The sequence below is a fragment of the Euleptes europaea genome, chromosome 20, assembly GCF_029931775.1.
Source record: "Euleptes europaea isolate rEulEur1 chromosome 20, rEulEur1.hap1, whole genome shotgun sequence".
Taxonomy (NCBI): Eukaryota; Metazoa; Chordata; class Lepidosauria; order Squamata; family Sphaerodactylidae; genus Euleptes; species Euleptes europaea.
In genome coordinates this window covers 15,020,001-15,523,184 of record NC_079331.1, presented here as the reverse complement: position 1 = coordinate 15,523,184, position 503,184 = coordinate 15,020,001, and the positions used below count along the sequence as shown (strand labels likewise).

At 47.0% G+C, this 503,184-nt stretch overlaps 1 protein-coding gene and 1 non-coding gene across 2 annotated transcripts; one reads left to right on the top strand and one right to left on the bottom strand.

The window, feature by feature from the left end:
- Positions 1 to 122,534: 122,534 nt before the first annotated feature.
- On the bottom strand, positions 122,535 to 474,508 carry AGBL1 (AGBL carboxypeptidase 1). The gene is made up of 23 exons (XM_056866097.1): positions 474,445 to 474,508; positions 471,656 to 471,802; positions 469,232 to 469,363; positions 466,472 to 466,565; positions 443,463 to 443,500; positions 434,722 to 434,930; positions 431,716 to 431,896; positions 431,528 to 431,598; positions 427,599 to 427,715; positions 426,973 to 427,499; positions 425,125 to 425,208; positions 424,529 to 424,606; positions 423,505 to 423,653; positions 416,116 to 416,203; positions 404,478 to 404,628; positions 400,048 to 400,201; positions 366,130 to 366,310; positions 309,914 to 310,043; positions 301,214 to 301,345; positions 292,092 to 292,268; positions 236,956 to 237,110; positions 159,386 to 159,403; positions 122,535 to 122,751 (listed from the first exon to the last, which is right to left on the bottom strand). The coding sequence occupies exons 2-23, from the start codon at positions 471,777 to 471,779 to the stop codon at positions 122,535 to 122,537; spliced, it is 3,207 nt and encodes a 1,068-aa protein (XP_056722075.1). The 5' UTR covers positions 471,780 to 471,802; positions 474,445 to 474,508.
- On the top strand, positions 228,323 to 228,394 carry TRNAT-GGU (transfer RNA threonine (anticodon GGU)). The gene has a single exon. It is a non-coding gene; the product is annotated as a tRNA-Thr (tRNA).
- Positions 474,509 to 503,184: the final 28,676 nt, after the last annotated feature.

The window sequence follows — 503,184 nt, the reverse complement described above, 5'->3', positions numbered from 1 at the left end:
ATCAGCCCATGGGTCCATCAAGATGAGTATTGTCTATTCAGACTGACAGCATCACTGTTGGTCTCTGGTGGAAGTCTTTCACATCACCTGATCTGAAGGACCGTCTTCTCCCATATATTCCTGCCTGGGAATTAAGATCATAGGGAGAGGCCTAGCTGACTGTCCAATCAATCAAAGAAGCTCATTTGTAGGGTTGCCAACCTCCAGGTAGTAGCTGGAGATCTCCCGCTATAACCACTGATCCCCAGCTGATAGAGAGCAGTCCACCTGGAGAAAAATGGCGACTTTGGCAATTGGACTCTGTGGCATTCAAGTCCCTCCCCTCCCCAAACCCCGCCCTCCTCAGGCTCCACCCCAAAAATCTCCCGTCGGTGGCAAAGAGGGTCCTGGCAACCCTACTCATTTGGTGGGTTCATGAGTAGGGTTGCCAGGTCCCTCTTCGCCATCATTGGGAGGTTTTTGGGGTGGAGCCTGAGGAGGGCAGGGTTTGGGGAAGGGAGGGACTTCAAAGCCATGGAGTCCAATTGCCAAAGCACCCATTTTTGCCATGTGATCTGATCTCTATTGGCTGGAGATCAGTTGTAATAGCAGGAGATCTCCAGCTAGTACCTGGAGGCTGGCAACCCTACTCACGAGGGAGGGCCTTTTCAGTGGCAGCCCTACATTATGGGATACTCTTGGCAAGGGACCAAGTTTCTCCATATCCTTATACCCCAAGTAGCTGCTTTGCACCTTTGTAATCTCACAGGCCCTTTGAAAACATCTCGGGATTAAGCCAGACTATTCCCAGTTCCTGATGGTCTTCAGCTTCCTCTCCCTGGCAATTCTGCTCTCTGCTTATTATGTCTAGAGCAGGCTGATTTAACTTGCATTTTTTTTTAAAAAATAACATATAATTGTTCTTTAATTTCCCCTTGTTTCTTAAACAGAGGCTGAGTGGAACTGCAAAGCCTTTGCTGAAAACTTTGCCGCAAAGCCTCTGGCAAATACGGGGGGGGGGGGGGGGAGAGAAGGGAGGTTATTATTTGCAAAAGAAGGGTTCCTAATTGGAAAATGTGATGGAGAGAAAATAGCAAATTCTCAGTAATCGCCTTCCAAAATGATAATGCGTCGAGCCTAATGAATATTAATGCACCATATTTATGAAATGAGGAACTTTTAAATGTGCAAGATAAGATTGCTCTCTACACATGCAGCAGCCAGGCAGAGAGCGCTGCAGCAGCTACATCCTCCCCTAATCTAACCATACTCTGTCTCTCTTATTATGGACACACAATGGGGCTGGAAAGTGCTGGGAAGTCACCGCCAAATTATGGCAACCCCCAGAGGGTTTCCAAAGCAAGAGATGTTCAGAGGTGGTTTGCCATTGCCTGCCTCCGCATAGTGACCATGGATTTCCTTGGTGGTCTCCCATCTGAATACTAACCAGGACCAACCCTGCTTAGCTTCCGAGATGTGATGAGATCGGGCAAGCCTGGGCCATCCAGGTCACTGCAGACTAACAGAGACGGTTTGCCATTGCCTTCCTCTGTGTAGCGACCGTGGACTTCCTTGGTGGTCTCCCATCCAAATACTAACCAGGGCTGATCCTACTTAGCTTTGGATATCTGACAAGATCGGGCCATCTAAGCCAAGGTACCTACACTCTACAACACCTCTATTCCTCCCTCATTCCCCCCATACCCAACCTTGCACATTCTGACACCCGTGATATGCTCCCATACAGAAACCAATGCACACTGGGCTTGAAGGGAGGTGCTGCAAAATTTAGAATGTCACTCTGTAGATGCTCAGAGGCAGGCAATGTTGCTCCAAACCTTCCTGGCCTCCTGCTAGAGTGCTGCCCTGTGGTGTGTCAGACAAACCAACAGCAAGGGCTAAAGTCACAAAAGGGTGTATTGATTGACTTCATTTTTTAAAAAGAAAAAGAGAGAGAATGTGAGGAAACAATGGCTATATCTAAATAAAAGTGAATTGGGGGGGGGAGAGAAATTCTCCTCCTTGTAACAACACTTGTTTGAGGAAATATAGAAGTTATTTTGCTGCGGAGAAATCATCCTTGACTAAGACATAAACTTTTTGGTAGAAGAGCAAGGATCGAATCCAGTAGACTTTAAATAAGATTTCGCGAGCTTTCAAGAGTCAATGCTCCTTTGGTTGGATACAATAGCGTTTGGTAGGTTGATTTCCTCCTCCTAGGGGAGAAAAGGGGTTTTCTTCAGGATTTGGGGGAGGGCTTTGGGAAGACGGTGGGGGTGGGGGGCTAGGACAGCCGTGACTCGGGATTGTGAGACTACACAGAGTAATACCAGAATGTGGGGTCATCTGCTGAAGCTGGAGGGTGACTCAAAACAGACAGAAGGAAGTATTTCTTCACACATTGTCAAATTGTGGAACTCCCTGCCCCAGGATGTGGTGATGGCTGCCAACTTGGAAGGCTTGAAGGGGGGAGCAGACATGTTCATGGAGGAGAGGGCTATCCATGGCTACTAGTCAAAATGCATACTAGTCATGATGCATACCTATTCTTTCCAGTATCTGAGGAGCATGCCTGCTATATTAGGTGCCGTGGAACACAGGCAGGATAAATGCTGCTACAACCGTCTTGTTTGTGGGCTTCCTAGAGGGACCCGGTTGGCCACTGTGTGAACAGACTGCTGGACTTGATGGGCCTTGGTCTGACCCAGCAGGGCTTTTCTTCTTTCAGGAATTCAATACAGAAATTAAAACAAATTATAGTATTTCTACAAGTTAGGTTAACAGAATTCTTTCCATATGTAGGATCTTGTGGCTACAATTGGAGGGGAAAATACTCACTCTTCCAGTAATATATACAATTGTCCTCAGAAAGGCAAAGTGTAAGTAGTTCTTCTGCTTAGTGGCCAGGTACAGTCGCCTGGAGAGGAACAATTCTCTCTTCCCTAACTCCTGTATGGTAACTACAAAACTCTAACACACGGGCTACAATCTTTGCCGCCCCTGCTTCACAAGGACACAATGGGCCATTCGAAGAGGTTTGATTGTAATGACCCTCAAGGACCGCTGATGGAGAAACGACGCAGCTGGCTAATGTAAAAAGCCCTTGTATATTTTGGTACACTTCAGATCGTGAAATAGTTGGCACGTTCCTTAAGTACTGGAAGTGTTCGATCTAAGGTTGAATGCGAGGCCTCGTCAAAAAGCACAGCCGTCTTTTCCTGCAAATGCTCAAGGATGCCGATCGCAATTTGTGATGTATACAGAAAGGCGGACAATCATTCTCGAGTCCTTCACATTTATTGCTTAATAAACTAGCTGTGTGCTTTAAGCCTGCTCCACTCTGATCCAAGAAGAAGAAGAAGAGTTGGTTTTTCTATGCCCACTTTCTCTACCTCTTAAGGGAGGATCAAACTGGCTTCCGATCACCTTCCCTCCCCCTTCCCACAACAGACACCCTGTGAGGTAGGTGAGGCCGAGAGAGCTCTAAGAGAGCTGTGACTAGCCCGAGGTCACCCAGCTGGCTTCATGTGGAGGAGTGGGGAAACCAATCCGGTTCACCAGATTAGAGTCTGCCCTTCGTGTGAAGGAGTGGGGAATCAAACCCGGTTCTCCAGATCAGAGCCCACTGCTCCAAACCACTGCTGTTAACCACAACACCACGCTGGCTCTCCACACCACGCCAGTGAAAGAATATAACCAAGAAAACAGGTGCAGGAGGAGTAAACAGATTTGCTATCAGGATTTATCAAATGTTATTTCATGTTATCAAAATTTGCCTCAAAGAGCCCTATATGGCATCGCCTATAGGTCCTAAGATGCTTTTAAAAAAAATTCTTCCTGAGCTGTAACCACAGCACAAGAGGCTTTTGAAGGAAATTACTGTTTCTCAAGTAAAGTCATTACCTATTCCTGCTGATTTCTTGATAATTTAGCTTTAGTTTTTTTAAAGATGGATAGATAGATAGATAGATAGATAGATAGATAGATAGATAGATAGATAGATAGATAGATAGATATGATTACTGTGGAATCTGCACTGAGGCTTAATGGGTGAAGGTAATAATGGATTTACTTGATCTTTATATTGTTAATACCTTGCTGTAGCACACTTAACTCAGCTTTCAGTGGGGAAGACTGTGAAGTGTGAACCCTGTATATACCCTGGGTGCGAGTTGGAGAAGGTAAGGGATCATTTCAGAATATCCTTCTTCACTTTGATAATATAACACCCATATAGGGTTGCCAACTTCCAGGTACTAGCTGGAAATCTCCTGCTGGTACAACTGATCTCCAGCCGATCGAGAGCAGTTCCCCTGGAGAAAATGGCCGCTTTGGTAATTGGACTCTATGGCATTGAAGTCCCTCCCCTCCCCAAACCCTGCCCTTCTCAGGCTGTGCCCCAAAAGCCTCCTGCTGGTGGTGAAGAGGGACCTGGCAACCCTACCCATAGCAGTTCCAAGTTGCTCTCCAGGAAGCAGAAGAGACAGGCCACCTCCGAGCAAAGAAAAGATCTCAGGTTGCTACTTAAGAGACTTGCTTTCTGTCCCCTGATGCCTGGTTTCTCCCATGGATTCCATCCCTGTTGTCTGAACATCTGTATGATGTGCTTTCCTTTCCCTAAATTTAACAGCCACTGGCTACCCATCAACCACTTCACACTTTAAACAAAGGGAAAATGAAATTTAATTTTTCCTTAACACTATAAAGAGAAAAGTTGCCACATCTCTCATGCGATTGACCAATCTATTTGACAGCGGAAGAGTTGGTTTTTGTACCCCAATTTTCCTCTGCCTTTAAGGAGACACAAACCGGCATACAGTCGCCTTCCGTTCCTCTCCTCAAAACGGACACTGTGAGGTAGGTGGGGCAGAGAGAGTTTGGAGAGAACTGTGACTAGCCCAAAATCACCCAGCAGGCTTCATTTGTAGGAGTGGGGAGACAAACCCAGTTCACCAGATTAGAGTCTGCCACTCGTGTGGAGGAGTGGGGAATTGAATCGGGTTCTCCCGATTAGAGTCCACCACTCTTAACCACTACACCCTGCTGGCTAGGATGGTAGTCCTGTCTAATATCTGTAATCCAGCAAAAATAAATTAAATAAATAAATAAATAAATAAATAAATAAAAACAGATTTTCATCCCCTTTATCCTGCTTTTTGAGCTAGTATTCTCCAAAGAACCAATATTGGTCCCAACTGAAGTCCCAGGGCAGCCAACAGAATGATAATTCTGTTTCTAGCTCCTGTGAAGGTTAAGAGGAAATAAACAAATGCTAGCGTTACGAACTCCCCACCACCACCACCACCACGTCTGATTTGATGTTCCAGCAAGTTATCTGACAGGGCGGTGAAGATTGCATTACAGAGTCCTCTGTCCGACAGGCGTGTGGGAGAGGACTTCCTGCCGGATCGAGCGGGGCCGGCTTGACGGAAAGGGTGGTGGACAGCTGTCAGCTGCAATCTCTCAAGGAACTGCCCTTCAGTGGGCCGTAAAGCACAAGTTTATTAAGCAATAAACCCAATTTGAGTCCAGGATCATAATTATTCTTCAAAAGCAGTCTAGAAGGCTTGCAGAAGAGAAGGTTGAAGATAGCGAGGAGGAAGAAGAGGGGTTTTTTTTTAAGTAGGAAATGAGCTCTTTGCTATACTAGCAATCTGATGGGAGAGATGCGCATGGGTGAGGGTGACTCTATTGAAAGGGTGTCTGAAGAGTGTAGAGTTGCCAGCTGGGAGCATTTGGGGGGGCAGAAACTGTCGGGAAATTTCAGCGCATAATTCTGTTACATCACTACCGGGTGAGAACCTGGAAGTGATGCTGTGGCATCCATAGCATTAGAGTAGCCAGTCAGCCTTTACTGCATCAGGGAATAAGCCATGGCAACAACTCAGCAGTTCCCTAAGGAATTGAAGTGAGGGTGATCTGGCCGCAACATCTGTTATGGCACAATCATAGAGATTTGGGGAATTCCTAGAGTGCCATGGACCCTGTGATGTCGTTTCCAGGTACTCACTAGGAAGTGATGTCACTGTGCTATGCACCACTGTTCCCCCTTGTGCAATCTGGGACTTAATTTGGGGGGTTGGGGGTTGGGTGAGCTCCCACCAACAGGCAGTGGGAGAATTTCAAAGCAATAACGTTGGCAGTGTCACTACGTCACTTCCAGGAAAAATACCCAGAAGTAACATTGGGAAACTCTAGGAATCATCAGAAACTCTGTGGTTTTTAGCATAGAGTTCGGAAATGAGGTTCCAATGCCAGACGTCATGCCCCCAACATCATGTCCGTGCCGCCAACCCTCCTGCCAGTTGTAATTTCCCCCTAGTAATACGATTTCCCCCCACAGGATTTGTGCATCAGTAAATCAGCATCAACCCTCTATGATGCAAACTGTACAATTCTGTGTACAGATAAACTGCGTATGAAAATGGTATGACATGCATTCTCAATACAACATACAAGGTACATACACGGCTCCAACTAATCTGCCCCCAAAGATGAGTTCCAATTTCTCATCTCTGCTGTTTCAATTCATATGTTCCCATTTTGATTTCCCGTCTCCCTGGTGTGAGCTGAACTCATGAGTCTTCATTTTTGTACCATTTTCTGCTCCCCTTCTAAAATAGCCATATTTTTCAATATTGTTGGTATATCAGTTCATTGGCATAACCCTATTATCTGCATTTCATGTCAGGACTCGCATCCTTTATGCGTATAAAAACCAAATAAACGATAAAAAGCAATAAGAACGTCTACAAAAGCAATCGCAGGAATTAGAGATCTGAAACCATTGTCAAAATATAAATGAATGTACAAATGAATGAAACGGGATTATTTGCTAATCTGTAGACAAGAGGGAAGTTAATCTCCTCTTCCTCTCACCTGAGGCTCTGAACAAGGGTGGAAAGGATTAGTTGCTTTCTACACCTTAATTGTTCTGTCTTGATCACGGATCCTGCAACGAAGAGAAGTGTGTGTTTGTGTGTTTTGTTCAAGGGGAGCAAAAGTCCTCGCCGACATTTTTACTGGCATGAAAAGAGTCACGTAATTAAGCACCACCGTTTTTGAAAACACTAAATAAACTTTAATCGTGATTTATGGGGCACATTTGTGTTTCGCTTTGTTGTCAAACGGCGGCCAATTTAATAGCTTATATATTATAAATTGGTTTCATTTAGTCTTTAAACATCCCCTAGACTTTGCTTAAACCACTAATTTAGACATGCCCTAGAAACTGTTATATATTGCCTGGATTTAAAATTAACCCCCCCAAAAGTAAATCAGAAGAAAACAAGTATTATCAGCAGAAGTGCCAAGGAAATTACACTTGATAAGTCAAACACACGAAACATATCTATCTATCTGTATCTGTCTATTTTGTGTCCTGGCTCAATGAGCATTGTAATTTGGAAAGCTCTTATGGTATGTCAGATAAAAAGAAGAAGAAGAGTTGGTTTTTATATGCCAACTTCCTCTGCCATGTAAGGAAGAATCAAACTAGCTTACAATCACCTTCCCTTCCCCTCCCCACAACAGACACCCTGTGAGGTAGGTGGGGCTGAGAGAGTGTGACTCGCCCAAGGTCACACAGCTAGCTTCGTGTGGAGGAGTGGGGAATCCAACCCAATTCTCCAGATCAGACTACACCATGCTGGCTCTCAAAAAGAAGTCCTGTTCCTACACGCGCACACATTTTGGTCTGTGTGCAAAGTAACAACCAAAGCAGGGAGATCAAGGGCAGGGCCAAAGGTGGTGACCTTGATTCTATGCATCGGTTCTATACAGTTCTGGAATGGCTAAAAGCTGGCCCTGTCCAGGCCTGTGAAATCTCGCCCTCCCATTTTGCGAACCAACAGCATGCCCTTGAATAATGATCTCCTGCAACTGCGTAGAGCAGCAGCAAATCAATTATGGTGGACTTAGGCTGACCTTCAAGGAAACGTGTCTGTTGTTCTTGCAAGGAGATGGAAAGAAACGACCTTACCAGAAGTAGATGAATGGAAAGAAAAGATGTTGGAATACGCAAATATGGCTAAAATGACTTATCTGATGAATTTAGATGACATGCAAAGTGCTGAACAGTTTAATGAAAAATGGTTACCTTGGTATATGTATATGTCCTTAAATACTTGATTTCAGTTAATCTTTTTTTCCTTTCTATGTGAGTAGATGTTTCTTATACGTATAAACATATTTGGTTTACCTTAATGATGATTACCTTTAGAGAAATACACCTTAGTTTATCCTTAATGACACCATCGTTTTATTGAGTAAAAATAAGATCAGAAAATAATATATTGAATTAGTAGCAGCAAATCTCTGTATTAAATACGTTTATTATTGACTGAGATAACATTGTTTATTGCAAACGGATGCCAAACTTTCCCCTTTTTCCTTTTGTATTTCCTAAGAAATAATAAAAACTATTTTAAAAAAAGGAAACTTGTCTGTGGTGATCAATACAATGTGAAGCTGTATGTGTGTGTGCGCAGTCAAGAAGGTAGGATAGGTAGGGTTTTCAAGCGGTAGGTAGGGTTTTCGAGCAAGAGATGTTCAGAGGCAGTTTGCCTTTGCCTGCCTCTGGGTGGGCTGAGAGAGTTCTGGGAAAACTGTGACCGGCCCAGGGTCACCCAGCAGGCTTCATGTGGAGGAGTGGGGAATTGAACCCGGTTCTCCAGATTAGAGTTGCCAGGTCCCTCTTTGCCACCAGCAGGAGGTTTTGGGGGCATAGCCTGAGGAGTATCTCCAGGTACTAGCTGGAGATCTCTTGCTATTACAACTGATCTCCAGCCGACAGAGATCAGTTCACCTGGAGAAAATGGCCACTTTGGCAATTGGACTCTATGGCATTGAAGTCCCTCCCCTCCCCAAACCCTGCCTTCCTCAGGCTCTGCCCCAAAAACCTTCTGCCGGTTGCAAAGAGGGACCTGGCAACCCTATTCATAGCCCCATCCCATGTTTTCCTTGTTGCGCAAAAAGTTGACATTCCCACATGCCAAAATCATATCTGGAAGGGGGATTATTCATATGAATGCAAAACTTCATCGGGGAACCCTCTGAAAAGCATATTGGGCCATAAGAGAAATTTATGTAAGTGCAACCTTTGCTCACCAGGTCCTTTATACGATGTCTCAGTGAATTTATCTTGCCAATGAGAGACAGGGAGACAGAACTCCACACCAACCCCAAAGCCTTGGAGGAATTCAAGGGAAGGAGAGACGTTCCTTCTGTTCCTCTGAGCCCATACAGCACGATGTGTTCGGAATATGAACGGCTGCAAGGAAACCAGCCTCCCCAACGCATTGTGTCAGAAATATCACAATGGCAACCACTTTGTCCATCAATACCTTGGCGAAAACAGCAAGAGAATTAAATTTTATTTCAGGAAACTGGGAGATATAATATGTACTCTTTCTTGGTGGTGGTGGTGGTGGGGCTCGAGGCTGACTTCCATCAGTCTTATGGCTGAATTTCGATAGTTGGGTACCCACAGACCTTTTGCATTAAGTTTTACGTTGATATATTTATTTTTTTTACGAGCCGGCGTTGCGTATAATGTCTGAGCGCTCCGACGGCTCCACATGTCTTCCCCGGTGTGGGATGAAACGAAGTTCAGGGCTTGGGGATAATGGATGCTTTGGAGCAACTCGCAAAAAAAAAATGTGCGTGGTTATCAGTGAATGAAGGGCGGGGGATGTGTGGGAAAATGCAGCCTTCTTTTACGTCCCAGAATATATATATATATTTTAAAAAAACAGCATTAAGGTTTTGCTGGATGCCAAAAGGCGTGCAAATGTGGATTCTCAGGCTTGCAATGCCAACTGGAGGCGTCTTCCATACCTCATTTCCTCCTCCCCCAACCATGAAAGGAAAGCTTCTCTGGTCCTTTGTTAACTTCTCTGAGGTCTCATAAAAAGGGGGAGGAGGAGGAGCTCCTTCCTTCCACTCAAGGAGTTAGGATGGAGAAGGAGATTTGGCAGGTCTCGCTGTGACGTCGCGCTAAGCTCCCGTCAAGCCGCACCTGGCTCCCATTTCGAGAGGACATGGAGCCTGTGACTGGGAACCTCTCTTTGCGAGTTGCCCAGGGACTGTTAAAACAATAGCTAATGCGTCCTTAAGAGAGGTTTTGGCACGAGGATGCAGATACCCAGAGACCCCCTCGCGCTCTGAACTAAGAGCGGCACTAAAACTCGGAGACTGAACTTCAGCTTAATTTATGGGGTGGCGAGGAGGTTTGCCTGAAGATACCTAACGGGAAGCCAGCTTCCCATGAAGCACAGAGATGGAAGAGACTTATTGGATTATCTGTTTGATTGGCTTGAAAAGGGGAATTAGATCCATGTGCAGAGGCCTTTTACGCGGGGACGTTGGGTTGGATCCAGCAGAGCTGTGATTATGTTCATATGCCCTATGGCATGGTAACTTAGGCAATGAAGAAGAGTTGGTTTTTATACCCCGCTTTTCTCTACCTTTGAGGAATCTCAATGCGGCTTCACTTCCCCCTCCCTAACACAGATACCTTGTGAGGCAGGTGGGGCTGAGAGAGTCCTGAGAGAGCTGCGACTGGCCCAAGGTCAGCCAGCAGGTTCCACAGGTAGGAGTATATGGAAACAAACCCGGTCCACTAGATTAGAGTCCGCCACTCATGTGGAGGAGCGGGGAATCAAACCTGCTTCTCCCGATTAGAGTTGGACACTCTTAACCACCACACCATGCCGGCTCACAGCGTGAAACAAAGTTGATGGCAGCTTTGAAATGAAATGAACCAAAGCTATGACAGTAGCCCTCTCTATACAATATGTTTACATGTTTGATCAATGCACATAGAGCAGGAACAGGCACAAGCATGCTCAGTACACTTGCCCACTTCTGAGAATGGCAGTATGCATGGAGGTAGCGTATGTGCATAGGTGCCATCCCTGTGATTGGGAACACTGTTAATGTTAATGGCATCAGCTCAGTAACTGGCTGCAAGATTAGCTAGGTTCATGGGCAGACATCAAAGGCAAAATGTGGTATCTAAGTAGTTAGTTTCAACTAAAAAATCTCAAACAGATTCCCCCCCTTTACCAGTTGGAGGTAGTGACAGCAGAATGGTAGTGTGTGTTGGAGCAACTACAAGAAATCAGGATAAATGGACATATCAACATTTGTCTAGATGCATCCAAAAAGCTGAGCTCAACAACTGAATCATAGAGTTGGAAGGGACTACCAGGGTCATCTAGACCAACCCCCTGCACAATGCAGGAAATAAACAACTACTTCCCCCACCCCATCCCCAGTGACCCCTACTCCATGCCCAGAAGATGGCCAAGATGCCCTCCCTCTCATGATCTGCTTAAGGTCATAGAATCAGCACTGCTGATAGATGGCCATCTAAACACTTCTTAAAAACCTCCAGGGAAGAAGAGCTTACCACCTCCCGAGGAAGCCTGTTCCACTGAGGAATTGCTCTGTTAGAAAATTCATCCTAATGTCTAGTTTAAAAAAGGGAGTACTGACCTGTCCAAGGAAATGAAATCAGTCTGTACTCACCCCAAAGAGAAGAAGAAGAGTTGGTTTTTATACCCCACTTTTCTCTAAGGAGTCTCAAAGCGGCTTATAATCGCCTTCCCTTCTTTACCCACCTCCCACACCAGGCACCTTGTGAGGCAGGTGAGGCTGAGAGAGTTCGGAGGGAACTGTGACTAGCCCAAGGTCACCCAGCTGGCTTCATATGGAGGAGCGGGGAATCGAACCTGGTACTCCAGAAAAGAGTCTACCGCTCGTGTGGAGGAGCAGGGAATCAAACCCGATTCTCCAGATTAGAGTCTGCCACTCTTCACCACTACACCATGCTGGCAGAGGGATTTCTGCCTTGAACACATGAACACATGAAGCCGCCTTCTACTGAATCAGACCCTCGGTCCATCAAAGTCAGTATTGTCTACTCAGAGTGGCAGAGGCTCTCCAGGGTCTCAGGTCTTTCACATCACCACCTTGCCTAGTCCTTTTAATTGGAGATGCCAGAGATTGAACCTGGGACCTTCTGCATGCCAAGCAGATGCTCTACCACTGAGCCACAGCCCCTTTCCATAAGTTCAGTTGAACACATGAACACATGAAGCTGCCTTATACTGAATCAGACCCTTGGTCCATCAAAGTCAGTATCGTCTACTCAGACCAGCAGCGGCTCTCCAGGGTCTCAGGCAGAGGTCTTTCACACCACCTACTCGCCTAGTCCCTTTAACTGGAGGTGCCGGGGATTGAACCTGGGACCTTTTGCATGCCAAGCAGATGCTCTACCGCTGAGCCACCGCCCCTCCTTGAAAACCAACCACTCTGAACATTCAGCAGAGTTCTTGCTCCAGTATTCAACTGCTTGGGGGGGGGGGTGTTTGTGCTTCCCTCCTTAGCCTTTCGTCTGCTGCTGGGGGCGTCATGTTCCTGGGGTTTGTTTGTTAAAAGTGAGGACACATCGGACTTTCGGCAACAATCCTCGAGTTCACAGTGTCATTCGCGCCGCAGCGTGACGGCTGCTCGACTGGCTGCTGAGCATTATCGCTGCCCTCATTTCAGAGTTGTTTTGTACGGATTATTGCTTAAAAATGCCATGTAATTAACACTAATTATTTCAATTGGCCTGTTTAATCAGTGTCAGGTCCCCCCCCCAGCTAAGAATAAAATGTTCTTCTGTTGCTATTAATTTGCTACCATGGGGTGTCCAAATACCATTAAGGTTGAATTTAACAGAAATGGATGATAAATGCTGGGGAAATTCAGAGGAGCTTTAGATTTATCCTTTGGAAGGGCTCCATTCAAGTCTGAGTACATTGGGGAGGGGAACAAAGCTATATGTATGACTGGAACAATGTTGACATACTTACACTAGGGTTGCCAACCTCCGGGTACTAGCTGGAGATCTCCTGCTATTACAACTGATCTCCAGCCGAATGAGATCAGTTCATCTGGAGAAAATAGCCGCTTTGGCAATTGGACTCTATGGCATTGAAGTCCCTCCCCTCTCCAAACTCTGCCCTTCTCAGGCTCCGCCCTGCATTGAAGTCCCTCCCCTCAAAAACACGGGAAAAGGAGAACAATAATTCAGAAGAGGGAAAGCAGACACACAGAACTATGGAGAGGCCATGGATCCAAAGTTCAAGTTTCCACATGCTCACTTTGCACATGCTCAAGTGGGTATCTATAGAAGAAGAAGTAGGGTTGCCAACCTCCATGTACTAGCTGGAGATCTCCAGCTTTTACAACTGATCTCCAGCCAAATGAGATCGGTCCCCCTGGATAAAATGGCCACTTTGGCTATTGGACTCCATGGCATTGAAGTCCCTCCACTCCCCAAACCCCAGCCTCTGCAGGCACTGCCTCAAAAACCTCCCACTGGTGGCAAAGAGGAACCTGGCAACCCTAACTTACACATTGCTTGCCCAGAGCACGTTCAGACTGCTCATATCTAGTACACTCATTTGTAGCATCATATTAGGGGGGTATTCTCTCGTAGTTTACACATTTCCTCACTTGTGTACCTGGGAATTATTATTCCTTGCCCTTCTGCTGGAATTGAAGGGAATACTTCCCTATTTAAATTCTGGGGAATCAAATAGCAATTTGGATGGAAAAGAATAATAATAATAATAAGAAGAAGAGTTGGTTTTGATATGCTGACTTTCTCTACCACTTAAGGAAGAGTCAAGCCGTCTCACAATCACCTTCCCTTCCCCTCCCCACAACAGACACCCTGTGAGGTAGGTGAGGCTGAGAGAGCTGTGACTTGCCCAAGGTCACCCAGCTGGCTTCGTGTGTAGGAGTGGGGAAACAAATCCAGTTCACCAGATTAGCCTACACCACTCACACGGAGGAGTGGGGAATCAAACCCGGTTCTCCAGATCAGACTCCACTGCTCCAAACCACTGCTCTTAACCACCACACCGCGCTGGCTCACAACTTTCGATTGTGCGAATCCACTTCGTTTAATGCTGTTTGGTACCTGCAGTGATAGACAGGACAAGCATGACAGCCTCCCGCCCCATTGACGGTGCTGCCTGGTTCCCAGGGAACAAGTAAAATGTTTGCCTTTGTCTCCCCTCGATCCCAGAGCTGTCTGAATCAGGGCTGGGTGTGGGATGGGCGGCATAATGTCTGCTTTTGTTCCCACGCAGCCTGCAATACTTCCTGCTGCGAGCCAAATGTTTGCCTCTCCCGCTGCAAGCCTGCAGCACTGTCTGGTGTCTAGGAGGGAAAGTAAAATATTTGTGTTTGTGCCACCCAACAGTCTGCAGTACTGCCGGTCATCCAGGGTGTGCAGTCAGAATGCCTGCCCGTATGCCCCTCTGTGCCTGTCTCAATGGAATCTTAACCTAGCCACTAAGAGATTGGGACCCATCAAAATGCATCCAGGTGCTGTAATATTGGTAATTAGGAAATAAACAGCACCCAAACTCAATATAATTCACAACAATCCTACTTTATAGGTACCACAACTTCCATTCCATTTATTTACTAGCTCCTTTGACCAAAGGTCTTGAGCTGAACCATAACAATAATACATAATACCACAACTTAACACACCGTATAAATACTATATTATCTTATCAATTAAATATCTATATATACAAAAATGTCTCTCAACTGTGGCAATGTCCGTGAGATCAAAGAGACCGTGCCTTGGGGCACTTGCAGGACGCTGCCGGGATCTTCATTGACGAGAGCACTTTTGTCTCCAGCGTCTGCTTTCAACTCTCAATACTAAGAGATTGGGGGCAACTTCATAGTGTGTGTGTGTGTGTGTGTGTGTGCCCAAGCACAAATTGCCATCAAGTCACAACTGACTTATGGCGACCCCTTATGGGGTTTTCATGGCAAGAGACTAACAGAGGTGGTTTGCCGTTGCCTTCCTCTGCACAGCGACCCTGGTATTCCTTGATGGTCTCCCATCCAAATACTAACCAGGGCTGACCCTGCTGAGCTTCTGAGATCTGATGAAATTAGGCTAGCCTGGGCCATCCAGGTCAAAGCAACTTCATAGTACCTAATATGTTACAATAAAGCACTGGAGAACAAAATACATTGGGCAAAAAGGAACCGCTGTTTGTATAGAATTGTTTAAAGAAAAAAAAAACACATTCTGCAAGCTCCTGATGACTGGTGGAAACACGGTGGAAATCAAGCTTGGTCAGCATGGTTTTCTTCTGTGGCTAAATATATTTGACTGTGATGACTGGAGAGAGTCCCTATTTGTTGAATCTGATCTTGGCTCAAACTCCAGAGCACAGAATTAAAGGTAAAGGTCCCCTGTGCAAGCACCGGGTGATTCCTGACCCATGGGGTGACGTCACATCCCAACATTTACTAGGCAGACTTTGTTTACGGGATGGTTTGCCAGTGCCTTCCCCAGTCATCTTCCCTTTACCCCCAGCAAACCGGGTACTCATTTGACCGACCTCAGAAGGATGGAAGGCTGAGTCAACCTTGAGCTGGCTACCTGAAACCAACTTCCGTCGGGATTGAACGCAGGTCATGAGCAGAGCTTGGACTGCAGTACTGCAGCTTACCACTCTAGCCACCAAAATACCGAACAATGATTAATGGAACTAACTTTCCAGTTTTTTGGTATAATGATAATAACGAATTAGCCTTTTGGGGGGTTTGTTTTCTATTAGGTAGTAAGGGAATGCGCTTCCCTAATTAATCGCATGAGCGATCACACTAAATTATGGATCACATAATGAAAGTCACTTTGTTGCAATATTACACTGAAATCATTGATGGCAAGTGAGGGCAACTGAGAGGAAAGGAAAATAAGGGCAGTATAATCTTTTTTTTTTTTTGTAAGGATTGCTGGGGGAAAGTGAATATTGTGTTTTCAGCATAACTGAACATAGTTGCCAACCCCCCACCCAACAAAAAAAACCTCCCTCCAGTGAATTCTTTCATTTCATAGCTCTCCATTGTTGAACAATGAATCATAATATATGCCATAATAAAGATCCTAATATACAAAGCACAAGCTCATTATACGGATAAGCATCTGAAAAATCAATCTTCATTTTGTATACAAACACACAATATAAGATGCAACTGTATATCTAATAATCATTTCATCATGCCAAATACATAAATCTATCAATCCCAAATGGATTGAAAGTTTATGTAGGAATTAAGGCATAAGTGTAGTGCCGCATGATGACGGTCTCCCACCGTAGAACTGATGATGAAAAATCCATCGACTCGCGCACAGTTCCCGTTTTTTCTCAGGCAAAATATTGCAGGCAGCTGTGCCGTCTCTCGCACTAGTTTAGAATGCATCTATACAACAAAAAATGAAGTTGGTAGAGACCCAAGAGTGGTTTGCACCAGTTTAGAGCTCAGCCAGAGCTTCCATTAACCCTTCAGTAAGGAAAGAACGCCAACGTGGTGTAGTGGTTAAGAGCGGTGGTTTGGAGCGGTGGACTCTGATCTGGAGGACTGGGTTTGATTCCCCACTCCTCAGCATGAGTGGTGGACGCTTATCTGGTGAACCGGGTTGGTTTCCCCTCTCCTACACATGAAGCCAGCTGGGTGACCTTGGGCTAGTCACAGCTCTCTCAGCCCCACCTACCTCACAGGGTGTCTGTTGTGGAGAGGGGAAGGTGATTGTAAGCTGGTTTGATTCTTCCTTAAGTGGTAGAGAAAGTCGGCATATAAAAACCTTCTTCTTCTTCTTCTCCTTCTCCTCCTCCTCCTCCTCCTCCTCCTCCCCAGGCTAGCGTGATCTTGTAAGATCTCAGAAACTAGTAGGTTTTTGGCAAGTATTTAGATGGGAGACGGAGACCTCCCAGTCCAGGGTTGTGACGTGGAAGCAGGCAATGGCAAACCACTTCTGAATGTCTCTTGCCTTGAAAAGCCCACCAGCTATTAAGTTGGCTGCAACTTGACAGCACACACACACAGAATCTTCATATATGTATCGTGTTGATTTACAGACATGCCAACAATGTTAAAAAGACATGCATTTGATGCAGGAGAAAAGGTGATGGGGTACAAGAAAATAAAGAATCAGAGGTTCAATATGCAAAAGGAAGAAGAAGAAGAAGAAGAAGAAGAAGAAGAAGAAGAAGAGGAGGAGGAGGAGGAGGAAGAGGAAGAAGGAGGAGGAGGAGGAGGAGGAGGAGGAGGAGTTGTTGGTTTTTATATGCCAATTTTCTCTACCTTTTTAAAGGAGCATCAAACCATCTTACAATCTCCTTCCCTTGCTCTCCCCACAACAGACATTTTGTGAGGTAGGTGAGGCAGAGAGAACTGTGACTAGCCCAAGGTCACCCCGCTGGCTTCTTGTGGAGGCGTGGGGAATCAAACCCGGTTCACCAGATTAGAGTCCGCCGCTCATGTGGAGGAGCGGGGAATCAAACCTGGTTCTCCAGGCTAGAGTCCGCCGCTCATGTGGAGGAGCGGGGAATCGAACCCGCTTCTCCAGATTAGAGTCCACTGGTCTTATCCACTACACCATGCCGGGTCTCTTTAGTGAAACTAAAGTGGAGATGTTTTTGGGGGACGGTCTGGAATAACAGGGCTGAGAAACGGGGGTGGGTGGGAAATAATCACTATTGTGAGTCTACAGCTCTTCTCCTGGTTGCTCCTGACTCACAACACCTTGTCACATGAGATTTAGCCCCTGTGTTCCGGGTTTCAGCATCTCTCAAGAGCTTTGCATATCGCCGTTTGATTGATATCCATTAGCATGTCCAAGAACGACATCCGCACATCCCGCATTCAGTGTGTTTCCTAAAATGCGAGGAAAAGGGTACAGAAAGGAGAAAAGTACGACCCAAGTGATAAACTGTTTACAATAAACTCCTTGCTTCAAAGCGGGCTGGGAGGGGGGTGCAGAACAAGCAGCATTTTCCTATCTTTTCTAAGAAAGCATCCCCAGAATAGGATGGAGAGAATATTATCTCTAAAAGCGTATGCATCATCCTCTTAAAATGTTAATATCCCCATTTGGAGCAGAATGAATAAGCCCCTCCGAGTTGGATTCAACTAGTGCTAATGAGTAAAAGTGCAGGCTCGGAAAAATAAAAATACTCCTAATAAAAAATCCTTGACATAAAGGGGCATTTTTTCAGGGGGGGGGGATGTAAGTCATTATTTAAAAATTGCTCTATTAATGCTCTGCGAACAAAGGGGCTGTTTGCTTCAAAGAGGCAAATGGCTTTTTATTCCCCAGCACTTTCTTTTTTCAGGGGGATAATAAAGAAGAGCTTTGGCGGACCCTTCAAGTCGAGAGGATGCGGGATGAAAAATTCAAGAGGCTTTCCTGCCAATTTGCCGTCTTCACCACGAGACCGTGTTTTTTTCGGGGGGGGGGGTATCTTCTTAACGTGTTTGGAAAAAGCTGACGGTGTGCATGTTTTCAATAGGGCTGCCAGGTCCCTCTTCGCCACTGGTGGGAGATTTTTGGGGCAGAGCCTGAGGAGAACGGGGCTTGGGGAAGGGAGGGACTATCTAATAATAATAATCAAGTGCCATCAAGTCAGAACCGATGCCGACCCCTTATTGGGATTTCAAGGCAAGGGAGGAGCAGAGGTGGTTTACCATTGCCTGCCTCTGCGCAGCAACCCTGGTCTTCCTCGGCGGTCTCCCATCCAAATACCAACCAGAGCCAACCAGGGCCAACCCTGCTTAGCTTCCAAATCTTAACCTTGCCAATAAGAGAATGGGGTCAACTTCATAGTGTGTGTGTAGGGTTGCCAACCCCCAGGTAGTAGCTGGAGATCTCCAGCTGTTACAACTGATCTCCAGCCGATAGAGATCAGTTCCCCTGGAGAAAATGGCCGCTTTGGCAATAGGACTGTATGCCATTAAAGTCCCTCCCCTCCTCAAACCCTGCCCTTCTCAGGCTCCGCCCCAAAAACCTCCCGCCGGTTGCGGAGAGGGACCTGGCAACCCTATGCGTGTGTATAAAATGCCATCAAGTCGCAGCTGACTTATGGCAACCCAGTAGGGTTTTCAAGGCCAGAGACTAACCGAGGTGGTTTGCCAGTCTCTTCCTCTGCATAACAACACTGGTCTTCCTTGGATGTCTCCCATCCAAGAACTAACCATGGCTGACGCTGCTTAGCTTCCGAGCTCTAACCAGCTATGTCAGGGCTATTCAGGCTGCTACGTAATCTAATAACTGCGTCATCAAGGGAAACCCAGTTTAGCCAGGGACCTACTCTGAAGTACAGCTAAAGTATTAGTTAACCCAGACTCAGAAATGGTCGCAGACTAACTATCCTGCTACGCCTTACATCTAGGGATGCCAGCCTCCAGGTGGGACCTGGAGATCCCCTGGAATGACAGCTCATCTCCAGACTACAGTGATCAATTCCTAGGGTTGCCAGCTCCAGGCTGGGAAATACCTGGAGATTTTTGGGGTGGAGCCTGAGGAGGGCAGGGTTTGGGGAGGGGAAGGACTTCAATGCCATAGAGTCCAATGGCAAAGCGGCCATTTTTTGCAGGGGAACTGATCTCTATTGGTTGGTGATCAATTGTAATAGCAGGAGATCTCCAGCTAGTACCTGGAGGCTGGCAACCCTATCGGTTCCCCTGGAGAAAATGGATGCTTTGGAGGGTGGACTCTATGGGGTTGTACCCCACCGAGGTCTGTGCCCTCCCCAGGCTACAGCCCCAAATCTCCATGAGTGTCCCGACTTGGATCTGGCAACCCTACCCCGCCAGAGGTTGCTGCCAACCCAACTGACATCCCTTCGAAGTGGCCGAAACCACCAGGCATCCTGTGACCAGTCACAAAGCTGCTATTCCACTTTGATCCCTTTGAGTCCCTCAGCAGCCCAGGTAAATGTTATCTCCATGGAGGAAAGGTGATCTCTTGAAACGGGCATCAGCTCCCTTTGCCAGGCAAAGCCCCGTCATGCATGAAAAGGCATCGCCTTCCCCTTTAAGGAGTTTACTGCCTCAGTGACCTTTATGTTCAACAAAGAAGGCATTCTAATTCCCTGCACTGTTGCTCTTCTAAGTGGTTTCTCATTTGACTGGCATTATCGAATGAGCTTTCTGCATTGGCAGGCTCTATTAAGGCATCGGGAACTGGACTGGAACTGCCTTTCCCAGGGCCGTTATTTGTTTTCCTTCCTATTATTAAGTCACAATGAAGTGGGCTCTCTATCTGTTCAAAACTGAGATTCATAGGTCAAGGGGCTACTACGGAAAAAGAGAAAAGAACATAATTCAGCCCAATTTGGTGTTGAACACATAAAGCTGCCTTATACTGAATCAGACCCTTGGTCCATCAGAGTCAGTATTGTCTACCCAGACCGCCAGCGGCTATCCAGGGTCTCAGGCAGAGGTCTTTCACATCACCTACTTGCCTAGTCCCTTTAACTGGAGATGCCGGGGATTGAACCTGGGACCTTCTGCATGCCAAGAAGATGCTCTACCACTGAGCCACAGCCCCTCCCCTGTTGTTTGTAGGATCTGCTGAACTTCTCCAGGTTCAGGAGAAGGAGGAGGAAGAAGAAGAGTTAGTTTATATATGCCGACTTTCTCTACCACTTAAGGAAGAATCCCATGGGCTTACAATCATCTTGTATTCCTTTCCCCACAACAGTCACGTTGTAAGGTAGGTGGGCCTGAGAGAGTTCTAAGAGAACTGTGACTAGCCCAAGGTCACCCAGCTGGCTTTATGTGGAGGAGTGGGGAAACCAACCTGGTTCACCAGATTAGCCTCCGCCGCTCATGTGGAGGAGCAGGGAGTCAAACCCGGTTCTCCAGATTAGAGTCCACCACTGCAAACCACCGCTTGTAATCTCTACACCACACTGGCCTTTTTTGCAGGGACGTTTCCACTGACTGCTTGGGGGCTTCCTTTTGATTATGCATGCCTTTCCCACCCGTCAGAGGTCGCCTCACTCTCCCCGCATGTTTTGCCTGCGTTTTCCTGATGCTGTTATAGCCAGAATCTGGAAAACGTGGGCAAAACACACGGGGAGAAGAGGCATGCATAATCAAAAGGAAGCCCCCAAGCAGTCGGCGGGGTGACCGCGGGGAAAAGTCCAATGTGTTCGAGTGGAGTATTAGACAGGACCAACTCTGGATTTGTTTCTATCTTCAGTTTGCCAGGTAAGGTGCCCCTATGGCGGAACCATTAACGTGTTTTTGCGTGACTGAGCAATTTTTCAAAAGCACTTCTCTATCAAGTGCTTGCCCATTTTTTTTCTTTTTTTAAAGTAGCGGTAGGGGTGTAGAGGCCAATTTTTTAAAAAGTCAACCGAACCTCTCAGATCGCATCATGAGCGCACCCGCCTCCCTTCGCTGGAACAACAAGAGGGTGGAAATTATTTTTAAAAAATAATCCTTGGCATTATCAAACGCCACCTCCCTTTAACAACAAATTTTTAACTAATTAGTCTTTGCGCCGGAAATCAAATGCAATTGCATGAAGACTCAATTTTCCATACAGCGGAGGATCTGACCTTTTAGGAGTGGGGTAAGAAAATTATTTTTAATTAACATGATTAATCATTTCCTGTTGCTTCCAGTTAATTGGCTTTGTCAAAAAAATTTCTAAGCAAGGCAGAGAGATGGTGCCAAAGGCCGGGGCAGGAGGAAGAGGGCAGAAATAAAAGTCACGAAGCCACCAGCATCCTTAAAGCTCTTTACCTCCATGGCCTTTTCAATCCCGAAAAAACACTTTCTTTCCCCCCTTTCCCCCATCCCATTCAGATTTTGTGCAAAACCCTTAATCGGTCCAGGAACCAAAACATGTGCACTTGACCCCTTACCCATTCCTCCAAATCCTAATTAGAATTTGAAAACCTAGATGGCTTTAAAAGGGGATTAGACAGAGTAATAGAGGAGAGATCCATCAATGCTTACCAGCCGTGGTGCATGATGGGAATCTCTCCACTCAGAGACAGTAAACATCTGAATGACGATGCTAGACGGAAACATTGGGGAAGGCCTTGGCCTCTATACCCAGTTTGTTAGCCCTGTGAGGCAACTGCTTGGCCACTGTGGGAGGAGGAGGAGGAGAAGGAGGAGGAGGAGAAGAAGAGGAGGAAGAGTTTGTTTTTATACCCCAATTTTCTCTACCTTTAAGGAGTCCCAAATCAGCTTCCAATCGCCTTCCCTTCCTTTCCCCACAACAGACACCTTATGAGATAGGTGGGGCTGAGAGAGTTCAGAAAGAACTGTGGTTAGCCCAAGGTTTCCCAGCTGGACTCATGTGGAGGAGTGGGGAAACCAATCCGGTTCACCAGATTAGCATGCCCTTCATGTGGAGGAGTGGGGAATCAAACCCGGCTCTTCAGATTAGAGTCCACCACTCTTAACCACTACACCACCCTGGCCTACATCATGGTGGACTAGATGGACCACTGCTCTGATCCAGCAGAGGTCTTCTTATGTTCTGACCACTAGCAAAGGCTACATTGGCACTTCAGCGTACACATTCCAACTCTCCCATGCTGCATTGTAACTTAAATGACCAGTTTGTACTTGATCCTCCACTCCATCCCTCCTGGCCATCAGTGGGGGATGGGGGAGTAGGGTTGCCAGATCCAGGTTGGGAAACTCCTGGAGATTTGGGGATGGAGCCTGGGGAGGACAGGGACCTCAGTGAGGTACAATACCATAGAGTCCACCCTCCAAAGCATCCATTTCTCCAGGAGAACTGATCTCTGTCGTCTGGAGATGAGCTGTAATTGTGGGGTCCCACCTGGAGGCTGGGATCTCTACTTTGTGGTCAGTGCTGGTAGGGATAAAGGGGGCTGGTTGCTAGCTTTACCAGTAGGGTTGCCAACTTCCAGGTACTAGCTGGAGATCTTCTCCTGTTACAACTGATCTCCAGCCAATAGCAATCAGTTCACCTGGAGAAAATGGCGGCATTGGCAATTGGACTCTATGGCATTGCAGTCCCTTGCCTCCCCAAACCCCGCCCTCCTCAGTCTCAGCCCCCAAAACATCCTGCTGGTGGCAGAGAGGGACCTGGCAACCCTAATTACCAACCTCCAGATGGGGCCTGGAAGTCTGGAATTACAAGAAATCTCCAGACTACAGAGATCAGGAACCTTAGACGACATGGCAGACATAGGCAAACTCTATGGTACACCAGAGATTCAGACATCCTAGAATGGCACGACATCCCCACTGACCTCCTTCCACCCCCTAAACTCTGCCCCCAAATCTCTACTGCTGTGGGTGAGTAGAGGGTGTGATTTTGTGACTGACAAAAGCCAGCTAGTTGGAGTAACTATATATTAATTAGGGTTGCCAGCCAGTGGGAATATATTTGGGGGGAAGGGAGCAACATTTGGCCAACATCACAACATCACTTCCAGATTGTGCCCAGAAGTTATCTCATAATGCTCCAGGAATGAACCATCTCTATGTTGTTGTTTTACAATAGAGAAGGGCAAATTCCTAGAGTGTCATCATGTTGTGAAGTTGCTCCCTGTCCCCACTTTTTGCTCCTGGGGTAAGAGCTGAGATTGATTTGTCCTTTCCCAAAGGGAAAAGGCTGCTTTGGAGGAAATGCCTCCTTCTCCCCGAGGTGTACTTGGACTGATGGATGCCAGCAAGTTGAAGCCATGTTGCAAAGGGGTGGGAATGGGATTTCGCGAGGGGGGGCCATCAAACACAATTAGCGCAGCCCCAGACACCACGTTACAAAATGCACTTTGTTCCCCCCATTTATTTTAACAAGTGTCATTTACTTCAAATTATTTATGGCCCTACTTAGCACACTCATAAAGGCTCTGTGGCATATTGTGTTAAAAGTAATGGATTCTTCGTAATACAAAACCCGGGTTATTAAATTTTGTTGAGAAACGGGAGTATATTGGAGGACATCAAGGGTATCTTTGGTTAAAGATAATTGGATCTGAGCGAGACAATTTGGATCGCTCCGTATAGTACAATTGTTTCCCCCCACTGCACATAAAAAGGTGCCCGCGCCATCCTTCTGTTTGCTACGAGAACAAGCATTGCTTGTGGAAGTACCGCAAACTTTCCCATGGGCTAGGAGGATTGGAACTCAGGACCAGGGTTTGATGTCAGAATGTATTCAGCAGTTCTGCCATCAGGCTTCTTTGAACCACATTTGGAACTTCTCAGCTCCTATCCAGGATTAGCTGTTTCAGTAGCTTCGAACGGGACCAAAATTCATCATAAAAACATAAGAAAGGCCACGCTGGATCAGACCAAGGCCCATCAAGTCCAGCAGTCTGTTCACACAGTGGCCAACCAGGCGCCTCTAGGAAGCCCCCAAACAAGACGAGTGCAGCAGCATTACCCTGCCTGTGTTCCACAGCACCTACTGTAATAGGCATGCTCCTCTGATCCTGGAGAGAATAGGTATGCATCATGACTAGTATCCATTTTGACTAGTAGCCATGGATAGCCCTCTCCTCCATGGACATGTCCACTCCCCTCTGAAAGCCTTAGAACATAAGAAAAGCCCTGCTGGATCAGACCAAGGCCCATCACGTCCAGCAGTCTGTTCACACAGTGGCCAACCAGGGGCCTCTACGAAGCCCACAAAAAAGATGACTGCAGCAGCATTATCCTGTCTGTTCTGTGGGCTACTTCATCACAATGCTTCCTAATAGTTAGGGTTTCCAACTGCCTGGTGATGGTGGGCAATTGCCTGCTAACTCACCAGGCTGCCTGCCGCTCCTTAGCTAGCCGGCGGGCAGAATAAGAGGGAAGATTGCCAGATCCAAGTTGCGAAACTCCTGGAAATTTGGGGATGTCTGTTCACACAGTGGCCAACCAGGTGCCTCTAGGAAGCCCACAAACAAGATGAATGCAGCAGCATTGTCCTGCCTGTGTTCCACAGCACCTAATATAATAGGCATGCTCCTCTGGTCCTGGAGAGAATAGATATACATTCTGACTAGTATCCATTTTTACTAGTAGCCATGAATAGCCCTCTCCTCCTTGAACGTGTCCACTCCCCTCTTAAGGCCTTCCCAGTTGGCAGCCATCAGCAAATCCTGGGGCAGGGAGTTCCACAATTTAACTATGCATCCTGTGAAGTCGTCGAGCACTGCACGGCTCCAGGTAGCTCCTGGTTCAACCTTCCTCCATCTTATCCTCACAACAACCCAGTGAGTAGCTTATGCCGAGAGAGAGCAACAGGTCAAAGGCTGCTCAATGTCCTTCATGGATAGGGATTCCAGCCTCCAGGTGGGACCTGGTGATCCCCTGGAAATACAACTCATCTCCAGACTACAGAGATCAGTTCCCCTGGAGCACATGGATAATTTGGAGGGTTGACTCTGTGCCACTGTACCCCTGTCCCTGTCCTCCCCAGGCTCCATCTCCAGGAGTTTCCCAACCAGGATCTGGCAACCTTACCTCTTATTCTGTCGCCAGCCAGCTGAGGATTGGCGGGCAGCCTGGTGAGTTGGCAGGCAATTGCCCACCATCACCAGGCAATTGGGAACCCTAACTGTTAGGAAGCATTGAGATGAAGCAGCCCGCAGAACAGCCATGAAGGTGTCAGTGAACAGAGAACTGTCCATCAAACCCCGAGGATGTGAGCTGAACCAATGGTGGTTTGAGGGTCCCCTCATCTGAATGTTCCAAGCGCTGCTCAGAGAGCCAGTGTGGTGTAGTGGTTAAGAGCGGTGGACTCTAATCTGGAGAACCAGGTTTGATTCCCCACTCCTCCACATGAGCGGCAGATGCTAATCTGGTAAACCAGGTTGGCTTCCCCTTTCCTACACATGAAGCCAGCTGGGTGACCTTGGGCTAGTCACAGCTTTCTCAGCCTCACCTACCTCACAGGGTGTCATTTTGGGGAGAGGAAGGGAAGGCGCTTTTAAGCCAGTTTGATTCTTCCTTAAGTGGTAGAGAAAATCGGCATATAAAAACCAATACTACTTCTTCTATCCACAGTGTCCTACAAACCATTTGCCTCTGAGCTCTACCATACAAGTATAACTTTGAATCCAATCTTCTCATTTAAGCACAGTTAGGTGTAGGCGTTTTGTTCTCTACGATTCCCTTCCCATACTTTGCATCTTTTATAGGTGCATATAAACATGCATTACAACATGCTTGGTGCAGAACGAGGGGATGTAAAAACCCAATTCTCTTTGGAGATCTCCTTTTTAAAAAATTCTTTCCTTAAGCCTCGGCTTTACCCCCGATCTCACACCGCTGGACCTGTCATCCGATTTAAATAGAGACTGTTAAACTGATTGCTCCGAGGAGATAGAGAAAGAACCGAGCACAGCACTTTAAGCCCAAATATCCTAATAAAAACAGCATCTGATTTGAATTTTATTTTCCATGTGCACGCAAGACAAAGACAGTCCGATGCTAATAAAGGAAAGAAAGAATGGGAGGGGGGCAATTGACCTTAATTTTGAATAACCTATTTTTGGAAATACAGCTCACGTTAGCAAATATCTCTCTGTCTCTCTGTCTCTCTCCCATTTAGGGGAGGGGCTGTGGCTCAATGGTAGAGCATCAGCTTGGCATGCAGAAGGTCCCAGGTTCAATCCTCGACATCTCCAGTTCAAGGGAGGGACTAGGCAAGTAGGTGATGTGAAAGACCTCTGCTTGAGACCCTGGACAGCTGCTGCCACTCTGAGTAGACAATACAGACTTTGATGGACCAAAGGTCTGATTCAGTATAAGGCAGCTTCATGTGAGGGACTTCAGTGCCACAGAGTCCAACTGTCAAAGTGGCCATTTTCTCCAGGGGAACTGATCTCTATCAGCTGGAGATCAGTTGTAATAGTGGGAGATTCTAGCCACCATCTGGAGGTTGGCAACCCTAGTGGACGACGCCAGAAGAGGGAGGGGAAGGGATGGGTTTTCTGATGGCAGGATGACAGCATCGCTGATGTTTCCCAGGTAGTAGCTGGAGATGTCCAGTTGACAGAGTTCAGTTCCCCTGGAGAAAACGGCAGCTTTGGCAATTGGACTCTATGGCATTGAAGTCCCTCCCCTCCCCAAACCCTGCCCTCCGCAGGCTCCGCCCCAAAAACCTCCTGCCGGTGTCAAAGAGGGACCTAGCAACCCTGATGTGGAACGGGCCTCCAAGTAGAGCTACACCCTTTTAAACGCATAGACTTCAGTGGATTCAGAAAAAAACCTGGTAACTCTGTTTAGGATCACGAGGTTAGTTGTGCTCAGTAGGGCTGTCAAAAAATTTTTTTGGTACAGTTCGGATTCGGCCGAATTTGGCCCTTGTGGGTTCGGTACGTGCCGAAGTCCGAACTCCCCCACTTCGGATCCGTTCAATTCGGCGGGAATTCAAAGTTCGGAAACAAATTCGGCCGAATAAAGCCATTAAAAACACAATCGCGCCTTTCCGCAGCTCTGGGGGGGGCATTTTTGGGGTTAGAGGTCCCAAACCTTTGGCAGAGCTTCAAAGGACGTTTATTGAAAGACTCCCCAAGTTTTGTAAAGATTGGGTCAGGGGGGGCTGAGATATGGGCCCTGAAAGGGGTCCCCCCACCCTTAATGTGCATCTCTCAGCAGAGCTTGCCGCCCACGCACAAAGCTCCCAGCCCCGACAACAGCGGAGAAATTAGCAAAACAACTGCAAACACAACCTTGTTAAACAACACCTTTGCAACACACAACTGAAACCTCCCCCCTCAAACCAGGGAGCGAGAGACTCGAGGGGGAACACACACCCCAGGCAGAACCGATGAAAGCCCCCTTTGGCTTCCCCCCCACCCAAAGAAACTTCTCCCTCCCCATACACACACAGACTCTGCTTTCCCCCCACACACACATACACAGGAGAAAAATTATAGATTAAAGCCCCCAAAGGGGTCTTAGTGTGGCTGTCTTCTGTTCCATCAAGAGGGGCTGAAGAGAGGACTTGTAATCCAAGATGATTCCAATTAGGCACGGAACGTTTTGCTCTGGAGAAGATGCACAGGATCGGCTGATCCATTCATCCCAATAGGGAAAAGGGGAAAGGGGAAAGCCCATATCTCGGGACCCCCTGACCCAATGTTCACAAAGCTTGGGGGGTATCTTAAGAACACTGGTCTGAAACTCTGCTCAAAGTTTGGGATCTGCACCCCCAAAAATGCACCCCCTGCAACCATGGAAAGAGAAAAGGGGGGGAAGGCGATATTTCTGCCCCCACTGAACCCATCTTTACAAAACTTGGGTAGTATCTTAAGAATAATTCACTGAAGCTATGCTAAAAGTTTGGGGGCTATATCCCCAAAAAAGCGCCCCCTGCAGCCACATAAATGGAAAAAGGGGGGAGGGAAAAGGGGGAGAGCCCATATCTCGAGACCCCCTGACCCAATGTTTACAAAACTTGGGGGGTATCTTAAGAACACTGGTCTGAAACTCCGCTCAAAGTTTGGGATCTGTACCCCCAAAAATGCGCCCCCTGCAGCCATGGAAAGAAAAAAGGGGGGAGCCCATATCTCGGGACCCCCTGACCCAATGTTCACAAAAGGGGTACCTTAAGAAGCTTCATCTGAAGCTCCAGTGAAAGTTTTGTGTCTGTACCCCAAAAAATACGCCCCCTGCAGCCACAGAAAGGAGCGAATGTGCACAAGCACCCCCCCACACACACACGAGGATTTCGCTCTCTCTCTCTCTCTCTCCCTGGCCGGGCCGCACATCAGCTGATTCCTCCAGTACTCAATCCTGACTGATTGGCCAGAAGAAGACCCAGCTTGCCCACCGATTGGCCGGGGGAGAAGAATGCTGCTTACTGACGGTTATGCTGCTTACTCACGCCCGAATTTGCTGAATTTATTCCCGAACTCCCGAACTCGCTGAATTCGGCCCCCCCGGTTGCCCGTCAGTTTTCAGTTCGGTTCCTCCCAAACTAAAAACCACCGAATCAGGGGAAATTCGGCTGATTTTCAGTTCGGGCCGAACCGAATTGACAGCCCTAGTGCTCAGATTACGTATCCTTGGCCGACCACTTGGTTTAAGATCACACAAAGTAGAAGAAGAAAGCTCTCCTTTTTTGGGGTGGGGGAAGATACTGTTATGTATGCATGAGTGTGTGTGATTGAATCAAGGGAATGACGATCCTTGTAATTGCATCAGGGGAAACCCTGGGCAGCTTGGTGTTCCCCAAGGCTCCTGAACTGTATGTTCCCATTGGCTACTGGGGTTTCCCCCCCTAATCCCGGACTGGGAAGGAGTGGCCGCAGGTGACCAGGGGGGGCATATAAGCAGGGGTCTGGTCACTGTAAGTCAATTCTGTTCTCGTTCACCTAATAAAGCGGTTGCTGTTGGAACTCCGTGTCTGACCTCGTATGTTCCCCCACGCGGACTTAACAGATACTCTCCCCCCTTTCCTTAAACAGATGTTTGATAAAAGAACAGAGGCAAGCCATGGAGAGATTGGTTCCATTAAAGACGTATCCGTCGTATTTGCATTTTATAATTGTTTCTGCAAAGGGACGGTGTGATCGGAATCACAGCTCAGTTGTTTCCAATCTCTCCCTCCCTGTCTCCATTTCCCTCCTCCCCTATGGAACGGCAGAATGTTAAATCGCTCCGTTTCCATCAGCCTGGGAAGGATAAGGGGTGTGATCCTTTGATCGAGCTTTCAATTGCAATGCCAAGATAGGTGTCATCCCTCACTCGGCTCTTTCGGTGAGCCCTGGACCTGTGTGGCCCGAGCTCAGCGGCCATTTCACACAGGAAAAGTGGTGGTGGGGTTTGGAAAAGGAGACCTCTGGCTCCGCTTCCCGCCCCCCCTCCGAAACGAAACAGAGCAGAAATGATCGAAGGCCGCTCCCAATTATTAATCCCACTGTGATTCTAAACGTTGTACTATTACCGAGCGCACAAAGAGGCTTGAAGGTTTTCTGATTTCAATTAAGATTATTATCTCCTCTGAGAAATGGGGGGTTTTGGCTGCTGGGAAATCTCTTTAGCTAATCTGTTTGGAAATGATAGCGGTTAAGTGGTAAGTACAGGCTGGTTTGGATTAAATTTGTGCTCCAGCTGGCCCCTGTTTCTGTTCCCAGTTGCCTCCGCCTGCCTTCTCGAAGGTTAAAAAAGGGTTTAGGGTTTTTCAAACGTGATATGGCAGCAAACTCCCATTTTGTGTTTGCTTAGGATTCCCAACCTCCAGGTACTAGCTGGAGTTCTCCCGCTATTACAACTGATCTCCAGTCGATAGAGGTCAGTTCCCCTGGAGAAAACGGACACTTTGGCAATTGGACTCTATGGCACTGAAGTCCCTCCCCAAACCCTGCCCTCCTCAGGCTCTGCCCCCAAAACCTCCCGCCAGTGGTGAAGAGGGACCTGGGAACCCTATTGCGACTATCTATACTTTCTGTGTTATTTTATTCATTGATAGTCAAAATTAAAAGGGAAAAACTAGTTCAATCAGACAGTAAGGAGCTCAAATACACAATGTAGTAGGACTCCCTCCCAGTAGAGGGAGACAGATGATTCTCCCTGGGGAGGGAGTTCCAAAGGTTTGGTGCCGTGACCGAGGAGGCCCTTTCTTGGCTTGCCACCCATCTAACCTCAGATGGCAGAGGCAACTGAAGAGGGCCTCTGACCGGAGGTGTAGGGTTGCCAACCCCTGGGTACTAGCTGGAGATCTCCCACTATTACAACTGATCTCCAGCCGACAGAGATCGGTTCACTTGGAGAAAATGGCCGCTTTGGCAATTGGACTCTATGGCATTGAAGTCCCTCCCCAAACCCCGCCCTCCTCAGGTTCCGCCCCCAAACCTCCCACTGGTGGCGAAGAGGGACCTGGCAACCCTACCAGAGTGTACAGGTATGTTCATACGGGAGAAGGCAGCCCTTAAGGTATGCTGGTCCCAGGGTGTAGAGAGCCTTAAAGGTCAATACCAGCACCTTGAATTGAGCCCAGAAGCAAACTGGAAGCCAGTGTAGATGGAACAAGATTGGAGTGATGTGATCCCTACTGCAAGCTCCAATCAACACTGGCCACAGCTTTCTTTACCAGTGGTTGCTTTGAAGTCTTCAAGGGCAGCCCCATGGAGAGGGCACTGCAGTAATCCAATATAGATGTCACCATGGCATGCACCACAATGGCATGATCTTTTCTGCCCAGGAAGGCTGCTTGGAAGGCACCCTTGGCCATCGCCTACTCCTCTCTACTTTTAAGGAGTCTCAAAGCAGCTTACATTCGCCTTCCCTACATCTCCCCACATCAGAAACCTTGCGAGGTAGGTGGGGCTGAGAGATTTCGAATTGAATACCACTGATCCAGAAATGTTTTATACGTAAATATTTCTCTGTGAAACACAGAGGTGGTGTCAAACTGTGTCAACACAACACGACAGCGGTTGTTATCTAGGTACATGGTCAGCCTTCGCGCTACGTTTGGACTTAACATCCATGATTTATTTGAAGATTAGAATTCAAGCCCCCCTTTTTTCTTAGTTTTCGAAGGCTATTTGGCTCTGAATATAACCCTCCCAGTCTATATGTGTGGCCATTTCCTTCTGCTTTCTCACCCAGCATGCATATTAAAAGAATAGTCAATTCAAAGAGATTTTGTTGCTTCAAAGACTCCCTAGTTTCCACTTTCTTGTGACAAGAGGAAACTTGAGTCTTGTCTCAGGCAGGCGTCTTGACTTTGTAAAGCCTTTAAAAAAAAACTATCACTAACTAGGCAGTGAGGAAAAAGACATCCAGGGAGGCATGCCACACGGGTAGCATCTCCTGTAATAAATCTAGGACTGAAAGTAGGGTTGCCAGGTCCCTCTTCGCCATCGGCGGTAGGTTTTTGGGGCGGAGCCTGAGGACGGCGGGGTTTGGGGAGGGGAGGGACTTCAATGCCATAGAGTCCAATTGTTAAAGTGGCCATTTTCTCCAGGGGAACTGATCTCTATCGGCTGGAGATCTGTTGTGATAGCAGGAGATCTTCTGCTATTACATGGAGGTTAGGAAATCAGTACAGGAGCGAAAAATATCAAGTGAAAAATTAGATTTATATAAGCTACTTAACTAAACACAGCTATGTTGATATATACATACACAACAAACAAAACAAACACATGAGACCTACAATATGACAACAAGTTACACCATACAGGTGACAAAAATGTAGAGGAAATTCAAATAAGAATTTTAAAATGTCTCTGATAGAGTACACACATCATCATCTGGCAGTTATTTCATTTAGTCTAGTGTAGAAGAAGCCAAATTCACATTGAGGATACGGCCGTTTCAAATTCTTGAATATTAATTCTTCAACAGTTCTTCGTTGGATATTCTTCTTACAGTTTCATATATTCACAAATTCACAAGATGCAGGTCACATTATGCTTCCCACGAAGGGTAAGAAACACAATGTGTAGCAGTATTTGTGTATTTGAATTTCCTCTACATTTTTGTCACCTGTATGGTGTAACTTGTTGTCATATTGTAGGTCTCATGTGTTTGTTTTGTTTGTTGTGTATGTATATATCAACATAGTTGTGTTTAGTTAAGTAGCTTGTATAAATCTAATTTTGCACTTGATATTTTTCGCTCCTGTACTGATTTCCTAATCTCCTTGATACTAGTACAGTGGTGTCTATTTTTCTTCCATTACCTGGAGGTTGGCAACCCTGGGTGTTTCAGAAGCAGGGGTTGCCTGCTGTGGGTTGGGTATTTGGGAGGGTGGAGCCTGAGGAGGGCGGGGTTTGGGGAGGGGAGGGACTTCAATGGGGTATAATGCCATAGAGCCCGCCTTCTAAAGCAGCCATTTTTCTCCAGGTGAACTGATCTCTGTCGCCTGGAGATCGGTTGTAATCCTGGGAGATCTCCAGTCACCTCCTGGAGGATGGCAACCCTAGTGATGATGCTAGCTTTGGGGGGTGCAGAGCCTGGGGAAGGCAGAATTTGGGGAGGGAGCTTGTCAGGGATATGATTCCATAGAGCCTTCCCTCTCATGCCGCCATTTTCCTCCAGGGGAAGTGATCTCTGTATTCTGGAGACCCCTTGTCATTCCAGGACAACTCCAGGCCCCACCTGGAGAATGGCAACCCTACCTACAGGTCATATATGACAGATAGGTTGGAAGTAATAACTTCCTTTGGCTTTGGTTGCTCACCAGAGGTATCCCTTCTTGGAAGAGCAGAATTTGTTTACCCTTATCCATGCTCTGGTCGTGTTCAGTTCAGATCCTACAGAGCCTTTGAACAGTGTTTGAAAACTTCCATTGGTGCAGAACTGGGGTTGTCAACCTCCAGGTACTAGCTGGAGATCTCCCGTTATTACAACTGATCTCCAGCCGATAGAGATCAGTTCCCCTGGAGAAAATGGACACTTTGGCAATTGGGCTCTATGGCATCGAAGTCCCTCCCCTCCCCGAACCCCGCCCTCCTCAGGCTCCACCCCAAAACACTCCAGGTATTTCCCAATCTGGTGCTTGCAACCCTATGCAGAATGCCGCTCCAACCAAGACTCCTGATTGTCGCAGTTTTGGGGGAATGCATCTCACCATTACTGGAAAAAAATCACTCTTATTAGAAGAAACTGTCCACCAATTCATTTCGGAGCACAATTTGCTTCTCATCTTCATCACATTCATTCACCGGCTGGCTGCTCTTTTGTGTTTTAGAGTCAGGTGAAAACATTTTTATTTTCTCAGGCAAGAATTCATGTTGCTGCTGATTCTATTCATTCTTGCTCTGAGCTGTTTTTTTATTTTTTAAGTAATCCTGGTGTTATTAATTGATAATTTTTAGGGTTGTCCACCACCAGATAAGTAGCTGGAGATCTCCTGCTATTACAACTGATCTCCAGCCGATAGAGATCAGTTCACCCGGAGAAAATGGCCGCTTTGGCAATCGGGCTCTATGGCATTGAAGTCCCTCCTCTCTCCAAACCCTGCCCTCCTCAGGGTCTGCCCCCAAAATCTGCAGGTATTTCCCGAGCCGGAGCTGGCAACCCTATTCATTTCAGACCTTTTCCTCCTGTTATGGCTGTATTGTGCTCTTGTTACTGCCTGTTGATAGGATCACAGGAAATGTTGTAATTGCTCTTTCTCTCCTTGTCTTACTGCTTTGGCTATGTCGCTTAGATGTTCGTCCCTCCGAAAGCCTTGATTCGGAGAGTGTCTAAAAACGCCTAAAAGAAATGTTTGCCACAAAGGACACTGCAGTTTCAGAGGGGAGAGAATTAATGTACGTATCAAGTACATAAACACTTGTTCTCATCTTCCTGAACCACTTCAGCTTCTTCCTCGCGTAACTTTTGCCTTCTCAAGAAGAGACAATGTTTATTAAATCTCGAGGCTGTCAGCCGCTAAAGCAGCCGCTGTTGATTCAATCAGATTTAAATATTAAATCTCGCCATTTGCCAGCGTCATCGCCTTGTTTAATCTGTAGCGATGACTTGCGAGCACAGCGGACGATTTTTTCCCCCTAACTCCTAAATAACTGTTATTGAATTTCTGGCGGGCTCAGAGAAAACAGAGAGAGAGAGAGAGAAGGGGAATCTACATAATATTTAATAAATCTCGCCCAAGATTTGTTTAAACGCACTTAACCTCTGTTAAGAAGGAAATTTGTTTTTTAGAAAGCACTTGTCAGCGCAAAAAAAACCCTACCCAACTCCAGTATCAGATGCAGCAAAATCCTATTAAATTGTCAGGAGTGTTTTTGAATTTCATTTTCCCTCATTGCTGATTAATAACATATCTGGGCATAAATAGCCGTTTTTGACACTTTAGTCTAAAGCGCTGAGCTTCTTCTCTCGTCTCCGCTGTTCATTCAGTGGCTGGCCCATTCAGAACTGGAGTCGTTCTCAATTTATTCAAATTTATTCCCACCGCCCCCGTATTTTTTTCTATTATGCCCATCCCTTCTGACCCCGTGAATGGAATGCATCGTTCCCCCATGTCGATTCTATCACATGCATAGACATCGACAATAGAGAATTTTGAAGAAATCTAGCTGTAATTTCTTTTTTTGGGGGGGGGGATTAAAAACAGAATTTTTATTACGTTTGGTTCTTGTAGATTATCTGGGTTGTGTGACCGTGGTCTTGGTATTTTCTTTCCTGACGTTTCTCCCACAGCTGTGGCAGGCATCTTCAGAGGAGTAACACTGAAGGACAGTGTCTCTCAGTGTCAAGTGTGTAGGAAGAGCAATATATAGTCAAAAAGGGGGTTGGGTTTGAGCTGAGTCATTGTCCTGCAAAGTATTGAAGGTAATGTGCTAATCATTGTCCTGTAAGGCATTTTATGACGTTTATTTTACACTGTAAGACGTTTTATTACGTTTATTTTACACTTTTAAATACTTCCTTTGAAATTGATGAGCAACTGCGTACCTACATATGTGTCAACGCGCAACTGACTGATAGTGACCCCAGCAAGGGGCTTTCAAGGCAAGTGAGGAGCAGAGGTAGTTTGCCATTGCCTTCCTCTGCAGAGCCTTCCTCGGTGGTCTCCCATCCAAGCACCAACCCTGCTTAGCTTCCAACATATAATGACCCCAGCAAGGGGCTTTCAAGCCAAGTGAGAAGCAGAGGTGCTTTGCTGTTGCCTTCCTCTGCAGAACCTTCCTCGGTGGTCTCCCTTCCAAGTACTGACCCTGCTTAGCTTCCAATATTTGACGAGAATGGGCTATACCATGCTGCCGTCTCTACCCCGAATGGGCAACTACTATATTCTATACGTCTGCTCAGCATCTTATATGACAAACAAAGAATCAAGGACAACAGCCTCTCTTTGTAACATTCTCACCCACTTTCATCCTGCTGGGCATTTAACCTAGCATATCAAAACATGAAGCTGCCTTATACTGAATCAGACCCTTGGTCCATCAAAGTCAGTATTGTCTACTGTCTATGTTTACATGGTTTGTAGTCTGCCTTTCTCACCAGGACAGAAGGCAGATTACACAGAGCGAGTCATTACAAACAACAGGATGGGGCATTCCATCAGCCGTGGAACAGGATTAGGATTGCATGATTTGCAGTCCACCTGAACACACCTGAACACATGAAGCTGAATCAGACCCTTGGTCCATCAAAGTCAGTATTGTCTATTCCAACCAGCAGCAGCTCTCCAGGGTCTCAGGCAGAGGTCTTTCACATCACCTACTTGCCTAGTCGCCCTGACCTGGATGGCCCAGGCTAGCCTGCTCTCATCAAATCTCAGAAGCTAAGCAGGGTCAGCCACACACACACTTGCCTAGTCCCTTTAACTGAAGATGCCGGGGATTGAACCTGGGACCTTCTGCATGCCAAGCAGATGCTCTACCATTGAGCCACAGCCCCTCCCCTCAATGGAAGGACACTTCTGTGCATCTGAGGAAGTGAGCATTGACTGACAAAAGCTCATGCTGGAATAAATGTTGCTATGGTGCCATCTGACACCTGTGACATTTTACTACTGCAGATTAATACGGCTACCCTTCTGTATTCTATAGGGCTTGCTTTTTTTCTAAACTGGTGGTGGACTTCCACCTGTAGGTCAGGACTCTCAGGTGGGGTACAGAAACCAACCTGCTGTGTTATGGGCCCCATAGAGCATTGGAGGAGAGTTTTACGAATACTGTGGACTGCCAATAAGATAAATCAGCGGGTTCTAGATCAAATCAAGCTTGAACTCTCCCTAGAAGCTAAAATGACTGAACTGAGGCTGTCGTACATTGGCCACATTACGAGAAGAGAAGAGTCACTGGGAAAGACAATAATGCTAGGAAAAGTGGAAGGCAGCAGGAAAAGAGGAAGACCCAACATGAGATGGATTGACTCTATAAAGCAAGCCATGGCCCTCAGTTAGCAAGACCTGAACAAGGCTGTTAATGATAGGACATTTTGGAGGACATTCATTCATAGGGTTGCCATGAGTCAGAAGTGACTAGATGACACTTAACACAAACACACAGAGACACATACACAACTTGTGTCGGCAAGAGTTTCACGGCAATACTATGGACCGCCAAAAAAAGTCAAATGAGTGGGTTCTAGATCAACTTAAGCTTTAACTCTCCCTAGAAGCTAAAATGACTGGACTGAGGCTATCATACTTTGATCACATTATGAGAAGACAAGAGTCACTGGGAAAGAAAATTACGCTAGGAAAAGTGGAAGGCAGCAGGAAAAGAGAAAGACACAACAAGAGATGGATTGACTCTATAAAGGAAGCCACAGCCCTCAGTCTGCAAGACCTGAGCAAGGCTGTTAAAGATAGGGTGTTTCGGAGGACATTGATTAATAGGGTCTCCGTGAGTTGGAAGCGACTTGACAGCATTTAACACATAGGTATTGCTTTGTTGCCTTGTGGAAGAAGTTGGTCCTAATGTGCATGCACAGAGAACAAGGGCCGCATGCCTCCTGCCTCCTTGCATGCATACATTCCTTTCCTTTCTCCCTTAGAAGCGCCTTGATTCATAAATCTTGAGCAGCATAATTCTAAATCTATAGTTTAAGGGATATAAAGACTGAGATAAATTTTGCCACTGCCAATGTAACCTTAGGATCACTGTCACTTAATAAATAGGGTATTAACTCAGACACTGAGGTACTAGTCCAATTTGTTAGAAGAGGAATAATATATCTTGATCTTAGATCCTCATAAAAATGACAGTCCAGGAGCACGTGTGCTAGAGAATCAATACATCCAGAAGAACACTGGCAGGTCCTTTCCGAATATGGTAGGTTCATGTATCTACCCTGCATAACCATAAAAGGGTTAGCATTTAGTCTATCAAGAAAAAAAAAGCTCTTAAGAAATGAGGAGTTGTCAAGAAATAGGTATTAGCGGGCAAGCAACATGGGGGAGGAATTCCAAAGAGCTGAGAGTAGCAAATGCGACGGGCACGAAACGACAACGTGCTAACCTAATCGATTTCTCTAATACACTTTATTTCAGAGAAAGCCCTTGATTTCCCAGGATCTCTTATCATATCCCACAATACGTCCATCAATGACAATTTCTCCTCAAAAAAACCCTCAGTATCTTTCAGTGCTAAAAACAAAATCCAGGCTAAATTGTAGCTTGCCAGCAAACAACCATGCCCTTGCTTCAAAAGACATTTGGCCAAAACTCAGGACAAAGGACAATACCAGCGATGCACCAAAGGGTATTTAAAGGCCTCCGTTAAAAACTGAAACAGAGGACAATTTGCAGACTCATTAACAGCAGTTATCCAAGTAGCAGCACCAAAAAGAATAATTGGAATAATTGTTAGATTAAAAATAGCTCCAGGGATATATTTTCCACCTTTGGTATAAAAATAATTAACAATTGCCCCAACATCCGGTTTGATTGTATCAGACACAGCCTTTTGATGAAAGTTCAATCTCAGGTTATAAAGAAAGAGAATACCAAGATAAACTCCTTAACCTGATCAACATCAATGCCATCTAGTACCCAAGGGAAAGGGAAGATCTTCTCTTAGAGAAGATCATAATCTTTGATTTATGATGATTCATTGGAAGACCTTCCGTAAAACAATATGCAGAAAAGCTTGGTAATTATCTTTGCAATTCAACTCTTGCACGAGACAAAAGAACTGCGTAGCCAGGGTAAACCAAGATTGGAATACTATGGTTTGCTCGCTTTGGCGAGTGATAAACCTGTTGAAAATTCGCTGCTAAATCATTCAAATATAAATTTAGCAATAAAGGAGCCAGAAGGCAACCTTGTCTAACCCCCCTGACCAAGTCAAAAGGCTTGGTCAATTCCCTCGGTCACCTTTCGTATGAAATTGATGTACGAGCCATAACAATCTTCTCTCCGTGCTGGAATTAGATAATTTCCTCCAGAATCTTTCCCTAAGAATAGCATCGAAGGCTCCTTTAAGTTCCATAAAACCAGCACATAAAGCACCATTGGGAGAGAAAGAAGATTTCTCAGCTAAACGTGAAAGTACCAAACAATGGTCCATAACAGACCATCCTCTTCTAAAACCGACCTGCTCCCACCGAAGGACATCATTTCACTCCATCCAATCAAGTGATTCCCTTAGCAAGTACGAAGTTTGCCCAAAGACGATAATAGGCTGATTGGGTGATAGAAACTTGGGTGGGAATGCTGACCCCTTTTCAAGATTGGAACTATGATGAAGTGTCTCCATGATTTCAGAATGGCTCCTGAAGCACTGATTTGTGTAAAAACAGGGGCAAGAATCATCACCATCATCATCATATTTTATTTGTATCCCACCCTCCCCCCAGGCTCAGGGGGGCTGACATCGAGGCATACACATTTCACACATTAAAAACATTTCAAGCACATCAGCCCATCAACTAGAGTTCACTCTAAATAGTTCATTAAAGATTAAATCAAAACCTGGGGCTTTCCCCCAATGTAGGTAACCAACGAGGGACTTAATTTCATCAGGGGGCACATCAGACATGCAGATTGTGGGAGTAGTGCTATGGTGTCATAAGAATGGTGGGTACACTCACCTTACGTTGCTCCGCTCATGTCCCTTGTATCTAGTCCCTGGCTCCCTTGATCCTCTGTCCACGCGAACCTGTAAGTGACATCGTTGCATTGTTGGGATGCTCTCGGATTAATTCTATTTGTTTGTTTACATGGTTTGTAGTCTGCCTTTCTCACCAGGACAGAAGGCAGATTACACAGAGCGAGTCATTACAAACAACAGAATGGGGCATTCCATCAGCCATGGAATAGGATTGGGATTGCATGATTTGTAGTGTCCACCTGAACACACCTGAACACATGAAGCTGCCTTATACTGAATCACACCCTTGGCCCATCAAAGTCAGTATTGTCTACTCAGACTGGCAGCGGCTCTCCAGGGTCTTGAGTGGAGGTCTTTCATATCACCTACTTGCCTAGTCCCTTTAACTGGAGATGCCGGGGATTGAACCTGGGACCTTCTGCATGCTAAGCAGATGCTCTACCATTGAGCCACAGCCCCTCCCCTAAATGGAAGGACACTTCTGTGCATATGAGGAAGTGAGCATTGACTGACAAAAGCTCATACTGGAATATTGCTGGTTGCTATGGTTCCATCTGACACCTGCATCATTTTACTACTGCAGATTAACATGGCTACCCCTCTGTATTCTATAGGGCTTGGTTTTTTTTTTCCTAAACTAGTGGTGGGCTTACCACCCGTAGGTCAGGAGCCACAACCCCTCCCCAAACCAAAAATCTAAAAACCAACCAAAAACCTTTGAGGAAAAGAAAAACAGAACTGAAGCAAAGCATAAGTATTAAAATGACACATCAAGTGATGGAAAAATTACATAGTAAGATCCTACTTACAGCAAGCTATACATAGTAGTATAGTCCCTAATCATTTATCCAAGTAACTTTGCAAACCATTTTGTACAGGGCAACCCTATTACCGGCATAGAAAAGCTCCCCCTCTCCTGGCTTTACACAAACTATTGCCCAGAGATCAGTTGTAACAGGCGGAGATCTCCAGTCACTACCTGGAGGCTGGCAACCCTAGATACAGGTCACTCCCCCCCCCAAAAAAAAGCCAGGATTGACTTTAAAAATCTACCTCTCCTTTCTTCCCAAGTAACTGTGGCGCACATAAAAAAAGAGCTGACATTAAAGTGAGGAGCATTTCCAGCTTATTACGACATTTGGAACCAATTTTGTGTTCCTGATGAGCGGCGGTGTAGGCCATTTAGCTGTACCTTCAGTAAATGTGGTAGGAACACCGGAAGACGTGCTGAACAGGCCTTTTTGCCACTGTTGGCCGACCTTCCATTTTTTAATCTCCTGCTCCTTCTCACCATGTACGATAAAGTGGAAACCTCTATAATAATCTCTATTACTGTATATTATTATTATTATTACAGAAATCTCTATAATAATGTTGCAATGCCTACAAGTGGATATGATTGCTTGCCTCCTCCTCCTCCTGCTGAATACATTTTAACGGTTGAAGCAAGAGAGCTAGTTGTAAAAACTGGAGGAAAGGGAGAAGAAGAAGAGTTGGTTTTTCTTTGCCGATCTTCTCTACCTTTTAAGGAGAATCAAACCGGCCGACAACCGCCTTCCCTTCCTCTCCCCACAACAGGCATCTTGTGAGGTAGGTGGGGCTGAGAAAGTTCTGAAAGAACTGTGACTGGCCCAAGGTTACCCAGCTGGCTTCATGTGTAGGAGTGTGGAAAGCAACCTGGTTCACCAGATTAGCATCCACCATTCGTGTGTAAGAGTGGGGAATCAAACCCGGTTCTCCAGATTAGAGTCCACCACTATTAGTCATTACACCACAGTGGTAGTGTTTTAGGAGCTTGTAACTAGGTTTGCCACCCTCCAGGTGGCACCTGGAGATAGTCTGCTATTATGACTCATCTCCAGATGGCCAAGATCAGTTTCCCTGGAGGAAATGGCTGCTTTGGAGGGTAGATTATGTGGCATTACACCCTGCTGAGGTCCCTCCCCTCTCCTCCCCAAAGTTTGGCCTCCCCAGGCACTACCCCCAAAATATCCAGGTATTTCCCAACCCAGAGCTGGCAACTCTACTTGTAACCCAACTCTACTTGTAACCTTGTTGAGCTGGCAGGCACTGTGGAATTTGGAGAATCTGTAGTAGGTGCCACTACCAAATGGCTCCTAAGTAGGGTTGCCAGCTCCAGGTTGGGAAATACCTGGGATTTGGGGGGTGGGGCTTGAGGAGGGTGGGGCTTGGGGAAGGGAGGGACTTCAACAAGGTATAATGCCATCTTCCAGAGGAGGGGGACGGACTCCTAAGTAGGGTTGCCAACTCTAGGTTAGGAGATTTTATGGGTGGAGCCTGGGGAGGTTGGGGTTTGGGGAGGGATCTCAGTGGGGTATAATGATGAAGAAGAAGAGTTGGTTTTTTATATGCCGGCTTTCTCTACCACTTAAGGGAGACTCAAACCGGCTTACAATCACCTTCCCTTCCCCTCCCCACAACAGACACCCCGTGAGGTAGGTGGGCCTGAGCGAGTTGTGACTAGCCCAAGGTCACCCAGCTGGCTTCGTGTGGAGGAGTGGGGAATCAAACCCAGTTCTCCAGATCAGAGTCCACCGCTCCAAATCATCGCTACACCATGCTGTATATATCACACAAGAGAAATCAGTAAGACTGTTATTTGCTTGCTTTCAGTATGCTGCTGCCATTCATCCGGTTGGCTTTACTAAATCCCCACGAGCCCTCTTCGTTTATCACGCGAAGCCTCGATAAAAGACGCTATGCATCATTTGGTGACATTACTGTCATTTCCGCCGTGGTGGGTTGCGACAGCACATTACGACGTCTGATCGGGGACGAGGAGGAATCGGGACGCGAGTCAATCTCTGATTCAACCCACCCACACAAAATCAGCGAGAATCAGGACGGGGACCCTGGAAGATAGCAACTCCATCCGAATTGCGTCTTCAGCTTTGCAGAGGGGCAACACGGCGTTGCGGCCGTGAAGGAGAAGAAGCGATCTGACCTTGCATCACTAAGCGGGCTCTTATTTATTTTTTCCCTTCCTGATACAGTGGAGGAAGAAACCCTCTCAGAAAAGCCCGGTCGGTATTAACCTTCCTCTGTTGTGAACTTCAGGTGAGAGAGGAGATAGATGGCTGGAGGTGGTCCCGTGCGTACGTACGCAAGACGGATGGAAGGACTCGGAGTGTATATTCCACCCAGATCAATGACCCAGTTAAGGCTAATTACTGCATATCCTTACTCTAAATTAAAAAGGACCTTAGCAACTGAGAAGGACCATATGATTAACTGGCTCCAGAGATTAACTGTGATAAGGACAACCCTATGCTTCCAGGGTTTCCAAGCCAGGGCATATTTGACTCTTTCAGAGTACGGACCCAGAAATCGCGCTTCATAAGGTCTGGGAAATGAATTGGTAACTATACTGAGTGCTAGTGTGGTGCAATGGTTAGAATGTCGGACTAGAACCCGGGTTCGAATCCCCACTCTGCCATGGAAGCTTGCAGGGTGGCCTTGGACCAATCGCCATCTCACAGCCTAACATTGTCTCCCAGGGTTGTTGTGAGAGTAAAGTGGATGAACACATGAAGCTTCGTTATACTGAATCAGACCCTCGGTATTGTCTACTCAGACCAGCAGTGGCTCTCCAGGGTCTCAGGCAGAGGTCTTTTGCATCACCTACTTGCGTAGTCCCTTTAACTGGAGATGCTGGGGATTGAACCTGGGACCTTCTGCATGCCAAGCAGATGCTCTACCACCGAGCCACAGCCCCTCTCCATGGCTCTCCAGGGTCTCAGGCAGAGGTCTTTCACATCACCTACTTGCCTAGTCCCTTCAACTGGAGATGCTGGGGATTGAACCTGGGACCTTCCACATGCCAAGCAGATGCTCTACCACCGAGCCACAGCCCCTCTCCATGGCTCTCCAGGGTTTCAGGCAGAGGGCTTTCACATCACCTACCTGCCTAGTCCCTTTAACTGGAGATGCCAGGGATTGAACCTGGGACCTTCCGCATGCCAAGCAGATGCTCTACCACTGAGCCACAGGTTGTCGGCTATTTTGGGTCCCCACTGCAGAGAAAGAGAGCCAGCGTGGTGTAGCAGGTAAGGTGCTGGACGAGAATCTGGGAAACCCAGGTTCAAATCCCTGCTCTGCCATGGAAACATGCTGGGGGACCTTGGGCCAGTCACATACTCTTGGCCGTGACCCTGGTAAGTATTTGGATGAGAGACCTCCAAGAATACCAGGGTCAGGGCGCAGAGGCAGGCAACGGCAAACCACCTCTGAAAGTCTCTTGCCTTGAAAAGCCCACCGGGGTCACCAGCTGTGACTTGACAGCCAAAAATAAAATTGTGGAGAAAAGCAGGGTTACAAATATCTAAATTAAATGAATAAATAAGAATGCAAAAGGCTGAAGCTAGGAGATCTGGCCGAGAGACAGAGTGAGAGAAAGAGAGAGAATGGGGGCTTGGGAGAAGGCAAGTCAAAGGTGTGGACTGTGGAGATGCATTTGAACTATGGCAGGGCTAGAACAGAGAGACTTCAGAGATGAACACCAGGAATCCTGTGGGGCTTGTAGATGCTGAGGTTAAGAAAACATGGAGAGGAAGAAAAGAATAGAAGTGTTCCCTGTTCCTTAACAATTTCCCACTTGTTAAGGCCCAACCTTCTTTCTGATCCATGGCCAACCAAAAAAAGAGATCATCTTGGTACATCAAAAGGGTTTTCGGTTAGCCCAAGAGAAACACATACCACAGTTTAAATAATTAAAATTAAGCATACGTGACAAAGGACTGAAGGGCCACGTGATCATAAAAATTTTTGCCACATACTTGCTGGTGTTATACATAATGGGTTGGATCTAGGGTTTCCAGGTGCCCGCTGGTGGCGGGCAAACCCCCGGTAACATGCCCCTCTGCCCGCCAACCACCTGAGGGCCGGCAGGCAACCGTGCATGCGCGTGCCGCCTCATGAGGAGCCTTAGACCACTCAAACTAAGAGTTTGAGTGGTCTAAGGCTCCTTGCAAGGGGGCACGCGCATGCTCGCAAGCACACAAGATATGCCAAGAAACCTCCCGCCGAAGGTGAGTGGGGACCTGGCAACCCTAGTTGGATCCAGCATAGCATTTCCACATGCTGGAGGACTTGCACAAGTGGAAACCCAAGGAAAAGCACGTGGTAACTGCTGCTGGATCCGAGCCTACAAGCCTGAGGGGAAAAAATGTAGAGAGAACGTATTTATGGGTACGACCGACGCAGAAGCCCATTTTGCTAAAATGGTTTATCACTTGTCTAATTGGAAGAACGTTCACATTTGTTACCTACAGAGAGGCCAAATCGTCCGGGGGGCATTAAAAGCGATATCCATCAAAACGCGGAAACCGAGAGAGCTGAGTTTACAGGATTTGCTATCATGTCCATCGAGAATTAATGTCCTGCTTTCCCGTTCCGCCTTGTTTCTGTTCGAAGATGTCCTACCCTCCGGTTTGTCTTCTCTCTTTTTTTAAAAGAATTTTTTATTATCTCAAATTGTTTTACAATTTTAATTATTTTTCAATTCACAAAATACATAATATAAAAAATTCCTACCTTATCTCTAAACAAGTATATATTTTTATTTTCCCCTCTCCCTTCCTCAGTTCATTTAATATCCATGTTTCTCTCTTTATATTCAATTCTAACTCATTATAATAAACCAAATCTGTCAATCCTACAATAGATTTTTTTTAACTTTGGTAATTTAATTACTCCTAACATTGTGAATTAGATCAATTCATATCCCTTGATATTTCCCAATTTAAGCTCAGCTAAGCAGTATGTTGTCCATGCCTCCCATTCTCCCAAAAATTCAGTATTTTCTTTTTGATTTATTAATGCAGTTAATTTTGCCATTTCGGCCAATTCCATCATTTTATCTATCCAAGCAGTCTTGTCTGGTACCTCAGAGGTTTTCCATTTCATTGCAGAGGCCAGTCTTGCAGCAGTGGTGGCCTGTATCAAAAATGACCTCTGAGTCAATCCTCCGGTTTGTCTTCTCGAACCTGAAATTCTGAAGTGACCTTGTTGGCGAAACAAATCAGCTCCTTGCGTGCCGCGGGCAGAAGTAATCAGCCGATGGCACATTACGCAGACGGCTTAAGTAGCTAAAGAGAGGTCGCCCTCTTCTAATCAATCAGGGCGCACATTCACTCATGACATCTATTTGCAAATTATGTGGTTCTGTGCAGGTTTCGATGGTGGTAGCATTGATATAGGCAAGGGGCTGGGGCAGATGTTTCCATCTTCCTCTTCTTTTTTCACCCCATCACAGGCACCCATTTCCTTGAAGACTGACGGCAGCTTCTTTGAAGTGAATCGGGGCCTGCAAGGTGCGGCCGGCCCTGACCTAGGGTTGTCAACCTCCGGGTGGTGGCTGGAGATCTCCCGCTGATACAACTGATCTCCAGGCGGCAGAGGTCAGTTCCCCTGGAGAAAATAGCCGCCCTATGGCATTGAGGTCCCTCACCTCCCTAAACCCCGCCCTCCTCAGGGTCTGCCCCAAAATTCTCCAGCCCGGAGCTGGCAACCCTACCTGACCTGGATAGACCCAGGCTAGCCTGATCTCGTCAGATCTCATGGGGGAAACAGAGGTGGCCCTGGCAAGTATTTGGATGGGAGACCTCCAAGGAATGCCAGGGTTGTGATACGGAGGCAGGCAATGCCAAACCACCTCTGAACGTCTCTTGCCTTGAAAATCCTACTGGCTCTATTGCCTAATATATGAGGTGCTGTGGAACACAGGCAGGATGGTGCTGCTGCAGTCGTCTTGTTTGTGGGCTTCCTAGAGGCACCTGGTTGGCCACTATGGGAACAGACTGCTGGACTTGATGGGCCTGGGTCTGACCCAGCAGGGCTTTTTTTTACGTTCTTATGTTCTAAGGCTTTAAGAGGGGAGTGGACATGGTCATGGAGGACAGGGCTATCCATGGCTACTAGTCAAAATGAATACTAGTCATGATGCATACCTATTCTCTCCAGGACCAGAGGAGCATGGTGTCTGTTGTGTGGAGAAGAAGGGAAGGAGATTGTAAGCTGGTTTGATTCTCCTTAAAAAAGGTAGAGCAAGTCGGCGTATAAAAACCAACTCTTCTTCTTCGTCTCCTCCTCCTCCTTCTATAAGTCAGCTGCAACTTGGTAGCCCTTTCTGCCACCACCACTTCTGATGGAGCAAACAAACCCCCAAGAAGCTACGGAAGGGCTTGGCTAATGCTGCACCGCACGCCTTTGCACACTTCCTGCAACTGTTTCCCAGAGACATCCTGCCAAGGGACGATTGTAGTTTCTCTTCCTCTCTCTTCTGCCACTGAAGGAAGATCTTTATCATGAGTAATTACAAATGGTCCAGGGTAATCATCCGCGTTACGGTACATTGAGCTCATCTGTGTGAAACAGAGACATCCCTCATTTCCCTCCCTTTGTTATATGCATTGTTAAAACACCTCGACAGCGTACAGTGAATAATTCAGATGTGTTTATTACAACCTCTGGCAGAGGATCAGAGATAGCAGAGGTGGAAATGCAATAACATTTATCTTTCCCTGGCATCTTTCATATACGGTATCACTCATAACATCACCGGGAAGGTCAGGATGACCTAGGGCGATCATTCCCAAACTGTAGGCCACCGCATCCTTGCGTGCGACAAGACAATGGCTGGTGGGCAACAAGGAATAAAGCAAATCACCATTCCATGTGGCAGGTTATCAGCGCCAAGACAGATGAGATCAAAATCAACTTGCCTACCCGTCAAAGAGGATGCCTGACGCATATCTGAATGCTCCACCTCCTGTGTGGGTAGAGAAATATCCCCCTCTCTGCATCAAGGGGTGGTTGGCTCATTCTTTCTCTCTCAGTAATACACCAGCACCAGAGTTTCCTGCAGCCAGCAGAGGCTGCCTGTTGCATCTCTTCATGATATAGCATTCGGACTCCTGTGCAGGCAGAGAAGACTGCCTCTCTGTGTGTTAAGTGTGTGTTAAGTGGTGGATCATGGATTCGCCCTTGATAGTATACTGGTGGCAGAACTGCCAGAAACCAGGGGAGTCTGTCTGTTGCATCTCAACATGAGTCACTGCTCTGAGTTTACCTCTTTCCAAGTTTCTGTATTGAATGGATCCCGCAGGCTGGCCAGAATTGGTATATAAAAAAAATAACTGATCTTCCTGGATGTCCTTACTCGAGTGTAAACATCTTGTCCTAGTCATTTTTCTCTAAGTTTAAATCCATTACTCCATGCCCTAGTCTCTGAAGCAACAGAGAACAAGCTAGTTAATGAGGGAACTAGCTTGTTCTCGGTTGCTTCAGAGACTAGGACACGGAGTAATGGATTTAAACTAAGAGAAAAACTATTTCCCCTAAACATTAGGAAGAACTTTCTGACGGTGAGGGCGGTTCGACGGTGGAATGCGCTGCCTCGGAGGGTGGTGGAGTCCCCGTCTTTGGAGGTCTTTAAGCAGAGGTTGGATGGCCATCTGTCAGGAGTGCTTTGATTGTGGGATCCTGCATGGCAGGGGGTTGGACTAGATGGCCCTTGTGGTCTCTTCCAACCTTGTGTGATTTTGTGATTTTTGTGATTTGCCTTAATGAAACCAAGAGGGCACTCAGTATAGAAAGCCATCACAGGTAAGGGGAAAAGAGCCCGGATCCACTTGCAGAGAATACTCTCAACTGTGTTTTCCCAAACAGGGTTAATATGCGTCAGAGCTGCTTGGTTGCTTAGAAACCAGTTTCTAATGGTGGATTTATTAATGCCTTTCCCCCCCGGTTTGCTCTTATGAACCCTTGTGAAGATAGTTTTTCTGCCTTCTGTCTTAATTAATGGGCACCTACCAAAAATAAATGTAAGAGCTCAATAAAGGCCAGAGGGCACCTTTGTTCATCCTTTATGTATCTCCTCACTCACCCTCCTGGGATTCTGCTGCTTATGAGGCCGTTGAATTTCAGATTCTGCCTCAGCGGCAACCAGACTCTCCTTCCGCCGAGAGAGAGAGAGAGAGAAAGAGAGAGAGAATGAGAGAGAGAGAGATATCTCAAATCATTCCAAGAACAGAAGAAGCATCCTCCTGGACCAGTTCTGTGGCCCAACTGGTCCAGCATCCCTGTTTCATGCAACCAGTTGTCTTGGCGGGTCAACCAATAGGGCATAGAGGAGAAGATCTTCCCCTGACGCCCCCCTTTTACAAATAGCGTTCAGAGGATTATTGCCTCTGAATGGGCTCCATTTAATAGCCATGGATGGATCCTTCTGGACCAGTTCTTAGGGTTGCCAACCTCCAGAGGTTGGCCTGGAGATCTCCTGCTATTACAACTGATCTCCAGCCAACAGAGATCAGTTCACCTGGAAAAAAATAACCACTTTGGCAATTGGACTCTATGGTGTTGAAGTCCTTCCCCTCCCCAAACTCCGCCCTCCCCCAGGCTCCACCCCAAAAATCTCCAGGTATTTCCCAACCCAGAGCTGGCAACCCTATCAGTTCTGGAGAAAAGGCCATTTTCTCCAGGGGAACTGATCGCTGTCGCCTGGAGATCAATTGTAATAGCGGGAGATCTAGGGTTGCCAGGTCCCCCTTTGCCGCCGCCAGGAGGTTTTTGAGGCAGAGCCTGAGGAAGGCAGGGTTTGGGGAGCGGAGGGACTTCAATGCCATAGAGTCCAATTGGCAAAGCTGCCATTTTCTCCAGGGGAACTTATCTGTGTCGCCTGGAGATCAGTTGTCATAGCGGGAGATCTCCAGCTAGTACCTGGAGGCTGGCAATCCTAGAGACCAGCAACTGGAGGTTCTCATGCGTCCTCAGTTGCGGCTCTCGCCTCGTGGAACGGCCTGCCCGAGGCAGTCGGGAAGTCCCCCGCGCTTCTATCATTCCCGCGAATGCACAAAACCGTCATGTTCCGAAGGGCGTTTTTTATGACGGGATTAGAACCGAGTCGAATAAATTATTTGAAGAGATGTTTGGTGGCTGAGGGTGAGGCTCCATGCCGGAGCCGGCTCTCCTCGGCTAATTGCCATCCGTGTAGAATTAACTCTCCTGTCATCCCAATAACTGCGGCGGTGCCTAAATCTTCCTTTTAATAGGCTCCAGGAGAACAAATGACACAGAACCTGAACTGCATCAGTCTTCCTGTTCATCAAATCTGCTCTGGACGGCGAATCGAGGGAAACGGGCGCTAGCTGGAGCTGGTCGGCATGGCAGGCTGTCGCTCTTCTCATTCATAGTTAGGGCTGCCAACCTCCTGGTGGTGGCTGGAGATCTCCCGCTATTACAACTGAACTCCAGGTGACGGAAACCAACTCCCCTGGAGAAAATGGCTGCTTAGGAAGGTGGACTATATGATGAAGATGATGAGGAAGATGAAGGTTTTTATATGCTGACTTTCATCGAATCATAGAGTTGGAAGGGACCACCAGGGTCATCTAGTCCAACCCCCTGCCTAATGCAGGAAACTCACAACTACCTCCCCCACACATTCCCACACATCTCTACCACTTAAGGAAGACTCAAACTGGCTTATGTTTACCACTTCTCCATATGAGCGGCGGACTCTAATCTGGTGAACTGGGTTGGTTTCCCCACTCTTACGCATGAAGCCAGCTGGGTGACCTTGGGCTAGTCACAGCTCTCTTCCAGCTCTCTCAGCCCCACCTGCCTCACAGGGTATCTGATTCTTCCTTAAGTGGTAGAGAAAGCGGGCATATAAAAACCAACTCGTCTTCGTCTTCTTCTTACTGTGGTGAGGATAAAACCGAAGCAGATACCATGGTAAGCCGCTTTGGGTTACCATTTGGGAGGAAAAGGCAGGGTATAAATATGAAAATGTATAAACAGACCACATTGCTAAATGAGAACATCTGTCATGGGTAGGGTTGCCAATCTCCAGGTGGTGGCTGGGGATCTCCTGCTATTTCAACTGATCTCCAGCCGATAGAGATCAGTTCCCCTGGAGAAAATGGCCACTTTGACAATTGGACTCTATGGCCCTCCCCTCCCCAAACCCACCCTCCTCAGGCTCCTCCCCAAAAGCCTCCTGCTGGTGGCAAAAAGGGACCTGGAAACCCTAGTCATGGGTCAGCCTGCTGAAGTTTCTGCCAGGGATCAGTCTGCTGAGGCTTCCCCAGGAGTAAAACATCTGGCAACTGCTGCCTGTGACAGAGAGGAACCAAACCAATCAGAGCAGACGCAGGTGGATGACTAGGGTTGCCAACCTCCAGCTGCCTTATCCAGTCATCCATTAGAAGCAGGAAGTCATACACTGTACGAATGGAACAAAAGTTCCAGTCGGAACAATCAACGTATGATCGCCACAACCCAAGAAGCAGACGCGAAATGGGATAAAATACCGGAACCCCATTGTCGGTGGCCTCTATGGACATTTCTATTGTGTTGTGTTATGTACCACAAATATTGAAAAGCCACTTTATTGTGGATAAATTGTAAATTGTGATACTTGTTAACAATGGTACAGTGGCAAGGTGCTCCCTTGCTAGCTGGCTACACACTGTATTTTACAAGTGTCAAGGAACTAGACAAAGGTTGCACTATTCTGAAATAGTCTCAACAGCTTTTTTATGCCATATTAAGAGCTCAATTTTTTTATTTCACAACCTCCAGGTAGTAGCAGGAGATCTCCTACTATTACAACTAATCTCCAGCCGATCAGTTCCCCTGGAGCCGATCAGTTCCCCTGGAGAAAATGGCCACTCTGGCAATTGGACTCTGTGGCATTGAAGTCCCTCCCCTCCCCAAAACCCACCCTCCTCAGACTCCGCCCAAAAAACCTCCTGCCGATGGCGAAGAGGAACCTGGCAACCCTAGCCCCAGGCCTACAACCACCCAGGGCAGAGGACTCACCGGGGCCCAGCAGCAGTCCACCACCACCGCTGCAGCAGCAACACCAACAGTGGAGAACCCTTCTCCTCCAGCATAGAAGTGCAAGATTACAAGCACAACAGAGAATCCTGCCAGCTGACAGCAATGAGGATGATGTGTTCCCTCCAGCAAGGACTGCTGAGTCAGAGGAACCAGCAACAGCTGGATCCTCTGAGGCTTCTTTAAGCAAACCTCAGCAGCCAGGCTGACATGGGAACAACTTGAGTTTTTAATCTGTGCTACCTGAGAGTTTAGGGTTGCCAGCTCTGGGTTGCGAAATGCCTGGAGATTTTGGGGGCGGAGCCAGAGGAGGGTGGGGTTTGGGGAGGGGAGGGACTTCAATGCCATAGAGTCCAATTGCCTAATTTTCTCCAGGTGAACTGATCTCTATCGGCTGGCGATCAGTTGTAATAGCAGGAGCTCTCTAGCTACTATCTGGCGGTTGGCAACCCTATGCGAGTTACTTGCTTGAAAACCTTTGTGTTATCTTGGAATCTGGACTGGACTTGGATGATTCTTTTGCACTGCGTTTACCTGTTTCTCACCCTTGGCTTTGAACTTAGACTGCTCTTGACCATGCTCCTCTGCCTCTGGTCCTAGGGTTGCCAACCTCCCGGTACTAGCTGGAGACCTCCTGCTATTACAACTGACCTCCAGCCAATAGAGATCAGATCACCTGGAGAAAATGGTCGTTTTGGCAATTGGACTCTATGGCATTGAAGTCTTTCCCCAGACCCCACTTTCCTCAGGCTCTGCCCTAAAAACCTTCCACCAGTGGCAAAGAGGGAGCTGGCAACATCCCAACCAAGTTCTTTTTGCAGTAGTAGTAGTAGTAGTATTAGTAGTAGAAGAAGAAGTTGTAGTAGTACCAAGAGCACAATAATATTAACCAATTATTCCAAGAGCCCAAAATCCCAGAAGAAAGTTTGTGCTAAAGATTCCACACATGCTTTATAAAGAAAAGTGGGCCCAATCTCTGCTTCATTAGGAATGCACCATACATTCTCTGCTCCTAAGGAGAAGGAAGAAACAGTAATGTATCTGCAGTTGTCTCTTTTATAATAGGATTAATTAATAGTTCTGTCTGCACCAAGCATTTTATAGGAATTTTACAATGAAAATACTAAATTGAGGGGCTCAGCAGGGGATTACGAAGGCAAACATGGACACCAGAGAGAGAGAGAGAAGGAAATGCGTTGATCGTAATGACAATGAAAGGCGGCTAGATTGTTAATGAATTCTTGGAGAAAGCGTCCCCTCCCTGTCCCGGTATATGTCAGTCCATTCTTGACACAGTACAACGAGGAGAGAAGAAGCTGGTGGACAGCTGAGGTGGCAGAATTAAGGTTGCCAACCTCCAGGTACTAGCTGGAGATCTCCTGCTATTACAACTGATCTCCAGCCAATAGAGATCAGTTATCCTGGAGAAAATGGCTGCTTTGATCATTGGACTCTATGGCATTGGTCCCTCCCCTCCCCAAACCCCACCCTCCTCAGTCTCCACCCCAAAAATCTCCAGGTATTTTCAAACCCAGAGCTGGCAACCCTAGCTAGAATGGAGTATACCACTTAGAACATAAGGACATAAGAAAAGCCATGCTGGATCAGACCAAGGTCCATCAAGTCCAGCCGTCGGTTCACACAGCGGCCAACCAGGTGCCTCTAGGAAGCCCACAAGCAGGACGACTGCAGCAGCATTATCCCGCCTGTGTTCCACAGCACCTCATATAATAGGCATGCTCCTTGGATACTGTATAGAACAGGTATGCATCATGACTAGTATTCATTTTGATAAGTAGCCATGGGGTGAAAACGCATGGTCGCTTTAGTCTACTTTATTCCCTGTTTCAGCCAGGATTTAGCCAAGATCGAAAGCGCATTCGGTGAAAATGCATGAGTTCTATATTGGCTGAATCCTGGCTGAAACAGGGAATAAAGGAGGCTAAAGTGACCATGTGTTTTTGCCCATGGATAGCCCTATCCTCCATGAACATATCATAAAGCCTTCCAGATTGGCAGCCCTCACCACATACTGGGGCAGGGAGTTCCACAATTTAACTATCCGTTGTTTGAAGAAATACTTCATTTTATCTATTTTTAATCTCTCCCTTCAGACAGATGAAGAGAGCTTTCATTGTTCCAAGTTTTTCTACACTAATAATTCCCTGTAGGTTAAAAATGGTATTTCTTTATTTAATGTTGCACTTCATTTATCATAGAATCATAGAGTTGGAAGGGACCACCAGGGCCATCTAGTCCAACCCCCTGCACAATGCAGGAAATTCACAACTACCTCCCCCCCCACACCCCTAGTGACCAGAAGATGGCCAAGATGCCCTCCCTCTCATCATCTGCCTAAGGTCACAGAATCAGCATTGCTGACAGATGGCCATCTAACCTCTGCTTAAAAACCTCCAGGGAAGGAGAGCTTACCACCTCCCGAGGAAGCCTGTTCCACTGAGGAACCGCTCTAACTGTTAGAAAAGTCTTCCTAATGTTTATTTATACATGACTTCTCTTCCAGATGGGAGACCCAACATGACTTAGAACTAGGGTTGCCAACCTCCAGGTGGTAGCTGGAGATCTCATGGGATTACAACTGATTTTCAGGCAACAGAGATCAGTTCACCTGGAGAAAAGGGCTGCTTCAGAAAGCCGTAGAGTCCACCTTCCAAAGCAGCCATTTTCTCCAGGTGAACCAATCTCTGTTGCCTGGAGATCAGTTGTAATAGCAGATATCCAGCCAACACCTGGAGGTTGGCAACCCTGTACGCCACACATGCTTGTTTGGTAGCCAACCCTCTGGAGTTGACTCCCTATTAAAAGAAAGCACAAGGAACACCTGTGGATGACTTTTTGCTGCGGCTTCCGGGAAACAACCTAGAAATAATTCTTTCGCACCTTGAATCAATGCGTCAGAAAGCAGGAATGATTGCTCTTGAAACCTTCTCATTGGACTCTTAACAGCAATCTATACTAGGAATGATGTTTCTCATCTTGATTGTCCACCGTGTACTTCGTATTTATTTGGCAATTTGGAATAAAGGAGGATGAGGCAATTGCTTTTCTTTCTTTTTCTTTTTTAAAAAGGACTATCCAGGGATCAGCCATTCAGGTTCTCTTCATCTCCTGCCCCCATTTGAAAAACACTTAACCCCTGTAGGAAGCGTACTGTTTTCAAAAGGTAAGTATTGCAAGATAAAAGCGTTTAATACGTCTTCATTTGACGGGTCATGTTGTCTCTTCTTCCTGAAATGGGATTAAGGTAGAAGGACAAATCTCTACGGTTCTCTCACCCCTTACTCCTGTCTTCATACCAGCATGGCCGGATGCATTGGTGCAGATGCTTATCAGAGGACCTTTTTTTTTTTTTTTTTTGGCAAGAGGTAGTACTCTGCCCTACCCTGTGAATAGGGTTGGAATAATAGAATCATAGTTGGAAGGGACCACCAGGGCCATCTAGTCCAACCCCCTGCACAATGCAGAAAATTCACAACTACCTCTCCCCCACCTCCCCAGTGACCCCTACTTCATGCCCAGAAGATGGCCAAGGTGCCCTCCCTCTCATCATCTGCTTATGGGCTCATAGAATCAGCACTGCTGCCAGATGGCCATCTAGCCTCTTCTTAAAAACCTCCAGAGAAGGAGAGCTCACCACCTCTCGAGGAAGCCTGTTCCACTGAGGAACTGCTCTGTTAGGAAATTCTTCCTAATGTCTAGTCAGAAACTCTTTTGATTTAATTTCAACCCGTTGGTTCTGGTCCGACCTTCTGGGGCAACAGAAAACAACTTGGCACCCTCCTCTATATGACAGCCCTTCAAGAACTTGAAGATGGTTATCATATCCCCTCTCAGTCTTCTCCTCTTCTGGCTTGCCAGGTCCCCTCTGGCCACCTTTGGGGTATGGAGGGGTAGGGTTGCCAGATACAGGTTGGGAAACTCAGGATGGAGCCTATGGCATCACCAGGTTGCCAGCTCCCTCTTTGCCACTGGCGGGAGGTTTTGGGGGTGGAGCCTGAGGAAGGTGGGGTTTGGGGAGGGGAGGGACGTCAATGCCACACAGTCCAATTGCCAAAGCGGCCATTTTCTGGAGATCACCTGGAGATCAGTTGTAATAGTGGGAGATTCCTGGGACCCTGAGTATCCATCTAACGGCTACTTGGTGCTCTGTTGGTTTCTGAATGGACTCAATATGTTTGGTATCTTTAGGTATCAAGGGTGCTAACAGCATTAATTGCCCTCCCTCAGCCTTCCATTGTCCACACCTTGGAGTTTAAACACCTGTCTCTAACAGATGAGTGCCCCGTGGCGCAGAGTGGTAAGCTGCAGTGCTGCATTCCAAGCTCTGATCAAGACCTGAGTTCAATCCCAACGGGAGTCGGGTTCAGGTAGCCGGCTCAAGGCTGACTCAGCCTTCCATCCTTCCGAGGTCGGTAAAATGAGGACCCAGTTGGCTGGGGGTAAAGGGAAGATGACTGGGGAAGGCAATGGCAAACCACCCCATAAACACAGTCTGCCTAGTAAATGTTGGGGTGTGACATTACCCCATGGGTCAGTAATGTCCCGGTGCTTGCACAGGGGACTATCTTTTTCTTTTACTCAAACAGATGAATAGGGATGCTAACCTCCAGATACTAGCTGGAGATCTGCTAATACAACTGGTCTCCAGCTGGTTGAGATCAGTTCACCTGGGGAAAAGGGCCACTTTGCCAATTGGACTCTATGGTGTTGAAGTCCCTCCCCTCCCCAAACCCCGCCCTCCTCAGGCTCTGCCCCCAAAACCTCCTGCCGGTGGTGAAGAGGGACCTGGCAACCCTACAGATGAACCCTGGCAAAGCAATTCTTCCTTCATAAAGTGTTCCAGAAACAGTCAGCCAATTATTATTCCAAAACCCTCAGTTGCCTCTCTGCCTAAATTATATTTCCAATATGTTGCTTGTGTGCCATAATCAAAGAGGAAGGGAGGCAGAATTCAGAGAGGAGGCCTTCTTCAAACCATCTCACTTGTGTTTTAAGTCCCATTATTGGCTCACTCTGGCTCTACATCTGTGTCTCGGCTTTTCTTCTTCCTATTCTCTTTGTTTCCGACCATAAGCTGGAGATCTGGCAAACGTTTGTTCCTTCCTCCCCGTCGGACCCCAGTGTGACTAAACCGGGCTTCGGATGATAACTGATTGCAAGTCTTTCTTCATGAGAGTCTTTCTTCGTGAAAAGTTTTACAAGAAGTCCTTTGAGGAGGACATAATGTGAAAAAAATGAAGAAGTGAAGAAAGCCGACAGGAAGAAAATTGATTCATTGGGAATGTGGTGCCAGAGGAGAGTTTTAGGGATACCACAATGGTAGAAAGTACTGTCAAGTAACAGCCCATGTATGGCGACCCTGTAGGGTTTTCAAGGCAGAAGAAGAGTTGGTTTTTATATGCCGACTTTCTCTACCACTTAAGGCAGAATCAAACTGTCTTACAATCACCTCCTCTTCCCCTCTCCATAACAGAAACCCTGTGAGGTAGCTGGGGCTGAGAGAGTGTGACTAGCCCAAGGTCCCCCAGCTGGCTTCATGTGAAGGAGTGGGGAAACAAGTCCAGTTTACCACATTAGTGTCCGCCGCTCGTGGAGGAGTGGGGAATCAAACCCGGTTCTCCAGATCAGACTCTACCGCTCCAAACCACCACTTTAAACCACTACACCATGCTGGCTGGAAAGAGATGAACAGAGGTGGTTTGCTGTTGCCTGCTTCTGTTGCAACCCTGGACTTCCTTGGTGGTCTCCCGTAGAAATACTAACCAGGGTCAATGCTGCATAGCGTCCAAGATCTAACAAGGTTTGGCTAGCCTGGGCCATCCAAGTCAGGTCACAGAGACTGCAGACAACCTCATTGGGGGGAAAGTGGAATATAAAACAAATGAATGAATGAAATAAGTGGGTTCTAGATCAAATCAAGCCTGAATTCTCCTGAGAAGCTAAAATGACGAAATGAGGCTACTGTACTTTAGTCACATCATGAAAAGACAAGACTCACTGGAAAAAGCAGAGGCGGATCTACTGTGAAACTAATTGTGAGGTTCTCCAGCCAACCTTGGCAATCCCAAAAAGTCACTCGCTCAGACAGGCAGGTCTAAAGCAGGTAAACGTTTATTCAGGAGCCGCAGGTACAGCATAAGCAATCCACAGGTTCAAAGCTGCTAATGACAAACCAGACTACAAAGCATAACTTTAAGCTCAAAGCAATCCCAGGTGCAAAACCAAGCAGGCCTGGGAATTAGGAGATAACGGTGCCTGGTAGGAAATAGGGAGTGAGCAAGCCATAATACTGAAGTTGCCTGCTTGAGACTCAAGGTCAGAGGGGGGGGGGGAGGAAAGGAGCGGGGACAGCTTGAACAGCTCAGAGAAACAAAACCAAAAGATGCACTTGAACAGAAATGGGCCTAACTCATGTCAAGAGCCTGTCTGGACAGCATGACTCCTGACACTACTGAAGCTTAAGCTTCAGGGGCCCCAATCCCGGAGGGGCCCCCTGAAGCAACTTTTTTAATGAGTAGATTTCTCAACAAAATCGATGGAGTTTTTTAGTGATAGAATCATAAGCCAGTGGGTTGAAGTACTTAATATTGACCTTAGAGCATGCACTAATACCCATTCCATATGGCCTGAAAATGTCCCTGTCATTGGTCAAATTTCAAAATTTTCTTGGAGGCTTGCAGCTCTCGAACCCCCCACTGTAAGGGCTCACTGAGCTTGCCAGAAGCTATTCACAGCCTCCATTTTGGCAGCTGGATCCTCAAATCCTTCGTTGGTGCGCGGCTTAATCGTTCTGCAGTTTTATTTCATCACTATATGGCCCATTTTCCAGGACTCCACCCCACCACCCTGTTCTCTACCATTTCGGCCTTGAGGTCCTTGCTAGGACAGCAAGGCTCTTTGGACCTTGTTGCATGTTGCCCTATTGTTGCTGGCTGCGAAGGGGCCCCCATAACAGTTCAAGCTTCAGGGCCCCAAAAATGTAGGTCCCCCATTGGGAAAAAGTGATGGTGCCAAGAAAAGTGGAAGGCAAGGCAATAGGCAAAGAGGAAGACCCAACATGAGATGGATTGACTCAATAAAGGAAGCCACAGCCCTCAGTTTGCAAGACCTGAGCAAGGCTGTTGAGAGCCAGTGTGGAAAAGCAGTTAAGAGCAGTGGACTCTAATCTGGAGAACAGGGTTCGATTCACCTCTCCTACACATGGATCTTGCTGGGTGACCTTCTGCCAGTCACAGTTCTTTCCAAACTCTCTCAGCCCCACCTACCACAAAGGGTGCCTATTGTGGGGAGAGGGAATATGATTGTAAGCCAGTTTGAGACTCCTTGAGGTAGAGAAAAGAAGGGTATAAAAAACCTACTCTTCTTCATCTTCTGTTAACAATAGCACATTTTGGAAGTCGTTAATTCATGAAGTCACCATAAGTCAGAAGCAACTTGACAGCGCCTACATACACAATGCAAGAAAAGCAGTAGAGGAAAGGAAGCGCAGAGGAGAGAAAGGTCCCAATGGCCTAATACGTTAAGACAAAGGTGAAATGAAGACTCAAAACCAGAACAGATTGTATCATCGCTGCATGGTCGAGCACTACTGGGACTGAGGTGGGGGCAAGTGATGGGAAAGCTCTGTTTACGTATCAGGTTGCTGTTTCCTAAGTGTGAGCCATCACTAGGGTTGTCAAATGTGGTGGAATGGGTAGAGTGTGAAATTACGAACATGGACACTTGGCTTCAGGACACTTGGCTTGCTAGGTTACGTCAAGCCACTTCCCTGTCAATCGAGCCCGCCTCACAGGGTTGTTATGACCATAAGAACATAAGAATAGCCCTGCTGGATCAGACCAAGGCCCATCAAGTCCAGGAGTCTGTTCACACAGTGGCCAACCAGGTGCCTCTACGAAGCCCACAAACAAGACCACTGCAGCAGCAGCATCCTGCCTGTGTTCCAAAACACATAATATAATAGGCATGCTCCTCTGATACTGGAGAGAATAGGTAGGCATCATGACTAGTATTCATTTTTACTAGTAGCCATGAATAGCCCTATCTTCCATGAACATGTCCACTCCACTCTTCAAGCCTTCCAAGTTGGCAGCCTTCACCACATCCTGGGGCAGGGAGTTCCACAATGTAACTATGCGTTATGAAAATATGATGGAGGGGACCCATGTGCATTGCCCTATGTTCCTTGGAAGAAGGGTGGGATACAAATGCAATTTGTCATCTTCTTCTTCTTCTTCCTCCTCCTCTTCCTCTTCCTCTTCTTCTTCTTCTCTCTAATAGTAACTCTTCCACATTTCAGGCAGAAGTTCTGTTTAACCCCTTTGTTTAAAAATATTTTCTGGCAAACACAGAGCTTCCCTTCAATCATACAGTGAAGATCCTTCTGATGTGGTGACAGCTGCAGCCGAAGCAACTTTAAAGTGATCCTCCTAGCCAATCAGATTTGGAGATGGCCAATCGGAAGGCCTGATGGGCAAGAGCCCCGCCTGGCCCTGCCCACTTTCTAAAAACACTGGACAGGTGCCAGGAAAGGTGTTAGTGGATACCAGGTTGGGGACCCTCGAGTTTCCTCGTGTCATTATGCTGAATGTCTCTCTCCGCCCTTGCAACAAGCGACCAATGAGAAGACGCAGGGTTTTGTGCTGCCTGTTATAGACGTGAAGGGGGGAATTGACACAGGGCTGCCATTTTCAACAGTAGCCTCGTGTTTCTTAGAGGCCGCCTTGGCCCAAATTTAGACGGCAACCAGCGCAGATTAAGGGACCTCCAAGTCCCCTCCGTGTCTTCTCCTCCTCAAGGTTGCTGCCAAACCATCCTCTTCAAAGCCCGCCAGCTTCTCCTCCACCTTCTGCCTGTCAACGCTCATTGCAGTGATAAGATAATCTGATTAGGGGAGTTGGGAATTATCAAGATTCACTCGCTGTCCATATTTTCATATCACAACCAGAGGAGAAGGAAATTGTCAGCGATCAGCGAAGCGTGTGTCGAGTGGCCAATTCAATTCCCTGCATCCCGCTTTGAGAAGGGTGGGGGGATTCTCTAAAAGAAGGACCGGCCTTTTCATCTCCCTGTTCTCTCAGCACAGAGCCTAAGAATACAGCTGCCCGCTCTTCCCCCGTTGTTCCAGATATTTGTGAAGGCTTGCTGAAACATGTCCAGCACTGCAGTAATGACTGAGCTTCTCTTGCCTCCGGCAAGTCCCTCTTTGGCATCCCCTCGCAGCCACAGATGTCATGGGGTGGGGGGGCTTGAATAGGGTTCATACTGGGATTAACCAGCCCCGGGCTAGCCTGATCTCGTCAGAGCTCAGAAGCTAAGCAAGGTTGGCTTTAGGGTTGCCAACCTCCAGGGAGTAGCTGGAGATCTCCTGCTATTACTACTTATCTCCAGCTGATCAGTTTGCCTGGAGAAAATGGCCGCTTTGGCCATTGGACTCTCTGGCATTGAAGTCCCTCCTCTCCCCAAACTCCGCCCTCCTCCGGCTCCGCCCAAAAACCTCCCGCCGGTGGCAAAGGGGGACCTGGCAATGCTAGTTGGCCCTGGTTAGTATTTGGACGGGAGACCTCCAAGGAATATCAGGGTCATGATGTGGAGGCAGGCAGTGGCAAACCAATTCTGAATGTCTGTTGCCATGAAAACCCTGTGTGTGTGTGTGTGTGTGTGTGTGTGTGTGTGTGTGTGTGTGTGTGTGAAGTGCCATCAAGTCGCTTCCGACTCATGGCGACCCTATGAATGAAAGTCCTCCAAAATGTCCTATCTTTGACAGCCTTGCTCAGATCTTGCAAATAGAGGGCTGTGGCATCCTTTATTGAGTCAATCCATCACTTGTTGGGTCTTCCTCTTTTCCTGCTGCCCTCAACTTTTCCTAGCATGACTGTCTTTTCCAGTGACTCTTGTCGTCTCATGATGTGACCAAAATATGATAGCCTCAGTTTAGTCATTTTAGCTTCTAGGGTCAGTTCAGGCTTGATTTGATCTAGAACCCACTGATTTGTTGTTGTTTTTTGGCCGTCCACGGTATCCGTAACCCTCTCCTCCAACACCACATTTCAAAGGAATCTACTTTCTTCCTATCAGCTTTCTTCATTGTCCAGCTTTCACACCCTTACATAGTAATAGGAAATACGATGGCATGAATTAATCTAGTCTTGGTGACCAGTGACACATCCTTAGACCTCAAAATCTTATCTAGCTCCTTCATGGCTGCCCTTCGTAGTCTCAATCTCCTTCTGATTTCTTTGCTGCAGTCTCCCTTTTGGTTGATGGTGGATGAAAACCCTACGGGGTCGTTATAATTAAGGTGTGACTTGACGATACACACAGACTCAGACACCGACACAGAAACATACTAGCCCTGAACTGGATAGCCCCAGGCTAGGCTGATGTGGTCAGATCTCAGAAGTTAAGCAGGCTTGGCAAGTATATGGATAGGAGACCTCAAAGGAACACCAGGTCCGTGACGCGGAGGCAGGCAATGAAAACCACATCCAAATGTCTCTTGCCTTGAAAACCCCTCTTTCCTGAGGTTGTCCCTGTCCTGTCATAAGAACATAAGAAAAGACCTGCTGGATCAGACTAAGGCCTATTAAGTCCAGCAGTCTGTTCACACAGTGGCCAACCAGGTGCCTCTAGGAAGCCCACAAACAAGATGACTGCAGCAGCCCCATCCTGCCTGTGTTCCACAGCACCTAATATAATAGTCATTCTTCTCTGATCCTGGAGAGAATAGGTCTGCATCATGACTTGTATCCATTTTGACTAGTAGCCATGAATAGTCCTCTCCTCCATGAACATGTACACTCCCCTCTTAAAGCCTTCCCAGTTGGCAGCCATCACCACATCCTGGGGCAGAGAGTTCCACAATTTAACTATGTCCCTTCCCCATAGAAGATCCATTGTTGGCAAAAAATGAATGCATAAAATAAAATAGAATAAAAACAAGGAAGTGATCAGATGGCAATGAGGCCTCATTACCTTGCTAAAAGAGAGAGCTGCAGCTGTTGCTCTGAGCCGCTATGCTAAGCAAAGCATCTCATCGTCGATGAGTGTTTACCACTCATGTCTGGGGGGGGGGGGGAAGGAAGAATTAGGGAGCATTGATTGGACTTGGAGTGGCCAAGGCCATTTCTGAGCTGATTAATACCAACCCAGCCTTTCTGTATTCTCTCCATGAGCCCCTGGCCCTTGCAGAGAAGAGAAAGCTTGCATGGTCAAGTTTCCAAGATGGGAAGTGCGGGGGGGGGGGGAACGTGCACTACTGAGAGATTTATTGGGGTGTTTTAGAAGAACAAGAGTTGTTTTTTTTATTCCGACTTTCTCTACCACTTAAGGGAAACTCAAACCGGCTTACAATCACCTTCCCTTCCCCTCCCCACAACAGGCACCCTGTGAGGTAGGTGGGGCTGAGAGAGCTCTAACAGAACTGTGACTTACCCAAGGTCACCCAGCTGGCTTCGTGTGTAGGAGTGGGGAAACCAACCTGCTTCACCAGATTAGCCTCTGCCACTCATGTGGAGGAGTGGGGAATCGAACCTAGTTCTCCAGATCAGAGTCCACTGCTCCAAACCACCACCCTTGACCACTACACCATGCTGGCTCCCACGCTGGTTTTAATCCTCAACCTGGAAACAAAAAAATAATTTGCGAAATCAGGATGGAGGCAATTGTTGGAAATGTCTGAGAGAATTAAATGAGTCAAGTTACTGGGAATTAGAAACATATAGAGGGAACATTGGGGAACCAGGATTGGGAGGAGGGAGAGAGAGATTAACCAGATGGATTCAATGAAAGGGATTATTGCACTGGAACTGGGGTGGTGGTGGTATTATTCGTAGGGTTGCCAACCTCCAGGTGGTGGCTGGCGATCTCCCGCTATTGCATCTAGGGTTGCCAGCTGCCAGGTAGTGCAACCCAAATAAACACCTCTGCACTGATACCTAAGGTAAGGAAGATAGTGCAGGAATCTCTGGCAATAACAGCTAACAACACTGACAATGCTAGTGAAATGACTCTACTAAGGGAAGGTTTGATTCTGCCTTAAGTGGTAGAGAAAGTTAGCATATAAAAACTAACTCTTCTTCTGCTTCTTGACCCTGAACAAAAAAAAGGAGGGAGGAAAGAAACCAAACCTAAAAAAACCAAAAGCTGGGTACCCAAGGTTGGGTGGAAAAGGTAAAATTATATAACAGAAAAATATTTTATTTTATTTTATGGCACATGTATCTCAGTGAAAAACATTAAAAATTATAAAACAAGGCATAATGGCAACTCATAAGGTTGATAGACCTAACCACACAGACCAGATGTGTTTCAGCCTACAGGCCTGAATCAGTGGTCAAATAAAAACTCATATAATGCACACGCAAGTAACAAACAAATGTATGACCATATATAGATAGATAACTTTATACCAACCCAGGCATGTGTATAGGATGTATGATGAATTTCAAATTAGATATCCCTCTTGGTAGAATACCTGTAAGTTGTTCTACCCTGGGCTGTATTGGTTGATATTTGCATGCACACTCATGCCTAACCCTACGGGGCTGCCATAAATCAGCTGTGACTTGACAGCACACACACAGACTCATGTGAGCCTCTACCTGGATAGCCCCAGGCTAGCCTGAGCTGGTTTGATCTCAGAAGCTAAGCAGGGTTGGCCCGGGCAAGTATTTGGATGGGAGACCTGCAAGGAACGCCAGGGTCTTGACATGGAGGCAGGCAATGGCAAACCACCTCTGAACATCTCTTGCCTTGAAAAATGCACCAGGGGTCATAGAATCATAGAGTTGGAAGGGACCACCAGGGTCCTCTAGTCCAACCCCCTGCACAATGCAGGTAATTCACAACTACTTCCCCACACACACACACACACACACACACACAGTGGCTTCTACTCCATGCCCAGAAGATGGCCAAGATGCCCTCCCTCTCACGATCTGCCTAAGGTCATAGAATCAGCATTGCTGACAGATGGCCATCTAGCCTCTGCTTCAAAACCCCTAGGGAAGGAGAGCACACCACCTTCCGAGGAAGCCTATTCCACTGAGGAACCGCTCTAACTGTTAGGAAACTCTTCCTAATGTCTAGACGGAAACTCTTTGGATTTAATTTCAAACTGTTGGTTCTGGTCCGACCTTCTCGGGACAACAGAAAACAACTCGGCACCATCCTCTATATGACAGCCCTTCAAGTACTTATGGGTCACCGTAAGCCAGATGTGACTTGACAGCAAAAAAAACCCCTCCTTTTAAAGTTTTTTTTTCTTCTGCCAAGGCATTCCTTACCCAAAGAAAGCCATCTTGAGTGCTCGGGACTACCTCGTCCATGCTGGTGAAGACCTACCCAAGGAATACACTGTTTAAAAAGCGTTATTTACAAAGTGTATTTAAAAAGAGAGTGTGTGTGTGGGGGGGGGGAATGCACTGCTGTTCGGCAGAACTCTTCTCATCAGCTTTTGACATAACTGCCATATCCCGGCTGTAAAATATAATTAGAGCAGTGAATCAGAAAGGAGCTGTCCACTGAACGGCGCAGTATGTTCTCCGCCAAAGGAAAAGCTGTGAGATGCATGCATATTCAGCCTGGCTCCCTACTTCCTTGGTAGGAAACGGATGTGTGACGGAGTCAGCAGAATGTGCTTGCCTGGAGCTCTTGCATGCTCTTCGGAGTCAGTTGGCACCTTCTAGCTCCGAGTTCGCAGTTTTAGTGCCCTCCGCTGGCTCTCAGCCACCCATCTCTAATAGTGCCATCCTAAGCAGAGTTACGCTCTTCGGAGTCCCTTGAAGTCAGCGGGCGCAGAAGGCTGTAATTCTGCCTTGGAGTGCGGTGTTAGCTTACTTCTGCGGGTTGCGATTTGGTGAGGGAGCGGCTCCGGGTGCAGAAGCGAAGGGCCCAGATCCAACTCCCTGGAATTGGCGTTGCCCAGATGTGCTGCAGCAACTCAAGCCGTGGAATGGAACCAAGTCTTGGGTGTCAGATGGCGTTCTCCAGTGGTTCATCCTTCCAGGAACTCAGCTGGCTTGGTTTACAGGAAAGGGAGGAGCAAAGCATTGCATTGGTTTTAAGGAATTTAAAAAAAAGGAATCCTTTTCCAAAGCGTTTTTTGCCAGGTCCCTCTTCACCACCAGCAGGAGGTTTTTGGGGCAGAGCCTGAGGAGGCCGGGGTTTGGGGAGAGACTTCAGTGCCATAGAGTCCAATTACAAAGCGGCCATGTTCTCCAGGGTAACTAATTTCTGTCGCTTGGAGATCAGTTGCAATAGTGGGAGATCTCCAGCCACCAACTGGAGATTGGCAATGGGATTGCCAGGTCCCTCTTTGCCACTGGTGGGAGGTTTTTTGGGCGGAGCCTGAGGAGGCCGGGGTTTGGAGAGGGGAGGGACTTCAATGCCATAGAGTCCATTTGCCAAAGTGGCCATTTTCTCCAGGGGAACTGATCTCTATCGGCTGGAGATCAGCTGTAATCGCAGGAGATCTCCTGCGAACACAACAAATCGACTAGTACCCAACCTCTGATATAAAATTGTATCAAACCCTCACAAGTGTATTTTTACATGTATTGGTATAAACATAAATTTACATTCAACACTATGGTTGTAAATCAATATCTATTTTACATTTGTGATAACAGTTCTTACAAATAAACACTTTCTAATACATAGTGAAAGGAGACTCTATTGCTTGAATCTCTTTTATGTGACACTTCATAGAATCATAGAGTTGGAAGGGACCACCAGAGTCTAGTCCAACCCCTGCACAATGCAGGAAATTCACAACTACCTCCCCCCCACACACCCAGTGATATATCATACATTTATATATATTTATGTGACACTTCATAGAATCATAGAGTTGGAAGGGACCACCAGAGTCATCTAGTCCAACCCCCCGCACAATGCAGGAAATTCACAACTACCTCCCCCACACACACCCAGTGATATATCATATATTTATATACATTGTGATATAGCATATATTTCAAAAACAAATTTATCTCCTTTGTGTAGCAGGTTTTAGTTTTGTTAACAAGTTCTTAGGTTGTGCTTGTTTTGTGGAGGTTAACGTCTTCAGAACCTTCTCTCTAACCGCCTGGAGGTTGGCAACCCAATGAACTGATCTCTATCAGCTGGAGATCAGTTGCAAAAGCAGGAGATCTCCAGCTAGTACCTGGAGGTCGGCAACCCTACCCCAGCAAGTCTTTGCAGCTCCCCCCCCCCCCGCATTACTCTTTTAATTATTGCTTTGTTAATCAATATGAAGAAGTTGTTGTGTTTGTTTTGCCTGGACCCATTGAGACTTGATTTACGAGGCCCTCTTGGGTCCTAAATGCAGCCGCTTATTAATTCTGTGTTCAAACCATTGTTTGCAGTCAAGATGGCCTGCATTTAGCTTTCTCGCAGAGCTGGGAGCGGTTTGCCTCCCTCATTTGTTATGCTAAAGTAAGTAACCGATCGATCAGATGCATTTGATCATGTCTGGTAGAAGCTCAGGGTAAAAAAAACAGAACACGCCGGCATTCATCAGACATGATTTCTCTGCATACTTAAGTCTGGATAGGGAGCCCACCCGTTTTGACTTCATCCTTTTCCCCATGAACTTCTAAAGGGGCTTTTTCTATGTCACCTGGAGATCAGATGTAAATTAGGGTTCCCGGGTCCCTCTTTGCAACTGGTGGGAGATTTGGGGGGGGTGAGCCTGAAGAGGGCGGGGTTTGGGGAGGGGAGGGACTTCAATGCCATAGAATTCAATTGCCAAAGCGGCCATTTTTCTCCAGGTGAACTGATCTCTATCGGCTGGAGATCAGTTGGAGATCTCCTGCTACTACCTGGCAGTAGGAGAATCAAACCCAGTATTAGAATCAAACCCGGTTCTCCAGATCAGACTCCACCATTCCAAACCACTACACCACACTGGCCATAGGGTTTTCAAGGCAAGAGACAAAAAGAAGTGGTTTGCCATTGCCTGCCCTGATATTCACTACACCACACTGTGTTATTATGCCCTAATCTAGATGGCCCAGACTAGACAAATCTCATCAGATCCGGCAAGCTAAGCAGGGTCGGTCCTGGTTAGTACTTGGATGGGAGACCACCAAGGAAGTCCAGGGTTGCTATTTTTCTTATTGTTTATATTTCTATCTTGCTCTCCCCTGTCTAGTAGGGCTCAGAGTGGCTCGCAACAAACATATCCAAGAATTAAAACTGTTAAAACCACAATAAACTCGATACGTTTAAACCGTGAAAGATGGAGCATTAAAATAGGACCCCCCAGATTAAAATCAGTGATGGCCAAGGGAGAATGCAGAGAGCAGGCAATGGCAAACCCACCTCTGAACATCTCCTGGCTTGCAAACCCAACGGGGATGCCATAAGGAGCTAAGCAGCGTTGGCCCTGGTTAGTCCATGAATGGGAGACTACCAAGGAAGACCAGAGTTGCTATGCAGAGGCAGGCAATGGCGAAGCACCTTTGTTTGTCTCTTACAGCCAGCATGGTGTAGTGGTTAAGAGCAGTGGTTTGAAGTGGTGGAGTGTGATCTGGAGAACCGGGTTTGATTCCCCGCTCCTCCACATGAGCGGCGGAGGCTAATCTGGTGAACTGGATTTTTTCCCTCATTCCGACTCATGAAGCCAGGTGGGTGACCTTGGGCTAGTCACAGCTCTCTCAGTCCCACCTACCTCACAGGGTGTCTGTTGTGGGGAGGGGAAGGGAAGGTGATTGCAAACTAGTTTGATTCCTCCTTAAGTGGTAGAGAAAGTCGGCAAAAAGTCTTCTTCTTCTTCTTCTTCTTCTCTTGAAACCCTTACGGGTCACCTCAAGGGAACTGCGACTTGATGGCACTTTCCAAACCACCATGAATTATTGCATGTATCTGACATGGCGTACTGCTCTTGCTCTCTGGAGCCATCCCCTGGCCTCTCATGTTAGTTCCTGCTCTTTTCTAGTTTTCTACCATTGGAGTCAGGTGGGTTCTGATCCCCACCGACAGCACATGGGTATCATTTGTCCTCCGGGACCTCGACCCCAACAAAACGACCGTCTTCCACCCGACCTGGGCAGCCTAAGCCTGGCTCAGGAAGACGAGGAAGGAAGGAAGCACGGGCAAGCTCTAGCAGGGCAGCAACAGGATCACAGCCTTGGATAAGAGAGGGACGTGATCTCTCATTTAAACGGCACTAGAAGACAAATTGCTCACCGGCAAAGCGGCCCCTTTGGGAGAACCAACCAGAAAATGAATTCCTAGAGAATGGCAAAGAGAAAGCAGAAAAGGGAGAGAGAGAGAGAGAGAGCTGCTGGGTTTCAGATGCAGTGGAGGTGCGCTCTCCCTCTCTCTTTTCAAAACAATTCTGTTACTGGAATTATTTCCCCTCATTTTCACAAGAACATTTGATGCGCTATTATTCTTAGTCCTTTTCGGCAGCATTAAAATCACTTTGGAAAATGCTCAGGAGGCTGTTTGAGAGGGGAGGGAGGAGGGGGGAAACCCCCGTTCTTTGTTCACTGATTCATTTTCCAAGCATGCCTTTTCGGCGGAAGATGGAAAGCTCTCTTAAGGGTTCCATTTCTGGGTCTTGCAAGCGGTTGGAACTTACAAAGCCCTCATGTGTCTGTCGGTTCAACACCTGTGAGATTGGCCATTGCCAGAGAAGCACTGGCCTTGATTTTGGTGCATCTTCTACTAAAGTTGAAACGCAAAGAGAGATTTTAAAAAAATCTTTCTTCAATTACAAGATTTGAGGGAGTTCAAGTGGGGCATGGAGATCTGGCACCCCATCCCTGCAACACCCTGACTGCGACATGTCCCCCAGTCGCGAATGTCAGTTTTGGGACCACATCTTGCCTAGGGTCCTAAAACCTGGAACAAGCCCTTTTAGGGTTGCCAACCTCCAGGTACTAGCTGGAGGTGTCCTGCTATTACAACTGATCTCCAGAGGATAGAAATCAGTTCCCGCTTGGGCAATTGAATTCTATGGCATTGAAGTCCCTCCCCTCCCCAAGCCCCGCCCTCCTCAGGCTCCACCCCAAAAATCTCCAGGTATTTCCCAGCCCAGAGCTGACAACCCTAGATCCCATGCGCCCTCGCAAAACGCCTCCTTCCAGAGCAGAGTTCGGGCGCTAAGAATAATGCTTTGCTGTGTGTCATTCCTCTTTGTGCGGGTTCATTAAATCAGAGGCGCAAACTTTCTGGTTAAGCGCGGGGTGCTGTAAATAACGCATTTTAGAGAGCCTGTCTTATTAATTCATAATTATTACGTCTTTCCGAGACAAGCGTATAAATGACTCTTGCTATCACCAAAGGTGTTTTTTTATTTATCTGGTTGTGTCACTGGCTGGTTGTTAAAAATAAAACATTAAATATTTGTTCTCGAGGATGGAGTCGGGATGGCCCAGCCCTTCCTTTTGGCACATGCAGTCTGTTGTGGGTGTAAACATGTGTTTTGAATATTGGGGGGGGGGTGATGAAGAAAGGCAGAGCGTATCAGGGGCTTCCCTGCCATTGAGAATTACGGGATGCTGGCCGTTATGGGATGCTTGCAGAGAGGTGTTGAGCGAGCCAGCGTGGTGTAGTGGTTATGAGCGGTGGTTTGGAGCGGTGGTTTGCAGAGAGGTGTTGAGCATCGAGAATTATGGGATGCTTGCAGAGAGGTGTTGAAAGAGCCAGAGTGGTGTAGTGGTTAAGAGCGGTGGTTTGGAGCGGTGGTTTGCAGAGAGGTGTTGAACATTGAGAATTATGGGATGCTTACAGAGAGGTGTTGCGAGAGCCAGCATGGTGTAGTGATTAAGAGCAGTGGTTTGGAGCAGTGGACTCTGATCTGGAGAACTGGGTTTGATTCCCCACTCCTCCACATGAGCGGCAGAGGCTAATCTGGTGAACGGTTTCCCCGCTCCTCCGCATGAAGCCAGCTGGGTGACTTTGGGCTAGTCACAGCCCTCTCGGCCCCACCTACGGGTGTCTGTTGTGGGGAGGGGAAGGGAAGGTGATTGTAAGCCGGTTTGAGTCTCCCTTAAGTGGTAGAATCGGCATATAAAAACCAACTCTTCTTCTTCTTGTGAAAAAAAGAACTGGCAAACTAATGACTTGCTCAAATGCTACCCTACAAAAAACGGACAATTTTGTCGGTGTGATATTTGTAGGCAGGTTGGCAACAGGAACAGCTGCTCTGGGTCACACGGTCGGGGGGGCAACAGCTCTCCCCACCCAACAGAAGGTTGCCACCACTGTCTCTTGCACCCATAGGGTTGCCAGCTGTGGGTTGGGAAATCCGTGGAGATTTGGGGGGGGGATCCTGAGAAGGGTGGGGTTTGGAGGAAGGGACTTTCATGGGGAGCACTGCGATAGAGTCCACCTTCCAAAGTGGCCCTTTTCTCAGAGTGAACAGATCTCTGTCGCCTGGAGATCAGTTGTAATAGCCGGAGACCTCCAGCCGCCACCTGGAGGTTGGCAACCCTAGCGTGCCCATGCCCACACAACACCCCAAACGCCATCCTATACATACACTCTTCTGAGTCGGGAAAGAAAAATGGTCTGTTTTACTTGTGAAATAAAAATATGCGCGGAAACAAGATGTTTTGCCATTCCTCTTTTGTTTTAAAGAACTCGTTTGTTTCCATTTAATGGCATTGGTTAATGTTTCCTTTGTTAACTTGCCTTTGTTTTCATTCCTGCCTGTCTGCCGCTTCCATTTCAATGGGCGGCCAGGCCAATATTTTGCATTTGAAAGGCACGGGACATTCAGTCATTCCTAGTCAAACTGCAAAAGGTAAAATTTGGAGGAAGTGTACTGGAAAAAAAAAATGTTGAGATGGGGTGGGAACAGGGTTGCCAACCTCCAGGTACTGGCTGGAGCTCTCCCGCTATTACAACTGATCTCCAGCCAATAGAGATCAGTTCACCTGGAGAAAATGGCCGCTTTGGCAATTGGACTCTATGGCATTGAAGTCCCTCAACTCCCCAAACCCTGCCCTCCTCAGGCGCCGCCCCTGAAACCTCCCGCCGGTTGCCAAGAGGGGTCTGGCAACCGTAGGTGGGAAGCTTTTTAAAATCCAGACTTCATGGTTTGGTGATTAGAACTTATTTTAGTTCTAAACCCATCGCTGAACAAAAATGGAATTAGGTTTTAGGCTGTGTGAGCCCAGATGAGGTCTGGAAATGTCTCCTGTTTAAGGGGAACATCATGAAGATGTTCTATGGTGTGTGTGTGTGTAAAGTGCCTTCAAGTCACAGCTGACTTATGGCAACCCCTTTTGGGGTTTTCATGGCAAGAGACTAACAGCGGTGGTTTGCCGTTGCCTTCCTCTGCACAGCAACCCTGGTATTCCTTGGCGGTCTCCCATCCAAATACTAACCAGGGCTGACCCTGCTTCGCTTCTGAGATCTGACGAGATCAGGCTAGCCTGGGACATCCAGGTCAGGGCATCTATGGTACCTGACTAAAAAAAAATAACCTATAAATCCCAGATCCAGGTTGGGATGGACCCTGGGGAGGGCAAGGACCTCAGTTGGATACTATGCCATAGAATCCACCCTTAAAAGCATCCATTTTCTCCAGGGGAACTGCTGTAATGGTTAAGAGTGGCAGACTTTACTCTGGTGAACCAAGTTGGTTTCCCCACTTCTCCACATGAAGCCTGCTGGGTGACCTTGGGCTACTTACAGTTCTCTCCGGACTCTCTCTCAAGGTGTCTGTTGTGGGAAGGGTTGCCATGTTCCTTTTTGCCACAGCTGGGAGGTTTTTGGGGCAGAGCCTGAGGAGGGTGGGGTTTGGGGAGGGGGGACTTCAATGCCATAGAGTTCACTTGCCAAAGCAGGCATTTTCTCCAGATGAACTGATCTCTATCCGCTGGAGATCAGTTGTAATAGCAGGAGATCTCCAGCTAGTACCTGGAGGTTGGCAACCCTAGTTGTGGGGAGGGGGAAGGAAGGCGATCATAAGCTGCTTTGAGACTCCTTTCGGCAGAGAAAAGCAGGGTATAAAAACCAACTCTTTTCCTTTGAGAGCCAGTGTGGCGTAGTGGCTAAGAGTGGTAGACTCTAATCTGGAGAGCTGGGTTAGATTCCCCACTCCTCCACATGAAGGCTGCTGGGTTACCTTGTGCTAGTCACAGTTCTCCCAGAACTCTCTCAGCCCCACCTACCTCACAGGATGTCTGTTGTGGGGAGAAGAAGGGGAGACCATTGTAAGCTGCTTTGGGACTCCTTAAAGGTAGAGAAAATCGGGGTATAAAAACCAGCTCTTCTTCTTCATCATCATCATCATCACCTCTATCGTCTGAAGAAGAGCTGTAATTCCAGGGAATCCCCAGATCCCACCTGGAGATTGACATCCCTCCTTTGGACACATGCCTAGGCAGTCCTGGGAACCTTTTATACACACACCAGCTCCTTTTTGTCAGCATAACTTCAGCCCGGTTTATTTTCCGCATCACGCTACAGCATGACAAAGAGAGGGGACACCCAGGGGCAAGGTACGCACATACAAATTATGTTCCCAATGCTGTGGCTTCATGGCAACCCAGCGCACTCCAGGATGAGACGTGGAGGCATCGGATAATCAGAACACTCCAGCCTTCGGGGCTGTGAACGCAGGCCCATTCAACTCACTCTCCGAAATAAAATAAAGGTGAATGAACAAATCAATCGTGGTAGCAATCCAGAGCATCCCTTTGATTATCTTCTTGTTTTGGAATAAGGTTGTGCATGTGCTCGTGTGCGGGCCGGTGTGTGTTCAGGGCAAGGGAGAGGCGGCTAAGCAAAAGGCGTTTGGAACATGAAGGCGGAGTGAAGTTTGCGCGCCGTCGCGACGGCCTTGGTTGAGCTGACGTATCGATCGGGACGTCTCGCTTTCGCTCCCTGTGTTTCAAGACTGGCCCGGGGGGGGGGGGGCAACCAAGAAAATTAGAAACATTCACACATGCAAACGCGTCCCACAATAATCGTCACAAAACGCAGCCTCTTCTAAGGGAGCGTTAACATAAGAAGGGAGCATTGGCGGCATCTCCGGCATCTGAACGAGGACGCCTGAGAACCTCGGGGCGCCAAGAAAAGACAGAGGGAAGGGGGCCAAATCCATACAAATCGCACGCCATCAATCAATATTTCATTATCAATCTATGCAGGGTTTGCAATTGAATAAGTTTCCCCTTCGCGTGCCTAAGAGCAGAGATAGATCTTGCTGATCAGTAGAGAGACCCCCGGAGGGGGTAATTTTTCACCCATCCTCTTCCAGAGACTTTGGCTAATAGGGGTGGGGAGGTGGTTAGGAAGACGCAGGCCCCCTGTTTTCAAGTCCTTAGGCTGTACGGAAAGTCGATTCATAACTTGACAACACACACACACACACACCAGTCTGGGGGGGAGTGAACGGCTTGCAAAAGCGTGAGGGGGTTTCCGAAGCAGGGCGCGCTGCTTCGTCGGCTCACTGTCTGTTGCCGTTTCCGCAAAAGAAAAGATGGCAAACGGCATGAAATGTCGGCAGGACAATGTACGTGGCTGTAGCAGGGGCACTGAAAGAATGGGTGTGAGAGTAGCAGGCGAGGGTGGAGGGCTTTCGAAAGGTTAAAATGGATACTAGTCATGACGCATACCTATTCTCTCCAGGATCAGAGGAGCATGCCTATTATCTTAGGTGCTAGGGAACACAGGCAGGATGGTGCTGCTGCAGTGGTCTTGCTTGTGGGCTTCCTGGAGGCACCTGGTTGGCCACTGTGGGAACAGGCTGCTGGACTTGATGGGCCTGGGTCTGATCCAGCAGGGCTTTTCCTATGTTCTTATGTAAGGTGACATGTCAGATCCCTGCAAGTCTCATGATACCCGATGCCAAGGCCAGGCTGTGACCATAGGGGCCTCATTTGGAAGAAGAAGAAGAGGAGGGGGGGAGTAGGAGTTGGTTCTTACATCCCACTTCTCTCTACCAAAAGGAGGCTCAAAGTGGCATACAATCTCCTTCCCTTCCCCTCATACAACAGACACCCTGTGAGGTAGGTGGGGCTGAGAGAGCTGTGACTAGCCCCAGGTCACCCAGCTGGCTTCATGTGGAGGAGTGGGGAAAACCAACCCTGTTCACCAGATTAGAGTCTGCAGCTCATGTGGAGGAGTGGGAAATCAAACCCGGTCCTCCAGATTAGAGCCTGCCACTAGGGTTGCCAGCCTCCAGGTACTAGGGGGAGATCTCCTGCTCTTACAACTGATCTCTGGCCGATAGAGATCACTTCCCCTGGAGAAAATGGCTGCTTTGGAAATTGGACTCAATGGCACTGAAGTCCCTCCCCCCCAACCCAACCCCGCCCTCCTCAGGCTCCGACCCAAAAACCTCCCGCCAGTGGGGAAGAGGGACCAGACAACCCTACCTGCCGCCCTTCACAATGACACCTCGCTGGTGGTCACTGTATTTGGGAGGGGATGTGGCTCAGCTTATGCGAAAGGCCCCTCTCCTTGGAGATGCTGGACAGCGACGGCCAGTTAGAATAAACAAGGCTGACCTTGCAAGGCCAAGTGTCTGAATCCATACACGGCAGCTTCGTGACTACATTTCCCTGTGGGATAGGCTTGTGGCTCAGTAGTAGAACATCTGCTTGGCATCCCGCCCCGCAGGGGTTGCCTCGCCCTGGTTGTCCCTGTGCAAGACGAGATGAGCCTTGTCCAAGCTGGCTGCGTACAAGGTGACCATAACTGCGGTCATATAAGACGATCTCCACGTGAGATGAGAGATGTGTTGCCTAAGTCAGTCCTGTGCAAGTCAAGAAACTCCTCTCCTTGCCCAGGACAGCTCTGCAGCAGTCATCCCTCAGGCTAGCCCTTCCTCCCTGGGGATGTGCCCATGGAGGGGCTTGTTTTCCCAAGCTGCAACCTTCTAGGATTCTCCCAAAACTCTATGGTAAAAACCATCGACATCCGGAAAATTCCTTGAGTGTCATGTGATGCACCAACATCACTTCTGGGTAGGGTTGCCAGCTCCAGGTTGGGAAATACCTTGAGATTTTTGGGGCGGAGCCTGAGGAGGGCAGGGTTTGGGGAAGGGAGGGACTTGAATGTCATAGAGTCCAATTGCCAAAGTGGCCATTTTCTCCAGGGGAACTGATCTCTATCGGCTGTAGATCAGTTGTAATAGCAGGAGATATTGGCTGTAGATCAGTTGTAGCGGGAAATCTCCAGCCACTACCTGGAGCTTGGCAACCCTAAATATGGGATAGAATGCCATAGAGTCTACCTTCCAAAGTGGCCATTTTCTCCAAGTAGGGTTGCTAGGTCCCTCTTCGCCATCAACGGTAGGTTTTTGGGGCAGAGCCTGAGGAGGGCAGGGTTTGGGGAGGGGAGGGACTTCAGTGCCATAGACGCCAATTGCCAAAGTGGCCATTTTCTCCAGGGGAAGTGATCTCTGTCGGCTGGAGATCAGTTGTAATAGCAGGAGATCTCCAGCTAGTACCTGGAGGTTGGCAACCCTATCTCCAGGTGAACTGATCTCTGTTGCCTGGAAATCAGTTGTAATCTCCAGCCAACACCCGGAGATTGGTAACCCTAGTGTGACAAGACATTCAGCATGATTTTTGCAGTGTCCCCCTGCTGCCCCAATGAGTCCTGGTGGGGAAAAGGGCACACTGGTTAAGGATCCCAACTCCTAGCAGGCATTTGGCAACCCTAATTTTTTTACATACGAGGAAGAAACAAAGCGTTTTCCTTGGAAAGTACAGAACAATGCTTTAAAAATACAGAGCGAAACGGGGAGAGAAGGCTGATTACTTGAAGGGGAACAAAGGTCCTGTAGGGATTTCTAAGGGAAAGAGAAGGTGGCGACGCTGATGCAAACAATGACACGTCGCAAATATTTGACACCTCGAGAAACCCAAGGATTCCCGCGCCAAAACAGGTTAAAATCACGCTCTGGCCTCAACGCCTCTTCGAAAAGCAGGAACTTCCTGAGGGTGCCAGAGGAGGACCCATCGAAACGCCGATTTCCATTAATTGCAGAAGGGCCCTTGGAGCTCAGAACTTGGCCCTGGCGCCAAACCACCGCCGTCGCCCGCGTTGATTTAAGGCGAGGGGGCCAGCTCGCCGCCCGCAGCCCAAGTGATGAACCGTGTGTTTCAGAACAGCTCGGCCAGCCAAGCCTCGAAACGCAGCCTCCTCGGCTTCCCAGGGAGGAACGCTTCCTTCGAGCGCTCATTAGCAGCGCTCAGCTAAGTCCCTCTGTCTTCCAACATCTGGCAATCACGGGCGCGCAAAGGCCGAAGAACCGTACACACCCGCCAATGTGACAACTTAATGCGCCGCCGGAGGTGTGAGGCCGAATGAAATGTTCCCTGTGTGGAAGGAGGCCCGGTTCGCACAGGCAGGGAAATGAGATGGCCAGCAGGGGTAATGATGGTGCCAGAAAACATTTGGAAATTTGGAAAGCCTCCCTAGGTTTAAACACCCCTTTGCTAAATTTTGTCCTCGGAGGCTACTTCCCCCTTTGCTAGACTACCTAGTGTAGTGTGGTGGTTAGAGCCGGGATGTCAAACATAAGGCCCTCCCCCCCTTTTGCTGCTCAAGACCTTTTGGTCAAGGGAGCTTGAAAGAAGGAAAGAAAGGATACATAAGGCCCATGGCTAGATCCGCCCCCCCTGAGAGCTCTTATCCAGCCAGCGAGCCAGCCGAGGCAGCCCCCCCCCTTCAATCTGGGCTGGCAAGGCATGGCCTGGCCCACCTATGTGACAATGATGTCATATCCACATCACCTAATACAATAGGCATGCTCCTCTGATCCTGGAGAGGATACATATGCATTATGACTAGTATCCATTTTGACTAGTAGCCATTGATAGGCCTGTCCTCCATAACAACATAAGGAAAGCCCTATCAGACCAAGGTCCATCAAGTCCAGCAGTGTGTTCACACAGTGGCCGACCAGATGCCTCTAGAAAGCCCACAAACAAGACGACTGCAGCACTGATTCCTGCCTGTGTTCCACTGCATATAAAATAATAGGCATGCTCATAAGAACATAAGAATAGCCCTGCTGGATCAGACCAAGGCCCATCAAGTCCAGCAGTCTGTTCACACAGTGGCCAACCAGGGGCCTTCAGGAAGCCCACAAACAAGACAACTGCAGTTGCATTATCTTGCCTGTCTTCCACAGCACCTAACAGAACAGGCATGCTCCTCTGATAATAGAGAGAACATCAAGACTTTCCACCCAAAGAAAAAGGCAGCTGGACTTTGCACGCACGTTTTAGCCTCACTGGTGTAATACGCTGAGGCTTCTGAACTCCCCACCCCCCTCCAAATCTGCATTTTGTACAAGAAGCGTTGCTGTTCTAGGGAAAACAGATACCTGATCAAAAGGTCTGTTTAAAGACAGTACATATGCCAGCTCCAGGGGATTTCAAATATTTATACTTTGCTACATTTTTAATCTTTAAGAGTCCCAGGAATGCTGTGCTTGGAATCGGATCGTAAAACAACCTCCATCTGACAAAGCCTCCTGGTTTTGTAAAGTTCACAGCAGTATGGGTGAGGGGTAGGGATACCAACCTCCAGGTACTACAAATAGGAAATAGCGCTGGGTAAGTTGATACTTTAACTCAACGAAAAACAGCACAAGCTCTTATGAAAAGAGAATTACAATACTTTGTTCAAAAGCATATGTGGAAATACACACACCAAGAAAACAACACATTAACACAACTATATCATTGGCTCAAAAAGTAACATTAAGGGAACAACTTCCCAAGGACAATCTTGAGATAACTCAGTATAAATTGAAACAATCAGTTCCCAAAGATGGCAAGCCTGGAAGGAGTCAGTCTCTGCAATCGCAACTCCAGCAGCCGATTTGGTTGGTCATGTGCAATGGAGCGGCAGAAGGCAACTCGGGTAACTGGCAACACAGTAAGACATGTGTAGTGAAGTCTGACTGTCAATTGTGTGTGTGTGTAAAGTGCCGTCAAGTCACAACTGACTTCTGGCGACCCCGGACTGGAATTATCCACAAAGTTATCATAAAGCCATGATACAGGTAGAAAGGGCCTAGGCTCAACTAGAAAATGCACCCAAAGCAGGTCCTTCAAAGATGACCTGAGTGTATTGGTAGGTTCATATGGGGAAAGGTGGTCCTTTCATTATGTTGGCCCCAAGCCATTACTAGGACCTTGAATGGAGCCTGGAAGCAAATTGGAAACCACCATAGATGGAACAAGACTGGAGTGATGAAGAAGAGTTGGTTTTTATACCCCGATTTTCTCTACCTTTAAGGAGTCCCAAAGCAGCTTACAATGGTCTCCCCTTCTTCTCCCCACAACAGACATCCTGTGAGGTAGGTGGGGCTGAGAGAGTTCTGGGAGAACTGTGACTAGCCCACGGTCATCCAGCAGGCTTCATGTGGAGGAGTGGGGAATCAAACCTGACTCTCCAGATTAGAGTCCACTGCTCTCAACCACTACACCAGTTTGGCTCTGCTCCTTATGACCCTGCTCGGTCAAACCATCCAACGAAATATCGAGGAGAGCAAAACCGAGGAAAGCGACACTCCTCCGGAGGGGTTTCCTCACACCCTTAATGGCATCCGCGCTGTCTCCATCTGGAAGAGGAAGGAACCGTTCACTCCTCCTCTGCATCACCTATACATCAAGTCCTCTGCTTTCCAGCTGATTAACCACCTGCAGTGAATTAATATTTTAAAAAACACACCAGGGAGCGATTCGCGAGGCAATATGAACTTGGCGGAATTGACTTTGGCGATGCGCAGACTCAAGTCTGATCTACCTCAACAGGCACTCGGATACGTGCGTGTCGAATATACAAGGAGACATCCGTGCGCGCCTAATGCATCCGGTTTTGGCTTTTGGGCTTATCATTATTTCATTCGGTGTCAGCCTCCATTATGTCTGATTCGGGGCATTTCAGTCCCGTTTCCTTTCCCTTCTGCCTCCTCCTTTCCCACAAAAGCAACGGCTAAATCTGATACAGGTTTTTTTGTTGGTTCTGTTTTGTTTTTAACATATCTAAGACGCAGCGGGAGGGAACATGTTTCTCTGCCAGTCTGGTGTGGAGCTCCATCCATTACGGAAACATTTCTTGTTTATCTGCCAAGGTATGTTAGCACTCTGGGATCCTCCGCTGCCCCTTCCTGCATTACAAGAAGAAACCGAGAAACCTCGTAAAGACACAGATGTTAACAACCAGCCAGGAAGCTGATCTTTTAAGTGCTCGTATGCAACCGTGCTGCAGCTATTTCACTACATTTTTCAGAGAGTTTGTTGAATTAACATTGCCTGCGATTATGTCAAGGGTAATATGAAGCTAGGATCACCAGCTCCGGGTTGGGAAATGCATGGAGATTTTGGGGGAGGAGCCTGAGCTGAAGGTTATGGCAAAACGAACAGGTGAGACTGTTGCAACGTGTGTTGCAAGAATCAGCAGCAGACAAACGCCCACTTAATGAGTTACACAGTGTACTGTATTTTGACTAGGTGCATAAATCCTAAAGTCTACACACATGTTACATTGAAACATCATATGTTACAAAATAAATACAAGCGCTGATATATCTATATTGACTCCCTGTGTTTCAATTGCCGTGCTTCCAGGGGCAGGTGAGTCAAGAGCAGCGTGAATCGCATACGATGCATATAAGGAATAATGTCCTGGATGATGCACAATGTTTGAGTTGTGAAGACGCGTGCTTTACCTACGCGACATTGTGCATCATCCAGGACATTATTCCTTATATGCATTGTATGCGATTCACGCTGCTCTTGACTCACCTGCGCCTGGAAGCATGGCAATTGAAACACAGGGAGTCAATACAGATATATCAGCATTTGTATTTATTTTGTAACATATGATGTTTCAATGTAACTCATGTGTGTAGACTTTAGGATTTATGCAACCAAGCCAAAATGCAGTACACTGTGTAACTCATTAAGTGGGTGTTTGTCTGCTGCTGATTCTTGCACCACCTGAAGGCTGGAAACCTATATGAAGCTTAGCCCTGGCTTGGATGACCCGATCTTGTCAGATTTCAGAATCTCAGCAGGGTTGGCCCTGGTTATACTGATACTCAGACACACATAGTGAGGGGGTTGTAGATGATTCCTTTGGTACAATAGCTCATTGGGAAATCTTCTGGCTTGAACCATGGTTCAGTGATAAACACATGAACACACCTGAACACATGAAGCTGCCGTATACTGAATCAGACCCTTGGTCCATCAAAGTCTGTATTGTCTACTCAGATGGGCAGCAGCTCTCCTGGGTCTCAGGCACAGGACTTTCACATCACCTACTTGCCTGGTTCCTTTAACTGGAGATGCCAGGGATTGAACCTGGGACCTTCTGCATGCCAAGCAGATGCTCTACCACTGAGCCACAGCCCCTCCCCAAAGCACCTGCTTGGTATGCAGAAGGTCCTAGATTCAACGCTGGGTTGGGAAATACCTGGAGATTTTGGCATTTTGAAGAGGGCAGTTTTCTCCAGGGGACGTGATTTCTACTGCCTGGAGATCCGTTGTAATAGCGGGAGGTCTCCAGCCACCACCTGGAGGTTGGCAACCCCAGGTGTTAGGAGTGGTGTGGGTGCCACGTTGGGAACGAGAGAAAAAACAAACAAACCAGAAATGTAACTAGAAAAAAAGAAGAAAAGCAGCAGCATTTTATGCCCCAAAGGCAAATGATGTCTTGGAGACCGGGTCTTGTTCTTGTGGCTTGTACAAGAGCGGCGTGCACTGCAACAGATTCTATAGGCATCAGACTTTTAAGGTGGCAATTTGCAAAGAAGCAGATGGTATCGTGACATGCCTGAAACTTACTGGTCACATTCCGCACTGGTGGGGAAAATGTCGCCTTTGCTGCAGATGTATGCGCATATTTCTTTCTGCCATATGCTACTTGCTGTGGGAATTTTCCTAAACTCCTGAAAGTCCCATAAAGTTTGTGATGTTTAAATTATATCAGGTGTTGCGTCATATTATTATTCTTTAAAGGGGAGAGGTGCTGGAGGGAACCCACCAAGGCCTTTGATGTTTATCTTTTCAGAATAAAACAAATTAATGTATAAATAAAGAACTATAGGATGATTCAACCATGAGCTCCCAATCATAATCCACTTGCCTAAATCTCTTCCACAGAAATCAATAGGACATACAAGTGCTTATCTTGTTGCTGTCTTGTGCTAATTTTTGAAGAAGAAGAAGAAGAAGAAGAAGAAGAAGAAGAAGAAGAAGAGTTGGTTCTTATACCGTGCTTTTCTCTACCGTAAGAAGTCTCAAAGCGGCTTACAATGACCTTCCCTTCTCCCCTCACAAAGACACCGTGTGAGGTAGATGAAGCTGAGAGAGTTCAGAGAGAACTGTGACTAGCCCAAGGTTACCCAACAGGCTGCATGTGGAGGAGTGGGGAATCAAACCCGGTTCCCCAGACTAGAGTCCACAGCTTCACTAGTTACATTTCTGGCACCAACACAACTTCTAACACCTATGGTTGTCAACCTCCAGGTGGTGGCTGAGATCTCCCACTATTACAACTGCTCTCTGGGCAGTAGAAATCAGTTCTCCTGGAGAAAATGGCCGCGTTGGCAATTGGACTCTATGGCATATAAAAACAAACTACTATGCCTACTCTTCTTCTTCGCACAAGAGATGAACAGAGGTGTTTTGCCACCACCTGCCTCAGCATAGCAACCCTCGACTTCCTTGGTGGTCTTCCATCCAAGTACTAGACAGGACCAGCCCTGCTTAGCTTCTGAGATCTGACCAGATCAGGCTAGCCTGAACCATCCACGTCAAGGTGAAATGGATTCCAGCAGCACTAAAATCAGATTTTATATCCATTTTAGAAAAGAAGGGGTTGCTTGGCGTCTGGAGAAGACGCCTCTTCCTGTGAAAGGAACCGTGCTGAAAATCAGGCCCTAACTTCGCCCGTCTGGAAAAAGGGAAGGTTAGTCATCTGTCTTTCCACATGACTCCAGCGCCATCAGCATCATCTGACTTCATGGGGTAGGGGGGTGGGGGGAAGGCTGCCCAGGGAACCACGGCAGGCTTACAAGAATTGACAGCCAGAGAAATACCAGATGGGAGAATGCTGAATAATACATGAGGCTGTATTTTAAACTCGGGCATAGGGAAATATTACAGGTTTGCAGAGATAACAAATCGTCTGATCCCCAGCGTTTCCCCCCCATTGCACCAAACCTGTCTGTGCAAGTATGTGGGGAGTTAGAGATTTCATAAAATCATTTTTGGGGCTGGGGAAGATATTCCCTGAGCAGCATCAACAGAATCCTTTATGGCTTTCTGGCTTGGTGGAAGTTCAAGTAGGGTTGCCAGGTCCCTCTCTGCCACCGGTGGAAGGTTTTTAGGGCAGAGCCTGAGAAGGACAGGGTTTGGGGAAGGGAAGAACTTGAATGCCATAGAGTCCAATTGCCAAAGTGGCCATTTTCTCCAGGGGAACTGATCCCTATCGGCTGGAGATTAGCTGTAATAGCAGGAGATCTCCAGCTAGTACCTGGAGGTTGGCAACCCTAGGTAGAAGTCAGGATGGGAGCTCAGCTTTGACATTTAAAAATGGGATAAATGCTGGCTGAAGAAGAAGAAGTAGTGTTGGTTTTTACACCCAGCTTTTCTCTACCAAAATGAGTCTCGAAGCGGCTTACAATCTTCTTCCCTTCCTCTCCCCCCAACAGGCACCTTGTGAGGTAGGTGGGGCTGACATAGTTTGAAAAGAACTGAGACTAACCCAAGGTCACCGAGCTGGCTTCATGCATAGGAGTGGAGAAACCAACCCAGTTCCCCAGATTAGCGTCCGCCGCTCATGTGGAGGAATGGGGAATCAAACCCGGTTGTCCAGATTAGAGTCCACTGCTCTTAACCACTACACCATGCTGGATCTTAGACTTCTTTTTCTTGACCCAAATTCTCACCTGTTCATACTCTTTCTGGGGCTCCTATAAGGAAAGGTTGAAGGAGCTGGGTATGTTTAGCCTGGAGAGGAGATGACTGAGAGGTGATATGACAACCATCTTCAAGTACTTGAAGGGCGGTCATATAGAGGAGGGTGCTGAGCTGTTTTCTGTTGCCCCAGAAGGTCGGACCAGAACCAACTGGTGGAAATTAAATCAAAATACATTAGGAAGAACTTCCTGACCATTAGAGCAGTTCCTCAGTAGCTTCCTCAAGGGATGGTGGGCTCTCCTTCTTTGGAGGTTTTAAAGTGGAGGCTAGATGGCCATCTGACAGCAAGGCTGAATCTATGAACGTAGGCAGATCGCAAGAGGGAGGGCAGGAAAGGTTGCATCAGGGCTTGGCTCTCATGGCCCTTTCTTACATGCCTGGGGTAATGCCAATCACCACTTTGGGTCAGAAAGGAATTTTCCTCCAGGCCAGATTGGCCAGGGATCCTGGAGGGTTTTTGCCTTCCTCTGGACATAGAGCAGGGGTCACTGGGGGAGTGGGGAGGGGAAGGTAGTTGTGAATTTCCTACATTGTGCAGGAGGTTGGAAGAGATGGCCCTTGAGGTCCCTTCCAGCTCTATGTTTTTATGCTTCGATGTCTATTCCACCCAGTCTCACACCTACGCACTAAGCGTACTTGCAGGCTTATCACTTCATAAAACACTGGTTAAACGAAACATCTCGCAATCCTGTGAGAGACACATCTTGGCAATGCAACCCGGCGTATGTTCCTATCGTATATTTAACACATCAATATATGTTATTCTGTTAAGGCATGATTAAAGCATATCTGTCAAATTCCCGTATCATTTAGGGACTTTCCCACATCTTATTGATTCCGGCTAGGGTTTTCACACTTCACCGCTCTTCGTTTTTAATCCATTTTCCTCACACCATTTTTCTCCTCTTTCCCATACCACCTGACCATTCAATCAACTCATCTGGTTCCAGTGCCTTCTCTCTACAGATGCTCCAACCCAGTTGATCATTTCGGGTTGCCTTTTTCTGCACCCTTTTCCAGTCCTACAATATCCCTTTTGAGATAACAGTCATCAGAAGGGTACACAGTGTTCCAAATGCACACTCACCACATAAGAAAGGCCCTGCTGGATCAGACCAAGGTCCATCAAGTCCAGCAGTCTGTTCGCACAGTGGCCAACCAGGTGCCTCTAGGAAGCCCACAAACAAGACGACTGCAGCAGCAGCATCCTGCTAATAGGCATGCTCCTTTGATACTGGAAAGAACAGGTATGCGTCATGACTAGTATCCATTTTGACTAGTAGCCATGAATAGCCCTCTCCTCCATGAATGGGTCCACTCTCCTCTTCAAGCCTTCCAAGTTGGCAGCCATCGCCACATCCTGGGGCAGGGAGTTCCACTATTTAATTTTGCATTGTGCGAAGAAAGACTTCCTTTTATTTGTTTTGAATCTCTCACCCTCCAGCATCAGCAGATGACCCCCCCTTCTAATATTATGAGAGAGGGAGAAAAGCTTCTCCCTGTCCACTCTCACCAAACCATGCGAAATTTTATAGACCTCTATCATGTCTCCCCTAAACTGCCTTCTTTCCAAGCTAAACAACCCTAAGCGTAACTACACAATAGCATTGACACTGTTTTGTTTTCAATCCTTTTCTTAACAATCCCGAGCACAGATTATATACTGCCATGGACTAACTTGACATTGACATTGAGTTGTCCACCATACCCTCAAGATCTCTTTCCCTTTCAGTCACTGCTGATTCAGGTCCCATCGGCATATATTTAAAGCTCGACGCATGAAGCTGCCTTCTGTTAAATCAGAATCAGATCATGGGTCTATCAGGGTCAGTTGTGTCTACCCTGACTGACAGCGGATAAGAACATAAGCAAAGCCCTGCTGGATCACACCAAGGCCCATCAAGCCCAGCAGTCTGTTCACACAGTGGCCAACCAGGTGCCTCTAGGAAGCCCCCAAACAAGACGACTGTGGCAGCATTATCCTGCCTGTGTTCCACAGCAACTAACAGAATAGGCCTGCTCCTCTGATACTGGAGAGAATAGGTATGCATCATGACTAGAATGACTTTTGACTAGTAGCAATGGATAGCCCTGTCCTCCATGAACATGTCCACTCCCCTCTTGAAGCCTTCCAAGTTGGCAGCCATCACCACATCCTGGGGCAGGGAGTTCCACTATTTAACTATGCGTTGTGTGAAGAAAGACTTCCTTTTATCTGTTTTGAATCTCTCACCCTCTAGCTTCAGCAGATGACCCCGCATTCTAGTATTATTAGAGAGGGAGAAAAGCCTCTCCCTTTCCACTCTCTCCAAACGATGCATCATTTTATAGACCTCTATCATGTCTCCCCTTAACCGGCTTCTTTCCAAGCTAAACAGCCCTAAGGCCATTTATGCATGGGAGGTTTGGCCTTGGATTTGCCGCTCTCCAGGTATGCATTTTCCCCATCCGAATTCTCAGAACTAAAAAATCAGCCCCCATGCAGGGTTTTGGGAATTCGGATGGGGAAACTGTGCATCTAAGAAGCTGCAAATCCAGGGCCAAACCTCCCATGCATAAATGGCCTAAGTGTTTTAACCACTCCTCATAGGACAGTTGCTCTAGCCCCCTGATCTCCAGGGTCTCACCCACTACATGGTCTCACTCCCTTTTCATGGTCTCATTGGCGATGCTGGAGACTGCACCTGGAACCTTCTGCTTGCAAAGCAGATGTTCCACCAATGGGGCATGGCTTCTCCTTGAAATGCAAACAATGGCAGGTGCCATTGTTCACACAGGTGTTCACACAGTGGCCAACCAGGTCCCTCTGGGAAGCCCACAAACAAGGCAACTGCAGCAGCATCCTCCTGCCTGTGTTCCACAGCACCTAATAGAATAGGCATGCTCCTCTGATACTGGAGAGAATAGGTATGCATCATGACTAGTATTCACTTTTGACTAGTAGCAATGGATAGCCCTTTCCTCCATGAATGCTGGCGATGCTGGAAACTGCGCCTGGAACCTTCTGCTTGCAAAGCAGATGTTCTGCCAATGGGGCATTGCTTCTCCTTGAAATACAAACAACGGCAGGTGAAGGTTTTCAAGGCCAGGCTATAAACATACTCACCAGCTATTTGAAGCCAAGTGAATTATTGTTAAAAGGGAGCCAGCCAACTCTGGCCTGGGGATACAAGAAATCTAGGAAGTTCCTGGAGATTTATGAGCAGTACCTGGGGAGGGACTTCCATTTCTCCTAGACTTTGCGGTAAACCCACGGGGGAAGGGTCATGGCTCAGTGGTAGAGCATCTGCTTGGCATGCAGACGGTCCCAGGCTCAATCCCCGACATCTCCAGTTAAAGGGACTAGGCAGGTAGGTGATGTGAAAGTCCTCAGCCTGAGACCCTGGAGAGCTGCTACCAGTCTGAGTAGACAATACTGACTTGGATGGACCAAGGGTTTGATTCAGTATAAGGCAGCTGCCATTTTCTCTTGGGGGAAACTGATCTCTGTCATCTGGAGATCAATTGTAATTGTGTGAGAACTCCAGATAGGGTTGCTAGCTCCGGATTGGGAAATACCTGGAGATTCTGGGGGATGGAGTCTGAGGAGGGTGGGTTAGGAGAGGGGAGGGATTTCAATGCAATAGAATCCCATGAGCAGCGGAGGCTAATCTGGCGAACTGGATTTGTTTCCCCACTCCTGCACATGAAGCCAGCTGGATGACCTTGGGCTAGTCACACCTCTCTCAGGCCCACCTACCTCACAGGGTGTCTGTTGTGGAGAGGGTAAGGGAAGGTGATTGTAAGGCAGTTTGATTCTCCCTTAAGTGGTAGAGAAAGTCAGCCTATAAAAACCAACTCTTCTTTTTCTTCTTGTAATAGTGGGAGATCTCCAGGCATCACCTGGAGGTTGGCAACACCAACTCCAGCCCCCACCTGGAGGTTGACAACCCTAAGCCAGTAATAAATGTTGGCAATGTGATGTGGCTGTAGAGATGGCCAGGACTAGCTGTGTTCCTTCTAGCAAGGACAGTTAAGAACAAGGCTCTCCAAGGGAACCAGACATAAATGCAATACTTCAAGGTCAACTTGGAGACCATCCATCATACCACACTGGAGACGGTACACTGAAACCACCATCTTCCTGAGCATAGCAGCCATGACACAGGTAAGCAGAATCAACCTATTTGAAATGTGTCATTTAGAAATGTGTCATTTGAGCCAGCATGGTGTGGTGGTTAAGAGCTGAGGTTTGGAGCTGTGGACTTTAACCTGGAGAACAGGGTTTGATTCCCCACTCCTCCACATGAGCAGCGGACGCTAATCTGGCGAACTGGATTTGTTTCCCCACTCCTACACATGAAGCCAGCTGGGTGACCTTGGGATACTCACAGCGCTCTCAGAGCTCTCTCAGCCCCACCTACCTCACAGGGTGTCTGTTGTGGGGAGGGGAAGGGAAGGTGACTGTAAGCCGGTTTGAGTCTCCCTTAAGTGGTAGAGAAAGTCGGCATATAAAAACCAACTCTTCTTCTTCTAGAAAGAAGGGGAGAAAGCAAAGGTGCCTCCCCTTTGGATCTAGGAAGGATGCACAATGGAAGATGTAATTGCGGGCTGAAGTTTCTTGACAGAGGGAGTGGGGAGGAAATGAAAACGTCCATCAAGGGAGAGATTTGTGACCCGCCGCCATTCAGGAGAGAACGTGGCGCCTTCTATACAGATGGCTGTCACTAGGAAATACAGTCTGATGTCATCGCTGGAGGCATGTTGGCACGCTGGGCTTCGAGCTGCCTCGGATCAGGGGGGAATCGCTTGCAGTTCCAACGGGGCCAGTCAAGGACGTTAACTGCAGCAGGTTAAATCAAATAAGATGGGAAAGCAGAAAGACCCGAGGCCTGGAGGGGGCTGAGTGGGGTGGGGGGAGGACGAGGAGATGGCCTTCCTTCATAAATGATGAGTTTGGGAAAGAGGCCTTATTGGGACAGAGGAATCTGCAAACAGCCAAGGTGAAGCCAGGCTCCGTAGCAAGCATCGTGAGCCCTGAGCCGACGTTTGCAGAAATGCCCCGTTGGGGTTTCGGTGGATTCTCGGCTGCTTTCAAGGCGCATAGATCCAAAAGGGTTGTGTGGCATGTATGTGGCACAGGGTTGTGAGGTCCCTCTTTGCCACCGGCAGGAAGGTTGGGGGGCAGAGCCTGAGGAGGGCGGGGTTTGGGGAGGAGAGGGACTTCGATGCCGTGTATGTTTCATGTATGTTTCCTCTTGCACATTGCTGGATCCAATGTTTCCTCTTGCACATTGCTGGATCCAAGCCACCGTTTGTGAACACCGTAGCATTGCTACTCAGAATTCCAAGCAGATAGAAGAAGATTCCTGTTCATAAGTCCGATGAAAAGCATGGGCCCCCATTGGCAAATGGTACATGTCCAAATGTTTCATACTGGACAACACAAAAACTTTGGCAGGCGGTACTGATTTGTTGCTGGGACTCTGGGAGCTCAGTTCTGAGTATAAAACACCCAAATCGGGAGGTGACACTAAAATGTCTGCAATTATCAGTCACATATTTCTCAAGGTAGAACCCCCCCGACTGCCTGACAGATACCCTGTTAAAAACTCCCTAAAAACCGAGTAGAAACGTTGCTAATAATTATTTGGCATTAATTTGTCATGCAATAATTATCCCATTAAATCCAAATTAAACCCTCGACTTGCACACTTCATTGAAAGTGCGAACATAACAATTAAAGAAAGGGGGGGAGAGAGAGAGGAAGAAGGGTAATTGCTCTCAGAACTTCCTGTTGAAAGATCAGATTTGTATGTGTGTGTTTTTCTGCCGGAGCATGTGTGGTGGGGAGGAGGCAATTAATTTCATTTATCTGTTTAAAAAGATGCACTCAAGTGCTAACGCAGGCGATAAAACAGAAGGGCAGGTGATGGAGGCAAAGCAAGGGTTTGGGTGCATTCATGTATATAGAGATGAAGAAGTCATAACACAAAGAGAATTGCAGTATACTTTCTATTTAGGGTTGCCAGGTCCCTCTTTCCCATCAGTGGGAGATTTTAGGGGCGGAGGCTAAGGAGGGCGGGATTTGGAGAGGGGAGGGACTTCAGTGCCGTAGAGTCCAATTGCCAACACGGCCATTTTCTCCAGGGGAACTGATCTCTATGGGCTGGAGATCAGTTGTAATAGCAGGAGATCTCCAGCTACTACCTGGATGTTGGCAACCCTATTTCTGTTCCAAGGAAGGCAGGGCACAGAGCACATGAGCCATCCAAGAAGATGATACAGCAGAGCCAGCCAATGGCATTCTATCCCATTTTTAGGTACTAGCTGGAGATCTCCTGCTCTTACAACTGATCTCCAGCCGATAGAGACCAGTTCACGTGGAGAAAATGGCCGCTTTGGCAATTGGACTCTATGGCATTGAAGTCCCTCCCCTCCCCAAATCCCACCCTCCTCAGGCTCCACCCAAAATACCTCCTGCCGGTTACAAAGAGGTACCTGGCAACCCTATTTGGGGAGGGGAGGAACTTCAGTGCTATAGAGTCCAATTGCCAAAGCAGCCATTTTCTTCAGGGGAACTGATTTCTATCACCTGGAGATCAGTAGTAATATTGGGAGATCTCCAGCCATTACCAGGAGGTTTGGAAATTAGTACAGGAGCGAAACACTGCTTAAACAAAGTGCAAGTTACTTTATAAATAGCTACGTGCAATTACATACAATATAGGACAATATATACAATAGGACCCACAAAAATCTTTCATAAATATTCATATTTTCAATTGTCCCAAAACTGAGTACAAAAATTCTTCTTTCGCAGACAAATGTCATGTAGTACAATGGATGCCACTAGCAATGGAGGATACGGCCGTTTCAAATTCTTGGCTATTTAACAATCCTCCTTCAGTCCTTCCTATTCATATAAATAATATAAAAATTCAAATCACAATCATAATATCAGTCATAAATACTACAGAATTAATCAATAAATATTCCAATAAATATTCCAATAAAATTACTTACAGAAGGCAATGTGTCGGTTGACTCATTTTCCGCACACCGGTTAGCTATTTAGCAACCAGTAAATCCTACTATTGATATTTCCACACTGAGCTTCCTTACCCTACATGGGACCGGCAACAGAATTTTACCCTTGGTGGGATATATAATGTAACCTACAATTTGGAAATGAAAAATGTGTAGAAATCTATGCAAGATGCCTTCTGTAAGTAATTTTATTGGAATATTTATTGGAATATTTATTGATTAATTCTGTAGTATTTATGACTGATATTATGATTGTGATTTGAATTTTTATATTATATGAGTAGGAAGGACTGAAGAAGGATTGTTAAATAGCCAAGAATTTGAAACGGCCGTATCCTCCATTGCATCCATTGTACTACATGACATTTGTCTGCGAAAGAAGAATTTTTGTACTTAGTTTTGGGACAATTGAAAATATGAATATTTATGAAAGATTTGTGTAGGTCCTATTGTATATATTGTCCTGTATTGTATGTAATTGCACGTAGCTATTTATAAAGTAACTTGCACTTTGTTTAAGCAGTGTTTTGCTCCTGTACTAATTTCCAAATCTCTTGATATTTGTACAGTGGTGTCCTGTTTCTCCCCCACTACCAGGAGGTTGGCAACCCTAGCTCCTAGTGTTGTTGTGAAAGGTAAGATTAACCGTCTCTGTTTAAAGAAGGCAGCCATAATGCAAGTTAGGAAATACCCAAGAGAGTCAACGGGAGGAGGGCATACCGTATTGGGCTGCAATTGTTTTCCCGATTATGGTTTTAAGCCGTTCAAAAAAGAACTGCACTCGAAGGGAGATCATTAGTGCCGGAGGAGCCTGTGGTTCCCTCCCAATGCTGCCTCTGTGCTCCAGACTAAGTCTGTTAATCCCTCTTCCTTGAGTAGCTCCAGGATGCCCCTTCTAATAGCACGCGGGTAGCTCGGAGGGTTGGTGCGAAACCTATTTGATAATAATTAGCCACCTAAATTGGTCTTATTTCCCATTCTAATCTGCCTTCTCTCCCTGCTCCAGTGCTCTGATGTGGTTGGGGAATTACTATTATTATTATTTTTGGGGTGGTAATAATTTCCTGTCTGCTCCCTCATTATTGCCCCCAGCATTGAAGGCGAGGCCATTTATTCCACCGCTCTCTGGTGTTTTTCTGTTGATATAATTGATATAATTGCAAAGGCCTTCCTAGCCGCAGCGCTGGAGGTAGCGCCAAGCCGAACTCCTGTGAGGAACGGGCCTTGCTCCGAAAAGTATACCTGCAAGGGGAACGGGAATCCCCTTATCTCTGACGCTTATGTGGCCTTTCCTGTTACCTTCAATGCCCATTCATAATCCTGATGTACTCTACATTTTTAGACCATCTTTCTCCCTCACTGAGCACTCCCAGCCAATCAGGGCTAACATAGTGGTAGGGTTGCCAGGTCCCTCTTTATCAACGGCAGGAGGTTTTAGGGATGGAGCCTGAGGAGGGCGGGGTTTGGGGAGGGGAGGGACTTCAATGCCATAGAGTCCAATTGCCAAAGTGGCCATTTTCTCCAGGCGAACTGCTCTCTATCGGCTGGAGATCAGTTGTAATAGCAGGAGATCTCCAGGTATTACCTGGTGGTTGGCAACCCTAAAAATGGGATAGAATGCCATAGAGTCCACCTTCCAAAGCGGCCGTTTTCTCTAGGTGAACTGATCTCGGTCACCTGGAAATCAGTTGTAATCTCCAGCCACAACCCGGAGATTGGCAACCCTAGTGTGACAAGACATTCGGCACGATTCGGCGCATTCATGCCACCATCGCAAAGAGTTTTAGACAAGTTGCTTTTTCTCATCTCCAGCTCTCCCGCTGGAGCCAAAATTAATGACACACTCTCTTCCTAAATAATCTCACACACTCCCCACTTCCTTAAGTGGTGAGAAGTCACAGGGCAGGGCTTAAAGGTTTGGAGTTCCTTGCATAAAAAGAGAGCGCCACTTCTGAGTGGTAAGATGTTCACATGGCAGAATATTCATTTGGAGGGGGGTTGCAATTATCTGAAGTTATCAGGAGAGCATCTTTAATGGGTTTTTTTTTTAAATGTTTTAATGCTGTTATTGGTATCAGAAGTCTACTTTGCCTAGATTGCATCGGCACAAAAATTATTTGCGCGCAATCTGCTCCCAGTTCTAATTTGTCAATTCGACGCTATTTCCTCCCTTATTTTGTTAAGTGGGCAGCCCGTGTAAGCATTTAACTGCATTTCTCTCTTCGGGGGTCCCTCTCCTCTGTAAATTAAAGGCATGAGAGGAAGTTTGGGGCGGGGGGGGCAACAACTTTCCCCCAGTATCCCAGGGGGAGCGGAAGACTATTTACTGCAGTAGTTTCAAAGTGACAGCTGATAAAATTTCTATTATGGCTCTTCAATAATTGGAACCAAGTAAGACCCCATCTAGCGCTCACCTTTCTATTCTCCCTCTAGGATCTGTTTCCAGGCTTTGCACGGGGTTTTCTTTCTCTGTCTGCTACCCTTCCCACTCTCTCATTTTGCCTGTAAACTTGCAGGTCAGCAGCAGGTCAGATGCTGATGAAGATGATATGAACAGATGCGACCTTGCTGGCTTTGGTATTAGCAGATGGTTTCTGGATAAATTGGATTAAAATACTTTAATTTGTCACCTCTGGAGTGTAGCTGTCCTATCAGCCAGGAAATCTCTGTGGTGTATTACTGCTGTTATTACTACTTGGCTAGTCATCTTTGGCGCCTCTCTTTCCAGCGTGATCTCTTATTTATTTTTTTTACTTCAAAGAAAGAAAAGGAAAGATGAAATGGTACAGGTGAAGATTGTGTGGTACAGGTGAAGATTTGTTCCTCCTCACACCTTTAAATTCATCTCAAAATTCTCCCCTCCAAACCAGGACTTAGAATATTCGCCAGGCATCCTCTAAATATTCAAACTTTTTCAGAGGCCATTTTTGCATGGTAATTAGCAGCACATTCCAGGCTCAATTTTTTTTAATTTTGCATGCTGAACCATCATTCTGGAAGTGACTGCGAAGCCGGCGCATACCTGCTTCACATTACAAAAGAGCCAATTTAACAGGATCTTTGGTGTTTGCCATGAAAAATCTCCCTCAAGGAACAATGCAAAACAACAGAGGTGCGCTAGCTATGCATATGGAACTATGCAAACAGGAACAAAGGGGCAAGCAAGTGGGGGGAGTGGAATTTCTCTTTTTCCATCTGGACCGCAAAAAGGCATTTTTAAGTCGCATTTTAAAAAAGAGCTTTGAGCGAGCATCAAAATTGACCATGCAAAAATGGCCAGAATGTTCAGTGAATATTTTGCACTGATGTTCAGCGTACATTGGTCTTTGTTTTCTACAGGAGAACTGGGTAACTGGTTTGGGTGCTTATTTACTCCCTTAAATATTTATACAGGTTGAGTATCCCTTATCCGGACATCTAGGGTTGCCACCATCTCTTTGCCACCAATGGGAGGTTTTTGGGTGGAGCCTGAGGAAAAGGCGGGGTTTGGGGAGGGGAAGGACTTCAATGCCATAGAGCCCAATTGCCAAAGTGGCCATTTTCTCCAGGGGAACTGATCTCTATCAGCTGGAGATCAGTTGTAATAGCAGGAGATCTCCAGCTTGGTTGGCAACCCTACGGACATTCGATAACCAGACTGAACTGAAAACCGGATCTTTCGAGCTGGCATGCAGGCAGATTTAAGCCACCTGGCCTCTCCAGTCTGATGATAGTTTCACCTTTGCTTTCTGATGGTTCAATGTACACAAAATTATATATAAAAAATATTGTTTAAAATTGCATTCTGGCTGTGTGTATAAAGTGTATATAACACATATATCAAACATAAATGAATTTGGGTCCCATCTCCAAGGTAATATCTCATTATGTATATGCAAAAATTCCAACATATTCCAAAATACAGAAAGATCCAAAATACAGACCACTTCTGGTCCCAAGCAGTCTAATCTGAACACTTCCAGCAGCCGTTTTGCAAAGCCGTTGCAACTGTATTTTAAGCCGGAGCGAGCTTTCCTCTCCCACCGCATTTATTAATAGTCATAACACTGGCAAAATAATAAGCACCCCAAACATTTTTTCCTCCCCTTTTAAGTGCTTTAACAATGTGAAGATAAAGCACATTCTGGGGGAAGCTGAGAAGTGTTGACTGAGGATGAATCTTTCCTATTAACTAATTATCTTTCCGTGCCCCCTTGCAGCTGCGCCAATGTTTTCTCTTTTTTATTTTCATTATTAGCTCTTGTTCCCTTGATCCCTATTAAAGAACTAATTCCAATAATTATTGCAGGCTGGGATCTCGCAAGGAGATGCTGTTCAGGTTGTAACACAGTGTCAATCTCAGGTACTTCGCCGATGGATAGTCAATGGGCTGGGAACCATTTGGATGGGTCCTAACAGTCCGTGGGTAGACCACCGACCCTTCATATTGTCCCAGGTACATGTGAAGCCGCCTTATACTGAATCAGAGGAGGAGAAGAAGAAGATGAAGACGAAGAAGAAAGTTATGCCAACTTTCTCTACCACTTAAGGCAGAATCAAACCGGCTTACAATCGCCTTCCTTTCCCCTCCCCACAACATACACCCTGTGAGGCAGGTAGGGCTGAGAGAGCTCTAAGAGAGCTGTGACTAGCCCAAGATCACCCAGCTGGCTTCATGAGGATGAGCGGGGAATCAAAACTGGTTCTCCAGATTAGAGTCCACCGCTCCTAACTTCATGAGGATGAGCGGGGAATCAAAACTGGTTCTCCAGATTAGAGTCCACCGCTCCTAACCACCACTCTTAACCACTGCACCAAGGTAAGGCTTGTCTATTCAGACTGGCGGCAGCTCTCCAAAGACTCAGGCAGGGGTCTTTCACATCACCAATTACCTGATCCTTTTAGCTGGAGACGCCGGGGTCTGAACCTGGGACCTTCTACGTGCCATTAATTTGGGGTGGGGTGGGGGGTCACAATCGTGTTTTAAAAATTTTAAAAATACCCAATGCAGATAAACTCTAGATAACATAAGAAGTGCTGTTTCCTCCCCCGTCATTAGCATTGCTAACACGGAAAGGAGCTGCTTGAACTTGGGGTGATGTCACTGGAGTGATATATTCTGAACGTGGCAAAGAAGTTAACACATTGGAGATGTAGTGCCACCAACATAAGCGCTACCCATATATTTTAAAGAGCAAGGAAAACAGCTCGGCTTTGAAAGACTTCATAAAAGAGTGAATCTCTCTCTCTCTTTTCCCTCCCTGGTATTGCCACATATATTAAACGTAGGTTTCAGTGTTTTTGACGCCATGTATAGTATTTCAGACATATAGAGCAACCTTCTGCCAACTGATCTCCTTTTATGGGATGCTCTAGCTGGATTAATGCTCGAGGTAAGAAGCTCAAGGACGACAGATTTATGGTAAGGCTGCCAGAGGTTAGCTTGAAACACGGGAGAATTTCCTCACACCTTTGCACAACCTATCACATGTTGCTCCGACTGATGCAGACGGCAGCGTGGCGTAGTGGTTTAAAGTGTCTGGCTATTATCTGAGAGACCCGGGCTGGAATCTCCACTTGTGCCAAGACAGCTCACCGGGTGACCCTTAGCCAGCCGCACTCTTTCAGCCCTGCCTACCTCAGAGGGGTGTTGAGAGGATAAAATGGAGGACAGGGGGGATGATGTAAGCTGCTTAGGATCCCCACTGGGGAGGAAGGTGGGGAATAAATGAAATAAATAAATACATCTAATCACCAAGTGCTAGCACCCCTGTAGATAACCAAATCTACACAATTAGGCCAGCCAAGACTATCTCGGGGCCATGGCAGGATTCTCGCAATGGTGTCGGTGCCCTTTCCTTTAGATTTCAGACCCTTTGGAGATGGAATACCAGGGGGCCGTCAGCAAAAAAACACTTTCCAACAACTCACGATGGACCTCGAGCCCCCAGACGAGCTTTTGTATCATGATTCTGAAAACTTTGAGGAACCCCAATTTTGCACAAGCCCTGCACTTGTGTCAGGAGACCAGAAACAAGGCTTTTTCAGTTATGGCACCTGTCCTGTGGCATGCCCCCTTGTGGCTAACCTGGCACCTACCCTGATATCTTTTAGGGGCCGTATATATACATATAATAATATATATTATTCAGTTAAAAACAAACCAAATATAAACAAGGATCTAAAATGGAAATGACTGAATACAGAATTGCAATCGACATCTGCTTTTCACACACTTTTTTTTTTACATTTATGTCACCTGTGTATGCATGTTGTATGGTTTCCAAGTGTAATTTATGTGGTATTTTTACATGCAATGGACATCATTTATATGGATAATGACTATTTAAGTACATACAACACTGAAAATGCACAGGTTTATGGGAAAATTGGGACAAGATAAAATGGCAAAGAAATAAAGAATCACAGGATCAGTTTGTACCAGGAGGACAAGAAGCGGAAATGGATTGGATTAACAGGAATGAAAAATATGAACTCCATCGAAAATGTCACCCAGGGCTCTAAGGAGGCTCTTTGCTACACAGGAGTTACCCTTTCACGGGTGTCCCTGTCCTTAGAAGAAGAAAAAGAGTTGGTTTTTATACCCCACTTTATTCTACCTTTAAGGAGTCTCAAAATGCCTTCCCTTCCCCTCCCCACAACAGACACCTTGTGAGGGAGGTGGGGCTGAGAGAGTTTGGAGAGAACTGTGACTAGCCCAAGGTCACCCAGCAGGTTTCATATGTAGGAGTGGGGAATCAAACTCGGTTCTCCAGATTAGAGTCTGCCACTCTTAACCACTACGCCACGCTGGCTCTTAGCCAACTGGGCTCACAATAGCAAACTAAGTCCATTCTTTCGCTCGAGACAACTTCATTTATAAATCAAAGCAAATCAAAGAATCCAGGGAGGACCAGAGGGGAGAAAAGTGAATCAAGCATTAGAGTAAAACAGTTGAACACTTGGCACCCAGCTTGCTTGCCATTTAAACAATGCTGATAAGATACTGAAACATCGGATTTGTTCTGGTTTAGAAGCAGCAAGAACGGTTGATGCTATGAGAAGAATCAGGGAAATGGATTTGCTAGCAAATGAAAAATCCTTTTTAGAGCTGCAAATATTTACCACTTAATGATTGCGCTTCCCAGGCAAAGGAAAATCGCTCGCCTTTGGGGAAACAAAACCTTTTAATTTCACTCTTAGTCACGTCCAATTTCTTGAATTGATAAAGCAAGATGAACAAATAAGAACGCCTAATTGGGCGGCCAGATCTCTTGGATGTAGCAGAGAGGAAGAAAAACATTTTTAGGGCAATGCATTTTATTTATTTTTTAAATATGCATCTCTATTCATTAGATGATTGAAGCATTTTAGAATGTTAGAGCAGACGTTGCTTTTCTCAACCAAATCATCCAGTCTAATGTTCTGGGTAGATCCAGGCAGATAGCCAGGCAGATCGTTGCTCACCATCTCAACATCATGGGTTGGATCCAGTGCAAACGTTCTGCTTGCTCTAGAGTCATGCTCAAGTAGAAACACAAAAAATACAAGCATACCTCGGAGATATTGCAAATATCGCCATAAAGCAAGTTGTGCGGATGTTTCCATTTTCCAGCGTGTGTAAAAGTTATGTTTACACTACAGTGTACTATATTAAGAAGAAGAAGAGTTGGTTTTTATAGTCTGACTTTCTCTACCAGTTAAGGGAGACTCAAACCGGCTTACAATCACCTTCCCCTACCCACAACAGACACCCTGTGAGGTAGGTTCCGGCTACCCGGAACCGATTTCCACTGGGATCAAACTCAGATGAATGAATGAATGAAAAGCCTTTAATGGCATAAGTAATATTACAATTGTTACAGAAGGTACATAAAATATGCAGTCATTAAGATACAAACATAGGCCAGTAAATTCCAAAAGTAGAAATTACAAACTTTGGGCTTTTTGAACTTTCATCACATCCACTAGAAAATTGGCAACATCTGCAGTAACCTCTGGATCGGAGTCATTTAATAGAAATTGACATTTTGCTTGGGTAGATAGGTGATATTTGGAAAGAAGCCAATTTTTTAACCATTTCCCACGGGGTGTTTCATATAGAGGGCAGACAAACAGAATATGATCGAGTCCAGGGAATAGGTATCACAGGGACAAGTCCTTTCCTGGATCGGTATTTGTTGATATAAGATTATAAGCACAGCTTGGACTGCAGTACTGCAGATTACCACTCTGTGCCATGGGGCTCCCTATCCTTTCCTGGGGTCTTCTGCAAATCTATCATTCCATTCATGGCTCAGAGAGACTTCTTCCCTTCTTTTAACAATGGAAACAGAGCAAGGTCTACTGTTGGGTGCCAGTAATAAGCGCGGGAGGACTCCAATTATCTCTCCACACCACTCCTCAGCATTTGACAACATTCCCCATAATCAGCTTCCTCCCCAACAAATGCTAACCCCACTAGTCACTCCTCCGAGGCTGGTCTGCCAAAGAGTGGGGGAAGAGCTGGCATCCCATCCTCAACAGGTCCCAGGTCCCTTTTCTTCCCCACCACTTATTAATGCTCATCTGAGTGTTGGGGATAATGGACAGAACGAGCAGGCGGAGTTCCCCTACCCTTATCTTTCCCAACCAGTGGAAGGGCAGGACAGCCAAACACTCACTCCCCTGCCTCTTTCCATTCTCCTTTTTCCTTTCCGAGCGTGTCTTGTTATAATTAAGCGGCAAACGGCCGGACGGCAACCAAAAACGAGCCAAGGGGAGCCGGGTATAAATATTCAAGAGGCATCGTTTAAGGGAGCCGGGGGGGGGGGGAAATACTCGACAAGTAAGATTATTAAATGAAATTAAGCAATTTTGCTACAAACGGAAGGGGGAATTAAAAGATGGATTTGGAACATAACGTCGCAACAAAAGCATCATGATCAATTAACAAACAAAAAAGCGGCCGTTATCTATAGTTATCCTTGTGTACACAAGTGCGGTAAAGAGATTGTTAAGTAGAAAGTAGTGGGGGAGAGTGGGGGGGAGCAAACACAACGGCGAGCTTGGCTAAGAAAATGACTGGCAAGAGCGAGAGACCCGCAGGGAACGCAGAAGTCTAATTAGAGAAATCGGCCATGCGTTTGGTTATCTCTCCGTAACAATGAACGGAAAGGAGGCCCTCCCTCGCACGACTTGGGCCTGGAATAATTTAGGACCAAACTGCATATGATTAGGCTGTACACCAAGCCGGGGAACAAGGCAGAAGGTTGGCCATTAAGGGGTTGGGTTCAAAAGGGAAATGGGACAACGAATACCTCGGAAACAAATGCTCCCTGGTTTAGCCCAAAAAAATGAAATTTTGGGGAAGATTTAGAAATCCCCCGTCACAACATCTGAGGAATTTCACAGGAAGGGGAGGGGCTGTGGCTCAGTGGTAGAGCATCTGCTTGGCATGCAGAAGGTCCCAGGTTCAATCCCCGGCATCTCCAGTTAAAGGGGCTAGGCAAGTAGGTGATTTTAAGACCTCTGCGTGAGACCCTGGAGAGCTGCTGCCGGTCTGAGTAGACCATACTGACTTTAATGGACCGAGGGTCTGGTTCAGTATAAGGCAGCTTCATGTGTTCATGTGAAGCATCTCAAGACTGAGGCCCTTTATGCGAGCAATCATACTCAGGTCTACTCAGTTGGGCTTATTTCCGGGGGGGAAATGATTTTAGGATTGCACTGCCCATGCTCAGAATGAAAATGCAGCGATTTTTTAAATTAAAAATATACAGCCACACTAAAAAACAAAAAAACAAACCCGGACAGATTTAATATAGTTTAAATTGATGCCTCTTTTTCAATCTGTTGATTTGTTTGTTTGTTTAATGCATTTATTTTATTTACTTCATCTTATACCCCACCTTTCTCCCCAGTGGAGGCCCAAAGCAACTTACATCATTTTTTCTCTCCTCCAATTTACCCTCACAACAACCCTGTGAGGTAGGTTAGACTGAGTATGTGTGACTGGCCCAGTGAGCTTCCATGGTACACGTGGGAATTTACACCCAGGTCTCCCAGAACCCAAAGAGCACTAGAAGTGCATGCTCAGAAATGTTAATAAGGCATGCCCCAAAAGGCAATGCCCTTCAGAGGCAGTGACTTATCATGGACATGGTCAAGGAGACTGCCTCTCATCAACAGGGGCTGTATCCACACACATCACTGGCTATTTCACCCTGCGCAATAACAAGAATATGTAACTGGATTCTCTTCTCCATACCAGGAAAAAACAGTTACGAATTGGTTGTTATTGCACAAGGATAGCAGAACATCCAGCCATATGTGGATGGCAGGCACGGGAAGTGGGGACAAGTGACTGAAGGGTGCAGTTCTCATCTATCCAAAATCCCTGTTGAGACTTGCTTTAGATGTCAAGTTTGTCGGTCCAAACTATTTTGAGGTTGCACCTATCTGCCCATTGTGACTTAAAAACACTCCAGTGTGGACAGAGAAATCCTGAAGAGGGAGGCTGAAAGGTGTGACCCCTGTGTTAGCGTTAGTGCCACGTGTACCAGCTAAATTGAAACTAACGCCAGCGGAGGCCACTTACGCTGCGGCGGCACCATTTCCCTGGTGCAAGGGATAGCATCGGTGCCGCAAGGGGTGTTCCCAGGATGGGGCTGACTTTAGCGAGCTCCCTGAGCCCTTTCACTCTGGGAACACCCCCTTTTGCTGGCGCAAACTTGCACAAATAGGGATGTGTAGCCCCTTGAAACTGAATGCAGCAGTTTTATGGAAACAGAAGCAGAAGAAGTGGAAGAAGAAGCGGAAGAAGAAGAAGAAGAGGAAGAAGAAGAGGAAGAAGAAGAGGAAGAAGAAGAGTTTGTTTTTATATGCCGACTTTCTCTACCACGTAAGGAAGAATCAAACTGGCTTACAACCACCTTCCCTTCCCCTCCCCACAACAGACACCCTGTGAGGTAGGTGAGGCTGACAAGAGCTGTGACTAGCCCAAGGTCACCCAGCTGGCTTCACGTGGAGGAGCAGGGAAACAAATCCAGTTCACCGGATTAGCCTCCACCGCTCACGTGGAGGAGCGGGGAATCAAACCCGGTTCTCCAGATCAGACTCCACTGCTCCAAACCACCATTCTTTACTAGTACGCGATGCTGGTTCTCATGCTCTCACGCTGGCTCTGCACTGAGGCAGCAAGCCGCTCAAGAGGGAGCACAGCTACACCATCCCCGAGCCCGCCCCAACTACCCCTTCCTTAGGATTGCGCTGTTAGTCTTAGATATCACAATCCAATCGAGTTACACTTCTGGGGTCTGTCCAAAAGCTTCGTTTTATTTTTATTTTTAAATCCCACGAACAAGAAGCTGCTGTTCTTGGAAATAAGGACCCGTCTGCCATAAATCACAACTTCCACACTGGCTACTCTGCATTTCCTCCAAAAAGGCTCTACACTTTTTGGGGGGGGGGCTACGGAGGGTTTCACTCCTGGTTTATTTGAAAAGGACGAATTACCACATGGGGAATAATGGGAATAACAATTGCTCGGTGCGATTTTGCCTGGAATCAGCAGATTCTTTAACATTCAGTGGGAAGCCTTAAAGGGTGCCACGCCGTTTGAGTCGACAAGACTGGAATAAAGGCCCGTCTCCGAAGAACAGGTTATAAAGAACAGGTTATAAAAAATGAGAAACTAACCATCTCATTGTAGTAGTCAAAAAGGGCAAGAGTCCAGTAGCACCTTAAAGACTAACAAAAATATTTTCTGGTAGGGCATGAGCTTTCGTGAGCCACAGCTCACTTCTTCAGATACAGCTAGAATGTGAATCCATCGGTCTTTTAAGTAGAGGAACAGTATGTAAATGTGAATAGCAGGCTTGATGGGATTAGGTGTGATATGCAGAAGAGTCTGTGATGTCCAGGGGAGAGATGGGTGTGGAGAAATCAGCATTGGTAATGGGCCATGAATGCAAGGTCTTTATTCAGCCCAGGTAAATGCATTGACTTTAGTTTGAATATCAACTGTAATTCAGCAGTTTCTCTCATTGTATAAAGGGATTCTGCTAAAGTCATTGCTAGTACTGATCTAGAACTTGTCGGTACTGCCGGTAGTGACCCAGTCTGGCCCAGATCTTGTCAATGAGTTTATTTACTTTGTGTGTCGTCTGCAATTCTCGCTGGGACTCCATCGAAGCAGTATGAGTACATTCAGCAGTATGGTGAAATGGAATTACAAAATGAGTATACTAAGCATACAATATAATATAAAATTGTGTAATGCATACACCAATGAGTTGAGAGGGATCCAGATTTATCGGCCCTATTCTGAGGCCCATGTCAAATACCCAGACCACATGTCCCCACCCTGGGCAGCGCCCGTTGGTCTCTTCGCATTTGCCAACACCTTTTCTGGCACCCGCCAGGAGGTTTTAGGAAGTGGGTGTGGCCGGGTAGGGCTTTTGCCCAGCAAGGCTTCTGAGAGCCAGCGTGGCATAGTGGTTAAGAGCGGTGGTTTGGAGTGGTGGAGTCTGATCTGGAGAACTGGGTTCGATTCCCCACTCCTCCACATGAGCGGCGGAGGCTGATGTGGTGAACTGGGTTTGTTTCCCCACTCCTCCACACGAAGCCAGCTGGGTGGCCTTGGGCTAGTCACAGCCCTCTTAGAGCTCTCTCAGCCCCACCTACCTCACAGGGTGTCTGTTGTGGGGAGGGGAAGGGAAGGGGATTGTAAGCCGGTTTGAGTCTCCCTTAAGTGGTAGAGAAAGTCGGCATATAAAAACCAACTCCTCTTCTTCTTCTGATTGACTATTGGAGATTTGATTGGCTGTGCAGATTTTTTTTAAAAAATGTTGCTTTGACAGTGGCTGCCACCACAGTCGGGTTGGGAAATACCTGGAGAGTTTGGGGGTGGAGCCTGAGGAGGGCGTGATTTGGGGAGGGGAGGGACTTCAGTGCCATAGACTCCAATTGCTAAAGCGGCCATTTTCTCCAGGGGAACTGATCTCTATTGGACGGAGTTGTAATTGCGGGAGATCTCCAGCTAGGGTTGCCAACCTCCAGGTAGTAGCTGAAGATCTCCTGCTATTACAACTGATCTCCAGCTGATAGAGATCAGTTCACCTGGAGAAAATGGCCGCTTTGGCAATTGCACTCTATGGCATTGAAGCCCGTCCCCTCCCCAAACCCCGACCTCCCCAAGCTCCGTCCCAAAAACCTCCCACCGGTTGCGAAGAGGGACCTGGCAACTCTCTCTCCAGCTATTACATGGAGGTTGGCAACCCTCGCAGCATCCATAAGGAGGGAATTGATGCCCAAATCGAACAGAGTGAGCTTGACTGTGCATCTTGACTTGAACTAAGCATTTGATGTTTTTGGCTAAAAAAGAATAATAATAATTCGAATAAAGTGTCGATTCCCCCTCTGAAATTGCGGTGTGCCGATGCTTACAAACCAGCATAGTCCTCTCTTGCCAAACCAGCATGAAATGCATATTAGTCCAAAAGGGGGAAGAATACCTCTTACCTGCTGTAACTTTGCATTGCCCTGTCTGTTTTTAAACGGCTCAGCTTCTAATGGGGAAACCAGCTCCCCAGCTGCTCCGTGCAGAGGCACAAGCCTCCACTGTGGATCTTTGAGGAATTAGTTGTTAGCAGAAGTTAACAATCTGTTTATTAGTCAGCGGGTCCCATGCGGGAATTCCGGCTGGCCGACAAGCGAATGCCGGTGCTGTTCTCAGCTTGATTTAATGGGCCATTTTATTTGGGGGGGAGTTGTTCCGCCGGGGTTTCTCCAAGCAGGCATTATTGGGTATGACCGAGTGAGCCATTCATGCTGATGGAGCTCAGAGGAGAGCGCAAACCGTAGGGAAAGCCCATAGGCCTGCGGGAAGAGATGCTGTGTGGTGGGAGAGAACTGCTAGGGTTGCCAGCTCCAGGTTGGGGAATACCTGGAGATTTGGAGGGGGGTGGAACCTGAGGAAGGTGGAGTTTAGAGAGGGGAGGGGCTTCAGTGGGGTATAATGCCACTGAGTCCACCTTCCAAAGTGGCCCTTTTCACCAGGCAAACTGATTTCTGCCACCTGGAGATCAGTTGTAATCCCAGGAGATCTCCAGCCACCACCTGGAAGTTGCTATGCAAAATAACAGCATGCAGGCTCCAAGAAATAATCATATATTACTGTTCACACCAGGACCATGTCCGCACTTCGCGTTTGCAGCTCTGATTTCTAGGGGGTTTCCTTGCACGTTCGCACTTCATCTCTTCTGAAGGATTCCGGAGACGTCTCCAGAGCACAATTTCTCCATGTTAAGAGCATTCGCTTATACGGCGAGTCAATAGAAATTAAAAGTTAATAGAAATTAATAGAAATTAAAAGACTGGACAATTCTACCAACTATTTTGTCAGATTGCACAGAGAAGCCATTGAAATTCATAAACATCAGCACAACTTTAACAGAAAAGAGGAGAGTTTAAGAATGAATAAGGCTTCCTGTTCTAAAAAACCTCCAGATTAACAAAGACAACATTCAACAATAGCCATGCAGATTAGCTTTGGATTACACACATTAACAGATCACTTCAGGATACAATGGTTCCATATTAACATACCATACCATCATTAGCACATTATCTTGATACTTACAGGACAATGATTAGCACATTACTTTTGCAGGACAATACTCAGCTCAAACCCAACCCCTTTCTGACTATATATTACTTTTCCTACACCCTTGACACTGAGAGACACTATCCTTCAGTGTTACTCCTCTGAAGATGCCTGCCACAGTTGCTGGCGAAACGTCAGGAAAGAAAATTCCAAGACCACGGTTACACAGCCCGGATAACCTACAAGAACCAAAGAAATTAAACGTTTTCCTCACCCGGAGCCTGAAGTGCAAACATAAAATCTGTCTTCGATCCACTCCCCCCGCCTAACTGCCCACGCTGGACCAATCGCCGTCCTTGTTCCCCCCCATTCCCCCCGCCTCACTGCCCATGCTGGACCAATCGCCGTCCTTGTTCAAGCACTGAGTGGGCATGCGCTGCAGGCTACCATCTCAGCCAATCACAATGCTCCTTCGAGCTGGCACGTGAATGCTGCCGCGAGGGGAAAACATACGGATTTTATCTAATACAGCGGAGGAAGGCGTCGCATGGGAACAGAAATTTTAAGTGTTGGATGCTTGAGTACTGGACATGTTTAAATTGCGAGGTAAGTTGCTAGTGCGTTCACGGGCCTGTATAGACACACATAATATAACTCCTAAACCATCTAACTACCTAAATAATCTTAGAACTACGAATTACACAACAAAAAAACAGAAACAGGACATAGCATTTCCACAAGTAGGTGTCAAGAAGTTGAGGTCCCTCAATTTCTTGGGTTTCATGATTTCCTTGGTTCAGGCCTGGGGGCCTATGAGTTTTGTGCTATTGGGATGTTAGAACAGCAAAATAGTTCCATTTTGAAACCTGCTTCTGGGGAAGGAATAAGATAGGCATCCAGCTGCTACTCGTTAAAGCCTCCTCTCCCCTTTCTGGAATGCAAGGAGCCACTATCTTAATGTTTGTGACGGCATTCAGGTGCAGGGAGTTCTGCCGGCTTCACCACCTGAATGCGTCAACTAGTGAGTCAGCATTCTGACCAAGCGATTAATTAACAGCTAATTACTTTTGTTTTCTCAGTTGGCCTCTATGAGCTCATGCCATTGAGAAAACGAATATAAGGACAGACCAGTCCTGAGCAAATTATGTTTTGCTTTTTGGGAAACTTTTGACCAAACCAAAGCAGCCCAACTGGAGGAGGACGGTTGGAGCTCTTTGACAGTAGGCTCTATAAGTATCCAACACTGCCTTATCCTACTTCTGTGGACGTTAAATGGTCAACTCTACCTGTTGAACCGATCTCTGAATGGCCAACTCTACCTGTTGAACCGAATTCTTTTTATGTTGGCTGGGACTAAACGTTTTCCTGAATATGTGCTGGATTCTTATAGAGCCTACTTGTGGAAATTCTATGTTCTGTTTCTGTTTTTGGTTTTGTAATTTGTAGTTTTAAGATTATTTAGGCAGTTAGACAGTTTAGGAGTTATATTATGTGTGTATATATTGGTGCACACAGTAATATATGATTATTTCTTGGAGCCTGCGTGCTATTATTTTGTATAGCAATGTTGTAGTTTCAGCATAGGTTGGAAGTTGGCAACCTTAAAAACTGCGTTGAGTCTAACCTGCCCTCTTGCCAAAGAAGGGCAGGATCCACTATTAGGTCCACGAATGTAAAGACGCTTCATGCTGTCACCTCTGAACTCTCTGATCTTTGGTAGAAGTGCCAATGTCTAGAGAATTAATTCCTTGTTGCCCTAATGGAATGGGATTGTGTGTGTGTGTCAAGTGCCGTCAAGTCTCTTCCGACTCATGGCGACCCTATGAATCAATGTCCTCCAAAATATCCTATCTTTAACAGCCTTGCACAGGTCTTGAAAACCAAAGGGCATGGCTTCCGTTATAGAGTCAGTCCATCTCTTGTTGGATCTTCCTCTTTTCCTGCTGCCGTCAACTTTTCCTAGCACGATTGTCTTTTCTAGTGACTCTTTGTCTTCTCATAATGTGACCAAAGTACGACAGCCTCAGTTTAATCATTTTAGCTCCTAGGGTCAGTTCAGGCTTGATTTGATCTAGAACCCACTGATTTGTATTTTTGGAAGTCCACGGTATCCATAACCCTCTCCTCCAACACCGCATTTCAAGGGGATCTGCTTTCTATCAGCTTTCTTCATTGTCCAGCTTTCACACCCATACATAGTAACAGGGGATATGATGGGATTGTAGCCCACTGCAAAGATTATTGGAGGCATCACCTGCTTTTACTGCATTGTCTATACTAGTTGTCCCCAAACTTTTTTTGAGTCTGCCAGCTGCTTTAGAATTCTGGTACAGCGGCCTCCCGATTCCTTACAGCCCCCACCAGCATATTGGAACAATTTAAAGCCAGTAGAAAGAAGGGGGAGGTAGAAACAAAAAATGAAGGTTTACTCCCACTGAGGCGACATTTGTCTCCATCGTTCCTCTTGTCAAAAAGCAGTTATTGGCCACCCCACTGGAGGACCACTAGAGCTGTTGCCTAGCAACCGCCTGGCGGGCGGAAAGAGCTGCTAACAGGCAGCACATCCTAGAAAGAAGGATGAAGATAAAAGCCATCACCTTACTTCACAGCGATGCCCTCCTCCCACTCCCTCCCCGACCTGCGAGTTCCCGTTTTTATTTCACTTCCTGGTATAAATTAAACCTGCAATTCTGGACTTCTGTCCCATTTCCTGTGCATTTTTCAACGTGTCAATAAATCAGCATGGCACATGATACATATATGATTTGGGTCAAAAAACATACAATACGTCATAAGAACATAAGAAAGGGCATGCTGGATCAGACCAAGGTCCATCAAGTCCTGCAGTCTGTTCCAACAGTGGCCAACCAGGTGCCTCTAGGAAGTCTGCAAACAAGATGACTGCAGCAGCATTATCCTGCCTGTGTTCCATAGCACCTCATATAATAGGCATGCTCCTTTGATACTAGAGAGAATAGGTGTGCATTATGACTAGTATCCATTTTGACTAGTAGCCATTGATAGCCCCGTCCTTCATAAGAACATAAAAAAAGCCCTGCTGGATCAGACCAAGGCCCATCAAGTCCAGCAGTCTGTTCACACCGTGGCCAACCAGGTGCCTCTAGGAAGGCCACAAACAAGACAACCGCAGCAGAATTTTCTTGCCTGTGTTCCAAAGAACCTAATATAACAGGCATGCTCCTCTGTTCCTGGAGAGAATAGGTATGCATCATGATCAGTATCCATTTTGACCTGTAGCCATGAATAACCCTCTCCTCCATAAACATGTCCACTTCCCCTTCAAGCCTTCCAAGTTGGCAGCCATCACTACATCCTGGGGCAGGGAGTTCCATAATTTCACTATGTCGCACGATACCAATGAATCTACCGAAGCCAAGAGCGAAAACTGGGAAATGGAGACGATTGACAGAAATATGAGGACATATGAAAAGAAACGCAATCAAGAATATTGTCCTTATCCCGCTTAAGACACCCGTAGTACAGTTTAGCCAATACCTTGAATTAACATTCGCTGTTGGGTCTCAGCTGGTGGTGGTCAGAATCCTGTTGAGAAATTTCCTTTCCTTTATAGCAATAGATTGCATTAGTCTTATTTCACTTTAGGGAATCTTCAGTGGCAACTAATTGATTGCCTGTCGAATTGGTGCAGTGGGGAAGAAGACATCCTTACCAAATCGAAGCTGGCAGGATAAGCTTTTTTGAATAGATGGCTATAAGAGGCCCTCCTACGGAGACCACAGGGAGTGCTGTAATATATTTTCAAAAAAGAAATAATCGCCTTGAACGAACATGTAAAGACACCCATTTGCGTTGTCCTTAATGAGGCCCCTAGGCCAACCTTTTGAAGTAGGGTTCATTTGTTCTAAAACTGGGGCCTGCAGCCACAGATATCACCAGAGAGATTTCCAGGCTTTGACCAACATCATAGGTCATTAATGCATGGATACCTTCACTCACATTCGCCCCTGGTCTGTCTTGGTTGTTTCTTGGAGTTATTCATGAGTTTTCCGTCCATTAGAGATGACCTTGCTGCCAGCCCTCACAAATCCCAGGACTTCCCGTTCCTCTCTTAACCCGATTCTTCCCTTTCCCCTGAGCTCAGTCTGGGTGAAATCCCCATGCATAAGGCAAAGCACGGGACATGCAAGCTTGGTTTTTCTCACAGCCAATTACAAAGCAGTGTGTAAAGAGGCGGGGATTCAAATGCTTCCTGCTTTCTGCTTCCTCTGAGCCCTTTCTGAGAAGAAGAAAGGCCTTTTAAAACCAAGGCTTGGATTTCTCCCCCCCTTTCAGATTGCTCCATTTTGTTGTTGTTGTTGTTGTTCTTAAAATGCTTTTTATACATCAGTTGGGGGGGATTTTCTCTCACAGTAAGCTTTACAAAGTAAGCCAATTACAAAGCAGCATTTCAAGGGTGGGGACTTGATTTGAGCTTGCAGACTGCTGGTGCATCAGTTCCCGACAGGAAAGTGTGGCAACGAACCTCCGGTAAAACTCCCATGCATAAATGACCACAGAGAACCGAAGCTAACAGCAGCTCTCATCTTTTAGTGGAAGTTCAGGCTGTGTGTCATTCAAGTCCTTCCCTATATCTTTGTTGTACATTTCATCTTAGTTAGCCGCTCACTGGATGTCTCATGCAAGCCACTGGCTGTCGGAGCCTCAGATCAGCAACATGGCGCAATAAGATGGACATATCTCACTAAGTCGATCTGTGAGATTATTTAGTTGCTATGCGCGACGTGCTTTGAGCACTCAAAGGGTGCTGTCTGTATGTCACAGATGATTAATTTGTAACCAAAATTATTTTTTGGTAGGATGTTTTTGCTGACAGATTTTTTATTATTATTATTATTATGGACAGACACACACCCCGTGAGAGAACTGTTGTAAGCCCCATCCGAACTGGAAAAGATTCAAAGAACATAAAAAAAATGAGTTACAGGTGCTGAAGAGTATGACTTACGATGAAAGATTCAAATAACTAAATAAGACAGGCTTGGCAGGGAAATGGCTGAGGGCGGGGAGAGGATAAACGTCTCCAAATATTTGAAACGTGTGATGTGCCAAGAAAGGAGCAACGTTGCGAAGGGTGATAGAAATAGGTGGCGAGGCGGTAGGAACAAGGAAGGTGGGGATGGGGACGGGGGTACCATTAAATGGGGCAAGATGAAAATACGAGCTGACAGTGAAATAGACCCTTAGGAACAGTCTCCCGAGGAACATGGGGGGAGCCCCCTTCGACGGGATGCTGGAGGCAAGACTTGACATTATCCTCGGCAAATCAAATTACCATAAGCTCTGTTAACAAGGACTCGGCGGCGCTTAGTCAGGTGGTTGTACATCAGGCCTCTTGTTATCGTCAGATTTTATGCGGCGGCTTCTGGGGCGAGTTTTCCTCCCTACCGCTTGGCCAGTTGACTGGGTTTCCAACCTCCAGGTGTTGGCCAGGGATCTGAGGAGGGTGGGGTTTGGAGAGGGGAGGGGCTTCAGTGCCATAGAGTCCATGGCCAAAGCGGCCATTTTTCTCCAGGGGGACTGATTTCTTTCACCTGGGGATCAGTTGTAATAGCGGGGGATCTCCAGCCACGGCCTGGAGGTTGGCAGCCCTAGGAGAATGTGAGGCCATCGTACATGCCCGAGACTAGGTTGCCCCCGAGTCATATGACACCCGTCAAAGAACTTAAGCAGTGACGCCTGGATCGCGATTCAAGGCAATTAATGTGATCCAACAATAGAACATGAACAAATGGCGCTATTATGCCTTTTTTATGACTCCATCAGCTTTCGGAACAAGGCGAGCAGCCCTTTCCCCCCCTCCTGCTGAGCTGAGAGGCTTAACATTTAAATCCCCCCTTTTTAATTCCACCGTTTGGTTTCCTGTACGCTGCGATCTGCAGCTGTGGGCCGCTGCCCGCGAGCCGGCCAGGTTGGAAGGCTCCGGCAGTTCTGAATGTTCCCTTCCCCTTGGCAAAGCAAGGAAGGACAAAGCGTCTCTCGCCCCAGAGGCAGAGGGAGGAAGCCAACTGGCACTGAGAGCGTCAGCTTGCTCAGGTCTCTGGGAGGCCATTGACTTTGGAACTGGCTCCGGCCCTTCCGCTCAACCTCCAGCCAACAGATGACGGTCAAATCCATTCAATTACTGGGGCAAAGGGCTATGCCTGGAAGGACATCAAAACTGCCACCGTTCAACGAAATGAAATCAGAGGTGTGTCCACGCCACGAGGAGCAGGGCAGGAACAAAGGCATAAAATGGGTAATAGGATTGCTGAGAATTTTGATGGACATGCTTTCCTTTTTTAAAAAAAAACAAGTTTCTAGTCCCACTGCTTCCCTGAAAAGAAGAAGAAGAAGAAGAAGAAGAAGAAGAAGAAGAAGAAGAAGAAGAAGAAGAGCAGGAGGAGGAGGAGCAGGAGGAGGAGGAGGAGCAGGAGGAGGAGGATTTTATATGCTGTACAGGGGCTTATGACCCAGCTGGAGGGGTATGAGACCCATCTCAGAGTCTTGACTAATGGATTGAAGACCACTGCTAGAGTGTACTGAGAGCACAATATCCGGTGAAGAAGAAGAGTTGGTTTTTACATGCCGATTTTCTCTACCTTTTAAGGAGAATCAAACTAGCTTCCAATCGCCTTCCCTTTGTCTCCCCACAACAGACACCTTGTGAGTTTGGTGGGGCTGAGAGTTTGGAGAGAATGGTGACTGGCCCAAAGTCACCCAGCAGGCTTCATGTGGAGGTGTGGGGAAACCAACCCGGTTCACCAGATTAGAGTACACTGCTCATGTGGAGGAATGGGGAATCAAACCCGGTTCTCCAGATTGGAGTCCGCCGCTCCTAACCACTACACCATGCTGGCTCATGAGGCTTGACACATTCAGTGGTAGCAGTAATGGATTTAGGCCGTTGTGCTGAGTACTTTTTCCTGGATTAAGTCTGGCCTAGGAATGTAATGTAGAGACAGGCAATGGCAAACTACCTCCGTTAATCTCCTGCCTTGAAAACCCTATGAGGTCACACATGAACACATGAAGCTGTCTCATACTGAATCAGACCATTAGTCCATCAAGGTCAACATTGTCTACTCAGATTGACTACTCAGAAACTAAGCAGGGTCAGCCCTGGTTAGTACTTGGATGGGAAGACCACCAACGAAGTCCAAGGCTGCTATGCAGAGGCAGGCAAAGGCAAGCCACATCCATTCATCTGTTGCCTTGAAACCCCGATGGGCTCACCATGAGTTGGCTACGATTTGACAGTACTTTACGCAGATCCATTTTTCAGCATCCCACGAGAATCCCCCAACCCTAGAGACCTTGTCTGGGGGGTGGATCAATTTTGCTGCTTTTGTTCTCTGCACTGAGGTCATACAGTTTACAATTCAATATCAAGGCAACAAATATGTGTCGGGCACAGAATTTTAATGATGTTTCTTTTTAAATCTTGCAACGGGAAAGCAATATGGAGACAGTCCAGACTGCTTGGTCATCGTTTCAGTTTACTAGATAGGCTGGCTGTTCATCTGCTGTCTGGATTCTGTCACTAGGGGTTCTCCCCCTTGGCACCTGCATGCATGCACACACACGCACAAACTCACACCTTTCTTGTTTTTAAAAACTACAGTGGGAAATGAAAGGGCAGGAAAAGCAACAGTCTTATCACCGGCAGAAATACGCCATGGATCATCCAGAAAAGATCTGAGAAACTGAGTCTCGAGAGAGGGACCTTCAGCCCCGAGATGATTGTCGAGGCAGCAACTTGACAGCGCAAGAGAAATTTCGCACAGACAAAAAAGCCGCTCAGCTTCTTCAGGCATGTGTCTAAAATAGATTTGTTGTGCTGCAGAGGGGAAAGGTTCTCCCGCCGAAGCATTCTGGGGACAGAAAGGGTGTGCAAATGTTCCTCGTGCTGAATTCCTCCTCTCCAGCTCCCTTTGTTTCTATATCCCCTCATTAATTATACTAAATCAGAATCAGAGCTGGGCTGAGCGATCACAGCAGGGTAACCCTTGCAAGAGCCGGGCTGCTGGATCAAAAAGGACAGCCTCTTTGGGGATCCCGTTCCGCAGAGCTGGAGCCACGATGGAAAAGGCCCCGGGCTCTTGTTAATGCCAGATGGGCCCATCCTAAGTGGTGGGACAGCCAACAGATGCCCTGGGTTGGCATGCAGGGACACATGGAAGAAAGACGGTCCTTCAATTCTGTCCCCATTAAGGGAGGTGGTGAGCTGCCCCTCACCGGCAGTCTTCAAGCAGCGGCAGGAAGAACACGTGTTGGGGATGCTCTAGGCTGATCTTGCACTGAGCAGGGGGTTGGACTAGATTACCTTGTATGGCCACTTCCAACTCTATGATTCTAAGCCTCAACAAGAAAAGAAAATGATAAATCACGCAAGTAAATAAATAGATCTTGTGGTGGACCCCTTCCCTGATCTCAATGGTAATATGACACCAGTAAGAGTCGTGATACCTGTTTTTATATTACACATATAGGGGTTCACTAGGAAACTCCTTGATAGGCCACAGTCCTGGATGGGGTTGCCAACCTCCAGGTTCTAGCTGGAGATCTCCCGGTATTACAACTGATCTGCAGCCAATAGAGATCAGATCACCTGGAGAAAATGGCTGCTTTGGTAATTGGAGTCCCTCCCCTCTCCAAGCCCCGCCCTCCTCAGGCTCCGCCCCCAAAATAGCTAGATATTTCCCAAGCTAGACCTGGCAACCCTAAGAACATAAGAAAGGCCCTCTGGATCAGACCAAGGCCCATCAAGTCCATCAAGTCCACAGTGGCCAACCAGGGGCCTGTAGAAAGCCCACAAGCAAGACGACTGCAGCAGCATTACCCTGCCTGTGTCCCACAGCACCTAATATAATAGGCCTGCTCATGAGAACATAAGAAAGGCCCTGCTGGATCAGACCAAGGCCCATCAAGTCCAACAGTCTGTTCACACAGTGGCCAACCAGGTGCCTCTAGTCCGGAGGATCATTCAGAGGCATGAGTTAAGGGCTCCAAGCACTGGGAAATCTGCTTGCACTGCTAAGTTCAGATCTTTCAACAACAGCAACAATTTACCGGTTGTTTCTTGCCGCATGGCCACTGGTTGTCTGTGGCTCAATGGCAGCTCATCTCCAGACTACAGAGAGCTCCCCTGGAGAAAAGGGATGCTTTGGCATTGCACCCCACTGAAATCCCTGGCATGGCACCCCACTGAAGTCCCTGTCCTCCCCAGGCTCCATCCCCAAATCTCCAGGAGTTTCCCAACCTGGATCTGGCAAACCTACCGCCTGCTGGCGAATATTCCCTCGAATCCCATCACAGCAAATAACTGTTCCCTCTTCTGTTTTACATGTTTTCAAACCCAGGTTTATAAGAGATTGGGGATAGAGAGCCTTACTTTTTTATTTTTTTTATTTTTTTAAATATATACTTAGCTACTTAGCCAAAGCACAAACTATCCCACGGTCAGTTAACATGGTCAATAGACACTGTTCAATTGACAAGCAACCTATATATATTTAAGTGGAACGGCTCTGCGGCTTCTCACGTCGAGAGTAATTTCCCTTTCATCGGAAAGGCTGAAAGCATCAATTTGCACCCGTGAAATGAGGAATTTCCTTATGTGCCAGATAGGGAAGATGGGAACAAAGGGAGGAGGAGAAGCCTGGCTCGGGGGACACAGATAAAACCCAACACCTCTGGATCTGCAGCAGCTGTTACCAGCTAGGGGGGTAGAAAGCAGAGAGGATAGCGGTCCCCTCCTTTCTAATTAATCTATTGCTCTTTCACATCCACAAAGACCAATCCAGCCTCAGCACATTTGCTAGGAAACAGTTTCCAGTGAAATTTTCACGTACGCAAAGAGCAATCCCGCCTCAACACATCTGCTTGGAAACAGGTTCCACTGAAATTAATGGGGCATGCGTCTAACTTTAGGATTAGGGGGTGATCATTTTTCCATATGTGTGGGACAGCTTTCCCCTTCTGCAGACATTCTGACCCAATCGAAACACAGCTTTTCATATATGAAGCTGCCTGAATAGGTCTCAGAAACCCGTGGCGCAAAGTGGTACTGCAGTCAAAGCTCTGCTCATGGCCGGAGCTCAATCCCGACTAGGGTTGCCCGGTCCTGCTTTGCTACCGGCGGGAGGTTTTGGGGGCGGAGCCTGAAGAGGGCGGGGTTTGGGGAGGGGAGGGACTTCAATGCCATAGAGTCCAATTGCCAAAGCGGCCATTTCCTCCAGGGGAACTGATGTTTGTCCCCTGGAGATCAGTTGTAATTAGGGTTCCCAGGTCCCTCTTCGCCACCGGCAGGAGATTTTTGGGGCGGAGCCTGAGGAGGGCAGGGTTTGGGGAGGGGAGGGACTTCAATGCCATAGAGTTCAGTTGCCAAAGCGGCCATTTTTCTCCGGTGATCTCATCTCTATCGGCCGGAGATCAGTTGAATTAGCAGGCGATCTCCTGCTACAACCTGGCAGTTGGCAACCCTAGTTGTAATAGCGGGAGATCTCCAGCCCCTGCCTGGAGGTTGGCAACATTACTGCATGCCATTCCTAGCACAACTAGCAAACCTCTGAGTGCAGAAGCAACATCTGCTAGAATTCCCCCTCTTTTTCTTGAACACGCAAGGGCTCCATCCTGCCCGGAATATGGCAATGTAGCTGCTTCCTGTTTTGCGGGGGGAAACACCCCGGCAGAGTTACCAAGGCGCACGGATAAACAAGCCCAGCGTTAATCTCAAATTATTCTTACGCTGTCTTTCATTAAAGCCAATCCATTTCTGTTCCTCTGTGCACAGCCTGGATCTGCTTAATTGCCATGACTCAGGGACAATGTTAATGGCTCAGAGAGGCGTAGCGACAAAGTCCCTCTCCTGACCTCTAGAGGCCAGCAAGGTGAAGGACTCGGAGAGACTTGGCTGACGTTCAAGCCAAGACAGAGGCTGCACACAAGGCAGACAGTCTCTTCCTCCCCGCCCCCACCTCCCAGAATCTCTCATTCCTTGCTCGTTGGGTGTCTAGGCTCAACAGGGAACGGGACTTTGTTATATTTCATAGTTGCGTAGAAATTTGGCAGGTTCCAGTGCTTCTTCGTTACATCCGAGAAGGGAACTTGAGTATCATCAACTGTAGAGACATCAACTCGCAGAGCCATCTGACAGCGTGGCAAACTATGGTTGAACCCATGAACACATGAAGCTGCCTTATACTGAACCAGACCCTTGGTCCATCAAAGTCAGTATTGTCTACTCAGACGGGCAGCGGCTCTCAGGGCTCTCAGGCGGAGGTCTTTCACATCACCTCCTTGCCTAGTCTCTTTAACTGGAGATGCCAGGGATTGAACCTGGGACCTTCTGCATGCCAAGCAGGTGCTCTACCACTGAGCCACGGCCCCTCCCTAATGGTTCCATTAGTTCAGTATTGTCTACCCTGACCAGTAGTAGCTTTCCAGGGTCCAAGGCACAGAGAAGTAAGAATCAGCGGGGTATAATGCCATAGAGTCCTAATTTCAAAGCAGTCATGTTCTCCAGGGGAACTGATATCTGTAGTCTGGAGATCAGTTGTGATTCCAAGAGATCTCCTGGCCCCACTGGGAGGTTGGCAACCCTGCCCTCTAGCTCCAAACTGTCTACGTTGATTGGCTCTCCAAGGTGTTATTTAAGATCTTTGAAAATGAAGATTCAGTCCCTTTGTGAGGCAGGAGGGGCTGAGAGAGTTCGGAGAGAACTGTGACTGGCCCAAGGTCACCCAGCAGGCTTCATGTGGAGGAGCAGGGAAACAAACCTGGTTCACCAGATTAGAGTCCGCCGCTCATGTGGAGGAGTGGGGAATCGAACCTGGTTAACGAGATTAGAGTCCACCGCTCATAACCACTACACCACACAGCTATTTTCTCAATCTTTGTTCTGGAACATAGAATCATAGAGTTGGGAGAGACCTCCAGGATCATCTAGTCCAACTCCCTGCACAATGCAGGAAATTCACAACTATCTCCCCCCCATCACACACACACACCCAGTGACCCCTGCTCCATGCCCAGAAGACGGCAAAAAAAGCCCCTCCAAGATCCCTGGCCAACCTGGCCTAGAGAAAAACGGCTTCCTGACCCCCAAGTGGCAACCAGCATTTCTCTGGGCATGTAAAAAAGGGGCCACGAGAGCCAAGCACGGACACAACCCTTCCTGCCCTCCCTCTCACAATCTGTAGTGCAGTTCTCCAGTGTGGTGCGGGTGAATGCTGTGACAGGTGCCAATCTGGCCCCCATTTGTGCCTTTTCCAAGTAGTAGGAGGTGCTTCAGAAGAAGCCAGGAGGCATTGCCTTTATGTCTTCGGGGAGCACCCATTCAGAAATGGCTGCCTCCGACATTGGCGGATGGCTCGGCTTAGAGCAGTGGTTCCCAACCTTTTTTTGACCAGGGACCGCTAGGACTTTTTTGTTCGGTGCAGGGACCCCAAGGTTCAAAATAAAAATTCAGAGAATTTGAAAATAAACTTTAAGCATAACTGTTAGTTAAACATTAAACAGAATAATATTTGAATATATATTTTTATAATAGAGAACTTTTAATTGAAAATATTAATTTATTATGGGTTTATAACTTTGTTTCGTGGACCTTAATTTAGTTCTCGCGGACCCCTGGGGGTCCATGGACCCCTGGTTGGGAACCAGTGGCTTAGAGGCTCCTAACGTTTTTGTGTGGAACCGCCCACTGTTTTGCGCTGCAGCCCTTTCGTTACGGCGCCTACCGCCTGTTCTCAAAGTTTCCGAAGCATCCGCAGGTCCGACAAGGTTAGGGACCCTGCTCGAGAGCAACCTTGTTCGATTTCCAAAGTTTTTTCCGGCCGAGGTCAAGAAGAGTTCAGTCTCCGACAATTGGAATGCAATACCCGTCACATTTGGGAAACAATAATCTGACACGGCCAGTTTTTGACAACTTCGGACAGCACTGACCTGCCGTAGGAGTCAGCGACTGATGAGATCTGACATTTGACATTCAGGAGCCGTCTCCAGCATCTGACAGCTTAGAGGGATGCTTCCAAAATTCTCCTCCGCTGAACCTCTCCATGGATTTGGGTAAACTTGTTTCCGAAGTGGGAAAGTGCGGCCAAAATCGATTAGCAATTCTCTTTTGTTCTGTTTCTGATTTTTTTTTTTAAACAAAAAAATCTGAGCCGTGTTTATATCTGGCTTGTCATAGTTTTCAGTTGCTGCAGTACATTTCCAGAGATGGCAAGACTTGGGGGGATCCTGGGGGCACTTGTCTGTGTGTGTGTGTGCATGCGTGTGTGAGCTCAAGACACAGCTGACTTATGGCAACCCATAAGGAAGGGGCTGTGACTCTGGCAGAGCATCTGCTTGGCATGCAGAAGGCCCCAGATTCAGTCCCCGGCATCTCCAGTTGAACACATGAAGCTGCCTTATACTGACTCAGACTCTTGGCCCATCAAAGTCAGTATTGTCTTCTCAGACCTGCAGCGGCTCTCCAGGGTCTCAGGCAGAGGTCTTTCACATCACCTACTTGCCTAGTCCCTTTAACTGGAGATGCCAGGGATTGAACCTAGGACCTTCTGCATGCCAAGCAGATGCTCTACCACTGATGTGAAAGACCTCTGCCTGAGACCCAGGAGAGTCGCTGCTGGTCTGAGTAGACAATGCTGACTTTTATGGACCAAGGGTCTGACTCAGTATAAGGCAGCTTCATATGACCCCATTGGCTTTTCAAGGCAAGAGACATTGGGAGGTATATTGCCATTGCCTGCCTCTACCTTATGACCCTGGGATTCCTTGGTGGTCTCCCATCCAAATACTAACCAGGGCCGACCCTGCTTAGCTTCTGAGATCTGATGAGATCGGGTTAACCTGGAGCTATCTGTTCACTCAGAAAACCAGCCAAGCCATGCTATTTATTTTCATAGGATGTTGAGGTTTGGGTCTCGGTGGAGTGGGTGGGCAGGAGGAATCGTTATCAGGAGGGGCATAGTGGCGCCCATCAACCCTGAATCTATCCTCCCATGTTGCTGAGGCGCATGAGCCCATTGATTAAACATTGCAAAAAAGCAATTGTGACTCACAGAAAAATTGAGAAGGGCCTTTAACCCTGAAGAGTGGCAGAGATTTTAGTCCCTGGAATGACTTAATCTCTAGTATTTGCCTAGGAGAAAGTTGGAATGTTGAATTGCTGACAAATATGTGTAGTTTTAGCTGGTATCTATTAGGACTATCCTGTGTTTATCAAGATTGTTTGTATATAAATTGTATTCTTTCTGTAATTAATGTTTCCTTTATATATCTACTGGTCGTGGACTGTAATAATAAAGAACTGAACTGAAGCAAATGTGACATTTCCCTGCATTGTGCAGGGGGTTGGACAAGATGACCCTGGTGGTCCCTTCCAACTCTATGATTCTATGACATGGCACATCTGGTTGTTTCAAGGCTGGTTTTGTGTGGTGCTTCACCCATGTTCCGAAATACTTTCCCACTTTCTTCCTGACCAGGATAGGTTTCTTTCCCCCCCCCACTAGCTGCTGTTACTATGGTGTCACAGGCCACCCCCTTGCTTATTTGCCCTTTTTATCTCTGGCCTTTTATGCAGGGACGTTTCCCCATGGTCACCCCCGCCGACTGCTCCGGGGCTTCCTTGTGATTATGCATGCCTTTTCCGCCTGTCAGAGGTCACCTAGCCAGAATCTGGATAATGTGGGCAAAACGCACGGGGAGAGCGAGGCAACCTCTGACGGCCAGAAAAAGCATGCATAATCACAAGGAAGCCCCGAAGAAGTCGGCGGGGGTGACCACGGGAAAACGTCCCTGCATAAAGGGCCTTGGTCACACATCCAGTTTCAGCCAATTGGTGATTATGCAAAGACTGGCATGCTATTGCCACGATATCCATCTAATCAAACTGAGTCACATCACTGAGAGCAAATTAAGTTTGAGCCAACAGAGAAGCAGGCCCAAAAATTGTCAGGGAAAGGAGGCTTTTTGGGGGTGCCGCTGAAAACGTTCATGAGCAAAAGTTCCTCTCAGCTCAGCCCTTGCTTTTGACTGAGTTCCCCCCCCCCCGTCCTTCTATGATTTTTGCAGGGCCTGAGCATAAACGGAGCCAGGTTTGGGGGCAGAGCTGAATAATAAGGAACAGGCCCTCTGCTGCTTAGCATTTGTCCCGTTTCCCCACCATTCAAGGAAGCTGTCACACAGTAAAGATAATATAACAAATGGCATTTTTTACATCCCGACTGTACCCTGCATGGGACTCAGAGATCTTCCTTTGACCCAGGACACATTAAAAAGGCCAAGAGCAGCACCGCTGTAGCCCGTTGTACCGCTGTACTGTCACAATTCCACCCCCCAGGTTCTCTTTTATTATTATTTTATTACATTTTAAACATTTTCGTGACACAGAAGGGGGTAAAAGTCAATCCCATTTACTATTTTTCCCTGGAGGAGAGATGAGTCCTCCTTGGTGAATTCTAAATGCCATCGCAAGGAGCCTCCGAAGCGGCTGACGCTTTCCTGATGATGCTTTCCTTGAGATTTGCTGGAAGGAGGTGACTTTTGGGGGGCCAGGGTTCTACCGAGCTGGAGGTGGGGGTGGAGAGGGATGGCCAGAGTGGAGAGAAGGAAATCCCTGGGAGGTGTGATTCACAAGCAGCCAGCGCTCTTGGAAGAGTCAGGTCTAGGGTTGTGCGTATCGATATACCCAAATCAAAAATAAACCCAAAATTAGCTGTTTCTGCAATATTCGGGTTTCGGGTCACCTGAATACCAGAACCTGGGAATCTGCCCAAAGCCGAATAGGCGATTCCTGAAAAAGCCAAAAAGATTTTCAGCTTTTTCAGGTTTCGGCTATGTGCCTTTGCTCAGATGGACAGCTCTGTGCTTTCTCCCATTTGTTCTATATTTGAATAGTTTTGTTAGGGGCCCATAGTTTTGAGGAGTAACTTGAATACAAGAAGCTGCCTCCCTGCCTTCCGCTCAGTCAAGGTCACTCCTGTTAACTCTGACTGGCAGCTGCTTTCTAGGGTCTCGAGTTGAGAGCTTTCCCATCCCCTGCCAGTGTGTGTAAAGTGCTGTCAAGTCGCAGCCGACTTATGGCTACCCCATAGGGTTTTCAAGGCAAGAGACGCTTGGAGGTGGTTTTGCCATTGCCTGCCTCTGCATGGGCGGAGAGAGTTCTGAGGGAACGGTTACTGGCCCAAGGTCACCCAGCAGGCTTCATGTAGAGGAGCGGGGAATCTAACCCGGTTCTCCAGATTAGAGTCCGCTCCGCCGCTCTTAACTACTACAGCATGCTGGCTCTTCACCACCTGCTACCCGGTCCTTTTAATTGGAGTCACCAAGGATTGAGCCTGGGACCTTCCGCATGCAAAACAGAAGCTCTAACACTGAGCCCCATTCTCAATCCCTTGACATATCTCAAGTGTTGTGCGGAAGCCCCCTGACACATATCTCTACATTTCCTTCAGCTCCAAAGGGACTCCCTTTCTGTCATTGGGCACAAACTCCCTGAGTCTGTTTGGTTCTCTACTTTAGCTCCGCCTTGCTTGGCTTCAACCCCACCCCTAGCGTGACCAAAGCTAGCAATGCCCTTGCAGTCTAATCCTATGCAGAGTTACTTCACTGACATTAATAGGCGTACAGTGCAATCCTAAGGAGAGTTACTCCAGTCTACGCCCACTCATTTCAATGGGCTTAGACTGGAGTAACTCTCTTTAGGATTGCACAGACTGGCGTAATGCTGCATACGATTGCCCTGTAAGCAGGCTTCCACCTTGATCATCAGGAAAAAGTGAATTAGTTTGGGCAAGGCAGTATTCCACAAAGCCATTATCATCCCAATAAAATAAACCTCAGGTGGGGAAGATATCCCTCCAATAACAATAGCAATTGATAGGGTTGCCAGGTCCCCCCTGGCCATAGGGATGCCAGCTCCAGGTGGGGGGAAACTGATGAGGGCAGGCTTTGGAGAGGGGAGGGACTTCAATGCTATAGGGTCCAATTGCCAAGGCATCTTCTCCAGGGGAACTGATCTCTCTCACCTGGAGATCAGTTGTAATAGTGGGAGATCTCCAGCTACTACCTGCCAGTTGGCACCCTTACCTGGCCACTAGCTGGTGATGTGGGGGGGAATAGGGTTGCTGGATCCAGGTTGGGATACTCCTGGAGATTTGGGAGTGGAGCCTGGGGAGGATCGGGACCTCAGTGGGGTACAATACCATAGAGTCCACCCTCCAAAGTATCCATTTTTCTCCAGAGAAGCTGACCTCTGGAGTTTGGAAATGAGGTGTAATTCTGGGGAATCCTCCGGCACCACCTGCAGGATGGCATCCCTAATAACTGAATATGGGCCACTGCACTGGAATGGCCCACCTCTTCGCAGCCTTGCCGTATCAGTGTTTCCTCTTCCCAAATGTCCAAATATTATATATATTTGGGAGGAGTAAACACCGAGGGGGAGGGAGAGAAAAACAACAACCATGGACTCTTTCCCCTCAGATAACACTGAACACTGAGAGAGAGAGAGAGACAGAGACAGAGATAGAGACAGAGGCAGATGGAAGCAATCTCTTGGCCTCTTTTCCTTCAGGTAGCATAAACACTGGGAAAAAAGTCTACGTTGAAAGCACAGGTGTGGCGGCACATCTGGGACCGGAGCTGTCACCAGCTGAGAAAGAAACACAAGCAGCGACCCATCTGCTCCCTGCTGGGGAATTCAATGATCCGGGCTGCTCTCTGTTCTGCCGAAGACCCCAACTGATGCTGAAAAGTGGCACGGGGAGGGGGGAAGCTCTACCGGCTGGAGATATAAAGTCCATCGCAAGGCTTGAGGCCGCACACCTGCCCTTTGCCGGCCTCCGCCTCCGCACTCCCTCCGTCTGGCCCGCGGGGACGTTCCCGCATGGCGTAGTCCAGCTCCGAGAAGTCTCCCTCCTGGTCGGAGCAGCTGTCGGTGTTGTAATCCACGTCGTCCCCGACGGGGAGTTCGTCGTCCGTCTCCACGCTGACGCTGATGCTCCTGCCAGAGAAACAGGATGGAGAAAGAAAGAGAATGGAACCAAGAGGACAGGAAGAGGAGCTATGAGAGAAATTAGAGTTTGGAAAGGACAGGAGCCCTGCGGCTGTATGTTTCGCACTGAGTGCAGGAAGGAGAAAAGGGGTATAAAGGCAGAAATAATGCTGTGTAGTGATTAACCTTTAGGTGCCTCTCCCTACTGAGATGAGGCGGGCGACAACCTGAGACAAGGCCTTCTTGGTCATGGCACCAAAACTTTGGAATTATCTCCCCAGGGAGGTTCGTCTGTCCCCTCTTGTTGCCCTGTTCCTCCAGCAGGTGGCAACTTCTTTATTCCGCTTGGCATTCCCACAAGCATCCCTCCTTCCGCCCCGTGTTTATCTTTTATAGGAGCCCCGATGGGGCAGAGTGGTAAACTGCAGTACTGCAGTCCAAGCTCTGCTCGTGACCGGAGTTCGATCCCAACGGAAGTCAGTTTCAGGTAGCCAGCTCAAGGTGGACACAGCCTTCCATCCTTCCGAGGTCAATAAAATGAGTACCCGGCTTGCCGGGAGGCTCAATTGTAGATGACTGGGGAAGGCAATGGCAAACCACCCTGTAAACAGAGTCTGCCTAGTAAACATTGTGATGTGACATATCCCCATGGATCAGTAATGACCCGGTGCTTGCACAGGGGACTACCTTTAAAAATATTGTATATATATTTTAAACTCTGATCTTAAATTGTTTTAATAATGCATTTCTGTGTTGGCTTTTAATGGCTTTTAAGATGGGATTTCGAATCATACATTTTAATTTGTTAGCCGTCTTAAGTGAGATACAAATGTTGTAAAATAAAAAAATAAATAAATGTTCTGGGAGATTACGGTTCAAATCCCCACTCTGCCACAAAACCCAAAAGCTGACTTTGGACCAGTCAGTCTATTCCATCTTAACCTACCCCACAAGGTTGTTGTGTTCCAATGGAGGAAAGGAGAATAATATATGCTAGCTTTATCTTCTTTATGGGCAGAAAGGCACCACGGTATAACCCAATCTCGTCAATTCTCAGAAGCTAAGCATAGTCAATACTTGGAAGGGAGACCACCAAGGAAGACTCTGCAGAGGAAGGCAATGGCAGACCACCTTTGCTTCTCACTTGCCTTGAAAGCCCTTTGCCGTGGTCTCCATTAAGTCAGTACTTGGAAGAGAGACCACCAAGGAAGACTCTGCAGAGGGAGGTAATGGCCAACCACCTCTGCTTCCCACTTGCCTTGAAAGCCCCTTGCTGGGGTCACCATAAGTTAGAAGCTAAGCAGGGTCGGTGCTTGGATGGGGGACCACCAAAGAAGACTCTGCAGAGGAAGGCAACAGCAAACCACCTCTGCTTCTTTCTTGCCTTGAAAGCCCCTTGCTGGGGTCACCATAGGTTGGCTGGGACTTGTCGGCACTTTATTCACACACATGCCCTGAGCTTCTTGGAAGAAGGGCAAGACAAAAATGTACCACCCAAATAGTAGATCTAAAGTTGGTTTCCATTTTATTCTCTTGCAACTGGGGATGGCACAAACTTTGCAGTGAGCACCTGCAATCCTGAGTCAGACAGCCCTGGCCGTCCATTAGCTGAAGCTTGGATCTGTTGACCTTTCTGCCATGAACAGCCGCTGAACAGCTTTGCAGGTGTGCAGTAGCTGCAGTGGTGGCATTCTTTTCCTTGTGGTGGTGGAACTTCCTTTGTGGGGCTTTTACATCTGCTCAGGAGGTAAGATGGTTCCACCCCAAGGTCATGGGTGGTTGGGTAAGGTCCAGAAATAATGTGAGAGGAGGACCTATGCCTCCCACAAACGTGTGCAAAAATGTGCAATGCCACAGATTTAAACATTAAAACTCAAATGGTGTGACTGATGCCCCCCAACTAGGGTTACCAGGTCTCTCTTGGAGTGGTGGAGTCTGATCTGGAGAACCAGGTTTGATTCCCCACTCCTCCACATGAGTGGCGGAGGCTAATCTGGTGAATTGGGTTTGTTTCCCCACTCCTACACATAAAGCCAGCTGGGTGACCCTGGGCAAGTCACAACTCTGTTAGAGCTCTCTCGGCCCCACCTACTTCACAGGGTGTCTGTTGTGGGTAGGGGAAGGCAATTGTAAGCCAGTTTGATTCTCCCTTCAGTGGTAGAGAAAGTCGGCATATAAAAACCTATTCTTCTTTGCCACCAGCGGGAGGATTTACAACTGGTCTCCAGCCGACAGAGATCAGTTCGCCTGGGGAAAATGGCCGCTTTGGAAATTGGACTCTATGGTGTCGAAGTGTTGGGTATTAGATAGCGAGCTTTGTTACATGTCAGACAGTTAAGGGGTTAATATTGTAACTGACCAAATGGCCAGTTTGTAGTGGCCATTGCAATCGTGCTTGAGGGTCACGTATATAACTATTTTGCATGTTTAACTGCTTTCGATTTCTTTGTTAGAAGAGAAAGTAGTTGCACACTTTTGCTTGGACTGCTAAGCAGGCAGGATGAGAGGCTCTCCTTTCGCTAAGGATGCCTACTCATAAGTAAGCTTAGTGCCTTGCCAAAGGTTTTGGCAAGTATAGGAAACATAGAATGTAGACAGAATTATTTGTTTTGTATCCCAGTGATATTTTTCCCTACCCTGAGTTAGAGTAAAGATTGTTTAACACAAAGACAAATGCTTTGTGTCTTTTGTGCGTGTGTGTGATCTCAATTCTCTATAGTTCAAGAGGAACGATCCAATCCCTCTGAATTGGTAGCAGAAAGAAAAGTATCGGGGATCCCTTTACAGGAACTGGGCCCCGATCTCCCTAATACGAACTCCCTCCCCAAACCTACCCTCCTCAGGCTCCGCCCCCCAAACCTACTGCCAGTGGCGAAGAGGGACCCGGAAACCCTAATGGGGTGGAGAAACCCCCTTGCAACTGGGATAAAAATGCATGCATTCAGTGTGAACAGATATGCAAAGGTTGATTGGCCTGTGCTCATTTACAATCTAGCATCCCACAAGCCCCATCCGCTGCGGTCTCGGGGAGCCTCGGCAGCAATTTGCAACTTTATGATGTGATAAATAGAATCCCTTTGTTTTGATTTTTAATTTGCATATTTATTGAGAGATGACTTGATCTTAATTAGTCCTGCTTTGTATGTGCGTGTGTTTGTGTTTGTTTGTTTGCATCGGCTCTTGAAAGGCTGGTTTTGTGTGTAAGGATTCCAAATTCCTGCTGACATAACAGAAACAATGGGAAAGACAGACCCGGTGGGGTTTTTATTTATGCTTATGTCAATTCTTTCTTTCTTTCTTTCTTTCTTTCTTTCTTTCTTTCTTTCTTTCTTTCTTTCTTTCTTTCTTTCTTTCTTTCTTTCTTTCTTTCTTTCTTTCTTTTTTAATTTGCACCCTCTTTTCTGTTAAATCCTAGTATAAAAATTTCATTCTGGGTTGGTGCCAAGTTTTTGAAGTTAACTGCCCTGCCCGATTGTATGGGCATGCCATGAATATCTACAATTCATTCATTCATTCATGCCATGAATATCTACAATTCTCTGCTCTCAAACCAAAATTGCATGGCCGCTCTCGCAGATAACTGTACCAAACAAGCAGGCCTTTGTATACTCATCACAGGTCACTGAACTGTGGTTGTCCAGAATAGCCTTGAGTCCGTACTTTTGGAACGAGAATGCCCTGTAACAGTCTGGTCGGTTCTTTTGGATGAGGGAAAGATAAACAATGGGCGAAAACGCATGGTCGCTTTATCCTCCTTTAATCCCTGTTTTAGCCAGGATCGAACGCACATTAGGCAAAACGCATGCGTTCGATCCAGGCTGAATCCTGGCTGAAACAGGGATCAAATGAGGATAAAGCGACCATGCGTTTTCGCCCAATGTTTTGTCCTGGATGGCCCAGGTTAGACCAATCTTGTCAGATCTCAGAAGCTAAGCAGGGTTAGAACATGGACGGGAGACCAGTAAATATGCAGACGCAGGCAAAGTCAAACCCCCTCTGTTCCCCACTCCTCAGCAGAGCTACACCCTTCTCAGTCCACTGAAGTCAGTTTAGGATTGCATTGCAAGGAAGGAAGGAAGGAAGGAAGGAAGGAAGGAAGGAAGGAAGGAAGGAAGGAAGGAAGGAAGGAAGGAAGGAAGGAAGGAAGGAAGGAAGGAAGGAAGCCATAGGGTTGCCATGTCCCCCCTGACCACTAGCAGGGGATGGGGTGGTAAGAGTTGACAGGTCCAGGTTGGGAAACTCCTGGAGATTTGGGGAAGGAGCCTGGGGAGGACAGGGACCTCAGTGGGGTACAATGCCGTACAGCCCACCCTCCAAAACATCCATTTTCTCCAGGGCAAGTGATCTCTGTAGTCTGGAGATGATGTGTAATTCCAGGGGGATCTCCAGGTCCCACCTGGAGGATGGCATCCCCAAAGGAAGGTGGTTAACAAGTTTGCTAGATCCTCCCCCTCAGATTTTGCATCACTGCCCAATGGGATCCTTTCTCGGGGGGGGGGATGTGAGATCGCCATCTCTCCTGCCTCTGCGTCAGGTTTTCCTCCTCCAGACTGATGTTTCCGTTCCCTCAAAGAGCCTCCACAGCTGGTGAATGTTCTGCGAGATTAGTACGAATGTTCATGAGCATTCCGTGACATCACAGCAGCCCATGCAATGGCTGCCCCTCTCTAGAAAATCGGGGCAGGCAATGAACAGTTTATGGACTCGTAAGTGATAGCAATTGCCCTAGATTCCCATCCACTGCGATGCAGCTCTTAATACAATAGCAATTAATCCCTGACTCCAGATTCTGCCTGCAATGATTACCCAGTGTCAATGCTCTCTCTCTCTCTTTCTCTCTCTCTCTCCCCTCGCATTTCCCCCCTTTCTCCATAAAAGTCAAAGGCAAGGTGCGATTCATCATTAGGACTTGTACTAATTAGTTTTCCAGGGGTTCCCAAGGTAATTGCCGTCTGTAATGTTTGTAATTGATTTGGCCAGATTAAAAAATGGATGCCTGACCGAGGCCGGTGGGACTTGTATCATGTAAAATGGGGAAGAAAACATGCCAGGCGGGCGGGCTGGGAAAGCAGGAGGAGAAAGGTTGGCGCCCGGAGGACAGCAGGGGGTTATCTTCTCCACTGGATGGCCGTACACAATTCGATAAGCCTCTATCACGTTTCACTCTAGCGATCTTCTCTGTCAAGCCCCAGACTCTTACACGCTTCCTCCGAGCAAGCCAGCCCTTGATTATTTTGGTTGCCATTTCTGCCCTCTTTTCAGCGTGCTACAATATCTTTTTTTGAGACCCCATAGCCAGAACTCTACTCCAATCTGCATGATTCAGATCATTGGTTCACAGTGCATGCAACTCCATGGTTGACCAGCCACTTTGGGACAGACTGCTTCTGGGAACTACCGGGAAAAGTCGGGGTCGAATGAATAGCAGAATCCTTCCCTATTTAACCATGTGCTTGTGTTTCCGCTCTCTTACTCAAAAGCAAAGTTAGTTACAGAGCAACCATGTCATTCCCAGCTTTGACTTCCTTTATTGGTTCAAACAATGCAAGCCAGCAGTGGGCTTGTTTCTCACTACGGTTGCCAGTTTCAGGTTGGAAAGTACCTGTAGATTATCTAATTCGAATGTTTATAGATTAATGGTAACGGTTTATTTTTAATTACTAAAATTCTTAGTGAAATTTAAATATAAAGAACCATGATGAATTAGATAGTAAATGCAAAGGGGAGTATTAGAATCTTAAATGGACAGAGGAGGAGGGAGGGGAAGTTATAGAAAGTATTATAAACATATGAGAACTGTTTGTGTTTTTTTATATTAAGACAAATGATGATGAAATTAACTGTAATATTATTAAAAATAATAAAAAAAATTTAAAAAAAGGAAAGTACCTGTAGATTTTGGAGGTGGAGCCTGATGGGGGTGGGGTTTGGGGAGGGGAGGGGAGGGACTCCAAAAGGGTATAATGCCATATAGTCCCTCCCCTCTATACCTAGGTCTAAACTTGCCACAATCTCTCCCAATGTATTTTTATTTTCTGACCATCCCACGACATAGTCTATTATTTATGTTGGCTAGACTAAATGCCATTCCATCAAGGGAGTTAACGGGCCATCTAAATAGGGTATGGTATTGTGAGAGAGTATGCCGATGTGGTTCTGGCCAAACAGACACTCTTCAGCATTCCTTGTTTAGCTGCGACCTGCTCAACAAAGTGAGAGACAGATGGAGAAAGCCTTTTATCTGGGAATCTGCTTGCGAATTGGAAAATTTGAGGGTTTTTTAGCGAGGGCGGATTTTAATACCACATTGGCAGTTGCCGAGTTTTTATCTCAGTCAGTCAAGTTAAAAAAATACTAATTCTTTTATTGTTTATTGAGATATCTGTTTATATATATAATTCCTTTTTAAAGTTCGATCTTAGTGTGACATTGTTCAGGGTCAAATTGGCCCTATGAACAGTATCATTAAGGTATAATGCTATATAGTCCACCTTCCAAAGTGGCCATTTTCTCCAGGGGAACTGATCTCTGTCACCTGGAGATCAGTTGTAATAGCGTGAGATTTCTCCAGCCACCACCTGGAGGTTTGGTAGTCAAACAGAAATAACTAGTGCCCCAAAGGAGACTGTGAAATCAAAAAATTGAGCACTTGGGGCATTAAAAAAAGATGTTAAGCCTATTTCAGAATAGTGCAACCTTTATCTGGGTCCTTGAAACTTGTAAAATGCAGTGTGTAGCCAGCTAGCAAGGCAGCACCTTGCCGCTGTATAATTGTTAAAAAGTATCACAATTTACAATTTTTTCACAATAAAGTGGCTTTTCAATATTTGTGGTATATAACACAATACAATAGAAATGTCCATACAGGCCACCGACAATGGGGTTCTGGTATTTTATCCCATTTCGCGTCTGCTTCTTGGGTCGTGGCGATTCTATGTTCCGACTGGAACTTTTGTTCTGCAAAAATTTAATATATACCACAACCCAGAGGTTGGCAGCCCTAGAAAGAGAGGATTCTAATGGTACAGAGAGAACAAGGGATATAAGAGCGAGCGGGTTAAAAGGGAAATGGTAGCCCATACATCTTTCACTGGTGGCCATATCAGTAAGACCCTCTCATACTGATCGGGCTGAAATGCTGGTCCATGAAACGACTTATCTTACGTGCCCCTTTTATAGAGCCGAGAGAGGGACTGGTCACATACCTGCATCGGTAAACTAAATAATGCTCCCCCCACCAGATGATGCAGAGCATGCTTTCATGCGCTCATTTGAAATTTAGTTGGATCCTTTTCGAAAGGGGAAAGAACAAGCCAAAAAAAAAAAAATCAGAGTAAGCTACTGGGATTGGCACGGAGGTGCTCATCTTTCCGTTCCATGGCTGCATCTGTTCACGTCAGTTTGTTTTATTAATGAACGCCTGGCCTGAAGCTGTCGAAGGGAATGATAAAAGATGAGGGTCTCGCGCGAGGCTGATATAGAGATCTGGGTGGGTTTTTCTTTCCTGCGAGAAAGAAAATGTACGACACGCAGGATTGAACCCAGAGAGCTTGGCGATCCTCCGACTCTCCTAGCCTCCTAGTTTTTTAAAAGTCACTCAGAGGTAAGAGAGCAAAGTGCAGGGTTTTGGGTTTTTTTTTTTAAGCAACGCTGTAAGTGGAATTGGCATCCAAGACAGCCAAGTGTCTTCAGGGGTCTTGAAATTCAGGATTTACAAAAGTCTAGAGTGTCTGCCTTCTTTTAAAAAAACAAAAAAGGAGAGACCACGACTGAGCCTTTGACTGCCTGACCTACAGACCCAGGTATCCTCATCTGTTGATCTCCGCAGCATGAAAAGTGTCACCGAGGATTTCTGCAGATCGAATCGGTGTTGGTGTCACAAGAGCAGGCCTCGGCTGGGAATTGTGGGGTGGGGGTGAGAGCTGCCGCTGAATTTTGCCTCTAGCACGGGATCAAACCAAACTGTTCGGGAATCTTAAGGGAACCAAAAGAGTTCTGAGCAGGTCGGCCACATTGTTCAGGGGTTATTATGCCAGCCTCTGCCTCTGGCACTCAAAATAATCTCACCTGTTTTATATATCATACTTTAAATGTTGAAAGCATTTCACAAACATAACCTCAGAGGTCTTCACAACAACCCTTTAAAGTAGTCTGGTATTGTTATTCCTTGCATTTGAGGTGCTGTCGGACTATGAAACGATTCTACATCTGTCTGGGACCAATGGGTAGGGTTGCCAAGCGCCAGGTAGTAGCTAGAGATCTCCTTCTATTACAACTGATTTCCAGCTGATAGAGATTAGCTCCCCTGGAGAAAATGGCCGCTTTGGCAATTGGACTCTATGGCATGGAAGTCCCTCCCCTCCCCAAACCCCACCCTCCTCAGGCTCGGCCCCAAAACCTCCCACCGGTGGTGAAGAGGGACCTGGCCACCCTACCAATGGGACTTCTGATAGTAGAAATCTAGCCCTGTGTCCCAATCTTACAGCGGAAATGAAATTGATCATCATAGTGTACTCGACATTTAACCGATCAAATCTTATATTATCAAAACCGCTGCTCGTAACCCGCCTCCAAAACAATAAATTCAAAGATATGCCAAAATTCAGAAAACAAACACTGGAAAACATTTAGAGAGGCAATAAAAGTGATCTGCTCATTATAACAATTTATCATATTGATCTCTAAAAATGTCTGATTCAATTTAACCGGCGCAGCCGCAGCAAAAATAGACACTTCAAATGTTATGGCTCTATTAATAGTACCAGCAAGTCAATGTTCTACTCTGTAAAGCCAGGAGTGAAATGTATTGAAAATCTGGGTTGAAGTGCCTCTGTTCCAACCTTTCTATGTAGGACAGCTAAGTGCTTGTGAATTTCTACCTGATAGAAATTCTCCTTTGAATACACTGTCCCATTTTGAGTCATCACAGAACGGAACTGCACAATTATTCTCCCCCTCTCCCCACACCATATTAATAACATACGGACTTAAGAAAAAGCCCTGCTGGGTCAGACCAAGGTCCTTCAAGTCCAGCAGTCTGTTCACACAGTGGCCAACCAGGTGCCTCCAGGAAGCCCACAAACAAGACGACTGCAGCAGCATTCTCCTGCCTGTGTTTCACAGCACCCAATATATTCGGCATGCTCCTCTGATCCTGGAGAAAATAGGTATGGATCATGACTAGTAGCCATTTTTACTAGTAGCCATCAATACTCCTCTCTTCCATTAACATGTCCACTCCCCTCTTAAAGCCTTCCACGTTGGCAGCCATCACTGCATCCTGGGGCAGGGAGTTCCACAAATTAACTAAGCGTTGTGTAAAGAAATATTTCCTTTGCTCCATTTTGAATCTCTCACCCTCCAGCTTCAGCAGAGGACCCTGTGTTAGGCTTGCAATGGCTTTAAAAAAAATTAAATTTTGAACTTAGAAGAAGAAGAGTTGGTTTTTATATGCCGACTTTCTCTACCACTTAAGGGAGGTTAAAACTGGCTTACAATCACCTTCCCTTCCCCTCCCCACAACAGACACCCTGTGAGGTAGGTGGGGCTGAGAGAGCTCTAAGAGAACTGTAACTTGCCCAAGGTCACCCAGCTGGCTTCGTGTGGAGGAGGGGGGAAACAAATCCGGTTCACCAGATTAGCCTCTGATGCTCATGTGGAGGAGTGGGGAATCAAACCCAATCCTCCAGATCAGAGTCCACCGCCCCAAACCACCGTTCTTAACCACTACACCATGCTGGCTCTCTTAAAAACAAATACATAACATACAAACAAAATGGGAAATAACATATCTACCTACATAACACCTAACATAACACAACATAACATATTGTCAAATGTACCTTACTTTATCCTAAATTAACCTTCTATTCAAACAGTTTTTATTTCTACCATATATTAAGAACATAAGAAAGGCCCTGCTGGATCAGACCAAGGCCCATCAAGTCCAGCAGTCTGTTCACACAGTGGCCAACCAGGTGCCTCTAGGAAGCCCCCAAACAAGACGACTGCAGCAGCATCATCCTGCCTGTGTTCCACCGCACCCAAAATAATAGGCATGCTCCTCTGATACTAGAGAGAACAGGTATGCATCATGACTAGAGTCCATTTTGACTAGTAACCATGAATAGCCCTCTTCTCCATGAACATGTCCACTCCCCTCTTAAAGCCCTCCAAGCTGGCAGCCATCACCACATCCTGGGGCAGGGAGTTCCACAATTTAACTATGAGTTGTGTGAAGAAATGCTTCCTTTTATCTGTTTTGAATCTCTCACCCTCCAGCTTTAGCAGATGACCCCGTGTTCTAGTATTATGGGAGAGGGAGAAAAACTTTGCTTCTTACTATCTCCAAGTAATCCATTTAAGGTTAGTCATTAAACTTGTATTCAAATCTACTTATTAGTATAAAGACATTTTTACTATACCACACCTCTATTTCTTAGAAATTTGTATTACATCACTAGATTATTACTGTCATTCCTTCAAACTATTTTACCTGTATATTTTAGCCTGTAAAATTTATTATTTAATATACTTTGTATGCATTTTACCTGTCTTGTTTTCTTAGCAAAGAGAGAAATTGGTTTTGTTCACAAAGAAAAGGGTGGGGTAATTAGTCGCTATCTAGAATTTCATTTGGTTCTCGAGAGACATTGAGGAGCCATATAGTTGACTGCGGACTCTCTCCTTGAAATCTTCAGCCTCACCCCTGCCCATAGGGGCTAGAAACACAGATTTTTAACAAAAAGAATACTCAGGGGCTGGATTTTTCCCCAGTAAGAGTAGCTCAGTAGTGGTAGTAGTTCTGGAGGCCTCACTTCAAAAAGGATGTGGACAGGATGGAGAGGAAGACCCAACAAGAGAAGGATTGACTCTATAAAGGAAGCCACAGCCCTCAATTTGCAAGACCTGAGCAAGGCTGTTAAAGATTTTGGAGGACATTGATTCAAAGGGTCGCCATGAGTCGGAAGCAACTTGATGGCACTTAATACACATACACAATTCAGCAATGGAATCGGCTGCCTAGGGAGGTGGCAAGCTCCCACTCTCTGGCAGTCTTCAAGCAGCAGCTGGATGAACACTTGTCTTGGATCCTGCATTGAGCAGCGGATTGGACTGGATGGACTCTATGGCACCTTCCAACTCTATGATTCTATGATCTGTGACGTGTGTATGCGTGGTTGCACAGAATCACGGCACGCACAACCCAGGCTGTACATTCTCTCTGTTAGCACATAGGTCTTCCCTCCACAAGCACTTCTGGTTAATCTCCTATCTCTTATGGCACGTGGTTCCCATTGCCTTTCAGAGGGGGAATAAGAGCTAGATCTGGGCTTCTTTGGAGGGAGGTACAGAGAAGATCCATTGCCTTGAAACAAGATCAGATAAGCAACTGACTCCCCTCTGGCGCATGCATGGCAGTGTCTTCTTTTCTTTCTCCGCATGGTCACTCCACAGTCACTTGGTGTCAGATTTAATGGTGCTCAGATACAGTCAGTTCAGTTATCAAGAAGGGGGAAAAGAACTTTTCAGGCAAGATGGGTTATCGGCTTATCTCACAAAGCAGCCTATCAAGGAACACAGCCAGGCGTTGTCAGAAATCTATATTTGAGATGTTACCTTAAGCCTGAAAGTTTGTTTGGAAACTCATACGTCTTTTTCTAAGCAGCAGGTAGCAAAATCCATTCAGACCAGAATGCTGTCCAGATGAAAAAGTAACATACTTGCAAGGAAAGAGGGGAAACACGGGCGCACAGAGCTCATTTCCGCAGTGTCTAAACCATGATTTGGAGTTGTGCTCAGTCTTATTGTGTGTGAGACTCGAAGTCCAGGAGGTCTTCAAATGACTACCAGAGGAGCAGAGGAGTCTGATCTGGAGAACTGGGTTTGATTGCCCACTCCTCTACATGAAGCCAGCTGGGAGTCGTCATCGTCTTCTTCTTCTTCTTCTTCCTCTTCTTCTTCTTCTTCTTCTTCTTCTTCTTCTTCTTCTTCTTCTTCTTCTCCTCCTCCTCCTCCTCCTTCTCCTCCTCCTCCTCCTCCTCCTCTTAAAGACAGGATTCAGCCTTCACCCCGCTACACAGGTCTTCCCAAAGAAGGGAAGAAGATAACGAAGAAGCAGAGTTGGTTTTTATATGCCGATTTTCTCTACCTTTTTTTAAAAAGGAGAATCAAACCAGTTTATAATCTCCTGCCCTTCCTCTCCACACAACAGACACCTTGTGAGGTAGATGAGGCTGAGAGAGTTCAAAGAGAACTGTGACTGGCCCAAGGTCACCCAGATGGGCTTCATGTGGAGCAGCAGGGAAATGGACTCAGTTCTCCAGATTAGAGTCCGCTGCTGAAGTGGAGGAGCAGGGAATCAAACCCGGTTCTCCACATTAGAGTCCACCGCTCCACCGCTCTTAACCACTACACCACACTGGATCTCTCTAGGAACGGCATAACCGCTAGTCAATGCCACACCAGAAGTGGGTAGAAATAAAAGGGTCGCACCAGTCACAGGAGATTTTTTTTTTTAAAAAAAAACAAGGACAATGGTGCAAAATAGGTAAAAATGTATTTTATTACTAAGATAAAATGCCCTACGCGTTTTGACCAAAAGGCCTTATTGAAGGCATCTGTTAGGCTTCCAGTGGTTTTCCAAAGAAGAGTATCAGTTCAATAGCCAACTGAACTGATACTCTTCTTTGAAAAACCACTGCAATGCCCTTCCTTCTGCCCTGCTCTATGGAAGATTTAATAAGGTCTCACATACGGACGGGGCCTGTCCGTGCGGGGAGGGCGAAATAGTCAGTTCCTCCTTTGCTACTTAACTGTTTGTTTTATGCTAGGGGTCATTCTCAATTTATAGACCTGTTATTTGTGGACTGGGAATGGTTGCCTGCCAAAATTAAGGTGTCTCTCCTTATGACCATTCAGGACCCAATAAAAATTGAACTGGTGGTAAGGTTTCTACATATTGCAATCCAAGAACGTGAGCACTTGTGTATCAAATAAAGCTGGCTTAGAACTGCGAAACTAAGTAATCCACTTAAATTGATTTTACTGTAAAAACAATGGAGATTTCATGTTCCTTGTATAGTATGGTCTTATGCATTTGCCTTTGTAGGCTTTATTTTTCATGCCAATAAAGGCTTCGGATCGGAAAAACCACTGTAAGAATTATTTTTATTTTTGAACACCAGGAGTGGGTCATGCGAATCTTCCTAACCCTTCCCCATGTTATGAGAGGGTGTGTGGCTCACATGAATATATGGCACTGCCTTATACTGAATCAGGAGCCCCGTGGCGCAGAATGGTAAGCTGCAGTACTGCAGTCCAAGCTCTGCTCATGACCTGAGTTCGATCCCAACGGAAGTCAGTCTCAGGTAGCCGGCTCAAGGTTGACTCAGCCTTCCATTCTTCCGAGGTCGGTAAAATGAGTACCCAGCTTGCTGGGGGTAAAGGGAAGATAACTAGGGAAGGCACTGGCAAACCACCCCGCAAACAAAGTCTGCCAAGTAAACGTCGGGATGCAACATCACCCCATGGGTCAGGAATAAGCCAGTGCTTGCACAGGGGACCTTTACCTTTTTTTACCTTTATACTGAATCAGACCCTTGGTCCATCAATGTCAGTATTGTCCACTCAGACTGACACCCACTCTCTGGGGCTCAGGTCGAGGTCTTTCCCATCACCTACTACCTGATCCGTTCAACTATAGAAAGGCCAGATCAGAATCTTGCTGCCTATATGGCAGATTTGCTCAACTCTCTTTGAAACGCTTTTCCATTTTCTCCGAAAAACATCCACCGTTGCAAGGTGCTTCGGATATGTCAGAATCTTCTAGAAAAAGCATCAGATGCCTTAAAAAAAAAGAAGAAGAAGAGTCTGAACACAACTGGAAGAGGTGGAAAGAACTTTTCTCATTTCAGCCCAAAGTTATTCAAATCACTTTCTCAGCATGTGATGCTTAGATATCCTCCAGAGACACCTGACGTTCTTCAAGGCGCAGAGAAGGCACCAACTTGGTTTCTCTGCCATCACTCGAACTGTCATTACCAGAAATAAATGGAAGACTCCAATGCCGCTTTCATATTTAATTTGTTGCTGGAAGCAACTGAATATATTATTTCTTCAGCGCTGCTGGGAACCCGGGCACCCCGGGAGATGGCTGGAGAGAGGGTGAAGGAAGATGGTGGTTGGCAGTGCTGTTGGACTGTTAAAATTCAATTTGGATGGAATGATTTATTTTTAAAAAATGTATATACTTTCAGATAAGGCCTTTCTAAGGAAGAAAGGAAGTGGAAGGGTTCATGGTTTCAGATTCCTTTGAAGGTTAAATTATGTTAAGAGTAGTTGCCATGGGTGAGGTGTGAAGGTTAATACCCCTTCCCTTTCATCTTCTAAGTTGCCTGATGCGTAGGTCATAAATAGGTTGGACTGGAGGAGTCCAACTGCCATGCGATCTTTGATAGATCGCTCTGATATTTCTATCTGTCACAAGTACTGTGAACTGTAAGGCAACTTTGCTGCAGGAAATGTGTCACTAGAAACCAGCGTGGTGTAGTGGTTAAGAGCGGTGGTTTGGAGCGGCGGATTCTTTATCTGGAGAACCAGGTTTGATTCCCCACTCCTCCACATGAGCGGCGGACACTAATCTGGTAAACCGGTTTAGTTTCCCCATTCCTCCACATAAAGCCAGCTGGGTGACCTGGGGCTAATCACAGTTCTCTTAGAGCTCTCTCAGCCTCACCTACCTCACAGGGTGTCTGTTGTGGGAAGGGGAAGGGAAGGTGATTGTAAGCCAGTTTGATTCTTCCTTAAGTAGTAGAGAAAGTCGACATATAAAAACCAACTCTTCTTCTTCTTCTTCTGTATACAATTTTTAGAGAGTTGGTAGCAAATAATCCCCCAGTGTCATGGATGGTTGGGTTAGGGAATTCAGGGCTGACTACATCTCCCATCAGGCTGTGCGAATACGTGCATGCATGAAATCATCTCGACCATAACAGTGCCCTGACCAAACACTAAATGGTAAGGCTTAAAAAAAATACAGTATTAATTGATAATCCCTGTCTGACCAATTAATCTGCGCACTGTTTATTTATACAGTTGGCTATCAAGTGGTCAATGGGAGAGGGGCCACACTTGGATTTCCATCAGCTGTACTGTACTGTTTTAATACATGAAAAGGTACCCAACAAACAGGATCAAGCTGCTCAAGAAAAGAACATGGGAGGGGGGGACAGTTCCCTAATTCCAACTGAAAAGTAGAACGTTAACCTGTTGGGCAAATAGTCCAGCATCCCTTATTCTTACTGAACCTTCTTATCCCTTTTTCTGGACCCTTTTCAAGCTCTCCGATAGCCTCTCTGGAGAGGACACGAGCTAGAAATCCAGATATGCTTTTCACTTAAGCCCTGGCTCCCGTTTAGTGCGCTGGTACAACCGAGGCACACGGTTTCCAAGAGAACAGCTCTTCACGCACCATCCTAGCCGAACAAGCTGCACTTAGCAACGGGGGTCTCGCAACGAGCTCTCCCCTCCCGGAGAAGTAATGCATGTCATTCCTCGGTCTGCCATCCGTGAGGCATCCATCAGTCCCATAGAGCTCAGAACCCGCTGATAAATATCTGTCCCCCCCCCACATCGCCTAACACCTCTTAAATGTTTAACGGTGCGATTAAACACAGGCCGATTGGCAGCTTTTTATTCGGGATGAAGCCCAGTTTGAGCATGTGTATGTGTGTGTTTGTGCGTGTCAAATATTCATAAATGGCAGGCGGCGCTGAGGGTCCATCTTCAGTATTTATTTATGGGATTTAGTTATCAACCGTATCCATCTTGGTAGTGCTCGCCACGGCGTTTGCTGTAGGCCGATCCATTTTCTCGGCCCATCCATCTGTCTAGCAAGACCCTTCTTGCTCGAGCATCTATTCGGGACATTTATCTGTCTGCAGAATTCTTTTCGGTTTCTTGGCAGTATCCATCTCTTTAATACTCTCCATATATCCACGCTATCTCCCTCGTACATCTATCCAAGAGTGTTTATTGTATCTCTCCGTGGTATCCCTTTATCTTACCCTGCAATCTCGCCATGGCATCCAGCTTGCCTCGTGAAGCCATGGGATTCTGATCTGTTTATTCCACACGCCTTCCCTTCCCTGAGCTAGCAATTAATTTATCGGCTGCACAGGAAAAGTCAAGACAGGAGGGGTGAACTTTGAAAGGGCAGCGGGACCATAGAGTTCAGACCTTCCATGCAGATGCGAATGCCTCCCTGTCTTTTGTGCATACTAACCATTAGGGAGGATGGTGGGCAGAAACCTGCTAATTGATGGAGGAGATGAAACCTAAAGGTGATGGGCACAGAAATGTAAACATCATATAAGTTAGCAAAGCCAGGTGGTAATCTGAGGATCAGAAAAGAGACTCCAAGTGGAAATCCAGGAGGCAAAATCCAGCTGCCGTTGCTATAATTCTCAGAACCAAGAATGAATCTCCTAATTATGAATCACCATATTTATTTGATACCTTGCATTCAGGGTATAGAATCATAGAGTTGGAAGAGGCCATGCAGGCCATCTAGTCCAACCCCCTACTTAATGCAGGATGAAGACAAAGAAGACTTGGTTTTTATATGCCAACTTTTTTTTACCACTTAAGGAAGAATCAAACCGGCTTACAATCATCTTCCCTTCCCCTCCCCACAACAGACACCCTGTGAGGTAGGTGGGGATGAGAGTGTGTGACTAGCTCCAGTTAACCCAGCTGGCTTCATGAGGAGGAGTGGGGAAACAAATCCAGTTCACCAGATTAGACTCCGCCACTCATGTGGAGGAGTGGGGAATCAAACCCTGTTCTCCAATCCACTCCAAACCACAGTTCTTAACCACTACACCACTCTGGCTCTAGAGCCTAGAGCATCCTTGACAACTGTTTGTCCAGGGTGTTTTTTCTAGTATAATTTTTATTCCATCCTTCCACCAAGAAATTCAGAATGACATACCCAGTTTCCCATTTTATCCTCATAACAACCCGGCAAGGAACCAAAATGGCAGTTGGTCCCAGGCAGGCTGACGGGGACCACACTGTCTCTTCTTTCTCTCTGAGACAGCATAGCGTAGTGGTTAACGTGCTGGACTAGGATCTGGGAGACCCAGGTTTGGTTCTGGGAGACTCCCCTGACCCTCCTGTTGCCCAGGAAACCTGCAAAAAACCCACCCTCTTTTGGCCTTTTAAAAGACCACATTAAGTGCCATCAAGTCGCATCTGACTTATGGCAACCCAGTAAGGTTTTCAAGAGACTAACAGAGGTGGTTTGCCAGTGCTTTCCTCTGTGGAGCAACCCTGGACTTCCTTGGTGCTCTCCCATCCAAATACTAACCAGGGCTGACCCTGCTTAGCTTTTGAGATCTGACAAGATTGGGCTATACCATGCTGCCTTCTATCATGCTGTACAAGATAGAGATGTGTAAAATTATGCATGGGGTAGAAGAAGAAGAGTGGGTTTTTATATGTTGACTTTCTCTACCACTTAAGGGAGACTCAAACTGGCTTACTTACAATCACCTTCCCTTCCCCTCCCCGCAACAGATACCCTGTGATGTGGGTGGGGCTGAGAGAATGTGACTAGCTCAAGGTCACCCAGCTGGCTTCATGTGTAGGAGTGGGGAAACAAATTCAGTTCAGCAGATTAGCCTCCGCCACTCCTGTGAAGGAGGGGGGAATCAAACTCGGTTCTCCAGATCAGACTCCACCACTCCAAACCACCGCTCTTAACCACTACACCACGCTGGCTAGAGAAAGTAGACAGAGAGAACTTTTCCATCCTTCTCCCTAAAGTTCTAGAGCGCGGGGGGCATCCAAGGAAGCTGGTGGGCAGCAGATTCAGGATGGATAAAAGGAAATACTTGAACACATGAAGCCTTCTACTGAATCAGACGCTTGGTCCATCAAAGTCAGTACTGTCTACTCAGACCGGCAGCAGCTCTCCAGGGTCTCAGGCAGAGGTCTTTCACATCACCTACTTGCCTAGTCCTTTTAACTGGAGATCCCGGGGATTGAACCTGGGACCTTCTGCATGTCTAGCAGATGTTCTACCACTGAGCCACAACCCCTTCTTTACCCAGTGAGTGATTAAAATGTGGGATTTGCTGCCAGATGATGGCCACAGGCATAGATGGCTTTAAAAGGGGGTTAGATTGATGAAGGATGGATCTCTCAGTGGCTACTAGCCACGGTGACTGAAGGAATTGACTCAGTGCAAGCAATGAGCTGAATTATTACCAATCATGACTTGCTAATGAGAATTCTTTATTATTAGTCTCTTGGGGCAGTAACAGGGTGACAGGTGAGAGAAAGCCAGATTTTTTTTAATTACTGTTTCCGAGGAAAAGACTGAGGTAGTTCATTCACTGCCATGCTGAATTTTCCAGGGAAACCTAAACCTTTGCAAGATTTTGTAGTTTTTGTTTCTTTCATTTGCAGGCTTAAAAAATAATAATTCCTGGTTGGGATAAATATGCATGGAAGGAAGTGGCAGAGGAAGCAGAAGGAACAAGTGGGAGCCATGTCTGATAAGACTGTGATTAAATCAAGGTCTCACTCTAATTACGCTGCATTTAGTAAGTCTAGTAAGTAATTGTAATTAAACTGCAATTAAACATGTATTTATATCACTATTTCTTCCTCCAAGCAGCTGTGGGGATGCAGTTCTCCCCTCTTATTTATCTACCCAAACCCCTGATTTCTGGGTTGGAAATTGCCTTTGAAATATAAGAAGCTGCCCTTTATGCATAGGGTTGCCAGATCCCTCTTTGCTACCAGCAGGAGGTTTTTAGGGCGGAGCCTGAGGAGGGCGGGGTTTAGGGAGGGGAGGGACTTCAGTGCCATAGAGCCCAATGGCCAAAGCGGCTGTTTTCTCCAGGGGAACTGATCTCTATCGGCTGGAGATCAGTTGTAATAGCAGGAGATCTCCAGCTACTACCTGGTGGTTGGCAACCCTATTTATGCAGTCAAAGTAGGGTTGCCAGCTCTGGGTTGGGAAATACCTGGAGATTTGGGGGCGGAGCCTGTGGAGGGTGGGGTTTGGAGAGGGGAGGGACTTTAATGTCATGGAGTCCAATTGCCAAAGCGGCCATTTTCTTCAGGTGAACTGATCTCTGTTGGCTGGAGATCAGCTGAAATAGCAGATCATCTCTGGTTAGTACCTGGAGGTTGGCAACCCTACTCTAAAACATGGGACAGGCAAGTGGGCAAGGCCCTCACCTGGAAGGGCTTGTGGTTGACAGGTAGGGTTGCCAGCTAGCGTTGCCATCCTCCAGGTGGTGGCCGGAGAGCTCCCACTATTACAACTGATCTCCAGGCAACAGAGATCGGTTTGCCTGGAGCAAATGGCCGGTTTGGAAAGTGGTTATGGCATTATACCCCATTGAAGCCCCTCCCCAAACCCTGCTCTCCTCAGGCTCCACCCCCCAAAATCTCCAGGTAATTCCCAACCCAGTGCTGACAACCCTATTACCAGCTCTGGATATTTGAGGGGAGTAGAGAGGAAAGGCACTGGCAAACCACCCCGCAAACAAAGTCTGCCTTGGAAACATCGGGATGCGATGTCACCCCATGGGTCAGGAATGACCCGGTGCTTGCACAGGGAACCTTTACCTTTAGAGAGGAAAGGATTGCAGTTTGCTTCAGATGTGTTTGGGGGAAACTTTGGGATGGATGATGAGTCTATTCGTCTCGAGAGCTGGCGTGGTGTACTGGTTAAGAGCTGTGGACTCTAGTCTGGAGAACTGGGTTCAATTCCCCACTCCTCCACATGAAGCCTGCTGGGTGACTTTGTGTCTATATGCTGTGATCACCTTAAATGGAAGAATGCAGTGATACCTGGCCACTGACTCAGAATGAGGCCACTTTAGAGCCAATGTGGCGTGGTGATTAAGAGCAGCAGACTCTGATCTGGAGAACCGGGTTCGATTCTCCACTCCTCCACATGAGTGTCAGACTCTGATCTGGAGAACCAGGTTGGTTTCCCCACACCTACACATGAAGCCAGCTGGGTGACCTTGGGCCAGTCACAGTTCTCTCCGAACTCTCTCAGCCCCACCTACCTCCGGAGGTGTCTGTTGTGGGGAGGGGAAGGCGATTGTAAGCTGCTTTGAGACTCCTAAAAAGTAGAGAAAAGTGGGGTTTTCAAGGCAAGAGACATTCAGAGGTGGTTTGCCATTGCCTGCCTCTGCATCACAACCCTGGTATTCCTTGGAGGATTCCCATTCAAATGCTAGCCAGGGTCGGGGCTGAGAGTGTGTAACTGGCCCAAGATCACCCAGCAAGCTTCCATGGAAGAGCGGGATTCGAACCTGGGTTTCCCAGATACTAGCTTAACACCTTAACCACTACATCATGCTGGCTCTCTAATCAATAGGGTAGCATGTACGAAACGGAACAGTCTTGCCTGATGACTTGCGGGGAGCTTTTGTTCCTGGGCGTCGCCCCCCAAAAATGTGGGAGGCAGCGCAGGAAATTGCATAGGCTAAGCTGTTCCTATCAGACCAATCACAGGGTGAAGGACTATATGACTGAAATCAGTGCCCCGTGGCACAGAGTGGTAAGCTGCAGCACTGCAGTCCAAGCTCTGCTCACGACCGGAGTTCGATCCCAACAGAAGTCGGTTTCAGGTAGCCGGCTCAAGGTTGACTCAGCCTTCCATCCTTCCGAGGTCGGTGAAATGAGTCCCCAGCTTGCTGGGGGTAAAGGGGAGATGACTGGGGAAGGCAACGGCAAACCACCCCGTAAACAAAGTCTGCCTAGTAAACGTCGGGATGTGACATTACCCCATGGGTCAGGAATGGCCAGGTGCTTGCACAGGGGACCTTTACCTTTTTAAGCTGTTCCTATCAGACCAATCACAGGGTGAAGGTCTATATGACTGAAATCAGAAGCAACACACATGAACATCTTTGAGAGGAGAGTTGGAAACAGGAGAAAGTTAAGCCAATTTTTGCAAAAGACAAAGAAGAGACCAAGAAACTCTAAGAGTCCTCTCTACTTTTACCATATCCGGATGCTCATTTTTAAAAAAACCAAAACTCTCTATTTTTGATGGCTCGAGCATTTTTGGTTCTGGCAGTGCCATAATGATTTCTGAACTGCGCCTGATTTAATCACTTAAAATATTTACACCCAGCCTTCTAATGCAAGTTTCTGCAAGCAACATAAAACAAAACTCAATATAAATAAAAGAAAAGCACAACCTGCCAGCCAACTGAAGATGCCCCAAACCAAACCATGCTATTTACTTAGGGCTGCAAAGCCCCCCCAGTGGGCCGGGAGACCCCCCCCATTTCCTGTTGCCCACTGCCACTTCAAGAGGCAGCGGGATAGATAGATAGATAGATAGATAGATAGATATTTAACTAGCAGCATTGTGTGCTAAATGATGTTACTTCCAGTAAAAACCTGGAAGACACTGGTTAGACAACAGCCCATGCCTGAAAATGCGGTGTGCGGAGTCGGCGGGCGCCTCTTCCTAAGCCAAATCGCGCACACCGCAAAAAAAAAAAAAAAAAAAAGCCATTTAGCAGGGGTTTTTTTTAATCAGGGCCTTTTGCCCCATAGGGAACAGCAAGGCGACTCCTCCCCCCAGAACGCCCCCGGGATGCCCCCCTGCGCCGGCGCAGCCTCTTGACGCCGTGGCCTATGCCACTGAGAGGCCGTGCCAGCGGAGTGGGTAGGCGCAGTCCCGCAGCTCTCTGCCGCTGCCACGACTGGCCTTGCCGCCAGCGTAAGTACGTTTAAACACGCGGTTACATGCACTTACGCTGGCGGCGAGGTCACACCGCCTCCTGAAGACTTTCAGCCCAGTTTTCAGGAATGGGCTGTTAGGGTAGCTCTAGAAATTGCCTGTGTTTTGCCAGTGCCATAGGCGAAAAAATAAGGACCGCCTCTTCTAAACCAGGTCACTTTAGGAATATGGCACATTTCCCAGAGGCAGGTGCCGATCTTTTGCCAGAAAAGCTCCATACTTCTAGCTAATGGTGCAGTGCGCTCATACACGCCTATAATGACTTGCTGTCAGGAAGATGCATGCAATCCTTCCAGGGAGCTGTGGACAAACGGATGAGGGTGACTCTGCAACTTCTGCAGTCCGTTAATTAGAGCATTGGTGGGGAGAAAAACCAAAGCCGGGAAGTTTTTCATCAGCATCGGTGGGGAGAGGGGGGGAAAAAAGCACCTTTTTGGAATTAAACTTCTGGGATCTGAGATCACTTGATGGTCCCTTGAATGGCCTCCTCGGCTTGAATTCAAATGGAGAACTGGTGTTCATCCTGACAGAAAATCGATTCCTCTGCAACGTGGGGTCGGAGGAGAGTTTTACAGATACCGTGGACGGCCAAAAAGACAGATCTGTGGGCTCTCAATCGAATCAAACCTGAATTCTCCCTAGAAGCTAAAATGGCCATATTTTGGTCACATTATGAGAAGAGTCACGGGAAAGTAGGGTTGCCAGGTCCTTCTTGGCAATCGGCGGGAGGTTTTAGGGGCGGAGCCTGAGGCGGGTGGGGTTTGGGGAGGGCAGGGATTTCAATGCCATAGAGTCCAATGACCAAAGCGGCCATTTTCTCCAGGTGAATTGATCTCTATCAGCTGGAGGTCAGTTGTAATAGCAGGAGATCTCCAGCTAGTACCTGGAGGTTGGCAACCCTACTGGAAAGGACAATAATGCTAGAAAAGGTGAAGGAAAAGAGGAAGACCCAAAATGAGATGGATTGGCACAATAAAGGAAGCCATGGCCCTCAGTTTGAGAGACCTGGGCAAGGTTGTTAACGATAGGAAGTTTTGAAGGTTGCTAATTAATAGGGCTGCCTTAAGTCAGAAGCGACCTGATAGCCCTTAACACACACACACACACACACACTGTTTTAGCAGGGCTTTTTATACAGTCTTTATTACTTTGCAAAACATGGCATCCCTCTCTCATAATAGCGGGGTCATCTGCTGAAGCTGGAGGGTGAGAGATTCAAAACAGATAAAAGGAAGTATTTCTTCACACAACGCATAGTTAAATGGTGGAACTCCCTGCCCCAGGATGTGGTGATGGCTGCCAGCTTGGAAGGCTTTAAGAGGGGAGTGGACGTGTTCATGGAGGATAGCACTATCCATGGCTACTAGTAAAAAGTGAATATTAGTCATGATGCATACCTATTCTCTCCAGGATCAGAGGAGCATGCCTATTACATTAGGTGCTGTGGAACACAGGCAGGACAATGCTGCTCCAGTCGTCTTGTTTGTGGGCTTCCTAGAGGCACCTGGTTGGCCACTGGGTGAACAGACTGCCGGACTTGATGGGCCTGGGTCTGATCCAGCAGGGCTATTCTTATGTTCTTACTTTCTTACTATCCTCCCCCTCCCCAAGTAAGAACTGAAGGAACAGCAATGGAAGCAGAGTAGCAGAAAAGATTATATTCTCCATCTAAGCAGACGCTGAAAGCCTAAAGTAGGAATTGCAACAGGTGTGTTATATAAGGATTAAAATACATTAGTAGAAACTATTGGGGGTGGCAGAGTTTATCCATGCATTAGTAAAAACTGTAGGGGAAAGCTTTCTCTATCTCCTTCCTACACAATGGGTGTTGTAGGTGGTGTTATTAATCTAACTTTTTTTAAAAAGGCACTACCTGTGAATGCAGTTTTCTTTTATTTAAAGACACCTTTCAATAACACATTTGATACTTAACTGCTAAGTGGAACTAATGCCTTCTTACATTCGGCAGTGACAAAAACAATTTCCCAGAAGTCTCCTCTGGATGGCTCTCTGATTTCACTGTTGGGCCTCAAGAGAGCCCGTCAAAATGACAGACATGGTCAGGATCCCATTTTCAATGGGTGGCAGAGGGAGGCTTTTGGGAAGCACAGAAGCAGAGGATAGAAACAATGGACTGCCTCCCCAGTGTCTGGTGTGTGTGTGTGTAAAGTGCCTTCAAGTGGCAGCCGACTCGTGGCAACCCCTTTTTGTGCTTTTCATGGCAAGAGACTAACAGAGGTAGTTTGCCGGTGCCTTCCTCTGCACAGCAACCCTGGACTTCCTTGGTGGTCTTCCATCCGAATACTAACCAGGGCTGACCCTGCTTAGCTTCTGAGATATGACGAGATCAGGCTAGCCTGGGCCAGGCTAGCCTGATCTCGTCAGATCTCAGAAGCTAAGCAGGGTCAGCCCTGGTTAGTATTCGGATGGGAGACCACCAAGGAAGTCCAGGGTTGCTATACAGAGGAAGGCACTGGCAAACCACCTCTGTTAGTCTCTTGCCTTGACAACCCCATAAGGGGTCGCCATGAGTCGGGTGCGGCTTGACGGCACTTTACACACACATACACAGTGTCTGGTATTCAGAGGTAAACTGCCTCTGAACATGGAGATGACAGATTAATACGACTATCCATCGTGATCATAGAAGAAGGAGAAGAGTTAGCTTTTATATGCCGACTTTATCTACCACTTAAGGAAGAATCAAACCAGTTTACAATCACCTTCCCTTCCCCTCCCCACAACAGGCACCCTGTGAGATAGGTGGGGCTGAGAGAGCGTGACTAGCCCAAGGTCACCCAGCTGGCTTTGTGTGTAGCAGTGGGGAAACAAATCCAGTTGTGTGTAGGAGTGGGGGAACAAATCCAGTTCACCAGATTAGCCTCCGCTAACGTGGAGGAGCGGGGAATCAAACCTGGTTCTCCAGATCAGAGTCCACCACTCCAAACCACCGCTCTTAACCACTACACCACACTGGCTCTCATGCCAAGGAATGTGCATCTTTGGCATTTCTGCCTGCCCTTTGCCTATCAAACACATAAGAAGCATGTTGCTGCCATCTTCTGGGCATGGAGTAAGGGTCACTGGGGGGGGGAGGTAGTTGTGAATTTCCTGCATTGGGCAGGGGTTGGACTAGATGACCCTTCCAACACTGTATGATTCTAATATGGAGAACCGGGTTCAACTCCCCGCTCCTCCACATGAAGCCTGCTGGGTGACCTTGGGCTAGTCACAGTTCTCTCCCCCAACTACATCACAAGGACCATTTATCCATGGGAGGTTTTGCCTTGGATTTGACACTCTCTAGATGCACATTTTCCCGATCCAAATTCTCAAAACTCTGCATGGGGGGGTGTTATTTTTGAGTTTTGAGAATTTGGATGGGGAAAATGTGTTTCTGGAGAGCAGCAAATCCAAGGCAAAACCTCCTGTGCATAAATAGCCAAGGTGTCTGTTGTGGGGAGAGGAAGGGAAAGAGGTTGAGCCGCTTTGAGACCCCGTTTGGTAGAGAAAAAGCAGGGTATAAAAACCAACTCTTCTTCATGCGTCTTTGCTCCGTCTCCATTCTGTGTCCTTCAGCAGGTTTTTATTCACCAGCGATGATTCATGGCGGAATAATCACCCCGTGAAAGACAAAACAGCAGGGTTGGGCTTCCATGCACTTTGTCAGACACCCAAGGGCCCTTCATCATTGGGAACAGCTTTCCCTTCGGCTCCCGAAGCCCCCTTCCCCAATTTCCTTCCCTCTCGGTGCCCGAGGAGTTCGCCCCGCAATCTGACCCCTCCGTGTTTGCAAATCATTTTAAGTATGGGGGGGAGGCTCTGCGTGGAACGCATTTGTGTTTTGGTTGCTCACGCTGCTCCAACATCTGTCATCCCCCTCCGCGGCGGGCAATCAAACTGTCAGAGCTGAGTGAAGTTTTGCTGATCCAATCTGCTCCTTTTCGCAGTACCCTGTCAAAAACATCCAGACGTGGTGGATACAGTTGCATGCTCTTTAAGCAATGCAGCTTTATTAATTTTTTTCCCCATTAGGGGAGCAGTGATTGGTTGCTTTTAAAAACCAAAATACTTGCCCAGCAGGATTTCTTTGGCCTGCTTTTGCATGCATGCGTGATTGCGGTTGTAATCATAAGGACATGATCCTGGTCTCGGTTTACAGCAGTCTCAGGTCGGGTTCCTCTCCACCTCCTGAACTTCTACTGCTTGTTTAAGGATACAGAACTACCTCTCAATCTTGCTCCTGGCATTTCCAGAACAGATGAAAAGGAAGACCGTTGCTTGGCTTAATAGATAGGATTTAGAAGAAGAAGAGTTGGTTTTTATATGCCGACTTTCTCTAGAACGTAAGGGAGACTCAAACCGGCTTACAATCACCTTCCCTTCCCCTCCCTACAACAGACACCCTGTGAGGTAGGTGGGGCTGAGAGAGTGTGACTAGCCCAAGGTCACCCAGCTGGCTTTGTGTGTAGCAGTGGGGAAACAAATCCAGTTCACCAGATTAGCCTCTGCCGCCCATGTGGAAGAGAGGGGAATCAAACCCAGTTCTCCAGATCAGAGTCCACCGCTCCAAACCACCGCTCTTAACCACTACACCACGCTAAACGGAGCTAAGTTTTGCAGCAGAGAATGAACTAGGTAGGGTTGACAACTCTGAGATAGGAAATCCCTGGAGATTTCGCTTTGGAGCCTGAGGAGGGTAGAATGTCATGCAGTCTACCCTACAAAACATATATTTTTTTTAACCAGGAGAACCGATCTCTGTCCTCTGGAGATCAGTTGTACTTCAGGGAAATTTCCAGGCCCCACCTGGAGGTTGGCAACCACAGAAACAGGATAGCTGGGGCATTTTCATAATGTTCCATTGGACTCTGTGTTGCTCCTCAGTCACCAAACTGACGCCAGACCACTGGGACACCCGGGGGGTGGGGGAGTTTTCCACATGGGTTCCCATATTCCCTGAACCCACCTGAAACAATTATGGACCAGACAGAAGACAATCTCTCCATCTTGTTTCCTGGCCAACAGTAGAGATGACTCAATTTCCCACGTTCCCTTCCTCACTTGTTGCAAAAGGTCCCTGCTGGAAGTGCTCTACTCCTTCTTCATTAAAACATTTAATATTTTAAATTTAATTCTGGAATTCCGTTGTGCCTGCCCTGACAGGGATTGCCTGAGCTAGCCCTAGCTCATCGGATCTCAGAAGCTAAACAGGGTTGGCCCTGGTTAGAATTTGGAGGGGGGACCACCAAGGAAGTCCAGGGTTGCTACGCATAGTCAGGCAATGGCAAATTACCTCTGTTCACCTTTTGTCAGCCACTGAATCTGGGACCTTCTGCATTCCAGGAAGAAGAAGAAGAGTTGGTTTTTCTACCCGGCTTTTCTCTATCGAAAGGAGTCTCAAAGCAGCTTACAATTGCCTTCCATTCCTCTCCCCGTAACAGATACCTTGTAAGGTAGGTGAGGCAGAGAGAGTTCTGAGATAACTGTAACTAGCCCAAGATCACCCAGCAGGGTGCATGTGCAAGAGTGGAGAATCTAATCTGGTTCTACGAAAAGAAGACAAACAAGAGGACAAAGAAGACGAAGACGACAAAGAAGAAAAGTTGGTTTTTATACCCTGCTTTTCTCTACTTTTAAGGGGTCTCAATCATCTTCCCTTCCTCTTGTCCACAACAGGCACCTTGTCAGGTAGGTGGGGCTGAGTTCTCAGAAAACTGTGACTGGCCCAAGGTCACCCAGCTGGCTTCATGTGGAGGAACAGAGAATGAAACCCAGTTCTCCAGACGAGAGTCCGCCGCTCATGTGGGGGGGGGGATTAAACCTGGTCCTCCAGATTAGAGTTTGCTGCTCTTAACCACTACACCACGCTGCCTCTAGCAGACGTTCTACCCCTGAGCCATGGCTGCTCACGTAGGACAGGCCTTTTAACCACGAGGGCTAAGTGGAGAAGTATTCCAGTTTCCAGGGGGAGCCACTTCATCAAGGTCCCTTCCCCTAAAGGAAATGGATGGCCTAATTTCTTCCAGAAGGCCAACAAGAAGGGGGCATTCCTAGGGTTGCCAACCTCCAGGTGTTAGCTGGCGGTCTCCTGCTATTACAACTGATCTCCAGCCGATAGAAATCAGTTCACCTGGAGAAAATGGCCGCTTTGGCAACTGGACTCCATGGCATTGAAGCCCCTCCCCTCCCCAAACCCCACTCTCCTCAGGCTCCGTCCCAAAAACCTCTCGCAGGTGGAGAAGAGGGACCTGGCAACTAGGGTTGCCAGGTGCCCGGTGGTGGCGGGCAAACCCCCGTCAATTTGCCCCTTTGCCCGCCAACCAGCTGACGGTCGGCGGGCAAACGTGCATGCGTGAACACACCGCTGCAGGTCACTTCTGGTTTACAACCAGAAGTCCTGCCTCACGAGGGGCCGGCATAAGCCCCCTCGCGTGGCAGGACTTCCGGTTGTAAACTGGACATGACGCGCGCGCATCGGCACATCCATGAGCTGTGCCTTAAAAGTCTCCTGTCGGAGGAGAGGTAGGATCTGGCAACCCTAGGCATTCCAGAGCTTTGGGGTTATGCCTCAAGAAGTCTTCTGCAGAAATATCTACCACCTTGCTTTTTTGCTGGCACAGAGAGTGGGCCAGCACTAGATGATCTTATATGCTGTTTGTATCTAGGAAGAGATCAGTGTCTCCAGCGTTTATAGCCCCCATATGCTGCGCTAACATGTGGTTTGGCCTTCGCTGGCGGCTGAAATGGGCTTTTGCAACGCCATCTGTGAGACTGTGACAGATGAATAAGGTAATAAGTATCTGTTATCTTAAATTATTCTCGGAGCCCTTTATCTCCTGTGAGAATTTGGCTGCTGGGTTAGACAGTCATGGACAGAGACCAGATATTCTTGGTGCTCTGAGTAAGGAACTCCATGGATGGGAAGGCTCAGCCCAAAGGGGGGGAAGGAGGAGGAGGAGGAGGAGAAGAGTTGGTTTTTATATGCCGACTTTCTCTACCACTTAAGGGAGACTCAGACTGGCTTGCAATCACCTTCCTTTCCTCTCCCCACAACAGACACCCTGTGAGGTAGGTGGGGATGAGAGAATGTGATGTGCCCAAGGTCACCCAGCTGGCTTCATGTGTAGGCGAGGGGAAACCAGTCTGGTTCACCAGATAAGCGTCCACTGCTCATGTGGAGGAGTGGAGAATCAAACCCGGCTCTCCAGATCAGAGTCCACAGCTCCAAACCACTGCTCTTAACCACTACACCACGCTGGCACATGAGCAGCAGAAACTGTTGTGTCTGAACTAGGAAGACGAGAATCTACCTATCTCTCGTTGGGGTGGAGCCGTAGCTCAGTGGAAGAGAATCTGAACCCGGTTCTCCAGATTAGAGCCCGCCGCTCTTAACCATGGCACCAAGCCGGCACTCACAGTTTATATTAACACACTTAAAATAACCGTGCAAAGGTCTGATGTTATAACTGATACTCAGGCCTGGCAGACCCAGGCCCTAAATAAAGGTTCAGACCCTCATACTGGATGAAGGTTTCATTAAGCTCAAAAGTTCACAGCAAAAAGGCCTGGCCGAAGTCAAGTTTAGATGTGTCGAGCGTTCACAGCTTTGGCAAGGAATAACAGATGACAAGAGGAACGTCTGGACTTTCATAAACACTGCTAAGCTCACAACAAGCTCAGGTCGACCTTGTAAACGTGGCCAGAACACACCTCTTGTTTCAAAGTTAGTCCTCCTCCAAGAATGCAATCGCAGTGGGAGTTTAATTATTTAAGTTAGTAAGTTGTATGCATGCTTGAATGATAATGAGTGGATGTGCCAACTGAACACATGAACACATGAAGCTGCCTTACACTGAATCAGACCCTTGGTCTATCAAAGTCAGTATTGTCTACTCAGACTGGCAGCATCTCTCCAGGGTCTCAGGTAGAGGTCTTTCACATCACCTACTTGCCTAGCCCCTTTTAACTGGAGATGCTGGGGACTGAACCGGGGACCTTCTGCATGCCAAGCAAATGCTCTACCACTGAGCCACGGCCCCTCCCCTAAATTTACTAACCTTAATAATTGGAAGATGTGGAACACATGAAGCTGCCTTCTACTGAATCAGACTCTTGGTCCATCAAAGTCAGCATTGTCTACTTAGACTGGCAGCGGCTCTCCAGGGTCTCAGGCAGAGGTCTTTCACATCACCTACCTGCCTAGTCCCTTTAGCTGGAGATGTCGGAGGTTGAACCTGGGACCTTCTGCATGCCAGGCAGATGCTTTACCACTGAGCCATGACCCCTCCCCAGTTAGTAACATTCTTTCCAAATATGTATAATGGAAGGAAGAAATGAGATGCTATATAGTGTTTGTGACTCTTAAGTGATAGTGTGCTTCTTTTTTCAACAGCCCCTTGAGCTGAGGAAGGGGGGCACCTTATTTGTGTGCACAGAAATAAACTTTTTATTCCTTTCACCCCTGTGGTGTGTAGTTATTGGCTCAACAGCACCAGGGTCAAACCTGTTTATGGTAACATAACCACCGTCCTCTTTAAGAACATAAGAAAAGCTCTGCTGGATCATACCAAGGCCCATCAAGTTCAGCAGTATGTTGAACACATGAACACATGAAGCTGCCTTATACTGAGTCAGACCCTTGGTCCATCGAAGTCAGTATTGTCTATTCAGACTGGCAGCGGCTCTCCAGGGTCTCAGGCAGAGGTCTTTCACATCACCTACTTGCCTGGTCCCTTTAACTGGAGATGCCAGGGATTGAACCGGGGACCTTCTGCATGCCAAGCAGATGCTCTACTACTGAGCCACGGCCCCTCCCTGTTCACACAGTGGCCAACTAGGTGCCTCTAGGAAGGCCACAAACAAGTCAACTGCAGCAGCACCATCCTGCCTGTGTTTCACAGTACCTAATATATTCGGCATGCTCTGCTTCTAGCCAAGAAAGAAAGTCAAAATTACATATTTAATGTAGAGCCAGCCTCAAACGAGACTTTAGGTCCATATTATTGAAAAATTGACCCTATCGCTGGCTTCCCATCCAGTTTCCACCAGCTTTTCTTTTCTTTTATAATTTTCCCCAGTGATATCTTCCTACAGTTCACTGGGAAATAAATGAAGGGGGAGACGGAAAAGGAGAGCAAGTGAGTAAAGGCAGCTGGGAAATAGGGGGGAAAGAAAGCCCCTTTCTTCCTTCTTTCGGAGGTGATCGAAGGAAGATATCGGAGGAAATAAGAAAATTAGATCCAGGGCAGCCAATTAGCCCCCCCCCCATCCCCAATGACTAGGTGAGAACTTCTCTTTCTCTCTCTCTTTTATAGGAACGCCTTGAGGTGAAGCCAATTCAATTAGTTTCCCCTGCATAACTGTCAAGACCCAAATCCTAGGCGGAATAATGAGCTGATTAAAACCTGTAATTGCAATTCGATGGAGGAAAGCATTTATCACGGAAATGGCAACCGTTTCCCGTTTCCAGGGAGCACGAGGCCGCCAATGGAAAGACAGCGTGAACGCCGCCCTTAATTGGGAACTGGGTTGAACCAGGAAATTATCCATGGGAGGAACTCGGAGGCTCCGAATGCACGGCGCTGATAGAAATTATCCCCTACTTTCTCAGGAACCGCTGGGTCCTTTCTCTTCCCTTCCTAGCCCATTTGCTCCCCTGAGCCAATCAGGGGATCAGATGCCAACCTCCAGCCAGGGTCTGGCATTCTCCCTAAATTACAATCGAAAGGGAGCCAGTGTAGTGTAGTGGTTAAGAGCGGTGGTTTGGAGCGGTGGGCTTTAATCTGGAGAACCGGGTTGGATTCCCCATTCCTCCACGTGAGCGGCGGAGGCTTACCTGGTGAACTGGATTTGTTTCCCCGCTCCTACACACGAAGCCAGTTGGGTGACGTTGGGCTAGTTACAGCTCCCTCAGCCCCACCTACCTCACAGGGTGTCTGTTGTGGGGAGGGGAAGGGAAGGTGATTGTGATTGCAAGCAGGTTTGATTCTCCCTTAAGTGGTAGAGAAATTCAGCATATAAAAACCAACTCGTCGTCTTCTTCTGACCATTTTTGCCATTTGTTTTTATGTGCGTTGTTTCATCATTTTTCTTTTCTTTTTTGCAGGGGAAGCCAGAAGTAGTCCAGGTCCCCCCCCCCACACACACACACACATTTCTATTTCCTGAAAACCTACCAAAACAATTCCATCAGACATTCTGCTCAATCATGCCCAGACAAACTCATATAATCCGCATCTATGTTATTTCCATTTTAATATATTCCATAATATTATATATGTAATGGTTCCTGGGCCTCATTGCAACTGACTCTCCTGGGAATACTGAGATGGTTTGGGTATTTCCAGATGACCTGAACGATTGTTCCATTTGTTGCCAAAGAAACTCTGAACGCTGGAAAAAAATGATGATGGAACTTTTTACCGTCTCTTTTGCAAAACCGGAAACTTGGCCTGGCTCGTTCGTTATGACACTTTCTCACTGGAAAATGGGGTGACATTTGCAAAATAAATCGCGAAATAAATTTGATACACACCCTAATTACTAGAGATGCCAGAAAAAGAGCCATTTTTAAAAGTCTCCTAAACAGGGCAGGATACAATCATTAGGGCACCCTAAAATGGCTAAACTGCTTCCAGCTCATCAGGGATCTGAAATGCAGCATACTAGAAAAATCTGAAAATGGGTATATTTTAGCACCTAAGACAAAATCTGGGACATTACTTTGTAGCAGTAATTGCCAGCGTGGTGTAGTGGTTAACAGCAGTGGACTGTAATCTGGAGAAGCAGGTTCGATTCCACACTCCTCCACACGAAGCCTGCTAGGTGACCTTGGGCCAGTCACAGTTCCCTCAGAACTCTCTCAGCCCACGCAGAGGTAGGCAATGGCAAACCACCTCTGGACTTAGGGTTTGCCAGGTCCCTCTTTGTCACCGGCGGGAGGTTTTGGGGGTGGAGCCTGAGGAGGGCAGGGTTTGGGGAGGGACTTCAGTGCCATAGAGTCCAATTGCCAAAGCAGCCATTTTCTCCAGGTGAACTGATTTCTATCAGCAGGAGATCAGTGGTAATAGCAGGAGATCTCCTGCTGCTACCTGGAGGTTATCAAACAAGAGGCCACAAGTGCTAAGCAGGAGTATGGAATTCAAAAAAAGACGTCTTATCCAGCCGCCCGTATAAACGATGAAGGTACACTCCTTTAATCCGCGAATGAATTCTCAGGCACACGAGAAGACTGAACGCTTGAAAAAATTCTACATGAAATGGGATTTTTACCGGAAGCCCATTACGCATGTCTATTCTCCGTTGCTTCATTGTATTAATTTTTGTATACGGACTCTTATCTTGTGAACGCTCTATGTTGCGTCTTGACCTTGATAACGCTTTTGCGGTTTTGTATTTTGCTTATAACGGACGTCTTGTTTGTATTGCTTTACAACTGCGGTTGTTCTTGTGAGGTTTTTCCTCAATACAGTTTCTTAAAAGCACCACATTAGTGATCCCAATTGCCTTATTGTTAGGTTGTATATTTTTCTCGTGCTATTTTTTTTGAATTCCACGCTACCTGGAGGTTGGCAACCCTATCTGAATGTGTCTTACCTTGAAAACCCTAGGGGGTCACCATAAGTCGGCTGGGCCTTGGTGGCGCAAGCGCGCACACACACACGCACACACACACAATGTACTGTTTTTAAGATGTTGGAGACTATAAACCATTTCTAGAGGTAACTCTCTCTCTCTCTCTCTCTCTCTCTCTCCCCCTTTCTGCCACAAAACTGAAAATCAACTTATTACAGGAGTTAGACCTGTTGGGGCATTTTTCACAGAGCCGACATGCTTTGGAACTCTTTCGAGACTCGTACAGTTCTGCTGCCAAGTCTCCTGGCTTTAAGATGGAATGAGCCCAAGACTGAATTAATGTAGCAATTTTATGGTTTGAAGGGTGGGGTTTCCCCCCCCCCCCCCGCTTTTGCAGCCTAAGCCTGGATTCCAAATCTCACGTCTTTGGAGGCGATACTTATTTTTCACTCTCATCAACTCAGGGGAGGCCTGCCAGCCAAAACAGTAGGGTTGACAACCTCCAGGTAGTAGCTGGAGATCTCCTGCTATCACCACTGATCTCCAGCCGATAGAGATCAGTTCACCCGGAGAAAATGGCCGCTTTGTCCATTGGACTCTATGGCATTGAAGACCCTCCCCTCCCCAAACCCTGCCCTTCTCAGGCTCCGCCCCCAAAACCTCCTGCCGGTTGCGAAGAGGGACCTGGCAACCGTACAAAACAGTACTCCTGCATCAGGGAGAAATAGGGTTGCCAGGTCCCTCTTCGCCACCCTCTTCAGGTGCTCTCTCTGTTAGTAAACTTTTCTCCAAATGGCTCTGCTTCTGGCTATCTTTTTTTGTCTTACCAACTTCCAGGGCTGTAAATAACCGTTTTCTTTATCTGCCCTGCTCCCTGGAAGATGTTTATAGGCATTGATCACTTCCCCACTGAGCCCTCTCTTTCCTCTAGTACATAAATTCCATTCCCTTGGCTTCTCTCCCTTCTTACACTTTTTCTTATCCCCCCACGGGCTCCATATATATATATATATATATATATATATATATATATATATTCTGCCTTCCTTAGAAATTGTGAGGACCAGAACAAATAAATATGTGTCGTAAAAAGTACCGTGGTATGTTGCAATATCAACAGAGCCCTGCCAGTTGACTTCAGACATGTTCCAGCCAACGCTGAATTATGCAATTCCTTCACATATATTGCCAAGAATCCAACAAAAAATCCTCCAAGACCCATAAATCATTTTTTAAAAACAAACTCCTGTCCAACTGGTTAAATTTATCCTCTCGGGTAAAATAAATATATTGTCAGAATCAAGGACCAGGGAAGAACAAATCTCCAACTACCCATTAAAATATGTACATCTGTACTTGGCAGTTTGGGTGGTACGTTGCATCGCTGTGACTTGCCGATGGTCCAAAGGCATCCCACCGAGAAGAGGAGATGGTTTGTGAAATGGAAATCAAAACGGATCCTCCTTTCAAGAGAACGTCAGATCAGATAGGTGAAAACAGTGGCTGTCCTCTGAAGATGGAGAATACAATCATCAGACTTATTCCAGAATCAGTCGCTTGAGAAGGATGCTCTTGAGAAGATGCAGAAAAAGAGCAGCGCTTGAGAAGGTGCGGAAAAGAGCGACCAAAATGATCAGGGGACTGGAGAAACTGCCCTCTGAGGAGCCGTTAAAAGGCTTGGGGCTGTTTAGCTTGCAAAGAAAGTGGCGAAGAGGAGACAGGATAGAGGTCTATAAATTATGCATGGCATGTGGAGAGCAGACAGGGAGAAGCACCCCCCCCCCCCATAATACTAGAACGCGGGGTCATCTGCTGAAGCTGCAGGGTGAGAGATTCAAAACTGATAAAAGGAAGTCTTTCTTCACACAACGCATAGTTAAACTGTGGAAATCCTTGCCCAGGGATGCGGTGATGGCTGCCAACTTGGTAGGCTTTAAGAGGGAAGTGGACATGTTCATGGAGGGCAGTGGCCCTGTTCAGTCCCCCGCCCCAGACTAATTTTAGTTTATTTTAGATACAGTTTACTTTTTTCTGCAGCCATTTCAACGAGGAGCAATGTTTTACCTGCTGCTTTTATTGATTATTTTGCTGCTGTTGTTGGTTGGTTTTCAGAACTATTGTCATACATATTAATGACTGTGCTGAACCACCGTGAGCATTTTTAACGGCAAGAACAGTTAACAGTTAATGACACACATTTCAGAACTGATGCCTGCCAAAGGTCTCCAGAGATGCCAACGAACCAAAGCTCTCACATTTTCAATTGGGGGAGAGAAGTGGTCCATTTAAAACATGAGTGGTGGAACGGAGTGGGGAAAAAATCTCGATAGATTTTTGAATATCAGGAATATTTACTTCAACTGTAGAGTTCTCAGTGAATGTCCAGCTTCCATCTAGCTATGTGTGCACAGAGGGCATATGTTGTGACGCAGGACTCTCACCTGTCAGAAGAAGGCTGGCCAAGTACCTCCTCCCCCCCAGCCACTGGTGAGGGATGAGGGGGTAGGGTTGCCAGATCCAGGGGGAAAACTCCTGGAGATCTGGGGATGGAACCTGGGGAGGACAGGGACCTCAGTGGGGTACAATGCCGTAGAGTCCACCCACCCAAGCAACCATTTTCTCCAGAGGAACTGCCATGGGGCAGTCCCTGGAGAATTGGTCCTCCTCAAAGGAGGAACTCTACCAGGAGAATTCAGCCCCAATGGAGCGGCCTCTGACCTCGCAGCCTAGAGTGGGGCCTGATTCGGCACAGTCTGGCGAGGAGGCTGCCAGCCCGGAAGCTGGTGACTTTCCAGAGCGGGCACAAGACTTGCAGTCAGAAGTCATGGCAGAACCAGTCCCGTCCTGCTCAGAGCCTGGACCCGGTGGCCCAGCTGTGAGCCCTCAAGCTACTAAGGCAGCAAAGGCTGACAGGTGGAGGCAGCAGCGGAGAAAGGCACTGGTGGCTAGAAGACACAGTGCCCGGCTGGAAGCCTACCGGCGTGTGCTGGAACAGCAGCAGAACAGTGAGTCCTCGCAGGAGGAGGACTGACCGAGAAGTCAGATGCCAGAAAAGCCTCAGCTGAACAGCCCAGGATCAAGGAAGCAATGCAGTGCACACCTGAGCAACCTGCTGCCTCCCACACCTGAACAACTCTCTGTGCCTTTAGACCTTGGACTGGCTGTTTGGACCTCTTGCTCTCCGTGATCCTTGACCTTGGACCAGCTACCTGGACTACAAACTGTAACTCTGGTTTGGCAAGACTCTGATTTCTGGCTTTGACATACGGACTTGTTCTTTGGACTCTGCTTTACCCTCTCCCTGCTGTTGCCAACCGCCTGGAGCAGTATCTCAGAGACACCGCAAGTGGAGACTTGAGCACTGCCAGCTAGCCAGCACAGGAACTGATGTCTATAATGTGGAGAGGAGCTGGAATTCCAGGAGATCCCCGCGTCCCACCTGGAGGCTGGCATCCCTAGTCAGAAGACAGTCCTGAAGATGGAAACGACAAAAGCTGGGCTCTCTGGGGAAGCCAACCCACTGAAGTGAGGCACCCCCCCCCCCCCGGAAAACTTTAAAGACCTAATTCTGGTTGAAACAGATCCCTGCTGAAACAGAAGGCTCAAAGATATCGGTGAAGGTTCTGTGCATCATGGCATCCATAAAATACATATAAGCGAAGCCTCGATTTGCCTTATGGCTGTCCAGGAAAGGAAAGGGGTTTGACCCTTTAACGGCCGCTTCATTCCATCATTCAAAACTGGCTCTCTTTATCTACAAAGAGAAATCCAAGGGAAATGAAAGAGAAACCCTTCCCTTAAAAGAGAAAAAGAAGAATCAAATCAAAAGAGTTTCCTTCTAGACATTAGGAAGAGTTTTCTAACAGCGTGGTTCCTCAGTAGAACAGGCTTCCTCAGGAGGTGGTAAACTCTCCTTCCCTGGGTGTTTTAAGCAGAGGCAAGATGGCCATCTGTCAGCAATGCTGATTCTGTGACCTTAGGCAGATCATGAGAGGGAGGGCATCTTGGCCATCTTCTGGTCACTAGGGGTGTGGGGGGGGAAGAAGTTGTGAATTTCCTGCATTGTGCAAGGGGTTGGACTAGATGACCCTGGGGGTCCCTTCCAACTCTATGATTCTATGAAATCTTTTTTCTTTTTTTATAGAAAAAAAGGGTTTCCCCTCCCCATAACATTGCTATTCTCAGATAGGAGCTTTTAACTCTTCGGTCTCCTCTATCTGTTCCCTGACTTACCCTGAGGCAAACTAAGGCTGCAGGACCACTGCATCTTGCATTTTATGGAAGGCACAAGAGACCTGTCTGCAACTTGAGAGCCTTGCTTGTCTGCTGGTCTGGGTCCGGCCCCGGTGATCCATCTGTGGCCCTGGCCACCTCTCCCTTACATCCGCTGCTCTGTCCCCAAGAAACCAGCCTGCAAAGGGAAAAGAGCAGAGCCACGGAGCGACCCCAGCAGCCTTTCCAGAGAGCCAAGCTCGCAATGTGGCTGTAAATTGACTGGCCTGGATTCAATGAAGTCTGCTCACAGGCTGCCTTCTTAGACACATTTAGTTTCTCTCGTAAAAAAGCACTTGGCAAAGTTAAATCCCTCACTATCATCCAAAAATGTTTACAGGATTTATTTCTACAGGCTAGAGCACTATTTAATCTCCCGGGGAGATAAAGTTTAATTCTTTCCTAGCCTTGGTAACATTCACCCACTGTTGACAGGTGCTAGGGTTTGTTTGTTTGTTTTGCGGTATGCATTTTCAGCGCCAGCCGGCCAGATTCGATCAGCTCATTTCGACGAGGCCGCGATGCACCGCATGGATTGCGGCTCGATCACAAATTCTGAGCAGCACCCCTTAAGGAAAAAAGTTTGTATTTTGAGCAAGCCTTTACAAAAAGAGGCACATTCCTCTGTGCGCTCAGTCCTACAGGGGTGGGGACGGGTGAAGCTGACTTCTTCCTTGAACAACCTGGGGAGGGGCTGCAGCTCAGTGGGAGAGCCTCTGTTTTGCACCCGGAAGGTCCCTGGTTCAATCCCCTGCATCTTCGCACATGAACACACATGAAGCTGCCTTATACTGAATCAGACCCTTGGTCCATCAAAGTCAGTATTGTCTACTCAGACCGGCAGCAGCTGTCCAGGGCCTCAGGCAGGGGTCTTTCATATCACCTACCTGCCTATTCCCTTTAACTGGAGATGTCCGGGTTTGAACCTGGGATCTTCTGCATGCCAAGCAGATGCTCTACCACTGAGCCACGGCCCCTCACCCTTCAGTTAAAAGAATTTCATAGAATCATAGAGTTGGATAGGTCCACCAGGGTCATCTAGTCCAGCCCCTTGATCAATGCAGGAAATTCACAACTACCCCCCCTACAACCCTAGTGACCCCTACTCCATGCCCAGAAGATGGCCAAGATGTCCTCCTCTCATTATCTGCCTAAGGTAACAGAATCAGCATTGTTGACAGATGGCCATCTAGCCTCTGCTTAAAACGCCCAGGGAAGGAGAATTTACCACCTCCTGAGGAAGCCTGTTTCACTGAGGAACCACTCTAACTGTTAGAAAACTCTTCCTAGTGTCTAGACGGAAACTCTTTTGATTTAATTTCAACCTGATTCTGGTCCGACCTTCTGGGGCAACAGAAAACAACTGAATTTGATAGTAGATGATGTGAAAGCCCTCTGCCTGAGACCCTGGAGAGCTGCTGCCAGTCTACATAGACAATAATGACCTTGATGGACCAAGGGGTCTGATTCAGTATAAGGCAGCTCCATGTCCCTCACTTGCCCAAAGCTGAGAGTGTACATCAAGTGTCCTAAACTATAAAATGATATGTTCTTGAACTGCTGCCTGGGAATGGTGATTCAGTTCATTAAGTTCTGTCCATTCAGTAAAGCCATGCTGGATCAGACCAAGGCCCATCAGGTCCAGCAGTCTGTTCCCACAGTGGCCAACCAGGTATTTCTAGGAAGCCCACGAGCAAGACAACTGCAGCAGCCTTATCCTGCCTGTGATTCAAAGCGCCTAATATATCCGTCATGCTCCTCTGATCCTGGAGAGAATAGGTATGCATCATGACTAGTATCCATTTTTACTAGTACTCATGAATACTCCTCTCTTCCATGAACATGTCCGCTCCCCTCTTAAAGCCTCCAAAGTTGGCAGCCATCACCACATTTTGGGGCCACAATTTAACAATGTGTAAAGAAATAAAGAAATATGCGTTATGTAAAGAAATATCAGTTTTGAATCTCTCACCCTCCAGCTTCAGCAGATGACCCCGCGTTCTAGTATGATGAGAGAAGGAGAAAAGCTTCTCCCTGTCCACTCTCTCCAAACCATGCATAATTTTATAGACTTCTATCATGTCTCCCCTTAACCGCCTTCTTTCATAATATTTGTGTGCCATCAAGTTACAGCTGGCTTATGGCGACCCTGTAGGATTGTCAAGGCAAGAGACATTCAGAGGTGGTTTGCCATTGCCTGCCTCCAGGTGGGCGGAGAGAGTTCAGAGAGAACTGTGACTGGCCCAAGGTCACCCAGCAGGCTTCATGTGGATGAGTGGGGAATCAAACCCGCTTATCAAGATTCGAGACCACCGCTCTTAACCACTACACCACGCTGGCTCTCTGCTCATCATGCACCTGATCTTAAATGATGACAACCCACCCATGATGACCCCGAGATGTAATCATTGATTAATTGGTTTAGAAAACATTATCTGCCACCTCTCCAGAGACCTTCTCAAGCGGCTTACAATGAATGAAACAAAACATGTCCGTGGATGTATTCCCTGCTATCTGGTCAGTTGTAAACATGAGCCAACAGCTGTCACATGGAGCGCAACCAACTGTACAGATGCCAAAGCATTCAGAACATGGTTTGCTTTAAATTGTAAACAAGTCAACAATGTGAGCATATGGGGTGCTTGATTTGAAAGAAAACTGGCATTGAGGGCAGGGTAGGATTGACCTCTTTTTTGAAAAAAAGAAAGAAAACATGTTATTGGCAGAGATCATGCCTATGGAGTGTTGGTTCATACATATCTTTCAGCCTCCTTTGGCCTCCACCATAGGACCAAGAAGAAAGGTTTGCCAAAACTAAAGAGAGCCAGTGTGGTGTAGTGGTTAAGAGCGGCGGTTTGGAGCAGGGAGTCTGATCTGGAGAACCGGGTTTGATTCCCCACTCCTCCACATGAGCGGTGGAGGCTAATCTGGTGAACTGGATTTCTCCCCCCCCCCACTCCTACACATGAAACCAGCTGGGTGACCTTGGGCAAGTTACAGTTCTATTAAGAGCTCTCTCAGCCCCACCTACCTCACAGGGTGTCTATTGTGGGGGAGGGGAAAGGAAGGTGATTGTAAGCCGGTTTGAGTCTCCCTTAAGTGGTAGAGAAAGTCGGCTTATAAAAACCAATTCCTTCTTCTTTTAAAGTCAGGGTTGGGAGGAATGAAATTATACTGGTACACATACTTTATGATGAACTGAGTTTTTGATCATACTCATGGACTGATGCGCTGTATAGCTACACTGGGAGGGATTTTTTTCCATGGTTATACAGAACAGGATTAAATCTCCAGCCATTTGGAGGTGGGGCTTGCCCTGGGCAGCCAGAATAGAGTCATAGCCACTGTGAAAATGCCTTTTGGTCACCGTGGACTACAATACATCTTCCTTCCCACAGAAGGAACCTGTACCCTTCTTTTCATGAATAAGGTCAGACATCTTGTCATTTCTGCCGGAGCCTGTCTTTCCTGACATTTAAAACACTAATACATTTACATTATATTGTGTATCATATATTTGCTTTTTTATTATCACTGACTCGGAAAATACCAAGACCCAACGAACAGAGGAATGTATCAAACTCTTAACAATCGCAATAAAGGCCACGGCGTGTCTGTAATGTTCTCATTCCTTTGGCTTCTAAACCTTTTCCTCTTTTTCGCATAGCAATTTTGACCCAGAAACATGAAAGTCCTACCGTGATCCTTCCAGGAAGAAAGAATGAGCTTTGGAGCTGGGGAATGGGGAACACGCAGGTAATTTTGAAAAGGGTACTCAAGCAAAAGAAGGGTACCTTCCATCTCCAGTAGCAGATGTGCATAAACGGCTGCCCACTATCAGGGACCTTTGTGACATGTTGGGTGGAAAGACCATCCTGATTCACTAATCGCATTTCATTTTACAGAATGCCATGCAAACAGACACTCAGTTTGCTTCCAAACTTAAGTTTCAGTACCTATATTGGCATACCAGCTCCCAAACTTCTGTGCCTCTTTTAGGGACATCAGCAAACCCACACCTGAATAGGACAATCTTCCTTAAAATAAAAAAGGACCATTCAGCTTTTCTCTGTCTACATGGGGAGTTCCCCCTGAGTATGTGCAATCCCTTATACCTTGGCAATACCCTTATACCTTGGTATTCCTTGGAGGTCTCCCATCCAAATACTAACCAGGGCTGACCCTGCTTAGTTTTGAGATCTGATGGGGCTATCCAGGTCAGGGCATTTCAAGTATGATCACAATGAAATAAAACTGTCTTACTAAATTAGATTACCCAGAGAAAATTAGAGTAAATTAGAGAGCCAGCGTGGTATAGTGGTTAAGAGTGGTGGTTTGGAGTGGTGGACTCTGATCCGGAGAACCGGGTTTGATTCCCCACTCCTCCACGTGAGCGGCGGACGCTAATCTGGTGAGCTGGGTTGGTTTCCCCACTCCCACACACGAAGCCAGCTGGGTGACCGTGGACTAGTCACACTCTCTCAACTCCGCCTATCCCACAGGGTGTCTGTTGTGGGGAGGGGAAGGGAAGGTGATTGTAAGCCGGTCTGAGTCTTCCTTAAGTGGTAGAGAAAGTTGGCATATAAAAACTAACTCTTCTTCGTCTGCCTAATGAGATGAAACAGTATAATCCACCCAGTAAAATTACAAAGGGAAACTACTGTCTACATATTCAGATGTTAAAATCACAACCCTGTAGACCTTTGATAAACAGAAGCACTCTAGATTGGGTGTCAAACATAGGTCCAAATGTGCACTGATTCCTGGCATTGTCATAACAGCCAACAGTGAATGATCCCATTTCCTTTTTGGGCCAACTAACGGTCAGATTAGCCACGACAGATGACATTTTGAACACCACAATGTGATACTTTAATGAGCCCTTTGTCTACATGTAGCCCTGGTTAGCTAGCATATCATAAGAGAATAATGATTTGGGTTGGGATTTCCCACCCACCCCTTTATGCTCAAACTTTGTCTTTCTTCAGATCTCGAACAGCAGACATGTTTTTCATAGCGCAGCTCATCTAAATATATCAAAGTACTTTGCAGACATTCATTATAATTAATTACTAGCTGGTGCATGTGAATAATTCACAAGCTGCAAGGGGACGTGGTCCCCCTCCCCCTCTTCCCCACTGTCTTGCATTTCTCCCATACCCTTTTTCCCTTCTGTTCTCCCTTTTGGTGCTTTCATCCACTTCGTTTCCCGCTGCCAAGCAAATGCTGTTGGCTGGCTCCTGAAGTCGGGAAAGCAAAGAGCAGGAGGCAGAATTAGGAATGTGTGCTAATGACCGGACAGGAGAGAGTCTGTTGGCGTCTCTTTGCTCATCTGTGAAGGGCCTGGCGGACCGAGCATCTCACATTCAAGGATCTCAGGTAGCCAGAGTGGAAAAGGCTGCATGCTGTCCAGGACCTTGGAGAGTTCCTTCCAGTTTGCATAGTAGATGCAGTGAGGTTGGTAGAGCAACCGTCTGGCTCGATAAGGCAGCTTTAAGGCAAATCCAGAGAGCTAACATGGTGTAGGAGACATGCTAGAGGTCTATAAAATTATGCACGGTATGGAGACAGGGAGAAGCTTTGCTCCCTCTCTCATCATACTAGAACGCGGGGTCATCTGCTGTAGCTGGAGGGTGAGAGATTCAAAACAGATAAAAGGAAGTCTTTCTTCACCCAACACATAGTTAAATTGTGGAATTCCTTGCCTGGGATGTGGGGATGGCTGCCAACTTGGAAGGCTTGAATTGGGGAGTGGACATGTTCATGGAGGAGAGGGGTATTCACGCTACTAGTAAAATGGATACTAGTCATGATGCATACCTGTTCTCTACAATATCAGAGGAGCATGCCTGTTATATTAGGAGCTGTGCAACACAGACAGGACAATGCTGCTGCAGCCGTCTTGTTTGTGGGCTTCCTAGAGACACCTGGTTGGCCACTGTGGGAACAGACTGCTGGACTTGATGGGCCTTGGTCTGATTCAGCAGGGCTTTTATTATGCTCGAGTCATGATGCATACCTATTCTCTTCAGGATCAGAGGAGCATGCCTATTGTATTAGGTGCTGTGGAACAAAGGCAGGACAATGCTGCTGCAGTCATTTTGGTTGTGGGCTTCCTAGAGGCACCTGGTTGGCCACTGTGAGAACAGACTGCTGGACTTGATGGGCCTTGGTCTGATCCAGCAGGGCCTTTCTTATGTTTTTATGTAGTGGTTAAGAGAGGCGGACTCTAATCTGGAGAACCAGGTTCAATTCCCCACTGCTACAAATGAAGCCTGATGGGTGATTTTGGGCCAGTCACAGCTCTCTCAGAACTCTCCCAGCCCCGCCCACCTCACAAGGTGACTGTTGTGGGGAGAGGAAGGCGATTGTAAGCCGCTTTGAGACTCCTTAAAGGTTGAGAAAATCGGGGACTAAAAACCAGCTCTTCTTCTTAGCTTTACAGTATAGTTCCAATTGATCACACCCAGTAGATATTTATAACCCCCATCATCTCTGATTGTAACTAATAATTAACCATTTATGATCTCGTAGCCATCTCAGAATTAGACACTGTTCACTTTTAAACAGATGAGCATATGTGTGAGATCTCTTTCTTGGAACAGTTTCTGACTAGAGAGGTGCCAAACCTCCTCGAGACATTTCAGGAACCTTATTGAATCACTTTGGTCTTTCCTCTAAATTCCTCTGATATTTAGCTTGCAGAGCAGGGACACACACGCACACACATACCCAGAAAGAGTTTTCTTTGAAATTTGCCACCGGAAAAGTGTCAGCAACAGCTGTGGATTGATCTACCCCCAGCTCGCCAGATGTTGTTTAGGCGGCCGAACCGATTCTCAAGTCTTCAAGCTTTTCCTTGTCTCCCCCCCCCCCCAAGAAGCTCTGAAATTCTGAGTAAACCATTCTGGGAACAGGCTTAACCCAAATACAGAGTGCTTTTCTCCATGGCCAGATTAAATGCACTGCCATTGGGGGAGTTAGCAGGTAGATTTTCAGGGGTCCCTTTTTCCAAGCGACTTTGTGATTGTGGATCAGGGAGTTTTGACACTGTTTGGCTTTTTTTTTTCTTGTAGATTGTAAAAAGCATGATCTTGCTGGAGACAAATGGACCACAATATACATTCAGAGGTGGGGACCTGCCCTAAAGCAAGATACAGTTATTGGCTGATACTGATCCAAATGTAACCCTCGCTGTGGCAAAATTTTTATCTATGGTTTTTAATGATACCTCCTTTTAACTGTACTCTTTAGATCAGTGGTTCCCAAAGTAGGCAGTACCACCCCCTGGGGGGCAGTGGGATTACCTAGAGGGGCACTAAGAGACAAGGGGGCAGCAGGGGGGTGCTAGAGGTGGGCCCCTTCAACTGTGTTGTTTGCTAATTTACAATAGATCAAGCTATGGCACCAGGCTGGCAAATTTGGTGGAAACTATCAGAATTTTTTCCCAGAATTTGAAGAGCTGGTACCACTGGGTCAAGTTCATCAGTTTTGTTGAATAAATTTCAACTAAAAAGTTTTAATTTGATTTTGAATTGATGTGCAATTAATTGTTACTGTTTTGAAATGTTATCGTCATTATCTTCTTTAGTGCATCATGCAAGCCCCTGTTTTGAATAATGCTTTTTATAGGATATGGTTGGGGGCGCTGGGGTTGAGTTTGTGGAACCAAGGGGGCGGTGGCCCGAAAAGTTTGGGAACCACTGGTTTAGATATCATATTTTTGTATCTTTGGTTATTTATATATTATGGAATGTACTGGATTTGTTTTGCTCATGACCAGTTGGTCCACGAGGATAAAGAATGGAATAAAGGAACAGGCTTAAAACGGTGTAACTCTGCTCGGTATTGATTGATGTATTGCAAATCATAGATGTTAGGATTGATTGATGTATTGCAAAACATAGAGGATAGGTTTAGGGTCTCCACCAGGCGTGCAACCGTCAGGTGGGGGTTATGGATTCTCCGCGCTTCCCAATTTGCAGGGGCTCGATTCGAATTCCAACTGTGGCACGCCTGGAGAATGAGATTCGGCTTCCATGTTTGCAATCCAAATTGGGCGCTGCTAGTTGACGTATTATAATAATAGCAATAACAACAAGAAAAATACGGAAGAAGTGGATGCTCGCTGGAATTTAACAATTTCAAGGATGGAAAAAACACTCACATGTGTAAATCGCGGAGAGGTAGTGATGTAATAATCATGCGGATTTTATATAAATAGAGTATCGTTTGGTTCACTGTTAAGGGTATTTTAGTTATATTAGCAGCACGGTTTTAGTTTCTTTTCAAGAATTTGTATTATGCATATTTTAGTAATGTTATATTTCCAATTTCTTCTGTTGTTATAGCCTCATTTTCTCTTAACAATTTTTTTAAAATAACCCAAAAAATTGGGCGCTGCCCATGTGAGAACCGAGGAGAATCTGCGATTCACACCTGTTACTCAGGGTACAGAGTCAGGGCTCCAGCTCCAACTCGCGTACCGTTTCATGCATTAATCGTTTGCCCGCCCAAAGCAAAGGCAGCAGCGTATCTGACAACGTCTGGCTGCTGGAAAGATTTATACAGAGCTTTCCCTGCTGGCTGGCCGGCTGCCACTCTGATCCGATGGAAGCCTCAGCTTGTAATCAGAGAAATAATGGCCAAGTGGAAGGATCAATGGAGAGCGATCAGAAATTAGTGGGGCTGACAGTGGCTACTCCACCAATGGAGAGGGGGCAGAAACGGACAGACGCCCAAGGAACAAGGGACGCTTGTCACACCAAGACTTAGGAATGGGGAGAGAGAGGCGAGGTGGGGCTGTTGATTTTGTGGAAATTGCCTTTCATTTCCCAGCCTGCCATAACAGCTTGCCGCCATCTGGCCCAGTGTGCATTCTGTCTCCCAAGGCCATTAGAGAACCATCTGGTTTGCGGAGAGAGCCAGGTGGTGCTGCGAACATTTTGCCTCCAGAAGCATGAAATGCAGTGTGTGAGGGATAAACCTGGTGGGAGTCCCAGCGGGGAAGATTTGCTTGCCCTGCGGTGATTTTTACGCATGTGGATCTAGGCTTTCTGGGCATCTGGGAGGCCTCTGATACCAAGCAGTCCATCTCTGCTACTCTTTTGCCCTGCATGGTGAAGGAGGATAAGGGCCATTTGAGGTCCATCAGAAGGCATTGTGGTCCATATCAGCATGGTGAGCCAGCGTGGCGTAGTGGCTAAGAGCGACAGACTGTAATCTGGAGAACGAGGTTCGATTCCCCATTCCTCCACATGAAGCCTGCTGGGTGACCTTGGGCCAGTCACAGTTCTCTCCGAACTCTCTCAGGCCCACCTACCTCACAAGGTGTCTGTTGTGGGGAGAGGTAGGGAAGGCAATTGTAAGCCGCTTAGAGACCCCTTAAAGGTAGAGAAAAGTGGGGTATAAAAACCTCCTCCTCCTCCTTCACAGCTCTCCAAACTTTCTCAGCTAGTCACAGTTCTCAGCCCCACCTATCTCACTAGGTGTCTGTTGTGGGGAGAGGAAGAGAAGGAGATGGTAAGTTTGATTCTCCTTAAAAAGTAGAGAAAGTCAGCATATAGAGAGAAAGTTAGCATATATAAACCTCCTCCTCCTCCTCCTCCTCCTTCTTCTTTATTTGAAGAGCCTCAGATGGGTGTCCCTTGATCCCAGACAAGATCCGAACATATCTCTTCCTCATGTGGAGGAGTGGGGAATCGAGCCCGGTTCTCCAGATTACTGTCCATCGCTTTTAGCCACTACACCATGTTGGTATATATACGCAAGTGCTTGCTTTCTTGCTTCTTTTTTTTCCTAAAGAAAACAGAGGCCTGAAGAACAGAACTCGATGAAGGGGCTGATAGTCAGGTTAGACAAATACTGCACAGGTGAACACTTGGGGTGGAAGGAGCGCTCTCCATGTCTGGCAAGCTCCCACAACCCCTCTGGCTGGTGATATCTTATTCCCCTTCCCTTTCAAGAGCAACATCTTCTGGGGGGGGGGACGCTTGATACACCTTAACATTTCTATTTTTCCCCCCTTAGGATAAACAACAACAACCACCACAGCCTCATAATAAGAACTGACTTTTAAAATATGGCTTTAGCTGTAAGCTCCCGTCCCAAACGCTTTGGCGCTGTAGGTATTATCTGTTACCTCGAGGCAAGATTGGTTTGAGTTTTTGGAATGCATTAGAGTTCGTTTGAGACTTCTGGGATCTTCCTCCAGGAGAGAATAAAGATGAATGCTAAAGAGGCAGAGAGGGATTACTTTATACCAAACATGACTATTTTTAACCCTCTCTCCTTTTTCAACCTAATGTATTCATTGCTTTGTCCCTAACCGTAGTGGACAGGGAGAAGCGTTCCCCCCTCTCTTATAATACCAGAGCGCGGGGTCATCTGCTGAAGCTGGAGGGTGAGAGATTCAAAACCGATAAAAGGAAGCATTTCTTCACACAATGCAGAGTTAAGTGGTGGAACTCCCTGCCCCAGGATGTGGTGATGGCTGCCAACTTGGAAGGCTTGAAGAGGGGAGTGGAAGAAAAAAAGGAGGGAAATAAAACCCAACCTAAAAACTGCTTTACTAGGTTGATACCTGCACACATAGTATTTGAGAGACTTATACTAACCAGTATTACAACAAGAACCTATTATACCAGATGTTTGAGTAATTGGGAATAGAATTTACAACATACACACATGCCTGGTTGGGTTTGAACTGTTTGTATTTGTATTCATTAATGTATTTCTGTAAATATGTGCAGGCTTAACAAGGGTTTTAATTAACCCCATAGTAGGCCGAAACGTGTTTGGTATGTGGTTATAGTCATCAACCTCAGGAAATGCCATTGTGCTATTTTAATGCTTTTAAATAATTTTAACTTTTATATAGAGCTTCTAATAAATTATACTTTCAGTATTTATACATACACTTATATATATTTTCTTTTCACCCAACCTTGGGTACGCAGCTTGAAGAGGGGAGTGTGAACATGTTCATGGAGAAGTGGGGTATTCATGGCTACTAGTAAAAATGGATCCTAGCCATGATGCATATCTATTATCTCCAGGATCAGAGAAGCATGACTAATATATTGGGTGCGGTGGAACACGGGCAGGATGGTGCTGCTGCAGTCGTCTTGTTTGTGGGCTTCCTAGAGGCACCTGGTTGGCCACTGTGTGAACAGACTGCTGGACTTGATGGGCCTGGGTCTGATCCAGCAGGGCTTTTCTTATGATCTTAAGTTCTTAGCCATCTTTGCTGGATCAGCTACATTTAGTTCAGCGTTCACTTTCCAACAGTAGGTAGCCATTTGCCTTTGAAAGGTCCACAAGGAGAGTTTGCAGTTAGTAGTTGCCTGCCTCCATTTTCATTTCAGGTTTGTTTGTTTTTCTGTTTTAAAACATTTATTTGGTTTCCCTTTGGTTTTGTTATTGGTTTATCTACAATTGGTTTTGCCTTGACTGGGATAACCCAGGCTAGGCCAATCTTGTGAGATCTCAGAAGCTAAGCAGGGTTGGTCCTGGTTAGAACTTGGATGGGAGACCAGCAAGGAAGTCCAGGGTCGCTATGCAAAGGAAGGCAATGGCAAACCACCTCTGCTTGTCTCATGCTCTGACCTGGATAGTCCTGGCTAGCCTGATCTTGTCAGATCTTGAAAGCTAAGCAGGGTTGGCCCTGGTTAGTACTTGGTTGGGAGACCACCAAGGGTCACTACATAGAGACAGGCAATGGCAAACCACCTCTGTTTGCCTCATGCCTTGAAAACCCTACGGGGTTATCATAAATCAGTTGCAACTTGATGGCAAAAAAGAAAAGTTTCCCCAGTGGTTTCTGGCTGTCATTTTTTATGTTTTTCAACCAATCTGGATGCAATTTTCAGGGCCTGTGCTGCTCTTCTAAAGATCCCACTCTGCCAGATTTCATGCAGTCTGGATGAGTAGTCCCAGGTTTATAGGCAATTAATTAATTAATCCACGTATACCCCACCATTCTCGCCAATAGGAACCCAAAGCGGCTCACATTCATTCTCCTCTCCTCCATTTTATCCCCACAATGACCCTGTGAGGTAGGTCAGGCTGAGAGAGTGTGACAAACCCAAGGTCACCCTGCATGCTTCCATGGCATTCTTGCTTGTTTTCAGATTTCTGCAGTCCAAACTCTATCACACTGTTGATAGATAGATAGATAGATAGATAGATAGATAGATAGATAGATAGATAGATAGATAGATAGATAGATAGATAGATAGATAGATGGATGGATGGATAGCTGGACGGACGGACGGACAGACAGACGGATAGATGGATGGATAGATGGACAGATGGCTAGACAGAGAAGAAGAAGAAGAAGAAGAAGAAGAAGAAGAAGAAGAAGAAGAAGAAGAGTTGGTTTTTATATGCCGACTTTCTCTACCACTTAAGGGAGACTCAAACTGGCTTACAATCACCTTTCCCTTCCTCTCCCCATAACAGACACCCTGTGAGGTAGGTGGGGTTGAGAGAGTGTGACTGGCCCAAGGTCACCCAGCTGGCTTCATGTGGAGGAGTGGGGAAACAAATCCAGTTCACCAGATTAGCCTCCGCCGCTCATGTGGAGGAGTGGGGAAGCGAACCCAGTTCTCCAGATCAGAGTCCACCGCTCCAAACCACCACGCTGATTACACATGAGGCAAGCTCCTGGTTGGTCCAAGTCAATGTTCCCTGGTGACGTTTATCTCAGAATAAGCAGTATACCATGCAGCATCACACCTGCATATTAATCACTTGCGTTACAGAGCAGGTCACTGCAACTTGAATCCGCTTTTGCCCAGTCAGACAACTAAATAATCTCATTTACCAGAGAAGATACAATATCCTCTGGGGTCATGGTTGGATCGTTACATTGATCTGCTTGTATTATAAAGCAAGAAATTGCTTGTAGTTCAGCCCGCCTTTGCAGTCTGGTGCAACCGTTAAATGACTGACACTGGATACCCTGACTCGCCGGCTTTTTGAACAGTCAGTAGCATCTGTTCGAGAACTGATTGCAAGAACTGACTGGAAGGTTAGCTGGGTTCAATGGCAGACACCAAAGGGACTCAGAGATATTTAAGTAATACGTCTCAACTTAAAAAAAAAATCTCAAACAGATTTTTTCTAAGTTTTTTCTAACACAGAGATATTTAAGTAATAGGTATTACTTAAATATCTCTGTGTCCCTTTGGGACAAATCTCAAACAGATTTCCCCCCATAAAATCTCAAAAAGTTGTTCCATAAAATCTCAAACTGAGTTTTTTTTTTTCATATTGTCAATATGCCTTTAAAAATTGGAGGCAGTGGTGGCAGATCAGAAGTAGCAGTGGGGGAAGGTGCTGGTACCTGAGAGAAATCAATGCAATTGTGAAAATCAGATGCATGCGTCCAAACAACTCGATTAAAAACTGCCTCCTTGCTCACCACCCTCTCGCAGGACATGAGAAGAGCTGGGGCGCAATCGAGCATAACTAGTCCTAGCTATTATATTTCCATGTTATGATATTTTAATGAGGTTGTGAGCCACTGCAGGTTTCCTGGAGAGAGTGGCCGGCAGATACTACAAGTAGCTAAACAAACAAACTATAGATACTTCTGTCTTCTGCAAGGGAATAATGACTTCCCCTTACAGAAGAGCTGCTTAGAGGCTGGGAGTCTCGACGGTTGCCCAGGGTGATGTAGTGATAAGGTCGGTACAGAGAAATGCAGAGAAAGAGAGAGAATCTCTCTGTTTTACCCAGCTGGAGCTGTTTGGCTTCACAGCCCATGAATGATTTAACCCAAGCTCAGGAAAAAGGAGCTACTAGAGGCTTCCCCATCCAGAGAACTGCACCGGAGGGAGCCATTTAGTAGTTTCATTAGCAAATCTACATAACTTCTAAGTCCTTTGGCTGATTCCAGCATGGTGACTTTTTCCAATATAAGGCAAACCGGCCTTACCCGAACAGCTTTAGGCCATTTTGACCAAGTCAGCAAGCTCTCTTCCCCCTTTCTCCCTCCCCATTGATTGCATCCAGAGTTGGGGCACTGTACATCAATCCAAATGAATAGAATAGCATGTAGCTCTGTAGGCCTAGTTACTTTCACAGACGAGACTTACGTCAGGTTGCAAGTGTTGTCAAGACGATTTGCCTTTAATTTTGACCATCAATAATTGTGCTGTCATGTTGGGAAGAGTATCCATGTTGGCAAGGAGCAGAAGAAATCAGTCAAGGAAATGTGGGGGGGGGGGGCTGTGGCTCAGTGGTAGAGCATCTGCTTGGCATGCAGGAGGTCCCAGGTTCAATCCCCGGCATCTCCAGTTAAAGGGACTAGGCTAGTAGGTGATGGGAAAGACTGCTGCCTGAGACCCTGGAGAGGGGCTGTGGCTCAGTGGTAAAGCATCTGCTTGGCATGCAGGAGGTCCCAGGTTCAATCCCCACATCTCCAGTTAAAGGGACTAGGCAAACAGGTGACGGGAAAGACCTCCATCTGAGACCCTGGAGAATCATGGAGAGGGGCTGTGGCTCAGGGGTAGAGCATCTGCTTGGCATGCAGAAGGTCCCAGGTTCAATCCCCCGCATCTCCAGTTAAGGGGACTAGGCAAATAGGTGATGGAAAGACCTCCATCTGAGACCCTGGAGAGTCATGGAGAGGGGCTGTGGCTCAGTGGTAGAGCATCTGCTTGGCATGCAGAAGGTACCAGGTTCAATCCCTGGCATCGCCATTTAAAGGGACTAGGCAGGTAGGTGATGTGAAAGACCCCTGCCTGAGACCTTGGAGAACCGCTGCCTGTCGGCGTAGACAATACTGACTTTGATGGACCAAAGGTCTGATTCAGTATAAGGCAGCGACATGTGTTCATGGGGACATTAACTCTTTGAGGCACTCTTATCCCCTCGCCTGCTAGGCAGTTTGTTACAAGAACCTATTTCTGGCCATGACAACCAAATGCTAGAGACCACCTTTTATATCCCCTGCCCTGGATAGCCCAGGCTACCCTGATCTTGTCAGATCTCAGAAGCTAAGCAGGGTCAGCCCTGGTTAGTATTTGGATGGGAGACCACCAAGGAATACCAGCGTTGTGATGTGGAGGCAGGCAAAGGCAAGCCAATGGCTGACATGTGACTAGGGTTGCCAGGTCTGGGTTGGGAAATACCTGGGGATTTTAGGGGTGGAGCCTGAGGAGGGCGGGGTTTGGAGAGGGGAAGGACTTCAATGGGGTATAATGCTTTCCAAAGCAGCCATTTTCTCCAGGTGAACTGATCTCTGTCACCTGGATGTCAGTGGTAATAGCGGGAGATCACCAGCCACCACCTGGAGGTTCAAATATTTATAAGCTACTAAGGTGAAACGTAGACCATATACGTGACATATACACAACACAATTATATACAATATGTACAGTTCACACAAAAAATGTAGAGAAATTTCCAAAGGTCTCAACTGAGTACCAAAAATATATAGAGGAAGTTCCAAAGGTCTCAACTGAGTACCAAATGCATGCTAATATTGTAATCCTGCACTATGTGATGTACTTTACTGACATCTGATTGTAATTGCTTATACTTACCCTGTGTGGGAAGGAATGATGAATATGTAACAGCACTTTAGTATTAAGGACTGAAGAAAGATTTCCACTGCTGTGGATCTGAAACGGCCGTATCCATCGATGATTGTGGCTCTATATCACTGGTTCCCAACCAGGGGTCCGTGGACCCCCAGGGGTCCACGAGAACTAAATTAAGGTCCTCAAAACAAAGTTATAAACCTATAATAAATTAATATTTTCAATTAAAAGTTCTCTATTATAAAAATATATATTCAATATTATTCTAAGTTTAATGTTTAACTAACAGTTATGATTAAAGTTTATTTTCAAATTCTCAGAATTTTTATTTTGAACCTTGGGGTCCCTGCACTTAACAAAAAAGTCCTAGTGGTTCCTGGTCAAAAAAAGGTTGGGAACCACTGCTCTATATGAACTTTACACAAGGATTACAATATTAGCATTCATTTGGTACTCAGTTGAGACCTTTGGAACTTCCTCTATATATTTTTGGTACTCAGTTGAGACCTTTGGTAATTTCTCTACATTTTTTGTGTGAACTGTACATATTGTATATAATTGTGTTGTGTATATGTCACGTATATGGTCTATGTTTCACCTCAGTAGCTTATAAATATTTGCACTTTGTGTATATACAGTTTCCTGTACTGTTTTTCTAAACCTTTTGGTACGAGTACAGAGGTGCCATTTTTCTCCCCACCCCCTGGAGGTTGGCAGTCCTTAGGGTTAGAATCATAGAGTAGGAAAGGACCACCAGGGTCATCTAGTCCAACCCCCTGGACAGTGCAGGAAATTCACAACTACCTCCCCCACACACACACCCAGTGGCCCCTACTCCATGCCCAGAAGATGTCCAAGGTGCCCTCCCTCTCATGATCTGCCTAAGGTCATAGAATCAGCATTGCTGACAGATGGCCATCTAGCCTCTGCTTAAAAACCTCCAGGGAAGGAGAGCTCACTACCTCCAAAGAAGTCTGTTCCACTGAGATTACCAGATCTCTCTTCACAACCAGCAGGATATTTTTGGTGCAGAGCCTGAGGAGGACGGGGTTTGGGGAGGGGAGGGGCTTCAATGCCATAGAGTCCAATGGCCAAAGCGGCCATTTTCTCCAGGTGAACTGACCTCTCTATGGGCTGGAGATCTGTTGTAATAGCAGGAGATCTCCAGCTAGTACCCGGAGGTTGACAACCCTAGCAGTCCTACATGTGATGGGTGGAAGCGCGGTTCTCTTTTAACAATCAGCTGACAGCCCATTTACTGTACAAGGGAGCGGAGGAGGGAAATCATCGATCGGGCCTGTCTTCTCAAGTTGTAGCCCTATAATAATCGCTTCTCTGTAGAAGCATCAAGCACATACGAACCAGTCCACAATGTGAGGTATGATTCATTCAGTTCAAACTTCATGGTTTTGTTTTGAGCAATTCCCCCTTCGCTGTGCCTTGGAATGGTCCCTGTCTCTTAATGCCTGGAGATTCCAGGCAATGCCCAGCAGGCATGCAACCCTCTCTCTTGGTCTCGGGTTTGTTTGTTTTTCTTTCTTTCCTTGTTGAAGCATGTGCAAAATACATAAGTAAATCGAGGAAACACAGAAACCCCAGCTATCACGAGCAATCTTGAATAAAAGTTGGTTTTCGCAGCGGGGGAGAAAACTGCTGGGAAACAGAAAGCTGTGAAGCACCTGGTAGCAAGTCAAAAATCTATGCATATTTATTTTTTTTCCACGCAGCTGATGATGATAATAAAAATGCTTAAGATGCTTTCCAAACCCCAGACTTTCCCATTATTCAATGGAACAACCAGCTGTTTATTATGCAGAAAACACTCCTACGCTCAGCTATTGGGGCCAGACCCCGATTTTGTTATAATTTGTGAAAATGGTATTTATTTGACAAGGTCCGTAATTTACTGTAAAAGACAAAATTGCATTCAGAATGGTTGTTTATAGTATTCGAGTCCAACTGTACCAGGATGATATTTACGAGGTCTTGTAGACCCTGATAACTTACTGCATGCAGTACTCCTTAAATGCAAAGCTTCTTAGAGTCATGAATTAAGGGGGGGGGGGACCAAATAACAACCTCTTGTCTTGCCAGCATGGTGTAGTGGTTAAGAGCAGTGGTTTGGAGCGGTGGACTCTGATCTGGTGAACCTTCTTACCTCACCCCAATCTAATCCATCCACTCGAGTCAGGAATCAGCAGGGGTTTGTTTTTCTGCTCGGAGAACTTCTGCAACTTTTAGATATGTGTATTTATGCTGTCTGCACCCCACCCCAGCCTCACAGTTCCGCCAGCATGTGCATTTTCAATGCAAGGATCTGAATCAAATTGAGGCCTGGCTGGGAGGGAGAGACACAGGCTCCTTGCGCGGTGCCATGCAAGAGCTTTGCAGGAGTCATTTGCATTTTCCAGGATGCACCTCATCTCCCCCGATGCGCTATCACTTAGCAACCCACTCCGGCATCCGCTGAAACTAGAGTCGGGAGGGCACGGCGTCTCCTCTTCATCCAGCCATTGGTTTTTATTCAGTCACAGTTGGGGGGGTTGGCTGCTGATTTGGGCTTTATGAGTCTTCGCATGCCTGGGCCAGCAGGGAGGCTGATCTTTATTTGAGCAAATCATCTGGAGGCAGGGATGGGGAGAAACGGTCGCATTACCCACTCGCATCTCAGCAAGCTGGAATATTTTCTGGGCTGCTTCGATCAAACATCGTAATGTTGCTGGGGACTCACGTACCTTTCGCCCATACTGCTGTGAGCAGGAAAGTGTTCTCACCTCGGGATTCGTCCGTGATCTTACTCCAACCTACTATGTTTATATTCCATAGCATGCGGCTGCTTCCCTGATGTTGCACTCCCTGATCTTTGGCCTTCATCAATGGTTTTCGAACTTTACACCTCCATGTTCCACATCTTTCCACATCAACTTTTCTTGCTGTGGATCCCACTCAGTTTGCTCTCTTTGTCTCCAAGTTAAGAAACTCAGCGCAATAAATTCCAACTTTAAATTTGAATTGTGCCAATTTTCAAACTGTGCATCTTCCTGCGTGGTTTATTGTATACTCTGCCCCTGTAAATTAATTTATATCAGGAGCACGATACGCATGGTTAGGATCAGAGTTTTGGAACATAGATCTTGCATTAGGGCAGGCATTGTTGATGCTCCCCTTGTTCGCCATTATATGGAGAAGGGCCACAAAGATTCCAATATTCGGGTTTTTTTGTATTATGGCAATTTCGACCCCATCAGTTTGATCATAAAAACGCACAAAAAATATTACATCAATATGAATCTCATTTTATCCACCTCTTTCAGACCTTAGCATCCCGGGGTCTGAACACAGACATGGATTTATCTTGTTTTCTATAACTACAGTTTCTTCAATAAAAAATACCCATGAGATCTCATTGTTACTAAACACCTTGTATACAAAAACATTTTAAAAACATACCTTTTTTAAAATAGACCTTTTTAAAAATACGATCACTTTACATAGAGGTTCCCCTTTCAGTGAACACTGACACAAACCCCTACAGCTGTGCTATTTACAGCTCTCTTGGGAACAGCGTACTCAGACAGAGCAACTCAATGGTTGATTACACGCTGTGACATTTTCCAAACCTTTACTAAGGTGAATAAGAATTGTCCAGAAAGATGCAAGGTTTGTTGACTAAGATTTTATTATTTAATTCCATTCGGTTTACAGGAGGTTTACCATTCTAGTGTTTACATTGTATAGTCGGTAATAAGTTAGGTTATATCCTTTTATGCATGCAATTTGTATTTTTAGACTGATGAAGCCTTTTTGGTGAAACGCAAAGACTATCCGGGATCTGCGTTCTGTCTTGAGATTCTGAACGACTCCTTGTGAATTTGAACCATATTTGGACTGTGGTCCCCACCGCACGATTTACATTGCCCTTTTAAGGGACTTACTTCGACCTCAAGACCATGAGTGAAACCAAGGGAGGGCTTCTCTGCTCCCAACTAAACCTGTGAATATTGTTCTGCTCCGGGTTGAAAAGATTTTTTCCCCTGCTGATTTTGCACAAGTGAATTGTGGGACCACGTTCGCTTTTCCACTGTATATATTGTATATATTTCTAACGATTGTGTTGTTCAGTATCTGTTGTAACTTGTATTCTGTATTTGTACGTTTGCATGCTCTAGGTAGTGAGGTATTCTTTTTATTCTTGTTATCTCGTTATTAATACACTGTATTTGATTAACATTTAGTGTGCTGCTGTTTTGATTGAGTATCTCTCAGTACAGCACCGGGTGATTGTTATTTTGGTTAGGTGCCTGTTAATGGCAGGCAATTGCCCGCCAATTAACAGGCCTGCCCTCTGCTGACGTGGGAAACAGGCCAGCTAAAGGGTAGCACAATAATCTCCCTTCCAATCTAAACCCAGAAGTGATGGGGACGCTCTAGCATGTCCCTCAAAAAACTCTATGGAAACCATAGAGTTTTATTAGGGTTGCCAAGCTCCAGGCACTACCTGGAGATCTCCTGCTATTACAACTGATCTCTAGCTGACAGAGATCAGTTCACCTGGAGAAAACGGCCGCTTTGGCAGTTGGACTCTATGGCAGTGAAGTCCCTCCACTCCCCAAACCCCAACCTCGTCAGGCTCCGCCCCCAAAGCCTCCTGCTGGGGGCAAAGAGGGACCTGGCAACCCTAAGGACAGCCCGCATGGTGTAGTGGTTAAGAGCAGTGGTTTGGAGTGGTGGACGCTGATCTGGGGAACCGGGCTTGATTCCCCACTCCTCCACATGAGCGGCAGATGCTAATCTGGTGAATTGGGTTGGTTTCCCCACTCCTCCACATGAAGCCAGCTGGGAGACCTTGGGCTAGCCACAGTTCTCTTAGGGGTCTCTCAGCCCCACCTACCTCACAGGGTGTCTGTTGTGGAGAGGGGAAGGGAAGGTGATTGTAAGCCGGCTTCATTCTTAAGTGGTAGAGAAAGTCAGCATGTAAAAACTAACTCTTCTTCTCAGTTTTGTAGGGAAGTGCTACAGCGTCCCTGTCTCTTCTGGGTTTACCCTGGAAGGGTCATTATTGCATGAACATGCTGTGTGCTTGCAAATCACACACCCCCATCAAAGCTCCCGCCAATAGCAAGGGGAGACCTGGCAACCCTAACCAATCCCCACCTCTGCGCTGCTATCAATCCACTGAGCTACGTTTGCAAAGCTACTGGAGCTCAGTTCTGCTTTCCTATGGTTCCAGCAGCCTTCCAAAACAGTGGCCCACCAGGACTATCAGAAGAAGAAGAAGAAGAAGAAGAAGAAGAAGAAGAAGAAGAAGAAGAAGAAGAAGAAGAAGAAGCTTTTTATATGTCGACTTTCTCCACCACTTAAGGAAGACTCAAACTGGCTTATAATCACCTTCCCCTCCCCACAATAGCCCCATATGAGGTATGTGGGGCTAAGAGAGTTCAGAGAGAGAGCTGTGACTAGCCCAGTGTCAACCAGCTGGCTTCATGTGTAGGAGTGGGGAAACAAATCCAGTTCACCAGATTAGCCTCCGCCGCTCCTGTGGAGGAGTGGGGAATCAAACCCGGTTCTCCAGATCAGACTCCACTGCTCCAAACCACCTCTCTTAACCACTGCACCACGCTGGCTCTTAAATGGCCAGTCTGCTCCTGCATAAATACACCAGTGTGGTGCACAGTTGGGAAAATGCTGCCCATAGCTCATGTCCCACAAGAACGTACTGCGGCTTCTCGCCTTTAGCGCTGTCGATCAGACTCCTTTCACAAAAGCAGAAATCACGGATAATCTTGAAAGCGAGCGAGCGAGAGAAGGTCACCTCTCTCTTCATCCTCCTTAACATCTCCCAACAGTAACCCAATTCTACATTTTTCCCGCCCTGGCATCTTTGACCTTTTTGAATTTTGCAGTAGGAGATGGACTTTAACACCACAAGAAGCGCACATGTGTCCTAGGATGAATTTTTTAAAAAGTTCTAAAAATATCTACTGTAGTTGGGATCACAGGCGATTGGCAGAAACAGAACTGAGGACACATCTAAGGCGATTACTTGAAGGGACACATCCTTTTATTTGAAGGGGGGGATAGAAGCGATTTCAGATGGACAGAATGGGAAGGGAACTAAAAGGGAAAACGGTCTCCTTCTAAAACGATCTGAAAAGCGGTGAGCCACTGTGAAAATCCAGGCAGCACCGGAGCAATTCCTGTGGGGAAATAGCTGTTTTCCTAGATCTACCAATTAATTATGCATGCTGTTATAAAAATGTAACCCATTTTTAAATCTTTTTTTAAAGAGAGAGCAGAGTCAAAGAAGTTTGTTAATGTGTGTTGCAGCAGATTTTCACTTTCGGCCCAACCTGACGGGGGGGGGGGGTGCACTTGGCACTTGTCACATTTAGAAGAGACATCCCCGCTGTCATTAACTGATCAAACCTTTCCCCGTTGACCTTCAGAGGGAGGAAAACGTTCCCGGGCATGGTTTCAAGACCGTCTAATATTTATCGCAATCAGCTCCATGGCTCGCTGGCTTTTGAACTTGCAGCTTGGATAAATGAGATTTGCGTTGGAGGCTGCCATCTTCACACCATCTGGGCAAAGGATGGCATTAGAATGTCATCTCCTTTGGATAGTTGGGGATACAGCACCAACGCCCCCCCCCGAATGGCATATTGGACTTGCTTAAATGCCACTGGCCTCCCCTCCAAATCTCTCTGATGTCTTGCTCACCCACCCACCCACCCCGGCCTTGAAATTTCATGTTAGACATTAGGGTTTTGATGGGCGAGAAATCCCCTGATAAATTACTCTAGTTATACAGAAAGTCTCTCCCCCCCCCAAATTCTCTGAGAGGGGGGGAAATCTATTGATCGTAGATATAGATATGAAGCTGCCTTATATCAGTCTATCAAGGTCTGTAATTTCTACTCTGACCAGCACTGGCTCATCAGGGTATCAGATAGAGATCTTTCACATGACCTGCAACCTGGTCCTTTCAACTGGAGATGCTGGGGATGGAACCTGGGGCCTTCTGAGTGCAAAGTAGAGGCTCTGCCACAGAGCCATGGCCCTTCCTTCTACCAACTAAGGCCCAGTTCTAATGTTCTGGATCCTCAAAACAAAATAAAACAAAAATAAACCAAACAAACATGTCAAAAAACAAACATTGAACTAATCAATCATTCAAGAATTTCCGCCTAAAAGTTAATCATCCCTTAACTGGAAATGGTCTCCCTTGACCAGCAGCTGCTCTCCAAGGTCCTGAACGCTTTCACATCACCTCCTACCTGACCCATTTAATTGGAGGTGGCGGGAAGGAACCTGGGACCATCTGAGTGCAAAGACAATGCTCTCCCACTGAGCCACAGTCTCCTTCCCATGGCAGGGGCTGGACTGGGCTCCAGGAAGCCTTGCGTGTTTGCACACATATCGCCAACGTACTATTGCAAATATATACGTATGAGTAGTTGCCCTGCTCCGTGAGAACCTTTTAAGCTGTAGCACAAGGCCAAAACAAGGGCAAGCCCTTCTCCCTATGATCTCTGCACCAGGGACCCTTTCAACCATAGCTGATGCTTTCCTCGCTCAAAACATCCCTCTTGCTTGGTGGAGTTGCTCAGACCACTGAAGCACAGAGGCATCAGGGACCTGGCGGGCAAACATGACCCATTTCCTTCTTTTCTCTCACTGCCCTGACAAGCGAGACCTGGTCCCTTAAATGAATTTTCTCTTTGTTGACTCCTGTAACTTGCTGCATGGTGACTTTTTGTTCTCCTTTTTTATTATTATTATTATTTTGCAAATGCCAACCTGTAAGTGGTTAGGAAACTGGAGAAAGGGAGTAAAGAGAGAAAGCAGCATTTGGTAGAGACATGCCGAGTTTCTCGCCGCTTTAAAATGACCCTTCTTTTCTGCTGAGGAACAGCCATGGAATTAACTAAATGGACGGGAAATGAACCAAATGAATTAATGAATAGTGTGCTACTGAGTTGCAACTGAATCATGGCAGCCTCATCCAAGGAGTGTTCGAGGCCACAGATGACCAGAGGTGGTTTGCCATTGCCTTTCTCTGCAAATGTCAGCCCTTGGCCCACAGAACCAGAAATCACCACAAAGTCATATAGAGTCCAAACAGATGGCTTTTACTGGTCAAATAGGCATACAGTGCAAACGAATAAAATGACAGCTATGAGAGACTCACTAGCTGGGAGATATTATAAGGCAGGAAAGGCGGGAGATTACACGCATAGGCTGAATACAGTTTCCCAGGAGCTGAGTTCCCAGGCCTAGGTATGCGACCTTGGGGGGCAGACAATACAGCGCAGAGACAGAGGCAATAACGAAACCGAGATAGCAGCCTGACAGCAAAGCAACCCCTGTCGTCCTTGGCGGTCTCCCATTCAAGAACTAACTCTGGTGAACCCTGCTTAGTTTCTAAGCTCTGATGAACTTGCGCCAAGCCGGGCTATGTGGGCTGCTAATTAAATCAGAACTCCTGCCTAAAATTGGCTCACAATAAGAAATATAATCCCAAACATTCAAAGACATGATGATTTCATTGTGAATGCATGATAGAAGGCATATCAACATGAACTAACAGTACTGAAAAGTTCAAAGTGAGACAGAATAGTCCAAATTCTGCTTGGAGCAGGTAAATGGGTATATCACAGTCCCAACAAATTTAGCGAATAAAGAATAATGTTGATAGTAGAGACGGAGAACTGGATGCCTGCCGTTTTGAAGAATGACTTCATCAGTCTACATATCATGCAATAAAGAGGAGATATAAAAATAAACAACCTTCCTCACATTGGACCAGTGAGTACTGACCGCTATGGAAAAGTATCCAAAAATTGGCTCAGGCAGGAAGAGGCACCGCTCTTTGTGAATATATGCAAATAGGTTGAGAATCGCATTTAATGATTTAGCTACCTGGCCCTTTGCAGAAGACCATGAGAAGACCATGGGGTCTTCCAGAATGGACCCAACAGGACCCAATAGCGCATGGGAGAACAAGCGAGGTTCCTTCTGTGTGTGCACTGTGGATCCAATCCAGAGCAAAATCCCGATGCACAAGAACTGGAGGCGACATACAGATTGTACCTGCGGGACCACCTCTCTTGGTACACCCCCCTCCAAAAGAGCGTTACGCTCTACAAAAAACTTGTTGGTGGGCCCCGGCCCAAGGAGTGTCCAGCTGTCCTCCATGAGCGTCAGGGCCTTTTCGGCCCTGGCCCCCGGCCTGATGGAATTCCCTCCCCAGTGAGATCAGGGACCTTGAAGAGTTCCGCAGGGCCTGTAAAAGGGAGTTATTCCATCAGGCCTACAGTTGAGGACAGCTATGGTTTGTCATCTGTACTGGCCTCCCTACATTTCCCCTCACCCCACCCATTTTTCTGGTTTTCAATTATGTGGGTGTGCCGACCATTCTGCCAGGTCTCACAGGGGTTACTGCGCTCTTCATGGAGTGCCATCTGCTGTAATTTAGAGATCTATTGAGTTTTTTTTAATCTCTTCCCTCCCGCTGCTGAGTCCCCCACACACAAACACACACTTATAACATCTTGGAGGTGATTACATCTCATTGCCCAAGTGCAGATGGTTATTTTTCATTCTAGCACCATTGGGGGTCATTGTTGCCCTATTATTGAAATGCTTCGGGTGATTTTAAAGTGTATTTTAAATTGCATTTTAATATTTTATGGTTTTTAGTTTAATACTGTTTGTGAGCCGCCCTGAGCCCGGCCTTCAGGCTGGGGATGGCGGGATAAAAGTGCAAAAAAAAAAAAAAAAATTATGTGTTTTTATCTGTATTATGTTTTTATTGTGTTTTATTGTATTAAGGCTTGCTGTTACGTGCCCTGAGCCCAGCCTTAGCCAGGGATTGAGGACAGGATAGAAATCTAAAAGATAAATAAATAAAATAAGTCTCGGCCTCATGATAATGAAGATGACCCCCTTGCCTAGGGTTTCCAGGTCCCTCTTCGCAACAGGTGGGAGGTTTTTGGGGCGGAGTCTGAGGAGGGTGGGGTTTGGGGAGGGGAGTGGCTTCAATGCCATAGAGCCCAATTGCCAAAGCGGCCCTTTTCTCCAGGGGAACCGATCTCTATCGCCTGGAGATCAGTTGAAATAGAAGGAGATCTCCAGCTAGTACCTGGAGGTTAGCAACCCTACCACCCCTCTTCAACACTGGTTCTACACTCCCCTCATCTGATAGGGTTGCCAGCACTGGGTTGGGAATTACCTGGAGATTTGGGGGCAGAGCCTGAGGAGGGTGGGGTTTGGGGAGGGGCTTCAATGCCATAGAGTCCAATTGCCAAAGCAGCCATTTTCTCAAGGTGAACTGATCCGTATCGGCTGGAGTTCAGCTGTAATAACAGGAGATCTCCAGTTAGTACCTGGAGGTTGGCAACCCTACCCTTGCAGTGCAAGGTTTTGGCTTCCGAGGCTGGGACGTGACACTAAAAATAGATGCTAAAGCTGAATCCTGGTTTGCATTCATTCTTGGATGACATGTTTCCCAGGGAAGCTAAGAAGGGATGAGATAAGGTGAAACATGAATTGGTACCTGCCCAGTTAAATCGCAACATCACATGGGGGGGGGGGGAGATTGCTTCTTGAAATGGATGTCCCTTCTCTATCTTTAGGGATGATATCCTGCCCCCTGCATCTGCTGATAACAGTGTACCTGCCACTCATCTCCAGCCCGAAGCAGAAAAGGTCAGGCGACTCCTTATTGGGTGGAAAGCATGAGCTCAGAGGAAGAATTTTAGTTGGGAGAAAAAAGCTCACGGAATTCAGCAGAACTGCCAAAACCAATTCCCACCACCTTATTCGCAGTGATGATATTTTAACCCTACCCCAGCAGCCATATGCAAAAAAATTTTAAAAAAATCTTCACATGCCAGTGTCAAAGTTTCAACCATCCATCCCCAACAGCCCGTTTCTCACTGTAATAATTATGTATATGGTAACTACATTTGCCCGGCTACATAACCCTGGGAGCTTCAATTTGAGGAATTTTGTATGGTTAAACTCCCAATTACCTGACTGCAGAAAATCTAAATTGCCTCAGCTTGAGTTCTCTGAAATTCTAAATCTGCTGTGTATCCCTCATGGAAACTTCGATGAGTGATGCACACCATGTGAACAAAACTCTAAAAAAAAAAAAATCCAAATAATTATTTCAGTTAAAAAGAAAGGACCTCTAGACCAGTCACAGACTGGATCCTTCCCACCCCAGTCCTGAAATTACAGCCTAGTATAGTATAGTATAGTATAGTATAGTATAGTATAGTATAGTATAGTATAGTATAGTATAGTATAGTATTGTAGAGTAGAGTAGAGTAGAGTAGAGTAGAGCCAGCGTAGTGTAGCGGTTAAGAATGGTGGACTCTAATCTGGAGAGCCGGGTTTGATTCCCCACTCCTCCACATGAAGCCTTCTGGGTGACCTTGGGCTAGTCACAGTTCTCTCCAAACTCTCTTGGACCCACCCATCTCACAAGATGTCTGTTATGGGGAGAGGAAGGGAAGGCGATTGTAAGCCAGGCTGAGACTTCTTAAAGATAGAGAAAACAGGGTATAAAAACCAATCTTCTTCTTCTCCTTCTCCTTCTAATTCTTCTAGGAGAGTTGGTTTTTATACCCCACTTTTCTCTACCTTTAAGGAGTCTCAAAGCAGCTTACAATCACCTTCCCCTCCCCTCCTCACAACAGACACCTTGTGAGGTAGGTAGGGCTCAGAGAGTTCAGAGAGAACTGTGACTGGCCCAAGGTCACTCAGCAGGCTTCACGTAGAGGAGTGGAGAATCGAACTCCAGATTAGAATCCGCCACTCATGTGGAGGAGCAGGGAATCAAATTTGATTATCCTGGTTAGAGTCCGTTGCTCTTAACCACCACATTGGCTGTAGTGTAGTACAGTATAGTAAGTTACAGTATAATAAACCACAGCATAGTGATGGATTATGAATCAGTTGAGCCCCACAGATATTTGCTCTGGAAAAAGCTTGGATTAACTCAGTTGATTTCACGGCCACAGAGACATCAAAGTCTCAGCACAGATCTATTTTGGACTAGACACAGACACAGGTATGGATCCACAGAGAAATCGATTAATCTGTAGCAGACCACCAAAGTCCTGGTTAAACCCCTAAATCTTTTCTTCTATTCCTGTCCAATAAGAGCTGAACCAAAAGCACACAACCTCGTTGTTCTTTATATGACAATTTTCTCTACCTTTTAAGGAGAATCGCCTTCCCTTCCTCTCCCCACTACAGACACCTTGTGAGGTAGGTGGGGCTGAGAAAGTTGGAGAGAACTGTGATTAGGTGAAGGCCACCCTGCAGGCTTCATGTGGAGGAGTGAGGGAAACAAAACCTGTTCACCAGATTAGAGTCCGCCGCTCATGTGGAGGAGTGGGGAATAGGGCTGTCGATTCGGTTCGTCCAAACCGAAAAACAGCCGGATTTTCCGCAATTCGGGGGTTTTCAGTTCAGATGGAACCGAACTGAAAAAAGGCGGGGAAACGAGGCCCCGAATTCAGCAAATTTGGGGTGATCGCCGAATAAATTCAGCAGGTTCGACATTCCCGAACCTGCCTTTTCCTGCCTTTAAAGACCCACAGCCCACTTTCCCGGGACTCCTGGGAAACCGGGCGGGGGGTCTTTAAACTCCCCACTTAGGCTCCAGGGACTCTTGCCTTCCAGCAAGGCACTTTAAACAGATCTGCGCCTTCCAGCTGGCATCTTAAAGACAACTTTCTGGCACCTTAAAGACAAAATGACAATAGGGTGGTTGCCAGTTGACAAAGCCCTTTGAGGAAGCTGTAGTATATCTCCATGCCTTTTTTGTTTTTAAGGAGAATGCTCCAGTGGCAGAACATCTGCTTGATATGCAGAATGTCCCAGGTTCAATGCCCAGCGCCTTCTGTTAAAAGTGGCTGATGCAATACACCTCCATCCAAGGCTGCTACCAGCCAGAGCAGACAATAGTGTCCTTGAGAGCCAGTGTGGTGTAGTGGTTAAGAGCAGTGGTTTGGAATGGTGGACTTTAATCTGGAGAACTGGGTTTGATTCCCCACTCCTCCACATGAGCGGCGGAGGCTAATCTGGTGAACCGGGTTGGTTTCCTCACTCCTACACACGAAGCCAGCTGGGTGACCTTGGGCTAGTCACACTCTCTCAGCCCCACCTACCTCACAGGGTGTCTGTTGTGGGGAGGGGAAGGGAAGATGATTGTAAGCCAGTTTGATTCTTCTTGAAGTGGTAGAGAAAGTCAGCATGTAAAAACCAACTCCTCCTTCTCCTCTTCTTCTTCCTTGATAGAACAAGTATCTGGCTCAGCATAAGGCAGCTTCATGTTTATATGATAAGGACTACAGTGCCTATTTATTGACCCAAAATGACCCTAATCATCCTTAACCCATACAGAGCAAAAGAGTTGCAGAAATGGACCACTGCCAGTCACGGTAGACAATACTGACCATGATAGGCCAGCAGGTATTCATCAGATTCTGCTCACAGAATAAAGTACATTGAGGTGAAAAACCCATGGCTTTCCAGGCCTCTGTGCTAAGATTTAGATGACAACAGCAAACTGTGTGGAGAGGGTGGTGCAGGGGGATTTATGAAGCAATCTCTGAAGTCACCGGGCTATTAATTCCCAAATAATAACAATAATGTATGAGTATTTGGCTCTGAGGAGTAATGGCTTTCTGGATTATTGGTCAAATTTCTATCCTCTTACCTAAGCATCTTTTGGTTGCAAAGAGAAGGTGAGGGGAAGGGGAAAAGAACGAGGCGGACTCGGTGTTTCTGCATTGCCGGCTTCCATTTCAGCAACCCGTGTTTGTCCCAGTTCACCCAGGGATGCTCTACATTTATTTTTATCCCTGGGGAAAAAACATCCCCCATTTTGCATTTTGGAGAGGTCAGGGTTCCCAATCCAAGTGCGTCACATAAAAGTGACCACTACAATTCCCCAGTTTTCAACCTTTCCCCTAGGCTTCTATGAGTAAAAACAAAAGTCTGAGTGACTGCAGGGTGGCTTCCCAGTACTTCCTGCCAGGATTTCTCCTAGGAATCCACCATTCCAATACAAGTTGTTCATGTAAGAGAACAGCGTCCATACACTTTTTGATGGTTTCCTATTGGTGCGTCCCACATTTCAGCAGGGAGGAATGGGGTAACCGTGAGAAATGCAGTTGGATGCACATGTTGGATGTACACTAATTTGGAGAACCGGTTTGACTCCCCACTCCTCCACCGGAGCGGTGGACTCTAATCTGGTGAACCGGGTTGGTTTCCCCACTCCTCCACATGGGAGCCTGCTGGGTGACCTTGGGCTAGTCACAGCTCTCTTAGAGCTCTCTCAGCCTCACCTATCTCACAAGGTGTCTGTTGTGGGGAGAGGAAGCGTAGGAAATTCAGCTCAAATTTGAAGAGAGTCAGCATGGTATGAGAGCCAGCGTGGTGTGGTGGTTAAGAGCGGTGGACTCTAATCTGGAGAACAGGGTTTGATTCCCTGCTTCTCCACATGAATGGTGGACTCTAATCTGGTGAACTGTGTTTGTTTCTTCACTCCTCCACAAGAAGCCTGCTGGTTGACCTTGGGCTAGTCACAGTTCTCTTAGAGCTCTCTCAGCCTCACCTACCTCACAAGGTGTCTGTTGTGGGGAGAGGAAGGAAAAGAGACTGTAAGCCGGTTTAATTCTCCTTAAAAGGTAAAGAAAATCAGCATATGAAAACCAACTCTTCTGACTATGTATATATTGTGGGCATAAAATGCACATTGATGTATGCATGTCTCCATGCAAAATTCACCCAAAAAATCCACAGTGGGCCATCAGAAGGATGTGTAAAGAATAAACTGTGATAAAACACTACAAAAAAGCAAGCTCGATGTGATCATATGCATGACTGCACAAAGATTATTTTTATGCCATGCTTTACTGATGTATTTGTGCTCCCCTGCATGCCAGGAAACTGAAAGGAGTCTTGATACAACGGAGCAAAAGCTCACACCCAGGTTGCTTTTTTTCAGTGTTTTGATCAATACATATGTGCATTAGTAACACTAAGAAGGAAGAAAAGGGGCTTGGATAAAAAAAGTAAGCAAAACCTCAGAGCCAGCATGGTACAGTGGTTAAGGTGTCAGACTATCTGGGAAACCCAGGTTCGAATCCCTACCTTGTCATGGAAACTTGCTGGGTGACCTTGGGCCAGTCACACACTCTCAGCTTCAACCCTGGCAAGTATCTGGATGGGAAAATACCAGGGAATACCATGGACATGATGGGGAAGAAGGCAAAGGCAAACCACTTCTGAATGTCTCTTGCCTTGAAAATCCTATGGGGTTGCCATAGATTGGTTGTGACAAAGATGGCAAAAAAACTCCCCAAAAACAAAAAGCAAAGCCTGAAAAAATAACTGTACTACTCAGTAAAAAAATAAAATAATAATGAAAAAATAAATCCATGGAGGATTTCTAATGCACCGGTCCCACATCATTTGAACCTCTAAAATCCAGAGGGAAAAATAAATTTTAAAAATTGAAGCATCTCTAATTTACCCTACAAAGAGAAGCAGCGGAAGGGGAGAAAGTGGTAGGACTCCGTGTGTTTCCATGGCTCAGTGGTAGAGCATATGCTTGGCATGCAGAAGGTCCCGGCATCTCCATTTAAAGGAACCAGGCAAGTAGGTGATGTGAAACACCTCTGCCTGAGATCCTGGAAAGCCACTGCTGGTCTGAGTAGAAAATACTAACTTTGTTGGACCAATGGCCTGATTCAGTATAAAGCAACTTCATGTGTTCACGTCCCTTGGGTGCATGGACAAATCTGGGTGTCTTGTTCTTGTCCCCTCCCTTTCTGTCTCTTCTTTCTGTCCATTTGGAAGTCATTGAAAAATGTTAATGGTCTGGTAGCAAAAGCCCTGATTGGGAATGAGGAATGAGCCAGCAGCAAAATGAGAGCGTGCAGCTAATGATTCCCTACAAGTGCTGATCAAACATCTTCCTTCCATCTCTCGCCGTCTAATTCTCCCCCCAGCTGATTTATGGGGGGGGCAGCCCTCTGCCCACCACGCCTGTATAGTTTTATTAGCTGGACACAATTTAGCACAGCGACCGTGTGTCTTATTTTCTTCTAATAAGGGAAGGGAAAAAGCTTAAGTAGGGGAAAATATCCAATCATCTTTGCTTTGGAAATGTCCCCCCCCCCACTTCCTCCTAAAATAATCTATGGTTACTTCGTTCTTTTTCTTTTCTTTTCTTTTAAAAGATGAGGTTCCGAATGTAAAACACACAAGTAGGAGAGAATAGAAATCCTCTGGTGGGATCCTGTATGATGTTACACTCATTACTACACCCAAAAGACATTATGATTTTTCAGGCGTGGAAGACAAACCCCCTCATCTCTCCCGCTAATGGGTCCTGTCTGGTGCTATTTCCATCAGTTTAAAAATAGCGCTCCCGGTCTTTTAATTTTTTTCTTCTCCTGTTGCTAGCCGTTTTCGTGAAAGGTTAGAAAAATGCTCCAGGACAAACGGAGAGGGGGATGCCAACTGCGACTGCTAAGAGGGGAGATCTTGCTGCCGAACGTAAGGCCAGACAGAGCGGCATCTCGGAAGATTATATTAACCAGTTTGCATGGGAGGTGGTGATCCTTCACAGAATCATAGAGCTTGGACGGCCCATCCAGGCCATCTAGTCCAGGGCTTCTTAAACTTTTCCCACTCGCAACCCCTTTCCGCCAGAGAAATTTTTATGCGACCCCGGGTATATAGGTATATAAAATAGGTAAACAGATCAAACATTTACTGATGAAAGGTCCAGAAACCTTTTACTGTTACCAAATTTTTCGCGACCCCCACATTCAGTTACGCGACCCCATATGGGGTTGCGGCCCACGGTTTAAGAAGCTTTGATCTAGTCCCTGCTCAATGCAAGCTCTGCCTAGAGCATCCCTGACAAATGTTTGTCCAGCCGCTGCTTGAAGACTGTCAGTGAGGGGGAGCTCACCACCTCCCTAGGTAGCCGATTCGACTGCTGAACTATTCTTCCTGTAAAAATGTTTTCCTAATATCCAGCCAGTACACCTTCCCACCTATAATTTGTACCCATTATTGTGAGTCCTACCCTGTGCTGCCAAGAGGAACAGCTCCCTGCCCTCCTCTAAGTGACAGCCTTTCAAATACTTAAAGAGAACTATCATGTTCCCCCTTCAACAGGGTTGCCCACGTCCAGGTGGCACCTGGAGATCTGTCAGGCCTTTTGCCTTTTAGCTGGAATAGAGCTCTTGACATGAGTTAGGCCAGGTTTTGGCTACACGTCGAGTCCTTGGTTCTCATGCCTGTGAACGTCTGGGTACAGTTTTGCTCGTCCTGTTTACTGCAAATGTGGTATTGTTTGGCTGTCTTCCTGGGAACCGCTTATCTCAGGGTTGCCTAGCAATGTTTACCTTTTCAGCCCGTAGTGCCTTTAAGTATGTAACTTGCCTGTGTTTGCCATTATCAGCCTTACCTGCCTGTAGGTAGTCAGTTCTTTAATCTGTCTTTTCGCTCCCAATAAAGTATTACTGCTTCAGAGCTACCTGTCTGGATGAGTTTGCTTATGGGGTGCTAGGGACAGACGCCTGATCCTGACAAGATCTCCTGCTACTACCACTGCTCTCCAGGTAATCGGGATCAGTGCCCCTGGAGAAAATGGCTGCAGTGGAGGCTGGACTCTACAGAGTTATACGGCGTTATACTCTACAGGTCCCTCCCCTCTCCAAACCCCACCTTCCCCAGTCTCCACCCCTAAAATCTCCAGGTATTTCCCAACCCGGCAGGCTTCTTGTGGAGGAGCGGGGAATCAAACCCAGCTCTCCAGATTAGAGTCTGATGCTCTTAACCGCTATGCCATGCTGGAAGAGTCTGCGCTACGTTCCCTGGCAGGACGTTCCATTTAGCTATCATGACAAACAGCACTGATGAGTCTATCCCTCGGTGTACACGTCCAACTTCAAACCCGCATTTAAGGCGTCATTTATTTATTTGTTTGTGTAGCTATTTATGCCGCCTCTTACTTCCTCGCGGGAACCCAAAGCAGCTTACGGCGCAGCTCTCCTCTCTTCTGTTTCATCCTCACGACAATAGCACTGGGAGCGAGGTTGGAGAGAACGGCAGAATTACTGTCTGAGGGAATCTGATGCTTTATAAACACAGAGGAACATATTTGCGTGGCCTCAAAACACCTAGAAAGATACCATGGCAGAGAGGGGTTTGAATCTAGTCCTCCCAGGTCCCGCCACAACACTCTACCGCTACGCCATGCTGGCTCTGTGTTGTAGATGCTCATGCTGACAAAAATACAACTAAAAAAGGTATTTTAATATGACTGTATGCATCAACGTTCTCTTTGTGCAGTGTTTAACTGAACTGCATGTGCATACCTTTTTTTTTTGGTGGGTGTGCCATCAAGTCACTGCTGACTTATGACGGCCCAGAAGGGTTTTCAAGGCAAAAGATGAAAAGAGGTGGTTTGATGGAATACAATATGACACGATATGTGTGTGTAACGTGCCGTCAAGTCACAGCTGACATATGGCAACCCAGTAGGGTTTTCAAGGCAAGAGACAGACAGAGGGGATTTGCCATTGCCTGCCTCTTTGTAGTGACCCTGGACTTCCTTGGTGGTCTCCCATCCAAGTACTAACCAGGGCTGACCCTGCTTAGCTTCCAAGATCTGATAAGATCAGGCTAGCCTGGGGCAATCCAGGTCAGGGCATGTGCGTGCAAACAAACAGAAAATCCTAAGTATTTTTATGCCCATTTTCTTCTTACTGGTGGCCCAAAGCCACTTACAACGTCATTCCCCCCATAAGAACATAAGAAAGACTGTGCTGGATCAGACTAAGGTCCATCAAGTTCAGCAGTCTATTCCCACAGTGGCCAACCAGGTGCCTCTAGGAAGCCCACAAACATGACAACTGCAGCATTGTCCTGCCTGTGTTCCACAGCACCTAATAGGCATGCTCCTCTGATCCTGGAGAGAATAGGTATGCATCATGACTAGTATCCATAAGAACATAAGAAAAGCCCTGCTGGATCAGACCAAGGCCCATCAAGTCCAGCAGTCTGTTCCCACTAGGGCTGTCAATTCGGTTCGGCCCGAACTGAAAATCAGCCGAATTTCCCTTGATTCGGCGGTTTTTAGTTCGGGAGGAACTGAACTCAAAACTGGCGGGCAACCAGGGGGGCCGAATTCAGCGAGTTCGGGAGTTCGCGAATAAATTCGGCCAATTTGGGGCCGTCAGTAAGCAGCATAACCTTCAGTAAGCAGCATTCTCCTCCCCCGGCCAATCGGTGGCCAAGCTGGGTCTTCTTCTGGCCAATCAGTCAGGATTGAGTACTGGAGGAATCAGCTGATGTGCGGCCGGCCGGGGAAAGAGAGAGAGAGAGGGAAATCCTCATGTGTGTGTGAGGGGGTGCTTGTGCACATTCGCTCCTTTCCGTGGCTGCAGGGGGCGCATTTTTTGGGGTACCGACCCCAAACTTTCAGGGGATATTCAGACAGGTTTTCTTAAGAGACCACCCAAGTTTTGTAAACATTGGGTCAGGGGGTCCCGAGATATGGGCTCCCCCCTTTTTCTTTCCATGGCTGCAGAGGGCACATTTTTGGGTGTGCCGACCCCAAACTTTCAGCGGAGCATCAGACAAGGCTTCTTAAGATACCCCCCAAGTTTTGTAAACATTGGGTCAGGGGCCCCCGAGATATGGGCTCCACCCCTTTTTCCTCTCCCCCCTTTTCCATTTTCGTGGCTGCAGGGGGCGCTTTTTTGGGGGTGCAGCCCCCAAACTTTTATCATAGCTTCAGAGAATCCCTCTTAAGAGACCACCCAAGTTTTGTAAAGATAGGTTCAGTGGGGGCTGAAATATCGGCTCCCCCCCTTTTCTCTTTCCGTGGCTGCAGGGGGCACATTTTTGGGTGTGCCGACCCCAGACTTTCAGCGGAGCTTCAGTCAAGGCTTTTTAAGAGACCACCCAAGTTTTGTAAACATTGGGTCAGGGGCCCCCGAGATATGGGCTTTCCCCTTTTCCCTATTGGGATGAATGGATCACCCTCGAGAGATGCATACATATGGATCTTATATTGGATACAAATGGAATCATATTGGATTACCCAGCCTCCCAGCCCCTCCTGCTGGAACAGAAGACAGCCACAGTAAGACCCCTTTGGGGACTTTAATCTATATTTTTTCTTTTCTGTGTGTGTGTGGGGGGGAAAGCAGAGTCTGTGTGTGTGTGTGGGGAGGGAGCAGTTTCTGTGGGTGGGGGGGGAGTCAAAGGGGGCTTTTGCCGGTTCTGCCTGGGGTGTGTGTTCCCCCTCCAGTCTCTCTCTCCCTAGTTTGAGGGGGGGCTTCATTTTTATTCTTCAGGTTTTTCCTCATTCATAAGATCAGTTAGGTTATTTTGATGCTTGCTCAAAACTGGTTTTCAAATGGTGACTTAAAGAATGCATCTGCCTGGTCCCAAGTCCAATGCAAAAGGAGAAATTCCACCCCCTCCTGCTCATTATGCATAGCTAGCTGCCTCTGTCCCTTTCCATGGTATGCAAACTCCCAGGTGTCAGGTGTTGCTTTGCACTGTTGCAAAGGTGTTGCATTGCGTGCTTGTGTTGCTTTGCAGTTGTATTGTTTTGCAAAATTCTTCACACCTGCCCTGCCCTTTGCATGTTTGCAAAGGTGTTGCTTTTCAGTTGTGTTGCTTTGCAAAGTTCTTAGCACCTGCCCCACCCTTGCTCTCATCAGCTGTTTGTCGGGCCGGGAGCTTTGTGCGTGGGCAGCAAGCTCTGCTGAGAGATACACATTAAGGGTGGGGGGGACCCCTTTCAGGGCCCATATCTCAGCCCCCCCTGACCCAATCTTTACAAAACTCGGGGAGTCTTTCAATATACGTCCTTTGAAGCTCTGCTGAAACTTTGGGACCTCTAAGCCCAAAAATGCCCCCCCCCAGAGCCGCGGAAAGGCGCGGTTGTGTTTTTAATGGCTTTATTCGGCCGAATTTTTTTTCCGAACTTTGAATTCCCGCCGAATTGAACGGAACCGAAGTGGGGGAGTTCGGACTTCAGCACGTACCGAACCCACAAGGGCCAAATTCGGCCGAATCCGAACTGTACCGAATTTTTTTTTTTTGACAGCCCTAGTTCCCACTGCGGCCAACCAGGTGTCTCTAGGAAGTCTACAAACAGGACGATTGCAGCATCATTGTCCTGCCTGTGTTCCACAGCACCTAATAGAATTGGCACGCTCATCTGATCCTGGAATAGGTATGCATCACTACTAGTATTCATTTTTACTAGCAGCCATGAATACTCCTCCTCTCCCCTCTTAAAGCCTTCCCTCTTAAAGCCTTCCCCCACTTCCCTTTTATCCTCACAACGACCCTGCGAGGTAGATGAGGCTGAGAGAGAAAGTGGCTGTGGCCAGGTCACCCAGCGAGCTTCAATGGCAGAGCACGGATCTCAAACCAGGGCCTCCCAGGTCCTAGAGCAGCAAGCATTTTAATCACGACACCACGCTGGCCCTCTAACCTTTCCCCGCTGTCCCCACCGTCAATACCGCAGACACCGGTGACAGCCGCTGTTTAATTTCACGGCGACAATTTTGCCTGTCCGGTCGCTTCGTCTCCAGAAAGACAGATCTACCAATAAAGCGATTTCCCAATTTTCCTCTGCGGCGGGGGAGCTTTTAAAACTACCTAGAGCGCGAGTTCCAGCCCTCCCTCCCGCTCCGAGCGAAGAGGAATCACAAAGAGGAAGAGAGGGCATTATTATTTGAACAACACCGGTCCCCTCAGCAAGCGCCTGATTTCTCGCACATGTTGCAGGCACGGCACTAAACCCATTAGCGGCTCGGAAGCCGAAAGGTCACCTGGAAACAAATGGCTGTAAAATATTCTGCCAATTATACCGAGTTCTCTGTGTGTCCAGATCTATTAGATGTTCGGCGGCGCTGATGGTGTGTTAATGAGTGAGTGGTTAGGCAGAACTTCTTCTCATCCTCAAGAGGTCTCAGACTCGCACCGGAGGTTTGGGAAGGGTGTCGCTACAGAGGTGAGGGAGGGGCACAGGTTCTGCCCCCGCAGTTCCTTCTCCGGCCTTTCACTTGGACCATCTAGAGGGGAGAGATGCTGGATGAAAGGAGAGAAGGAAGTGACCTACCTGCTTCACCTGGATGTTTTATGTATAGGGCTGCCAACCTCTGGGCACTGAGGAAATAAATAGTACTAGGCTCTTGCAATGCAAATAAGCATCTATTAATGATACAAAACTGTGCAATAAGTGAAAGTGCAAACTCTTACAAACGGTTACAAACGGAACGACAACACATACACATACAATACAGCTCCAAAAGGCTGTTCAATGTTCTATAAAAATTATCACAGAAGTGTTGTAATCGGTCAAGATTGACTTGAACTAATACATAAATTATCTTGAGAGTGAGCGCAAGACGAGAATGCGGCCCGGATGTTGGATGACCCTCGCATTTTCGCTGCTGCGATAGCAGCTTCTTCAGTCATTCGTCTTGATTTTCATATGCAGTTGCTTCTTAGCTATAGTATAAAGATTCTCAAAAATTGGCTCTGCTCTCTCTGCACCGCAAGGCTGCTCGCTTCCAAAAGCCTCCCGCCAATGGCAAAGAGGGACCTGGCAACCCTACCTTGATGGCACACGCACACAAAAAGGTATACACATGTGGTTCAGTTGAACACCGCACAAACCACCTCTGTTTGTCTCATGCTCTGACCTGGATAGTCATAGAATCATAGAGTTGGAAGGGACCACCAGGGTCATCTAGCTCAACGCCCTGCACAATGCAGGAAATTCACAACTACCTCCCTCTTCCACACACACACACACACACACACACAGTGACCCCTACGCCATACCCAGAAGATAGCCCAGATGCCCTCAATCTCATGATCTGCCCAAGGTCATAGAATCAGTGTTATCAGCATTGCTGACAGATGGACATCTATCCTCTGCTTAAAAACCCTCCACGGAAGGAGAGCTCACCCCCTCCCAAGGAAGCCTGCTCCGCCGAGGAATCACTCTGTTAGAAAATTCTTCCTAATGTCTAGACAGAAACTCTTTTGATTTAATTTCAACCTGTTGGTTCTGGTCCGACCTTCTGGGGCAACAGAAAACAACTCGGCACCCATATGACAGCCCTTCAAGTACTTGAAGATGATTATCATATCCCCTCTCAGCCTTCTCCTCTCCAGCTAAACATACCCAGCTCCTTCAACCTTTCCTCGTAGGACTTGGTCTCCAGACCCCTCACCATCTTTGTTGCCCTGTTCTGGGCACGTTCCAGCTTGTCTACATCCTTCTTAAATTGCAGTGCTTCCCTGGTTGGAAAAAAATGATCCCAGTTTCCCGTTTCAAAGGAGTGTCTTGTTATAGCTCATTTTGAAGGTATGCCAGCATTCTCCTGGCACTCCCTCATGTAGCACACGGACTGCCGGACGTCAGTCCCCAGTCGACTGTTGGAATGTAAAAGAGACAACCCGGCGAGGCAGAGATTACAAACATTGATTGAAATGAAATCAAATACCATCAGCTCTGTGTAAACCGCAGACTAGATTTATAGTTACAGTAACTGCATCATTACACCCAAGCATTGGGGAACGCCACGTGGGTGGCTGCCGGCTCGATGAGAAATATTGATCGACAACTTTGCCAACACCTGTGATCTCAACAACTACCAGATGTACGGCACTTCAGGCCTAGCGCATTCCATGTAGTACAAGTCGGAGAAATTGGGGCGACGAAGATGAGGACTGTAGCTTTCTTTCTGATGGAAAGCACCGTCAAGTCGCAGCCAGCTTTATGGCCACCCCATAGGGTGTTCGAGGCAAGAGATGAACGGAGGCCGTTTGCCTTGGACTTCCTTGGTGGTCTCCCATCCAAGCACTAACCAGGGCCAACCCAGCGTAGCTTCCGACATCTGAGTAGATCTGGCTAGCTTGGGACATCCAGGTCAGGGCAAAAGACATACAGAGGCGGTTTGCCATTGCCTGCCTCGGCGTAGCAACCGTGGACTTTCTTGGTGGCCTTCCATCCAAGCACTAACCAGGGAAGACCAAGCTTAGCTTAGAAGGAGGCTCAGTGATAGAGCATCTGCTTGGCATGTAGAAGGTCCCAGGTTCAATCTCCGGCATCTCCAGTTAAGGAGACCAGGCAAGTAGGCGATGTTTAAGACCTCTGCCTGAGACCCTGGAGAGCCGCTGCCAGTCTGAATAGACAATACTGACTTGGATGGACCAAGGGTCTGATTCAGTAGAAGGCAGCTTCATGTGTTCATGTGAGATCTGATGAAATCAAGCTAGCCTAGGCCATCCAGCACAAGGTAATAGGGTTCAATTTGGATCAGGACTGTAGAAATCGGGGCAGGGGAGGGGCTGTAAGTTCCCCATGGTGGAATTTGTGTCCATTGTAACATGTAGCCTGGTGTTAAAAGATCTGCTCTCCAAAGAGACATCTGAGTTGAATTTGCAGTCTCTCGATTTCCAAAGTCTTGAAAAACATCTTTGGGAGAAGATGTGCAATCGCAGTTTTACTCAAGCTCCTTCCCCCAGATTCAAGGGCCCCTTGGTCTTGCCTCAGTCTAACATGACCTCAATCTGTAGGCTCGAACGAGAGCTGTTTCTGTCTTGGAAGACTGATGGTCTCCTGTCTTGTACCGCACCATTATTTTATAACCCTGACTCCCGAAGAAAAGTCCCTTAATTTATCTATGCTGGGGTGATGATTCTCACCCTGAGCCATACCAAGGAAGGTCATGAGAGGGGAGATATTTCTGCCAACTGGGAGAGCTCATCAGCTGCCGGTGTCTGTTAATTTGCTTCACCATCAGAACACAAGGAATGGGGGTCAGGAGAGTCTGTGATATAATATATAGGAGGCCTACTGGCGTGGCTGGAAAGAGTCAGGGCTCTTTAGAGCAAGACAACATTGGCGGTGGAAGGAGTCGCATGCATGCACCAGCGTATGTTTTCGCACCAAAAGCTTGCCCGACCGTCGCATGGCCTGTCACAAGGAAGACATCGCTTGCAGAGATGTGAGCACAGCTTCCAGGGCATACGTTCAGTGCCATCAAGAGATGACAACTTATGCCCCACCAGTTAGCGAACTCAGGCATGAATGGACCAACGGGGGCTTTATACGTGGACTTTGTTGACTTAGCAAAAGCCGTGGATTCCACCGACAGAGAAAGACTATGGGGGAAACTGGCAAAGACCAACATCGATAAAAGATTGCTGCTTCTTCTCAAGGAGCTTCGCTCGGATACATATGCAAAAATTAGGGTGGGCGCTTCAGGTTCATTAACAAACGAAATTCTTACAGGGAAGGGTGTTAAATGGGGGGGGTGTTCTTGTGCCCCTCCTCTTTAACCTGTATATCAATGACATAGTACCAAAGCTAACAGACCCTGTTTCTGCCCCCCTGTCTGTAAGCCCACAAAAACAAATCTCAATTCTGTTGTACGCAGACAACATGGCTCTACTACCTTTAACCAGAGTCATTCCTGACCCAAGGGGTGACGTCACATCCCGACGTTTTCTAGGCAGACTTTTTTTACGGGGTGGTTTGCCAGTGCCTTCCCCAGTCATCTTCTCTTTACCCCCAGCAAGCTGGGGACTCATTTTACCAACCTCGGAAGGATGGAAGGCTGAGTCAACCTTGAGCCGGCTACCTGAAACCGAGCGCCTTAATAACCTGGACGAGTATTGTAGTGAAGAAAAACGCAAGATCAATTACTCCAAAACTAAGGCTGTGGTCTTCAGGAAAAGACTTAAAAGGTTTCTCTGGAGTATACAAGGACAATAGATTGAGCAATGTAAACTCTTTAAATACTTGGACAACAACTTATGGTGACCCCTGCAAGGGACTTTCAAGGCAAGTGATGAAGTAGAGGTGGTGTGCTGTGGCTTTCCTCTTTAAAGGTAAAGGTAAAGGTCCCGTGTGCAAGCACAGGGTCATTCCTGACCTATGGGGTGACATCACATCCCAATGTTTACTAGGCAGACTTTGTTTACAGGGTGGTTTGTCAGTGCCTTCCCCAGTCATCTTCCCTTTACCCCCAGCAAGCTGGGTGCTCATTTTACCGACCTCGGAAGGATGGAAGGCTGAGTCGACCTTGAGCCGGCTACCTGAAACCGACTCCCGTTGGGATTGAACTCAGGTCGTGAGCAGAGCTTGGACTGCAGTACTGAAGCTTACCACTCTGCCACGGGGCTTTCCTCTTTACCCAGGTTTTTAACATAGAGATGCTATCTTTTTAAATTGTCTTATGGTTAGCTCCTAGCCTATGGACAGTTTTATTAGCTCCATTTTACACTGCTCTTGTTTGCTTTGATTGGCTTTTGTATTGGAAATGTGTTCTTGATACTGATGTAGATTATATTGATTATTGATTGATTTTTTCCCCTTAGTTCTTATGGACATCATGGGGGGTTAAAATTGTTTTAGTAGTAGTAGTAGTAGTAGTAGTAGTAGTAGTAGTAGTAGTAGTAGTAGTAGTAGTAGAAGAAGAAGAAGAAGAAGAAGAAGAAGAAGAAGAAGAAGAAGAAGAAGAAGAAGAAGAAGAAGAAGTTTTTTATATGCTTTCTCTACCACTTAAGGAAGAATCATACCGGCTTACGATCACCTTCCCTTCCCCTCCCCACAACAGACACCCTGTGAGGTAGGTGAGGATGAGAGAGTGTGACTAGCCCAAGGTCACCCAACAGGCTTCATGTGTAGGAGTGGTTCACCAAATTAGCGTTTGCCACTCATGTGGAGGAGCAAGGAGTCAAACACGGATCTCCAGATCAGGGTCCACCGCTCCAGTCCACCACTCTTAACCACTATACCACGATGGCTGTTTTATCCCTGAGCACCCTCAAGCGGGTCTAGAGAGGCAGCATACAAATTTTCCAAATTAATAAATATACCAATAAATACTACTTGGGCACAGACCCAGCCAATAAATCCTGAGTAACAAAGACCTGACAGTAATTAGGATCCAGTTTCTTTTCCTCCCCTTCTCATCTTTTTTTTTTTAAGAGTCTTTTTGACGGACGCGGAGTGACAGCTGCATTCCAACCCCAGAAGCTTTTGCATTCCAGAAGTGCGCAATCCACCTCTTTGTGCTGCCGTGAATAAAGCCCTCGGGATCCTCTGGGATGTGAAAGGAGCTATATAAATCTCGGTTATGGCTATTATTGCTTTCTCCCGCATTTATCCACAGAATAAATGGCTAGGTAAGTTGATTTTCAGGCTGCTTTTCATTACTTGTTAAACAAAGCTACCTGGGAGCAGCCGGCTATTACTTACCCCCAAATTTAATTTGGCGACTAATAGAGCTTGGCATCTTGCAAAGGTAGGACTCTGTAATCAACATAAAGGGACACATATTTACTAGGCTCGGGCCGGGGGACATTCACGGGCACACGGGAGGTATGAAGCTTTCCGGCTTTTGGGGGACTTTGCAAGGTCGCCGAAGCCTGCCTGGATTCTCTGATGTACTCTGTTCTTGCAAGGCAAAAAAAACCACCCCTTGGCTCAAGATAAAAATGGTCAGAGAAACTCACAAGCAGGGCATCAATTCATTCAGCCCCCCTCATGTGAACATAAGAACATAAGAAAAACCATGCTGGATCAGACCAAGTCCAAATCAAGTCCAGCAGCCTGTTCCCACAGTGGCCAACCAGGTGCCTCTAGGAAGCCCACAAACCAGACGACTGCAGCAGCATCCTCCTGCCTGGGTTCCACGGCACCTCATAGAATAGGCATGCTCCTCTGATCCTGGAGATAATAGGTATGCATCATGACTGGTATCCATTTTAACTAGTAGCCACTGATAGCCCCATCTTCCATAAGAACATAAGGAAACCCCTGCTGGATCAGACCAAGGCCCATCAAGTCCAGCAGTCTGTTCCCACAGTGGCCAACCAGGTGCCTCTAGGAAGCCCACAAGCAAGACGACTGCAGCAGCACCATCCTGCCTGTGTTTTACAGCACTTCATATAACAGGCATGCTCCTCTGATACTAGAGAAAATAGGCATGCATCATGACTGGTATCCATTTTGATTAGTAGCCACTGAGCCCCATCTTCCATAAGTACATAAGGAAAGCCCTGGATCAGACCAAGGCCCATCAAGTCCAGCAGTCTGTTCCCACAGTGGCCAACCAGGTGCATCTAGGAAGCCCACAAACCAGACGACTGCAGCAGCAGCATCCTGCCTGTGTTCCACAGCACCTAATATAATAGGCCTGCTCCTCTGATCCTGGAGAGAATAGGTATGCATCATTACTAGTATTCACTTTTTACTAGTAGCCATGAATAGCCCTCTCCTCCATGAACATGTCCACTCCCCTCTTCAAGCCTTCCAAGTTGGCAGCCATCACCACATCCTGGGGCTGGGAGTTCCACAATTTAACTATGCATTGTGTGAAGAAATACTTCCTTTTATCCGGTTTGAATCTGTCACCCTCCAGCTTCAGCAGATGAACCTGTGTTCTGGTATTATGAGAGAGGGAGAAAAGCTCCACCTGATTCCAGCATCTGCTCAACAAGCGTCTACTGCCTTTGAACATGGAGGGTCGATTTAGCAGTCATGGTTACATATGTTGACCGAAGAAGGGCTTTTGCTCATTCTGAATCAACTGTCCGTCAGTGTCACTGGGAGCTTACAAGGGGAAGAGGAAGGGAGAAGTGTGTCTCTCTCTGCACACATTTCACAGTATTATAAACCTTTTGACACGTCTTTCTCCTCAGTGTCTCTTTTCTTCGGGAAGAATAAGGCTCCTAGAGTTACAGCCTTTCACTCAAAAACATCACTTCTCAATGCCTTCCCTACGACAACGGAGTCTTCTCCCCCCCCCCTTTTTTTCTCTCTCTAAAATCTGTCCATTTCACACAATAGGAATTATGAAGTATAAAACGACCTAACTGTGCTCATGTGAGCTTTTTATTGTGCGGAAAGGAGGTTACCATCAGTTCATGGCTACCCTTTGCTTAGACAAAATGGCTCCTCCACTTTCCCTGCTCGCAGAGGAGTTCAAAATGACCTGGGTCTTGTTTCAGAAGTGGAACGGCTGCATTAGGAATTCTTCCTCATCCTCTCTTTTATTTCAAAATTTTGTACAGAGCACCCAGCAAGCACAATCTGCTGCATCTGTCGCTTCTTTCATTTCTCTCTGTTGCTCTACCTTTTTATGCACTTGTGCGCATTGATAAAACACTGCAAAAAAATCCAATATTGATTTGCAAAAAAAAGAAGAAGCAATCTTGATATGATTGTATGTGTGATTGCTAGGGTTGCAGGCTCCGGGTCAGGAAATACCTGGATATTTTGGGGGTGGAGCCTGAGGAGGGTGGGGTTTGGGGAGGGGAAGAAGAAGAAGAAGAGTTGGTTTTTGTATGCCGACTTTCTCTACCACTTAAGGAAGAATCAAACTGGCTTACAATCGCCTTCCCTTCCCCTCCCCACAACAGACACCCTGTGAGGTAGGTGGGGCTGAGAGAACTCTAAGAGAGCTGTGACTAGCCCAAGGTCACCCAGCCAGCTTCACGTGGAGGAGTGGGGAGTTTATTGTAGTCTAGAGTAGCAAAATAAAACACAAGTCTAGTGGCACCTTAAAGACTCATGACGTTCATTTTAGCCCAAGCTTTTCAAGAATTGAGCGCGGGCGCACAAAAGGTCATGCTGAAATCAATGTTATGGGTACCGTTAAGGCATTTCTCATCCTTAACGTTGCTCAGTCTAGTACTTATGGGATCAGGTTACCATGTAGTCAACACTTGGCTTCTGCCAGACCATGAGTACTCATCCTTTCCCAATGGTCTCAATTCAGGAGAGCCAGTGAGCATAAGAACATAAGAAAAGCCCTGCTGGATCAGACCGAGGCCCATCAAGTCCAGCAGTCTGTTCACACAGTGGCCAACCAGGTGCCTCTAGGAAGCCCACAAGCAAGACGACTGCGGCAGTGCCATCCTGCCTGTGTTCCACCGCACCCAAAATAATAGGCATGCTCCTCTGATCCTGGAGAGAATAGGTATGCATCATGACTAGTATCTATTTTAACTAGTAGCCATGAATACCCCTTTCCTCCATTAACATGTCCACTCCCCTCTTCAAGCCTTCCAAGTTGGCAGCCATCACCACATTTTGGGACAGGGAGTTCCACCATTTAACTATGTGTTGTGTGAAAAAATACTTCCTTTTATCTGTTTTGAATATCTCACCCTCCAGCTTCAGCAGATGACCCCACGTTCTAGTATTATGGGAGAGGGAGAAAAACCTCTCCCTGTCCACTCTCTCCAAACCATGCATAATTTTATAGACCTCTATCCTGTCTCCCCTCAGCCGCCTTCTTTCCAAGTTAAACAGCCCTAAGCGTTTTAACTGCTCTTCATAGGGCAGTCGCTCGAGCTCCCTGATCATTTTGGTTGCTCTTTTCTGCACTTTCTCAAGCTCTGAAATATCCTTTTTTAGGTGTGGTGACCAGAACTGTACACAGTATTCCAAGTGTGGTCTCACCATAGATTTGTACAAGGGCAGTATGATATCAGCAGTTTTATTCTCTATTCCTCATCTAATTATGGCCAGCATGGAATTTGCCTTTTTCACAGCAGCTGCACACTGGGTTGACATCTTCATCGAGCTATCCACTACCACCCCAAGATCCCTTTCTTGGTCTGTCGCTGCCAGCATAGATCCCATCACTGTATATGTGAAGTTGGGATTTTTTGTCCCAATATGCATCACTTTACATTTGCTCACATTGAATCTCATTTGCCATTTTAATGCCCATTCTTCCAGTTTGCAGAGATCCTTTTGGAGCTCTTCACAGTCCAATTTTGCTTTAACCACCCTAAATAAATTGGTGTCATCTGCAAACTTGGCTACTTCGCTGCTCAATCCCAACTCCAGGTCATTGATGAACAGGTCGAAAAGCACCGGTCCCAACACGGATCCCTGAGGGACCCCACTGCTCACATCCCTCCATTGGGAGTTTCCCAGCATGTACGCCTGGGAACTGCCATGCCTGGGGGATTATACTTACCCCCATTAGTTTTACAATGTGACAGATCCAGAGGAAAATGTCTTGTGGATTGTCACTCTGGTCCATAGGCCCAATAATCCCTGTTTCTTTGGGGGGGGGAGCCACTCTTTTCCAACAACGTGTTCTTTTTGTACACCAGATCAATTACTACCCTGCTTAAATTGCCCACTCTTAACCCCAAACCGTATAGTGGACTCTATTTGGCACTGACAGAGGTTTACACCTGGAAGTTAACCCAGGAAGTCGACATCTTCATACTGAGGTTATGTGTGCCCAGCCAATTTCCTGAATGGTTGTTCCTTTAGTTCATTTCGTTTCACGGTTTATTTCCATGACTCGTCAGGGTCATCCACTGCCCCAAATGTGTCCCAAGCATTCTTCAGAAATTAAAGATTAATCACCAAGCTGTTGTCGAGGGCTACTTGGGAGGATAATCAGGCAGAATTCGCTCAATTTACACTAAACGCTGAAGGAGATTTATCTTGTTGTTAGTTTCCCATTAGTTTCATGCATTCCTAGAGACTTTATAAACCTGTAATTATGGTTTATAATCTCACACTGGACTTCCTTCTCCACTTGGGGCAAAGTGTAGGAAATTTTTCGATTTCACAGAAAGCTCTAAGTAAGTTTTCTTAAGCTTGGGAAGAAATCTTAGTACATAGACCCTACCCCAGTTAGTAGTAGTAGTAGTAGTAGTAGTAGTAGTAGTAGTAGTAGTAGTAGAAGTAGTAGTAGCAGCAGCAGTAGTTGTCTTCTTCTTCTTCTTGCCGTCAAGTCACATCTGGACACGTTCCAGCTTGTCTACATCCTTCTTAAATTGTGGTGCCCAAAACTGAACATAATACTCTAGGTAAGGTCTAACCAGAGCAAAGCGATACCATCACTTCTTAGCATTAAGGGGAAAGGGAAGAAATTGGTAGGGCGGGGGGTCCATTTCAAGTATCATTCCCGTGCCGACTGTATTTTATTTTACCCCAATACATGCCGGGCTCTGCCCACATTGCTTAGAGCAGATCTGGGTCACAATCTATTTATTGTCGGCTTGCCAGGTGTTTCTACCTGGCGAGTTCATTTCATAATGAGCCTTGGCCCTTTCCAAGCTATAGATCTCTCCTCGGAGTAAACAGAAGCCGACTGATCAAGTGTCCAAGGGGAAGAAATAAAGGGGAGGGGGGTTGTTTAAGAGCCTTATCTGGACCAACCAGCTGGGGAACATGGATGGTATCAGGAGCCTGTAAACTTTCCCTTTAACGGCAACACTAAATTCAGTGTGACTCCAACACACACACCCCTTTGTCATAGAGGTGAGTGGAAGCCTTTGAACAACAAAATGTCAAAGAGATATATATCCCTCCACTTTATGGGGGCCGGATCAGAAGGTCCAGTGAAAGTTGTTTGAACTTTTCCCTGCACGTACCTGTCACATTTAAAAATCCAAAAGAGTTAGATTTACGCCAGACCTTTCTTCCCCTCTCCAAAATGACTCACAGGCTTGGCTTATTTTGCAAAAATTTCCAGCAGAATGGTAAAGGTCTTTCCTTCTCCAATGATTCTTTTGGTTTTTGCACTCTTGGTGGAGGGAGTCACTTAATAATTTATGTTGCGTTCACTTGCCCTCAGTAGTTGTGCTGGGGTTGCCAGCTCCGGGTTGGGAAATACCTGGAGATTTGGTGGGTGGAGCTTGAGGAAGGCAGGGTTTTAGGAAGGAGAGGGGCTTCAGTGGGGTATAATGTCATTGAGCCAGCATGGTGTCGTGGTTAAGAGCAACGGATTCTAATCTGGAGAACCAGGTTTGATTCCCCACTCCCCCACATGAATGGTGAAATCTACAACCAGGTTGGTTTCCCCACTCCTCCACATGAAGCCTGCTGGGTGACCTGGGGCCAGTCACAGTTCTCTCAGAACTCTCTCATCCCAATCTACCTCGCAAGGTGTCTGTTGTGGGGAAGGGAAGGCGATTGTAAGCCACTTTGAGACCCCTTTTCGGGAGAGAAAAGTGGAGTATAAAAACCAACCCTTCTTCGTCCTCCCTCCTTCAAAGCAGCCATTTTCTCCTGGGGAACTGATCTCTGTCGCCTGGTGATCAGATGTAATAGCGGTAGATCTCCAGCCATCAAATCACAGTTGGCAACCCTATTCTGACCCCACGTCTGCTTCTCCACCTTCTTTTTCCCTAACAGGAATTTGTTTTCTTTTTGAACACGTTGATCCAACTAAGATCTCCAAAGAAGCTCTTTGGCAGCAGAAGCCCCAATCTCATTAAAAGCCAGCGTACAATAGCCTTGTTTCACAGCAAGTTCTGCCTCAATAGGATCAGAGTTGGAAGACAATGTAAAGCTGAAGGAGCTCTCGATCAGAGAAGCACCGAGCAACCCAGCTTGAATGAAGTCCCCCCGCCCCAATTGCTTCCTGTATTATCTTGTGTTGCTGAGCAGGGTTTCCTTTTGTGAAAACGGGGGCAGCAAAGGCAATGGAAGCCTTCCTCCCCCCTTTTCCTCATTTCTGTTATCATTTTTAACGCAGCCACTAGAAGGCAAAAACAATGTGGTAGCAACCAGGCTGATACACCCCCAAGCAGCGTTGTTTATGATGTCCTACCAAGTGGCGTATTCAGAGTTTCTTTTAGCGGCCTCTTTCATTCTGCCCGGGGAAGAGTACCTTCCCAATTGCCTTTGTGAAGACAACGGGCCAAAGGGACTTCATGAAACACGGGCTTGACGGAGGAGGATGCCAACTTGGAGGGAGGGAGGCATGGTGCCTCAAACACAGAGTTGCCAACTCTGGGGTGGAAATTTCCTGGAGATTTTGGGGTGGAGCCTGGGGAGGGGGGGTTTGGGGAGGGGAGGGACCTCAGTAGCGTATAATACCATAGAGTCCACCCTCCAAAGCAGCCTTGTTCTCCAGAGGTGGCTCTGCCAAGAGCCACTATGGGTAGGGTTGCCAGGTCACTCTTCACCATCGGCGGGAGGTTTTTGGGGCAGAGCCTGAGGAGGACGGGGTTTGGGGAGGGGAGGGACTTCAGTGCCATAGAGTCCAATGGCCAAAGCAGCCATTTACTTCAGGTGAACTGATGTCTATTGGCTGGAGATCAGTTGTAATAGCAGGAGACCTCCAACTAGTACCTGGAGGTGGGCAACCCGAGCTATGGGCCCCCGGACAAAGATACCATCGTGGCCCACCAATATGACCCTTGCTAAGAGGCTGCATCCTGGCACTGACTGTAGCTTCTCCTGATTGGTCTTGCCTTGCTCCAATGCCGGCTTGCCTGTTGGGTTTAGCAGGATCTGAGATGTGAGGATCACCCTCAGCCTCATAGTAAACTTTGCACAATGGCTGATTCCCAGAGTCAGTTATGGTGCTTTTCTGTGATCTCCCCTGTGCCCCTAGTGATTTTAAAATGATTTTAAAAAATCATTTTAAAAACATTCTGTGAATATAGCATGATGCCTGCTTTGGGGGTCCTGCAGCTGATCCCCCCTCATGAATTTTGTCCCCCCAGCCCCCCCCAGTGGCCCTGGATCCAGGGGAACTGCTCTCTTAGGCTGGAGATCAGTTGTAATTCCAGGAGGTCTCCAGGTCCCACCTGGAGGTTGGCAACCATACTCAAACAGCTGTCAGGGGTGAGGCTTTTTGCGAGGATTTAATTGCCACGCGCAATTGGCGTAACTGTTCGGGATGCTCACACACCCACCGCTTCAGCTCGTCACCATTTGCAAACCAGGAGTAGATTTGTCGGCAGACCGTTCGCCCGTTCGTCGACCCATCCGCGGCTGTTCGACAGGCCGCTGTTGCTTCCAAAAAGTGCAATCGCCTTTGACATATGCGTGCTCCTACACAGCCCAACTGAGCTCAACCCCCCCTTTTGTTGTAATGCTGCTCTGCTCGACAGGTGGTTGTTTAAACAGTCAATTAAAACAGTCACATTTCATAGAAACCATTCATCCAGAAAAGCTGCGTCTTTTTAAAAAAAACCTACCCTTCAGTGTTCATCTAAGTAGTCCTTAGTGACAGTCCTGGCTGCTGATCTCTCTGGACCTGTCTGTGCAAATGCACAGTTTTGCAGACACTGAGCTTCATAGCGGAGCCAGGATTTGAACCCAAGACTATCCAACCCACGTTTCTACACTGACACTAGATACAGACAACATACAGGCGGGGGAAAGAGAAGAAGAAGAAGAAGAGTTGGTTTTAACTAAGGGAAACAAAGGATTGATAGGAAGAATCTATAAGCTATTAATTGAAGTGAATTTGGAACAAGAAAGAATAAAACCAGTTATGGTAAAATGGATGAAGGAGTTAGGATATAATATAGATTTGGAAATATGGGAAAACGTGTGGAAGAGGGAATACAAATTTACAATTACCAATGAAATAAGAGAAAACTTATATAAGATGTTTTATAGATGCTACATAACTCCGATACTGTTAAGTAAAATGAAGAAGGATGGTATGGGTTTATGCTGGAAGTGTGGAACCGAAAAGGGCACATTTATGCATGCATGGTGGTACTGTAAGAAAATTAGGAGATTTTGGAGATTAATAATAAAGGAAACTAATAATTTGATCAGTACAAAACTAAAAAAAGATCCTGCATTTTGTTTATTGGGAATTCCTAAAAAAATATGGATAAATATGATAGAGTTATATGCCATTATAGTTTTGCAGCAGCAAGAATTACAATAGCAAAAAACTGGAAACAAGTAAATAAACCTTCAATTAAGGACTGGAGAGAGAAATTGTGGATGTACATGCGGATGGCCAAACTTACAGATTCTTCACATGGTAAAGATATGGAAGAGTTCAAAAAAACTTGGCTAAAGGCCATCGCATTTTGGGATGAACTGGCGAAAATGAATTTTAGAATTATAGTTAATGAATTATAGATAAAGTGTAATGTTGTTTATATAATAACAGTATAAGGTAATTTTAAATACTGTCAGAATACTTCTCCGAAAGTCCATTGGTGGTGGGATACACATTTAAGGTGGGTGGTGGGTATTTGGGCACTGTTTATTTTATCCTTTCCTTTCCTTTTATCCCTTAGAAGCTCCCTGATCAAATGATCTTGAGCAGCATATATTATTTTATAATATTATAATAGATGATGTAAAACTGTAGTATAAGTGCTCCTTTTGTATTTTTGTATTTTTTTTCTTTTTTGTGACTTATAATTTGTTATGTTTTTCTTATAAAAACTAATAAAATTGTATATAAAAAAAGAAGAAGAGTTGGTTCTTATATGTCGATTTTCTCTACCTTTTAAAGGAGAATCAAAACGGCTTACAATCTCCTTCTCTTCCTCTCCCCACAACAGACACCTTGGGAGGAAGCCGGGGCTGAGAGAGTTCGAAGAGAACTGTGACTGGCCCAAGGTCACCCAGCTGGCTTCATGTGTAGGTGTGGGGAAACCAACCCAGTTCACCAGATTAGAGTCCGCCCCTCATGTGGAGGAGTGGGGGATCAAACCCGGCTCATCAGATTAGAGCTCATGTGGAAGAGTTAGGGTTCCAAGTTGGGAAATACTTGGAGATTTTTGGGGCGGAGCCTGAGGAGGATGGGGTTTGGGGAGCGGAGGGACTTCAATGCCATAGAGTCCAATTGCCAAAGCGGCCATTTTCTCCAGGTGAATTGATCATTATTGGCTGGAGATCAGTTGTAATAGCAGGAGATCTCCAGCTAGTACCTGGAGGTTGGCAACGCTGGGAGGAGTAGGGGAATCAAACCCGGTTCTCCAGATTAGAGTCCACTGCTCCTAACCAGTACATCATGCTGGTGTGGAGGGGCTTTTTGTGTTGGGGCAGGGAGGATTTCCCCCAAAATCAGCACTAAAAATAAATAGTAAGATCTGGGGTAGGTTTCATAAATAGACGACTTATGAAAAAAAAGAGTGTTTTGCTTGCTTTAAAAAAACCGAATAAATTTGACTTCGGCTTCAGCTGATATTCAGGTGGGAAATGTTTACCGTCTTCTTTCTGATGTTAGCTGTGCTTTAACAGCTCTGGCAAAAGTCAAACAGAAGTCAGTGTAATAAGCAGGGGCCTCTGAAGATCAGCACTGCTTGCGCTTTGCTTCAGCTTTATCGGAGGAAGACAGGAAATATCACCTCCGCTATTCCCCTTTTCTAATCTCACCTTTTGTATGCACTATTTGAGCAGAGATGGAAAAGCTTCGACTTTCCTGGATACAGGCAGAAGAGAGGAACAGCCGGTCAAACGCCGCCGCGCTCTCCTGCAAGCCCATGAAAATGAGACCCGCAAGAGACTGGTGCGCAGAAATGGGGTTGCCAACCTCCGGGTGGGGCCTGGAGATCTCCCACTATTGCAATTGATCTCCGGACGACCACGATCAGTTTCCCTTAGGGTTGCCATCTCCGGGTTGGGAAAAACCTGGAGATTGGAGGGTGGAGTCTGGGAGGGCGGGGTTTAGGGAGGAGAGGGACCTCAGCAGGGTATAATGTCACACAACGCACCTCCCAAAGCAGCCGTTTCTGCAGGGAAAGTGGTATAAATGTTTTATATAAATAAATATGTGATATATGGAGTCTAGAGATCAGTTGTAATTCTGGGAGATCTCCAACCCTCACCTGGAGGCTGGAAACCCTAGTTCCCCTGGAAAAAAGGGCTGCTTTGGAAGGGTGGACTCTATGACATTATACCCCGCTGAGGTCCCTCCCCTCCCCAAATCACCCCTGCCCCAGGCTCCACCCCCCTAAATCTCTAGGTATTTCCCAACCCAGAGCTGGCACCCCTGTACAGAAACCATGGTCCACGGTACAAGGTCCCTATGCTTTCATAGGAAGAGCCAGCATGGTGTAGTAGTTAAGAGCGATGGTTTGGAACGGTGGGCTCTGATCTGGAGAACCGGGTTCGCTTCCCCACTCCTCCACATGAGCGGCAGAGGCTAATCTGGTGAACTGGATTTGTTTCCCTGCTCCTACACACGAAGCCAGCTGGGTGACCTTGGGCAGGTCACAGCTCTGATAGAGCTCTCTCAGCCCCACCTACCTCACAGGGTCTCTGTTGTGGGGAGGGGAAGGTGATTGTAAGCCAGTTGGATTCTGCCTTAAGTAGTAGAGAAAGTCGGCATATAAAAACCAACTCTCCACCTCCTCCATCATCATCATCATCATCTTCTTCTTCTTCTTCTTCTTCTTCTTCTTCTTCTTCTTCTTCTTCTTCTTCTTCTTCTTCTTCTGCCAAAGAGCCAAACTGTGAGGTGAGTTTGATGACCGCAGCTCAGCCACAACACCCTAAGGAATGTCAAGGAAACTGTATAGCTGTTGAGGCGAGATTAGCCCACTCTCTTGGGGTTTGGGGCATGCGAGTTGCCAACGGATGTCAGGACAGATCTGAAAGATCCTGCTTATCTGGGGGTATATGAGGATTCTGAAGGAAGCTCAAAGATCAATAGATTCAGCCAAGACACCTGAGTGATTTGGGAGGGGAACTTAAAGGATTTAGAGGCGCCTTGAGGGATTTAAATGGGAATTGGGGAAAAACTTGGGAGGTTCGACCAAAACACTTGAGGGATTCTGAAGCAAGTTAAAAGATTGAGAGGTGCTTGTTTGGCCGTAACACCCAAGGGATTTTGAGGGAAGCTAAATATTCTGAGTAAAGTGGTGATATTTTCCCTCCAGGGGTTTTTTGCTGATCCAGCGCACAGCAGAATCACTGGCAAAGGCAAACAGTGAACGAGCCTAGAGAAAACAGAACTCAAATTCCTCATCAGAAACCAGACTCCTAAACCACGCTGCATTTCCCCACACGACTCCGGTCCCGTTGCTGTGTTGCTATTTTTTTAAAAGTGTTCTTTGTTTCGGCGACACAACAGAGTTCAAGATACACCCGCAACTTCCCTGAAGGTCTGCGGAAGTTAGATCCCAGGAAGACTGACTGTCTTTCCACTTGTGTCTCCCCCCCCCCCTCCCCGTTCTCCCTCTTGGCATTCAAGCTAAAAAGCCGCAATGCATCTCAAGACATTATTATTCTGCAAATTGAAATCAGGTCCTCAGTGCACACTTCACCACAAGAAGGATACAAAACACAATTAGGTACAAAAATGTGATGGGGAGGAAAACTTTGAAATATTGGGGGGGGGGGACTGAAATCTCCTGGAAACAACAATCTGTTTTATCTGCCACGTTCCAGAGCTCTGATTCAAAACCCACTGAAGTAAATGCAAAGACTTCCCAATGACTCTGAAAGGTGAATGAATAATTCCTCCTAATCTTCGCATGGGCCTGAGAGTGAAACCACAACAGTTTCTTTTTTTATTCATTAGCACTTGGTAGCTACTGCTCCCATATCAAGGTGGCTTTTGCTTTATAGGAGTTTTGCAAATAATGGCAGCATTGTGTGGTGGTTTAGAGCGGTGGTTAGGGTTGCCAGGTCCCTCTTGGCCACCGGCAGGAGGTTTTTGGGGCGGAGCATGAGGAGGGGAGATTTGGGGAGAGGGGAATTCAATGCCATAGAGTCCAATTGCCAAAGCGGCCATTTTCTCCAGGTGATCTGATCTCTATCAGCTGGAGATCAGTTGTAATAGCAGGAGATTTCCAGCGAAACCCTAGTGGTGGTTTGGAGTGGTGGACTCTTGATCTGGAGAACCGGGTTTGATTCCCCATTCCTCCACATGAGCGGTGGAGGCTAATCTGATGAACCGGGTTGGTTTCTCCAATCCTATACATGAAGCCTGCTGGGTGACTTTGGGCTAGTCGCAGCTCTGTTAGAGCTCTCCAAGCCCCATCTACCTCACAGGGTGCCTGTTGTGGGGAGGGGAAGGGAAGGTGATTGTAAGCCGGTTTGATTCTTCCTTAAGTGGTAGAGAAAGTCGGCATATAAAAACCAACTCTTCTTCTTCTTAAAGTGACAGACTAGGATCTGGGAGACCCAGTTTCGAATCCCCACTCTGTGGTGGAAGCTTGCTGGGTGACCTCAGGCCAGTCACACTCTCTCAGCCTAACCTACCTCACAGGGTTGTTGTGAGCATAAAATGGAGGAGAGGAGAATGATGTTAGCTGCTTTGGGTCCTCATTGGGGAGAAAGGCAGGATTTAGCCTCCCTTCCCAACTTCATCAAATCTCGCGAGCTAAGCAGGGTCCACACTGGTTAGTAGTTGGATCGGAGACCGCCAATAGGGTTGCCAACCTCCAGGTGGTGGAAGACAAATCAGACACCTCTATACACTTATCATAAGATGAGAAATTCAGTATAGGAATAGCTATGAGCAATGCCAACAATATTCTGGCTATATATTTACAGTACGTGGTAATATACCCACCAACAACATATATTCCCAACAAGCATATGTATTTATTTCTTTTTCATGTAAAATTTTCCCAAAACACAAGTTCACAACAATTCCTATGTAAGGTAAGTATTGAAATAAAGTCAATGGAAATGTCCTTAAAGATGTACTTCTTTTCTTTGCAGCAGTTGATTTTTCTCCTGCAATTAATCCTATACTGAACCTCCAGGTGGTAGCTGGCGATCTCCCGCTACTACAGCTGATCTCCAGCTGATAGAGATCAATTCACCAGGCAGTTGGACTCTATGGCCTTGAAGTCCCTCCCCTCTCCAAACCCCCCCTCCTCAGGATCCGCCCCAAAAACACCAGGTATTTCCCAACCCGGAGCTGGCAACCCTAACCACCAATTAAATCTAGGGTCATTTTGCAGAGGCAGGCAATGGCAAACCACCTCTGCTCCTCTCTTCCTCTGAAAACCCTACAGGGTCACCATGAGTCGGCTGTGACTTGACATGCGCTTTCCACCATCATCTGCCCTACCCTAGCCATGTGTGAGCCAATGACGAGTCTTGTTAGGTCAGGCCAAAGGTCTGGTGAGATTTCTGCGTGCTCTGATCCATAGGGGAGGCATCACATAGGGGAGGGGCCATGGCTCAGTGCTAGAGCATCTGCTTGGCATGCAGGAGGTCCCAGGTTCAATCCCCGGCATCTCCAGTTAAAGGAACCAGGCAAATAGGTGATGTGAAAGACCCCTGCTTGAGACCCTGGAGAGCTGCCGCCAGCCTGAGTATACAATACTGACTTGGTTGGACCAAGGGTCTGATTCAGATTAAGGCAGCTTCATGTGTTCATCCAGGTTAGATTAGTTCAGTGCATTCGACATGGGCTGCCTTTGAAGATGGTTTGGAAGTTTCATTTCTTACAATAACGCTTCAGAAAGGCAGCTGACTGGCACACATTACCAGGGGTAATGCAAGAACTTTTGAGCCAGTCCCATGGAAATGAAAGGCCTTCTCGGCTAGAGATACTTGCAGTTTCTCCTCTCCTTATTTTGAAGTTACCTGATACTGTTTCCAAAGGGGAGCCAGTGAGTTAGCAATACACTATTGTTCCTTTTTTAAAAATAGAATTTGTAAAGAGCACTGTGCATGAAGAATCTGCCATTCTTTTCAATTCTTTGGTTTCATTCATTTCTTTCCCCTGCTGTTCTGTTACAATGTGCATGCAAGCACTGAGGAGGCACTATAAAAGAAAGCAACCTTGATATGATTGTATGTCAAGTTGTATCCAGATTCCTTTTGTGCAGTGTTTTACTGATCTGCACTTGAGTTTACACACACAAGAAAAGAAGAAGAGTTGGTTTTTATATGCCGACTTTCTCTACCACTTAAGGGATACTCAAACCAGCTTACAAACACCTTTCCTTCCCCTCCCCACACCCTGTGATGTAGGTGGGGTTGAGAGAGTGTGACTAGCCCAAGGACACCCAACTAGCTTCATGTGTAGGAGTGGGGAAACAAATTCAGTTCACCACATTAGCCTCCACTGCTCATGTGGAGAAGTGGAGAACCAAACTTGGTTCTCCAGATCAAACTTCACCACTCCAAACCACTGCTCTTAACCACTACACCACACTGGCTCTCTTGATATAAATATTTCAAGACTGTTGATATAACCATTTCTACAACCTCACCAGGATTGCTTCTTTTTTCTTTTATTATGTTTTAGCTATGCCCACAAATGAATGTACACATACATAAAAGTTTTAAAAATAATAGAAAGAATTGGGGGCACAATCATTTCCTATGACCATCTCTTAAAGATTCCCTTTTTGCGGTGTCTCCTCCACGTGTGCGTCTGTGCGAGAGCATCAGAAACATTAATGGGGTGAACATGCAAATGAACTGAGGGAATGCAAAAGCGTAGCAAACTGCCCATGTTGCAATTCTGGAATTATTATTTTTTTAAGAAGGATTCTAGTTAAAATGGAATTCTGGAAGAGTGGAATGCAGGGCAGAGGGAATAGACAGGATAAAAATCTATTTATTCATACAGGTAGAGTATCCCTTATCCAGACATCCCATATCCAGACCAATCTGAAGACCCCTTCGAGCCAGCATGCAGGCAGATCTGTGCAGCCTTCTTTCAATGTTTCCTCTCACCTAAAAAAGTAAAATACAGTGTACGCGGCATTGTAGGTAGAGACTGAAAGCCTGCCGATGTTTGCTTGTTATCATAAAGTTGGAAGGGACCACCAGGGTCATCTAGTCCAACCCCCTGCACAATGCAGGAAATTCACAACTACCTCCCCTCCCCACACCCCCAGTGACCCCTACTCCAGGCCCAGAAGATGGCCAAGGTGCCCTCCCTCTCATGATCTGCTTAAGGTCATTGTATTGAAGAAATTTGAAACGGCCATATCATCTTTGGAAAACAATATTTCTTCTGCTGAACTATCTTGAAAATACATACATCAGTGACTATTGGACTTTACTGTTATAGATATAGGATCTTGTTAGACCCATTGTTTTTGCATTGTTGTTGCTTACTATGTGTAACTTTTCAAATAGAATCTTTTTGCATTTTGTAACTACATTGTTGTGTCGCTCCTGTGCTCATTTCCTAACTATATAGTATCAGTACAGTGGTGTCTCTTTTTTCTATAACCTCCAGGTACTAGCTGGAGATCTCCTGCTACTACTCCAGCCGATAGAGATCAGTTCACCTGGAGGAAATGGCCGCTTTGGCTATTGGTCTCTATGGCATTGAAGTCCCTCCCCTCCCCAAACCCCGCCCTCCTCAAGCTCCACCCCAATATCCTCCCGCCGGTTGTGAAGAGGGACCTGGCAACCCTACTGACAGATGGCCATCTAACCGCTTCTTAAAAACCTCCAGAGTTTGTAGATTGTGGTTGCTCTTGTTTAACAGCTGATACGGGTATTCTGGTGAGATAGCTATACCTTTTCTTTCTGATAGTTCAATGTATACAAGATTATTTTAAAAAATATTGTTTAAAATGACATTCAGGCTATGTGTATAAAGGAGAACTGATCTCTATCGGCTGGAAAGCAGTTGTAATAGCGGGAGATCTCCAGTTACTACCAGGAGGTAGGCAACCTTAAGGGAAAGTATCTGGCGACCTCCCTATGGCTTGCTAATTAGATGTGAATGGTCAGAACAGGTTCGAATCAAATGCTTATTCTCACACTGCTCCGTGGCCATAGCAGTAGCGGTGTGGGAAGGGGGAGAGGAAAGCTGCATTTTTCCAATGCTTCCTTTCAGTGCAAGTATGCCACCCATCAAGGCCCTTGGCCCTGTAATTGACCACTTCCACTTATGCCATATTTGCAAGTCCTCCTCGCGGGTGGAGGAGGAGGAAGCAGAAGCCTTTCTGGGTGTTGTGTTGTTCCGTAAATCATGCTCCCATTGATACATATATATATTTTAAAAGCTCAAGTTAATTTCAGCAATCAGGGCGGTTTCAGCGAGATCAAGGAAGAGATTAAAGTAATGGATTTTGGAGTCAATGCCAAGAGAAACTGCTGGCCTCCGCTGCATAGTCTAATGAAGAAGGACCTCGCAGGTGCAAAAAGCGGTAAACAATCTCCCCAAACCCATCCGGATCTTAATTGCAGGCAGAGCCAACGTGAGTGTTCAGAGCAGGGGACGTTCAGATGACGAGCCCGTCATTTTCAAACTCTGCGGCATTGCTAGAGTTGCATAATCAAATGACAGAGATCTGCAAGAGTGCTGGCCCTTCTGACTTTCTATGGTTTTCTTAGCTGCCTATATCGGCAGCTCTTGCTCTCGTCTTGCTCCTGATGGACTATGTCGGAGAACAGGGAGGGTAGGCTGTAGGGATCCATGGGGTTAATTTGCGGCTGTATTTTCTATTTGGTATGGGAAACGATTTTTAAAAACCGTAAGTACAAACATCGGGAACCTATTTCTGCTGAGAGAAGAGGAGGCCTCTGCTTAGGTGGAAAGAGAGCAGGTGCTTGGGTGGAATCAATCTGGTCCTCGATGACTATTTAGATTTTGTTATGCTGTTTTTAAAGCCACCTCGGGGATTTTTTTTTTTAATTACAGAGTGTCATTATGTGTTTTGGATGTTGCACTATTTAATTCAGAGGTCCCCAGGAAAGAAATCTCTACAAGAAATCAGCCAGCATAGTGTAGTGGTTAAGAACAATGGTTTGGAGCGGTGGACTTTAATCTGGAGAACCGGGTTTGATTCCCCACTCCTCCACATGAGCGGCGGAGGCTAATCTGGTGAACTGGATTTGTTTCCCCACTCCTACACATGAAGCCAGCTGGGTGACCTTGGGCAAGTCACTCTCTCTCAGCCCCATCTACCTCATGGGGTGTCTGTTGTGGGGAGGGAGAGGTAAGGTGATTGTACGCCGGTTTGAGTCTTTCTTTAGTGGTAGAGAAGGTCGGCATATAAAAACCAACTCTCCTTCATCATCATCATCATCAATAAGGCTGGGGTGGGCCAAGCTTCTTGGACTCGGTCTTACTCTGTATACCCTTGGGAGTCCAGCCAACCTTCTTCACTGGCTACGAACACCTGAAGCTGCCTTCTACTGAATCAGACAATTGGTCCATCAAGGTCAGTATTGTCTACTGAGACTGACAGCAGCTCTCCACTGTCTCAAGAAGAGGTCCTTTCACATAACCTACCCCCCAGCCTGGTGAAGTGGTTAAAAGCAGTGGTTTGGAGTCATGGACTCTGATCTGGAGAACGGGTTTGATTCCCAACTCCTCCACATGAGCGGCAAACGCTAATCTGGTGAACCGGGTTGGTTTCCCCACTCCTACACATGAAGCCAGCTGGGTGACCTTGGGCTAGTCACAGTTCTCTCAGACCCCCCTACCTCACGTGGTGTCTGTTGTGGGGAGGGGAAGGGATGGTGATTGTAAGCCGGTTTAATTTTCTTTAAGTGGTAGAGAAAGTTGGCATATAAAAGCCAACTCTTCTTCATCATCATCATTATCAATAAGGGTGGGGTGGGCCAAGCTTCTTGGACTCGGTCTTACTCTGTATACCCTCGGGAGTCCAGCCAACCTTCTTCCCTGGCTATGAACACCTGAAGCTGCCTTCTACTGAATCATACAATTGGTCCATCAAGGTCAGTATTGTCTACTGAGACTGGCAGTAGCTCTCCAGGGTCTCAGGAAGAAGTCCTTTCACATCACCTACCACCCTATCCCTTTAAGTGGAGAAGCCGAGGATTGAACCTGGAACTTCCTGCTTGCCAAGCAGATGCTCTGTCACTGAGACATGGCCCAATATAGGGGGAGGGCAGATTGGCAGTGGTGGACAAAGGGACTTTTCAGGACCCTTTGTCAGGCTTTATGGACCTTCCCTCTAAGGAACACCTAATCGGCTTGGAAGCTATTTAAAAACCACTGTCTTATATCCCCTGGAACCAAGCCAAGCAGAAGAGGGGTCATCGTGTTTGTTTCTCATTTACCAGCAGATTTCCTTGATCCTTTGTTTATCCCCTGCCATAACAAAACAGTATTTTCAGTGTATTAGCCTTCCCGTCTGCAGGAGTAAGCATACAGGGGATAGATGCAATCCAAAGGCTTTGGAGACCGTGGACAGAGTTAATCAGCATGGAAGACAGTGGAGGTCAGCAAGTTTAGATGGAAGATGAGAAGCCACCTAGCAAAGCCCTTGACTTCATGCCGGCAAACACAGGTAATTCAATACCCCCTTGTACTCCTAAGCGGGAGTGGGCACAGTTCAAAACATTGCACCTCGATTGGCTTCACACTGGAAATGATGGGGAAAACTAAGGAAATATGAGAGCAAGGGGATTTGCTAGTTCATTAACAACGTATTGCTTAAATAACGTCACAGGGTTTCCCAGGCCCTAGTCCTCCACACTGTGTAAGAAACCCTCTGAGATGTCCACCGTATCTCCCCACGGGCAGTTTGCTATGTTTCATTTCCTGTTACACCTCAAGCTTCCCCTACAGTTCTTAGGCAAAAATGAGCTCTGGAACACATATGAATGTAAGAACATAAGAAAGGCCCTGCTGGATCAGACCAAGGCCCATCAAGTCCAGCAGCCTCTTCACACAGTGACCAACCTCTAGGAAGCCCACAAACAAGACGACTGCAGCATCTTGTTCCTGTGTTCCACAGCACCTAATATAATAGGCATGCTCATCTGATCCTGGAGAGAATAGGTATGCATCATGACTAGTATCCATTTTTACTAGTAGGACTGAATGTAACCATAGGACTGGGATGCATATTTCAGTTGCTTAACTATGTGGGGTGATATGAGAGACCAAATCCTGAATGCAACCTGGGTAAGAGGCAGGGTGGTGAATGATTATGGTATTGAGCTAGAGTGGTGTAGTGGTTTAGAGTGGTGGACTCTAATCTGGAGAACCGGGTTTGATTCCCCACTCTTCCACATGAACCTGGTGAACCAGGTTCAATTCCCCACACCATCTCTGTCAGCCTAACCTGCTGCAGGTTATTGTAAAGATAAATGGGGAAGGCGCATTTGTCATCCAGAACTCATTAAAGGAAAGAAGGGATAAAAATGCAGAGAATTAATAAATAAATGTTTGTGACACAGAAGAGTGACTGTGTTCTGTTTTTTTCCACGATACCATTTGAGCTTGACTCACTCTTGAACAGTGGGAGCAGTCTATCTGAGGAGTAAGAAAAGGGAACTTAGAAATACCCATAATGTTCCAGCCTAGATTCCATGAGATTCCATCCTGGCTCAGTATCTAACCTAGAGGTCCAGGCTCAGACAACTGGACCCAAGGAGGGGGTCAGTCAATATTCTCCCAATCAAAAATTGACAACCCAAGAATTTGCTGTTCTCCCAGATTCCCCTCTGAACTTTGGTGCTGACCTAATTTCTGAATTAAATCCCCCAGTATTCTCCCCCCCACACTTCTCCAAGTCCATTTCATGATTAATTTAGTTCCACTGAAATTTCCTTCACTGGCTGCAAAGCCAGAAACACATTTCCTCGCCTATTAATCACAGCTCTGGACCCATTTGCGGAGGGCAAAGCGAGACAGGAGCCGCACACACGCTCGGTTCTAAAACACTTCCGCGATTGTGAAGCATTCGGTGTGCTAGAAAAGGCAATAAAATTGTTTAAGTGGAAAGTGTGTCAAAAAAAGATGGATCTCCACAGATGCTTTGAATTCTAATTCTTTTTTCTTAGCACCACAAACAAAAACCTTCCAGACATTACCCAACACATGGGAACCAGTGGATCTTCGTCCTGAGATTCTGCAAGCACAGTGCCATGCTGTGTGCTAAGCCTCCATAGGCTAGATTTTCCCCCCTCTCTTTGAATTTTTCCTGAAGTGCTCTAACCACTACACCACACTAAAAGGTAAAGGCAGTCCCCTGTGAAAGAACCGGGTCATTCCTGACCCATGGGGTGACGTCACATCCCGAAGTTTACTAGGCAGACTACCTGAAACCGACTTCTGTCGGGATCGAACTCAGGTCATGAGCAGAGCTTTTGACTGCAGTATTGCAGCTTACCACTCTGCACCACGGGGCAACCATTGGCTCTGCTTTCAAAAAAATCATGTGAACTGCCTTGAGCAGGTCTATGGATGGATGGATGGATGGATGGATGGATGGATGGACAAACAAAATTTTTTACTCTCTCTGACATTTTTTACCACCATCTCTTCCATCTAGCAGATGCACAAGGGTGAAAGGGCTTGTTTCCCAAGTTAGTAGCTCTTGGGTTCCAGGAGGCTGTTGGAACTAATACAGTTGTACTTTCTGAGTCATGTATTAGGGGTGCACCCAATTCCTTTGAACCAAAAGGGAACTTCATACTGTGAAAATAGATTCATTACAAAACTTCACAACAGTTTAAAGTCAAGGCCTGGCCAAAGCCAATAAAATCTCTCTCTCCCCCCTACAGGGTTGCCAATCTCCAGGTGGGACCTGGAGATCTCCCAGAATTACAACTGATCTCTGGACTATAGAGAGCAGTTCCCCTTGAGAAAATGGCTGCTTTGGAGGGTGGGTTCTATGGCATAATAGCCCACCGAGGTCCCTTCCCTCTCCAAACTCTACCCATCCCAGGCTCCACCCCTCAAATCTCAAGGAATTCCCCCAACCCAGAGTTGGCAAGCCTACTAGGCTATGAAAGTATTTTCATAGAATCACAGAATCATAGAGTGGGAAGGGGCCATAGATGCCATCTAGTCTAACCCCCTGCTCAATGCAGGATCAGCCTAGAGCATCCCCGACAAGTGTTCGTCCAGCCGCTGCTTAAAGACTATCAGAGGGAGAGCTCACCACCTCCCTAGGTAGCCAGTCCCACTGCTGAACAACTATTACTGTAAAAAAAAAAATCCTAATATCCAGCCAGTACCTTTCCATCTGTAATTTAAAGACATTATTTATTGCGGGTCCTCCCCTCTGCAGCCAACAGGAACATTTCCCTGCCCTCCTCTAAGTGACAGTCCTTCAAATACTTCAAGAGAGCAACCATGTCCCATTCAACCTCCTCTTCTCCAGGCTAAACATTCCCATCTCCCTCAGCCTTTCCTCATAGGGCTTGGCTCTTCCTCTAAGCTACCCATTTGGAATGGTTCAGTGCCACTAAAAACTACCATTTGTTTACCTCTGCACCATTTCCTGTGCATGTATGTCTCTCGGGATCGAGCAAGACAGACAAAAATGGCATCTCATCGTTTGATACCGGTCCTGCACCAGCTGCATATTTATACTCCCGGGATAGGAACACACATAGGAGGGCCTATACACTGGCCAGATGTGTAGCCCTACCATCTGCCATATTAGAAAGGAGATTTAAGAAGATCCCCAGGGTGGAGAGACTTTGCCCGTGTAACACAGGGGAGCTGGAAACCATTGAGCACGTATTTTTTAGATGTCCCCTCTACAAGACAGCCCACTTCAATATTACTGACCCTTTGATTAGGGAAATGGGCTATGGTGAGGAGGGTGAATGGACCCAAAGGTTTCTGCTGGGAGACAGCAAGGGTTGCCAGGTCCCTCTTCACCACCGGTGGGCGGTTTTTGGGGTGGAGCCTGAGGAGGGCATGGTTTGAGGAGGGGAGGGACTTCAATGCCATAGAGTCCAGCTGCCAAAGCAGCCCTTTTCTCCAGGGGAACTGATCTCTTTCAGCTGGAGATCAGTTGTAATAGCAGGAGATCTCCAGCTCATACCTGGAGGTTGGCAACCCTAGAGACAGCTCACCAATCACCACCCAGGTCGCAAAATATTGCACAACAGCAATGAAGCTACGTCGCCTTAATGTATATCCATAATCTGTGGAAATGTAAAATTGGGTGATTCCTAATTTTGTTGGCCTCGGTTGTAAACATTTCCTCTGTATGGTCAGTTTCTGTTTTACCTGTTTTATCTGGCATACTAGCCGCAAATAAAATTTTATTTATTATTTACTGGTCCTGGCTAACACCTATTCTAGGGGAAAGTAATCGAGCAACCCCCCCACCCTTTCCTTAAAAAAAGAGTGCACGAGCTTCGGCTGTAATGGCTACCATAGGAAACAGTTGCTGGGGAGCGACTGACATCAGAGAGTATGATGCTGATGATGCTGTCAAGGGCATTCTTAATGATGGACCAAGGACATCACTGGCTGTTTATGAGATGAGGCCTTTAAACAACGTGAGTGGCATTCTCGGCATGCAAAAGCAGCGCCCTGTGCAGAGGAGAGCTGAGAAAAGCAGGTTTGGAGAACGCACACAAGAAATATCTGTGTGGATTGATTACAGAGGTCCCTTAAGAGACTAACAATGTGTATTTCAATATGGGATTCCGTGAGTCCAAGAAGCAAGGTTGTGATTCAGGAAAGCTCATCATAAAATAAATGTTGGTTCTGACCAGCGTGGTGTAGTGGTTAAGAGCAGTGGTTAGGAGCGGCGGACTCTAATCTGGAAAACCGGGTTTCATTCCCCACTCCTCCACACGAGTGGTGGACTTTAATCTGGTGGACCAGGTTTGATTCCCCACTCCTCCGCGTGAGCAGCGGACTCTGATCTGGAGAACTGGGTTTGATTCCCCACTCCTCAACACGAATGGCAGACTCTAATCTGGAGAACTGGGTTTGTTTCCCAGCTCCTCCACATGAAGCCTGCTGGTCCTTGGGCTAGTCACAGTTCTCTCCAAATTCTCTCAGCCTCACCTACCTCACAAGGTGCCTATTGTGGGGAGTGGAAGGGAAGGAGATTGTAAGCCAGTTTGATTCTCTTTAAAAGGTAGAGAAAAGCGGGGTATAAAAACCAACTCTTCTTCTTCTGTCGTGCAGCTCTGACATTTTATTGTATGTGGGTGTGCTGAGGACCATGTCTGATTTGGCTGATCTACGATCGTAACAAATATAGACCGGTTGGTTGCATATGAAAAGAATTAGCACATGCCTTCTCCCAAGACCTTCTGTCTTCCCTACCCAAGATAGTACAAGACCTAGAAGGCAGACTTATCCGTAGTCAGGTCTTCGCTGGCACTGGATAATGATCTCAAAACCCATAAAGCTCCAAGCTTTCATAATAATCAAAAATGTCAATCGGCTAAAGCGCTTTTGCTGGAGAAACAGAGCCTGGTTAATTTGGATAACCAAAGTGAAGCGACTCCGTCGGTTGGGATTTGAAGTTTCCAGCGTTTGATGGTTTCCGGCCTCTGTATCATTCCCCCACCCCGCCCCTTCCTCAGATGTATTAGATGTTACTTGATAAATTAATTACCTCTGCAACAGAGAGCACAGTTTAGGGCCCGCCTCGCACTCAAGTCTCTGTCTGGCATTTGATAATGATCTCAGGGGCTCTTAGGCTATTTCGTAATCCCCCCGCCCCCAAATGTCAATCGGATGGTATGAAAACGTGCAAACAGAGGAAAGCGCAGACAGCTCGGGAAAGCGTTAATGAAAAGCGGCTGAATTAGAATGGCACACCTGTGGACGCCCACGTCGAGTCCATCTGAATACCAAACAGATTCATTACCAGCGGCGCCGCCTGACTGAGCTTCCGAAGAATGCGTTCGGCCTAAGCTCGGTGTAATCGGATGAAAGGGCTGATGCCTTTTGCAAGGAGAGCAGAGGAAAACATGTTCAGACAGCAGAGCGGACACGTTTCCCCACCGACTAAGTCTTTTCTGCGCAAAACTGAATAGACAAAGCGACCCAGAGCTCTCTCTCTCTCTGGCTACGCGCAAGGGAGAGAAGGATGTGGTCCAGCAACCGCAAACCGAAGTCTGAATTCATATGTCACAACCGGCCATGTTTCATAAACCGTGGGTTCATCTAGCCGAGTTACAGTTATGCCGCCTAATGCAACAAACCAGGGTTTATTGGTCGACATCCAGCTGGGACTTATTTGTTAACTACAGTTGGTACTAATAGAATCCTATAGCATTACCCCAAAGTGATGATGTTACTTCCAGGGATGCACTGTCATGCCATCAAAGTGACAACTATTTGAATTCACCCCCCCAACCTCCTACCAATTGCCAGCAACCATATCCAGCAGCCACTTTGTGAAGGCGCACACTACCTAATCTCAAAAATTCAAGTGCACTCACAGACCCCACAAGGTTTTTTGGCGGGGAGGGGGGGTCCTGTAGCAGCTGATGGGAAAAGTCTTTACCAAGGCCCTGAAAAGTTGCTGTCAGTGCTGATAGAAAAGAGTGACTTTGATGGAGCAAGGGTCTGACTCAGTAGAGGACCCCTTTCTTCAGAGTCAGCATGGTGTAGCAGTTAAGAGTAGAGGCCTCTAATCTGGAGAACTGAGTTTGATTCCCCTCTCCTCCGCATGAGCAGCGGACTCTAATCTGATGAACCAGGTTTGATTCCCCGCTCCTCCTCATGAAGCTGGCTGGTTGACCTTGGGCTAGTCACAGTTCTCTCTGAACTCGCTCAGCCCCACCTAACCCACAAAGTGTCTGTTGTGAGGAGAGGAAGGGGAAGTGATTTTAAGCTGGTTTGCGACTCCTTAAAGAGAGAGAACATTGGGGTATAAAAGCCAACTTTTCTTCTCTTCTTCTTCTTAAGAAGGGACTATGGCTCAGTGGTAGAGCATCTGCTTGGTGTGCAGAAGGTCCCAGGTTCAATCCCTGGTATCTCCAGTTAAAGGCACCAGGCAAGTAAGGTGATGTGAAAGACCTCTGCCCAAGACCGTGGAGAGCCACTGCCAGTCTGAGTAGACAATACTGACTTCGATGAACCAAGGGTCTGATTCAGTATAGGGCAGCTTCATGTGTTCATGTGTTCATCTGCTTTGCATGCCAAGGTCCCGGGTTCAGTCCCCAGGATCACACATCAAAAGACTTCAGCCAAAGGCAGAAGTCTGTACCAGACATCATGTAAAGCCATTGCTAGTCTTAATGGAGCATCCTCATCTAGATGAGCCTGTGACCTGACTTTGTACGCATGGATACTTAAAGATGAAGAAGGAGTTGGTTTTTATACCCGGATTTTTGCTACCTTTCTTTAAAGTAGCTTACAATCACCTTTGTTCAAGACTTTTTATTCCTTGGTTCCACCATCAACCAAAAGGGAGACTGCAGCCAAGAAATCAGAAATCAGAAATCATTCCATATTACTATGTATAGGTAGGTGTGAAAGCTGGACAGTGAAGAAAGCTGATAGGAAGAAAATAGATTCCTTTGAAATGTGGTGTTGGAGGAGAGGGTTACGGATACCCTGGACCTCCAAAAAAACAAATCAGTGGGTTATAGATGAAATTAAGCCTGAACTGACCCTAGAAGCTAAAATGACTAAACTGAGGCTATCGTATTTTGGTCACGTCATGAGACGACAAGAGTCACTGGAAAAGACAGTCATGCTAGGAAAAGCTGAGGGCAACAGGAAAAGAGGAAGACCCAACAAGAGATGGATTGACTCAATAAAAGAAGCCACAGCCTTCAGTTTGCAAGATCTGAGCAAGGCTGTCAAAGACAGGACATTTTGGAGGACTTTCATTCATAGGGTCGCCATGAGTCGGAAGCAACTTGATGGCACTTAACACTCTCACACACACACAATCACCTTCCCTTCTTCTCCCCACAACAAACACATTGTGAGGTAGGTGGGGCTGAGAGAGTTTAGAGAGAACGGTGACTGGCCCAAGGCCGCCCAGGTGGCTTCATGTGTAGGAGTGGGGAAACCAACCCGGTTCTCCAGATCAGAGTCCGCCGCTCTTAATCCCCACATCACATTGGCTCTAAAGTGGCCCGATCCTGAGTCAAACCACTGGCCAAGTATCATCGCATTCTTCCATTTAAGGCGATCGCAGCATATAGACATGGCCTTGTGAACAGATGTCTCAGTATTTCCCAAAAGGCATGCAACAGATTTTCAGACATCAGCTCACTGGAGAAAGAGAGGGGGAAAAGCAGAGTCAAAAAGGCCAGGCTGAGAGAGAAGTGGGAGAGAGCCAGCCCAGAGAGCAGTTTTTGCCCGCTTTGTCACCTGCTGCGAGTGAGGAAACCATCACAATTGACATCTCCTCATTGGTCATGACAAATGCGAAGGAACTCCAAGAGCGTTGACTAGAACCTAATCGCTTTTCCGGCCAATGAGGCGTGAAAAGCTATTGTCAAAAACATGATGTCCGAAGTGCGCGCTGCCACTCCATCTTCTCAGCCTGAAAGCCTGAGGTGAGTGCAAGATTATGAGGAGGGTCTGTGAACAAAGCCAGCCTGCCTAGGAGATCCCGTTCGGACATCCAGGTCACTGCACAGTGCGGACTGTGCTGAGCTGAAGAAGGGACAGAGGAGGACAACTTAAGCCACTGTGTGTGGGGGGGAGGGATTATACATCCATTTTGCATCAAATGAGGCTCTGGGAAGAATCCAGGCAAAGGGTGGAAATGCCTCAACTCTGTTCTCCGATCACGCCATTTTCCAACGTGCATCATCACTAAGTTAGGGTATATGTTGACGAAGCAACATCACCTTAGTGACGACACCAGTTATGGGAATGCTTTTCCTAAGAACATAAGAAAAGAACTGCTGGATCAGACCAAGGTCCATCAAGTCCAGCCATCTGTTCCCACAGAGGCCAACCAGGAGCCTCTAGGAAGCCCCCAAACAAGACGACGGCAGCAGCACCATCCTGCCTGTGTTCCACAGCACCTAATATAATAGGCATGCTCATAAGAACATAAGAAAAGCCTGCTGGATCAGACCAAGGCCCATCAAGTCCAGCAGTCTGTTCACACAGTGGCCAAACAGGGGCCTCTAGGAAGCCCACAAGCAAGACGACTGCAGCAGCACCATCCTGCCTGTGTTCCACAGCACCTAAGATAATAGGCATGATCATCTGATCCTGGAGAGAATAGGTATGTATAACTTGTATCCATTTTGACTAGTAGCCATGAATAGCCCTCTCCTCCATGAACATGTCCACTCCCCTCTTAAAACCTTCCGACGTTTGGTTGCAAAGATCATGTTAGTCCTACCCATATAGCAGAAGGATGTGGTGGAATGCTGAGGTTAGGGTTTGTTTGGGGGTGGAGCCTGAGGGGTCTGGAATTTGGGGAGGGAACACAGCAGGGACGTCGCTCTAGAACTCCAGTTCCTCTCAGACTTTATGATAAACCATCAAGTCCACCCTCCGAAGTGGCATCTCCTTCACGGGAATTGCTGTTCCCTCCAGGGACACTGATCTCTGTAGTCTGGAGATCAGTTGTAATTCCAGAAGACCTCCAGGACCTACCTGGAGGCTGGAAACCCTAGTGGAGGTTGTAGAGTGGCCTGTACTACTTCAGACTGCCACTGAGGGGGGCATTTTTAAAAACCTTCCTCCGTGTCAAAACAAAGAACTCTGGGCAAATAAGGCACTAACACATAAAATAGAAAGGTGCCAGCTATATTGAGAGCCAGCATGGTGTAGTGGTGAAGAGCGGTGGTTTGGAGCGGTGGAGTCTGATCTGGAGAACCAGGTTTGATTCCTCACTCCTCCACATTGAGCGGCAAAGTCTACTCTGGTGAACCGGGGTTGGTTTCCCCACTCCTCCACACGAAGCCAGCTGGGTGACCTGGGGCTAGTCACAGTTCTCTCAGCCCCACCTACCTCACAGGGTGTCTGTTGTGGGGAGGGGAAGGGAAGGCGGCTGTAAGCCGGTTTGAGTCTACCTTAAGTGGTAGAGAAAGTCGGCATATAAAAACCAACTCTTCTTCTTCTAAGGTTGCCAAGTCCCTCTTCACCACTGGTGGGAGGTTTTCGGGGTAGAGCCTGAGGAGGGTGGGGTTTGGGGAGGGGAGGGACTTCAATGCCATAGAGTCCAATTGCCAAAGCAGCCATTTTCTATCGGCTGGAGATCAGTTGTAATAGCGGGAAATCTCCAGCTAGTTCCTTTAGGTTGGCAACTTTAATGCCAGCCCTCCTGTGCCAGATTGTTTCAGAGAGATTGTTTTTTAATGCGGGGGGGGGGAATTCATACATGTGATTCCCCCCCACGCACCCCTTCAGTTATATCATCTCAGAGCTTATGTGACATCCACTAACACACACAATACATTTCCACTAGGACTCTCTGTCTTTTTCCCGTTCCAAATGTACTGATCCTGGCCTACGATCAGGCAAGTTCAAATGCAGAGAGGTGCGCTGTCAGTTCTCTGAGCCCTCTTTTGTAGGAGAGAGAACCTGGAGCAGACGTGGAGCCAAAACAGCCGGGATGGCTGGATTAAGGGGCATGTAGACAGATAAGCCCTGACAGGTGGAATCAGTTGCTGTCACTGGGAAGAGTCTCACCCGCAGAGTCACTGGCAACTATATCAGGAACTGGAGCAAAGGGAAACGTGCCTAGGAGGCAAACTGTATACGTCTGCTACACAAAGGGAATGAACAGAGACAGCAGTAGGGATGCGAGAACCTCCACCAATCTGGCCCATGTTCTGCATCCAGTTGCACACAAGGAGCTGGGTTTTCCCAGCGTTGGTGTAGTGGTTAAGAGCAGCGGACTCTAATCTGGAGAATCGAGTTTGATTCCCCACTCCTCCTAGGGTTGCAACATCCTGCCTGTGTTCCACGGCACCTAATGTAATAGCCATGCTCATAATTGAACTCAAGGAAAGCCCTGCTGGATCGGACCAAGGCCCATCAAGCCCAGCAGTCTGTTCACACAGTGGCCAAGCAGGCTCCTCCAGGAAGCCCACAAGCAAGGCGGCTGCAGAAGCATTGTCCTGCCTGTGTTCCACAGCACCTAATATAACAGGCATGCTCATATGAACATAAGGAAAGCCCTGTTGGATCAGACCAGGGCCCATCAAGTCCAGCAGTCTGTTCACACACTGGCCAACCAGGTGCCTCTAGGAAGCCCACAAACAAGACAGCTGCAGCAGCATTATCCTGCCTGTGTCCCACAGCACCTAATATAATGGGCATTCTTATATCCTTGGGCTCTGCCCCCAAATATCTAAGACTTTCCCAGCCTGCAGTTGGTAACCCTATGGGTAACATTGAATTTGTAACTACATGGATGTAACAATGTGATATTGATGAGATTCTCCCCCAGTCTCTCATGCTAACTAGGGTTGCCAGATCCCCCCAGTCACTGGCAGGGGGTGGGTGGTAGGGTTTCCTGCTCCAGGTTGGGAAACTCCTGGAGATTTGGGGGTGGGGCATAAAGAGGATAGGGATCTCACTGGGATACAATGCCATAAAGTACCCTCTAGCGGCCATTTTCTCCAAGGAACTGGTCTCCGTAGTCTGGAGAGAAGCTGTAATTTCAGGGGATCCCCAGGTCCCACCTGGAGGCTGGCATCCCTAATAAAAACAGACAAAATTCCAGGCCCCTCTTCACCACCAGTGGGAGGTTTTTGGGGAGGAGTCTGGGAGGGTGGGGTTTGGGGAGGGGAGGGGACTTCCATGCCATAGAGTCCAATTGCCAAAGTGGCCATTTTCTCCAGGGGAACTGATCTCTGTCAGCTGGAGATCAGTTGTAATAGCAGGAGACCTCTAGCTAGGACCAGGAAGTTGGCAACTCTATCTTCCCTGCTCACAACTGGCCTGGCCTGGCCATTCCCTCAGCAACGACTGCCTCATTTAATCCCCAGGCTTAGTCAGGTGTCGGGAACGTCCCTTCCCTATCTGAAATTCATCCCCCCCCACCCGCGCTTTCCGCAGCTCCAGTTCTGAAGTCAAGGTTTTGATTTATGCCTGGAACCCATCCGTCTGGCCAGGCTTGAGCGCTTCCTTTTAATGACATGCCAATTGCTTGTCAGGCCGCTGTCCGGATCCTGCTTGGTGTTTGGAACGCACGGTAATTGCTTCATTTACACGCTCACGTGTATAAGTGAGCATGACTAATCTAAAGAAATGTCTCTATTTTTAAGGCTACGTCCCCGTCCCCCGTTCCTCCGCCATAAACATTAAAAACAGTGTGCGTGGCTGTAAATATGGGCTCCAGCATCCCAAACACATGGTGCTAATGGCTCTTAAAGCATCCCCGAAGGGACAGAATGGGAACCCACCATGAATTATGGGACATTTCCGTTACGGGAGGAAACAAGGACGACGTTTGCTTTTTGCGCAGGAAAAAAAAGAAATATGGAGGATGATTGATTGAATTAACAACAAAGGAAGGGGGCTATCAAATTCTGCATGCGTGCGGGATCGGTTTGAATGCTCCCATTCCAATTCTGCTTCTTCCTGATGCAAGCTCAAACCGGTCTATCTTTCTTCCCCCTCCATTTTCTCTTTCCTCACGCCAATCCCCCCCCCCTCGTCCTGCAAAATGTACTCATTTTTCAACATGATTTGTGAACCAGTAGATCAGCTTAGGCATATATTATACATACAAATGACATACATTGTGTACATAAATTGCATAACCTATGCGTAGAAGGAGTAGGCCCGTCATCAATGCCAGAAACAAAACCAAAAAGGGGGGGTAGATTGAAACCATTCATAACAAGCAACACAGGAAAACAAAAGAAATAAAAAGGTTGTATTGGTCTGTCTCTATGATTGGGTGAGCTTCAACTCATAGGGTATTCTCTCTCTACTGTTGACAGAAGAATATAGGCTTACATGGATCTGGGGGCCAGCACCACGACTTAGATAACTTTGATGCTTTTCAAAATACGGTTACACGGTCACATTTTGTTCATAATTTTTTTTTCTTTTCTTTCTTTCCCCGTGTTTTTAGACTGAGGGCCTGAATAATAAAACCATAAAGCTTAAATAAGACCCATCTCTAAAAACACCTCCCTTCGTCTCTTCTCTGCAGCTTCCAAAAAATGAGCAACAAAATAAGTTCCCCTAAGAAGAACTGAACCTTTTGCTCCAAGGTTGCTCAAGAAGATGCGGACCATTGGTTAAAACACGTTATAATCCATTTTAGCCTAAGTTGGTATATGTAAGGACAGTGCCAAAGGCTATGTACCAAGGAGTCCGCCGACTGAAGACGGCAGGGACCCAGCCAGTCTTAAAAATGGGATATTTTGCATGCAGCCCAGCAAAACCATTGGAAAGGGGCAATTAAATCTTGAATGCATAATGATTCTATGTAACTTTGGACTAACCAAAGAATCCAGATAGGAAGGAAGATTATCCTTAGAAAACTAATTTTTAAAAGACAGGAGTGAAGAAGAGCTCGTAGGCCATAACAGAAGACTTGGGTGTAATGAATTTGATTGGACCCCATGCTTTTAAAGAGATAGTAGCATCAACTCATAGACCCGTTATTTGCTGACAGGGAATGGTTACCTGCTAAAACTAAAGTGTCCTTTCTTATGACCACACAGGGCCCACTAATAATTGACTCGGTGGTAGGATTCCTACAACTTGCAATCAGAGAACGTGATTATAATTTTGCACCACATAATGGCTCACTTGGGATAGTGATAATCAAGTAACCAACTTAGTGTATCCGCAGGGTCCTATAACATGGTTTTATAGTAAATTTTGTTGTATGATATTTGTATATTTTGTATAATATGATTTTATTGAAAACCTCATTGCATGATTTCCCTTCTAACGCCAATAAAGGCTTTCGTATTCGAGAGCTCCAGAACATTCAGGCTGAACCATTTTAAGACCCTTGTCTGGATTCCAGGCCCAGCAAATGTGGGCCTGGTGGGGTGCCAGGCAGGGGGTCAGTGTGTTTGCTCACACTCTGAGGCTAGAACCAGCCCCACCAACCAAGGAAACCACCTCCCACAAATACGTCCGAGTGGGTTCGGGTTCCTGACACCAACGGAAAGCTTTCAGGTCGAGTTCACTTGCTGGTCTGAGCAGCTGGGAGACCAGCTCTTGCTGATCAGAGAGCCATTTTGATCTCCCTGAGCATTCCCGTCCCTCAAGCGCCCATGAGGATGGCTGACCGACCCCCCACAGTTAGACAGAAAGTATAAGAAGGCACACGATGCATGGGATTTGACCAGTTCTGTGCCTGCTAAAAGGGGTGTTATAAACGGAGGCTATCACAAACTAGATCCGGATAGACAGGGATGATTCAAAATTCCTCCTCAACAGGAAACCTCTCTAAAATACACCATCCCAAATCAACTTGTCCCTGTTACAGAACGGAACGAAATGTGCATACTTTCCATTAGTATGTCCAGAATTATTATTATCACATTGGGGGTTTCGCTTGTTTGCTCACACTCTGAGGCTAGAACTAGCCCCACCAACAAAGGAAACCTCTCACAAACACGTCAGTGGGTTAGGATTCCTGACCCCAACAGAAAGCTTCCAGGTCAAGTTCATTTGGATATGCATCACTGCGGAAGTAGGCATCACAATGTGTCGCCAACTAAAATGAAGCACATCTAAAACACATCCATGAAGTCCACAGAAAGATGCCCATCTAGAACACATCAATGAAGTCCCCAGAACGATGCAGTGGATCGTCCAAACACCTGAGGCAGTAAAACCGGGTTCAAGGACGAAATGGAAAGACCCGCCATTCGTCAAACCTGATTTCTGGTTTCTTTGACACCAAGGAATAACGTTTGGTATTACCTCTACATCTTGGTACTGTAGATCAGATTTTAATTCTGACCCTTTCCTCTTGGGACCCTGGAAATTTACCAAGTCGCTTCATCTTAGACACAACAGCCTCTTCCGGTTCTACAATGGTCTGACCTTCATATATTCCTCGCCGTTCCCACTTCATCGTGAGACAACGGCACTAAAGGGCTAACCAACCCAAACATGACTCCGGCAGCCGCAAAATTTATGCCTGTGGCATTAAATGATATCCCTAAATTTTAAACCATACAATTCTGTATATCTAAAAATTTTAATGGCGTTTTATGACAGCTTTACGTGTAATTCCTATTCTTGAGCTTGCATATTTAATTGTTATCTTGTTTAATAGTGTGCCTTTCCCCTATGCTCACAACTGATTGGTCTATGAGCATTAAACAAATAAACAAACTAAACTAAGAGCCTCAGAGCCAGGGATGAGACTATTGACAGAATGGGATAATGTAATGCATATGTCGCCACCAAAAGCAGGATTCCCTTTTGTGCCTTTAATGTAATAATAATTTTTTAAAAAAAAACCTTTAACTCTCTTCAGAGGGAGATTTCTTCATTTCAAGCCTGGGTATTCAATTCCTGCTCACAATCCCAACACTTGCATTCCCGGCGCGCCAGTCACCCACAGAAAACTGAAGGGGCGTCCGCATGAAAACAGAAGCAGGGAACTGGTTGCGACTCTGACCTTTGCGACCGGAGATCTGCGATTTCCTCTTCCAGGTCCAGCAGAGACGCGGCTTGTGCCATCACTTCCCTGCTGCAGGGCAGAGATTTCAGCTGCAGCACGAGAAGGCCCAGGCAGAACTTGGCTCCCATCTCTTCCAGCTCCCCGGTGCCCATCTGCAGACCCTGAGGAAGCAAAAGCAGAAGCTGAGCTGAACGTTAAAAAATGAGTCTGGAGACCTATGAGGAAAGGTTGAAGGAGCTGGGTATGTTTAACCCGGAGAGGAGAAGACAGAGAGGGGATACGATAACCATCTTCTAGTACTTGAAGGGCTGTCATATTGAGGAGGGTGCCGAGTTGTTCTCTGCTGCCCCAGAAGGTCGGACCAGAACCAATGGGTTGAAATTAAATCAAGAGTTTCCGTTTAGACATTAGGAAGAATTTTCTAACCGTTAGAGCAGTTCCTCAGTGGAACAGGCTTCCTCGGGAGGTGGTGGATTCTCCTTCCCTGGAGGTTTTTAAGCCAAGGCTAGATGGCCATCTATCAGCAATGCTGATTGTATGACCTTAGGCAGATCATGAGAGGGAGGGCATCTTGGCCATCTTCTGGGCATGGAGTGGGGATCACTGGGGATGTGTGGGGGAGGTAGTTGTGAGGTTCCTGCATTGATCTGGGGGTTGGACTAGATGACCCTGGTGGTCCCTTCCAGCTCTATGATTCTATGAAATGACCATATTAGGCTGGGGAGATCATGTTGGTTACAATGTCTTTTCTTCAAGGGCAGAAACTTGGGCATGTGAGATTCCTAAGATACCTACAGCCAATGGGGTGCCTCTACTGGCAGATGGCTGGCAAGACCAGACCTTCAGGAGGGATATCCATAGAGTTGCCAGCTCCAGGTTGGGAAATACCTGGAGATTTTGTAGGTGGAGCCTAAGGAGAGTGGGTTTTGGGGAGGGGAGGGACTTCAATGCCATAGAATGGCCAAAGCGGCCATTTTCTCCAGGGGAACTGATCACTATTGGCTGGAGATCAGTTGTAATAACAGAAGATCTCCAGCTAGTTTTCGGATGTTGGCAACCCTAGATATCCAGGTAACTTCAATAATCCCTTCAACCCCACCATGCAATAAAGCTATTCTTTCCTCCCTCTTTTGGGAAAGCTGCTTCCGCCCTTGAGTCTTCAAGAAGACGTAAACAACATAAGTGGCAGCAATGACAAGGGCCAGGAGATCATTAGCAAATTATGAAGTGTTTACATGAAATCGATAGGAAAGCAATTATGAGATAAATACCAAAGGAGCTCAGATCCTAATCAGGTTTTAGTGGCTTTCTAGCAAAAAAAAAAGTAGAAGCCTTAATGACAACCATGTCCCTCTTCACCTTCACCGGTGAGGCTGAAAATAGATCTTGTGTCAGACACACAGCTGCCGGTGAAAACGGCAGCCTCGTATCCCTGGCTGTCCCAATAAAAAACAGTGTGACATGACATCATCAGACATCAAATTTGCCTGTGGTTTCTTCTGTTGTATTGGCTGCTGCTTGCACAGGTGAGGACACTCAGAGAGCGATCACGTCGCATCACACATTTCACTTTACTCGTGAGCAAGGAGGACGTGCCAAAGGGCTGCTGATTTTCATGGCAGTCGCGCATCTGGTGTGACGTACAGTCCAAGCCTAAGCCAGGGCTAATAAAAAGCTCAGGTATGCTTTCCCAGCCCAAGCAGACTTTCTCCACAATCCTCAAAGGAAAACCAATATGGCACAGCCAATTAACCTTCGCCAAACTGCTACAGTTTGGATACTGAATCACAGAGTTGGAAGGGACCACCAGGGTCATCAAGTCCAACCCCCTGCACAATGCAGGAAATTCACAATTACCTTCCCCCCCCCCATTTACACCCAGTGACTCCTACTCCATGTCCAGAAAAATGGCAACAAAACCCCTCCAGGATCCCTGGCCAATCTGGCCTGGAGGAAAATTGCTTCCTGAACCCAAAGAGCTAGATTCGAGCACAGTACCACCTTAGACCACCACAGTTCTGGGGATATGCGCTTCCAGGAGTCACAGCTCCCTTTGCCAGATCTGATGAAGATAGCTCTGACTCTCAAAAGCTTATACACCCAAAATCTTGGTGGTCTCTAAGGGGCTACTGTGCTCGAACCTAATTTATCCCTGCTATTTCTAACTGTACCCCCCTTTTCATTCTCCCTTCTTCAGGGGATTTTGCTTCTCCCTCTGATTCTTTTATTTTCACGCCATTTTCTGTTTCCTTGCAACCAAATTCTCCCCATAAAACTTATGCATTGTTCAACATTACTGGTGCCAACATAAATCATCATGATACATGTGTGAGATAAATATTGTATAAATTGCACAGGAAGACTGTACAACAAGGCTAACAAATCTACAAAACCAGCAGCAAGAAGCAGGGAAACAAAGCCACTGACACACAAAAAAAGAGATAAATGAATACAAAAAAAAGAAAGAAACAGAAACATCAAGCATTCACTCATCCTTGCTTGCAAGAAGCTGAGGAAGACACAAACACCCTTTCCATTTTATCCTTTTAATACCTGTGTCAGATTATTTTAATATTTATTTACACTTACACCCCATTTTTCTCCCTAACGAGGACCCAAAGTGGCTTTAAGCATCCTCCTCGTCTCCTTTTTATCGTAACAACAACCTTGCAAGGAAGGTTCGGCTGATAGCGACTGGCCCAAGGTGAGCCAGCAAGCTTCCATGGCAGAGCAGAGATGTGAACCTGAACCTCCCAGATCCTAGTCTGATGCTCTAACCACTACACCACAGTGCCTCTCATGCTGAGACAGTGCGTGACTGGTGAATTTCATGGGTGAATTTCATGGGGAGGGGCTGTGGCTCAGTGGTAGAGCATCTGCTTGGCATGCAGAAGGTAGAGCATCTGCTTGGCATGCAGAAGGTAGAGCATCTGCTTGGCATGCAGAAGGTAGAACATCTGCTTGGCACGCAGAAGGTCCCAGGTTCAATCCCCGACATCTCTAATTAAAGGGACTAGGCCGGTAGGTGATGTGAAAGACCCCTGCCTGAGACCTGGAGAGCCGCTGCTGGTCTGAGTAGACAATACTGACTTTGATGGACCATGCATCTGATTCAGTATAAGGCAGCTTCATGTGTGTTCATGGTTGAATGGGGATTTAAACCAGAATTCCCGGTCCTAGTACAACATTCACTGGTTTGGTCCCATTTGCCACTCACATATGTCAATCAATGCCAGCTTGGATGCATTCACATCCCAGTGGGCCGATTATCAGAAAACGGCAGGCAGATTCCAGCGGGAGATTCTGGAGATTGTTTGTCAGGAACCAAGTCCTGCTTTGCTGGAGTCAAGACAGAGAAAAGGCTGGGCACGTCCTGTTTCCAGGGCTCACACATGAAAATGTCAGCATCTGGATACTAAAGCACTGTAGGCTCACACGCTGCAGCTGTTGAGGCCCAGTAGACAATGTATTACAGGACAATTGTATTTTTTCGGATTACAGCTGCAAGAATAAACACCTTCAGTGCTTTACAGAGCAGCGAAGGAGATTTCAGCGAGAGTGATTCAGCAGGGGTAGCCGGACTGCCTACCAGCCTTCTTCGCCACTGTTAAGTCCACGTGGGGAGGACACACGAGGTCGGAGATGGAGTTCAAACAGCAACCGCTTTATTGAAGTACAGGAACAGAACTGGGGAACTGTGTGAACCGGTCCCGCTTATATGCCCCCCTGGCCACCTGCAGCCACTCCCCCCCCCCCCGATCCGTGATGGGGGGAACAACCCCTGGGTCGCCAATGGCCCGTCCCGGCTTAGGGCCAATGGGGCACGCTGGCTGGGGCCAATGGCTCGAGCAGGGTCTAGGAGCCTTCGTCGGGGACTCAGGCTCCTAGGTCTCCCCCTGCTTACTTGCCTAACTATTTACATACATAACACGGGCTATTACAGATTTAAAAAATCAGCACAGAGGAGGTAGATAAAAACTTTCAACAATGTGGAACAGTGTGTGTGTGAGTGTGTAAGAGAGAGATTTAGGCAGTCGTCCTCAGTCTGAGAACAGGGGTGCTTACAAGTTCATCCCAGTGTCCCTATTTCCCCCCCTCTGTAAAATATTGAAGGATTTGCACCAGGGAGTGTCCATCTGCCCATAAAATCGGCCAGGTTAGGCACAGTTAGATAGGCATGGAACTGGGGGAAGGAGCCATGGCTGGGAGAAGCAGGGGCCGTGGCTCAGTGGCAGAGCATCTGCTCGTCATGCAGAAGGTCCCAGGTTCAATCCCCAGCATCTCCAGTTAAAGGGACTAGGCAAGGAGGTGATGTGAAAGACCTTTCTCTGCTTGAGACCCTGGAGAGCCGCTGGAGGCGGAGGCTAATCTGGCGAACCGGGTTGGTTTCCCCACTCCTACCCATGAAGCCAGCTGGGTGACCTTGGGCTAGTCACTGTTCTCTTGGAGCTCTCTCAGCTCCACCTACCTCACAGGGTGTCTGTTGTGGGGAGACAAAAATGTTGTAAGTCACTTTGGTTCCCCATTGAGGAGAAAGCTGGGGCACAAATGAAGTAAATAAACAAATAACTTCCCTGGGGGACAAAGAAAGGAGTCAATGAAGTAGAAGGCTCAGATCTTGCCAAATTAGAAAGCAGAAGCCTGACTGCATATGAAGCGAATCTGAGCAAGTTAACAAGCAATCCTCCTGCCAGGGTTAACCAGCTGTTCTTCCCGAACTGTCATGTTTATCAAAGCAATACGAGCCCCCGAAAGAGCAGCTAACCAGAGCAGCATCAATTGCAACTGGGTGTTTCTTAGGTATCGTTATTATTATTGTTTCGACATGGAGATTTCTTCACATCCCCGATATAAGAATACCCCCAGGGAACTGTAACAAGCTGCCTGGGGCCCCCATTTCATCCTGAGAAAGTTGGGTTACAAGTATTTAAAGCTAGAGGAAAACACCAGAAGCACATCTGCATGGGTGCTATTATTGGGGTACCTGCTAGGGCTACCAACCTACAGGTGGGGGAAAAACCAATATACCTGGAGATGTCCCATAATTACAACTGATCTGGCGACATGGTGACATCACTTATGACATGGCTGGAAATGAGGGAGGGCAGCGTAGGAAATGTTAACCTTGATGCTGATAGATAGACAGAAGAAGAAGAAGGAGAAGGAGAAGGAGGAGGAGGAGAGTTGGTTTTTTATACCCCCCACTTTCTCTACCTTTAAGGAGTCTCAAAGCAGCTTACAATCACCTTCCCTTCCCCCTCAACAACAGGCACCTTTTTGAGGTAGGTGAGGCTGAGAGAGTTCAGAGAGAACTGTGACTAGCCCTAGTTTACCCAGCAAGCTTCGTATGGAGGAGGGGGAATCGAACCCGGTTCATTAGAGCCCACCGCTCTTAACCACTACACCACGTTAAAATTTCCTCCATCATTTTGAATTGGAAATAAGGCTTGTGTGGGGCCCTGATTCTGATCAGGTCCACAGTGTGTGCAGTTATAATGACCAAAAGTGCCCCAAGGCTGCCATTAGCCCCAAAAGGTGAAAAAGACAGTTCCTCTCACTCTGCTGGTGTTTTTCTTCCCTTTCCAGGCTCATGGCTAACTACAGCAGGGGACAGATCAGATTTGATTGGCCAAACCACATGGGAGGGGTGGTGGGATGGATTTAATATCCCCTGTCCCCATCACATGAACACATGAAGCTGCTTTATACTGAATCAGACCCTTGGTCCATCAAAGTCAGTATTGTCTACTCAGACCGTAAGCGGCTCTCCAGGGTCTCAGGCAGAGGTCTTTCACATCACCTACTTGCCTAGTCCCTTTAACTGGAGATGCCAGGCATTGAACCGGGGACCTTCTGCATGCCAAGCAGATGCTCTACCACCGAGCCACAGCCCCTCCCCTACTGACTCAGTATAAACCAGGGCCCCGTAGGGCTGTCACTTTTTATTTAAAAAAAATGCATGAGCAGATCTCATGATGCCATGTCTAGCTCAGCCCTCGCATCCTCTCTTTTTCCTGCGGAGTAAGGTGCAGTCTTGGATTTACATGAAGACAGCCATCTCATCTTGCCAGCCATCTCCAAGGGCCAAAACGGGGAGGTGAGTAGAGCTGCCAACCTCCAGGTAGTGGGAGAAAAAATAGACACCACTGTACAAGTATCGGGAGATTTGGAAATCAGTACAGGAGCGAGAACAAATTAAACAAAGTGCAAAATGTTTATAAGCTACTACACAGATATAGAGACAATGCAAGACAAAATGTACACAAAAAGTCCTACAAAAGCCATATATAAATATTCATATGTACAATAGAAATAGTTTTTCAAAGTTGACAACTTGATTTCCAAACCTCCAGGTAGTAGCTGGAGATCTCCTGCTGTTACAACTGAGCTCCAGCCGATAGAGATCAGTTCACCTGGAGAAAATGGCCGCTTTGGCAATCGGACTGTATGGCATTGAAGTCCTTCCCCTCCCCAAAGCACACCCTCCTCAGGCTCCACCCCAAAAACCTCCCGCCAGTGGCGAAGAGGGACCTGGCAACCCTAGAGGCAAGCCTTCCAAGATCCAACAGTCAGACTCCACCGCCTTTCTTTTTTTACAACGTAACGCAATGCCATCAGCCGATCACAGACAGACTATATACTGTTTAACGACTCAATTCCTTAATCACTTCCAGCAATACTTAATTGCACTTGGTTTCTTAATTATATGATGCACGGCAGGCTTGGAATGAGGACATTCACTCTCTGCAAAATGATTATCCGGTCGGTCCTACTCTCGCCGTAAAGATTTTCACTTGTGCTCTGATGAGACTGAGCATGTACGTTATCGGCTTTGGGAGATTTCTCTCTAAGGATTGGTTGAGTTAACCCCTCAAGCTCTGCTTTCTAAAGGCAGGATGCTTCATCCAATTTTGTTAACTGTACACTGTGCATCTCCTTTGTTTCCTGATTCCAACAGGTGCTTTGAGCCTGAGAGAAGTAATTTACTCGAGGGAAATACCACACTGCTGTTTCAGAGAGCCAGCATGGTGTAGTGGTTAAGAGCAGTGGTTTGGAGCAGTGGATTCTGATCTGGAGAACCGGGTTTGATTCCCCACTCCTCCACTTGAACGGCGGAGGCTAATCTGGTGAACTGGACTTGTTTCCCCACACCTACACATGAAGCCAGCTGGGTGACCTTGGGCAAGTCACTCTCTCTCAGCCCCCCCTACCTCACAGGGTGTCTGTTGTGGGGAGGGGAAGGGAAGGTGATTGTAAGCAGGTTTGAGTCTCCCTTAAGTGGTAGAGAAAGTCGGCATATAAAAACCAACTCTTCTTCTTCTTCAGGTTTACTGCCTCCTTCAGCCCACAAACCAGACTCAGCAACCTCACAGGGAGAGGCATTACTCAGTGGTGGAATGTTGAATACTAACGCTTTCATTGGAGATAAAGGTAAAGGTAAAGGTCCCCTGTGCAAGCACCGGGTCATTCCTGACCCATGGGGTGATGTCACATCCCAACGTTTACTAGGCAGACTTTGTTTTACGGGGTGGTTTGCCAGTGCCTTCCCCAGTCATCTTCCCTTTACCCCCAGAGCAAGCTGGGTACTCATTTTACCGACCTTGGAAGGATGGAAGGCTGAGTCGACCTCGAGCCGGCTACCTGAGACCGACTTCCGTCGGGATCAAACTCAGGTCGTGAGTAGAGCTTTTGACTGCAGTACTGCAGCTTACCACCCTGCTCCACGGGGCTCTTTTCATTGGAGATAGCAAGTACAAAACTTGGGATCTCCTATATGCAACGTAGGTGACCTTCCACTGAGCCAAAACGCTGGTGTGTTGATTCCAGGTAATCCAGTTTTGTAATTGTTCCAATTTCTTTAGCCATACACTGTATTTCAAATACCTCTCTTCTCTGATTCCAACAGTAGCCCCGTGGCGCAGAGTGGTAAGCTGCAGTCCTGCAGTCCAAGCTCTGCTCGCAACCTGAGTTCGATCCCAACAGAAGTCGGTTTCAGGTAGCCGGCTCGAGGTCGACTCAGCCTTCCATCCTTCCAAGGTCAGTAAAATGAGTACCCGGCTTGCTGGGGGTCAAATGTAGACGACTGGGGAAGGCAAATGCAAACCTTCCCGTAAACACCGTCTGCCTAGTAAACGTTGTGATGTGAAATCACCCCATGGGCCAATAATGCCCTGGTGCTTACACAACTTTACCTTTTACCTGATTCCAACAGGTGTGTTGTTCCCTGAATATTTATGCTATGGAAGGTCCATGTTGCTGTCTCAGGTGGATCTCCTCCTTCAGCCCATGGACCAGAATAAACAATCTTATGGGGAGAGGCTTTGAGCCAGCATGTTGTAGAGAACCGGGTTGATTTCCCCACTCCTGCACATGAAGCCAGCTGAGTGACCTTGGGCTAGTCACAGTTCTCTTAGAGCTCTCTCAGCCCCACCTACCTCACAAGGTTTCTGTTATGGGGAGCGGAAGGGAAGGCGATTGTAAGCTGGTTTGATTCTCCTTTAAAAGGTAGAGAAAATCAGCATATAAAAACCAACCTTCTTCTTCAATGGAGGAACATTGAATACTAAAGCTTTAATGGATGATACCAAGGACAAAGCCTGCGATCTTCTGCATGCCCCAAATGTGCTCTTCCACTGAACAAACCCTCATCCCTTACCTTAACTAATGAACAGATAAAACTGCCTCCTATTGAATCAGACCACCTGTCTATGTTGTCTACTCTGACTGGCAGTGGTTCTCCAGGGTCAAGAAGAGGTCTTTCACCTGCTACTGGATCACTGGAGATGCCAGGAATGGAATCTGGGACCTTGTGCACATAAAGTAGATCCTCTGCAACTGAGCCATGGTATTTCTCTGTGCAAGCTTTTGGAAATTTGCTGCCCGGCAGTCTACTGAGCTTCATGGTCCGTCTCTACATAAGGCAGCATCTAACGGTTCATGACTGTAATCTCTACCCCTCTTGTCAACTAGATTACATAATGCCACAAGGGCCATGTTAATTTGTTTTCTCGTTTGCTTATTTCCACACCAGAGGCAACATTATTAAAACCATTGGCAGGCAAGATGGCACCTCTGGACAGGAAAGGCCAATTATGGATACCAGGAGGTTGGCTTTCAGCCTTGGCTGGGTCAACACAGCTTCACACAATGTTATGCTTCAGGTGCCAGCTTCCCGTTGCTACCAGCTGCTTCTGTACTCAGCTATGGTCATCCACAAATAGGCCTGAGGCCATGACGGAAACAGGGCTTGAATTTGATGGAGCCAAATCCAGTTCTTGAACTGCTGGGCCACCAAGTTCCCCTTTCCATGTCTGGTGCGTGAAGCGAAACCATTCCAATGAGCAGATTTAAATTTAGCAATAACATTATGAGGGCTGTGGCTCAGTGGTAGAGCGTCTGCTTGGCATCCAGAAGGTCTCAAGTTCAATACTCGGCATCACCAGCTAAAAGGATCAGGTAATTGGTGATGAGAAAGACCTCTGCCTGAGACCCTGGGTAGCTGCTGCCAGTCTGAGCAGACAATACTGACCAGAGTTGTCAAATTCCAGGTGGCACCTGGGGATATCTCACTTATTACAGCTGATCCTCAGATGATCAAGATCAGTTCCCCTGAAAATGGCTGCTTTCTGGGGTGGACTCTATGACATTACACCCTGCTGAGGTTCCTCCCCAAACCCCACCCTCCTCAGGCTTCACCCCCAAAATCTCCAGGTATTTCCCAAGCCAGAGCTGGCAACCTTTGCTGGACCAAGGGTCTGTTCACCCTGGGAGTGAAATGTAAAGAACTTCTTGGCCCTTGCAATGCAATCTGTTTAACCAATGGGAAGATCTGTTATCATACATTTCTAACCCTATGTATCATTACTGAGGTACTTGGTTCAATAATATAAACCCAAGTTAAATATGGGATGCATCTGAGCAGGATTTTTTTTTTTTTACTTTTTGTTCCATCCTTCCACATACTATGCAATATCCAAGGTAACAATTCCCTTCCTTCTTTCGTCCTGTAAATCCTTGGCGGTTGACCATCCACTGATGAATAGAGGCCCAGCAGCATGTCTATTATATAGTTAACCATCATCTCAACTCGCCATATTCTGCTAAGAATATGAATACATATGATGAATATGAACACACATATGATGAATATGAACACACATGATGAAACTGCCTCATACTGAATCAGATCCTTGGTCCATCACATTCAGTATTGTCTACTCAGACTGGCAGCGGCTCTCCAGGGTCTCAGGCAGAGGTCTTTCACATCACCTACCCGCCTAGTCCCTTTAACTGGAGGTGCCGGGTAATCAACCTGGGACTTCCAGATGTACCGCCACTGAGCCACAGGGCCTCCCCAAAGTATATCTCACATGAACACGGGAAGCTGCCTTCTACTGAATCAGACCCTGGGTCCATCAAAGTCAGAATTGTCTATTCAGACCGGCAGCGGCTCTCCAGGGTCTCAGGCTGAGGTCTTTCACATCACCTACTTGCCTAGTCCCTTTAACTGGAGATGCCGGGGACTGAAGCTGGAACAACAGGAGATCTCCAGCTAGTACCTGGAGGTTGGCAACCCTAGACAGATCCTACTCTCTAATACTTGTTCATGGCATGTCTTTTTTTTTTGCAAACTGGGCATGCCATGTAGGGATGGGCACCTTACTAATTCTGACATGCCAACTTTCCTTGTGTATTTCTGGTGCAAGAGGGTTTTTTTTCCCATTTGAAAAAGCTGACAGTCTGAGTAAGCATTACCTGCAAGACAGGTGGAAAGGACTACATCCTTTCAGTTAATGGCCACAGGTCTGTGGCTCTCTAAGGACCAGTTGGCCATGCCTAATAAATGAGAGAAGCCAACCAGCAAATAGGATGCTACGCTGACTCTCCGGGACGCCCTCCTCGATCTGCTAGCCTGTGCATTTGCTACCAAGGACATTTCCGGTTGCCCTTCGGTACTTAGGCAGCATGTCAAATCATGAAGCTTCTTTCTTCCAGCAAAAAGAAGGGGGGGAAATGCTTGCACATGCTTTTTTCTGACTCTTCCTTCATTAGGGTTGTCAGTTTCAAACGTAACAGCCAGGGAGCAGAGTTAGAGGTGGACTTTAATTCATTTTGCATCCTTCTTCCAAGGTCTCGAGGTGGCATCCACAGGACTGCCGGAGGACCTTCCCTGTGTGGGCTAAGTGCCATCAAGTCGCTTCCGACTCATGGTGACCCTATGAATTTATTTCCTCCAAAACGTCTATCGTTAACAACCTTGCTCAGGTCTTGCAAACCGAGGGCCGTGGCTTCCTTGACTGAGTCGTTGGACCCACGCTTTCCTGTTGGGAGTCTATGCACCAGCAGTCTCCAAGCTCAAATCAGGAAGTATTTGAATCCCCGCCCCTTGACATGCTGCTTTGTAATTGGCGGTCTGCCTGCTGTGAGAGAAACCAAGGTTCTGTATCCCGCGCTTTGCCTTATGCATGGGGATTTCAATCAGGCTGAGCTCAGGAAAGAGGGAAGAATCGGGTTAATAGAGAGATGGGAAGTCCCAGGATTTGTGAGGGCTGGCAGCGAGGTCATCTCTAATGGAGGGAAAACTCATGAATAACTCCTAGGAACAACCGAGACGGGGGCGGAGGTGAACGTGAGTGAAAGTACCCATGCATAAACAACCAATGTTTCATATACCATTCTGAATGTCAAGCATTTCAGTCCAAGCCTGTTGCCTAAATTCCAACAGCAGTTGAAAGGGACAGGTTTCCCCCCCGAGAATACCTCTCTCTCCTTTTTTTCCTGCCCACTCAGTAAACAAAAGATACAATCCAAGTTGAAAAGCCGTTCGTTCGATTGCAATATCCCCACTACGTTCCTCTCTTGTGAGAAATGAACTGTAAATCTTTATTTGCGTGTGGATTTCTCTTTCTCCGCCCCAAATTTTTCCCGTTAAAACAAAGGTATTCGGGGCATTATTTTTGTTTCGATGCCATAAAAGGGACAAAAGGATCCTTGCAAAGGAAAATGGGGTGGACCAAAAACGAATGACGAAGGAGAACACAAGAAGTCCAAAAAGGAACTCAGACAGCCATATTTTCTCATCCCTCCAAGAAACAACATGGTGCAATTCTTCCCACAAAACAATTTGTGCAGGATTACCCATAAGGCCTTGTGTTATGGTAATACACATCAACTCCTGGTGCAGATTAGACCGAGGGCATGAAGAATGTGTCATGGGGAAAGCTGAACGATAACAGCATAGCTTTCCTGGAAGGGAACTCTGATTAATGTCCTGCGTTTCTGTAATCTGAAATAGGCTTGGGAAAGAGACGCGGGGTATTTTCTGCGCTCGGGAGAGCGTTGGGGAATATCCCTAGCTCAAACAGAAAATAGCGCCTCGCAAATAGGCAGGGAACTAGCTGTCGTTTTTTCAAAGACCACGAAAACACTGCACAGCTAGCAGAACTATATCTGATGAAAGAAAGCAAAGTATTCTCCCTTCACCCCTACCCTCAACACCCGTCTCGTCTCACGCCAGCCTCCAGGTGGGACCTGGAGATCTCCCAGAATTACCGCTCATCTCTAGACTACAGACTATGTCCAGGGTTGCTGATTCGAGACCTGGCCCTCCATGGTTAAGAGATTGCTTAGGGTTGCCAAGTGCCAGGTAGTGGCGGGAATACCCCTGCCAATCCACCCGGCTGCCCGCCTACTAGCTGAGGGTCGGCAGGCAATGCGTGCACACGTGCCTGCCCGCCGCGTAGGGTGGCCAGCCCCCAGGTACTAACTGGAGATCTCCTGATAGAGATCAGTTCACCTGGAGAAAGTGGCCGCTTTGGCAACTGGACTCTATGGCACTGAAGTCCCTCCCCTCCCCAAACCCTGCCCTCCCCAGGCTCCACTCCAAAATTTTCCGTCCGGTGGCCAAGAGGGACCTGGCAACCCTACCACCATGCCTCGTCACTTCCGGTTTATACCTGCATCCCAATGGGCCTTTTACCACTCAAACTCCCAGTTTGAGTGGTAAAAGGCCCCTTGCAATGCGGCACTTCCGGGTGTAAACCGGAAATGATGCATTTGCGCTAATGGGCCGTGCGTGCATGATATTTGCCTCACCTCCACCCCAAAAAAACTCCCGCCAGAGGAGAGGGGTGACTTGGCAACCCTAAGATGACTGCCCCGGGGATGGGAAGGTCAGTTCCATTGCTGAAGGCCTCTAGATTGAGGGGTGCAGGGTCACGGAGGCGGTGTACTGGTTGCATTAGGTGTCTCCTGGGCCCCCAGATCTTCATTACAAGCAATTCCCAGGTCCTCCTGCTCTCCCTCAGATGGGGGCCGGGTCAGGATCCTCAATTTACCATAGAAATTCACTGGGCAACCTTGGGCCAGTGTCTGTCTGTTATCCAATAATGTAGAATTATAGAATCACAGAGTTGGAAGGGACCACCAGGGTCATCAAGTCCAACCCCCTGCACGATGCAGGAAATTTACAACTACCTCCCCCCCACACCTAGTGACCAGAAGATGGCCAAGATGCCCTCCCTCTCATCATCTGCCTAAGGTCACAGAATCAGCATTGCTGACAGATGGCCATCTAACCTCTTCTTAAAAGCCTCCAGGGAAGGAGAGCTTACTACCTCCCGAGGAAGCCTGTTCCACTGAGGAACCGCTGTTACAAAATTCTTCCTAATGTCGAGACGGAAACTCTTTTGATTTAATTTCAACCCGTTGCTTCTGGTCCGACCTTCTGGGGCAACAGAAAACAACTCGGCACCATCCTCAATATGACAACCCCTCAAGTACTTGAACAGGGTTATCATATCCCCTCTCAGTCTTCTCCTCTTCAGGCTAAACATACCCAGCTCCTTCAACCTTTCCTCATAGGACTTGGTCTCTAGACCCCTCACCATTTTTGTTGCCCTCTTCTGGACACGTTCCAGCTTGTCTATATCTTTTTTAAATTGTGGTGCCCAAAACTGAACACAGTACTTTAGTTGAGGTCTAACCAGAGCAGAGTAAATGCATCTTTCTAACAAGATAAACAGTGCACACACCCCCAAAATGGCACAGAAATCAAGAATCACAGAAGAAATTAAACTGAAATGGAGATTTTTCAGGCTGAAATAGTAGAGACGAGAAATTTGCAAATGCTCCAAGATTTCACAATGTATTAGACCTCCACTAGTCTGACCAGTTCAAGACCAGGCCAAATTATGACTAAATTATAGGGTTGCCAACCTCCAGGTACTAGATGGAGATCTCCTGCTACTACAGCTGATCTCCAGCCGATAAGAGATCACTTCCTCTGGAGAAAGTGGCCACTTTGGCAATTGGACTCTATGGCTTTGAAGTTCTTCCCTCTCCCAAACCCCACCTTCCTCAGGCCCTAAAAACCTCCCGCTGATTGCGAAGAGGGACCTGGCAACCCTACTAAATTACCAACCCTTAAAATCATGTGGAACAAGCAAATAAATATATATATGGGTCTCTTTCTGGGCCAATGTGAAGGAACCCCTCAAAATCCCAGCTCTGCTACATAAAGGCAACCAGCTAACTGCACATTAGGCAGGGCGGGGGCCCCAAAATCCTGCAGTGGGAGTGGGTGGGAATCAGCTGTCCCCCTCTTGGGTTGGCTGGCGCACATGAGGAGCAACACTCCCTCCTGAAGTCCAGCTAAGGCCTCATGCCAACTAGGGTTGCAGGCTCCAGGTTGGGAAATACCTGGAGATTTTGGGAGTGGAACCTGAGGAAGGCAGGGTTTGGTGAGGCAGGGGTCTTCAGTGGGGTATAATGCCATGGAGTCCACCTTCCAAAGTGGCCATTTTCTCCAGGGGAACTGATCTCTGTCGCCTGGGGATCAGTTGTAGTAGCGGCAGATCTCCGGCCACCACCTGGAGGTTGGCAACCCTACTCAATGGGCTGTCCCAAAGCAGTCTCCCAGCCTCATATGCCATGAGTAGGATCCCTTGAAATGCCACCCACCACTCGGTGCTCAGTTGTTAACTTCTTGCCTGCCTGTCTCCAGGCTGACAAGTCCTCTGAAAGCTTTTCAGTCGCTTTCCTGCTTGTGATGGACAGAATGAAAGCCGCAGGCGCCGATAAGCTGGTGGGCCATGCATGGACAAAAGGCAGACGCAAAGAAGTGGGATTCAATCAAGTGTCATGGTTCTTGGCGCAAGAGAAGCACTGACACCTCAGTTAAGGTGGAACGCTGCCAGTCTGAGTAGACGATACTGACTTTGATGGACCAAGGGTCTGATTCAGTAGAAGGCAGCTTCATGTGTTCATGTGTTCAACGGCTCCAGAGTTATGGAGAAGAATCTGATGATGATAACTCAGGTGAAGGAGGAGGAGGAGAGTTGGTTTTTATATACCGAGTTTCTCTACCACTTAAGGAAGAATCAAACCAGCTTACAATCACTTTCCCTTCCCCTCCCCACAACAGACACTCTGTGAGGTAGGTGGGGCTGAGAGAGCTGTGACTTGCCCAAGGTCACCCAGCTGGCTTCATGTGGAGGAGTGGGGAATCAAACCCAGTTCTCCAGAGTCCAGAGAGAAGGGAAAGAATGGGTCCCTCTACTCCCGCGTGCCACACTCCTCTTTCCACCCAAAGGGGAGTGTTGTGGGAAGATGCATGATCTGTACCCAGAAATCTCTCCACAGGGAGAGCGCACAATTTCCCCTTCCAATAAAACCATCAACAGCAGAGGTCAACTGAGGAATGAGAGAACACTGTTTGCTCCTTGGTTTCATGTGACTCACAACAACCCTGTGAGGTAGAGAGAATGACTGGCCCAGTCACCTAGTCATGGCAGAGGCTGGATTTGAACCCATGTCTTCCAGATCCTAGCCTGTCATACTAATTGCTGAGCCACACCACTGATGATCTTGAAGGACAAAAAGAAGATGATGAAGAAGAGTTGGTTTTTATATGCCGACTTTCTCTACCACTTAAGGGAGACTCAAACCGGCTTACAATCACCTTCCCTTCCACTCCCCACAACAGATACCCTGTGAGGTAGGTGGGGCTGAGAGAGTTCAAAGAGAGCTGTGACTAGCCCAAGGTCACCCAGCTGGCTTCAAGTGGAAGAGTGGGGAAACCAACCAGGTTCACCAGATTAGCCTCCGCCGCTCATGTGGAGGAGTAGGGGAATCAAACCCAGTACTCCAGATCAGAGTCCACCGCTCCAAACCACCACTCTTAACCGCTAACCTGTGGTGTTTTTTCTCTCTCTTTAAAGTAGGGTTGCCAACTTCCAGGTAGTGAGAAACACTAGCATAAGGCTCAAAGGTAATTGCAAATTCTATATTACAAAATCAACTATACGAAAGACATGGTGGCAGTGCAATGATGACAGTACAAACAACAATCACACTCAATGTGACTTCTATGTACAATGACAATTTGCATGCGCAAAGCAGCGCTAGGTGACAAAAGTTCTGATTTACTTATACCAGCCACAGAATATATATATATACACACAGAAATATAGCTTCAAAAGAAGTCTCCACAGCCAGAGGGGAAAGTTGGAACGCTTCCCAGGTAGTTGTTTGCGTTTTCGCCACTCGGGGCTTCATCAGCATGTTTTCGGCACAATGGGCTCCTTGAAGCCCCGTAGGGCTTATCTTTTTTGCTCTGCCTCCCTGGGCTGATAAGATTCGCAAGTCAAGATGTGTGGCAATTGGACTCTACGGCACTGAAGTCCCTCCCCTCTCCACCCCAAAATCTCCAGGTATTTCCCAACCTGGAGCTGGCAACCCTACTTTAAAGGCCCATGAACAACACAGGGCACTAGTTTCATTAGCATAACCGTGCCGAAGAATAAACTACCTTTCCCAACCGAGCCCCGAGCCAACTTGGAGGAGGGGCGCGAGGAGACGTCGTTTGCCCTTCAAAGAGAAAAAGAGTTCGGTGACCTCCAAAGCATTTCACTTGACCCTGAGTGGGTCATTACACAGAGCGGTGAAAATCGGTGATTGCTCATCGACATCGGGTCAAGAATGCATAAACCTCGGGAGGCAAACTGAATTCCCTGAGCTGCTGGAGAGGCGGAACACTTTTGGAGGGGGCTCCAAAGCAACGGAGCACAACGTAAACCTGGGTGACCCTCAGCAGCCTCTGTGCGGAAAGCATATGAACAAGCCGGGAGTTCCTCCACAGGCGAGATTTTGTGTGTGCATGCAAAATCCAGAGTGGTCTTCTGGACTCTGTGAGTCAGGTTCAAATCCCTACTCAGCCATAAAGTACACTCAGGTCAGCAGCTTTCTCTCACGTTGACCTCCCTCGCAGGTAGGGTTGCCAGGTCCCTCTTCGCCACCGGCAGGAGGTTTTTGGGGTGGAGCCTGAGGAGGGCAGGGTTTGGGGAGGGACTTCAACGCCATCGAGTCCAATCGCCAAAGCGGGCCATTTTCTCCAGGTGAACTGAGCTCTATCGGCTGGAGATCAGTTGTAAGAGCAGGAGATCTCCAGCTAGTACCCGGAGGTTGGCAACCCTACTTGCAGGGCTGTTGTGACTATGGCGGGAACCCCATGGTAGGACAATCTCAGCTCCTTCATGGGACGGCAGGACACAAATATAACAGATTTGAGAGTTGCCTTCACAGGTTTTTATAAAAATTAAACTGATACATTTATTTGCATATTTAACCCCCACTTTTCTCCTTAATGGGGACTCCAAGAAGCTTTTGACATGGCCTCATTCTCCATTTTATCCTAACAACCATCTTGTGAGGTAGGTTAGGTGGTGAGAGTGTGGCTGGCCCAAGGTCACTCAGGGAGTTCCCAGGGCAGACTAGGGCTTCGCAACTGGGTCCCCAACATCCTAATCTGACTTTCTGACCACTACACCGCACTGATGTAACTGTGCATGCACAGTTCTCTGAAAAACCATTTGCAATAAAGGCCAGGACATGGCGGCTCTGAATGTGTCGATTCCACTTCAGAAATAAGACTAGGTAATGCAGAACTTCATAATTTTGGTAGAGATTAAGGCAAGGGAAATTTGGGGGATCAGCCCTACATTAAAGGTACAGGCTGTTCAAGAATTGTTACATTTGCATGTAAGCGCTGTCAAGCTGCAACAGATTTATGTGCCAGGTCCCTCTTCACCAGTGGTGGGACGTTTTCAGGGTGGAGGCTGAGGAGGGCGGGGTTCGGGGAGGGGAGAGAGTTCAGCGCCATAGTGTCCAATGGCCAAAGCGGCCATTTTCTCCAGGTGAACTGATCTCTATCGGCTGGAGATCAGTTGTAATAGCAGGAGATCTCCAGCTAGTACCTGGAGGTTGGTAACCCTAGCGACCCCAAGAAGAGGCTTTCAAGGCAAGCGAGAAGCAGAGGACGGTTTGCCATCGCCTTCCTCTCCAAGTACCAACCTTGCTTAGCTTCCAAGATCTGACAAGCTCAGGCTATACCACGCCGCCTTTCCTCTCTGAGAATCGTAACAGCAGCTAAATAGCTGCTCCTGCAAAACAGTCAATTTCTCCTCTCATATGAGGAGTTCTTATGTTCAGAGGGGGAAAAGAAGCAGCGGCCACTGGGGAGGGAAAGAAATGTCTGGAACGCTACAGAACTGCTGCTTCTTGCAAAGTGCTCCAGGAAACAGCAAGAAATGAGCGGTGTGCCAAAAGACAAAGGGCTACATTAGCTACCGTTATCAGGGGTCTTGTCTGCAGGGAGTAAAGAGAGAGCAGGAGAAATGTAGATAGTCACGAGCCCCTGCTCGACACTTACTCACATTGTTACTGCATTAGAGCCGCTCGCAGATAACACCGTGCCAATTTATGCCTCCCATTTCCCCGCACAAATGCTCCAGCCTCTACGTTGCAAACCGCCCCCCCCAAACACACACACAGACCTGTTAAAGCAACCAGAGGGGTGGATGGCAGAGCCAGGCTTTCATCTCGTTGCTTGGAAGTCCAGGCATGCACGCACACCCATGCGCGTAAGTGGCTCGTGTCGCCGCACTCCAAACCTCAGGTTATCTTTTACTCAAGGATCAAGTTTGTGCTTTTCAATTCCTAAACTACAATGTCCTTTTTTTGCAGGTTATGGGAATGTCTGGGCAGTAGCTAATGAACGCTGCTGTCTTAATGACTGCACTTTCCAGAGGGTATTATGGGGGGGCTTACTTCTGAGTAGACCTACTTCACATTGGTCCCAAAGGCTTGAACTCCTTAGGGCTCAGGGGTTCATGGACTCGATTTGCCTACAGATCTGGAATGATCCTGAAAGTCACAAGTATTGCCAACAATATTTTTCTCTGAAAGCACATTTGGGGCTTCCTCCTCAAATGAACCATTTGGGGACATACACACATAAGCCGGACCCTGTGTTTAACGAAGTCAGTATTGCCTACTTTGACTGGCAGCTGCTATCTACAGTCTCAGGCAAGTAATGGGTAGTAATGAATCAACACTCTGATTTCCAATTCTTTCTTCCAATATATATTTTTTTCAGCAGCATAGATACATTTTGGACACACATGAACACAGGAAGCTGCCTTATACTGAATCAGACCCTTGGTCCATCAAAGTCAATATTGTCTACTCAGACCGGCAGTGGCTGTCCAGGATCTCAGGCTGAGGTCTTTCACATCACCTGCTTGCCTAGTCCCTTTAACTGTAGATGCTGGTGATTGAACCTGGGACCTTCTGCATGCCAAGCAGATGCTCTACCACTAAGCCCATCCCCTGAGATGGATTTCTAGTATATTATGATATTACATTAGGTGCTGTGGAACACAGGCAGGATAATGCTGCTGCAGTCATCTGGTTTGTGGGCTTCCTAGAGGCACCTGGTTGGCCACTCTGTGAACAGACTGCTGGACTTGATGGGCCTTGGTCTGATCCAGCATGGCCGTTCTTATGTTCTTATGCGGCATTTTTCAATACTGCCAAAAACATGCACACACAAAGATTGGCTCAGCACTAATTATAAGGGTGTTGATGGGAAACGACATTAACAAGACAAAAGAGGTTCTGGGATACAAACTGAAAGAAAGCGGGAGTGTTAAAACATCTGAAATATATGACAAATGGGGTGGCAGCAAGACTTTGGACGCAAAAAAATAACAATATCTGTGTGTGCCTGACTGCTTGAATTTATTAGCCCAACACAAATTAGGAAAGCTAATTAGAGATTCAACAGGAGGGTAATCTCTCCCTGCCTAATGCTAATTTCTCCCCCTTTTAAAAGTGAATTGATTACGCCCAGTTGCCGTCAAATGCCATGTTTGCCGGCCCATAATAAATCCAAAAAAAACGATGGCACAAGATCGTTTTGCTAATTTCAGGGCATTTGCTTCTGTGTTAATGGGGACTGACTCAGCAATGGCTATGGAAAATGGCACCATTAAAAATGGACTGAACGACAGGGGGAAATCAAGCTCTTGGATGCCAAACTGGGCTGGAACCTCGCTTCTGGCCATCCCTCTAGAGTGAAAAGCAAATGCCAAAGCCCCTGAGTTAGATCCAGCCAGCAGGTCACTCCATCTCACTTAATTCCCCTTCTTGCTACAGCTCCTCTCCCACTCGTTTTTGGTCCAGGCAGGTCCCATGATCCCTCGCATAGCCTTTTTGATGGTTTAAGGAGATCCCTCCCTTTTCTAGCAATGGAAAAGCTAGATGGATTCAGCCTGGTCTTTGCAAATCTAGATAAAGTATCAGCAGAAGGAAAGGAAAGGAATCCAGTAGAATAAGCAACATCTATGGGTCCCTGAAGGCTTGAAGAATGGCAATAATGTTGTGATTCCCTAGCAACGGCCACTGAGAGTATATTCATTTTTTAAGTTTCAGGTGCTGCTTCAAGTATTGGGGAGGGGGTTGACCCCCCCCCCCAATGATTTGTTCTTGATTTAGACATCAGATTTTTCTGTTAACCGGGGTGTTTTTCAGGTTTGTAGAAAAACCCATCTTGTCTGTGCTTGGCTCCAATCCCTGGATTTAAGTATCTACAGATCTGGCCATGTTGAGAATTAGATATGTTGATACAGAGGTAATGTATAATGCATATTCATTAATGTCCAAATAATGTTGGAAAATGTAAAATTACAGGGTGAGTGCTGCACAGTGCCTTGGTGTTTATGTGCATGCATGCAAGAGATGGGGTGCACCTGTTCCTAATTCTGAGATAATATTTCTGGAGATTTGGGGGAGAGAGATGAGCCTAGAAGAATGACAACACTAGCATTTGACAGATACATAAAATTAACCAGGCATACATAACAAGGCCAAATGCCTTGACCTGGATGGCCCAGGTTAGCCTGATCTCGTCAGATCTCAGATCTCTAGTAAAAATGGATACTATTAATGATGCATACTTATTCTCTCCAGGATCAGAGGAGCCTGGAACACAGGCAGGATGCTGCTGCAGTCATCTTATTTGTGGGCTTCTTAGAGGCACCTGGCTGGCCACTGTGTGAACAGACTGCTGGGCTTGGTGGACCTTGGTCTGATCCTGCATGGCTTTTCTTATGTTCTTAAGCCAAGGAAGGTCAGCCCAGATTAGTACTTGGATGGGAAGCCATCAAGGAAGTTCAGGTTTGCTATGCAGAGGCAGACAATGGCAAACCACCGGACCGGACTTGCAAGTGTGGAGATGCCTATATGATCCCATTCGTTTCCCCACAGTGCCTTCTTCTGCACTTCAGTACAGTACAGTGTAGTCAGTAGCTCATCCCTAATTACTTACAAATGGGAAAAAAGGCGAAAAGGACACATTCCTCCTCCTCCGCCCCCGAGCTCTGCATTTGCTAAAAGGTCACCGTGCAAGTCTGAATCTTTTCTTCCCCACTGAAAAGCAGTATCACGGGCTAATCAGATCTGAACTTTGTCATTAACTGCATGCTCTGCTACTTTCATTTAAAAAGGGTCTCTCGGTGCCTTCCGTTCCACGGCAAAGCCTTCTTGAACCCCCTGGGCCGTATCATCCTCAGACACTCATTGATAGGGTTGCTGGGTTTCTCAGGGGGCGACCCAGAGACTCAAGGCTCTGGCTTCCATCGCAGGATCTCCAGAGCAAGAAGTTAAATCTCGAGGCGAGATGCTAGAAGCCAAATGGGTAGCCTATTCTCCATCAGCCAGAGTGGTGTAGTGGTTACAAGTGGTGGACTGATCTGGAGAACCGGGTTTGATTCCCCGCTCCTCCACATGAAGCCTGTTGGGTGGCCTTGGGCTAGTCACAGTTCTCTCCGAACTCTCTCAGCCTCACGTACCTCACAAGTTGACTGCTCCACATGAGCAGCGGACCCTAATCTGGTGAACAAGGTGGGTTTCCCATCCTCCACATGAAGCCTGCTGGGTGACCTTGGGACAGTCACAGTTCTCTCTGAACTCTCTCAGCCCCACCTACCTCACAAGGTGTCTGTTGAGGGGAGGAGAAGGGAAGGTGATTGTAAGCTTCGAGACTCCTTAAAGATAGAGAAAATCTTCTTCTTCCTCCTCCTCCTCTTTCTCTTCTTCTTCTTCCTCTTCCTCTTCTTCTTCTTCTCCACCATGTCCACCACTATACCACACTGTCTCTCATGTTTAATGTAGGAAGTGTGTGGGAATAAGGATAGGTATAGGAATACCAGAGCAACACATGCTCCTTGGATTCCAATTTGATTTTGGAAATCCATCTGTTTCTCTGTGGTGGGATCAGATGTGCTCCCAACACATGCAAAAGTGGCATGATAGAAGGTGAGGCCTCCTGGAGGTGCACACTATCATCTTGGAAGCGCAAGGGCATTTTCAGGCACTATTGATGTTGGCGGACCGTGACTGGAATGCCTTGCACATGATTCAGCCTCAGGGAGATTTTTTAAAGAATTTGGACTCACTCCGAGAACCTCATATGCATGCCGAGGAGGGTTCTGCCAAATGAGAGGACCACACCACGTGAGCATTTGCACTCTGGAATCACCCCGAGGAATGTGAAGCAGTTTGGATCAATAACCACTAAGAGCCCTTCAATCCGACACTGTCAACTCCATCTTCCTGCATTTGCGGCGACCGGAGTAGCTGACTGCTGATGGGAAGGCATCAGTATGCGGGAGAGGTGAGGCAGGCACCGGGTTAGCATACATGCCGGATAAACAGGACCGAGCGAAAAAAGGCACAGGCTTCTCAAGCCAGTGCCTTTGCGCAAAGAATAGCATGGAGACTTTTTAAAAACTCGGCACGGCTATCCCTATCGCAAAGCAGATCTGCTCCTCAGCACATTGTACACTGAAGAACGAAGAAGAAGAAGAAGAAGGAGGAGAAGAAGAAGGAGGAGAAGAAGAGTGTTTTTATATGCTGACTTTCTCTACCACTTAAAGAAGAATCCCCTTCTTTAACAGACACCCTGTGAGGTAGGTGGGACTGAGAGAGCTCTATCATAGCTGTGACTAGCCCAAGGTCACCCAGCTGGCTTCGCGTGTAGGAGTGGGGAAACAAATCCAGTTCACCAGATTAGCCTCCGCCACTCACGTGGAGGAGTGGGGAATCAAACCCGGTTCTCCAGATCAGAGTCCACCGCTCCCTGTTAGATGTGACCCGTGGGGCTCCTTGTCCAGCATCCTGTTTCACACAGCAGCCAACCAGTTGCCCTGAAGGGCCAACAAATGGCGCGTAGAGGACAAGACCTCTTCCTTATCTGGTCTCCCAGCTCTGATGTTCTGAGGTTTACTGCCTCTGGATGTAGAAGATACCTTTATTCAATATGGTTAGTTGTCACGGAAGGGCCTTTTCTCCAGGCATCTCTCTAATCCTCTTTTAAAGCCATTTTTGCTTGTGTCCTCTGGCACTGAATTCTACAAGTGACCCAGTTCTAAGAACACACAGTGGCCAACCAAATCCCTCCAAGCAGGGCAAGGAAGCAAATGCCTCCGCCCTGCTGTTGCACCCCAGAAATGTGCATTTTGAGGATCACGGAGTCTGATCATGGAGGTTCTATTTAGCCATTGTGGCTAGCAATGTACCTGTCCTCCCAGAAATTCATCTAGTTCTAAGGAAGGAGGAGGAGGAGGAGGAGGAGGAGGAGGAGGAGGAGGAGGAGTTGGTTTTTATAGCCCGCTTTTCTCTACCTTAAGGAGTCTCAAAGCGGCTTACAATCATTTTTGCTTCCTCTCCTTACAACAGACACCTTGTAAGGTAGGTGGGGTTGGGTTCTCCAGATGAGAGTCAGCCGCTCTCAGCCATCACACCACCCTGGCTCTTTACAGTCATCTAACCTAGCAGCCCCTCGTTACATAGACTCATAGAATCATAGAGTTGGAAGGGACCACCAGGGACATCTAGTCCAACCCCCAGGTGGCAGCAAGTTCCACAGGTAAATGATGTGCCACATGAAGAAGTACTCTGTGGTTGACCATCAGAAAGTATGCCAAATGTTGCCTTTTCCCACTATGTCTCCTTTGGGCCACTGCACTCACTTTACATTAGAAGAGCGACATAAATGTGAGCCCCCTTCATCGCCGCTAACGCAAATCAATCCTTCCCTGAAGCATTTGGCTGCTTCATTACCAGGTTCCGGCGCTCTCCTCTGATACTGAGGTTCCCTGCTTGCCTCCTAGAGTCCACCTGTCTTCCTAGTCCTCGATGGAGCTTCGCGATCTTCTGGCTATTCATCTTCATCATATTCCAGCCTCGGGCCATGAATGCAGTGAATGATTGAAATCCTGAGCACGGTCCAGAGGCAGTCTTTTATATTGAAGGCATCATCTTAAACCACATCTCTGCAGATCGGGTTATCGTAAACACATGCAACTGCCTTAGATTGAATCAGAAAATTGGTCGGTCAATGTCAGGGTTCTCTACTTTGACTGGCAGCTGCTCTCCAAGGTCCTGAGCTCCTCCAGAGGTCTGCTGTGCCGCTTTCTACTGCAGCCTTCGATTGGAGATGCCAGGGATTGAACCTGGGACCTTCTGCATGCTAAGCAGGTACTCTGCCACTGAGCCATCTTGCTTTTGGATGGTGTGATGTTGGCTCACATTCCCGTGAATTTAGCTTCCCTTTACCTTCAGAAATTCTTCCCATGACCGTAAATTCACAGCTGAACTGGGAGACAAGGCAGAGGCATCCTTACAATTCCCCCCTTCCTCCACCCTGATTCTCTTTCCACCTGATGTGCAGCACCTCTGGAGTTATGCTAGAGAGACAAGACAGTGTGGCAATTAGAAATCTGAACTACGGTTGGGAAGGGTGAGTAGGGTTTTCAAGGCTAGAGATGTTCAGAGATGGTTTGCCATTGCCTGCCTCCATGTGGGCCAAGAGAGTTCTGAGATAACTGTGACTGGCCCAAGGTCACCCAGCAGGCTTCATGTGAAGGAGTGAGGAATCGAACCTGGTTCTCCAGATTAGAGTCCGCCGCTCTTAACCACTACATCACGCTGGCTCTCATGGGAGTAGATAATTTGGAGGATTTAGACATGGAGGTCATTTATTTGCCATCAAGTCAAGGCAAAATATGTTCAGAGGTGACTTGCAAGTTCCTGCCTCTGTTTCATTTCCCTAGATGTCCTTGGTGGTCTCCCATCCAAGTACTAACCAGGGTTGACTCTGCTTAGCTCCTGAGATCTGAAGAGATTGGGCTAACCTGGGTTATCCAGGTCAGAGGGAGGTCTTGTTAGGGGATTAGGGGACTGAATTAATTTGAAAGACCACTACTGGAGACCTTGGAGAACCACTGCCAGTCAAAGCCAATACTGACCTTAATAGACAAATGGTCTGACTCAGTGAAAGTCAGCTTCTTGTGTTAGGTTCTTTGCCAGTACAAGGTCTCCAGTTGGTCTCTTGTGGCAGTTCCAGGACCATATGGACCCTTACCCTTACCCCATCAGGCCATTATTTCCCAGACTTCTGAAGAGCCAGCATGGTGTAATGATTAAGAGCGATGGTTTGGAGCAGCGGACACTAATCTGGAGAACAGGGTTTGATTCCCCACTCCTCCACATGAAGCCTGCTGGGTGACCTTGGGCTAGTCACAGCTCTCTCAGCCCCACCTACCTCACAGGGTGTCTGTTGTGGGGAAGGGAAGGTGATTGTAAGCCGGTTTGCTTCTGCTTTAAGTGGTAGAGAAAGTCGTCGTCGTCGTCATCGTCGTCATCGTCGTCATCGTCTTCTTCCTCTTCTGAGCCAAACTGGGAGGTGAGTTTGACGACCGCAGCTTTCCTAGAGCTCTCTCAGCCCCACCTACCTCACAGGGTGTCTGTTGTGGGGAGGGGAAGGGAAGGTGATTGTAAGCCGGTTTGCTTTTGTCTTAAGTGGTAGAGAAAATTGTTGTTGTCGTCTTCTTCTTCTTCCTCTTCCTCCTCCTCCTCCTCCTGAACCTCATCCGCATGCTCGTACAAATCATCAGCACATTGGGCTTTGCCTATGTCTTTCTAGTTTCTATTCAAGTTGGCTTGTTGGAGAAGCGACCTTTCCTCCTGGCTCTGGAAGCTGCCCTGCCTTCTGTTCGCAAGCCCTGCACATTTTATTTTTCGTTTCAGAGCCAAGGAAAACAGCCATTTTTTTAAAGGTCACTGGGAAATCAGTGTCTAGCTGTCAACTTGGAAACCTGCATGACTGTCAGGCCACCGGGGGCACCTGCTGTGGATTTCCAGCACTAGGAGCAACTTAGCTGCCCGTTTCCAAGAGGTTTGGGCACTACCATTGCAAGCCCCATTTGGGACCATTGGTTAGTGTTAGCATGTTTATTTCTGAAGACCCAAAGGTCCATCTAATCCATTATTCTATCAGTGGCTGGGCAGTTGCCTCTGGGAATCTTACCACCATCACCATGGCACTTCGTTTCTCTGTAACTTGTCCCTAACACTTGGCATTCAAAGTACTCTGGCATCCAGAAGAAGAAGAGTTTGTTTTTATACCCTCGTTTTCTCTACCTTTTAAGGAGACTCAAACTGGCTTACAATCGCCTTCCCTTCCTCTCCCCACAACAGACACTTTGTGAGGTGGGTGGGGCTGGGAGAGTTCAGAGAGAACTGTGACCAGCCCAAGGCCACCCAGCAGGCTTCATGTGGAGGAGTGGGGAAATCAACCCAGTTCACCAGATTAGAGTCCACCGCTTATGTGGGGGAGTGGGGAATCAAACCCAGTTCTCCAGATTAGAGTCCACAGCTCTTAACCACTACACCACGCTGGCTCTCCAAACCTGGAGCTTCCACTAAGCCGTGCTGACTGACAGCCAAGGATGGGCCAATCCTCCTTCATGAATCTGTCTGATCCTTTTTTAAAAGCTATCCGAGCTGGTGTGCCTCCCCTCGCTCAGGGGCAGTCAATTCCGTAATGTGTAGAAGCTTTTATATTTGGCTGTCCTGACCCTATTGACACATGAACACATGAAGCTGCCTTATACTGAATCAGACCCTTGGTCCATCAACGTCAGTATTGTCTAGTCAGACCGGCAGCAGCTTTCCAGGGTCTCAGGCAGAGGTCTTTCACATCAGCTACTTGCCTAGTCCCTTCAACTGGAGATGCCGGGTAAGGAACCTGGGACCTTCTGCATGCCAAGCATATGCTCTACCTCTGAACCACTGCCCCTCTCCATGGCTCTCCAGGGTCTCAGGCAGAGGTCTTTCACATCACCTACTTGCCTAGTTCCTTTAACTGGAGATGCCGGGTATTGAACCTGGGACCTTCTGCATGCCAAGCAGATGCTCTACCTCTGAACCACTGCCCCTCTCCATGGCTCTCCAGGGTCTCAGGCAGAGGTATTTCACATCACCTACTTGCCTAGTCCCTTTAACTGGAGATGCCGGGTATTGAACCTGGGACCTTCTGCATGCCGAGCAGATGCTCTGCCACTGAGCCACAGCCCCTCCCATGAACACATGAAGCTGCCTTATACTGAATCAGACCCTGGGTCCATCCAAGTCAGTATTGTCTACTCAGACCGGCAGCAGCTCTCCAGGGTCTCAGGCAGGGCTCTTTCACATCACCCACTTGCCCGGTCCCTTTAAACTGGAGATGCTGGGTATTGAACCTGGGACCTTCTGCATGCCAAGCAGATGCTCTGCCACTGAGCCACGGCCCCTCCCCTAACCAGTGTCATCGGGATAGCCCAAGTTCTCATGTAAGAAGAAGAACTATTTGTCTCCACTGACCCTTTCTTCCCAAGCCATGTTTATAGCAGCTTTTTATCATTTGGTAACAAAAGAGGCTGCAGCCCACCCTAGCCCAAACTTGTCAGAGGTTGGAAGTTGAGCGGGGTTGGCCAAGGCTACTGCTTGGATGGGAGACTACCAAGGAAATGCCAAATGCCTTGACTGGGATGGCCCAAGTTAGCCTGATCTCGTCAGCTCTCATAAGCCAAGCAAGGTTGGCCCTGGTTAGTTCCTGATGGGAAGCCACTAAGGAAATCCAGGGCTACTATGCAGAGGCAGGCAATGGCAAACCACCTCCGTTCATCTCTTCTCTTGAAAACTGTACAGGGTCACCATAGGTAGGCCACAACTTGATGAAGAAAAAGAAGAGATTTAAGGAAGAATCAAACCAGCTTACAATCACCTTCCCTTCCCCTCCCCACAACAGACACCCTGTGAGGTAGGTGGGGCTGAGAGAGCTCTAAGAGAGCTGTGACTAGCCCAAGGGCTCCCAGCTGGCTTCATGTATAGGAGCGGGGAAACAAATCCGGTTGGGAGAGGCTGTGGCTCAGTGGTAGAGCATCTGCTTGGCATGCAGAAGGTCCCAGGTTCAATCCCTGGCATCTCCAGTTAAAGGGACTAGGCAAGTAGGTGATGTGAAAGACCCCTGCCTGAGACCCTGGAGAGCTGCTGCTGGTCTGAGTAGACAATACTGACTTTGATGGACCAAGGGTCTGATTCAGTATAAGGCAGCTTCATGTGTTCATGTGTGTTCAGATTAGCGTCCGCTGCTCATGTGGAGGAGAATCAAACCTGGTTCTCTAGATTAGAGTCCACAGCTCCAACCACCGCTCTTAACCACTACACCATGCTGGCTCTCAAGGGCAGTAAGTGATGTGAAAGGCCTCTGCCTGAGCCCCTGGAGAGGCACTGACCTTCTGAGTAGACGATCCTGACTTCAATGGACCAAGGGTCTGATTTGGTATAAAGCAGCTGCTTCATGTATTCAAGGCAGCTTTGTAAGGAAATGTGGGAAGAATTTGGGAAACGTCTCTCTCTTAATCTGAATTCAGTCTGATGCTAGACAATTATCAGGGGCTAAGCCAAGCTATGGTCTGACCTGGAAATGAAGGCAAGTGCAGAGCCCTCTTTTCTCCAGTGGGGATGGGAAGAAACACAATTAAGGAAAGGTGAAGGATCAGAGAAGCAACACATTAAGAAAATTCTGGCATTGAACAGTTCCAGATCCTTTGAGGGTCACCCCCCCCCTCCGTTTTGCTTCTTTGAAAAAAAAATGTCTCCCCCAACCCTTTGCCTTTAGGTTGAACTAGTACTTCAAAACAAATGTGCACCTCTTCTCGTTTATCTCACAAGATGAAATTGTTTTCATAAATGGCTAGCTTCCCCTCCAAACCAGAAGATGGCTACAGCTTGCTGAATGTCAGGCTGGTTTTTTTTAATGCCTCTAAAATGTAAATTGACTTTCTGATTAGAAAGATTAGATGGGGTTTATTTAAAAGTTAACAGAAGCCTTGCAGAAAAGACTCTCCACGATCAGACCGAGATCCTGGGATGTTGACTCCTTGCTGCGAGAGAGCGTCTCTTTCTCTGAGTCACTGGTCATGTTTCTGTCACCTCGAAAAGAATAGTCTTTTCTATTTCCTTTTTCTGCTCTTGTTTTTTTTTAAAGGCAGCATGGATTGAGAAGTGACTGGACGGCGATGAAGAAGAACAAGTTTCCATTCCTAGCTCTGCATATTTTTAGCAACTTACAGAAAACTATGCGATCACTCCATGCCCCAGTTTCAGCACTTCTTAAACTGGGACAACAATCCATTAAAAAAAAAAAACCACCTCTGGCAATCGTTCATTGGTGTTTATGAATGTAGGGCTTTCAAGAAAAGCTAAGTATGTGCCCATTTCTAACTTCCTGTTAAGTTCTAAAAGCAGTTTGTGTCTACATCCCACGTTACCTGTTCATGAACACATGAAGCTGCCTTCTACTGAATCAGACCCTTGGTCCATCAAAGTCAGTATTATCTTCTCAGATCGGCAGTGGCTCTCCAGGGTCACAGGCAGGGGTCTTTCACATCACCTACCTGCCTAGTCCCTTTAACTGGATATGCCGGGGATTGAACCTGGGACCTTCTGCATGACAAGCAGATGCTGTACCACTGAGCCACAGTCATACACAATATGTCTCACTGACTAGGTGATAACAATCTAGGAGTCAAAGAAAGCATTAGAGATATTGGTTTTTAATATTTCTCATCAGAATTGGTGACAAAAATTCCCACAATTAATGGATCCAGGAGCCAGATTTCAGCTGCCAGTCCCATTTCAGAGCCCAGAAGTGTCTGGACTAAGAAACAGAGTTGTTCAATAACTCACATCCACTCACATCCCGATTGCCAGTTCCAATCAGGGAGTCCATCATTTGCTAAACTATCCAGAAGCATCCACACAAATCCCGATGTGTCTATCTGCATGATTACAGACCATGTTGAAAAAAATGCCGCCTCTTCCATCCATCCACTACTTCCCGCACCATGTCTAAGTATTTAAATTAAAACAAATAATTTGATAGAGATTCTTGAGTTGAGACTTACTACTTGGATGTCCTTTCTTTTTTCTTTGCAGGTGGAGCTTAGTTCAGGCACAATGGAAAGACTCCCGGTGGCAGTCCTCATTCTGGATGGTCTCAGTTATGACAGTGGCTATTAGGAAATGATGTGGGCTGGACCCAGGCACAATGGAACCAGTATCTGATGGCTTCGGCTATGGTACTTGATAGCTATGGGTAAAGGGGAGTCTCAACCACAGCAAGGCCCAGGCAGAGCGGTGGGTGCCTGGCTGCTTCCTGACCTCCCTATGATGGAAGAAGGGACCCTCAGATATGAGGGAGAGGTGCCTGACTGCTTCCTGAGCTCCATCTAATGGGCCTTGGCAATTCAAAGCTGAAGGGAGGGGGCGCTCAGCCGGTGTGGTGTAAGGGAACAGTCTAGCCCAGTGGTTCCCAAAGTGGGCAGAACCACCCCCTGGGGGGGGATTACCTAGGGGGGCACTAAGAGGCAAGGGGGCAGCAGGGGGGCGCTAGAGGTGGGCCCCTTCAACTGTGTTGTTGGATAGGCTAGGGGGCACTTGGGTTGAGTTTGTGGAACCAAAGGGGGCGGTGGCCCGAAAAGTTTGGGAACCACTCTAGTGTTTCATCACAAAACCCTATCAGGTCTCATACAACCTCTCTAAGCCTTTTCAAATCAAACTCTGGCGGACAACCTCACTGTAATGAGGATCCGCAGGACTACAACGTAAGTTCTGGTGTTTGGTTCCAGTGGCTTTACTGTTTGTTTTGCTAAGCAACGTTTAGGGAAGTCTTTCTCCAGTTGCTTTGCCCAATAATTGAAAAGACAGAAGAGGACACGCACAGTCACAGAAAGAATACCAGTTTCTGCGCTTTAAAACGCTGACGGAGTACCCCAAAGGGTGCCAAAAATGGTTCTCGGTCAGTTACTTTGGAAAGCGTTCAGGGGTCCCATAAAAACTCTTGGAGTTCGGCCCCGTCCATGCTTGCAATCTGGCTTGAAATCTTGCATTGTTTAATCTTTGTGCTTGTTATGCACTTTTGTTTGGGCCTATGCCCAATCCAAATAAAAGTGAGCTGAATACAGAAAAACAGCGGTGAACAATCACACGGTAGAGGGGCATTTTTCTTGGAAACAGCTATGGAAGGGAGATATTTCCCAAAATGTGGGTTGCCTCAAGCATGCGATTTGTAACCCCATGTGCACAAGCCCCTCTGATAACCTGTATTCTCCCTTCCTTCCAACACTGCAACTTGGAGAACAGAATTTCAGCAGATTCCTAAACAGCCAGACATCAGTAGCGGCGAAACATCTTTCCGACTACTGCACAAAACCATTGCCAACGTCAAAAGAGCCCTGTGCATGTGGTAAAGACACTTCCAGACATGGGGAGGGGCTGTGGCTCAGTGGTAGAGCATCTGCTTGGCATTCAGCAGGTCCCAGGTTCAAACCCCGGCATCTCCGGTTAAAGGGACTGGGCAAGTAGGTGATGTGAAGGACCTCTGCCTGAGACTTTGGAGAGCTGCTGCCGGTCTGAGTAGACAATACTGACTTTGATGGACCAAGGGTTTGATTCAGTATAAGGCAGCTTCATGTGTGGGGGCTGGCCCAATTGTTGCTCCCAATTGCAGATTCTAGTGGACACATGAAACTGACTCATACTGAGCCAGAATGTTGGTCTATCAAGGTCAGCACCCGGCAGCGGCTTCAACCTCCTTCTGGTGCTGCAGCTGGCATCGTAGCTAGGTGCCTGAGACCTGAAGCAGCACAGCAAACTCTCTGATCCCAAAACAAAGAGGAGGAGGAGGAAGAGGAGAAGAAGATGAAGAAGACGAATTAGAAGAAGAAGAAGAAGAGAGTTGGTTTTTATATGCCTGTTTAAGGAGAATCAAACCGGCTTACTATCTCCTTCCCTTCCTCTCCCCACAACAGACACCTTGTGAGGTAGGTGGGGCTGAGAGAGTTCAGAGAGACCTGTGAATGGCCCAAGGTCACCCAGCTGGCTTCATGTGGGGAATCGAGCTCGGTTTTCCAGATTAGTGTCCGCCGCTCATGTGGAGGAGTGGGGACCCAAACCCAGTTCTCCAGATTAGAGTCCACCGCTCTTAACCACGACACCACACTGGCTCTCCAAACCTGTAGCTTCCACTAAGCCGGGTTGACTGACAGCCAAGGATAGGCCAGTCCTCCTTCACGAATCTGTCTGATCCTTTTTTTAAAGCTATCTGAGCTGGTTGCCTTCACTTGGCGGCAGTCAATTCCGTAATGCCCACCGCTCCTAACCACTACACCACGCTGGCTCTCCCAAAACCCTCCGAACAACCACTTGGCACCATAAAAAGGGCTGGACCGAGCATTTAACTTTCAGGGGAAATTCACGGTGGGCCACTGCTTTGGGAGGCTGGCATTGGCTAGGAGCAAAACAGAACCAAATCCCTGCAACATTGCCACAGCCTCTGGGGCCGTTTGATCAGACCCCTTCATCCCCAATGGTAATCGGTGCCCGATCCTCCCACAACTGCGGTTTTTTCAGGAGGACGCAATGGATGAGCTAATCCCACCAGTTGGCACCGCTGGGCTGAGAGGCCACTGCGGAGCCGACTTGCGGCATCTCAGGGCCACACAGCCCGGTTTGAGTGGGGGGGGGCATCTCCCCACGGCGGACCACTCCTGTGCCAAACCTGTGCGGGAAAGGCACTGCAATGCTCGAATGTGCCTCAACAACCCCGGCAGCGTGGAAGCACGAGCCGTAGATGTCAGTGTGGTATAGTGGTTAAGAGCAGTGGTTTGGAACGGGGGACTCTGATCTGGAGAACCAGGTTTGATTCCCCACTCCTCCACATGAGCTGCGGAGGCTGATCTGGTGAACCAGGTTGGTTTCCCCACTCCTATGCATGAAGCCAGCTGGGTGACCTTGGGTTAGTCACACTCTCTCAGCCCCACCTACCTCACAGGGTGTCTGTTGTGGGGAGAGGAAGGTGATTGTAAGCCGGTTTGATTCTGCCTTAAGTGGTCGAGAAAGTCGGCATATAAAAACCAACTCCTCCTCCTCCTCCTCCTCTTCTTCTTCCCCTTCTCCCCGCCCCAGCTACCGCTGCCTCTCCATCCTCATTTCCTATGCCTGAGGAGTTCATGATTAGACCACGGGCTTCATCAAAGGGCAATTTTCGGCTGCCAAATAGATTTGTACAATAAATCCGCATGGGGCCGGATTAACGAGAGCGAGAGACATCAGAAATCAAAAAATGGAAGGGGGAAAAAAAGGCGAGTCGTTGTAATTCCACCGTAAACTTGAAAGGATGATGTAGCAACGCTATTGAGGCGGTTGAAAAGGGACAACGTCGGCACAGTGCAATTCATCTCTCCCCCCCTTCCTCATTCCGGCTTTTTGTGTTCTTTTCCTGTTGCCGTTGGGGTTCCTTCACTGGATTTAAGCTGCATAAAGCTGGAAGCGGTGATAAATATTGAAAGCTATTTAGAAAGACAGCGAAGCAAAGCTGATGTATCAAGAAGGAGAGAGAAATAAAAGGCGTATCTTCACCTGCAACGTCTCTGCTGCCATGAAATGCTACATGAGTAATTCCCAGACAATACCAGGGGCCCCCAGTCATGCGATGAGAAACCAATAAAGGAATTAGGGATATTTTGGGAGCCACAGCCCTGGCCCACCCAGGAGACTGCCCACTGTGTTTCTGCATAATGCACCAATCTGCGTGCGCCTCTTCCAATCGGCCTCTACTGGGGGTGGGTAATGCTACTCTCCCCCCTCCTCTATCTGTCTGCCTGCAGTTGGTGTGATGGGAACCTTCAAAGACTCTCCATACACAGGCACACCGGACTCACAGGAGCCTGCCTGTCACGTCTCTGTATGAGTCATTGCCCCCTTCAATCAGAGGAGGTACAGAACATCCGCTCGGGAGAATACGAGGCGAGCAAGAAGAAGAAGAAAAGTTGGTTTTTATATGCCGACTTTCTCTACCGCTTAAGGGAGACTCAAACCGGCTTACCATCACCTTCCCTTCCCCTCCCCACAACAGACACCCTGCGAGGTAGGTGGGGCTGAGAGAGCTCTAAGAGAGCTTTGACTAGCCGGAGGAGGAGGAGGAGGAGGAGGAGGAGAGTTGGTTTTTATATGCGCACTTTCTCTACCACTTAAGGAAGAATCAAACCGGCTTACAATCACCTTCCCTTCCCCTCCCCGCCACAGGCACCCTGTGAGGTAGGTGAGGCTGAGAGAGCTCTAAGAGAGCTGTGACTAGCCCAAGGTCACCCAGCTGGCTTCATGTGGAGGAGTGGGGAAACAAACCTGGTTCTCCAGATCAGAGTCCACCGCTCTTAACCACTGCACAACATGGCTCTCAAGCAACTCCAAGCCTGAGCATTTATTTATTTATTTATTTATTTATTTTTACCATTCCAGGCTTCAGAGTCTTTGGGGTGCAAGGCGGACGTGTGCTTTCAATTTTAATTTTGGGAAAAGGAAAGTTCTTGGGCGATCGGAAGTTTTGGAAGCTCCGCCGTCCCCTGTTAAAACAGATAAGACATCGAAGCCTCAAAGTAGCTGCTTTGGGGTTGCCGCCGGGCCAATGCTCGTAGTCGGTGAAAACTTGTTTCGTCTCAGATTTCTCGTTGAAGGGCAAGCTTATCCTCAGAATCACCCCGAGCGAGAATACCGCAGCAGCTTCCTTGTCAGTTCCGCTTTCTCATCCGCGCCCACGCGGACGGATTCCTCCAGCCCTCCCGCTAATGCGTGCGCAAAGCTTCCTGCGCTAGCGGTGCTACTAAATGTGGCAACAGGGCTACTGCGCTGTCGGGAGGCATCGCATCAAGCGCTGGATGAGAGCGTTTACACCAGCACCGTCGGGTAGTGACACCTAGGGGTGCCGGCATAGTCCTCGAGGAGCTGTCTAATTTCTTCCTGCATTAACAGGCAGGGGAGGAAGAGTCTCTTCTACCAGCGAACAAAGCCTGCCTGGAAACATCATGATGTGACATCACCCCATGGGTCAGTAATGATCTGATGCTTGCACAGGGAACTACCTTTAGTGGTAGTGGTATAGTGGTTAAGGGCGGTGGGCTCTAATCTGGAGAACAGGGTTTGATTCCCCACTCCTCCACATGAGCCTGCTGGGTGACCTTGGGCCAGTCACAGTTTTCACTGAACTCTCTCAGCCCCACCTACCTCACAAGGTATCTGTTGTCAGGAGGGGGAGGGAAGGCAATTGTAAGCCGCTTTGAGACTCCTTAAAGGTAGAGAAAAGTGGGACATAAAAACCAACTCCTACTCCTCCTCTTCTCCTTCTTCTTCTCCTTCTTCTTTTTTTACTACTTGATCATTGTAACCCCCCAACCCCTATGCAAGCAAATCTACTAACCATGGATATGGAGGGTCGATTCACATATTACAAAACCCTCATGGACACCCTGAGGTCTTTGGATCACACATAGGGCTGCCATCTGTAGGCAGGGAAATACCTGGAGATCTGGGGGCAGGTGGAGCCTGGGGAGGGCGGGATGTGGGGAGGGAAGGTACTTCAGTGGGGTACAATGCCACATAGTCCTCCATCCAAGCAGCCATTTTCTCCAGGGAACCGATCTCTATTGCCTGGAGATCAATTGTAATAGTGGGAGATCTCCAGGCCTTACCTGCTTAGGTTGGCAACCCTAACCATACTGGCACTAGGCATTCCATGTTTCTCAGGCAAGTGAAGGCCTGATTCAGATTAGGACCATGACATACATGTAGAAAGGGTTCAGTCTTCCCCAGACACATCATTTTCACAGCCTGAAACTAGCATTGCCAGGTCCCACTTTGCCACCTGTGGGAGGATTTTGGGGCGGAGCCTGAAGAGGGCAGGGTTTGGGGAGGGGAGGGACTTCAATGCCATAGAGTCCAATGGCCAAAGCGGCCATTTTCTCCAGGTGAACTGATCTCTATCGGCCGGAGGTCAGTTGTAATAGCAGGAGATCTCTAGCTAGTACCTGGAGGTTGGCAACCCTACCTGAAACAGATCTGGGGTTGGGGGGGGGGTCACTATTTGCTTCACTGTGAAACTTAGATTGTGAACCTTATGTGTAATTTTGGCTATATGTAATGAAATCTGGGAGGGTGGACTTGTTTGAAATAATATCTATTTTTAAAAAACAAAAAACTAAATGCTCACCAGGGAGCAGAATAATGGATGTTTCAAGATCCAAACAAACATTTTCTGTTCCCCAAATTCAACTCTGATATCTGAAAACAAATTCCACAAAGTTCTGCTGAAAAGGTCAGGTGCTCACTCCTTGAATCTGGCTGGGAGATTTATGTCCGGTTTAGGATTTCTTCACAGATCCAAGTGAGACAAACTTCTGGAGGAGCCCTGGAGGCACTCTTTCTTCTTCCCCAGATTAAGTTCTTCCCCCCTTTCACAGAACACCAATCTTTCCTTCTTAGTGTCAGCAGAATTGCAAACGGAGAAGGCAGCCAACTTGAAGTTCATTTGGGCCTTCTTCTAAGCTGCTTTCCAGATGCCACCCAATAATCGAGAAAGCCTCCAAGGCTGAGTCTCTCCATTTGTTTCTGATGCCAGACCACAAAGTTTTGAAACTCAGCACGGAGGAGAGGGAATCATAACCCTCACACAGCTTGGGGGTGAGACCAGATCATGGAAGGCAGAGGTCCTCTGAAAGACCGCCAGTGGCACGTCATATTTTGTGTGACCACGGAGAAGACCTCTGATGAACGGTCCCTTTCCTGTGCTCTTTTGATCCCAAGGAGTGGGGACAGTGCCCCAATACTGTGTTGTAATCTCCACATGTGCAGACCGTAACGTCGTGAATAGATGAAAGGGGGTCAAATATTTGCAGGAGGAATGCAAGGAACCAGGAGTTCAGATGCTGCTCCCAGGCGCACAAAAGGGGATGACAGCCGTATGCTCAGTCCCAGCCAAGAGAAATGGACTCAGAAAGTACTGGATGAATCCCACTTTAATGGATTCAGATCCACCCTGATCTCATGGTGTGTGTGTGTATGTGTTTCATTAAACATTTTTCATTGTGCTGGAGTTTAACCACACAGTGTGGGGGCTTATTCTCCAGTTAGAAGGCTGGGCGAGGCCCAAGAACATGTCGGCGGCAGAGAGGAAAGCCCTGATTTAAGATCTGCCATCCCCACTGAAGGGGGTGTCGGGTCTGGCGCAGAAGAAGCAGAGGTCCTAAGAGTCCACTTGGAGAGGGTTTTGAAACCACTTCCAAGTCCCAAGCTGTCTTTACAATCTGGGGGCTCGAAGTGGTTCCTTCTAACCTCATTAACCTTTTTTTTTTTTTACATTACTTAAAATGGGCTGAAATCCCAATTCAGTTTCCAAGCTTAGTACTAGGAATGAAGGACAAAAAAGTCAAGCAAGGGCTGATGCAGCATGGAAACTCCAAAGAAGAGCCAGTGTGGTGTATTGGCCAGAGGTTAAGATCTGGAAAACCTGGGTGGAAATCCGCATGCTTACAGGGTAACTTTGGGGACAATCACTCTCTCAGCTTAATCTATCTCAGGTGGTCATGAGGGAAAAAAGAGAAAGAGAATGAAGCGTGCGCTCCTTAAAGATAAGGTACAACAAAAGACAAACTTAATAGGACCCTACCGGTGGTCCATCTGGTTCAGCATCCTTTTTTACACAGTGGCCAACCAATTGCTCCGAAGGGCCAACAAACGTGGCATAGAAGCCAAGGCCTCCCCCTAGGGTTGCCAGGTCCCTCTTTGCCACCAGCAGGAGGTTTTTAGGGCGGAGCCTGCAGAAGGCATGGTTGGGGGAGGGGAGGGACTTCAATGCCATAGAGTCCAATGGCGAAAGCGGCCATTTTCGCCAGGTGAACTGATCTCTATTGGCTGGAGATCAGTTGTAATAGCAGGAGATCTCCAGCTAGTACCTGGAGGTTGGCAACCCTACCTCCCCCTGATATCAGCTTCTCGTACTGATATTCAGAGGTTTGCTACCTCTAATGGAGGATCCCTTTAGTCAGCCATGGCTAGTACACCCTTGATGGACCTCTCCACCACAGGAAGGCAGGATTTGGGCAGGGGAAGATCCTTGACAAGGTTTAATGCCGTAACATCCACCCTCAGAAACAACCATTTTCTCCAGAGGAAAAGATCTCCAGAGTCAGGAGATCAGCTGTGACTCTGGGAGATCTCCATGCCCCATTTTGGAGGTTGGCAATCCTACTGCCCTTTAGAGATGCCTGTGCCTTGTTCTTGTTTGCAGGTTCTAGCAGGGGAGGGCAGCTATCGTATACCCTTGACCAAAGAACGGTACACTCTTTCTATCTGGGATGGTCGTCCTCTTCCACCGAGTGTGCAGCTTTGGCAAAGACACACATGGAGCGGTGAGGGAGGTAGGGGACACCCCGCCTAGCCAGCCAGATCAGCCGAATCAACCCTGGCGATCAATGGGGTGACAGATGTGGCAGCCAGATCGCCCTCACGCTCCCAGGATTGAAACGTCTAAGTGTTTTACAAGTTCGGGCTCAATCTTTAGAGATGTCTGTGTTCTTTTTTTTTTCCTGATGTGTAACTGAGCTGTACACAAACTGGGACATCATTCCTCTATAACATGGGAAACAGCCCACAGATTCTTTCCAGAGTGAGGAAGCAGTGGGGCTGAAAGCTCTGATTCCAACAACTTTGCTGGGGCCTCCTTGTAGAGTTGCCAATCTCCACATGGTAATTCCAAAAACCAATGAAACCACTGATGGCAGAACAACAAAGTCTATTAACACAAATAAATGATATAAAAGTGCAATCACTATAATCCAATAGTCTGAAATCACAACACAATCAGTGTAAAGATAAGGCATACAACATATACAGATAGATCATATGACAGGATGTGTCTGAGAAGGTACAAGTCCCAAAATAAGAAAATCTACCCAGGAATCCTGTGGTTGCCACAATAATCAGTCGCTGATCCTGTAGAACGATGCAATTCAATCCGGGTGCACAGACATCTACCCAGGAAAGGTGTTCCTTAGTGTTGGAAACATGCTATCTCTTCGCCTGTGAGCTGAAAAAAGCTTTTCAGCTTGCAAGGCAGCGAGATGTAGAAAAAACTTCCCGAGGAAACCCGATATCTCTTCGCCTGTGAGCTATAAAGCTTGCTTGCAAGGCAGTGAGATGTAGAAAAAAGTGTTACTTCCTGAGATGGGAACCCGGCGCAACTCCCATTTCGCCAGAGCTTTGTCTATCAGGAAATTATCTTTAGTGGCAATAGATGAACATCTATCATATTGCCAAAAAGTGCATCACAACAATTCAAACAGAAGGCTAATAGCCAGTCTCCACATGGTGGCTGAAGATCTCCAGTGATTACAACTAACCTCCAGACGACAGAGATCAGTTCGCCTGGAGAAAATGGCCCCTTCAGAAGGTGGACTCTATGGCATTATACCCCACTGAAGGCCCTCCCTTCCCCAAACTACGCCCTCCTCAGGTTCCACTCCTCCAAAATCTCCAGGTATTTCCCACCCCGGATCTGGCAACCCTACCTCCTTGCCCAGGAAGAGATCATCTTACAATGGAAGACGACTTGATACTCTCCCTCAAGCGACAGGCCTCAATCTGCTTCTAATGCGATTCTGAATAAAACCAGGTATTAAAATTTTGGTTCCAGAGTTTCAGCGGAAATAAAGAAAGCAAAATAAATGGAGGCTGAGTCTCGTGAACTACGACCGTAGTTTCAAATAAATCTTTCCCACCTTGATTAAATCAGCACCAGCAGCTTCCCTTTGTTTACATACGTTCTAGAAACGTTAAGGGGTGTTAAGCATGTTAGGCAACTATGGAGAGAGATTAGAGCACTTCCTAGTACTCAGAGCCATTATCAATTACCGTGCCAGATTTTAAACCTATTTACACAGAAGTAAGCCTCAAAGATCTGGATGGGACCAGCTTCCAGATGGCGCTACACATCTGTTTCGGAGTAAGTTCCACAGGATAGTGCAACTTACGTCCGAATAAACACACATGCAAAAAACAAGTATGGATACAAGTCAAAACAGCACTGTATGAGTATTTGAAGTGACTAGTAGCCATTGATAGCCCTGTCCTCCATAAGAACATAAGGAAAGCCCTGCTGGATCAGACCAAGGTCCCTCATGTCCAGCAGTCTGTTCACACAGTGGACAACCAGGTGCCTCTAGGAAGGTCACAAACAAGACCACTGCAGCTGCTTTGTCCCGTGTTCCACAGAACCTAATATATTAGGCATGCTCCTCTGATACTAGAGAGAATAGGTGTGCGTCATGACTAGTATCCATTTTGACTAGTAGCCATTGATAGCCCTGTCCTCCATAAGGGGTCCCAAACACGGTGCCTGTAGGCGCTGCGGCACCTGCCCGCCAAGTATGTTTTTTAAAAAAATGGACGTGGCCAGGTGTGGGTTTTTGCCCAGCAAGTCTTCTGATTGGCTATAAGAAATGTGATGGGCTGTGCAGATTGTTAAAAATGTTGCTTTAGCAGCAGGCTGCTGCCACCACAGCGCATGAATTGTCGCAGTGTGACTGGCATAGGGTTGCCAACCTCCAGGTATTAGCTGGAGATCTCCTGTTATTACAACTGATCTCCAGCCGATACGGATCAGTTCCCCTGGAGAAAAGGGCCGCTTTGGCCATTGGACTCTGGCATGGAAGTCCTTCTCCTCCCCAAACCCCACCCTCCTCTGGCTCTGCCCTAAAAACCTCCTGTCGATGGTGAAGAGGGACCTGGCAACCCTTGACTGGCAGTATGCTGGTTAGTCATGCCAGCTCCGGGTTGGGAAATCCTGGAGATTTGGGGGGGGTAGTCTGAGGAGGGCAGGTGTTTGGAGAGGGGAGGGGAGGACTTCAATGCCATATTGCCAAAGCGGCCATTTTCTCCAGGGGAACTGGAGCCTTATTTAAAACAAAAATTGCCTGTGTCCAAGCACACCAACACAGGAAGCTGCTCTATAAATATAAATGAAAATAAATGAAAATTAAATAAGGAGCATTTCCACACGTCCCTAAGGTTCTCATATTTAATAACCATAGTAATAAACTGACCAAGTCTCAGACTTCATGCGTTTTGAAAATGCCCCCATTTTCAAGTTCAGTTTTGACGGATGCTTTTAATCAAATCTTACATCTTGTTGACGAAGTATGCCAATAACAGTTTGTGTCAAATATGAGCTCCCAGCCATGCAACCATACACAGGATTACGCCCGTGGAAATAAATTGGCTTAGACTGGAGTAACTGCGTATAGGATTGCACTGCGATTCAGCTAAAATTAGCCGTGACTCATGCCTCAATGAAAGCAATGGGCCTTGTTGCGATTAATTGTCTCTGTTGATATGAATGGGTTTCGTCACGAGTAATGCTATCTGGAATCTGGCCAGTCCTTTGGTCTACCGTGCATCCAACAGCGTCTATAATGGGCATTTAAAAATGTGCAGAGATGTACAAACCTGACAATTTTCAGTTGTTTTTTTTTTGGGGGGGGGGATTCTTTAATGTTTGAGGACCTCTATTTTTTTGTCCTTGCTCCAAACATTGGGGGTCAGCAGTCCCACCAAATGTTATACTACTGATTTAAGAAGAGTTGGTTTTTATATGCTGACTTTCTCTACCGCTTAAGGAAGACTCAAACCAGCTTACAATCACCTTCCCCTCCCCTCTCCACAACAGACACCCTGTGAGGTAGGTGGGGCTGAGAGAGTTCGGAGACAACTGTGACTAGCCCAAGGTCACCCAGCTGGCTTCATGTGTAGGAGCGGGGAAACAAATCCAGTTCACCAGATTAATTAATCCAATTCACCAGGAGTGGGGAATTGAACCCGGTTCTCCAGATCAGAGTCTACCGCTCCAAACCACCGCTCTTAACCACTACATCACGCTGGTGTACACCTTCACATCAGATATTTTTTCCCCATTAGACTGTAATGTCTTCAGATGTCTCCTAATGTGCGGACTTTGACAGCTGTTTCACAAAGCAATGCTTTGAGAAAACCTGAAGCTGGCTGAAAAGTACTTTCCTTTAAAGCTCAATCTTTCCAGACTGTGGAATGTACTTCGCAACCATCGATTAAGCATTGACCACTCATTCTGAGTCCACAAAATAGCCAAAAAAAAATTGTAATCAGACAGTAGAGATGCAGTGAAGGGGGCTACTTAATCTCCAGACCCTTAAATAACAAAACTCCGTTCTGATATTGGAGGGAAAGGTGGAACGGTATAGCCCTATCTCATCAGATCTCAGAAGCTATACCTATTCTCTCTAGGATCAGAGGAGCATGCCTATTATCTTAGGTGCTATGGGAACACAGGCAGGACAATGCTGCTGCAGTCGTCTTGCTTGTGGTCTTCCTAGAGGCCCCTGGTTGGCCACTGTGTGAACAGACTGCTGGACTTGATGGGCCTTGGTCTGATCCAGCAGGGCTTTTCTTATGTTCTTATGTTTCTTATGTTCTTAAGCTAAGCAGTGCCAGTATTTGGCCGGGAGACCACCAAAGAAGACTTTGCAGAGGAAGGCAATGGCAAACCACCTCTGCTTCTCACTTGCCTTGAAAACCCATCGCAGGGGTTGCCATAATTTGATAATGAGTCGACAGCATGTAATTAGCTAATTCTAATGTCGACTTTTTTTCCTTTCAAGTTTTGTCTGTACATCAAATAGGTTTGGCAGCTGCAATTTTGTGTCTCGGCATTTGTGTTTTTTTAAAGCGACAACCACCGAACCACACAAGTTCATGGTAAACCAACAAATGTCAGAAATTCTTTCACATCCCTTTAAAAAAAAGGTCGTAAGAATACATCAACAATGAAATGTTTGCAAGCAAATGGGTTTGAGATCTCCAGTCCTGCCCATCTCTCCAGTTAATTTCAGTTCCACTTAAAGAATCACAGCCAACATGCCTTTTTTGTTTTCAAACACACTGGGGAGATGGGACTGCCTGTGTGTGTGTTGGAGAGGGGGGGTGACAGACCACTTCATTCCTTTCAAATCCATCCCGCACTCCCTCTCCTTGAGTTACAAAGCCAAGCGCAGCGGCGTATCCCTCAAGCGCCTCCTGCCAAAACCTTTCAACGAGGAGCAGAAAGCAGATGGGTCAAGTGACAGCTGAAATCCACCCAAGCCTGTGCCAAGGGAGAACTGTCTCCAAAACATGCATTTCGGGGACACGTCCATGGGGCACCTTAACAGATGGACGGCCGCTTGGCAGGGGACGCACAAACCGGCTTGTGTGCTGCCCTGCTGGGAACACAGAAGATTCACTCTGCCTTCTTAAGGAAGACGGCTTTCCGTTAGCCAAGTGGCCAAGCTTTTCGACGAACGGCCCATGTGTTCCAGTAAACCCTTGGCTGTTATCTTCTGGGCTCGGTGACAAAGAGGAATGAGCCTAGCTTAAGCAGTCGGGATGTCGCAGTCTTTCAAAATGCTACCTTCCCTTACCCACGTTGGTTCACGTTTCCTGAGCAGTGCGATTGCTGCTGTTGAACAGGTTCAGAGCGATCGGTTGGGGAGGGGCTGTAACTCACTGGTAGAGCATCTGCTTGGTATGCAGAAGGTCCCAGGTTCGATCCCTGGCATCTCCAGTTAAAGGGACTAGGCAGGTAGTTGATGTGAAAGACCTCTGCCTGAGACCCTGGAGAGCCGCTCCTGGTCTTAGTAGACAATACTGACTTTGATGGACCAAGGGTCTGATTCAGTATAAGGCAGCTTCATGTGTTCGTGGTTCCCAAGACCTTCTATAAAAGGTAAAGGTCCCATGTGCATGCACCATGTCATTCCTGACACATCCTGATGTTTACTAGGCAGACTTTGTTTATGGGGTGGTTTGCCAGTGCCTTCCCCAGTCATCTTCCCTTTACCCTCAGCAAGCTGGGTACTCATTTTACTGACCTCAGAAGGATGGAAGGCTAAGTCAACCTTGAGCCGGCTACCTGAAACCAACTTCCATTGGGATCGAACTCTTCTAATAACCTACAAAATGTTATGCCAGTATAATTCAGCTATGCTCTGATAGGTTCTTGCTAGCAACACTTCCCTCAAAAGAGAGGGTGTCTCTCCTGTGAGCATAATATGGCCAAACTATATGGACAGACATTTATGTTTAAGTCCAAGTACAGCCATGTTTAAGTCCAAGTACAGCCAAGAAGAAGTCCAGAAGAAGAAGTCCAGGGTTATGAAAGGCAGACATGCAATGCAGCAACTTGGCTGCAGCTAAGCAGGTCTGATTCTCATGGGGGGCCCAGCTCAGTTGGAGAGCATCTTCTTTGCACACAGAAGGTCCTGGGTTCAGTCCCTTGCATCTCTGATTAAAAAAGAAATCAGGTAGGAGGTGATATGGGGGTGTGGACCCTTGATCTGAGACCCTGGAGAGCAGCTGCAAGACAGAGCAGTCAAAAATGACCTTGAAAGAGGTCTAGTAGCCAGCATGGTGGAGAACCAAGCTTGATTCCCCACTCCTCCACATGAGTGGCCAACTCAAATCTGGAGAACCAGATTAAATTTCCCACTCCTCCACATACAGCCTGCAGGGTGACCTAGGGCCAGTCACAGTTCTCTCCAAACTCTCTCAGCCCCACCTAACTCACAAGGTGTCTGTTGTAGGTTGCGGGAAGGGAAGGTGATTGTAAGCAGCTTTGAGACTCCTTTCGGTAGAGAAAGCGGGATCTAAAAACCAACTTCTTCTCCTCCTTCTCCTTCTGTTAGCCGAAGCATCAAAGGGGCCATAGCTTTGCATTCGTGGCCCTTTCTTACATCCACAGGGTAATGTCAATCATCACTTTGGGGTCAGGAAGGAATTGTCCTCCAGGCCAGATTGGCTGGGGATCCTGCAGGCTTTTTGCCTTCCTCTAGGCATACAGCAGGGGTCACTGGGGGAGTGGGGAGGGGAAATCATTGTGAATTTCCTGCATTGTGCAGGGGGTTGGACTAGATGGTCCTCAAGGTCGCTTCCAGCTCTATGTTTCTACGTTTCACAATGTCCAAAGTTTAATCTTCAATGGAAAGATCTGGGGAAGACCACCCGAGACCCTAGAGAGCTGCTGCTAGTCAACAGTGACACAGTGGGCTTAGACAGGCCAGTCTGCCAACAGTATCAGGCAGTGTCATTTTTTCTTGTTTTCAACCTCCAGCGCACTGTTTTCAGAATGCTTCAAAGTAAAGAACAGTTATCTCAGGACTGCTGCATCGGCTATGAGCTCCGGGAGGGCACTTGTCCAAACTTACTCTCCTCGTCTTCTCTTGCTCGTGGGGCGCAGCGCGGCTGACGGAAGCCTTTGTGATGGAAATTTTGGCCGTTCCCAACGTCACTCCCGAACGCTTTCAAGTCTACCTTGACATTTCAGAGGACTGTCAGTAGAGTCTCAGACAAAAAATCCATCGTTATCATTCCGCTTATCATCCGAATCCTCTCTAGATGTCCTGTGCAGGACTGGTGAGAAAACCGGGCAGTGGACAATCTTTCCTTTCCATTCTTTCAAAGGTTCCCTTTGCACAGCAATCCACATCAGAAGGGAAATCCACTTCAAAAGACTCCAACAAAGTTATCTGTAATCATTTTTTAAAAAACTCATTTTCTGCTGCTCCCTGGTGTTTTGAAGGAGCCTTTCGTCACTTGATCTGAAACGGGCTTTGTTAGCCATCGCTTTCTTCAAGGCATGCCCATGCTGGGCATAAATCCACGCCGGCGTTGTACAGGATTGCCTGGCGCAAGGGTATGAATGGCAACCTAAGACGGCAGTGCCAGGCTGCAAGATGGAAGGGGCTGTGGCTCAGTGGCACAGCATCTGCTTGGCATGCGGCAGGTCCCAGGTTCAATCCCTGGCATCCCCAGTTAAAGGGATCAGGCAGGTAGGTGATGTGAAAGACCTCTGCCTGAGACTCTGGAAAGCTGCGGCCAGTCTGAGTAGACAATATTGACTTTGATGGACCAAGGGTCTGATTCAATATAAGGCAGCTTCATGTGTTCAAGGCCGTTCAGAAATAGTCCGTTGCCTCTCTAGAACAAGCATAGCACACTCAACCTGTGGAACACCTCAAGTGTTCTGTTTCCTTCTCTTATCAGCTTTCAGGTGGAGCATCTCAAATAAAGCCAACAGAGAGATCTTTTCTCCCTCTCCCTGTGTATTGATGGGTATCAGCCTCACGCGTGTATATAATTCACTGGCATCTTAGACTACAGTTCTATCTCCAGCATAACAGAAGCTCTACATTGAAAGTCTTCATCCCTTCTGGATCACACTAACAATCAATAAATAGACTCGAGCTTTTGGGGTCAATATGCTGCTGGTAGTGATTTCTTTACAGCAGAATCAGCAATACTTTTGGGCCAGCCGATAGCTTCTTAAATGCAGTATTTGGGGTCTGAGCATGAAAGCGTCATCTTGCACCTTAATAACTGCTCCTCCGGGGTGAAGCGGTCATCAACTCAATTCCAAATTGAAAGCACCAACGCGCCAACTTTTAAGAGCAGCAGCCATGGAGAAGGGAGAAATTTTATACATGTAATAACAGCCACATATTTTGGTAAAATGAAGGGATGCCCGCGGTCAGCCCTCTGTTCGGATTGCAGTTTTGTTCACAGATTGCAAGCAGAACCGTCACACTATCCAAAAGAAACATTTGCTTTTTTGTGAATGTTCAGAACTAGGTCACAAATACTCTCTACCTCCGTACTTCCAAACTGATTTGGCCATCCCTCATATGTTAGAAGAGAGAGCTGGCATGGTGTAGTGGTTAAAGTGTAGGACTAGGACCTGGGAAAGCCAGGTTCGAATCCCCACTCGCGCCATGGAAGCTTGAAGAAGAAGAAGAAGAAGAAGAAGAGTTAGTTATACTGACTTTCTCTACCACTTAAGGAAGAATCAAACTGGTTTACAATCCCCTTCCTGTTCTGGCAAAAGCTATAAATAAATAAATGAATGAATGAATAAACAAACAAATAAATAAATAAAATAATAATAAAACAATCCTCTTCACTTCCCCTCCCCACAGCAGATACCCTGTGAGGTAGGTGGAGCTGAGAGAGCTTAAAGACCTGTGACTAGCCCAAGGTCACCCAGTTGGCTTCATGTGTAGGAGTGGGGAAACAAATCCAGTTCACCAGATTAGCCTCCGCCTCTAATGTAGAGGAATGATGAATCAAACCCACTTCCCCAGATTAGAGTCCATCTCTCCAAACCACTGCTCTTAATGGCTACACCACACAGGCTTGTTGGGTGATCCTGGGCCAGTCACACATTCTCAGCCTCAACCATGGTTGTAGGGTTGCCAGCTCTGGCTTGGGAAATGCCTGGAGATTTTGGGGGTGGAGTCAGAAGAGGGCAGGGCTTGGAGAGGGGAGGGACTTCAATGCCATAGAGTCCAGGTAGTGGCTGACGATCTCCCACTATTACAAGTGATCTCTAGGCAACAGAGATCAGTTCCCCTGGAGAAAATGGCCACTTTGACAATTGGAGTAAGGCATTGAAGTAGGGTTGCCAAGTGCCAGGTGGTGGTGGGCAAATACCCGCTAATCCACCTGGCTGCCCGCCAGTCAGCTGAGGGTCAGCGAGAAATGCATGCACGCGCGCCTGCCCACAGTGCCATAGGGTGGCCAGCTTCCAGGTACTAGCTGGAGATCTCCTGCTATTACAACTGATTTCCAGCCGATAGAGATCAGTTCCCCTGGAGAAAATGGCCGCTTCGGCAATTGGACTCTATGGCATTGATGTCCCTCCCCTTCCCAAACCCCGCCCTCCTTAGGCTCCGCCTCAAAAAGTGGCAAAGAGGGAACTGGCAACCCTAGGTTTACACCTTGAAGTGCCGCATCGCAACGGGCCTTTTACCACTCAAACTGGGAGTTTGAGTAGTAAAGGCCCCTTGCGATGCGGCACTTTCAGGTTAAACCGGAAGTGATGCGATCATGTTGGCGTGGGCACACGCACACTTGGTCTTGCCTCACCTCTGCCCCAAAAACCTCCCGCAGGAGAAGAGGGGGGACCTGGCAAGTCTACATTGACGTCCCTCCCCTCCCCAAACCCTGCCTTCCTCAGGGTCCAGCCCAAAAATCTCCAGGTATTTCCCAACCCGGAGCTGGCAACCCTAGGCTCCAGGGCAGTGGCCTACCAGGGAATTTCCCTGTGAGTTCAATGGCCAGCCTGCCCCCGAGCGAAACAAAGCTAGCTGGGAAAGGAAAGTTGGGAGTTGACATTCTTTCACCAACGCAGGTTTCCGGCTTCCTTTTTTTACATACATTCCCACCATTTTGCTAGGACGTTACAAGGCATTAAAATATCAATTATTGGAGGGTAATAGCTTTACGTTCTCTTATGTAGCTCCAACATAAATGTCAGTGTTATGAAATGATATTTCATTCGGGGACCTACAAATCAGGGGTTTTGCGTACGGAGAAACGATTGGAACCACTTGAAAGCTGTCTTAACCAGAGAAAGCGAACATCATATTTATATTCTTATGATGGAAGGGGGGAAATACACCCCTGGGCATGTTTTATGTGTCCTCCATCTTTTGGATAAATGGTAATGCTAAACAAAAGAAAGGGGGGTAGAGAGAGAGAATGAAAAGATGACCTTACGATAATAACCTCCCGATCCAAACGGGAATAAGCTTTCCAACATACTGAAATCATCTGCAAAATGTTCAAAGCAGAAATTTCTGTATGACTTTATAGCTTTCTTATGGACTACCAAAAAGCTGCACGTTTTTGTCTCTCCTCCAACAGTAGAGCTGTGACGGCACCTTCTAGGCATTGCCCAAGATGCTTCCAGTGGTGATGGAAAAAGAAAGAAAAGCTCAGGTGTTGTCTCAAACAGTCAAGGATCATCAGCTGCATAATGCTGGTTAATTCTGGTCCACATCCCTGACTATAATATAATGTGGATATGATATAGCCTGGATAGCTCAGTCTACGCCAAGCTCATCAGAGGTTGGAAGCTAAGCAGGGTTGACAGAGCAGTTCCTCAGTGGAACAGGTCTCCTCGGGAGGTGGTGAGCTCTCCTTCCCTGGAGGTTTTTAAGCAGAGGCTAGATGGCCATCACCCTGACCTGGATGGCCCAGGCTAGCCTGATCTCGTCAAATCTCAGAAGCTAAGCAGGGTCAGCCCTGGTGAGTATTTGGATGGGAGACCACCAAGGAATACCAGGGTTGCTGTGCAGAGGAAGGCGCTGGCAAACCACCTCTGTTAGTCTCTTGCCATGAAAACCCCAAAAAAGGGGTCGCCATAAGTTGGTTGCTACTTGACAACACTTTACACCCACACAGAGATGGCCATCTGTCAGCAATGTTGATTCTATGACCTTAAGCAGATGATGAGAGAGAGGGCATCTTGGCCATCTTCTGGGCATGGAGTAGGGGTCTCTGGGGGTAGTAATTGTGAATTTCCTGCATTGTGCGGGTGGTTGGACTAGATGACCCAGGTAGTCCCTTCCAACTCTATGATTCTATGACACTGGTTAATACTTGGATGGGAGACTACCAAGGAAGACCAAGGCTGCTATTCAGGGGAAGGCAGTGAGAAACCACCTCTGAACGTCTCTTCCCTTGAAAACCCCATGAGGGATTGCCATGAGTCAGCTGCAACTTGACGCAACATTCTTCTTGGTTTTATATGCTGGTTTTCTCTACCATTTAAGGAAGAATCAAACCAGCTTAGAATCACCTTGCCTCCCCCTCCCCACAACAGACACCCTGTGAGGTTGGTGGGGCTGAGAGAGCTCCAAGAGAGCTGTGGCTAGCCCAAGGTCACCCAGCTGGCTTCATGGGGAAGAGTGGGGAAACCAACCAGGTTCACCAGATTAGAGTCCATCGCGCCAAACCACCGCTCTTAACCACTACACCACGTTCGCTCTTGTTATTAAAAGGTCACTTTCTCCTATGCAGACCTCCTTCATTTCAGTTATCTCGAGTTTGATCTTTCCCCCATACCTACACACATTGTATATGAGAGACATATACAAACCAGTCTTACAACTAGAACCAATCTGACCAGATGTTTGAGTAACTGGCAATAGATTTTACAATCTATACACATGCCTGATGTGATTTGTACTGTTTGTATATGTATTTATTTATTTCTGTAAATGTGTGCAGGTGTAACACGGGTTTTAATTGACCACTGATGAAGGCCCAATAGGCCGAAACGCGTTTGGTATGTGGTTACAGAGATCAACCCAAGGAAATGCCATTGTGCTATTTTAATGTTTTTAAATATTTTTAACCTTTACATAGCGCTTCGAATAAATTATATTTTCAGTATTTATGTACATATATATTTTTTCTACCCAATCTTGGGTACCCAGCTCCTAAAAATCTTCGAACATAAATAACGAACCCTGCTTGACCTGTTACGTCGGAACAATATCAACTCGAGAGATGAGCGCTCCTTTTCCATTTTGCATCCGTTCCTAGACCGCAGGTGTTTGTTAGCAAATGGCCCTCCTTCTTCTCAGAACTGGCCTGCATTTAAGCGCATTGTTTGGGCCAAGCACAGCAAATCCATTTCCCTCCCTAATATTCTCTCTCCCCCCACCATCACTTCTCTGTTTCCTGTCTCACACAATTGGCTCTGGAATCCTTTGTGCCTCTTCCAACAGCTGCTCCGTTTCAGCCAACTGCTTTTCACTGGTGTGTGGAAGAACGGCTCTGTGGAGATCGTAACAAACGTCGAGACCCCTGGCTCTTATCGTATGTTGGATTGCTAAATAATCATTGATCTAGTTAACTGTTGCATCAAAGGGGTCCTTAGGCTGTTGGATGAATAAGGGAATAATGCAGTCCTGGCCCAACGGTTCTTCCTTCTAAGGTATGCAGCAGCTGCTTACCCATATTTACCCAAATGAAAGACGAAAGGCAACCACATAGAAAAAGGTGATAGGCAAATAGCTCTTGTGTTGGTATATGGGAGCCCCGTGGCGCAGAGTGATAAGCTGCAGTACTGCAGTCAAAAGCTCTGCTCACAACCTGAATCCGATCCTGACGGAAGTCGGTTTCAGGTAGCTGGCTCAAGGTTGACTCAGCCTTCCATACTTCTGAGGTCGGTAAAATGAGAATCCGGCTTGCTGGGGGTAAAGGGAAGACGACTGAGGAAGGCAATGGCAAAACACCCCATAAACAGAGTCTGCCTAATAAATGTTGGGATGTGACATCACATCCCAACATGTGGCATGTAGTAATACATGTAGTAACCCTATAACTGGGACCAGTTGGCCATGGCAATGGCCCTGGCAATGGTCTGACACAATCCCCAACATGGTGCTCACCAATGTGTTTCCTGGTGCCCGCTTGCTTCTCTCCCCGGGCAAAGACCCTGGCTTTCTTCCACCTCTATGGACCAGCAGCAAAAAGAAATGAACAACTGTGTTTGACCCAAGTCTTTTCGGGGGGGGGGGAAGGGTGAGCAGCTGGCAATCTGAACTGGCACCCCACCACACGCTAATAAGGAAAGTCAGAGTCAATTTATTCCAGGGAAAGGAGAACTTCTAGTTGAAGCCAGCCCACTTAATTTAATAAGAGGAATGAACTGGATATGCTTTTCAGGGACTAATGTTTGCCCTTCTGACAGTTGGAGATTGGGTTTTAATTAAACTACAAGTGCTCCTTGTTAATGTAACCAGCAAAACGTTTATTCTTTGGGCTCGATTCTTTTCTCCTTGGTGCAGGTTCTGCTGCGTGGCTTTCTAGAGGGCGAGGAAGCCTTCCACAAGATGGGTCCCTGCTATGAATTGACTCAGTGGTAGAGCATCTGCTTGGCATGCAGAAGGTCCCAGGTTCAATCCCCAGCACCTCCAGTTAAAGGGACTAGGCAAGTAGGTGATATGAAAGACCTCTACCTGAGACCCTGGAGAGCCATGGAGAGGGGCTGTGACTCAGTGGTAGAGATTCTGCTTGGCATGCAGAAGGTCCCAGGTCCAGTCCCTGGCATCTCCAGTTAAAGGGACTAGGCAAGTAGGTGATATGAAAGACATCTCCCTGAGACCTTGGACAGCCATGGGGAGGGGCTGTGGCTCAGTGCTATAGCATCTACTTGGCATGCAGAGGGTCCCAGCTTCAATTCCCGGCATCTCCAGTTACAGGGACTAGGCAGGTAGGTGATGTGAAAGACCTCTGCCTGAGACCCTGGAGTGCCGCTGCTGGTCTGAGTAGATAATACTGACTTCGATGGACCAAGGGTCTGATTCGGTATTAGGCAGCTTCATGTGTTCATGTGTATTAACTGCTGCAAGAATCCTTTTTCTCTGTCTTTGTTTCCCCCTGTTCTTAGACCGAGGTCTCGAATGATAAAACCATAAAACTTAAATAAGACCCATCTCTAAAAGCACCTCCCTTCTACTCTTCCCTGCAGCCTCCAAAAAACGAGCAACAAAGTAAGTACACTGAGGGTCAGAGTCCTCTAAGAGGAACTGAACCTTTTGCTCCAAAGTTGCTCGAGAAAATGCGGGCCATTAGTTAAAACATGCTATAATCCATTTTAGCCTAAGTTGGTTCACGTAAGGACAATGCGAAAGGATATGTGCCAAGGAGTCCGCTGACTGAGGAGGGCAGGGACACAGCCGGTCACATCCTTAGCATACGGCCCAGCAAAACCATTGAAAATGGGTGATAAAAAGGCTGAAAGAATCAAAATATCTGAGACTAGGGTCCCCAATGTTATCTCTGTGGACACCCATGTCACCCGCTGACACGTTTTCTGGTGGCCACCAAGGGCTTTTAGAAAGTGGGTGAGGCTAAATGTGGCTTTTGTCCAGTGTCGTGGGTCGGCCAGCTGACATCTCCTCTTATAGCAGGCAGACGTTATAACAGAGGAGCCGTCGCAGGCAGAAGCTGTCGCACCGTGCCCTCAGCCTCCAGCTCAGGAACTCAAACCGTGCCTGAAAGCCAGCAACCGTCATACCTTTAGGGTGGCCGTAGCCTTTAGAGCAAAGGAGGAGGCATTTACGACAAGAAATCCAGGAGAGACAATGACATGAGAGATTGCTGGCGCAGCGTAGATCGATCCCTGATGGTAGCACTGAGACCTATGGATTATATGTGTCTTGGAACGCCGAAACAACCTATTTAACTGCAGCTGGCTTACCTATCCCAGCAAGATAGCCTTGCGTGGGAGCAACACGTCGCCACCCCTTGTGTACCCGCCTTTGTAGCCGTACTATACTTTGGACTCTCTGAAAATCTGACTCTTCTAGACCAGACTGGACCACGCCTTTTAGATTCACCCTCCCCTGCCTTGATGCTTTGGACTAGGAATTATCTGTGTTTCACCTTCATTAGGAAGCAGCCTTCATTAGGAAGAATTTTCTAACAGTTAGAGCTGTTCCTCGGTGGAACAGGCTTCCTTGGGAGGTGGTCAGCTCTCCTTCCCTGGAGGTTTTTTAAGAAGAGGTTAGATGGCCATCTGTCAGCAATGCTGATTCTATGACCTTACACAGATGATGAGAGGGAGGGCATCTTGGGCATCTTCTGGGCATGGAGTAGGGTCACTGGGTGTGTGTGGCGGAGAGGTAGCTGTGAATTCCCTGCATTGTGCAGGGGGTTGGACTAGATGACCCTGGTGGTCCCTTCCAACTCTATGATTCTATGACCTTGGACTGCATCCACTGACCACGTCTCCTGTCTCCTCCCATAGCCAGCTGTCTGGGTCTGGACACACTGGAAGCCTTTCCTTTCCTTCTTTCAAGCTCCCTTGACCAAAAGGTCTGAAGCAGTAAAAGGGGATCCTTTATTTCTTTAAGGAAAATATGGTGGATAGATACTTGGCTACTGCCAGTGTTGTTCTTGGGTCTCTATCCGCCAGCAAAACGGGGACCATTTTATCTTTTGGGCAGGTAATTTGATTAGGATAGGGGTAATCCATTGATTGCAACCGGAATTATATTGGGGGCATTCCAACATGGTAAGGGATAATTAATCCCCTCTCTTCAGATCACATGGCAAAGTCTATTTGAATATGGTAAATTGTGACACACTGGAAGCACATGGAAAGATATGTTACACTTTCCCCCACCTCTGTTCCACATTCTCTGCAGCTGCTGAAGGTGGGAAAGAATGCATGAATCCATGATATTATGTCATATTTCCTTCCCTGTACAAAACCAGAAAGGCAAGAGGAAAACTCAACACAGAGATGCAGTTTTCGACAGCAGCTCCATGCTCTTCACCCTTCGAACAACCGGTTTTTTATTTACAGCAGATGCTACTACAGCAGATGCTACTTTGAGGTGAGGGGCCATGGCTCAGTGCTAGAGCATCTGCGTGGCATGCAGAAGTTCCCAGGTTCAATCCCCGGCATCTCCAGTTCAAGGGACTAGGCAAGTAGGTGATGTGAAAGACCTCTGCCTGAGACCCTGGAGAGCCGCTGCCACTCTGAGTAGACAATACTGACTTGGATGGACCAAGGGTCTGATTCAATATAAGGCAGCTTCATGTGTTCATGTGACATGGGGCACAGGAAGGCTCATGTGAGCAAGCATCACTTGAACCCCCCCCCCCTTCACCCCACGGGAAATGCGCTGTAAACGAGCGGCCTCTCAGAAAACACGACGTACCTTGTACAGCCCGTGGCTGCAGCCACAGAACGTGCTTTCCATGGTGTAGCTCCTCAACACTCCGATTTCGTGCCACGCCACCACCCGCGCCGTGGATTCCCGCGACTTCTCCACCAGGAAGTTGCAGCTGCTCATGAGAAAGGCGGGGGCCACTTTATCTAAGATCTTGGCAAGGGTCTGCAAAGCACAAAACAAAATGGCCTTCAAGAACATGGGTACTTTGCATTTTGCTTGAGCGCAGGGGTTAAGGAAGAAGAAGAAGAAGAGGACTAGGATGAGGAGTTGGATTTTATATGCTGACTTTCTCCACCACTTAAGGAAGAATCAAACTGGCTTACAATCCCCTTCCCCTCCCCGCAACAGACACCCTGTGAGGTAGTTGGGGCTGAGAGAGTGTGACTACCCCAAGGTCACCCGGCTGGCTTCGTGTGGAGGAGTGGGGAAACAAATCCAGTTCACCAGATCAGCCTACGCCGCTCATGTGGAGGAGTGGGGAATCGAACCCGGTTCTCCAGATCAAAGTCCACCGCTCCAAACCACTACACCACTCTGTAACCTTGGGCAAGAGAGTATGTCTTGCTGCAGCTTAAGCACTGGAGTCCAACTGGTTTTCCAGGAGGACATCTTTGAGACAAGAGTAAGGGATGCAGGCCAGGTGCCCCAAGATGCCAACCAGGAAGTGTGTCCCCTTCCCATACATGCCCACTTTGCTGAGGTATCCTTCCCCTCCAGTTAAGAAGACTACCAATGAGCAAGCACACATTGCTAAAACGCTGCCAACAATCCATCTTTGGGGAGGGGAAGGAACTCAGTGGGGATGTGGTACCATAGAATCCACCTTCCGGAGCTGCTGTTTCATCCAGGGGAACTGATCTCTGTCCCCTCGTGAGGACTCAGGGACTGTAAATATGAAGCAGACTCTGGTTGTTTCTGCATGGGTACTTTCACTCACATTCGCCCCTGGTCTGTCTCAGTCGTTCCTTGGAGTTATGCATGAATTTTCCGTCCATTAGAGATGACCTCGCTGTTAGCCCTCAAAAATCCCAGGACTTCCCGTTCCTCTATTAACCCGATTCTTCCCTCTCCCCTGAGTTCAGCCTGGGTGAAATCCCCATGCATAAGGCAAAGCGTGGGACATGCAAGCTTGGTTTCTCTCACAGCCAATTACATATTGGTACATATGCTGATTCTATGACCTTAGGCAGATCATGAAAGTGAGGGCATCTTGGCCAGCTTCTGGGCATGGAGTGGGGATCACTGGGGGTGTGTGGGAGGACGTAGTTGTTAATTTCCTGTATTGTGCAGGGGGTTGGACTAGATGACCCTCGTGGTCCCTTCCAACTCTATGATTCTATGTTTCTATTCTATGATTCATCCATTCATCCAGCACATTTTTGTCCCATCCTGTCCTCCAAGGTGCTCAAGGATGCTGTTAACCCTCTTCCACTTTTTCCTCTCAACAGCCCTGTGAGGTAGGTTAGGCTGAGGTAAGCACGACTGGCCCAGGGTCACTCAACAAGCTTCCATGGTAGGGTGGGGAATCGAACCTGGGTCTCCCAGACCCTAATACAGCACCCTAACCAAGCTGTAGCCTGATCTCGTCAGATTTCAGAAGCTAAGCAGGGTCAGCCCTGGTTAGTATTTGGATGGGAGACCACCAAGAAATACCAGGGTTGCTGTGCAGAGGAAGGCACTGGCAAACCACCTCTGTTAGTCTCTTGCCATGAAAACCCCAAAAAGGGGTCGCCATAAGTCGGCTGCGACTTGACGGCATTTTACACACACACACAACCAAGCTGTACTACGCCGGCACGATTCACTGTACAAAAGCCGTAAATTATTTTTTTAAAATGAAAGAAGAGAGAATCCTTCATGCACGGGCATCGCTTTAGAAACGAGATCAGGAAATCCACAGATCCAGGTTTAGATGAAGCATCCCCGATTTCTGACTGTAAAGAGAATTGGCACTGTAGATCAGTCGTATTCCCCCTAGTATTTGTGTGTATCTGCTTCTAATTTTAAAAAAGAAAGCACTGCAAGCACAACCGAGAGCCTTCATCCAACAAACACCCTTCAAAAGAAGATTGGCACCATATCCATTAGGAGAGTATTCAGCGCCTCTCTACCGTATTTTTTTCTCTGGGCAAAGAACGCCACCTATAGACCCGGAAGTGAACAGGCGGCTGTCTGGGAATTAATTTGGTTCGTTTGCTTTTCCGTTCCATTCTTATTGACCAGCAGATCCTCAAAGCTCTAGACCATTCACACACACACACACAGAGTTCATTTTATTGACCGATGCTAAAAGAGCGTAGCTCATTGCTTATGGAAACTGCATATGGATCGGGAAGACTTGCAGACAATTTTAAATTAACAACAATGAAGTGCATTTGTTTTTTTCTTTTGGGTTGGCACTTTCTCTCTCACACTCGTAGGTCTGCAAGCTGCTCCTGGGTGGTTTCTGTTAAGAACATAAGAACATAAGGGAAGCCCTGCTGGATCAGACCCAGGCCCATCAAGTCCAGCAGTCTGTTCACACAGTGGCCAACCAGGTGCCTCTAGGAAGCCCACAAAAAAGACGACTGCAGCAGCATTATCCTGCCTGTGTTCCACAGCACCTAATAGGCATGCTCCTCTGATCCTGGAGAGAATAGGTATGCATCATGACTACTATCCATTTTGACTAGTGGCCATGGATAACCCTCTCTTCCATGAACACGTCCACTCCCCTCTTCAAGCCTCAGAACATAAGAAAGGCCATGCTGGATCAGACCCAGGCCCATCAAGTCCAGCAGTCTGTTCACACGGTGGCCAACCAGGTGCCTCTAGGAAGCCCACAAACAAGACAACTTCAGCAGCAGCATCCTGCCTGTGTTCCAAAGCACCTAAGATAACAGGCATGCCCCTCTGATTCTGGAGAGAATAGGTACGCATCATGACTAGTATCTATTTTAACTAGTAGCCATGAATACCCCTTTCCTCCATTAACATGTCCACTCCCCTCTTCAAGCTTCCAAGTTGGCAGCCATCACCACATTTTGGGGCAGCGAATTCCACAATTTAACTATGTGTTGTGTGAAAAAATACTTCCTTTTATCTGTTTTGAATCGCTCACCCTCCAGCTTCAGCAGATGACCCCGCATTTCAGTATTATGGGAGAGGGAGAAAAACTTCTCCCTGTCCGCTCTCTCCAAACCATGCATAATTTTACAGACCTCTATCATGTCTCCCCTCAGCCGCCTTCTTTCCAAGCTAAACAGCCCTAAGCGTTTTAACCGCTCCTCATAAGGCAGTTGCTCTAGTCCCCTAATCATTTTGGTTGCTCTTTTCTGCACCTTCTCAAGCTCTGTAATATCCTTTTTTAGGTGTGGTGACCAGAACTGTACACAGTTTTCCAAGCGTGGTCTCACCATAGATTTGTACAAGGGCAGTATGGTAGCAGCGGTTTTATTCTCAATTCCTCATCTAATTGTGGCCAGCGTGGAATTTGCCTTTTTTACAGCAGTCGCACACTAGGTTGACATCTTCATCGAGTGATCCACTACCACCCTGAGACTGTTACAGACTGCAAGCGCCTTTCTGTGTATCTTCTGGACTTCCTGCACAAGGAGCGGTCTCGTCCCCCCGGTGGGGGATCCCTCCCTACTGCTTGCTACCATTCAGAGCGGTGGTGGGAGAATATTTTAAAAACCCATAGTGTTAACTGTGGCTACGCCACTTCTGGTTAAAAAAAAACACAGAGAACAGACATGGGGTAGCTTTAGTAATCGCTTGGAACACTATGGTTTTACCACAGAGTTTCTGGCGATTCCTAGAGCAACCCATGTCACTTCTGTTTTTATACTGGAAGGGACCTGATGCAGCAGCAGGTGTCACGACCCCTCCATTTCCCCGCACACACAAACACACAACCTTCCCATCAGTTGCCTGGCAACTCTACACCACAGAGAAACACAACCTGCTGTTCAACAAGGTATGAAGGAAAGAGAAAGTGGCCAGTGGTTTCCACCTGGCTCCTTAAAGCCAGTAAGGTATGCGACCGGTAAACTTCAAGCAGATGGCCATCCCACAACCCGGGAGTCACCATTTGCCTTGCAAGCTCTTTGTTGTGTGTGTGTGTTGAGTCTTGTCAAGTTGCTTCTGACTCATGGCGACCCTTTGAATCAATGTCCTCCAAAAATTTTAACAGCCTTGCTCAGGTCTTGCAAATTGAGAGCCGTGGCTTCCTTCATAGAGTCAATCCCTCTCTTGTTGGGTCTTCCTCTTTTCCTGCTGCCCTCAGCTTTTCCTAGCATAGCTGTCTTTTCCAGTGACTCTTGTCTTCTCATGATGTGACCAAAGTACGACAGCCTCAGTTTAGTCATTTTAGCTTCTAGGGTGAGTTCAGGCTTGATTTGATCTATGACCCACTGATTTGTTTTTTTGGCAGTCCACGATATCCGTAACACTCTCCTCCAACGCCACCTTTCAAAGGAATCTATTTCCTTCTTATCGGCTTTCTCCATTGTCCAGCTTTTGCAACCATATGTAAACGTTCCATTTCTTAATATTGTCGAAGGCTTTCACGGTCAGAGTTCATCAGTTCTTGTAGGTTATCTGGGCTGTGTGACCGTGGTCTTGAGAGACACTGTCCTTCAGTGTTACTCCTCTGAAGATGCCTGCCACAGCTGCTGGCGAAACGTCAGGAAAGAAAATACCAAGACCACAGTCACACAGCCCGGATAACCTACAAGAACTGGTTCCATTTCTTATTTTACAATTTCAAGCTTACTTTGATTCATGCTTCTCACATTCCATGTTCCTATTATATGAAATCAAACAGCTCTGGACTTTCCTTTTGCATCCATTTAGCAAGCCCTTTGGGGTCGCCATAAGTCATCTGTGACTTGATGGCACTTTCTGCCACCCCTAAATGTGCAGACTGTGTGCTGAGCGGCTCTCCAAGGCGAAATTTCTTATTAAATTGTGGAACTCCCTGCCCCAAATTGTGGTGATGGCTGCCAACTTGGAAGGCTTTAAGAGGGGAGTGGACATGCTCATGGAGGTAAGGGGTATTCATGGCTACTAGTCAAAATGGATACTAGTCATGATGCATACTTATTCGCTCCAGGATCAAAGGAGCATGCCTACTATATTAGGTGCTGTGAAACACAAACAGGATAATGCTGCTGCAAGTTGTCTTGCTTGTTTCTTGACATGTCAAGAATCGGACGGTTCTTATTTTCATGTTTGGTGGACTTGTTCTAAAATACAAACGTTTTGGAAAAAGAATCAACGAGAATTACAGATAATTACAAAAACGAAGATAACACTAGACCCAAAATATTTCCTGCTCAGCATGGTCCCATCAAATTTGCCCGTGAGATACCATGATATTTTTAAGTATGCTACAACGGCAGCCAGAGTGGTTCTGGCAAGAACCTGGAAGCAAATACAGATACCCGAAATAGAAGATTGGAAAGAAAAAATGCTAGACTACGCTACTATGGCTAAAATGACTTTTATGTTGAATCCCAATCATAACGAATCCACAGAACAATTTGACGAAAAGTGGGAATCATTTTACATTTATATGACCTCTAGTTAATCAAATTTGACATATACCGAATAGTACTAGAATAAGTAATAGGTAATGTTCCATTTATTTTGTCCCAATCATTTGTTAGGTAACTTTTGGATTTTCGAACGGTAAAACATACTTTTATTATGCAATAGCTAGACAATTTGATTGATTTTTATATTTTTATAATTATAACTATACATTTAGATATATTCTATTTTACTTGATTCATATTCATGCTTGTTATACGGCACTGCATTTGATTAAGTCTATTGTTTTATTGATATGCTACATTGTTTTTGTGTTTTAAACGGTTTTTACCCTTCCCTATATTTTCCTTTCTGTATCCCCCTAATTATAAAAATAAAATTAAAAAAACAAAGTCGTCTTGTTTGTGGGCTTCCTAGAGGCACCTGGTTGGCCACTGTGTGAACAGACTGCTGGACTTGATGGGCCTTGGTCTGATCCAGCATGGTCTTTCTTATGTTCTTATGAAACACTGGGCAAACCCAGTTTCCAACCCTATCAGCAATTGTACCTTTGAACGGCGGCAGGGGGGGGCGTTTCTGTCAACCCCGCACCTTTTTGGTATAAAGCACCAAGAGAGCAAGATTAATTCTACTTCTTAACAGCTATTTTGCCACATTGTTACAAATGGGTCTTTGGGTTGTTTGGGTTTTTGTGTGTGTGTGTGTGTGGAAATGTACAATTAAAAGATAATTAATGAGAAAACAAACAGAGGGGAAAGAACCGTTAGCTTGAGACCTGAGAAACACTGGTAGAACAAACAGAATATTAAGTTCGCATTTGCTAATGTTTATAAATGAGCGCTGCGCGCATTTCGTGTTCCAGTTACCTGGCAGTGGTTTTCTTTTCTTTTTTTTAATTTAATTAAACTTTTAAAAGGTTGTTTATAAAGATAATTTCCATTGTCTTCAGAAGCCAAATTGAATCAGAGTGTCTACGTGTAGGATTTCTTTTCAACACATCAGTGTGCAAACACTGCACATTCGGTTGAGCATGGACAAGCTTAGGATGCTCAGACCTACAGAGCACAACCAGACTAAATTGTTCTAAGGGAATTGGCATTGGTTATGCACATCAGTATATATTTATTTATTTATTAGAATCATAGCGTTGGAAGGGACCTCAAGGGTCATCTAGTCAAACCCCCTGCACAACACAGGAAATTCAGAACTACCTCTCCTCTCACACCCCCAGTGACCATACCCAAAATATGGCAAAAAACCCTCCAGGATCCCTGGGTCAATCTGACCTGGAGGAAAATTTCTTCCTGACCCCAAAGTGGCATTTGGCATTTCCCTGGGGATGTAAGAAAGGGCCACGAGAGCCAAACACTGACACAACCCTTCCTGCCCTCCCTCTCATGATCTGCCTAAGTTCACAGAATCAGCATTGCTGTCAGATGGCCGTCTAGCCTCTGCTTTAAAACCTCCCTGCTTTTATCCCAAAGAAGTGGCTTCAAATACTTCTCTCCCAACTCCCAGTGTGGGAGTGGGAGAGCCAGCATGGTGTCGTGGTTAAGAGAGGTGGTTTGGAGTGGTGGACTCTGATCTGGAGAACCGTGTTTTATTCCCCGCTCCTCCACATGAGTGGCGGACGCTAATCTGGTGGACTGGATTTGTTTCCTCACTCACATGAAGCCAGCTGGGTGACCTTGGGCTAGTCACATTCTCTCAACCCCACCTACCCCACAGGGTGTCTGTTTTGGGGAGGGGAAGGGAAGGTGATTGTAAGCCGGTTTGATTCTTCCTTAAGTGGTACAGAAAGCTGGCACATAAAAACCAACTCTTCTTCTTCTCCAACAACCACCCTGTGTTGTAGGTAAGGTGGAGAGAGCACGACACGCTTAAAGTCACCCAGCAAACTTCCACAGCAGAGCCCATATCTGCCAGGACTCTATCCACTACAACACATTGTCTCTCCATGTGTGCATGCAAGATTTATTTATTTACTTCATATACACCCCGCCTTTCACCCCTGAGAGCCAGTGTGGCATAGTGCTTAAGAGCGGTGGCCTCTAATCTGGAGAACCGGGTTCGATTCCTGACTCCTCCACATGAAGCCTGCTGGGTGACCTTGGGCTAGTCACAGTTCTTGCCAAACTCTCTCAGCCCCACCTACCTCACAAGGTGTCTGTTGTGGGGACAGGAAGGGAAGATGATTGTAAGCCCTTTTGAGACTCCTTAAAAGTAGAGAAAAAGCAGGGTATAAAAACCAACTCTTCTTCTAATAGCAGGAGATCGCCAGCTAGTACCTGGAGGTTGGCAACCCTAACCCACAATGATCAAAACCCCACAAGCAAAAGGAAATCCAACGACAACCGTGCCAGTCTCCAGCGCCAGGTTGCTTTGGGTCACCCACTGCAGATTCAACACATGGCTCAGCTGCCCAGAGGCAGTCTTTCAATTCTCTCTGTGCGCTTGCCAGCTCTCCCTAGTTCCCCCAGGTTCACCTGGAACAAAGCTCCCAGAGCTGTGCTGACGTTCTCCCGCTACTCACAGTCCCGGGGGGGAGAAAGGCGAGATCTGCCAAGGAAGGCCAGGTGAAATCTTGCTCAGGGCAAAGGTTCCGTTGGCATCAGAGGGCATTTAGAGGGCCGGGCAGACCGGAAAGATCTGTACTTGGAGTCTACTGTGTTTTAAAAGCTAATCAACAGTGGAATGGAGAGACTTCAATGGGGTATAATTAGGGTTGCCAACCTCCAGGTACTAGCTAGGTGAGGGGCCGTGGCTCAGTGGTAGAGCATCTGCTTGGCATGCAGAAGGTCCCAGGTTCAGTCCCCGGCATCTCCAGTTAAAGGGACTAGGCAAGTAGGTGGTGTAAAAGACCTCTGCCTGAGACCCTGGAGAGCCGCTGCCTGTCTGAGCAGACCACAATAACTCTGATGGACCAAAGGTCAGATTCATTATTAGGCAGCATCATGTGATCATGTGAGATCTGCTATTACAACTTACCTCCAGTCGACAGAGATCAGTTCACCTGGAGAAAATGGCTGCTTTGGCCATTGGACTCTATGGCATTGAAGTCCCTCCCCTACCCAAACCCCACCTCCTCAAGCTCTGCCCCAAAAACCTCCCGCTGGTGGTGAAGAGATACCTGGCAACCCTACATTCATAGGTGGGGGACACACACACAACATCCTTAATGGACTCTATGGCATTGAAGTCCCTCCCCTACCAAAACCCCACCCCCCTCAGGCTCTGCCCCAAAAATCTCCCACTGTTGGTGAAGAGGGACCTAGCAACTGGAGAAAATGGCCGCTTTGGCAATTGGACTCTATGGCATTGAAGTTCCTCCCCTACCCAAACCCCGCCCTCCTCAGGCACCACCCCAAAAATATCCAAGTATTTTCTAACCTGAAGCTGGCAACCTTAGGTATAATGCCCACCCTGCAAAGTCGCCATTTTCTCCAGGGGAACTTACCTCGGTCACCTGGAGATCAGTTGTAATAGCAGGAGGTCTCCATCCACCCCCTGGAGGTTGGCAACCCTACTGAAGCCCCTGGGCCATATTCTGGGCTATCTGAAGCAAGTCTTACCCTGTAGCCGACGTCCTCCGTGACCACGGTGGTGTCGACACTGTGTCCCGCTTGCCACAAAGTCTCCTTGATGCTGCATCCGTACAAGAAGACGTTCTTCTTCTGGGAATGGCCATGATAGTCACAAAACACCTAGGAATGAAGGGAAGAAAAGCAACTGGCTAAATATTGCTCGCTCATAGGATGCTTAGTTGCTAAGAGGCAGCTACCAAACAAGAGGAACACAGCTTGTCAATAGCCTCTTGCTTGGTCACCTGTGTAGAATATGATTCATCTCCAGGTGACCACTTGTGGAAGGCTGCGACTAACACAGCCTCATGAGGGCTGAGACAGCATAGCTGTTAGTGATGCATCAGGAGGGTAGCCAGTTCAAAACATGCCCCCGTCCTTCACTAGAAGTGCAATCTTAAGCATAGATCATGATGGGTAGCTGTGTTTGTCTGTAGCAGTAGAAGAGAGCAAGAGCCCAGTAGCACCTTAAAGACTAATAAACTTTCTGGCATGGTATGAGCTTTCGTGGGTCACAGTTCACTGCTTCAGATACAGCTAGAATGTGAGTCCATCTATCCATCTGTCCTTAAGTGGAGGAAGAGGAGGAGGAGGAGAAGAAGAGGAAGAGTTGGTTTTTATAAGCCGACTTTCTCTACCACTTAAAGAAGAATCAAACCGGTTTGCAATCACCTTCCCTCCCCCTCCCCACAACAGACACCCTGTGAGGTAGGTGGGGCTGAGAGAGTGTGACTAGCCCAAGGTCACCCAGCTGGCTTCATGTGGAGGAGTGGGGAAACCAACCCGGTTCACCAGATTAGCCTCCCCCGCTCATGTGGAGGAGTGGGGAATCGAACCCGGTTCTCCACATCAGAGTCCACTGCTCCAAACCACCGCTGTTAACCACAACACCACGCTGGGGTGGAGAATTCTCAGTTGGAACCCTCCGCTGCTGCCACCAGCACCCCCAATTCAGAGCTGCAGTTCCCAGGGTGCTCAGGAGGGAGGGTGGACGGTTAAACTCATTTAATTCTGCAATGCAGATGCTTCCTCAGAGAACAAGTTCAGGCTTACTTACTGTGCTGCGGCACAGCTATTTTTCAGCTTCTCGTTACACTCGAAACTACCCCGGTTATCCTTGCGAGAACCCAAAAACCTGCACTTTGCAAAGCAATTAAGTACACCTTGTTTGTTTTAAATCCAAAGCTTATACAGCACAATTTGCAGGAACTCATAAGCACGCAATTATGGAAACAGCTCCCGGACAGTGTTATTTCGCGGTGTTGATCTCGGGGAAGAAAAGAACCATACATGACCTCTCAGCGTGGTGTGGTGGTTAAGAGCGGTGGTTTGGGGTGGTGGACTCCGATCTGGAGAGCCGGGTTCGATTCCCCACTCCTCCACATGAGCGGGGGACACTAATCTGGTGAACAGGGTTGGCTTCCCCACTCCTACACATGAAGCCAGCTGGGTGACCTTGGGCTACTCACTGAACTATCTCAGCCCCACCTACCTCACAGGGTGTCTGTAGTGGGGGGAGGAATGTAAGCCAGTTTGATTCTTCCTTAAGTGGTAGAGAAAGTCAGCATATAAAAACAAGTCTTCTTCTTTTCTCTGTGCAGCGAACGGCGGCAGCCATCCCCATTCTTATCTACCTGCTTGGCTTCCTGGCTGGTTGTACGCTAAGGTGATAGTTGTTTCCCCTGCTTTGGGACCGTATTTAGATTGCCTTTATAAACAGCTATCGACCCCAATAGGAGTGAAAAAAAAATCAGGGGTTTATTGATGCAAGAGGGAAATATTGACCTGGCTTTTGAAGAACAATCAATCCTCCTGTTTGCCAAGATAGGAAGTCAATATACACTGGTGCTATATAACTTCCCCACATCTTCACTATTGGGAAATCTCTAAATTACGAGCAAAGGATTTTTTTTTTCACCCATGAAATCAGTTATCTGTTTAGCCTGAATGTCCCTGAAAGGGAAGGAGAACACAGTAAGGTGAACTGAGCACCCCCCCCCCATGAATATTGATTTCAATGCACAAACATATGAACCTGCTTTATACTGAATCAGACCCTTGGTACATCAAGGTCAGTATTGTCTTCTCTTGGCAGTGGCTTGCCGAGGTAGCAGATAGAGTTGGAAGGTACCACCAGGGTCATCTAGTCCAACCCCCTGCACAATGCAGGGATTTCACAACTACCTCCCCCACCCACACCCAGTGACCCCTACTCCATGCCCAGAAGATGGCCAAGATGCCCTCCCTCTCATGAACTGCCTAAGGTCATAGAATCAGCATTGCTGACAGATGGCCATCTAGCCTCTGCTTTAAAACCTCCAGGGAAGGAGAACTCACCACTTCCTGAGGAAAAAGCTGGTGACTGAACCAGGGATTTTCTGCATGCCGAGCACATGCTTTACCACTGAGCCACGGCCCACCCCCACAGCCAGCGTGGTGTAGTGGTTAGGAGCGGTGGACTCTAATCTGGAGAACCGGGTTGGATTCCCCACTCCTACACATGAAGCCTGCTGGGTGACCTTGGGCTAGTCACAGCTCTCTCAGCCCTGCCTACCTCATAGGGGAAGGGAAGGAGATTGTAAGCCAGTTTGATTCTCCTTAAAAGGTAGAAAAAATTGGCATATAAAGACCAACTTCTTCTTCTTCTACATTATCTCTCTCTGTGTGTAAAGTGCCATCAAGTCACAGCCGATTTATGGAGACACCAGCAAGGGGCTTTCAAGGCAAGTAAGAAGGTGAGGAAGTTTGCCATTGCCTTCCTCTGTAGAGTCTTCCTTGATAGTCTCCCATCCAAGTACTGACTCCACTTAGCTTCTGAGATCTGACGAGATCGGGCTCTACTATGCCCCCTTCCCTCCCATATTATCTCTAGAGAGCTTCTATGAGTCTTTCCCACCTGGTCAGCGCATGGATAGTGCCGATTGCGCTGTAAAGTTTCACATAAAAAGCCATGCATAAGAGGCTACATATTCATATATAAACCACAGCACACTAATATGTAACCACAGCATGGGAAAGAAGTTCACGTCACTGTGACTATCTATATAAGGGCAGTGCTCTGTTCCCACGGGAATATATGTTTCTACAGATACAATGAGAATTAATTCCTAGCCAGCCACTTTTTCTCTGTTGATAATAAGGAAATTTAAGTAGATCAATAAGACAGAGGATTAACCTTTTCTTTCTCTGTCCACAGGCAATTTAAAGCTGGGCCGTGGCCAGAGGTGCAAGCCTCTAGCACAAGCTGAAGGGCAAGAGTTGCTTGTAGCTGACAGAACCAGCCCTGGGCAAACCTTTGGCTTATCATCTATTTCAAGGGTGTATGGGAAGGTATTGGGTCACATGGCTTTATTTAAATGTTTTTTTTCCTAGCCCCTTTGAGCCCCAGGGAAATATCGAGGAGGAGGAGGAGAAGAAGAAGAGCTGGTGTTTAGATGCAGACTTTCTCTACCACTCAAGGAAGAATCAAACCAGCTTACAATCACCTTACCCTCCCCACAACAGACACCCTGTGAGGTAGGTGGGGCTGAGAGAGCTCTGAGAGAACTGCAACTAGCCCAAGGTCACCCAGCTGGCTTCATGTAGAGGAGTGGGGAAACCAACCCGGTTCACCAGATTAGCATCATCCACTCATGTGGAGGAGTGGGGAATCAAACCTGGTTCTCCAGATCAGAGTCCTCCAAACCACCACACCACAAGAGAGGATCTATCAATGGTTATTAGCCACGCCAATTAAATAGAACCTCCTTGTATGGAGGAAGTGTACTTCCTAATATCAGTTGTTGGGGGCAGGTGATGTTTTCATGCTTTGTTTGTGGGCTTCCTAGAGGCATCTGGTTTGCTGCCGCTTGGAAAAATAATGGTAGACTTGGGTTTGATCCAGTAAGGCAATCCCTTTGCTCTTACAACTGCTCTGCGCACCTCAGCTCAAAACCCGAAAGGAGGCAACATTTGCAAAAAAAATTTAAGCCAGCCCAGAGCTGCGCTCGTATTTTCTGTCACTTTCTCCAGGCTATGCATTGGGAAGTTAGCCTCCGCTGTGTGTTCAATTACCCTGTAATGGTCCCATTTGAACAGCCGCGCTTGTCATTAAAGGACCTGGCAGAGAGGCACAGACACCTTCCTCCGGCTTTAGCATTTCATCCAGGTTCTTGGCTGCAGCCAGCTTGGTTTAACCACAGGAACTGAGTGGAATTTCCCGCCCCGAGTCCCTCCTTCTGAATATCAAAAGGGATTTCATAGCCTCAGTCCCATTTCAAGATGGAACACAATGAGGTAGCTATTACCAGCCAATTTTATCCACTCCTAACAAGCAAAAGGCACATGCATTATCTACCAACAATATTACTATATACATTAAAGATTGCACCCAAGGAAACGCAGCATGTCTGACGGCTGAGCTGCCTAAACTTTTCCAGCTTATAATTTTGCATCTTAGACGTGACTACAGATGAATCCTAAACGATACGGCTGTGGTCGGCCTGCTGAGAGATATATTCCCACTTCCCAACACAACATTGAGGCCATTTATTCATGGAAGGTTTTGCATTGGATTTGTCACTCTATAGATGCACATTTTCCCCATCTGAATTCTCAAAACTCTGCATGGCGGCTTATTGTTGAGTTTTGAGAATATGGATGGGGGAAAAGTGCATCTAAAGAGTGGCAAATCCAATGCAAAACCTTCCATGAATAAATGGCCTGAGAGTCAGTGTGCTGTAGTAGTATTGGCCTTGGAACTGGGAGACCCAGATTCAAACGGGATCACCTGTCCTTGTATGCCCCCCAGAGAGATTTACACTACACAAATAACAATCTGCTGGTGGACCCCAACTTGAAAAATGTGCGGCTGTCCTCAACAAGGGCCAGGGCTTTTTCAGCCCTGGCTAGGGTTGCCAACCTCCAGGCAGTAGCTGGAGATCTCCTTCTATTACAACTGATCTCCAGCTGATAGAGATCAGTCCATCTGGAGAAAATGGCCACTTTGGCAATTGGACTCTGTGGCAGTGAAGTCCCTCCCCTCCCCAAACCTCGCCCTCCTCAGGCTCCATCCCAAAAACCTCCCACCAGTAGCGAAGAGGGACCTGGTAACCCTAGCCCTGGGCCCGGCCTGGTGGAATAGTCTCCCGAGTGACATCAGGGCCCTGCGGGCAGCCGCGTGTTTGTTGCTTGCCTCCCATCTCTTTCACCCCACTCTTGTTATCTGTGGGGGTGTACTCTGCCTATTCAGTGCCATGGTGGCTACCACTGTTTTACTGGAATGCCATCTTGTTTTTATTGTTCATATGATTGCTGTGTTTTATTTATTTTTTATTTTACACGTTTATGTGGTTTTAAAGGTTGTTATCCGCCCAGAGCCCTGTTGGGCTGGGAATGAAGGCGGGTTACAAACTTGAAATAATAATAATAATAATAATAATAATAAGAAGAAGAAGAAGAAGAAGAAGAAGGAGAATAAGAGTTGGTTTTTATATGCCAACTTTCTCTACCACTTAAGGCAGAATCAAACCGGCTTACAATCACCTTCCCTTCCCCTCCCCACAAGAAGAAGAGTTGGTTTTTATTTGCCGACTTGCTTTACCACTTTAGGCAGAAACAAACCGGCTTACAATCACCTTACCTTCCCCTCCCCACAACAGACACCCTGGGAGGTAGGTGGGGCTGAGAGAGTGTGACTAGCCCAAGGACACCCAGCTGGCTTCGTGTGTAGGAGAAGTAGAAGAAATCCCCGTAATCCCCATTCAGCCATGGAAGTTTAATGGGCGACCTTGGGCCAGTCGTCCGCTCTCAGTCTAATCTACCTCACAGGGTTGTTGTGAGGAAACAATGGAGGAGAGAGGAACGATGTTAAGCCCCTTTGGGTCCCTGCTGGGGAGAAAGGCGGGGTATCCATGAAGGAGGCTGTGAGGGAGGCTCTGCAGAATTCACCCTGTTCCTGCTGAAAGCTACTGTCAACGAGAGACAGCTTATGGATGGTTTAGTTACACAGGTAAGTAGGGTGGCTTCTTGTTGGAGCTTGTAAAGTGTCCGGAAGCAGGAAGCACACAGGACTTTTCAGAACTTGATGTTCAAGTGCATGTACTGGAGATATGAAAGGCATGGTGGGACATCTCCTGAGGGACCTCTGCGGGGTACAATGTCATAGAGTCCACCCTTCAAGCTAGCCATTTCCTCCAGGGGAACTGATCTCTGTTTAGGGCTGGCAGCTCCTGGTTGGGAAAGACCTGGAGGTCTGGGGAGGTGGAGCCTGAGGTGGGTGGGGTTTGGGGAGGGGAGGGACGTCAATGGGGCATTATGCGCAGAGTCCACCTTCCACAGCGGCCATTGTCTCCAGGTGAACTGATCTCTGTTGCCTGGAGATCAGTTGTAATCCCAGGAGATCTCCAGCTTCCACCTGGAGGTTTAAAAGCTAACAGCAAGCACTGATGGCACACTACTTATATTTATATAAGCACAATCCTATCTAAGCATATAACAAATTACAGAAGTTCCCGAAATCTGTAGATGTAAACCCAGTACAAATAAAACCAAAGGCGAAGCGGCTCCAATAGACTCGGAGAGAAAGCGAGCTCCAAAGAAGCATGGAAAACCCGGACTGCTTCTTTGGAGCTCGCTTTCTCTCCGAATCTATTGGAGCCGCTTCGCCATTCATGGAAGGTTTTGCATTGGATTTGCCACTCTTTAGATGCACTTTTTCCCCATCCATATTCTCAAAACTCAACAATAAGCCGCCATGCAGAGTGTTGAGAATTCAGATGGGGAAAATGTGCATCTATAGAGTGACAAATACAATGCAAAACCTTCCATGAATAAATGGCCACCGGTGTTTACATCTACAGATTTCGGGAATGTCTGTAATTTGTTATATGCTTAGATAGGACTGTGCTTATATAAATATAAGTAGTGTGCCATCAGTGCTTGCTGTTAGCTTTTAAACTTCCTACTTAAGCGCGAGGTTTATGTTTAACCACCTGGAGGTTGGCAACCCTATCTCTGTTGTCTGGAGCTCGAAAACCCTATGGGCTTCCTAGGGTGGCCAGAGAGAGAGGGGAAAGCACGCAACTCCTAGGGTTCCTTTCTTTTTCTTCCGTGGGAAATACAGTGGCCAATTAAACTGCCCACTCTTTGGGGGCTGTTCGCTTTCTTTTCCCTTTCAGCTGTCATTCCTCCTTTGAAGAAAACTGTGGCTTACGTGTCACCGGGACAAACGAGAATCATGCGCGTCACCGAAATCATGGGCTTTCAGAGACCTGAGCTCGGCAGGCTCCCAGAGAAGAGGAGGCTGGCTTCTGAAGCCAGGGAAGGGGGGGGGGGTGAAAGGGCCTTGAGCGTGTATAAACTAAAATCAATGGGCTCTTCAAAGGCAGAGAAAATTCAGTTCTCCACCAGCCTGTCATGTTCTTAAGGCCCGTAAAAAGAGAGAACAAAGGAATCGATAGCAGCTTGCAGTGCGAGGACTAGTGGCTGGCCACAACAGATGTAGACCAAATAATTCAGGGTCTTCTGGACATTGGACAATGGATATCAGCAACAGGTTCTGGAGACCATTTCCCCCAAGGGTGGTGGGATATTTCCTGCCTTTCCAACCCACAAATTCAGATTATATAATCCAGGCCTAAGGGGGAGGAGCAGAACTACGGTAGGTGCTTCACCCCAACCAACATTCACTGACTGGAACGTGTGAATAGAACCGACATATATACATTTTACTCCATGCAAATGGAAATACTGGGGGTTCTCATTTTTTAAAAAAAAATTATTATTATTTTCAAATTGATTTACAATCTTAATTATTTTTCAATTCACAAAATACATAATATATAAAAGATTTCTATCTTATCTCTAAGCGGGTATATATATTTAACTTCCCCTCTCCCCTCCTCAGTCCATTTAATATCCATGTTTCTCTCTTTGTATTCAGTTCTAATTCATTATAATAAACCAAATCTGTCAATCCTACAATAGATTTTTTAACTTTAGTAATTTAATTACTCCTAATATTTTGAATTAGATCAATTCATATCCCTTGATATTTCCCAATTTAAGTTCAGTTACACAATATGTTGTCCATGCCTCCCATTCTCCCAAAAATTCAGTATTTTCTTTTTTATTAATTAATGCAGTTAATTTTGGCATTTCGGCCAGTTCCATCATTTTATCTATCCAAACGGTCTTATCTGGTATCTCAGAAGTTTTCCATTTCATTGCATAAACCAGTCTTGCAGCAGTGGTGGCACGTATCAAAAATGACCTCTGAGTCACTATAGAATCTGGTATTATACTTAACAACATCATTTCCGGTGTTTTAGGTATATTCTGTTGTATTATCAACCTTAGTTCATTATAAATCATATCCCAAATTTTTTTTGCCTTTTCACAAAGCCACCAAATATGATGAAAGGAACCAACTTCTTCTTGACATTTCCAACATTTTGGTGGGCGGGGGGGACAAGGTTCTCAATCACATGCACATAGGGATAATGGCCATGAAGAATGTGAACTTGATGTGTTGGCTTCAACATTCCCTGATGTTGGCCTCAACGTTCCTGGATTTTGGCCTCATCATTCCCTGATTCTGGCCTCAACATTTCCATCCTTCTCTCAGAGTTTTCCAATTTACATTTTTTAATGGTACTGGAAGCCATTCAGGAAGGATAAGTGGATCAAAATGAAAGAACAGAAGACACTCACCACTGGAACCCGGCCAAGGCTTCTGAGGTAATAAAGGAGGCCCTTGGAATGGTAAATGGTGGGTTGGAGAGTAGCGCTGGGCTTCAGCCATTGCCTGTTCAAGTCATCCCCACTAAGGGAGCATCGCTGGCTGGAATCAAAGGAGGGGGAAAGAAAATCTTAAGCGACTGAAAATAGAAGCAGAATATTCCTCGCAGAAGGTGTGAGAGCCAAGGCAGGCTTGGCTTGCTGGTTTGCTATTTATTCCTGCACATTTACACTTGAGAAGGGATTGCATGAACTCAGATCTCCAAAGCTGCTTATTTTCCAAGGATTCATTTCTGCCCGGTACTCATTATCACTTTCTTAGCCTGCTGAGGCCTGTGCAGTTGGACTTACCAATTTCCACAGCAGAGCTTGTTTGACAGCGAGAGTGAAATGAAACAAAATCCCCTCCGCTTCCACATGCTTTAGTAACAGCTGCACCCGAAAATGACCACCACGTGGCCAATGCGTATTGGTAAGGTTGCCAACCTCCAGGTGGTGGCTGGAGATCTGGGATTACAACTGATCTCCAGGTGACAGAGATCCGTTCACATGGAGAAAATGGCCGCTTGGAAGGTGGACTCTATGGCATTATACCTACGGTTGCCAGGTCCCCCCTCTCCTCAGGCGGGAGTCTATTTGGCTGCTATCATGAATGCGCGTGCGTGCCGCCCCAAATCCTCCCGCTGAAAGTGCCGCCTCGCAAGGGACCTTATACCTCTTAGTTTGAGTGGTAAAGCAGCCCTTTACCACTCAAATGAAGAGTTTGAGTGATATAAGGCCCCTCGCGAGGTGGCACTTCCGGTTCTGAACCCTAACCCTAACCCTTCTAAACCAGAAGTGACTTGCGCGCGGTATGTACGCTCGCGTGCACGTTTGCCCACCAACCCTCAGGTGGTCGGCAGGCAGAGGGGTAAATTGCCAGGGGTTTGCCCACCACCTGCGGGCACCTGGCAACCCTAATTATACCCCATTGAAGTCCCACTCCCCTCCAAACCTCACCCTCGTTGGGCTCCACCCCCCAAATCTCCCGGTCTTTCCCAACGCAAAGCTGGCAACCCAACTGATTGGTGGCAGCGTAATGAGGCCTGACACAGCCGGGAACGGGGCATGAAATCAGCATCAAAGGTCATGGGGCTATGTTGACCTGTCTTTCAATAATGTTTCATTACGTAATGATGTCTTTTCAATTTGAAGGCAGAGCCATCGATGGACAACTATCCGGCTGTCCTCAACCTTTTTGGCTCCGGCTCCGGTCTGGTGGAATGCTTTGTCAAATAAGACCCGGGCCCTGCGAGATCTTGTTCAGTTCCGCAGAGCCTGTAAGATGAAGATGTTCTGCCGGGCCTATGGTTGAGGGCGGCAACGGTTCCATCATAACCGACCTCCCTGTATCACCTGTACTATCTGTATCATTTGTATTTTGTATCATCTGTTTTATTTGTTCCGTCTTTCATTTACTTTACACACCTCGCCTTTCTCTCCTGACCAGTTGGTAGAATTGCCAACCTCCAGGTGGTGGCTGGAGTTCTCCCGCTATGGCAACAGATCTGCAGTCAGCCAAAATCAGTTCCCCTGGAGAAAATGGCCACGTTGGTCATTGGACTCTATGACATTGAAGTCCCTCCAAACCCCGCTCTCCTCAGGCTCCACCCCCAAAATCTCCAGGTATTTCCCAATGAGCTGGCAACCCTACTAGTTGGATATCTCTACACTGAATGGCGCCTATTGATCAGTGCAATAAGCATTTTTAAGATTTTATCAGTTTTACTAGAACCACTATGTATTATTATTATTGTTGTTGTTGTTAAATGAATTGTATGTAGATTATTATTGGTATTGTCCAGGATGGGAGCCGTCCCAAGCCTGACCTTACCTGGGGAGAGGCAGGATACTAATCAGATAAACAAACAAACAAATAAATGTTCCCTATTTAATTTTTAAAAACGATATTTGTCCATATTTTCGTCTACCATTTCAAGTCTCTGCTTTTTGCTGTCGGTATTGCAGATTCGTTCGTGATGCATACAAATGCGTGCTGAGGTTTTCTATGCAATTTATACCGTCTTTACAAATACTGCGATTGTCATTCATATCTATGCTACATGTATCGCTCGATCTAGTAGTAAACTGGCTTCTCCCTGGGTGGCTGATGAAAGCCACAAAATCTGAAAGGAGGGTTCTGGGTAGGGTTGCCAGGTCCCACTCCGCCACCAGCGGGAGGTTTTGGGGCAGAGCCTGATGAGGTTTGGGGAGGGGCTTCAGTGCAATGGAGTCCAATGGCCAAAGCGGACATGTTCTCCAGGGGAACTCATCTCTATTGGCTTGAGATCAGTTGTAATAGCAGATCTCCTGCTAGAACCTGGAGGTTGGCAACCCTAACTCTAGGCCTACTCAGGTATTCATCAAAAACTGTGTCAAAGCAGCCACACACACACACACACACACACACACACACACACACTTTAGAAAAGGCTCAGTGCACATAGATATCCTCCAGAAGGGACAGAGAATTGACAACAATTGAGGCATAGTTAGAGGGAAAGGAGGGAGGACATGCTGAGTCCCAAGAGTTTAGACAATCCTGAAGGATGCGATTTTAGAGGGTGGCTTCAGATTTCCAAATCGTTTCTCCCCCCTTTTCATGATTCTTCCCGGGGGTCCCAAGCTTCTATTGCATAATGATGATTTATTAACAGACATGGCCACCAAGATTAGGTTAATTCATGCCATCATATTCCCTATTACTATGTATGGGTGTGAAAGCTGGACAATGAAGAAATCTGACGGGAAGAAAGTAGACTCCATTAAAATGTGGTGTTGGAGGAGAGGGTTACGGATACCGTGGACTGCCCAAAAAAACCAAATCAGTGGGTTATGGATCAAATCCAGCCTGAGCTGACCCTAGAAGCTAAAATGACTAAACTGAGGCTGTCGTATTTTGGTCACATTATGAGAAGGCAAGAGTCACTGGAAAAGACAATCATGCTAGGAAAAGTAGAGGGCAGCAGGAAAAGAGGAAGACCCAACAAGAGATGGATTGACTCAATAAAAGGAAGCCACGGCCCTCAGTTTGCAAGACCTGAGCAAGGCTGTCAAAGATAGGACACTTGGAAGGTCTTTGATCCATAGGGTCGCCATGAGTCGGAAGCGACTTGATGGCTCTTAACACACACACACACAATGCTGGAAAATGTACATTTTATGGGAAGGATCAACATAAAGAAAGAGAAAATGGCAGAATCAGTGATTCAGTTCCTGATGTGGGGGGGGGGAGAAGCAAAACTGAAACACAGATTTGGGGAGTTCACAAAAGCAGAGAAGAAATTCAAACTCCAATTCCAAGCCCCTTGAACATTATACACACAGACATTTCAGCTGAATTACATTGCCTCTCTGTACTGCCAGGAGGGACTCTTTAGCTAATGACCCTGTGTTGTTTAGTTTTGGTTTTTTAAATACATATTAATGGTATGTACCAAACAGAAGTTACAGAGGTTTATATATTGCCAGCTCATGGAGATTTTATCTTTCATTCTGCATTTATTACCTACTTTCCACTTCGCTTTTTTTTAATATAACAATGCCTTAATTTAAAAAGCTTTTTTTGAAAAAGGAAAACTATGCCACAGATTTCTTCCAGCATCACAAGCTTCAGAACAGCTTTGTTCTTCTCCTTGACCCAGTAATTTTAATTTAAAGTTCCCACACATACACACCAAAGCACTTGCTGTTCCTTATATCCAACAAGTCAGAATCTGCTATGGAGAGACCCATTATTGAAGAACAGGACTTCTTACAGAGCCAACATCCATCTCAGCAAGGCGTAGTGCTTAAGAGCAGCAGACTCTAATCTGGAGAACCAGGTTTGATTCCCCTCTCCTCCACATGAGCTGCGGACTCTAATCTGGAGAACCAGGTTCAATTCCCCGCTCTTCCACATGAAGCCTGCTAGGTGACCTTGGGCCAGTCATAGTTCTCTCCAAACTCTCTCAGCCCCACCTACCTCACAAGGTGTCTGTTGTGGGTGGGTGGGAGGGCGACCGTAAGCCACTTTGAGACTCCTTAAAGGCCAAGGAAACAGTGGTGTATAAAAACCAACTCGTCTTCTTTTTTTCCCTTTCTTTTTTTAAGTTTTTATTTTGATTTTAATACAGGGTACAGAAAGGGGAAAAAAGGGAGAGGATATGGGGAATCTGTCTGATGTGGACAAACCCATTTTTTGGTCTGATAAGTTCAAAAGCATTTTATATTTTCAGACTGTAATTACCAAGCATTTTCATTAATCAAATATATTTACATTTAAATGATTATATTTTCTGGTTTCTTATAATAAATTTATCTGTTAGTTCACTAACATAAGTGTACAATGGTTGCCATTTCTTGTTAAACTATTGACTCATTGTTGGTAGGGTTTATCGTAAAAGTCATTCTGGCCATGTTTGCATAGTCGAGCATTTTATCTTTCCATTCTTCTATGTCAGGTGTAGACGCTTGCTTCCAGGTTCTTGCCAACACAGTTCTTGTGGCCGTTGTGGCATATTTGAACAGATCTCTGAGTCCCATAGGTAAATCAGGTGGTGTTATACTTAGTAAAAAGTATTTGGGGTCCAGTCTTATTTTTATTTTAGTTATGTTCTGTAGTTCACATTGGATCTTCTTCCAATACATTTGTAGCCTCGGACAAGTCCACCAAACATGAAAGTAGGAACCATCTGTCTGTTGGCATTTCCAACACGCCCCTTTCTTTCCCTTCGAAGTGGCCATCTGAGCAATCATGTTGAGCGTCATGTACCAAACGTCTTGTACCAATTTTCCTTCACTTCTTAATGTACGGTATATTTTAGTTCAAGTGTGCATAGTTTTTCCCGTGTTTCCATCGTGACCATCTCGCCAAAGTTTTGCGTCCACTTGATCATGTTTATTTTAACTTGTTCTGAGTCATACTTCAGAAGTAGTTTGTAGATTTTTCCTAGCAAATGATCATCATTCTTGGTTACAATTGTCTCAAATTCTGTTAGCCCTCGGAACGACCCATATTTTAAACAGTCTCTTTTTAAGTTGGATCTCAGTTGGAGATATGTCAGCCAGTTTATATTTTCGAATTTGTCTTGGAGCGCTGATAAACTTTTGATCTCTCCTGTAGGATCGACCATATCACAGTATATTAGTGGCGATTCGTTTTTTAGTACTATGTCTTCTTGGGAGGCTTCAGTCGGAGACATTATAGATGGCAGAGAAGGACTGGTTCTCTTTTTGTATCTTTTCCAGACTTTTTAAGATTGCCGGCTTAATATCACAATCTTCGGAGGTTTTACCTGATTGAAATTGTGCCATAGGGTTCCATAAGGCTTTGTGAAAGCCTTGCAAGAGGTCCGCTCTTTCCAATGTGATATTTCTGTTCTTAGGATGCTTGATCCAATCTATGACCCAAGTCAAGCAGGCTGCATGATAATATAATTTGAAATTCGGTAACGCTAACCCGCCTCTTTTCTTCTCGTCCTGTAATACTTTAAACCTGATTCTTGGCTTCTTACCGTTTCACACAAAACGATTTATTTGCTTCTGCCAGTTATCTATTGTTTTGTCAGGTATACTTATTGGTAAAAACTGGAATAGGAAGTTTAATCTTGGAAGTACGTTCATCTTTATTGTGGATATTCTTCCTAGCCAGGAAATACTGTATTTTTCGGTCCATAACACGCACCTGACCATAAGACGCACCTAGTTTTTAGAGGAGGAAAACAAGAAAAAATATATTCTGAATCAAATGGTGTACTGCCCCTGCATCTCTGCCCTGGGAAGCAGCTTGGGATCCTGAGGTCTGAAAGGGGTTGGCCGGACTCCCTGCCTCCCAAGAGGGGCACTGGCGGAGACCCACCCTGGGGACTTGTGTGGCGGCTGGTGCCTGAATGCCCCGTCTGCACGAGGGGGGGAACATTATGCCTGGGGAAGCACCCTGAATCCCCGAGCACGCGAACGGCGCTCCGTGCCCCGCTGCTACTGCGCTGGGAGGCTGGCTGGTGGCTTCCTAGCCAGCTCCCGGGGTGCGTAGGCTCCTCGCCGGGCTCCCACGGTGGTGGCAGGTAGGGGCCTCCCGCCCCCCAGCTGGCTGGCGGCTTTAAAGCCGGCTCCCGGGGCGCGTGGGCTCCGCACCCGTCTCCCTCTGCGCTGGGCGGCTGCTGGAAGAAGCCTCCCGCCCCCCAGCTGGCTGGTGGCATCCCAGTCGGCTCTCGGGGCGCGCCGGCTCTGCACTGAGCTCCCGCTGTGCTGGGTGGCTACTGGGAGGGGCCTCCTGCCCCCCAGCTGGCTGGCGGCTTCCTAGCCAGCTCCTGGGGCGCGCCAGCTCTGCGCTGGGCTCCCGCTGCACTGGGCGGCTGCTGGGAGGGGCCTCCCGCCCCCAACTGGCTGGCAGCTTTAAAGCTGGCTCCCTGGGTGCGTGGGCTCCGCGCCCGTCTCCCACTGCGCTGGGCAGCTGCTGGGAGAAGCCTCCCGCCCCCCAGCTGGCTGGCGGCTTCCTAGCCAGCTCCCGGGGCACGCCGGCTCTGCACTGGGCTGCCGCGGCCGGGGGTCGGCTGTGGCTCCCAGGGCCTCTCGGCACTTTGCCCTTCTCCCCAGGGGCCGGATTCACACACATTCGCTCCATAAGACGCACAGACATTTTCCCTTACTTTTGAGGAGGAAAAAAGTGCGTCTTATGGAGCGAAAAATACGCGTATTCATCTTTGACCATCGACTCAAGTCTTTTTCTATTTCTCCCCAAATTTTTGTATAGTTCGTTTTGAAAAGTGTCTTGTTTTGTGACGATATATTGATGCCTAGGTACTTGAGTGGATCTTTTATTATTTGGCATCCTGTGATTTCTTCGATATGCATTTCATCAATTTTTGTAGTATTAAATGTCAGTAGCTTCGTCTTTGCTTTGTTTAGTTTATAACCTGCGTACTTTGCAAATTCTGTAATATGATGTTGTACACATGGAAGAGTACCCTTTGGGTTTTGCCAGATCAATACAACATCATCTGCATAACTTTTGCTTTTGTGTTCTTCTTTTCCAAATTTGAGTCCCTTGATGTTAGGATCATTTCTTATATAATTCGCTAAGACCTCCATTGATAAATCAAATAGAAGCGGTGAAAGGGGACATCCTTGTCTGGTGCCTTTTGCAATGTTGAATTCTGCTGACAGAGAACCATTAACTAAAAGTCGTGCCTTTTGGACTGAATATATTGTCTTCTTCATCTGAATTCCGATAGGCAAGGGGCCAAACTACACAACGTTTTTTTGAGTCTGGGTTCCATAGACTCAACTCACTTTCACCTCAGTCACACAACAGCTGCAGGGAATGTTTCTTTTAAAGCCTACAGGAGCCAATGGTCAGGGCTACAAATTAGGTGTGTGCAAAAAAAGAAGAAAAGAAATTGGGAAAATTCGGATTCAGGTATATTGGACCCGAAAATTTTCAGGATTCCCAAATTTCCAGAATACCTGTACCGGTATGGGTTTTTGCGGGGGAGGTACTGAAAGAGCTCCATGGCGCAGAGTGGTAAACTGCAGTGCTGCAGTCCAAGCTCTCCTCGCGACCTGAGTTCGATCCCAACGGAAGTTGGTCTCAGGTAGCCGGCTCAAGGTTGACTCAGCCTTCCATCCTTCAGAGGTCAGTAAAATGAGTACCCAGCTTGCTGGGGGTAAAGGGAAGACGACTGGGGAAGGCACTGGCAAACCACCCCGCAAACAAAGTCTGCCTTGGAAACGTCGGGATGTGACATAACCCCATGGGACAGGAATGACCCGATGCTTGCACAGGGGACCTTTACCTTTACTGGGGAAAAACCTCCTAGGAAGCATTTTCTCTTTTAGAATGAGCGAAATGCTTTAGAAGAAGAAGAGTTAGTTTTTATATGCCGACTTTCTCTACCATTTAAGGGAGACTCAAACCTTCCCTTCCCCTCCCCACAGCAGACACCCTGTGAGGTAGGTGGGGCTGAGAGACAAGGTGGACATGCTACAGATATATACAGCTCTTAAATCCAAGATGCATTTCTGCACCTGAAAGGATACTTCCTTGGTAGTCTCCCATCCAAGTACTAACCAGAGTTTGTAGAGTTTAACATCACCGGTCCAATGTTGTGTGGTAAGGAACAAGGAAAGGGTGGGGAAGAGGAAAAACGGGGGAATAGAAAAAACACAGTGAAAAATGTGCTAACAGAAAAAAAAAGAGTAGCAGTTCTCTTAAAAAGGGATTTCAAAGGGAGACTGGAGAGACTGCAGAATTACAACTAATAATGAAGCTCAAGACTTCTCTGGGACTTAATAGAGATCTGGGATTCCTGTCTGATTTCTCCACGCCTACTACCCTTCTGCATATCACGCCTAATCCACTCGCGCCTGCTAATGTCATTTACTTGCTTTTTACATTTACATCGCCCTCGTGGGTCTAATTCATTCATCTCTACTTAAGGATAGATGGAATCGCATTCTAGCTGTATCTGAAGAAGGGAGCTGTGGCTCACGAAAGCTGATACCCTGCCAGAAATTTTGTTTAGTCTTTAAGGTGCTACTGGACTCCTGCTCTTTTCTACTGCTAGTGACAGACTAACACAGCTACCCATCGAGGAAAAAAGTGAAAGACTAGAGAGAGACAAAGGCAAGTTCAGATGGCGACGCTGATATGGAGAGGGAAAAGCAGATGGCATAATATAAAGAGGAAAGGAGCGAGAACGCGAGAGAATCAGGAGACAAAGAGAGCAAGTCACTTCTTAGGGAGAAAAAGGCTGCTGCAGACAGGAGATAAAAATGATTCCAAAATCTTCTGCCCATTACAGATAACTAGAAAGACAGGGCCCATCATACCGAGTGAGTGATGTTAGGGCCGATAATAATAGCACCTGGAGCACCGCCAGCTATAAAAATCTAAAGGGACACATTGTGTTTGATAGCTGGAGAGCGGCTTTGCAATTCTCCGCGCATCCTAATAAGAGCGAGGCGGCTGCAGCGGCGCTGGGCGAGCATATCTAGAGAAAGGGGGGAAGAGATGCAAGCACACACCAGGATACCTTTGGAGCGGCGAGCAGCAGCGTCAGTGCCGTGAGCGGCTAAATGGCTCCTGCCAAGGAGGGAAGGAGAAAGCACCTTTGTGCGCGTTGTGGAATTTCAGAGCTGGATTTGCGGGGGAAAGCATAAAAAGCCGTTCTCGGTTTTTGGCCCGCCTTTGAAGAAGGATGCCACATTTCCAAGGATGCCTTCTCTGATGGCGGTGCTTTCGGAGTGATGTTTCCAGAACTCCAGGATTTGTGGGACGCTTTGTCTGGCCTCCTCCATGAGAACGATGTACAAACTTTAAGGGACGTTCCCTGTTTCTTATCGTGTGATATTCATTTATGTTTTGGCCAACGGTTTTGGAGTTCCGCTTTCCCCCGTCGGTTTTGTTGATTTCGTTTGCATCAATGTTGTATGGTATTTATATGCAACGCATGTGGTATTTATCAATGCAGTGTCAAGAGGGGAAGAGTCGGGCTGATTCCTTGGCACGCAAATACCTCTGAAAGAAATGCAGATGCTTTGGGGATAATGATCAGGGCAAAGAAACAGAAAATGGGACTTTTTAAAAAATGCAGGTTCAGTTCTCACCAGGAAGAAGCAAAAATCAAAATAGAGGGGATCTATAGGTCAAAACAGCAGGGATCAGAAAGTCAAATTTTTAAGCTGCCTGGTCACCACTAATCTTTCTCAGCAATACGAAACACAGGGCATTGCCCAGAGCACTTTAAATTCACACAGGACAACTGGAAATGGAAATTTATGGGGACTGGCCCTAGAACATTTTCCAGAATCTTCCACAGCAAGATAATGGCTTGGATCCTGGGATACAAAAGCAGAAATGTAAACCAACAGTTGCTTTCGGCTTTATATTTTATAATGCCCAGAAAATGGTCACGCAAGACCTTGCACAAGCAGAAATGCAGATGGGAATGTAATAAGTTCGAATTAGTGCAAACCGCTACCTGATGTTAAATGGCTTCCCAGAAAGTTAGGAGGTTTCTAAGCCACTGGACAGGGGGAAAGCATACCACCATATTAAGTTGAGCCACAGATACCTGTTACTCAATGTTTTTCATTTCATTGGCTACCAAGACATCGCCGGAAAGAAAATGCAGTACAAATAGAGGGGGTTCCCTTTGGGCAAACATGTAATGAATTTTGTGAGAAGCCAAATACATTTCAGTAAAGGGGAGTTTTGCACATCCTTAGGGTGTCCCCTATTGATCAGTTGAAAGTCTCTAGTCCTCAATGTTTCTTGAGCAAGGCATGTATTGTGAAGCACCTACTAAAGTCTCAGAAGGACTCCTAGTGATCACGAGGGATGCAATGGCTGATGGTTGGGATGGCAGGTTGCCACCAGCGGGAGGTTTTTGGGGTGGAGCCTACAAGGGCAGAGTTTGGGGAGGGGAGGGACTTCAATGCCATAGAGTCCAAATGCCGAAACAGCCATTTTCTCCAGGGGGGAACCAATCCCTATTGGCTGGAGATGAGTTGTAACAGCAGATCTCCAGCTACTACCTGGAGGTTGGCAACCCTACAGGAAGGAAGGAGAGTGAGAGCAAGAGCGGAAAGAAAGAAAGAAAGAAAGAAAGAAAGAAAGAAAGAAAGAAAGAAAGAAAGAAAGAAAGAAAGAAAGAAAGAAAGAAAGAAAGAAAGAAAGAAAGAAAGAAAGAAAGAAAGAGGGCAGGCGGGGATGTCCAGAGGCCAGGTCTACTCACATTGATTCCAATGGCTGGTAGACTTGGTGTCTGGATTTTGAGTGTTTCCAGGGGCAGAGTCAGAAGCAACTGCTTCAAAAGAGACATATATGAAGAAACGTGCTCTACTTTGTTTGAGTGAAGAACACAGATACTAAGAGTAGAAGGTGGGGGAAAACAGGTGGAGGGGACAGAGGAGAGAAGTAGCATCCATGAGAAAGCAAAACAGAATACTACCTGTCATAGGAATCCATGGGAGTAGACTAGGGCTGCCAACCTCCAAGTACTAGCTGGAGATCTCCTGCTATTACAACTGATCTCCAGCTGATAGAGATCAATTCACCTGGAGAAAATGACTGCTTTGGCCATTGGACTCTATGGCATTGAAGTCCCTCCCCTACCCAAACCCCGCCTCCTCAGGCTCTGCCCCAAAAACCTCCCGCTGGTGGCTAAGAGATACCTGGCAACCCTACATTCATAGGTGGGACACACACACAAAACATCCTTAATGGACTCTATGGCACTGAAGTCCCTCCCCTACCGAAACCCCGCCCCCTCAGGCTCTGCCCCAAAAACCTCCCGCTGTTGGTGAAGAGGGACCTAGCGACTGGAGAAAAAGGCCACTTTGGCAATTGGACTGGTGGAAAAGAGGGACTTGGCAACCCTTGAGTAGACCTGGCCTCCAGACACCAGATTTACCTGGCATAGGACTCAATCTTGGGGAGGGTGGAGTTTGGCAAGGGGAGGGACCATAGAGGGATATAATGCTATAGAGCCCACCCTCCAAAGCAGCCATTTCCTCCAGGGGAGCTGACCTCTGTAATCTGTAGATCAGTTGTAATTCTGGGAGATCTCCAGGCCCCCACCTGGAAGTTGACAAGTCTCTTGCTATTTCATCTCAATTTGGCTTTATATAAACAGCTGTGGGTAAAAATTTGTGTGGGTGTTGGAAAGTCACAGCTGACTTATGGTGACCCCATAGGGTTTTCAAGGCAAGAGATGTTCAGAAGTGGTTTACCATTGCCTACCTCCACATGGGTTGAGAGAGTCCTGAGAGAACCATGACTGGCCCAGGGTCACCCAGCAGGCTTCATGTGGAGGAGTGGGGAGCCGAACCCAGTTCTCCAGATTAGAGTCCCGCCACTCTTAACCACTATGTCACACTGGCTGCTAAGTTTTCAAGGCAAGAGATGTTTAGAGGTTATTTGCTATTGCCTGCCTTTGCATAGCAACCCTAATCTCCCTTGGTGGACTCCCATTCAAATACTAACCAGGGTTGACGTTGTTTAGCTTCTGAGATCTTATGAGAACAGGCTAGCCTGGGCTACCCATATCAGGTCATGGGTAAAATCAACCCAGGCTAAATTTGAAAGCTGGCCTGGTTCTCTTCTTTCCTCTTTGAAGGAGGACAGCAACTTTAATCGGGTTACCCCATGACAGTAACTGTCGCCAAGAAGTTGATCAATGGCACCATTCCCACTGAACGAATCTTTGTGCCTTCCCTCCATAAAAATTCAGAGAGGATACATAAACGTGAATTATTTTATGCTTAACATGATTTAATGCAGAAATATTTTTTCAATCAGAGAACAGCTGAGAACATTGTCATTAGGTAGCTGGGCGTGTTCTGAGTAGCTGAAGAGAGGACTGGGAAATGAGTCAAGGTTTTTATGCCCTCGGAAAAGGAGAGACTTTGCTTGGGTCTCTCTCTTTATCATTCTTGACCCAACACACTTGTATAGCGCTTCAAGCTTGAACTGGTTTGGGCTGACAAATAAATCAACTAGAGCCTCTAAGGCCATTTATGCACGGGAGGTTTTGCCCCTCTCTAGGTGCACATTTCCCCCATCCAAATTCTCAAAACTCAAAAATAAGCCCCCATGCAGAGTTTTGAGAATTTGGGTTGGGAAAATACTTCTGATAGTTGATAGTTAAGCTTATTGTTTGTGGCCAGAGGCCATCACAATCTACCATACAAAACATTAAAATAACATTAAAATAACATTAACATAAGATTAAAATAACTTTGAAACAGTCTGACCACCAAGAAGCTAGTAATTAAATATATTAAACTCTTGATTAAAAACAGCTTTAGCTCGGATTTTCTTGGCTTCTAAAGCACAGAGTGACACTTTGTAGGAAACATCAGGGTTGGCAATTCCAGGAAATCTCCAGGCCCCACCTGGAGGTTGGCAACTCAAGGTCCCAGTCGGTGCTCTTGTCCCAGTCTGAAACAGGGGAGTTGGCAGTGGACTTCGGACCGAAAATCTCTCCAGAAGACAACTGCCCTTAAACATCTCCTTCCATGGAACCCCCTCTCTCTTTAAAGGGAGCCAACTGACTGGTCCAAAGAGAGATCAGACCAAAACAAAATATTTAATCAATCAGCGGCCATGGGCAAAATGTACTAGAAGAAGAAGAAGAAGAATTGGTTTTGATATGCCAACTTTCTCTACCACTTAAGGGAGACTCAAACTGGCTTACAATCGTCTTCCCTTCCCCTCCCCACAACATACACCCTGTGAGGTGGGTGGGGCTGATAGAACGTGACTTGCCCAAGGTCACCCAGCTGGCTTCGTGTGTAGGAGTGGGGAAACCAAGCCAGTTCAACAGATTAGCCTCCACTGCTCATGTGGAGGAGTGGGGAATCAAACCCGGTTCTCCAGATCAGACTCCACTGCTCCAAACTACTGCTCTTAACCACTACACCACACTGGCTCCCACTACAGCTTTCAGCAACTCTGACAAGTTGCTATTTATCTTTCTGCAATACCATTAGTCTGTTCTGGGTCACTGTAAAATGGAACCGTCCCCCTCATTTTTCAGGAATTGTATCTCCCGAGCCGGCAAGATGGCCTTTTGTCTGCTCCTTCTGGAAGCTATCAATTCCACACGTGGGTTAGCCAAAGGGCTCTCTCCACCATGACATCCAAGAGATTCCTTAGCCCGATAGCCTTAAAGGAAGAAGGCGATGCAGTCGCTTGGCCAAGGATTAGCCACGCTTCCGACCCCCCTGAGCGCCTAACAGAAAGCAGCTGAAGAGCCGGGGGGGGGAGAAGCGGACTTCTTTTTTGGTGAATGGAAGGAATTGCTCTCCGATCCGCTCAGTTGCCGCTTCCTCGTCCATTCAATGCTTCACCCCCTTTCCAGGAGGTGCAAATTTGAATGATAAAACTGCCGACTTGGCAGCGCATCATTCAAGCAAAGAAAAAAAGGCGCCAGCTGGCTGATCACTGCAGCATCTCCAATGAAGCGAGAAGGTGTGCCTGCACAGACAAGATCCAACAGCCTCGGGGAGGATTTAAGAAGGGGCCAGGTCAGAAGGATTCTGCAGAGATGACTTGCAGCTCTGGGGACAAAGGGTGGACTCCAGCTGAACTGATCTCTATCAGATGGAGATCAGCTGTAATAGCAGGAGATCTCTAGCTAGTACCTGGAGCCAACTTAAGCACAACCGGAAGCACCCACCACGTCCCAGCACCTGAGACCTAGAACCTCTGCACTGCCAGGACCTCCATCCGAGAGGCCTTGGCACATTTGCTGGCGGAAGCTCCCATTTTTCTCCCATCTCATCTGTATGTCAAGGAGCACACCCGGCTTCATCAGAGCTCATCTCACCGAATGACATTTGAGCCATCTGGCTGCCAAGCGGCTTAATAACGCTGGGGAAAGGCCTCCTCCCCTTTTACAGGAAAGGGAGGGGGAAATGACAGATCGCATCGGCGGGGGCAAGATTTTTGCCATTGCAGCCTGCCCTCCCCACCGAAGCTGCAGAGCTTGCTGCTTCCTCTTGGGCCGAGCATGAACACATGAAACTGCCTTATACTGAATCAGACCATCAAGGTCCATCAAAGATAGTATTGTCTACTCAGACCAGCAGCGGCTCTCAAGAGTCTCAAGCAGAGGTCTTTCACATAATCTCCTTGCCTAGTCCCTTTAACTGGAGATGCCAGGGATTGAACATGGGACCTTCTGCATGCCAAGCAGATGCTCTACCACTGAGCCACAGCCCCTCTCCATGGTTCTCCAGGGTCTCAGGCAGAGGTCTTTCACATCACCTACTTGCCTAGTCCCTTTAACTGGAGATGGCAGGGATTGAACATGGGACCTTCTGCACGCCAAGCAGATGCTCTACCACTGAGCCACAGCCCCTCCCCAAGCATGCTCACAGGCATCCCTTTCCTCAGCTTCGGGTGGCAACACCCTGCCATTCATTAGCGTAATGAGCTTTCAGTGTTTCACCTTCTCCGTCCCACTGGGCTTTTATTATGCAAGATGCTCCTTCCTCCTTAAGATAAATGATTCAAGGTCTGTGTTCCTTTCCTTCCACGAGTTTGTCAGTCACAAAAAGATGGCTGTCTTTATCACTTTAGCGAGAGATGGCAGACTGGCACGGATGCAACTAAACTGCGAGGGTGTACTGGGGCACAGCGTGACATTCACGCATGGGGGAACTTAGTTTCGGATCAGTTCAGTAATGTGCATAGAGGTGACTACCAGTTATTTGTGACCCTGTGGCTCAGTGGCAGAGCATCTGCTTGGCATGCAGAAGGTCCCAGGTTCAATCCCCAGCATCTCCAGTTAAAGGGACTAGGCAGGTAGGTAATGTGAAAGCCCCCTGCCTGAGACCCTGGAGAGCCGCTGCCTGTCTGAGTAGACAGTACTGACTTTGATGGACCCAGGGTCTGATTCAGTATAAGGCAGCTTCATGTATTCATGTGCCAATTCAGTCCTCATGTCCCCTACAAAATACCGGGAGATTTTGGGGGTGGAGCTTGAGGACAGTGGCGTTTGGGGAGGGGAGTGACCTCAGCACAGTATAATGCCATAGAGCCCGACCTCCAAAGCAGCCATTTTCTCCCAGGGAACTGATCTCAATAGTCTGGAGATCAATGGCAAAAGCAGGGGATCTCCAGGAGCCACCTGCCGGTTGGCGACACTAAACCCTAAACCTTTCCCAGCATTTGATATGGCAGTCCTAGCAACCCTAGCTGGGAGTAGCCCCCAACCATCAAAGGCAAATGCAGTAACTTAGAACATGTGACTTAGAACTAGGTATACAGAACAGTACCTTAGAACAGGTGACTTAGTACTAGGTATATAGAGCAGCACGTGATGTTCCCTGTACTATAAATAATTGTTCCACTGCCGGTAGTTCGGGAATCTGAGCTTTGAGTAAGCCCAGGAAGTCTTAGGTCTGTTTTCAGGGGACCTGTTTTACCTCGAATTTAAAACGTGGACAAAATGCGGGGAAACGCCGAGGGAGAGCGAGGCGACCGCTGACGGCTGGAAACGGCACACATAATAAAAACAAGGAGCCTAAGGCATCGGAGGGGTGACTGCAAGGGAAGCAGCCATGCACCAACGGCCGTAGACCACGGTGTTTCATGTACCCCTTTCCTTGCAGGTAGAGGGCAGGGCAATGGATCGGCTGTCTGGGTGTTTTATTATAGCCTGACTGATTTGAACTGCGTGGTAAATAAGGAACCGTCAGCCTTGAAGGTTTATGCCTTGCAGCGATTGACAGTGGGGGGCAGTGCTGTTTTCATAGAAGCAGCTTTCTCTTACTCTTACTGGGGGGGGGGGGATTCCTAATATCCAGCCGGTACCCTTCCGCCTGAAATTTAAACCCATTGTTTGCGAGTTCTATCCTCTGTTGCCAACAGGAACAGCTCTCTGCCCTCCTCTAAGTGAAAGCCCTTCAAAAATTTAAAAAGAGCAATCCTGTCCCCCCTCAACCTCCTCTTCTCCAGACTAAACATTCCCAGCTCCCTCAGCCTTTCCTTGTTGGTCTCGGTCTCCAGGCCCCTGATCCTCCTCGTCGCTCTCCTCTGCACCTGCTCCATCCTGTCCACATCCTTTTTGAATACCACCTAAGGCTGGAGAAGGAGACGGCAGCGTCGGGCCTCCCTTTCACATCATCCCTGCTTGCCTGTAGAAGGAAGCTGAGCTAGCAGATGGCACACTTCATTGTTCACTCAGCATATTTCAACTAATGCTGTCCTGACAGAGCCATAATTCACTTTTCAGGGGGAAGGGCAGTGACTCTTCTTGCATGTCAAAGGGTGGCCATCTTTGCTGGAACTCATGTCCCATTATTGTGCCCAACTCAATGGAAAGATCTGAGAAACTTTCAGCCCTGCAGTGCTGAGCTGGAGAACTTCCTGGGTAGTCCTCCTGCTTAACTCTCCCAACCTGAGCCCACTTTAGGGTTGCCAGCTCCAAACTGGGAAATGCCTAGAGATCTGGGAGGTGGAGCCTATGGAAGGCAGGGTTTGGGGAAGGGAAGGACTTCAGTGGGGTATAATGCCATGGAGCCCACCTTCCATTGGTAACCCTAGGGCATTGGTAAGCCCTAAGCCATTGGTAACCCTAGGGCAGGTATGTGGAGAGCGCAACATTGGTGACTTCACTACACCACTTCTGGGTAACTGGAGATGCCGGGGATTGAACCTGGGACCTTCTGCATGCCAAGCAGATGCTCTACCACTGAGCCACTGCTCCTCCCCAAAAGAAAACCTGGAAACAGCTTTGTTAGAGGCTGGAAGTGAGAAGCAATCCCGTACAATACGGGTGTGGCTGGAGTCCACACCCTGCAGCCATCCTTTGGTTTTGCATGTTGATTTCCTGCAATTACTTTCACGTGAACACACATGAAGCTGCCTTCTACTGAATCAGACCCTTGGTCCGTCAAAGTCAGTATTGTCTACTCAAACCGGCAGCGGCTCTCCAGGATCTCAGGCAGAGGTCTTTCACATCACCTACTTGCTTAGCCCCTTTAACTGGAGATGCCAGGGATTGAACCTGGGACCTTCTGCATGCCAAGGAGATGCTCTACCACTGAGCCACAGCCCCTCCCCAATGTCAATATCAGCAACGTCACATTTTTTTTAAAAAAAAATTATCCCGCCACTGCTTGGAGTGGTGAACGGCGACAGGGCTGGCTTGTGGGAAGGCTCAGCCAGCCTGGTTGAGAAGGAGAGGAAGAAATGTGGGTGAGGGATAGCATCTCTGTGTAAGTGTATACATATGCATTTCATGACCATCCCATTGAACTCTCAATTGCCTGCTGAGAATTTCCAAGTGTTCAGCAGGGACACTCGCGGAAACGAAAACGTTTCTCAGCTGAGCGCGGGGTTGTTCAGTCATGACTAATTCGCATGAGACGAGACGGGGGAAACTCCGGAGAAAAGGACCCAAAGGTACAGCAGCGTCGGTGAATTCACTCGGCTCTTTTTATGTATCGGTTTCCATCTTACATACAACGAATGCTGCGCCGCAAATTCCACATGCACGAAAAAGAAGGAAGATAAAATAAATAAGACAGCGCGCCGCACGTACATAGCGGTTGCTCGTTCAAGCACCGTTTCTCTGGGCGCTTCCCAGTAGCAAAGCGCATTGAAGCTTTCGATGCATATTTATTAAACTAAAACAACCAGAAGGAAATGCCAGGAATGGGTCTTCTAAAGGTCTCCATGGAACATTTTCAAAAATAAACAAGTAGCAATGATGCTTAAACCAGTATCAACAAGTTGCCAACGTTGGCTTAATAAATGCTAGCCTGCAGAGAGTGAGGTTAGGAACAGAGAAAGGAAAAGCCAGTGGCAGGCTGAGTTGACACCAACATGGAATGCGATGGGTGTGGGGCCAGAATATAATATGGCTGGTCAGAGGGAGATCCAGGAAGGAAAATGATCCAAGCAGAATCTGGAGACGGGCACTGGGTAGGTGGTGAGGTTGCCAGCTCCAGGTTGGGTCATTCCTGGGGATCAGGTGTGCGTGGCTGGGGATGGCAGTGTTTGGAGAGTGGAGGGACCTTAGCAGGGTATAATGCCATGAATTCACCCTCCAAAGCAGACTCTAGTGTAGAGATCAGTTGTAATTCTGGGAGATCTCCAGGCCCCACATGCACATGAAGCTGCCTTATACTGAATCAGACCCGTGGTCCATCAAAGTCAGTATTGTCTACTCAGACCGGCAGTGGCTCTCCAGGGTCTCAGGCAGGGGGCTTTCACATCACCTACCTGCTTAGTCCCTTTAACTGGAGATGCTGGGATTGAACCTGGGACCTTCTGCATGCCAAGCAGATGCTCTACCACTGAGCCACAGCCCCTCCCACCTGGAGGTAGGCAACCCGAGTAGATGGCATCCCCAATATGGATCATGAACTTTGAGTCTCCAGCACCCTGGCCAAAAAAAAAAGGCCCTCCTACTTCACAAGGTGTCTGTTGTGGGGAGAGGAAGGGAAGGAAATTGTAAGCTGCTTTGAGACAAAGGTTGAGAAAATATAAAAACCAACTCTTCATCTTCCCTGAGCTTCTTGAAGGAAAGGTAGAATAAAAAAATGTGACTGTCTATGCAAATTCTGGAAAGAAAAAAAGAAAAGAAAAGAAGAAGAAGAACAGCAACAGCAACAACAGTTGGTTTTTATATGCCAACTTTCTCTACCATTTAAGGAAGAATCAAACCGGCTTACAATCACCTTCCCTTCCTCTCCCCACAACAGACACCCTGTAAGGTAGGTGGGGCTGAGAGAGCTCTATGAGCTGTGACTGGCCCAAGGTCACCCAGCTGGCTTCATGTTTAGAAGCGGGGAAACAAATCCAGTTCACCAGATTAGTCTCCGCCGCTCATGTGCAGGAGTGGAGAATCAAACCCGGTTCTCCAGATCAGAGTCCACCCCTCCAAACCACCATTCTTAACCACTACTCCACAGTGGCATTCTTATATATAAGGATTCCTAACTTATCAGTTCCACTTTGGAAACAATATCAGGTTATTTGGAGCAGCAAAATCAAAGGAGAAATTTGGAGGAGGAAATTTTGGAAGCACCCCTTAATATCTGGCAGGGTTTTGTGTGTGTGCGCATCTTAATGTTTCCTGTTGGCAATTTCCTTTTCCAATATGATTCAAGTACCCTCTTGGTAGGACCCTTATTTGTGGCTACAGAAGTGTTCGTGATGAATGCGCTGGCACCAGCTAGAGACTGTGATCATCGGTACATGCTTATTTTGCCATAACCTACCCCGAGGATGCGGGCCACCTGCCTCCTGGATAACAGCAGCAAGCCGGCAGAGATCCGTGAACTGATGGGAGGGAGCAGCTGCCAGAAAGAAAAGGAATAAGGTACCCAGAAGCAGCAAATTGGGAAGAGGAAGGTTTGAGAGATGGAAGAAAAAGAAAAAGTTGAAGAAAGACTTCTTCTGCCTTGCGGCTCTGTACAATTCCAGTATGGTAAGGTGATCGCAGTAAAATTAAGGGCCTGATAGATGGACACCTTCATTTCATTTTGTAAAGAGTCTGTTCTTTTCTGGACCACTGCAGATGAGCCCAGTGTCCCGTCACTAGGGAAGGATCTTCTCTGTTCTTTGCTCTCTTAATTTGCGTCTGAACGACGGATCTTGCAAATTTCACATGAAAAAAAAATGTTCGGCAGGAGAGTGTGCCCCTTTTTGACATCCATGATCACAACTGAGCTGATAAACATAAGAACTTAAGAAAGGCCCTGCTGGATCAGACCCAGGCCCATCAAGTCCAGCAGTCTGTTCACACAGTGGCCAACCAAGTGCCTCCAGGAAGCCCACAAACAAGACGACTGCAGCAGCATCTTGCCTGTGTTACACAGTACTTAATAGAATAGGCATGCTCCTCTGACCCTGGAGAGAATAGGTATGCATCTTTGGATCACCTCACATCTAGGGATGCTCGAATACCAGCTGGTTCATGGTTCTGACCAGAGATCTGGTTTTTTGACAATTAGTTCAAAAGTTTGTTGATCTATTTGTGGCTGTTTGGCAGGTTGTTTACTCCCTGTGCAGTGAGCCAGCTTGGTGTAGTGGTTAAGAGCAGTGGTTTGGAGCGATGGACTCTGATCTGGAGAACCGGGCTTGATTCCCCACTCCTCCACATGAGCAGCAGAGGCTAATCTGGTGAACTGGATTTGTTTCCCCGCTCCTCCACATGAAGCCAGCTGGGTGACCTTGGGCCAGTCACAGCTCTCTCAGTCCCACCTACCTCACAGGGTGTCTGTTGTGGGGAGGGGAAGGGGTGATTGTAAGCCGGTTTGATTCTGCCTTAAGTGGTAGAGGAAGTCGACATATAAAAACCAACTCTTCTTGTTGTTCTTCTTGTTCTTGTTCTTCTTGTTCTTCACCTTCTTCTTCTTCCTCTTCCTCCTGTTCCTGTTCCTTACTCACTGTGCAGGGCAGCATAACTGAATTTTTGTACATGTGTGTTCTCATGCAGCCTGATTGACTTCGACTACTTCCCTGTCCTCATGGCGTAACTGCTCTGCTCAGCAGACAATTGTTTAAATAGGCAATTAGATCACTCACCAATTATATAAATTAGTCATCGATAAATGCTCTGCTTCAATGAAACCCTACCCTTTGGCATTGGTCTAAGTAGACCTTAATGATGCTAATGTGCGTGCCGTCCAGTCACAGCTGACTTATGGGAACCCCGTGGGGTTCTCAAGCTAAGAGACTAACAGTGGTTTGCCATTGCCTGCCTCCACGTCACGACCCTGGTATTCCTTGGAAGTTGCCCATCCAAATACTAACCAGGGCGGACCCTGCTTAGCTTCTGAGATCTGATGAGATCAGGCTAGCCTGGGGCCATCCAGGCCAAGGTCAGCTTCCCATGTAACCTGGCAAAAAAGGGGTGCTAGAAGAGTTCCGTGGCACAGGGTGGTGAGCTGCAGTACTGCAGTCAAAGGCTCTGCTCATGCCCTGAGTTTGATCCCAATGGAAGTTGGTTTCAGGGAGCCGGCGCAAGGTTGAGTCAGCCTTCCATCCTTCCGAGGTCAATCAAATGAGTACCCAGCTTGCTGGGGTAAAACGTAGACGACTGGGGAAGATGACAGCAAACCATCCCGTAAACATAGTCTGCCTAATAAACCCCGGGATATGATGTCACCCCATGGCTCCGTAATGACCCAGTGCTTACATAGGGGACTACCTTTACCTTTAGAAGAGTTCAAACCATGAAGCTGTCTCAATTAGATCACTGGTTGTTCAACCTCTGCACTGCTCTCTCTGACTGCATCCGCTGTCCAAGGTCCTGACGCCACGAGCTCTTTCACACCACTTACTACCTTAGTATTTCAGCAGGAGATGCTGGAGACTAGATCTGGGACCTTCTGCATGCAAAGATTTGTTCTGCCTCTGACCCATGACACTTCCCTAAATGAAGCTGTTATATCAGATCATTCAGGGTCTATCAAGGTCAGTCTTGTCTACATGGACTGGCAGCAGCTCTTCAGGGTCTCAGGTAGAGGTCTTTCCCATCACCTACTACCTGGCCTGCCCTGACCTGATTGGGCCAGGCTAGCCCAATCTCATCAGATCTTGGAAGCTAAGCAGGGTTGGCCCTGGTCCGTACTTGGATGGGAGACCGCCAAGGAAGTCCAAGAATGCTACATGGAGGCAGGCAATGGCAAACCACTCCTGTTCGTCTCTTGCCTTGAAACCCCTACAGGGTCGCCTTAGGTCAGTGAATGTATCAATATGCATGTAAACAAATTGCAATTAAGAAATAATTTAATGGGTGGCCAAAACAAGAAGAGTTGGTTTTTATGTGCCGACTTTCTCTACCACTTAAGGCAGAATCGAACCGGCTCACAATCACCTTCCCTCCCCCTCCCACAACAGAAACCATGTGAGGTAGGTGGGGTTGAGAGAGCTCTATCAGAGCTGTGACTAGCCCAAGGTCACCCAGCTGGCTTCGTGTGGAGGAGTGGGGAAACCAACCCATTCCACCACTCATGTGGAGGAGCAGGGAATCAAACCCGGTTCTCCAGATCAGAGTTCACCGCTCCAAACCACAGCTCTTAACCACTACACCACGCCGGGGTCTGAAACAAGAATAGTCAGATCTGTTTTAACAGGGCATGCCAGCGAACAGGCGGATTAATTGGGCAGAGGAATTCCAAGGCAGAAAACCTCTCCGACCTGAGCTCTCATCCAAACTCTTGCCTGCAGCATATTTTAATCGCGGCATTATGGAACAGGGATTCATCCCTCCCTTGGCGCAATGCGCTGGACGGAATGACCTTCCTGTTCTTTGCAACGCTGCCGTTACATTATTTAATTGTGTTCTGAAGTGCTTCCTACGAGATATTTTTTTTCTGGACCTCTGCCCACGCAGCTTGGCAGCGCCGGACTTCCGAGGGTTCCATCGCTAACCACCGACGGATACGCGTGCGAATCTCTCTCGTTTTGCCGGCGCTTCTGTGCAATTACTGGCTCTCAGCTTCCACTTGCCTTCGCTTGAAGGGAAGCAAAGGACCTCTGAGTAGCTGCTTAAACCAGATGCTATACTGGCATCTGCCTAGGGAGGTCCTTTGCTTCCCTTTGCTTAAACCTGCCTAGGGAGGTCCTTTGCTTCCCTTTGCTTAAACCTGCCTAGGGAGGTCCTTTGCTTCCCTTTGCTTAAACCAGATGCTATACTGGCATCTGCCTAGGGAGGTGGGGAGCCACCAGTCACTGGCAGAGGCTGGACAATCAGAGGCTGGACAAGCACTTGTCAGGGATGCTCGAGGCTGATCCTGCATTCAGCAGGGGGTTGGACTAGATGGCCTGTATGGTCCCCTCCAACTCTATGATTCTATGAGTTCTGTGATTCTTGCAGAACAATGAGCCATCCAGCAATGATGAAGGAAGCGCCCAGTCCACCTTCCCCCACCTTTTGCTTTGTCAAACGAGATCCAAGAAAGAGGAAGCAATGAAATCTGTCCCCAGTTTCTAAGACGGATCATTTTCCTGTCCTTCTAATTCCACTCCCCTCCCCCTCCCCCCGGCCGCCTTTGCCTCTTTGGCACGAGGTGCTCTTAATACCATAATTACAGAATTATTAGCTCAAAAAGGAATTTACAAAAGCCAGCTCATTATTTCTCAGTGATAGAGAGAACATGCCACGGAAATGAAAGCTACTGCGCGGAAGATATAAACCTGGGGACCTTATTAATGGGATTTCAGCTTGTTTTAGATCTGAGCAGCACCAACAGCAAAAAAAGAAGAAGAAGGCCAACCATGAAGACTGTTAATGAGAACAGTTAGCACTCTGTTATTCAGTATAAAATAGCTAGTTCCCAAGAATCAGGAGGAAGGCCCATACATACATACATACATACATACATACATGTGTGTGTGTTAAGTGCCGTCAAGTCGCTTCTGACTCATGGCGACGCTATGAATGAAAGTCCTCCAAAATGCCCTCTCTTTGAAAGCCTTGCTCAGATTTTGCAAATTGAAGGCTGTGGCTTCCTTTATTGAGTTGATCCATCTCTTATTGGATCTTCCTCTTTTCCTACTGCCCTCCACTTTTCCTAGCATGACTGTCTTTTCCAGTGACTCTTGTCTTTTCATAATGTGACCAAAATACGATAGCCTCAGTTTAGTCATTTTAGCTTCCAGGGTCAGTTCAGGCTTGATTTAATCTATAACCCACTGATTTGTTTTTTTGGCAGTCCACGGTATCCGTAACCCTCTCCTCCAACACCACATTTCAAAGGAATCTGTTTTCTTTCTATTTTCTTCCTATGCATGCATGCATGCATACATACATACATACATACATACATACATACATACATACATACAACACACACATACACACAGCAAAAGCTTGAGCCAATGGGGGCCACAGCCAAACTAGCTTTATTTAGAAATCAATGCAAGGATAGTTTATTAAGTGCAGGAGAAAGAGGCACCATATTAATACAGCAGCAACTTCTCCATTAGGGCACTGTCAGGACAACACTGTCTTTGTGAAGAGTTTCCCTTCACATCAAGATTTACCCCAACCAGGCAGGACTTGGGGACCCCCCCCCCCCAGAGTTGCAGCTCATCTCCAGACTACAGGGGTCAGTTCCCCTGGAGAAACTGGATGCTTTGGAGGGGGGGGGAACTCTACAACCTGGAGCTGGCAACCCAAGTCCACCTACACATTACAAACTCCTTGGAGAAAAGGGCCGCTTTGGCCACTGGACTCTACGGCATTGAACTCCCTCCCCTCCTCAGGCTCCGCCCCCAAAATCCGGCAACCCTACATGCTGTGCCTGCTGTTGCCTCTAATCCCAGCCCTGAGACAGTCCAAAATGGAGGGATCTGGTACTTCAAGCCCTGGCTAAAGTCAAAGATGCTCATCAGCTGAAACAATCAGTTATTCCACGCAGCTGAGGAGCTTCTCCAGGCCCCGGAAAATCTTGGCAGGATGCCGAAGCACAGTTGGGTAAACTGCCTGGCGAGGAAACTGGAGACAAACCCTTCCATCACAGGCGCATGGATAAATGGCCAAGCCGAGAGGAGAAGCTTCCTTTTCCCCCCGCTGCTCTGAAAATGTTTCCCAGCGCCCCTCTCCGTCTTCTGCAAAAGGGCTGGAAACATTGATAAGAACAGTATCCTTCATCTCTATACACGGTGCTTTTCATTTTGCCGGATCCCAGAAACGTTTTATGAACTGCTTACAGCACACGGCGGTATATATAAATATCAAGGTCAGGAATGAAGACTACATATTTCTTGCTGGGCAGCCGAGATATTAAAACCTGCTCTCATCCCCGTGAATCAAGAGACGGCTTTAAGATCAGGCCCTCCCTCCACACGAAGGCTTGCTGGGCGACCTTGGGCTAGTCACAGTTCTCTCTGAACTCTCTCAGCCCCACCTACCTCACAAGGTGCCTGTTGTGGGGAGAGGAAGGGAAGGCTTTGAGACTCCTTTTTAAAAGGTAGATAAGATTGGGGTATAAAAACCAAGTCTTCTTCTACTACTGCTCTCCAGCCACTGTCCCACACTACCTTTCAAGGATACCAGACAAGAGAGCCAGCATGGTGTAATGGTTAAGAGCGGTGGCTTGGAGCAGTAGACTCTAATCTGGAGAAATGGGTTGGTTTCCCCACTCCTACGCAGGAAGCCAGCTGGGTGACCTTGGGCTAGTCACAGCTCTCTTAGAGCTCTCTCAGCCCCACTACCTCACAGGATGCCTGCTGTGGGGAGGGGAGGGGGAGGAGATTGCAAGCTGGTTTGATTCTTCCTTAAGTGGTAGAGAAAGTCAGCATGTAAAAACCAACTGTTCTTCTTCATTACCTCTGCCCTGTCAGGATTCCAACTTCCTCTTAGTCATGTAACCACAGCAGTAGGGCTGGGAAAAACCTGGAGGTTTTTTTGGGGGGGAGCCTGAGGAGGCCGGGGCTTGGGGAGGGGAGGGACTTCAATGCCATAGAGCCCAATGGCCAAAGCGGCCGTTTTTCTCCAGGTGATCTCTATCGGCTGAAGGTCAGTTATAACATGAAGCCAGCTGGGTGACCTTGGGCTAGTCACAACTCTCTTAGAGCTCTCTCAGCCCTACCTACCTCAAAGGGTGTCTGTTGTGGGGAGGGGAAGGGAAAGAGATTGTAAGCCGGTTTGATTCTTCCATGGTTTGGAGAGAGTGGACAGGGAGAAGTTTTTCTCCCTCTCCCATAACACTAGAAGGCGGGGTCATCTGCTAAAGCTGGAGGGCGAGAGATTCAAAACAGATAAAAGGAAGTATTTTTTCACACAACGCATAGTTAAATTGTGGAACTCCCTGCCCCAGGATGTGGTGATGGCTGCCAGCTTGGAGGGCTTTAAGAGGGGAGTGGACATATTCATGGAGGAGAGGGGTATTCATGGCTATTAGTTAGAATGGATACTGGTCATGCTGCATACCTATTCTGTCTAGTATCAGAGGAGCATGCCTATTATATTAGGTGCTGTGGAACCCAGGCAGGACGATGCTGCTGCAGTTGTCTTGTTTGTGGGCTTCCTAGAGGCACCTGGTTGGCCGCTGTGTGAACAGACTGCTGGACTTGATGGGCCTCGGTCTGATCCAGCATGGCCTTTCTTATGTTCTTATGTTCCTTAAGTGGTAGAGAAACTCGGCATATAAAAACCTCCAGGGTCATAAATCCAGAGCTTCCCATTCTGAGCCCCAAACTCCCTCCCTCCTCCCCCTGGTGTTTATGTGATGCTCAGGTCTGTGTGCTCACCTCTCCTCCCACTGCCCTAGACGGCAACATTTTGTCCTCCGCTCCCCCTTTCAGAGAATCCCGCCTGCCATCCGTGGCGCCTCTTCTCTGCCTCTCCCCGGCTTCATCCAGGCCTCCTCCGCTATAACCCAGGTCCGTAGGCGGGAGCAAAATCGGCCGCTTTGATTAGAAAACGTGCCAAGTGGAAAGCAGATAATAGTCTCGCCTTCCCACACCTGATCTCCCAACAAGGGGTCAGGGATGGGGGTCAACAGATGAAATAAGTGTCTCATCACAGGAAGGAGGGATGAGAAGGGGGGGGGGGAGATCAGCGTTCTCTCATCCAGTCCAGCAAAACAGGGGACGAGAACGGGAAAGGAAGAAGGAGAGTTGGTTTTTCTATGCCGACTTTCTCTACCACTTGAGACTCAAACCGGCTTACAATCACCTTCCCTTCCCCTCCCCACAACAGACACCCTGTGACATAGGTGGGGCTGAGAGAGCTCTAAGAGAGCTGTGACTAGCCCAAGGTCACCCAGCTGGCTTCATGTGGAGGAGTGGGGAAACCAACCCGGTTCATGAGATTAGCCTCCATAGCTCAAGTGGAGGAGTGGGGAATCAAACCTGGTTCTCCAGATCAGAGTCCACCGCTCCAAACCACCACTCTTAACCACTACACCACGCTGGATGTTGAACGTTCTCTGGATTTGTGTTGCTTTGCTCTTAGGGTTGCCAGGTCCCTCTTCGCCACCAGCAGGAGGTTTTTAGGGCGGAGCATGAGGAGGACTTCAATACTATAGAATCCACTTTCCAAAGAGGCCATTTTCTCCAGGGGATCTGATCTCTTATCTGCTGGAGATCAGTTGTACTAGAGGGAGATCTCCAGCTAGTACCTGGAGGTTGGCAACCCTATTTGCACTGAAGAGATGTCAGGTGGGTGTTGAGTAAATCCTTGATTATTACTTCCGGATCCCGACTTGTTTTGCCTGTGGCTTCATCAGGGGATCTACTATAATCCGGGGAAATGCACTCTTAAAATAAAAACAAGTCATAAAGCATATATAATCAAAAACAATTCATTTAGAATAAACTCTAATTCGGTTAAAAAATCTTAGGAACCTGCAACTTGAAAAAGCCTTTTTTTTTAAATTAAGGTATTCTTTTAGAGGGTTCTATGATCATTTAACCCTAAGAAAATAGCAGCAAAAATCATTAATGATTAAATATTAATAAAATAATGTGTAGCTGAACAACTATTCTGCTTACCTATCATAGCACAAGCCTCAAGAAATTCTAGGCCATTTGTTGCAGTATTCATTGCATATTCTATATAGTTTCGAGTGTATTGTTCTTGATTTTGCAGTTTTGCATTGTTTATTGTGTGGGTTATCTTGTCCTCATTCCACAATTTTAAACTGTGTAAATCTGCCTTGACTCTCAGCAAGAAAGGCAGAGTATACACAAAGTTAAATAAATAAACACATCCTTTATGAATGCATTAATCCCATTCTGAAAGAGACCAACCAATTCCGCAGGGCGATGCGCTGTAGGGAGAATTGCCACGTTTGGTCTGCCTCAGATTTACTGCACATCAATATCATATAACGACTCCCCAAGTTGTAATATTTTGCAAGATAGGAGATTCTTTCTGCTCACACTCCGTGTGCCATATATCCTGCACACGTATGTATGTGATCATAGCAGCAACCTGGCTGGGCTGGATCAGACCAGCGCTCCATCCAGATGAGAATCCTGTTTCTCACATTAGTGCCCAGAAGGCCTACAGAGTAGGGCACAAGGACTCCCTTGGTTGCTACCCCCCCAAGCCATCGAAGTACACTGCCTCTGAACATGGAAGTTTCATTTAGCTGTTATGACTAGGGCTGCCAACCTCCAGGTGGGGGCTGGAGATCGCCCGCTATTACAACTGATCTCCAGCCGATAGAGATCAATTCCCCTGGAGAAAATGGCCACTTTGGCAATTAGACTCTATGGCACTGAAGTCCAAACCCCGCCTTCCTCAGGCTCCGCCCCCAGAATCTCCAGGTATTTCCCAACCCGGAGCTGGCAACCCTATCTACGATTAAGATAGGGCTGCCAGCTCTTGGTTGGAAAATACCTGGAGATTTTGGGGGTGGAGACTAAGGAGGGTGGAGTTTGGGGAAGGGAGGGACCTCAGCAAGGTACAATGCTATAGAGTCCACCAAAGCAGCCATTTTATCCAAAAACTGATCTTGATTGTCTGGAGATCAACTGTAATAGCAGGAGATCTCCAGGTGCCGCCTGGAGATTGGCAGCCCTAGGCTAATAGCCAATCATGGTCCTAACCTCCACAGATTTGTTGAATTCCCCTTTCCCCGGACTCAGACCCCACGGCAGCCTTTCCCCGCCTGGACACCGGTTATCTTTTTCCATTTTTCAAAAAAAAAAAACCAGTAATTGACATATGCCAATGCAAAAGACTAAATGGGCCCAAACCTGACATTAAAAATGGCAATGTTCCGAAATCATTGGGGAAACATTTTAATCTTCTAGGGCACTCTGGTACAGATCTTAAAGTCAATATTCTCCTTTGGAAGAACTTCAAAGGGAAGCCATGAAGGGAAATTGCTTAATTAACATTCATCAAGAAGTTTCACACTGTCTCTAAGGCAGGTTTTCACAGGGACCCGAGATTCCTGACTCAGTTAATGGTAATATCGCACATCTCCCACCCCTTAAAGATCTTGATATGGCCACAGGCCCCCATTCAATCTGCTGTTCTTATTTCATCCTGCATTTGGCCTATCTAACTCCAGTTAGGCTTAGAAAAGAGCAAGAGTCCAGTGGCACCTTAAAGACTAACAACATTTCTGGCAGGGTGTGAGCTTTCGAGAGCCACAGCTCCCTTCTTCAGATCCAGCTACAATGTGAGTCCATCTATCCATAAGTAGAGAAGAGTGAATTAGAACCACAATGGCCATGTAAATGTCACAGGCAAGGAAGAAGAAGTACAACAAGAAGAACAAGAAGAACAACAAGAGTTGGTTTTTATATGCCAACTTTCTCTGTCACTTAAGGGAGAATCAAACCGGCTTACAATCACCTTCCCTTCCCCACAACAGACACCCTGTGAGGTAGGTGAGGCTGAGAGAGCGTGAGTAGCCCAAGGTCACCCAGCTGGCTTTGTGTGGAGAAATGGGGAAAAGAAACTCAGTTCACCAGATTAGCATCCGCCGCTCATGTGGAGGGGTGGGAAATCAAACCCAGTTCTCCAGATTAGACTCCACCGCTCCAAACCACTGCTCTTATCCACTACACCACGCTGGTGTGGTGACATTAGTAGGTGTGACTGGATTGGGTGTGATATGCAGAGGGGTAGTAGGCGTGGAGAAATTAGCATTGGTAACGAGACAGGAATCCCAGATCTCTGTTCAATCCAGGAGAATGCATAGTCTTGAGTTTCATTATTAGTTGTAATTCAGCAGTTAGGCTTGTCTCACACCCACCCTGAGTGAACTAACTACTCTTTGGATCCAAGCTTGCTTTCAACTAGCCATTCTTTCCAAATCCTCCTCCCCCACACATGTGCCCACACAAACACATACACATTTCAGTGGTGCACATGAACTGGCCAGATGGATTTGCATTCCAGTGCATCTGATGAAGTGAGCTCCGAGTCACAAAAGCTGATGCCGGTATACATTTTGTTGGTCTTTAAGAAGCCATAAGGGTGCACTTTGGGGCTGCTAAGGACTAACACGCCCTGATCTGGATGGCCCAGGCTAGCTCAATCTCAGATGTCAGAAGCCAAAGAGGCCGGCCTTGGTCAGTACTTGGATGGGAGACCACCAAGAAAGTCCAGGATTGCTATGCAGTGACAGGCAATGGCAAATCCCCTCTGCGGAGGGCATCAGGAGTTCCCTGTGTTCCTAAGGAAACCTCCGCTCTTGCATGTTCCTCCTGGGCTCTTGAATTCCGCTGTAGGGTTGCCAGATCCCCCTTGGACACTGGCGGGAGGTGGAGGGGGTTGGGGAGGCAGAGTTGCCAGATCCAGGTTGGGAAACTCCTGATTTGGGAGTGGAGCCCAGGGAGGACAGGGACCTCATTGGGGTACAGTGCCATAGAGTTAGGGTTGCCAACCTTCAGGTAAGGCTATATATTTACATTCAGAGAAATTTAATATACGGTATTCTTTATATATATATATATATATATATATATATATATATATATATATATATATATATATATATCACACACACACACATATATATATAACATAACACATAAACAAAACAAATACAATAATAAAAAATACAGAAAGTATCAATAATATAATCTGCGTAATACGTTCAAAATTGCAAAATTACAAAATTAAAAATATCCTTTTGACTCAACACCCACCATAAAAAGTGACCCATCACCTGACCTCCGGAGAAGTGTCTAAACAGTTTAAAGAATACACTATTGACAGTAAGATAATAAAAAAGTTAAACTTATTTCTATAACTCATTAACTAAAATAGTAAAATCCATTTTTGCCAGTTTATCCCAATATGTGAGGGCCTTCACCCATGTTTTTTTTAATTCTTCCATATCTTTTCCATGTAGGAATTCTGTTAATTTGGCCATCCTCATATACATCCATAATTTCTCTCTCCAGTCACTAATTGAAGGTTTATTTGCTTGCTTCCAAACGTTAGCTATTATAATTCTTGCAGCAGCAGAAATTTAATATATTCTAATATGATGAGAGATAATGAATATATAAAATGTTCAAATAATTTGTTATTATGCAATTGGGTAAATGTGATATATGTATTTTATAGAACAAATGTTCCATGAAATATTATCATAGACTTGCCTTTATTGAAGAAGCTGCTGCGAAATGGGACAACGTACCGGATACCCATAATATTGGCAACTTTGGACTATGCATTTAATTGATATCAAAAGAAAATTTATGAATTGTACTTAAGTGACACTTATATGTATGAACTTTACCTGTTGAATAGAACTTGCACCTTGCACTTTTGTAACTATGACTGGAATGCTCTGGTTATAAGCATTGTAAGCTTGTCTACTTGTGTGACAACTTTGTTACAAGCTTTGAAATACATTCACTTGGCATATCAACTTTGTGCTTTTTTCTGCCAATGGTGCTTCTGTGATTGTTTAACCTTCAGGTACTAGCTGGAGATCTCCTGCTATTACTACTGATCTCCGGCCGATAGAGATCAGTTCCCCTGGAGAAAATGGCCGCTTTGGCAATGGGTCTCTATGGCATTGCAGTCCCTCTCCTCCCCAAATCCCACCCTCCTCAGTCTCTGCCCAAAAAAACTCCCACCGGTGGCAAAGAGGGACCTGGCAACCCTACATAGAGTCTACCCTCCAAAGCATCCATTTTCTCTAGGGGAACTGATTTCTGTAATCTGGAGATGAGCTATATCAGCGGGGGGTCTCCAGGTCCCACCCGGAGGCCGGCATCCCCACATTAATGTGGCATCCATGCACAATCCGCAAGACATGTGCCTTCCTTTTCATGCTTTTGACACAGTCTGGGTGGGTGGTCCCATCCTCCTGAGACACCCTCCATCCCTGCTCGCTGCTTGGCAAAAGGGAAGCCGGCATGATAGATCGCAGGAGTCCCTTGACATATTGTGTCATTTATCACGCGACAGCCTCCGTCCTGCGAGCCGGGCCTTCCCCATATGTCAACGTCGGCTCCGGCATCCCCCCAATGCATCAAAGAGAAATGCTTGAATATGAAGCGCCGCGATTCCTGGGGCTTGTCTCGAAGCAGATCCCTACATACATCAAGCCCGTCCCTTTTGTTTGTCTTTGGCCGTTTATTTATTTAATATCCACAGTGAGAGAGAAGGAGAGCTCTTGTTCTTGGCGTTAAATGAAGTCGTCGAGCGGGAGACGGGAGATGGATGGGATCTGGCTAAAGGTCGCCAGCATCTTGGGAGAAGCTGAGAGGCAGAAAATGCCTCCACTCAGGCAACGATGCAAATGGCCACGGTTTTTTGACTTGCGAGGAGGCAGCGATGCTTTCAGGGAGAAGCCCGGGAAAGAGGCTAACAGGTCTGTGGGTACAATTAAGCTGCTAGCCAGACAGCATGGTGCAGTGGTTACAGAGTGCCAGGCTAGGAAATGAGAGACCCAGGTTCACATGAACACATGAAGCTGCCTTCTACTGAATCATAGAATCGTAGAGTTGGAAGGGACCACCAGGGTCATCTAGTCCAACCCCCTGCACAATACAAGAAATTCTGAACTACCTCCCCACCCCCACAACCCCAGTGAACCATACTTCATGCCCAGAAGATGGCCAAGGTGCCTTCCCTCTCATGATCTGCCTAAGGTTACAGAATCAGCATTGATGACAGATGGCCATCTAGCCTCTTCTTAAATCAGATCCTTGGTCCATCAAAGTCAGTATTGTCTACTCAGACCGGCAGCGGGTCTCCAGGGTCTCAGGCTGAGGTCTTTCACATCACCTACTTGCCTAGTCCCTTGAACTGGAGATGCCGGGGATTGAACCTGGGACCTTCTGCATGCCAAGCAGATGCTCTACCACTGAGACACGGGCCCTCCCCAAATCAAATCCGCATTCTGTCACAGAAGCTCTCTGGGTGACCTTGGAGTGGACACACTCTCTCAGCCTAATATACCACACAGGGAGGATAAAAGAGAGGATGGGAGAACCAGGTAAGCTATTTGCGGTGCCCATTGGGGGGACGGGGAGGGTCGCCAGCCTCCAGGTGGTGGCTGGAGATCTCCCGCTATTACAACTGATCTCCAGGCGACGATCAGTTCCCCTGGAGAAAATGGCGGCTTCGGCAATTGGAGTCTATGGCATTGAAGTCCCCCCCCCTCCCTGCCTTCCTCAGGCTCTGCCCCCAAAATATCCAGGTATTTCCCAACCCGGAGCTGGCAACCCTATATGAGTGTTTCCAGGAGGGAGGGAAAAGCAGTATTGATTAGGATTTTATGTCAATCTTGGCTGATCTATGATCATAACAAACAAAGATAGATAATGTTTAAAAAAAAAATGGAAATGGTTTCCCAGTAGAACGAATTGTTATATAAATATGCAACAGGAGCCCGCCAGAATTCAATGTTTTTAAATCCCTCCACTTCCACGAAACAACCACTTAACTGACCCCTTTTTCCAACCTGAGTCAGAAGTCAGTAGGAAATAAAAACTCATCTGCTTGGTCAAGATCCTTTACCGTCGTTTGCTTTTTTTTGCTACGCAGCTACAACCCAGCCTAAATGAAAAGTGTTCCATAAATACATAATGGGGCTACAAGGGGATATTGGCCAATTATGCCTAGAAAATTAGTCCATAAACATTTATCACACAGGGTCCTTTTTAATGTTTGTCCTAATAGGAGGAAGGCAGTGTCACACTAAGCCTTCTAGATAGGTCCTATGCAGAATAAGAAGAGTTGGTTTTTATACCCCGCTTTTCTCAACCTTTAAGGAGTCCCAAAGCACCTTACAAACGCCTTCCCTTCCCCTCCCCACAACAGACACCTTGTGAGGTGGGTGGGGCTGAGAGAGTTCAGAGAGAACCGCGACTGACCCAAGGTAACCCAGATGGCTTCAGGTGGAGGAGTGGGGGAAACAAATCCAGTTCACCAGATTAGCCTCCACAGCTCATGTGGAGGAGTGGGGAATCAAACCCGGTTCTCCGGATTAGAGTCCGCCGCTCATGTCACGTGGAGGAGTGGGGAAACCAACCCGGTTCTCCAGATTAGAGTCCGCCACTCATGTGGAGGAGTGGGGGATTGAACCCGGTACTCCATATAAGAGTCCGCTGCTCTAAACCACTGCACCACTATTACAGAGGAAGTTCAGTCACTAGGAGACTGGAGTAACTCTGCATAAGATTCAAGCGTCCATCTGTTGCAGCAAAACCAGCCAACTTGTAGTATCTTAAAGGTGAAATGATTTATTGTGGCAGAAGGCTTCATGGACTACAGTCCACTTCGTCAACTATATGAAGAGTTACTCTGCAAGTCTTTGGGAACAGGAGCAAGCAAACTGCTGCCTTATTGAAAACCTGCTGTTCCTTTCTTTTCCTTTTCTTTTTTTTGGACATTCCCACTTTTCCCTTTGCGCTGGTGGATTTCTTTTCATGGTGACAAAAATGTCACCTGGATTTCGAAACCCGATGAAGTCCGTCTTTCTGGATTTATTTGTTCATAACATTTACTAGCAGGGTTGCCAGGTCCCTCTTTGCCACCAGCAGGAGGATTTTGGGGTGGAGCCTGAGGAGGGAGGGAGTTGGGGAGGGACTTCCATGCCATAGAGTTCAATGGCCAAAGTGGCCATGTTCTCCAGGGGAACTGATCTCTATCGACTGGAGATCAGTCGTAATAGCAGGAGAACTACAGCTACAACCTGGAGGTTGGCCACCCTGTTTACTAGCCATCTTTCTACCTTGCAGAACTCAAGGTGGATTATGGTTTCCAGGTTGTCATCCTCCCCCCACCCCCCATCTACCGGCAGGAGGTTGTGGTGGGGGAAGTAGGGTTGCCAGATCCAGGTTGGGAAATCCCTGGAGATTTGGGGATGGAGCCTGGGGAGGAGAGGGACCTCAGTGGGATACAACGCCATAGAGTCCACCCTATGAAGCAACCATTTACTCCAGGGAAACTGAGCTCTGTTGCCTGGAGGTCAGTTGTAATACCAGGAGATCTCCAGCTACCACCTGGGGGTTAGCAACTCTAACCAGGAAGAACTGATAATGGATCTCATTTTATTCATCCCTAATCCACAGGAAGTGGTCTTGAATATCTGCTTTGAGACTTTACTTCTGTTTATGGATATAGATAATGGAGACTAATGGATGAGAGGAGTTCCCCTCCACCCCCCAGTTTTTGTTTTATGCTGCAAGACCCATCTAGACCAGAAATAATTAACATTCCCACATTACCAAAAACCAATTGCAGAGTAATTACCGCTGTGGAGAGGTGGACTTAACACAAACAAATCCCAAGGGAAATTAGTTAGACCCAGCATGGTGTTGTGGTTAAGATCTGTGGTTTGGAGCGGTGGACTCAGATTTGGAGAACCGGGTTTGATTCCCCGCTCCTCCACATGAGCAGCGGAAGCTAATCTGGTGAACCGGGTTGGTTTCCTCACTCCTCCACATAAGGCCAGTTAAGTGACCTTGGACTAGTCACAGTTCTCTTAGACCTCTCTCAGCCTCACCTACCTCACAGGGTGTCTGTTGTGGGGAGGGGAAGGGAAGGTGATTGTAAGCTGCTTTGAGACTCCTTAAGTGGTAGAGAAAGCTGGCATATAAAAACCAACTCCTACTCCTCCTCTTCTTCTTCTTCTTCTTTTTCTTCTCCTCCTCCTCCTCCACCTCCTCCTCCTCTCCTTCTCCTTCTCCTACTCCTCCTCCACCACCACCTCCTCCTCCTCCTCTTCTTCTGCTTCTTCTGCTTCTTCTTCTGCTGCTGCTACCACCACCACTACTGCTACTCTAGGCCATAGGCGTCTACCTGGCTAAGTATTTCTTCTCCTTTCTTGACCACCAAAAATGTCCTTCTGAACCCCAAAGCAGCTGCCCGTCTGAGGGCCAAAATACCTTACGTTTATTGGTGAGTAGAGCCCGGGTTTCCCCAACCCAACCCACATCCCCTGCAGAGAAAGATTAGGGTTTACCTGGAACTGACACCATGCCATCTCTGGGGGCTGCCCCCCATTCTAAGGTTTTTAGATCCTCCCAGGCCATAAGCAGTGGATGGGAGAGTAGGGTTTCCAGATTCAGGTTGGGAAGCTCCTGGAGATTTGGGGACAGAGCCTGGGGAGGACGGGGACCTCAGCGGGGTACAATGCCATAGAGTCTGCCTTCCAAGGAGTGGGAAACAACAAAGTTTCAGCTAGAGTGGAAAAGCACTTCTGCATGAAAGCAACGGAGACAGACCCAAAGTATTCATCAACATGCACAGGACTGATAATGAAAAGGAAAGAAATGCCGTTTTTAAAAATGAACAAAAAATTACACAGCCCTAGAAAATAACCTTGATCCTAGCTAGAGATGAGTAGGCTACTCTCGTACGCTCTCAGCAGTTTTAAGTTCTCCACTTTTTGCTGTTTGCTTTGTAGATTAATTTGTGCTGTGTCTACATAGTGTCTCATTTTCATGCACAATTTGTATGTACAGCGTACACTGTTTAAATATACACCAAGGTGCATTTATCCATTTGAACACATGAAGGTGCCTTATACGGAGCTGGATGCTTGTTCAGTATTGCCCACTCTGACCGGAAGCTGCTCTCCAGGGTGTCAGGTCTTGCAAAGCACCTATTGCTCAACTGGGAGGAGCTGTGGCTCAGTGGTAGAGCATCTGCTTGGCATGCAGAAGGTCCCAGGTTCGATCCCCGGCATCTCCAGTTAAAGGGACTAGGCAAGTAGGTGATGTGGAAGACCCCTGCCTGAGACCCTGGAGAGCCGCTGCCGGTCTGAGTAGACAATACTGACTTTGATGGACCGAGGGTCTGATTCAGTAGAAGGCAGCTTCATGTGTTCATGTGTACTGGAGATGCTGGGGATTGAACCTGGGAGATTCTGCAAGCAAAGCCAGTGCTCTACCATGGAAGATCAGATGAACACATGAAGCTGCCTTAAACTGAAGCCTTTTATGCATGGCTGTTTCCCTCGTGGTCACCCCTCCAACAACTTGTTTTGGTTATGCATGCCTTTTCCAACTGTCAGAGGTTGCCTCGCTCTCCCCCTGCTTTCCCCTGCATCTTACCCGTGTTTTCAGGGACCTGTTTTATCTCAAATTTGAAAATGCGGGCAAAACATGGGGGCAGCAAGGCCTCTGATGGTCAGAAATGGCATGCATCATCAAAACAATGACCCTAAGTCATCGGAGGGGTGACCATGAGGGAGACAGTCATGCATAAAAGGCCTGAGTTAGCTGATTGGTCTATCAAGGTGAGTCTTGTCAACTCTGACCAGAGGCGGATCTACTGTGAAAATAATGAAGCTTAAACTTCAGGGCCCCTAATCCCGGAGGGGCCCCCTGAAGCAACTTTTTTTGATAAGTGAACTTCTCAACAAAACTGATGGAGTTTTTTAGTGATCAAATCATAAGCCAATGGGTTGAAGTACTTAATATTGACTTTAGAATATGCTCTAATACCCATTTTACATGGCCTGAAAATGTCCCTGTAATTGGCCAAATTTCAAAAATTTATTGGGGGCTTGCAGCGCTCAAACCTTCAGCTGTAAGGGCTCACTGAGCTCGCCAGAATCTATTCACAGCCTACATTTTGGCAGAAGGATCCTCAATAGTTCTGTAGTTTTATTTCGTCACTGTATGGCCCATTTTAAAGGATTCCACTCCACCCACCCCGTTCTCCACCACTTCAGCCTCAAGGTCCTCGCAAGGGCAGCAAGGCCCTTTGGACCTTGTTGGGCAATACCCTATTGTTGCTGGCTGCGAAGGGGCCCCCATAACAGTTCAAGCTTCAGGGCCCCAAAAACGTAGGTCCGCCACTGACTCTGACTAGCAGAGGTACACCAAGATCTCAGGCTGAGGTCTTTCCCATCACCTACTACCTGATCCTTTAGCTGAAGATGACAGGGATTGAACCTGCTATACCTTCCTGCAAGCAACACAGATGTTCTCCGACTGAACAATTGCCCCATCCCAGTGCTACAAGACTGCTTTAATGACCCACACACAACATTGAAAAATGTGCACATTTTATGGGAATATTCAGTGAACGGAACTAAAGAAAGGCCCCAGAATAAACACAAGCTCAATTCCAAAAAATGTAAAGGTAAAGGTAGTCCTGACCAATGAGGTGACGTCACATACTGATGTTTACTAGGCAGACTATGTTTACAGGGTGGTTTGCTGTTGCCTTCCCCAGTCATCTACACTTTACCCCCAGCAAGCTGGATACTCTTTTTACTGACCTTGGAAAGATGGAAGGCGGAGTCAACTTTGAGCCAGCTACCTGAAACCAACTTCCGCTTGGATCGAACTCAGGTCGTGAGCAGAGCTTGGACTGCAGCTTACCACTCTGCACCACGGGGGCTCCTTTTTTTCAATTCCAAAAAGGGAGAAGCACAATCAAACTAGAGATTTTTAGGGTGCCGAGCTAGACAGGCTTTTGTGTGACCTAGCAAGCGTAATTGTTGTCCCTCTATCCTTCCTCTGGGGCCGCTTAGGTGACTTTCCACCTGATCCTCACAACAGCCCTGTGAAGTAGGTGACGTTGAGGATGTGAGTGGCCCAAAGTCACCCAATGAGTTTCATAGATGAGTGTGGATTAGAACCTAGGTCTTCTAGGTCGCCACGCCAAACCACAGGGATGACTCAATCTTAATTCTGACCCCTTCAGCCCTGAGATTTGACTCCTTCGCCTTGAGATCCTGAGAAGAAGGAAACTTCTGGCTTAACTCTGATCCTGGGCAACCAACCTGGACTTGATTCCTTTGCCAAAAAACCTTGGCCACCCGTATAGTCATCCAACCCTTACATCTCAACCAACTTCTTCTTCACACAAAAACACGCAGAAATGGGGTGCCTGGCAGCTCCCGAACAATATTTTCCACGAGACAAATGCACCGATAGCATGAAAGTCTAAACTTAATATTTTAGCTAAATCGAACTCCCTGAGACGTAAATGGCTTACCTCGCACACTACTTTTGGTAGTCATGGAAAATGATTACTTCAAATCCTTTATGTAACAACCCCATTATATAGTTGAAAACAGCTATCATCTCCTTCCCCAATCTTCTTTTCTCCAAACTTGTTTAAAAACCTATTCAGACCCCTCCTTCCTTCACTCTTTGCCGTCGCTGAAAAAGAAACCCTTTTATTATTTGCCGAGCGTATGTTTGAACCATCTCCGGTTTCTCACTGCTGGGTTTGTTTGTTTTTTAATATGAAAGGTTTCTACATGGAAAACTGGATTTCTTATCTCACATTCTTTCAGTGGTGCGTTGCATAGGACAAAGCCCATCAACGGATTGGCATCCGTAAGATGCGTCAGCCAACTGCAAGGTAGTCCTGGTAATAAGACAATGAGACCATGATGGTGTCAAAACCTGTCTCTCGTTACCGGGGCAGTGAGTAGTGATTTAGTGGTTAAGAACATAAGAAAAGCCCTGCTGGATCAGACCAAGGCCCATCAAGTCCAGCAGTCTGTTCACGCAGCGGCCAACCAGGTGCCTCTAGGAAGCCCCCAAGCAAGACAATGATCATGACTAGTATCATGACTAGTAGCCATTTTAGCTAGTAGCCATGAATATCCCTCTCCTCCATGAACATGTCCACTCCTCTCTTCAAGCCTTCCAAGCTGGCAGCCATCATCACATCCTGGGCGGGGAGTTCCACAATTTAACTATGTGTTGTGTGAAGAAATACTTCCTTTTATTAGTTTTGAATCTCTCACCCTCCAGCTTTAGCAGATGACCCAGTGTTCTAGTATTACGGGAGAGGGAGAAAAACATCTCCCTGTCCACTCTCTCCAAACAATGCATAATTTTATAGACCTCTATCATGTCTCCCCTTAGCAACTCAGCCACTGGGGTGGATCTCCATGGCCCTGATAGTTGAATAGTGAAAGATAACTCTGGAGATAGGAAGTTGGTATTCTACACCCCGTAGCCCAGTCACCCCCCAAACATGGTGTCCATGGGCGCCATGGTACCACTGCTATGTTTCCTGGTGCCTGCTTCCTTCTTCCACAAGCATTCTCTGCCTGTCAGAGAAGACAATAGTGACCTTGATAGACCACATGTCTCATTTGAGATAAGAAGAAAAAGAATTGGTTTTTATATGCCGATGTTCTCTACCTTTTAAGGAGAATCATACTGGCTTACAATCTCCTTCCCTTCCTCTCCCCACAACAGACACCTTGTGAGGTAGGTGGGGCTGAGAGACTTCGGAAAAAGCTGTGACTAGCCCAAGGTCACCCGGCTGGCTTCATGTGTAAGAGTGAGGAAACCAAGCTGGTTCACCAGATTAGAGTCCGCCGGTCATGTGGAGGAGCAGGGAATCAAATCCGGTTCACCAGATTAGAGTCCGCAACTAATGTGGAGGAGTGGGGAATCAAACCCGGTTCTCAAATTAGAGTCCGCTGCTCACGTGGAGGTGTGGGAAATCAGACCGGGTTCTCCAAATTAGAGGTAACCACTCCTAACCATTATACCATGCTGGCTCTTCACGTGTTCATTAAAAAAAAATTAATGCTCCTAAAATACCTTCCCCCCAATTTCATCTTAAATATATCCCAAAGTGAGTCTCTAAACTTTACCAGAAATTCATCCCACCCTACTGACCCATACAGAAAACCAAGATGGCTTCCCTGGGGCCTGCATTAAGTCATGTTGATGATAATTCCATTGGGCAGGCAGCGACTTCTCACCTTGCCCTGGGGCATCTCAGTGGCACCTGGCTTTAATGCCGTACAGGAAGGACCTTGTATCTAATCCAGCCAGGCAGTTCTTATGCACAACAAGCAACCCTGGGGAGACACATAATAGATGGAGCATGCTCGTTCGTTCCCCTTCCACAATCACAGGGACACATGAAGCTAACTTCTACTGAATCAGACCCTGGTCCATCAAGGTCAGTATTCTCTCTGGCAGCTGCTCCCCAGGGTCTCAGGTCAAGGTCTTTCCCATTACCTCCTACCTGATCTGGAGGGGCCGGGGACTGAACTGGGACCTTCTGGACACAAATCAGAAGCTCTACCACCGAACCATAGCCCCTCAAGGAAGAGCACAAGACATAGTGGAAAGAGGAGGTGAGATTTTCCCAGAGCTCCCCCACACGCACATGCATGGACACAAAAACACACAACAACTGACTTAGCAAAGAGATCAGAGTCTACTGACACCCTTTGCAACTGGAACAGCTAGTGATCAGTGGCTGAGAGCCAGCGTGGTGTAGTGGTTAAGAGCGGTGGTTAGGAGAGGTGGACTCTAATCTGGAGAACCGGGTTTGATTCCCCACTCCTCCACATGAGCGGCGGATGCTAATCTGGTGAACTGGGTTGGTTTCCCCCCCCCCTTGCACACAAAGCCAGCTGGGTGACCTTGGGCTAGTCACAGTTCTCTCTGAACTCTCCCAGCCTCACCTACCTCACAGGGTGTCCGTTGGGGGGAGAGGAAGGGAAGGCGATTGTCAGACAGCTTGATTCTTCCTTAAGTGGTAGAGAAAGTCGGCATATAAAAACCAACTATATATGCCATTAAAGGTTTATGAATGAATGAATGAATGAATAAAAACCAACTACTAATCCTTCTCTTCTTTTTCTTCTTCTTCTTCTTTTTCTTCTTCTTCTTCAAATTCCAGACAGCAAAGCAGCCTGTTCCAAAGGCCCAGGGATGGAGGAAAAGAAGAGGAGGTGGGTTGCTACAGGGGCAACAGCGGGCCACGGATTAGCCTCCGTCCCTTTCCCCACCCACCCACTGATGCCCAGGTAGCCGCAGAGTGGCAGAGAGTCCAGCCCGAGTAAATTACATTCTTGGAAATCCGTCTGCAACCTCTCCCCGGCGGCCTGTTCTTCAGCTCCCCTCTCAGCTTTTTATTTATCGTAATTACTCCAGTAATAAGATTTGTTTTCCTTGTTATTATATATATCGCCACACGGCGCCACGATGGGAAACAATGGCGGTGACCGCGACGGCGGAAGTCACCACGGGCTGGGGAAGAATTATGCGCTTTATTTATCTCGTTGGCCATTAAGGGGCCACTGAGCCAGGAGAGGGATGCCAGGCCGGTACACGGAAGGGAGGGGTGGCCGGGGAAAATGCGGTAAATAGAGAAAGCGAGCGTATTCCTGGGGAGCCGAGATGTACGGGCGCGCATTTACTGAGGAGGAAACAGTGGCACTAAACGAACCTTGCTCGTAATTCATGTGGCCCGGCAACCCCGGCAGATAAAGGACAGAATAAATAACACTCTGTACCGGTGAAGGAAACTGGGGGATTTCCTTCTGCCGCGAGCAAAGATGGGTGATTTTCAAGACCCGGATGCCAAAGCCGATGTGTTCATGCCCTCGGGCTTTTCCCACTAGGAAGGAGCTGATTTCCCAGGCTGCATCCCTTTATTGCTCTGGAATGTCACTCTGCCTCCAGTTCTCCTCCTTTCTCATTCCAGGTGAAATATGAGAATGCTGAAATTTAATTCCAGAAATTGAAACCTGGGCAATTTGCCTCCGTTTTTCGGTTCCTGCCTTCCAGTCGTTGGCATGATACTCCTGCCCCCAAATTGCCAATGCGCATACAGACAGCGATAAGATTCCAGGGGAAAAATGAAAACCTGATGCGGTTGGTTGTGCAACTGCACTGAGATTTCTCAGTTTGATCAATGCAAATGAGCACACAGTGCGCATCTGTAACACACCGTGCCAAAAGAATATTGACAAATCTATGGCACTTTATTGTGTGTATTGCTTGGGTCTTACTGCATTGTTTTATAATTTCTGTCATCCATAAGAACATAAGAAAGGACGTGCTGGATCAGACCAAGGCCCATCAAGTCCAGCAGCCTGCTCACACAGTGGCCAAACCGATGCCTCTAGGAAGCTCCCAAACAAGACGACTGCAGCAGCACCATCCTGCCTGTGTTCCACAGCACCTCAAAGAATAGGTATGTTCCTCTGATCCTGGAGATAATAGGCATGCATCATGACTGGTATCCATTTTTACTAGTAGCCGTAAATAGCCCTTTTCTCCATGGAAGTGTCCACTCCCCCCTTCAAGCCTTCCAAGTTGGCAGCCATCACCACATCCTGGGGCAGGGAGTTCCACAATCTAGTTTTTGCATTGCTTAATCCAGCTGTTTCAACTGTATTATCGTAATTTTTCCCCACCTTGTACCTCAGTGAGAAAGATGGGCTAATCAGACATTAGAAAGTCTGTTTTTCTGCAGTGTTTTATGTACTCAAACCTGTGTCACATTTCGGTGGTGTAAAGGGGAAATGGTGGTAGAATGTGTGATGACAAGAAGAAAACTGATTCCTTTGAAATGTGGTGTTGGTGGAGAGTTTTCCCGCTACTGAGAATCGCTAAAAAGGCAAACAAGTGGGTCCAATGAAGCCAGAACTCTCCCTAGAAGCTAAAACGACTAAACTGAGGCTATCATATGTTGGTCACATTGAGAAGGCAAGACTCACTGGAAATGTTGAAGGTGTCAGGAGAAGAGGAAAACCCAACATGAGATGGATTGACTCAATCAAGGAAGCCATGGCCAGCGTGGTGTAGTGGTTAAGAACGGTGGTTTGGGGGCGGTGGACTCTAATCTGGAGAACCAGGTTTGATTCCCCTCTCCCCCACAAGAGCGGCAGACACTGATCTGGGGAACTGGATTTGTTTCCCCATCCCTACACATGAAGCCAGCTGGGTGACCTTGGGCTAGTCACACTCTCTCAGCCCCACCTATCTCACAGGGTGCCTGTTTTGGGGAGGGGAAGGGAAGGTGATTGTAAGCCGGTTTCATTCTTCCTTAAGTGGTAGAGAAAGTCGGCATATAAAAACCAACTCTTCTTCTAGGAAAGGTTGAAGGCATCAGGAGAAGAGGAAAACCCAACATGAGATGGATTGACTCAATCAAAGAAGCCATGGCCATGTACTAGGAAAAGTCGAAGGCATCAGGAGAAGAGGAAAACCCAACATGAGATGGATTGATTCAACCAAAGAAGCCATGGCAATGTACTAGGAAAAGTTGAAGGCATCAGGAGAAGAAGAAAACCCAACATGAGATGGATTGACTCAATCAAGGAAGCCACAGCCCTCAGTTTGCAAGACCTGAGCAAAACTGTCAACGATAGGACTTTTTGGAGGTCATTAATCCATAGGTTCCTCACAGGCCATAAGTGTTTTTATGGCACATAACACACAGGGGGACTCTTTGGGGGCTCTTGGCTCTCTTGGCAATATAATCGTCCAGGATTCAGTGTGGTTCCACTCTTCGGGCCACACTGCTGGATCTTCCGGACCTGCAAGGGCTATAAATGCTTGTAGGTCATGGCTGATTCATCGCTTGGGGCAGCAACCAGCCCACAGACTATGAGCGGAGGGAGGGAACAAGGCCGGAGGATCCTCCCAAGTGTTCCACTGGGAGAATATCTGTTTCTCTGTCAACCGCAAACTTGATCAATAGCCTCGCAGCCCTGAATCATTTTTAAATGGAATGCTTCTGGGAAGCGGGTTAAAAAAAAAAATTCAATCAAACTTAGGCACAGTTGGCGAGCTGTGAGAATTAACATTTGGCTGCAATTGTTCGAGCTGTTTATGCGACATAAATTACAGTTTTTTTTCACTGGTGTAATTAATAACCTTAAATTTAGGGATCGTAAATAACAATATTTATCTGGGAAGGCAGTGGCTAGAGAAGAATGCAAAAAAAATGCCAGCGGCTCTTCGACTGTGCTCAAATGCTGCACGCATGGAGAGGGGGGGAGCATAGTCTGTTTGGTTCACAGGAACCAGAAGCCTGCCAGCCACAACAGTAGGGAGCATCATTGTTCCATGTGCATCCAGCAGCATGTAGATTTTCCATGCGAATACAGCGACCATAAATTGGCAAATTTATTCGGCCTTGGACTAACAGGCTCTAGGATAATTTGGAGTTGGAGAGGGCAAGGAAGCTGCTCTCAGGTGAAAATCCAAGGGTTTCCGTTGATGCTGCTAAATGTTGTGCCGCCGTGTCCAAAATTAGGCGCAAACTGTTAGGATGACCTGTCCTTTTATTTATGTACATAGTAGTGTCCTCTTAGGATTTTATGTAGTCTCCAGTGTATTTTGTACTTGGAATTTCGGGTTTTTAAACGTTGATGAGATCTTAGATAACTGCTGACTATTTTTTTGTATATGTCTGGCTATGTGCCGTACCAATAAATGATTGACTAGCTACCATAAACAGAAGAAGAAGAAGAAGAAGAAGAACAAGAAGAACAAGAAGAACAAGGACAAGAACAAGAACAAGAGTTGGTTTTTATACGCTGACTTTCTCTACCTCTTAAGGGAGACTCAAACCTTCCCCTCCCCACAACAGACACCCTGTGAGGTAGGTGAGGCTAAGAAAGCTCTAACAGAGCTGTGACTAGCCCAAGATCACCCAGCTGGCTTCATGTGCAGGAGTGGGGAAACAAATCCAGTTCCCCAGATTAGACTCCGCCGCTGATGTGGAGGAGTGGAGAATCAAACCCAGTTCTCCAGATTAGAGTCCACTGCTCCAAACCACCACTCTTAACCACTGCACTAAAAAAAACCCGTTAATGGTAGTGGTCCCCGTGTGGAAAATCCACACGTGGAATCCGCATACTGCCAGTTAATGCAACCGTTTGGATCATGTTCCTTCTGCACATGGTAGGCAGGCTTCTGGTATGCACAAATGGAACAGAATGTAATGTTTGCAAAACGCTGGCACCCGCTTCTGTTTCAGGGAACATCAGACAAACGGATGTATCAGATGTCACACAGCCTCAGACTTCTCCAGTGTATCAGCAGGTGAGTTTATGCTGGTAACACAGCAAATTGCTGTGAATTTGTTTGTAACTCTGTCACGGCTGCGCATGAGCACATGTATAAATGGAATTGAATTGTGCCGGAGTCTGCATCTTTTTTTATTACAGAAATGCAATAATCTTTTTCTTGCTCCCTGTAACAGAATTTCCCTTTACAGTCCCTGGTTCAGGGGTTTTCTTTTCTGAACGTTTACGGAGGCTGCACCGCCGTACCGTGAGCGCGAGAGCCAATTGCTTTCCCCACCATTATAATTTATCAGCAATTTCGAGAAATATTTACGAGGCTGCTTGGAGTCGCAAGCGTGCAAGCTGATCACCTAATGGACAGTTTTTGATGCAACTGTTATTCTTGCCCTTTATAGCACTAGATCAAGAGGAGACAGGATTTTATCCCTGGTCAACAAAGTTGCTCCTTCTTCCGTCCTGGCCTTACAAGGCCAGCTCACCTGAGATGGCGACAGCAGCAGCAGCAGCAGCAGCAGCAGCAGCAGCAGCAGCAGCAGCAGCAGCAGAAGAAGAAGAAGAAGAAGAAGAAGAAGAAGAAGAAGAAGAAGAAGAAGAAGAAGAAGAAGAGGTTTTTATATGGTGACTTTCTCTACCACTTCAGGCAGAATCAAACTGGCTAATAAGCACTTTCCCTTCCCCTCCCCACAACAGACACCTTGTGAGGTCGGTGGGGCTGAGAGAGTTCAGAGAGAACTGTGACTGGCCCAAGGTCACCCAGCTGGCTTCATGTGGAGAAGTGGGGAAACCAACCCGGTTCACCAGGTTAGCGTCCGCCGCTCAAGTGGAGGAGTGGGGAATCGAACCTGGTACTCCAGATCAGAGTCCACTGCTCCAAACCTCCGCTCTTAACCACTACACCACACCAGCTCTCTAAGATTTCCTGCTCTTTCTGATGCCAGCTTCCTTTTTTTGTTGTTGAAGCTGATTTATGGCGACCACGTGGGGTTTTCAAGGCAAGAGACGTTCAGAGGTGGTTTGCCATCGCCTGCCTCCGCGTCACAACTCTGGTATTCCTTGGAGGCCTCCCATCCAAATACTTGCCAGGGTGGACCCTGCTTAGCTTCTGAGATCTGATGAGACCAGGCTAGCCTGGGCTATCCAGGTCAAGGCCAGCTTCCCAGTAGCCTGTATAAAAGGCCTGCTTGAAGAGTTCAATGCAGTCCCGTGGCGCAGGGTAGTAAGCTGCAGTACTGCTGTCCAAGCTCTGCTCACGACCTGAGTTTGGTCCCAATGGAAGTCGGTCTCAGGTAGACGTCTCAAGGACAACTCAGCCTTCCATCCTTCCAAGGTCGGTAAAATGAGGACCCAGCTTGCTGGGGGTAAAGTGTAGATGACTGGGGAAGGCAATGGCAAACCACCCCGTAAACATAGTCTGCCTAGTAAACATCATGATGTAATGTCACCCCATGGGTCAGTAATGACCTGGTGTTTGCACAGGGGACTACCTTTACCTTTTAGTACAGTTCCACCCATCAAGTTGTCTGAATTAGATCACTGGTTGATCAACCTCTGCGCTGCCTGGTCTGTCTGCATTCGCTGTCCAGGGTCCTGATGCTATGAGCTCTTACACACCAACTACCACCTTAGTATTTCCACAAGGGATGCTGGGGATTGAATCTGGGACCTTCTGAATGCAAAGATGATTTGTTCTACCTCTGAACGATGACACTTCCCTAAATGAAGCTGTCATATACTGAATCTGATCATTCAGGATCTGTCAAGGTCAGTCTTGGCTACATTGACCAGCAGCAGCTCTTCAGGGTCTCAGGTCACGGTCTTTCCCATCACATACTACCTGGTCTGCTCTGACCTGGATGGCCCAGGCTAGCCTGATCTCATCAGATATCAGAAGCTAAGCAGGGTCGGCACTGGTTAGTGCTTGGAGGGGAGACCACCAAGCAAATCCAGAGTCATGCAACGGCAAACCACCTCTGTCTGCCTCTTACCTTGGAAGCCCTACGGGGTCACCATAAGTCAGCTGTCACTTGACAGCACTCTCCACTTCCCCCACTACCTGGTCCTTTTAACTGGGGGTGCAGAGGATTGCACCTGGGATCTTCTGAATGCAAAGCAGATGCTCTACCACTGAGCCACAGCTCTACCCGGTTAGTAATCCGTGGCTGTACATTGTCAAGAAACTGCTTAAGCCTCCCCCTGTTGCCTTGCTCCGCTGAGAACTTCCATGAGCCTATAGCCATTTTCAGTCATTCAAAGCATGCACAAAAGACAAGGTCCTGATTGCACGGATCAAGCTAAGATGTATCCAGTTGGGCGTACACAGTGCTCCCTCCAAATGTTTGCCTGTCCATGTGGATGTCTCGGTTGGACAGGGAATCTGGGGAATGTGAGATAAAGTGACCAGATGCATCCAAAAAAAATCCACAGAAGAATGCAGGGCCTTCTCTGTGGTGGTCCCTAGGCCTTGGAAAAACCCTCCCTGCAGCTGAGTGCCTTCCATCAAGTCTGCTTAGTTTTAAACGCCAGATGAAGAAGAAGCAGAGTTGGTTTTTATATGCCGACTTTCTCTGCCACTTAAGGAAGAATCAACCCAGCTTACAATAACCTTCCCTTCCCCTCCCCACAACAGACACCCTGTGAGGTAGGTGGGACTGAGAGAGCTCTAAGAGAGCGGGGACTAGCCCAAGTTCACCCAGCTGGCTTCATATGTAGGAGTGGGGAAACAAATCCAGTTCACCAGATTAGCCTCCGCCGCTCATGTGGAGGAGTGGGGTATCAAACCCAGTTCTCCAGATCAGAGTCCACCGCTCTTAACCACTGCTCTTAACCACTACACCATGCTGGCAGCGTGCTCTTTTTTCCCTCCTTGGCATTTGGGTTGATATATACTGTATATATCCTCCTTTCCCCTCATCCTCTTTTGTTGCTACCCTGACAGATGAAATCTCCCTGTTTGCTTTCTTTAAAATTGGTTCTACTTCCATCAGATTTTAAAGAAGTGGGTTGTTGTTTTTTAAGGCCATTTGATTGCCTTATCAATTTCACGGCTAATTTTGGGGGGGCTTTTTGCTGGTTCATGCGTTTTAGTGATATTCATCAGATATTTTTTTTCTTTTTAATTAATGAAGCCAGAAACAGCTCTGGGTGCACGTGGACTGAGCCTGTGGAAGTATAAAACGGTTGAATTAATGAGCAGAGATGCTGCGAATTTCACGGTGAACGTGTTCAACAGTCAAACGTGCCATGTTCGCCTCTGGCCATCGATCAGATGCAAGCAAGCCAGCACAAAATGACTCAAACGGTTGCCACTGGGTTCTTGCAAAACTGAGCGTGCACGAAAAGGAGCGCTAGTCCAAACAGTTGAACATTACTTAGACGAATACCAAATGGTAGGGTTTTATTATTTTTAAAAAAACCAGTTTTTTTTTTAATGGTTGACGCATAATTTGTGATTGATTTGTCTGTTTAAAAGCGGGGAAGCATCGATGCATACCTATTCTCTCCAGTATCAGAGGAGCATGCCCATTAGATTGGGTGATGTGGAACACAGGCAGGACAATGCTGCTGCAGTCGTCTTGCTTGTGGGCTTCTTAGAAGCACCTGGTTGGCCACTGTGTGAACAGACTGCTGGACTTGATGGGCCCTGGTCTGATCCAGAAGGGCTTTCCTTATGTTCTTATGAGCATGCCCATGATATTAGGTGCTGTGGAACACAGGCAGGACAATGCTGCTGCAGTCGTCTTGCTTGTGGGCTTCCTGGAGGCACCTGGTTGGCCACTGTGTAAACAGACTGCTGGACTTGACGGGCCTTGGTCTGATCCAGCAGCCCTTTCCTTCTGTTCTTATGTTCTTACTTGATGTATTGTTATTGATGCTATGATTGATGGAGGCGGGTTTTTTATCATATTGCTGACATTTTTTAATTGTAACCTTAGGACTGTTTTAATCTTAAGAGGATGTAAGCTGCTCTGAGCCCGACCTGTCAGGAAGAGCGGCCTGAAAATCTAATAAATAAATATTTTGTTTTACAGTGGTATTACTGCACGGCCTGTTGACCTTATGAAGCTGGTTATTATAAAGGTGGACACACAGTTGCCGTGGTTTGTCGTGGATATTTTGCGGCATCTCACCAAAGAGAAAGGAGAGAAGGTCTCCGTTTGAGAGGTACACCGTAGCTGGACTGCACCGCTGGGCTATTTGCTGAGCGGAATTTTCCATTTGTGTTAGCAAGCACGAACACCGGAGCCGAGATCCATCTCAGGGGCTTCTAAGGCCTCCTGGCGTGTGATCAGGCGTTGTCCTGCTGGGATGAGAGCTCTCCTCCATCAGGCGGGGCGGACAGCCGACGACCGAAATGCCGGCAGGAGCCCTTTCTAAATGCTGCATCTTGGCGTCTCATCTCTGTGATGGAGAAAGAAGGCGCTGGCACTTGGTGGGACGAGGTGCTTCAAAGTGAGGCACGGGTGAGGGAGGTGGGGGGTATCCTTCTCAAATCAAGGAAGGTGCTGAGATAAGTAGACAGAGGCGGCCTCGGCAGCATAACCGGGAGGAAGGAGGGGGGGTCGTGTCTCTGAGATGCTCAATCACTTTGCTTGCTAAAAAAAAAAAAGGTGAGATCCAAATGGAAATACTCAGGACCATCAGCTTGTTCCCAAAAGTCCCGGCTGGCTTTCATGATGAGCTTTTAGTGGAGAGGCAAGATGGCCATTTGACAGCAATGCTGATTCTATGACTTCTGGCAGATCATGAGAGGGAGGGCAGGGCGGTTTGCATCAGTGTTTGGCTCTCGGGCTCTTTCTTGCATGGCCAGGGTAGTGCCGATCACCACTTTGGGGTCAGGAAGCAACTATCCTCCAGGCCAGATTGGCCAGGGACCGTGGAGGGTTTTTTTTTTTTTTTTTTTTTTTTTTTTTGGCCATCTTCTGGGCTTGGAGTAGGGGGTCACTAGGGGCATGAGGGGGAGATAGTTGTGAATTTCCTGCACTGTGCAGGAGTTGGACTAGATGACCCTGGTGGTCCCTTCCAACTCTATGATTCTATGATCTATGAAAGCAGATACTGATTGACACAAGCAATGGGAGCTAGTACACATGGAGGAGAGCTCAGCCGAAAAGGCCCCCTTTCCAGGGATCTTTCCAGTGGTACTCCCCCACCCAAAAGAGGATGACGATGATGAAGAAGAAGAGTTGGTTTTTATAACACACTTTTCTCTACCTTTAAGGCGTCTGGTGAACCAGGTGGGTTTTCCCGCTCCTCCACATGAAGCCAGCTGGGTGACCTGGGGCTAGTCACAGCTCTCTTAGTGCTCTCTTAGCCCTACCTCACGGGTGTCTGTTGTGGGGAGGGGAAGGGAAGGCGATCGTAAGCCGGTTTGATTCTTCCTTAAGTGGTAGAGAAAGTTGGCATATGAAAACCAACTCTTTTTCTTCTACTCCTCCTCCTCCAAGCGGCTTACAATCCCCTTCCCCTCCCCACAACAGACATCTTGTGAGGTAAGTGGGGCTGAGAGAGTTCAGAGAGAGCTGAGATAACCTGGAGAGGTGCGGCCAGTCAGAGAAGACAATCTTCACTCGGATGGATCAATGGGCTGATCTAGTACAAGGCAACTTCACGCATTCGTGACATCCCCCAAAAGAAGCGTGCCCGGTACCATCTCAACCGGATTTTCAAAACTGATATTTTAGCGGGCCGTTACTTCGAAAGCCTTGAGCAGTCAGTTGCCGAAATGGGCTTTTCTCATGAGTGTTTTTAGGCTGTTAGCATTTAACTGCTCCTGGTTTTATGGGCTCGGTTTTGTTGACATACTGCAGTTTTTCAGCTGTTTACGATATTGTGGTTTTTAACGTGATTATGACTGTAAAGTGCTTTGGGTGGGTAATGGAAAGGTGGGGCGGAAATTGTCAATAAATTTTAAGTAAATAAACTCATCTGGTGCCCCATTTACGATACCTACAATGCAGCAGCTGTGATACTGATCTACCTTACAGGGTTGTTGTTGCTAGAGTAAATGTGATAATACGTGGGGTGATGGCTGAGCTTTACAGAAGTTCAAAGAGCTAGTAAAGGCTTTTCCAAATGATCAACATGTTTTACATACATTGCCTTGGATCCAGTGATGAGAAGGAGGAGGAGGCGGAGGGGGGAGGAGGAGGAGAAGGGCAACTTGAGAGGGAGGGAGATCTTAGAGGGCAACATGGCCATCTTCTGGGCATGGTATAGGGGTCACTGGGGGTGTGGGGGGAGGTATTTATGAATTTTCTGCATTGTGCAGGGGATTGAACTAGATGACCCTGGTGGTCCCTTCCAACTTTATGATTCTATGAGGAGGAGGAGGAGGAGGAGGAGGAGGAGGAGGAGGAGGAGAAGGAGAAGGAGAAGGAGAAGGAGAAGGAGAAGGAGAAGGAGAAGAAGAAGAAGAAGAAGAAGAAGAAGAAGAAGAAGAAGACCTGTTTTATCTCGAATTTGAAAATGAGGGCAAAACGCGGGGAAAGGCAGAGGGAGAGCAAGGCAACCTCTGACTGTAGGAAATGGCAAACATAATCAAAACAAAGACCCACAATCGTCAGAGGGGTGACCGCGAGGGAAACGGCCAAGCATAAAAGGCCTAAGAGACTGATCAATGTACTCATTAATAGATGATTTAAAATGTGGAGCTGATTTTCTTTAGACTGCGCATTATTCCTCCTTGCCTTCCCTGAAAGACTCTTTGGGATTGATGTCACTGTTACAAATGATCAAACACCCCCCTCCCTTCCTGTGCACAAGCAATGTATTTTAAAATAGTTTGCCAGACAACAAATGGTTTTCTTCTGCGTTAATCAGTCAAGAGAAACGGCTTGTCTTCATTAAATACACTCACAACATCACTTGTTAACTGAGCTGTTGTAATATTTATGTTAATTGGCTAAATAAGTGATTAATTGGTTAAAAGGTAGCCGGTTAATATATCCAAAAAGCATTAATCAGTGAACAGCCTAGCTAAATACAAACATGGATGATTATCCCGTGGCTTAGTGCAACCATATAATTAAGAGGGGCACGACAGGGAAAACCTCATCTGAGGCACAAGGAACCAAAGCGGGCATCCCAAGTCATGGGATATTGACAGTGACCAAAATCAATACCTGAAGTTTCTTCTTCTCTGTTGGAAATAATAAAGACACAAATGCAGATAACCCGCTGAAACAAGCACTTGCACCAATCCCCTGGATAATGTGCATTTCCGCATTCACAGCTCAAAGACCGGCTTAGAAGAAGAGTTGGTTTTTATATGCCAACTTATTCTACCACTTAAAAGGTAAAGGTCCCCTGTGCAAGCACCGGGTCATTCCTGACTCATGGGGTGATGTCACATCCCGACGTTTACTTGGCAGACTTTGTTGCCAGTGCCTTCCCCAGTCATCTTCTCTCTACCACTTAAGGGAGACTCAAACCGGCTTACAATCACCTTCCCTTCCCCTCCCGACAACAGACACATTGCGAGGTGGGTGGGGCTGAGAGAGCTCTTAATAGAACTGTAACTTGCCCAAGGTCTCCCAGCTGGCTTCGGTTGGAGGAGAGGGGAAACAAACCCAGTTCCCCAGATTAGCCTCCGCCGCTCATGTGGAGGAGTGGGGAATCAAACCCGGTTTTTCAGATCAGAGCCCACCGCTCCAAACCATCACTCTTAACCACTACACCATGCTAGCTTAAGAAAGTTCCAGTGACTATTACTTCATGGAAGAAACCAAGGGGCAAAAAACAGAGGAATGGGACACCATAATGCACCAAGAAGAATGTGAGTCATAACTGACCATGTTCTTAACTGACCGTGGCAACCCCAACCACAGGACATTCAAGAGATGAGCAGAGGTGGAGCACCATTGCCTTTCTCCAGGTAGCAACCTCAGTCTTCCTTGGTGGTTGCCCATCCTTTCTTTCTTTCCCCCTGTTCTTAGACTGAGGACTTGAACAATAAAACCATAAAACTTAAATAAGACCCATCTCTAAAAACACCTCCTTTCGTCTCTTCTCTGCGGCCTCCAAAAAAAGAGCAACAAAATAAGCACGCTGAGGGTCAGAGTCCTCTAAGAGGAAATGAACCTTTGACTCTAAAGTTGCTCGAGAAGATGTGGACCATTGGTTAAAACATGGTGTAAGAAGCCCCATGGTGCAGAGTGGTAAACTGCAGTACTGCAGTCCAAGCTCTGCTCACAACCTGAGTTCGATCCTGACGGAAGTCGGTTTCAGGTAGCCGGCTCAAGGCTGACTCAGCCTTCCATCCTTCTGAGGTCGGTAAAATGAGTAGCCAGCTTGCTGGGGGTAAAGGGAAGATGACTGGGGAAGCCACTGGCAAACCACCCCATAAACAAAGTCTGCCTAGTAAACCTTTAATCCATTTTAGCCTAAGTTGGTGGTTGCCCATCCAACTGCTGGCCATGGTGAACCCAACTTAACTCCCATGCCTTGATGAGTTCAGGCCAAACTGGGCTCTTCAGGTTATTTGGTTGGGCAACCTCCAAGGAAAACCAGGGTCGCGACACAGAGGCTGATGATGGCAAATCACCTCCGAATGTCTCTTGCCTTGAAAACCCTACGGGGTCACCATAAGTCAGCGGTGACTTGATGGCCAAAAAACCCCTGCAACCTCTATGGATCATTGGTGAGACGTTGTTCTCAACCCAACAGACATTGCACAGCAACCCATGCCATCGGTCGTGTCAACTTTCAATTCTCCATCACCAGACCACAGACTGTTAGCACGTGTGAACATTCGGTGAGACGTCCTAGCCACGTTAGCCAACAATTGCTCAGGCTTGCAAATAGATGATAAAATGGTTGTTAGCTGGAGAGGTGTGTAAGGAAATCAAACCAGCTCAAGATGTCAGCCCAGTGTGTGGCTGCTGTGAAAAAGGCAAACTCCATGCTGGCTATCATTAGATGAGGAAGGGCCGTAGCTCAGTGGTAGAGCATCTGCTTTGCATGCAGAAGGTCCCAGGTTCAATCCCCGGCATCTCCGGTTAAAGGGACCAGGCAAGTAGGTGATGTGAAAGACCTTTGCCTGAGACCCTGGACAGCCGCTGCTAGTCTGAGTAGACAATACTGACTTTGATGGACCAAGGGTCCGATTCAGTAGAAGGCAGCCTCATGTGTTCCATGTGTGAGGAGTAGAGAATAAAACTGCTGCTACCATACTGCCCTTGTACAAATCTATGGTGAGACCACACTTGGAATACTGTGTACAGTTCTGGTCACCACACCTAAAAAAGGAAATTGCAGAGCTTGAGAATGTACAGAAAACAGCAACCAAAATGATCAGAGGACTAGAGCAACTGCCCTATGAGGAGCGGCTAAGACGCTTAGGGCTGTTTAGCTTGGAAAGAAGGCGGTGAAGGGGAGACATGATAGAGGTCTATAAAATCATGTATGGTATGGAGAGAGAGGACACGGAGAAGCTGTTCTCCCTCTCTCATAATACTAGAACACGAGGTCATCTGCTGAAGCTGGAGGGTGAGAGATTCAAAACAGATAAAAGGAAGTATTTCTTCACACACAAATTGTGGAATTTCCTGCCCCAGGATGTGGTGATGGCTGCCAACTTGGAAGTCTTGAAGAGGGGAGTGGACATGTTCATGGAGGAGAGCGCTATCCATGGCTACTAGTCAAAATGGATACTAGTCATGAGGCATACCTATTGTCTCCAGGATCAGAGGAGAATGCCTATTATTTTGGGTTTGGTGGAACACAAGCAGGATGGTGCTTCTGCAGTCGTCTTGTTTGGGGGCTTCCTAGAGGCACCTGGTTGGCCACTGTGTGAACGGACTGCTGGACATGATGGGCCTTGGTCTGATCCAGCAGGGCCTTTCTTATGTTCTCATGTTCTTATGTAAGATAAAGCCAGAATTCGTTCCTCTGCAACAGCCACACAGGTCTAGGCGTGAGGTAAGAACCTACCCTCAGGTGAGGGACGAATCTGCTCTCAGGTGACGGACAGTGACCTGAGTTGTAACACTCACTTGCCGTTGATGACTCCATCTGGATTCAGCATGGGGATGACCTTAAAGATGAAGCAGTGTCTCAGGAGATCTGCAATGGGGTCACTGCTCAGGAGGAACTCCAGCGTCCCTTTCATTACCCAGCTGGCATTGCTCTCCCCAGGGTGGACACGAGCCATTAAGACCACGTAAGGACGGCCACCTAAAAAAAAGAACACAATAAATATTTTAAAATCAACTTCACTTTAGAGATATACCAATGCACCCCCCCCCCCAATTTCTTATAGTTTTCATGCATGTTTGGGATGACTGATTTTATCCCACCTATTCTATTGAGTATTTTCTGCATTTTTATACCGTATCTATGCCATTTATAAACAACAGATACAAAATAGGTATTGGTTTTCATGACAACCAGCGTGGCGTTGAATAAGAAGCCACAATCTTCAATAGGATATGGCCGTTTCAAATTCACAATAGTGCAGAATCCTTCTTCAGTCCTTCAGTCCTTCTTCAGTCCTTCAGTCCTTCAGGTTACTATAAGATGTCCAAAAGGTACTTCAGATCATGCTGCATGATGTGAAGTACCTTTTGGACGTCTTATAGTAACCTGATTTATACTTACCCTATGAGGGGTATGAAAATGATTGTGTATGACTATACACTCTTTAGAAGCAATTCTCTGAAGGACTGAAGAAGGATTCTACACTATTGTGAATTTGAAACGGCCGTATCCTATTGAAGATTGTGGCTTCTTATTCATCTGAAAATTGCACTTGAACTTATACATACTTGGTACTCTGCTGAGACCTTTGAAAGATTTTTTGCTCCTTTATTGTATATTTTGTACATACTATGTGTTGGTTATAGTGTGGTTACTTGGATTTGTACATTGTATGTTTATAGGAATCTCAGCAGCTTATATAAAAATTGCACCTTGTTTGTAAATGTTTTTCACTCCTATACTGTTTTCCTAACCTTTGGTATTAGTATGGAGGTGCCTGTTTCTCCCCCACTACCTGGAGGCTGGCATCCCTAACAAAGACATTTAGCTGTGCGTTCTTTTTCTTATTTCCAAATAACTTTGGTGGCTGCACCTTCCCCTCCCTCCCTGCTCTCTCTCTCTCTCTCTCTTTCGGTCTCTCCCTTCCCCATTGCGGTGATTTAGAGCTATTCTGCGGTCTCCTTGCCAAATGAAACTGATGGGATTGTACAGTTGTGGCCAGGAACTGGACTCCTGGGGGCCTCTAATGGACAACAGCTGTAAACAGCACAGAGCCAAGTCTGGTGCACTCCCTCCCTCTCTTTCTCTCTCTCTTCTCTCTTCTCTCTCTTCTCTCTCTCTCCAGTTGATGACTACGGCTTGAACAATTCTTATCTCTTCTTGGCAAGGGGAGGGGGGGAGTGCAGCATGTTAATTGAGAGCCTTTGCTCGGACTCATGCATGCCTTTGTGGGTGCGCGTCACAGATAAACACCTAGAGAAGGAACGAGTATCCTGCCTCTTACAGAGCCCTGCATTTTGTAGTGCGTTTTCACAGTCTGGCTCAATGATGCCCACCACCGCCCTGCCCCGGTGTGCGGCGTGAGGATCTCGAAAGCTCGATAGAGGGTCGGAGGGTATTGAAATGTTGGGAGTAAGGGGAGGTGCAGGGAAATAACAATGAGGTTTTTTTTTTTTTTTTACTTACTTGGTAATGTAAAGAATATATAGTTCTATCCTTGTTTTTGGAGTGATTATGTATCCTAATAGTATTTTTAAATTTCTTTAATGCTAATTGAATCTATTAGAGATTGGGTTACTAAGTAATGGAGTATATATGGACACTAGAAAGAAATAGACAATTTTAAATAAATATATACTAGCTCAGAAGGAATAGATAAATAGTAATATAAAGGAGTAACCTGATTAAGAATGGGTTAGAGGAAGTTGGGGGGGAGTTCAAATTATTATATGTATTTGATTAAAAAGGTATGCATTAAGCTAAGCAATATTATTCATAAATATATGGAAAGATAAGCTATATGGAATACCAAATAAGAAATGTATTATTTTTATGGAAAAAGCAATAAAAAGTATTTTTTTTAAAAAAAAGGATCTCAAAAGCTCATACTCCAAAAATCTTGTAGGTAGGGTTGCCAGGTCCCCCTTCGCCACTGGCGGGAGGTTTTTGGGGTGGAGCCTGAGGAGGGCGGGGTTTGAGGAGGGGAGGGACTTTAATGCCATAGAGCCCAATTGCCAAAGTGGCCATTTTCTCCAGGGGAACAGATTTCTCTCGGCTGGAGATCAGGTGTAACAGCAGGACATCTCCAGCTAGTACCTGGAGGTTGGTAACCCTACTTGTAGGTCTCTGAGGAGCTTCCCTTCCAAGACGGCCATCTTGTGCTGGGGCTAGGTCGCCAGTTCCAGGTTGGGGAATACCTGGAGATTTTTGGGGGGGGGTGGAGCCTGAGGAGGGCGGGGTTTGGGGAGGGACTTCATAAAGCCCACCTGGCAAAGCGGCCATTTTCTCCAGGCGAACTGATCTCCGTCACCTGGAGATCAGTCGTAACAGCAGGAGATCTCCAGCCACCACCAAGCTCTATCAGTTGAACTAATTTTGTCTAATGTTGGCCGGGGCGAGCGTCTTTCTTTATGCATGAACGGACTGTAATACAGCCTACTTGTAGAAGTTCTAATGTTATGTTTATTGTGTAGACACCTATGTTGCAGAGGTGTTAAGGTAGTGTGTGTGTGTGTGTTAAGTGCCGTCAAGTCGCTTCCGACTCATAGCGACCCTATGAATCAAAGTCCTCCGAAATGTCCTCTCCTTAACAGCCTTGCTCAGATCTTGCAAACTGAGGAGTGTGGCTTCCTTTTATTGAGTCAATCCATCTCTTGTTGGGTCTTCCTCTTTTCCTGCTGCCCTCATCTTTTCCTAGCATTATTGTCTTTTCCAGTGACTCTTGCCTTCTCATAATGTGACCAAAATACGATAGCCTCAGTTTAGTCATTTTAGCTTCTAGGGTCAGTTCAGGCTTGATTTGATCTATAACCCACTGATTTGATTTTTTGGCCATCCACGGTATCCGTAACCCTCTCCTCCAACACCACATTTTAATGGAGTCTACTTTCTTCCTGTCAGCTTTCTTCATTGTCCAGCTTTCACACCCATACATAGTAATAGGGAATATGATGGCATGAATTAGCCTAATCTTGTTGGCCATGTCTGTTAATAAATCATCATTATGCAATAGAAGCTTGGGACCCCCGGGAAGAATCATGGGGGGACAGTACTAAGATAGTAGTTATTATTGTCGTGAAATTCAATACGTTATTCTTTAGAGCCAGGGTGCAGTTGTTTTGTATAGCAACTACCGGGAAGTTGGCAACCCTAGCCGGGGCCCGAGTTTCTAAAAGTGTTCACAGGCACAACAAGGTTGGAGACTTCTGGTGTTCTTGATTCACACGTTGGGAAGCAGAACTAGGCTCATGCCAAGAATGCCACTGGACCAAAGTTAAGACCTTTTAACGTTGCGTCTTGCTTTCGCACACATTAGATAATTCACTATAGCAACTGTTTGCAACTGGATTTTCCATGGAACAAGAGCAGGTTATCCAACGTACAAGAAAGAAGTATTCAGGCAGGAAAATTCTGAACATAGACGAACCCTCAAAGAACCATAATTTACATGTTCACGTGAAGAAAGGGAGCGACTGCAGTTCAGCCGGAGAGCGGAGAAACCATAAATGAAATCCGAACGTTTGAATCGAAGCAGAGTTGCCATCAAACACAGTCACAAAGCCGATGCTCCATTCACCGTGAGAGGTAAGGAAGTTCTTAAACCCATGAAATCTGAGCCCGGCCCAGGTTTTTATGCCGGCCCTCCTGGATCTATTTTGCTCTTCGGTGTGCGGGGGAGAAAAATGTAACAACGCCACGGAGAATACAAAAAAGCACTTTCCCTTTATCACTGCAAAACCATAGCCGGCCCCCAAACATTTGCGATTTCAGAGCAAAAGTGCTTTCGGGCAGCCCCTCGCATTTCACAGATTTATGAAATCAACGAGCACAGACCACACGGGAGATTTCTGCGGCTGGACTTGGTACAAGAGATCATATTGTACATTCAAAGGGAGCGGACGGCAGGAACCTCCGGGACCTCTGGACTCAGCTCTGCTCACTGCCTGGACAGGACTGAAACAGATGAGACTTCCAAAGAAGTCGAGTTTGGCAAGACTGTAAATGCCTTGGGGCAGAGACCTTTGCACTTTTTTGGGGGGGGCATCAAATCACAGCTGACTTATGTGACTCCACAGGAGAAGAAGAAGAAGAAGAAGAAGAAGAAGAAGAAGAAGAAGAAGAAGAAGAAGAAGAAGAAGAAGAGTTGGTTTTTACATGCCGATTTTCTCTCCCCTTTAAGGAGGATCAAGCCAGTTGACAATCTCCTTCCCTTCCTCTCCCCACAACACACACCTTATGAGGTAAGTGGGGCTAAGAGAGTTTGGAGAAAACTGTGACTAGCTCAAGGTCACCCAGCTGGCTTCATGTGGAGGAGTGGGGAATCGAACCTGTTTCTCCAGATTAGAGTCCGCTGTTCCTAACCACTATGCCACGCTGGCTCACCAGTATAGCCTGGATTCCTCCCAAAGAAACCACTGAATGAGTTGCCTTCGATCCTCAAGTGTGTATGCTAACAATCAAGCAACGGTGTGTGAAACACATGGAACACATGAAGCTGCCTTATACTGAATCAGACACCTAGTCCATCAAAGCCAGTATTGTCTTCTCAGACCGGCAGCAGCTCTCCAGGGTCTCAGGCAGAGGTCTTTCACATCACCTACTCGCCTAGTCCCTTTAACTGGAGATGCCGGGGCCTGAACCTAGGACCTTCTGCGTGCCAAGCAGATGCTCTACAAACTGAGCCACAGCCCCTCCCCTATGAACACACATGAAGCTGCCTTCTACTGAATCAGCCCCTTGGTCCATCAAAGCCAGTATTGTCTACTCAGACCGGCAGTGGCTCTCCAAGGTCTCAGGCAGGGGTCTTTCACATCACCTACCTGCCTAGTCCCTTTAAATGGAGATGCCAGGGATTGAACCTGGTACCTTCTGCATGCCAAGCAGATGCTCTACAACTGAGCCACAGCCCCTCTCCATGACTCTCCAGGGTCTCAGATGGAGGTCTTTCACATCACCTCCTTGCCTAGTCCCTTTACCTGGAGATGCCGGGGACTGAACCTGGGACCTTCTGCATGCCAATCAGATGCTCTACAAACTGAGCCACAGCCCCACCCTGGTGTGAACCAGCTGCTAGGCCAGATTGCACCTAAGGACGACTTAGAACAGAAAAGACCCCACTGGGGAGAATCACTCCGGCAGCCCCCCCAAAAAAGAATGTATGAGTGCCTCAACTGAGCTGCTAGACTCCTGATATGTGCACACTGCCCTGGTTGTGTAACGGGCGGAGGTCCTTCAAGGCGATCCTCCGAGGCCGGCTCTTTAAAAGCATTAGGTGACTGCTTTGAGCAGAGCCCTTATTGAATTCTGGGGAAGGTGCCAGAGAGCTCAGGTTAGCTATTTATCTCTGCAGAAACCTCATGTGGCACATAACCTTCTCGGGGAATGTAAATAATAAAAAGGGGGGGGGGAAGCACAGGAACCTTTTTCCGCTACATAAAGCCTCATCCAACACATCACGTCTTGTTACACCGCATTACATTCTGACATGCCCAGAATATAATGCGGGGCTAGGAACAGATGCAGCCTGGAAGAGGTGAACGAGAAAGCAGTCTTCCTTTGGGGGGGGGGGAATTGGTACAGCACAGATGATGTGCCTTGACGGACAGAAATTTAACAGGTGCAGTTCCCCCCCCCCCCGGAAAGCAATGTAACAATGTAAAGCCCTTAGAAGAAGCCCTTCGTAGTTTTGGAATTGGGCGTCATCAATACGCTGACAATATCGGACTCTCTCTCTATGCAAATCTCCTGCTGATGGGAAAGAGGTCTTGAGCTACGGCGCGACTGCTGTGTAGGGTTGCCAACCTCCAGGTACTAGCTGGAGATCTCCCGCTATTACAACTGATCTCCAGTCGATAGAGATCAGTTCCCCTGGAGAAAATGGACACTTTGACAATTGGATAGAAGAACGTAAGAGAAGCCCTGCTGGGTCAGACCCAGGCCCATCAAGTCCAGCAGTCTGTTCACACAGTGGCCAAACAGGTGCCTGCAGGAAGCCCACAAAAAAGACAACTGCAGCAGCACCAACCTGCCTGTGTTCCACAGCACCTAATACAATAGCCCTGCTCCTCTGATCCTGGAGAGAATAGGTATGCATCATGACTAGCATCCATTTTGACTAGTAGCCATGAATACCCCTCTCCTCCATGAACACATCCACTCCCCTCTTCAAGCCTTCCAAGTTGGCAGCCATCCCCACATCCTGCGGCAGGGAGTTCCACAAATCAACCATGCGTTGTGTGAAGAAATACTTCCTTTGATCAGTTTTGAATCTATGGACTCTATGGCGCTGAAGTCCCTCCCCTCCCCAAACCCTGGCCTCCTCAGGCTCCGCCCCAAAAATCTCCAGGTGTTTCCCAACCTTACTGCTGTGGTCTCATGACTAACAGGAAACAGTTTGAAGCTGAATCCTGGCAGGGCAGAGGTAATGGTGGGTGGGAAGGGCGAGGTCATCGAGGACATGACGCTTCCCACTTGCACCGGGGTTCAGCTGACCCCAGCTGGGGTTCCGACGGTGCCCCATAGCGCCTGGGAAGTCTTTTCTAGACTTGTTTGAAAGCCTCTGCCCAAGAAGGGATGGCTATCACCCTTGTTTCTTTCTTGAGTTCTCCCTACTAGAAACAGGATGGCAGATTCAAAGGCAGGCTTTGGTCTGAGTTAACCAGTGAGCTCTTTGGTTGCATACACCACGATGGAGCAACCTCCGAAGGCCGCCAGTCAAAAGGCTGCCGATTCGAGAGATCTCAAGAAACGGTGATGAGGATGGATGCCGCTTTCCCCTAGAGCTCCATGAAATTTCTACCTCCTCTCCCTCTTCCTGGCAGTGTTTAGCTCTTTCCTCTTCCAGCGTGGTGTAGTTGTGAAGAGCGGTGGAGAACCGGGTTTTGATTCCCCACTCCTCCACGTGAGCGGCGGAGGCTAATCTGATGAACTGGGTTGGTTTCCCCACTCCTCCACATGAAGCCAGCTGGCTGACCTTGGGCTAGTCACTGCTCTCTTAGAGCTCTCTCAGCCCCACCTACCTCACAGGGTGTCTGTTGTAGGGAGGGGAAGGGAAGGTGATTGTAAGCAGGTTTGAGTCTCCTTTAAGTGGTAGAGAAAGTTGGCATATAAAAAAAAACAACTCTTCTTCTTCTTCCTCTTCCTCCTCCTCCTTCTTCTTCCTTGGTGACCCTGACCCAAACATTTTGAGTGTGCAGGCACGATTCCAGGCTGCTGACATCCAGGGGAAGAGACTAGCTACTTCTCTCCTACAGATCCTAAATCCGTATCACGCTTTTATCCATATGCATCTTTGCCTTGCGATTGTCACAAAAGGGAACGTCACAAACGCTCAACAGCTTCGCCCATGAACTGCCTATTCACCGCCTTCATATCCTGGCGGGGCTCTTTGGCGACCTGCGTTGCCTGGCAACAGCCTTTTGTGCTGGCGTCCTTTGAAGCCGCTCACCTTCGGGATGAAGAGATGCTGGGGAAAGATTGGGCCGCAGAGGGAACAGAGCCCCAGAACTAGACACCGGGCAGACATTCACTCCCACCGCGAGCTGCGCGGCTTGAGAGGTTTCTTCGGCCTTCTTTCAACCCCACTGCCAAGAAGCAGGGCAGATGAATGAAGCCCATTTTGCCTAGGATTCCTTCTACAGCTTCTTCCCCTTTGTGGATTTTGCATCAGTACAGGAGGACAGACATGCACCAGACAGAATCTGACACTTTTAAAGCCTTTTTTGATGGAAAAAATCACTCCAGTTAAGTATCTTAGTTTCTATTCTGTATGAGATGGACCAAGAAGATCTGGGTTCAAAACACTCTTCCGTCTTAAATCAAGTATCTTACTTTCTATCTGGGATGGTGTAAATCAAGAAAACTGGGTTTCAAATCCCTTTTTGTTCTTAAAGTCTTGGGGAGTGATTTGATTAACCATCTTAATTATATAGAAGAAGAAGAAGAAGAAGAAGAAGAAGAAGAAGAAGAAGAAGAAGAAGAAGAAGAAGAAGAAGGAGGAGGAGGAGGAGGAGGAGGAGGAGGAGGAGGAGGAGGAGGAGGAGTTTTTTACATGCCAACTTTCTCTACCACTTAAGGAAGAATCAAACTGACTTACAATCACCTTCCCTTCCCCTCCCCAAAACAGACAACCTGTGAGGTAGGTGAGGCTGAGAGAGTGGGTCTAGTGTCTCTAGCCCAAGGTCACCCATCTGACTTCATGTGTAGGAGCGGGGAGACAATCCAGTTCACCAAATTAGCCTCCGTCGCTCATGTGGAGGAGTGGGGAATCAAACCTGGTCCTGCAGATCAGAGTCCACTGCTCAAAACCACCGCTCAAAACCACTAAACCACGCTGGCTCTCTTATAGGATGCAGCATGACCACTGGGTGAATTACGCAAGAAGAAAGCTGACTAATGGAGATCCATGTTGGGTGGTCAAAGATGCACCAGCCCTCAGTTTGCTCCCACCCCTGTCAGACTGAGTACTTTTACTCTCACTCTCTTTATTAAGGACCTCCAAGCTACCAAAGACATGAGATTCTGTAGAACACCTAGGGCGCTTTCACACATCCTGAACAATGCACTTTCAATCCACTTTCAATCCACTTTAACAGTCATTTGCAAGTGGATTTTGCCGCTTCACACAGTAAAATCCAGCCGCAAAGTGCACTGAAAGTGGATTGAAAGTGCATTATTCAGGGTGTGTGAAAGCACCCCTAGTTATTAATCCAGACCTAGAGAGAGTTCAACATGAATAGTAGTAGCTGGAGAGTATGGCTCTCTGTCCCCACCTAGTGGTCTAAAATTAAACTTCAAGAGTCATACATTTATATCACGTCAAGTAATCCAATGTTAAAAGTGCCCAGTTCCACACCTGGTTATGCAGTAGGGGTTGTCTGTCATCTTATTAGCTAAATCTCATTGGGTGGGCTATTTTCTGGCAGAGAATTACTCTCGTACTATAGATGTTTTCAATGTTTATTTGATATTGGGGGTGCTATAAAAAGGTAAAGGTGCAAGCACCGGGTCATTACTGACCCATGGGGGTGATGTCACATCCCGACGTTTACAAGGCAGACTATGTTTACAGGGTGGTTTGCCATTGCCTTCCCCAGTCATCTACACTTTACCCCCAGCAAGCTGGGTTCTCATTTTATGCAACTCGGAAGGATGGAGGTGCTATAACCTGCCTTTAATTGGGAGAGCGAGATTTTAAAATGCTTGCTGGATGACCTTGGGCAAGTCGCACACTCTCAGCCTAAACTGCTTCACAGGGTATGAGCTTTCGTGAGCCGCAGCTCACTTCTTCAGAGCTCACGAATGCTCATACCCCGCCAGAAATTTTGTTAGTCTTTAAGGTGCTACCCCGTGGCCCAGAGGGGTAAGCTGCAGTACTGCAGTCCAAGCTCTGCTCACAACCTGAGTTCGATCCCGACAGAAGTCGGTTTCAGGTAGCCGGCTCAAGGTTGACTTAGCCTGCCTTCCTTCTGTGATCGGTAAAATGAGTACCCAGCTTGCTGGGGGTAAAGGGAAGACGACTGGGGAAGGCACTGGCAAACCACCCCGTAAACAAAGTCTGCCTAGTAAACGTCGGGATGTGATGTCACCCTATGGGTCAGGAATGACCCGGTGCTTGCACAGGGGACCTTTACCTTTAATGACTAAATGGAAACTGTTCAATCATTGCTTATAACACTAAATATATAACTAAGCCACGATTGTGTATATCGATTTTATCATAAACATGCAATATTAATGCTCTTAGAAAATCACACCTTATATAGTGCTGGAACCTATTGGGTTACTATTTGTATGCTTATGGACTTTGTCAATATCAATTGCAGTTTGCCCTAATTTGTGTATGCTTGTGTGTTATTTGTTGTAACCTTTCATAATAGCAAGTGTGATTTTCTAAGGTGGCTTGGAATAGCAGGGCATGGGTCAGGAATGACCTGGTGCTTTCACAGGGGACCTTTACCTTTACCCTTAAGGGGCTACTGGACTCTTGCTCTTTTCTACTGCTACAGACAGACCAACACGACTACCCATTGTGATCTACCTCACAGGGTTGAGGATAGGGTTGCCAGGCCCCTCTTCACCACCGAAGGGAGGTCTTTGGGGCGGAGCCTGAGGAGGGTGGGATTTGGGGAGAGGAGGGACTTCAATTCCAGAGTCCAAATGCCAAAGTGCCCATTTTCTCCAGGGGAACGGATCTCTATCGGCTGGAGATCAGTTGTAATAGCAGGGGATCTCCATCTAGTACCTGGAGGTTGGCAACCCTAGTTGAAGATAAAATTAGAGAGTTTTTACTGCATATGTTACAATGGATCCGTCTGCTTCCCCCTCTGATGTTTGTGTGGATTTGTTCGGCCACATGGTATGGTGGAGTCCCTGCTGGGTTCTGCTTGTTAGTCAGAACTGCCAACTGCCTGAGCCCCTCATCCCGAAACCAGTCACCCCCCCCCCCCCCGTCCCTGTATCTCCTGGCTACTAAACGGCTGTTGCTTTGAGCATGCCGGTCTCTGCTGTGTAAACCTGAGAGCGGGAAGCTGAGCAAACATCTTATTCCTGCTTTGCAAGCAAAAAGGGAGCATCATAAAAAGGGGACGGTTAAACTGGGGGGGGGGCATTGGGGAGAAAAGCAGGTTATAAATAACCTGAGAAATAAACATTCAGGGATCCCTCGGCGACACGTCAGCCCTGAAAGAACTGACAGTCAAAAGTCTGAAAACCACAAAGTCAGAATGGAGCTTTTATCAGAGCAACTTGGGTTAGAGAACAGTTGCTCATTTCATATCCGTTTTGCAATTCTGGGGGAAGCATCCTTTTCTTTCTTTCTTTCTTTTTTTGATTGTTTGGGGGAGAGGGAGAAAACTGCTGAGTCCCAGCTCAGGGATTCAGCTCCTTTGGATTCTTTTCCCCCCCTGCTAAAAATTGGACCGAAGCATCTGCTTCAATTTGGCAGCTTGGCGTGGCGTCAGAAACCAAGCGGGCACTAAATCCTACCACCTGCTGGCTGGAAAGCAGTTTGTAGCCACATGGTGCAATTTCTGTAATCCCTTTCCCCCCCATATTTACATCAGCAAATGATCAAAAGCGCTTTTCAAGGAAGCATCACTTACTTAAATAAAAGTGTACCCTTGTAAATCATATTGTCACGACAGAATGAATGGCTCACACGCTCCACAAAGCTCATTTATTTATTTATTCCCTCTTGGCCTTCCAGAGAACTTTTTATGCCAGTACTTCATTCATGAGGTATGTGACTTCTTTCTGGCTACAAATCTCAAACACACACACACACACACACACACCCCAAAAAAAAACCACAGAAGGAGAACAGGACATTTAAAATATTACTGTTTTGAAACGTGAACAAACAAAGTTGATGGCTTTTTTGCTTTTGTCCCTAGCACTTTGCACTCAGAGGTATACTGCCTCTGGACATGGGGGTTCCATTTATCACAGCAAAGAGCCCATCAAATAAAAAATGCAGGCATCATACTGCTCCATGTGAGCTGAAATGTCTCAGGTCCTGACAACTGCTCAGGGGTTGGTTGTGTTTAATACTTTTCTGCTTTCTGCTCTTTTTTCCCCCTTTTTCCTTTGACAAAGCTGCCAATACAGATGGAACTTGGCATCACAGAACTGCGGCAGGCACAATGTGCCCTGATGTATGAAACATAACTAAATTCAAGCTGCCAAAGGCCAGGGTTTACCCAAAGGCATTTGCGCAGACAATTTTCAACTCCAGCTCGACAATATGCACTTTCCTCATCTCAGCTTCAAAGCACATCCTGTGAATGTTTAATAGGGTTGCCAGCTCCAGGTTGGGAAATACCTGGAGATTTTGGGGGCGGAGCCTGAGGAGGGTGGGGTTTGGGGGGAGGGGCTTCAATGCCATAGAGTCCAATAGCCAAAGCAGCCATTTTCTCCAGGGGAACTGATTTATATTGCCTGGAGATCAGTTGTAATAGCAGGAGATCTCCAGCCACCACCTGGAGGTTTGGCAAAAAAGCAGTATAAGGTTGAAGATAATGTATGAATAACAATTCAATCCACACTAAGTGAAAATAATACAAAATCTATTTTCAACAACTAAATGACAAGTGACAATTAACAAACAATGTATAACAATACAACAATGATGTGAAACATGCAAAATGAACTTTCTTGAAGGTAAGTGCAAAATCAGTTCATATCCAAATGAGTTTGCTAAAATTCTCAGCTTTTTAATGTTCCTTTTCTTTTTCTTGTAGATGTCTCCATGGACTAAGCCATATTGGCCAATGATATCTTCATAAGAGCCACTGCCAGTCCGAGTAGACAATACTGACTTGGATGGACCAATGGTCTGATTCAGTATAAGGCAGTTTCATGTGTGCATTAATAGGGAGGGACTGTGGCTCACAGGTAGAGCATCTGCTTGGCATGCAGAAGGTCCCAGGTTCAATCCCCGGCATAGCCAGTTAAAGGGACTAGGCAAGTAGGTGATGTGAAAGACCCCTGCCCGAGATGCCGGAGAGCCGCTGCCAATCCGAGTAGACATATACTTACCTTGATGGACCAAGGGTCTGATTTAGTATAAGGCAATTTGATGCATCTTCTCATGTGTTCCTGCTTCAAAAGAGGTACAGAAGTTCCTTTAAGTAGCTCGGCTTTCCCTTCCCAACAGCTCATTACGGAAAAAAAAAATTGGTGACGGGAAAAGGGAGGATCTTTTTTTTTAAAAGGCTTGTAAAAAGAATTATGAAGTATCAAGGAAATTACATTTTTCCCCACAACTAAGTAGCATGACAATTGCAACCGATAGAGCAAATTAAATTCTAAATGCGCGAGTGATTTGATAGATACCATTTTTGCAAAGTGTTACGGAGGAGAAAGTGCTGTTATTGGAAAATGGAGTTAAGATCCAGAACAAGCCCCGCCGGTTCTGAGACCTGATCCAATTATGCCGGGCTCGTTAGCATAAATCTGAATGGGGGAGGATAGAATGGAACACAAAAAGAGAGACAAGAATGGTGATAACCTAATGATGTATTTGCTTTAGGAACAAGAAACAGCGCTGCCTCCAGAGCCTTTTCTCCCATAGCAAAGAAGCAGAACAGCCCCCCTCCCCGATGCCCTGGGAATCTCCCCCACATAATCTAGGGAAGCCCTCCCTCTGCCCATGCTGGTAATCCATCGGTGACCTCCCAACATGCCGTTTCAATTTAATGATGTGTCCCACCCAGGTTATCACGATCGAGAGCCAGTGCGGTGTAGTGGTTAAGAGCAGTGGTTTGGAGCGGTGGAGTCAAATCTGGAGAACCGGGTTTGATTTCCCACCTCTCCACATGAAGCCAGCTGGGTGACCTTGGGCTAGTCACAGCTCTCTTAGAGTTCTCTCAGCCCCACCTGCCTTGCAGGGTGTCTGTTGTGGGGAGGGGAAGGGAAGGTGATTGTAAGCCGGCTTGATTCTCCCTTAAGTGGTAGAGAAAGTCAGCATCTCCCTGCTGAATCCTGGGCGGTTTCCTATCTGATGAGCGATGTTGATCCAGGAATAACTGAATTCGTCGCGAAATATTTGGTAACAGAAATTTCTCTAAAGGGACGACAAGATTAAAACCATTGTGACCAGCATCATGTTTACCATTGTAGTTGCTGTTGTATCTGCTGTATCTGTAGAATGACATGTGTACTATTGCAGTCCCTGCTGTGTCTGTAGAGTAATTGAACTTTGGTCAAATGATCTTGATTTTAATGTTTAAGCATTTCAAGAATCCTACATTATTCTTGTTGTTTACTTTAACTTTCTATACAATAGTATTTTAACTTATATATTTTATGTATTTGTGCTTAAGACCTTTGGTCAAAAGAGCCGGAGATAAAAGGAAAGGTTAGCATATAAAAACTAACAATGATAATGATAATGATAATGATGATGATAATGATAATGATGATGATGATGATAATAATAATAATAATAATAATAATAATAATAATTCTCCTCCTCTACTATTAGGATTTCCAACCTCCGTGCTAGCTGGAGATCTCCTGCTATTACAACTGATCTCCAGCAAATAGAGTTTAGTCCACCTGGAAAAAATGGCCGTTTTGGCAATTGGACTCTATGGCATTGAAGCCCCTCCCCAAACCCCACCCAGCTCAGGCTCCGCCCAAAAAAACCCTCCCGCCGGTGGCAAAGAGGGACCTGGCAACCCTAGTTGGAGGAGCGTCAGCCCGCTATGATTCTAGTTAATATGATCTACTGCTGAAAGGGGTAGTTTGGTCCACTTGTACCTTAGGGGGAGCTATGTTGCATTCTCTACTGTTTAAGGTTTATTGAATGCACTCCACCTTGTTTTATGCTGGTATTAGTCCACTTCTGCATTATTTTATGGCGCTCCCGCTGCTAGCCGACTATTGGTTTTCATGGCTGCCGGGTTTCTTTTGTTGTCAGGGTTAGTTATATTTGATTTGGTTCTTTTTTAATTTGCGTTTGAATTCTTTTTATTCTACGGTGCCAGCTTGCCTCGAGCAGCGCGCTGGAGAGGAGGTTTACATTTGCTAAATAATTACATTTCAAAATACTTCCAGAAGTGCATTATACTTCGTACGAAGCCCCAGCGACACAACGTGAGCTGCAAGACATCTCTGTGCCTTCCCTCCACTCGACCTGTTTTATCCTAACCAGCTGGCAAATACAGGATCACTGATAGGTTCTACCATTTGTTCCCTTCCTGGCCTCTTCCTCTCCTGCTCATAGTGATGTGAACCACTGAGTAATTCTCATGTTACATTCGGAAGCAAAGTAGTCAATTAGAGACCTCCTACCCTTTCATTTGTAAAGGGAGAAGCTTTTCTCCCTCTCTTATAATACCAGAATGCAGGGTCATCTGCTGAAGCTGGAGGGCAAGAGATTCGAAACAGATAAAGGGAAGCATTTCTTTGCACAACGCATAGTTCAATTGTGGAACTCCCTGCCCCAGGATGGGGTGATGCTGCCAACTTGGAAGGCTTTAAGAGGGGAGTGGTCATGTTCATGGAGGATAGGGCTATCCATGGCTACTAGTCATGATGCATACCTATTCTCTACAGTATCAGAGGAGCATGCCTATTATATTGGGTGCTGTGGAACACAGGCAGGGTAATGCTGCTGCAGTCGTCTTGTTTGTGGGCTTCCTAGAGGCACCTGGTTGGCCATTGTGTTAACAGACTGCTGGACTCGATGGGCTCTGGTCTGATCCTCCCCTTATTAAAGGGCCCCAGGGAGCTCACAGAATCAGCAATATTGCAGACACTTTTGGAGGGGGGAAAAGAACAGGTTACATTAGCCACAGCTGGGTTTGTGCAATAGCTCTTAAAGTCCGCCCTTCAAAGGTTTCTGCAAAGATGAGTTCAATTTTAAATTAGGGAGAAAAGAGTCAAATTGATGGATTTGTACTGTATTGTATACTTCTTTTTTAAATTAATTTATAATTGTGAAATGTAAATAGTTTTACTAAGTTTTTCAGAATGGCAATGCCGCAATAAAAACGTGTCTTGTCTATTAGGTGCTGTGGAACACAGGCAGGGTAATGCTGCTGCAGTCATCTTCTTTGTGGGCTTCCTAAAGGCACCTGGTTGGCCACTGTGTGAACAGACTGCTGGACTTGATGATCCAGCATGGCCTTTCTTATGTTCTTATGTTACCCATTGCAGATTGTCTTCAGTTCAGATGCATGAGGACCAATGCCAGCCCAAATTCTGTTAAAATTAAGGGCAAGGGGTCGTCGAGCCAGAACCCCACTTCCTATCGCTGCCAAAATTCTAGGGGAGGTAACTTTCTCTCCCTCTGTCTCCCTTATGCTCATTTTGAGGACAATAACAACAACCTTGCAATGCAGAACAACTGCCCTGCAAGGCAGAACTATCATGACAACCCTGCAGCGCAGAAGCAACGATGACAGTTTCCATCGCCATGCAGAGAGATGTAGCAACCATCCGAGACAAGCCCCATCTTCCCAAGAACTGGTACACCTGGTCGTCGCTAACAACCAGTTCCAGCCCATAAGGTGGAGAAAACCTCACCTCCGAGTCATTTCCCTGAACAGAGCACGGAAAAAGGGTCACATGTGATTTTAAAGCTCACGTTTATCCAGGTACCCTGTTTCATTTGTAAAATGAATGCCTATTGGCTCTTTCTGACAAACAGCCATGCACGGGTACAGGCAGGATGCGCATACGTTGTTTGAACAAGGCTACTACGTCAGGTGTAACTGTGCTAGCCCAACCACATGGAATAGTCCTATTTCAAGTTCTGAATTAGCTGAATGGCTTTGCACAGAGTAGCACTGAGCTAAAATGCACGATGGGCAGGGGGGAGCACATTTCATCCCAAAAGCCAAGCAATATGCAAATCGAAAATGTTTTCCCATTCAAATTGAGGACAGGAAATGTTGTTCTTGCTCTGAGACGTCATCAGGCAGCCAAATCTGAGCATGTAGCAGTGGGATAGAAGAAGAAGAAGAAGAAGAAGAAGAAGAAGAAGAAGAAGAAGAAGAAGAAGAAGAAGAAGAAGAAGAAGAAGAAGAAGGAGGAGGAGGAGGAGGAGGAGGAGGAGGAGGAGGAGGAGAAGGAGAAGAAGAAGAAGAAGAAGAAAATAAGAAGAAGAAGAAGAAGAAGAAGAAGAAGAAGAAGAAGAAGAAGAAGAAGAAGAAGAAGAAGAAGAAGAAGAAGAAGAAGAGTGGGTTTTATTTTCCAACTTTCTCTACCTTTTCAAAGGAGAATCAAATCGGATTACAATCTCGTTCCCTTTCTCTCCCCACAACGGACACCTTGTGAGGTAGGTGGGACTGAGAGAGTTCTGAGAGAACTGTGACTGGCCCAAGGTCACCCAGCTGGCTTCATGTGTAGGGGTGGATAAACCAACCCGGTTCTCCAGATTAGAGTCCACTGCTCTTAACCACTACACCACACGATTCCTGATTGGTTGGGTCATGTAGCCAACATGAAGACGTACGCTCTTTAAAGAAAAAATGTTGCCAAGATGGTGAACAGAAGCAAAACATTGCAAAAAGGTGATATTTTGGGAAATGCTTCAGGGACGCTAAAATGTTCTTCCAAAAACATTCACCTGTGAAAATTTGGCTCGGCCTTAACCGAAGGGAATTTGCGCCGTTAATGCCCCTCTGAGCTCTATGCCCTGTTTCAGTCATGGTGATGCTCACCTGACATGAATGTTTGTTTCCTTACCAAGAAAATCAGGTGGGAGGAAACAGGATGACTCAGAAATAGCTATTAGGGGGGAAAAAGCAGAGTCATGGTTCAGTTATTAGAAAACAACGAACAAGCCATTAGGCCTCTTATTTTGGTGTCCTAGTGTGTATGTGTGTTCTGAAAACACAACAATAGGAATATAATAACGGTGTGGTGAGACGAATCTCCAGACCTATTTTCCAGGTAGGAAGTGCATTATTATGTCTAGAGATTTCAGAAAGGCATAAAGCATTCATTCTCGCACAAACGCTTTTGATGCTAGATGGGGATAAGTGGCATGAAGATTGCTGCTAAAGAAAAGGCATTTTTTTGGGACTGAAGGAAAATGCTAACAACAAATTTATCCATTTAAATGGGGGGGGGATTCCCGTCAAGTCGCAGCCAACTTATGGGGACCCTGTAACTAGGTATTCAAGACAAGAGACGTTCAGAGGTGTTTTGCCATTGCCTGCCTCTGCATAGACCTTGGTGGTCTCCCATCCAAATACTAACCAGGGCTGACCCTGCTTAGTTTCTAAGATCTTATAAGATCGGGCGAGCCTGGGCCACCCAGGTCAAGGCAGAGATGAACAGAGGTGGTTTGCCATTGCCTGCCTCTATGTAGCAACCCTGGACTTCCTTGGTGGTCTTCCATCCAAGCACATTCCTCAGCACATTTACTAGTAGGGTTGCCAGGTCCCTCTTCACTGGTGGGAGGTTTTTGGGGTGGAGCCTGAGAAGGGCGGGGTTTGGGGAGGGGAGGGACTTCAATGCCATAGGGTCCAATTGCCAAAGCGGCCATTTTCTCCAGGTGAACCAATCAGTTGAAATAGCAGGAGATCTCCAGCCACTACCTGGAGGTTGACAAGCCTACCAATTACTAACCAGGACTGACCCTGCTTAGCTTCCAAGGTCTGGCAGGATTGATATTGTTCTCAACAAAGTTTGCCTAAAGTAAATTTTGAGGTTCCTGCTCGAGGGGGGGAAATCTGACGAATTTTCAGGGAAGACAGTAAAGTTTCATAGGACTCCTGGTCTCTCATAGCAAACAGGCAACATTCCCAAGCACGTTTACTAGGCAGTAAGCCCCACTGAACTAATGGGGTTCAGTTCTGAATAAACATGGTTAGGATTGCTCCATAGTGGCCTGTCACCAAAATTTGCACAAATATGAAGACAAACAAATGCCTGCTCAGTTGAGATGTCTACAAAGTCTGAGCGAAGCAGAGCAAGACTTTCTTCCCTCGCAACGCGCACATGAAGCTGCCTGCCGCTAAATCGGTCCATCGGTCCATCAAGGTCAGTACTGACTACTCAGGATCCCAGACAGAGGTCTTTCACATCACCTCATCCTTGATCCTTTTAGCTGGAGACTGAACTCAAGACCTTCTGCATATAAAGCAGAGGTTCTTCCACTGAGCCCCTGCTGGGTAGACCAGTATTATTATTCTTTTACTTATATAAGACCTAGAATCCAACCACTGAGAGAACGGCTTGACACAGACTCCCTAGTGAGTTTGGAGCTGAGGTGCTTAGAACACAAAATGCCCCAAGTTAGCAACTACACAACACCATTTCCACTGAAGAAGACGAAGAAGAGTTGGTTTTTATATGCCAATTGTTTCCTACCACTTAAGGGAGAAACAAACCGGCTTACAATCACCTTTCCCTTCCCCTCCCCACAACAGGCATCCTGTGAGGTAGGTGAGGCTGAGATGAGTTCAGAGAGAACGGTGACTAGCCCGAGGTCACCCAGCTGGCTTCATGTGGGGGAGTGGGGAATCAAACCCGGTTCTCCAGATTAAAGCCCACTACTCCAAACCACCACTCTTAACCACTGCACCACGCTGGCTCTCAGAAGATGGCATCTTCTTCACTTAATGTGAAAAGTTTCCCCCCCCCCCACCATGTCAGCTTCAGATAATATGGACTGCAGTCCTGTCCGACGCATTTCTCTTAATCACTGGAAAAGTAGCTTTATACTCTCAGACTATTTAAAAACTTGTACCTACTGGTGGCTAACATACTTTCAAGAGATTCTGAGCTACTTAATATTCACAACAACCCATACCTAACCTTTCCACTACCAGAGGTAGGAGAATTACTGTCAGAAAGCTGAGCCGAAGGACCGAGTCACGTTTAGGGCGTCTAGGAGAGCATCTCTCAAAGAATCCTTCCCATAAGCACATAGGGGACCTTCATGGCTTATTGGGGTGGAGTGACTCTGTGACACCAGCTGCCAATACACCAACCCCCATCCCACCCAGCATGCCCTACAACCAAGTCTAAAGTTCACCAGTCATTCAAAATAGGAAACTGAGTCATTTTTGAACAAACAAGCCATTTTTGAACCAAACATTTCAACTCTCCTTCCTTGAATATTGCTTTCGTTTGAACTAGACCTTGAAGCTTGAAGTGAAAACTAAGCAATCATTAGGTTTGCCAGGTCCCTCTTCACCACTGGCAGGAGGTTTTTGGGGTGGAGCCTGAGGAGGGCGGGTTTTGGGATGGGAGGGACTTCAATGCCATAGAATCCAATTGCCAAAGCAGCCATTTTCTCCAGGTGAACTGATCTCTATCGGCTGGAGATCAGTGGTAATAGCAGGAGACCTCCAGCTAGTACCTGGAGGTTGGTAACCCTAAAGATCATAAGAAAGTGCCAACAGCTGCTGTTGGAACACAGGACCAGGGAAATCAAGGGGGTCATCGTAAATATGGGGCTACCTTACATGGAGTCAGAACAATAGTCTATCAAAGTCAGTCTTTTCTATTCTGACAGGCAATTAGGGTTGCCAACCTCCAGGTACTAGCTGGAGCTCTCCCGCTATTACAGCTGATCTCCAGCCGACAGAGATCAGTTCACCTGGAGAAAATGGCCTCTTTGGAAGGTGAACTCTATGGATTTTATACCCCACTGAAGACCCTTCCCTCCCCAAACCACGCCTTCCTCAGGCTCCACCCCCAAAATCTCCAGGTATTTCCCAACCCAGAGCTGGCAACCCTACAGGCAATAGCCAGTGCCGGATTTACGTATAAGCTAAACAAGCTATAGCTTAGGGCCCCACTCTCTTGGGGGCCCCAAAAAAAATTTAAAGGAAAAAAACTGGATGTACATTTCCAAAATATAAGATAAAAAACAAATAAAATAAAACCTACATACAGCAACTGTGTTTTGTGTTGTGTAGGCTCCTATGATGTAAGTAATGGGCCCCGCCTGCTAGCCTGCTTCCTAAAATATCACTGGTTTGCTCCCTAAAATATCAATTACTTTGATAAAATACATATTGTGTTATGTGCAAATGGCTTTAGATACCTATTAGGTCCATAAATTACCATATAGCATATATTCAACTCAAAAACAGCGACAATTTGTTGTTGACAAAGGACAGCTAGACATATAAAGGGCCCCATTACCTTCAATAGCTTAGGGTCTCATCAAACCTAAATCCGGCCCTGGCGACAGCTCTCTACGTTTCCAGGTTGAGGCCTTTCACGTCACCTGCTATCTGCTCCTTTTAACTGGAGATGCCAGGAATCGAACTTTGGACTTTCTGCATGCAAAAGAGATAACTGTACCAGTGAGCTATTGCCCTCTCTAAGCAAAGCCAGCTTGGAAGAGAATTTAGGGCTGAAACCTACCTATTCCACCAAGGCCCATCTTCATTGGTGAACGCCAACCTCACTAGTCACTTAAAAAGAAATCATCAACTGGGCAAGTCCAGGGATGTGAGTTCTTCAGTTACATTTTTTTTTTAAAATATATTCCTTGCATGTGGGCTCCTGGTAGGGTTGCCAAGCCTGGCGACCATCAGGAGGGTTGGGGGGCAGGAACATGGGGAATATATGTGACTTGGTGAGGTCGCCAACGTTGCTGTGTCACCAAAGGCTGCTATGCTTTCTACTCTATAGACTTTCCAGTGATTCCTAGAGCTACCGCAAGTTGGTTCTTGTAGGTTATCCGGGCTGTGTGACCGTGGTCTGGGTATTTTCTTTCCTGACGTTTCGCCAGCAGCTGTGGCAGGCATCTTCAGAGGAGTAACACGGAAGGACAGTGTCTCTCAGTGTCAAGTGTGTAGGAAGAGTAATATATAGTCAGAAAGGGGTTGGGTTTGAGCTGAATCATTGTCCTGCAAAAAGTATCAAAGGTACTACCGCAAGTTACTTCTGGGTTTTACCTGGAAGTGACTTTAGTGATGTCAGCGGGAAGCCTTCTGCCATAGCTAGGGTTGCCAGATTCCAGGTAATAAACCACAAAAGAGAGCACTCCTGTGCTATTACCACACGGTTTGGAAATCAGCACAGCAATAACTGTACAGAGCGAACACACAAGTAACGTGTTTAAACATATATTCAACCAAAGTGCAGTGATGCATATAAAACACACATACAACTATGTACACAAATATACAATGTTTTTTTCTAATGCAGTCTTTGTGCAAAAAATATTTCCATAGTAGCAGTAGTTGTAGAAAACATCTTTAAAAGGTCCACAAGGTACTTTTTAATATTCCAATCTTTGGAGGAAGACAATGGCTGGGGGACGGCCGTTTCAAGAATATTTCTTCAGCCCCAATTCATTCAATCTCAATGTTATACATCCTGCATTCAGTTAGCTGGTTCCCGTAGGATAGCTCCAAGTGTAAAAACTTATTTTCTACAACTACTGCTACTATAGAAATATTTTTTGCACAAAGACTGCATTAGAAAAAACATTGTATATTTGTGTACATAGTTGTATGTGTGTTTTATATGCATCACTGCACTTTGGTTGAATATATGTTTAAACACGTTACTTGTGTGTTCGCTCTGTGCAGTTATTGCTGTGCAGATTCCAGGTAATGGCAGGCAACTGCCTGCCAATTGAGGGGGCTGCCCGCTGTTTCTCAACTGGCTGGCAGGTGGAAGCAGGCCAGCTGAAGGGGAGCGATTAACATCAATTCCAGGTTTACCCTGGAAGTGATGGGGATGCCCTAGCACATTCCTCCAAAAATTCTATGGAAACTATAGAGTTTGGGGGGGAATATGCTAGAATGTCCCCATAACTTCTGGGTTTACCCTGGAAATGATGTTATTGTACCGATTACCCCCCCCCTCCAGCCTCACCACAACAAAGCTCCCGCTGGTGGCGAGGGGGGACCTGGCAACCCTAGCCATAGCGGGAGGCTTGGCAAGTCTAGTTCCTGGTATTATTCTGACTCCCAAATCAGTCTTGTCCAAAAACGATGCCCTTTTCAGATAGGCCTTGGTCTTTGCACAGGAAGAGTAGGTTTTTGCTCCGCTCAAATGCCTCATCAACTCATTGACATATGACAGTGCCTGACCTTTTCAAGCGTGCCCCTTCAGCACCAGGAGAATGACTCGAATTTACTACCAAACCTGCGGGAAATGCAGCGCTCAGTGAATTATGTTTTCTTCTCCATGCCACAGTCTGAGCTGGATATCAGGGGCCCGGTAGCTGCTCCAGGCTCTCTCTGGCCATTGAGAAGGGGGAGGAGGAGATCGGTGCCTACCAGGAACCATATTTCATTACTTTATTGGATAAACACTGGTGACTGGAAGCCCAGTGTGGGCAGGCTATTCAAAGGCCCTTCTGGCAAAGGAAACGAGGAGGATTCTCACCTGCTCAGAGAGCAATGAAGAATTTACTTCTTACATGTTTATTCCACACTAGGGGATTTAAAAAAATGTTCAGAGTGCTATATATGATTTGCCTTTCCCCCCATTTTATCCTCTCAATAATCATCTGAAATTGGTTGAGCAGAGAGACAGTGATTCTCCCAAGGTCATCCAGTGAGCTTTGTAGCAAATCAGGGATTCAAACCTGGACCTCCCCAGTCATGCCCTGGCCGGGATAGCCCAGGCTAGCTTCTCATTAGATTTCGGAAGCTAAGCAGATTTAGCCTTGGATATTACTTGGATAGAATCATAGAATTGGAAGGGACCAGCAAGGTCATCTAGCCCAATCCCCTGCACAATGCAGGGAATTCACAATGCTCCCCCCCACACACCCAGCGACCCCCTCCATGCCCAGAAGATGGCCAAGATGCCCTCCCTCTCATCATCTGCCATAGAATCAGCATTGCTGACAGATGGCCATCTAATCACTTTTTAAAAACCTCCAGGGAAGGAAAGCTCACCACCTCCTGAGGAAGCCTGTTCCACTGAGGAACCATTCTGTTAGAAAATTCTTCCTAATGTCTAGACAGAAACTCTTTTGATTTAATTTCAACCCATTGTTTCTAGTCCGACCTTCTGGGGCAACAGAAAACAACTTGGCACCATCCTCTATGTGACAGCCACCAAATAAGGAGGCCACCCAATAAGTCCACAGAGGCAGGATATGGCAAACCACCTCTGTTCGTCTCTTGCCAAGAAAACCATAAATTGGCTGCTGCAAGACAACACATTCCACCACCACCTCCCCAGTCATCGCCTGCTTCCATACATCATCAGGATATTGCATTGTAGTTGCACTTTAGCAATTTTCCTTTGCCGACAATGCATTCCAGTTGCAAATTATTGCTACAGTGCAACCACAGCGCAATATCAACAAGTTACAGATGTAGCTGTAGTCTGACAGTCTAATCCAGGGGTCGTCGCCTGTTGAGCCTATGGGGATTTTAGAATTTCGAGGAAGTAGACGGCCTCACTACAAAATGGCTATGATGGGAGGCAAGACCCATCACGAAATGGCTGCCATGGGGAGCAATCCCCAAATAGGGTCGCCAGGTTTCCCCCTCTCTTCCAGCGAGATATTTTGGGGGCGGGGGTTGCACATGCACGGTCGCGAGCGCATGATCCTTGCTGTCAGCCAGCAGATGGATGGGCAAGCAATGGCCTTCCATTCCAAGGCACACTTGCTATTATGTAAAGTTATAACAAATAACACACAAGCATACACAAATTAGGGCAAACTGCAATTGACATTGACCTTGAGCCAGCTATCTGAAACCAACTTCCGAAGAAGAAGAAGAAGAAGAAGAAGAAGAAGAAGAAGAAGAAGAAGAAGAAGAAGAAGAAGAAGAAGAAGAAGAAGAAGAAGAGATGGTTTTTATATGCCGACATTCTCTACCACTTAAGGGAGACTCAAACTGGCTTACAATCACCTTCCCTCCCCCTCCCCACAACAGACACCCTGTGAGGTGGGTGGGGCTGAGAGAGTGTGACTAGCCCAATGTCACCCAGCTGGCTTCGTGTGTAGGAGTGGGGAAACAAATCCAATTCACCAAACTAGCCTCCACCACTCATGAGGAGGAGTGGGGAATCGAACCCGGTTCTCCAGATCAGAATGCACCACTCCAAACCACCGCTCTTAACCACTACACCACGCTGGTTCCAATCTAACAGACTCCCTGTGTTGCTATCAGATATCGTCCTCTCTTCCTTGACACAGTTATTGAAAAGAAGAAGGGGGAGACACCCCCATAATTAACATGCAGCAGTGTCTGTCACATGAGGAGCAGGCACAGTTATAATAACGCGGGAGTCAATAATTCATAAACCATAATGCATTATTAATCAATTATCGAGGCCCGAATTACATTTAATGAGATTAAGCTGATTGGAGCGCTAAGCTGTTAGAATCATATTGATTTAATCAATGTGCTTAATTAAACTGTGTACATTTTTTTGCACATGATCATTACTTCTCAGCTCCCTGCGAAAAAGGAAAAAAAATGAAAAAGCAGCCGTTCCTTGCTGTTTCCATATTCTCAGATTTTCTGCTCCGTTTGTATTTGGGGTGGGGCGATTAAAAAGAAACAAGTTCCTGCTGCAAAAATAAAATAAAAGGCATCAGCAGGGACAGCTTGTGAAGACGACCCCAACAGCTCCTGCTGCAGTATGGCAGAAGGGGAACTTGCTGCCCTCTCTCATGGGAGGGCCTGGAAAGTTGGGGGCAAAGAAATGGGGGCTGCCAGATCAGCCATTCATCAACTGAGCGCGTCTCATGCCGAGACGGCCGTTCCTCTTTCACTGCCACCGCTGCTCCACATTCTCCAAGAACAAGGTTGCCAACTTCCAGGTGGTTAGCACAGGGGCGAACAGATATAATAAAGTGCAAAATTATATTTAGTGCTACATCATCAAAACATCAAGATATATACGGACAAAAATTCTTATCCTGATATGTACAAAGCAGATAATCCTGTTTGATACATAGTCCTGTATATAAATCAATGAATTTCAAATGTTGAATTCCACCTTGGTCCAAAACTGATGTCACCAGGGAAAACAGAAGAAGAGGTCCAAAATTGGGACCATCAGAAGAAGCAGAAGGTAACCTCCGTTTTGGACCAAGGTGGAATTCAGTGTTTGAAATTCATGGATTTATATACAGGACTATGTATCAAATAGGATTTTTTGCTTTGTACATATTAGGATAAGAATTTTTGTCTGTGTATATCTTGATGTTTTGATGGTGTAGCACTCAATATAATTTTGCACTTTATTGTATCTATTCGCCCCTGTGCTAATTTCCAAACCTGTAGGTATTACAGTGGTGTTCCTTTTGATAGTAACCTCCAGGTGGTGGCTGGAGATCTCCCACTATTACAACTGATCGCCGAGCGATAGAGATCAGTTCCCCTGGAGAAAATGGCCGCTTTGGCAATTGGACTCTATGGCATTGAAGTCCCTCCCCTCCCCAAACTCCGCCCTCCTCAGACTCCACCCCCAAAAGCTCCAGGTATTTTCCAACCCGGAGCTGGCAACCCTATCCAAGACGGGCAGCAGCCCTCTCTCCCCGATTCGGTGTTATTCAGCAGCGAACAGGGATCAGCTAATATTCGTACCGTCGTTTCTTTGGCACTGATCTCCACAAAAACCGGCAGTGGGGTGGAGCAGTTGGACTAAAATCTGGGAGTTCCAATCCCCCACTCTGCCATGAAGCCAGCTGGGTGACCTTGGGCTAGTCACAGCTCTTTTAGAGCTCCCTCAGCCTCACCTACCTCACAGGGTGTCTCTGGAAGAGAAGGTGATTGTAAGCCAGTTTGATTCTTCCTTAAGTGGTAAAGTTGGCATATAAAAACCAACTCTTCTTCTTCCTCCTCTTCCTCCTCCTCCTCCTCCCACAGAATTTTTTACTAGCTATGTAATACCATTTAACATATCATGTCTAATACTCTAGACTTTGTTTCAGATTTCTGTAATACTCGACCTGAGTTCGATCCCGACGGAAGTCAGGTTCAGGTAGCCGGCTCAAGGTTGACTCAGCCTTCCATCCTTCCGAGGTCGGTCAAATGAGGACCCAGCTTGCTGGGGGTAAAGTGTAGATGACTGGGGAAGACACTGGCAAACCACCCCATAAAAACAAAGTCTGCCTAGGAAGCGTTGGGATGTGACATCACCCCATGGGTCAGGAATGACCCGGTGCGGTGCTTGCACAGGGGACCTTTACCTTTACCCCTATTCTATGGTTTATTCAATATCTTGTCCTATTGATTGCATCAATTTACACTGTGTGATCTACCTTGAGTCTCAGCGAGAAAGGCGGACTATAAATATAACAAATAAATAAAACCCACTGCTCCTTCACTGCCCCTTTGCTGCCACCAGTTTTCCCAATCCCAACCTAACGCAACCCTCCAAGCAAGGGATCAGAACAGGCCAGGTCTGGCACAGGATTGGTCAACAGGGCACACGAGGGCAATGTCAGGGAATAAGAAAACTAGTTTGTGTGTGTGTGTGCGTGCGCGTTAAGTGCTGCCAATAGGGTTGCCAGTTCCCTCTTCACCACCAGCGGGAGGTTTTTGGGGCGGGGCCTGAGGAGGGTGGGTTTGGGGAGGGGAGGGACTTCAACACCATGGAGTCCAATTGCCAAAGCGGCCATTTCCCCCAGGGGAACTTATCCCTATCGGCTGGAGATCAGTTGTAATAGCAGGAGATCTCCAGCTAGTACCTGGTGGTTGGCAACCCTAGCTGTCAAGTTGCTTCTGATTTATGGCGACCTTATGAATTAAAGTCCTCCAAATGTCCAAATGTCCTACCTTTGGCAGCCTTGCTCAGGTCTTGCAGACTGAGGGCTGTGGCTTCCTTTATAGAGTCAATCCATCTCTTGTTGGGTCTTCCTCTTTTCCTGTTGTCTTCCACTTTTCCTAGCATTATTGTCTTTTCCAGTGACTCTTGTCTTCTCATAATGTGACCAAAGTACGATAGCCTCCGTTTAGTCATTTTAGCTTCTGGGTTCAGGCTTGACTTGATCTAGAACCCACAGGTTTGTCTTCTTGGTGGTCCATGGTATCCGTAAACCTCTCCTCCACCACCACATTTCAAAAGAATCAACTTTCTTCCTGTCAGCTTTTTTTTTTTTATAGGGAGCGTCAAAAACATCACTTGAAGGGGAGGTGATCTTGGCATTGCTGGAAAAGTTTGCAAAAAACCCCACACCCGGATACCCAACCTTGTGAGCCATTTCTACTCCGCTCTAATTTTGAACGCCACAAGCTGCACTTCAGCATCTTTACTTAAGTGCCCGACTCTCTGACAGTTTAATTTCTCTCTTCGGTGCCGTTCCCAAGCTGTAAGATGCAGCCGGAACCTAATGCATAATAAACCGTTACACTTGTCATGCCAGAGTTTTCCTGGGCAGAATCTTTATTACGGTCATACTGACAATGCAAAGAGCCACTCACAATGCCTTGCTCGGGTACCAGATGTGGAGATGAATGTATAATTTTGGAAGTCCATGAGATGGGAGTATTATTGGGGAACAGAGGAGGAAACGGCCATGACTGCTTCTTTGGAAATCCACCATATTTTGCACACGAAGAGCAGAGGGGCCCAATGAACACATGAAGCTGCCTTATACTGAATCAGACCCTTGGTCCATCAAAGTCAATATTGTCTACTCAGACCGGCAGCTGCTCTCCAGGGTCTCAGGCAGAGGTCTTTCACATCACCTACTTGCCTAGTCCCTTTAACTGGAGATGCCGGGGATTGAACCTGGGACCTTCTGCATGCCGAGCAGTTGCTCTACCACCGAGCCATGGCCCCTTCCCCAATGGATTCCACAATGCTTATTGAAGTGGTTAAGAGTGGTGGACTCTGATCTGGAGAACCGGGTTGGATTCCCCACTCCTCCACGTGAGTGGGGGACTCTACTCTGGTGCATCGGGTTGGTGTCCCCATTTCTACACATGAAGCCAGCTGGGTGGCCTTGGGCAAGTCACAGTTCTCTCTGAACTCTCGAGGCCCACCTACCTCACAAGGTGGCTGTTGTGGGAAGGGCAGGATATTGTAAGACGGCTTGATTCTCCTTAAAAGGTAGAGAAAGTCCGTGTATAAAAACCAACTCCTCTTCTTCTTCTTTTTAGTAAACCTCTTGCGAGGACAGAACAATGTTTTAATAAGCAGGTTCGTGTAGCTTGAATTGCTGATCCCTATCGCTTGAATGAGAAAAAGGACGGAGGCTTCGGGATGTATAAAACATGTGGGTCACAACAGGTTTGTGCATAGACGACAAACGTCGTGACGGTTCTTTATTCCCTTCGTTTCCGTGTTCCGTTACCGATAAGTAATAAGCAATTATTGTAGGAGCCTGGAGGAATACTAGCAAACTCAAGGAGTCCTGTGACAGAAATTGTATATCATCAGGACAACCATAGGAACAGGGATTCTTCTCAGGTGGGGAAAGACGCTGGGATATTTCACCCCCGTGCTGCCTGAAAATGTAGATCCTGGATCAATCAGAAAGTGAACATAAAACATGGCAGAATGCAAGTTAGTGAGCCAGGAGAAAGCATGGCTTGAAACGAAACGAGATAGTTACACGGGCACAAGGATTCCCACTCATGGAGTGCAATTCTCCCACCTTTCCCCTTACTGTGACCATCCAAAATACCCCCTGAAAACCTGATCTTGGAGGCGAGGGCATTTGGGGCGGGGGGCCATTTCAGGCTGCTGATGGGAAGGGGGTGCAGGAAAATTGCATTTCATTAATGAAAATTCTTGTGCCTGTGGAAACACTGAACGCACATGGATCAGACCTTTGATCCAAATAATTGCATACTGGACTGGGGATATATTTCTGGGTAGCAGTGTGTGTGAACAAGATCTTGGGGTACCAGTGGACTGTAAGCTCAATATGAGCAATCAGTGTGATGCAGCAGCAGCAGCAGCAAAGAAAAAAGGTGAACGCAGTTTGGGGGTTTATCAACAGGGGAATAGCATCCAAATCGCAAGATGTCATAGTCCTGCTGTAGACCTCATTGGTCAGGCTGCACCTGGAGTACTGTGTGCAGTTCTGGGGGCTTCATTTCAAAAAGGACGTGGACAGAATGGAGCGGGTGCAGAGAAGAGCAACGAGGATGATCAGGGGCCTGAAGACAAAGCCCTACGAGGAAAGGCTGAAGGACTTGAATGTTCAGTCTGGAGAAGAGGAGGTTGAGGGGGGCATAAGAACATAGGAACATAAGGAAAAGCCTTGCTAGATCAGACCCAGGCCCATCAAGTTCAGCAGTCTGTTCACACAGTGGCCAACCAGGTGCTTTTAGGAAGCCCACAAACAAGATGACTGCAGCAGCATCCTTCCTGGGTTCCACAGCACCTAATATGAGGTAGAGGAGGGACAGGATTTCTCTCTTGAAGTATTTGAAGGGCTGTCAGAGGAGGGCAAGGAGTGGTTCCTGTTGGCAGAAGAGGCTAGGACTCGCAATAATGGGTATAAATTATGGGCTGGGGTTGGACTAGATGGCTTGTATGGCCCCTGTAAGGCACATTCTTCTCCCTTTAGTTTTCTATTACACCACTATGTACCCTTTTGTAACTTCAGTCCTTGCCTCTGAGCATCTGCAGAAAGAAATGCTGAAAATCCGTACAACCTCCCTCCTCTCTGTAAATTTCTCTCTTGATTAAAATTGAATAGATCTGAAACAGATATCAAATGCCTAAAAAGGGTGGGGGGTGCTGGATTTCAGGAAGAAACTGGCTAAAGAGGAACTCCTCTTATATGCATCTGCCATCATATCACAAATGAGTTACGGAAACACCAGCAAGGGTCTTTCAAGGCAAGTGAGAAGCAGAGGTGGTTTGCTACTGCCTTCCTCTGCAGAGTCTTCCTTGGTCGTCTCCCTTCCAAGTACTGACCCTGTTTAGGTTCCGGGATGTGACGAGACTGGACTGTACGATACCACTCCACATCACTTAACAACACTACAAAAACCCGAACTCAAATGCAAAAGAGCTGTCCACAGCTTGTCCTCATGCCTCCAATGTAACACATGAACACATGAAGCTGTTTTATACTGAATCAGACCCTTGGTCTATCAAAGTCAGCATTGTCTACTCAGACCGGCAGCAGCTTTCCAGGGTCTCAGGCTGAGGTCTTTCACATCACCTACTTGCCTAGTCCCTTTAACTGGAGATGCCGGGGATTGAACCTGGGACCTTCTGCAAGCCGAGCAGATATTCTACTGTTGAGCCACGGCCCCTCCCCTCCAAGTCCCATCTCTTTCCAACAAGCAGCTCACACACAGATGGCGTCTTACTGAGCCACGAGGGTGGTTTTCCCAGGGACCCTCCCCTCTTTTCTGGTGTCACAAAGGCCTTTAAACATTGGTGGTGTTTTTGGAAAGTGTGGCATTTGGGACCCAAGCGGCCACCTGGCCCTGCAGATTGGAGGACGTGTCAAAACAGGAAGCCAGGAGAACAAAACACGTGTTGATCAAAGCCAAGGCGAAGAATCAAGAAGGAAGAGAGGGGAGAAAAGTATTAAACTCATGCATCTCCTAAAAGGTGTAATTAACCAAGCCGCTTAAATGAAATAATACGTACATGATTATTCAGCCTCGCCCTGAGGCATTCCCGGAGCAGAAAACATGGCACATTCTCTTCCTGCCAAGTCATCCAATAAATCAAATGGATTGCAACCTCACAAGAATACTGTGATTATCATTCCCGGTGCTCGAGCCCGGAGCAAGTGGCTCCTTCACAAACATGCAGATGTCACTTAACAGACATCTGTCCCTGCCGCAACCAGCCTGCAACCCATTTCTGGTCACAGGGCTGAATTAAGAGAGCCAGCGTGGTGTAGTGGTTAAGAGCAGCAGTTTGGAGCAATGGACTCTAACCTGGAGAACCAGGTTTGAGTCCCCACTCCTCCACATGAGTGGCGAAGGTTAATCCAATGAACCGGGTTGGTTCCCCACTCCACATCATGCAGCCAGCTGGGTGACCTTGGGCTAGTCACATTCTCTCAGCCCCACCTACCTCACAGGGTGTCTGTTGTGGGGAGGGGGAGAGAAGGCGATTGCAAGCCGGTTTGATTCTTACTTAAGTGGTAGAGAAAGTCAGCATATAAAAACCAACTCTTTTTCTTTTTCCTAAACTCCATGAAATAAAAGTTCAATAAAATAGAAGTAAAGATTCGGTACTGGAACTGTGCAGAAAAGCTATGACCAGGGTCAGCAACCTGCTGGAATTCAGAGCCAAAGGATGTCAAAGTTCAGACAAGAATACAAGAGAGACCTTTTCGCACAGTTGCATGCAACTCAACATGACAGGGGATTGACATGTCAATTAATAATCCATAACGTTCCGGCAGCCCAAACACCATTTGTTGCACGCCCTTTGTGAGAAACTGGCCCAAAAAGTCATAAAGATACACAGAACCACCCTGGGCAATTGCTGGAGCACGCTGGAATCAATCTGCACATGGCTCATGTGTGGATTACTGGCTACTGATCACTTCTATTTTATTTGTTTGTTTGTTTAGATTTTTAACCTGCCTTCAATCCCCAGCCAAGGCCGGGCACAGGGCGGCTAACAACAATGCTAGTACAATAAAATCCCATAAAATATTATAAAATCACAATTAAAATAAAGCAATTTAACAATCCCGACAGATCATAGAACAAAGTAATAAAATAGATGGTGCTCGTTTTAGGGAGTAGAGACCATTGTAAAACCTGGGAGCAGTCAGGACTCCTACATTTAATTGGAACAATTTATAAACAACAGTGAAGAGAAAGAGGTGGGGGCATTATTTCCTTTTCAGTAAAGTGTCTCTACGAAGTAGGAATGCCAGCCTCCAGGTGAGACCCGGGGATCCCCCAGAACTACGTCTCATCTCCAGACCATAGAGATCAGTTCCCCTGGAGAAAATGGCTGCTTTGGAGGGTGGACTCTGTGGCATTGTACCCCATTAAGGTCCCTATCCTCTCCAGGCTTCATCCCCAAATCTCCAGGAGTTTCCCAACCAAGATCTGGCAACCCTACCCGCCTGGTCACCCACTTTGGCAATTGGACTCTATTGAAATCAGAGTTTTGATGACCACAATAAAGGAATGTTCACAGAATGTGAAGCTAATTTGCATGGACATCATACTATGCACCCCAGATATGAAGGGAGCCTGCCAATCAGCTCTTTCCACCAGTCCTCAGCAACACTGAACTTCTGAACCTCAAAACTGATGGACAGCTCGGCTTGCAAATGCCTGAAGGATGGGGGTGACCCCCTTGCGAGCCCATACAATTGGGCCCACTGTCCCAAAGTTCACCAAACTTCGTTGACCATATAAGGAGAGTCCCTTGCAACCACACTGCAAATTTGGGGACTCTACCTCCAAAAATGCCCCCACAGGAGCTTAGGAAAAAATCCCCATAGACTATAATTGACCCAATTTTTTTGGTAAACCCGGTAATAAGCCGAATACCAATATTTACTGGTATGGGTATTCGACTTATTCCAGGTTTACCGAAAAAATCGGGCCCAATAAACCCAAACCTGAAATTTACTGTGGGTTTTTTTTTAATAACCCTGTTAGCAATTATTGAAATGCAAGGTTTTGAAGTGCCTATAAACTTTATTTATGGGAAAAACATATATTCTGACAAACACATGGAAACTTTGGGAACGTTGGCATCCACAACTATAAGAAGCCAACAGATTACATACTTGCCTGGTACGGGCTTTCCCCAGTAGAGAAAAACAGTGTCTTACCTTCACTGTTAGGAATGTGGATCACAAGACCAAGTGCTTCCTTAAAGACAGCCTCAGGCAATATCTATAGGCTATTCTAATAAGATATGGGAGTAGACACCCAATGTGCATTGAATGTACGCAATTGTAACGCCCCTGACCAGAAGTGATAAAGGTTCTTGCAATCCTTTGTTCAGGTGTGCAAGCTGTCCTGCGCATCTGGGCAGTTTCCACCCGGTTTGTATATTGGGGCCTAATAAACAACTGCTTTGAATCTTCAACCTCCTCCTGTGTTATTGTCATTGGGGATTAATACAAAAACGCATGCATTTCAGTTTTAGGTTTTGGGAAATATAGCACAGAAATGAAATGTGATATTTTCTGGTCAGTAACTGCAACAAATTATTATTATTATTATTATTATTATTATTATTATTATTATTATTATTATTATGTTTGTATGATAAGCAGCTTTGGGAGCAATTTTTGGTTGGCACGTAGAGTCAATCAATCAGTCACTGTCATTCACATGGAGCCTATTCACCAAAGCAAGAAGCCAACTTCAATAAATTAACAAGTTCTGAAGGCGCTGCCGACTTACGAAATTTCTCCAGGTCATAGCAGCTTTCCGACACTGGCATGGCTGTGATGGTTAGCAGAGGGCAAGGGTTTCCTCCCAGGGAATGGCACAGGGTCTGCTTCCGAAAGAAGATTTTCTTTGGGTTCCGGTTTTGTTCCAGAATGTCCAGGTGAGACTGAGAAAGAAAGTGGGGGGGGGAGATCAGTTGTAATTAGGGTTGCCAGGTTCCTCTTCGCCACCGGCGGGAGGTTTCCCAATTCCAGGTACTAGCTGGAGATCTCATGTTATTTCATCTGATCTCCAGCCAATAGAGATCATTTCCCCTGGAGAAAATGGCCGCTTTGGCAATTGGACTCCATGGCATTGAAGTTCCTCCCCAAAACCCCACCCTCCAAAGCAGACATTTTTTTCCAGGGGAACTGATCTATGTCATCTGGAGATCAGTTGTAATTCCGGGAGACCTCCAGGCCCCTTGTTAGGGTTGCCAGGTCCCTCTTGGGCCACCAGCGGGAGGTTTTATCAGCAGAGCCTGAGGCGGGTGGGGTTTGGGGAGGTGAGGGACTTCAATGTCATAGAGTCCAATTTTGTCCAGGTGAACTGATCTCTATCAGCTGTAGATCAGTTATAATAGCAGGAGATCTCTAGTTAGTACCTGGAGGTTGGCAACCCTATCCGATGTGAAGTTTGGCTAACTGGAACCCAAGCCAAGGATCAGCCTACTGCACTAGTCACAGGAGCAGAAAGGAAACTCGGGTGATTCATTCTGCTCCTGACGGAGTCTGGTAAGCTTCACAGTTGCCCAGGTCCCAGAATTTTTTCAGTCCAAAGTTGGGATGCCAGCCTCCAGGTGGGATCCCCTGGAATTACACCTCATCTCTAGACTACAGAGATCAGCTCCCTGGAGGAAATTGATGCTTTGGAGGGTAGACTTTGTGGCATTGTAACCCACTGAGGTCCCTGTCCTCCCCAGGCTCCATCCCCAAATCTCCAGGAGTTTCTCAACCAAGACCTGGCAACCTTAGTCCAAAGTCAGCAACACTCATATCTCACACTCATATGTTCTTCTGCAGGCAACCATGAAGCATGAACCTAGAAATACTTTTTTTTTGTTTTCAAATGTATCCTCCTGGAGTAAATATCATTCTACCCAAAGCAACTCCGCTTCAGCATGCTGTTCCTAGTCGCGGTCTCCTCCGTGGGCATAGATCGGTCATAAATATGCCTGCGGTTATTAAATGTACATTAGATTGTGACCAGTGTTTCCAAGTCACTGTTTCCATATGGGATTTTTATCATCTTTCCGAATGCATTCTACAGGTAATCGAGCCCTCGGGTTGCTAAATCACTTTGCATTCATTACAGGTCTGAAAAGGGGGGGGAGGGGGAAGAGCCCGCTATATTTTGCACTGACATATGCTGGAAAATAAAACCTAATGACGCACAGGCCTGAGCTGGATTTTGTTCATCAGCCCGGTCTGCACAAATGGAATCGTTTTCCCACGGCAAAAGGTTAGAAGGCAGGAAGTCCGGATTTCTTTTCTCTGACCTGGTCAAAAACATCACCAGAAAATGTCCACCGCAATCATGGCTTGGCTATCAGCAGGAAATGAGTAACTCTCCATATTTTAGTTCATGCAAGGGATATATATATATACATGCTATTTATTATAAACTTTTTTCTATGGCTGTGCCGAAATTACGCATTGGTTTCAGGGATATTTTTTTGCAGCATGGGGGGAAAACACCTCCCTTTTAAAATTTATTTCTCAGCATTATAGGTAGGGTTGCCAGGTCCCTCTTCACCACCAGCGGGAGGTTTTTGGGGCGGAGCCTGAGGAGGGTGGGGTTTGGGGAGGGACTTCAATACCATAGAGTCCAATTGCCAAAGTGGCCATTTTCTCCAGAGGAACTGATCTCTATGACCTGGAGATCAGGTGTAATAGCAGGATGTCTCCAGCCGATACCTGGAGGTTGGCATCCTAATTATAGGTGAAAATGTGTGTTCGCTAATCTACATTCCCTTCTCCTTGGACTTGGCAACAGTTTCTTTCCTGTTTCTTTCAAACTGTTTGCTTTGTTTTGCAAATGCAGTCTAGAGTTGCCAACCTCCAGGCGGTGGCTGGAGACCTCAAACTATTGCAACTGATCTCCAGCCAATAGAGATCCGTTCCCCTGGATAAAATGGCCGCTTTGGCCATTGGACTCTATGGTATTGAAGTCTCTCCCCTCCCCAAACCCCACCCTCCTCAGGCTCAGCCCCAAAAACCTCCTGCCGGTGGCGAAGAGGGTCCTGGCAACCCTTGCCTTACCCAATCTGATTAGCCACAGTGTTCGGTAAAGAAGCATTAGCCAAAGGGAACAAGGTTTTAGAAGATAAATGAATCATCGTGCAAGCTATTTTTCAGGGTCTATTTCTGCCTATCCACCACTAGAAGAGAAACTAGAGAACATTCTGCACCGACCCGTCGTTTTGACTGTGACCCCTTGAGAAGCCATCAACCTTCTTTTCTTAAGCTTATGGAACAACCAGCATCCTTCAAACCTCTCCCTCCCTTTTTTTTTTTGCAAAACATGTGCAGCGATTTCCCAAAACCAAACCGAATGAAAAGGGGCTCCGGTTCCTGTCACATTCGCTGCTGAAAGAGGATAGTGTGAATAGAGAGATGAATCATTTTATTCAGGGAGATGCAGGCTGCTGGGTGCCAGCATTTTAATAACTGGGACTAGCAGCTCAGTCTACTGCTGAGTAAAAGTGGGATGAAGTGGATTTCACCAGCTGTAGCTGTTAGTTTTGCATGCAGAACCGAGAAAAGATGCACCTGTGAAGATTCCTGCAATTATTTAAAGTATAAGAGGACCCCCTTGGAAGGAAGGCAGCATGGTATAACCTGATCTTGTCAGATCTCGGAACCTATGCAGGGTCGGCCCTGGTTAGTATTTGAATGGGAGACCTCCAAGGAATACCAAGGTTGTAACCCGGAGGCAGGCAATGGCAAATCACCTCTGAACACATGAAGCTGCCTTATGCTGAATCAGACCCTCGGTCCATCAAAGTCAGTATTGTCTCCTCAGACCAGCAGCGGCTCTCCAGGGTTTCAGGCAGAGGTCTTCCACATCACCTACTTGCCTAGTCCCTTTAACTGGAGATGCCAGGGATTGAACCTGGGATCGTCGGCATGCCAAGCAGATGATCTACCACTGAGCCACAGCCCCGGTTAGTCTCTTGCCTTGAAACTCCATAAGGTGTCACCGTAAGTCGGCAGCAGGAAAAGAGGAAGACGAAACATGAGATGGATTGACCCTATAAAGGAAGCCGCAGCCCTCAGTTTGCAAGACCTGAGCATGGCTGTTAAGGATAGAATGTTTTGGAGGACATTGATTTATAGGGTCGCAGTGAGTCGGAGGTGACTTGATGGCACATAACCCACACACATTCAGACACATGACAGTAAGGCATGCTCCCCCTAACCTTCCTGGTACATGTGGTCACCATTTGGTCTGAAATGAGGACCACATATATTTCTGGCTTCATGCGCCACAGTTCACTATAGTGTTTACTTTAAGCAGGAAATACCCACCGACCCCCCTGGGGCCAATTTCAGATGAAATGTCAACTGTGCTTATTGGGAGGATTGCAGATTGTGTGCGCGCCCAGTTGTTAGGCTCCAAGTATGCATGATACTATCTGAAAAGATCACTAGTCCTGCTATGCTTGTTCCATAATCATTGCTGAATCAAAAATCCCATTCCACATCCATCCACAGCATCGTCTATGAACGTTGCTTGTTTGGGTCTGCTCATGCTGTTCATGTTATTGGACATGTATTTAATACACATGAGATGTGTGGCGATTCCACAGTGATAACACATGTTCAAACCGCTCGCTGGGCCAAATTTCTTCACACAATGCCTAGTTAAATTGTGGACCTGTCCCAGGATGTGGTGGTTGCTGCCAACTTGAAAGGTTTTAAGAGGGGAGTGGACATGTGCTGCTAGTCAAAATGGATACCAGTCATGATGCATACCTATTCTCTCCAAGATCAGAGGAGCATGCCTATTCTATGAGGTGCTGTGGAACACAGGCAGGATAATGCTGCTGCAGTCATCTTGTTTGGGGGCTTCCTAGAGGCCCCTGGTTGGCCACTGTGTGAATAGACTGCTGGACTTGATGGGCCTTGGTCTGATCCAGCAGGGCTTTTCCTATGTTCAAATGTTGACAAATGCAGTCCTGTTCCATGACATGGACCAATCAGATAAGAATGGCCAGGGAGAATTCCTATTGGAGGGAAACTTTGAAGCACCCCAAGTGGGTGATGGACAGTTAACATCTTGAAAGCATGAATTTACCAATAGGAATATCCAGAGCCTGTGCCAAGAACTATAAAAAAATTATACATGCACCCGCTCGCTTCCAGTCTTTGCAGAGACTCATAAAAATAAACCAGTTTTACCATCATGGCTGAGTAGGTATAAGGGTAGTGGTAGGCCAAGTAGCAGACGTCATCCTTATGGGGGAACACAACGGTGAAGGAGAGGGTGTAGCACAGTTTCCCACTGGTGCCTGCTGCTACAGCAGCTGCCGTACACCGCTGGTAGTGATTTCTGGCAGAAGAAGAGATAAAGAGGTTCACCTGGATTTTTGTTGATCTTGTCATTCAAAACCACAGTGAAAAGCGTACATGTGTTAGATCAGGATGCCCAACCCGGCTTTTGAAATTCTGACACTATTACACATGAACACACATGAAGCTGCCTTATGCAGAATGAGACCCTTGGTCCATCAAAGTCAGTATTGTCTACACAGACGCGGCTCTCCAGGGTCTCAGGCAGAGGTCTTTCACATCACCTACTTGCCCGGTCCCTTTAACTGGAGATGCCGGGGATTGAACCTGGGACCTTCTGCATGCCAAGCAGATGCTTTACCACTGGGCATAGGGTTGCCAGCTCCAGGTTGGGAAATATCTGGAGATTTTGGGGGAGGAGCCTGAGGAGGGTGGGGTTTGGAGAGGGGTGAGACTTCAATGCCATAGAGTCCAATGGCCAAAGCGGCCATTTTCTCCAGGTGAACTGATCTCTATCGGCTGAAGATCAGTTGTGACAGCAGGAGATCATCAGCTAGTACCTGGAGGTTGGCAACCCTAGACTGCATTTGCAAAATAAAGTAAATAGTTGAAGAAGACAAACAGGAAAGAAACTGTTGCTGAGTCCAAGGAGAAGGGAATGTAAAGGTTGGCAAACTCAGGTGTCATCCTAAATTAGGGTTGCCAAAATCCAGGTGGGGTCTGGAGGTGTCCCGGAATTATAACTGATCTCCAAATGACAGAGATTGACTTCCCTGGAGGCATTGGGAGCTTTGGAGGGTAGACTCTATGGTATTGTGCCCTGCTGAAATCTCTCCCCTCCCCAAAATCTCCAGGTATTTCCTCACCTAGAGCTGGCAACCCTAGAGACAGGATAAATAAGGTTGCCAATCTCCAGGTACTAGCTGGACATCTCCTGCTATTACAATTGGACTTTATGGTATTGAAGTCCCTCCCCTCTCCAAACCCCGCCCTCCCCAGGATCGCCCCCCAAAATCTCCAGCCCTATAGACCGGGGTGGGGAACCTTTTTTCCGCCAAGGGCCATTTGGATATTTATAACATTATTCGCAGGCCATACAAAATTATTAATTTAAAATTACCCGCCCACGCCCTAAGCAGGCAGATGCCCCAGATTACCCTCCCCCCGGCGCGGGCAAGCAGGCAGACATCCAACCGGTGAGAAAGGGTTAATACAGTTTCTTGGGCGGTCCTAGCAGCTCCGTAGCTAACGACTCTTCTGCAAGGGGGGGAAAGGTTCCTTTTTTCAGCAAAACAAATTCACATCTGCCTTGAACAGAGGCTATTCCTGTCCACGGGAGGGGGCGGATCGCCAGTCTTAGATCCTTCTGAGCTAGAGATCTGCCAGGACCCACGAAGGGCCAGACCAAATGATTTTGCGGGCCTTAAACGGCCCGCGGGCCTGAAGTTCCCCACCCCTGCTATAGACAGTATAAAGTAGCCTCAGGTTCGCCTTCCAGGCCTTCATCTTCCAGAGAAAAAACGGTTTTCACCTGGCTTTCCTTCCTCTGCCCCCATATGCTCTTTCAGCAATGCATTTTTTAAAGAGTCAGCTTCAAGGCTGATGAAGAGGGGGAGAGAGAGATTTCCCCTCGGCTGACATGAAGAGCCAATTCCCTCATTTTCAGAGAGACCATCTCTTGGCAAATTGCACCCAGACGTACATTTCAGACAATAATTTTCCCCACCTAGCACCAATTATGCTGTTGCTGAACCATCCTGCTATGAAGGGCCGCGTGGCAAATCTGCACACACACCCCTTGACAAATGTTGTCATCAGCATTACATTAAAATGCAAAATACAGAGAGCAACCAAAAGATGCAATTTCAGCTGCTGGAATTTACACAACCCCCTTTATTTCCCTGGCGGGTCTTTTTTATTTATTTATTCAGGGGGGTAAAGCTGGAAGATAATTATTCTCGTCAAATCCCGCAGAAGTAATCATCTCTTTGTTTGCGAGTGATACAGAACAGCCATTTGTGTCTTCTTACTGCTCATCTGAATGAAGGCGGATGAAAATGCGGGCAAAAACCCCAAAAAGGATCCCTGGAAGTCATGACCTTTAACCTGGGAGTCGTTTCTCACGTCCTAGAAGACCAGGAGCTAGTCCTGAGAACACTATAGTCACATGTTATCATCTGGCACATGCGCAGATGCCTCCCTCATTACTGAGCAGCAAAAAAAAAATGAAATTAAACATGCAGTCAAAAGAATGAATGTAAAGTGCTTTAAACAGTGACAACCTTAGCTAAATATGTTATATTATAGTAATCCTAAATCTATAGGGTCTCTCTCTCTCTCTTTTGCATTGTGGTAATATATATATATAAGGAGCCCCGTGGCGCAGAGTGGCAAGCTGCAGTGCTGCAGTCCAAGCTCTGCTCACGACCTGAGTCCGATCCTGACGGAAGTCGGTTTCAGGTAGCCGGCTCAAGGTTGACTCAGCCTCCCATCCTTCCGAGGTCGGTAAAATGAGTACCCAGCTCGCTGGGGGTAGAGGGAAGATGGCTGGGGAAGGCACTGGCAAACCACCCCGTAAACAAAGTCTGCCTAGGAAACGTCGGGATGTGACATCACTCCATGGGTCAGGAATGACCCGGTGCTTGCACAGGGGACCTTTACCTTTTAAATATATATATAACACCACATACCTGCTTCCCCAGTCTATCACCTCATTGCAGATAGTGTGTAGATGGGCTGTGTTATCGAACAGATGCAATGTTAAAAATAACTACGGTATACAAAGGGATGTGTCTTGGGAGTTGCCAGCTTTTTGGTTACACTGAACATGCAGTATCAGGAAGAAATCTGGTGTCACATCTGTTATTTAGAACGCGTGCCTTGAAATGCAGATCCCCAGGCAATCTGGAATAAGGATTTGGTGCTCCTGGATTGATTTTAAGAAAGGCTTCTCTACCCACTCTTTGTTGTCAATCGCTGGCTCACATTTTTAGACAGAAATCGGATTAGTCCCTCTTGGTGCAGTCCTATAGAGACCCGATTGATTTTAGTGGGCTTACATGGGAGTAACTCTGGATAGGATTGCCCTTGGGTTTAGAAGGGTGTAATCATGATACACACCTATTCTCTCTTGTATCAGAGGAGCATGCCTAATATATTAGGTTCTGTGGAACACAGGCAGGACAATGCTGCTGCAGTCGTCTTGTTTGTGGGCTTCCTAGAGGCCCCTGGTTGGCCACGGTCTGAACAGACTGCTGGACTTGATGGGCCTTGGTCTGATCCAGCAAGGCTTTTCTTATGGAGGACAGGGCTATCAATGGCTACTAGTCAAAATGGATACTAGTTATGATGCACACCTATTCTCTCTAGTATCAGAGGAGCATGCCTAATATATTAGGTGCTGTGGAACACAGACGGGACAAAGCAGCTGCAGTTGTCTTGTTTGTGACCTTCCTAGAGGCACCTGGTTGGCTACTGTGTGAAAAGACTGCTGGACTTGATGGGCCTTGGTCTGATCCAGCAGGGCTTTCCTTATGTTCTTATGGAGGACAGGGCTATCAATGGCTACTAGTCAAAATGGATACTAGTCATGATGCACACTTATTCTCTATAGTATCAGAGGAGCATGCCTATTATATTAGGTGCTGTGGAACACAGACGGGACAAAGCTGCTGCAGTCGTCTTGTGAGCTTCCTAGAGGCACCTGGTTGGCCACTGTGTGAACAGACTGCTGGACTCAATGGGCCTTGGTCTGATCCAGCAGGGCTTTTCTTATGTTCTTAAGTAACTCTGCTTAGGCATGCACTGCTAGTTTTTTTTTAAGGCTACAGAAGTAATATAGACCTCTGTGTATCCGATGAAGCAGGATCTTGTCTACAAACTAGAGGTGATATGGAAAAGCTCATCCCTGCTCTTTCAGTATAAAACTCCTCATCTCAATTTTACTTCTCCCAGGTGCAAATTGAGCTGATAATCCTCACTCTTTTCTGTACACGATCTTCAATAACACCCTTCTAAGCCCGCTGACTTCAGCGGACAATGGAGTTGCCAGCTCCGGGTTGGGAAATACTTGGAGATTTTGGAGGTGGAGCCTGAGGGGGTGGGGTTTGGGGAGGGGACTTAAATGCCATAGAGTCCAATGGCCAAAGCGGCCACTTTCTCTAGGGAAGCTGATCTCTATCGCTTTGACCAGTTGTAATAGTGGGGGATCTCCAGCCACCACCTGGAGTAGAGTTGCCAGGTCCCCTCTCTCCTCTGGCGGGAGGATTTTGGGACAGAACTGAGGGGATAGTGCATGCGTGGCCCAGTTTGAATGGTAAAAGGCCCCTCGCGATGCGGCGCTTCCAGGTGTAAACCGGAAGGGACATGCCGTGGTGTGACATGCACGTTTGCCCTGACCCTCAGCTGGTCAGCAGGCAGTGGGGTGGATTGGTGGGGGTTTGCCCGCCACCACCGGGCACTTGGCAACCCTAACCTGGAGGTTGGCAGAAGGGTGCAACTCCACTTAGGACTGCCCTGTAATTGACAGCATGGCCCTATGATTAAAAGTCCCGCTGAATTCAACGCTGAATCCCAAGACTCAGCCTCTCCTTCTTAGGGCCTCTCTGTTCTTGGCAAAGGCCGTGGCTGGGAAAACAGTTTATTAATCTGAACGGCGATGCCATTAGGATGCAGACTTCATTTGCTGTGCTTCTGAGTCACTTTATAACCATCAAGCCCTAAAGCGAGCGATTTCTCCTTCAAATGTTCTGTATTGCCTTGAGCACAGCTGGCAACGCCAGTTAATTAATAACCTTCATAATTATTGCTGTTGCTATCATCATCAGTTACCAGGCACCCTGGGTTTTTCCTTCATGTTCAAAGTGCTTTACAAATGTTATCAAATAGTTCCCCCGAATCATTGATTTTAAACTGTAGTTATCCGTGTTGTTAGCCGCCCTGGGCCTGGGTTTGGTCAGGAAAGGGCGGGGTAAAAAAATATAATAAAATAAATAAATCTAAATAGCTAAACAAACTGCCATGCAGATTGCAGAAGGTGGGAATTAAGATACAAACAGGAAACAGGACAATTGTCCTAGGCCTCTACCTCCTGTCCCAGCAAACTGCTCATGTTTCATTGGGAGGCAATACTGGCGGGTGATTGGGTCATGTGGGGTGGGGTGGCATTCATCATAAAAACATTTACTTGTTTCTTCAATTTGCCCTCACTTGCCCTTAGCTGCCCTACACATGTGAGTACTTTTTCCCCAAATTGCCTTTATTTGCCCTCAGTGGTGCTACACGAGTAATTACTTGTTTCTTCAAATTGCCCTTGCTTGCCCTTAGCTGCCCTACACATGTGACTACTTGTTCTTATTGCCCTCCTTTGCCCTCAGTGGCTCTACACATATAATTACTTGTTTCTTCAAATTGCCCTCACTTGCCCTTAGCTGCCCTACACATGTGAGTACTTTTCCCCCAGATTGCCTTTATTTGCCCTCAGTGGCGCTACACGAGTAATTACTTGTTTCTTCAAATTGCCCTTGCTTGCCCTTAGCTGCCCTACACATGTGACTACTTGTTTTTATTGCCCTCATTTGCCCTCAGTGGCTCTACACATATAATTACTTGTTTCTTCAAATTGCCCTCACTTGCCCTTAGCTGCTCTACACATGTGAGTACTTTTCCCCCAGATTGCCTTTATTTGCCCTCAGTGTCCCTGCAAATGTAATTACTTGTTTCTTCAAATTGCCCTCACTTGCCCTTAGCTGCCCTACACATGTGACTACTTTTTTTTCAAATCATTAGCCCTCAGTGTCCCTGCAAATGTAATTACTTGTTTCCTCAAATTGCCCTCGCTCGTCCTCGGCTGCCCTACACGGGTGATTAAGTAAAGAAATGGAGGCAACAACAGTTGGGGAGGAGGGATGCAGCAAAAGAATCAACAAGGCATTAATGGTACAGAATTAAATAAAGCGAAAGGGTGAATATTCACACTTGTGGAATCTTTGGGCAGAGGCGAAATTTTAATCTCAGTCACAAGGTGGGGGAATTCCCAGATTTGGGAATCTTCAATAGATCAGTCTTTCTAGGGCATTTTTAATCTCACACTTCCCTCCAAGAAGCTCCAGGGAGCAAATATGGTTCTCCTGCTCAGACCATCCTGAGGGCACTTGGGGTTGGCAAGGAGCCTCTGAGGGATAACGGTAGCATGCAGGGAGAATCAGTGGCTCAGTGGTAGAGCATCTGCTTTGCATGCAGAAGGTCCCCAGGTTCAATCCCCGGCATCCCCAGTTAAAAGAGTCAGGCATGAGGTAATGCAAAATATCTCCATCTGAGGCCCTGAAGAGACGTTGCCAGTCTGAGTAGACTGTCCAGGCCTTGATAGACTAATAATCTAATTCAGTATAAAGCAGCTTCAAATGTACCTATTCCTGTAAAGGGGGGAATTTTTATGGCCCTGCCCTAGTATTAAAATCTCCATGCAAACGGAAAGCCAAAGCAGGAAATCAAGGGCTGTACCAGATCTTTTTTTCCCTAGCAGACTAGTTTTCAGCTTGCAAGGAAGGATTTTTTTTTACATTTTGAGAACTTTCAAAACTGGTACCCACCACTCACGCACAGACTGGATCAGCCCATTTTTCTATTTCAGCATCTTGCTGCTTTATTCATATGCACTTGAAGACCCACTAATAGTGGGGGGGGGGAGCCTGTCTTCTCAAAGCAAACACAGGAAGCCAGAGGAGAAGTAGGCTTAGGGTTACCAGCTCCGGGTTGGGAAATACCTGGAGATTTTGGATTATATTATATATTAAGTTATATTATTATATTAAGTTAGATCCTTGGTCCATCGAAGTCAGTATTGTCTCCTCTGACCGGCAGCAGCTCCCCTAGATCTCAGATAGAGGTCCTTCAACATCATCATCTGGGGGGGGGGGGGTTCATCTAATTCCTGATCCAAACTGAGGTCCTTTCATACCATCCAGTCCCTGATCCTTTTTGGCTAGAGATTGTGGGGATTGAACCAGGGACCACCTGCATTCCAAGCAGAGGCTGTTCTGCAGAGTCACGTTCCCGCCCTTAATACATGGACACACATGAACCTGCTTTACCTTGAGTTACATCCTGTACTCCATGGTCCTTTTAACACGAGATGCTGGGGATTGAACCTGGGATCTTCGGCGTGCAAAGTGGATGCTCTACCGCTCAGCCACAGTCCTCCCCTTAAAGGACAGGGCCTGTCTGGGACTTATCTTCTCTGTAAATTACTCATCTCAAGGATAGCTTCTTAGCAGGGCTGATGAGAACTGTAGTTTTTGCAACCTCTGAACTGATTCAGGAGGTCAAGGATATTTCAATTCCCAGCCCTCCAGTTAGTTTGAGCATGTACTGACAGCAGCTACCAGCTGGTTGCCTCGGTGAGAAGGAACGTTGCTAACTGTGCCAACCAGCGATTGTAAATTGAGAAAAAATTAGCAATATGAAAGCGTGGTTGATCGAGGGAGAACAGGCACCGCGCCTTTGCTTTTCCAGCACGTTACTTGCAAGGACTGGAACATCACTTGTCCCGAACTAAACAGCATGATCTTATGCACGCTTGCTCCAGTGTCAGTCTGTTGATTTGAGTGGACTGAGATTAGGGTTAACTCTGCAGAGGATTGCACTGTAAAACTCTTCCCTGCTAACTGTGGCTTCTCCATCAGGGAAAAAGTCTTCCAGTTCGCAGTTTTCTGATTCACCATGCAATTGTGTGATCATGGACAGAGAAAGGAGGAAACCCTGCGCTGGAAATAGATTCCAGGGAAGCGAACTAATTAATTAGATAAATGTGAGAATTATCTGCCCACTCTTTGTGTTCCTGAGTGAGTCATCGTTCTGTGGAGGGAGGCAAGCGGTGACTCACATAGAGATGCAACCTTCCGCCTCTTCGGTCGCATCTCCAGAAGTGACAGAGCGGTCCCGTCACGCCCAGAGAGTCGGCAGGATTACCCTGCCCCCTTCAGAAAATCATTGGAAGGATGGGTCAGTGACTCACGCAGAGACACAACAGTGCACGTTTGCCACGGCGCACTAGACTTTCCCATCCCTAGGGATGCCATTTGGGAGTGGCTGCTATGGGCCGAAGGACAGTGGGAGGAGAAACGTAGAAGAGTTTTGTAGCCCATGCTGTCTGATCTCTGCTCGCGTCCACCGTTCTGGGGAGGGAGGCAGGGGTGCCTCGATCACGAAGATAAATGGGGCGGCCCTCAGCTCCGCTGCCGTGCCTTTCTTCCCACCCCTCTCACGAGAGAGATTTTTATGTTATGGAGGCGATTAGAAATGCTTCTGTCAAAAGGGGGGCTCGCGGATGCCGGGGGTCTATTTTATTGCCTCCCCGCAAAGCGCCGGTTAGATGCTTGCGTGGAAAGAAAGCCACTGCTGCAGCGGCAGCCCCCGATAAAGCAATCTAATTCATCGCTCGCTGTCTTGGCAACTTACGTTTATTACACGCAGGGCAATAATGTTCTTCTCCGGCTGATTATTTTAAGGAACCGCGGCGACACGCCAGGTCCCCGACGACACACGGGTGCACCGCGTTCCACAGTTCATTTCCAGTTCAATGTCTCAACCCCCCTACCCCACCCGAGCTGTTGTGGAGCCCAATACGGTCGGCTCAAGGGCTTAGCAATCGGGTGCTGAACTTTCCGTTTGAGCCCAATACGGTCGGCTCAAGGGCTTAGCAATCTGGTGCTGAACTTTCCATTTCTAGGTCAGCAGTTGAAATTCTGCCGGGATCACTCCAGAGGCAGTTCTTCCCCTTCTTCCTTTTCGTTTGCCCGCTGGCCGCTGGATGTCCTTTGTGACATGGGAGAATGAGAAAAGAGAAGGAGGGGAACACTGTTGCTAGGAAGTCTTGCACTGACCATGGGGAAGGCCTCATCCAGCCCACTTAGGGTTGCAACTCTCCAGGTGGCGGCTGGAGGTCTCCTGCTATTACAACTGATCTCCAGCCGATAGGGATCAGTTAACTGGGAGAAAATGGCTGCTTTGGCAATTGGACTCTATGGCATTGAAGTCCCTCCCCTCTCCAAACCCCGCCCTTCTCAGGCCCCACCCCCCAAAATCTCCAGGTATTTCCCAGCTCGGAGCTGGCAACCCCAATCACAAGTGGCCAGCTGAACGCGCGGACAATGTTCAACAGGGACACCTGCAATATTGCAAGCGGTTTTTCAGGACTGGGCTTGTGAGCTTTCACCCCTCAATCGTTTGCATGACAGGTGAGGCGTTCTAAGATCACATATGCTTTTTGAGGCACGGCACTCCAATTATCCAAAGAAAGCTGTGAACCAGGTTGGGGACAAGCCAGCAGACGAAACAGGCAGACATCAGGGCAACTAATTCTATGCAGATTTATGGACAGATCAGAAGCAGAGGATGGAGATGAGAAAGATATCTTGTCCAACGCATATTAACATAAAATCCAGCACATTATATTATATTTGGGCGGGGGGGATAAGAAAACCCTATCCTATCATCTGCAACCTATCCCTCTCCAGATTATGATGAAGCACTTAATTGCACTTCCACAGTTTATTCGCACTAGTCAGCTGCTATTTAATCACCGCACAATAACTGCCTTGTTAATGACATTAGGGGCCATTATGGCCGCCGTCGGCCCATAAGCCTTGCCTCTCTCGCATCTGCTTGAGCCAGAGTCTGCCAGCCCTCGGCAAGCGGTTCACGCCGCGAGGAGGCGGATGTGGAGGAGCCACGCACCAAAAAAAAGAGTCAGCTCTGTCGCTAACGGGAGGAAAGGGGGCGGGAAAGGGGACGGGGACGATGCGGTTTCCGGTGAAAACCCTCCCAGGAAAAGTGTTCTCGGGATTGCACTGCTCGGAGATCCTGGGCAGGTCTACTGAGAAGTAAATCCCATTTTAGTCAGTGGAATCGTTCTTGGGATCGCGCTGCTAGGGAGAAATCCTGAGCAACTCTACGCAGAGGCAAGTCACATGAACGCATGAAGCTGCCTTATACTGAATCGGACCCCTAGTCCATCAAAGTCAGTATTGTCTACTCAGACCAGCAGTGGCTCTCTAGGGTCTCAGGCAGGGGTCTTTCACATCACCTATTTGCCCAATTCCTTCAACTGGAGATGCCGGGGATTGAACCTGGGACCTTCTGCATGCCAAGCAGATGCTCTACCACTGAGCCACGGCCCTTCCCCACAATGAGTAACATGTAGTTTGGCCCTCAGACTGGTACAATAGGGTTGCCAAGCCTCCTGCTATGGCACACATGAACACACATGAAGCTGCCTCATACTGAATCAGACTCTTGGTCCATCAAAGTCAGTATTGTCTACTCAGATGGACAGCAGCTCTCCAGGGCCTCAGGCTGAGGTCTTTCACATCACCTACTTGCCTGGTCCCTTTAACTGGAGATGCCGGGGATTGAACCTGGGACCTTCTGCATGCCAAACAGTTGCTCTACCACTGAGCTACGGCCCTTCTCCAAGTCCCATTTTATTCAATGGGGATTTCTCCCAGGAAGGGGTCTTTAGGATTGCAGACTTAATGTGTGTCGCAGCTCAGGGAGTTCTGTTCAAGTGTTGTTTTTTAAAAAAAACTTGTACCCCATTGTATTGTTCTATAGATCCCTGCACACCAAATTCAGTGTTTGCAAATGACTTCCCAAAGTTCTCCAAGCCAAGGCATGATTTTTAAAAACATAATCAAAATCAGAGGCAAGCTTCACATTCACACCTGGAAAAAAATTCCTCCTAGAGCAAGTACAATTAGCTGTCCTTAGAACCGCCTGCATGGTGTACCTCTGCACGCATTACTGTTCTGACCATGAATAGGAGTTCATGCAGAGATGCGATATGCAGCTTCCTCCAAGGGCAGGTCATTGCATTATGTTAGGATCCAATCACAGATGGGAAGTGGAATGAACCACTCTCGGTGGAGGCAGCTCAAAAAGAGGTACAGCCAATGCTGGGTCACCCAGAGACACAGCAGGCAACCTCTTCAGTTGATGGGTGTTTGAGGTGCTTCATTCTTCATGGACTACTAATGACCATCTAGCAACAAAATATGTGTCTGTCCCTGCTCTTAGTTCAGGAATTGCAAAAGAAAGACCATCAGCTTCAGTTATCTAACAATCGCCAGGTCCTTCTTTGTAAATTGCAAGTATCCAATCTACTTTCGGATCTACCGTTTTCTTCTCTCTCAACCTTTCCTCAAGACCAGTTGATGAGATTCTCCTCCTTTTAACAGGAGAAAGGCAAGGATGCTAATCCAACAAATATAATAGCGGGGCTGTCATGAAGCTGAAGATGATGACATTTGCAAAGTATTTAAAATGTTCTGAAAAGTATAAAAAGGACGGACTTGCAGTAAATCCCCCGCGGTTTCCCAGGCTGTGCAAATCAGGGTACTTGCGTGTGCGTGTGATATCGGCAGTTCTAGCAGATGAAAGTTAATGGGGTAACGATGATGGAAGGGGGGATGGAGGAAGGGGACAGAAAGCTCAAACACACTCTGGGAAGTGGGAGGGGGGGTACACTTACTTGTAATAACAGAGATCATAGCCCACCCGAATCCAGTGAGGCCTGCCCTGGAGAGCTTCCTTCACTGAATACATGACCGGCTGCATGCCTACACAAAACAACACAACAGCCGTGTTACCTAAAAATATCAAATACTTTTAAAAAGCAAAGACAGGTGTAACGTGCACAGAGCAGCAGTCATCCTCTGAAGGTGTGATCGGTCCAAAAACGCTGCTTCTTCTCCGGGGTGGGGGGAGCACCGAGCATGCATGCTGGGAGTCTGCAGCAGATAGCCGGCTGTGCACTGCTGGCCTGCTTCATAATGGCATTAACATAACTGATACTTATTAGATATGTGAGAGAAATGGAGGAATTATAACGATATTCATTCTCAAAGGAAGTTAAAAATGATACTTATTATCTAATCCATCTTTTATTATACAAATAGTGCTTTTTATTTCTGCTCTTCTTTCTTTTTTCTTTTTCTTTTCTTTTTCTTTATTTGAATATAGATAAATGAAATAGTAAATACTTAGATTATGAGTAATGTTAAATAAACAAAAAATATATATCTTATAAACGTTTGTAACAATATTAGGATTAGAATCTTAAACAAAGGAGATTACAAATAAATGACAAGATTGAGGGAGGTGTAGGGGAAGTCTTTATATTTTATTTTTTTATCTATATATGTATGTATTTTCAACAATTGTTTATTAGAATTTATACTCTGATATTTACCTATATTGATTGTTGAATACTTTGTCTAATTAGTATAGAAAAATAATTTAAAAATAAATTTAAAAAATGATTGGCTGGCCTGCTTTGTCATGTCACCAGGAGGGCTGGTTCTCCTTTCCTTTTGCTTGAATCAGAGGACAAATGAAGAGATAGTGCACCGTTTTTTATTTTTTTCTAGTGGACTGCCCACCTAAAGCATAAAGGGAGGCTAGGGCTGCCACCTCTTCCGTAGCTGGTAAAAATCACCAGTACCACCACTCATCCCCCACCGGTGGCTGGGAAAAGAGGAGGAAGCAGACAGCGAACTCCAGTTTTACATTACATCTGTCTTCACCCTTGTCCTCCCAATGCTGCTGCTGGTTCTCTGCTTCACTTTGATTAAAACAAATAGGTAGGAGGTTGTTGCCTTAGTTTTTGATTTTTAACAAAAAAGGGTTGGGAAATCAACAAGACTGGGGGGTGGTTAATGCTCTCTTGCCTTTTATGGTTAGGATTGTCAACTCCAGGTTGGGAAATACCTGGGGATTTTGGGAGTAGGGCCTGAGAAGGGCAGGGTTTGGGGAGGGGAGTAGGGTTGCCAGATGGGTGGCATTGGCAGGCAATTGCCCGCCAATCTGTCTAGTTGCTCCAGAGTGGCAGAGGGGGTTTGAGTGTTAAATCTGCCATGGCGATGCGGCACTTCTGGAAGTAAAACCAGAAGCGCTGTCATCGCGTGCGCTGCCCCAGCCCTGGCCCATAAAACCACCTGCTGATCTGGAGGGGGGTCCTGGCAGCCCTAGAGGGGAGGGACTTCTGTGGGGTAAAATGCCATAAAGTCCACCTTCCGAAGTGGCCATTTTCTCCAGGCGAACTGATCTCTATCGCTTGGACTTTAGTTGTAATAGCGGGAGAACTCCAGTTACCACCTGGAGGACAGCAACCCTATTTATGGTTCTGGTCTCAATTTGGGGGTTGGGGGTTGGAGTTTACTCCATACAAAAGATGGAAAAATTTGTCCACTGATTTCCAAACGTCATATATCATACGTTGGGCCAAAGACGAAGTTTGGTGGGGAACCGAGCTGATCTTGCCACACCAGAAAATTACAAAGGAGAATTCTAAAGGAACAGGGACAGAGAAGGAGCAGCCAGGCATACAAATCAGAAAGATGAAGTCATGACATTTTTTTTCCAGAACTAATCTCCTACACCCTCTAGGAGGATAGCCTGGGGAAGCATGCATAACCTTTCCAGTATTAAAAGTCTGCATCCCCCCACCCTTATTCCTCCACTCCCTTGATTTAGAATTTAGAGTACATCCTCCATGAGGCAGGGACCTCTTGTCATATATAATGCACCATTCACATTGATCATGCTATAGAAAACACTTCCCCCATTTTCCTGCCCATATCAAAGTATCGGATGCAACAGAAGATTGCTGTAGAAACGCAGAGCTTCCACCAACAATCATTAAAAGTATGCCAATCGAGGTGACTGATTAATATTCAATCTGGGGGTCCAAACAGAATCAAGAGGGGCCAGTTTGGAAATCCCAGCCCCCACCCCCACCCCAAATCTCCCTTTCCTGGATTCTGTATACTCTCAGGGACCTGAGAGACATTATTTTCTCTCTCACTTTCCCTTTTCCCTTTACTATTTACTCTCAATCTTCCATCTCTCCTGGAGCGGGCTCAATGCTCATTTAGCTTTTGAGGATTTTCTTTCCTTCTGGTTAATCAATGAAGTTATTTTTCGCTGCATAACCAGGGATGTAGACACCCCTATTTTGTCTGTGGTTAGCCCTACAGTTCACCTTTCATTTTCCCCGTAGAGGCCAGCCAGTTGACTATTTGAGTAACGCTGGTAGTCTTACCGTAACTGATTGGTTCCTACTGTATTTCAGGTGTGTCCAGCATGGTGTAGTGGTTAAGAATGGTGGTTTGGAGCAGTGGACTCTAATCTGGAGAACCGGGTTTGATTCCCCACTCCTCCACATGAGCGGCGGACACTAATCTGGTGAAACCGTTTGGTTTCCTCACTCCTGCACACGAAGCCAGCTGGGTGACCCTGGGCTAGTCACAGCTCTCTTAGAGCTCTCTCAGCCGCACCTATCTCACAGGGTGTCTGTTTTGGGGAGGGGGAGGGAAGGTGATTGTAAGCCGGTTTGATTCTCCCTTAAGTGGTAGAGAAAGTTGGCATATAAAAACCAACTCTTCTTCTTCCTTTAGTTAGCATCATGGTTATTTCCTTTGGCTCTTTTATTTCATTTTAGAACAGGGCAACCATGTCGGCTCACATCAATATTGTTCATTATGGTATGCAATCACACAATAACGAGTTAACGGACCAGAGTTTTCCCCCCATCCTCACCCCAAAACATCTAAACTAAATATCAAATGTCATTTGCTGCATCTGCTACAAACCCAGAGCATGAGAAAGAAAATCTAAGATGCAGCAAGTATTATCACAGCCACGATCGGCGCGTCTGCTACATACACATAAGTCTGAAATGTTTTCCCAAGGATCAGCTTCACCCAATGAAAAAAGTTGGAGATGATCCACAGGTTGCCACCGCATGCAGACCGCTTACTGTAGCAGAAATTGACATGCCTACGAGAATCAGACACTTCTAGGACTGTACCACTTCAGCATGGAGCTGGTAGAGTCACCAGAATGAATGCCACCCTGAGTCAAAACCTCCCTACTCATGAAGTGGAGAGAATGTTGGGGTGGAACATGAGAGACTTGAGTCTGAAACCATGCTTGCTAGGTATGAGTCGCAATAATAATAGGTCTCGCAATAATGGGTATAAATTAAGGGTGGAACAGTACCGGTTGGGAATTTATTTATTTATTTTACAGTGAGAGTAGTTCAACAGTGGAATCATCTACCTAGGGAGATGGTGCGCTCCCCCTCTCTGGCAGTCTTCAAGCAGCGACTGGATGAACACATCTCAGGGATGCTCTAGGCTGAATACATGAAGCTGCCTTATACTGAATCAGAACCTTGTTCTATCAAAGTCAGTATTGTCTACTCAGACCGGCAGCTGCTTTTCAGGGCCTCAGGCTGAGGTCTTTCACATCACCTACTTGCCTGGTCCCTTTAACTGGAGATGCTGGGGATTGAACCTGGGACTTCTGCATGCCAAGCAGATGCTCTACCACTGAGCCACTGCCCCTCCCCATTTTTTCCTAAAAGATAATAAATTTATGAAGAAATTAGGAAGAGCCTGCATTGAACAGGGGGTTGGACTAGATGGCCTGTGTGGCCCCTTCCAACTCTATGAATCTATGATCCTGAGTCACTCATCCTCAGTCGCAAAGTGGCCAACCAGAGGTCTTGGATGGCCAACCATCAGGGTGTCGACGCGAAGCCCTTCTCTTGATGCTGCCTCCTAGCAATGGTATTCAGAGGTTTACTTCCTCACATTGTGGAGGCATCCTTTTAGTCACCTTGGCTAGAAGCCATTGACAGACCTACCCTCCACAACTCTAACCCTCTTTTACACATATCTCTCCTTGTGGCCTTCACAACATCCACTTGTGGTGAGAATTTTATAAAGAATGATTTGGGTTAAGAAGAACCATTTTTATATTACAATCTATAGCTTAAGAAGCCTGTGACTGACCTCTGCCTTAAAGGGCACTGGAGATAGCATTTGGTAGGAGCTGATTAAAACAAAGCACACTAGTTGCTTGCGATTATGTTTTAGGGGGAAGAAGGCCATTTAGGCCAGTAACAAGCTATCTGTTAGATTGGGGGAATTTGCTTAGGTACACAGGCTTCACAAACAGACAGTTGAGGACTTCCTGTAGAGCGTTTGGTCCGAGCGCCATTGTTTCCTGGGGGCTCCCAGGAAACACCAAGAGTCGTTTAGATTTGGAGTGCAAAAAGCACTCCAACTCGGTCCTAAATAGTGGATCGGGAAGCAGGAAATTCCCCTGCAGCCTTCAAGAGCGGTTTGGACTCCCATATTCTCCGAGAGAGCTTTTTTAAGCCTCCCGTTGAGTTGGAAGTTGTCCCCGCCGGCATAGGGGCTACCATTGCCACGGACGACTCTTTGGATTATAGGCTTTGACCTCCTCTATACATTAACATCAAATAATCTATGAAAAGAACAAGAAGCCTCACCTTTGGAAGTCAGAGTGAGTAAAAAGACACTTTTTGCCTTTATCTTGATTGAGAAGACCTGAATGACGATAAAAACACCTACGAAAACCGGCGACTCCCTGCCCAGCGTAACGAGACTTTTAAAATAAACAAATGCCATTAAATGAACTGACTAAGACCTTATCAACTTGATCAGTGAGTAGACGCAATAAAAGGGACTTCTGAATGACTTTACAACTACCAATTAAATGCTTTGAGGGGAGGGAGGGAGACGAGAACCTTCCCCCCCCACTTCCGGCTTCTTTGATTCAATGTCCAGCCACGTCGCCTCTTAAGACCGGAAGATAACAAGAAGGGCTTTGTTACCATCGAAAAGACAGGGCAGATTGGAAGACTTGAAGTGAATCTCCCCGGTGTAACCATCAAATCGTTCCTACTACTTAACCACCGAGAGGAGACGACGCAGGGTCTATGATACTGCAGTTTCCTGTCTACTTTCTTTTCTTTATCTGTGCTGCTTTGAAGCATAATTGAGGATATCTTGAAAATTACAAAGCCTGCTTCTATATAAGAATACAAGCAGATATGTCAAACAAGAGGTTACTCAAACAAATGGACATGTTTGCAGTGCAACAAGATTTAGTCTTCGAAAAACAACAAGCGCTCTCACATCAAGCATTTCAACTAGCTGAGGTGATGAATATCCTATTTAAATCAATTAATGGAAAACTGGACACAATTATTGAGGAGATCCACAATATGAAGACCCAAGATTTTAAAGAGGTAGCTGCAAGTGACCAGCTGGCAAGGAGAGAGAGCAACATGAAAGAACTCAATACCTCTACAATTTACTTGTCTGAGTCACTGCTGACAGGAGGAGCATTATTATCCCAAGAAAACACTTCCTGGCAGCCAGCGATGGAGGGAGACATGATGAAGGATTTTACCAAGAAGATGCTGGAAATTTTAACAAGAAGCCAATGGATACAATCACCGGGATCTTCTTTTACATCTTCAGAGGCCAGAATTGCAGCTACTATATTGAAAAACGGGGGGTGGGGATTGGGAAATAAAGAAGGACTGGCAGATCCCCTCCCAAAACAAGATAATGGCTAAAATGATGCTTATTTTTGGGGTGTAAGGGAGCCACGGTGGATTTACTTTGATGAATTTTTAATGGGAAAATTTGTTTATGTATTGATCTAATCCCTTTAATTTAGAATAATAGAATGTTATATAGAGACAATGATGATAATATTATAACTAGGTAGGACTTGAAATTGCTTATAGAAGTAGTATAGATAGCTTAAAGCAAGTCTGTATGAGAGAAAATAAGGATTAGAAATTAATTTGAAATCCAAAAGTGTTAACCAGTAGAATTAGTGACTGAAGAAGATGCGGGGAAGTCACATATAGTAGATAGCATAGAATATTATAGATAACATATTCTCAGTAATAGCAATGAACTTTTTTTGTTACAAGCAGTTACAACTGAATATATTGTTGAGATATGTTTATTTTAGTTGAATTGTAGAAAATAATAAAAATAATTAAAAAAAAAACAAACAAACAGACAGTTGACAGAGACCCTTTTGAACTAAGTAACTTATTTGGGAACAGAAAAAAACAAAAAAACAAACAAGATAAAGCCATGATTTGTGAAAACTCATCTCCTGAAGTATTGTACAGGAGGTGGTCGTTTGAGACCCCTTTCTCACGGCTCAACTTATAAAAGGCTAGTCCAGTTGCCCAGTCCTTCATCCTTCCTAAGAGAGAGACCATCGCTGTCTTTCTTTGGAATGACCTCAGAGCGCTCTGATAATTGTCTGTTAGTGTGTCAATTGTGTGTGGGTCTGTGACTTTCTGTCTTATATATTTACCAAAGTATTGTTCTTCTTTTCCTTGCTTTATATTTTCTTGTAAGCACAATAAACCTGCATGTTTCACTGGTATATGTTTAATGTGATGTTTGGGAGTAGTGTGTGTGAAAGGTCTGTCTTTCCTATCAAATTCTCTGGGCTGAGCTTTGGTGAGTAGGCAGACAGAGAATCCATAGACATAAGGACCGAGACAAGGGAGAAAGGAAAAATTCTCCTATCACCACTCACAGTGAATTACACAATTTTCACTACTCGTTGAGTGAACACGAGTAGTGAAAATTGTCCGTCCTCTTGTCTGTCCTGAATCTATTGTCCGTCATCTTCACTGGGTAAGGAAGCAGGAAGGAAGACGGAATCAAGTATCTTAGCAGACTCCTCTCAGGAGAGAACCACTCAAGTAGCCAAATTTTGCCTCCGGTCTTGTGGGATTCATAAACGGCTGATTGAAAACCTTTCCCCATAGAAGATCTTTCTTCCTCTTCTTCAAATCATCCTTCCCAGAACCATCAACATTTTATTATTTTAACCTAACTTTGATTTTTATTCAGAGTTGATATTGTATCAAAATAAAATTTGAGTGATTAATTGATTGATTGATATTGGAACCCCCTCAAGCAGCTACAGAAGACATGACTGGCCAGGGGCTCATTCACTGTGTGCACAGATGGAAATCTCTGCATTACCACAACAGGGCTCTTACCGTAGTTGAACTGGCTGTTGGGTTTCTCGCAGTTGATGATGTTGAAGCGGTAGGGAGTGGCCGACTTCATGGCGCTGACCTCGAAGTAGAACCACTGCTGGTGCAGGGAGGTGTTGACGTCAGGGTTGAGGATCAGGTCGTACTCGAACCTGGAACACAACGCCGCAGTAGCAATGAGTGAAGAATCGAACGGCAAAATGGGGCGTCCTTCATGTAGGACGGCCCGGGCATCACAACCAATGAGTGCAACAAGCGAGGCAGAATGCCAACTGGGGTGTACTGAGGTGGGCCAATGGATTAGAAGAATCATAGAGTTGGAAGGGACCACCAGGGTCATCTAGTTCAACCTCCTCCACAATGCAGGAAATTCACAACTACCTCCCCCCCACACCCCCAGTGACCCCTACTCCATGCCCAGAAGATGCCCAAGATGCCCTCCCTCTCATGATCTGCCTAAGGTCATAGAATCAGCATTGCTGACAGATAGCCATCTAACCTCTACTTAAAAACCTCCCAGGAAGGAGAGCATACCACCTCCCAAGGAAGCCTGTTCCACTAAGGAACCGCTCTGTTAGAGGAAGAGGAAGGAGGAGGAGAGTTGGTTTTTATACCCCACTTTTCTCTACCTTTAAGGAGTCTCAAAGCGGCTTACAATCTCCTTCCCTTCCCCTCCCCACCACAGAAACCTTGTGACGTAGGTGGGGCTGAGAGAGTTCGGAGAGAACTGCGACTGGCCCAAGGTCACCCAGTAGGCTATGAGGGTCTTCGGAGGATGCCTTCTTAAAATTTTGTAATCGCAATGCAATGCTAGGCCTTGTCATTCAATAGGGCTCAGCGGCCTTCCCATGGTCTCTGTTAATTAGATTTCTGAGCAGGCAGCGGTTGCGTCAAGCAGCCCGTGGTGAAGCGCAGCGGTGTCGGTCGAGAGGCCCTTGTGCAGGGCGACCCTTGAAGTGAGACTACGGGCGTTACAAAGGCATGCCTGGGTTCACTGGCAGCTCGTCGACGGTCTTTTGCTACTTACTCCCGCATCTGGATGGCCTGGCGGAGGTTCCCAGACTCAAACTTGGAAAAGAATTTCAGGCACTCTGGAGCATCACAGCTTAAAGAGAAAGAAAATAAGGGGTCAAGCAGATTACTTAGAGGGTGAAAACGCATGGTCACTTTATCCTCCTTTAATCCCTGTTTCGGCCAGGATTCAGCCAGGATCGAACACATGCGTTTCGCCTAATGTGCGTTCGATCCTGGCTAAAATAGGGATTAAAGGAGGATAAAACGACCATGCGTTTTCGCCCACAGTCTCTATCAGAAGGAGAAGACGACGACTTGGGTTTAATAATGGGTTTAAATTACGGGCGGAAAGGTACCGGCTGGATATTTGGGGAGGGGGGAATTTTACGGTAAGAATTGTTCGCCAATGGAATCAGCTACCTAGGGAGGTGGTGAGCTCCCCCTTTCTGGCAGTCTTTAAGCAAAGGCTGGATGAACACATCTCAGGGATGCTCTAGGCCGTACAACGGGTGGGGCATGCTGTCATCTTGGTAGTACAAGGGCACTGCTGTCCACTGTTTGATGCTCACACTTATGCTCCCCACTACATCCACCTCCCCAGACAAGTACCTCGGACCATCTAAGTTAAAGATGACTCGATCTATTGTATCCTCTGGCTGGATGACCCGACGGACATCTTCGAATATTTTGGTCCTGAGAAGAGGAAAAGGAGACCGGAGGTGGTTTGTGAGGCAACACAGAGAAAGAAAACGCTTGTCTATGCTGCATTAACGGAAGGAAGGAAGGAAGGAAGGAAGGAAGGAAGGAAGGAAGGAAGGAAGGAAGGAAGGAAGGAAGGAAGGAAGGAAGGAAGGAAGGAAGGAGGGAGGGAGGGAGGGAGGGAGGGAAGGAAGGAAGGAAGGAAGGAAGGAAGGAAGGAAGGAAGGAAGGAAGGAAGGAAGGAAGGAAGGAAGGAAGGAAGGAAGGGAAGAGGGAAGGAAGGAAGGAAGGAAGGAAGGAAGGAAGGAAGGAAGGAAGGAAGGAAGGAGGGAGGGAGGGAGGGGGAGGGAGGGAGGGAGGGAGGGAGGGAAGGAAGGAAGGAGGGAGGAGGGAAGGAAGGAAGGAAGGAGGGAGGGGGAGGGAGGGAGGGAGGGAGGGAGAGAAGGAAGGAAGGAGGGAGGGAGGGAGGGAGGGAGGGAGGGAAGGAAGGAAGGAAGGAAGGAAGGAAGGAGGGAAGGAAGGAGGGAAGGAAGGAAAGAGGGAGGGGGAGGGAGGGAGGGAAGTAGGGAGAGAGTGAAGGAATGAAGGAAGGAGGGAGGGAGGGAGGGAGGGAGGGAAGGAAGGAAGGAAGGAAGGAAGGAAGGAAGGAAGGAAGGAAGGAAGGAAGGAAGGAAGGAAGGAAGGAAGGAAGGAAGGAGGGAGGGAGGGAGGGAGGGAGGGAGGGAGGGAGGGGGAGGGAGGGAAGGAAGAAAGGAAGGAAGGAGGGAAGGAAGGAAGGAAGGAGGGAGGGGGAGGGAGGGAGGGAAGGAAGGAAGGAAGGAGGGAGGGGAGGGAGGGAGGGAGGGAAGAAAGGAAGGAAGGAGGGAAGGAAGGAAGGAAGGAGGGAGGGGGAGGGAGGGAGGGAGCGAAGGAGGGAGAGAGGGAAGGAATTAAGGAAGGAGGGAGGGAGGGAGGGAGGGAGGGAGGGAGGGAAGGAAGGAAGGAAGGAAGGAAGGAAGGAAGGAAGGAAGGAAGGAGGGAGGGAGGGAGGGAGGGAAGGAAGGAGGGAAGGAAGGAAGGAAGGAGGGAGGGAGGGAGGGAGGGGGAGGCAGGGAGGAAGGGAAGGAGGGAGAGAGGGAAGGGAGGAAGGAAGGAGGGAGGGAAGGAGGGAGGGAGGGGGAGGGAGGGAAGGAGGGAGAGAGGGAAGGAAGGAAGGAGGGAAGGAAGGAAGGAGGGAGGGGGAGGGAGGGAAGGAGGGAGAGAGGGAAGGAATGAAGGAAGGAGGGAGGGAAGGAAGGAGGGAGGGGAGGGAGGGAAGGAGGGAGAGAGGGAAGGATGGAAGGAATTAGGGAAGGAAGGAAGGAAGGAAGGAAGGAAGGAAGGAAGGAAGGAAGGAAGGAAGGAAGGAAGGAAGGAAGGAAGGAAGGAAGGAAGGAAGGAAGGAAGGAAGGAAGGAAGGAAGGAGGGAGGGGAGGAGGGAGAGAGGGAAGGAATGAAGGAAGGAGGGAGGGAAGGAGGGAGGGAGGGAAGGAGGGAGGGGAGGGAAGGGAGGAGGGAATGGAGGAGGGAGGGAGGGAAGGAGGGAGGGAGGGAGGGAGGGAGGAAAGGAAGGAATTCTTTTTCTCCAAATGCCATTAATTGAGGGACAGCTTGCACTGTAGAGAAACTTGCACTGTAGAAAGCATGCATTCTATTCAGCTTATTTTCATTAAGGACTAAATGAAGGACAAATGCATTTATTTAGTTATGTATAAAAGAAGAAAAGTAATACAGACTTACTTTTGGATGCCATATCTCCTTTGATACGTAGACTGACTATACGGAAGAGTTTGGTGACCCCAGAAATCGGGAAATGCCAGCACTCGGAACTCTGGGATGGACCTGGTACGTCCAGCCTTGGCCATATAGAAGCGAGGATTGTGGAAAGGAATATTCCCTGGGTGTCTCTCTAGAAGTTTTTTTATGACCTCAGAGGCCCCCACAGGCTCACAGGAGTTTAAGCAGCGGCCCCGGCAATTTTGTACGTCAAGAACGTTCAGACTAGCTGTATCCATTACAGGTCCCAATTTGTCAGGAGACAATTTTCCAGGTCCTTGAGAAGTTTTTTCCTTCGCCAAACAGTTCTGCACTGGAACCCTGGGAGCCTTCTGGGGCAGCTTCGGGCTGTTAGACGCTTGGTCTCCCTCTCTACATTTTGGCTGGTGGTTTGCAGGGGTAGCGTGTGGAATGACACCGAGACAGGAACGGGTCAGCGTCCCAGTGGCGTCGTCGGAGCTCCCTTCATCTTCAGGCTCGGATTTGAACTCCTTGACGATAGGGAAAAGACACAAAATCGGACATGTCTCTTTCTGTAATGTACCTTTGCAGAATTTGTAATTAATGCCCAAGACCCAGCGTATTCTCACCAGAAGGCTGCAGCAAAGTTCCGAACACATCGCCCGGTACTGTTCAAGATCTGACTCTGGTCGATCAAGCTTGGGTTGGGACATGAGTTTCTCCACATCTGTCTCTAAATCGTCATCCTTTCAAAACAAAGAGACAGGAAGGAAGTTGCAGGAAGAACCGCCAAGCCATCTCATCCTAGAGAAGCCTGCCATGTAATACAAAATTGCTCTCTGATTTGGAAAATTCCTGGAGATTTGGGTTGACTGCTACACATTTGCGTTACCCTACGTGGGAACTGGTTGAAATTGATCCTGACTGAATTTTTTATCAAACATGCAATATGTAAGCTGGAGATATTCCATGATGACTGGTTTTTGAGGGACTGATGAAGAAATTTAAAGCCAAAGAATTTGAAACGGCCGTATCCCCTCTTCAATTTTTGGCATCATCTTATGGTAACGTCAGAAACACTATTTAAAAGCTTGAAGAGGAACCAAGGACTTCCCTGTGATGATTGAATATAACCTAAGGACTACACCCATATCTTCAGTCTGGTTTGTTCCAGCCTGATTGTTGTAACAGACATTGTATATAGTAGGATAGATTATTTACATTGGTTGTGTCAATAAGTGTATAGTTGTGACTCTATGTTATATGTTGTAGCGATTTATATAAATATTTGCACTTTGTAATATTCATTCGCTCCTGTGCTAACTACCTGTAAGTTGGCAACCCTACCTAACAGAGAGCAATCACAAAACGGCTGCCATGGGTGCTGGGACCAATCACAAAATGTTAAGAGATGGTAAGCACAGCATCCTTCAGTAGGGTTGCTAACTTCCACCAGCGGGAGGCGAGAGGGGGGACTTCAATGCCATAGAGTCCAATTGCCAAAGTGGCCATTTTCTCTATCTCTATCGGCTGGAGATCAGTTGAAATAGCAGATCTCCTGCTACTACCTGAAGGTTGGCAGCCCTATCCTTCAGTTATGCTGTTTCTGAATGGTTTTACCATAGAGTTACCAGCGATTCCTAGAGCTACCCCATGACATTTCCAGGTTTTTACTGGAAGTGACATATCACCACACATGATGCCACCATTAAAAAAAAAATTATGCCACTACCGCCCAGAGCAGTGGTGGGTGATGGAAGCTGGGGGAACAGGATCCCCCACCCCCAACTTATCAGCCCTACCTAAAATATCCCACTTGGTAGGAAACATACAGGCACAGTACCTTAGTGGCCCTTTCTAGCATCTGATCCCTGCTAAGCAAGTCATTGCAATACCATCCTCTGGCTAGGGCTGTCGATTCGGTTCGTCCCGAACCGAAAAACAGCCGAATTTCCCCTGATTCGGTGGTTTTTAGTTCGGATGGAACCAAACTCAAAAAAGTGGGAAAACGGAGCCGAATTCAGCGAGTTCGGGGTGTTCGGTGAAAATTTTTGGCAAATTCGGGGTTTGGAGCAGCAGCATAACCATCAGTGAGTAAGAAGCATTCTCCTGTGGCCAAGCTTGGTCTTCTTCCCCACCCTTAATGTGCATCTCTGACAATGGGGGTTTGCAATTAGCAGAGCTTGCCGCCCACTCCCAAAGCTCCCAGCCCCAACAAATAGCTGAGCTGCAGGGAGCAAGGGAGGGGCAGGTGTAAAGAAGACTGAACAGAAGACATCCACAGTAAGACCCATTTTGGGTCTTTTCTCTATAATTTTTCTCCTGTGTGTGTGGGGGGGGGAGTAGAGTCTGTGTGTGTGTGGGGAGGGAGCCGTTTCTGTGGGTGGGGGGGAAGTCAAAGGGGGCTTTCGCCTGTTCTGCGGGGGGGGGGCCTGAGTCTCTCTCTCCCTGGTTTGAGGGGGGGCTTCAGTTGTGTGTCCTCAGGTTTTCCCTCATTCATAAGATCGGTTAGGTCTATTTTGATGCTTGCTCAAAACTGGTTTTCAAATGGTGACTTAAAGAATGCATTTGCCAGGTCCTGAGTCCGATGCAAAAGGGGAAATTCCACCCCCTCCTGCTCCTTATGCATAGCTAGCTGCCTCTGTCCCTTTCCATGGTTTGCAAACTCCCAGGCATCAGGTGTTGCTTTGCATGGTTGCAAACGTGTTGCTTTGCATGGTTTGCATGGTTGCAAACATGTTGCTTTTCATGGTTTGCATGGCTACAAATGTGTTGCTTTGCATGGTTTGCATGGCTGCAAATGTGTTGCTTTGCATGGCTTGCAAACTTCTTCACACCTGCCCCGCCCTTGCTCCCCGCAGCTCAGCTATTTGTCGGGGCTGGGAGCTTCGGGAGTGGGCGGCAAGTCTGCTAATTGCAAACCCCCATTGTCAGAGATGCACAGTAAGGAGGGGGACCCCTTTCGGGGCCCATATCTCAGCCCCCCCTGACCCAATCTTTACAAAACTTGGGGGTTCTTGCAAGAAGGGTCCCCTCAAGCTACGCTGAAAGTTTTGGACCTCTACCCCCAAAAATACCTCCCCGGAGCCACGGAAAGGAGCAATTGTGTTTTTAATGGCTTTATTCGGCCGAATTTTTCCCCGTACTCCGGATCTCATGCCAAATTGCACAAACCCGAAGCGGGGGAGTTCAGACTTCGGCATTTCCCGAATAAAAACGGGCCGAATTTTGCCAAATCTGAATTTTACCCCCCCCCCCCAAATTTCAACAGCCCTACTTCTGGCCATCTGCGGTGGCGTCACTGTAGCACCTTAGAGAAGTAGCCAACAGCTCCCTCTTCTGGCAAGTCATTGTGGTGGCACAGAGAAGATAGGGTTGCCAACCTCCAGGTACTGCTACTGGAAATCTCAAGCACTTATGGAGGAAAACAAATACAGACAAAAATATGCTGTTAAGTCTATTCAAAATATGAATTGCACACACATTAATCTGTACAAAAATACAATTGATGCAATAACATGCAGTACATGTGTAAATTCCGTTTGGAGATGCATTTTTGTCTGTATTTGTTTTCTTGCCATAAGTGCTTGAGATTTCCAGTAGCATTTGCTTGGGGCACTAGATCCAATTTTGATTGCCAAAACCTCCAGGTACTAGCAGGAGATCTCCTGCTATTACAACTGATCTCCAGCCGATAGAGATCAATTCACCTGGAGAAAATGGATGCTTTGGCCATTGGACTCTATGGCATTGAAGTCCCTCCCCTCCCCAAGCCCCGCCCTCCTCAGGCTCCAACCAAAAACCTTCCGCCAGTGGCAAAGAGGGACCTGGCAACCCTAACAGAAGACCATGCCAACTGGAGCTTGCTATCAGGGACACTAGTTTTTGACACCCGTAACTTCTTACTGCATGTTAATTGCATTTCCAGGCTCATAATCATTAGCTTCTGGTTGTTTGGTGGATCTGTCTTCAGCACATTCTTGGCTTTTAAAGAAAACCTTTGGGCAGGTAGTTATTTACAAACATAGAAGAAGAAGGGTCCTCTCCAAAATTTTCACAGCCAAAGGTTCCTAAGTATTAGTGTCTGATCCATCCTCATCCTGTGCAGTTCAGCATCCATGCATCAAGGTTTGGATAATATATAAGGACTGCACTTTCAAAATTCACCCAGAATCCCAAACAAAGGCTATTTATGCTTGGTAATTAGCAGCACGTTCCAGGCTAAAGTTCCCACATATTTTTTTGAGTTTTTCACGCTGAACCATCATTCAGGAAGTGACTGAAGCTAGCGCATACCTGTTTTGCATTTCTTAAGAGCCTTTTGTGTTTGCTCCGCCCCAGCCTCGAAGAATCCCCTCAAGGAGGCATGCAAAATCACAGCCACACATTAGCTATGCAAACGGTGGTTACTAATGGAAGGAACGAAGGAGCAGGCAAGTGGGGGTGTGGAATTTCTCCTTTTGTTTCGAGACCGTGAATAGGCATTTTAAAGGTCATGTTAAAAAAAGAGATTTGAGCGAGCATCAAAATTGACCCTGCGTAAATGGCCAAAGCTTACTTCCTCCTTGACTTCCACGTCCTCACGATTTAAGTCCTTCTCGATCTCCTCTCCACCTTCTTCACAACCATCTGAAATAAACCAATGAGAGATCAAGCAACTGTCTGAGCCGGTAGAGAGGCCGTGCAGATCAACCCCTCCAGCTCCAAAAGCAAAAGTTTGGGTGGAAATTACTTCCCAACACGTACAGCTCAGCAGTTTCTCCTCCGGACTGGGTTGCGAAGGTCCCTTTCTGGCGCTTCCAGGAATGGGGAAGGAATACAGGCTGCTAAGAGCGGCTGAAGGAAGAGGCATTTTGGGGTAGGTTTTCCTCAGGATCTGAGTCACTGTGTTGGTGATGGGCGCCAGGCTCTTGCTGCTCAGACAGTCCTAAGCACAAGGAAAGCACAGACTCTTGCCACTCTGCAGATGCCATTATTGGGCCATTCTAAGCAAAATTAGACCCTCCTAAGTCCATCGAGCCCTGACCTGGATGGCCCAGGCCAGCCCGACCTTGTCAGATCTTAGAAGCTAAGCAGGATTGGCTCTGGTTAGCATTTGGATGGGAGACCACCAAGGAAGTCCAGGGTTGCTACTCAGAGGCAGGCAAACCGCCTGTCTCTTGCCTTGAAAACCTCACCGCAGGTCGGCTGTGACTTGACAGCTTTGGCCCCAGCAACTCCAGCTAAAAGGATCTGGTAGTGGGTGATGTGACAGACCTCTTCCTGAGATCCAGGAGAGCTGTTGCCCATGTAAACAGACGGCCTAACTTTGATAGACCAATACTCTGATTCAGAATAAGGTAGCTTCATATCTATGGAAGAAGAAGAAGAAGAAGAGTTGGTTTTTATATGCCGACTTTCTCTACCACTTAAGGGAGACTCAAACTGGCTTACAATCACCTTCCCTTCCCCTCCCCACAACAGATACCCTGTGAGGTAGGTGAGGCTGAGAGAGTGAGTCTAGCCCAAGGTCACCCAGCTAGCTTTGTTTGTAGGAATGGGGGAACAAATCCAGTTCACCAGATCAGCCTCCGCCGCTCATGTGGAGGAGGAGTGGGGAATCAAACTTGGTTCTCCAGATCAGTCCATGTATGGCCAAGAATGAAATCAGAAGGGCCATTAAACCAAACAAAAATCAGAAAACTCAGGAAAAACAGTCTCCCATAGGAAAGGTATTCTTGCCATTTATTAAAGGAGTCACTGATAGGATCGAGAAACGTTTGAAAAAACGTAACCTACAAACAGTGTTTAAACCCACCAAGAAAATACAACAGATGCTACGATCAGCAAAAGACAAAAGAGACCCCCTCACCTCTGCAGGACTATATCGTATACCTTGCAGCTGTGGAGAAGTTTACATTGGGACCACAAAACGCAGCAAAGAAACAAGGATAAAAGAACATGAAAGATACTGCAGACTTGGCCAGCCTGAGAAATCAGCAGTGGCTGAACATGGACTGACCCAAACAGGACACAGGGTCTTATTCCAAGACACTGAAAGACTGGACAATTCTACCAACTATTTTGTCAGATTGCACAGAGAAGCCATTAAAATTCATAAACATCAGCGCAACTTTAACAGAAAAGAAGAGAGTTTAAGAATGAATAAGGCTTGGCTTCCTGTCCTGAAAACCTCCAGACTAACCAAGACTACAGTCCACAATAGCCATGCAGATTAGCTTTGGATTTCACACATTAACAGGTCACTTCAGGATACAATGGGTCCATATTAACATACCACACCCTCATTAGCACATTATCTTGATACTTACAGGACAATGGTTAGCACATTACCTTTGATACTTTTTGCAGGACAATGATTCAGCTCAAACCCAACCCCTTTCTGACTATATATTACTCTTCCTACATACTTGACACTGAGAGACACTGTCCTTCAGTGTTACTCCTCTGAAGATGCCTGCCACAGCTGCCGGCAAAACGTCAGGAAAGAAAATACCAAGACCACAGTTCCACAGCCCAGATAACCTACAAGAACCAATGAACTCTGACCGTGAAAGCCTTCGACAAGACACTAGCTTCTTCTGTGCTTTTCTGTTTCTCTGGAAGGAGAAGGGGTTTCTGCTAGGCAAGATGGCTCCTATTGCTCCTAGTGGCTACTGCAAGCAGTCTGACAATGAGATAATATCAGCCTTTTCAGATGTGCAGCATTCTATGTTCTGAAGGCATCACTGCACCGGGTGATATAGGACAATCTCCAGGGAAGGGGGAACGGAATGGCAAAGCTTTCATGGATCTTCCTCTGTAAGCCATATGATACCCATCCACATAAGAATGCAATTGGTTTTTCATCCTGGGTGGTTGGGGGGGGGGGGGGAGAGACCTTCCAATTCTCCCAGAATATAAACAAAGCACAATAAACCCATTTTAGTGTGGCAACACTGAACATCCACTTACCGATAGATATAAAACACAATTTTGAGGATTCCAACACACTCTAGCATCATGCTGCGAAACAGGGTTTTCAAGGCAAGTCATTAAGCATCTCTGCATAGAAGCCCTGGTGTTCCTTGCTGGTCTCCCCATCCAAGTACTAAACAGGGCTGAACAAGCTTAGCTTCCAATACTGGAAGAGATCGGGCTGGGCTGGGTCGTCCAGGTCAGGGCCTGAAGAACATTAGAGACCCCCCAATCTACAGAAGACCTTTTTAAAAAATTTGAACTCACCTTGCCATCAGGAAAATTTAGTATTTATAGTAGGTATGAAATTAGGCTTCCATCTTTTAACTGATTGTAAAATGTTTTGATTCAAGACTTTAATTCTCTATTTAACATAGAGAGAGAGACAGACAGACAGAGACAGAGAGACAGGTAGGTAGGTTGGTTGGTTGGTTGGTTTTTATATGCCGATTTTCTCTACCACTTAAGGGAGACTCAAACTGGCTTACAATCACCTTCCCTTCCCCTCCCCACAACAGACACCCTGTGAGGTAGGTGAGGCTGAGAGAGTGTGACCAGCCCAAGATCACCCAGCTGGCTTCATGCGTAGGAGTGGGGAAACAAATCCAATTCACCAGATCAGCCTCCGCCACTCCTGTGACAGACAAGACGGGCGGACAGACAGACAGACAGATAGAGATTGATTAATTGTTGGAAGCCACCCTGAGCCCAATCTGGTTGGGAAAGGGCAGGGTATAAATAAAATAAAATTGGCAGTCATAAACATCTGCAGCATCCCTCAGAGTCTTTGGTTACCTGAGCCGTTTTGAAGAGTGTCTCCATGCCACTAGCAAGGAGGAAACATTCTCTGCCGGACCGGACATTGGTGATGTGCTTGAGGCAAAGGAGGAAGGCCCTCCGGATGCAGATGTAACTGTTGCTGGTGTCTTGCTGGTGCCAGTCCTGGTACAGCCGGAGCAGTTGACACACGTAGCCTTTGCTGACCGCTCGTCGGCTGTTCGGCTCTGAAAGGCAAGGGTGACGGTGATTTATCTGCCACTAGAAAAGTGTGCAAATGGGCACACAACTGTAATTGCACACACACACATTCTCTTTCATTTTGACGTACATAGAGCCAGCGTGGTGTAGTGGTTAAGAGCAGTGGTTTGGAGCGGTGGACTCTGATCTGGAGACCGTGTTTGATTCCCCCACTCCTCCACATGAGTGGCAGAGGCTAATCTGGTGAACTGGGTTGGTTTCCCCACTCCTATGCATGAAGCCAGCTGGGTGACCTTGGACTACTCACAGCTCACTTAGAGCTCTCTCAGCCCCACCTACCTCACAGGGTGTCTGTTGTGGGGAGGGGAAGGGAAGGTGATTGTATGCCGGTTTGAGTCTCCCTTAAGTGGTAGAGAAAGTCGGCATATAAAAATCAACTCTTCTTCTTCATCATCTTTAACAATCCTTAGGTAACTCCTAACAGGTGTCCAGTGCTGCAATGGACATATTATCCCATTCTGTCCCCCTAATGCAAAGGTTGCCAGCTCTGGGTTGGGAAACACCTGGAGATTTTGGGGGAGGAGCCTGAGGAGGGTGGGGTTTGGAGAGGGGAGGGACTTAAATGCCACAGAGTCCAATTGCCAAAGGGTCCATTTTCTCCAGGTGAACTGATCTCTGTCCCCTGGAGATCAGTTGTAATAGCAGGACATCTCCAGCCACCACCTGGAGGTTAATGCAAACAACTCACTCTACTGTAAAAAGTATGCATGATTGATCAAGATAGCAGCCCGTCAGGGAGCTCCATATTAATCCTAGGAATAGAAACATTTAGCCTTAGTGGCTGATGAAGCTACTCTTGTAGCGAAAACGCTGGAAAATGTCCGGAGCCCGCATTACCATCTGAATCTCCGTTGCCTGAAGACGAACTGAAACTGACTAGATAGTCATTCTACGTATCTCATGAACTTTTGTAATTATTTACCAGCACCGTGCTGGTTCCTTTTCTCATTGTCATTCTCTTGCTTTGTAACCTCGGTTGCTTAGCTTCGTTGTACCTTTTCATTTGTAATACAGTGACAGCTTTTGCTGTTTTTGCTGTTTGCATTCTATAGCTTATTGCCTTATTATTTTACATTTTTTTGCCTACTACTGTCTTATTTGTGCCTACCACCTGGAGGTTGGCAACCCTACCTAATACCTCTTTTTCTAAACTTTGGCTTTTTCAAAATATTTAGTTAAGCGTCAGCATGTCGGCACGTTTTCCAGTAAGGAGAATCAACTATTTTTTAAAAAAATGCTGGAGACACCACTTCAAAACAGAAAAAAACTGCTGTTTTGACTTGAGCAAAATACGTGTCGTTTCGATTAAACGTGTCAAATGTTAGTTGGTGGACACTGTCAATCTGATCTTTGTTTCCTGCCTTGCCAGAGCCATCCTGACATTTCGAGTTTCTGCTCCAATTTTGAAGTGTCAATGCGTCCTCCTCCAGAAAAAAAACAACTACAAACAAAGCAAACACATTTCCCTGTACAGTTCTCTGCTTGTGGTTTCAGCCGTTCCCTCCTGCCACTTCTGCTTCAGCTACCCGACTCTGGATGGGAGCTACACCCTTCTCCTCCTTTTGTGATCCTAATGCAGAAAATGCAACCACTGAATCTGCAATACAGAGAGGCTGTTTGTGGCACTGCTGTGGACAGCCTAGGCAGAACATCAATCTTTTCTTCAGCAGCAGTACAAGCATCTAGGAGGTATTCATGGCTACTAGTCAAAATGAATGCTAGTCATGATGCATACCTATTCTCTCCAGGATCAGAGGAGCATGCTATTATATTAGGTGTTGTGGAACACAGGTAGGATGATGATGCTGCAGTCGTCTTGCTTGTGGGCTTCCTAGAGGCCCCTGGTTGGCCACGGTGTGAACAAACCGCTGGACTTGATGGGCCTTGGTCTGATCCAGCATGGCCTTTCCTATGTTCTTATGAGGAGGGATGAAATTTGAGCATAAAAATGGACAGAGGAGAGGATTTTAAAAGCTCCTCCATTCCCACGCTGGTCTCCATGTTCAAAACACAGCTCCATTAGCCACAGTTTCAAACACAAAAGCCTTATTTTTTTAAGCATATGATGGCATGCATGTGACACAGAATTCAGTCCTCAACTTCCCAGAATGGCCCTGGCAAGTATTTGGATGGGAGACCTCCAAAGAACACCAGGGTTGTGACACGGAGGCAGGCAATGGTAAACCACCTCCCAACGTCTCTTGCCTTGAAAACCCTACGGGGTCGCAATAAATCAGCTGTGACCTGATGGCACTTTACACACACACCAGCCCAAAAAGTTAGTTGTGGTATCTAGCCCTACTATTAGAGAAGTAGTTTGTTTGACCTGATGGCACTTTACACACACACCAGCCCAAAACGTTAGTTGTGGTATCTAGCCCTACTATTAGAGAAGTAGTTTGGCACTGATGGCCCTTTACACACACACCAGCCCAAAAAGTTAGTTGTGGTATCTAGCCCTACTGTTAGAGAAGTAGTTTGTTTTTACATCTGGGGGTCAAAGCTCTACTGTTATTAATAAGCCTTGTAATATTGATGTCACAGGAATTGTCCAATGTCGGCTTGCACAAATACTGCAGCCTTTAGCAAACAATGAAGAAGAAGAAGAAGAAGAAGAAGAAGAAGAAGAAGAAGAAGAAGAAGAAGAGGAGGAGGAGGAGGAGGAGGAGGAGGAGGAGGAGGAGGAGGAGGAGGAGGAGGAGGAGGCAGAATCAAACCAGCTTACAATCACCTTCCCTTCCCCTCCCCACAACAAACACCTTGTGAGGTAGGTGGGGCTGAGAGAGCTCTGCCATAGCTGTGACTAGCCCAAGGTCACCCAGCTGGCTTCGTGTGTAGGAGTGGGGAAACCAACCCGGTTCACCAGATTAGCCTCCACCGCTCATGCGGAGGAGTGGGGAGTCAAACCCAGTCCTACAGATCAGAGTCCACCGCTCCAAACCACCGCTCTTAACCTGGTGACTTAGCCCCACTAGCGCACTGTGCAGTTCATATGTCTCCAAACCATCTTTAATATTTCCTAGCTGATTATGTACTGAGTCCAATTATAATTTTTAAACTCCATATATTTTTCTAATGAAGAATAACGGCGATCTGTATCTTGTGTTAATGGATGCCTTCCCCGCGGAATGGTTTTGCAAAGGCAGAGCTCCCTGAGAAACTCCCACACCGGCTCGAAAGACTGGATGATTTGGGGATGGCTTTATTAAGAACCTTTAGGAGAGTCTCCTGACCTTTCGGCGAGGGTCAGGAAACTGCTGCCGACCCATCTTATGAAATGGCTTGTTGTTCTCTTTTTCCAAAAGGTGGCAAAAAAACAGCTTCCCACGCCACCCTCCGTTTGGCAACCGCCAGAGGGGGGGGAACACCTACGAGATCTTCTCCAACTAGCTAATTCCCTTTAAAAAGAGGCACACGTTTCTAACGCTGGGGAACGCTGCTAGTCGGGAGAGACAAATCCAGCCAACGTGAGATTAAAATAACCGGCTGATAAACAAATTACTCACTAAAAATAAATATTGGATTAAGGGGCGGCATCGTAATGGTAAGAGTGCCACCATGTGGAGCTGGAAGCGAACACATGAACACACGAAGCTGCCTTCTACTGAATCAGACCCTTGGTCCATCAAAGTCAGTATGGCCTGCTCAGACGGGCAGCGGCTCTCCAGGGTCTCAGGCAGAGGTCTTTCACGTCGCCTACTCCCCTGGTCCCTTTTTATTGGAGATGCCAGGGATTGAACCTGGGACCTTCTGCGTGCCAAGCAGATGCTCTCCCACCGAGCCACAGAAAAGGAGGTAGGGGAGGGGAGATGAACAATCAGACCGGACAACTCTTCTTCTATTTATATAATATTATGTGCTACATTGTTTAACATTGTTGTTGCTGTTGTTGTTAGAATCATATAGAATCATAGAATCACAGAGCTGGAAGGGACCACCAGGGTCATCTAGTCCAACCCCCAGCACAATGCATGAATTTCCATTATTATTGTCGTTGTTGTTATCTTATTCTGTCCCTGCAATAGCGGGGCTCAGGGCGGTTTACAAAATGAGATAAAAACAGCAATCCTTTGACACGCACAGGTCGCGATTAATAGTTATGCTTTGTTCAGACAACAGCTCAGTAGCAAATTTCTGCGGCCCCAGCTCTGTTCATTACTTCTTAGACGTATCATCCTATTGATCGCATGAATTTAGATTGTCTAATCTGCCCTGAGTCCCAGTGAGAGAGGCAGACTATAAGTAATGGGAATAAATAAAATAAATAATGTATCGGTACCTGGCAAAGACACCCTGATACAATTTTTTAATCTTTTCTTGGCCTCCTTTTGGACTTTTTTTTTCCTTTCCTTTTTTTTTTTTTTGGCCAAGACACAGAATTCAAAAGTTAATATTGACTTGCCTTCTGGGTCAAGAACAGTAATGTCAAGTCTTGCTTTTGAAGATTGACTGGCAGCAAAAAACAAATACCGGGGGGTGGGGGGGTAGGCTGGCTCTGAGCATCTGACTTTTGCAATTTTCCACCACACGCACGTACCGAACATCAGACCAGGGACAGCATCAGGTCTCTCTCCATGCTGAGGGGTCTGGAGACCAAGTCCTACGAGGAAAGGTTGAAGGAGCTGGGTATGTTTAGCCTGAAGAGGAGAAGACTGAGAGGGGATATGAGAACCATCTTCAAGTACTTGGGGGGCTGTCATAGAGAGGAGGGTGCCGAGTTGTTTTCTGTTGCCCCAGAAGGTCGGACCACAACCAACGGGTTGAAATTAAATCAAAAGAGTTTCCGTAGACACTAGGAAGAATTTCCTAACAGGTAGAGCGGTTCCTCAGTGGCTTCCTAGGGAGGTGGTGACATGACCTTCCCTGGAGGTTTTTAAGCAGAGGTTAGATGGCCATCTGTTAGCAATGCTTATTCTATGAACTTGGGCAGATGATGAGAGGGAGGGCATCTTGGCCATCTTCTGGGCATGGAGTAGGGGTCATTGGGGTGTGGGGGGAGGCAGTTGTGAATTTCCTGCATTGTGCAAGGGGTTGGACTAGATGACCCTGGTGGTCCCAACTCTATGATTCTATGAGATACACCCTGCATGGTGCAGTCACTGATGCCGATTTTATTTCAGTGTCTGTTCTGTGCCAGGACTAGATGTACTGTCACTGGAACCAGAAGGGACATCACAGAGACTACAGGTTCAGATGAAGTCATCTGAAAGATACAGGTGATTTTTTTCCCCCCTCATAGGATAGGTCATGGCTCAGGGGTAGAGCATCTGCATTGCATCCTTGAAGATAGTTTCAGAGGGTACACATGCTCGTCTACAGTAGAACAGCTTGGATCAAGTCCAGTAGCACTTTAAAGACCAACAAGATTTTCGGGGTGTCAGCTTTTGTGAATCAAAGCTCTGGAGCTGGCAACCCTCGTGGTACTGTTATCTGATGTATGGTTGTTGCTGCTATAAGAACATAAGAAAAGCCCTGCTGGGTCAGACCCAGGCCCATCAAATCCAGCAGTCTGTTCACACAGTGGCCAACCAGGTGCCTCTAGGAAGCCCACAAACAAGACGACTGCAGCAGCACCGTCCTGCCTGTGTTCCATAGCACCTAATAGAATAGGCATGCTCCTCTTATCCTGGGGAGAATAGGTATGCAGCATGACTGGTATCCATTTCTGACCAGTAGCCATGGATAGCCTTCTCCAAGCCTTCCATCACCACATCCTGGGGCACGGAGTTCCACAGTTTAACTATGCATGCTATGATTGACAACGCCATTTTTTAACCTGACTATCCTTGACAACTTTGTTGTAATGTTAAGATACTTTTAATTTTTAAATGGATGGCCCAGGCTAGCCCAATCTTGTCAGATCTCAGAAGCTAAGCAGGGTCAGCCCTGGTTAGTATTTGGATGGGAGACCACCAAGGAATACCAGGATTGCTGTGCAGAGGAAGGCACTGGCAACCCCCCTCTGTTAGTCTCTTGCCTTGAAAACCCCATAAGGGGTCACCATAAGTCGCCTGCGACTTGACGGCACTTTACACACACTGCTTTAACCTTCCTGCTTTTGTGAATTCCAATTCTTGGAGGCAGACATAAAAAAAACTGTAAAAAAAAAAGAGAAACGTTTTTTCCCTTTCTGTTCTCCTCCTCCTCCCCTTACTGAATCCCTCTGTTTCTAAATTCTAATCCTCACTTGTGAAATGCAAAGGCAACTGGGGAGTGATCACCCATCCTTATTAAGATTTAGTTTCGCCCAGAGATGTTTCCTCCTTCCGATAATCTGACCTTTCGGTCTGGACACCAAGGTTAATGCGGTGTGTTATTTGCAAATTGAGGCCGCTGGCGCGCCCTTTTTAAGCACAGCTTCCGAGGAACCTGGTCATTCGCCAATGCGTTCATGAAAAGTGGGGAGGGGAGACACAACGGCCGGGGCTGTGTGAAGTCGAGGGAGATCACGGGAGAGAGAGAGAAAGAGGACAATACAGCATTGTGATTTATCATCAGGAAGATTGCCTGCAGTGGCGGGGCACTCTTTCTTAATCAAAGCTTTATTAAATTCTGGTAATAAAAGGGCTAAGTGTTTTTAGATGGGAGAGAAGCATAATAGGGTATAACGTTCACTTCGAGAACACCCATTCCTAGTGTGCGTGGGCTCGCATAAGAAGCCTTTCCATCCGACAGGTACTTTAATCGTTAGACATGTTCCACCGCCATCCGGTGCCACCAAAGGCAGAAGTTCAGATTCAGAGCTAGCAGGAAAGCAACGGGAGAGAAGCTGCACACTGTCTGAGGAGTGTCCGGACGACTGAAGAGCCCTGCAGGATCAGCCATTGGCCCATCTAGTCCAGCATCCTGTCTCACACAATGGCCAATCTCCGGTTGCCAATTCTGGTTTGGGAAATTCCTGGAGATTTGGGGGCGACCCCTCAGCAGGATGTAGTGCCATAGAGTCCAGCTGACAAAAAGGACATTTTCTCCAGGGGAACTGACCTCTGAAGTCTGGAGACTAGTTGTAATTCAGGCCCAACCTGGAGACTGGTAGTCCTAGGCCACCCTCCCTAGGCTCTGCCCCAAAAACCTCCTGCTGGTTGCAAAGAGGGACCTGGCAACATGATTCCCATAGGTGTAGTGTTGCCAGGTCCCTCTTTGCCAATGGCAGGAGGTTTTTGGGGTGGAGCCTGAGGAAGGTGGGGTTTGGGGAGGGGAGGGACTCCAATGCCATAGAGTCCAATGGCCAAAGCAGCCATTTTCTCCAGGTGAACTGATTTCTATCGGCTGGAGATCAGTTGTAACAACAGGAGATCTCCAGCTGTGTGTAAGTGTTAAGTGCCGTCAAGTCACTTCCGACTCATAGCGACCCTATGAATGAAAGTCCTCCGAGATGTCCTCTCTTTGACAGCCTTGCTCAGATCTTGCAAACTGAAGGCTGTGGCTTCCTTTATTGAGTCAATCCAGCTAGTACCTGGAAATTGGCAAAGCTTTCACCAAAATCAAAAAGGTCATTAAAGAGCTTGATTATAACAGCGCTACTTTTCGTGCTCGCCGCATTTGTTCATCCCAGTTCTTCGGAATACCACCACCATATGGTTTGCCTGCTTATAGTTATTATTTGACAACTCCTCGTCTTTCTAGAGCCTTCTGTTTCGCTAGACTGAATGCTAACCCCTCTATGGTTATGCAGGGCAGAATATATCATACCCAGAATATATCATACCATATGAATATATCATACCCAGACAGGACCTGTCCTTGCTCTCCTGGCTCTATTGATTCATTAGCTCATGCTCTCTTGGAATGCCGCTTTTATGAGGAACTTTGATCACATTATATCTCTCCCCTTTGAATATATAAATTTAATGCCTCTGTGTCTGACATAATGCCTTTTTTATTATGTGACAGGGATCCCAAGGCTACATTGTCAGTGTCAAGATTTATTTCGGTCCTCATAGCCCTCAAACATTAGATACATGCTGCTCAAGGTCAATGGATCAAGGCGCTTCTAAGGGATAAAGGACCTAACCAGCAGAGGGGGGGGGGATCATGGCTCAGTGACAGAGCATCTGCTTTTGCATACAGAAGGTCCCAGGTTCAATCCCCCGTGTCTCCAATTTAAAGGCTCAGACAGCAGGTGACGCGAAAGACTTTGAAACCCTGGAGAGCCACCTCCAGTCAGACTAAACAGTACTGACCTTGGCAGGCCAAGGGTCCGACACAGTAGAAGGCAGCTTGGTGTATTCATATAGTTAGCATTTGGAATCCTGTCTGGGTTCCAGCGTAATATGCAAGTTTTGCATTCTTGCAATGCAATAAATCAGGGAGGACACCAGCGACAGTATCACCTGCGCTTGTCCTCAGTGCCTGGCTGCAGTTCCAGACAAGCGGTACTGATTAGGAAGGATGAAAGCGGGGAAGGAGAGACCTTTGCGAGAATGGGAACATTGTGCCGACACAGGCAGCGCGGAAAGGGGAGGGGGGGAATCAGTCAGAAGGTAGGAAATGCTTACTTGATTTCAACAAAGCAGCCATGGCTTCAACCGCTGCCCTGGGGAAAGACAAGAAAAGGGAAGGAGAGATCATTTTCTTCCATAATTCCTGTAACCTTTTGGCTTCATAATCTCCGCTGCTGCTCCCCAGCTACTGTTCGAACCAGCGGAAGAACTCAGGAGCAAATCCTCACCGTTTCACTGTTTTTACACCCGTTTGGAAAGCCAGTCCTTCGCGCTCTGCCCGGTTATACAGTTAGCCCCCGGGCTTCTTGAGTTTGCGGGACACTGATCCGCACTGACTGGTCAGTCCGAACCGTTGCCTGGCACGTCACGAGACGTTAGGGGAGACTTTTATTCTTGGCAACGCTCTTTCCAACGGTTGTACTTCCCGGAGCTAGACCAACCTGGGCCTAGGTTTTTAGCGGGCTTCCTTGGAAAAGAGAGGACTCCAGAGGCTCATCTGGTAGCAAAACACATGAGTTTCCCAGACCCAACAGCACACACGACAGCAATAGACTGCTGCTTTAAAAACACATTATGGCAACTTAATTTTTACATGGATCTCTGTTGGAATGAATGATTTTCCCAGCTTGCTGAAGCCAAGTTAGCTCGGTGTAGTGGGTAGAGGGTCAGAACAGGATGTTGGACATTTGTGGGCTGACCTTGGTCCAGTCATGACCTCCCAGCCTTACCTACCTTGCAGGGTTGTTGTTAGGATAAAAGGGAGGAGAGGGAAAGATGTAGACTGTCCTGAACATCCTGGAGGAAGGGGGTGGATGAAAACGTAGTAAATAATGAAATAAATTTAGATTTAAATGTTGCATGTTGCCTCAAGTGTTTGAAGGAAGACTGACAGCTCTTGGATATAACACATTAATTCCCACCTCCCTTCCTGGATGCGTCAGATCAGGAAAATTCTACAACTTGTAGACTGTCAAAATGCTAGCAACCCCCCACCTAGGGTTGCCAATCTCCAGGTAGTAGCTGCAGATCTCCCGCTATTACAACTAATCTCCAGCCGATAGAGATCAGTTCCCCTGGAGAAAATGGCCGCTTTGGCAATTGGACTCTATGCATTGAAGTCCCTCCCCAAACCCCACCCTCCTTAGGATCCACCCCAAAAACCTCCCACTGGTGGCGAAGAGGGACCTGGCAACCCTACCGCAGCCCCATCACCCAGTGCCATTTTCAGAGACCTTTGCGCCAGCCGATTGGCCGCCGATCGCCACCCCAGACCCCCTTCGCAAAGAAAGCCTCTGATAAATCACATTAACTTCCACGCCGAGCCAATTATCAAGCTGCAGAAGGAAGTAAATATTTTATTGCTGCTCAGCCGCTATTTATCATGTGCCCGCTCAGCAGCTGAGCAACAGCGAGATGTCGGGAGCGGACTCCCGCCAGCAGCTGCTGTTCCAAGGTTGGCCTCCTTCCTTGTTTGCAACGCTTTAGAGAGAGCGGGAGGGGGAGTGAATCTATCAGAGCCCAGCGACAGCCTTGCAAACAAACCACACTGTGCGTAAAAAGCCAGCTGGGCTCACTCTTCGGCACTCGCGAGCCGTGGATAGAAAACCAGGGCCATCGCGACAGCTTCTGCAAAGGAAAAAGCCCCGAGTGCAGCCAGGAGGTTATTGAACGGCAGTCAGTGTGACACGAGCCAGTTCTGTGTATCGGAATGCCACCTGCTTGTACCGATAGTCACAGAATGGGCCAAGGTCAGGCGGCAGCTTCCCATGCCTCGGTTTCATGCACACCTGCCCCTTCCTGCCTCGGGGAACATGCAAATCGGAAGTCATATATCTGTACAGTAGCAGGGTTGCCGTAGGGTTGCCAGCCTCCAGGTGGAGGCTGGAGATCCCCCGCTGTTACGTCTAAAAGGAAGTATTTCTTCACACAACGCACAGTTAAATGGCGGAACTCCCTGCCCCAGGATGTGGTGATGGATGCGGACTTGGAGGGCTTTAAGAGGGGAGTGGACATGTTCATGCAGGAGAGGGCTATTCGTGGCTACTAGTCAAAATGGATACTAGTCATGATGCATACCTATTCTCTCCAGGATCAGAGGAGCATTCCTATAATATTAGGTGCTGTGGCAGTCATCTTGTTTTTGGGCTTGCTAGGGGCACCTGGTTGGCCACTGTGTGAACAGACTGCTGGACTCGATGGGCCTTGGTCTGATCCAGCAGGGCTTTTATTACGTTCTTATCTCCAGGGGACAAAGATCAGTTCACCTGGAGAAAATGGCCGTTTTGGAAAGTGGACTGTAGGGCATTATACCTAGGGTTTCCAGTTCCAGGATGGGAAATTCTTGGAGATTTGGGGGGTGGAGCCTGAGGAGGGCATGGTTTGGGTAGGGGAGGGACTTTAACGGGGTATAATGCCATAGGAACAAGATTGGTTCTCAGTTGGTGTATGTCTCTGTGCGTGTGTGAATTATTGCTCCACTTGTCACTGTTAGTTTGGTAGATTCAACTGAACTGTGTACCCATCTCGTATGGCTTTTATACATAATATATAAAGTATTTACATGTATACAATGTATACTGAATATCAATGTATAAAAATGCTGGAAAATGTATACACTTATCACATTTTGCAAGAAATAAATGGTGCAAGGAAATAGAATACGGTGTGAAGATAAAGAATCATAGGTTGGATTTGCCCAAGGGAAAAGTGAAATTATGACAGGGGAAGTGGTGAGGGGTTGAAGCAGGAGGGTTGAGAAAGTTGAAACCATCCCTAGACAGACGTCAAAAGAGACAGGCTTGGCTTGGGAGATTGTTGATGCTCAACCACTACATCTAAATATGACGCAAAATTCCACCACCTTACTTGGCGTTTACATTTCTCCTAATCTCTCGAAACCACCCACCTGTTGGGGGGGGGGGGGTTGAGGGTTTAAAAAAATGCAACCTTATGTCAATCTCTTTGACTCATTCGTCAATTAATTGATTAAAAGGCAAATGACTCCTCAGTTTAGAGTCCTACGAATGATGGGAGGCCCTGTTTGAAAGGCAGGTTCATAGTCACGAAGCGTCAGAGCAAAGGGAGGGGAGGGGAGAAGCCCTGGAGAACGGCGGGCGTGCCAAGCGCTCTGAACAGCAACAGTGCCTCCAGATCAGCAGATTGGCGAGCAAACAAAGCAAGCAGATTGACAAATGCCTCTTGCAAATTTGGGATGCAACCACCATGAACAACAGCAGGGGCAAACGCTCTGTTGTTCTCTGTGCCCAACGAAAATTGGATTATCTAACAAGATTTGGAAACGCACAGAGATACATCCGTAAGGGGGGGGGGGGAAATCCAATATTTCATATTTATGTCACCAACTCCAGGGCACTTCAAACTTCACTCCTGTGTCATAGCAGACGAACAGAGGTGTTTTGCCATTTCCTGCCTCTGCAAACCAACTCTGGAGAACCAGAAAGTTGCTTGCTAGGCCTGGTGTATAAAACTACAGTATTCAGGGCGAAGTTACACCTGGTTAGGACCAGATTCACTATCTAGTTTCTGCCTTTCTAATTGTTCTAGTGTGCCCATTAGATGATAACTTTCTTACTGGATAGCAAATGGACTTTTCCAGGGTTCTGATTCACACGAACCTCCATGGAAAATCCACACGTTGCCCAGTTCACTCAAGTTAGTTTTTATACCCCGCTTTACTTTTAAGTAGCCTCAAAACAGCTTACAATCTCCTTCCCTTCCCCTCACCTTGTGAGGCAGGTGGGGCTGAGAGAGTTCGGAGAGAACTGCAACTGGCCCAAGGTCAACCAGCAGGCTTCATGTGGAGAAGTGGGGAAACCAACCCGGTTCACCAGATTAGAGTCTGCCGCTCATGTGGAGGACTGGGGAATCGAACCCAGTTCTCCGGATTAGAGTCCGCCGCTCTTAACCACTACACCACACTGGCTGGAGAGGCAGAACACTTAATGGTTTGTATGCTGCCTCCATCATCTCCTTCTCCCCCTGCCCATTGCAAGCAAAACCAGAACACATTCGGCAATGGCACAGACATTTTCTTAACATGCCTCATTTACCCTGCTCTTAAAATGGGGCTTTTCTTGGGACAGAATGTAAGTGTGCATCATTCATAATTTAGTCCCGGGCAAAGAGCCCTGTGCTGCAGAGTGGTAAGCTGCAGTACTGCAGTCAAAAGCTCTGCTCACGACCTGAGTTCGATCCTGACCGAAGTCAGTTTCAGGTAGCCGGCTCAAGGTTGACTCAGCCTTCCATCCTTCCAAGGTGTGTAAAATGAGTACCCAGCTTGCTGGGGGTCAAATGTAGACAACAGGGGAAGGCAATGGCAAACCACCCCGTAAACAGAGTCTGCCTAGTAAACATCGGGATATGAAGTTACCCCTTGGGTCAGTAATGACCCGGTGCTTGCACAGGGGACTTTACCTTTTAAAGACCTTGCATTATAAGTTTTGAGCTGGGACTCAATTTAAGGATCTCCCCCCAACTCCGCCCTGATTGAACCCAGTCACTGAACCTTTTTCCAGCCTCAACGCCTCCCCCGGATCCCTCCCACTTGCATGTTTATCAGCTACTCTGGAGATGAAAGATTTCTCCCATCAAACGAGAAACTCACACAGAGTGTTCTCAGACAGCAACGATGCACGGGAGATAAGAGGAGCGCACATTTTTTATTTTATTTTTTTGGAGTTGTTATCTACAAGGAGATAAAAATGTAGCAAAACTTATTCGAAAATGTCAAATGACGGGCTGGGATGGAATGAACTGGGAGACGCAAAGGCCGGCTGACTGCAAGATGAAAGAGGACCATTTTTAAAACACTGTACTGTATTTATGCATACACCATGTTAGCCATGACCTGGATGGCAGAGGCTAGCCCAGTCTCCTCTGATCTCAGAAGCTAAGCAGGGTCGGCCCTGGTTAGTACTTGGATGGGAGACCATCGAGGAAGTCCAGAGTTGCTACATGGAAGCAGCCAGTGGCAAACCACCCCTTTTCGTCTCTTGCCTTGACCTGGATGATCCAGGGTAATCTGATCTTGTCAGATCTTGGAAGCTAAACAAGGTCAGCCCTGGTTAGGACTTGGATGGGAGACCACCAAGGAAGTGTAGAGTTGCTATGCAGAGGCAGGCAATGGCACACCGCCTCTTGCTATGAAAACCCGACAGGGTTGCCATAAGATCTGCAGCTTGAAGGCACTTTCCGCCATATACCATGTTGACACCATATACCCAACACCCTTCCACAGGCTTTGGACTGTCTAGGAGTGAGACTTTGTGAAGTCCCATAATCTTCCCATTCTAGGGTTGCCAGCTCCGAGATGGGAAATACCTGGAGATTTTGGGGGCGGAGCCTGAGGAGGGCAGGGTTTGGAGAAGGGAAGGACTTCAACGCCATAGAGTCCAGTTGCCAAAGCAGCCATTTTCTCCAGGGAAATGATTTCTATCACCTGGAGATCAGTTGTAATAGCAGGAGATCTCCAGCCATCACCTGGAGGATGGCAACCCTATCCTACCCCCTAAAGTCTTTGTTCCAACCATAATATGTTGCAAAAAATTATCTGTGTTCACATGTGATTTGGCCTTAAACCAGTTGCTATAATATGAAATAATTAAATTGTGGGATTCTTTGCCAGTGTATCTGGTGATAGCCATGATCATTCATGGCATTTAAAAGGGATTGGACAAGATCACAGAGGAGAGGTCCATCAATGGCCACAAGCCATGGTGACTAAAGAGAACCTCCACATTCAGAGGCAGTAAACTGAATCCCAGTGCTAGGAGGGAACATCAGGTGAAGGCCTTGGCCTCTATGCCCTGTTCGTTGGGTTGCCAACCTCCAGGCAGTAGTTCGAGATCTCCTGCTATTACAACTGACCTCCAGCTGATAGAGATCAGTTCACCTGGAGAAAATGGCCGCTTTGGCAATTGGACTCTGGGGCATTGAAGAAGAAAAAGAGTTGGTTTTTATATGCCAACTTTCTCTACCACTTAAGGGAGACTCAAACCGGCTTACAATCACCTTCCCTTCCCCTCCCCACAACAGACACCCTGTGAGGTGGGTGGGGCGGAGAGACCTCTAAGAGAGCTGTGACTAGCCCAAGGCCACCCAGCTGGCTTCATGTGGAGGAGAGGGGAAACGAATCCAGTTCACCAGATTAGCCTCCATCGCTCATGTGGAGGAGTGGGGAATCAAACCCAGTTCTCCTGATCAGACTCCACTGCTCCAAACCACTGCTCTTAATCACTATACCATGCTCCCTCCCCAAACCTCACCCTCCTCAGGCTCCGCCCCCAAAACCTCCCACGGGTGGTGAAGAGGGACAGGGCAACCCTACCTGTTGGTGGCCGTCCAGGGCAACTGGTTGGCCTCTGCGTGAGACAGGATGATATGCTAGAAGTGCCATGGGTCTGATCCAGTAGAGTATCATGCATGATGCTGCTTTCCTGTGTGTCTGTGTGTGTGTGTGTGTGCGTGCGTGTGCGTGTGTAAAGTGCCATCAAGTCGCAGCCAACTTATGGCGATCCCTTTTGGGGGGGGGGGGTTTCATAGCAAGAAACTAACAGAGATGGTTTGCCAGTGCCTTCCTCTGCACAGCAACCGTGGACTTCCTTGGTGGTCTCCCATCCAAATATTAACCAGGGCTGACCCTGCTTAGCTTCTGAGATCTGACGAGATCAGGCTAGCCTGGTTGGTATTTTTCACACACATTTCCTGATCTGCCACAAACTTTCAAGCTCTCACTGGAGCAAGGCCACGGGCAACTCAACTCTCGGCTTTGCTTACAGATTTCAGTCTTGGAGCTGCCATCTTTGATAACAGCTTCTGTGGTCGGAGCGATGCAAACCCCGCTGACAAGCTTATCGCGGACCGGCCCTGCCGAATGTCTCTGTCACCACTCTGCCGTTCCTTCCGAAACTCATCATGTCTGGCCCAAAGGCAGGAGTCTGGAAATAACAAGGGTTCCAGAGGAGATGTGGGATACGTTTAGGAAGGGTACCTTATCGGGAGCCCGAGATACAGCCAAAGAAAGTCTAGGGTTACTCGTTTATTATTTCAAATATGGGTGAGGATGAGGCAGAACGAAACCCGACAGGTCGTAGGTGGAGCCAGGTAGAATCGAGCTTTTCAGACCTCAGTGGTTTATTTATTAAAGCATTTCCATCCTTCCTTTCCCAACATCTACACTGGCCCAAAAGGGTTGCCAACCTCCAGGTAGTAAGCAATCAAAAATAACACCTCTGTACCAATACCTAAGGTTAGAAAATAAGTACAGAAAGAGCTAATGGTAATGCGTGATAACAATATATACTGAATATAACAACGTGCTACAAAGTCAAACAATAGCACATAAAAAGCCAAACAATTGCACACCAGAAATGTCTGAGTCATTGCACAGTAACAATCATTCCAAGGTCGATATCTTCAAATGAAGAAAAGTGGAAAGGGAGATGATCGTTTCAAGTCTTCCTCAGTTCCGTTTAATTAATGGTGTCAACACGTACTTATTTCTATATAAGCTTCTGTAGCTTCGATAATTCCTTTAAGATTCTTAATAAATCCCCTTCAGGGATTAATATAGCAACCAAGCATATTTCTATTATTTTTCAATTTCAATCTTAAAGGAATTATTGAAGCTATTGTTTGGCTTTGTAGCACATTGTTATAACCTCCAGGTAGTAAGTGGAGATCTCCTGCTATTACAACTGATCTCCAGCCGATAGAGATCAGATCACCTGGAGAAAATGGCCGCTTTGTCCATTGGACTCTACGGCATTGAAGCCCCTCCCCAAACCCCACCCTCCTCAGGCTCCGCCCCAAAAACCTCCCGCCGGTGGCAAAGAGGGACCTGGCAACCCTATGGCCCAAGCAGCTGCTGAACGGCAGCTAAACAAGCCACACAGACATCCAGATGACTCAATATCTAGTTATTAAAAACAGTAACAGTAAACCAGCTCTGTGTCCTCTGGGGCCTTCAATAAACATGCATTTAAGCATCGCCAAAGGCCTGTCTGAACCATACAACCTTAGAGTGTTTATAAAACTAGTCCAATGTGGGGTCCCTCTTTGTGTGTGTGTAAAGTGCCTTCAAGTCGCAGCCAACTTATGGCCACCCCCTTTTGGGGTTTTCACGGCAAGAGACTAACAGAGGTGTTTTGCCAGTGCCTTCCTCTGCACAACAACCCTGGTATTCCTTGGTGGTCTCCCATCCAAATACTAACCAGAGCTGACCCCTAACCCTGCTTAGCTTCTGAGATCTGACGAGATCAGGCTAGCCTGGGCCATCCAGGTCAGGGTCCCTCTTTACTTCCTCAAAGAAAACATCCCCAAGAACTGGGGGCACTGCTAAAAAATGATGAGCTCAGGGAGTGGCCAACCGTATGTTTAAAGGACAGGAAATAAGTCTGAGAGGGCCACATTCCTTCTGTGCTCCCTGCCTTGACTATAGGGTTGCCAACCTCCAGGAACTAGCTGGAGATCTCCCGCTGTTACAACTGATCTCCATCCGATAGAGATGAGTTCACCTGGAGAAAATGGCCGCTTTGGCCATTGGACTCTATGGCATTGAAGTCCCTCCCCAACCCCGCCCTCCTCAGGCTCCACCCCAAAAACCTCCCACCAGTAGTGAAGAAGGACCTGGCAACCCTACTTGACCTAGATGTGTGCCGCTTGACCAATGGCAAGACAGAAACTCTTCTGCCTCTATGACATCAGCACAGCTCAGCGAATCACTGCCAGAGGCCAACCCATCGCCACCCCGAAACTCTTTCCAATATATCAGGGGGGGGGGCAACGTATAAGAGCCCCATGACGCAGAGTAGTAAGCTGCAGTACTGCAGTCCAAGCTCTGCTCAAAGCTCTGCTCTGAGTTCGATCCCAATGGAAGTTGGTTTCAGGTAGCTGGCTCAAGGTCGACTCAGCCTTCCATCCTTCTGAGGTCGGTAGAATGAGGACCCGGCTTGCTGGGGGTAAAGGGAAGATGACTGGGGAAGGCACTGGCAAACCACCCCGTAAACAAAGTCTGCCTACTAAACGTCGGGATGTGACGCCACCCCATGGGTCAGGAATGATCCAGTGCTTGCACAGGGGACCATTACCTTTTACCCAACGTGGTACCTGTCGATGCCATGGCACCTTTTCTGGCACCCACCGAGTGTTTTTAGGAAGTGGGTGGAGCCAAGTAGGGCGTTTGACTGGCAAAGCTTCTGATTGACTATTGGAGATTTTTATTGCCTGGGCAGATTTTTTAAAATATTGCTTTGGCAGCAGCTGCTGCCACAGCATAAGGATCTGCACTGCGTTACTGAAGGTGAGCTGTGGCAAGCATTTTGTGGCTGGCTCCACCTCCTGCAGAAGCCATTTTGTTGCTGCGCCCACCATGCTGCGTCCGAATTTCAAATGTGTCCACATGCTCAAAAAGGTTGGGGACCCCCACTATACATCATAGCCCCCCAACAGCCCCCAACCCTCAAAAAGCCTTTGTTACAATCATACTGTCGAAACTAGTATCTCGCAAGATGGACAAAATGGGAAGTCCTGTCTCAAGGTGGGGGGGGGGGCGGGAATCAAACTCACATGGGGATGCTAACAGTTAAAGGAGAAATCTCATCTGTTGACACTTGTCAGGAACTGTTTATCGCTCCTCACTCACCGTGGAGGGATTCTTGCTTTTGTCTCGGCGACACATGAGGAAAAGAGCCAAGCGCAGCAAAAATGTCTGCTGCGGTTATCTCTACAGTGACGCGAACCCTGGAGAACACACAGAGAAATCCCCTCTATTTATTCACAGCGCCTTGGGCTGTGGCCAAATCCACATTTACAGGGAACAGCACGCTGCAGCTTTCTCAAAATTGTTTTGTGCGGCACGAGAAGTCTCAAATTAAGGATCCCGGAAACAGGGCTGGGTCTCTTCGTCCGCGCGCCCCTAGAAAGGCGGAGAAATGGTTGGCACGCTGTCCGCTGCTGGACAGTACGACCATTGCCAAGGGACAGCGAGTGCATGGTTGCTTCCGGAGCCAGCAAGAACAGGAGACCCGAATAGTCAGTATGTTCCACACACGTTAAAAACCATCAAGAAAACAGCAGCTTGCGGCTCTCTGTAGAAATGGATTTGGACGCAGCCCAGACATCACGAACGGATAGAGGGGGTTTCTCTGTGGCTTCTCCGGCATTCACATCATGAGAGCCAGCGTGGTGCAGTGGTTAAGAGCAGTGGTTTGGAGCAGTGGACTCTGATCTGGAGAACTGGGTTTGATTCCCCACTCCTCCACATGAGCGGCGGAGGCTAATCTCCACTCCTACATATGAAGCCAGCTGGGTGACCTTGGGCTAGTCACAGTTCTCTTAGAGCTCTCTCAGCCCCACCCACCTCATGGGGTGTCTGTTGTGGGGAGGGGAAGGGGAGGTGATTGTAAGCTGGGTTGATTCTTCCTTAAGTGGTAGAGAAAGTCGGCATATAAAAACCAACTCCAACTCCTCCTCCTCCTCTTCTTCTTCTTCTTCGTTACTCTGTGTCTGAAGGTAAGCTGAGGCAGATGTAAGCTAACCATTTCAAAAAGTGAGCTGAAGCATTACCCCTTGTGAAGGGAAGAAGAAATCATGGTAAATAGCAGCGTATTCCAGACTGAATTGCACTGCATTTTTTTAAAAAATTTTGCACGCTGAACCGTCATTCCGGAAGTGACTGCGAAGCCGTTACATACCTGCTTCGCATTAGTAAAGGGCCCATTTAACACGACCTTTGGTGTTTGCTGCAAAGAACCCCCTCAAGAAACAATGCAAAACAACAGAGGGGCGTTGGCTATGCATATGCTAATGGCTATGCAAACAGGAACAAAGGAGAAGGCAAGTGGGGGGAGCAGAATTTATCCTTTTGCGTCGGGACCGTGAAAAGGCATTTTTAAAGTCGCATTTTTAAAAAGAGCTTTGAGCGAGTGTCAAAACTGACCATGCAAAAATGGCCGAAGTGTTTTCCTTTTTTTCTTACTGACAAACATGGCTCTCTCATGACCTCTCCAAAGCATTGCTGAATCGTGTCCCTCCTGTAATGCATGTGTCCGCCCACAGATGGCACTGGCGCTGCCACCAGCATTCCCTCGTCTTCCGCCGTCTGGCGCGACCTTCCTAAATAGCCGTTTCGCCCCACCTCATTGGCTCTCCATCTCTTTTCGCAAAACCTCATCCGAAAGCCTCTCCCGCAACTCCGTCTTTTAATTTTCCAATTTCTCTCCGCTTCTGCTATTCAGCTCCTCCAGTAGCAATAACATATAATTCGACAACGAAACCGTATTTACTCTGAAAACCGTTTCTGTCATCGCATCGCTATGAAATCAGTCTTTATGGCTTATTACAGCTCGGGCAGGTTGTTCTAGGAAAGGAGAGGATGCAGACCGTAAAAGCGGATGTGCAGGGAGAAGTGTATAAAATGAACGCCCCTTGTCTTCAGAGCTCATTTGTTCTATTAAAATGGCCCATTGCATAGAACTCAAATGCCATGTTATATTTACTTATCCCATTGACGGTACCCTCCCTGTGCGCCATGCCATCAGAATGAGAATGGCAACTTAATAACTGCTCTGAATAGCGAAGAGGGAGGGAAGGTGGCATGGTAGAGCCAGATCTCATCGAATTGTAGAAGCTAAACAGCATCAGTGCTTGGATGGGACATGGTCAAGGAAGACTCTGCAGAGGAAGGCAATGGTAAACCACCTCTGCTTCCCACATGCCTTGAAAGCTCCTTGCTGCGGTCTCTATTAAGTCAGTACTTAATGCCAAAGCGGCCGTTTTCTCCAGGTGAACTGATCTCTATCGGCTGGAGACCAGTTGCAATAGCAGGAGATCTCCAGCTAGTACCTGGAGGTGGACCTGGAGAAAATAAAGGCTCAGTGCTGTGCGGATAACGGAAGAGATCCAAACAGCACTCACAAAGTATTAGAAACAAGAAATAAATTTATAAAGTGCATAAAGGTGCAAAAAGTGAACATATATACAAAATACAATACTATAAGATACACATACAAAATTTTCCATATCAGTCCATCATAATATGAAGTACAATAGAAATTATAGAAGTCCTGTAAATCAGGTAAGTCAATATATACTGTCCGTAATAGACTTTTTTTGTATGCTTATCAGCAGCTGGAAGGCAGATGTCTGAGGCAAGAGCCACGATAGGAAGATGTCACTTTATAAATGCACTTTATAAATTTATTTCTTATTTCTAATACTTTGTGAGTGCTGTTTGGATCTCTTCCAGTACCTGGAGGTGGGCAACCCTAATGTGCCCATTTGGGGGTGTGTGTGTTATAGATTGGACAGTTAGAAAGCACGCTGTGGCCAGGCCTTCCTTGGGGTTCAACTGAGGATGGAGCAAGCAATCTCCCCCAAGCCTCCAATCAGCAGGCATGATGAGCTAAGAGCAAATCCTTGACCACATTCCAGTGGAATTATATGTTCTCATCCAAGTAAACACCCCAGCAGCTCGGCGCAATTAATGAGAAATCAGCAACTAACAAGGGGAATTACGCCTGATCTGCCTCCCACTTCACCTCCAAAACTGGTAAACATATGTATAAAGCTGTCCACAGACTCTGCCTCGAAATGCACTGATCCCGGCAGCCCGCTGCTGCTGGTTGCCAAGGAACTAATCAGCGTGTCGGTGTGCCAGGTTCACTCCTCACGCTCAAAACACTGGCTGGCGGAGAGAGGGGAAGAGAAGAACCCGCTTGCTCTTCCAACTTCTGTTCCGGTGGAGCGGCTGGACAATTGGAAGGCAGAGGCATGGTCCAACAAGGTCAGGAGGAATCGGCCAGTTGCAGAATGTCATAGCGTGAACTACCAAGCCCTGCTTGAGCTTGTCCTACCTGGTTGTTGTTGTTTTTTTCTTTTTGCCTGAAATGACTGTGACTGTGACCTTTCCCATCTCTTCCACTGACAAGAAGGAGGAGGAGGAGGAGGAGAAGGAGAAGAGTTGGTTTTTATATGACGACTTTCTCTGCCACATAAGGAAGAATCAAGCCGGCTTACAATCACCTTCCCTTCCCCTCCCCACAACAGACAGCCTCTGAGGTAGGTGGAGCTGAGAGTGTGCGACTAGCCCAAGGTCACCCAGCGGGTTTTGTGTGTAGGAGTGGGGAAACAAATCCAGTTCACCAGATTGGCCTCCGCCGTCCATGTGAAGGAGTGGGGAATCAACTCCCCCTGGTTCTCCAGATTACAGTCCACTGCTCCAAACCACTGCTCTTAACCACTACACCACGCTGGCGCTTAAACAACTCTACCCTCTTAAACAACTCTACCCATTCTCTCTCATTCCCCTAGAACTCTATTCCAGAATGCCTACCTGGCCCCACCCACTTCCTAAAAACACTTGATGGGTCCCAGAAAAGGTGTCGGCAGGTGCCACGCCACCCACAGGCACCACGCTGGGGACCCCCCGGTCTGAAATGCCTCATGTTTCTTATCATTACTAGACCTCAGTAGTGGAGTGCTCAAGACAATCACAAAAGAAGCCTGCACAGCTTGTTCTTCCTATCACAACCCCCAATGTGAAGTACTGGAAAACCCTATAGCCCATCCCCCCCCATCTTCATCAGTCAAATTCCATTCATGTTTCAAAGACTTTCTACAAAGATGGACGCTTCCCAGCAAGACTGCCATCGGTAGGGTTGGGGCTAAAGAGCTGTTAATCGCACCGCATTAAGGAGGCTACAAAAGGACCCACTGCAGTTGATCCAAGATGGATGTCCCTTTTCTGACAGCGAATAATGAACCTCTTGGCGTGCGTCCCAAACGCGGTCAATCGGGGTATAGCTGAACCTTCATCTAAATAATCCAGGACTCGTCGCTGAGTAAAATAAATAGCACCATGTATCTTGTTACTACATGCTAGTGCGCTTAGTAAATAGCTCCTGTCCTAGTGATCGACAGAACTGACTCTTGAAGTGACCTTGACTTAATCAGGCAAACGAAGGTTATATCCACAGGATGGGACACGGGTGGGGGCCCATGAAACATTCTTGGCAGCTACCCAAGTAGCCAGGGCCAGTGTCCGCCTTCTGAAAGCATTGTTCATTTCCTCCTTCTGGCAGGAGGGGATGTGATGATGGAGTATAGCCACAAGCTAAAAGCTTGCCAATGATAGGGAAGAATGGGGAAGTTCTCGTGATGACCGTTATGACAAAATCTCCCCCAGAGAAGCCCAGCTAGTTTTGTATTGCTTTCGACAAATGATGTCAGGGATCATCTGGGTCACCAACGAGGAGTCTTCTCGTCTGGAAACTGATGCCCCATGTGGGAGTGTATAAACAAGCAACACTCTTTATACCAAGGTAGTCCACTGGTCCATCTAGATGGGTATGTGCCGTCAAGACACAACTGCCTTATGGTGACCCCAGCACGGTGCTTTCAAGGCAAGCGAGAAGCAGAGGAGGTTTGCCATTGCCTTCCTCTGAAGAGTCTTCCTTGGCGGTCCTCCATCTAAGTACGGACCCTGCTTAGCTTCTGAGATCTGATGAGATCGGGCTAGACCATGCTGCCTTCGCTCCCCAACTGGTCCATCTAGTTCAATATTATTTATTTATAGGGGTGTGCACCCATTTGTGTGTGTGTGTGTGTGTGTGTGCATTTTTCAGGTCGAAAAATCCAGAAGAAGCCAAATACTTAATTCGGCTTTCCCTGAAAAATTGAAATTTTTCAGGTTAATAAGCCCAAACCTGAAAAAATACAAGGTGCAAAGCGGAAGGCTGGGCTTAGAATGAGCACAGCCCTCAGTTCTTCGTCCTCCGTCCCCCCACTGAACTCCAACTGGATATTCTCTTGCCTGTCTAAAGTCTCTGGCACATGTTGGGAAAGATATCCATTCTACGGGAGGTTTCTGGGGGCAGAACCTGAGGAGGGCAAGGTTTGGAGAGGGGAGGGACTTCAATGCCATAGAGTCCAGTTGCCAAAGCAGCCAGTGAACTGGTCTCTATCGGCTGCAGATCAGTTGTAATAGCAGGAGATCTCCAGCTGCCACCTTGAGGTTGGCAACCGTAGCTAAGACCCAACCTGTGTGTTCCATCATATATGAAGGAAGCCCAGAGTTCTCAGGTTCCTTCAACAGCAACCAGGATTGGAAAGCAGCTATTATTATTAAGTTCACACATAATGGGAAAATGAGAGAAGACAAATTTGTAACTCTGGCAGCCTTTTCCCTCTAATTCTGGAACAATAAAGGAAAAGGGTAGATGGATGTGGAAATGATAGATTCATTAATGTAAGTTATAACCTGACAAAGGATCTTCCAGCCAGAGATAAGTAAAATCTCGAGATCTAACAAAAGTAATGCATGACTTGAAAGAAAAGATTATTACACTAAAGTGAAGTATTAAAGTTTACATAGTACATAGGACATACTGATTGTTGAAGGAGATTTTGAAAAATAAAGGATGGGACACCCAAATTTTATTCTATGGGTAGCTTTCTTCTAGTTGCTTTTTATACCCTTTTCAGCATTTTTGTTTTATTGTTATCATCTGTTCTTGGATAGGTGAGGGGAAGGGGGCATTTGGATGGGCTTGTGATGTGCTTCTGTCTTTCTTTTTGATGAATTGGGACTGCAAACCCTTCTTGGGACGACCACTACCCCTCAGTTTAACGACCATAAATTGCTGCAAGTATAAAAACAGGGAGGAGCCTTTTCAGCCAATCTGAGCTCTTTGCAAGCTGAGTGGAATAAAAGCAAGGGGTAACTGAACCCCCTGATTCATCTTCAACACTCTGTCTGGTGGTGGAAAAGGACATCAACAGCAGCCAACTGATGGCGACCCGTAGGGTTTCCAAGTCAAGAGATGAGCAAAGGGGGTTGCCATTGCCTGCCTCTGGGTAGCGACCCTGGGCTTTCCTTTTTTGGTGATCTCCCATCCAAGTACTAACCAGGGCTGACCCTGCTTAGCCTCCAAGATCTGACAAGATCAGGCTAGCTTGGGCCATCCAGGTCAGGGCAATAATTGCCACCAAGTCACAGCTGACTTATGGTGTCTTCATAGGGTTTTCAAGGCAAGGGACGAACAGAGCTGGTTTGCCATTGCCTGCCTCTGTGTAGCAACCCTGGACTTCCTTGGTGATCTCCCATCCGAGTACTAAGCAGGGCTGATCCACTTAGCTTCTGAGTTCTGATGAGGTCGGGCTAATGTGAGCCATCCAGGTCAGGGCGACATTTCATCTAGGGATGCTCAAAAACCCACAGTTCAGGTCACATTCTGCTCGCCAGTCACAAGCAGGGAGTCGGTTTTCCAGTGAGCAGTTTGGCTGTTTGTGAGCAGCTGAAGGCAGTTGAACATACTTTCTGCAAAATCAGGCTGTACAGGTACTGTGCAAATGGGCAGCATTTCACACATGCGCACTCTCACACAACCCAATGGGAGTACCACTTCACACTGCTATCTGCTGCTCAGCGACCAATTGTTTAAGTGAAGTGTGAGCAAACTAGTCAGTCAGCCAGTGATTATAAACTCTGTTTTGGTTTGTTTTTAAGTTTTCCCACAAGACAGAAGGGCTGAAACTCCACCACAGCTACCACACAGCCACAAACTTGTTCGACATCCTAGGACCTTCCGCACGCAAAGCAGATGCTTGGCCGCTAAACCACAGCCCCGGCCTCTCAAACGCTATCTTATTTTTATACGGATTCTCCCGGGAAGTTAAAAGGATGCAACCTTCCACTGAGAATTAACAAATCCTCTAAAGAGACAACCGCAGGCCCACTTTTAGCATTTTGCAGCGAAAGAATGGCTTGTTGCACACATTAGCGGGAAGTAATGGAGACGTAGGAAGAAAAGCACGCCCGGTGCTTTACAGCTGGCTGCTTCCCGCTGCATGCGCACCTGCAAAAATTATTGGCTTTTGAAATTGTTTTAATAGAGGGACATCAGTACGCGTGGCACTTTACATAACAACATAACCAAAAGGCTAGTCCTTCAGCCCAAGGTGATTTCAATCTACAAATAGAAAGGAAGCAAATGAGGCTTAAGTGGGCACATCTGTCCCCCAATAGTACCCAAATACAGAATATTACTTTCAAAAGCCAGATTAAATGCCCTGCCTTTAGGGGAACTAACAGGTGGATTCAAAGGGATACCCTATTCTGAGCGGCTTTGCAGCTGCAAATCAGGCCTGGTTAGTATTTGGAGGGGAGACCACCAAGGAATTCCAGGGTTGCTGTGCAGAGGAAGGCACTGGCAAACCACCTCTGTTAGTCTCTTGCCATGAAAACCCCAAAAAGGGGTTGCCATAAGTCGGCTGCGACTTGAAGGCACTTTACACACACACACAGCTAACCTCTGGCACTTTGTCATCAATTGTAAAAAGTATCGTGTGGCCTGAGAAAAATGGATTTCTATATACATTCAAAAATGGAGACTTAGGGAAAAACAGGAACTTGTAGCAAACCTACTAGTAGACGCTGACCCAAACATGACTTTGGCAGTTGCAGAATTTATATCTATGGCATTAAATAATACTCCTAAATTATAAATTGTACAATTGTGTATATTTACCATTTTAAGCGACCTTTTATGGAAGTTGTAAATGTAATTTTCATACTTGAGTCGGTATATTTAATCATTCCTAATGTGCCTTTTTCCTATGCTCATGACTGATTGGTCTATGAGCATTAAATAAACTATACAATACAATTCGAAATGCAAAAGCATGTGAGATTTCTAGGCAAAGCTCAAATGTATAGGTAGGGTTGCCAACTTCCAGGTGGTTAAAGTAACATACAGCACTGGCTCATAAATAGTAATATCGAGCAACTAGCAAGTCATAATTACAATCACTTTTACTCAAAATTCAGTATAGACATACTACAATAAATGAGGATGAAATAAGAAGCCACAAAACCGGTTACATCACCGGAATAAATCAACAGAAAGAAACAAGTACAAATACCCAGTTCAATCAACTGAAAAGGAAAGTCCAATTCCTCTTGTTCTTGTAATCCACAACTCCTGATAAGATTCAAGGAGAATTCACGTGCTGATCAGTTCATCAAAGTAACATCTTCTAAGCTGATATTCAGTGTAACGAAAATAATAATGGTGGCACAATAATGCTAGACGTCCATATCCGACGGTTTCAAAAAATCAGAGAAGTATCAAAGAAAGTCAGTGACAAGTCAGTGACAAAACGACACTTCCGGATACGTGTTCGTTTCGCTCATAAGCTTCATCAGTTGTTATAATTTTATAGGGTCAAAGACCTCTGAAAAAATATATAAATATATAAACAAACGTCTCACAGTCATTAGTGCACATACAATCAGATTAAATTCATAACGCAGTATTAACACTGCACTTCATTCCTCATATGCTTACCCTGCGGACCAGCAGACCAAACGCGTGTCTCACCTCAATTGAGGGCTGGTAAATGCTCCTTACAGCCAATGCACTTAAATCCCAAACAGTGCACTTACAGCTGAATCCTGTTAGTAAACCTCTCAAAGAAAGCTAGATAGCTCAAATTCATTGTTCAATCATAAAGGTGTTGGCCACTGAGGGGGCGCAGAATGCTGTTCTTGCCACGTTTGATGTGGCTTCATTATATACTAATATTCCTTTGGAAGAGGCTCGTGGCATTATTGAGGAATTATTTGAGTCAAGGGAGGATAAGACGATCCCCACACATTTTTTACTAAATTTATTGGATATTATTTTTGAAAATAATTTTTTCAGGTATAGAGATCAATTTTACCTGCAGGTGCAGGGCGTGGCTATGGGCGCAGCCTGCGCCCCCTCATGATCTCTTTTGAATCCAAATTACTTTCCAGACATCAGTTGTTTAAAAATCATGTCATAAAATATTTTCGTTTTATTGATGATTTATTCTGCATTATTGATTCTGATTCATCTTATGACCTAGTTCTTGAATGTCTTAACTCTCTGAGCCCCTCTTTGAAATTCACAGGACATATGGACGAGCGGGAGATTTCCTTCCTCGATGTGGTGGTCTTTAGGACCCCACGGAACACTCTTGCGGTAAAACCATTCCACAAACCCACTGACGTGGGAGCGGGTTTACATTTTTCCTCCAATCATCCGCTTCATTTAAAACGGAATCTTCCATTTAGTCAGCTTCTCAGGATAAAAAGGAATGCTACCTTTGCCCCTGATTTCAAGGCGGCAGCCATGGAACTATGCCATAATTTTCGCCTTAGGGGTTATCAACAGTCTGTCTTGGACACAGCATTAGTCAAAGTCCAACAAAGGGACAGACAATCTGTTTTAAATCCGCAGGCTTCCACAGTTGAGAAACGGATGGGCATTTGTGCTTCTTTGGAGTTTAACCATTTGACGTATGAAATTCAGCGCATTGTTCGCCGGCATTGGCATGTTTTGTTCAATGTTCCTGGCTGTTCTGAAATGCCCACTTTTGGACTTAAAAAAACTAAGTCCCTTTGCAATTTTTTAATTAAAACTGATCGGGTATCCAGTACCCAGGGAGTCAACATCCGGGGACACTACAAATGTGGAGCATGCGCTTGTTGCCGTTTCTGTCTACCCATCAAAGAGGTGAGCGCTTCTAGCTCCAACTTTAAATATACATTGCAAAGCTTTACAAACTGCTCCTCTAAAAATCTTATTTACGCTGTAATTTGTCCATGATTAAAAATGTACGTTGGCTCAACGATATGCCCCCTTAGGGTACGGATTAGTGAGCACAGGACGAGAATACGCTCGAAAGTTTTGGAGGCACTCCTCACCAACACTATTTAGAGAAGGGGCATACGGAGGATGATATTCTGTTTTTTGCCATTTGGCAGTTTAAACCCAAACATTACTGTCGGGATGATGTGATCAAAATTTTACACCAACAGGAATCTAGGTACATCTATCTCTTTAAAACACTATCCCCAGCCGGATTGAACAATGAATTTGAGCTATCTAGCTTTCTTTGAGAGGTTTACTAACAGGATTCAGCTGTAAGTGCACTGTTTGGGATTTAAGTGCATTGGCTGTAAGGAGCATTTACCAGCCCTCAATTGAGGTGAGACATGCGTTTGGTCTGCTGGTCCGCAGGGTAAGCATATGAGGAATGAAGTGCAGTGTTAATACTGCGTTATGAATTTAATCTGATTGTATGAACACTAATGACTGTGAGACGTTTGTTTATCTATTTATATATTTTTTCAGAGGTCTTTGACCCTATAAAATTATAAAAACTGATGAAGCTTATGAGCAAAACGAACATGTATCCGGAAGTGTCGTTTTGTCACTGACTTGTCACTGACTTTCTATGATACTTCTCTGATTTTTTGAAACCGTCGGATATGGACGTCTAGCATTATTGTGCCACCGTTATTATTTTCGTTACACTGAATATCAGCTTAGAAGATGTTACTTTGATGAACTGATCAGCACGTGAATTCTCCTTGAATCTTATCAGGAGTTGTGGATTACAAGAACAAGAGGAATTAGACTTTCCTTTTCAGTTGATTGAACTGGGTATTTGTACTTGTTTCTTTCTGTTGATTTATTCCGGTGATATAACCGGTTTTGTGGCTTCTTATTTCATCCTCATTTATTGTAGTATGTCTATACTGAATTTTGAGTAAAATTGATTGTAATTATGACTTGCTAGTTGCTCGATATTACTATTTATGAGCCAGTGCTGTATGTTACTTTAACTATTGTTTGTTCAGCATATGTAACAATTTATTAGAACTTCCAGGTGGTGGCTGGAGATCTCCCGCTATTACAACTGATCTCCAGGCGACAGAAGTCAATTCACCTGGAGAAAATGGCTGCTTTGGAAGGTGGAGTCTATGGCATTATGCCATGCTGAGGTCCCTCCCCTCCCTAAACTCTGCCTTCCACAGGCTCCACACCCAAACTCTTCAGGTATTTCCCAGCCTGGAGCTGGTAACTCTATATAGAGGAGAGACAGGGACCTTAACTAGCAGGGAACCCTTCAATGGAATCAATAGGGTTGCCAGGTCCCTCTTCGCAACCGTCGGGATATTTTGGGGGCGGAGCCTGAAGAGGGCGGGGTTTGGGGAGGGGAGGGACTTCAATGCCATAGAGTTCAGTTGCCAAAGCAGCCATTTTTCTCCAGGTGATCTGATCTCTATCGGCTGGAGATAAGTTGAATTAGCATGAGATCTCCTGCTGCTACCTGGCAGTTGGCAACCCTAGGAATCAACCACCCCTTACCCTTGTCTTTCATTTCAAGGCATGAGTTGTTCCTCTATAACCTAGAATCATAGAATTATAGAGTTGGAAGGGGCCATTAGGGTGATCTAGTCCAACCCCCTGTACAATGCAGGAAAGCCACAACTGCCCTCCACACCCCCAGTGACCCCTAATCCATGCCCAGAAGATGGCCATGATGCCCTCCCTCTCATCATCTGCCTAAGGTCACAGAATCAGCATTGCTGACAGATGGCCATCTAGCCTCTGCTTAAAAACCTCCAGGGAAGGAGCGCTCACCACCTCCCGAGGAAGCCTGTTCCACTGAGGAACCGCTCTAACTGGTAGAAAATTCTTCCTAACCTCTTCTCCTGCCTCCTGCAGCATTAAAACAGTGGTAGTGGGAGATGCAGGCGCAGGCTCAACATGGAGACGCACACGTGCTCGCTTTCATTTCTAAGGCGTGCAGCGCTTGTAACTCTCGCTCCGAGAACCAGCTAGGGACAGGACACAGGGCCGGAGCAGACAGCTGCATGGCTAATTTTAGCTTCACGCTAGAGACCCAGGGCAGCTTTACAGCTTGGCAGGAAGAGAAAAAGGCAGCCTCAGAACAGCATTGAGTGCACTTAAAAATAAACACTGGTTCTGCTCTGACCCTTGAGGTTTTACTTGGGGGGGGGGGTGTTATCTGCAAAGCAAACTCTTGCAGTATTGGTTCTGCACCTGGTACATGGAAAAAGATATCTTCTCTGGGTCAGGACAGGGACTGTGGCTCAGTGGTGGAGCATCTGCTTTGCATGCAGAAGGTCCCAGGTTCAATCCCTCCAAGACCTCCAGCTGAGACCCGGGCCAGCAGCTGCCAGTCAGAGAAGACAACACCAGCCTCGCCAGACCTGTGGCCTGATTCTATATAAGGCAGCTTCACATTGTGCGGAGGGGGAAGGCCTCACTGATATAGGGTTGGCGGTCTCCAGGTACTAGCTGGAGATCTCCTGCTATTACAACTGATCTCCAGCCGATAGAGATCCGTTCCCCTGGAGAAAATGGCCTCTTTGGCAATTGGACTCTATGGCATTGAGGTCCCTCCCCAAACCCCGCCTTCCTTAGGCTCTGCCCCAAAAATCTCCAGGAATTTCCCAACCCAGAGCTGGCAACTCTACACTGATAGAACATCTGCTTTATATACAGAAGGTCCCAAGACCAAAATCCAGCATTTCAAATTAAAAAGGAATGTTTATTTATTTTTATTTATAGCCTGCCTTTCTCACCGAACTCAAGTACAATAGAAATATTCAGTTAATCAGCCAGCAGTAGGGTTGCCAACCTCCAGGTGGTAGCTGGAGATTTCCTGCTATTACAACTGATCTCCAGCCGATAGAGATCAGTTCCTCTGGAGAAAATGGCCACTTTGGCAATTGGACTCTATGGAATTTAAGTCCCTCCCCTCTCCAAACCCGTCCTTCCTCAGGCTCCATCCCCCAAATCTCCAGGTATTTCCCAACCTGGAACTAGCAACCCTAGCCAGCAGATGACAAAATGTGTTAACAGCAAAGATTCCTAGTGAAACAACACAATGTATTGGTGCTGGGATGAAAGAACCAGAAGGGAAAAACCACATCATCCCTATTAGAGTTCACCTCCTGGGCGGATCCATTCCACTAGAGCTTTGCTCTTTCAACAAGACTCCCCTCCTGAACAACTCTGTTTTGCACATTTTGCGCAATGACAGAAATGTGTCCCAAATGAAAAGCCTGTGACTTGGCTTTGATGGAGTGAAACCAGTTTGGCCAGTACACCCAATGGCCTCCCCCGGGTCAGGTTCCCTTTTGCTCGGTAGCATCTTTTCCATTTCCCCCAAGCCTGGAAAAGGTGAACCCTGGTGCCTACCTTGCTGTCGTGGTGTGCTTCCTGGTGTAAGGCGTGATGACTTTGAATAGCAGTTCCATGGCTCCGTTCACTCCCAGCGTGGTCCCCACCGTAACTGTGAATTGGGAGGGGAGAATCTTATACTTGAACATAACGTAAGAACATAAGAAAAGCCCTGCTGGACCAGACCCAGGCCCATCAAGTCCAGCAGTCTGTTCACACAGTGGCCAACCGGGTGCCTCTAGGAAGCCCCCAAAGACGACGACTGCAGCAGCACCATCCTGCCTGTGTTCCACAGCTCCTCATATAATAGGCATGCTCATAAGAATATAAGACAAGCCCTGCTGGATCAGACCAAGGCCCATCAAGTCCAGCAGTGGCCAACCAGGTACCTCTAGGAAGCCTACAAACAAGACAACTGCAGCAGCGCTCTCCTGCCTGTGTTCCACAGCGCCTAATATAATAGGCATGCTCCTCTGATCCTGGAGAGAATAGGTATGCATCATGACTAGAGTTCATTTTGACTAGTAGCCATGGATAGCCCTCTCCTCCACGAACATGTCCACCCCCCTCTTAAAGCCTTACAAGTTGGCAGCCATCATCATAATGCAGGGAGTTCCACAATTTAACTGTGTTGTGTGAAGAAATATTTCTTTTTATCAGTTTTGAATCTCTCACCTTCCAGCTTCAGCAGATGATCCCGCGTTCTAGTATTATGCTAGCTGATTTGACCCATAAGATGATTTGCTGCCCACACAAACCCCCCACTTCTTTAAGATAGATTCATTTCAGATCTGCCTTCATCTTCACACACACACACACACACACAACATGATTTTGCTGGAATTAGATGCAGCCCAGGGAAGAAAATGCATGCACAAGGCAGTAGGAAGAAATCCAGGGACCTGTAACCTAAATAAAGATGCATGCATGTCAACTGCCATCTCCGTTACAGGGACCCTCTTTCACATACTGTTTATCTTAGAGACAGAGAGAGGGTCTGGACCTTGCCGTCTTGGCTGACTGCCCAGAAAAGTCCATAGTGTGACACCATTTGGGTTCCTCTACCCACACAGGAAACTGACAGGGGCCGGCAGCCAATAGCCTTAAATCTTCGGAGGGAAGACTTAAAATGCTAAGCATCTCGAGCCAGGCCAAGTGCGGATGGCCCAGTTACAATCCTGCGAGCGGGAAGCAGCCCATGAGGTTAGAAGAGGACAAGAAGAAACCAGAGGGAGGGTGGCGGGGATCTTGGTCCATCGGGGATTTACCGGAATGCGATCGTCAGCTGTCCTGCAGAGGATCACCCCATGCGGAGCGTGATGATCGGGTGTAACGTTCGTCATATTTTTGATAAACCCTCTGGGAATTCCTGAGCTTTTAAGGACAGGGCTGTTTCCTCAGACCCAAGAACGTTGCTCCCAGTGTGCCACAGCTAGGGTTGCTAACTCCAGCTTGGGAAATCCCTGGAGATTTGGAGGCAGCGCCTGAGAAGTGCAGAATTTGGGGAGGGGCCAGACCTCAGTGAGGATGTGAAGCCAGAGAGTCCGCCCCCCAGAGCTGCCATTTTCTCTAGGGGGAACTGATCTCTGTTGTCTAGAGATCAGTTATCATTCCAGGAAAACCCCAAGCTTCACCTTAAGGCCCACAAGCCTAGCCAGAGCCAAGATGTAGTAGTAGATTAGGCTGATTGGGGGGGACTACCTGTTAAAAATATTTATTATTGCTCGTAAACCCCAGATTAGTGGTCCCACCCATGTCGAGCCTGTGGGTAGAAATTTCGAGATCAGGTAGTGGTAGGGTTGCCATCCTCCAGGTACTAACTGGAGATCTCCTGCTATTACAACTGATCTCCAGCCGATAGAGATCAGTTGACCTGGAGAAAATGGCCACTTTGGTAATTGGACTCTATGGCATTGAAGTCCCTTTCCTCCACAAACCCCACCCTCCTCAAGCTCTGCCCCCCAAACCTCCCGCTGGTGGCGAAGGGGGACTTGGCAACCCTAGGCAATGGATGCCATCACAAAAGGGCTGCCATAGGAAGCTGGGTCCAGTCACAAAATGGCTGCCACAGAGGGGTGGGACTAGGGTTGCCAGGTACCCTCTAGCAGTTGGTGGGGGAGGAGGTCTCACCAGCCGCAAATTGAGGCCTAGGCCTCATCACCATCGGCGCGTTGATGTCACTTCCAGAAGTGACGTCATCACATTGCTGACGATGCCCTGGCGTTCAGGCGAAAACACTATGGTGGAAGTTGTTTTTACCATAGAGCTTTGCCCAAATACCAGAGCAACTCCCATATCATTAGTGATGTGATGACATCATTTCCGGAAATGACATCAATGTGCCGATGGTGATGAGGCTTGGACTTCAATTTTTGGCTGGTAAGACCCCCACCGGCCAGCTGAAGGCGCCGGGGGGAGGGGCCCAAAGCAGGGGATCCCTCACCTGCACAGGTGTCTTGACAACCCTAGATGGGACCATTCACAACATGGCTGCCATGGGGGCTCAATCCAATTGCAAAGCATTGAGAGGTTCCACGGATTGTTGAGAGGCTGCAAGCCAAGCATCTTCATACCCAGGCAGTCAACTCAGGAATTCCTATGTGGTCTCTTCTGTTTGCTTGGCAGCCCTTTGCATCCTTTCTCTTCCTGCCTTCCACCAGCCTGCCCCAGTCCCTGCCACCCAAATGCAAGATGTGGGTGTTGTGTGTGCACGCCCAGAGTGCAGACAATCCTCTGAGCATGCTAAACAAAAGAGAAGAGGGAAGATGACACACTCACCACTAGAAGCGTAAACCCGGAGCACCCAAAGGCAATGGGTGAGATTCTGCTTGTGGTTTAGATTCTTCTTTGCCAAACTGAGTGTCACATCAACGGCCTCCAGCTTTTGAGCTTTCAGCCCAAACTTTTTATCTGAGGAACAGCAAAGAAAAAAAAGACATAATTAATAACTAAGGTGCGCCCTTCCCAGTTTGAATAGAACAAAGATCATTCTTCAGTATGACATCATACCACATTTTATCAGAATGTCTCCAAAACGCCGTCTTCTCTCTGGGGCAGGGGTCCCCAAAATTGTTTGAGCCCGTGGAGAGCCAATGGGTGTTGGATTAAACGCTGGAGCCTAATTTGATTGACAGAAGGTTCTGTGCTCCTCTAGAATCAGCCGCTCCCTTCTGGTGACAGTTACTTGTAATCAACTGACACTGCCAACTGCTCTGTCTCTCTCTGCCTCACTCTCACTCAAGATGTCACCCTGTTTCAGTTAATATGAGGTAAATGTTATAGAAACCTCTAAAGGAAAATGTTGTTTGTTTTAAAATACTTTATGGACATTTATTAAAAACAGTTTTCTTCCATTTTAAAATGTGTGCTATTCGTTTTCCTCCACATGTATAATATTGGCTGTTTTGAACTCTGCTGCTTGAAACAGGTGGAATATCCTGCACCGAGTGAGTGCTGGGATATTGCCCCACAGAAGGGATTGGATTAATTTCCATTTCCCCCCCTACAGTGGGTACATCTAGAACTCAGAGAGAGTGTGGTGGGCGCAACAACAAAATGGCTGCCACAAAATGGCTGCCACAGAAGGCAGAGCCAGCCACAAAATGGCTGCCGCAGTTACTTTCAGTCACACAGTGAAGATCCTTGTGATGTGGTGGCAGCTGCTGCCAAAGCAATGTTTTCAAAAAATCTGCACAGCCAATCAAATTTCAGCGGCCAATCGGAAGCCTTGCTGGGCAAAAGCCCCACCCACTTTCTAAAAACACTTGACAGGCACCAGGAAACGTGTCAGCAGGTGCCATGGCACCCACGGACACCATGTTGGGGACCCTTGCTCTAGAGCAGTGGTTCCCAACCTTTTTTTGACCAGGGACCACTAGGACTTTTTTGTTCGGTGCAGGGACCCCAAGGTTCAAAATAAAAATTCCGAGAATTTGAAAATAAACTTTAATCATAACTGTTAGTTAAACATTAAACTTAGAATAATATTTGAATATATATTTTTACGATAGAGAACTTTTAATTGAAAATATTAATTTATTATGGGTTTATAACTTTGTTTCGCGGACCTTAATTTAGTTCTCGAGGACCCCTGGGGGTCCACGGACCCCTGGTTGGGAACCAGTGCTCTAGAGCTTCATATATGCTTGCAATGCTCCACTAATTTCAATGTTCGGAACAAATCCATGTGCCTGTTCCTTTGCCTTGAAGGCTCTGCATCGCTTCTCTTTGGCACACAGCAATCAGAGCTACATTTTGCTACCTCCAGCAGAAAGGGCCCTGGCACAGAGAGGAATCAGAGACCTGCATCAGCTATTCTGGGTCCCTAAGGAATTTCCAGATCACATCAAATACATTTTGCTAACCCCTTGAAATATGCAAAACTGGATTATTCCGAGGGGTGTTTTTAGAAGAAGAGTTGGACCCCCTGACCCAATCTTCACCAAATCCCGGGGGTTCTTGTAAGGAGAGACACCCACAGCAGTGTTGCAAATTTGATGCCTCTACCTTAAAAAATAGGCCCCCAGAGCTCTGCACGGTTTTCCCATTCACTAACCTAGGAGCCATTCCCTTTAACTTTTAAAGCAGTGGTTCCCAACCTTTTTTGACCAGGGACCACTAGGACTTTTTTGTTCGGTGCAGGGACCCCAAGGTTCAAAATAAAAATTCCGAGAATTTGAAAATAAACTTTAATCATAACTGTTAGTTAAACATTAAACTTAGAATAATATTTGAATATATATTTTTATAATAGAGAACTTTTAATTGAAAATATTAATTTATTATGGGTTTATAACTTTGTTTCGCGGACCTTAATTTAGTTCTCGTGGACCCCTGGGGGTCCACGGACCCCCGGTTGGGAACCAGTGTTTTAAAGGGACCGGCTCCATGTTACCCTGTGGCGAATTTTTCCGGGCCTGAAAAATAGGGTTGCCAACCTCTAGGTACTAGATGGAGATCTCCTGCTATTACAGCTGATCTCCAGCCGATGGAGATCAGTTCACCTGGAGAAAATGGGCGCTTTGGCCATTGGACTCTATGGCACTGGAGCCCTTCCTCTCCCCAAACCCTGCCCTTCTCAGGCTCTGCCCCCAAACCTCCTGCCAGTGGTGAAATAACTCCAGGTGTTCTCTCTCAGACTCAGGGCACAAAGGCACAACTGGGGAAACAGCCTCGTAAAATCAGAAGGTTCGTCCGCAATACCTTTCTGGCCCACCTTGGCCGCCAGGCGGAGCAGGAACAAGAGGACGTTGTAGTCCGGCGTGGGAGTTTGGGCCGCGTTCACCAGGGCCTGCAGAAGCGCTTCGCTGCCTCCTTTGCTAATCATGTAGTGGATCCTCCGGTCGGTCCCTAGGCGCAGGCGCAAATGGAAAGATGGCTGAGAAGACTTCCTGTGACTCAAACGCAAACCCCCTTAAAGGCCCTGCCATAAACGGCCTCTTCACCGAACAGGGCTGCTTTATGCATGACAATTTTTGCACAGGTCTACCAGTAAAAAATATATAACCTGTGTTAAAGGTAAAGGTAAAGGTCCCCTGTGCAAGCACCGGGTCATTCCTGACCCATGGGGTGACGTCACATCCCAACGTTTCCTAGGCAGACTTTTGTTTACGGGGTGGTTTGCCAGTGCCTTCCCCAGTCGTCTTCCCTTTACCCCCAGCAAGCTGGGGACTCATTTCACCGACCTCGGAAGGGTGGAAGGCTGAGTCAACCTTGAGCCGGCTACCTGAAACCGACTTCCGTCGGGATCGAACTCAGGTCGTGAGCAGAGCTTTTGACTGCAGTTTACCACTCTGCGCCACGGGGCTCTTATAACCTGTGTTAGGGATGAGTGAGTTCCCCTGACTCCATTCTATCATCGTTTCTCCAGTTATCTACATGCAAGGTTTTAGGTTTTTGGAAATGTAGCATAGAAATGCAATATTTTCTGGTCTATTACTGCAATAAAGTATTATTAATATTATCTACATGTAGGCATTTTGTTCCTCTGGCTTAACACTTGTCTCCTTGGAATTTCATTATTTTGGGTAGGGGGTTCCCTGAAAACACATATTTTACTTCATTATTTGAGATGATATTTCATACCTGCTTGGCTGCATGAACCCTGCAACTGTAGGGCGGGACACAACCATCTTTTCCACTCATGAAAAAAGAGAGAAGAGCTCCCTTTGGAGACCCAGCGAATTTAGCAGCTAGAATGTTGGACTAGGATCCAGGAGACCCAGGTTCGGATCCCTACTCTGCCATGGAAGCTTGCTGAGTGACCCTGGGCCTCTCAGCCTAACCCACCTCAGAGGGTTGTTGTGTGGACAAAATGGAGGAGAGGAGACCGATGTAACCCTCTTTGGAACCCCCTGGGAAGAAAGGTGGAATATAAATGAAGTAAATAAATAATGAGCCCCGTGGCACAGAGTGGTAAGCTGTAGTACTGCAGCCCAAGCTCTGCTCATGACCTGAGTTCAATCCCGACGGGAGTCAGTTTCAGGTAGCCGGCTCAAGATGGACTCCATCCTTCCGAGGTCGGTAAAATGAGCACCCGGCTTGCTGGGGGTAAAGGGAAGATGACTGGGGAAGGCACTGGCAAACCACCCCGTAAACAAAGTCTGCCTAGGAAACGTCAGGATGTGACGTCACCCCATGGGTCAGGAATGACCCGATGCTTGCACAGGGGACCTTTACCTTTTTAAAAAATAAATAAATGTGATCCTTCAGTGACACAGGCTGCAGTAAAGAAAAAGATTGGGTGAGGTTCAGCAAAAAATTCTAGCTGGATATCACCCATACGTTGTTTCTCAAGGTTTTATGTGGGGAGTGGTGCTTGTTTTGGGTGTGGGTCACGACTCCAAAATCATCTGTCCCTCCCTAGGCTCCACTCCTACACAAGAAGCCAGACGGGTGACTTTGGGCTAGTCAAACCGGGTTTGATTCCCCACTACTCCACACGAGCGGCACACTCTAATCTGGAGAACCGGGTTTGATCGCCTCCCAGACCCCTCTGCCTTTGCACCTCCGGTGGTTCCCATTTACAAGGGACTGTCCCAGTTTCCTGGTATTTGTCCCAGAGAAAGTTTCAGGTGGGTAACCAGGCTGGTCCGCAGGAGAAGAGCTAGATTGGAGTCCCGACGCGCCTTAGAGACCCACAAGATTCCCACAGTATTAAGCTTTCAAACGTCGAAGCTCTGTTCGTCAGAGCTTTGACTTACGAAAGCTTATACCCTGGAAATCTTGTTGGCCTTTAAGGTGCTAATGGACTTGAATCCAGCTCAGTGTTTGATAAAGAGATATGTGCCAGCGTGGTGTCGTGGTTAAGAGCGGTGGTTTGGAGCGGTGGACTCTGATCTGAAGAACCGGGTTTGATTTCCCACTCCTCCACATGGGTGGCGGATGCTTATCTGATGAACTAGGTTGGTTTCCCCTCTCCTGCACATGAAGCCAGCCAGGTGACCTTGGGCTAGTCACAGTCCTCTCTGAACTCTCTCAGCCCCACCTCCCTCACAGGGTGTCTGTTGTGGGGAGGGAAAGGTGATTGTAAGCCAGAATGATTCTTCCTTAAGTCGTAGAGAAAGTCGGCATATAAAAACCAACTCTTCTTCTTCTTCTAGGCTAAACTAACACTGCACATTCAGGCACTGAACGGAGAGAGAAACAGCTACATTTGTAAAAAAAAATGCATATTCAGTAATCCTTTTCCAGCCAGCGAGAGGAGCAGAGGAAGCCCCAACAGATCAGTTTCAACGTGTTTTAACTGTTATAACTGTCTGCATTGGCTTTTAACTACATTTTTGTGTGTGTGTTTGTGTGCTGATTTTAACTCGCTAGACACTTGTATGGTTTGTCCTGGCAGCTTTAGCTATTTCATTAGCTGCCTTGAGATCACAAAGATAAGGTGGGGTATATGCATTACTGAATTCTCTATCGTTTTGAATTGAGACGAGTCGGTGGGACGCTATTTTTTTTTTCCTTACATGAAAAATTCCGCTTTTTCTACTTACCCACAGAGAGAAGATCGGTAAGAACGCTCAAGATATTCAGAATCACGTCCTTATCACAGGAGCTCTGCAATGCAAACAGATTTTTTGCCATCGGTGTTATGTTGCAAACACGTTTGAAAGGGAAAAGCTGAGCAAAGGGATTTCTCTGTCTCTCTCTCCCCCCCATTATAAACCTTTTGGGTGGCAGGTTGTAGGAGCTTCAGGAACTACAAAGGAAATGATGTCTCTCCTCGAAAAGGGCCTGTGTGACCCCGCTAAAACACATGATCCTGATTTACAGTCTTGGAAGTTCACCGCTGCTACCAAACCTCCCTGAGTATTTCTGCTATAAGCACTGAGCTACACAAAAAGAGACGGAGAGAGCAGACAAACACAAGACAGGACCCTTCCGTTCTAGGTGGGGTATTTAGTTAGTCACCTGCATTATGTACATATCCCCTGCCCTAGCAATTGGCTCAGGAAAGGAACAGCAAACGTTAAAATTTTATTTTTATTCACGTCACTTATACCCCACTTTCTCCGCTCAATGAAGCTAACATCATTCTCCTCTCCTCCATTTTATCTTCACAACAACCCTGGGAGACAAGTTATGATGCCCAAGGTCACCCGTAGCGTTGCCAGGTCCCTCTTCACCACTGGCAGGAGGTTTTTGGAACGGAGCCTGAGGAGGGCTGGGTTTGGGGAAGGGAGGGACTTCAATGCCATTGCTCAAGCGGCCAATTTTCTCCAGGTGAACCAATCTCTATCGGCTGGAGATCAGTTGTGATAGCAGGGCTTCTCCAGCTACAACCTGAAGGTTGCAATGCAAAAAATAAAGCACCTCCGTGCTAATACCGTAAGGTTTGGAAAATAGCACTGGAGAAAATCAGTGCAATGGTACAAAAATTGTATTGTGTTTCAAAACAAATCAACAAACAAAGTGGACTACAAAAACAGTATCACATTACAAATATATACAAAATATACAATCCATGTATGATGCAGTCTATAAATAGTACAATCTTCTTAATGGATATATGTAGGAAAATTCATTTGAAAAGTCCATAAGGTACATGTATAAAGTAAAAAAGGTAAAGGTCCCCTGTGCAAGCACCGGGTCATTCCTGACCCATGGGGCGACGTCACATCCCGACGTTTTCTAGGCAGACTTTGTTTTTGCGGGGTGGTTTGCCAGTGCCTTCCCCAGTCGTCTTCCCTTTACCCCCAGCAAGCTGGGTACTCATTTGACCGACCTCGGAAGGATGGAAGGCTGAGTCAACCTTGAGCCGGCTACCTGAAACCAACTTCCGCTGGGATCGAACTCAGGTCGTGAGCAGAGCTTGGACTGCAGTACTGCAGCTTTACCACTCTGCACCACGGGGCTCCAAGGTACATGTATAGATGATCACAAAGTCTTCATTAAGCAAAGGTGGGTGGGGGACGGCCGTTTCAAGGATATTTCTTCAGCCCCAATTACAATCCTACATTAAATATAATATATATTCTAACATTAAATATAATATATATTCTAATCCTACATTTGGGGCTGAAGAATTGGGGCTGAAGAAATTGGGGCTGAAGAAATATCCTTGAAACGGCCGTCCCCCATGCACCTTTGCTTAATGAAGACTTTGTGATCATCTATACATGTACCTTATGGACTTTTCAAATGAATTTTCCTACATATATCCATTAAGAAGATTGTACTATTTACAGACTGCATCATACATGGATTGTATATTTTGTATATATTTGTAATGTGATACTGTTTTTGTAGTCCACTTTGTTTGTTGATTTGTTTTGAAACACAATACAATTTTTGTACCATTGCACTGATTTTCTCCACTACCTGAAGGTTGGCAACCCTAGACACCCAGCATGCTTCCTTTGCAGAGGAGGGATTCGAACCTGGTGCTCCCAGACCCTAGTCTGACACTCTAACCACTAAACAATGCCGGCTCAAGCCTCAACATCACAGAAAATAAAGATACTCCAGCTAAAAAAAAAAAAACTCAGTTAAAAACCGTTGTAAAATTGTGCTCATCAGTGTCAACGGTTCTCCAGCTGTGTGATTTGTATGTCATCTGTCTCACAGTTAACAACAATTCAGTCTAACTGTTATCAACAGAAAGCTTTCTGGGATACCAGGCACAGGATATTTATGCAGCGCTAGAAAGGAAGGAAGTAGAAAGCGCTAGAAAGAAAGTAGAAAGCACTAAAAGGAAGGAAGTCGATTCCTTTGAAATGTGGTGTTGGAGGAGAGTGTTATGGATACCGTGGACCGCCAAAAAAAACAAACCAGTGGGTTATAGATCAAATCAAGCCTGAACTGACCCTAGAAGCTAAAATGACTAAACTGAGGCTATCATATTTGGGTCACATTATGAAAAGACAAGAGTCACTGGAAAAGAGTCCTGCTAGGAAAAGTTGAGGGCAGCAGGAAAAGAGGAAGACTCAACAAGAGATGGATTGACTCAATAAAGGAAGCCACAGCCCTCAATCTGCAAGATCTGAGCAAGAAAGATAGGACATTTTGGATAGGACTTTGATTCATAGGGTCGCCATGAGCCGGAAGCGACTTGACGGCACTTAACACACACACAGAAAGGAAGGGATCTGACACCAAGCATCATGAACACATGAAGCTGCCTTCTGCTGAATTAGACCATTGGTCTACCTAGGTCAGTATTATCTACTCTGACCGGCAACGGCAATCCAGGGTTTCAGGTCCAGGACTTTCACATCACCTGCTACCTGATCTTTTAAAACAGAGATGCCAGGGATTGAACCGGGGACCTTCTGTATGCAAACACAGAGCCACAGCCCCCATCCTAGACTAATTAACCTTGAATGCAAACCAGTTTATACAACTAATCCGCTTGTAGATGAACACTTCAAGTCACCAAGCCCGTCTGAGAAACCTTAGATTGTAATAAACTGAAGTTGTCGCCTTCTATACTGCTAGATGCCTTTCAAACTGAATTTTCCCCTGCCGCAAATCCAGACAATGATGCTAAAACAGTAGTGCTACCCTCCGCACACTTAGAAAGGTAAAGTTAGTCCCCTGTGCAAGCACCGGGTCATTCCTGACTCATGGGGTGACGTCACATCACGACGTTTACTAGGCAGGCTATGTTTATGGGAGGGGGGATTGCCATCGCCTTCCCCAGTCATCTACGCTTTACCCCCAGCAAGCCGGGTACTCATTTGACCGACCTCGGAAGGATGGAAGGCTGAGTCAACCTTGAGATGGCTACCTGAAACTGACTTCCGCTGGGATCGAACTCAGGTCATGAGCAGACCTTCAACTGCATTGTGCAGGGGGTTGGACCAGATGACCCTGGAGGTCCCTTCCAATTTTATGATTCTATTTTTCTAACTGCAGTATTACAGCTTGCCACTTATGCCCTTCTAAACCCATTGGCTTCAATAGACTTAGTGGGGTGTAACTTTGCTTAGGATTGTACTGAAAGTGTCCAAATACAAGGATTGACAGATCCTGTACAGGGATCTGTCTTTTGTTTTCCCCCAGATCACATGCTTGAGTGCAGGATTAACCTCTTAGCAAGCCCCCCCCAAAAAAATTTTTGGGGTGTCATCACTATTTGTGTTAATGGCTTAGGCAACATGCAATCCAATCAGCTAAAATAAACAGCCAAGTGTAATAGGGAACATAAATCAATGAAAGACTTTATTGCTGAAATCTAACCGTGAAATCCATCCACCGAGTTGGACTACAGAGCAGCCCTCGGGCTCAGGAAGTGACCAGTCGGAAAGATGCCATCGTCTGTCCTCACCACCCCCAACCCCACCCCCACCCCCGAGGATACTGCTTTTACTGCAAAATCAGCCCCCGAACAAATTCTCAGACAAAGTTGTTGATAGGGTTGCCAGGTCCCTCTTCGCCACCAGTGGGAGATTTTTGAGGCGGAGCCTGAGGAGGGCAGGGTTTGGGGAGGGACTTCAATGCCATAGAGTTCAATTGCCAAAGCGGCCATTTTTCGCCAGGTGATCTGATCTCTATCGGCTGGAGATCAGTTGTATTAGCAGGAGATCTCCAGCTAGTGCCTGGCAGTTGGCAACCCTAGTTATTGAAGATCTCATTGCAATCAGTCCAAATGTCAGAGGAAGAGGAGGCGGCCTTGAGAAAATGCCACAGAAATGCCACAAATGGCTGTTTCTCCCAAGTGCAGGCTTTGTTTGTGGCACAGCCCCCAAGGGTATCTAGGGACGAGGATCCTCCAGATCTCAACTCCCAACAAGGCTAATCTGCTCAGCATTTTCACATTGTCTTTGAATACACCAAACACAAGCCCTATTCTGTTGCTATGGTTGGGTAGTGTTTAAGAGCGGCGGTTTGGAGCGGTGGACTCGGATCTGGAGAACCGGGTTTGATCCCCCACTCCTCCACACGAGTGGTGGACATCCTGGGGCAGTTCCACAATTTAACTATGCGTTGTGTGAAGAAATGCTTCCTTTGATCTGTTTTGAATCTCTCACCCTCCAGCTTCAGCAGACGACCCCGCGTTCTAGTATTATGAGAGAGAATATCCTTCAGAATCACCCACTGTGATTGAAAAAAGGTTCTGTGATGAGCCAGCAGAGAAGACGAAGCGTATAAGAAATGTAGGGCGACTTCACCCTCCCAACAAGTAATAGCATAGCAGGGATATCAGCCAATCCCAGAATACATGGAAACGAAGCTTAAGGCAACACATGCCGGCGCTCTGCCGTTCTCCTCCTTCTACATAATTCCCTTTGCCCCTGTTGTGTTCTAACACCGTTGGCTCTTTCTGAGATTCTTGTACTATTCAAAGGCACGCGGCAGATCAGAGCATCCCCAGATGTCAAGGCGGCCCCATCTGCATCTGAATGAAAACCACAAAAGGAAAGGCAGGGCAAACACCAGGCAGGGCTGCGCGTTCAGCATGAAATGCAGCCCAAAAAATGCCACAAAAGAAAAGTCACATTTTTAATATACACCTTTCCTACTAAGGTTGCCTGTCTCCTATAGGTGCTCAACGGAGCAGTGGGGGGAAACGAGGAAGGGGAGGTTGCGTCGTGCAATACCACAGCGTCACGTCTGGCTAGGAACCTGGAAGTGACATTGCCACAGCACACAACACTCTAGGAATGTTTTTGATCTCTATGGTAAAACCTGGAAGTGACATTGCCACAGCACACAACACTCTAGGAATGTTCTTGATCTCTATGGTAAAAACATTCCATTATTCTAACTGCAGTACTGCAGCTTACCACTTAAGCCCTTCTAAACCCAATGGCTTCAATAGACTTAGTGGGGTGCAACTTTGCTTAGGATTGTACTAAAAGTGTCCAAGTACAAGGATTGACAGATCCTGTACAGGGATCTGTCTTTTGTTTCCCCCCAGATCACATGCTTGAGTGCAAGATCAACCTCTTAGCAAGCCCCCCCACAAAAAAAATTGTGCAGAACTGGGAGAAATCCTAGCGTGTCCACCTCTCAAATGCTCCTGCCGCTGTTGGGGCTGGGGCTAGCGGCCCTATTACCTACTTAACCCCTGATTTTTTTTTTAAAAAGTACATTTTGATATCTTCCCGACGGTGTAGAAGAAGAGTTGGTTTTTATATGCTGACTTTCTCTACCACTTAAGGAAGAATCAAACCTTACAATCACCTTCCCTTCCCCTCCCCACAACAGGCACCTTGTGAGGTAGGTGGGGCTGAGAGAGCTCGAAGAGAACAGTGACTAGCCCAAGGTCACCCAGCTGGCTTCATGTGGAGGAGTGGGGAAACCAACCCGGTTCACCAGATTAGGGTCCGCCGTTCATGGGGAGGAGTGGGGAATCAAACCCGGTTCTCCAGAGTCCACCGCTCCAAACCACCACTCTTAACCACTACACCACACTGGCTGTACGATGAGAGAAGTTGTTGTTTCCAGAGAAGAGACCGAAGGGGAAGGAAAGAGCAGAGAAAAACCTTTGTTTTTGTGAGAGTAATGGCAGAACTGCCCTGACCTGGATGGCCCAGGCTAGCCTGATCTCGTCAGATCTCAGAAGCTAAGCAGGGTCAGCCCTGGTTAGTATTTGGATGGGAGACCACCAAGGAATACCAGGGTTGCTGTGCAGAGGAAGGCACTGGCAAACCACCTCTGTTAGTCTCTTGCCATGAAAACCCCAAAAAGGGGTCGCCATAAGTTGGCTGCAACTTGACGGCACTTGACACACACACAATGGCAGAACTGAACATGCATAATCCCAGAATGTTTCTAACCTGAAACTCAGACATTCCACAAAACTCTCAGCCTTCAGATGGGAATGTCAACATTTGCTACCTGTCCAACATCCACTAGTATGTTTACTCCTCTCTGTGCATTAGCATATGCAGATGAGGAAGGGCAAGTCTCCCCTTCACCCAAGAGAGATGACAGCCACACCAGCCAATCTATTTCGGCTTTGTAAAAGTGGGCCAGGTAAGAGCAATGGGACCTATTTAAAGATGGTGAAAGTTGTATCTCAGGGCCTCTGTGCAGAACTATTAAGTAACAACTTTAATCCTCCAAGAAGAGTCTCCACAGCTGAAAAGGATCGAGTAACCTTAATAATGTACATTGCACATCGACAGAAGCGTTTCCAGAACCAGGCATGAGATTGAGAAATTCTGGTTCTCTGGTTTGCAAATCTTGATGGACAATATTGTCGAAGGCTTTCACGGTCAGAGTTCATTGGTTCTTGTAGGTTATCCGGGCTGTGTGACCGTGGTCTTGTATTTTCTTTCCTGACGTTTCGCCAGCAGCTGTGGCAGGCATCTTCAGAGGAGTAACACACAGTGTTACTCCTCTGAAGATGCCTGCCACAGCTGCTGGAGAAACGTCAGGAAAGAAAATACCAAGACCACGGTCACACAGCCTGGATAACCTACAAGAACCAATTGATGGACAAAGTGCCCATTTTACAGATTTCAGAGGCTGGCGTTCTATGGCATTATTTCTGCTTACATACACCCCTTCCTCTGTGACAATTATTGCCCTGACCTGGAATAGCCCAGGCTAATCTGATCTCAGATCTCAGAAGCAAAGCAGGGTTGGCCCTGGTTAGTACTTGGATGGTAGACCACTGAGGAAGGCAGAGGAAAGAAAAGGCAAGCTACCTATGTGCCAAACAAGCTATGTGCCTAGGGTTGCCAGGTCCCTCTTGGCAACCAGCGCAAGGTTTTAGGGGTGGAGCCTGAGGAGGGCAGGGTTTGGGGAAGGGAGGGACTTCAATGCTATAGAATCCAATTGCCAACGCGGCCGTTTTCTCCAGGTGAGCTGACCTCTATCGGCTGGAGATCAGTTGTAATAGCAGATCTCCAGGTAGTACCTGGAGGTTGGCAACCTTATATGTGCCAAACAGGAAGCTTCTTAAGGCCAGGTGAAGCATATGGACCACTAACCATCAGTCAATGTAGAGACATGGAAGATTTCATCCTCCAGAAGGAAGCTCGCTGGTTTGTATAACTACCTTGTACATCTCTTTGTTCTGTTACAGATAACTACAGAAATGAGGTTCAACAGCCAGATAGTTCCTAGGTCCTTTCTTATAAACATAATTGCTTTTCTTCATTGTTCCTACTCTTGTGGTGGCATTGGCTTTTTTTTTTCTTTTTTTTTGTTTTTGCTTTTGAACAAATTGACGCCTTTATGCAAGTTCCTCTCGACACCTCCGTGAATTGCTTTGTGACTTTCCCTTCCCTTATTTCTAATGCATTTCTAATCACCTAATTATTTCATTATGCAGAAGTTGTCATAAAACACATGATTGTGTAACTTTTTTTTTTAAGGTCTTTCATTGAATGGGAATATTGAGAGAATCAAGGAAATCCAAAAGAAATCAAAACACCTGATATTCAGGAGGTGGCTTTTTCAACTTTATCCTATTAGCGTTTTTTCACATTCCTTCAAAAAAAATGAGAAAGCCAATTTTCTCTCTGGGGTAACCTTTTATTTCCTAATGGGTTGCTAATCAGATTCTTTTCTTTTGAATTTGTTTTCATTACTCATTTAGTTTTCTTTGTAGTTAATGTGCTTTTGTTATACGGCATTCTCTTTTCTTTAGAGCCTTTATGCTTCCGTCATCCTGTTTCTTTTATATACAGGTAACCCTTTTTGTTTTGTTTTAACAAGTACAATTTGAGGTCATTTATTTAAAAAAAAAAAACCTATCAGTGTAGGTCAGCTCAAATCCTGCCACGTTGATTCATAATTTATAAATGGCTGCATCTTTTTTTAAAAAAAAATGATCCCAGATTAACCTTCACTCGGGTATCAGATTTGATCACTGATGCTTCGGATTCCTGTTATAAAAGAAATAGGCCGCAACGCTTGTTCACAAGAACTTGACTTGGCACTTCAAAGCCTACTTTTTTAAAAAAAAGTCAAGTCCGTCTGTTATTAGTTAGAGATGCAACCGATGCAGGAAGCTGCCTTAGAACTTTAGACTTTACCAACTTTATTGCACCCGCATTCCCATTGCTGCAGATGTTTGTGGCTAGCCTGTGCATTCTGAGTTGCATGAGGGAAACTGAATCCCAAGACCCCCTGGGCTAGGGTTGCCAGGTCCCTCTTTGCCACTGGCAGGAGGTTTTTGGGGCAGAGCCCTGGAAGGGAGGGTTTTGGGGAGGGGACTTCAATGTCGTAGAGTCCGGTTAGCTATTTAGCAACTAGTAAATCATACTATTGTATTCCCACACTGAGCTTCTTTACCCTTCTTGGGACGGGCACCTGAATGTTACCCGTGGTGGGACCTACAATTTGAAAATGAAAGCTTGGTACAAAATTTTGCAAGATGCCTTCTGAAGGACTGAAGAATTGTTAAATTGCCAAGAATTTGAAACGGCCATATATTCCATTACTATTGGCATCCATTGGACTACATGAGATTAGCTTGTGGAAGAAGAATGTGTACCTTGTTTGGACATTTAAAAATATGAATATTTATGAATGACTTCTTGTAGGTCTTTTTGTGTATATAATGTCTCATATTGTATGTAAGTACCTGGAGGTTGGTAACCTTACAGGACCCCCTGGGCCCAATCTGGAACAGGGCTCCAGCAAAGGAGGAGAAAGAGGCTTCAGTATTTCCCCTATTAGCAGATTATTTATTTGAAATATTTCTATCTCACCTTATAGCTTTAGACTCAAGGAGGTTAACAATGAAGAATAGGGTTGCCAACTACCAGGTACTAGCTGGAGATCTCCTGCTATTACAACTGATCTCCAGCCAATAGAGATCAGTTCACCTGGAGAAAATGGCTGCTTTGGCAATTGGACTCTATGACATTGAAGTTCCTCCCCTCCCCAAACTCCACCCTCCTCAGGCTCCACCCTAAAAACCTCGCGCCGGTGGCAAAGAAGGACCTGGCAACCCTAATGAAGAAGAAGAAGAGTTGGTTTTTATATGCCGACATTCTCTTCCACTTAAAAAAGAATCAAACCGGCTTACAATCACCTTCCCTTCCCCCCCACACAACAGACGCCCTGTGAGGTGGATGGGGCTGAGAGAGTGTGACTAGCCCAAGGTCACCCAGCTGACTTCGTGTGTAGGAGTGGGGAAACAAATTGAGTTCACCAGATTAGCCTCCGCCACTCATGTGGAGGAGTGGGGAATCAAACCCTGTTCTCCAGATCAGAGTCCACCGCTCCAAACCACCACTCTTAACCATGACATCAAGCTGGCTCTCCACAATGCAGCTACAAGTTGCCAAGCCAGACATGCAAAAAATAAGAGTCCACCAACAAAATAAAAACACGCAGGTTAAACAGTGCGACCTAATCTGCCAAAACAGGTTGCCCTCCCCTAGGGTTTCCAGGGTGAGAGTCTAGAAGGGGCAACATGAGCGGGTGCCATCAGCGACTTCCGGGGAAAACCGGTATGTCACATCGCACCTCTCTAGGAATCACACCTCTCTAGGAATCTAGGATGTCAGTAAATGACATCACACCTCTCTAGGAATTGCTGGATACTCTATGATTAGGGTTGCCAACCTCCAGGTACTAGCTGGAGATCTCCTGCTATTAAAACTGATCTCCAGCCGATAGACATCAGTTCACCTGGAGAAAATGGCTGCTTTGGCAATTGGCCTCTATAGCATTGAAGTCCCTCCCCTTCCCAAACCCCGCCTTCCTCAGGCTCTGCCCCAAAAACCTCCCACCGGTAGTGAAGAGGGACCTGGCAACCCTATCTATGATAAAACCATAGCACTTCCAGAGATTCCTGGAAAGGACCAAACTCATGTGCAGGTTTTCCCCAGAAGTGACGTCACACCATCTCTGATGGTGTACACATGAACATATGAAGCTGCCTTATACTGAATCAGACCTTTGGTCCATCAAAGTCAGTATTGTCTACTCAGACCGGCAGCGGCTCTCCAGGGTCTCAGGCGGAGGTCTTTCACGTCACCTACTTGCCTGGTCCCTTTAACTGGAGATGCTGGAGATTGAACCTGGGACCTTCTGCATGCCAAGCAGATGCTCTACCACTGAGCCACTTCCCTCCTCCCCATTAATTTTCTCCCGCTGGTCAAAGGAGCAGTAGCAGGAGGGAACAGGAGCCATATCATGGAGAACTACATGCCCCAGGGACCCTAGCACTAGACACACTCTGTCCAGTGTTTCAGGGGCCAAGGAGGGAGAGAAGCTCCTCAGAAAGTCTTCCAGAGGTGTCTCAGTTCCAGCTGCTGCTACTGCCACCTCCAGGCCAAGCGGGAAGAGATCCGTAGGGCAAAGTTTCAAATGGCTCCGAAGGGGGTCATTCGGCAGGTCTGTTGTATTCCTCGGGATGCCGTTGGAAACACGACCACCTCTAAATTTTGGAGCCGAGCTCAGAAGAGTTAATTTCCAGTGAGGGGGGGCAGCTCCATTTGCCACACCCAGTTCCCAATGGGGCACAGTGGTATCTGCCTCTCGCCCGTTTCAACTCGACTGTGCTAAAGGCCACTGCACGGCCACTCTCCAGCCCCAGTCAAATATTAAATACAATTGTCTGTCACCTGTCAAATGCAGTCAACGACATCCTCTGCCAATTATCCTCGGATGTCAAGCACAGATGGCAAAGACTATCAGGGGACGATTTGTCATTACGATTTGCGTCCGAGGCTGCTCGAGAGCCGACTGCTTTGCAGCTCGACGGCTCGGAGCGGGAGGGGCCTGCAGATTCCTCGCGCTCTTCTCCAGCACGAGAGCTCTCCCTGCCACGCAGAATGCCATTGTGAGGAGGCTTGGGGGGCAGCCCCCTTCCCGGGTCCTGAATGTGGACAGGTGTGCATAGCCTCGCGGTGAGGCGAGTTCTTCCAATTAAGCAAGCAGGGAACTGTTTCATCTGCTTGCCAGGCAAGAAGAATGCCGCCCAGGAGGGTGGACTTTGGCAAGTTCCCTGGGGTCTTCAAAGGGGACTTTTGTGCTTGGCCGCCGCCCTAGACAGAAATGCAGGCAGGGAATTGCAGGCGTTCCTCCAATGAGTTTCCTCCCAGTGACCCTTGTCTACCCCTTCATTATAGGTGACATCGTGATCCTCATCAGATAAAAGATAGGTAGGGTTGCCCCGTGGCGTAGAGTGGAAAGCTGCAGTACTGCAGTCCAAGCTCTGCTCACGACCTGAGTTCGATCCCGACAGAAGTTGGTTTCAGGTAGCCGGTTCAAGGTTGACTCAGCCTTCCATCCTTCCGAGGTCGGTGAAATGAGTACCCAGTTTGCTGGGGGTAAAGTGTAGACGACTGGGGAAGGCAATGGCAAACCACCCCGTAAACATACGTTGGGATGTGACAACACCCCATGAGTCAGGAATGACCCGGTGCTTGCACAGGTGACCTTTACCTTTTTTAGGGTTGCCAGCTCTAGGCTGGGAAATACTGGGAGATTTGGGGGGTAGAGCCTGAAAAGGGCTGGGTTTGGGGAGGGGTGGGACTTCAACAGTGTGTCATGCCATAAAGTCCACCTTCCAAAGCGGCCATTTTCTCCAAGGGAGCGGACCTCTGCCGCCAGGGGATCAGCTGGAGATCTAGGGTTGCCCACCTCCCGGTACTAGCTGGAGATCTCCTGCTATTACAGCTGATCTCCAGCCAATAGAGATCAGTTCACCTGGAGAAAACGGCCGCTTTGGCAATTAGACTCTATGGCATTGAAGTCCTGCTCCTTCCCAAACCCTGCCCTTTGTAGGGTTCGCCCCACCGGTGGTGAAGAGGGACCTGGCAACTCTACCCTTTTCATCATGAGTGAATGTAGAAAGAGCAAGAGGATGTAGATGGAATGAGCTCCAACTGAGAAAAACAGAAAGACGATCTAATTCCCACCCCCAACTCTGCTGTACCAAGGATCCAGGAAACAAGAGCTGTTTTATTCCCCTCCTTGACAGCTGCCTGCCCCATCCATTGGGCTGGGCCATCCCTGACTTTTCAGCCAACTGATAATTGAGCCGGGTGCTTCGCTTCCCTTGATGCCGCTCCGGCTTTGATGTGCAGTCCTTTTCAAGTTGTCGGGGTTGCCAAACCCCATGTCCGCGGCTCGGAGATTAAAGTCGCCGCGTTGAGCTCAAGACAAAGCAGTGGCGGATCGGCCTGTCATCTGCTGGCAAAGGGTGCTGCTTATTCAGAGAGGCCCCCGGTCCCCCTGAAAGGCCAGTTACGACAAGCTGTACCAGCCAGGGTTTTCTTAACGGTACCATTTTGAGTGGCAGAGGACACAAGGATGGCATCATTGAATGACAAAATAAATACCTGCACAAGACTAGGGTTCCAACTAGCCTTCTCTGGCGTGGTATTTTGATATGTGCCAGGAGTGGGTGGGTACGAACGTTTTAGGGGGCATTCAAATGTGCAATCCCCACCTTGCAGGCTGCAATCACCCAGGAATCCACTAGATTCTACTAACTGCCTCGCATAAGACATCATGCAAAACCATGGCTTTGTTTAAGGTGTGGTTAGCTCGCATAACGAGGATTCAGCAGACAGACCAACATTCGAATTCTCGTTTGCCTCCACCGATGCTGGTTTCATAACTTTTGCAAATTTGGGGGAGGAGGAGGAGAAGAAGAAGAACAAGAAGAAGAAGAGCTGGGTTTTATATGCCGGTTTTCTCTATCTTTTAAGGAGAATCAAACCTACTTACGATGGCCTTCCTTTCCTCTCCCCACAACAGACACCTTGTGAGGTAGGTGGGGCTGAGAGAGCTCGAAAAGAACCGTGACTAGCCCAAGGTCACCCAGCTGGCTTCATGTGGAGGAGTGGAGAATAAAACCCAATTCTACACATTAGAGTCCACTGCTCTTAACCATTACACCACGCTGGCTCTCAAGCCAGTCCTGTATAGGGTTAGCATGTTGGATGCTCTCCTTCAGGGGAGGGGGGAATCTACCTGTAAAAAACTAGCACCCAAAAGGTTGCACCCGCTCCATTCTGTCCACATCCTTTTTGAAGTGAGGCCTCCGGAACAGCACACAATACTCCAAGTGTGGCCTGACCAATGCAGTGTACAGTGGAACTATGACACCTTGCAATTTGGATGTTATGCCTCTGTTGATGCACCCCAAGACTGCATTAGTCTGAAAAGTATTCGCTTTTCCAGGTGATTCACGAAACCTTAATGGGACTGTGGAACATTTCAATTTGATCTATGTTTTGCAGCAGAGAGATGAATCCTATAAGCAAGGAAAACTTGCACGTTATAATCCAGACAGAAGTGGCACGTCTGCTCTGTACTACACCATCTCTGCACAGTTCTACCATGAAACTTTTAAATCTCCCCCCCCCTACTATTGTTGTAACACGCCACAATTTAATTGCCTCCGTCTGTCTTTGAAGAAAGACATTGCTTAATTGCACCAAGGAAAGAAACTTCTGCAGGAATTAAATTGGTTCCCTTTCTGTTTCAAGTTTTCTAATTGATGATTTGGGGGCCGTGGTGTTTCCTATCCTTCCTTGCAAAAAGGAATCTAATGAATGTAAAAAAAAAAAATTGTCCAAACGGCTTTAAGGGCTGTAGAACACCTTCTACCAGCAAACACGTCACTACCAGTTAGCATGGAATGCGGAGGGAGATTTGCAGGGCAGCATCCTTGCATGGAAGGGAAGCTTTTTTTGCCATCAAGTTGCAGCTGATTTATGGTGACCCCATAGGGTTTTCAAGGCAAGAAACAAATAGAAGTGGTTTAAGAACATAAGAAAAGCCCTGCTGGATCAGACCAAGGCCCATCAGGTCCAGCAGTCTGTTCACACAGCGGCCAACCAGGTGCCTCTAGGAAACCCCCAAGCAAGACAACTGCAGCAGCCACAGCATCCTGCCTGTGCTCCACGGCACCTTATATATTTGGCATGCTCCTCTGATCCTGGAGAGAATAGGTATGCATCATGACTGGTATCCATTTTGACTAGTGGCAATGGCTCTTCTCCATGAACATGTCCACTCCCCTCTTAAAGCTTTCCAAGTTGGCAGCCATCACCACATTTGGGGGCAGGGAGTTCCACAGTTTACCTATGCGCTGTGTGAAGAAAGGCTTCCGTTTAACTGTTTTGAATCTCTCACCCTCCAGCTTCAGCAGATGACCTCGCGTTTTAGTATTATGAAAGAGGGAGAAAAGCCTCTCCCTGTCCACTCTCTCCAAACCATGCATAATTTTATAGACCTCTATCATGTCTCCCCTTAGCCACCTTCTTTCCAAGCTAAACAAGTTTGCCATTGCCTGCCTCTGAATAGCAACCCTGGACTTCCTTGGTGGTGTCCCATCCAACAACTAACCAGGGCTGACCTTGCTTAGCTTCCAAGTAGGGTTGTCAGGTCCCTCTTCGCGGGAGGTTTTTGGGGCAGAGCCTGAGGAGGGTGGGTTTGGGGGAGGGGACTTCAATGCCATAGAGTCCAATTGCCAAAGCGGCCATTTTCTCCAGGTGAACTGATCTCTATCGGCTGGAGGGCAATTGTAATAGCAGGAGATCTCCAGCTGGTACTAGGAGGTTGGCAACCCTAGATCTCTGGCTGATCTCCAGGTGGCAGAGGTCAGTTCTCCTGGAGAAAATGGCCGCTTTGGAAGGCGGACTCTATGGCATGACACACTGTTGAAGTCCCACCCCTCCCCAAACCCCCGCCCTCTTCAGGCTCCACTCCCAAAATCTCCCGGTATTTCCCAACCTGGAGCTGGCAACCCTACTTATGTTTTATCTGATGAGGATCACGATGTCACCTGTATGATGTCACTGCATGCATTGGCAGCCAAGAAGATTTGTGTTAAACTTTCATCTTGATGCTTAACGTGCCGCCATCTATATTATGCCCTGGTCCTGACAATTTTATAACTGTTTTTAACGTTGTTGTGTTTTCTTTTATTGTTATATTTATTATTGCCTGGGCAGTCGTCGTTTTTTTGTTATATTGTTATGGTCTTTGGCCTCCCACAATAAATTTTACTTACCTACCTTACACATATGATACTGTTTTTATTATGGCATTTGTTCCTACAATGTACATCAATTGCAGCTTAATGCTGCCTTAATGATTCATGAGACACTGCATTGCTTTGGTTAAGAGTGTCAAGACTAGGATCTGGGAGACACAAATTCAAATCCCCGCTCTGTCATGGAAGTAGGGTTGCCAACCTCCAGGTGCTAGCTGGAGATTACAATCCTGCTATTACAACTGATCTCCTGCTAATAGAGATCAGTTCACCTGGGGGAAATGGCTGCTTTGGCAATTGGACTCTATGGCACTGAAGTCCCTCTCCTCCCCAGGGTGACCTTGGTCCGGCCTAGGGTTGCCAACCTCCAGGTACTAGCTGGAGATCTCCTGCTATTAGAACTGATCTCCAGCCGATAGAGATCAGTTCCCCTGGAGAAAATTTGTATGGCCTGATTTGGCGACACAAAAAGAAGACAGAGGTAAGGCAGTAAAAACAAAACAGCCTAAGAACACAGACAAACAGCTCAGGGAAGTGGAGTGAAACCAGATGGGAGATGTTCATCTGGGGGAGCTGTTGTAGGAAATAATGAAGGCTGGAGATACCATCGCAGAAGGCAAACATGAGCGGTAGCCTTCCATTTGGAGCTCAGCATCTCAGAGCTGAGAAAATATGTGCCGCTGTTTTATGTTTTGACAATCAGCCGTTGCCATTCTGGTTTTCTGGAGGGGATGGACATCAAAGAGCTCCTCTAGAGATTACTCCAGGAAGCAAAACAGATCAGGGTCTGATTAGGTATTCGGGATGCACACTTTCCAAATACTAGGATATCTCTTCTGGACATTATGAAAGAGAAACCATCAGTATGCCTGTATGGAATTCTCCCTGCCACCACCACCAACCCCCAACTGAAAACTTTAGGCATTTGCAATAATTTTGTTTGCAGCTAAAGATCTCAGGCTCATGAAATGCCTCTAAAGATGTAATTAAATTTCTCCCAGTTACTCATCTCTCTCTCTTTCTCATTTCCTCTGCTTTCATCACTCCCCCTTTTAAATAAGACAGGCATCCTACCCGACTGGGTAGAGCAGAGGGAACAAAATGGGGGGAGGATTGGCGTTGTTCCGACGCTGCAAAGTCATTTCCAACACAATCGGTTTTAAGAGCACAGAGTTTCAGGTGACTCCTGGAGCCCCCCTGTGCCAACCCAATGGGGGGCTCCAAGCCAGAAGTGATGTCACAGCGTCAGCATAACGCCGTTTGTCGTGACTCTACCCCCTTGTCTCCCAGCAGTTGCTAGCGCCGGGCTGGCAACCTTACATCACACACGCAGATGGAGTAGGGAGGGAAATGGAGAGGCGGGAGGGCATATGTAGGGTTGCCAGGTCCCTCTTCGCCACCAGCGGGAGATTTTGGGGGCGGAGCCTGAGGAGGGCGGGGTTTGGGGAGGGGAGGGACTTCAACGCCATAGAGTCCGATTGCCAAAGCGGCCATTTTTCTCCGGGTGATCTGATCTCTATCGGCTGGAGATCAGTTGAATTAGCAGGAGATCTCCTGCTACTACCTGGCAGTTGGCAACCCTACCCATATGGTAGGCTTGGCATTTGCCTGTTCAACAATGGGCTTACTTCCACCCTAGGCCCCAATCCCCTGCCCTCGAGAAACTGAGGAGAGGGAGAAAAATAACGCTCCAAGAATAATGCTCCAAGAATTTCACATGTCTCTATGGTCTTTACCATAGAGGTTAGGGGAAGTTCCTTGAGTGCGGCACAGAAGCACTGCCCCATCCTGCCCAAATTCAAAATCTCCCAGCATTTGTCTAGGCAGTGCAGGCAACCCTAGGCTAAGAGTAAGCCCATTCAGTCATTATGATTTGGCTGCTTCCGCTTCTCATAAGGGGAGACCATATGACCCGTGATCCTCCTGATACACAGGGTCGCCCTAGTGTGTCCATTAAAAAAAAAACCTGTAATAAATTCAGTACACAGAAGTAGCTTTGAATCTGCCTAACCCTCGCTGAAAGTCATCGATGCTCACAGCCAACATTGCATCAACTTAACAGGATGCTTAAATAAATAAATACACATTGCCCTGAAGCCTGAAGCAAACTCTTAATGATGCATTCCTAAGCAAAACTGCATTCTTCCAAGGCCACTAGATTCTGACTTGGAATGATCAGTAAAGCTTGAACCAGACCAAAAAAAAACCCACCTAGAGTTGGATCACGGGGCGGGGGGGGGGGGAGATCCCCTAGTCATAAAAATGTAAAGAGAACTTCCAAGCATTCAAAGAACTTCACACATCCTATCTCAGCAGATTTTACAACCACCCTGTAAGGTGGGTTGTGGTTATTATCCCCATATTGCAGATAGGGGGACTGAGGCAGAGAGAGAGAGGATGGGAGCAATTCCAAGCAGGTCTACTTGGGAATGAAGTCCCATTTCATTCAATGGGACCTGCCCCCCAAACGGTGTCCTCAGGATCACAGTCAATGGCTTGCTTACATCAGCTTTGTGCCGTCGCATGATTTGAATCTGGGACTTGGTTTCACAGAGTGGCTGGCCAGGGTGGCCACAGCGTCCTAATCGGTTCTTTTTTATGATGACAATGATGATAATTTTGCAACCCAACCGCGAAGCAGGACTCGTCTTGAGAAAGAGACAGAGAAAAGCCAGCCAGCCAGCCAACAGGTGACTCTCTTCACCTAGTTCCAAAGCCCTCTTACCTGGAGAGTCGCGAGAAGAACCTGCAAGCCACTAGTTTCGCACTCGGCCATGGTGCTATGCCCACTCACGCCCTCGCTAAGCCGTGAACCACCGAGAGGGTTCGCCAAGCCAAGCCGCTCTGCCGCTGCCTCGTTTCGGAAAGAGAGAAGCTATACCCGGGCTAAAAAATCAAAGCCGTGCAACTCTAGACCTCCGCGCGAGAGACAGATCTGTACACACATATCCCGGCCCCAGTCTCCTGCCCCCTGGGTGCGACGGAGAGATTAATTCCTATATAAAGAATCTGAGGGATTAAGCAAAGGTCTGGGTGTGCGGCCGGAGGCGTGCAGGGTGGGTAGCGATGGTAGCAAGAGGAAAAGCAGAGAAAGCAAGAGCCGCGACCCCGCCGGCCGGGCAAACCCAGGGGAGGAGGGCGATCGGCAGGCCTGGCTGCCTGACAGACATTCTCAGCTGACCTGATGATCAGTTCCAGAGAAAGCCCTCAGAGGTTGCTCTGCTCTGCCATCTTCGGTCCGAGTGAAATCGGAGACACCGTGCACCAGCACGGCCCAGCCGGAGAGGCACAGCAGAGAAAACTTTGCACCCCTGTCGATGCTCGAAGCAGCTTGTTCACTCAAGCCCCGGCTGTGTCTCCTCCGTCCAGTGGGGCAGACAGGGCCATAACCATTAAAACCGGCAGCGATCGACTCGAATAAAAGCAGCAGCAAAGCAGCCGGTCAGCTCCTACAGTTTTCGCACCGGACTGTGTGGCTGCGATCCTGAGCGCAGGAACCAGGGTTGCCAAGTCTGGGTTGGGAAATTCCAGGAGATCTGGGGATGGAGCCTGGAGAGGGACACGTTTGGGGGGAGGGAGGGACTTCAGCAAGGTATAATGCCAGGGTCCACCGTCCAAAGCAGCCATTTTCTCCAGAGGACCTGGTCTCTGTAGTCTGGGGATCAAATGTAATTCCAGGAGAATGACAGGCCCTACCTTGAAACTGGCAGCCCTAACAGCTGTGTGTGTTGAGTGTTGTCAAGTCGCTTCCGACTCCCGGCAACCTTATGAATCAACGTCCTCCAAAACGTCCTCTAGCCTTGCTCAGGTCTTGCAAACTGAGGGGCACGGCTTCCTTTATCGAGTCAATCCATCTCATGTTGGGTCTTCCTCTTTTCCTGCTGCCTTCAACCCTTCCTAGCATTATTATCTTTTCCAGCGACTCTTGTCGTCTCATAATGTGACCAAACTATGATAGCTTCAGTTTAGTCATTTTAGCTTCTAGGGACAGTTCAGGCTTGATTTGATCTAGAACCCGCTTACTTGTCTTTTTGCCGATTCACGGTATCCGTAAAACTCTCCTCCAACACCACATTTTGAAGGCATCTACTTTCTTCCTATCAGCTTTCTTCCCTGTCTAACTTTCGCACCCATACATACTTGAAAGTAAATCCCATTGAATTCAATGAGATTGAATTATAAGTATGCATGCTTAAGATTGCTCTTCAACTCTCCTTGACGAATTTTTAATTGAAGGATAATCTTGATAGAAAAGTGAGATAGGATTTACTTTTTTAAAAATGACTGTATGTACAATCGTTTTACTAAGCAAAGATGTTGGAAGTTGAACGGTATCCCTAACAAACCCCCATTGGGGATTCCTGACACTTTCCCGTGCTGTCTCTAAGAGTAACACGGTTGCTAACATACTTTATGTCCTGCAGGGTATTTCTTTCCACCTTTCTTCTCCGCTTTGTTCTCAAGCCCTTTGTTCTGAGAATACCCAAGCGACTAACAACCAAGTCTGGATATGTAAGAACTGCCGATCAATGCTAGTTTTTCCCTCTCTAGCTCCAGACAATTAGGGCCGACGAATACCCTTTGAAAGATTACAGACTGCTCAAAATAAAAAATCCAAATTAAAGCTAACCCTATAAAAAGAACGCAGGCTGTAAATTCCTCGGGGCAGGGATCTGTCTCTTTCACTCAAGTTTACCCTGGTGCTCCGCGAACACACATAAATCTTCCATTAGTTATATTACAGCTACCTGCTAATTGGTGAGTCTGTCTTCTCCCTGTACAGAATTGCTTCGACATTGTAGGCAGAAGAGGTACCCAATGGAAAGTTGAGAGGAAGAGCAAGGATGAGATGCTTTGCCTCAGCAGTGTAGCCCCTGGAAGGTCCCAGGTTCAATCCCCGGCATCTCCAGTTAAAAGATCTCAATCAGCCTGTGTTTTGAAAGATCATTACCATCTTAATCTTTCTTAATCTGTCTAAACGGAGGCTATTGTACTTTGGTCACATTATGAGAAGACTCACTTGAAAAGACAAGGATGCTAGGAAAAGTCAAAGGCAGAAGGGAAAGAGGAAGACCCAACTTGAGATGGATTGACTCTATCAAGGAAGCCATGGCCCTCAGTTTGCAAGGCTGTTAATGAGAGGACATTTTGGAGGACATTGATTCATAGGGTCACCATGAGTCGGACAGTGGAAAGGCAGGCTATGATATAAATAAATAAATAAAAATAAAGCGAGATAATTTTCACATCCCTGTGAATTGAGGGGGTCACATTATTTATTTACTTTTAATACCCTGCCTTTCTCTCCTGTGGGGATCCAAAGATGCTTATGTTGTTCTGCTCTGCTTTATTTTATCCTTCCAACAACCCTGCAAGGTCGGTTAGACTGACAGTACGTGACTGGCTCTGTCTTTAGGGTTGCCAACCTCCAGGTACTTAGTCAAGCAGATGTAGTCACTATGGCAAGAATATATATCTTAAAGAAAACCAACAACAAAATTCTTTTCCCAAGTGTATAATAGTAATTTCTTTCAGGTTTTTTTTTGTTTATGTTACTTCACATAAACCATTTCATTCTTATACACTTTGAAAGTGTATAACTTCCTACATTGTGGTCCAAGTTTAATGTTGTTGTAACCTCCAGGTACTAGCTGGCGATCTCCTGCTATTACAACTGATCTCCAGCCGATAGAGATCAGTTCCCCTGGAGAAAATGGCCAATTTGGCAACTGGACTCTATGGCATTGAAGTCCCTCCCTTCCCCAAACCCTGCCCTCCTCAGGCTCTGCCCCAAAAACCTCCCGCCGGTGGCATAGAGGGACCTGGCAACCCTCTCTGTCTTAGCACCTTGGCACAGGAGAGTTGCCCACTTTCTGCCAAGGAGCTCTCCCACTCCTATGAACCAGGCAGGAAGAATAAAAAAGACCCTCCTCCTCAAACTTAGGCATTCTGTGTATTCTGCAGGAATCTGACTCAGAGAAATTAGGATGGCTACTGATTGCCTTGCAGGGTCAACGTCTGACACTTTGTCCCCTAGCGGCAGGGCCCAGCGAGTTCGAACGAAAATAATTTATGCAATAACCAAGGAAAAGTGTTCTGTAGCAAGCGGAGGAAAAGAGTGGGGGGGGAGAGCCACTGTAAAATGTATTTTAGAAGGGTCCCCCCCCCCAAACACACAGTGCGCTGGAGTGATTAATCCACTGGCGGAAAATGACTTCGGGGCTAATTAAAGGCAGTTTAAAGAAGCTGTTTTCCCTCCACCGCCACCCCATTTTTATCCTCTTTCTAGCGATAATTGTACCTGTCAGGAGGCGCTGGGTGAAACAATCCATTTCTAAGGCATGAATTTTTCAAAAGAATGCAGAAGTGGAGCACATGAGCAGACCAAATAGCCCAGCCAGGAGTGTGTGCGTGTTTCACAGAGCCAAAATCCCAACCTTCCCTACTTGTTTTAATTCTGCTGTGTGAAACTAGAAGCACCACAAAGTCTAGGCTACCTCACAAAATACCCAGCATTTCAGTTAGCCCCCCCCCCCCATTTTTGATGTTTTCTAGACTAAGGGCTGATTTGTGCAGGCACACTAGGGTTGCCAACCTCCAGGAACCAACACGCAAGCAAGTTATTAACAGCAAGCGTTGGTCCCTGAGGAAGGCTTTGTTACAAGCCGAAACAGATGGTTACCGGACACCTGCAGAAAGAACTCTTACACTCCTCTTGGACAAGAGACAAGCTACACATGCTATTATGCACAGTGTAATTCCAAAAATATTTAACATGTATTAATTCTTGTTTATGACAAATTATACAAGTTTGTACTTCTGTATATCAGTATACCAAGTGTTGTATACAGAACTTATTGTTTATTTATACTACAGTGGATATGATAAATTAATACCACTTGTATTCTTCGCATATCGTTGCTGTTTTGTTTGCTAACCTCCAGGAACTAGCTGGAGATCTCCTGCTATTCCAATTGATCTCCAGACGATAGGGATCAGTTCACCTGGAGAAAACGTCTGCTTTGGCAATTGGACTCTATGGCATTGAAGTCCCTCCCCAAACCCCGCCCTCCTCAGGCTTTACCCCAAAAACCTCCCACCGGTGTGTGCTAGGCCAGGTCGTCTCGGGTTACTGCCGGCTACTGGTCTTGAGAGCAGGCTGTTATCTCTGGAATGCAGGAATCCGGGGGAGTCCCGCCAGGAGCTGGAAACCAAAATAAAATCGGTGTGCAGAGGGGAAGTCAAAAGTCCGGTCCAAGGGTCAGAAGTCCGTTTAACAAAGTCTAGGAGCGTCAGCAACAAAAGTCAGAGATCCTTTTGCAACAATTGCTTTCGCAACGTCTGTCTGTTCCAAGCCTGGTTTTAAGCGGTTTCCCTTTGCCTTAGGTCTCATCCTCAGACAACTCACAGTCTTGGAGCCGTCTCCTTAGTGCCTGTAAACGCGCACTTCTCCTTTTACTTTGCAACTGCATTCTTCCTTTTTGCCTTTGCTGTTGTTGAGTGTCTTCAGGTGAGATGGGTGGGTCCTGCTTCTGTGGAGTTACAGCTGCATCTGGTTGTGCCGAAGGAGGTGATTCTGTGTTTACTTCCAAATCCTCAGCAGGGCTGGTGTTTACTCCTACCTGTTGCCCTTCGCCCTGCCCTGCATTCTCAGCTGCCTGAGGTGCAATGCCTGTTATTTCTCCCTGCTCAGGCTCTTCCTCTGATGATGCTTCGCCTGTTGAAGCCTGGGCCATGACACGGTGGCAAAGAGGGACCTGGCAACACACACACACAACCTCACCTTGCCTTGTTGAAGAACCAGCCATGTTTTCGTTGTTGGGGGAAGCATCTCGAGCAGGCCAATTTGCATGGGTAATAAAGAAACCCAAGAAAGGCTTCTCCTTCCAGCACCATGGTCCCAATCCAAAGCACTCCACCCACAGCTGATAGTAGCAACCAGTGATCTCCAACCTCTCCTTTACCAGTTGGCAAGGTATAGTGGTTAAGAGCATTGGTTTGGAGCGGCAGACTCTGGAGAACTGGGTTTGATTCCCCACTCCTCCACATGAGCGGCAGACGGTAATCTGGTGAACTGGGTTTGTTTCCCCACTCCTATACATGAAGTCAGCTGAGTGACCTTGGGCTAGTCACACTCTCTCAGCCCCACCTACCTCACAGGGTGTCTGTTACGGGGAGAGGAAGGAGATAGTCAGTTGGTTTGATTCTTCTTTAAGTGGTAGAGAAAGTTTGCATATATAAACATCAACTCTTCTTCTTCTAATTTGGCCCTCCATCCCTTAATTGTGACCCTATGATCACCATAGGCGTCCCTCACCCTCAAAGTTGACGGGCATTTAACAGGGGAGCACTCACTCTCACACCCTGGAAGCTCATCCGTTCCTCTCCGCGATGGGGGCCTTACGGAGTTGGTGGCCCAGTATGATCCCACCAGAGGTCTCAGGCCCAGTCTACAAATGCAGCCGAACAAGGTAGCAAAGTCCCGAGACGGTGGAATGACCTGCACCGCTTCCAAATGCTGCAGAGGGTGTGAGACATATCTGAACGCTTGCTTGTGTAAAAAAGCAGAAACACAGCAGGGCAAGATGAAGGTTGAGCTGGAGTCATTCTTTGGTGGCGTATTAGCTTGGAAGGAGGATGTTTTTACATGGAGGAGCATTCAGAACTGGCCTTCTCGTGCCTGCAATCTGAAGTGATACAGTCCTTTCTGCCTAGGGTTGTCAGGTCCCTCTTCACCATCGGCGGGCAGTTTTGGGGGCAGAGCCTGAGGAGGGCGGGGTTTGGGGAGAGGAGGGACTTCAGTGCCATATAGTCCAATTGCCGAAGCAGCCATTTTCTCCAGGTAAAACTGATCTCTATCGACTGGAGATCAGTTCTAATAGCAATAGATTTCCAGCTAGTGCCTGGAGGTTGGCAACCCTACCGCCCCCCTACAATCTCGTCCTCATCTCTTAGGACTGCCAGCTCCAAGTTGGGAAATACCTGGAGATTTTGGGGGTGGAGCCTGAGGAGGGCAGGGTTTGGAGAGGGGAAGGACTTTAACGCCATAGAGTCCAATGGCCAAAGCAGCCATTTTCTCCAGGGGGACTGATCTCTGTCACTTGGAGAGCAGTTGTAATAGCAGGAGATCTCCTGCCGCCACCTGGAGGTTGTGGCAAATAAGTAATCAGCCTGCTGTAATGTTAGTTGCAATCCTATAAACACAGCAACATAAGACAACAAAACACATTAATCATACTATGCAAAGTGTGCTATATTCTATGTGCAGTGATCAAATACAGTGAACAGATATATACAGTGATGTTATCTAAACAAATACAACTATATACAAAAGTTATACGTTCTTTTTTTAGAACCAATGTCTTTGGAATCATTGTCCATATATAATCTTTTCAAGGTTGCCGCAACTGGGTGCCTTGTTTTTGAGGTGCATCATGGAGTCATATCCTGTTGATTGCACTGACAATATGAAGTTGGGGTCATACACGTTTCACAGTTCAGGGTGTATTACAGGGATCCAGGTTATCACCCTGTTTCGACCCAAGGTCTTCATTGACCCATGGTCTTCATCAGAGTACGTTCAAGGCAGTTAGTATGTCTGCTCTAGTATGTGACCTCTGACGCTGTTCTTCCCACCATAGGCTTGCCAAGTCCCTCTTTGCCACCAGCGGGAGGTTTTTGGGGCGGAGCCTGAGGAGGGCAGGGTTTAGGGAGGGGAGGGACTTCAATGCCATGGAGTCCCATTGCCAAAGACCCATGGTCTTCATCAGAGTATGTTCAAGGCAGTTAGTATGTCTGCTCTAGTATGTGACCTCTGACGCTGTTCTTCCCACCATAGGCTTGCCAAGTCCCTCTTTGCCACCTGCGGGAGGTTTTTGGGGCGGAGCCTGAGGAGGGCAGGGTTTGGGGAGGGGAAGGACTTCAATGCCATGGAGTCCCATTGCCAAAGACCCATGGTCTTCATCAGAGTATGTTCAAGGCAGTTAGTATGTCTGCTCTTGTGCCGAAGCTGCCATTTTCTCCAGGGGAACTGACCTCTATCGGCTGGAGATCAGTTGTAATAGCAGGAGATCTCCAGCTAGTACCTGGAGATTGCTCAAGTACCTGGAGGTTGGCAATCCTATTTCTGCCTCCTCGGGACTCTACCACTTCATTCTTCCTCATGGGCGGCTCAGATGTGACTGATAGGTTTGGTGTCTGGAAACGTATACTTTGCTCTCTGCGGGGTGATCCACAGGGCCTCCCCTAGCTGGCAGATGTTCAGCCCTCCTGATTACCATGGTTGCAATATTCGATCCTTTCAAATGCCTTGTCTAATCATGCCACGTGAAAGGGTCTCTTGGGAAGAGTCTGCAATTCTGCCTCCCCCACCACCACCACCTCTGCGACGATCAGCTCAAGAAATAGCTAGAATGCTGAGCGCGGTTCTTCAGATGCAACACAGCTCCTGAACACAGTTTACAAAATGAACCGTGTGATGCCCTTCCCGGTGTGTAGGAGATGCAGAAGTCTTCTGACACGTGCCTATCAGATTCGGCCTCCCCAGGACCATACCTTAGAGCCACAGGGAGGTAGATGTTTCTGTTGTTTTTGCAGTTGGGGAAGTTGCTAAAGCTAGGGGAGGTTTGCCACCTGCCAGCCACGGGGCGGGAGTTGGAAATATGCAGCATAGTGACACAGCACAACTTCTGCTTTTTGGAAACATCCACAATTGTACAAAACACGCCTCGCAACAAATTGGCTCTTGGCCAGAGTCATCTTCAAGATATATATAGAGAGAGCAACGCTCTTGAGAACAACAAAGAAAACATGTGTGCACATAAATAGCTCTCCAGGTGTATACAATGAGCCTTTGTGAAAATCAGGGAGCAGGAGAGAAAGAAGGGGGGAGAATGGAAACCATCATCATTTTACGACAACATTCCCTTTTATGAACCCGTTTTTGCCAGCTCTCTCCGCAGTCAAATTCAGGTATCGATCTTCCCAGTATTGTTAACTCATAACCAGACCATATTTGAAGGCATAAAAGTTTAAGAGGGATCGTAAAGAAGAGACAGATGGTTTTGACACGTCTTTTCTTGTACGTGGGGTGGGGAGAGGGATGCATAAATCTCACCATTGGGGGGGAGGTGGAATTAATCTCAATGCACGTTGAGATTAATTCCCAGCCGTGTCATTTTCAAAGGACATCTCTAACCTATGTGCACTGTAGATGAGGGGATAGGGTTGCCAACCTCCAGGTAGTAGCTGGAGATCTCCTGCTATTACAACTGATCTCCAGCTGATAGAGATCAGTTCACCTGGAGAAAATGGCCGCTTCGGCACAAGAGCAGACATACTAACTGCCTTGAACATACTCTGATGAAGACCATGGGTCTTTGGCAATGGGACTCCACGGCATTGAAGTCCCTCCCCAAACCCTGCCCTCCACAGGCTCCACACCAAAAACCTCTCGCAGGTGGCAAAGAGGGACCTGGCAAGCCTATGGGGGGAAAAACAGCATCAGAGGTCTCGAAAGTAACTGATAAAGAGGGGATCGGGGAGTTCTCTTTCTCGATTTAGCTGATCACCCCAAAGACAAGCACTTTTACATTGCGGTTGAAATGTCAGAACTCACCAGCGGGAGGGAGGTTTATAACCTGGCGAACACTCAGCACAGAGAATGAGAGGGAGAGCCAAGAATACGGCTGCCAACCTCCAGGTGATGGCTAGAGATCTCCCACTATTACAACTGATCTCCAGGCAATAGATATCAGTTTCCCTGGAGAAAATGGCCGCTTTGGAAGGTGGGCTCCATGGCCCTGTAACTCCACTGAAGTCCCTTCCCACCATCCTCAGGCTCTACCCACAAAACCCTCATGGATGGATGGATGGATGGATGGATGGATGGATGGATGGATGGATGGATGGATGGATGGATGGATGGATGGATGGACGGATGGACGGACAGACAGACAGACAGACAGTTCATTTGCGGCCCTTGGCCAGATAAAACAAGATACATGGACTAAAATGGTCTTACCGACAAAGGTTTACAGTCCGAGTCTTAAGTCACTTAAAAATAATAAAAATAATAAAATAAATAACATTCAAGTTACATCTACCATTTGGACTATACTCTGTGGCAACGAATTTTCATTGCAGCCGTACAAAATTTTGCTACCTGAGAGGTGATTGAGGGATTATCTCCTTGTAGGAGCTTTTCTATCTTTTCTCTTTCCCTGTCGGGTCCCATTCTCAGTATGAGGGGCTCAATAAACTTAGAACGGGGTATAGTGTAAAAGTTACAGTTCAGGAGAACATGTTCAGTGGTTTCTAAATCCCTGGATTTGCAGGGGCATAGTCTCTCTGCCCTGGGTATCTTCTTGAAGAAACACATAGGGAATTGGGGGGGATTTTAACTGAGCACTAATTTATATATATATATTAACTTATTTTGCACCATCAACCTTGGCCTTATTTTTTATCTCCTCTGACTGGTGCAGCCCTTTTATTTCTCCCAAAACAACACAGCCTCAGTCTATCGCACATTTTTATAGACATTCTGCAGCTCAACTCAATCTACAAATATCAATTCACCTCTTTATAAAAAAAGAAGCTAAACAAGTTTAAAAAGCTTTTAAGCAGTTCTCTAAACTGGGAAACGCTTGGCAACGTAAGCATTCTCAAAAGGCAGGAAAGTCCAACGAGCAGAATTTTTAAAAACCCATCTTTGTTGTTAACTTTAAAGTACTAGTAACAGCAGGGGGGGCGGTGCGTTAAGTCGTGAAACCATGCAAGGGTCCCAGTTGCTTGAGAGAAAGGCAGGCTTATCAATACTGCAAATAGATTTTAAAAATATGGAACAGTTTCAGACTAATTAGGGTTTCCAGGTCCCTCTTCATCACTGGTGGGAGGTTTTTGGGCGGAGCCTGAGTAGGGCGGGGCTTGGGGAGGGGAGGGACTTCACTGCCATAGAGTTCAATGGCCAAAGCGGCCATTTTCTCCAGGGGAACAGATTTCTATCAGCTGGAGATCAGTTTTAATAGCAGGAGATCTCCAGCCACTACCTGGAGGTTCTATAAATACACAGTACACGCTCGGTTATAGAAATTTCTTATACATGTATAAACATAATAGAGTGCAGTGCGAAAATTATATACAAACGTGAAAAGTGAATTCCTATAAGCCTAAACATACATGCACAGACAACTATATACAAATATGTTTTTCCCAAACCGGGAAATTTTTACAACGAAGACAATGCTTCAAGAATAGCTGAGGAGGATGTTGCAATGAGTCTTAGAATCTCTCAAATAGCTGTAAAGCTTCCATGCTCAAAGTTGCTGGCAATGGGTGTGGTGAATTGCACAAGAGTTGCACAAGA

Coding starts and splice junctions, on each gene's coding strand:
- AGBL1 (XM_056866097.1), bottom strand. CDS start 471,779: ATGATTAGCAAAGGAGGCAGCGAAGCGCTTCTGCAGGCCCTGGTGAAC. Junction 427,500..427,598: donor AACTTTGCTGCAGCCTTCTG/GTGAGAATACGC, acceptor CCTATCGTCAAG/GAGTTCAAATCCGAGCCTGA. Junction 310,044..366,129: donor GATGGAGTCATCAACGGCAA/GTGAGTGTTACA, acceptor CTTTGATTCCAG/CCAGCGATGCTCCCTTAGTG.